The sequence below is a fragment of the Paramormyrops kingsleyae genome, chromosome 7 (genome assembly GCF_048594095.1).
Source record: "Paramormyrops kingsleyae isolate MSU_618 chromosome 7, PKINGS_0.4, whole genome shotgun sequence".
Classification (NCBI taxonomy): domain Eukaryota; kingdom Metazoa; phylum Chordata; class Actinopteri; order Osteoglossiformes; family Mormyridae; genus Paramormyrops; species Paramormyrops kingsleyae.
Genome location: NC_132803.1, coordinates 19,037,535 through 19,582,500, shown reverse-complemented (window position 1 = coordinate 19,582,500; position 544,966 = coordinate 19,037,535). Strand labels below are relative to the sequence as shown.

The 544,966-nt window shown below is 40.3% G+C and overlaps 10 protein-coding genes and 1 non-coding gene across 24 annotated transcripts in view; 6 read left to right on the top strand and 5 right to left on the bottom strand.

Annotated features, from left to right (window-relative positions):
* The window catches only part of antxr2a (ANTXR cell adhesion molecule 2a), a 56,417-nt gene extending 25,908 nt beyond the window's left edge, over positions 1–30,509 (bottom strand). Inside the window, exons 1-10 of one of the 3 annotated variants that reach the window (XM_023823075.2) lie at positions 30,372–30,509; positions 9,830–9,901; positions 8,371–8,442; positions 8,122–8,203; positions 7,481–7,585; positions 7,275–7,343; positions 6,615–6,695; positions 4,568–4,628; positions 4,384–4,479; positions 2,918–2,987 (exon numbers count right to left, since the gene is read on the bottom strand). In XM_023823075.2, the coding sequence (XP_023678843.1) occupies positions 2,918–2,987; positions 4,384–4,479; positions 4,568–4,628; positions 6,615–6,695; positions 7,275–7,343; positions 7,481–7,585; positions 8,122–8,203; positions 8,371–8,442; positions 9,830–9,901; positions 30,372–30,403 (740 nt within the window). In that variant the 5' untranslated portion in view covers positions 30,404–30,509. The other 2 variants (XM_023823073.2, XM_023823074.2) reach the window with 2 other exon arrangements.
* An 88-nt stretch (positions 30,510–30,597) lies between these two features.
* On the top strand, positions 30,598–35,732 carry LOC111849837 (PR domain zinc finger protein 8-like). The gene is made up of 4 exons (XM_023823072.2): positions 30,598–30,810; positions 32,192–32,413; positions 32,911–33,142; positions 33,933–35,732. Exons 2-4 carry the CDS (start codon positions 32,195–32,197, stop codon positions 35,177–35,179), a joined length of 1,698 nt encoding a protein of 565 aa, XP_023678840.1. The 5' UTR covers positions 30,598–30,810; positions 32,192–32,194; the 3' UTR covers positions 35,180–35,732.
* A 74,079-nt stretch (positions 35,733–109,811) lies between these two features.
* bmp3 (bone morphogenetic protein 3) lies at positions 109,812–114,909 on the top strand. The gene is made up of 3 exons (XM_023823403.2): positions 109,812–110,452; positions 111,346–112,244; positions 114,057–114,909. The coding sequence occupies exons 1-3, from the start codon at positions 110,170–110,172 to the stop codon at positions 114,246–114,248; spliced, it is 1,374 nt and encodes a 457-aa protein (XP_023679171.1). The 5' UTR covers positions 109,812–110,169; the 3' UTR covers positions 114,249–114,909.
* An 8,075-nt stretch (positions 114,910–122,984) lies between these two features.
* On the bottom strand, positions 122,985–189,170 carry LOC111849928 (ras-GEF domain-containing family member 1B). 6 transcript variants are annotated; one of them, XM_023823245.2, is made up of 15 exons: positions 188,778–189,170; positions 168,709–168,756; positions 135,520–135,705; positions 135,280–135,402; positions 134,899–135,036; positions 132,092–132,304; positions 131,812–131,886; positions 130,541–130,636; positions 130,338–130,440; positions 128,645–128,724; positions 127,576–127,671; positions 125,963–126,058; positions 125,634–125,757; positions 124,954–125,026; positions 122,985–124,378 (listed from the first exon to the last, which is right to left on the bottom strand). In XM_023823245.2, exons 1-15 carry the CDS (start codon positions 188,844–188,846, stop codon positions 124,354–124,356), a joined length of 1,545 nt encoding a protein of 514 aa, XP_023679013.1. In that variant the 5' UTR covers positions 188,847–189,170; the 3' UTR covers positions 122,985–124,353. The 6 variants fall into 6 exon arrangements, with proteins under 6 accessions (XP_023679013.1, XP_023679016.1, XP_023679018.1 ...); XM_023823248.2 differs by having other exon boundaries at positions 135,520–135,702; XM_023823250.2 differs by lacking the exon at positions 168,709–168,756.
* Positions 189,171–205,823: 16,653 nt separating this feature from the next.
* LOC111849979 (endosomal/lysosomal proton channel TMEM175-like) lies at positions 205,824–213,597 on the top strand. The gene is made up of 11 exons (XM_023823352.2): positions 205,824–205,965; positions 206,147–206,461; positions 206,787–206,825; positions 207,000–207,097; positions 207,265–207,316; positions 207,473–207,508; positions 207,762–207,845; positions 207,926–208,090; positions 208,290–208,368; positions 209,294–209,429; positions 210,058–213,597. The coding sequence occupies exons 2-11, from the start codon at positions 206,279–206,281 to the stop codon at positions 210,722–210,724; spliced, it is 1,539 nt and encodes a 512-aa protein (XP_023679120.2). The 5' UTR covers positions 205,824–205,965; positions 206,147–206,278; the 3' UTR covers positions 210,725–213,597.
* Positions 213,598–215,572: 1,975 nt separating this feature from the next.
* On the bottom strand, positions 215,573–232,619 carry LOC111849797 (phosphatidate cytidylyltransferase 1-like). Its single transcript, XM_072714456.1, has 13 exons — positions 232,101–232,619; positions 224,062–224,210; positions 223,877–223,973; positions 223,580–223,677; positions 223,238–223,377; positions 221,018–221,076; positions 219,545–219,627; positions 219,188–219,275; positions 218,751–218,819; positions 218,335–218,487; positions 217,629–217,748; positions 217,442–217,545; positions 215,573–217,200 (listed from the first exon to the last, which is right to left on the bottom strand). Exons 1-13 carry the CDS (start codon positions 232,155–232,157, stop codon positions 217,068–217,070), a joined length of 1,350 nt encoding a protein of 449 aa, XP_072570557.1. The 5' UTR covers positions 232,158–232,619; the 3' UTR covers positions 215,573–217,067.
* Positions 232,620–237,061: 4,442 nt separating this feature from the next.
* On the bottom strand, positions 237,062–333,468 carry wdfy3 (WD repeat and FYVE domain containing 3). Of its 5 annotated transcripts, none has more exons than XM_072714448.1 (65): positions 333,246–333,468; positions 309,501–309,711; positions 307,884–308,007; positions 306,143–306,252; positions 304,345–304,506; positions 303,724–303,916; positions 302,125–302,311; positions 301,521–301,687; positions 299,217–299,684; positions 298,748–298,849; positions 296,332–296,525; positions 294,312–294,769; positions 290,064–290,147; positions 285,456–285,630; positions 284,112–284,326; positions 283,106–283,218; positions 281,182–281,416; positions 278,868–278,968; positions 277,245–277,463; positions 276,603–276,784; positions 275,738–275,969; positions 274,761–274,921; positions 274,070–274,181; positions 271,956–272,146; positions 270,617–270,769; positions 270,393–270,466; positions 270,000–270,161; positions 269,627–269,721; positions 269,422–269,542; positions 268,969–269,186; positions 268,653–268,849; positions 268,061–268,195; positions 267,789–267,968; positions 267,113–267,346; positions 266,149–266,248; positions 265,470–265,630; positions 263,388–263,617; positions 262,807–262,916; positions 262,298–262,480; positions 261,587–261,744; positions 261,433–261,510; positions 260,178–260,405; positions 256,556–256,724; positions 255,835–255,998; positions 255,110–255,258; positions 254,226–254,346; positions 253,997–254,082; positions 252,905–252,985; positions 252,764–252,818; positions 252,545–252,664; positions 252,300–252,417; positions 249,916–250,022; positions 249,505–249,658; positions 249,307–249,398; positions 248,820–249,032; positions 245,912–246,059; positions 245,102–245,256; positions 244,403–244,561; positions 243,565–243,744; positions 242,837–243,019; positions 242,466–242,562; positions 241,412–241,780; positions 240,678–240,789; positions 240,040–240,237; positions 237,062–239,447 (listed from the first exon to the last, which is right to left on the bottom strand). In XM_072714448.1, the coding sequence occupies exons 1-65, from the start codon at positions 333,359–333,361 to the stop codon at positions 239,327–239,329; spliced, it is 10,680 nt and encodes a 3,559-aa protein (XP_072570549.1). In that variant the 5' UTR covers positions 333,362–333,468; the 3' UTR covers positions 237,062–239,326. The 5 variants fall into 5 exon arrangements, with proteins under 5 accessions (XP_072570549.1, XP_072570550.1, XP_072570553.1 ...); XM_072714449.1 differs by having other exon boundaries at positions 268,659–268,849; XM_072714452.1 differs by lacking the exon at positions 333,246–333,468 and adding an exon at positions 332,555–332,869.
* A 3,146-nt stretch (positions 333,469–336,614) lies between these two features.
* LOC111849918 (chondroitin sulfate proteoglycan 4-like) lies at positions 336,615–359,542 on the top strand. The gene is made up of 10 exons (XM_023823224.2): positions 336,615–336,876; positions 341,784–341,947; positions 342,709–346,266; positions 346,529–347,002; positions 347,239–347,415; positions 350,331–350,526; positions 351,821–351,952; positions 353,676–353,848; positions 354,105–354,288; positions 354,498–359,542. The coding sequence occupies exons 1-10, from the start codon at positions 336,792–336,794 to the stop codon at positions 356,549–356,551; spliced, it is 7,197 nt and encodes a 2,398-aa protein (XP_023678992.2). The 5' UTR covers positions 336,615–336,791; the 3' UTR covers positions 356,552–359,542.
* An 11,142-nt stretch (positions 359,543–370,684) lies between these two features.
* Positions 370,685–394,894, bottom strand: LOC111849839 (sorting nexin-18). Its single transcript, XM_023823076.2, has 2 exons — positions 393,059–394,894; positions 370,685–372,440 (listed from the first exon to the last, which is right to left on the bottom strand). The coding sequence occupies exons 1-2, from the start codon at positions 394,557–394,559 to the stop codon at positions 372,187–372,189; spliced, it is 1,755 nt and encodes a 584-aa protein (XP_023678844.1). The 5' UTR covers positions 394,560–394,894; the 3' UTR covers positions 370,685–372,186.
* Positions 394,895–410,867: 15,973 nt separating this feature from the next.
* Positions 410,868–506,503, top strand: arl15b (ADP-ribosylation factor-like 15b). Of its 3 annotated transcripts, XM_072714454.1 has the most exons (6): positions 423,102–423,219; positions 444,678–444,822; positions 445,214–445,273; positions 449,131–449,339; positions 503,399–503,574; positions 504,075–506,503. In XM_072714454.1, exons 1-5 carry the CDS (start codon positions 423,196–423,198, stop codon positions 503,549–503,551), a joined length of 591 nt encoding a protein of 196 aa, XP_072570555.1. In that variant the 5' UTR covers positions 423,102–423,195; the 3' UTR covers positions 503,552–503,574; positions 504,075–506,503. The 3 variants fall into 3 exon arrangements, with proteins under 3 accessions (XP_072570556.1, XP_072570555.1, XP_072570554.1); XM_072714455.1 differs by lacking the exon at positions 423,102–423,219 and adding an exon at positions 410,868–411,330 and having other exon boundaries at positions 503,399–506,503; XM_072714453.1 differs by having other exon boundaries at positions 423,106–423,219; positions 503,399–506,503.
* LOC111850011 (U6 spliceosomal RNA) lies at positions 429,705–429,809 on the top strand. The gene has a single exon (XR_002839687.1). It is a non-coding gene; the product is annotated as a U6 spliceosomal RNA (small nuclear RNA).
* Positions 506,504–544,966: the final 38,463 nt, after the last annotated feature.

Here is a 544,966-nt window from a genome sequence, read left to right as displayed (position 1 = left end):
TTGCTCCAACAGCAGTGCACCACACCAGTCTGAAGCTGACACCCAGTGTTCTTCGCTATTCTATTACAATCCAAACGGTGAGCATATGCTTTACTTGAACTGTCTTTGTTTCTTTTTATGACACTGACATTCAATCACCTAGTCAATGCTTAAAAACACAAACAACCTTTTTTTCAGACAACTGAATATTCTGCTGGACAAACAGAGGTAAACTTATTCAAGGGACTTTAGCTAGAAGCATTCAGGCTGAAAGACTTTTTAATCGCTGCACTATATCTGCTTAATTCCGCTGTGTAGTGTCACGTAAAGAAGTATGGTTCTGTATACGCATATCTACAGTCCTATTTGTTAAAAAATCTGAATACTATGGTATGCTTCATAAAAAAAAATAGCGAACAGATGAGGCTTTCAGCTAATTTCCTTCATCACAGACACAGTCATAACAATTGTCAGAGCTGAAAACAGTACTCTATCTGTGCAGTGCCCCTGGTTATCTCTTCTAGCCAAGCATTGATTCCTGTACACAAAGTAAAAGATCCCTCTGAATGGTTGAGAGGAGCAGCTAATTTAGTGGACATCTTGTGCGGACCACTACAGAGGGCCGATTGTTAATCAAGATAGGGTTGTCCAGCTGGACGAGAATCTCTCAGCTAGTTATGCTGTCAAACACAGGCTTGCATTTAGCTCCTGCCAGACATTCTTCACAATCTAGGATGCCAGGTTCTGTAAAAGCCTTTTTAACAAAATCAAAAAATGTGCCTTATTTCATTTATCTCTTATTGTACAACATTGCCGTCAGTTGGAAACAATAAAAATCTGTTACGTGAAGGCTAGAAAAGTCAGTGCACAGTTCAGCATGCATGGCGTCCCTGCAACGTGTGACTTTCTGGTTGTAAATTGTGCCTCTGAATACTGAGGCTGGCCTGTCTTCAAAACCCTAATGCTGGATGGGAGACTTGGCAACAGAAGCCTCCCCCGACTATGACCAAACAAGCGCTGATAAGCCAGAGGTTACATAAATAATGAAACACAGATTTCAGACGTCGAAATTGCGATGTTAGGTGTAGTTTTAGGTTCGCAGGATACGAACTGTGAGGGACAACATCGTTATTGGGACCTTCAAACAATACCACAAGAAACATATGATTCAATTTGTGTTTGCTAAGTTTGGACAGCCAAAATAAAAATAAACATTCCTGTGTATGTTATAGCAAGTGTAATCCGTAACAGTTTGTCTTAGCAGTACAAAAAAAGGGGGAATGTCATATATGACACAGGAAAATTTCCAAGATCATCTGCCCAGGCTATCAATGTAAATGCAAATAGGTAGTTAAACTAAAGTAATTAAGCATAGCCTTCATAATTTTGTATCACTGTTAAACAAAACATCGGTTTTAATTTCTGCTTGAGTTGACCAGCGGTTCTCTCATGTACCTTTTTATGAAAGCTTTCTCCATATCTACTAATGCCTCAAAGATTCAAGAGTACAACCCCTTCACCCTCAATCTACTCTACTTTATTATAGGAAAGGAAGAAGAAATGTGTTTTTTTCCAATTTTACCAAGCACTTTGCATTAATTGGTTTTACTTTATTTTATAAACTGATATTTGCATAAAATATCACAGAAAGTCAATAGTACAACCAGAGAGAAGCAGTAAATAGTAAGAAATAGTAATTAGAAGGCAAATTCATGTCACAAACATGTATTCATCATAGGATTATAGTCTTTTTGCAGTATCACAAAATCCATTTTTGCAACAAGTTGATAAAATGTTGAAAGCATGTAGCATGAGAATTGAAAAAGACAGGAAAGAAAACGTTTTGATATATATACATACATGCATATATACATGCATATATACACACACACACGGGCATATATATATATATATACACACACACACACACACATACATACATATGCATATATACACACACACACACACACACACACACACATATGCATATATACACACACACACACACACACACACATACATACATACCACACACACACTATACATATTATGTACACATATACATATTTAAAAAGGTTAGGCTATATGTCATGAAACTATCCCTTACTAGTAGTAGGTGTCTTGGGATCATTTGACATTTATAATAAGTGTATGTATGTGTATGTGTGTGTGTGTGTGTGTGTGTGAGAGAGAGAGAGAGAGAGAGAGAGAGAAACATACTCTCCAATACAATTAAATGTGTGTCCAGAAAACAAACTTTCTATTAATAATGTAATTAAAATCCACTAAAATGTAGCCGTGGGTCAGTGAGGGACAGTGAAATAAAACAGGAAAATCATCCAAAGCAATCAGTCACCATAAGCCTTTCAGTCCCACTCTCCTGCTATTAGGTCACAAACAAAAGAATCTTGAATAATACTGATTTCAAAAGGACAGCCTTTAAGTGGGTCAGCTTCAAAATAATTGTCTTTTTGGCAAAGATTTCCAAGCTTAGGGAAATACTGTATGCTATGCAAACAGCCATGCTGCAGACTGAGAGGATCACAGGGAAGGCTTCTAAATAAAATCTCTATAGCCTTCCATCTTTCACTGTTGAATCGGTGCCACTTTAAAAAGATGAGCATGAAAGGGCAACTTTATTCCACCACTGTAACAGATTCCGGATGCTGTGTATCTGGTGAACACGAAATAAAATAAAAATAAAAACAAAACCCACGTGTTTCCGAGGACGGGAAAAAAAATGAAAAAAGGGAGATTTCTGGAACATTTGAGCACAACTACTTTCCGTCGCTCAAGATTCAGGCCCGGAAGCTGAACACATGGAAAGCAAAGAAAGCAGCCAGATGACACCGTGGGACCTTGCTGAACCACGGCCCCCGTAAGCGCCGAGACAAGCATGTTCGGATAAAAGCTCATAAAGCTCTCATTGGATACTTACTCTCCGACTTCGTGCAGCTTGTGTGTGGGACAAAGGATATAATAGTCGTACGCTTCGGTTGGCTTCTCATCTGGAAAATGAGACACTGCGTGAGCTTCACCCCATAACTGCCTGCTTGGTGAACTGGTGAGCCCCATCTATTTTTGGGCATAGGGAGTGTGCAGGCCACTCGCTGGCAAAAATCACAGCCCGGTTCAACAGCGGTATTGGGTCCAAGGTCCAGAACACGGTGGTTCGGCATGTTTTACGGAAGTACAGGCAGACTCCTATCTCTGCGGCGTTCTGGGAAGCCGTGTCGCCTAATGGTTCAGAGGAGCCCTGTAAAGGCATGTGTCACCCATCTGTGAAGATGTTTTAAAGCTGTGATTATGGGCATCCACAATTACACGATGCCCTCTCTCTCAGAGGCACAGGGCGGAAGTTTCTGCTCCATCTGGCACAAGCAGGAAACAGCATTATTATCCAACTACTTATACTTCAAAGCACAGGAACCAAAATTGGTAAATATAACCAGGCCACAGTCTCACATGAAACTTATTTTAGTTCTAAATATTACACTCTGTACTTAAATGGGGCAAGTTTCTCCAGTAAATGAGATCAAATCAAAGGAAATTAAATACTAACAAAATGGCTTAATAGTACTGCCAATCAGTGTGAGGGTCTGTCCATACTAACTCATACTCAAAACACAGTTTGCAGGCAATGAGAAAATGAGAAGTTTTTTTTTTTTTCCCTCTCTCAAAACCAGTAGTCCAAGATTTTACATCCTGTAACTGGTACCTGGCAGGAAAATCCACATTACACTTGGAAATGTTTATATTTCCATATATGCATCGACATTTGCAAATGCATTTAAAACATGAAGTTAATGGCCCACAACATATAGTGTTACGTGGTTAAAATCATTAACCATAGATATTTGTCCAGTTTAGTTCCCAAACAGTAGATGTTTGCCCAACAGCACTTCAGCACTGGTACAACAAGATCAACATTAATCCTGCTACATGTTATGAGACATCACTATTAGGTCAAATTACCCACAATTTCCTTAAAACTGTCCACATTTCTCATCTGCACATAAACAGTAACAGTACCAGTACCATGTCTTTAAAGCTATGACCACATTTATTTTTTTATTTTACACGATTTTTACATGATTACTGTACTGTTATGTTAACATGCTGTAATGACCCTTCCTTAATATGATTACTAAAAAGCATGCCGCTCTGTAGCTATGTGCAGGAATTTACATTGGTACTACACATTTTAATGTACATTTTTAATAGTGTTATTATTTATTACTATTATTTTTTCATTTTCGTACTGGTATTTTAGAATTTTGTGACAGGTGCTTGTGCGAGCTGGTTATTTGAATGACTTAATTATAGTTTCTTGTGTCATTCTTCAATGTGTCCCACAGTGTTGATCACTTCACAACTTCCCGTCTTGCGCTGCGAAATGCTCACCATAGATCTGGCCGTTGATTATGTATCTGCAGAGTGCTCCTTCCGTGCCTTTTCCCATCCCGAAACCATTTCCTCTCACCACAACAGTGAAGGATTCTATAGGATGTAAAACACGGGACAGTGAGCAGGTCTGCCATGGACAGGAATGCCCTGAGCAGAAAGGCAGGCCGGCTTTACTGCGCACCATTCACGCAGACGCTGGTCGGTTCCACTGAAAGTACCTCTATACAGGACCGCTTCAAAATCTGCAAAAAAATAAATCAGAAATCAGTCAACGGTAATTGGAGTGAGAATGCTGATCATTTAGACTACTTAAGTGCAAACAGTAAGCTGGTAATACTCACAATGATTAGGAAACTGATCTTTCTGTTAACTGACCTTACTAATCTTAATTGTTGTCTGTTGTTTACATGTGTTGGATGCTGCAACCCTCATTTGATTTGCACCTCCTGGATCGTGCACTGAGGCGGCACTTACCCAGAAATCAGAGAAAATACTACAGGTCTAATGTAAATATTTTTCATTCTTGATTGTGAAAAAGAAGCAATGTTCTATTTTACCATTTATATAAGCAAAACTGTAAAAATTGCCTGTTTTTACTGAACACTACTTCTAAGCTTAAAAAAAAAAATATTACAAAGAATCAATCATACATCGCAAATACAAAATAACAGGATGATATCATCTAATAAAGGCCACCTTCTATATTGAAATTTAAAGCCCATCCACTCTCCAGAGACAACAAGCTTTGTCCTAAGAATTTTAATAAAGGGCTACAGAAAAAAGGGGGGAAAAAAGACCCTAGAGGGTTTGCGAATTTGCTTCTCAAAGTCTCTGCAGCCAACTCCCAATAAACAACCCGTGTCTCTTTCAGGACTCCAACTGCTGATGTCCGAGGCCGGCAATGACTTCATTGTCAGTCTGCCAAGGCATGGACAAGACAGCGGAGCTGCTTTAAGAAGACGGAATGCGAGAGAGAAAGGCTCTCCACAGGGCCGATTCATAAAAACGCACATATCTGTTCAGGTCGGCCTTTTTTTTTCCGTCATTGTTGGACAGAAGCATAGCCGTCAGGTACACACAAAATGGACATGTCAAACTCTTTGCAAAGCAGCTCAGAAAAAGGAAAGGATCACATCCAGGGCTGGAAAGTGTTTCATTTTTTTTGACTGCTCTGGCAAGTCATGTATAAACAACAGTGAGCCTTAATCTTTCCATCCCCAACAGAGGCTGCTGCAGAGGCTGCCCTACAGCCCTAAATGGTGATCCTGAGTTACTCCCAATGTCAAATCCTATGCAATTTGCAGGTCTCTCTTTTAAGGGCAGAGGAAATGAGAAATAGTTACGACAATGCCAACCCTTTGAGCAGCTGGCATCGAGTAATGGCTTCTGCCTGAATGAAGCCAGTCAGAAGGCTCATCTAAATATGCTACTTCTCTTTCCATCTTCATTCCTTCCTGGAAACAACTACTTAATGTTGGCCCAACCAAAAGCTTTTTTTTCCCCCACATACATCTGACCACCATTTACATTTTAATATTCAAACTGATTGAAACTTCACATAGAATTGTGATACAGGGCTAAATGCATGAGGCCCCCCATATGCAAAATTTGACAGTCTAAAATCAAAGACGCAAAAAACCTACTGACGAGACAATATCAGCAGAAACATTTAATGCTAATCATAAAACTACATGCTACATGCTTTTAATTTCATTTGCGTCATAAAATATATATTGGTGGCTTGACATACCACTTCTTGCTTGCATGTCAAACCCCACGCCAATACATTTTCTGTTTTATATCCATTATCCAGTCATTAGTTGTTCATACTCAAGATGTTAGGTCATTTTAAGGCAAGATCTCATTACAAGAAATAAAACACCAAGAGTGATGCAATGTTATGATATGCTACAAGAAGACTGCAAAGATTTGAGTTTTAGCGTAAAACACCGCTGGGGGAAAAAAAAAAAGTTTGGAACCCGCGCATTTAGGGAAGTAAATGTAACCATTTCTTATGAATTAGGAAATAAAGCTATACAGCCCAGGTTTGAGTTTTCATGTAATTGATGGGAAAAGAGAAACCACATCTTAATCTGAGCTGCTATTTTGAATCTGTGTACAGCGACAGTTTAGGGACTTTCAGATCAACAATGGCTGGTGACTGAAATATGAGAAGGGATGTACAGTCAAACAGGACACATCTGATGGAGAAACATAACGGTACTTACCGAATTCACAATGCCTCTGAGTGCCTGAAAGCCATCTCTAACAGGGAAAACCTGTTCTTTCGAGTCAGCCACATCTCCGAGCTATTGGGTAGTAAAAACACCACCAACATGCTTTTCATAAGTCAGTCATCCAGCAATTTCAAGCGTACTTGCCCTCAGATTTATTCCCGGCTTTATTCTGAAATGTCGGTGACCAGAACAGGAAACATAAAAAGACTATATTAAAAAAAAAAACAACACGACACGCACTCGGTACTATAAAAGCTTCGCTGCAGAGCACGCTTACTTAATGATCATGCTTCCAGCTTTGCAGTGCAACATGATGTGTGATTGTTAAAGATGTTAACGTCACAGGAATCCTTCTTTTAATCTCATTATACTATATAAACCCAGAAAGCTATAAATAAAGAAAAAGCAATCAAATATAAAGTTTCACATCCTATTTTTTCTGATCTTTGGCTGGCATGAAAATTGTATTTATCAGAAAGAATGTCACAAAAGTCACTGCACACACGCACACGCACACGCACACACACACAATTATAAGATTACTATTCACCCAGCTGCATCTCTTTGGACTGCAGGAAAAACCCAGATGCTTTTAAATAAGATGCTTATTTTTTTTTTTAAAATAAGCGGATCCTTCAGAAAGACCCTCACCTGATTCTCATCGAAATCCTTCACGCCAACACAGTAAACTCTCGCACCATAGTCTCGTGCAATATTTGCCTGTGGTATCCAAAAGAGAAATCGCATCAAAAAGTCATTTACTAAGAAACTATAGATATTATACACACAGACAACATTCAATATTCATTTTGAACAGCTATAGCACTGATCTAAATTTTACTGGCACGTGATTGCACCTCTTTCACTGTCATTTGGTGGAGAAAGCCATCCAGCTTCCCATCAGTTAAGCCAATAATAATGCTGGAAGACTTTGATTTCTGATCCTTCATCTGTTCTGTCACCTAGGCAAAAAAGCAAGAATGCAATTTAGATACACATTTTGATTATAGAGCATCTTTTGCATACTGCTATGTTGACTGCTGCACAATTCCACAAGATACAAGATTTTTTTCCTGTCATCATGTTATATTAGGGCCAGATCCTAAACTGAACTATTAGATGGTTACTCCACTGGGCACATTCCAGGAAATGCAGTTTACCGTAATGAAACTGAACTTCTGAAAAGGATGGTCATAGATAAAACTGCCCTATGTGGGGAATAAAATTATGTTTCCCCACAACGGAGAGTGAACGACTAGTCACATGACCAATGGAACAAGATACCTGCCATTGAGATGCATGCAACACATAAGTGTAGCACAATCACAGTGAACGGGGCAAAAATCACATACAAAAGCCTGATCAAAAATCAATTGCTAATAATTAATTTTGTATAAATTTAAGCACTGTACACAGGACAGGTTTATATATCCCAGTTTCACATATCTATGAATGAAATCTAAGGAGTTTACTTTTTTTTTAAATTCTGGTGACCCACCTTCTGAAATCCTTCATGCATGTATGTTTCACCTGACGGTTTCACTTGACTTAATCGCAGTAGCCCTTTTTCTATTTCATAGCTAAAAAAAAAAAAGTAACGTGTTCACTGCAAAAGCTGTTCCTGTTATTACATACAATAGTGTATATCATTCAGAGCTACCCATATACACAACATGCACAAATCACATCTATTATTGTAAAGTACTTTATTGCAATAAATAAATAAATAAACAAATAGTAAAAGCACCTGTTTCCAGTGAGTGGCAACATTACTTCTGCCTTAGAGGAGAAAACAATGAATGACACTCTTGTCCTTGGGCTGGAAAAAGAATAAAAAATGAAATACCGATATCCCTAAAAACAAAAACAGTAGGTGCAAGTCTAGTAGAGAAATTCAACCTTTGTTGCTGTTATATTATTATCCCTGATTATTATTAATATTAATTATAATCATGTTTCTATTAAATCACACATTAATGTTGTAATTTCATAATCAATATAGTTACCTATATTGTCAAAGGCACCATTTTCAAATGTATGTTTTTAATAAATAGAAGCCGGGCTCTTCCACCAGGCTTTGCAAGATTGACCTCAAGCATTCTGCATTGCAGCATAAGGTTCTGTTTATCTTCACATCACAAAAGTGGCATTTATCGTCACCCACAAGACACATGGCACCTTCGCCCACAACATTAGCACTCCAAAGTACCAAAGGCAGGTTTTGCATAGGACTAAATAGGCTTTGTTATATCAAAGTACTTTCTGTGATTTCCAGGCATCTACACATCTCTTTTTAATGAATGTCACTATGTCCAAACAGATATTTTTTTTCAGTTGCAACTTCACCATTACATCACACATTAAGAATTTAAGTTTGTAGCAAGGACACCCTGCCAGAACACACTTAATCAGAAAATGTGCTTGCAGGTGACAAATCAACCACATAGTTCATTGCTTCATGGATTCTTAGTCTGACAGCTGAGAGAACAGAATACAAAGAGACTCCCAACAACAGAACTGATTAACAATGGTGGCACAATCAACCCTTTTGAAATGAAAGGGTGTAGAGCTGAGCCGAGAACCTGATTATTCAGTATTTGGCTTCGCAAATCTGTTGCTAACATTACTTGTCCATCACCAATAGCTAGAATATGTGTGGTACTGGATCCATCAGTCCAAATGGCCATCCTCACAGTCCAGAAGTCTAATCCTCTGCCACCCACTCCCACCTGGCCCCTTGGCTAATTTCAACAGTAAATCATTTTATTTTGAATTGGCCATCGTCATCAGTAATTCCCATAAACTGAGGTAACACTGCATAAGTTAACGTCAATCACAAATATGAAAACAGATGACTTTTTAATGAAGAGGCTGTTTTGACATTTCTCAGAAGAATGTGTTAATTCTACTTTATTTATTTCCTTCATTTAATATACGCTATTGTCCAAAGTGATATTAAGTAGGCAGGCCCACTTTAAGTTTTACTGGCTTCATTATAGATAGCCAAAAATCTGCTTTTGGATATAAAGCGAGCAAAAATAGCTGTACTAAACAATTACACTTCAGAGATATGGGTCTTTGTAGACAGCTTTAGGGTTCTTTTAGCTTCCGAAACCTCTAATTTGGCAGGTGTAAATGTCAAGAATCATTTGTAATCATTTGTACTTCAATGTATTCATTCACCACATTTGTAAAACAATACCTACCTCACAAATCTATGGGTGAGTTGCTCTACAAATTCATAAATCTCATGCCAGTTATGTGCCACACTTCCAGACCTAGAAGAGGAGGGTGAAAAACTATAATTATGTGCATTTATTACCCGTAAATACAGAGTGCTGTATATAGTTATACACAGGCACCTTTTGATGAAAAACTAGTTTACTCTGGTATGATTCAAACCAAATCAGTAATGAGTATTGCAGGTAATATTTCACACTGTTTGGCAACCACTTTCTGAGAGATGGCTAATCAACAATGACAATCTTACTTGCATAATTCAATAGTAAAGTAAGGGAAATACGAATAAACAAAACACTAAACACTTTAGGTCTGTTAGTAAAAATCCCCTTAAAATACAGCATATCAATTTTTATTACGCTGCACATTGCTGGTGCTTTCATCCAAAGCAACTCGCAGTTTTGACAAATGTTTTGCTTTCTGGGATCAATTCAGGTTTCAGATAACCACAAGGTTATTGCGGCACAACCCCTCAAGGACAAACTTCACCTTGCCAATCCATGCTCTTAAGATACAAATGCTACATATAGGGAAGTAATAATGCAATAGTTTTCATGAGAAAAGATAAATATATTCAATGACAGGATGTTTCCAGTCACAAGAAGTAAATCATATTATAATTGGCAAGACCGATGACAGACTAAAAATGACAGAAGCGAAGATAACACTGGAATGTCCCCACTGAGGGCTAACAATAGATGTGGCATACTCAAAACTCAATTAGTTACTGTAGGCCTACATTGTGTGTACAATATGACCTTCAGGTAATGACTACAGTAAGTACTTAATTAAATTAATAATTATAGCTCAATGTATATGCAGAGAACATAAAAGTGTACTAACTAGACAATATTTCTTCTGTTCTCATTTTCTCTCCCCTTCTGGTCATGAAAGGAAAATCAAGACCTGATTTGTGAGTATCGAGAGGTGACATCAAAGCGCATGCAGGAACTCAGTCTGTCTGACATGTTCTCTATAGCAGGCAGAAGATTTGGCACCTCCCATGCATAACTGGAAGTTGCCACCGCATATAACTGCCTAGCATTTCTCAGCCATCAATCAAAATGTACTCCAAGTAGTCATGGTTACAATAGTACGGAGCAGTCACAGTACTTGTTTATGCAGACTATACTAGTCACTATACTTCCTGGGACAAATACTATTTAACAATTTAATAAACATTTTTTAACTGGTGGCAACAATTTAACTTTTTTTTTTCCCGTAACACCCAAGTGGATTCAAATACTTTGGTATTCCACAATATACAGTTGAACAAGAAAAATGACTAAAGTCAAAGACTAAAAAATCTCAATTGTAAGATCAAAGTTATTTTAGTCGGTTTTTAATATTAAAAACAACAAAAAAAATCTCTACATGATATTAAATAATTATGGTCTGTAAAGCCGGGAGGAAGATGGACATTACTAACAACGTTACCCCTGACTTATTACACATAAACATAATAGGTTCAAAGACATCACTGACATCGAGTATGCATCGGTAAAGGCCGTAACAAATATAAATGTGTTTCAAGCAATTTTACATAAAACATGTTGTTTTAGCCAGTCTCAAAATGTATATTGTTAATTAGCATATTTCTTTTCTGCATGATGTTTATGAATGCATATAGGTGAATTAACAATTGTCGGATAAATCAGCAACTCACTGTGCTATCTGGACCTTCTCGCAGTCGTGTGGTTGATAACACACAGATGAAAATAACATACTGATACCGCGCTACACCCATTTCGATATGGCGAAGACGCACTGTATACTTACCTATCTAACACGAAGTAGAGATCAAAAACGCCGCTACAGGACGCCTGCTCGGCGCTACACACCGAGCCGCATACTGAGATTAGAAGCAGTAACACTGCAGTCGCTGAAATAAAACCATTCTCTGTGCTTTTTTCTTTCCCGTCCATGACGGTCGTTAACGTCCACTTTCGGATCCGCGTAGCGGCAACAGCAGCAGCGCGTAATTCAATTAACGAAACAATACGGAAAAAAAACACGACCCGAGGCCTTTAAAAGCTGCAAAAGTACAAGGAGCGTCTTGGGACAGACCGCCTACGTCCCGGTTTCGTACATTTCAATGTTGTACTGACAACTCAAAAAAAAAGTAATTTCGGAGCGATTTTGAAATAAAGACTTGGCGTCAGCGCAGCAGTTACTTCACCGACAGTGTTTGCGTAAAGTCGGCGTCCGGTAGCGGGGCACAGATGCGGAGCTCTAATTAGCTTAGCTTAGCTAGCTGCTCTTTCCGCGTAGCGTGGACTTCAAACCCTTTGCGTAACGCGATTGGCCCAACGGCAAACAGATGTGCAGCTGCGGGGAGTGTTGCTGCAGATTTCCTGGGACACGCATAAAGGCTTTTTTCCTCAACAAAAATTACATATACTACTTATTACAGCTTATAGCATAGAAGAGAAACTTAAAACCAGACAGTTTTAAAAATATCCCTAGCATGTTTTAAATACTGTCCATAAACTTTGGAAACATATAGGCTAAGCAAAAAAAGTACATCTTAAGTATACTCCCAGAAATGTAAATTATTTTTCTCAATTGTAAATAAACAAAAAAATAAAAACACCATTAAACAAACTGCATCCAAACTCATACCACAAGGTATCAAAACAATGTCTATAATCCTAACCTGTTGGTTGTATGTCTATTAAAGCAAATAAGTCTGAAATGGACAGTCATATTATATCTTGAAATAGATAACAGGGAAATTACTTAACGAATGATTCTTCAGGACTCCAGTCGTGTAGTCCTTATTCAACATAGAGCCTGTGCATGCCTACACTGTAAATGGTTTTCTATAGTATTTACAATTCACAGCTTTGAAGCACATTTGAGCAATTTAACGTATTCAAGATTTTGATTTTGCGCCAAATGGCAGCTTTAGGTATTTAATCAACACTGCCATAAAATAATAGCACAATGTTTACACTAATCATATTGTCAGAAGCAAGATATAGACCTATGTCTGGCAATCATGCAGGTGGGTAGGTAGACCAGTGAGGTTTTTCTATGTGCCCTCCATTTATGAAAGTGACTCACTGTAAGGTCTTAAGGAGTGTGGGGACTTTGCAAAGGAAGTGGATGATGTAAAAATCACAGTAGTGACTTTTTAAAACATGTTGCTGCCTCAAAAAGACAAGGAAATCAAAGTAATTCTTCTGTTTACGTATATGTTACATGTTTCTGAATCTCTTGAGATCCCCTTAATCAAACCCCTACTCTAAAAGCCTCCCTTTCATTTTGGGCAGCAACAGGCCTGCCTCAATCTTTCCAAAGTTTTTGAGAAACATGTTGCTTAGTAGCCGCCCAACTATGATATATACAAATACCATAGCACTGAAATGGCTTTTGTGAAAGTACTGAATAACTTCTCTGCACAGAGTGTATAAGTGTCTCTGTCTTTCCGCTTTTCAGAGCACCACTTGTGACACTGTGCATCCCGATTAAGGTCAAGAACTTTTGACTGAACCAAGTGCTCAGTGCTATCACTGAAACATCACCGGAAATCACGAGTATTAGCAGTGCTGCGCTACAAATTAGCACCGACTAGGGCTTGCTTACAGTTCCCTTGCACAAGGTCATTTGTACCTCCATATCATCCAGGCCATTTAAAAGTGAAATTGTTAAGCATTCTTTTTGCCTTTTTTTCACCTCCCATCAAAATATATTGCCAAAAACAAGATCCCGATGCTTCAATATCATTCTGCCTACTAACAGGCATGTGCATGAAACTTAGGACTTAGTGTTTTGTTTCCAGCAATCAGATCACTTGACCCTTATCATTATGAAGACATTCACTATTCTTTACTATTGTATATGTAGGGCTGTATCTGTACATATTTTGATATTATTTTCCAGTACTAACACTTGATTTTCATGTTTCTAGGGCATCAGGGAATAATTTTATTCCCCTAGAAAATGTACTGTAAAGCATTTTTTACTTTCAACTTGCATGTGGAAACAAGCTATTACATACAAATCAAGTGAATTTGACTGACATCACTTGAAATGGGTTCTGTCAGAGGCATTGGTGATACAGAGAGCTCACTGAGATTAAGTAGGAAAAAACATTTGAACACAATTGTTTGTCAAGTGAGTCAGTCTACAAATGCCACTGGGTTGATCTGGTAGGACAATGGTCTCAGAAAACAATTGTTATCAGGTTTTATTTTCGTTCTAAATTACATTGAATAAAAATGTGAATTTGCATTTATACATTTCCTGAGAAGTGATGTCAGACTAACGTGCTTCACTGGGGGGCTTTATGATTCACATGATATCCTCACATCCTGCTGATTGCACTGTTCAGGAAATTCCCGCCAATGTTTATATTGATGAGTGTCTTAGTCATTGAAGTTGTTTCATGTCCTTTGATATTGCGCAACCACTAGGTAGACACTCAATAGGTGTCTTTCATTTTATATTAATTATATACTTCAAAAAGAACATATATGCACAAAAACACATAAAATGAATGAATGATTAGGCCATGCCCCCCCCCATCTATATCAGAGCACTAAACCACAAAGTTGTCATGTTTGTTTAAATGACATTTATTTCAATGCAAATAATTTATGCTAATTATCTATAAGCTATTCTATAAAATAGGCATAACAATCACAAGATGTGATCAAATGATTTTGTATTTTATAGTTATAGAAAAACAATAACAAAAAGTCAGCAAGAAAAAAATAAATGAAAAAGTGTCACTGTGGCACAGGATAAGTTTGTTCCACGACCATATCAAATATCATGTTAAGATTATACCCATGAAGGTTATTAACAAGAAATCTAAATGAATGTGAAAACCAAAATATATATATTCATAGGTGAAATACTTCAGTAGTTCTGAAAATAACAAAATTTAAATTAAAGAGCAAGACTAATGTTATTGTCTTGGTGAACCACTTCATAACCATTTATATTAAGCTGTGTATTTCCTAGGGCAACAGTGTAGTTAGCTTGAACGGTTTACATTTAAATAATGGATTATGGGAATATATTTGAATATGCAGTAGATTGCAAATACGTTTCATTTAGCTAATTTGCTACACACAGATGACTAATATTGTTAATTAAAAGTGACAATTGAAACAACAAAGCTAATTGTAAAAGACACTTGGGTGATAACAGCATAAAGAATTAGATATTAAATAACCTCAACTTTTGTTTCGGTCAATAACCAAGTGATAATGGCAGTAAAAACCTCTAAACAGCTTGAAAATTTTTATTTTTTGGTTCCTTGTCTAATTTGTTGACTATGTAGACATAACTACTTTTGGGAATGTTTCCAATATTTATCTATCTATCCATCCATCCATCCATCTATTCATACATTCATCCATCTTCTAAACACTTGTCTTGTCGGCGCCGATCCAAACCTCCTGGATAGGGTATTGGCCATTCTAACAAGCTACCTCCTATTTTGTGTTAAATCTATTTGTACAATAAATCGCACGACAGCTCTTTCCCATTTTAGATGTGTGTTTTGCAGCATTGAAGCTGAAGGCTAAGGGCTTCTTGCTACTCTGTGGGTGTGAGCGAAGTGACTTTCGCCTGCTGTGACGTCATGCGCATACCCTTTGCAGTGCAAGGAGCGTGAGAACGTAAGATAACACGGTGAAGATCTGCTGGTATTTTACGCTTTTAACAGCAACTAGTAGTGCAGCTATTTGCAATCTTTGTAAGTTTTGAGAGGTGGAAGTAGCGTTTAGTGCAAAATCCCACTAAACAAAACGCACGCAATTGTGCGAGATAACGCGATTAATATGAAAAAAAAAAAAACGGATAATTTGGGAGTCGGTGTTTGCACACTCACTGCAACCTGTGATACCCGAGGGGCTGCGATCGCAGCAAAGTGCAAGTGACGCTGTTGCCAAAGGGAGAAAACTGTGGGGCATTTTAAGCACTAGCCACTTGCGTATCCTTGCTTGGAGGACTTTAAACCTAACTGCAAAATGCCTCAAAAATGCTTAAAACAAGTATAAACGAGGTGGAACATGACGTTATGTATGTTTCTAGTATAATAATTAGATATTTTGGCATACATTTATTCATCTATATTTACTAGTTTAAAAATATTAATAATAGGCCTATATAACGTATATATATATATATATATATATATATATATATATACACTCACCTAAAGGATTATTAGGAACACCTGTTCAATTTCTCATTAATGCAATTATCTAATCAACCAATCACATGGCAGTTGCTTCAATGCATTTAGGGGTGTGGTCCTGGTCAAGACAATCTCCTGAACTCCAAACTGAATGTCAGAATGGGAAAGAAAGGTGATTTAAGCAATTTTGAGCGTGGCATGGTTGTTGGTGCCAGACGGGCCGGTCTGAGTATTTCACAATCTGCTTAGTTACTGGGATTTTCACGCACAACCATTTCTAGGGTTTACAAAGAATGGTGTGCAAAGGGAAAAACATCCAGTATGCGGCAGTCCTGTGGGCGAAAATGCCTTGTTGATGGTAGAGGTCAGAGGAGAATGGGCCGACTGATTCAAGCTGATAGAAGAGCAACTTTGACTGAAATAACCACTCGTTACAACCGAGGTATGCAGCAAAGCATTTGTGAAGCCACAACACGCACAACCTTGAGGCGGATGGGCTACAACAGCAGAAGACCCCACCGGGTACCACTCATCTCCACTACAAATAGGAAAAAGAGGCTACAATTTGCACGAGCTCACCAAAATTGGACAGTTGAAGACTGGAAAAATGTTGCCTGGTCTGATGAGTCTCGATTTCTGTTGAGACATTCAAATGGTAGAGTCAGAATTTGGCGTAAACAGAATGAGAACATGGATCCATCATGCCTTGTTACCACTGTGCAGGCTGCTGGTGGTGGTGTAATGGTGTGGGGGATGTTTTCTTGGCACACTTTAGGCCCCTTAGTGCCAATTGGGCATCGTTTAAATGCCACGGCCTACCTGAGCATTGTTTCTGACCATGTCCATCCCTTTATGACCACCATGTACCCATCCTCTGATGGCTACTTCCAGCAGGATAATGCACCATGTCACAAAGCTCGAATCATTTCAAATTGGTTTCTTGAACATGACAATGAGTTCACTGTACTAAAATGGCCCCCACAGTCACCAGATCTCAACCCAATAGAGCATCTTTGGGATGTGGTGGAATGGGAGCTTCGTGCCCTGGATGTGCATCCCACAAATCTCCATCAACTGCAAGATGCTATCCTATCAATATGGGCCAACATTTCTAAAGAATGCTTTCAGTACCTTGTTGAATCAATGCCACGTAGAATTAAGGCAGTTCTGAAGGCGAAAGGGGGTCAAACACCGTATTAGTATGGTGTTCCTAATAATCCTTTAGGGGAGTGTATATATATATATTATAGGCTATTCATTATGTTAAAATATTAAAGTAAAAGGAGCTGTTGTATCGGTATCGGCAGTAGTGTATCAGAATCAGTTCGGAACTGAAAAAAGCCCATTTCTACTTGTCTTGTATCCTGTTGCATGGCATAAATATATATATATTTGTGTGTGTGTGTGTGTGTGTGTGTGTAAACATTCCTTAGTGCTAAGTGATAGTAAAAAGTAGCCCTATTAGATATTAGAAAAAAAATGTCTTGCAACTGTGAAATTAAAGGTCTGAAAATACCACACAGAAACAGTGAAATAATATTTTATATTTTTCAGTTGGTGATGAAAACTGACAGACACACACAGTCATCCTATTCCAGGATTAAACTATTAAGTCTACATACTTAACCTGTTAGTACACAGCTTTTGTGAGGGGTTTTTTCGGGAATATATGTTTTTTTAATAACATTAGTCACCCCATTGTGTAATGACTTAAATGCCTATTGGTTCTATCATACAATTGATTGTCATAAATACTGATCACTTATTTATAATGTATGACCTTTACAGTGATGGGTGGGATACTTTTTAAAATGAAATACATTTTTAATATTGAAATATGGAATAAATTTTCCTATGTATTTACAAAAATAGTTTTGTGAATTCCTTCATCCATTTTCTTAATGCCTTTCCAGTAGAGAGTCACAAACAAACATTTATTTATTTTTAATATAATCCTTTGAAAAGACAAAAACACATTACTTGAAAAGTATCTATTGTTACAATGTCTGCAATGAAAAAAATATTTTGAGGGATGCAGTTTAAATGTACAGGACAACCCTTTGTTTTTGTTTTTTGTTTTTTTGACAGAATGCATTTTTTTCCATCAAGTTTGCTAAATGTACATACAAAAAAAGATAAATCCATTAAATTAAAAACTGAGAAAGTTGCTAAGAACCATTGTCATTTTTAAATTCGATCAATCTTTATGGGTCTTCACCCAAAGCTCTGTTTTAGTTAAGATCCCATCGGTGGCATTTTGACCAAAGGTATGTTAAAAGCTGAAGAATGGGCAGCTCTCCCAGTCCATGTGCAGTCCCATGCCACCTCTCCTCACTCTTCCTCCAGCACACCCACAACAGAAATAATCTGTACTGAATGGAGTTAATCGTTGCTTTTTCCAAGCCTGTCAACTTAATGAGAACACTTCGAGAAGAGCCCCCCCCCCCAACAAGAACACCACTAACACCAACGGCTCTCCAGTGAGTGGGACAGGCCTGCTGGAAATCAAACCAGACAGGAATGCATTTTTGAAGATTGACCTGCAATGGGAGGGGGGTGGCTCAATCGGGCCATTTAGGACAGCCCTTCTTTGAGTGGCTATGTGGCAGCCTGCTTTACACAGACCACCATGAAGGGGAGTAGAGAGAGATCCATTTATGCTCTAATTCACTCCACAGGAGAGGCCTATCTGATAGGAGCGGCACTCCATCTTAAGCCTATTCACGTATTAAATAAGGCCCATCACCTCGCCATGTCCATTTAAAGTCCAGCCGTAACTATTTGCTTTTATAGCTAGTCCTTATAGAGGGAGATGAATTTTTCACCTTGAATGGTCTGTTTGAAGCATCAGCTCTTCTGCCGTATTTTGTTTGCCGTTGCTCATGAATGGATTTAGAGAATTACTATGGAAAACACAAGGTAACATATACAAAGACACCACACATGTACCCAGATGATCTATACCCAGATGATCTATACCCTCTTAGCACCAGCCCATCCACTGGCTCTTCTTAATGGCCGTTAACTCTGATTTCCTGCTTGTGGAGTCTGACGTGGCATGAAATGGCTAAAGCGTTTTGTTTCCAGGTTATTGATCATTACATAATGCTCCATTCCCATGGAGAACAGGCACTCTGAAGCCTATTGTTACTTAGCACACAACAATTAACAAAAGAAAGCTGTGATTTGCTTTCCCATTTCTGCTATTCCTCAGATAAATTAGGAAAGACCAGTGAAAAAGTCTTTCTTACAATCGTTTTCCTTAAAGTCACATTTAGTACACATTTCAAAACTGTAACTTACTACATCAAAGAATTATGTTTTCCAAATGAATGACACATTTTTATTTATAATGATATCAAACAATAATTTGAATCATATCCTATTGCAGGTTAATGGTGCCTTGTAAAATTATGTAAAATGTATTTGCAATCGGTTCAATTGGCATAGAATTATTACACAAGGGGGCACTGTAATTTGCAAAGCTGCTGAATAATGTAGTAGTCCCACTAGGTGTACAATGTACTTTAACACCGGGACTCAAGTATCTCCTTTGAAGTATAGTGATAAAGGAGATATAAATGACCAAGTTGCATGCAAAAGTGCAGTACTGTACATAAAAGTCAATTATGGGGGGCAAGATTCTTAAAAATCTAAAGAACCTCGCTCCCTTACAGGGCAGTGGTTAGGGAAGCATGTTTGTGATTCCTGGTTTGAATCCCTGACCAACAAGGCACCAATGAGGTAGCCTGAGCAAGGTACTGCTCCCTGGGTGCTAAATAATAGCTGCTCCCTGCTATGTCACATATGCATTAAATGCAGAGGACACATTTAATTGTGGTGTCACTTATTTTAAGAACCATAGAAAATGACTAATTTTGAATATTATTATTTTTCATGTTACAGTAAACATTAAAGCTTTATTTTGTAATCCAGTGATGTGATTTTTCAAGGATCTAACTACTATTGCAAGGATCTTACAATGGAAAATCAGCGTCAAATTCTCATTTCCCCCTTATTTCCCCCTTATCTCATATTTTTTTTCCTTGTGTTGTCAGCAAGGTTGAGGCCACTCCAGAATGCATTAATCAATTCCAGTCGAAATCAGGAAATTGAACTGAAGTTGGAACTTAAATATCCCTGAAATTCGAATTCAATTCCAATTCTGTTTCCCATAGTTTTTTTTTCCAATTCCAGCTCCAGTTCCATTTCCTGATTTGGATTGGAATTGATGAATGCATTCCGGAATGGCCCCAACCCGGGTTGTCGGTGACATAGAGATTCTGCAGTGTGTTGAGGTAAGCATACATTGCAGAAATTCAAATTTGCAGATTTTTGAACAACACAAATTTTGAAGCTCACAACTCTTGACAATTCAGTTCATTAGTGCAAAACTACTAATTATCCTATATCCGGCAAGGGATGGCAGTTCACCACAGTGCACATGGCAGGGACACACCCCGGACACGATGGCAATTAACCACAGTGCACATGGCCGGGACACACCCCGGACACGATGGCAGTTCACCACAGTGCACATGGCAGGGACACACCCCGGACACGATGGCAGTTCACCACAGTGCACATGGCAGGGACACACCCCGGACACGATGGCAGTTCACCACAGTGCACATGGCAGGGACACACCCCGGACACGATGGCAGTTCACCACAGTGCACATGGCAGGGACACACCCCGGACACGATGGCAGTTCACCACAGTACAAAGCATCCTTATTTCTTATACTGAATATCATAATGCATCATCAAGGTATATATAGTGCATTACAGATGAGAGCTTCATTGGAGCTTATAAAGTATCACAATACTATATTGCTTTATGACTGTCAATGGAGGATGCTGTAATGCATTATTAATTCTTATGCCAACTGTTATAACGCATTATGAAGGTATCTATAATGCATCATTGATGTTGTGATAAAGTGTTACCAAAATGTTTTCTAAATTTTAACTCGGAAAATTGAGAAGAATGATACTGTTGTCTCACACTCTCTGTTTTTCTGCTGGCTTCTGTCAGGTGCGTCACTTTCCTTCCCTAGTCCACAAACATGCAGGATTAAGTGGACTGGTGACTCTAAATTGCCCATATCATGTGACTGTGTGCATGCCCTGCAATGGATTGACTTCCTGTTCAGGGTGCCCCCTGTCATGTGCTCCCTGCTTCCTGGGGTAGGCTCCAGGCTCTCAGTGACCTTGATAAGGGGTTGAAAGATGGACGAATGAATATTTCTATGTATAAAGCATTTACTAATGACTAGCTATTTGATAAAGCAAAATAATTTGTGCAGCAACATAATATACTTTCTGTTCTCTGCAAAAATTATAATCGGAGAAGCCTTTGAGAGGCAAATGCATGGGGGGGATTTAGATTAGCAGTTTTCACTGCATTACAAATTATAATACTGCCTTTTTGTTTTTATAATGTGAACTTCTGGTGACTTAGAAATAAATGGAAGAAATAAGGACTCCTTCCTCTCTTCACACAGTATTTGAACTCAGACATTTGGCTAGAGCCATTATGGAGGGAGTTTCAATTTCTTGTGAAGCCACATGGACAATGGCAATAAGAATGCACTCAAAATGGTGAGTGCACCCCCAAAATAGAGTACTTAAAAAAACATAACTAATTTATTCTAAAGGCACAAATACCTCTACTATACTTTTATTTGTCATTTGGCCCTGACTCATTGTCTAAAGCTCAGGAAAAGTTATCTTACGTCTTTGCTGTGGATTAGCTTGATTATTACAGAGCTAATTCAACCCTGTTAGCTTTAAATTCATGTTTCATTTTCCAGGCACAATTAAAGCAACACTTTTCCATTTTTTTTTTTTTGATCCAGGATGACATGATTTCCAATAATGTGTCTTCTAAAGCAAGCTGCAGAGATACAGATAGACACTGGGCACTGTCCTGGATAGTCTCTGATCTGAGTGCTCCCACTGTCTTTAGGGAATAGTCTCATCATCTCAGAACAATGGTTGTTCTTTCAATATTAAAAGGCTTTGACAGTAATGAGTGAAGCTGACATGCATTTAAAGGATAAAGGTGTGCGTTCGTGACAGCAGCTCACTGTTAGGCAATCTAAGCAATATTTTCCGGGAAGAAGAGGTGTAGAGCATAGCATTCAGGCCATATTAAATTCACTTGTGATGAGAAGTTAAAGAACCAACATGTTACAAGTTTATCCAAGCTATGCTAAACACAGTCCACTGGCAAACACTTGCAACAGTACGTGCTTGATTTGGAAATTGAACATTTGGTGCTTGAGACCATTTCTCATCTCACCCACCGTTCTTTGATTTTTAAATTTTTTTTTTGTCAAACCAAGGCTTCCTCAAAGCCAAATGTATGGGATCAGTTATAAAGACTGAACCTGGCATCACTTCCGGTGAACCTGGCAACACGAGTCTCATTTCTTGTCCAGATGTTTACACCCATAAGATCATTATTGAGGCCACATTTTTAAACTTAAATGGGTGTGTGATGATGCTTCTGAAAGCTACGTTAAAAAATAGACAATTAATTAAGATCGGGTCAGTGAAATTTTGAGGGAATATGATTAAAGAATAGAGGGATTCAGTACTTCAGTATTCTTTGCTAAAACAAAGGACATAATCTTTAATCCAGTTGAGCAATGCAGACACTCTAAGCTGTTAGCAAATAATTTCTCGGAGGCTGAAATGAAATATCTTCCAGGTTGTGATTAACAGCCTAACAAGTGGTAACAGATCTCGAATGTCACTGACAGCAATCTAATCCTAATAAAACACCTTTCAAACATGCAAGGTGGTTTGATCATTTGAAAAGATTTCAGAGTTTATGTAGTACTTCACAAAATGGTCTGTTTCAGTACAACTGATTCAACTTACAATATAAAGTACTAAGAGAAATACTTTTGAAATGTACAAGATTACAGATTACTAGTTATCCTGTTAAAAGTGTAATAAGTTTTGTAATTATTTTGATTACTTTATCAAAGTAATGTAACTTATTACATTTGATCACTTTTTCAAAAAAATGTTGTAAACTGGGCAATAAAGATGAAACATCCGAGAAGCTTTGATGATACGTGTTGTCTGGAAATATGTTTTTGAACAGCAAAAAGATGAAAAGCATCAAAATTAAGGGAATATTCTACATATTAGCTTTTTACAGAAAATAATAGATTTGGATGTAACCCAGATTTTGTTTAATAACTGCAACTTAATTGCATTTTTCCCGGATTACAATTGTATTTATTTTGTAATTTAATTATGTAACAGCATTACATGTAACTAGTTGCTCCCCAACACTGCTGATAATGATCCATTCAGAAGACCATCCAAGTTTTGAAATACACTCTTTCCTTGGGACTACACTCCTTCACTGCTTACGATGCCGTATCCACATATGGATTTAGCAATCGTTTGATAAATGTACTGTTTGTCACTATTGCCATTGTGACATGTAATATTACTAAAATTATGGTTTTTGATTAGACTGGGAACAGTCCCACCTAACAGAACTGTATGTAATGTTCATTTGTTGTTAGGCACTCTTTATTGATGGTCCCTTATATAATTCCACAGAAACTGATAAAGGACAAAGCAATTTTATTTCAGAAAAAGAGGCCATATTGCTGAGGGTCTTAACGCTTAACACTGTTGTCTTTGTACTGTTTGTACTGTGTAATTTGCTTCTCGCAACTTTTCCTAGGGAAGATGAGTCAGTGTTCATCCACATGTATCATATTAATAGATTGATGTTGTTGCTAAAATCCATTCTGAGATCCCCCACCCACACACACACACACACACACACACACATACACTTGATTAGCGAACTTCATGATGGTATGTTTTAAAATTTTTCTTTTACAGACTGCTACATTTTTCATGAAGTAATTAAAATCATACACTCAGGTATTTGCAATTGTGAATCTAATAATATGTGAACTTCCTGTCTTTATATCACAATTCTGGTGTGACTGTTGTGTTTATGTTTAATTTTGTTTTAACATTTCGGTTTAGTTTTTTGTGGTGCCTCAAGCATCAGGACATGCAAGCCCCTCTGGCAGAACCACATCCGCAATTCAAACGAAAACATCGATATTAAAATAAAAACTAATCATTCGCATTTTCACTATAGCTGTGCATTCAGACTATTACTGTTCTCAATATGATTAGCTGACTAAAAAAATTAAGGATGCAGAAATTAATTTGCATACTCTTGTTGGTCTTTAATGGGACTTCAGCTTTAAAGGATACATGAAGAACAGCATCACGGTCAAGATGTTTTAGCCAAATTTAGCCAAAATATTAAGATACATATCAATAAGTTGGTTTTTTTTTTTAATTAAAAAAAGAAACTGGGATGGTCACAGAAATGCGATTGCATTTTATAAAATAAGAAAACAATATAAAGAATATACAAATGTTGTTATGAAATGTATTTAGATGCATACTATTTGTAAAAAAACAAACAAATGTTTTAAAGAGTATTAACATTTATCCGTGGTTTCAAAATAAATACACTTAAAATGTATTATATTTCTCTTGCCTTCCAAATTGCTTTTTTCTTCAAATAAAAGGAATGGTAAAATTTGCATGATGTGTGACAAATCCTATTCATGTTGTTTACATCCAAAAGCACATCAGCCTTCACTGTGTATCACGCTGATGTGTTCATCCCCTACTGACTAACTGAACTCAATACAGGTGAGAGAATTGAGCATTATCTCAATGATCAAGTGCTTGAAAAACATAAATTCAACAAGTCATAATAAGAATCCTTATTCATTTCTTCTTTTAAATAAATTCCACCTAATTCACATGCCAGTGACCATTTTCAAAATTGCACACAAAAAAGTAAAGCAATATCTCTATATCTCAGCATCCTATGGCTGAGATAACCCTACAAATTTGAAAGCATGACACACAATCCCCATACATGTACTACATGTGTATAATCATAAATGCATAAAGATTTTATTTTCTGCGTAACTGAAACAGCTGTGCTATGTAATTTACAACATATTGGCCAGGAAATAAGACTTAAACTGTTGCTTGAAAATTGAACTCCCCTATTAGACAACTGGCATGCATTTGCTGATTTCTATTCATTTTTACTGTTTAAGTCCAAACATTAAGCCAACTGGGTGTCCTTCTTAAATCTTCCAGAGAGACAAGAGCCTTCGAGGACCTTCAACATCGCACATCGAGCTGTACCAACATGGCATCTCGCTCTCGAGCCATAATACGGCAAGAGTAATCGCATTAATCATTAACGGCACCGCGGCCGATAGAAGAGCCGGCAGTTCATCAGAGTGTGTGAAACGAGCCAGTCCCGCACGCCCGCTGCTCTCAGGCCCCATCCACCTGTCAGCTGGAGACAGCCGGACCCCCGAGAGAAGCTCCCGCCTCACCAGGCCCCAGTCCTGCCAGACGTGGCTCCTCTTCTTCGTTGACAAGGCAAGCAGATGCCCCGGGGGCCTGGAGACCTGGAACGTTAAGTGTTGTCGTGGAGGCTCAAGCTCAGCAGCGGATCACGAGAGACTCTGTCGGCGGAAGGCGACCCCACGCTCTGTCCCGCTCTGGAGCTCCCTCTGTGGAACGATGCCAGAGAGATGCTGGCTTGATGGACCGCCCAGCTAACCTTCAGTGGTCATGCTAGCAGAAACAATAATGGCCTTCCAGTACAGATGTCTTTCCTTGATGTAGAAGTGTATGATAAAATATAAAAAAATATAAAATATTAATTTAGCCTGAATGTGTGCAATGCCAAATACTGGCAGAAACAAAAAATAAATAAATTACATTTTTTAAAATAAAAACAAATAACTGCAGTTCTCATAAATGTACAATTTTTTCCAAATAAAAAATAATAATAATTAATACTAATTGTATTAATACTACTAATAAAACACAAAGAAATTGAACATATTTTTTTCAGCTGGTAATGTTAACTAGAGGGAGGTCAGAACTCTTGGGGTGCAGGTTGCGAAAAACTTAACAGCCCCATTTGACTGCTAGGTGGATTTCAGGAGCATTGATGCAAACTTCCTCTTGTGAACCAGGAAATGAAACAGAGCCCTGCTGCCATCATAAAGACCGAAAGACAGCATCCTTGCTGAGGAATGTAATCTGCATAGTCCACACCAAAATATTTGGTCTGGAATTCCCATATTTGTGAGAGATACACAATGAGACTTGTGTAGAAGGACACAAGTGCAATAATAGTGAAAGTATCTTTTTTCTACTAAACTTGCTGTGTGTGTTTCTTTTTTAGAGGTTATAACATCTCGCCAACATGTGCCATCGTGCTAGCTCTTGTAAAAAATGGCACATATGGCTGTTGAAATGCCATATGCCACACAGACTTTTTCCTGGCTGTGGCTTCCAGTCACATAATCACTGAACCCATATTAAAGTGCCTCATTATGAATTCATTTTCTAATTTTTTCCCCTACAGGAGTATCATTTAAAGGGGACCTATGTTTGTCTTCTTAAAAAATTACCCTTATTTTGTCTGATGCTTTAAACTTTCATTTTAAAGCCCAGAGTCAATTTAAAGGAGATGGACAAATGATTTATGATGAGACGCACAAGTAAAAGGTTGTTTAGATTTGTAAAGTATTTTCAAAATCCTTTGCTCTCGATTTTCCCTGACGATAACCTTAGGCAAGTGTTAATAAAGTGCAGCGCGAGCTGCTTCCAGACAGTGCAACATGTGAATGAGAAGGAATCAGCTCAGGAGAGGAGCTTTGAAGCAGAACACAAGAATGCAACGTAAACAGGGTCATGACAGAACAAGCGGAGAGACCAATTACACGAGAAGGGGGAGGGCGTGAGATGGCCAGGGGGTTCCTCCCAGAAACATTCTTCCTGCGGAGGTCGCTGGCTACTTCTCTCTTTCCTCTTCTGCCCTCCATTGGAAAGAACAAGCAAAGTGCAGCTTCGAGCGTCTGCACGAGCCAGAAATGAGATTTAAGCATGTTGCTAAATGTGTCCTTAAAGGTATAGCCAGGTTTCATCGTTATCAGTAAGCTAGCTACAAGTGGGGGCTGGGTGCTTACTTTCATTTATTGACCGATCATGTTCTCAAACACGCTACTCACATCTATGCAGGATCTCTTACAAAGAATTAATTCGGATGATTTCAGCCTCGAGGGCTACATACATGACACTCATGATTGTGTATTAGTGTTTGTGTTCCTGTAATGTGATGGAATGCAGAAATATGCTTAGGAGCAGGAGAAGACCAGAGTACACATGACATGTAACTGGGAATAACCAATATATATGACTCCACATTTAAAAAAATTATTATTTTATTTTTTTCCATATCAAACAGAAAAAATAACTTACCCGTGGCCTTCTGTGAATTTTGTTATGAAATAAAATGCTGAGACATGTATTATTGTGAGAAAGAAAGGGAAATGCCCATTGTCAATTTAATAGTGAGATTAATGTAAAGAAATACTGAACAGCCGTTTTACATTGCACACTGTGGAGAAGCCTTGTCATGAATATATTCTAACTGTTACAGTAATAATTCCAAAATAAATAAATAACATCCGGTGCCTTACTTAACTATCATAATTAATTCTTCTGTGTAAAACTAAAATTAAGTTATGCACCTCAGTAAAAAGTAACAGTTCTACATGCAGTGTAAGCAGATACTGAGAGTCTATATTAATATTTGCATCATTCCCTGTGGTGTTTGCCTTTTCACTATCAAATCTTTTGTTACTGTATGCTGTGAAATTCCTGAAGTGAATTAATTACAGCACATTCTGATGTATTTCTCAATTACACCATGAAAGTAACCACCATACATGAAGAACCTGAAAACAGTTCACAGTTGACTTTAAATTAAAATGTGTCGATCAGTAGAATATGTTCACTGTTCACTAATTTTAAATAATGCAGACATAAATAGACAAATACTCGTGAAAATGCAAGAGAGGTCGTAATGGAAAGGGTTTTGAAACTCTGGTGGTGGTTTGCAGGACTGACTCATGTTCAGAAAGACCACATCAAAAAATACATACATAAATTATATATTTAAGAGAATAAATAAGTATGTTATATAGACTAGAGATTATTTTTAAACAGATAAAAATATTTAAATCCCAACAGTGCTATTATTTAGTGTTTTTTCTTAGCAGAACAATTGGTATCTCCGAACACTTTTTAATCAGTTTCTGTATATAACCTAGAAGTATTTGTACTTTTACAGGAAATAACATTGGTAAAATAGATTAAAATATATAAAACTGTACAACTTCAGTTTATATATATATATATATGTGTATATATATATATATGTGTGTGTGTGTGTGTGTGTGTGTGTGTACGTGTAAACTGCAGTAGTAAATCATCTCATATAGTAAGTCAGTAAGTGTATTGTACCTCAGTGTTCTTACATCTGCTCTGTATATGTACAAAGAACCAGCACTTGGCCTTTTGTTAGGACACAGTAGGTTAGAAATCTTTTTTCTCTGTGTCAACCTGTGGCTGCTCACATAAAGACACACACACCCACACATAAAATATAAATGTGAAGTTTGATCCACCAGGTTATACCAGGTTAAGGCAAATGGCAATTCTTTGAATATTGAACCGAAAATACTCAATACTTGTCTGGATATGTGTAGTATTTTTGAAACATCAGTCAGTTGTACACAAGTATCTTTTGTCTGCTCTGTAACGTGAATAAACAATTGACGACCTGTTACAAAGATGCAATCTATTTAAAGCACTTTCTTTATATATATAAATACATCCCTGGTTAGGAGAGCCAGATGTATAGGTAAAGTGAATTAAAAAACACAAAACCTCTGCTTATATCACTGCTGAGGCATTTGAATTAACAGTTTAAATTCAGCTGAACTGCTGATGAAGTCATGAAGTTAAAAAAAACTTTTAGTTATATTTACGTTTTATTAAACAATTTAATAAAAAATAATCAATGCTATAATACGTCCTTTACCAAAAACACACCACAGCAAACTTAAAATGTTCAAGCCAAACTAGCAGTGGCTATATAAATGTGCAACAGTAACAGTCTATTGCATGATATCATACACTAAAAATCTTGAACGGCTTTTGAAAACTGAAGAACCAAATTTACTATTGATTTTAAATCCCTTTTTCATCTAATAAAATTCTATTAAACTACAATAACAATAACAACAATAATAATATAATAATAATAATAAGAAAAACAATGTGTACTTTACACATATGTTTTACAAATGTATTCTTTCAACACAAAAAACAGACAAAATTCCTTGTCTATATACCTCTGTTGTTTTATGCATAATTCTGCTTGCTAAAATAAAAAAAAACATATATTTAAACAAAATATACATATAGCCATCGACATTTTTTGCATGTTTGTTTCTAATCAGTGATTTTAAAATATATATAATAGTAAAAAGAGTAACATAGTTCCATTAGCAATAATTGAGTCAAAGAGAACCCTCCAGCTTAGAAATTGGCTTGGATAGGACTGTAGGTACTCTGTTAAAGGTTACACACCCAGACCGATTCTGATGGGATTAATGAGCACTTTTTAATTACCGAGGTCCGAGGCCTGCGAAGGCTAACTGCCTGCTGATGTTTATGACCTGTCATGTCATCTGTCGGACTCAGCCTAGCTTTGAAGAACACACACACAGACACACACACGGTCTTACACAGAGAAATGCAGACTCTCGCATACACCAACAAACAGATATTCACCAAATATATAGTAATCCAATCATGTTTTCAATGTTGACAGATCACTGCTTCGATACATTACACAATTTCTCAAGTGTTATTACAACGCACAATAATGTAAAAATCTGACGAAATGCTAATTAATTAGCCTTTCTCGTGAATTCGTATATTTATTCCGTGTGTACTGTATATAAACAGCGACGTATCCAGGGAAATGCACTTTTACTTTTATTCACCCTCGAGTTTTCACCGGCACTGATTAAGTTTATAAACACCAACATTTTAAGTAAAACCCGTAGATTTATTATTGGGGATGGTTTATTATTTCACGCCTCCTAAATAAGCTACAATTAATTTGGGATTTAATTCCGAAAAGAATAGCTTCTGTTCAAAACTCCTTTATAAAATGAATGAATGAAAAATTAAAGCATCCTGAAAAACTTTTTTAAGACGACTAACTTTAGTATAAGCAACTGTCATATGAATTGTGGTAATATCACGGACATACTAACATGTCATTTAGGACTATATCAAAATCGAGTGGTAAAAATTAACAAACAGCAATTACAACAATTTCATGTTATTACATAGCCTACATAGTTAAAAATGGGAAAAAAACACACTTACCATTGTAATTTCTTATACGCCTGCCACATCATAGATGTTATCTAAATTTCACTATAAGACAAAGAGTCGCTTAACCTTTGGAAAAGTACAACGTAACGTCAGATAGTGATATTCCGCAACGTGTAGGTCAATTTCGCAAAACAAATGCCGGTCATTTAAGAGTTAAAGGGAGGAGACGAAAAGTGACACGCCTCATTGGGCAGATTATGGGCAGCAAACAAAAAGTGTGTGTCTGTGTGCAATTCAGCCAGTGCATCGGGCCCATCTGCACGGTTATATCAGCGAGAGAAACACAGGGGAGCTTGTGAACACTGTCACTTTCAGATGACAGGGACATGTACTGACTAGACTGAAGAGCTGAAAATAATAGTCTCGTTTTGCAGCCAGTTTACATACAGAAACAATTGATCGTGGTGGATTATATTTTTCAAAAAATAAGGTAAGTGCTTCCTCTTTTATTGCAATCATTAGAAGTTCGCGTATATGCAACGGTGATGCGGGAGAGCAGAATCGGGGGGGAAATAGTATTGATAAGAGGAAATGCGCGTCGTCAAGAAATATATTAAAATGATACCTGGAATTGAACCAAATCTTAACGTCAGTGTGCTGGCATAATGAAATTGAAGATAAAATGTCTCACTTTGCCAGTTTTGTACGTTCGTTGAATTCAGACTATTTTATCAGCATTAATTGAAATGCATATTCATTGAGGCTTTTGTGTTGCTTTCCCAAGTGTGAGTGTGACCTTTACACAATGAGGGGGCCCTACTGGGGAGATGAGATTACTTTTCTGAAAGACGTTGCATACTTAAACATTTACGTTTCGGTCGGGGTAGCAGAGAAGTCTCCACAATGCAGTTTTCTGCTGTCTTTTCATAGTCCGACGTGAGTGTGTTTGTTTGTGGGTATGTAATACTTAAACATACTGCCAAGCATTTTAAAGAAATATGCATAACACATTATTTAAAGGCCATATAATGGAATGTGGTTATAACTCAGGCCCATATAGGTGAATGCTTTAAATTAGCCACCGAATCTGTGGTCTTACAGCACTACGAAATTAAAGCCAACTGCAAAGTTTAACTTACGACGAATCTATTGCAGAAGCACATCATTTAATTTTTGACTGAACATGCACTGACCTCAACTAAGAAAAAAATTTACTTTAAAAGTAAGGACACCGTATTTAGTAAAACGAGTTTGTTTTATTTAGCCGTCTGGAATCTGATAAAGCACATTACGAAAACCAGAAACTTTTTGTTCTTCGTAGCTGAGTGATGCTAAAACGTAGCTGACATAAAACAATGACATTGTACAGTGACATTGACTGTCCAGTTAATACCCATGAAATATGTCATTTCATAGCACGCACCCGATTTTACACGTCTATACATGTTTAAATACTATCGAAGATACCATTCCTTGCAAATTTGTTGTCACTGAATCAAACAGTCATGATTTTGCAGCAAGTACCCTACTGTATAACGTTTTGTCTTGATTGGAATTAACATATACTTAAGAGCGATGTAATTATTGCGCGGTAGTAATGATGGTGATTCAATAAAATCGAAAATAATACTTATTACAACATATACTAATAGCCTTCCATCTGACGTAAAGTAGTGTGATTTTTTTTTTCCTTTGTGAAAATCCACCACGGGATTTAAGTAGAACAATATTTATTCCAACTAGTGCATGTGTTCGCGTTCCTTTAGATGAAAGTCGTTGAACAGCCAGATGAATAGCTAGTCAGTAAGGAGTCACTAATATTTTACCTTTATATGGAAATCTCAATTGCTTCGTTTGATCTTTACCAACAGATTATGGAGGAATCCAGTTCCGAAAAACTGGGGTGCGATGGGAGCGCCAAAGCTGTGCAACAGTGCTTGACGGATATATTCACCAGCGTCTATACAACTTGTGACATTCCAGAAAATGCCATTTTTGGACCTTGTGTTTTGAGTCACACCTCACTGTTTGACAGTATTGCTTTTATTGCTCTTAAATCCACGGACAAGCGAACAGCACCCTATATATTCAGGGTAAGTAAATGCGAATTATAACTTTTTGATTTAACAGTAGTTGTATAATTTTATTTGTGGAGGAGAACGTGACATTCCGAATACTGAATATCTTGATATTCTCTGAAAATATAAAGACTAGCCTATATTGCTACTTGGCTTTCAAAACATTAATATCAGTTATGGCACCGAGTAGACTACATGCCTCTAGTTTTTAAATCAAATTATTTATTAATCAAAAACACGACTGGCTTTATAGTATAGGCCTATGTAAATTATGAATCATTAATACAAGGTATTCTTAACTCTTTCTATAAAAACTGTCGAAAAGGTGGAAAAAAATGTACTGTATATGAACGTGTCATATACTTTTCCTATTTTTTAAATGATATATATTTTAAATGATAATATAGAGAAAGTCGCGTAATCCAAGTAATGTATATATTTTTAAATACCGTTAAGGCCGTCGCAGCCTATTGGATTTATTCTTATCGACTTTTTTGTCATGGGTGGTGCAGGTTGACACTTCTACAGCGAGCGCATCATCCGACAGCTTAATGTGGCTGCGACTGGTCCAGTCGGCGAGGAACAGCGAGGAGCAGAACCTGGAGGCCTACGTGAAGAACGGACAGCTCTTCTATAGGTCTCTGAGAAGGATTGAGAAGGACGAGGAGCTGCTGGTGTGGTACGGAAAAGATCTGGTCGAGCTGTTGCTTCTCAGCTCCGGCAAAGCGGAGGTGAAACACAAAGGTACGCATTTGGAGTCGGAACATTAACGTGATGAACATGCGCTTTGCTTTGCATACAGTAGCCTACCTAACCAGAGCAACTATAAAAACAGAGACGAGTTCTATCAAGTCAATTAGTTATGGTGTTCTCATGTCCACTGATTAACATTAATGTGAATGCAACGGTAATATTTTCTTAATGCGATTTAATCTTTGACAACATTGTCGTCTATCCATGTTTTAGCCTACACAGTAGCAGTCACCCCATAAACTTATAAACGTCCATTTCACCAATTTCCCATTATAAACGTTTAAACAAATCATTATAATCATTAATTGAAAGAAAGAATGGTACGTTGAAAAAGCTGCAGTTCAAAATGAACTACGTCAGAATTAAAACTTAAGGGAACGCTTTAACTGCTTCAATTTTGAAATCAACTTTTACTACCACGGTAGTGCTATAGAACCAGCTTAGCTCTGAATATTTTGGAATATATATATATATATAATCCGTGGTGCTGCCCAACCCGAGTAGCTGTTAGTATCCCCTAATTTAGGCCTTATTAGGAAAAAGAAACATTTCGTATTACTAAGATACTGCTAACAGATGCATTTAAAAATGACAAAACTGTTTAAATGGGCTTCCTTTCGTTAGAATTAACCTAATATGAATTACAAAAAAAAAATCAACAAATTAATATAACAAATTGTCCTTTATGTGGCGACCTTTTATGTGTTTTTTTAGCAATATATATTGTATATGTATATACATCTGTTATTTTTATTCAGAGGTATCTTTTTTCCGCTTTCAGTTTTAGGAGCCCCACCTTATCTCTGTCCAGACTGCAACCAGCGCTTCCAGTTTGAGTTCCCCTTCGTGGCACATCTGCGGTTTCGTTGCTCTCGGAAGCCACAAATCAACGGCGTGGACGAGGTTTCTAAAGACAATGGCGGCAGAACGAGTCCCACGTCCACGCCGCCGAGCCCCAAGATAAGCAGAAGAGGGCTGGAGGGCCATTCCAATTCACAGGATGTTAAGCCTGCCACAGACTTTCACAATTTAGCCAGGGACCTGGAGAATAACCGGACATGCCCCCCAAGTGACAAGGAGGCTGAGGTGCGGAGCAAAAGCGTCAATAAGAGGAAAACCTCAGACATGGAGGAAAGCAGAGCTGCTGGTTTGTCTCGGTCCCACATGTCAAAGAACGACGCGGAGATCATGGCTCCACGATACATGCCGGCGTACACTCTAGGGGAGAACAGGCAGGCTTTTTCCTCACCAAGCCCTGAGCCCGCTGAGGGCAAGAGGAGTGCCTTCACAGAAGTGAAGAAGAGCCAGATGCAGGGCCAGAAGCAGAGCGCCAAGAACCTGAGCTTCAACACCGAGAACAAAGATGGCAGCAGGCCCAGCGGGAGCCCCCCAGAGAAGCACGCGCACATCCGGCCGGTTCTGACGGAGACTCAGCCCCATTCTCGCATGGACGACTCTTCTGCAGGCAGCGCTTTCATGTCCGTGACCCAGCAGATCACCAGTTCGGAAAGGAAAAGCGCCTTCAGCCAACCGGTGCGCTCCTTCTCGCAGCTCTCCTCCCCCCTGATGATGACCCCCAAACTCCTCCCCACGGTAGACTGCCACCCCAGCGTGGGAGACACCATGTCGCCCACTCGAATGTACCAGTCCGACCCACTAGCCGCTAAGCTGCAGAGTTCAGAACTGCTACAGAGCAGCCTCCCCAAGCACAGCCCCTTTATTTACGCCACGGCCTTCTGGCCTAAGACGTCCGGACCGATTCAGATGCAGATGCCCTCTGCGCTCACCCTCCTTCCCCCCACATTCACCTCCCTCTGTCTACCTGCTCAGAACTGGTGCGCCAAATGCAACGCCTCCTTCCGCATGACGTCCGACCTGGTGTACCACATGAGGTCCCACCACAAGAAGGAGTTCTCCATGGAGCCCCTGGTGAAGCGACGGAGGGAGGAGAAGCTCAAATGCCCCATCTGTAACGAGTCCTTCCGAGAGCGACACCATCTCTCACGCCATATGACGTCCCATAACTGACAGCTTGTTCATGGTCTTGGACAGGAGATTGCGGTTTTTCTGTGTTTTGTTTCGGGAATATGATCAAACTGGAGGTATATCCCTGATGCACATGCTTTCACTTTAAAAAAAGAACCTTTCCTTACCAGATGTCATGTTTTAAGGTATGCAAATTGCATTTTGACAAAAGAAATCTATTTATTGCATAGAGCACTTATAATTTGGTTAAAAAAGGGAAACAAATGATTACACTTGTTTTACTATACAGAAAATAAACAAACATGGAATTACGTTACAATGCTTTTATTATTTTTCAGGCTTATACAAAATGGTTATACATATTTAAGTCAAATGGGATTCTTACGTCAATCTATATTTGAAAGTGCATGTAATTTATTTAATAGATATCGATTTAAATTGCAGTCTTCAGTGTAAATAACTACTGCTTTGACTGAACTGTGTAATATTTTGTGTCAGTGAGGAATAATTTAGTTACTTTTTTTCTGAAATTACCTGAGGGTTTATCTAATGTGGTGAATGCTTTGACAATAAAATAGCTTTATTTTCATCCAAATGTGTGTTTTAATACTAGTGGCAGTAGTGGCAGTAGTGGCAGTTTTTAAGGGTTACCATTTAAAGGTTTACATGGCGGGAACAGGGCATAATTCATACAGAACTGTAAAAAAAAAAAAATTAAATGACATATATAAATGATACTACAAAAATACCAAAGTTAATTAATCTGATCAAATTTCAAACGAGTTCCATTGTAAACGGTCTTGAATATAAACACCAGTTGTATGTGATTTTTATAGTATATTTCAAGCCATGTAGAATGTGTGGCTTACAAATTAAAAATCATAGCAACCACAAATTACACATTAGAATTACAAACTTATACCAAAGTTAAAGATACGGATTACCACAACTGGATCAATGCATTTAATCATATATATTTCACCTAACTACGATATATATGAGTGGATGGATGACACACAGATACTGTACAAAATGCAACAATATTGTCATTTGCAAAGCTGACTTTTAATATAAAAGTTGTAAAAAAAAAAAAAGTTGCATATGCATACACATTATGCCTCAGTATATTCGTCTTTTATTAAACTGCTTTCAATGAAACTATTCCTTTCACAGGATTGTTAAACTAACAGAGAAAGTTTGGCGTTCGGGGCAAGATAAAGCTGTTAAGGTCACTTGGTGTGATTAGTAGTACCATTTCTAGTACTAACCTATACTGCAACGTTACTAAACTGCTATACTGATGACACTATTATTTACAAACTGGGGAATGTGCTTTATATTTAATCTCTAGGGCTGATGGCGGACTTCCTGTCAGAGGCCTGTATGTCAAGTTAGCATATTGTCTGTATGGGGTTCATCCATTTATTTGGGCTTGCTTGTGGCATGGGTCACCTGGTATCTTTTAATCATCCTTTGTGTGCGTCCTGAAAAAGACTGGTATCCTGTAAAGTGGGTGATGTTTGCAACATTTTAGCAACTACTATAACATAAATATTCAATAATTTGCTAAACAAATCGTCATTAATTACATGAATTTTTTGTGCATTAATAATGGCGGATAATTATGTTTATTGGCTTTTTTATTTCCAAATTTCCAAGAGGCTTCCTTAATTTGTAATCTAGGATGTGATGGACTGGTATTCCATCCTGGGTGCCCTAGAGTCGCTATGTCGGATAGGCTCCCTGCATTGAATAGGCTACAGAAACCTGCGGCAGGAGTCAGGGCGGTATGGAGGCTCAGTGGGCGGCACAGATTCCTCATATATTCAGAACCGGGAGATATTTCTTCAGTTTTCTGCCACAATCCAGCGGAATGTAGGTGAACTAGTATCTCTAAATTACCCATAGTTTTTAAGAGTGTGCATGTATGTGCTTTATGACAGACTGCAAATTACTCCTCTATTGTGCCCAAAGTTACCTATATATTAGTTAAGCTATGCATTACGTTTTTATATTAATAAATCGTTAAATATTTCTAAACGTAAATGTACGCAACGCGTCTGTACCCGGTATTAGCTACGTAGAGATTGTTGAAAATTTCGATAAAAGAGTAAACGGTGACGCCTGCTGATTGAAATATGAAGTGCTGTTCACGGTGTTTCCATAACGACTTAACATTTTCAAAAAGATTCCTTTACTATATAAATCACAGTTATTTTTTTTATAGGCTAATAAAAAGACTGGAAGACGTTGTTCACCTTAACTTGCCACGCCGAACTCTTTCTTTTCCATCCTCTATAACCGCGTACCGTGGTCAGGGTGTCGGGGGGCCTGGAGCCCATCCTGAGCGGTTTCAAGGTAGAAGGCTGGAGTACATTCTGTGCGGGGTGCCATTGCATACCAAGACACTCATACACATGCACACAATCATGCTCTCCGGTATATTTAGACACAAGTTAGCTTAACTGCACGTTTCTGGAGTAGCAAACCCGAACATCCCCGCAAGGATGTAGAACCTCCGCACGCGCACAGATCGGAACCCCCGACCTAGGAGATGTGAGGCAGCAGGGCTACCGACCACTGTGACTCCCATTTATTCTTTTATAGAAGCGAACTACGAAATGGCAAAGACGTTGCTATAATAATAATATTTAAATATAAATAAAGCGCAAGAGATTTTCTGTTACGAATAAAAATGCTAGCGCTGTCAAGTGAGAAATAACCATCTTGATAATCCGGGGTAAAACAAAAATGCGGTCTATGCATCTCAATTTATTACACAGGGTCAGTTAAAAGGACTGTAGCAACACTGCAATCGGGATCTCTGCTTGCCTATAGGTTTTTGTACAATTTTAAGGATAAATTTTTCCCCTTCTATCGCGCAACTAATTTTCAGTGTCTGTTTAATCGATTACGGGTTTTATTTCTAATGTATCGTGCATTATTGGTCAAAAATCTGGATGGTTATAATTTTAAATTGTTCTTTTAAAAATTTAATTATAGTATTACAAATTAGCATTCTCAATAAGGAAAGTTTCCATCCTCTTTAAAGATATCAGAGTTTGTCAATGACTATGGAAATATTGTCCAATTAAAACTTATTTTTAAAATAGAAGAACATTAAGACCAACACGACATAAGATGAATTCCATTTTCAGGATTTCTGATGGACAACTACTGTACTACTCATCTAAAAGAAAAAATCATTGACATTGTATGTTTTTTTTTTAATGGATGATTGTGTAGGGAAAGTTAGAATGTGAGATCCGAAAAGGGAGAACGCAGCCATGGCAGTGACATATTTACATTATTAAAAAAAAAAAACATATGACTATGTCTGTGAGCTATTCTCTCCTTTATTCTAATATATGTATGGTTTCCAGGATAAACTCATTTCAATAAAGCCTGGTCTGCTTATCCTGAATACCAGTCAAAAGTGTGTGTAGCTCAGCTCAACATACAGTCTTCAAGAGGGCTAAATAAAAAGAGCGACCAGGAGCATCATAGACCCCCCTCCTATTCAGAAGACTTTAATATGCTGATCTCTGTAAGAGTGTTTTAAGGGGCCTGGGGGAGACCGCAGCTCCTTTGCCTTTTTGCAAATATTCCACTGGTGTCATGCTTAGGGGGCCTGTAGGTATTAACCAGGCATAGAGTTGAATTTACAAATTCACAAATTTATTTGAAGTACAGACGCTCCTCTACTTATGAACTTTCAACGAACAAACTTTCAGACATATGAACAAAGAGGACTGTAAGTCCAAATTGTGTTCCTTGGGCTCCCGTTTCCTGTCCGCAACATCAATTTTTTTTTCTGCGTGCCAATTCCACCCAGTACGACTTCTGGCCGCTACTCCCACCGCGCTGCAGCGTAGCGTGCGTACTCCCAGCATCCTAGTTCTTTGTACTTGCATATACCCTTAAAATGGTGTTGAATAACACTACTAACATTTCAAGTTACGAACGGCCGTTTGGAACGTAACTCCTTCGTAAGTAGAGGAGCGTCTATATTTTCGCAACATGCTGTCTTGTAACTATACAAGTCAGAAGGACTGTAGCTTGGTATTCCATTAAGGTTAATGGAGACTAACCCAGTCCTAGCCTGCTATGTCTGAGCCTTTGGCCAGATTTGATCTGTCAACGTGTTGCTTTATTTGTTGCTGATTTACTGTTGTGTCTTGAACAGGAGTGTCTGGGATTAGCTTTGTCCGATGTTGGCAGCTGGAGGTGGATGATGTTTATAAAAGTGCATGGGATTTTGGAGCTGGTTACAGGTGAGCAGCCTTGCATTAGGTGAGTCATTCCATTCTTGTGTCTGAAGTGGAACCTCACAATATAATCATTTAATGGTACAGTACCATTCAAGTGTGATGAGTCCTTTTACTGTAAAGCAGAGTTCCCCAATTCCGGTCTTGAATGGCCAGAATCCAAAACAGTTTGCAGATTTCAGTTCCCCCACAGAATAATTTGCTGAGCTGGCGAGGGGGTCCTCATGGTAGATTCTGGGGCCCCATAAACTGCCAGGGTACCCTTGCCTCTCCATTGCCCCTGCTTAGTGGCAAACGCCATAAGCTACCACTAGCAAGTAAACAGAGTTTGAGGAATTATAATCATCCTGCTAGTTACAGAGGTAATGGGAGCGACCTCTAACTCTTTAGAGTATCAGACCACCACCGAAGACCTCTGATAAAATGAAGGTCCATGCAGCTCACTGCACACATAAATTTCCAGCTGTTCCTGAGGCAAACTTAGTTTAATGGTCATAAGGGGGAGTCATAGGAGCCACTGACATGGTGGCTGGGCTGTCCCTCAGCAGAGACTCAATGTCTGTGTCAATGCTAGGCCTCTTCATCAAGCTGTTTGCCTTTCATTATGCCCAGATGGCCAGTATGAGCTATGGCAAGGTCCTTGGCCTGCAGAGCACTAGGATTTACAGTGCAGAGGCCGCAGACCAAACATTTGTTGTTCCAAAAGGACAGTTTGCCTTTGACTGAATGATATAGGGTGAAGTTATCAGGCATATGCACTGACCACCCCTGTGTGATGAAAGTGACCAGCTTACAGAGGGTGGGGTCTTGGCAAGTTGTGCTGAAGGTCCTGGAGGGACATGATGGCCTTCCACTGGCCTCTGGAGTGAACTTCAGGCATAGAAATATGCAGCTGTCATCATTTTGCCTGGTGGTGAATATATAGCGATCTGTAGCCAGTTTCAGAAGTGGCCAACAGCATGACGAGGGCCGAGAAGTCTGTTTGAAGAGTGGAAGCAAAGATATGTGTGGCACTGCTCACAAGGTCAGGTGCTGGCCAGGACCTCCTGCTCTCCCATTGAGCCCTTCTGTCAAGCAGGACCATCAGCGCTGAAGGCAAAGGTAATTGGGATCCGGAGCCCATTGTATTGCTACGACCCCTTCGTGTCTACAGCAGAGGCGTCATGTGCAGGCTCAGATTTGATTAGAGCTGGCAGTGAGGTAGCTTCAAGGGGAGAAAGGAATATAAGCATGAAGATGTCCAGCCCCAAAAACCTTCTTCAGCAATTTAACCAATAACACAATGGTAGCAGTGTACTTTGGTAGAAATTGCAGGTAGCATGTGTCCTTGTTCTGAATAAAGTGGTAAAGATTTTTTGTGCGAAGAGTGGATTAAACACCTTCAGAAGACACTGATTATAGTCTTAAGCTGTCAGGCCACATTACATCATTCACATAGATGGCCGTCTCAAAGATTCCTGCCAGAACTGGGCATGTGAGATTTTTTAACATCAGTCAAAGGTTAATCCAAACTCCATGCATGTGCACTGGAAATTTAGATGTGCAACTTACAGCTGTTGGAGTGGATCAGAACCTTTACATAAATCATAACACACCAAAGGCCAATTCATTATTATTCTGGAGAGAGAGGACATAGAGTATGTAACGCCTACTGGCTTCCAAAACGAAGAGTCCCAAGCTGATTAGCCACAACTAGCCACATAAGATGCAGCATAAGCAAGAATACCTTGCTGAATTAGACTGACACCTAATTAACACTATAGATTACCTTTTCTATTTTTTTAATTAGTGTGATTTCTCTATGGAGGGTTGAAAAAGTAAAACTGAAAAGATAGTAGTATGCCTTAGGGAATACATATTTTCTATTAATTTAACTAGTTGTACTAGTGCTAAGCCATCTACTTTCTGTTTATGCTAAGCCAGCTTAGGGCAGGTTGGAGAGCATGCACTGGTACAGTGGGGCACATTCACCACATGATGAAGCACCTTGGGACCCTGGTTGGCGACCACCCCCACTCCCCAGGCCGACACGTAGTCCAGTCCCACCCTCCGGAAATGGCCATCTTCCCACTGAAGCCAGGTGCTACGTGGGCGTCCCCTTGGCCTGGTCCAGCTGCTTGGGTCCTCAGCAATGAGGATGCTGCACGTACCACCCTCACGGAAACGCGCCACATGGCGCTCCATCACAATGCAGGTAATGTGCCTCATTATCCAAAGCAAGGTAATAAAAGCTTGAAACCTATCCTGGGAACTATAGGACACAGTTAAAGACTCTACTGGCAAGTTAGGGACAGCAATTCACCTAAACTATAAGCCATTAGACTGTGGGAACAAACCAAGGTACCCAGTGGAAACCCAAGTGAACACAGCAACAATATAACTGTATAATACATCATTTAACCACTGTCAACTACCACATCTAGCAATTAAAAAATGGGAAACATTGTGAAAGCGCTAATCCTAATGGCTTCAAGTGCTGCACTGGGGGAAAAAGATTCACAAGAACCAGAATAATGAAAGTCTAACAACCGTCTAGGATAATGAATAAAAATATACAGAAATAATTCAGCCCCATTGCATAGAATACTACAATTTAAGCAGCCTTGAAGGCTTTCAAATTAACAAACAGAAATGGTAACATTCTGCTTACATAAACTGCACTGTAAACTGAATAACCTTTACATGCATGACTCCTGGTTACATTATATAGAAGCGTTTTACATGTTTTTGGATTTCTATATTATTTTTCTGTTACCCAAACTAACCTAACAGAATTGCAATACCAAGCTCTGTATTAGGCTAAATTACGTAGCTTATTAACATGGTACCTAGTAAGGTGATTTGGCCTTCATTCATCATCCATTATTAAGAGAAACTTTAACATGAAGTTGATTCACAGAGTATTTACTTGTCTGACAAAGGAGATTCCATGACCATTTTTCAATGTGGGAGGAGATCAGAGTACATGGAGGAAACCATAACAAATGGTGGGGGGGGGATGCAAAAAATCCTAATTGAGAAGGATGAACGAATGAACACTCTTCCTGTGGAACTAGTTCTAAAAGACAACTTGTGAAAGTGTGGAAATAGTGTCAAATTCAAAGCCTTTGACAGGACATTAATATGGGTTCATATCTTGGTGCACTTCACTCAAAACATATGTACAGACGCTCCTCTACTTACGAACTTTCAGACATACGAACGAAGAGGACTGTAAGTCCAAATTGTGTTCCTTGGGCTCCCGTTTTATTTTCTGTGTGGCAATTCCGCCAAGTATAACCTTTGGCTGCTACTCCCGCCGCGCAGCAGCGTAGCGTGCGTACTCCCAGCATCCTAGGTCTTATAGTACTTGCGTATACTCTTAAAATGATGTTGAATAATGAATAATGAATGACTTACGAACATTTCAGGAGTATCTGTATACATGTTATTTTTTACAACCCCATTTACAAAAAACTTGGGATGCAAAATGTAAATAAAGAATGCAATTATTGCAAATCATATAAACCCATATGTAATAGAACAAAGACAACAAGGGCTGCCACTAATGACTGTTTATCTCTGGATTAATCTATCGACTATTTTACCAATTGGTCGATTAATCTAATCCTCCAGAAAATGAAACAGAAGTTTAATTTAAGGTTTTTTTTTATAACAACAAACTGTCATTGCAGGGCTTTAGATAATGGACGCTGGCTTTTTGGTACTATACAGACATTTTCTTTCACCCTCAATTCCATAACCAAATTAGTAATGTGCCTAAAATATTAATGAGATGCGTATTGTGGTATCTGAATAAATTCGCCGTATCCTTACACTTGTTAAACTCCCTTAGCGGCCGGGGCGCCCTATTCTGCTGTTTTGGTAAATCATGGAAGCGATAAGAACCGAAGTGGCGGTGAACCCAGACTTAGCAACCACAACATCTTTTAAATATTGTGGATAAACAAGGTAAAAAGTTGTTGGTGGTACTTTTTTGCTGATTAAAGTCCAACATGTTTTTTTTCCGTAAACGTAACTTTCATTTTTATTTCAGTTCGCTAATTATTTTCTTTTATTTAGTGTTCGTTTTAGTTTCAGCTTTACTTTACGATAATAACACTGGTCCCACCTCCCAATAAGCCGAAAACGAACATACACTGTCAATCCATGTAGAAAAAGCCCAAATTTTTATAAATTGAGAAAATAAACATTTTCTCAAACACTTATTCAATGGAGATTCTAAGGTAGCAGGCAGCCAACTTTATGGCTTTAATAATGAGTGTATTTAGCAGCTACAAGGGCAAAAAAAAATGCTCTCCGTATTAATGGTAATTAATTAATAAACATGAACAGACAACATCGGTAGTTTTGTTTATTCTAGCGGTCTATCGTCCGGAATAGTTCTTGTGCGTTTTCTCTTCTGACGCTTGTGCATTGCGCTCGTGCCCCTGTAGTACGACATCACACTTTACACAGTGTAAAACCACCTTTTTGTTTTCTGATCATTTGAACTATTCACATAATTACGTAGTGATATTAAAGGAACACATCTGTTTTGATGAACTGAAGCGTTTTAGACATCTTAATGGTTAATAAAGGCAGGTTAATAAGAAGAAGAAAAAAACGAAGAAGAAGAAAAAAACGAAGCCTCGATTTAAAATGTTGATACCGACGCATTTTCAGCGTCGACGTCATCGACCACGTCGACTAATCGCAGCAGCCCTAAAGACAACATACCAAATATTGAAACTGAGAAATTGTATTGTTTTATGATAAATATATATGTTCATGCCATAAAAATGTTTCAAAAAAGTCATTACAGGGACAAGAAAAACAATGCTAATACTAAAACTAATGCTAAAGCTAAAACAAATATCTCACAATTAATTAGGTTAATTGGCAACAGGTCAGCAAGATGATTAGGCATAAAAGGACCCCCCCAGAGGGTGAGTCTCTGTGCAGTGAAGATGGGGAAAGGTTCTCCACTCTGTGAAACAGTGCTTGGGCAAATAGTGCAGCAATTTAAGACTGATGTTCCTCAATGTAACATTGCAAAGAAATTGGGAGTTTCATCTTCTATGGTACATAATATCATTCAAAAATTCAGAGAATATGGAGAAATCTCTGAACGCAAGGGACAAGGCCAAAAACCAATATTGAATATCTGTGATCTTTGGGTCCTCAGGCAGTACTCCATTAAAAACAGACATGATTCTATAGTGGAAATAACTGCATGGGCTCAGGAACACTTCCAAAGACCACCGTCTATGATGTGAACACAGTTCGTCATTGCATCCAGAAACTACCAGGCAAAGAAGAAACCATATTTAAACATGATCCAGAAACGCCGGCGACTTCTCTGGGCCCGAGCTCATTCAAGATGGACTGAGGCGAAATGGAAAACTGTTCTGTGCTCTGATGAATCAAAATTTTAAATTCTTTTTGGAAATCATGGACGCTGCATCCTCCGGGCTAAAGAGAAGATTGTTGTCAGGGGTCAGTTCAAAAGCCAGCATCCATGATGGTATGGGGGTGCATTAGTGCCCGTAGTTTGGGTAGTCTGCACATCTAGTAAGGCACCATTAATACTGAACGATATATACACGTTTTGGAGCAACATGATGCCATCCAGACAACGTCGTTTTCAGAGAGCGCCTTGTATATTTCTGCAAGACAATGCCAAACCACATTCTGTGCATAATGCAACAGCATGGCTCCATAGTAGTAAAGTCTGGGTGCTAGACTGGCCTGCCTGCAGTCCAGACCTGTCACCCATTGAAAACATTTGCCGCATCATGAAGCAAATAATACAACAAAGGAGACCCCAAAATGCTGAGCAGTTGAAATCCTATGTCAGGCAAAGAACTGGTCTCCTTAGTTCACAAACATTTACAGAGTGTTGTTAGAGAAGGTGATGCAGCATAGTGGTAAACATGCCCCTGTCCCAACTTTTTTAAAATGTGTTGCTGTCATCCAATTCAAATTGGACATATATGTCATAAAACAATATCATTTCGTATTTTCTTTGTTCTATTATCAGTTAAATTTGGGTTTATATGGTTTGCATTCTGTTTTATTTATGCATTTTACACCACATCTCAACTTTTTTGTAAGCAAGGTTGTATATTCGGAGAGGGATGATGTCTGAATGCATTTCAGGGGAATATCTGCTATAAGGACTGAATATAAGAACAAGAAAATAGCGTTCATTTTTTTAAATTAGTAATGAATTAGTAATACCATAGCCATTGAAGACTGTGATGAATGGTCTTACTCCATTTTTAAACTCCATTTTTGATTTTGAGGTCAAACATGGAGCTTCAACTTTCCTGGATACCAACTGGGAGAAAGAGGAAAAAAAAAACGAATGACTTTGACTTCAGCCAACAGGCTGTGCTGTGGGAACCCGGGCTGCAGCAGGCAAAGTGTGAACTTAATCAGCCTGCTCCCCCAGGCCGGAGATCCAAGCACAAGCCACTCTTCTTCACAGTCTCTTCAGCAAAGCTCAGAATAAGATCTGAGTGGAATGGTGTTCTTTAAGTCCCTCAGAAGTTTACCTTCTTAAACAGGTGCTGCTGGCCGCAGATAAACCCTGGAGGGGATGCGGGTTTCCAGCGTGACAGTTTTCCAGCATGGAAAAAATCAGACATTTTTTTGGACAAAAGGTGAATGGTGTCTGTGGAGAGAATGCTGACTGAGTCATCTTTGGTCTGCATTATCCCATGACTGGAGGTGTGTTGTTGCTTATAGGAGGCTGTGGTCACGGCTTCGCAGGAGGCACTGATCTGAAGTTAATGTTTAGCCGTAATGACTCCCTCCACTTAGCACCTCCGTAAGGCAGATTCATCCTCAGCACAATCTGTGCTGATCTTTCCAAAGCTCTCCAGCCGTGAAACCCAAAGTTCTTTGGTGAGCAAGGATTCTTCTGCCTTCACAATTCACACTAATAATTTTTCTAGATTAATCCTTTACTGATAATGCCTACAATTTGGCTCATAATCCGACTTATACTGGGTGCAGAATGTGAGACCTTCCAGGACCTTCCAACTATAACCACTTCAGTAGAGTCTAGGATAAATTTAGCAAATCTCTTATTCTCAGGGTCAGGGGCTGCATAATATAAATATCAAATGGAGTGACTGGAAGCAGGAAATGTACCAAGGTTCACAATGTCCTCTTTCATGATGAACTACTGCATACTGTCTCGCTGTGGCTGCATCTGATATTTTAAAATATCGTTCCTCAGCAGCGATCTTGCCATGGCTGTGAAACGGTTGCCACTCACTTTCTGTGCAGCTTTAGCCCCAGTTGCTGCATTAGCAGAATTTGATTTGATATGGAAAAAGAATCAAGGATGAAGGTTTGGTTTCAACAGTGGGTGGGACCAAATCAATCCTGCCCCCCCCAACCCCTCACCCTGCCCCCGCAAACATACATAGTACTCCCACAATATGTGTGGGGACATGTCCCTACTACCCATAACCAAATCTATACTGTTACATTACTTCAGAGCACAGAGCATTACTTTTGAATGGCTACAAAACGCATTACAATAGGTGACTTCCAAAGACACATTATGTGTTTCATTAGTAGAGAGGCATACCTGTCATTTAACACTGAAATCTTCACATGACTTCTGCAAGATGATTATAAATTCATGAATACAGCACAAAAACAAGTGAAATTCTTCAAGGTTAACACCTTGTTCATTAACTGGAGTGGAATTTTTAACAGTTCTTATACCTATAGCAGTTCACCAGAACAATGTAGTAGGCGTGAACAAGTCTGACTGCATGTGTGTGTGTCTGTGTGTGTGTGTGTGTGTGTGTGTGTATAATTGAAATTCCAGCATTTCCACCATTCTGCTACTTTGTTGATTTGAAACTAAATCATACCATTTTTTCTAAAATTCCCACATACTGGTCTAGTTCTCAACTCACTTGCTGTATTGGTATGAGTGGTTGAAAACAATTGAAATGGAAGTCAAAAATTACTTGATATTTTCTTGTATGTTTATTGTCCAAATGTAAAGCTCTGATTGTGAATGTAGATTTCCTTTTTATATTAACATTAAAAGACTGCCTACTAGTGTGGTTCAGTTAACACAAACAGTGATAAATTTAACTGAATACTGCGCATGTAGCACAGACAGTCATAGAACATACTGAAAGTTGCAGTCTGGTAAGCATTATAAAAGCTAAGCAATAAAGCAGCTAAACTTTAGTTGTAGCTTACTGACACCTGCTGGTGAGTAAGATAAAATGCAACTTTTATTCCTGGGCAAAGGGCAAGCAAGATTTTTTTTTTTAACTTTGCAGGTCGTTATTATGTTTTAGACCAGGAGTAGGCAACCGAATTCGGAAGTGCTAGTATCCAGCAGGTTTTGTATCCTACCTGGTGAGTTACTATCTGCCTGAGATCAGTCAGCGGAGGCAGTGTGATGATCTGGGCAATATTCTGTTGGTAAACTTGGGTCCTGGCATTAATGTGGATGTTACTTTGACATGTTCTACCTACCTAAACATGCTGCAGAAGTACACCCCTTCATGGTAGCTGCACTCCCCAAGAGCAGTGGCCTCTTTCAGCAGAATCATGTGCACTGCCACACTGCAAAAATTGTTCAAATTGAACACCTTGAACTCTTTTCACGTTCTTCAAACCTTTCCAAACTCCCCGGATCTCCATCCGATCAAGTATCTATTGGTGTGCTGGACAATCAAGTTTGATCCCTGGTGACCCCATCTTGCAACTTAAAGGATCTGCTGCTAACGTCTTGGTGCCAAATACCACAGGACACCTTCAGTGGTCTTGTGGAGTCCACGCCTCAATGGGTCACAGCTCTTTTGGCTGCAGGTGGTTTTTAATGTTATATTGGGGCGTATGTCTGCTTGTTTGCATTTGTTGTGATACTTGCCAGCAGAAAACTCTATAAACCCTTATAAACTGTATCTGAAAGTCAGGATTGCAGCATTACCCATTTTTGAAGTGTCATGACCACAATAATGTGCAAAATAATTCCAGGTGATGTTTTTGTGTGTTCCTCCAACATGCCATTGTTTTGTTTGAAAATGTTCCTAGTTTGTTCAGCCAAAGTCCATGGAATGCGCTGACATCTTCCTTGAGGCTCATATAAGATTGTTTGTTAAAGGTAAATGTAAAGCAAAATGGTCTTATTGGAAAAGTGCACCAGGTCCACTAGATGGAACTGTTGCCCAAAGTTTAAAAAATGCTCATGACGTGCATTTCAAAACAGACCTGAAGCCTATGAATTTAAAGTATAATATTTGTACAAAGTCAGAGAGACTTGTATGCACTTTATGTAAAAAATACTGAAATTTGATATGAATTTCATTTATAAGTAAATTTCAACATACATTGTTGACCAAAATATCTCTTCAATAAGCTATACTGTACATATTCTAAATACTGCCACTACCACTACTATTAATAAAAAGAGTAATCATCTACATTCAATTTATCTTCAATATACCTTAGTCATATATTTTAATAACTTGCTTACAGTCACAGAAGTGAATGTTGTGAAGCGAATGGTGCAGAGAAATGCCATTGGACTAGAAAAAAAGTTGGTCTTCGGTCATCTGGAAAACAAAAAAGCTTTTTGGCATATAGGGTGGTCTGTAAAGTTAAGATTGCATAAGGACTGAGCTGTCCGATGACAAGTACAACAGCTGTTGATCCACCCATGCGCTGGCTCTGTTTGGATTATTATGTCACACACATGGCTCTCAAATACAAATAAACACAGGACTGGTACTTTGTTCCATCTCCCTGGTGCACATTTACACTGATACACGAATCTCTGCTGAAGCACAATGGGCCCTTTGTAGGCAAATGAATGCCATTCTTGTGCTCATAATTATCTCACTTTACATTTTTGCGTATTGGTTTCGTCATTGTCTCCCAAGCCCACCATATTATTTTCATCCATCTTCCAATATACAGACCCAACCTACCAGCTGGAGGTGTGGAGTTGTTGGTTAAAAAATGAGGCCTTCAGCTGCAAAGGTCTGAAGCCTTCTTAGAGAAGCCCTTATTTTTGGGATCCTACAAATATTCATGCTTAAAATGATCATTGTGTAATTTGAATCCTAAAGACAGGAGCAGAAACACCAGAGGGGAATTTTTTTTGACCGCAAATAAAAAGCAGATTGTAAATAATTGGACTAGAAATATCTTGACCTTCTATGTGAGTGCAGATTATAAAACTTAGCATTATTTTAACTTTATAATCTCTCAAGGGTCACAGACAGTCTTGGCTGTGCATAAAAAAAGTAATTCAAACCAATTTGAGGTTCCTTATTTCTAGAGAAGGTAACGTGCCAACTCTACAAGAGTAAATATCTAACATGAAAAAAATGGTCTTGATAAATTATTATGAATCTAATAGGTCAAACGAAAACCTGTTGTCAAACCTTGTTTGATGACAAGCTGATAGGGACCTGAGCTTGATAATGCATAAACCCGTCCCCAAGGTAACATACAGCTTTAGAAAGGTATCCAAACATTTACTGCCACAGGGTGTTCATGTAACTTTAACTCGCTGTGTTGATTCAAATGGCACAGGTGTGCAAGACTTGCTTTTCATGCCAAAAAGTAAATCAATGACAGTTGATGGAACATAACTAGGTCTTTGCAATATACTCTATTATTTCCAAAGTGATTGAAAATCAAGTAACAATAAATTGCACTTCTTAAAAATTATGAGATCATTGCTGAAGTAAGCGCACTGCCAGCATTAATAAGGTATTTGATACTAGGATAAAATACTTTCCATTATAAACCATTCTGGATTATGCAAATTTGTTATATGAAAAGGGTTCAGATACTGGTCAGCTGTATAAAATCTAGTGAAGAGTCTTGCATCCATCAAAGTATGACTGATAATGGGTCAACATGCATTGATGAAGAAAGGTGTATGGATCTGATGTGTTTGAATGCCTATTCATGAACTGGACCAAAAAATAAATAAATCAGGGTAATGTGAACAAACATCAGACTAAAAATTTCAGGTAATTATAAACTGGTTCAGGTCATCAAAAGACATGGATGCTTCTTTGCACCCCTATTTAGCTGTGCTTAATGACAGATCATATTGTGTTGGAACATTACTGCAGTTAAATAAAGGGCATTACTGGTTCTTAGGGGGATCAGAAATGATGTTGGCTTGATTTCATTAGCTGGGTATTCATGTAGACATTTGTCAGTGGTACAGAAGCTGTTGGGAACTGCAGTTAGTTATAGCTCTTAATTAGTACCGCTGTGACTTTTTGTTGATAAAGAGGCCTTTTGCCAAAACTGGGATGAATCTTATTGGACTGTCATACAATCATAAAGTACACAACAAAATCCTTGGAAACAGTAATTCTGTGCAATATTTCACGTAAGACTTTTGCTGTGGTCCTTTTATCTCAGAGTCAGAAACTTAAACATTGTAAAACACATGCTTATTCAGTTATGAAATATTAAAGCAATTTTGCCCAAATTATAGTGACCAAAACAGATTAGTGAGATCTTTTAATATCTTTGAAGGCCATAATCTGTATGTTTGTTTTTCGCTAATGTATAATTGGGATACATAAACCTATTATTTTACAATCAAGAAGTTCCCCAGATCCTGAGCAGGATTTCCCGATTTACATTGTTATATGGTCTTGGCTAAGAGGTACCTTTGATATCTGCAAGCAAGACTGGGAGTCAAAGCTAATGTAAAAAACCTTCTGAAAGCTGGAGGGGGTGCAGCATATGTTACCCATGTCTGAGATCATCAGCAAGGTGGTGAGATTGAAGCTGTTTCCAGCAACCAGCCCCAGAGCAAACACAATGGGACAACTCTGTCCAATAGGACTTTGGAGACATGTGTTCCCCCAGTCCACATCGTATGGATCTCATAGCATAGCATATACAGACCCTGACCATACTCAAATGCATGGAAAAACATACTTCGGGAGGAATGTTCCACATGGGAGTAATAGGGGAGCCACACGGGGATTGTCACAGCTATGTTATGTACTTTCAAACCTTGATGGCAGAGTTTCATTTTTCATAGGCTATAGAATAGTAAATGAGATGTCTTAATTTGATGCGTGATTCAGGCCTGAATCAATGAGGTTTAAAATGGGTTGGGTCAAATTAAGTATCATTCAGTACTGAATTTAACTGAAGGCTATTTGCTATGTTGAAAATTCCACTCTAGTTAACGAACAAAGTGTGAACCTTGAAGAATTTCACTCTCGTACTTTCTGATTTCTCCAAAGAACTAATAAACCAATCTACCTATTATTTTGTTTGCATCAGTTTTTTGCACTTTGTTTACACTTTCCAATTGAGTCTGTAATGTGGAATTCCCATACACCTTTAGGTGATTGACAGGCCACATCTTGTTGCATAGGCTGGGACTTATCTGGACTGCAATGACTGGCTGTAGAATCTGTAATGCTGGTAATGCTGAAGTCAGCTGGTATTGTATCATGTCCACAAATTAAAAAAAAAAAAAAACAAACAGCTGAGGTTTTTGGGACTGGATAATTATTAGTGTCACTTCATTCCAAGGACTTCTACCTTGGTCAGCCCCCTGAGCATCCAAACCCCGAAGAGGGCCCCTAATCCAGTCCAGAGGCCAGTCCGGCAGCATTCCTGGCCATTAAGTCAGTGCTTTGTGGGGGCCCACTCTGTGTGTCACCTGACTTTTCCCAGTCATTTATTTTACAGACAAATACGTCAGACAGAGAGTTAGGGGCTGGCTCGTCCCGGGAGGTGCACAGAAGGAAACACCCAGCGTTATATGTTACCCAAAATCTCACGGGCCATGAGCTGATATATAGCACCATTAAGTGGGCGGAGCTCACACACCACTATAACTTCCTGTGGCAGTGCATCACCTTTTGTTTGGATTGCACACCTCTCGGGTGATTCTAGTGCATGAAAAACAGCCATTCTTGGGTCACTCTTCACTGTTTTGCTTTGTAGCTATTTTGCTTCCGGGTGGTCCAGATGCGGATATGCTGTGGTCAGCCTCACTCTCTAGAGATGTGTGTGTGTGTGTGTGTGTGTGTGTGTGTGGGGGGGGGGGGGGGGGGGGGGGGCGTTCACAATGATCCAGTGATGGGGGAGTGTGAGTCAGGTGGAGGCCATCGTGCGTCTCAGGAGGGTACGTCAGGTGACTAACATCGCGTTGATTCATTCCACCTGTTACTCGTTCTTATTGTCCCTATACATTATCATTTTTTGCTGTCACTTTTACGGCAACCTGGGGACCAGGTCATATGTCAGACAATACGCTAGAATGGCCATCCCATTCATTTGTTTGCAAAGAAAGTATTTTTTTTGCTGCTCCATTCCGTTACTTCTCCCCCTGCCCCTGAAACAGTTCTCGTCCATTCCAAACTCCCCCGTCACATGATTCAGACTTTCCCACAATTGAATACAGTTGAAATAACTTACACTTCCCCTTGTTTGTCTCATTGAAACATTTAGTCACTGCTCTTCACTCCCGGAGGTGTTTTGGTGCTAAGGTGAAGTAGGAATAGCCCAAAACAAAGACGTTTTAATGAAAGTGTAATTTATGCGAATAGCAGCTACAAACTTAGAGCCATAACAGTATCAGTGCCAATGCAATCTGACCATTGGACTGGCAGTTGAATGTTTTTGAACTTGAAAATACTTTTTTAAATCTAAATACTTTAAAATTATTTTATCAGGGCTGTTTTTTCATGCTTCCCTCCATTTGAGATCCTGCGGATCTAAGGCCCTTTCAATCTTTCAATTAGTAAAAATTCTGTTAAGTTATCTTATTTCCTCCGTACGCCTATCTCTCATTACTGCAAACTGCATTCCCCAGGTGCCGTGCACTCCTCCAGACCGCATTGAGTTCACTGACACACGATAGCATTGAGCGATTTTTATCATGAGTAAATACTGGTTATAGCGCTGATGTACACATCTTTAAAAGCGTGGTAAATAATGTCAGATTAGTACATACTGTACTGCCCCAATGTGTCACACCCCGTCTGTACACATCTATGTTTTCACCTCGTAGCGTGAAAGCTACAGTTACAGCCTGGGCTATAAACTTCCAATGAATTATGCCGTGCACCTGCAAGCTAGTCGGATTGACTGGGCCGGTCCTCGGAATGACTTTGCCCTTTTGTTTCCTAAGGTCAATCTTCTGCAGTGGATTGTCATTGCTCAGTGAGGTCTTCACTCCCTCGCAGACTCCCCACTCTCAGAGACCTTTCATGCACGCAGGTGTATAAATAGAGCTGTTTTCAATTAGCGCTGACCTTGCCTCTAGCGGGCATCCGATCAGTGAATACCCCTGCACCTGTGGTAATAAAATACCAAGGGAACTAAGACAGTGCAGTGAATGCGAATCAGCCGTGGCCCCGTTGTTACTTTGCAAGGAAACATACCCTTCCACACAGTTTAGCAGTGAAAGAGTGTTGCCAACCAAACACAGACAAGGGAATTGTGCCCTTAGAACTGATTTTTGGAAAAAAACAAAGAAATAAGACAGGAAGTTTTATTAGTGTTAAACTTTTTATGTAGTCATACTGTAGTAGGTTTTAGGTGACCCACACATAATCCTGTGTTACAATTAGGCAGCTTAGTTTATTTTACACTTTAATGGTTTCAAATAATATGAGCCAGCTAATTGTTCCACTATTGTTTCTAATGTGATATTTTTTTAAAAAGGTTTTAAGTTTATTAAAAACCTTTTGTGATTTGGTTTTCAGAAAGGTTAGTTTTCACATACAGGATTGTAGTCCTACTGTGTAACTAATATTAAGAAAGTACCAGGTTGTTAAAATATAGCAAAAAGCAAGAAAAAAAAACTAGGTCATGCCCCCAGTTATATGGCAACAGTATCAACTTCAGCACCACTGTCCTTCGTGATTTTAGGGGACTTCCACTAAAAGGTATATAAATGTATTTTCTGTCATCACCACATAATTCTATATGCACCTAAAGCAAACACATCATCAGGCAGCATTTTCAGTGTTTTATATACAGAATTTAGACTCATTTAGCATCAACATCTGTCACACAGATCAGTATATTCAGCTTGTTACAAAACAACATGACATTTACTTCACCCTTTTTCTTAATCTTTTATTTAGTAATTTTTGGTGTAGCATCGCTGGTGCTGTAGTAGGGGGATTTAAATTATTGTGGCAGGTTTACTATAAATGAGAGGTATGCAAACTACAAACCTCTTATCCGCATACCAGAATGACCAATGTCGGAACTCTTGGTTTATTACTTACGAAAACAAAATGTGCAATATTTGGTGTTGAATCCTACCGCAGCAAACATAAGGAACACCCTAGAACAGATCAAATGCTAGTGGATTTCCTCTTTAACCACGGTTTTACTCTTTGTCCGTCCTTCCACACTCTTACAAATCACCCAAGCTCTATGAAACTGTAGCAGTGAGCTAAAACAGTTAAGCTTTGGTGGTCTTCAATTCATGTCATGTCAAGCCAATTGCCTCTGTGAACTTAAAAGCAGAAAAGGGTGGTGCTTTTCCTACCAGCCATCGAGAGACACAAATCCTTTCTGTTTCCTGCCAGCAACCACATCCCAGGCCAGAGCGAAGGGCTAATTTTATGCTACTGCTTGAGGGTGCGGGATTTTCTTATTTTGTGGAAGAGCAAGGATTTGAGCCTGGATTTCACCATCCTACAAGTCAGCTTCAGGGTCGACGCTTCTCTGCTAGGCACACCCAAACTGTAATCTTAAACCAGGGGGCAGAAACTGCTCCCCTTCTATGACTTTCCTCTAGTTTTCACCCCACTGAAAGTGGGTTTCAAGTTTACTTCGGACTCAGCTGTAAGCAACACTTTGAAGAGACAGGAGAGTGAATGCAGACTGTGAAGCTTGTACATATCCATTTATTTATCATATGAAAAGGTTGAGAAGCATGTTGCAGCACATTCCTTTGAATTACATTGATGCTGAGAATTACATTACATGAGAATTGAATTACATTGATAGTTTTTATTTAAGCAGGACCAGAGTCTCGCAGGCCAAAGAAACTGAGGCATCACTGATTCACAAATCTCTTGCCGGTGATGAGGATTGTAGGCAATACTTATCTATAATCACAGTCACTGTGTTGACAAAGTCATTTTAAAAGCCACATTTTGTTAAAAAAAGACTTTACAAAGAAACATTAAGATAAAAAATGAAGATGAATATGCTATAGAAATAGTTCCAGTTTATCTCACAGCAGCATAGCATAAGTAAAATAAGTATTATGCAACAATACGGATATTTATAGGATGCATGGACTTGTCTGTTTCAAGGTGTTCAATGATATTTAAGAACAATAAGAAAAAATGTTGGCTAAGCACACCTATTGGTGGGACTAACTATTCCTCCAGTCACAGAGTGGTGTTGCTGTTCATGTTGCAACAACTGCTGAGGTCTTTTTAAAAAGATAATTAGGCCAGCCAGCAGGAGGTGTGTCTGAGCTCTGATTGTTCCTAAGTATAATAAAGAAAATGAGGCAAAAAGGTAAATTGCAAGGGCATCCATTGCATTGTCCAAAATGCTAAACAATATATTAAACATGGCAGTTTAAGCAAATGAAGGTCTTTGTTATTACCAAAAGTAAGAGGAATATTTGGTTTTTCAATTGCAACCTTGAATATGTAAGAAATATATGCAGCTACAATTTTGCCACAGTTGGATTTTTGTAATAAATTTAGACGTACAGGATCTCATCGGGAGATATTTCTTATTTCATTTTGATGTGCCTGTGAATAATTATGAGGTTCACAACCGATTATTTAAACAGGCACATATTTCACTCTTACTACATGACAATACTTTTTGAAGAAAGTGTCAGTAGTTTTTGATTGAAAAGGGTACTGTACCTTAAATAATTCTAAGCAAAAATAAGGAAAATAAAATATCACAAAAATAATTTCGTAATATATCCCTATTTATCACATTTATTTGCCATTTATCATTTATCAAGTCATATACTGTACAGTATTAGCTTATTTTGGGTTACTTGCTTTAATTATTGCTTGGTAATTGGTATTTCATGTCATGTGTATTAAGCCTGGATACTCACATGTACATTGAAAAAATCATAAGCTGCACATTATAAATCAAACGCTCTTCAGATAGTCCTGGCTGGCTGCGGTGTGCTTACTTCCCGTCCTTTTTTCTTGCATTCGTGTGATGCATGGCCACTTTTCGCTAAAAGAATTATCCTGGTGCATCTGCTTTCTGCATCAAGATTTTACAAGAGGAACTTCCCCAACCCTGCCAGTGGTCATCTGTTTCCTGTTCCTTTCAAAGGGGGAAAAATCAGACAAGAAATTGTAATTTTTCCCAATTGTTACAAAACACATATAACATGACACATTAAAAATATGGCTGGCTTTCTATTATGCACTTTGTTCCAAAAAATTAAGTGAAATATCTGTTAAAGTCAAAAAAGGCCATCTACACAAGAAAGAGGTTTTGAATCTGACCAAAATCAAAGGTTAATTTAGATTTTTTTATATATATATCTCTAAAAGCTTGAAATGGAAAAAAACACAACCAAGAACTTGAAACCAAGACTTCTGAACCACGGACATTACATTGCAATACAGTCATCATCAGATTATTTTTAATAGCTGTCAAGTGGAATTATAATGCTAAAGACATCTATCTGTACATTGCAATAAATATTTAATTGCTAACCCTTTGTTAATTTTATGAATGGACTTTGTGTTGAAGGAAAGAAAGCATTTTATTTGTCTTTGGTGTTACTGGGATATTATTTTTTTGCTGACAAAGTGACGATTTATGTCGCAGTGGCTACTGGTCAGGCTGCCCTTCTCACTGGCTTCCTCAACACCTGTGTTTACACTGGGGCCTCGGCTTCCATAACCTCCGCAGCGATCCCTCACTGGCTCAGCTTCCAAATATGTGCTGTCTGTGCACTTTCACAAACATGTGACTCCTCTGAGCCTTTCATTACGGGAGCTGGCAATAGTGCAGCGTAAATTGCATTCCAGCTGGAAATTCTAGTGTATTCCACATTAAAAGGTGTGCATGCTGTTCCCCATTATTGGAATTTAAAAGTAATAAGTAATCTTGAGTCAAGTTGTGCTTGCGATAGTCATGTGAGGTTCAATGCAACAAGTTTTAATGGTCCATTAGAATTTGGAAAGGTTGATTTGTCAGTGGGGTGTCATGATTGTAGTAGCACTCACGCTATATTGGTTCAATAATTTAATATTAGTTTAATATCATGAAGTGCTTATTGTGTGTTTGTTTTTTATTTGCAAATATTTGTTATTGAATCTTCAAACTTTTATCAGGGTGTCCCTGGGATATACATTGTAAGAAAATATCCATTGTGATACAAGGATGGAGAACTGAATGAAGGATTTAATTTCACTCCACTTTCACTGAAAATAGAGTGATGTTTCATTAAAGCAGGAGCACTACCACTATTCTTCTTTAAAATGTGTTTATATTAATAAAAAGATTATTAAGTTCATGAACAGCTGTGTTAGACAGTATATTTTACTACAGAGATCAACACTGATCAATAGGTGTCCATGTAAAATGATCGCCATGAGCTGCATCATACTGTGTCTGCGATATGGACAAGGAGGGAACTTCCTGATGGGTGCAGAAGTAATTCTGGTGTGCCACTTTGGCTGACGACCACATAAACTGCTTTGGACAGCTAATCCCGAGGACTTCGTATAATAAGCGTGTTCTTTCATCTTCTACCTCTGCATGTATTTTGCATGCCTGTCCATATTACCTCTTCACTGGAGGGCTGGACTCCATTTCAGGCAGGTTTCTCCAGCTTCCTCCAGGGTGTCCCAGTTCATTCATCTGTTTCCAATGATATGCTCCAGCTGTTCCTTAGCCTTCTACATTTCCTTGTACCTTGTGGACTCTGGTTTCTCGTCCAGCCACACTTTCGGTCTTATATGATTCTATCTTCTTGGCCTTGTTTTTCTTCCCCCTCACACAGTTCTTTGTTTCTGGAAGCATGTCACCAGTTTATTCCCAGCATGGTACGAAGAAGCTTGATTACTTTATCCTTGAAATTCCAGAATGGCTTTCATGTTAAAGGTCCTGCTCTTACCTTGACTCCCCTTTCTTGGGGGATTTTTGTTTTTCCAGACGACCATCCCCATGTCACGCGTTTTGGTGGTTTTCCCTAATTGTCTCCATGTAGATGCTGAAATGTGCACAACGAAAAAAATAATTGTGATCACAGCTTTCTATCCTGCCATTGTTGCATTTAACTTAAATAATATGAAAAGAAAAATGAAAGATTTGTTTTTCAGCTGTGATCACACTGAAACTTTTTTCTTTTGTATTTTTTGCTTAATTTATTCCTCTAGAAAAAAAGAATAATAACATGTAATATCATATATCGAAAAAATGATTAAACTACCAAAAATGCCATCTGCTGACAATTTGATTGTAATTGGTGAGTTGAGGAAAAAAAACAGTTCATCTTTTTTTAATTCAAATTCTTTGCTGTCTTAAAACATAAAATTAGCAACTGTAATCTTATTTATGTTCTAATACTGTTTTGATGGTCAAGAGAGGGTGTGGAAACTCTGGCTCCTAGCGGTTGTTAGGTGCCCTGGTTTGTGTTCAATCTCAGCTTTCAGCTGTGACATTATTTAGACAATAAATTACATCAGCTGCTGTTTCAGGTGGAAATCAAGTACTAATACTATCTAACTTGCCGAGAACCAGAACTCATCCACATAAATTATGCCAATAAAGGGACTTAAGAGATAAAACATGAATACTTTTATTGGTAAACATAAAGCTTTACAGCTCCGGACCTCCATGACCTTGAATAGCACAAGTAGAAAATGGATGGAAGGGTGGATGGATGGATGGTAAACATAAATACCATAGTCAATATAACTTAATCATGAAAGAAAAAACATCTGAATACTTGCTTCTGAAAAATGACAATTGTAAACATTTAATGCAATAAATAGTCTCAGCTGTTTTATACACATGGACATACTGTATTTTGCCTGTAAACTAAAGCCAGTGTTTTCAGGCTTACCAGTCTACCTATGAAAAGACATTCTAACAAAATGATAGAAAATGTATAAAACTGAAGTTGCTAAAGCATCTTTAAGTATTTATAAGGTTTGCATTTTAAAGTCATTAGTACAGTGAACAGTAGATTACCTAAAAAAAAATAAGACTTGAAAACAGAAAGAAATCAGTAGAAACATGAGAGGCCAGATATTTGGTTAGTTTTAAGCAACATGTGTGCAGCAGGCAACCTGAGGAGGGACCCCCCCCCCCCCACACACACAGCTGGCCCTGGGGGGCCGCTGGCACCGTGTCTCATCAATGCAGCCATTCTCAGGTGCAAATAATTATTATGATTCTTTAGAAAGAGAGACCTAAACAGATACACTGTGCCTCTGTGTTCGGACTAAACCAGAGAATCATTATTGTTTGCTGTTTGAGCTATAATTTTGACATTGTTTGCATGTGCCAATACAGGAAATTCCAGGATGAGTTGATTTTTGCCTTGCGAGGTTAAAAAGTCAGGGCAGGGCACTGTTGGCAACTATGTGTGGGTAAGGAACGTGTGTTTGGGGGTTAGGGTGGTGCCACAATTGCTACAGGTAGCATCGTTGCTAAGGATATGAATTTGCCTTGGGCTAATAGATTGCTGGTAAGTGCCAAGGCATGTATATTTAATAATATGCATGTATATAATATGTCCTTTTATAAATCACCAAAGTGTAAGTTATGCAAGTTGCTTTGTTTAAATGGCCATTAGAGACAATATTTCATTGTCTGTGATTCAAAGCAGGGACCAATGGGATTGGTTCAGCTATACTCTGACTGCATGATTGCCAGAGCGAGCCGACTCTGGTAGTTGCTCCATGCCCTGTATTCTTCATGTAGACATAATTTTGGCCTATATGTTACAAAGGCATTCCTTAGTTATTAGCGTAAGCCTTTTCTAAAGGACTAGCTCCTCAAGAACTTGAGGAGCTATTAACCACTACCCAGATATTTCTAGAGTGTAAGGCAGCAATGTTACTCTCATCTCCTTAATCTTTTTGCTGCTTAATCTTCAGACGTTAAGTACAGATACTTGCTGTGTAGTTTGCTATGAGCTCCTCGGTTCTGTGACCGCATCTTTTATAGGGTTGGGAACGCTGGTACTCTGTGAACTAGGTGAGCCATTGGCAGGAGTGTGGGTGGAGGCAAGCAGAACCTAAAGCCAAAGCTCATTTTTTTGCCTATGGGGTAAAACACATCATAAATCAGATGTGAGCTCTTTCTGTATTGCATTACTCCTTCCCAAATAGCTAAATGAAGGATAAATCAGGAAACCAATTTATAGTTCAACTCAAAAATGTCTCTTGGCCTGTCCACCAATTAGCTTTTTTTTATGAGTTCCTGGAGGTTCTTTTTATATAATTGCTCATTCAATTGTAATGAATTGATCAGGTGCTTCACCAGCTCTGGTCTTTTTGGAAGTCTAGTGCTGCTGATGACCTTCTACACTAGGATTTCTTCTAAAAACAAAATCACTGCAGATTTTTTATAAAATGTAAAACTGAATGTTCTGCATTTGTAAACTGGCTTTGTGGATGCTGTTCCTGCTCATATCACTGGAGTATTTAAATTCAACTTTAAAATCAGACTATGAGCTGTTAAATCAATGGCCATTCCCTTTTAGGAGTATGACTCCCTAATTAACTAAGCTTAGTCTCGTGCCCTTCAAGTTGCTCAGGTTTATTAAGAATTTTAACCCAATTAGACAAGTGATTTCTCATTACTAGTGTTGTGTTAAAGACAACTTTGTGTGTATAAATTCTCGGTGTAGAATTCTATTTGTTTGATAAAAATCAACAGAGAGAGAAAAATGGTGTTACTACCTTTCCTGTGTTGATGTGTTTTTCATCGGGACAGAGGAGAAAAAGGGGGTGCAATGAGAACTGTGAAATTTTCCTACTACCCCCACTGGGATTTGAAATTATAAGATCATATAAGGTACATTGAAAGAGTGTGGTAGAGCCTGTGGACCAAAAATACTCCCACAGAATATTGACTGCAGGTCCTTCCGGCTCTCTGAAATCCATGGTGTTCCAGAAGGTCACAGCTGGTTCCTTTCACAGATATTCAAAGAAACCACTGTACCTGAACCACCACGAATCAAACAGGGTCTAATTGGCAGCTCTTTTTCTTTTCATAATGAACATGTATGTATTTTTTTTTTAACTATTTTGTCTTCCTGAGCTGGCCTCACGTGTCATGTATCTTCCATTTAATCAACACCTCCATCTTTATTCGTCATCCTTCATCCAAGACAATAATCAGCATTTATTTGTTTCATTGATAATGTTAAAGAGTCTGATCCCTTTTAAAACAGATGGAATAGATTACAAGATTATCCTAATAATGTAATAATATTTATTCTTTCATACAAATTAAAATATATGATTGTGACGAAGAACTGTGCAATTATTATTACTATCTACCCAACCATTTTTTGTGACTTTTTATCCAGTGGTGGGTTACACAGAACCTGGAGTTCATCCCAGGGACCCCCTACATGAGGCTGGGACACACCCACACAAACAAGGACACACAATGGGCGATTTAGAGAAACGCCAAGTCACCTGCACCATGTGATTTTGGGATGAAAACAAGAGACCCAGAGCAGAACCTGCACATACAGCTTGGTCAAGCAATTCAACCGTAACCTGGAAGATATGAGGCAGCTCTGCCTTATTATTATTATTATTATTATTATTATTATTATTATTATTATTATTATTATTTCCATTGGTAATCCTGCTAACAACAATGGCAAATTGGTGCTATAGACCAGCTGAAATCACAGTTAACTTTGAAATCCCAGTGGATGTGAGTAAACTCTGCAGTCCTTAAATGCTATGGCCAGAGCTTCACATGCAGTAAAATGGTCCACTGAGGCTCTAATTGTAAATCAGACTCTCAGCTAAATTTTTCCTTTGACCTATGCCACATTCTCTGTGCCCCAGATATAATTTGTTTTATTGAAGACCAGCTGGAATACTGTCAAAATATTTCCTTATGACAGTATTTGACAGTTTTAGCTGTGGGCTGTTGGTAAAAAAAATTGCCTCTTTCACTTTTCAGTTGCCCTCATATGACAAGTATCATTTTACAGAAACGCTACAGAAAAAAAGTCTTAGATATTTAGACCTGCGGTGCCATTACATAACACCATAGTTTACCAGGTTTAGCATTTTCATAGCCATTCATTTACTGTTTGCATCAAAAGTTTTGTATTTCCATTTGAAATACCCCTCTGCTCTTGTAACAGCTTAGCATAGGCTTACATTTTGCATTCATGATTTTATTGTGCAAGTTACACTATACCTGCTAAATCCCAAACAATCAATGGATGCACCTAAACAACATTGGGGGTATTTACCCTGGATATGAAGTTAATGTGTATGAAACACAGGTGACTTCTCCTTAAAGGCTTAATCACACGCATTGTTGAATGGGCCCTTTTAAAAAGTAGTCTCATTGTTAGCCTACATAAAATTATTCAATTCCAGACCAGGCTTGAAGTTCTGAGGTAATTCATTTGGACTTGCCACCTGAACATTGCTAATAATGGCGCTAATGTTAAGCACAGAATCACAGAAATTTCTATTGTGAGAGGCCTCTTTCTTTATAGCACGAGACATGCACTTTGAAGGCTTAAATGGGTTTTGATTTGCTTGTAGATCTCTTCCCCTTTTCTTCCAAAGGTGGTTTGCTGACAGCAACAATGGTTACTGAAACTTAGTTCATCCATCCATCCATCCATCGATTTATCCAGTACAGGATTGCAGGTCACAGGGAGCCTATCCCAGGAAGTATGAGGGATAAGAAAGGGGATTCCAGGCCATCACGCTCAGAAGCAGAAGACTATTATTGTATGTCGAAAGCACCTGTGCCACTCAAACGCATAATCACACACTATGAGCAAATTGAATCTGGGGTTAAAATGACATCCATGGCACTGCAGGCGTCAGGCCACAGTGCTGCCTCCGATCTGCAGTGTCTACATACAGTAAAATAATTACAATACTTATCAATCTTTTAACAACAGCTTTTTAGCTTTGAATATTTAAACTTCCTGCCTTTTTGTGGTTTGGAAGTAAGCGTAATATTACTATAATGATACTGATTGAATGTGGCTTTGCTTTAAAATGTTCTCCCTGGTACTATAAACTGTGAAACCAGGGCTGATTTATGTCTCAATTTCTGAAGTTGTCTGGCTTGAGAACAGATGTATTCTCAAGAAGGCTGGTTTTATGTCACATAATGTAATGTCACTTAAACCCATCCCCAAATTTATGGACATTTGCTATCTGAATTTTCACTTATCCATACTTGAGATGGTCATAAAAGGATTTTCTGTTTCCAAATAGCATCTTCATTTATCACAATCTAACCGCTTACCTCTCCTATCTCTGCCTCTTGATGAGTGAAGGACATGATTTGAGGATGGTGGGGGCATGTCCCTACAAATATCATGGGAGTAATGTGTGTGTTTAGGGGAGGGGGTTCGGGGCTGATTTGATCCCCGCCAATGCTGAAATCAGACCTCATATGACATGCTGTAGGATGCTGTCATGCTTTATATTAATCAATTCTTGTCCTTGCATAGAGTGCTTTCCCAGAGATGTATGCAGATTTGAACAAACTCAGAGTTCTCTTGGAGTGGTCGGGGAATCTCCAGCTTTTGGTACAGCTCTAGCAGCAGCACCAGAGTAATTTATCACATTGTGTTTCAATTATTTCTGTCTGTAGGACTGAGTTCTTAGTCAGTGTCGAATGGCTTTTCAATAACAGCAAAATGCTAAAAGTGCTTCCTTGTGAGTAAGATGCTAACACAATTTAGCACTGTTTCTTTTCAAGGAAACACCTCCAAGCTATACAATGGCTAAATAATGACCTAATAAAAAACACAACTGGTCGGGAAAGTGTCCAGTTTGGCAATGCTGATGTCCCCAGCGTGGTGAGTGCAGCAGATATGTTAGCTAGGATCAGGATCAATCACATCTTGGTTCCAACTTGACATTTTGAAGCTGCTTAATTAAGGTCAATTTAATACTGTATTATGTAGCAAACTGAAAAAATTAAACTTTCAAAATAAAATAATAAAATTGTGCCTTGCTATTCTTGCTAGTGAGCCATCTACAGCATAAATTAAATCTTAATATTATATAGACCCAATCAAATTTAGTAATTTTTAAAGGAACATGATTGAAGATTTCACCCATAATTATCTTTTTTCTATTTTGTATATATATAAAAAATTAAGAAAGTAATGTGCATAAATTTCACAAATGAATAAAAACAAATTACTTTACACTGAATGTAATCTTCCACGAAACAATGCAGTGCTGCATGCAGTGATCTGCCTTTAACGAGGGCTAACGAATAAGCCCCATATAAAACTCAACATGCTGAATGGGTCTTTTAGAGAGAGAGAAAAAAAACACATAATACGGCTTTGGCCAAAAGGTTCATGAGGAAACGCAGCCAAGTGTTTCACCTTCAGCCACACATACTCTTTCCCCTTCAGGTTTCCCTTTTTATTGTCTGACTTGGCCTGGTCCAAGTGGGTTTGCACCGCAAGCAAGTGGGAACATTGTGGGCAGGACAAGTGAGAGAGGATAGGCATCAGAAAGCTTCACTGTAGTTTACCAGAAAATGCTAGAGGGCTGTAATAAAAGCAGCCTTAAAATAATGTAATCCAATACTATATAAAGGGCTTTAGTTTTACAAAACTGCTTCACAGTACTAAACATTAACTGCAGCCTGACAGTCACTATGATGATTGCCTCACATTAATGCTCCCAGATGACAACAATATATCAATATTAATACATTGATTCATGTCCATTAGATTTAGAAAATATACATGTCTGTATTGGTTTTCAGAATAATTACATTTCAAAAGAACAGTTGCGAAATTCTGTTCTGAAACAACTAGTTATTAAATCAAAAACATTGTTTTATAGGTCTGAATCATTTATATAAATTTTTTGTAACGTAAATGGCATGCATTTTTGCACTCTAAATCGTAAACCCGCAGTATTCCAGAGATCCCGAGAGGAGCATTTTGAGGTGTTCAGTAATGAAGTTGGAAATTATGCAGCTCTTTCCTGGCCCATGGTTTGAACTCTTCTGTTTATTATGTTATTGACATTGACTGCCTAGAAAAACCTCCTTAATTTCCACAATGCTCTATACGGTAAGTACCAGCTGCTACAGCTCTAAGACACCTTTTAAAATATGTGCTGGGATATTTTCCAAACAGTTGAAAAGGGGATTCAATTAATCTCATCTTTGCAGCTGCCGTTTGTACTACAGCGTTTTTAACATTCTTACATATACAGCAGAAATTTTGATGGCCGATTCATGCATAAACATATCAAATCCGGAATTTACTCAGGATTAGTTTTATTAATTAATTTATTTACTTGTCAATTTGTAAAGAAATATGCAGTTTTGAGGTGCCAGGTAATTTGGCAGTATGTGTAACTGCTAGACTTCGCAGGTAAATTACTGTGTCACCTTTAGATGAATTTGCTCCAGTACAGTACAGATGATATTTGTTTCAAAATGCGTTTGGGAGAGAATATGACTGCAAGATATTGCAACTATATCCATCTATTTAACCATCCTGTTTGTCCAGTATTGGGTCAGAGTATATACTGTTGATGATAATAGAAAAATACAAAAAAAAATCAACACATTAATAATGACATAATTTATTATATATACAATATTGTTTGGAGTAGTGATAGCTATCACTAATAATGATCTAAAAATAGCAACCACTAAGCTTCAGATATGGAAAACACACACACACACACACACACACATATATCATTTGACATTCAAATTAATTTAATAGCTTTTAAGTCGATTATGAAAGTGATTGAAAGCAATTTCCTGTATTTGATGTGTCATCACCTATTAAGATATTCATCACCCAGCATGACATTTACTGTGGAAGTATTTGAGGTTCAGCAGTAAATACTTTTACTTTTTTTCTGTGACATCACACTCCTTAGTGATGTATGATTTTCCTTTAACAATGTAATATTTTAAAAAGTCAAACAGCATTTTATATATTAAGTCATAAATTCCAGGAATTTTGTCTCTAAGACCAAGTGTGCAAGACGAAGGATCTCAGGGAAGTTGTAAAACTTGTTCGATTTCTACGCAATGTTTTATGGACTGCTGTACGTAAAACAGGTGATAGGTGATGACAGTACATCTCACATCTGTGTGCACTGCTGTCAACAGAAACTCTCTGGAACTGTAAATGTGTGATTAAAGATTTACTGGCTGGAAATTGCTGTTTGCCCTTTTTGAAACAACATGTAGATTTTCATTGCAAGAGTTGATATTTAAGTTGAATATAACAAAATAACAGACGTTTATTTGTCATCTGGAGCTTCTGTTACTTCATTAAGTGTTACGATATTATTCTTTAAATCTTAATGAGTTAGCCATATGCCACAGTATTGCTTATTAGGTGTGTTTTGCAAAAGCATAGTTGCTAACTATTTTAGCAACTTACATAGTTGGAACCATGCAGCTGAATATGTGCAAGTGTGTAAGTTGGTAACTGGTGCAATTGGGAAACGCACCCAGGTGGAGTCATTACAGTTGTACCTTTCTTCTTCACTATAGCATGTTGGGTTTGCTGTGTTTTTCACTGTTTTTCTTTTTTTCTCTCTTCTTGAAGCCAGCCGCAATCTGCGTTTGATATTTGCCGATGACATCATCACCAGAGTGATAGTTCTCGGGCTGGTCTCCCCACCACCAGAAATTATTTACAGCTTGCCGCCCTCCGCACCTTTCATCCCCTGCCGTGGGAGAACTTCCCGGAGCACCTGCTCATCTGACACCGAGGTGGAATCCCGACTCGGCCGCTCACGGACATCAGGATGCTGTTATTCTCATGACTCCCATTCGTGGACGTCATTCATAGGAAGACACATGACATGTGTGCCTGCATGTGTGTGAGGAATTATCAAACCTTTGTGTGAAAAGGAAGTGTAACACTCTGTCTCATTTTTTCCAAGGAATGTACACCTGCTGTATCTGAGGCTGTATTTTTTAAGGCTGCTTGTGATGTTCAGACCCTGAAAAAAAGACTCTTAAGAAGCAGGGAGGTTTTTCGTGTTGTTTACTCAATTCATGAAGAAGTGGCATATTTTTGTATTACTTTAGAATATTAAAAGGATTGTAGCACTGAGTGGACTGAGGTATTGCGAGAGCAGCGAAGGACGAGCAGACTTGCTTGCTGGGACAGAACACGCTCTTTATTATCGTCCTTAACAGAACTTTAACCGGCACCCAACGCGCAGCCGGCGGGCTGGCAGGAGCGACTTCAGAGCACGCTATGCAGGTCCAGTGCATCTTTGATGGAGCGGATGGTCACCCGGGCATCCCCTGCTCATCTGCTGCTGGCTCTGGTGCCAGCTTCTGGGCAGTGGCGAGCCTGGTGCCGTTCTTTATCATTTTTATAATTTCACCTTTATTGTCCCTCATGGGGAAATTCTTTTTACGCCTCCATCAATTTGCTCTTTCCTGCAGCACCAGCAGACGAGCCGAGTCGTCCTGGTCCAAGAAGCCCTGCTGCTTCTCCAGCTCCGCTGCTTTCTTGCCGTCTCAAGGACCGCCTGGCTGGAGCGGGATCGTCGGATGATGTCAGAGACCGCCCACTGCAGCGGCGCCAGTGGGATCGCTTCCGGTATCCCACTTCTGACACCAATGTAGCGCCGGGCAGACTGAGGCATGGCGAGAGCAGTGACGAACGACAAAACTTGCTTGCTGGGACAGAACATGCTCTTTATAGTCCTTAACAGGAGCGTAACTGGCCCCACAAGGTGGTCAGACGCCGAACTGTAAAGTGCACACGCAGTGGGAGATTTATACAAGCTAAATACACGCGAGGATCAGACAGGGTACACACAAGACATGGGCAAACACATGTGCGAAAATAGGGAAATAGAATTATAATCATAACTAATACAACAACAACAATACAAGGGCTATTTACTATGACATGGGCTATGTACACATGCTTGTGAGGCATGACAGGATGCACAGATCTCACCAGCACTACAGTATTCAGCATATAATTCAGGATAATGAATTGTATATAAATGAGTTTACTGCCCCCCCCCCTTTTTTTTAAGAAATTAAAGGGAGAAAGGGGATTATTTAAGGGAGAAAATATTTTCTCTATCTATCTTGAAGAGAGAGGGTGGAGAGTGCCCAGTATTGGAATGGTTGTGGATCTGCCCCACTGCAGGGGTGCAGTGAATGAGCCAAGAATAACACACATGCAGCAGTGTGGTAATTACTATGATATCAATCACAAAACACTGCAGCAAAGAGGCAAAAAGCTGAATTTCCCCAAAGTTGAAAGGAAGAGTAAGTAATGGATATTCTGGTATGTAAACTAAAATGGACCACCACGATGCTGATGTTTGCAGATGTGTCTTGACTACATATGTTGCAAGGGAACAAGCACCAGCAGTGCAGATGGCCCCAAATCCAGAAGCTTATACCGCCTGATCAGATTTGCATCTTGTTCTTTCCACTTCGAATTACTGACACGCACAAAGCTTCCTTTCAATTAACCCACACCCCCTTTTCAGGCATTCAGAGCTTCAATCTCCATTAATCATTCTATAGAATATGGACACATTCTGGTTCACACTAAGTAGGTGCACAGCTTGTGTACAATAAAATCAGCTGCTATTTAAGTTGTTTATCCACAATATTCATCAATCATTCAATCTGGATCAGCCGAGTCTCTAAGGAATCTGCATTAAAGCCAATCTTGAAAATAAACCTTCTTAGTCAGGACCAGGTGCCATAAGACAGGTTTTTTTCTTCCTGTATCTCTCGACCACTCTGTCACACGTACAGACACATTGGTTGCAGAGTGGAACTGAGACGGTACAACTCAGTCAAAACCATTCATTCCTGCTCCTATGCTCTGGAGGAATAACTTTCCATGGAATGTTCTTTGTTTCATCAGTGCACTCAGCATATAAGTGATGTATCACACCTGAATCAATAACATAATATCTTTCTTGTCTTTAGGGCCATAGTGAGGCATTTGGTAACCTTTTACTTTCTTTAGGAATATACCCCAGATACCCACACTCTACATTCAACTTATAGTGTAGTGTCTGCTTGCATGGCTAAACATGCAAAATTCAAGGCATATTTTAATCTTGCCATAATACACAATAAACAGGTGTTCACAGGGTTTGCCAAATATGGGGATAAATTGAAGGAGATTTTTGGCACAGTGTGGTACGAAACTGATATTTTAAGATGTCATGTGATATTAATAAAAACTTGGTATTTGTAGGGTTCAGTTAATCTTCTGATCTGACAAAGCAAAGAAATGTGGTTGTAAATCACACATGATTTGGTAGTTAAGCCTGAATCTGTGTAAATATGTCCGAATGTATGATCATTACATGAATACTGGCAGATTCACTTGTATATGTAGCACATAAATTATACTTTAAGGTTACATAACATCACTGGAAAAATGCACTCTGTAACTTCACCGTGGTCGGTGGGTATGTTCTTAATTTTTTATAAGTTAGGTATAGTATTTGATTTCTAATAAGAGTTTTTTAAAGTGGAAAAAAGTTATTTATTTTGAGCATTTAAAAATATAATTTAATAATTTAGAATGCATGATTTTGTTGTTTGGAGTATATAATGGTATTGATTTCTTGTAGCATATTAAACATTCTTATATTTGATCTATGCTTTACAATGCTTGTTCTTAAAATGTTCAACCCACCAGGAATTCTGAACTGGGGGGATCATATAAAAATTACTGTTTCTATAAGTACTCCAGTTTAAGGGTGAGTATGGAAAGCCTTCTAGGAACAATGATGTCTCTGTCGAAATAGGATTGTGAAATTGATCTGATTACCAGAGCTAACTTCAGACCAGATGTAACATCCTTCTTCAGCATATCACCAGTAGTCAATAAGAACATATCTGCTTTTGGCTGAAAAAAGCCAAAAAGTTGTGTTTATTATGATGATCAAATTCTCGATGTTTTGTTTTTTACAGCATCATATATGTTCAAAGATAATCAGGGCATACTGAGCAGAAATAATGTTGTTTATACAAAGTGGCACAAATATCAATTTAAGAAATTGTTTAATGCCCATTTAACATTTCATTGAATGTTGAAGGGCCATTGATGTCAGGCTCTTGAATGTAAGCCATAAACATCAGTTGTCACTGCCTTTGTTTAAAATTTACTTTAGATTTTCCATCCACAATTTTATACCTCTGCAAAATGTTAGTTTTTTTGGTCTCGACTGTAAATTCTTGAACACGGCATTGTCTGTTCCAACTGCTGATTGCATTGTAAACAAGAGAAAGATAACTTTTTGCTCAATGGCAGAAGTTTTATTGGATAAAGCAAACGTTTTTCACAAATACTGCAGTGCACATAACTTTGGATTAAAATTCAGAGATATTTAGTGGAGCCAGTTTTCAGAAAGTGATATAGCGCCTAATGAATTAGGGCCCTGACTAAACCAACATCCCTCTGAGGATCAGGGCCTTGGACTGTTTCCCAACCTGGTCCTCAGGTACCCACTGCTGCTCCATGTTTTTGCTCCGTCCTCACTCCAGGGGAGCAAAATGAGGATTTTTTGTGGGTCCCCAAGGACCAGATTTGGAAAAACTGCCTTATTGAATTGGGAAAGTTTGTATGTTTGACTATCCATAGTGCTAAGTTGTCTGGAGTTTGAATTCCTCTTAGGGTTTCCCTTGGCTAGCAGGTTTGCGGGAAGACTCCAGGTAAACTAGGATCTAACAGAGATCTCCCATGAAATACACCAAGAAGAACCAGCATGCCCTGCTCTGGATAAGGATACCGAGACCCACCCCTGGAGTCAGGCTTGGGGGTGGGGTTTGCTGGCTAGTTCCTGGTGGCCGGGCCACCCACGTCAGCCAGCCAGTCAACACCTGCAAGATAAAAGGTGGAGGTCAGGTGCAGTGCCATTTGGGTGGCAGGCATGAGAGGGAAGGCCTCAGACGGATTAAACTTCGCGAATAGACTCTGGCTTTGGGAATGTGGAATATTGCCTCACTGATGGGGAAGGAGCCTGACAGTGTGGGAGACAGAAAGGTATCAGCTATATATAGTCAATCTTACCTCTCTATGCTCCGGATCCAGACCTCTTGATCTGTGGTGGAATCTCTCTTATTCCGGAATTCCCCATTGTGAAATATCTCAGCTGGGTGTAAAGATACTCAAAAGTCTCACGCTGGGGGCTGTATAGCTGGATTTTTTATTTTTTTTTAGTACAACAGGTCGCCTCTAAGCTACCGCAAGTTGGCTGTTGCTTGTGTGTATGCACCAAACAGTAGTTCAGAACACCCAGGTTTCTTAGAGACAGTGATTGAGGTGCTTGAAAAGGTCCTGCCAATAGACCAGGATGAACCAGACAAGTCAAGGTATACAGGGAACATCTGCCTGAAGCTTCTGTGCGAGATGAATTTAAATAAAAAAAATAAAAAAAACATTGTCCCACATGCTGAGCAAAGGTGGAGACATTGGGGGCCTATTTTCCACCAAAGCAAAGCACGACACAATGTGGTTTTATTAGTTTCGTACCAGCGATTTGCTTATTTTCACGCCATGCATGCACATGGTCAAAATATCAAATGATTGTGCACTGGCTTTACGCTTGCAGGAGGGGTGTATTTTAGATGAGCCGTGGCTGGCCAATTGTAGCGTCTCACTGTTTTGCATATATGTTTGTATAATGTAAAGCCCTCAGCAGCATTCTTTGAGGCATGTTGTATGTTGCGTAACATTGCCATGCGTGATGGATGTCTGGTGGACATAAATGAGGACACATTACAACATAAATGAGGACTTTAGAAGGCGTGATGCTGAACTGCATCTGCCAATACCAACAAAGGAGTGTATGGCTGGCAGAGGAACTGAATCATCTGTAGCCTGGTAAGGAATCTAAATCGTGAGATGTAGAAAAATAACAATCCTATTGCCTTTTATTTGAACATGTTTAAACACCTTAACTGTAGGTTGTGTTTTGTCTGAACAAATATTGCACTTTTATTTATATTTTGCAAACTGCAGACCCAAAATGAAAAAAAAAAACAAACAAAAAAAACACAAGCATAATTAAGTCCCAGCCGCTGTGCTCGTTCAGCAGCGAGCTTCTGTTTTCTCCGTCTTCTGACGTTATTAAACCCCTTTCAGCACAATGCCAACGGTCTGGTGATGCCGGAAAATGAGGACACACTCGCTTCTACCTCACCCCATGCCTGCTTCACCTCGAAAGGCTCAGGAGCAGTGGTGCTCCCGTAGATGATGTCACCTTGTGCACAATACATTCGTTTTCTTGGGCAAAAAGTGATCTGGTTTGCCGGGCAAACGTGCCATTAAGAGAGTGAGGACAACCTTTTTGCGCCTTTCTGGCGTCAAAATAGCGAAATTGATTTGAACACGCCCATAAATGTTAGTTGCACTGCACTTTACGCTTTGCGCTAGATCATCAAAATAGAGCCCTTTGAGGAAGTCAATAATCCAGTGGATATGCCCTCTGATTAGCAGGCAGTGTTGGAAAGTTCTCAGGAATCAGAGTCAGCCACTGCAGTTGAAGTCACTATGGAGGTGGAAGTCATGGATGAGATTCATCACCACAAAATCTGAGGCTGTGGTACTCTCTCAAAAAAAGAGTGATTTGCCCCATTCAAATGAGGGTGAGAGAGTACACCCTCAGTGAAGGAGTTAACCTTGGGTGATGGTAAGAGGGAACATGACAGTGACCAGTGGATTTGGTTACTACAGTTTTGGTGGTTAAGTGGGAGTTAAGTTGCAAGACAAGGATCACAGGCTACTGGTCGGTCTACGTTCGTAATGTGACCCAAAGTAGAAGGGTGCAAGAATAAGAGGTAGTGAGATTTCTGCACTCACTCTTGACAACAGGATGAGGAGTTCAAAGACCCAGATGGACCTCAAGATAAAGTTGTTGCTCCATCAGCTTGAGATGGGTAAACTGATGTTATTTGCGTGTCTTATAGAGATGCCACAGGGTAGCTTCCAAGGGAGCTGTTCTGGGCACATCCCACTAGGCAAAGGTCCCACGTAAGACCCAGGATATGCTAGAGGCAATATATTCTCCAGCTGGCTTGGGAATGAGCAGCGATCCTCCATGGCAGAACAAGCTAGAGTCTGTGGCTATGGAAACAAAGGTCTGGTCTGACCTGTGGCCTGTACACTGTTAACCTGAAAGCTCTTTCTATGCAAACAGTTTGAGTAAATATCACTATAAAGAATTAGTTTTGCTGCATTACAGTATGAGTATATGAAGAGTATATGAGACAGTCATTGGGTGTATTCATTTTTATATGTTTAACTAACTTATACTATCAAGTTTTACCTCAGGCCACAGTGCAGCCTGATTGGCTGAAAACTCAAGACAAGTCTGTGCTTGTCCGTTGGAGAATACAGAGAAAGTTGTGCCATTTTCTTATTTTTACAGAGCAATTTAAGGTTTTTGCACTTTGCATGCTCCTTGGACAACACATTTTCTGCCTACATTTGTCTGTTTTTCTCAACTTTGGACCCTTTTAAAGGAATTTTGCCTGCAGTAAAGAGGATACCATTTTCTGCGTGAACAAGGTGAGTTGTTTTCTCTAGTCAAATACTACTAATTAGAAACTGTTGGAACTTTTGTAGCTTGAAACGTGCATTTGAATGTATGTAAATTTGAGGTTGTCTTAAGTGAATAGTGAGCATTTGATAATTGCAGCATTCTGTTTTTAGAGCAGCTCTCTACTTTGTGTTCCCTACATACCGTTTTGCAAAAGTAATGTAGAATTCAAATTATTTCAATGTAGGTTTCATAGAGTAAATGCCCACTTTTAACATTTGCCAATTTTTTTGCACTACTAGTTTTGTTTAAAGCCACATTAAAATGCTTTGGAAATGCAAGTACTGCCCTGCCATCTGCGAGAAGAGAGCACAGCTTTTTAAACATTACAGGCTAAAACATGGAACTTGTGCAAGAACTGAACCCTTTCCTTGCTTGCATCAGGAATGTATGTGTTCATTCAAGTCTCTCAATGCACTCCATAGCCATTTATCCCACTTTCACACCAGAAGCACTGATCATCCGTAAACTGTAGATGCTCAAATTAAGTTTCGCTGTTTGTCATGTGAATTTCTTGAACCCTGCACTGAAATAGAATACTTTGCTCATCTGCGCAATACCCACATAAAAATAAATCACAGAGTTGATTGTCCTTATAAAGATTGTAAATTTCAGTGCAGTGTATACTCCACTTTCAATGCACACAAAAGTAAAACACATAGAGGGAATACCTGCAAGAATTTCAAGTCTGAAATAATTGCCAGTATAACCAATGATGCTTGTGATAAAGTGGCCCATGAAAGTCAAGGTGAACTAGAACAGCTGTCAACTTCTGACACAGAAGACCTAGAGGTCATGGAAGAAGCCTGCCATGATCTTTATGGTTTAGGAAAACAGCTTGAACATAATCTAGCATCTCTGTTATTGAAAATGCAAACTATTCTGCATATCCCAGAGAGTGCAGTACAGGAAGGGATTCAACACCTTTGCCCAATACATCTGTCACAACCATCACTGTACAGTAATGTCAAGTCAGTACTTAAGAAATATTATCCAAATGTGGAGGTCATCTGTGCTTTTTCAGAAAGTAATGTGATCATTGTGTGACAAACGTGAATCTCTAGGAACTGTAAAAAGGAGGGCAGCCTAAGGGAGGAATAAGTCTCCCCTGGTGATGCCGATAGAATATGTTGTTGAAAAAGCTACAAAAACAGTTGTATATGTTCCCAAACAATACATGCTACAGAAACTGTTAAACAAAAGCGACATTTTAGAATTTAGATGAAGCCACGTCAGAAAAGGTGTATGTTCCACATGGATATAGTTCATTTGCAAATGGAGAGCACTTTAAGGAAAATCGCCTTCTTTCAATGGATTCACAGTTGCACTGATTCTTTATCTAAATGACTTTGAAGTAGCAAATGCTTTGGGAACATCAAAGCAGAAACACAAAATGTGTGCAGTGTATTGGGTTATTGCTAATATACCTGCAAAATACAGATCAACACTAAATTCTATTCAGCTTGCGCTACTCTGCAACACCTCACATGTCCCAACATGGAAGAGACCTATACACCTATACATGAACACACACAAAATGGCTCTAACAGCTCGTTTACAGTAACTAAAATAAAACCACATTGAATGATAAAAATCACAATATTAAATAATTCTATACAGCTGATTGTAGACAAATTGCTGTTAACCTGAACATCCTCTTTTCGTCTTGTTACTTGCACTATGTAGAGTCTTACTGAGGGAAACTCCGTGGACATTCCAGTGGGAATCCTCTGCTATGAGGACAGCAGAGCTGCAGGCCCAGCATGGCCACAACTCAACCCCTCAAGAGTGGGCATCACCCTAGAGGGCAGGCCTGCAATGGAAGCCCTCACCAACCTACCTCAAGCGATGTGCCTCTTGTTTGGCTTGACCTACGCACTCCACCCGCAGTACCCGAAGCGCGTGAAAAACACTTTTACCTTCATTCAGCAGGTATTGCTAAATTTAGGTTGAAGTGAGCTACCTCCAAAACGTCAGAAGCTGAAGAATGAGCTTGCAGTGTAAGACACATTTATGCTTCTGGCACAGCTCTCCATGTCTGTGTCTGGATTGTTGCATAATTACTTTGCACTGACTAGCGCAAATACTGTAGTCTTGCAGTTGCTCATTTTGTATCTGATTCTTCCTGTGCTAGATGTGTCTAGTATTGTTTATTATTATTATTATTGACTGTGCTCTGATTGTATTTGGATTGAAATCGTTTCATATTTCAATACACATGTTCTATTTGATGCATCATAGAGAGGTACTGTAGTAAAGTAATATCTGCAGAAAAAAGTAAGGAAATAATGTTGTAACTGTTGGCAAAACCCATTAATCACTGATATTTTGGATTTTAATCTGGTATTTCACACAGAGCATCATTGTTAACACATATTTGTTGGTTTGTTGTGTGTTTCAATAAAATAAATTAATAAATTAATTAAGTACTGCATTGTGTGGTCATTGACAAAAGAATTTAATTGGGTTTTCTTATCCCAAATATTTTAATTTTAATATATTCATATTTTAATAAAACTAGGAATTTAAGTGTATTTCACTTATAATATTAAGTTCTGACTATTGTACTTTTAAGTAGCCTCCAAATTTCATTTCTATTGCTGATTACTTAAAACATGTAAGTGTATTTTTCTACTGTCAATAACTTAAACCATTTGAGGCAATCACTTGACGAAAATGTTTTAAGTACAACCAACTTATCCAGGTTTACTACAAAGCGGGGTTACTGGCTTATCGGGGTAGCTTGTCGGATTTAAGGTACCACAGTTTAAATGGACTTCATATTCGTTCACTTACATTTTGCCCAGACTACCTTAAATCCAGCAAGTTACCCCGATAAGCCAGTAACCCCGCTTCGTAATACAGGCCACTGCTCAACATGCTGCCACTATGACACTCACCAGAAAAGTGCTGGGAAGATAAGATTATATGAGATAGGATAAATAAACAAACAAACAAGCAGAATTCAGGACCTTGTTAAATAAACAAGCTGAGAACACACCTGAGAGTACATTTATCTTAAAATGTATGGCATTTTAAATGTAACTTTTTTACACTATACAGACTCCACTGGTTTGGTCAAAGGCTGCAATATTGTATTTTGCCAACGTGAAAATGGAAAAATAAAATTTGGTTTTATTGATAAATTTTTCAGAGTACATAGTTTTTGTTAGCTCATACTTCAGTAAAAAAAACACACAAGAGACTTGTAAATGTGCATGGGACATAACATGCATTTCTTTTTCAGTTTCCATAATGAAACTCCCCTATGTTATGCTAGCACAGTAACGCATGCTGATATGAAACTATGTTGAAGAAAATTTTAAGCATGTGATTTTTAACGCTATTCACGGTAGAAACTATGCCTAACCAAAATGATGGGTTTCATGGCAAGCTGAAGGAGAACCTCCCAGTAGGCAAGCAGGCCAACAAAAACAGAATCATGTTTGAACACCTTTTCCCACTGGAAGCACATAAACAGAAGTTTAATCGGGATCTTAAAACAAATTATTTCTCTAAGGTTCATGATGGTCATTTATCTTTGTAGTCTGGTCACAACGACTTATGTCATCCCCTTTGAACTACAATTCAAGGTCCTAATGTGGCAAAAAACATATCACCCCTTCAAAGGTTCTGCAGATAACACAATCCAGAGCCTGCGATATAGTCCTACAAACCATTGTTGTACGTTCTCATCTGAGAGCTGCATTTGATATCTCCTTTTTTGTGTAAATAGGGAGCTGATCATTTTCCAGTGTCACAAACATTATAGTGTGTCTAATGAGGCACTGTGAAATGGCAGAAAATGTCCGTAAGTAGCCCTATGAAATACAGGGAAAACAATATTTGACTTGGATGGATTCCCGGTGATGTGGCTATTGCTGTTAGAAACACCCTTTCTGGCAGGTGTCATGAGGAATTTCTTTAGTTAGAATAATAATAATACAGTATGTTGACATATTGGGACTAGCAAGATGGTAAGATTACTTGTAACAATTTAGGAAGTGCAGCAAACCATTTTTTTTAACTAATATCTTGGTAGAATGAAAAAAAGTATCTTGATCCATCTGTTATTTTATTTTCTATCAATATAATTTATAAACTTTTATTATAAAAAATGGAATTTAAATAAGACAGCATTTTATTAATCATGCAACACTTGGAATCATACCTGTAAGCTCAACAGGAAACCATTAGGAAGGTCTACAATGCCTAACGTGCATTTGCTTTCCAGCTGCATATCCTGGTCTGGGATCAGGGGCCCTATAGCCTATCCCAGGCAGATCTGGCACAAGGCTGGGGTACCCCTAGGATAGAGTGCCAGTCCATCACAGGCTACAATCTCATACACACTCCATCATATATATAAGGCAATTTAAGGATATTTCTAGCAGTCTAACTGAATGTCTTTGGACTGCCTGTGGAAACCAAAATACCCAGTGGAAACATGCACACTTCCCGCACCCTCAGCACTGGAGGTAGGAGTCCGTGATGCTACCCCAACGCCTGTCAGCCTATAAAACATAATTCTAAAAACAGGTATATAAACGTAATACTTATATTTCTGTTATTCTAGTACAAAATTTCACAGATTTAGCAAGAATATGTTTAAACTGTCAATTGAATAAAACATAAATTTGAACTGTTACTTTTGGGTAGAGTTCTGCCGAGACTTGCTGGGATTGTGTTTGCATGAAAATGATGATTGTTGTTAGAAATTTCTAATATATATATTCATATATTTTGCCCTGTGACACATCAAGCTGCACTTACTTGAACTGGCCCCAGAGCTGCTTGCTTCAGGTTTGTGGATCATAAACTGTTCATTAAAAAGGCCCTCTAAGTGAATTTACGATAATGGGTTGTAAACCAACTGTCAAATTACAGGGAGTGACGGGAATTCTGTTTTGTATCCCGGCACACTGGTCATTGCGTTTCTCAGCTTTTACTGCCAGCACATGCAATATGCTTTGCAAAGATATCTGCTTTTCTTAACCCTCAGTTTTACCACTTATTCCTGCTTCCCATTCAACACATTTTCTTCCAATTAATTTGCAGTAGTTTATATTTCCATTTACTCTCTAATGGCTTCCAAATGTCTGTCAAACAGTAGTGTACACATGCTTGTAACTCCTCAAATATCATATGTAAAGCTAAGTATGTCTTTATGTTTTCTTCATTTAGTGCACAGTCCAAAGACATTAGATAGATAGATAGATAGATAGATAGATAGATAGATAGATAGATAGATAGATAGATAGATAGATAGATAGATAGATAGATGCTTTATTGTCATTGTAAGTACAATGAGATTTATGTAGACATGCAGGCAGGTGAACTAGCTTCTCTAAATTGCATATAGTATATAACTGTGTGTGTTCTTGTGTTCCAAAGGCATAGATTTGTGTAGGAGTGTGAGGGACGTTTCCCTACCAATATTGTTGCAGCACCGCGTGTGTTACAGGGAGGGGAGTTCGGGGCTGATTTGGTCCCTATCAATGTTGAAACCAAACCTACGCCCTTTGTGTCTTCCCAGCAATGGACAGGAATCCCAATGGTCTGCTCCTATTTTGTGAACTCTATCTGCAAGATGGTGATGAAAGCATTGCGCACACTGAAAGTGACCAAATGGAAGGAGCTTTTGACTGTAAATAAATGAGGAAAGGCAAACGTGTCTACTGTCTTCCTGAGTGAGGCCAGTATGCAGAATATGCCAGTGGATGAAAGCATATTTTTACCATGATTGAAAGTGTTTACAGGGAATGAGGCAGCTACAACTGTTGGCACAGGACCTTGTCACCACTGACCACTGGCATTTCTTTTTGTTTTACTGATTACATTGAATTGGTTCAGTTTCTGTTTTATATTTTACAGCATCACATGATAGACTGGTAGGTGTGGTTGATAAGGAGACATAATATCAGAAATGGTTTCGCACATTAATGTAAATCTAATGTATTTTAATGTAGGCAAACAGGTTTATAATTGTGTATTTTTTCAATTCTTTCTAAATTTATCTCAAATGCAAACAATGCAAAGTGAAACACAAATATGTTCCTTTCTTGTTCTCTTGGCATTTTAATTTTGAGTAAAAGATGGAAGAAAATAGTCCAGTGGTCAAATATTTTTATTCTAAAATTGTTTGGAAGTGGCCAAACACTAAGTATCAAAGTTTTAAATATTATAAATCATTTAGCGCCCCCTAAAGGGCTGGCACGCACATCTTTAAAAAAAACAACTTTTGATTGTGTTCATTAACTGTTTAAATTAATGTTTAATCTTCTATTTTGAAACACACACATTTTGATTATTGAATTAAAACTATGAGCTTCCTGGAGACACAACTGCGGTCACCTTCATCTGTGTATCTGTCTGTGCTGTATTTCGAGCGTAAACAGGACAGATAAGGATGGCTTTTAAAAAGCAAACTGTAGCGTCCCTTAGTATTAGCAAATTTTGTGATCTGAAGGAAAAGTCAGACTGTTGTCAAAGACCGTGGCAGGTTTAAAAAGTGTACAGTAGCCTCCAAAGGCTGTCAGTACAACTCAAGCAAACAAATGGAAGTACTTAAAGTGTAATGCTTTAAACAGTGACATCCAAAGGGGGCACTGTTTAAAGCATTAAATCTTAATGTTTGATCTCCATCATAAAGTAACTTGACCTATTATGTGCTGTGTTTCCACGTATCCCGATGCCAAGCTCAAGGAAGGGGTGGGAAATCCACAGTAAAGAAGCTATCATTACTACATCTTCCTAAAAGAGCAGGAAACCTCCATACATGTGTACATTTCGACTGGATCTGACAAACGTTTCTGTGCATTTTATGTTTCCCTTGAAGCCGTTTAATATGGTTCACTTTGCACTAATTTCTAAGGGAGGGTCCAGAAAAGAGGAAGAGATTCCTTATCAAAACAAAGAGGGATAATTGTTCTTTCCTTTTTTCTGCTGCTGATAAAATTGTAGCTGCTCTGAACTGGGCAAATTTGATACATATTCTGTTTTTCTATTTACCAAGTTCTACAGTACAATTTCTTAGAATTTTTATACATAATTTGCAGACACACGACAGGTGTTTGCTGTTTTTTCAACACAACCACACTTTGATAATAAGGAAATTAATACCAATAAATGTATAAAATAGTTGGTGAATGCCATCAAGCCAAGGTTCATTTGAAAAAAGTCAGCTAATCGCATGCTCAAACATGTATTAAAGAGAGTTCATTACTTTCAAACAGAGAAGACACGAACTCTAAGAGTTGAATTTTCACCATTCATTCACTTGTCCTGATACTTTTCAGGTCCACAATTCGCTAAGTACTTAAACAGAACAGCCACTTGTCATTTAAAATTATTTACATTCTTTGTCAGCTTTCAGTGTTAGTGTTGTCTTTTCAGAACCAACAAAGGGGGTTTCAAGGTTTCTGTTAAAAGGCAGAAATGCCTTATAATTTCAAGTAGGCTTCTTTCAGGTCAAAAGAATTAACCTTGTATGGTGTGCACAGTTAAAGTGGGATAAAAACCTTGCAGAAAGCATGATATTCAGGATTTTCAAGCTATGTTTTAGGTCATTCATTGCTACAAATGAACCATTTTACAAGGTCGTTCTTTTGTATATGTAAAACACTCAAGAATTACCGTTAATCTTGGATAATTGGGAATAGGTACATTTCAACAGCCATGTGTAAGATCCGAAAGGTGAAATATTTAATAGACTGTGCTGATACTGAACCTTAAGAAAGCTTTGGATGAAAACACAAACAATTGATTAAATAATATTCTTTATAATAACAGAATGAAAGAGGTGTCTTCAGTTCCATACTGTATATAAAATAAATCTTCATAAATCCTGGACCAATAGTTGGTTATGTTAAAGCCCATATAGTAAAAAGCAATAACCTACTTCCTCCTCTATCATGAACACAGGCCATATTTTTGTGTTACTTTATATAGTTCTTCAAAGGTCTAATCATGACGTTTTCTGTGCAGTGTTTATTTTTGCCAGTATAACCCTTAATGATCAAACTAAGAGTAAGGCTTTCAGTGGTCTTTAATTTGTTACATAGTTTTCGACCACTTGAATTACTGTCTTTACTTAGCTTCTCTTAAAATAATACCACATTTGCAAACACTGAGCAATTTCCATTCACATACGGACTTCTGTTTTTCTACTCGTCAGAAATAATTTATGAAGATCTGTAAACTGTAGACTGACTGAGTGGCATACTTAACACATATGGAGCTGCCCTGATTAAAATTACAAATGAGAAGGACTGGGCAGAGTGATGTAAGAGAAATGCGCATTGGCAGGAAGATTTCAGAGGATGTGGGAGTTTTCTGTTCCACTGAACAAGTCTGATGTATCTTTGGAATTGCATAATCCAGGACCAGATATGACTAAAACCATTATTAGGGCATTACTTTACATGATCTTTTTATGCTTGAATGGGAAATTTATAAAATAAAGTTTAAATCAAGGAGTCAGAAAAACAATGATGTCTTTTTAGATTTACACATGAGTATCCTTGTGTGGGTCTGGTCATGTTAAGCCACCTGTGTGAAATGTGTGGGGGTTGGGGGGGGGGGTCACACCTGAGCGGAGGTCAGATAATGGAGATTTGCCCAGGTGTGCTTATTTAAATAGCTGTTTTTCTTTAGTAGCTGCCCGCAACCGGGTCATATGTCTTAGTCAGAGTGTGAGAACTACAATAACGATTAAATCAAGAAAATTCAGTCCATTTTTACCTGGAATGTTTGTTTGTTTGTTTGTTTATGTTTTGTAGTTGCAGAAAATGAACATACTTAGGTTTATCAAGAATTGTGTTATATTAAATTTACATGCATAGAATCTTTTTTCAAAACTATATGTCTAAGAGAATTGCATTTTACTTATTGACAAGGAAGGTTCATAGAAGTATCCAGGTTCCGTGTCCTTTTAGAGGACACAACAAAAGGTCACATTCCAAAAGTTCCCATTTCACCCGTTGATGAGAAGAAAAAAAAACAAAAACTCATTTTAATTTTCATTGAGAAACTAACCAAAAACTGCACTGGCTGTCAAAATTCAATTGCTGAAATCTAGAGCATTTTTTCAGTAATCTTCCAATCACTTATCCTGGGCAGGGCTGCATAGTTCTACTGAATTACAATCTTCAGCAAATCAGTAAATCATTATACACTATAATACAATAGTACATTTTGTTCCAGTAACTGTTGCTACATGTGACCTGGTAAAACGTTATTAATTTATCAATGGTTAATGATCTGGAGGTATATTTAAAGATCATCTATAAATCTGAAATCAGAGCTATGAAAAACATAAGAAAATCAATATCAATGTTTTAGTGCTTGTTTGAATTATTGTGGATCCTATATTTAATTCTTTACTCCCATATGCTCAAGAAGCATAAGAAAAAAAACTTTCCACTTGCTGTATATTTCCAGTTAAAGATCTGGTAAATAGTATATAAATTATATATTTCCCACACTAAATAGATAAGTGGCTTATAAACAGGGATATTGAGTAGACAGTTAGCAATACAGTCCTATTGTACCAGGATGCATTAAGTTTTCTTTTTATTTTTGTTGCTGTGTTTAATTCATGCCGGGCACCGCGCCTTTGTCCAGAGGATTGTGGGTTTACATCCTGTGGTCAGTGTGGGGCCCTTGGGGGAGGCCCTTAACCCTGACTGCTCCAGGGGGGCTGGGTGCCGGCTGACCCTAGGTGCCCCAAAACTTGTAGTCACCTGGATATTCATGTGTGTCTGTGCCTCTCATGGGGAGCCAGGTGGGATGTGTGAAAGCTACCCAATTTCCCCGCCGGCAATGGATAGTATCACTATTCAAAACAGCTCAAATGTTGATGCTTTACCAGGCATGACAAGTAGCAGTTGGTTCTTTATGTTTGAGTGCAAAAGAAATAAAATGTTTTTTTTCCAATAAAACAATTTTTTTTAATTAATATTAATTATATATAATCTACATTACATTTAATATACAATAATTCATGTTCTACTTTACAGCTGGCTAGACACTAAGCTTTGAAATAAAATATACACTGTACATAGATGATGAAAGACATACTGTAATTTGTATTCCATGTATTTCAATGTATTTCAATGCAGGAAAGTTTTGAGGTTATTTAAATAAGAGGTTAATGTAGAGGTTAAAGTAAACAAGAGCAAAACCAGAGCAAATGTCCTTCCCTCAAATCCACTGGGACACTTTAACGGCCGCAACTCTGTGTGTGTGTGTGTGTGTGTGTGTGTGCGTGTATGCAGTGACAAGTTATAACAAATATTATGATGACATAAGAACAGACATATTGTATTATATGGATGCATTTGCTTGGAAAGTAGCATCTCCAAAAATAGCAGTTCCCTATAGGACAGTTACGTCAAAAAAAACTGCTGCTGGAAAAACAGAGACACGCACACACATGCCGGGCCCACATCCACCTCAGTATTGGGCCCATACGCTAAAGAACTTATTTTTTGTCGCAGAAAAGCCATGTTCCTTTTATCAAAAGGAACCTCATCTGGGGAGGTTCATTACGCAACCAGAAAGGGATAATGCTAAAACGGGCCTGTTTTGCCTGGTGTGTTATATAGATTGCGATGGAAATGTTGTAGTTTCATAACAGTGGGAAATTAAACATGAATGAAAATGATCACATTCAGATTTAAACATAATTGTTATATTTCATGTTTAATTCTTGAATAAAGATGTTTTATTATCAGTCTTTACACCTATAATTTATTTCTACCATACAATTTGACGTAATACATGACCAGCAATAATATTACAGATGTCAAAAGAGTGTTTTAAAAAGTAATAACAATTATAATCTATCCATTAATTTCCCAGGCAGCACAAGGGTAAGTTACACCCTGGATGGGATGCCCATCCATGACGGGGAACATACTTGCACATTGTCACACATACATCATGCACTAAGGGCAATTTAAAGATGCCAGTTAGCCTAACTCTTTGGGCTCGGATAGGAAAAGAGAGCACTCTTAGTAGCCCACATAAGCCTAGGAGAATTTGAAAACTTAGAAAGAGCAGAGTAGTTATTTCTGTACGGAAGAGGATTAGGGCCACCATGAAAATATTATTTGAATTCTGACTTTTTTCTCAGAATTCTGACTTTAATCTCAGAATTCTTACTTTTTTTCTAAATTCAGAATTCTGAGATGAAAGTCAGAATTCTGAGATGAAAGTCAGAATTCAAATAATATTTTCTGGTGGCCCTAATCCTCTTCCGTATTTCTGCCTGCCCCCAATTAAACACGGCTGCCCACTGAACCACCGTACCAAAGCTAAACTAACTAATTAAAAATATATATTAGCAATTCTATGGTTTGGATTTCAAAATGTGTATCTGTGATACGTTTTCCTCAGCTTACAGCACTGTCTTTAATTTAATTTGTTACAATGGATTAGTTAAACCTCAATAAAAGGAGCTGCTTGATGATATACTTATAAGGTATTTCTGCTAACAAAGATCCATTGCAGAATTGCATTTCATTATGTGATGGCTTTAGAAGTTTCTGGATTTCATGTGTTTGGCAAAGACTCACCTGCGTGTTCATGCGTGTTGGGGAGCTGAGGGTTCTGGGAATGATATGGGTAAAAGTCTTAAATACAGCAAAACTTCTTACAGCAGCGTTTGAGGGGGCTGTTTAAAGGAACAATGCAATTTGGGAAAAAAAATGAAAAAGGAGGACAATTTTATCTTGATGCCTTCTGATAAAAAAATGCTGGCACATTATGCCTCATTTCAGTCCAACATACAACATTTCCATTACAAGATAGCGATGACAACTTCAAAGTCACTTTTTCACCTCTGATTTTTTGTTCTAGTTTTTCTTTAAAAACAGCATAGAAATATTATTTAGCCAACCATGAGTGTGCTTTTTAATACATATATTTACATGCATTTTAATAGTTCATTAATTTTATAGTTATTGCTATGTGAATTGCGGTGAACATACCGGTAGTGTATCACCTACTAATCTTTCCTGAACATAATGTACGAGTTTATTATTATTATTATTATTATTATTATTATTATTATTATTATTATTATTATTTAGGAAGTAAGTCATTTATTCAGGTTCACTGCCTAAATCAACAGAACAGCAATAATCTCCCATTAGACTTAGACTAAAAAATGAATAATTTTTATAAATTGACCATATTTTAGAAACTAAAATACCTAGTAAACCTAAAAATGCATAAAAATATGATAAAGTACTCAAATTAATTAGTAGGACAATTCATGACGAAATGTATTTAGGTGGAGCTTTCATTTTGTGTAACCGACAGATGACCTCACAGCTGATTACAACAAAGCTAGTCATACTATCTGATTACTGGAGTTATTAGGGGTTTGTGGTAATTATGGCCACACACAAGAACTCCTTTAATGTTTTTGCGTTACATGTATTTGTACAGTGTCCAGCAAGATGTGTATGAACCAAAATCTGACCAAAGATGAAAACCTAGGATAGCATTGACTTTAATCAAATAAGATAATTTCAAAATAAATTATATAATAACTACGATTTCAGGGTATTGTGCAGGGTAGTACATTACAATAATTTCTATTTATTGAAGTGGTATTTTGGTTGACTTACAAAGATCAGAATACATGCAAATATTTTAGGCCAGAAACTGAACTCCACCCTATAGAGTAATCCATGCTTTGTTTAGTTTTTGGTTGTTGATTTCAAAACAAACCCAAACACCATCGCCGTAAATGCGAATGCCCTTTCATATAAGGTGGAAATGGAAGATAAGGTGCTCAACATCCTCCAAGCAGGAATGTGTTTGTGACCCACTGCGGACTTTCACGTCCAGGCCACCCGCAGATGCTGGATCAGCGTTGAATCTGGTGTGGCAGGCCTGCAAACCGTGCAACCACAACTCCTGAATCTGGAAAGAAAAAAAAAAACAGACGCCTTTCTTTTTAGCTGTTGCTCTCTTGGGGACAGAATGGTCACATTGTTAAGTCATAGCAGAACTCAGCTAAAATGCTGCAGTTCTGGCTCATAGGATTAGAAAAGATTTAAAGACCTTTATGGAGGAGAGGATAAGTAAATGGAAGAAAGGCAAGATTACGAGGCCAGGTCTTACCCCCAGCTGTTGCTCCCTACAGGTTGGCAAGGGAGAGTTGAGGCCCCAGTTGATCTGAGTGAGAAATGGGAAGTTGACATAATCCAATTAGGTGCTGGTTACTGGATGTCTCTTTGCCATCACTAAAAGATTGAAAACTCACACATGCCCAGCTGTTATTACTAAACTTTGAGCAGCAGAGATGTCACAAAGAGAAGAAAAAAACATCCAGACACCTTACCAGCAAATGTTTAAAAAATATTAATAAAGAATTTATAAAGTAGAAATTTGTATGAAGTATTTCTTCATGCAGATAGCATTGTTATATCTACAGTAAAAAGAAGTGCATAAATTAAGGTTTGCCTTTGTAAAATGTAATCTCTAGATAATTATCACTGGCTAAATTGAAAAAATTACCTCATCTGCATGTAGAGCCAGCGAATCGTACGTTACTCAGTCATGCAATGGTGACCTCATATACATGTAGAGGCATTAAACCATACATTACCTGGTCATGCAGTGATGACCTCATCTGCATGTAGATCCAGTAAATTATACATTACCTAGTCATACAGTGATGTTATTTGCTTAAATCAAAAGCCACATTTTTTCTGAATGCCGGATTTTATGAATAAGGCAATACAAGACTCATAAATGTTTACAGAATATTGCTACTTTTACATAAATTTTAACTAAGTGAAAACTGAAATGGTTTATTGTTCATGTATCACATGCAAGTAAATTCAAACGCACAAATGGTTAATAATAGAGTGAAGTCATGTATGTAATGAATGAAAAGTGATACTTGATCAGAAGGGTTTGTCAAGTCAATACCAGTCTAAGAAATGTTTTCCTTTAAGCCTTGGAATAAGGGAACAACACAAATGAATATATTTTTGATTGACATTATTTTAACCCTGAAAAGCATGTCACCATTGCATTAATCGCTGCTCACCTGATATGATGAAACCTGATGCACAGAGGTGAGGGTGGGGAGCTGATCGCTTTATGACCAGCCAAACAGATATTATACTATATGCTGGCCTGCTTATGTGGGTGATCAGCTGTGCCCAAGCATGCTTTCAGGAAAGACGTAGCCAGGCTCTGTTTATGGGAGTGATTCCCCCCTATTCCAATAACAGAGGTTTGACTGGCTGAAAATTCTGCATCTGCCTTGGGACAGAGAAGAGGTCATATGAGTTCTTTCATTTGTTCAGATTTTCTCCACATTTATTGGACAGTGAAATCTATGTATGTCCTTTCGTATTATTCAGCATGGTATTCAAAAATGTATTAGTTGCAGGTAGCAATATATAAAATTTCAATTCATAATACACATGTATTGACATGTAACTTTTTTATGTTAGCATTACTCATAGTGTAGTCATATTGTCAAAAATGATTATTCCAGTGTTGATTGTTTTAGAATAAATTTATTTTAATTTTGGACCTCATACATGAAGTGATATTTGTTGAATGTATGCATGGATGTTAATTATCCAGTGTCCTTTGTTGAGTTGATAATTTAGTGATCAATTGCCATTGCTGACATAGCGGGGGGCAGCTAATTCAGCACCTGGGGAGCAGAGCCTTGCTTAGGGTACCACAGGGGTCCTTGCTGGTTGGGGATTCGAACCTGCAATCTTTCCCTAGCCATTAAGCCCCCACCACCCACAGAAAAAACATGCGTTGGCATATAATAACCTTTTACGAATGTTTATCTGCATTTTTATGTTTATCTCTCAATTAATATATCTATATATTAACTGTCTTTTCATTTTAATTGGTTAAATGCTTAATTCCTTTTAAGTGCTCTTATAGCCACGATCTTTCTACAATGGATGCATTTCATGAGGAAGTCTGGTCATGTGCAACTCTCTATAGTTGTTAGACAAAACAAAACAGCATTTTCTGGGTTAAATTTTTTTTTTATTCAGTCCATAAATGCCATAATGGTGACAATAGCTAAAGCTTAGAGCCGCAGTCTATCAGGGGTCATGCCTGGAAAATAGGAAATCCAGTCAGAGGGATACGTTTTGTGTCTCCAATCAGAGCGGATTTATCACTTAAACAACTTATTAGATTCGTAAGTGTAAATGTTGTCTCTGCATTGCATTGCATTCTAACTACAGTACATGCTGTCCATCAACACATTATGAACCAATATAGAACATTTGAAGCTCTATTAATTAACCTAAAAAAAACCACTTTCGATTTGCCAGGCAGCTCATAGTATTCCTATAAACAAGCCAAATAGCTGCAAGAAACCTGAACCTTTGGCTTTTCTTTTGACCCACATTGTGAAAAGATCATTGCAATAAGGTTTTAGTAAGTACCTATTTAAGTAATTTGGGAAATTTCCTAATGAATAGCTCAAGAGATACAGAAACGTAGCAATAAAGGTCGATCGATATCAGCAGAAATCACATAGCTAATCAACTGAAACTGAAAAAATCATAGGAAGAAAATATAAGCAGATAACATCAAGCTGAATGTTTTCAGTTGGTTTGAAAGCAAAGTACAATGGCCTGATGTCCAAGAAAAAAGGATACATAGTAATTGCCTCTCAAGGACCTTTAATGTACATTCAGAGGAAGTTAATTTAGTGGGAACCTCCCTCGCCATTTATCGTGTCACTATACTATTTTCATTTCGTGAAGGCAGGCTGCACCTCTGCAGCTTCTCTGACACTTATCATGCCATTTGATAGCTCTTTCCTTTGTCCAAGGTCCAGATTTTTGCAATTTTTTTCTTCTTCATCCCGAAACAATGTCCCTCAGTCTGTTCTCCCATTTGTGCCGAGAACAATGAGTGGCCGCTGTTCTTCACCCTGCGCAGAACAGTTGGAAGCCATCAGCATAAACACCCGGAGTGCAGTGCCGTAAAGAGCCGCGGAAACACCACCTCCTCCTCCTCCTCCTCCTCCTCCTCCTCTTTGTCGGACCACCTGGCAATGCTGGCAAGCCCTTTGAATTGGATTAATTGAGGGAGATTATGAAAAAAACATGTTAAGACTTCTAAAAAAGAAGTGGGCTAATTATAGTAGAGTTAGTTACAGTGGGGTCAGGCCATTGCTTCCAGCCTCTGGAATACGGCTACTGAACATTCACAGCTTTATAGTGGATCTTGAAAAGATTTTAGGTAGTGAGATTGCCAGACAACCTTTCATTCACACTAAAAGAGACACAAACCCCATAGCTATCATTTTTGCGGAGGGTTATTATAGTGAAGCTCTTTAATCACAGGAATGCGAACATTTTACCAGTCTTAAATGCTTTCATTTTGAATGCTTTTATTCCTCCTTCTCCTCACGTCCAAAGTGAATTGGAACTGTAATTTTGTGTATAACTATTGCATGCAAAATATTGTATAATATTATGTATAATTCTCTCGATATTCCATTCATATGCATTTTTATTTGGCCACATTTAGTACCTAATACTTGGCTAATTAAACAATAACTGCAACAAGACAGGATAGGGTCAGTTTATAGTAGAAACCTAGAACAGTGAATTCAGTATATACTGACCAACTAAACAGAAGATGCAAATAAGAGGATTTATGTTTATAGGACAGTTTCTAGGGAGTGTTGCGCAGCTGTACTGCGCAGCCGTACTGCTCATGTTCCTTAACTTTTAGAAGCCCATCAATGTCACCTGCTTTGGTGAGAAACACAGGATATGTGCACCTACAGTGGAAAACCAAATTCTCATTTTTCCGAAAACATGAGTTTGAGAGCTGTTTTCTAAGAAGGAAATTCATGATATGATTTTAATACGGTCCTGTGGGTATAGTGGGTATGGAGCATGTGCCATATGCTGAGTAACATAAATGACATTGTGAGAGTCAGGAATGGAGAAGTGCTAGGGGCGGTGGCTCAGTGAGATTCGTGGCTATGTACCATTGTTGGCAATGAAGACCACAGCAAGATATCTGCAATGAGAGTGCGAGAGTAGGATTATGCTGGATTGACAGAGTTAGAAAGCAGCTGACCTTACTAATGGTGACTGAGAGCAAGCAAGTTTCCAGACAAAGCTGAGAGCCGTGGGCCTGTGACTAAAGAGGGTACAGGGGACGCAAGTGTCAAAAGCTGACAGAAAACGAAGGGCAGGCATGGGGGAAATAAAGAAGGTGGAGGGAAGCTGGAAGGTCCCACGGAAAGATAAGTTTGTTTCACATTAAACGTAGGGGGATTTTCATGGGTTTTACATGTGAAGTGTAATATAAAGCAGCTGACAGATGAAACAGCATTTAAGAAAGTGTACTTGGTCTTTCCTAATTACGTGAAAATATGATCATGGTAAAAACAATTCATGATGTTTTGAAAATGTTTCTGATAATGTTATTTTATGTTCAATTAAGGTTTCAAAAGAATATGACGCCAATTCTAAAGCATAACAAGTGTTACAATGCCATAAAAATTCCATAAACCTAAAATACTCTACATCAGTGCATTATTATTCTGTGTATAAATACGACAATATTAAGATTTATTTTTGCTTCTTAATCTGGGACCAATTTAACAATTTAGCAATTCATTGTATATTATTAGTAGAATAGTTCACTTTTTTGCAGGAGAGAATTACTTTGTGGAATTTATATATCCTTTTCTAATTAATGTACAGCAAACTTAAGACTAACATATTGATAAATTGACAATAATTTTGCGCAGTAACATAAGATGTTTTGGTAAAACTGCACAGTACATAGTACTACCTGGATGGAATTCAGAAAATTTTACAAGAACCTTCATAGCCTTGTTATTTGTACGTGTTGGGTCACGTGCCGTTGTCCTCAGCCTTTGTAGGTCTTCTCTGTGTTGCAGGTGTTGGTCTCCTTTAATAATGGCAGGCTTTGCAAACACAACATTGTTTTCCTGGTTGGTTTAGGGGAGAGAGCCTCATCTGACTGCAAACTGCAGAGAGCAGACCTTAGCTCCTGGTTTACTAAATAAAACCAAACGTGGCCCACAGAGACATTCTTTAAAGCGCTCTGTCCTCGAGACCTTTGGAATATGTTCAGGTTTTGTGGTTTTTCTCTGAAAAAAAGTCAAATATATAAAATATAAATCTCCTCTTCAGCCACTAATGGAAATTTGCCAAGATCTTAAGTCAGTTTATGGTCTACCAACTGCATTAGGACTTTTAAGATAATAGTGTTTAAATTAAAGTTTAAGAGCCAGTATTATTTTATGTATTATGTTTTTTAATATACTAACACATTGATTTCTCAGATTATCATATTAAGTTGTGAAAAATAACAGCAAATTCACGATGCACTTATTTTGATATTTAAAGTAGAACCAGAATAAAGATTTATTTACATCACTTCTGCTCCTTCAGGTGTAGGTATCAGCCATACATAGAGTTATCACTCATTAATCAGTTCAGTTGTACATATGCTTAAAAGGTCATGCTTGAACATTTTATCAGTTACACTTCTGTATCATTCATGCCTTTTTAGCTAAAGTAATGAAGCATACATAAGCTCCTTAGCCTAGTTTCAAGAGACAACACAACACAAAAATTGCTGCTGTTAGAGTATCTATTAACCTCCTGCAGGCTTTTGCAGGCAATCGTCAGAACTCTGTTAACCGCAGCACACGTTTGACAGCCTTGAATTGCTCATTGATCTCTCTGGCCTTGTTATGTGCTGGTTCATATCAAAGCATAGCATCACAAACCTTTTTTGTGCTTTTGATGTTCTCCATTCTGACACTATCACTGATCTTCACTGTTTTCCTCAGACATATGACTTTGGAAGAAGTTCTATTTTGAATGAGTATATACTTCCCGCAGGACATATCATGTGGAGGAATAGCTTCAGCTAACATCTGAACACACAATATTCAGTTCTTCATCAGAAATAAATTCTTTTGCCTTTTTTAACTGACTAGAGCAAAGTATCATATCGTGCATTTTTATATGTCTTGCAAAAAATGCAACGGCGACATTCATGGCTTAACCACCAGAAATATGGTAAATCCATTGATCTTCTAACCACATATCCTAGCCAGGGTTGTGGGAGGAGCTGGAGGCTGTCCCAGGTAGCATAAGGCACGAGACTCACATGCAGTCATATGGGCAATCCAGAGACGCCACTTAGCCTAACTGCATGTCTTTGAACTGTGGGAGTGAACTGCAGTATCTGGGGAAACCCTGAGTGCCACACACCCAACATGCACACCTCACACACCCAACGTGCACACCTCACACACCCAACGTGCACACCTCACACACCCTACATGAACACCTCACACACCCAACGTGCACACCTCACACACCCAACGTGTACACCTCACACACCCAACATGAACACCTCCAACACCCAACGTGCACACCTCACACACCCAATGTGCACACCTCACACACCCAACATGAACACCTCACACACCCAATGTGCACACCTCACACACCCAACATGCACACCTCACACACCCAATGTGCACACCTCACACACCCAACATGAACACCTCACACACCCAATGTGCACACCTCACACACCCAACATGCACACCTCACACACCCAACATGCACACCTCACACACCCAACATGAACACCTCACACACCCAACGTGCACACCTCACACACCCAACGTGTACACCTCACACACCCAACATGAACACCTCCAACACCCAACGTGCACACCTCACACACCCAATGTGCACACCTCACACACCCAACATGAACACCTCACACACCCAATGTGCACACCTCACACACCCAACATGAACACCTCACACACCCAATGTGCACACCTCACACACCCAACATGAACACCTCACACACCCAATGTGCACACCTCACACACCCAACATGAACACCTCACACACCCAACGTGCACACCTCACACACCCAACATGAACACCTCACACACCCAATGTGCACACCTCACACACCCAACATGCACACCTCACACACCCAACATGCACACCTCACACACCCAACATGAACACCTCACACACCCAACGTGTACACCTCACACACCCAACATGAACACCTCCAACACCCAACGTGCACACCTCACACACCCAATGTGCACACCTCACACACCCAACATGAACACCTCACACACCCAATGTGCACACCTCACACACCCAACATGAACACCTCACACACCCAATGTGCACACCTCACACACCCAACATGAACACCTCACACACCCAATGTGCACACCTCACACACCCAACATGAACACCTCACACACCCAATGTGCACACCTCACACACCCAACATGAACACCTCACACACCCAATGTGCACACCTCACACACCCAACATGCACACCTCACACACCCAACATGCACACCTCACACACCCAACATGAACACCTCACACACACAGCATGGAGGCAGGATTCCAGTCCCCAATCTTGGAGGTGTGACACAAATCTACCCACTGAGCCGCACTTTTAAAGGTATACATGTATGTAAAACATCATATAATATTATCATATTAACATCTGGAGTTTGGTTAATTCCTTGCTTTAGTTTCAGTTTTACAGTTTTGTGATGTCATTAACGATAACCTGCTACGTTCCTGAAAAATTGCATGCAGCAAGAACTGTAGCACTGTTTTATCCAATTAATTGTTTGTATGTAACCATTAACCATAGATAATCTACTGATGACATTTACATTTAAGATAACACATCCCATTAATACAAATATGAATTAGTGGTATTTTGGACACTTCAAAAAACATCAATCTTTGAGCTGTAAATATGCATTTAGTGCATCTAAAGTAACTCCAGAATGAGTGACTAATTTAACATGTGACAAGAAATGGCATCTGCCATTTTTTGATTTATCCCATAATCCATGGTTTACTTGCTTTGGTCAGATGCTAGTAAATTTATAACTATAGTTCCTCTGTCCCTTAGGGTACACCACTGCACAGATGTTGACTGCTAAACTTAACTTTTCTTTCCCGCAAGTAATTTAAAACCAAAAGAATGTAGAAAATTAGCATAGGAGAGCAGCTTGAAGAAAAAATATCTCTGTACTTGTTCGCTCCAGAGTTGGAAATATATACCTTTGATTCCTTAGCTGTGCATATCCGACACCTGCCAAACGCTGCCTTTTCTTTCATCTCCCACCTTAACCCTGTCCAATGTGTGTGTGTCTTTGACTCATTTCCAGCTTGTCTTGCCATTACCCTAAACTTAAAGTTTCCAGATTTATTCCAGGCCATCTTCACAATCAATATAAGAGCAAGCAATAGTTACATATTTCCTAGACTTTCACATGCACATTATTATCTGTATAGTACATGTCTACCTCACAGGATTTGAAGACAGCGATATACCCCCTAATTTACGGTATTTCAGATACAAAAGTAATATGACAGTGTTCCGTAGCCATTTGAACATTTATATGAATGCAGCTGTTTCACGTTTCTCCTGATTCTTTCACGCATCTGTACAACAGAGCATATCAGACCGGAAACCGGCAACAACAAAAAAAAGTGTGATGAAAACATCAGCGTTTACTGAAGTTTTAAAAGATCTCTCGAATCAGAGGCCAGCCTTTTCTGATGTCAAGCTCACTGTAATTTGAAGTATGTGGGTTGTAGCCACCTATATTTGGTGTTGGTTTTGCTGGTCACGTCTGTGAAAAACCCCCCAAGCCCAAGTGCATTCCTGTGCTTGGCAGCTGACTTGCACTCTGCTGCCCGTGGTCGTCTGGCCCTCATGGTTAACCTCAGGGTGTGACTCTCTTATTGGTGTTTGGACGTAGGGTCACCAAGCACCTGGCCTCCATTTATTTATTTCCATATATAAACACCAGAGCACTGTTTATAAATAAAGATGCAGATGCAGAACCCATATAAAAAATGTACAACCATTCACTATCTCACTGTTTTCTTATTCTTTTAAATATATTTGCATAAAACGCCCGCACTGTTAAGAATAATATTGAAAAAATCGACAATGATCTTACAAAAACATAAATATTACATCATGTGCCATGTTTTTTCATTTGTATTTGTTTGTTTGTTTAGGTGCAGGAGGGGAAAGCTTATAGTGTTCAAACAAATGCAGCCAATACCCAGAGGTTTGGTTTAACTATGGACTACAGAAAGCAGCACTTCGTTATAGTTAGTAAACCTTGTGCCAGTGTGCAATATACTGTACTGCCCCCCCAGTATGTGAACCTACCATCAACTCTTTTAAACATTACAGAACCTGCGGGCCAATGTACCCCAGTTATAAATTTAGCAACAATGACAAATTAACCTTAAATGTCTCTACTGGTTACATTTAAGGTAATAATAGACCTTTTCAGTGTCAGTTGGTGGACAACAGTTATGGAATGTTCTGAAAGGTTTCGCATCACAGTTCATTACACCTCCTATTTGCTGTATAAATACTGCCTATTGATACAGTGTATTCAGGTGCAGTCAAAATGGAAACAGATTAAATGGAATTGCATATAGGAAGGCATTGATTGTCCACCCTAAGTCCTTTTGTTTGGAAGTTCTTTTCTGTGAACTACTCCCACCGTGCCTGATGCTCTGTGAATGCTTTGCCCTAAAAATCCCACTAGAAACAAACACTGCTTCTATTAATCTATCATTATACTTTTTTTTAGATAAATGGTCATACATACAAATTTGTATCAAACAAGTTAACATTTAACAAGATCCATTCATAGGTCTACAGAGCTCCATCTGTGTACATTCCCAAAGGTATACAGTAAGAGTGTTGAATAGATGCTTAACACATTCAGTGAAAACATCTGGGGGCTCCTGGCTGCAGAATGACTCAGTATAGAAATATGTAATAAAATGTCTTCTTCCATAAGTGCAGTTATGTATTGATTTGTGTACAAATGGGCTTGATGGAGAATAGTGTTTGGAAATTATGGAAAACCCTTTTTTTATTCAATTTTCTTCCATTTTTCTTCCATTTAGATTTTTTGTGTTCAATGACATTTTTATGACTTTAGCTAGTTACAGTTTTATTAAGATCTTAGGTTCATAGTCTGCTGTGGAACTCTCGTCTCCTCTGATGTAGGCTACTCTGTTGATTCTACTATGTACACATACGCCATTCCTGTCAGCAAATTGTGTATCAGATATCCAGAGGAAGTGTAAGACTGGTAGATCCCAAACAAGCAGCACACCTCAACACATCTGGTTTCCCACTGCTGCATCTCCTACACAAGCTTTGCTTTGTGAAGTGACTTCCAAGACAAACAAGCCAGCTCCCTTTTTCATCAAGAGAAACCCAGAAAGGAACCAGGTCTGGGGTGCCACAAAAGGCCCTCAAACATTCCTTTCAACCAGGCCATGTTTTCATTGCCCAAACGTTTTACAGTTATTACTGATGGGCCAGGATACCTCCCAAAGAACAGCTCACCCAATATACACACAGGCCAGCTGACCTCCAAAGACACCTGCAGGTTCCCCGACACCAAGAGCTCACTCAAAGATAAGTGTATAGAAAACTTTGCAGTAAAAATATATTTTCCCTCTTGGAGGGGGGGGGGGGGTCCTTTCCTCCACAATGCTTCATTTGCTTGGGAAGTGTTGTGATGCATTCATCAGCTTTTTACTGGATACCCACTGTTTCCATCAGGCCTGCCTAATCTACATATCGGGTGGGGCTACAGCTGAATAAGGAGCACTGTAACATTGCAGTTACATTGCAGTTACTGTAACACTGCACCTCCAGTGTGGTGTCTCGCATGTTCTCCCTGTGTGCATACAGGTCTCCTCCCACAGTCCAAAAACACGTGGTTAAGTGAATTGATCTCTGAAATTCCCATAGTATTTAGTTATGTGTCTGTTCCCCACAATGCAATAAAAACCTATTATTTTGACATTTTAGGGACCATTTTTCAGGTCCCCAAAAAGATCTGTGAATGCAATCAAAAACCTAAAAATGCCAGAAGTCGCATATTTTGTTTGGTTAATCATGATTAAGGTTAGGGCTGGGAGGGGTCGAGATCATCATGTTGTGATTACAGTTTCCCCATAGAAATGAATGAAGAGTCCCCACAAAGATATAATTACAAACGTGTGTGTGTGTGTATGTGTGTGTGTGTGTGTGTGTGTGTGAGCGGGTATACCTTGCCTTATGGGGACATAATGTCCCCACAATGTGATGAATTTTTTTCCCCTTATAGAGACCAGTTTCCTGGTTCCCATAAGGGAAAAGTCAATTTAATAAAAATCTGTGACTGCCTTGAAAAAACTAAAAATGCAAAAACTTGTACTTTGCTTGGTTACTCATGGTTATGATTAGGGCTGGGTGGGGGTTAACCCCTACCCAGCCCTAACCATAAGGTAAAAACATTGTGGGGACATTTGGTCCACACAAGGCAAGGTATACCTGGACCACACACACACACAAACAAAATCATACACTTGAATCATACAACTGAGAGATGCCAAATAGTCTGACCCTTAACATATGAGGCAATACGCCTATCTTCTATCCATGGTGCAACTGGGAAGTCCTCATATTCTTAACACTAATAATGTGTTTGCAGGGTGTCCCTGTGTGTTTTCCTCCCAAAAAATTATAACATTTCTTTCCTGTCTATATATTTAATTTTTGTAAAAACTGAAGGATCCACCTGGAGTTTGAACTGGTGATTTTTTTTACTTACTAATAAAGGTAAGACAGCTTGCACATCTTGCACATCAGAGTTCAAAGGAGGAGATTTCTTTATATTTCTTTAAACAGATGCTATCACTTTCACAGCTGGCCAAGGGCTGAGCCAGCCTCAATACATAAAAAGACCAAGAAAAACAGCATTCATGTGGGCTTTATGTTTACTAAGTCTACTCTTGCGACCCCGTGCCACACAGTGGTTAATAGGTATCTTGGTACACAGCTCTACTGTCACAAGTTCATCTTCATAATAATTTCAAAAGAAATGGTCACATCCTTAGTAAAGATACGCCTAAAACTGCAGACATCAGCCATCCTTAAGTCACTTTGACAACAGGTTCCCTTGTTTCTTCAAACCATAAAAAGACTTCCTGCTTGCTGTTCAGTGGTTAAGAAATAGAAGAACGTCAACATCCAGGGCTCACAAAGCTCTTTGTACTGCCCAAGATTTAGAACTGAGATATGCTGTATCTTTTAACGTGAGTTACTTACATAAACAGGAAATGCATTTTACAGTGGGTGTCCTCTATGAGAAGATTATCCATATTCTATAGCCACTGATCCAATTAGCCTGAAAAATATAGGGCAAAAAGTAGGGAAAAAAGTAGGTTGTCATAGTTAGCATTAGCATTTTTCCCATAGAAATGAATGAGCGGTCCCCATAAAGATATGTTTACCCGACATGTGTGTGTGTGTGTGTGTGTGTGACACCTATCCAGGGTGTTCCCCTACTTTGCTTTGGAGGGCCCTCAGTGTCCCTTTGAATCATCTGTGCGTGTGTGTCTGTGTCTGTGTGCATGTCTGTGTCTGTGTGCGTGTCTGTATCTGTGTGTCTGTGTGCATGTCTGTGTCTGTGTGCGTGTCTGTATCTGTGTGTCTGTGTGCATGTCTGTATCTGTGTGCGTGTCTGTATCTGTGTGTCTGTGTGCGTGTCTGTGTGCGTGTGCGTGTCTGTGTCTGTGTGCGTGTCTGTGTCTGTGTGCGTGTCTGTATCTGTGTGCGTGTCTGTGTCTGTGTGTCTATGTGCGTGTCTGTATCTGTGTGCGTGTCTGTATCTGTGTGTCTGTGTGCGTGCCTGTGTCTGTGTGCATGTCTGTGTCTGTGTGCGTGTCTGTGTCTGTGTGTCTGTGTGCGTGTCTGTATCTGTGTGTCTGTGTGCGTGCCTGTGTCTGTGTGCATGTCTGTGTCTGTGTGCGTGTCTGTATCTGTGTGTCTGTGTGCATGTCTGTGTCTGTGTGCGTGTCTGTATCTGTGTGTCTGTGTGCATGTCTGTGTCTGTGTGCGTGTCTGTATCTGTGTGTCTGTGTGCGTGTCTGTATCTGTGTGTCTGTGTGCGTGCCTGTGTCTGTGTGCATATCTGTGTGTCTGTGTGCGTGTCTGTATCTGTGTGTCTGTGTGCGTGCCTGTGTCTGTGTGCATGTCTGTGTCTGTGTGCGTGTCTGTATCTGTGTGTCTGTGTGCGTGTCTGTGTCTGTGTGCGTGTCTGTATCTGTGTGTCTGTGTGCATGTCTGTGTCTGTGTGCGTGTCTGTGTCTGTGTGCGTGTCTGTATCTGTGTGTCTGTGTGCGTGTCTGTGTCTGTGTGTCTGTGTGCGTGCTTGTGTCTGTGTGTCTGTGTGCATGTCTGCCCTGTGATACATGGACATCCCATCCAGGGTATACCCCAGCTTTGTGTCCTGTACTGCCTGGGATAGCCTCCACCTCCCCATGATGGATGAATAGATGAAAAGTCAGCTACATGCAGAGATGGATGGATGGATGGATAAGAGGAATATTTTAGAAAATGTAAACCACTCAGTTAACTGAAGAAGTTTCATTGAGGAAAGAAAAGCACCATTCCTTCCCCTTTTTGTGAGCAGACCTTTGTTGCACGCTCATTTAAAAAACAAACACCTTTATCTTATTAAGTTGAATTAAAAATGCTGAATGCTGAAATGACCATTATATCAAGCCAAAAGTAATTATTTGTGTTCTCCTTCAGATAAGAAAAAGTATACAGCAGCTGATTGGTCGGCCCTCATAAATCGATTCTTCAACTCCTTTATGTGTCTGTGATTGTATTTACAGTACAGTACTTACAGTCACACCCAACTCTCTCCAAAACTACTGCATTTTGTGGGAGATAGCACTGGCAGAAAAATATTTTAGGAATATTTTAGTAGAATAGAGAAATAAAATAAAAACATTTAATCTTAAACAAAAGTTAGCCGTTTCCAAATTCCATTTCTAAATCTGCAAATGAATTTCCTTTAAGAAAGTAGAACAGGATGCTGACTACACTAAGAATTTGTAACGCAGGAGATTTCTTCAGGTTGTGTGTGAGGCTGTGTTCTTGTGATTGCATGAAGAATGTGACTTGAAGGATTTCTTCTCAAGAAAAATACAGGTTGCTTCTTTTGGCCATAATCACATGGTCCCCATGCGTGGCTCCTGCAAGGCACCTGTGTCTATGGCTCCTTTAGCCTGCTGTAAAAATATTTGCTTTACTGACTTGCTTTATTAACTTCTAATATGAAAAGAAATTATTTCAGCCCCTGATGTAGATTAGCGGGTCCCCTGAAGCTCCGCTCATATGGGGGGTTGTATGATATCTTATCTTAAATAAACAGCAAATTGATGGGCATAGTGTATAATTGCAGGGACACTAAAAAAATTCAGTGTTGCGTGCAGATATTCACACATGGTGGCCGTACTTTTTAAAATTCCATTTTTATTTATTTTTTTTGTTTATTGGGAAAATAAGTTTTGGATATGTGATAAATTATGAGTTGTGAGACATGAAGGACACACACATTTAATAAAATGCATTATGGTGACTCAGTGGCCAGCACTGTTGCTTCACGTCTCCAGGGCTGGGGGTTTGAATCGCACCCCTGTTCTGTATGTGCAGTAGTTGCAGGCTCCTTCTGAGCCACCTGGGTCTCCTCTGAGTTCCCTGGTTTCCTCCTGCAGTCCAAAGACAAACAGCTTGGCTAATCTGTGCCTCTGAATGTGTAAAGATCTATAACTATGTCCAGAAGTTTGTGGAGCCAAATCTTATACTGCCTAGGATACACCAATTATGACAACAATTAATACTTAGTAGATGGGTGGAGTACATTGTATTAATAATGTAATGAATAGTAATATAACTATAATATACTGAATAGTAGGCACATTAGGTGGCAAATCAGACTTCATTGCTTGTACAATAAAAAAAAAACAGAAAATGATTTAATAACCTTTTAGAGATATTGTAATTAATAATTACACAGACAGAGGGAAGATAGTCAAAAGCAGCATGATAACATCTCCAGTTTTCAAGGTTCAAATCCCACCATTGACCATTGTGCAGAGTTTGGATGTCCATACAGTACATTGTAATATATCTAAGTAACTAAACAGCCTATAGTGTGTGATTATGGGCATAAGTGCATGTTCCCTGTGATAGACCAGCATCCCATCCAGGGTGAACTCCTGTTGTGTCCTATGCTACCTTGTATGGGCACCTAGTATAAACAACCCTGTCTAGGTTAAGCAAACAATATTCCCATACAGAAGAATATTACGCCTTCTGTGCGCTAGTTTTATATAATTCAGTAAGCTAATTTGGGCACACATCTTTTTATCTTAACTATGACAAATTATATTTTATTCTATGAAATTCTAAGAAATCCAACTCATAACCTTTTAACTTTAAATGACAAAAATATATTAATTTATATTTTTCCTTTTTTTCCTTTTAAGAAATACCTCACAGCTGAGTTATTCTCTTCTGGTCGTTTGTGGCTTACAATAACATAAAAGCGGTTAGCCAAAAAAATGCTAATTGGCTTTAAATGGGCACTTAAAATACTAGTAGACCTAATCCTAAATAAGGTTTACACTGTTTACTGTACAAAATGTTTTTCTCTTTTGTCTTGAAAATAATTTGACTTCATCACAGCCTAAAGATAATGTGCAAAAGTATACAAAAATACAAAAAATGATTTTTCTGTTTATCAGTCCTTTGCATGATTTTAATGCAGCGTTTTTGACTTTGACAGCTGTTTGAATGGCGTCTTAATCCCAATTTTCAGCAATATGAACCCTTCAACATTGCCCAACCAAGGCTGATTCATTTCTCTTTAACCAAATTCTATGAACATTTGTATGCAGAAATTTTAGGAGTCAGGTCAGAATAATTAATTAGGTTGACAGGGAAAAATGTGTCACCCTAAAATTAACAATGTGTGAGCTCAAGAAAGCAAAATGATTAAAAAGTTGAAAAAGTAAATATCAACAGTATTAAAGAACAAAACAGATGCGTGATACTGTATTTACTCATTAATTTACCCATTGATTTCCTGTAGAAAGAAAACATTTTTAATGTTTTTCAACATTTTGTTGAAATTTGCTATGCTTTTATATTTTACTATATACATGCATAGTAATTAAGTGCAAGGCAAATTATTCATAAATTACATTGCAAGTGCTATGTTCCTATTTAACCATACATTTATTTATGAATGAACTCAAAATGTAACTCATATATAACCTCCTTATATTGTGTACTTTGTGCCTTTCTTCTGATCCATAACCTGTTATGAATTTACAGTTTGGATGATTTTCGGCACTGGCAACGTCATGGCTAGCTGACTCTATCTCCACAGCCATCCGATATTCCCAGCCACAAACATACCGTATAATGGATCAGCGCATAACATTCATCATTCATTCCCTGTAAATGGGTGATATGCGTAAGGGATGTGGCTGCTCTGAATAAGAACTTCACTGAAATGTTTAAAAAGCATTACTTCAACAGGCCCTCATGCTCCCCCCCTGAATTTACACCTGTGTTTGATAGTCACATATGGATTATGGAGATCATTGATGATTAGAGAGTATACTATGCGGTAGATTATTTCCCCGTGTGAGAAACTTACTCTCCTGCACTAATCCTTTTGGATGGTTGTAGCAATGTGGGTTGGGGGTCTAGTTAGGGTTACACATGACAGCGCTTTTTAAAAGATTTACATCATTGTTTAAAACTAAATACACTTTTGTTATAAATCTGACAAGCATGTTTCCTGGAATAATTTCATAAATATCCCACTGATTCCTTTACCTGTTTCATTGAGGAAAGAAATGCAGGTAGTCATGCAGGTAGTTTTCGCATCTTAAATCTCACACGCTTACAGATATATCTTTGTACCTTTTCGTCATAAACAGCAGCAGTGTTCTGTCCCCCTTTTAGAGATACCAGCCTTTAGCAGCACAGAGAGGAAAATGCCATTTCAGACAACAAGAAATCCATCATATGCATTTATATGACCCTGAGATACCTCCATCCACGGTGTTTCTTCTGTACATTTACACACCAGGATCTATAAAAAGCACATAAAACCTTTTTGATGAGGTGGGTTTACGCAGCCTGCGGTAAGCACACGATTGCCCATTAAACACCAGATGGGGAAGGTCAACTTCTAGCACATGCGAGAAAGATGGCAACTCCTGCTTTAATCATACCTGAGTGCCCATTCATTTTGCCTACTGCGGCAATATAATTGGGCTGCCCACAATTAATTTTTGGTCTATTTCGAAACATCAAAAAGTCTACAAACAGAAGAATAAAGAATTTCCAAATATCATGATAACTTGGGTTGGCACATTGAATAACTACTGTAGGCCATAAGCGAGAAAATATTATTAAATCTTCCCCCCCCACACGTTCCTCGATGGTCTTGAAAGGTATTCCCTTCCGTTCAGGCTGTTCATTCATCAAGTGCTCCTCTGTTACCGAAAAGGACAACATTACAGTGTCTGAGCTCCAGATGTTAAAAATATTGATGGCGGCCTTATGTATGAAGTTTTTTTTTTTTTCTTGAACACTTCAGTTGCGTGCCATTTCTGTCTGTCATGAAAAACAAAACAGGTGTCAAGGCTGTTTTTCTATGTAGAGCAGTTCATACATTTGGAGAAAGTCATATTTATGTGCTTGTTTGGGGTTATGGTAATACACATTATTGTCTGCTGTTTAGAATTATCACCATGCCATATAAATAAGCTAAAATAATTATATATATGATTTTTTTTTCATTGTAAAACGTGACATTCCTGTCATCCACAATAACACATAATTAGTTTTCTCCCTATACAACCATAAACCACTTCATGTCATATTCCATGTAACATAATGCTATTGCCCTTTCCAAAACCATTCTATTGTCTGCCGTTTGTAGGCCGAATGGAATTAGGTGGAACTTATGATTATTGTAGTTGTTTTGCAGATGTATTTACATCAGTAATCATAGTTGTCATTGCTTGTGGTTTTGGTATTCTTTTATTCATTAAAAATAGTTTTGGGAACAAACAATATTGGGAACACTGGAGTCTGAGGAAGAAAAATCAATCCAGAAGATTCTGATGAAAATTTTGAAAAGTTGCTGCAACATGAAAATAATAAGTTGCACATTATTCTGTGCATCTGTGTATCATTTCTAAACTTCTTAACCTAAATTACAATTAAATGGTTAATGTCGATATATATATATATATATATATATAATCACAGTATATTGTTTGAGTGAAATGCCTTAATAATATCACAAAAATGTCAAAAACTATATAAAGAAACATTCTATATAAAGACAGAAAAGGTGACAGGGCTTTTGTGTCACTTAACCAGTAACATAACTTTGTTGTATATGTGGATCTTGAGTTTCTATATGTTGTGAGAATTTACTTTTATTAGCACTGATACTCTTGGATGAATAAACTTCCTCTCCCGACATCCGCAATCTGTGAATGGATGTTTCAGAAACCAGCCGAAGGCTGAAAACTTTAGAGCAGCGGTGGCCAATCTTATCCACAAAGGGCCGGTGTGTAAGCAGGTTTTTGGAATAACCTGTAGGTCAGCTGTTCAAACCCAGGTGTGAGGACTCTACAGCCAATCAGTCCTCTAATTAGTAATCTAATTAGGGAGTTGCAGCGAAAACCTGCATACACACCGGCCCTTTGCGGATAAGATTGGCCACCCCTGCTTTAGAGTAAAAACAAATTTTATTCACGTGTGACCTTCACCATTTAAAGTCTGAGGATATATCTGAGATTATCTCCTATTTTGCAGTTCACTCACACACTAAGGGCACTTCAGAGGTACCAAGTCACCTAAACCACATGTTTTTTGGACAGCAGGAGGAAACCAAAGTGGAGAACATGTGAACTCCACATGCATCCCCAGCCATGGAAAAGGAACAACAGTTGTCCAGGCCATTTTAAGGTGATTTAAATATGAATAAACACTTTCAGTTAAATATTATTACTAATTATTAAATATGATTGAGAACTGGGGCGGCGTGCTGGTGCAGTGGGTATTGCTGTTGCCTCGCACTTCTGGGACCTGGGTCTCCACCATGGCTCCGTGTGGAGTTGGCATGTTCTCCCTGTGTTGCCCTGGGGTTTCCTCTGTGAATGGTGGGCGCCCCATCCTGGGTCGTTCCCTGCCTTGTGCTCATAGGTTCCAGACACTTCCCATGACCCTGAATAGGACAAGCAGGTACAGAAAATGGATGGATAGATGAAAAGCTGAATGACATGATATTTAAAAACTACACTATTTAGCTGTATTTCTTCAGAAACTCTTTACAGATTTGAAAGTTCAGCAAATGACTGGACTAGAGTATTAATGCCTTTGAACTTACTTGCAAAGAGTTTTAAGAATACCACAGACCTCAAGGAAAACAAACAAGTAGATTCATGATCAAAATGACTGAATTCTCACATGAAGCACAATCCTACTTTGTTTTTTTTTTTCTTAAAGACCATGACGCTTGCAAAAGTTGAAGGTCGAAAGAGGACAAGGACAACTACCAGCAAGATGGACAGCCCCAAGCATCACAATAAGGGACATGCCACTAGGAAGCCATTAGACGAGGAGTGCCATCTCTATGGTCACAGACACCTGACTTTGACTTGATGGAACCTAATTATGCACAGAATACTTTAGATTTCAACTTTACACTTCATTTGCATATGCAGCAGAGTATTTTCCAAGGAGATTTCCTCAAATTTAGATGCATGGTTCAATACTAGCCTTTCTACAGTCTTACTTGTTAAGTCTAGTCTTTTCTTTAGCTTGTCTAACAAAAACTCCACTTGCTGTCACTTTCCTGAGAGGGCAAAAGTTTCTCGGCGACCTGGAAGATTGCTGCTAGTCTCAGAAGGAGGAGGACGCTCAGCCATAGACACAGCTGTCAAGCATATTCACTTCAAAGCGCAGGATTATTTACATATCAGTCCCTCGATGGCTTTTTGCAGTCCTGTATAACTGAAAACAATCTACGCAGATCATTTTCATTACTGGCACAAAGCGCTCATCAGCACACCAGTCCAATTAGTCTCTCTCACTCTTTTGGCAAACAACTGATGTTGAATCTGCTTAACTCGGATATGCTGAGAGTATAGCCTGGTTAAATCTGGATGCTAAGCAGATAAATTGTATAGTTTCTCAAAGCATTTCCATATGATCATTTCATTGATCTAGTTCCTTTATATCAATATTTGTTAACTGAAGTGTCTGAAATGCCAACTTCAGTTGGACCCAGTATATTTCAACATAACCATTTGTTCACAAGGAAGTTCTACACAAGCAGGAGACGAAAGAGCTTCTCACCCACATTAGAAATTGTTTTTCTTTGGTCGCTTTTTGAGCCATAATACATTCATGTGGTCTATGGCAGCAATTTCCTATTACACACATGAATGAACTGTGCTCTGTGAGAGGAACAAAATCTACTCTGATACCCACAAATGAAACAACAGATGTTCATATCAAAGCGGAGGAAGATGGCAACATGATTAATTAAATCTGAATATACTTAAGCAAACTTTGCTCTTAAATGAGGCTGCCTTAGCTTGTACCCAACTGCCCAAAACACATTTCTATGTTTAGTAGCCCCATTGTCAAATGTTGATGCCTCCCTCTAACTCAAAGCTCTACAGTGGAAAAGCTAAATGTGCTAAGATTCCCCAAATATATTATGCACGTTAAAAGCTGAAATAATTACATCAATAACAGCCTTATGTGGTTTAATGAAATGTGCTCCTCTTCATGCTTTACACAAGAGGTTCAAACACATATTGACTACATCTGACACAAAACATATGCGTCTTTGTGGTCCTTCTTATACTTTACTTGACTTTTTCAGACAGCCCAAAAAATTAGTTTTTTTGTGGTTTTAACAGACAGAGACAAAAAGATAGATGATACTAACTAATCTCAAAGGAAAATGTATACATGTAAATGGGAAGCTACAGTATACACTTGGTATTTAAAAGACCTAGCAGAAGGTATATAATGGCAAAAGTAGTATAAGGTAGATACACCAAAATATATAATAAAACCAATGGATAATTTTGACAGAGTCATTCCTTGAGATTCCTTGTTTATGATATGACATTCAAATTCTAGTTCCCATTAATCTACTCTCTAGTTACTGGTACCATTTTATATATGTATCATTTATCCAAGACGTTGCTTGTGTAGTAATTTTGCATTGCAGCAGAATATTGATTAAATTTAGTACCAATGTAATCAATATTTGCATTTTGTCAGTACTGGGTTCTTTGCAATATGTGTGGTCATTAGATGGGAAAGTAAGGAGAAATCAGGTTTTGTTCTACATTTTTAACAGTCTGACAAAATGTGTATAGGAAACTGAAAAATGGAAGCCAATACCAAACACATACCTAGTACCTCACATCAAAAATATATCTTATTAATTTGAAACGTAAATCCTTTATTTCTCTGAATATCCTCCTTAATTACTGCACATACTGAAACGTAACATCTAAAAATTCAAGACATAATTCTTTTATCTTCAGTTACCATTGTGACAGAATAAATTGAATGTATTAACAAATATAAAAGCTGCTTTATGTTTACACAGTACCCGTGAAAAGTCTGGACATGCCTATAAAGGGGAGTGATAGTGTTGCATCACATGACCAGACCACCTGACCTAAACGCAGTATAGTAAAGGTTTTTCAGGAGTTTGACCCGAGAGTGAAGGAAAAGCAGCCAATGAGAGCTCAGCATATGTGGGACCTCCTTCAGGACAGCTGGGAAAGCATCCCAGGAGGCCACTGGTGTAGAGGAGACAGTGGGGTCAGCCAGTCCCTGGAGCCATTGGGGTTAAGGGCCTCGCTCAAGGGCCCAATGGTGGCATCACTCTGCCTGGCCTCAGAACTTGAACCAGCAATCTTCTAAATTCTGACCCACAAAGCCCCCCAGCAAATTATTTTTTCACAATACATTTTTGGTCAGTGCATAACCCCATATGTTATTTTACAGTTTTTTTTATGTCTTTATAATTATTCTAAAACGTAGAGAATAGTACTAATAAGCATTTCTATGGGTAGGTGTGTCCAAACTTTTGACTGGTGCTGTATTTAATTGATTTTGTTGTTTTTTTAAATATATATATATATATATATATATATATATATATATCAGAAATTAGACCTGTGAAATAAGTTGTGCGTGTTGCCAACATGATATCACTAACCTGTCTTTGGGAATTAATGATACCGTGTTTTGATGATCCCTCGACCTTGACGACGATAAGCGGTTGGAAGATGGATGATGTTTTGATGAAGCTTGGCTGCCTTGAGGAGGTTAGCATTGACAAAATATTAAACATGTAACGCTGTTAAATTGGAAGATAATTAAACACGATCGGTATGTGGACGGCATTTGATTTCTCTCTCTCTCTCTCTCTCTCTCTTCTCCATTTCGGATTGTTTAAAGGATTTCAGCGGTAAACAAAAATCAAACACCTCAACAACATGCGTTGACGGGTCTTTTTGAAGAGCACATGGCTTTGAAAGCACAGCTGAATCTATATGTTTGTGCAGAACTGTAGTCCCAGATAGGTCGGTGCAGCGAAGAAGGTTTCGGGGCCGTTATTGAATATTTACCATGAGTGCGCTGTGGGACGGAGTACAGCGTCCACATGTTACCGTGCGCAACGTGGTTTTTACCCCGGTAAGCTGAGAAGGACTGCCATTGGCTGGCGATGCGGAGATCAGCCCTGCTCGCACATACAAAACCAAGTGAACTTCCTTCCCGAAGTGAAACGGCTGAGAGTAAAGAGAGGAAGATAGGGGCTAGAAACACTGCAATACCAGCTTTCCCAGGTGTCATTATCATTTGAGAGATAACTGAAAGCTTGCGTGGAAGTCTGACTGATTCCATTACGTTCAGATCAGTACTGGGATTTAACATGGCACCTTGTCAACATTTACTTGTCATTTTTTTGGGATGGATCTATATCTGCAGTGGATATCGCTTTATGTTGGACGAACATCTCCCTGGACTGAAAAGAAAGGCGGAAATGGGACAGTTTGAAGAGAGCAGGGATGATGATGGCTTCGCTAAGGACGAGGGCGACCTTGTCTTACAGGAGACGGTATCAGAGCACATGCAGATGCTGTATGAGAAATACAACAGTGCTGGATTTCATTTCAGGGATGGAAATACGGTTCGCAGCTTCAAAGCACACTGGGGTATGTAGTGATCTTTGTTTTTTGTAAATACTGTTATATACCGTCTATAATATAGTCTATAACTACTTCTAATTTACTGCAAAACTAGAGTTTCAGGGTTGTCATGCAACACAGAGACACCTGTTGGGACAGCTACTGTAATCTGTTGGATGACAGTGGATTTGTGAAAAGAAAGACTAAAGCAGAGCTAACATAGTATCATACGTGGTGTTTTACTGTGAAATTTTAAGATGCAATGCATATTTCCTTTAAATGTTTAAACACATTTCCTTAAGACTTGCATGACATTTAAATCATATTGCTATTTTGGATACTCTTAAATGTACTTATTGAAATATTGTTTAGGCTATTTATATATTGAACTGTAAAATATTTACGTCCCCTGTCTTTTGTGTTCTTTGTGCGCGTTTAGCTGGTGGAAAATCCAGTTTAAAGTAATCAGTTTAAAGTTTTACCAGAAAGTCTTACATGGATTTTTGGACAGCGAACTCACCAGTATATTTATTTATGTTTATCGAAGCCCGTTAAAACTTTAAGAGTTTCTAACGAAGATAAAGGGGCCTGATCAAATAAAAAACTGTCCCTCTTGAAATCAGAATCAGAAACATTTTGCTGGAATTTAGTTTGAAACCTCAGCTGGAATTTCCTCCAGGTCTTGGGTTCCTCCTACTGGTATATTTTAGAAATTCCAGGTCCGCGTCACGTAAGTTAATTTAAGTAAAAATATATCTTTTCTGGTGTTTGAAAATATTTTCATATCGCCACTGAAATAACAAAGTATGTAGTAATTTTTTAACACTAACTCATAAGTACATTTTCAGCTATTGATTGTTAGTCAAAATGCAATTGCTGTGCACTAGTTTGTAAGTGGAATTTGTTACTTCTGTATTTAGGTACAGTTAACAGCATCCAGATGCAGATCTTTAATCTAACTTCGTTAACCAAATCAGAGGACATCATATCTGCCACGTTACACTACTTCATTGGTGGTTTGCAGAATAGCTCCTCCAGATGTACAAGGTCCCAAAGTTGCAGTCAACGCAGTTCTAAGCAAACCCACATTCAGCTGGGGATCTGGAGTTGTGCTTCTTTGGATAATGACACCAGGACTCTGGGCCATGTTCGTATCAGGGTCCCCGCAGCCCACAGAGACGTGACGTCCTGGCAATGGAAAGATATAACTTCCTTTACGAAGAAGGCGAAACATCACAACGAACTCCTCATTGGCATCAAAGTCCCATCAGATGGACACAAGCTGTGGAATGAGCTTCTGCTCGGCCCTCCCCCTTACATCCTGGTGTATGCCAATGACTCCGACATCTCTGGTCCAGAAAATGTGGTGTCCACCTTGCAGGGGGGGCACAAAGACCCCGTGCGCCCAGGCCTTCACCAGCTAGGAGTACACCTGAGTGCCAGCACAATGCCACATCGGTCCAGGCGCTCCGCCGACACCCTCCTCCCGCTCCAGAACAATGAGCTCCCGGGGAACGAGTATCCATATGAAGTGCCGCGCTGGGATGAGACGGATCCGTACAACCCCATAGACAACAGACCGGCGAAACAGCCCAAAAAGAAGCCCCGAAAGAACCACCGCCACAAGGTGCCATTGCTGCAATTTGACGATCAGACTATACAGCGGGCACACAAGAAGCAATGGAGCGAGCCTCGCAACTGTGCCCGCCGGTACCTGAAGGTGGACTTCGCTGACATAGGGTGGAGTGAGTGGATTATCTCCCCGAAATCCTTTGACGCTTACTACTGCTCAGGATCTTGCCAGTTTCCGATGCCAAAGGTAAGTTCATTCCTGGTTTATGCTCAAAAATTAATCTAATAAGAAAATTAATGGAAATGAGTGGATTAGAAAAGTACTGCTTCACTCAGTGACCTGGGAGGTCATATGTAGCCTGAGTTCGTCCCATTTGCTATACTGATTTCATTTATAGACACTCCTGAAAACAGAAAGATAGACATGAATGTCACCTCTATCATATATCTGGATATTTCAAGGGAAATTATTCAAGTGTAAGTGTACTTATACTTGAATTATGCTTAACTAGGTTAATGGTCAAATTCAATTTTGTTTACCTGGTGTCAGATCTGGACATCTCTCTCAATCAATTTGTTAGGCAGGAAAAATAATGAAAAGTAACTTTTTATGTTGACGTTTTGTGAATTATGCAAGCTGTTCTGAAGGAGGAAAGCTTGTACAAAATAGTAAGCAATCGTACACTGTTTATTTTAATAATTGCAAGAAAACATCATGTTTTACTGTGAATTTCTTATGTTATTTAGGACACTTGGTTTTGACTACTAAATGTAAAACATAAGCTGTGCCAAGTGATTAATGTCTTACAGGATATAGTTTCAATTTAAAAAATGACAGTATTGCTAAGAAGACATTCCTCTGAACGTTCTGTGCCAGAACCTTGTCTAATGTATTTATGTGAGTCTCCAGCGAGAGAATCATTGTTGCTACATGGTCATTCTGGAGAGTGTAACAATAACAGCTACATTGCTGAGCTGCCAGTCTAATACTATTAATAGCTGTGGAAAAAAATATATTTTGAATTTTTATCATTTTATATTGTCTGTGTTTCTTTAAAAATAATCATACTCACATTATTTATAAATATCTGTTCTTGTATTCGAAGCTATTGGCTAGCTGTTGGGTATCTTATAGTCTTCTGTTTATTAGTGTTAATAATTTATGAAAGGCTGTGTAATTTTTCTAAAGTATCACAAAATAATGAATATAAATTGAATTATTCTGTGCATTTCACACACATTCTCAAGCCAGCTGAAACGCAGCAAATTTTTTACATCCACCTCGCATAGAATCAAGGTGTAGAATAAGTTTTCTTATGCAAAACTTACTCGAGTACATTGATGTACTTTGTACTGTATTACGTTGCAGTGTTTCCCAACCTTTTTCCTGCCAGGGCACACTTTCCATAAGGCAGCGATTTCCAGCCAGTATGCTGAAGCACACTGGTTTGTCGTGGCACACCAAAAACACTGCATTATTGAGCGCTGGTATCTCCTGTGGATCTCCAGTGCTAGTAGCAATAAACTGACAAAAGAAGAATTTGAAGATAAAGAAGCTGATCGTCTGTGGTTGCAGTTTAACTCTGAGAGTTCTCAGTATTATACAGGTGCCAGCACAATTTTTCTGAGTGAACACTTTAACAACAAAGAAGAAATAAAATGGATCCAAACTAGCTATTGGCTTGGAAGTTTGAGATTTATGATGACAGGGCAGTAGGACGCACAGTAGATATGGCGCTGGGTTTGTGAAGCTGGCCAGTTAAAATTTCAGAAGGTTCTTGGTATGCTATACCATTGAGCTGCAAACTGGAGTTGAATTACTGGAGTAAACACATATTTGGCTGTTGAGTCAGTTGTAACGAATGCAAGTGCCTGCTTATCAGCTGATTGATAGTCAAGTAAATACAGCTTAGGGTGTTGTGGGTCTTTGGACGCAGAGTCATTGAGAGGCACCATCGTCATTGTAGCAGGTTGATCACAGAACTGTTTGCTTATAGAGCTATCTGACTCTCTCTCTCTCTCTCTCTCTCTCTCTATCTCTCTCTCTCTCTCTGTTCAGTCCCTGAAGCCCTCCAACCACGCTACCATCCAGAGCATTGTGCGGGCGGTGGGCGTGGTACCCGGCATTCCGGAACCCTGCTGTGTGCCCGAAAGGATGTCGCCTCTCAGCATCCTCTTCTTCGACCAGGACAAGAATGTAGTGCTCAAAGTTTACCCCAATATGACCGTGGACTCATGCGTCTGCAGATGATGTCGAAATTGCATTTTGCACTGAAAGAGAAACTAAACCCTGATATATAGCTAATTAATAATTGGTTCCCGCATCATTTAACAAATTTTTGAAGACTTTATCTTTCTGTTGTGGAAGCTTGAAAGAAACATAACCTAAAATAATATATTTTTGTAAGATATGTAATCTCTTTTCTGCCCCTACCGAAGGAGGTTTTGCTTTAATATGCCTCAGAAATAAAACTTAAATTTCTAACTTTATGACAAAACACTGTCTATCTTTGTAGCACAGGAGGATGAACATCCATTGGATAATTTCCCTTTTCAACCAAGAGGTCAAAGACTGAATCATTTGCAGCAAAGGACTTATTTGATTTATGTACATTCAGGATTGCAGCTCATGCAATAGAATTCTACAGTCTCGTATAACAGCTGAGTAAAAAAATGACATGCTTTATACCAAAGTATAAAGTATACAATGCGTTGAACTGTGGGTTTATTCTGTATTTTTATGTTATGATTATGCTGCATAATTGTCCTGAAAGAGAACAGTCTACCCTGTATTTTCCCAACCCCAGTACTACATTTTTTGACCTAATGTACATCTCTGTGCTCACCATACATCAGTGCATTTTTAAAATATAATTTGAAGGTTCAGCATATATTAAAATTTCATATGATCACTGTATCGAGATACCTATTATATATGGATTCCAAAGTCAAAATATTTAAAGTGCCTTTTGGAAAATCACTACTATTTGATAAAGGATTATTGCTGTTTGCAGTTAACATTCTCAAATATACAGATATTAGCCAATCACATATCAGCAATTATTAAATGAAGTAACACAGTACCATGCTTTTACACAACTATATATACAGAATTATATCTATGAATGCTTTGAAGCTCATATTCAAAAAGTGGTCAGACACACTTTCATGCATTAATAAGGTCATTCTTTTGTGCTTACAAAAGGTGTACAGGCATCAGAGTTTTCCATGTTCTCCAATTTTCTGTCTCTGTACTGTACATTGAAATCCAGATGCAAGTAACTTTAAAGATAACAGATTATTGGATTCATTAGCCATAAGTGTCTTCATCTGATCGTTAGCCTGAACTTAACTTTTATGCTGCTTTTTACAGAAAAATTTTCAGCTTTCAAATTGAAGGCAAAAGTTTATCTTCTTTCAGTTTAGATACTAAGAATTTTCTACTAAGGGTAACTTTAAATTAATATTTGTAATTGTACTAGGGCTTAACTCATGTAAAAAGGGATTTTTATTTTCATCTCTATCATCTAGGGAGCTATGCTAAAACTGAGCAAAGATTTCAACACAGATTATTATTGTATGAAATATTAATCAGTATTTTTTTCTTTTATACATATATAGTTTATTTAATACATAATTAATAGAATTAATTAGAACAATGGATTTTGATAAGCATCTTGATGCATTTGGCTGGGCTGTAGAAGACGTTTTGTTGCGTTGTCTCATTACTTGCAATAAATGCTTTAGACGCATTTTATTTTTATTCACATTGAGTCTTTTGAAAACAACATTTGAGTTGAAGCTGGACTTGGGCTTGCTTTGCGAATCAACAACCTGAACTTCACAGCTACAACGTCTCAAACTGCTGTCGGTGTTTGAATGACCACGTCTTAGAAGCGCTCACACCCGTTGATATCTGCCTGTGAGGTAGGGCACACATGCTGTCAACATGTACAATTCTGTTTCACGCAGCTGCAAAATGACATCATGTGTCCGTTGGCATGGTTGCTCTAGCTACCTGATCAATCTTACCTGTAAACATACCAACTTGCTATAGTGCTTTTTTCTGTAAGTGGCGAGTAATTATATTGTAGCTCGTACTACATTTACAAACATACACTCTGCATAAATATCGTGTATGGTAAATGTTGTACCTAAATACTATGATGCCTAGAAATGCTTATATCTGTCAATCAAATTCAGTTATTTTTCCGTTTTTTTTAGCAAAATCAATCTCTCAGTTCTATAGTAGTTTCAAAGTGCAAAGAGATCTTCATAACACAAATCTTGCCTTGTTAAAATCTCAATGACTGTTTACTATGAGCAAAATTTAGGTGGAAAAGGGAGGTAGTTTAGTGCATGTCACTGGTGTTAAGAGATATAATGGAACACTTATGTGATACTAAAAGCAGTTCAGCTTATTGTTTAAACCATTTAAAATGAAGCATGGGATCATTCTAAATGCAAATCCATTTTCAGAATGTTGCTATTTTCATAGAATGCTGCCAGTAGAGAATTTACCTGCGCATTTAATACAAAGTTTAACTTTTGTGAGTGTTCTTTTGTGGGGATGTATCTGAACGATGAAGTCTCATATGAGCAATCAGAGCTTCATCTCAGAAAAATGTATTGATTTAAATGTACAGCGATTCACTTTTCTTAGGTTTCCAAGAAAACTATTGCTACTCTCAGTGCTTTAAATAAATTTAGATTGTAACTGCGTTGTAATGAATTGTATGGGTGCTATACTGTACCAATATGAGACATTTTTAGTATCTGTAGTAATTGTGTTAATGGAAAAGTTCTTATATAATTAATATTTTGTATTGCTATTTTTTTCTTCCATGCATGGAAATGAACATCACTTTTGTTTGCTTTGACAACCACTGCAGTATGTCAGAGAATGCTATGAACGGAGCTTCCCCATACCACTCTGTAAAGTCTGTAAATATATAGCATTAAGAGAAAATGGTATTCTTGCACAATAAGCTTAATGACATTATATTTGTATATGGAATTTAATGTTTAATGATGTTTTATTTATATTCTGTGTATTGTTTAAATTTTTTTCTCTGATGAGCGGCTATTTTTGAGACGTGGTTGCTGATTGGCAGGGAGTGTGGAAGAAAGGGTGGGGACGATGCGGAGAGGAACACATCACATGACCTGTCAAGCTGTGAATGGCACTCATTACTACTGATGTATACACTCGCCTCTATGTGAGGACTCCCCTGTTTGAGAACAAACCTTTCTTATGAACCATTCAAGCAAACAATAAAGCTACATATGCCACCTTTTACCAAATAAAATGTTGTGGAAATTTGTTTAGTCCTAAATGCGCTGGAAGCTAATGATGGACTTAGTTGCTTTAAATGTATTTGCATATATGTCTCGTCAGCATCATTTATAGGGCTTAAGAAGGAAACACCTCATCTGTACAAATCATGCATCCATTCAACCATCAATACATTTCCCATAACTGCTTAACCAAGGTAAATATACTAAATATGACCAAATTAAAGTCAATTCAAGACAGTAACATCATCACCAATAGATGTGTGACATCAATATACGTGAGAAGCAAAAACAAATCAGGAACAGGTTTCAGAGACAAGTGAAGTATGTCACTGTGTACACAACAAACTGGGTCCTTTATGTTAATACAGAGATTTTCATTCCAAAATAGCTGTTATTGGGTTTGTCTCCAGCCTTTACTATTTCATGAAATAATCTCGTTATACCTACAACCATGACCAGGGTAAGTAATTGGAAGATGGATAGATGCATACATGGATTTAGTTGTATTATTTGTTGCATCACCAGAAAAAGATTTTGATGCATAGAATTTACAGGTAAGGACCTTGAATTGTTTTATATATGCACTGCACATAATCTTTCTTCTGAAAGGCAAAAATACAATGTAAATCTTTGCCTGAATTTTTACGGATTTAGCTTTCAAATAATTCTCAAAGTATTTTATTATTGTCCACTCTCCCTAATATGTCCCGGGAACATATTTTTCAGAACAGCCCTCCATGCAGAATTCCTTTCTACGTTCTGTTTAATGATTGAACTCGAAGGTATCCGGACTATTCTGTTGAAACATCTGGGCTATGATTGGGTTACAAATTCCATCTCTCCCCCAGGGAGGTATTTATTTGATGACAGAAATCTCCAAACAGAAATCAGCATTTATGAAGTTTGTTTAAAGTACAATCCTGAATTGAAAAGGAGCAAGTATGAGATCATTTCTGAACTGTTTCCCTAGGTTGATGTGTGGGGGCAGGAATGTTTTGGTCCCTGTGATTTGATTGCCTTGTAGCGTTCTCTGAAGGGTAAGGCTTAAAGGTGTGGGAGTTCTGGAAAATGCTTAGTTTCAGTTGTAACGTAAATTATTTTCTAAATGATCCAGTTAAGATTTGTTTAACATTACCTGGCCCCTTAAAATAAAAGGGGAAATTAAATACTAATGTATATAATTTCATGTGAAAATGCACAACTAAAATCAAAAGATAATGCATTATTACAAGTACAAAAATTAGTACAAAAATCTCACACTTTGGTTAAGGTGTTTATGAACTTTAACCATTCATGCATACAGCATAACTCGTTGAACTCTAATAGGCTAATGAAGTAAAGTTTATGAGAAAAAAGGTCAATAGTGAAGTAAAATAAAGAAATACGAGCCTATGTACCCTGTGGGTCCCACAAAAAACAGATACACTGACACACAGCTGGACAGGATGAGCATATGTAGACAGGTTTATTGCTTGGGTTGAGAACAAATAATGGTTCTCAAACAGCAGATTTATCAGGTTTGCATAGGTGCAGCAGGACAAAGGTGAATAGATGTCAGTTCAGGTCTCTATAGTCAGTGTATGTTTTCATTTCAGGCCAGGGCCATAATGGAACCGATATAATACTTGTGTGCTTACCAAGGAATTCGTTCTGTGTCACACAATGTTCTGGCATTGCATTGCAGTGATGGATCAGGTACTAAGGTCAGGTTGCCACTCAGCGGGGGGTTAGTGGAACACACCACTCTGACATTGGAGTAGTTACCACGTTCCTGAAAGACGTGTTTACACCTCAAGAAAAATACGTGCTTAAGACGTGAGCTCCTTTCATGGTTGCATCATCTTTTATTTTCTCCAAGGCGTACAGGCAAGGATCTGAAAGGAGAAATTGTTCCATACTGGAAGGTAACCAAGTCTGAAATATTGTTTTTATGTAATCATTTTAAAATGGCTATTAATTCAGTGAAGCGAATATGTCGTGTGAAGGCGGCCGTGTGCTGCAGTGATGTACGTATTTAAAAGTCCGATTGTCCTAGATCTTCCACTGGCTTCTGCACGTCAGGTGCTTGCTGACAGCTACATAAAAAGAAAAAAATATTGCTTTGTTTTTGTTCTGTCTCTTACTAATCTTGCTTTCCACTGACAGTTTCATATTGGACGCAACCCCTTAAATGTGTTTCCTTAGTGATGAGGTCACACACAAGCAAACAAGTGAGTAAGAAAAAGGAGGGTCACTCAGTGGGTAGCACTGTTGCCTCATACTTCCAGGGCTGGGGGGTTTAAATGCTAACGCCGCTGTGTGTGCGGAGTTCACATTTCCTCCCTGTGTCATGCTGGTTTCCGCCTGCAGCCCCATTATGGGGGAGATCCCCAGCTTGGGCTCCCTGGGACAGACTTCAGGTCCCCTGCGACCTTAACCATGACAAGTGCTTGGAAGATGGATGGAGAAATAAAGCATGTTTGGATGAACTGGTGTGTGAGGGTCATGAGGAACTATCAGAAAATTGGCCTATCGAAATTTACAGAGAGCAACATGTAAAGGAATGACACAAAGCCCCATTCTATATTTCCAGTGCATTTATCCAGTCAATTACCACGTTATCCAGTCCAGATCAAGACGATCATGAGTTTACCGTGAAGCAGACACAGAACCATTTACACATTAAGAGCAGTTTAATGTCAAAAGTTCACCTAAATCCCACATACTTAGACTGTGAAAAGAAGCTGGATTTCCCACAGGAAACAGCAACCCAGGGCCAAACAGAAGGTAACACATAATGCTCCCTTTTGCCACGTATAAGTGGTGTTATAACTTGTTTATAATTGTCTATAAATGATTTACAAAGTGACACAACCTAATTAATAACCTGATTAATAAACCATGCATAAACCCTTTATAAGGGTAGTCTTATTGTGAAGTGGTACCCATTAGAGCAGTTATACCTGTCAGACAATCTTTCCAGAACAAATCACAAGAAAATGTAGCTATGATAAATTAAAGTACATATTAATACCAGCGATTAAACCAAGTCCTTAGCAGATATGGTTTTAAAATCGAGCAGGGCAACAAGAAGAGAGATAACAAAAACCTGCTTGTGTTTTCAAATGTTAATTAAATGAACTAAATGTGTAAAAATATTAGTAAAAAACATATATTAAATATTAGGTAACACTTTACTTAACGGGGCACAAATATAGTATTACTCTTTATGACTGATGTATTAATTTACCACAAACTAACAAGTCTTATTTAAATACTGGTCTCATGTTAATTCATCATTGATGAATTTTAACGCATGTTTTGTCTCAAGCAGTTACTATATTTGTTACTATATCTGTTAATTCTGTAAACATTTGTGAACTACTGAAGGAACAAATATGTGAATAACAAAAATGAAATACTGATCTCATGTTTATTCATCATTAATGAATCGTGACGTATATTAAAGTTGCGACTATATTCGTTCATGATTTGTACTTCAGTAGTAACTTAGTTTATACTAAGTATTTGTGCCCCGTCAGGCAAAGTACTACCAAATATTCTACTAACTCCGGGATCGTAATTGCAAAATGTATAGATATAGTCTAATATACAAAGCTTACGGGGTGGTAGTTAGTACTCCTGCCTCACACCTTTGGGGCTCCGTGCATGGGGTTTCTACAGGTATGTTTCCTCCGGGAACTACGGTTTCCAATACAGTCCGAAAACATGCCGAAGTACATCGAAGTTACGAAAGCGCCCGTAAGTGTGCATCTGTGCGCGAATGGCGTGAGTGCGCCCTGCCAGGGATCGGCGCCCATCTTGCGCCCATAGGCTCCAGACCCCCAGAGTCCCTGTGTAGGATAATAAGCGGTTAGAGAAAATGGATACAGTGCTCACATAAAGCCTTGGGACGCTATGTAATGTAATGTCAATTTTATTTCTAAAGCACGTTTAAACAACCCAAGTTTTCCAAAGTGCTGTAGAAAATTAGCACAAACATAACATAAATAAACCAACCCTATAAATAGTCACAATACAATACAACCAATGAGGACTAAAATAATAAAATAAAAACTGTCAACAATCAGAACTAAAAGGCAATCTATAAAAATAGGTTTTTAATTAAAAAGAGAGACTGAAGGGATCGCGTAATTCAGTCAAAATGTTGAAAATTTGTTTATTTTATAACAAAAATCATTACTTCATTTGTTTACACACACACACATGTGCACACACACACACACACACATAAACATCTGTGCCCCAAATGAGCTAATTTTAATCTTTTGATGTGACTTCCAGAAGTTTCATAATAATCAGATCTAATATTTTACGTTATATGTTAAAAATTGCTTGTCAATAGACTTTTCTTATTAAGCCAATACATTTTCACATTATTACAAAACTAAGTAACCGTCCCAAGACTTTCTATGAGGACTGTATACGATCTGAACAGTGAAGGATTTTCTGTGGTTTGTACGGATGGATCAGTGTTGTTCAAGGATTTCCTCCCATAGTCCAAAGACACGCGGTGAAGCTAATTGCTGTCTCTAAATAGTCCACAGAATATAAATGTGTGTATGTGTGTGTGTAACACACCCATCTATGTACCTGGGATAAGGACAAGGTAGCACAGAGTAAAAAGCTGGATGGATGGATTCAATTCAATTCAAATTACTTTATTTATCCCCAAGGGGCAATTAAAAGGCACGTGGAGTAGCACAGCAACCAATCACACATAACAATAAATATAGAATAAAAGGACATGCACACATAAAAGACATTAATGTTATATGTTCTAATAAAGTTCCATTAGTTTGATGCCAAATCACCAATGTTGAGAACTGAGGAGCTGGACAGCTCAGGGAACAAAGGTGTCCTGCAACCTGGACAGCGAAGCCTGGGAGGATCAAGGATTTTGTTGAATGTAGAATTATTATATTCCAAAGTCGCCAGCAGATGGCGGCAAATCATCGTATCACAGAACCTCAACTTCCATTTCATATGAAGCTCCCATCCATTATGTTTAACCAAGATGTAGAATTTTAATGTTCCCATTGCACAAAATGAAGTGAAAGTTTATATTGTGTTTTGCGCATTTAATTATATGTATTAGTGAGGTCATTGATTTTTTTTAAAAGCCACGTCTATGTGTTTGTATATCGAACTGTATCATCAGTCAGGGCTAAGGGGAGCACAGAGGTCTGGAGCCCATTGTCCCCTCACCTAAAAGTTCCTCATGTCCCTCCTGGAAATCTTCAGCTAATCAAAATGTTTCCCCTTATTTCATTTTGGAAGTGCCAGTTCAGTCTTGCACGACTCTATACTCTATGTTAAAATATATAGCTAGCATATTTAATTGATAATCATATAACAATATAATTACTTAAGGTCCTGCCGTGTAACCAAAATCTCTGAATGACATATTACCTGGGGAAATGTATAGAATCAACATAAAGTAAATAACAAACTGAAGTAATAGAACTAGCCAAATAGTAATATTGTTTTAACTAGATTCAATTCTTTAAAACTGAATACCAAAATACCGAATGTATATTCCTGTTTTAAATAACACTTCATGTGTACCTCCTATGAATGTATTTTGGTGGTTTCATTTTTGAATTTAAAAGGTGAATTCCATTTTTAGTTTGAATTGCATTGAACATTGCATCATTCACATCAATTGAAAAAGGAAAGGACACTTGGGCAGATTCTAAAACATTTTATTAATGGTCTTCAGTGTTTTTTTTAAATGTACTAAATTTCCCATTATAAAGAAATCACTGAAATGGGATAATGTAAACATATAAATTATTTACACAGGATACCAACACGTAATTGGTTTTGTATTTGACAAAGGACATGAGCCAGTGCATATCACTCTAAGTACCCTGAAAATTGTCACTTACTGCCAATTTTAAAAACACATTTAATAAGATCTTTGCAACACATAACTACGGAAAGTGAAGCCTGACAAATCACCTAATACAAATTAAATAGAAGCAAAACACAAAAACCTGTAAATATCTAGTCTTGCACATAAATAAACAAAAAAAGCAATGAAAATTATTAAAAACAAGAGAGTTCCACCCTATTAATAGAAATCAGTCAGGGTGAAGAGACTAGAAAATACTGAACCACATCTTCTATATTCAAAATTTATGCATACAAAATTCTGCTCTGCTAATTCACTGTAAACTCTCGCTGCCACCTGACCAGGATTATATGGCCACTTGTGCTATTCTGGTAATCTGTGGGAGGGAGAGGGGGCAGGTAGACTGTGGGAAAGAGAAAAGCCTCTTCTTCAAAAGTGGATAATCTCAAGTGCTTGAAGCCAACTGTGCTCCAATGAGATTCTTCTCTCTACAGGCAAGAGCCTGAATAATAGTGAACATTAGGTATATGGATCTTAGGCAAAAATGCATCCAGTTCCTGGATTTTGTGATACATTCCGCATAAATACTGGTGAAATGAGGTCAAGTAGCGTCGGAAAAGTGGTGACATAATTCTAGCTATAAGGAGTTTACATGGTTTCACAAAGAACAACAATAAACTGTTAAATGTACTCAGTGCATTTAACGTACGTTCAAAACTTCACCCAAAAAAAAAGCACATTGGGTTAGATAACACTGTACTCATTTTTACAAATAGAAAAAAGTATATAACAAAACTAACCGTTAGCTTAATTAATATTTCAGGTCTTAACAATACACAGTACTGTATACACAGTACACACAACGCTGTAATCTAGAGTAAGCCAACCAGCAGCAAACTCGAACTTCTTCAAAGATGTATTTCAAAAACTTGGAAGCCTGTAGCTGTTAGCCATGCATGAAAGAGCATCCCTTACATGTCGTTTAATGGACATTTGTTAATCATTTCATTAATACATTTTTAAAAAAAAAATGTCCTGAAATCTTCAGTCTGAGCAGCATACAAATCCTGACAGTCTTTAATGTTACTGTTGAGTACTTTAGTCCTTCTTGATACGGTCAAAGGACAGCCAGGCTCTGCAATTTAGGATATTTCACACTGTTCTGGTGTAACAGGACATTATAAAAGTTCTCTTTCAGCATTTATACTCTACCTAGTAGAGCAGACCTGCAAAAAAGGAACAAACTGTTAAAGGGAATGCAGATTCAACATACATTTAAATGCACGTTATAGGCTACAGGCTTTGCAACATCATTATCACACCATAACTGATTAATTTATATCTAATTTGGGAAAATAAATAATTACATATTCTAAAACTGAACATGCACTTCTGGTGCATTTTATGTCAGTTAAGGGGCATACAATTTGGAAAAATAAGTAAATACTAAGCAAATATCTTTTTTGAGAAATAATCACGCGACTTAACCATTGCAATTAACCTATGCAGCAAAATAAAGGCATTGTTTAATATAAATATGAAAATTTTATAATATGTAGAGGGTAACTAGCATTCAAATAAATTCTATACATTAACTTAAGGATTAATTTTACATTGTTGATACAACACAGAGGTAGGCCAACAAGCAAATGATTGATTACGCTGCTCTAAATAGCAGCAGCAAAGGGACACTTTTGTAAATTTTGCCAATATACAGTGCCATCTGCATAAATAAAGCTTACTGATTAAATATGGAGGGTTATGTGCTAAACTGATGAATGGGTTTGACCCTGATACACACCTAAGAGACTTCCAGCTGTCCTTCTCCATGTTGTTCTCTGGTCCCTCGCTCTCATAGGAGGCCAGAAACAAGGCTGCGGAAAGGGGGGGGTGGGCATAAGTGTCACTATGGCATCCATCGACCATAACACGTTAGCTCCTTCCAGATTATATCAACTTGAAAAGGTGGATGTTCTAGTACAGGACAACACTGCTCTTTTACAGGGGCTGCGTATAGCACACCTTTCACAGGGGAAAAATCATTGGCGAGATTATATTATATTATATTATATATATATATATATATATATATATAAAAACAAATAGTTCAAGATTGAGATCCAAAAATGAATGTAGGTATACTATGTTTTGAAAACATTACTATAATTGAGTAAATGGCAGCATATATTCCAGTGATAAATACTATGTGCAATTAATCACTGAACAAAATTCCCATTAGCAAATGACTAGCCCAGTTTTTGAGTGGGAAAACAAAGTGTCTTGATACATTTTTTGGTTGCTCATTTGCATTATGATGCAAATAGTGAAAGCTGCAAAGGCGGCAGGCATGGGAAAAGGAGGTCAGGATAAAGGGCAGCTACATCCGACAGCTAAGGGGCACATGCTAGACTCAAATCCACGGATCCTACATTAGTGGGGCGATTTTAACCATTTACCCTTGACCAGTATGACGGTACATACCATCCTCACTGAAGACCGGTGCAGTCAGCAGGTACTGGAGGATTTTGCGATCCCGCTCGAAAGGACACTCCACCTGCTTCCACGTCATAAACTCATTCACCTGCTTGGCTAATTCCCAGAATTTCTGAAATGTCAGCAGATTTGGAAAGATTTAGAAACACTGGTGAAATCTGCAATCTGAATGTCACACTTTACTGCAGTGTATTAGTCATTGGCTGCAAGTTCAAATGGAAAATATTTAAGGAAAATTTGTTCCTTTGAATGACCTGCTCATTTGAAGTGTGTGATTCAATACAGGCATATTATAAATGTATTTTTATAGTAATTACCTCAAAGTTAACATGCCCATTGGGCAGCAGGTTGGAACATCCTTCATTTAGGAAGTAGATATCCTTAATTAGCAGGCTGAAGAAGGGAATCACAATCTACAAAGAAGACAGAGGCAGAAATCTTCATTATAAATTGTATTTAAGAGAAACATATACAAGCTTGATGATATTATAGCAGTAGTGACACTGGAGACTAACAATGCATAACTCAGTAAAAAGTGGCCGTTGGTTTGCAATAATGACCTTCAATGTGTTAAATGACAATTCGATTCAGGAAAAACAACTTGCACGGATCGATCATTAGTTGTATGTCATAAAGGTGCGTGAACCGGGTGGTGCACGAGGATTGGCTGCTGAAGCTCAACCACATGACAGAAGATGTGGGCCTGTAGCCCTAACACTGGATAAAGGGGAACATTTTTAGTGAAGTTACAAAACCTATCAACAGCTCAAAAAGACTGCATTCTTACTGTGCAAGAACCTTCACTCCTCATACATGTACAATGGAAAAAAAAGCTCTTTGATATGCAACTTTACATGGTGTTAAACTAGTACCTGGAGCTGATCCCTAATTGGCCAACTTTGGTCTTTATTATACAGGTTTTTAGATTCAAATGCTACAAGAAGGGCATTCTCTTTCTTTGCTACTTAAGCTGGCCAAGTGATAGTAGGGAGAAAGTATAGCATTTAACTTAGGTAGTATAAAAGGGGGCTCAAATCTTTGCTTTAGTAGAGAAACAACCATTGGGAGCAAAACAGTTTAATCAAATAAACTGAAATGTCATTTTTTAAGCCTTACAATACTCCCACAAAGTCTATTACAATAGACAATGTATTTATTGTGCTGAGAAACAGATGCCTGCATGATCTTAGCAGAAACAGAACATTTCAGCTAGCCTAGGGATACTCTCTCATGACTAGAATGCAGTTCGGAATTCAGTGGTGGTGATTTTCTTAAATAACGCTGATATTTTAATGACCTGTATTGCATAACACTGTTAATGTCAGGCCAATTTCCATGGGAGAACAACATATCTAAAACAGGAAATGGCTTTTTATACACCAGTCCCCCTTTGTTGACCCGTGAATGTCCTAACCTCTGTTTAAAAACAGTTATGCAACGAAAATACCACTATTTAGTTTGGAGCCTTTAGCATAGTGTGGCTTTTTGTCTTGATCTTACACATTTCACTGTCAGAAAAAATATATACATTTTCTTGGAAGTTGCTATGGTACACAGCACACTGACGTCAAAGAAGTGCCAGAAGTTGCTGGTTTTCCCCCATAATTAATCTGCTTTTATCATTTCAAATTACATGTGTGTGTGTGTGTGTGTGTGTGTGTGTGTGTGAGTGTGTGAGAGAGAGAGAGAGAAAGAGAGAGAGAGTCATTTTCCACACAATTTCAAATAATGAATGGCAAAATGGAGATACACGATCCTAAAAAGGAAAATAAATCAGAACTCTCAAGCTTGTTTTTGAAAACTATGCTTACCGTCACAGAAACTAAAATGTTGCACAACAAGCTTGTTGGTCTACACAAGGAGGCTTGTGAGATGCTTGCGGATGCTTGGCACAAACAATGGTCCAATCGGAACTAGCTACTGGATTTACCTTTTCTCTGCTGGTATGTGCCGTTATGGACCTCTGCATAGCACCACGCAATGCCGTTCGGTAGTTGTAGAAATTGCTGGTTGGGTCCATTTGGTGCTGCATAACAAATGGAACATCAAGCTTGTGAGATTTTTGCTTGTGCCATGTATACTGCACCTAAAAACCACCCTGGCCTTAAATCACCCTGCAAGGTACACCACCTAACGTTTTCTGATTTAACAGGATTATTACCGAATTACAATCACGAGTTCCCACTAAAGTACCATATGCTACTACCGGGAGCAGGGAGGGAGCAAACATCTAGACTGTCTGGGGGTGCCCCAAGGACCAGATTGGAAAACACTGCTGTAATCTACTGACTCCCAGTGTTAGAAAATAGGAGTCACCCACCCTGTGCTCCCATCCCTTGCACCATCTGCACAAGCACACAGAGAGGATTTAATGGGCTTCACACAGATTTCATTAGCATAGGAAGTACATCTTCTCCCTGAACCAGCTCCTCCCCTCTAGAGCCCAGTGCCAAGCCACAGTCCAGCAGCCTGGCTCTGCACACGAGAAATTTACATTTCAAAACACCGCCTGTCCTGTGAGGAGCATAACTCTCCAGAGAGCAGAGCAGTGTGGGCTACAAAGGCAACTGAAGACAGTGCCGCGATGCCACAACTTATCCATTTCCACCTCTTTGAAAAAATTACAAATATCATCTTCCCACAATCACTTGGACAAATCCGTCTACAGGTGCTTCTGCCTGCTGCGGTCTGTACCTCATAAAAGCATTATTCAGGAATTTATTTTCTGCCTTTAAAACACAAACCTTCATCTTTACCAATATATAAAAGAGAGGGTTAGGAAATACATGAAATTGAATCGAGACACACACACACGCACACACAACCTTACAGGAAGACTTACAAAAAGAAAAGAGAAAGAACACAAACTGATAAGTACTCATTTTAATTAGCATAGTTAAAACTTTAATTCTGCTCACATCTATGCAATCTAACCACAGATATATGCTTAGTCATCATCCGTTACAATAAGGCCTGCTGAACAGCGCAACAGTCCTCACCTCTAGGATATCGAATTTGGCCGTTTTGACTTTGGCCCAGGTTTTCTTCAGCCGGGAAACTGGGCTCATGTTCATCCCAGCTGAGGAGAAAGGAGATGAGAGCACATGTCAGCATGTGCAGGACAACAGCTTCCCCTTCCTCTCATCCCAGCCAGCTGCAACCCCTCAAGCTGCCCTTTGTCTGGCATCTCCCAAGACCCCTCCAGTACCCCAGGATGGGACAATGGAACCAGGGCCTGAGTCACATCTTCCCGAAGCAGCATTTAACATATGGTAATAGGATGCAGAAGGAACGGCAGCACAAAACCAGCCCGGTTATCAAAGATGTGACCTCCCAGTCCCTGTGAACTGAGGGAAAGCGCGTCGGGGTGCCGGCAGCTCTCCAACACCTGCACGGCTCATTAAGGCAGGCTTGCTGAAGAATGCCCACGCCCAGCAGTTTCCGATAAGACTTTATTACTATCTATAAAGGAGATCAGATTTTATATTCATGAGTTGCGCTTCTGTCTACTGGAAGATGCCGCTTCAGGTCAGCTTCAGAATTGGCACAGGAAAAAAAGCCATGATCAAATGAATGCTTAGAGTCTCTTCTTTTATGCAAAAACAGATGTGATTCTCAACAGCTTGGTTAAAAAAATAAAGTTATACAATTTCATCAATGCATGCAGAAAACAACAACTTATCAGAAGAGGATTTTTCAGCACCAACAGGTGTTAGGAACAGAAATTAACATCCACTGCAACAGGATGACGTGCGAGTCCTTCATTATGTGTGTATGAAAGCCTGGAGAGGGACATCAGCCATAAGCCTATTGACAGCACACAATGGCTAAGCAGAGTGCTGTAAAACAAACTCAGACAACACCAGCCATTCTCATGACTCGATTGTTCTTTCTGAGGATACTAATTTCTGCTCTGTCTCTCAGGAGAGGAGCCTCTGTACGGCCCTGCCTGTGGTTGTATCCCCAGGGAGGGGTCAGAATAAGGACAGCTGCCCGCCTCTTCTGGCTTCTCCTCCAGGCCTGACTGGCCCTTTCCCTGACCATCTGCCTGCAGGAAGGTCCACCCGGCACATTCCGCCCACCCACCCCCCCCCGCTCTTTGCTGGCCAGCCAGCTGCCTCTCCCATCATCTCCATGCAGCCCCCTCCACCACCCCCATAAAGGTCCACCATCAAGAACATGCTGAGCCAGAGCTGAAATTACGAGCTGAGAAACATTTACTACGAGTATCCCTGTTCCTATACATCCCATAATCTCTTCATTAGGTTTAATATGCTCTGCTTTAGTTTAACTTAAGTGCATTATTCGAAAGTGAGCAGTTGTGCAGAGCACTTGAAACTCTTTAGATTACTGCAGCTTTTACTCCTTAACAGCTCTAGCTGGAGATCAGAATGCCTATATTATTATTATTATTATTATTATTATTATTACTATTATTATTTTCTGAAAATATGTTGATTTGGATGAGTGGGAAGACCTAGTTACACAACCTCCATAACTCGCTGAAGTCCATAAATCTCCCACAGTAATGACAAAAACAGAACCCCGTCATCACAAACCTGAGACGAACAACACAGGCTCTCAAATTTCACAAGAATGAAGCCCCCACCCTACCCCACCCCACCCCAGCCCCCTCCTCTACGGGACAGCTACCATGGGACATTACAAACTTCAACACACTGCTGTACTCACAAATGATGGCCATCAAGGAGTTGAAGTTGCCGATGTTAAAGCACTCTCGGGCGACATCAATGAAGAACTCAATGACTCTGGCTCTCTGCTTCTTCTTTACCGGCTAGACGGAGGGAGTATCACAAAACATGTCAGATTTAATAAAGGCAGATGACAAAAAAAAAAAAAACTATAAGGCAGAACGAGACAGACAGGAGGCTTACCAAGCATATTTCTGTGGCCACCAGGTAACTGAGCCTGTTAAACCACTCCACGTACACTTCTAGGTTGTTTGCCTTCTTGCGGTCACTGAAACGGCTCTGAAAACAAGGGCATGAGGAAGGTTATTACACAACGGACAACAGAATTACTTTGCTTGCCCTCCTTGGTGCTGCAGATCAGATCGCATAAAATCCCATCCAAAATCCTACCGCTGTTGACAGAGTGGACAGAGACTTTTCACTAGAATTTACTTTGCTTTTCGGGCAATTCCAGCATTATGGATGCGACAACTGAACTCATATTGGCAAACAAAATGCCTCTGAACATGGATAAGCTTAGTATATTCATATAAAAAATTTACATGCTAGAAATGCCAAAGGTAGAAAGTACAAATCCAGACTAAGATTTTGTTTCAAACAACCAGGTCTGTTGTTTGAAACACTGTCATTGTGAATCTTTATACTCAGCTGGTTGGTTGAAACGAAATCTTGGTCTGGATTTTTACTTTCTGATCCTGACCTTCCCAGTGGTGAAAAATGCATAGCATTTTATAAGTGTTAGAGATGTGACATCAAATGGACCTTTGCATGGAATTGCCCTTTAACATTTAAAGTAAGACAAGTTTTTGTCAAGAAAGTTTAAGTTTTTCCTCCTCCGTCCCAGTGTCTATATTCAGGCTGTTTCTCCCACAGTACCCGTCCGCAGGGTTCCACTCCGGAACCGCCGATGGTTTCCCCGCTTAAGGGGGCAGCCGGGGCTCTTCAGGCCCCGGCTTTTTCCCGCCATTGTGAGGCCCCCGCAGTCATACTGCACAGGCATGCTGACAGGTCCAGCAACGTGCAATTACACCCAGAGCTGTGCTCTTAAAAGACGGGGAGTGGGGGGGCTCTGAGCCGGCCATTAATGAAGACTGCAGACGGTGAAAAGTGAAGCGTGTCAAAAGACAATAGCTGTGGCAGCCCGGCAGGCCGAGCGACCGGCAGGCCGAGCGACCGGCATTCAGGGGGAGTGCCAGGGTGCGCGGCTGAGTGGCGGCAAAGCCATCATTAACCAATATGTTATTTGCAATTTTAAGCTTTTAAGTTCTTTGCATAATTTAATTAAAGACTTAGCCACTAAAAACTGCACTTATTACCAAATTCATTCAATTCCCAAAAAAACTTTCACGGTGCAACTTATCCAAAATTAGCGGAGACTCACCCTCACTTTATTCCGTATATGCAAAAAAGGTTCTTTTAAAACACATGCATATTTCAAATTACACATATATTACCTTATTATTAACCAAGGGGTCCTTCTGAACAAAGGCTTGTACAAATTCCTCAGGTCCAATGTAACTGAGTCGCTCCTAAATGGAAAAAAAAATCAAAACATGTTTATGTCACAGAGACATATGGAGCTCATTTCTGCCCCCCAGTAGACTAACCACTTTGTATTGATGGGTCGCTAAACAAGTGTAAAGCGACTTTTGCATGAAATTGCACTTAAGCATCATTTAGCCCCCAGAATAAAGTTCCATGTGTAGCCTAAAGGAAAGCATGTGGGTCACTCACCAGCTCTATGTGGGTTAGCTGCTGGGCCAAACTGAAGGCGTCATTGCAGACGGTCAGGACGTCCCGCTGGATGGACTGCGGCTTCGTTTTCAACACGGTCAGCCTCTCTGCAACTGTGGCGTTGATCTTCACCAGTAGCTCCTCGTACTGGCTGAGCGCGGCCAGCTTGCGGATTAGACCCTGCATCATCTGCTGCACAGCCTTCCTGCAAACCTGCAGGGGGGGGGGGGGGCAAAATATTTTACACTCATAGTGCTTCAACCCCACCACAAAAAAATAAATGGCAGTGCAATACCAGGGTGGAGGCAGAGGGTGGAGTGTGGGGAATTCTGAAAGAGATTAGAGTTTCTTTAGGTTTCCTCTTGAGTGATTAATACAGCAGGCACCCTCTATCTGGGGCGGGTCGAGTGATGCCAAAAAACCTGGGGAATTTAATTGTGCCCCATCAATCAGAGGGATAACAGCAAGGATACTGCCAAAGGCAGACAAGTTTTGAAAGAATCTCAATGACAGCCCAACCCCTCCCCCACACGCTGAATTAAAACTTGCGTAATGGGTGGGCAGTAAAAGCTTTATTCAGGATGCATAATGAGATGTTACACCATACCCTAACAGCAGGTTATCATAGGCAGAATCTTAGCAAAAAAAATGTTTTTCTTTTAAAAAAACCAATTATGTGTTCTTGACATTATACTACTTGTCTTTCAAGGCACAGACTATTGGGCCAAACGGAAATCAAAGAAATCCAACTTTCAAAAGATAACCATCTGTTGATGTATTGGGTCCAGTTGCCAACAGAGGGTGTAAATTTAGAAACATATTCCTGGGGATTAGTTGTCAAAATTTCTGGGCCACATGGTGCACAGTTGATACAGAATGCTGACGTGTGCCAATTCTGGCCTACTTGGACAGTTAACCCTGGAGCCAGACTGCATCAGGAGCTAGCAGGACAGCAGGGCTCGCTGCATGACCCCAAGCAGGCTGCCCGGTGAACTCCCCCGCTCAGTGTTTTCCTGGAACTGCACCACCTCATTCTGGTAGAGCAGCTTGAAGCACTTCGGAAGGCCAGCTCTGCGGAAGGGGTGCTGATAGATCGCTCACGACTGTGCGTGTGAACCATGGGGGAGGAGCTCCAGGAGCCGCCCTCGTTTAGGCTCCCCGGTGCCTGCTCCAGTAAGCCGACCACCTCCGTAATGAAAGCCTCTGCAAATTAAGGGCTGTGAAGCTAAGGCTGGTTTGGAAGTCACTGAAAACAGATGCTGATCTATTACAGGCTTCTGCCATCCTGCCCAAAATTTGCGACCCATCAACTCAAAGAGCTGTAGTGGTCAACCCAGACGCTGAATCCAAAAACCAATCCCTTTCAGAAGTTTCAGTGGCCCATCTGGGAGCTAAATTTATAGCGGCACCCAAAACGCGAAACTGGTGCACTTGTGTAAATGCACATCGCCTTTAACAAAACATCAGAAGGAACCATGCTATAATTATTCAATATTGATGATCAAAACTAACGTATCTGTGTAAGCACATATGCCATCAATACAACAGAGAAATTTCAAACAATTCTTGTTTACCATTACAGTAAAGAACTGACTAGATTTGCAAGGAACACCCTTATAAATGTACAACAACAACAGATATGTGTAGGACTCCCATCCTCCAAACACAAGGCTACAGATACAGAAGGACATCTGACAGGCACCAGAAAGCCAGTTTGCAGTGCACCATCTCATCTGAAGCAATGTTGTGCTTTGGGGAGTACATAGAGTTCACAGTGTACGGAAAACAACCAGTGCTAAACATAGACCAGCTGTTCTGTAAACACACACATTTAACATCATTCTGGCTTCTGTCAAAATATGCAGCCAGAGTAAACAGTAAAAAGTATGATTCTCAAAATAGTCTAAATAGCAAAGCAAGGACATCACCACATGATAACCAGCACATTAAATACTTGCGGTTTGTATAACCAGATTTTTGTAAAAATCAGATGAACTCTGAACATTAACAAGCTCCCTCTGCTCACTGGCACTATTGCTCAGTCTATGCACTATTATCCTATACAGTTACTTTTTCCCTGAGAGTTAATACTACACACTCATCCAGCTATAACTGCGACACGTGGCTGAAGTTCGGTTCTGATGATGAAGCAAAGTGCGGCACAGTTAATAAGACCAGACACCAGCGGAGCACACGTGTGCTGAGCCAGCATTAGGCAGACAATCCAAAGGCTGCCTAGAGCTGACAAAAGCTGCCAGAATGGTGCACAATGTGCCTTTTCTGTTTATGCAGTCAGGCTCAACAAACTGCTTCGAGGTTGGAGAAGGGGAAAAATAAATAAATAAGGGATCCACCCTCTTCATTTTCTCCCATCCCCCAATTCCAATTACTGAGGCACGTCTGACTCGCAAGCCATGTGCAGTTTATCATTTTAAACAAATATTGCCCTTTCGGCATTGTGGGAATCCACGAGTCGCCAAGGCTTGTGACAAGTGCCTGCTGGGAATCACAAGAACAACTCCAAAGGCAAACAGGAAATGTTACTGTCCTATAATGTTCTCAACATAAGTGTCAGGCTCATGATGCCCAAAAGAACACAACTAGATCGTCCAATTCCTTGTATATTTCCAGTCTCATAGGTGCTATAGCTGGCCTCATAGATCTCAAACAGATAAGCAAAGGGCTGTAATAATGCTGGAATGAGGTGAAAAGATTCCTCAAAGGCAAGACAAGGAATGTCAACTCCTCTGCTTGCAGCTGGAAGAAAGTAGGATTACTCCTTGCTCCGGCACAACATGGAAACTGACCTCATCTCCGAAGGTTAAGCGGTGGGTCAGCTCCTTCAGCCCTCGCATCATGCGGTCGTCTCTGAAGTCGTAGGGGAAAGTCTCTGTCCACTCAGTCAACAGCTGCACAATCTTGGGCGCGATCTTACGCACTCTGATCTGCAGAACCAAGGAGAACAACCTCAGCATGGTATGTGGTATTTATGGTCAGATTGTCATTAAAGTAAGAATAAGTAATGAGATGCGGCATTGTAACAGACTCGTAGCACAGATTTACAGATAAGCATAATGGTGTTTCCCACTCACCAAAACTTAAAAATGATGGATGCAGATGCTGCAACATACATTCAAAATTACAGCGCAAACAGACTCATGCTAAAGCGAGTGACGGGGGAGCTTCACCTTGTCAGCATGGGGGTCGCCGAGTCTTTGGTGCTCCACAAACATTTGGTACACCTTAGACATGAGCTCATAAGGGTGCAGGAATAACCGGGAGCTCAGCAGGAAAGTGAAGATGTACGTCCTCTGGAAGATGGGAAGGGGACAAATGCACAGCATTTCCTTAACGGTATCTTAAAGATTTCTATGACCATCCATTTCGGAATCTCTTTCAAACTGATAAGGAGTTGAAAGGGTACTCACATCAGGATAGTGGTCCACATTGGGCACTAAATGCTGAATGAGAGCCTCCAGAGATCCCGATACAAGATTGTTGTCATGGTAACGCAGGACCCCACAGCCCTCCTCCTTTGACTGGTAGACATTGTTGTTATAACCAGTGGGGCCAAACATACTGCCAAACGGTGGCGTCTGTGGCATGCTTCCCTGCTTAAAAGAAAAATATATTATACGTGCACAAATGTCAACACTGTGTTTTAAACGGTATTTTAAACAGAACATGACAAACTGGAAGTTAAGCACAACACAGCAAAAAAGTTCTATTACAATCTTAAAATAAGACTACACAATAAATGGTATGTTTTTAGCAAGTTTAACACCACAACAGGTATTCAAAGTTATTGTAACTACTACTTACAATTCTGAATCACCGAATGCGTAATATATCTACTGATTATGAATATCTGATTACTCAAAGGTTCCTAATTCACATGGACATGTACACAAAAGGGCCATTTATATACAAAACATAGGCATGTCTCTCTCTAAAGGCCATGTGACAGAAACAAAGCATGATCCAGAAGCTCACCACTGTGAAAGAGCTGGTTGGCTCCCCAGAACGTAAACAACTTACTCTGGAGATCAAATGCCCATCGGCCGACCATTAATCCCACCTCACTGCCACAAAGACGCACACCCACACCCACCAGAAAGAGGGAGGGAAGGCAGCCCTTTTAATGAGTTACATCAGAGGGCGTGAGCCACTGAGATCCAGTCACCTAGGACGCCTTTCTCTCCCACCCTTTCTGGTTGCTGCATTGAGAATGCCATCTACTAAGCAACCAAAAAAAATCCCCGGACTGGCATTAGCAGTCGCTTTTGGGGGCCACGATGAGGGACAATGGAAACATTCAATGCTCCTGGCTTGGGGTGAAAGAGACCTCAAAACAATTGCCAAATCTTCAGCCACCACGAGTCCATTGAGGAAGCAATTTGGGCGATTACACAAGGACCGTGACAAAAAAAAAATAAAAAATAATAATAATAATAATAATAATAAAAAGGCAGCCGGGGGGTTAAGGTTGCCAGAAGCCATCCAACATCAATCGCAGCCCCTCCCAAATTCAGCACAGCCGTGAAAATTAGCATGAGAAGGAAGGACTGTTGGCATGTCTGAAATCACTTCAGCACCCATCACATCTGTTCCAGCATGCGTGTCCCTATTCCATCAGGACAATGGAATCAATGGCGTAAAAAAAAAAATAGCCATGTCAAAAGGATCCCCTCACAAGTTATCTGGGAAAACTGAAAATATTCATATGAGCATCACAATATAACTATCAGAATAGTATCTAAACAAGATAGAGCACAGTTTAAAGGGCAATATATGTTAGTTGTTCAAAACATCCATCATCAATTTACTGAATTAGAAAAATCTTAAGCCAAGTGCAGCATGATCCTCAGCCTGCTTACGAATTATTGCTGAGCAGTAAATGCCAAAAGAAACCCGGAAAAGCTCCATGGAGGCCAGATTCCCCCTCCCAGGAATTAATGCGATTGTTTGTTTTTGTTTTTTTTTGGGGAGGGGGGGGGGGGTTGTTTGTGTGCCATTTTCCCTAACCATAGACATCAGCTCCAACTTAACTTCATCTGTGGAGTGTGTAAAAGTGGCCCATTTGCAGCTTAAAATGTTGGTTGCAAAGGTCATGCAAGCAGGTGTAGGAGAAAAAAATCACAGAAAAATGGCCAGATAATAAGCCTTTACATCTCCAGCCATTGTGGAACGTGTTTACAGCCAAAAAGAAACATAGGAGTCTCGCACCATAACGTATTCAAGAAAAGTCAATACTTTCCAAATCCTTTAACAGAAATGTTGAAGCGCCAAAAAAAATACAAAACCCCAACTCAAACCTCAATTCACAGACTATTCTCACTATGGAAAACTAGTTTAAGCTTAGTGAACTTTGCTTACACGTGGATATGACTCACTGAGAAAAGCTGAAAAAGTAACCAAATCAAAACTAGTGATACAAGTTCATATTTATGTTACATTTAAATCAAGTTAGGGGGTTAGGGTTTCTTTGCATTTCTATGAAAATATGCTTAATCTGTCTCCCTCCCTTTGTAAACTGATATCCATTACAAACATTCAAAAATATTAAGAGAAATGGTAACATTTATAGACTGTCCCAGATAGTCAGAGATGTTGACAGCCGCCACTGTTGAAAAACTACATAAAAATAGACCCAAACTGACATGACTTTGACTCTGAGAAGTATGACTCATCTGCGCGATGTGAAAAGATCACTGGAAGCACTGTGTATCCTGACTGGCTGCACATCAGCTACAGATGACTAATGTTAGACTCCCAAATAATAATAAACACATGACTGGAAAACAATTCAATCCCCTGGTTCATCACGTATTTAACGTGCAACCAAAACATTGAAAACATAAATCATATTAATAAAGGAGACATAAACAAGGAAGTAATACAAAGAACTTAAAAATCTATATGATTTATTTTAAATCTTAATATTTTGAACCACAACTTACTATGGGAATTAGATTTTCTAGGCCTGGAAGCAGAGAGGTCAAAGTCTCAAGCAAAAAAAGTGGAATATCAGCAAAAATTACAGACTCATCCCAAGCCATCACAGAATAGACTGCTTAGAAACTGAAGAAGCCCGTGAGATAACGTTAATCCCTATGAAAGAAAGCAAGAAACAAACCTGACTACGTCAATAAAATAAACAAAAATTCCAGGAAACTATTGCAACACAGATTAAAACATGGAGACAACCAAACATGATGAGTGAATCTTACTAGATAACATTTCTAATCAAGTTACAATCGTTCTATTAACAATGAACAGACATCATGTGCTGTTTAAAAATATTAAGACTCTTTAAACACAGCATCTAATTTAAACTACTGCAGCAGGTAGAATACATCTAGGAGTGAAACATCGCGCCTCATATAACGTGGTTTTAGGTATAATAACTATCTGTTAATTATCTATATAAATAGCGCCGAAGTTATCTATAGTCGCATTATCATTGGAATCGTAAGGCTCCGTTCCATGTTTTTCGAGACCAGGTGTCAAGCAATAGGGAGATAGTGACCGTCAATATATATCCAAAAGCATGATATGCAAAAAGAATTAGTACATAATGTTTTGCTAAATCTTATTGACATCAAAGTTGTTGAGAAAAAACAACATGCCTGCAGTTTAATTTTTGTCTTTTTTTAAAAAAAAAAAAAGCCAGACGTGAATGACGACGTAAGATGCAGCGTATAGAAACTTACCGTAAAGGAAAAAAAATGTATGTAAAAATCCCTTTAGATGAGACACGGAGTCAAGTGAAGACCACTAGTGAGTACATAGGCAGTATAAATCCCCAATCCTTTCTCGAAAGCACTTTGACAAAATCTTAGAGCAGGGAATCAATCTCCCTGGCTTTTAACAACTAGCGTTCGCACTCAACGGAGCAGCCAAACAACAGCTTTTTGAAAAGTGTAAATCGCCGCAGATTAGCAGCAGTCACACGATGCCCGCCCACCGAATGAACTGAGCGCGCGGCGCGGCGCAGCACCATTCAAACGCAATAACTGGAAGGCCGGGAACGGCCGGCCCCCGCAAGCCCACACGGTGCGCAAGACCGCGGCCCGTCAGCCAATCAGAAACAGGCGACAGGAAACTACGACCCTCCGCGTTTGTCCTTATAGGTCAATAGTGCCGCCCAGTTAATTAACGGGAAATCACGAACCACTGTAGAACGGGTGCGCTGGGCATTAGGAATAGATATGTATTTATACTTGTGTTTTACTATAAATATGTTTTTCTGTTAGGCATTAAATCTGGAATCTTGATGCAGTTTCTGCAAAAAGTTAGCTGCACACAAAAAAGAAGGTGAATTATGGGAATATGGACATTTTTCGTTCAGACGTTGGCAGACAGACTAAGCTTAGGTTATGTTAATTATGTATTGATTTATTATATTAGTTTAAAATATTCAAATGCGACTTGCCATTTTTAGACACAGGAATTTTTGAACTTTTACATAATGTAAAACTCTACAAATATAATTATATTTGAGTAAGGTGACACAGGTAAATGTCTTCATTTTGGACAGCACAGCTGCGGGGTCACAATAAGAGTTACAAGGTGCGTTGCCAAACTACAGCTGTCATGGTCAATAACATTTGCCTTTTTCTGACAAAGGTCGGGCAGTATCTGAAGCAATGAAAGGGTTTTAACAATGAACATATGCAGTATTTGGGAACTCACGTCAACTGAAAAGATTAAAAATTTAAGTATGCTTAACACGCTGTCTAACCAGACACAATATCTGAATGTGGATCCAGTAATAGGGACTATATGAAATTGACTGGGTGTAGCATAAATGCTTAACATGTTTATGCTGATATTTTTAATAAATGGAGACCTTTTAGTACAATTATTGTATTTCTTAGTAAAGTAAGTGTTTATGTATTATTCAAGTCCATGTCTTTTCGTGAAAACCTCAGTAAGACTAAGGTTAAGTTAACTTAATCAGCAATGTCAAAGAAGCCTAATAAATGCAACAAATACTTAAAGTGAAAAGAAGAACTTAATGTTTTATTTTTAAAAATAACACACTACACATCTGAGGGGCAGTCAAAATCAGAATCCTTTGATTGTCACTGAGGAAATTGCTTGACCTTGTGTAGCTACATTAACTCCATAGCAAACCTGTGCTCTTTCATGTGCAGCCTGGGAAACAAGGTTTTATGGCTGCTTCCATTTCTTGGGGGGAAATGGCAATACTTCCCTAAACACACTAATTACACCTAAGTGAACTCCTGTGAATGTCCGTTGCATGCAGGTTGTACACACCTGCAAGACTGCTGAATATATTCAATAAATGAAACAGAATGGGGGTTCATTTTAACCAGAATGGGGGTTACTTTTGACCTTTCAGCAATACACCATTTATTAGGAGTTCTGAACATGATAGGTTTAGCGTTGTTTTATCCCCGATGATTTCAGACAGGAAAAATGATCCTGTCAGTGCTTGGATGAAATAATGTTATGTTTAAATGCTGTGTCCATGTAAACCTACAGCTGAAGTCTAAAATAAATGACAGAAACTACATTTGAAATTTGACCTTATGGGTTTCTGAACCATTTCCACTGAAACCCGCTACATTATACAGACACATTTTACAACAATAGTTCCTGAAAACACTCCCCTGGTGTCCCTTGTTATACAAGAAGGTGCTTATCAACACCCACATTTAACATCAGAAAAGCCTTTCGTGGTGATTTCCTGACTGCTTCAGCTCAGTAACAGTTATGTTCACACCTCCACCTTGAGCCGACAACACAGAGGGGCATCAAGCCGCAGCTGGACATTTCTTACAGCCATTGACACATAGCTTGAACCAACAGTCACCTTTGCACAGCAAACTGCATGTTAAAAAGTAACAAAATGAAGAAAAAAAAACTTACTATTGCTGTTCAATATCTGGCCAGATAAAATACCACTCATAAATATCATGTGTATATGGCCAGGAGCTAAAATGATAGCACAAAATATGAGCGACATGGCAAACACATCACCTAGGAAGCATTCCATCTAAGGGTCAAAGGTAAAACGTCATGCTGAACTGATTCTCATATTCATCTATCAGTGTGGTTTTACTGGTCATATTATGGTCAGAACAAAGCAGCAGGCAGGATATTTAAACTACACGCATCAACAACAGTTCAGGGGTCAGCTGAGTGCTGTAGCACTAAAAACACCATAAACCATTCTACAACCTTTTTAATTTGCAGGTTTTTCTCAAAACCCTATATTTAAAAAAGGCCTGCTACCTCCATTACTAATTAACATTTTCATAAGTCTTATCTGCTTCCCTCATCGATGCAGATGGGGGGGGGGGGGGGGAGTCCAGTCACAGCATGTTAAACTCATACTATGGAAGAGCAAGTGATTAAATTTAGCAACATACGGGAAATTGATTTATGTTGCTTTTAGTGCACAGTTTTCATTGTATTACATATTATGACATCTATCATACATATTCTGAGATGCAGTGCCTTGGCGCCTCCAGTGAGTGCATGTTCTTTAAGATGTGAGATCAAGCGGGGAGACTGGGGGTGGGAAACTCTGCAAAAAGGTTTTACTGGGGGGGAGGGGGGATGTGGAACACTGTTTTGTGCCCCAAGGTACAAACTACATTAATATACCCCCAATGGTACATAAATGTCCCTCAGAGTCAGTTTCCTACATTTTGGGTACCATTGGCAGGCCCTTGCAGGTACAGCCCCACAAGTAACTGTATCCTCAAATATATTGAGGATAAGTACCAATTGCATATATTGGTACTTTTTTTCTAGCTATGCGAGAGACAGAGCGCTGAAGGTACTTCAGCTTTCCTTGGGCTGTCCCTTTTCCTTGTATCCATTCCTGTTATTCTGACCATTTTATTTCTAGAAAACACTGTAGGAAAAACAGAGGGTATCTGGTATTACCTTGAGGTCGAGGAAATGTGTAGAAGATTATACTAAAACACTGTCTTTCAATTTATTTTTATAGTCTGGTTTAATAAAGTGGTTTTTCTGCCCTTCTCAGCTTTATTCGTTTATTGTAAAATAAATTTTTATTTTCAAATAATTGCTGGCATTGCAGAACATTTAATCGTTTGACTTAAGGAAACTAAAATCTCTTAAAAGTTAGATCTGGTGTAGACTTTGCTTTACATTCAGCTTTGGAGTACCCAGCACTTTTGTGAAGTTGGTGTAATTAACTGTCAGATACCTTTTTTGGATGTGAAGACATTGCGCGATTTTCCAGTGGCTGCTATTTCCTATGGGCCTGTGTGGACTTTATGGGCCCTTGAATATTCATTGAATTGTAAGACAGAATGCTTCCTCAAACATGTTTGCTTCAGGATAGTAAGCATTCTTTATGCTACAAATCTTTATTGTAACAATCAATGCTTTTCATAAAACATCAAAATCATATGTATTTTAAGTTCCAGTTCACAGATTTTTTTTTAGATTTCGTTTCATTGGATTGTATTTTGTCCGCAACAAAGTGCATTGAAAACAATTTATGAAAATAAAAATGTAAAAAGTTTTGTATCATTACAAAAATGATGTAAAATTATTTATAATACTACAAACATCGCATTTCCACTGATTGCATGTAATAACCTGATTTGTTTAGCTAATTGGAATGTACTTATTTTACTACTTTAGAGGGATATTCGAAGTATTTTAAAGGAGTTTTCTAACGGCTTGTATTCATAATATTTACCCTGAATTTGCTGAGAATATAACCTCATGAACTGTCTAGTCTGTCTAGTCTGGTTCCTCAGCCATGACAGAACGAGGCTGACATGAATTATATACCATTTTCAGGTCAGTAAGCAAAAGAACAGAACTGATGACCATCTTTGTGCACCAGAAGAAGGGTTAGATATTGCTCAGAAGCTGCTGGCCCTGTACATTTCAGATCTTCTGCATTTCTCCATTTTCTCCTTATGTTTGAAGGCTGCTGGCAGCCTAAGCTTGGTAATCTGGTCTTGTGTTGTGACGGCATTATGGCCCCCCACCCTTCATACACCACAGTGAGAGCCTGACTGCCCCACACGATCATCAAACATTCCTTCGGAGATTTATGGCACTATGTGAACTAGGCAAAGCCCATCTGTAGCACTGAGGAAATCATGGCTGTAGCGCCACAGAGAGGACAGAAGCCTTAGACCATTATTCTTGTCTCATCCCACGTCAGACTTTTTGGAGACAATGTTGTGTTTCCAGTACAAATGTTTTCAATTAATGTTTGAATCGAGTCATTTTGTGGGGGGGGGGGGGGATTATTCCCACACAATCAAGAAAGACAGACAAACTGCTTGTGTGTCACGTGATCACATCATTCAAACCCTTGATCAATCTAAACCTTGTTTTCCTGTTTATGATGCTGGTATGAGAACTCAGCAACTAATGCAGGTGCCTTTCCTTGTAGGGACCTCAAACCAAAGGTAATGCTGCACTCTGCATCAAGCGGCTTGTCAAACACAAACATTCAAAAAACTTACATGTTATAAAAATTTAACTCGGGTTGAAACTCGGTAACTAACCAAATTTAATTGAATTATTCTGCATAAATGATGTAGGAATGTATTACAACACATCCACTTAAAGCACCGTGGGGTGACACTGGTGAGAGAAACACACAGAAATCATTCAATGGGAGTTTCCCCAGCCTTCAATACATTTCATATACAAGACTCCCTCTTTTAAAATTCATATTTTGATTGATATCACACAATTTCAAAATTAAATCTATTGCAAGGAAACCAAAATGACTGATGAACTTATCTGACAAGACAAGACTTTGCTGGAGACAAACTGTCTTCTCATTAGATCCCATTATAAAAAAAACTCATGCAGTATGATCTTATCTTATTCAGTATAGCAAAGCTTCTGGCTGACTATTTAAAACTGGTCTGAGCCACATTAATATAATTACCCCCCATCATTTAGCTAATCATGAACAACCCAAGCCAGTGACCATTTTTCTTAAAAACACAATGTCAGTATAAATTATCAAAGCAACTCAACCAAAACTATTAAAACTACAATGATGTAAACTCAGTATACTGTTTTAGGAAAATATGTGTGAATTTTTCTCTGTTAGTGCCATAAAAATGCACTTGTCTATATCCCACGAAAGACAATGTTTACATAAACTGAAACAAAGTGCTTCCTGGGATATGCACCATACTCATCGTAACCATATACTGGATCAACGGTTGTGGAAAATGGATTGATGGAGTGATGGATGGATGGATGGATGGATGGAGGAATGAATGAGTAACTTTCATTAGCTTGATGTAAATAAAAATACTTGTGTTTGTTGTTCTGTGCTAAATTGTGTTCAACCTCATCTAATGAAAAAGAACATAAAGATTAACAATATCTTTTTTCCATATGTTCCATATTCCTTATGTGTAGTTTTTGACCCACAATGTCCAGCTCATTTATACTTAAACAATTTCTGACAGCAGAAGTGAAATGATTCAGTGCTATGTTAGGATTACAAACTTCTGACCTTTATGCATCATATCTATAGCCTTACCCTTATTAATTATGATATGCATGAAAAAAATCATGCAAGATCACATTTCTTATATAGCTGAGATATTCAGCAAATATACTTCTCTAATAGTAAATATGCAGGTGCCTTTGTTTGTGGAGTTTTCTGTTGTTTTCTCTTTTGAAAGCCTCTGCAGCACCACTCATTCACATTTCATCACAAACAATTTTGACAATATGCAGCTGCAGTACCTCTGCGCTGTATTGTATGCATGATAAGCACAGCCCCCCTCCCCCCCAACAGTAAAAGAAAGTGTTCTTGCAGGTGTATGGACTTGTGCCAAAAAGGGAAGCTGCATGAATGTACAGTATAAACAAGACAGAGCAAAGCGTTTTGTTCCCTCATGACGACACAGACGGTACAGAGCACCACCATGCTCAATGTTCCTTCAGGAAGAACAAAGAGAACTCACCAAAAAGATAATGGATCTTGCTGAAACGTTTTATCCTGTTCCACTGGTGCTGACCACAGATTACTGGGTAAAGGTCATTTAAGGAGTACTTTAAGGATAGATGTAATGGCATGTGAATATTTGAACCCCTTGAATGAGCATTCTGTCACCATTTCTGAACCTTTATGTCGGGGTTCTGTAACAATACCTGGGCCCCTAATACGTCAAGCATTGAAGACCTTATTTTCTATTCATCCGGCTGTTTTGTTGACAGCGTGTGTGACAATCAGTCATCATGAGAATTGTGTGGAAAGCCATCCAGCTGCCCCACCTCAGCCTTTCATCAGCAGATACATTTAACCTTCAGTCTGCAGTAAACGGCATTGATCTGCAGCAGCGTAAGTCATCTGGGGCTTTGCACTGACCAGCCTCCCCCTCCCCCCCCCCCCCCCACCTCGACGGGTAGGTGGATTAAGGGCAGCCTGAGTGATTAGTGAGGACACCAGGCCCATTGCTTGCCTTTACATTTCTTGCAGAGGGGCAGTTTTAACCAGTAAAACAGAGCTTAATTGAGAGGAAGAACTCAGGAGTCATATGACGATGCATAATGAGAAATCAAAGACAGGAAGGCCCACATCACAGCTAAGAACTGTTTTAGTAACATTTAAACAAATGGAATGATGTATGTAAAATATAGAATGAAACAAATACACACATATCAGAATTTAAAGACAAAAGAGTTACTGGTGACTAAAATTCAATATAAAATTAAAATAACTTCACAGAAATAATTTTTTTTAGAATAATGATACTTTTCCTTTTTCCATCCATTCATCTTCCAACCACTTATCCCAGACAGGGTTTCCTGGAGCCCATTACAGGCAAAAAAGGGTAGGAGTCCATCCTGAGGTCACATACACTTAAAAGTTAGAGACACCAAGTGGCCTTACAGCATGTTTTTGGACTGTGGGAGGAACCTGCAGGAAACCTGTACAACTTTTAGTTCAGTTCAGTTCAGTTCAATTAAATTCAATTGAGTTTATTTTTTATATAGCACCTTTTACAACAGAGTCAGCCCAAAGCGCTTTCCATGGGTGTGTTGTGATACATTCCTACATCATTTTTACAGAATAATTCAAAAACAGGAACTCTCAAGCAACTTTCAAGCTGAACAAAGACAGATTTCAAACCACCAAAGCCTGGAGATCTGAGGTAAGAACATAAGAAATTTACTAACGAGAGGAGGCTCATCAAGCTCGTTTGGAGAGAACTTAACTAATAGCTCAGAGTTGTTAAAATCTTATCTAGCCCTGATTTAAAGGAACCTAGGGTTTTAACTAATAGCTCAGAGTTGTTAAAATCTTATCTAGCTCTGATTTAAAGGAACCCAGGGTTTTAGCCTGCTACTTTAACAGGAAGACTAGTTGTCATAAAAATGTAAAGTATCCCTAAGATAATGAAATCCAGCGTTATGTGAAATCCACTGGGACATATTGTCCTCACATGGCAAGTCGCAGAATGTTAGCACCAACATAACCATTGTGTTAGTACCAGCAGAACCTGCATGCAGCAGGGGGGCAACATGCTCCCTGCGCTGGTGCAGGAGTGACGCAGATGTAATTAGTGACAGCAGCAGCTGGGAAACAGGGGAGGGTCTAGGAAGTGGAGGAAACTGAGGGCGACGCCCTCACTGGCCCTTTGGTTCCTCCCTGGCTCCCCTCCCTGCCACCCTTGGGAAAATCCCAGTACAATGGAGAGTGTGTCACACGTGTCACAACAAGGACGGCCAGCCACCTGTAGAGCGGACTGTTACGGGATCGGCATTATTTGTTTATGTGAGTATAATCTCAGTCAAGCTAGAGCTTGCATCAGTCACATGCTGTGGGGATCAAATAACATTTGAGCTTGTCTACCTTTTCTGCCTTTATGTATGTAATATAATAAAGAAGGTTTCAAATATAATATAATAAAGTTTCAAATGGATCGTCTGCTGTAATATAAACTTTTTAGGCAACAATGAAAAGTAGATCAAAAACTACAAAAAAACTCCTGCCGTGAAGATTTTCTGATGCGAGATATCCACCCTTCCACAATGGGCTGGCACCTTGTCCTGGGTTATTTCCTGCCTTGCCCCTGTGACCCAACCTAGGACAAATGGGGATGGAAATTGGATGGATGGATGGATGGATGGATGGATGGATGGACAGATGGACGGAGATATCAACTTTTGTGGGTGAACTGCCAGTGCAGTAATACTGTTTCTTTCCTTCCTCCTCTCTTTTTCCAGTATGATCAGCACTTCGCAGTTTAATAGCTGCATTCAGTCTTTTTGAAGAGCTGCTAACATTGTCAATCAAAACAAAAAACTGTTGCTCAAATCAAATTGCGTGCTGCATTAATAATGGAATCTCTTTTTTTGTCCTTTTTCTTTGACTCTTTCATGACTGAGGATGTACATTCATAGAGCAGATTCTATTCTTGCCCTCAGATCTCCTATTCACAGGCCTCTGCTGGATGTTAACAAAGAAGGGCCAGATTGCACCAAACGCACTTTATTATGTAAGGTCTCCTTTATGTAACACTGAGCAGTCAGTCAGCCAAGTGGGTTTCACATCTCACGACACGCTGGGCCCATCCAACCCAACAGACGGTCAGCCTGGCTCCCAGCAGCGCTGCTACAGCCTCGCAGCATAGCTCACACAAACGGGCACAGATGGGGAGATGAGATAGACCTGGCACACCGTCTAGATTAAAAAAATCATAATAAAATATACAGAACAGGGTGGGTCCAGATGGATCTGAGCTCGAAATCATGGGCTGGGTAGCAACAGCTTTGTGAAATGCTATTACCTTGCCCTGCAATGACAGCCCAGTGACGGTGGCAGTTAGAGGCAGTGATGGTCAGGTGTGACCATGCCCTTTCCTGACATATGTAAGAATGTCGGCTTTATCTGTGAGAAGAAGCAGGGAAAAATGAGGCTTCCTGTAGGAAGGGGGTGGTGATTTCACAATCACCCCCACTCTTGTGATCATAGACCCACAGCAGAACAAATCTCGATGCTTGCCCTTAATTATGTCCAGTTCACCGGCTGAGCGAGTGAAGTGGGGAAGAAATTAATATTCGACTGCAGGACAAGAACACAACTGCTGACAAATCAATTTGTGTACTGCTGAGAATCTCATTCTGATTTTCTTCTGTGGACCTTAAAGTTTATGTTTGCATACATTGATTTCACAGAATGAAAGGCACCTTACATGTATGGCAATGTGCATTTAGAGAGCACAAAGAGAGTTGAACTGTAACTGAATGATGATCAGTGGAGCAATAAAACAGCTACTTTGTTTTTCCATCCTCCCCGCCCTTGTGGTCACAATTTTTCTGACTCATTAAACAGAGCAGAGAACATGAGGGACGTGCTTTGATTAATAATCCTTATGCTGACTTAAGTGTAGGATTGTTCAAGCAGCCTTGAAATACAGTAATATCATTTATTATGTCAAGGGTTCTTCACAATTTTTTCCAAAGACTATCAGTATAATAAATATAGTCAGCCTCTTGTAATTCCTGTAGCTGAAAATAAGAATGCAAAAAATGAAACATCTGACTACAACAATTAAGTAATGTTTCAATGTGTCATCTGTTTTTCCCCTTTATGCCTGTTGCTATTTGACCTGTGTTTCTTTTCTCTGGCACATTAATCACTTTGACCCTTCGAATCAGTTTTCAGGAGGGACTTCGGTTCCAGTTAAATAAGTAAGACGTGGAAGGCATACGGACTACTAAATATGTGCTATACAACTCTTATCTGTAGCTAAGACTTGAAGGTCAGAATTGAAACACAGACTCTGATGTAGCGTCTGTTTCCTTAGGAAATCATGAAAACATTAAGACAAAAGAACTTTGTTCACTTTTTCTATATCATGTTATCACAGCCCAAACATCCTTAGGCTAAAGACCCTCTTTCCAGAGTGCAGAATATAGGTAAAAAGCAACCTTTCTCAGGATAGCTGTTAATGTTGCTTAATTTTAATGAAATGTTCATCAGTTGCCCTGACTTTTGTGTCTTGGATTGCCAGCAGCCTTGACTTATAACTCTGCAGATTAGATACATCTCCTTGAAGGTAATGGGTGGATAATGGGGGTTGTAGGGAAACAGTAAAAAAGGGGAAGGGGGGGGGTCCTCAAACTGTGTTTACTCCACCTTTGACACACATTAGCACATTATTTACATTAAGGCGATATCTAAAAAAATAATAATATTTAATATTTAATAATAATAATAAAAATATCTAAAGAAATAATAATCTAGAAAGTTCCTAATGTTAACTTACAGTTTTTATCGATTGCTTTGGTACATTTCATGAAACATACTTAACATTCTTATAACTGTAAGAGCATTTCTCAATAGCATAACACTGTAGTTTAGCTGCAAAAGCCTGTCACAAGACCCAAAATAATTCTCATGTCTCAAAAGCAAATGATTCTACCAATGAATTAATCAGTGTCACCAAAATACAATCAGCATCGTTTTATCCAAGAGAGTCAAAATGCTTAGATATATTGTCAAAATGTCAGGGTAAGGATGCTTCTGAGCTCCACAATTCTGGATGATAGTCGGTTCACACTTTCTCATTGTCACTGAATGATTATTTTTCATTAACAAACATACTTCATGTTAGACACCAGTTTCAACACTGCAAGGTTCTACATTAGAGCATGTAAAGTTCACTTGCAAGCGAAAGCACTCACATGCACATGTAACGTCTTCGTCTTCAGATCTCAAGACACAGTACAATAGCAAACAAAAAACATCACACAGAACTGTATGACACGAAAACAGCAAAATGGCAACACAAGAACAACAAAATCATGCACTGAAACACAACAGTGCTGTATCATTGCAATTTATGGATTTCTTTTTTAAACATTTTGATGTCTATCAGTTACTATAGCACTAAATCTGCGAAAATGCTCTTTACTCAATGCTAGTAGACAGCAGTCGTGTTTCAGACCCTGACAGCACTGACATTTCCCTGCTTTACTGTTAGAGTTAATGTAGCAGGACTGATAATTTGTCAGGGTATTAGGAAACAAATACTGCCCCTTGGAGCATAAAATTTGGATTTAGAGACAATGTAACTGCAGAGCTGCACAATGGAGGGATGCAGAAAAGGTGCTAATTTTGCCTTCCTTATCTCCTTCCACATCACTGACTTGCTGGCAGGTACTGACTGCCAGATTAGCATGACACCATGACATCACTTCTAACTCACCTTCAGCTCTCCGGCTTGTTTTTGCTCTGCTTGTGATTGATTTCATCTAGTGCATCAATACAAGCCATCGAACAAGCAAAGTGCAAGCTATGCAGAAATCATAAAATCATCCATGCTAAAGAATCCACTCGAGCCACAAATCCATAAGCTGGCTCAGCGCTATACATTTCTTGGTAACAGTGATCAAATCTCGGTTTAATGCTTACAGTAGGTTTGGTGTGTATAGTCCTTGTGATAAGAAAACTATGTTACTGCAGTGTTTACAGTAATACTCACTTCACATTTTACAGTTTTCCTCAATTGCTTTGGAGCATATCTCAAATGACAACAAACATTTGGAAAATAACAAGTGTAATTCCCACACCAAAATGTAACTTCTGTACAGCAGAACATCATTCGTCATTGCTTCACATAAATTTCCAAATGTTTCAGTGCATATACGCGAATGGTTTCGTACTATCGTCATCATTCACCATTCAAAACAATATATGTATGTGATCATCGTGTAAGCCGCCACATGCCAAACAGTTAACCAAGCTTTGAAAATGATTTAAAAATACATTCCATGAATTGCAGTGATAAAGCATTGTTGTGTTTTTGGTTCCGGCAATACATGATTTTGTTGCCCTTTTGTTGTTCTTCTATCGCCATTTTGCTGTTTTTGTATTATACAGTGCTGTGTGACTTGTTTATTTGCAATTTTACTGTATCTTCAAATCTGTGGAAGCTACACATGCTTTCTTTTGCCAGTGAACTTTACGTACTGTAAGGAATAGCCTTGTAATGTCGAATCTGGTGTCTTTGACATGAATAAGTATCAATTTGCTAAAGAAGAACAATCAGTCAGTGAGAATGAGGAAGTGGGAACTATCATTCAGAATTGTGGAGCTCAGGAGCAAATGTACACTGACATACTGACAATATATTTACAGTAAGCATTTGACTCAGTTAAAACGATGCTGATGGTACTTTTCACTTTGGTGTCACTGACTAATCCATTGGTGGAACTTATTTACTTTTGAGACATGAATTAATTGTTGTTCTGTGGGTAAGTTACAGGCAGCTAAACCTTAATGTTATGCTGTATGAATGTACTGTTTTGAGAATTGCCTTTATAGTCTTGAGAATGTTAAATATGATTCACAAAATGTGCAAAGCAATTGAGAATTCTCCCAAATTTGTCATTCCCACTGCAGGGCACTAAGCTACTTTCAAAAACGAATGTTTTTTGGACAAAAGCCAATAAATACGAAAAATTGCATTAAGAAGACTAAAAAAATAATTTATTGCACTGGCAGTTCAATTTAGCTTCACTTAAAACTGAGCTTTGCACTGCTGATTTATATGTATAAATTTCATGAAAGACTATCAATTTCCAGTAAACTCTTAAATTTATTCTAATTGCAAGTGCATAGTTTTTCATTTTGTTGCCATCTTGGCCTTGCTTACAGCTAACCTGTTCTGAAAACGTTCTTGTTTTGAGGTGGGATGTTGCAGAGCATCTCCACTCAGTGCTCCAATCTCAAAGAAATGTGTAAACATGACTTGAGGCGCTCATATGGAAAGGATTTAATACTGACACCAGATTCCACTGACCCAGCCACTAAGAACATGGTGTTACTTGTTTACTGTGAGCCCAATAAAAGGAACATTCTTGAAATGCACATACTGTATAAATGGACAGAATGTGTGGCTACAAGAAAATAACAGTTTTGAAAAATATACTTAACGTTGTTGATAGCATAAGTTCAGCTCAGAGCATTGTGTTTGGATTGTGAAGAATGGGGCTGAATCTACAGGGTACTTTAATAATCCTCTTGTTTCTCCTCATTTAGCGTCACTGCTGGTATCTCTAAATCCTAAAAGATTTGTCAGTCACAGTACATGGAACTTTCTGCATTTTTGCTGGGACCAGTTGTCCCATGGCATTATGGGAAATGCAGACAGGAGACTTCTACAGGAATGTGGGAATCCCTTGTTTATATTACATCAGTTGGATTTGGCAAGCGACTTCATCCTTTTAGTCAATATTGTGAGACAAAAATGATTATATAAAGAGTTACCTTTGCAACTGTATCAAAATTAAACGATAATCATACCCAAGTTTTTAAATGTATAAGAAATTATTATTTGTGTTTCTTTAAAAAAAATGTAAAAATACAAATTAAATAGTTAAGACAATTATGGAACAGGTGCTTATTGTTAAAGCAAAATATAGCTATCAAGATCTTTTTAAAATATTTCCAGATTTTAGCTATCCATCCCTGTGACCTTGTAGAAGTTAAGTGGTCAGAAGATGGGTGGGTGGGGGGATAGATGAATGGATAGTCATGCATAAACACTTAATGGGCACATATACAACATTCATGTATAATAATAACGTTACGTTACTGTAACCTTCGCTGTGTTTTTACAATCAAGTATACAATGCCAACGTTAGGACGGACCACACCAAATAAAACAATAACAAAGTGAAGTTATCCTTTACTCTCAGACTAGAAATGTGTCTACCATGTTTACACAAGTTGTTCCCCTGCTGGAAACAGATGGCAGGGGAGGCTGTAAATGGGCTGCTAAGTGGTTTGAGTTTATGAGCGATGTGAGCTTCCCACAAGCAGGCTGGGCCCCAGCCACAGCCTTCGAAGGCAGTGGGTTAAATGCAACTCCCCCAAAGTGTTAAGACTATGCCAACAAAACTCTCTTCAAGGTAAACTTCACCCTTAAATGCTTCACAAGCATTTAAAACAAATAGGTGAATGGGAGAAATGTTACACTTTGAATGATAATCCATAATGTTACTATAATGCCATGCTTTTCAGGAATTTCTAGCACATGCAAATATGTGCTCTGTTCCTGAATTCCAGTGCATGATACTTTATATGAATTGTTTTCTTTAATGGAGTGTGCACAAAGAACTATATTCCCTTGCAAGGGCTATAGAAATGTTATTAAAGACGGTATCTTAAGTCATTCATGGCATGTAAAAGGACATCCCTTTTTAGGTCAATGAAATCATTCTCTGAATTTAAGTGATTTTGTTTAAATTCATATATAAAAAAACTGGTGTGTTTGAAATGTGTTTGATTATGATTACCTCACTGCTTTTTCTAAAAAAATGTAGTGTGTACATCATTAGGGTAATGATGAGATGAATACCAGGCAGTCCTGAAGATGTATGACTTTCGCACTCCCAGCCATCCCCAGAGGGAGTTAAACACTGCGTCCCGATTCATCTATTCTTCTCCTGCTCCTCCTCCTGTGCTTAGGCACTGTGTCCACTCTGTAAGCACAGTTTATATATAACAGATCCCCACTGACTCCAAAGCATTTTTTGCGGCATTCAAAGCACCCTTAGAGAATGCAGCTATTTCGAAACACTTCAACTGCGGATACTCAGTGCTCCATTCAGCTGTGGATACTCAGTGCTCCATTCAGCTGCAGTGTCAGTAAGGAGCTACACTGCATATTTCACCAACCTGTTTATGTAACCTAAACAGCTGCGTTAACACAATCCATTTAACTACAGGACTAGGATGGTTTCAAAGGGAAATTCCTCACTATGCTCCAACTACCAGCATCTTGTGTCCTTGTATGAATCAAATCATGGCGTTAAAACAATCCCTGGATGTTCCACAAAGATACCCGAGCATTGTAATGTGAAAGCCATGCAGAATCCTTCCAGATCAAAGCAATGTCTCAGTGCAATTCTAGTCAAAACAAAAACAAAGAGACGGCCCAACAAGACACTGCCAGTTATAAGACCTGCATGACTGACTTCATGTTGCATTGTTCCTGCCAACTGAAGCAGATATGCAGTTATTGAGCTGAATATATTTTATGGTCCATTTAGCATCAAGCTAACTGAGAAGATGGTCAATGAGTAGCAGTTATGAGACATCCCCAACTTCCATACTACTGTCATAGTACACATAGTATGGTGTGTGTTACGCAGATTTGGATGAGGAACAGGATCTGACAGGTACCCACTGGATTATACATGTGAAAGCTGGTGTAGTGTATAATTTAAAAACAAAAAGCAAAGAAATAGTGCAGAATTTACTTTGTGGATTAATTTAATTTCAGATTACTTCACACAAGCAACTTGCAGAGAATCTTGATGAACTCCAACCAACAGATTAAGGTCACTATCGACAGGTGACAGAGATGTAATATAATTCTACACTTGGACTCAAGTGCTGTCAGAAATTAACTCCCAGGGCGCCAAATAAATGCCAACACTGCAAAAAAACTGTGGCATTATGGTCAGCTCATATAGTATTATTGCTGCTGATTAAATAATGATCTGCACATAAAACAAAATCCCTCACATTATTTCCCACTGGCATGTAGGGAAAATGTCACAAGTTAATTATACCAAATATCATGGCACGGAAGATGAAATATTAAACTTAATACAGAATAGTTCCACAAGTACACAAAATAACCCGTAAATGATACCTGATATTCCAATTATTCAAGACAATAACTTGCAAAGTGACAGAAAAGTGAAGAATGCAGGACAGTCTTTCCCTATTATCCATAGCTGTGTCACAAAAATGTACATCTGTGAAAGCTTTTAATGTAATGTTAGGGTGGGGGGGTCATTCCAGCCCCCTCTGCTTGTTTTTATAAATGCACACACAAAGAGGTTCTGGGAATAAAAGAAGTACTTCAAAGCCAGCACCTGCTCATTCTTGATGTTTCTAATACATCAATCTTAAGGCAAGGCCAAAAGGTCATTTTAGCAACTGAAGATCTGCGTGTAAATACAATAACGTGTAAATACAATAACGTGTAAATACAATAACGTGTAAATACAATAACGTGTAAATACAATAACGACTGTATGTAGATTTCCCATAAAATTTCAAGTCCTTTTAGTTTGCACTATTTCATCTATAATTGTGCAGCACATGGGGTTCTTTCACTTCTCGGTGTAAAAAGGGAGGGTTCAATAATTAAATTGTTTTAATTATGAGTTTCTACACATTTTATGAATTGATTTGAACAATGTAACATGAGAAGATGTTGGTAGTTCAGGCAATCATGAATTTGCTTCACATACATAATCCATTTACTGTCTTTTTCATTTTCTTTTAGATTTTCAGCACTATTTTAGGAGTATGTTACATACTTTGTTATGGTGTCATTTATAAAATTTCAGTGTCTCCTTCTACGTAAAATTATATTTAAAAGAGTGTACTTCAGAATATGTTCGAAATTACTATGAACATTTCAAGATATTCTATAAAACAATGTATATAGATCATTATATTTTCATTTTTGCTTTATTTCTATTTTTGAACTGTGTTTCAAATAATATGGACTCACTTGTTTGACATTTTCTCTTCACCAAATTCGTATACAAATATACTGGTAGGCAAATTAACTACCAGTGCATGTTTGCTGGAAACTCTAGTCAGCTCTAGTCAGCAATACCTTATATTCCATTTCTTCCTGCTTTCTTTGTGTTTCTGTTCTGTCACCTGCAGACACCAGGGTGATCCATTAATCTATGCAGGCCACTGGAAAAAATAGTTCAATTCATTTAAATGTAAGAGTCAGCAGTAAAAGTCAATTTAGCAGGATGACAGCTGGTGTAGTTAGTATCCATTTGAGGTCTATCTGGCTTTAGTTAATCCCCATAGCTGTCCATACATTCAGAGAGAAGAAAAATCACCAATCAATGCTGAAATGTTCATTGCAACCAAAAATATTACCTGGACTGGAGATAATGAGACATTTTAAACTAATTTATATTAAGCTTGGTTTTCCTGTAGTTAAACTTTAGTAAGAGTAATGGAGGTTACTGGTGTTTTGCTAGTACAAGACAATATAGAAAACAGAAAATGACTTCTCTGTATTTCTGTAACACACTTTTCTCAGTTTAGGCAGTATGTATGGTGACACTAAGCCCAGGCATACGGTCTCATTCACTGGGTTTTAAGATCCTCCTTTATTTCTTTTTAAAATGTCTTCATGCTTGTCATGTTGTTTCTATTAACCCAGACTGTGACACTCCCTCCCAGACTCTAGATTTCAGAGCTCTAGATTTACTGCCCACTTGTGAAAGCATCTTAAAACATATTTATTTAATACACCATACAAAGTTTACTAAATTTTATGTAGCATTACTTTTTCTTTTTTCTGTTTGTTGTGTTGTTGTGTTTTTCTATTCATTGTACTTCTGTTGTATCCTCTTTTGTGATAATTTAATTTCTAAAATTTTGTGTAATTCTAGGCGATGCTATTTGTTTAACAGTGTTGTTTTTTTTCATGAGAACAAACAATGAGAAGCAGGCAGTCATGCATTGCCTAGAGCTGGCAGTGTGAATATTCTACATTGGCCAATGACCATTTCACTGCTGCTGTATCCCTTACTCGCTTACAAACCCAGTGCAGCAGTAGGATAGCCCCATAATGCTGTGAATACTGACAGCAGGTGGGGATGGCTGTTTTTTTTTTTGTTGGCTTGGTTACTTCGTTATACAGGCAGTGTTTCAGTGGCTGTGTGCATCCACGTGCATGTCCCTGTGCGCCTGTGCGTGGGATTATACATTGGCATGAATATGCGTATCTGCCACCCTGCTGGAGAGGCGGAGGTGGATGCGTGGTGGGGGGGGGCACAGGCAGCTAGTGCCTTTGTCATCACAGCTCCACCACATTCCCTCATTAGTCATAATGCTGTCAGCCCCCTCTGCCTGCTACACCTGTCCCAACTAAATCCACCCCCTCTGGGACAATTAAAGCACAAGTGCCGGGCCTGGCTGTCTTTGTAACCCCCACCCAAAAAAAACAGAATCTTCCCTCATTATTGATAGCCGCTAGTTTTCTTTATGGGAAAACTACTGGCATGGACATAGTCTCAGCTGGACCATGTGTAACTAATTGTCATATTTTCAGATTGTCATAATTTCATATTGTCAGACTACCACTTACTGTAGAAGCATTTGCAGTATGAGACCTTCCAGAGGGGGCCGACAAGAATTCTAGGAGTTATAATAGTGAATACTAGATAACTGCAATTGCAATATTTTTGTATGAGAAAACATATGTTAATTATAAGCCTTGATTGTTTTGTATGAGAGCATACATATTTTTTTCTATTGCAAAATTTAATCACACATCAACCAAAAACTATAAATCAACTGAAAAAAATGTAAATGCTATTTGGCAAAAGCCATAGAATATCCTAAGAAAGTAGGAATTTCCTCAATAGCTGTGCAATTAAATAAACTTAATTGTCTAATTGAAACAAGTAGCTAGTTATGTGATACAGCTGGATGGTAAAAATGACTTACTGGATCTGAAAGATGTGGATAAACAGTGACACAGCAGCCCTCCCAGAATGCCAAGATTCTAAGTCCGGCAGAACACCATAGGAAACAGACAATCGCCATGATCCAGAGTTGCTGATTGGATGAACAGCTCCGGAATGAGGTGTCCAGGAAGAAGGTTCAAGTGCTGATGGCTTGTGGGGCCAGGAAACGGAGAGCAAGACACGAGCACCAGGAGAACTGGATTACAAAACCAAACCTAAAAAAGTCTTGTGCTCCTAAAGAGGCGTGACATTAAACTGACCAATCGGAACAGGAGTTCCTGTCTCACCTGTGCTCATGAGGATCCTCACTGGACAAAACAAGGCATGGAAATAACATTATGGCACTTAAACATTTCATTGTAAAAAATAGATGGTCATCTGGAGTAAAATAAAACTACACATTTTTAACAAAGAAGGATTACATTACATCAGCAGTCCTTTACTTGTCTTTACAGCCCAATGACAGAATGTTTAATTCCCCATATTATATAATGGCTTTTAATGCAGATTGATATTTGACATAAAAAAATGTATAGTCCATAATCTGAGATATTGAAATTCTTTTAAATTTTTCAGTATGGTTGTCATCATGGTTGGCAAGGCATGTATAATTTATTATCTGAATACATTATGTCTTATCTAGGACTATTGCAAACAAAGAGGCTATTAAAACGTAACAGTGTGTGTACGTATTGCACTGTTTAGATTTCTTCCACATGACAGAATCAGGAAAGGACTTTCATGTAAGAAGACAAAAAGCTAGCCATCCAGAAGCACTTCACCAAATGAGGTCAACCCCGACCCTCTGTGTATGGTACATATTTCATAAACCCATTTCTCTAGGAAGAACAGCGAACCTGACCGTCACCCCCTCACCACCCCCAAGCTAAGGGAAAGCCCCACTGCAAAGGGTTACACAATGCAGTGCACTCCAGTTACCGGGACAAGCACAAAGGGTTACACAATGCAGTGCACTCCAGTTACTGGGACAAGCACAATACCAAACGCCTACAGTTACGCAACAGGCACTTCAGCACTGTTCTGATTCAGGTAGAAGACCTGAATGTTGTCACATCAATAATTCAGCCACCTGCTGCTTGCTGAGGAGGCAATGACTAATGAAACACTGAATGACTGTGGGTAGAGCATCTGAGAAGTCCAGCTTGGAGTGGGCTGAGCTCCCACACGCCTCATGGAGGAAGCTGCTCGTGAGGCCAGTTCCTTTTTGAGAAAACATTTGCTGGAGGAACCTTTTGGAAAACTGAATTCTCTATGAAAGCAACACAATATTCTATGGAGGGAATTCTTCATGTATGGAGTTTTTAAAAAAAAGGAATTCTACTTATTTCTGTAGAGGAAACTCCTACTGGAGGAAATCTTTAGGAAATTAGCTATTTTGAGGCAGATAACTCCCTGTGTTTATTGCAGGAAAACACAGTGATATTCTGACAGTATATATGTGTGCGTGTGTGTATACATAGACACACACACACACCTTTGTAATTATATCTTTGTGGGGTCCGTCCATTCATTTCTATGGGCAAAATCCTAATCTCAACAATGGCAACCTTAAACCCTACCCAGCCCTAACCTTAACCATAAATAATCAAACAAAATACAAGTATTTTGGCATTTTTAGTTTTTTGATTGCAGTCAGAGATTTTTATAAAACTGAGTTTCCCCTTGTGGAGACCGAAAAAAATTGTCCCCACAACGTCAAAATAACAGGTTTATATCAAACTGTGGGGAAATTTTGTCCCCACAATGTAATATGCACCTGGACCAATCACACACACACACATTCACACTGGGTCATCACATCACTCCCCTCCTGATGTCATGACTCTGTGTGGCCTGAATCCTTCGGTCTCGTGACTCTGTCTGCCTCAGTCCTTCTGTGACTTTGTATATCTCAAAGCTACCGGACCCTGTGTGCCTCAATACTTCTGTAGTTAGTCTATGTGCCTCAATCCTCCTGTAGTGAGTCTATGTGCCTCAATCCTTGTCTCATGACTCTCTCTGCCTCAGTCCTCATGTCGTGACTCTGTGTATCTCTGGCCTTTTGTCATTACTCTGTGAACCTTAGTTCTTCAGTTGTCACTCTTTGTGCCTCAGGCCTTCTGTCATGTCTCTGTGTATCTTGGTCCTTCTGTGGTGATTCTGTGTGCTTCAGCCCATCTGTTGTTACTCTCTATTCCTCAGTCCTTCTGACTTTGTGTATCTCAGTCCTTCTGCTGCCTTATGACCCTTTTACAAAGTGTGTTGTGAAAAACTTTCCAAGAATGTAAGAGCATATTTTACATAGCTATAGTCAGCCAGCATTACCCAGCCTAGACGAAATATCCATTCCACCACTTTGACTTAGTCACATGTGTATCACATGCATTGTTCAGGTGGATAGGTGTCTCTCAGTTGCCCATGGTGTGTAGATGTGTGCCCTGCGATGGCCCAGCATCCTCTCTTGTGCCTTTTGTTCACTGTGGTCCTGCATTGGATAAGTGTTTATGAGCGAAGAGGGTCTGGAAAGTACTCAACAATGAAATATGAAGGTTGTTATGTATGGGCCTTTATTAACATTATAAAGCCAGTTACATGGCTGAATTCATAATGCATGTATACATGTGTACAATATTTGGAATATAACATTAAGTCAATTAAAGATTCAAATGTCTAGTTTTGGTGAAAATCAGTGCATCTTTATAATTTATTACCATAAAAAAATTCAGGTGTAATGTTATTGTAACTGGGGTCATTGTTTACACAGATTCATTATGGAAAGTGCCTTTATGCCCTGGAGTTCATACTGTATCACCTTTGACATAATGGGCTAGAACATGCATAATATTCTGTTGAGTTTGTGTTAAATTAGTCCTTCAATATAAGGCAGGAAATTGATCATTATGAAAGCTTTCAGCGGTGTTTCTGAAAGCTTGGGTGCCTGGAAAGCTGTCTTACACGCTCCTCTGCCAAAGGACTTTCAACTCAAACCTCCCTCTTTTTCCAAAATGAATAAATAAATGCATTAAGGCTCACGTTACGTTGAGAGATTTTCCAATTATCAATTCATGCTGTGTTTGGGGGGATATTGTCTTTTTCATTTGTGGGGTTTGGGGGGACACAGCCTCCAAGAGACGGGCCTGCGTTATGCAATGCTGCTTACAGAATGCATCTGAATGCCTCGCATCTGTTCCGACCTCATCCTGACTCATACGTAAGTTATTCTGCAAAGCAGTTCAAAACTCCATTTTTGATTCGCACAACTTACAATATGTATTTGTTGTGAGCCTTATTGCTGAGATATTGTGATCTTTTTACCACAGATTAACATGTCTGGTTGCATAAATCAGACAATGTAGCCCCGTATGTCAAATGATTTTAGATCAAGGACTATATGTTACTTAATGAAATATGTTTCGTTAACATTTAAGATTAGCTGAAGCTTTCTGTTTAAATTGAAATGTAGATGAATACATCCAGTTATTTTGAAGAAAGACTAAAAATAAAGTGGATTTAGCAAAATGTATAGTATGTAATAGATCTTGGTTGTCCAACAATAGCAATTTGTAATAATAGTATTAATAATAATATATAGTAAAAGTATAATATAGGAATTATTAGTATAGATGGATTGCTAAAAACAAAGAAGTTATGACTATGATATTTAGAAATAATTTTAAATACTTATATTATATTCGAGAATTATATTCTCGAAGATCATTGCCAAATAGAACGCCACTGATTTTAAAACATGGGAACACCGGATGTTAAATTTGACTTCATATATTTGTATCCATTTTTAAATTTTATGTGAATGTTTAACGCACACAGATGTCCCAGGCAGCGCCTTTCACAACGCTGCATGTCAGCTGAGGACAGCAGACCAAGCGTGATAAGGTCTGCATGGATGCCCTAAACTGTGAAACCTCCCAAATTGTCCCTTGACCTAAATGCTCAGCGACACATCAGTCCGAATTAATCAAGGCTGCTAGTCACCTCTGCTCTATGACAGACACACCCCACAGTAGCTGTTGCTCCACTCTGAAAGGACCCATCCTGTGAGATATTTGCTCGGAGGCTGGTGTGCACCACCGGCTCACAAATGAGGCCCGCTCTGAGAATTCACTCAGGACGGCCACAGTCAAATCAGCTTTACTGACATTGCCGCTGGTGGCATAATGGAAAAATGTCCACTTTATATTTAAGCTAAAGAGCCTTTGATTCCCAGGGACATTGTATAATTAACAACATGATATATTTCATTCTACCAATTAAAGGAAATTAAAATATAAGAAGAAATGAGAGGAAAATATACTCCCACAGTGAAAAACTTGTGATATTGTTTTTGTGTGTGTGTGTGTGTGTGTGTGTGTGTGTGTGTGTGTGTGTGTGTGTGTGTGTGTGTGTGTGTGTGTGTGTGTGTGTGTGTGTGTGTGTGTGTGAGAGAGATAGAGAAAGACTGTGCCCTGCAAGAGACTTGAGGCTCAAGTTATATGCAGTTACAGAAGATGGATGGATGGATGGATAATTTGAATATTTTATTTTTTTAGGAAATCAGTAGAGGTTTGCAGTCTAGAAAACACCCTTAGTGAGATGCAAACATTGAAAGGTGACACTAATGGTGTTACCACAGCTCAGTGGTCTGTCTGCAGCATGATGTGCTGCTGCCTAATCTGTTTACTGCCTGATGAATATCAGTCCTGTGAAATGGATCGGCGACCTTACGTAATATGACACTTCAGGAGGTGAAACAGGACAGCACCAGCAAATCTGCTGACAAGCAACTTTGGTTCCAAAATCTATACTGATCATTCATTATTGAATGATTTAGAGACCAATATCCATGATGTACATGATATAACCAATGCATTCCATTAACGCATTTATTTAATTAAATTCTGAGTCAATCGAAAATACAGCTAGATCCAGTCTACTGTTTCATAAAGGATTTTTTTTTGTCCCTATTTTTACGTTACGAAGCTTTTGGTCATTAGAGATCAAAGAAGGAGAAATCTGTAAAGGTGCCATCTCCCCCCCACCCACCCAATTATGATTATCAGGCCATGGATTAAGCTCACAGAATCATGTGATACTAGCTGATTGACATGTGCTGAGTTTCTGAGGTGCAGAGGCAGGATGGGATGACAGTATTCCAGTTTAATATCCACAATACACACAACATTAAAATCAAATGAACCAAAGCCACTGTGACTGTGAGAAAACCACCAGTCTTTTATGGTTTCATGATGGATGGACAACCTTTATATCTGTAGGTTTCATTATTGGAGTGGGATAATTAGTTTAAGCTCCCTGCCAGCTGGCAAGCCGGAAAATTCAGTCCCCAGTCAGTTTGGCCATTACTTTCAAAGTGCAGCGAGGCTAATAGCTAACAGCACACCAATTTCCATTGACACTGTTAACGCGGTCAAGCTTTAACTTCGTTTTCTTCTTGAGGGATCAGTCTTGCAAGACACAGCAGAGAAAGTAATAGCTCATTGATTAGTTGTGGTCTTGAACTGAAAAGTGTGGGTTGATTTGAAAAATTTTACTAGTATACAAGAAACCAAAAATCATTCAGAAGATCACAAGCAGGTACAAACTCACAGCTGAACTCACAGTCGATTTATTCTTAGTTAGGCCACAGCATAAATAAGGATCCTGTGTGTCTGTGCTGTGTTACCAGTGGTTCTGTGTTTGCACTTTACTCAGAAACAGCAATAGGGTAATAAGCCAGTCGGCTGTGGGTGCGGCAGATAGAAATCCAGACAGTGGGAACAGAAACAGAAGTCACCGGTTTACTGAATACTTGCAAAAAAAAAGAATAAAGAAAACCGGGTCTAAGATACTAGCCACTCAGGACAGGTGGAGCTCTTTAAGAAAACAGACACTGCACAGTGTGTCTGTTGATCCCGCTGTTAGATCAGTTAAGGCAGTGGACGCTTCCACTGTCAGAAAGGATATTGCCAGTTGATGTAACCACAAACACAGTAAGCACTTCCATGGAGACATTTTGTGCTGTGGTACAGTTTGTGCAGTGATGGCTTCCTTCCTCTTTACACCTCGCCAGTTTCCCCTGCGCGGAACAAAATGTCTTTTCCCACACCCAGAGACTCCCAAGGGACCGCAAGGGAGCCAAAGGAGCCAGCCATATGCACTGAGTAAATAATGGATCCACCCATTGCAGCTGTCTGTCGTTACAAGCCTGTTGCAAAAACCTGCTAAATGTTTTGTATGTAAGAATAATAGTAATTATGTATGGCTCCCATAGTATTAGGTCCTGAATATGCCAGGTCACTGTAGCAGTTTCTGCAATCCTGTTTTTCCTATAAAAAGCAATATTTAAGTCACACTCTTGTAAATTTTAATATGATTCATATTTCAGCAGAACATAAGTGATAACCTGATGAACAGCAAATTATAAAAATTATATCGCAAATGTATTACTCCAAAAACATAAAACTAGAATGCATTTCCAAGCACTATTAATTTCTCCTTAACCCTTTCATTACCGAGAAATTAAAAAGTAAACAAAAAAAGCACATATCAGATGTTCCAATTATACAAAATCTGAGCTATAATATTAATCAAAGTCACTGTATGCTTCCAAGAAAAAATACAACAGTTGATAATAATAAGTTAAATGAACCATTTATGTTATTAAATTGGGTCTTGAAAGCTGAAGCGCCAATTATTTTGGATGTAATAATACGTAAAACAGCAACCACTAAACCTAGCATCTTCAACTACAAAAACGATTGCTACCAGTATTCTATTTTCCATTAAAAAACTTGTTTGGGCTAAATATAGCCAATTATAATCAGCTCCAGTTTTCAAAATAAATGCTGGTTCTATGCAGGTTCATGTCATGCAAATCGTACTGTTGGCCCACGAACCCTTAATTTCAGCACTCAATTAAGAAGTCAGATATGAAAAGGAATTATAGCATGGAAGAGACGGTCTGCATTTACTCAGCTGGCCAGGTAGCCCAGGATCCAGGTGTGATTTGGTATTTCAAAGCATTTTTCCTCTCATTTGTGAAAGGAGATCAGCTGATTGCTCTACATGTTACATTATTTATTTGGTTAAGCACTGGGTCACAGCTGTAGTGATTCACAGAGCAAAAAACAATTTAGCGTACATCTATTCTCCAGGGATATGGGTTCGATTCTGATCCTAACTCTGTGTGTGTAAATAAAGGTTGGACCCAAAACCACTTACACATTTTAATATCTACGTAACTCACCTGCGGTGTCTCAAATGACTGCTCGTACTGGGAATTTTTGTACCCTGGAGATAAATTTCAGATTTTAAATCACCTGCAAGCACCCTTCACAGAAAATCACATCTTAGTGTGCAAGACAATAATGCCACAGCTCATGCAAACACTTTGAAAGCCCCCACAATGGCAGTACTTAACATCAAAGGCAATCACAGCTTGCTATAGGATGTCATTTGGGGTCACAAATATCACGGAAAATGTAGAACACAGCAATAAAAAATGCATGCAATTTTTAACTTATGAACTAGTTATGACTCCTATAAAAACTGCATTTTAATAAGTTAAGCATTCTGTGGTACACATGTGTATAATAGAAAGATGATAAAAAATGCACTTTTATTTGCCTAAAAATTTAAATGAAAGAAAATAATGAAAAAATGAAAAATGATAGTCATCTTTGCAAGGCAAATGTTGTTCCTTGTTATGTTGCATATTTTCATGTTCCTTTACCTTTCTGAAGCAAACAAAAGGAAGTCACATTATCCTACAAGTATGATGCTGATAGATTTTGAAAGGAAAAAGCCCACTGCTGCTGTACATGGCTGTGCATACAAATGCTCCCTTACACTGTTACCTTAGGGATCAAATCAATCAATAATGTGGCAAGTAAGAAGGACATTTCCCCAGCCCTGACATTTGTCAGCTATACAAACACACACACAGGTTTGTAATTATATCTTTGTGGGGACTCTACATTTATTTCTATTGATAAAACCCTAAAGCCAACATGATGACCTTAACCCCTACCCAGCCCTAAATTTAGCCATAAGTAACCAAATAAAATATGAGACTTTTGGCATTTTATTTATTGCATTCACAGATCTTTATGGGGACCAGGCAAATGGTCCCCATAACGTCAGAATAACAGGTTTTTAATCACACTGTGGGGGGCATTTGGTCCCCACAATGTAATAAAAACGTAATCCACACACAGTATATTAAAAATTCATATCTCACCAAATTACAATTTAATCTCAGACTTGTATCCAATTTGATTTTTATGTAAAACAGTCCAAACACCTCTAATAAGAAGAGAATACTCTTAAATATTTATTTTCAAAAGAAGGTTTGATAATTATGCCTTCGCTTAAGGACAAGTATTTTCTTTTCAGTGCTGTTGCATCTCTTGAAAACCCCAAAGTTCGTTCATTTTATTCTTGCATTACTCATGACTGTTTAGTGATCTAAATATAGATAACTTGGAATGAACTGAAGAGATCAGACTAATACTGAAAGGCGATACAGAAGTTTCATTATTGACCATCCTTGGGTGATTATGAAAACAATTTATAATGTATTTATTTCAATGACGTCCAAAGCTGTTTGGAAGGTTCAACAGTGCAGTCTAAAAAAAGACTGCAGAGAACAAACTACAAATATTACAATCAATGAAACTTGCGGTGTGGCATTTTTTAATGCAACGTATTTCATTAGAACAATATCATCTAACCTACAAACCAATACTGTAAAAAAAAAAAAAACCCACAGCTGGTTTTCACATCAAACTAATTAAGTTCAGACATAATCCTAAACAAATAAATTAAATTGAACTCTGCAAATCTCTGCCTGACACATTTAAGTCACTATTATTCTTTAATTAGTAATTGCTTCCTTTTTATGTCACTGTTCAGATCAAGGCATGCTTTTACAGGCAACCAGAACAGATATGGGTATGTGGCTGTGTGCTAAAAGATTGTTACACCATGCAGAACTCTGGATACAGCACACTGGTACACTAAAACAGTTGGATTAGTGGACTGAAAAAGGAAATGGCATTTATGCATTATTCCATTTATGTGAAGACTAATACAACAAACATGAATTATGTATGTGAAGAATTAAACTATAAAAGTTACTAATACTGAGGTTCCCTTTTTTAATTAATATGCATCTCTTTGATATGTATTTTTATGGTTTTCATATTAGCCAGTTATTTTAAAAATTGCATGCACAAGGAAATTTTTATTAAATTGCAGGTAAAACACAGCTTTTAATATCATAACCATACATTATCTAAATAGGGATTTAAGTTGGTTTATTATATTCATTGTAGTTTCTTAAGCATTGAAACTAGGAAATGCTATGGCATCTTTTAACTAAACACTTGTAAACATCTGCTTTTGTAATTTGAAAAACGGAACCAATGAATATGCAATCCTCTGTTTACTCAAATTTACCTTTATTAGTGAAAGGTTAAAAATAATGTTTCTTGTCCTAAATGTTCTAATATGGCCCCTTTTCTGGAATGTTACACCCAAAGGTGTAACTAGAGTGAATATTGCTGTGGCGTGATTCTGCATTCATCGGCGTTTAACCATTTTAACTGCTTGCCCTGCAGATCATTGGCACATAAACTCTGCATGGGGCACAATTGCAGTATTAAAATTGACAGGATAGCAATAGGGGCCAGTAATGATCTTTTGTGATACTTGATGGCAGTGAAAACACCTGAATGTCCTTGTGCTTCTATTTCATATGCATGGTCTTCTGCATAAATAATGTAATGAACATGCTTTCTTAGGCCTTACCATAAAATAAATAAATAAAAAAATATATATATATATATATATATATATATATATATATATATATATATATATATATATATATATATATATATATATATATATATATATATATATTTTAATAATATAACCCGCTACAGCTAGTAGCATTCTAAAAAATGGGTGAATTTAAAACATATTTCAATTTAAATCTATATAACTAAACTTTAAATAGCCGGGTACTGTCATGTTGAAAGTTCTCTTTGATTCGGTCTTGGACAATATCCTTGTAATGACTGACTTAATATGATTCTCAGAGGCACTGCTTGTAGGTAGCCTATGAATCAAGTATGTACACCAGTATGTACACCAATATGATTTGTCATTAAAAGGAAAGGGAAAGTACACAGGTCCTCTGAATTTCTTAAAAATAAGCTACCAATCAAAATATATAGCTGAACAATGAAGGGTCAACTATATAATATAGGATAAACATATACAGAAGGAAATCATTTACGGGAGAAAGGAACGAGAAACAATTAAGGGCACAATGTCCGGGTAAGGACTGAAACACAGCTAGAATTCAGCATTCACGTTTGTCTGAAAATTGTTTGCACCTTCATGTCTTAAGTTATGTAACAGACTTTATTTATCAATGCAAAAAGTCATGATTTTCATGGAGAAAGTATCAGGCAAGTTAAATATATAGGATTAGAGGGTTCCTTTGTAGCAGCTAAGCTCCCGCAATTCTTTCTAAAGGGTCTATCGCAACAAGATTTTATCAGTGACATTTTCTGGGACATTGGGGTGAACGTGCCAGTGTTGTGTTTATTGTGACACCAGAGCGACAACAATAGCAATTCAAAAATTGTGCTCCAGGTCACCCTGCTCCTAATACCTGCTGAATGCTACCAGGTCACCCTGCTCCTAATACCTGCTGAATGCTACCAGGTCACCCTGCTCCTAATACCTGCTGAATGCTATTCATCAGCGAAACAGGAGCTGCTGACCATTACCCAGCACCGTCTCGATTTGACTCGTAAACCACGTCAGACTCCATATCCTCAGGTGAGATTTGCCTCAACAGCCGCATATAATTTGTGTTTGTTTGTTACTCAGGCAGGTTTCTCATTTGCAAAGGTCTCGAAGATCTCCCAGATAGAAAAATAAACACCGGACACCACACACACATTTATTTGTTATGTTATGAACAGAAAAAGTAAGCTGATCTGTTGTTTTAAGCGGAATCCTGGGGGAAAGAGAGAACAGGAAATAGAAAGATTGACTTTACATACCCTGTGTTTAGAAACATGCTTCAACCCAATATGAGTCTGGCTTTTGCACTGTGGAGGAAGAGAGGGGAAATATTTTTACACAACAGTGAATAAAAATTTCACCTCTTACACTTCCTCAATCTAACAGCCTGTTAAGCCTATTAAATTCCTCTGGCTAAATGCATAATTGAGTGCTGTAAAGGACAGTGAATGAATAGCCATAAGTACTACATATTGAGTGGCAACTCCATCAGGAACACCTAGCTAGCAACAGATAGGACCAACATTTATCCCTAACCGCATGCAAGGCAGATGCGACACATTCAGAGAAACTACCCTGAACACCATTGCTGTGTTGAGTGGTTATTTTTGTGCTTGAGGCCTACAGGCATGTTAGCTCTGGTCATTCTCCTCTGACCTCCCTCATTCACAAGGTGTTTTCTCCCAAAGAACTACCATCGAGTAGATGTTTTTTTTTTCCTTTGTTGCACCATAACAAAGAAAGAAAACCGTAAACATCATGGTGTGTGAAAAACCCAGGAAGCTGGCTATTATGAAGACATTGGTACCACCGCATATGGTACCAACAATCACACCACATTCAATTCACCTAAATCATGTAACTTAACCATTTTAAACATTAGCCAAACAGTAACTCAGCCTCTTGCCCCTATCTGTATGTTACATTTATTCAGTTGCAACTATAAGTTATGCTGTTTCAAGGATAAGGCTGTTTGTGTAAACAAGCTTTGCGCCAAATAAACTTCATATGCATGAGTATTGTGTCCAGATGCTAAATGCATTGTACAATTTGTTACTTTAAAGGTTTTACTCTCTTAATTACACAAGAGGACTATTATTACGAGGTATGCAATATACTATAGTGAAAGCAAAGCAATGCCTGGACATTTGGACTGCTGTAATTCTAAAGAATTCCATCAATCCATTTTCTGTACCCACTTGTCCTGTGTAGGTTCATTGGCGTCCAGAGCCTATTCCAGAGGCTACGGGCACAAGGTAGGGAACAACCCAGGACAGGGCACCAACCCATCACAGAGCACACACCATTCAACAAACATAAAATATGCATGGGATATTAGTGTATACTTTATGCATTTATATATTAGTATATTATTAGTGTATATTTTACATGTTGCTATATATATTTTTAAAATCTGAATTTCACTGTTTACTCTTATCCAAAGCAGGGTCACAGCTAGGGGACAATTCCATCACAAGGGACTCGCACAATAGCCGATGGGTTGTATTAAGATACGTACAAATTACGACATAATTCGCATGCAACAGCCATTTTACCAGGGAATGTCGAAGATGTTGTGCATTGCTCAGATGCAGAAAGTGTGATGCTTGTGAAGTTTCATATGAACAAAATTTATAGCAAGTGCTCAGGACCATAAAAGCCGTATTTTGTTCAGGCAAAAGGGGCTGAGCCATTTCTTCATAACTTTTAAAAGGAAATAATCACAGTTAACCATAAAGTCTAATAATAATGCTATTGGTTATAATACATGACTTTCCCACTTTGTCGTACAGTGGGGTGCTGAACATGCACAAACTCAAACTTTTACAGATATACACTGAATATTAAAAACATGGCCAGTGGCTATGACGCATATACTGTAATATGCAACATCAAGTTCACCAGTCGGTTCTCCCTTTTACACAGACTCAGTGGCTATAAAAACCCCTACATTTAGCTGACACAAATTTAATTTAGTCCTTGGGAACAAAAGCAGCTAGAATGACTTATTACTAATGAAGGCTTCCATATATGACAAACCACAAGATGCCACTGCCTGAGCATATACCTGCTGAAACTAATTAGAACGCTACTAGCTGTAGCGGGTTAGCAAGTTAATTCACAAGTTCAAGCACAACACTGTAGTAATGTAGTTTGCTGATTGCTCTATTTTTCTGCCCTATACTGATATTCAGTGAGCAACATACTTTGTTAAGGCAATTTGCACCAATCACCGAAGCTGCTTCTTTCCTTGGATTACTGTCAGTGATGGTGATAGGCTATATTTAAAAGTCTAAGTCTGGTGATGAAGGTTCTTAAAATATTTTAAGTACTTTAAATATTTTAAATAAATAAAATACAATCTCTCAAAGTATTTTGTTACAAATTACATCCATCCAGCAAAATACAAATTACAAAACACTCAAAAGTAAATAAATACATATTTTAAATACATTTCATTGAAATACTGCCTGACTATAAGGCAGGGGTCACCAACTCCGGTCCTGGAGAGCTACTATCCAGTAAGTTTTCTATCCTACCCGGCTTCTGATGCGCCACACCTGTTCTCAGGTAAATACCAGGGCCAGGTGTGGCTCATCAGAAGCCAAGTGGGACAGAAAACTTACTGGATAGTAGCTCTCCAGGACCGGAGTTGGAGACCCCTGCTATAAGGAAATGCTCAGAACACACAACGTGCCACTTCCTGACAGCACCGTCATTCAAGTTCTTAGCTAAGCTTTCTGTTGCCTTTCCAGTAGTTCTTTGGTTTCTTTGCCTTGATTATTACGAACCGAAGGTATATAAAAGAAGCTTAGATTTGGGTTGTTCTTGCTACGGTTGTTACTTGTTCCCCGGTAAAATGACCGCCGCCTCATTTTCATTAATGGGTACTTTGGACAATGACATCAGCTTAATACAACCCATTCAGAACCACATATTCAAGCAAAGGGTCTATGGCAACAGCACTCGTACAAATACATGCAAATTTCAAACATACAGAGACCGGGCAAGAATCCCACACCCACCACTCTGGAGGTGTGAGGCCACTGTGCTTACCACTGAGCTATAGTGTTGTCCTCCTTGATGAACAATATCTGATTAATTCTGGTTTTGCTAATGTTGCAGTGTTTAGCAATGTTTCAGTCCAGCAGCTGATGTATTTTGACATATGTTCAATGCAGACGGCCACGTTTGCACCTGTGCGGCAGAGTTGAGGCCTTTCGTGTGAAAATGCTGGGTGCTAATACTGTGTAACACCCTAGGCGAAAATAAATACAGAGCTAAGGCCCCACAGCTGAGTCAATAAGGCTAGGCTTAACATTTCTTACCAGCCACGTTAACAGTCAGCCCATTTGCAGATAAGACTGTGTTTTATTAAATGTATAAAGCACGACGCAAAGTTTTCTTGCTAGTTTCATTCCAGCGCATTCCTTATTTTCATGCCAAGTGCACGCGTTTTCAAAATAAATTAAATTCTCGGTTGGAGCGGCGTTTTTAAATGAGGTATGGCTGAGCTCATTGTCGTCGTGTTGGTATTTTAAGCCATCGAAATGAGGTTATGCTTTTGACAAAAACCATGTCTGAACCCTTCTTCCGTGGTATTTAAGCGGCGTGGTTTAGAAACGTGCGGGTGCAAAATGCTCGTTAGAACACAGGTATGCGCACGAAGACCACTATGTGTGCGTTTGGTTGCGTGTGTAAAGAATAAACCGTATCATTAAAAAAATCATTTAAGTTAATTATCAGAATTGTGTATTGATGATAGGCTATGTGACAAATCAACACATCAGTATTTAAACACGGCTGGTTGAGCAGCGAACTTTTGTTTTCCCCCCCCATCTTCTGACATTATACCGCACTTGATGCCGAACAACTCGAGATCACTCACACTCGCTGCTACAGTACCTCATCCCACACCTGCTTCACCTTGAAAGACTTAGGTGGAACAGTGGTGCTCCTGTAAATGATGTGCCTGTACATTTTCACTTTCATTTTCATTCGCTGAAAACCAATCTGGCTCGACACCTGAACACGCTGTTAAAATAGCAATCTGCTGTAGCTCGTGCGCCCCCGTCTTTTAAAGGTGAGGTGACGTGCAAATCTGATTGGTTTATTGCCCGTTACGCCCAAAACACACCTCTGAATAATTATGAGAGTTAAGACAATCATTTTGCACCTTGCACTGGCACACAATCAAAATAGTAAAAATAGTTTTTTTCCGCTGTAAAAATAGCAAAATTGATTTGGACACGCCCATTAATATTAGTCGCGCTTCACGCTATGCGTCAGATCGTCAAAATAAAGCCCTTAAACTCTTCAAAGAATCAACAGCAGTTTCTCTGAATCACAGCTAGTTAAGCAGCAGTATTTTAGAGTGAGCTTTTCCCAGAAAGTACACGTAGAAGTATTCTGAGGGAGTTCTAGGGCTAGGAACACACACTGTTAGCAATTTAGATACCAGTTTATCTAATTGCATGTTTTTATACTGTAGATATCAGATTCTATATTTTTAGCAGTGACCATTTATTAAAGAAAATCCATACAATGTACAGGCCGTCGTCGACTGATCGACTTTAGGACCGTTCGGAGACCATAAATATGCTGCGTCGCATTTGGCAGCAGGAGTATTGCTCAGAGTGTATGACAGTTTCCACCTCCACTGCTGGCAGCAATAAACTAAGAAAATTATTTTAAAAAAAGGTTTTATGTCATATTGTATTATACAATATAATATATACTGTATGTGATCAGGGGTGCATATAACTGGTATGCGCATTTGCCCTGTTATGACAAGAAATGACTATGTATTTTAACCTTTATGTGGATTGAAACATTGCTGCAATATGAGCAGATAATAAGCAAAACCAGAATTAATCAGACATTGTATATCAAGGAAGACTACACTATAGCTCAGTGGTAATTTGTACCTTCATGGAATAAAGGCTAAAATGCACAGTGATTTATTGTCATAACAGCACAAATGCATATAAAATAAATATGCATTTGCACTGCCACCACAAGAAGTTGCCATGAATGTGTAATTGCACACCAGTTATGTTCACCCCTGCATATGATCCATCCATCTGTCAGTTGTCTGAATCTGCTTATTTTATTCAGGGTTGTGGGGGGTCCCAAGCCTATGGGTATACAGTAATAACCTAGGGTGGGGTACCGACCCATCACAGGGCACACTCACACACACCTACAGGTAATTTGATAATTCTAATTAGCCTCAGCATGTTTTTGGACTGTGCGGCGGGGGGGGGGGGGGGGGGGGAGGGAACCAGGGCACCAGGAGGAAACCCCATGATGACAACATGGGGAGAACTTGCACACTCCACACATGGAACCTTGGCAGAGACTTGAACCCAGGTGCCAGAGGTGTGAGGCAACAGTGCTGATCACTGCACCACTACCCAGCATATGAATTTTTGCATATAAAATAAAGGGTCGACTTACGACCAAATCAAATTACACTTGTCAGCCGAACCCGATCTCGCTCGTACACAGTCCACAGTGACCTGCATAGGACCTTATTGTCATTACGATATGAGTGGGCTTCCATGACTATAGCTTGTTTACTGTACTGTTCTCGTACTTCCTTCAAACATCTTGACGAGTGCCTGTATTTCGAAAAGTCTCAACATCAAAAAACGGAAGAGCAAAGAAATTAAACTAATCAAGATTAAAATGAACACTGAAGCTGAGATAAATATGGAACCTGACACTGTTTTAGAAAAAGAGAACAGCAGGAGAAAGGTGGAGAAAGTTACGATGGTGAAAGATGTGGACAAGAGGATAGATGATACAGACAAGCCCCGTCATACACCAAGGGTGTGTTACATGACAAAGGTAAAGCCCTTTATTAAGAGACTTTATTATAACACTTGAATTAACAGTATGAAAATGTGCTATATCAATAATCTTTCCTTGTCTTAAAAGAATATCCTGGCCACTCTGAAAATAAGACTGAAATCAATCACCTATCCTAGAATGGAACATAAGAAAATCTTAGTGCTACAGTACATCTGACTTGGTTTGAAAGTTATACATTGTTAACTTAATTTACATTTTTCACTCCTTAACATCAATAAGCAGAGACAGATGAATGGGAGAAAGGAACTGTCAAGTAAAAAAAATAATAAAAAATAATGCATCAAAATTCCAGTGTTGTTACAGACCCAGGGCATGGCGCAGGATGGAGAAAGGTGATGATCCACTTACAGCTCCAGACAAAGGGGTTTATTAAACAAGCTGAAAACACCAGGGAAAGCACAACATGAAAGGAAGCACAAGGGATCAAAAGGCAAATGGGGGAAAGAATTAACTTAAAGACACCAAAGAATAATACAAAGGAGCAGGACAAAGCAACTGGGCAGAGTAACACAGACTAACCTTCACTGATCAACATGCAATGACTGACTGGAGAAGAGAGCAGGAGCAGGTAATTAAATACGCACAAGGCTAACAAGAAATGAAACAGGAGAAGCGAGAACCATACCCAAACAACCAATCAATGAAACCACAGGACAATGAGCAACAGGTGGGGCTAATTAACAGAACTAGAGAGCTTTTCAGACATCAGAACTAAGAGACAAACCAGACATTAGTATTACAATGCAAAGCAAATCAACACGGAATGATAAGGTACAAAACAAAAACCACGACAGAACACAAGAAGGGCAAACCGATGACAGAGAAACAAATAGAAAGTAATACACACAGGGGGAACAGAAAAACCAATACATACAAATAACAGATAAGGCTGGTATCTGCCAGTCTTGAACCCCTGACCATAGGGTTAACAGTCTGCACTACATGCAGTGGGCTGGGAAACATGGAAAATACATTAGGGACTAGCAGGAAGACAGAGAAGGGAACATGATGGTCAGCAGCACCTGCTGGCCAAGCGGGGAAAAGCCATGATGGGCAGGGATGTATGGGTGTTGGCCCTGACACAGTGTTGCCTTATTATACTGCAGAAAGAGTCATTTCAACTTTACTAAGACTTAATGGGCAGCAGTGTTGGTGTTAAAAGTGCCTGTAAATAATGCAGTTTAACTCCAGTGTAACGCGCCGCGTTCTGCCTGCTGCCATTCGGCTAACGTACCTCTGCTCACACACCACTGCTTTATAAGCGTTATATAGGCGACTATTCTGGCAAGTAACAGGTAAAGTTGTCAATTGGCACGTTGTACTTAAATTAATGCTAACATGCATTACCAGTTATTAATTGTTTTACTATATCACGTTATGTCATTTATAGTTTTAGTTTGTTGCATTCTACTGTAGATCCATGCTAACTAGCTAGCTAGGGCTTCACACCCCTGGTCCACGTGTAGTATTCTGCTAAGAGCTTTGCGGAGGGGTTGGTTGCAAATGCAAACGGCATATTTTCATTGTTTTATGACCCCCTCATGATCATACGCTATGTTCAGATGTGAAAAAACATGTTGATGGGTAAATCGCTGATCAATCTGCCATCACCACGGATCATCAACCTGTCCCTACAAGGACAAATGTGTCCGTGGCAAGAATCTTTAGTTTTACAAAAAAAAAAGTAACATACAGAAATAGCATTTTGATCAAAATGTCAGAATTCGCCGTGGTGATGAACCCTGCTGTGGCCGCTAACACTTGTATTCGGCTTTGGTGCAAGTTGCAGTCGTTTTTTTCTGCACAGAACATTAACAACAAGTTGCTTAGAGTGAGATTCAAGGTATATGAAAAGTATATCAAGGAATCTGGGTTGACATTTGATTCCTTCTCATATTCCTTTCATTCCACTTAGCCTAAGTCAAGTAACATTTGTGCTTGTGGAAGCGAAGAGGCAGCAATAATGCAGACTGTCTGGGGTCCCCAAGGACAGGGCTGGGAAACATTCTACATGATTTCAGTGCCTGGGCCTTAAGATATAGATGAAAGGTGCATATACAGTTAGAGATATGAGGCACAGGTCGTTGTTGATTTACGACCTGTTGAAATTGTTTAAACAAACATCAGTTTTACAGTTTTACATAGGGAAATGTTGCCAGGATGATAGATTATTTCAAATTAGAATGATTCCTTTTGTGTTTACTGTGATCTGTACTACAAGCCACTGTTTGTGGAGGAGTATTAGTCATTAGTATTAGAAGTATTAGTAGTGTTATTGGTTACTGTAATGTTTTTTTGCCAGCACCAATACAGTGTTTTACCACACTGCCAAAATATACAGAACACACTTATTCTCTTGCGGTTGCAGTGCTACTTTTGTGGAACATTTGACAGGTACAGTACACATAGTTATATTACTGTATTGTGTATTCTCCTTATACACATGGATTTTTTTTGGATACATGCAGTTCAGATACTCCAGAGTATCCAGAGTACTCCAGGCTGTCCGCTCTGAGCTGTTTGCTTTTGTTTTTACAATGCAAGAACACAGTGGTTGATTATGTTTCTGAGAAAATGTTAGCTTTAACTGTAAGAAAAAATGAGATATTATTTCTGTAAATGCAGTATTACCTGAAAATGAAAGAAAATGAAGAATAATATGCAATGCAATAAATCCAGTAATTTTAAAAAATAATATGAGATAATAAGACCAGTAATTGTGGTGGGATTATGAGAGATACCACTGCCCCAAACCTCCATTTTGGGGTGGCAAATGGATATGTGGAGTTTGCTTGTTCTCTCCATGTTGTGTGAGCCAAAGACATGTAGTTAGGTGACTGGGCATTAGAAAATCAGTCATAGAGTGTGTCTGTGAATCTTCCAGGGCGCCCTGTGCTGACTGGGATATGCTTGGTGCTCTCGCAATACTGGATAAGTAGAAGATCAATAATTTCATCATTATTATTTTTTTGTACATTATTTTTGTCTCGCCCTGCTCCGTCCGATCCTTCTGTGTACCACGCCCACCTCGTTACCTCATGTTTTTACCTGATCGTTTCCACCTGTTGCTCGTTGAACTCTGCTTGTCCTCTGTATATTAGTCCACGTCTGCGTGTCAACGTGTTTGTAGATGTCTACCTTCCCTACCATTAAACCCCGTTTCCCCGTCATTCCGACTTTCTGCTCCTCCTTACCCGCTCGCTTACCTGCACGTCACCCGCCGAACGTGACAATATTATTGTTATCTATTTTTGACTGATTTTGCAAAGTTTTTTTTTTTGTCAAAAGGTTTTAATCACGATCTTTGAATGGCCACATTCGTTATCCATCCATTGAGAGGCTTGTAATGAATTGCCTACAGGCAACCATACAGATAAACCCTTTTAGTTTTCTGTGTCGTGCCCTCGACTTGTCTTTTGGAGTCAATTTCATGCAAATGTATTCCACGAGTACAATAATATTTTTCTTCTCAGGCAAGAAGAAAGAAAACCTGTCAAAATAGCCCAAGCCCTTGAACACTGCTAATTTGCAGCAGAAGCATCCAAGAGAAAATAATGTTTATACCTCACACGACTTCAGTTGGAACGCTAACATTGTGGCAGATCTGAGCTCAAAAAAGGTTTCAGTGTTTGTCGTAGAGGTATCATTTCTGTACCCCTGTTGGTTTTTTGCACTTCCAGTAGAAATTCATCTGTTGTAAGACAAAAGAATTAATTTCCTCTGACTTTGTAAATCCCTTGGCTTCATTTATGGAGCATGGGAAAAATCAGTCAAGCATTGGTGTACAGTCCCCACAGCAATGCTGGGAAACACTAGTATCATATTTAGTCTCACTCTATTAGCCCAGAGTTGCGTATAAAATCACAAGAAAATCCTGCCTTGAAGGCATTAACAATTTTTTATGATGGTCTTCGACACCCTGAGGGAATTTAGACTTTTCCAGATGCGCAACCATACATTTTAAAATAGTTTTCCAGGGTTTAATTGCTTAAGAGTGGCATTTAGTTCGTTAAAAGTATTTTCTGTGACATTCTCTGACACAACATGCTATGTACTTGTTTGTTTATGAAAGGCTTCCTAGAAACTGAGCTCAGCAGAATGTGGTAAATAAGAATAACATTGTGGTGTATTACCATAGTTCTCCATAGTGAAAAATTGATTTCATCTTTCCAAACCTCTTCCTGGGGATCGTGTGTGTTGATTCTATGTTCACCGATTCATATTTTGATATATGCTTGACTGGTCTTGGTGACCAAGTCTTGCTGTTGCTGTTATATACTGTACATGTGTAAGTCAGTAGAAGGCCTTTTGCACGTGAGAGAGATGGATAATGCCGCTTCTTTCAAAAAGATTTATGACCTAAAGGTCAAAAGGTTACGGGTCAAGAGTTGACTGGGGGGTGGGGTTGGGGTGGAGCCAGGTTAATTATTTGCATATGTTGGGAGAGGGGTGATTTTATTATTATTATTTATTTTTTTAATTACATTTTTTAAATTTTAATTATTTATTTTATTTTGACTAGTTTGGAGAGTGAAATGAAGTTTCAGCAGTGAATTGTGTGCTTATGAGTGGGGTTTGTCGGAATAGCCCCGTGCTATGAGGGTGATGGCTGACGGTGCCGAGCACGGAGCCGAGCGCGGAGCTGAGTGCGGAGCTGAGCGTGTTGGTTACCTGATGGAGTGTGAGCGTACGCTGGGTCTGCCTGTGGTGCGGTACTGTGAGAAGGTCCCGGTCGGTCCGGAGCGTGTAAATGTTGCGGATAAGGACTTTGGACATTGTGCAAAAGGACTCGGAGTTTGTGAGAGCGATGTTGGAGCTTATCCCTGTGTTGCGCGAGTCTGAAAGAAACTGTGTGAAAATGAGAAAGTTGGAGCTAAGAATGAGAGGAGGAGGTGGAGGAGGAGGAGGAGGGTCTGACACTATGCTCCAATAAACGCTTAGCAGCAGCAGTTTGGCCGTGTGTCTGTGAAAGAGACAAATGCATTAAAAGCAGGTGTGTGCAAACCACTTATGCAATAGATTTGGGTGGCACAGTGGTTAGCACTGCTGCCTCACACCTCTGGGACCTGGATTCAAGCCTCCATAAGGGTTTCATTTGTTTGGAGTTTGCATGTTTTCCCTGTGTTGTTGTGGGGTTTCCTCCAGTGGCCTGTACTACAAAGCGGGGTTACTGGCTTATCGGGGTAACTTCTCGGATTTAAGGTAGTCTGGGCAAAATGTAAGTGAACGAATATGAAGTCCATTTAAACTGTGGTACCTTAAATCCGATACCCCGATAAGCCAGTAACCCCGCTTCGTAGTACAGGCACAGGTATTCCAGTTTCCCCCACAGTACCAAAACATGCTGAGGCTAATTGGAGTTACCAATTTGCCCGTAGGTGTGCATGTGTGAGTGAATGGTGTGTGAGTCTGCCTTGCAATGGGTTGGCACCCCATCCTGGTTTGTTCCCTGCCTTGTTCCCATAGACTCCAGACACCCCCCCCCCCCCCCCATCACCCCGAATAGGACAAACAGTTTCAGAAAACAAATAAATGAATGGATGGCTAGGTTGTGGAAAGCCTGGAGCCTATGCCAGGAAGCATGGGGGAACACCCTGGGTGGAAGGCTTGTCCATCACAGTACATACTCCTTCACCTACACATACAGCAGTGATAACAATTGAACCCCAAACCCTGGATGTGTTTGGTAGCAATGTTACCCATTGAGCCATCATAACCCAAAGAGCACTATACATTCTCATTTAATAATGTATCTTGCACCATCATGAAGAGTGGAACAAAAAATAGCTTGAAAGACAGAAGAAATATATTACCATGTATGGAAATTAATAAATATGTATCTTTTATCAATAAGAATAAACATCTTTCACAAACAATTTAGAAAGGTTGCTTGTGACTTAGCAGGCATTAGACAAAACAGTTCATCCTGAATATGGGCATTGCTGTTCCCATAGCAACTGATCACCAGCCAGATTCCCACAGAGACCAGTGTTAATGAAACCCAGCTGACCCTAATTGGACTAATTAGTTTGTTAGGCCATTACAGAGGGTCAGATGGTGTAGTGGGAGATGGTTGTTGTGTGTGTGAGCCATGTGTACATGGGTTTGTTTTTGTCTAATTTCTTTGTGGTGGTTTGTTTAGCATAATGTTTTGTAAAAGCAAAATTTTATCATTAGCTCAAGCCTATTTAATTTGAGACCCAATGAGCAGAAATGTTATGAATGAGAAGCATTTTGCGGATTCTCTCTGAATAAATGGTGTATGATGTAGTTTTATTAAATAATACTTAATCTTACAGTTGGATGGTGTATTGCTCTGTGAATTACGACTCAAATGCCATATGTTCCAAAGTGATGCCACTGTTGAACCCTTCAGTAAGACCCTTAAGCCCAATATCCCCAAGGATGCTGCCTGACCCTTTCCTCTGATTCACTTTTGTGTGTTTTGGACAGAAGCATCTGCTAAATAAATGCAATTCTCTGTTGGCAATCCAGTTTCTATTTGAAGCAATTGTTCACTACTTGACTTACTAGATACAAGTCGTATACATATGTTTATCTGTATATATTATGTATAGGCCCCCCATTTGCCTCTAAACTGGTGTCAATAGTTTGTGCTGTTTAAAAATTGTCTGTACTGTTATTTTTTTGAGTTATACCTCTTAGTTTATGCCTTTACATGATCGCCGTATAGTGCTCAGGCTCGCGTTTCTCATCTTAACAGAAGGTGGAGCATTTGATGACTCCTACTGTCGCCGACTCATTATCTGTGCATATTTTTGCATTAAACACAGGCAATATATAACTTGACAGCTATAATCAGAAATTTATCCTACAAAAAACAATATTTTACGAGGTGCATGCAGTTCTCGGCATAACACTGGAGGTAACCGGTAAAAATTTTTAACAGCACAATCCGGCACAAACATGGCACATATGATTGAGACCAGTTTGGTTGAAATCTGAAACATCCAACTTCACGCAGGTCAAATACCTTACATTACACATCACACCGCTATTTCTTTTCTCACTATAAACTGCATTGTTCTTGGCTAATTTGATTACTTTTACTTCTACACTACAAAAATAACACACAATGTATCTGTTTTTTATATTTTAAAAGGTGGTTGGTATGGTGCAATGTCACATCGCTCCACCAGGATTAAGAGTTTGGATCCTGTCCCCATTGGCATGTTCCTTCTTTGGCCAGCAGATGTCGCTGACCATCCCGTGTCCTTAACTCTTAGGCCTCGTTCACACGGACATCTGTACCAGGCGTTTTTCAGGCGTTCGTGGCACCAGGTGAGCGCCGAATGAACAGCGACCGTTTTTCTGCTCATTGGAGCAAATCAAAGCGACCACACAGGCGTTCAGCACCGGCGTTCGGCCGGCTAAGCATTCAGGTGGCGTCAAATAAACGCTGCATGCAACGTTTTCTTGGCGTCAAAATCCTTACGAACGCGAAGAAAATGACGTTATTGTGTTTACATGGCGTTCAGTTGGCATTCCGGAGGACCGAATATGTCCCACGATTCTGTACGGCAACTGCGAGAAACCACATTTTACGGAAAATGTGATACTTGTAATATCGGTATTGTACCAGCAGTGAGTTAATCAGCTGCTGGTACAATACCGATATTACGAGTAACCCAAACCGACGGATCAACTGGTGCTAATATTTTCGCTTAAAATACCAATTTAAAAAGCTCAGTAGGCAACTGGAAATTTGGACATCTATAAGGAAAAACTCATTTAACTGATGCGCCGTATCTGCTTTCTCTTTTCAATTGTCTTTACTCATAGGTTTCAACTGCAGTTAATACGAAATTACAAAAGCTGTAGAAATATTTCAGCATAAAATCATGCGATATAAATAATTATAGTGTCAGCAATTAAGGCTGTAATTATCATAAAGCCTTGCAACCCCGATCAGGATAAGCAGTGGGGAGATTGATGGATGTGTGGAAGTAAATAAAATTTACATAAATGCATCTTGGACCTCTAGCTTAAAAATTAGTTTACACACTGCAGCTGATCCCCCCCAAATTTAAGCAATTAATAAACCCCGCTTCTCTCCAATGCCTCAACAATTACGGATGGATTTGAGAGTACAGCATAACTTTGGCTACTTATTACCGGTGCAACATACTCAGAAAACGGCGACTGAAACACACACACTGAACCCGAAACAAAATCACAAAAAAACTGAAAATGAAAGACGCAAATTATGCACGTTTTGAAAGTAATTTTAAAATGTAAAACTAGAACTTTACAATGTGATTTCGTCATCTTGTTTAAATTTCGAAATATACATTAGAAACCTTAAGAGTAATTACTGCCCCCACAGGTAAATACACAAAATTACAGATTGGGTGTCAGGCTGGTGTTAAACAGCGTCAGGCGAATGCCAGTGAAACGCCAATCGAACGCAGCTACAAAACGCAGGAAAAACGCGTATGGCGATCAGAGGGCGTTCGTTTCCATAGTCCGTGTGGACGAGGCCTTAGTGTTTGCCTGTTCTGCTGGCTGCTGTGTGGCTTAAAGGGTTATGTGGTCCTGATTGTTCTTTTTCTGTGGGTTTGTGTCAGACCAGAGGCAACTAGTTAATTTAATATTTTGTGTTTTCATGTTTTCTTGCCATGTATTTCAGACAGTTCTTTGTTTTTGCTCCCTGTTCCCTGTTTGTCGTATGTTCAGTTTAGTTTTCCTTGGTGTTTGCACCTTCTGTATCTGTTCATTGACCTCACCTGCTCCTCATTGGCCCTAGTCTAGTCTCTTGTTTGCAACAGCCCACACCTGCCCCTTGTTGTGTTTGCTACTTGTCTATGGTTGTTCCTGAGTTGCCCTCTGCCTTAGTTTATCCTGTTTTGTTTTGACCGCTTGTGCTCCTTTGGTTTAGGGGGGGGGGGGGGGGTTGAGTTTAATAAAGTCATTTTGTTTGTTGGAGGCACTATGTGGACCGTCTCATCCTTCCCATAATGCCCTGCCGTAACCAAACTGTGTGAAACAAAACAGGAGCAGAGGACACATTTCTCACATCATCCACCAATCAAAATGAGTATATGATGGATTTATAGTCACTTAAAAACATGAACACCATGTCATGCAGTGATGACCTGTGGCATCCCTGCATCTGGAGCTGAGTCCTACAGCAACGTTGGGGAGACTGGAGATCCTGCTGTGCAAATACCTAGGAAGGCAGCTGACCATAAAACTTTGAAGGAGGCATATATAAAAAATGCAGCACTGATAACAGAGCTGTTAGTGTTTTTCATCTGGTAGCCTGCAAGGAAATTCATTCTTCTAACTGCTCTGGACAGGGTCACTCTAGGGAACTGGAGTCTATAGCAGGTAGTACAGAGAACAATGCCAGGGTACAGGGTACACCCTGGACAGGATGCCAGGGTACAGGGTACACACTGGACGGGATGCCAGGGTACAGGGTACACACTGGACGGGATGCCAGGGTACAGGGTACACACTGGACAGGATGCCAGGGTACACACTGGACAGGATGCCAGGGTACAGGGTACACACTGGACAGGATGCCAGGGTACAGGGTACACACTGGACGGGATTCCAGGGTACAGGGTACACACTGGATGGGATTCCAGGGTACAGGGTACACACTGGACAGGATTCCAGGCCATCCTATGGCATTCACACAAATACTCATTTGGCAATTTAAAGACAAAATTTAACCTAACTGTAGGTCTTCAGATTGCAGGAGGAAAGCTGTGCAACACGGAGAGAACAAACAAATCCCACACATGGTGTGGAGGTGGGATCAGAACCTCCAGCCCTGGAGATGTGAGGCCGCACTGCCACCCACAGTAAGGCCATATTTTGCCTTGAAGGCAGAATCTGTTTAGTTAGCAGTAAGCGATGGCAGCTCTGGCTGTGATTGATTACACATTTTTACACGTTTTTCTGAAACAATGGGTACACTTGATTTAGAAGTGCTGTGCTCCAGTAAGTGTGGTCTATTGTCAAATTATGTCTACAGACCAAGGCAAGTGGTTGGAAGATGGATGGATGAATGGATGGTTGAATGGATGGATGGATGGATGGATGGATTCATGCAATCAAAGAATACTAAGAGTCCTAAAAAATTAAGTCCTTTCATACAGTAGAGAAAATGTCAGTAATATACACCATTTTCACAAATTTACTCTGATATCTGGAATGCTTTCATGAAAAACTGTACTGTATGTATGGATACACTGTGATAATTCATAATGTAGTTTTGTCTGGCAGCAGACATTGAGTCACAATGCCTCTTAGAAAGATGTACTGAGGACAGAATGACACTCAGCCTGTTTATAAATGATTTATAGACAGTGTGATTTATAAGTAGTGTGATTCTATAAGTAGAAGGAAATAAATGTCAATTCCTGACCAAGGAACTGAAACAAAAAATAACCAGCCTGGCTGATAAAACAGTACAGTACTGCCACAGTGTGTCACAAATTTGAATGGTGTAGTCATCCCAAATACTGAAGCAGCATGCTATGCTATGTTATCCTATTAACGAAGACAAGCATGTGAAGAGTAAAACACCACATCAATATACTGCACAAAACTGCCTGTCAGAGAAGTAAGTATAAAAATGCTGATGTTACATTGTATGCTATGTATATTTGTTTGTGATGTCAACATTTTTCCCAGCCAATGCAGACATCTGTCAAATGTGTTTATGTTACACCTAGTCTTCCTGTCTTTACCATACTTACAGGGGCTGGACAAAAATAGATACATCAAGCAATATATTAAAATCAAACGCCTAATAAGAAGTCGAGCTTTACCTTGAGAAGTGCTTCAGTCAGTATTGCAGTGCTGTTTTTACAGTTTTTACAAATGTGTAACTCACTCTGATTTCTTGTTTAGACTCTTTGTTCCACCAGCTGGATAATTTTTATTTGTCGTAAACTTGCATCACCCAGCACACCCATATTAAGAGTCCGTCAATTACTTGCTTTCATTTGTGGTTCACCTGTTCCCAGTAAATGTAAATAATAATAATAGTAATAATAATAACAACACATTTATTACAGACCCAAGCAGCATATGTATTTAGGGGGGCCATGGGGAGGGGGGGCTTGGACATGCATGTTGTCACGGGGGCACTAAGACAATAAGATTTCCATGAACTTACCATAAGTCATTAGCATAAGGAATTTGCTAACATTAGGGCTAGTATATATCAGTCATGTGTTTGGGACACAAATGATGGTTAACTCTTATACTTGCAGTTGTTCTAAGTCAATATCAGATTGTGTTAGAATAAAAATCTAGATAGTATATAGGGCAATGTAGGAGTCCGGGAAAGTGAAAATTGATGAGCATTCTAAGTGATCTGAGGCTACTCTGCAAGGGTCTGGGAAATGTAGTTATCCTGGGATACTGAACATTATGGAGGTGTGATGGTTTCAGAGTCATGCAGGGTCAACCATCCTCCTATGAGGTGTGAAATGTAAAGCTAAGCTTGGCATCATTGATAACCTGAGCTCCAGCTGTAGATGAACTTTTCTTGAGTCCTTTCACACTTTTTTCTAGTCCAGTGCAAAAGTTGTTTCATTCTTCCAACAAATTTTGCACACTCACAATCAGATTAAACTTATTATTGTTGATTGGCAATAATTTGGTGGGAGATGAGTGAGCATTTGCAACTATCTTCAAATGGATATGATATCTTGTGTAAATATGAGGCTGCAAGAAACAATACAAAGTAGATAAAAATATATATGTTTTCAACACAGTCAAGGAACAAAGAAGGGGGCATAAGATACATTTAAGAAATAGACACAGGTGAATGCTTTATTTTACAGTGATTCAAAGTGCCAAATGACTTTATACAGACTGGAATTACAATGTCTTTGCTTGGCCTAATATAACTGCTGGGGATTTCCAAAGCTCACAGATGTGACCGAATTTAGCTTCAGATTAAGGGTATTGTCTTTCCTTCCCCATGTGGTTCATGATCACTCTACCTTATTAGAATGGAGGTCATCCATTTTTAAATGAACACTAATCTACAGATTTCAGATTCTGGAAAGTTTGGAAAAATGTCTGTCAACCTACAGATTGCAGATATACACGTCGGCATGACAATAATTTGGACAGTTAGTTGAAGCCCACTAGAGTAACACAGAATTGTGTCTGTTCCAAAAGCAGCTAGAAGATGAATGAATGGATGAGTAGATGTAGTAACTCAATTTCAGAATGAAAAAAGGTAAACATGGGGTATCAAGACAGCAGTCTGCCATGACAGAAGGCCAAAGGCTTGAGGCTCGAGGGGTGAAACCAAAAACAATGACAAAATGACAACATAAAGTTATTTCAAGTCATTTCAGGGGCACTGGTAGAGATTTTAGGCCCTATGAAAGTATATCATATTGGACCCCCAATCCAGCCCAATCCAATAATGTTCCAAATTTTATACGACCCCTGTTACTCAGGGGCATATGGAATCATCCTAACTTCCCCTCCTTTAGAGCCCCTCTGGTTGAGGCCACATTAAATGAAAGGAAGTAAAAACCATGACTAACCATTTATATGATACCGTGGTTCCTGGGAAGATGCCTGGACTCCTAAGAGCCTTTGCGAGCCACCCAGCTGACCCAATATAAACCCTAATAATCCGACCTGGGTCAGCTGCAGCAGGTTTCATTTACTGTTTTGCTATAAATATAATAACTATCTAAGCGGATGGTAAAAGATGCATTTAAAATGTGACATCATTTAGAAGTTATTAACTGATATAATCAAACCTTTTTTAATGGAGGTAGGTTTTCATTGCCTGTTGGTTACATCTATATAACACTACAAGATGAAACTACGCTGTGGGGGCAGACACAGTCAGGTGGCCACATGTGTTTTGTTTAATATCCTGAAAATAAAGGCACATGTTCTTTAAAAGCAATTTTACATCAAGTATATTTCAGCGGAAGTTCTTTCTGCAGTTATCCAATGAATTGCACAAGAGAAAACAAGGTTGTCAACTGTGCCAAATGCAATGGAAATAAAATAGAAAAATTGTAACAGGAGTCTATCTAGCAAATATATTGCTCTGTTCTATATCATCTGCATTTCCTTCAGATGCCTACAGTATATCCATCTGCTTCTGTTCTTCCTGGCCTTTATGCTGGGATCACAACACTCCTGCTGAAAAAGAACCTCAGCATTTCAGCTGCAGTGATGTTGTTAGCACGCACACTCGGGGTATGAGTGAATCTTACAAGACCAATCGGAAACTGCTCATCCCGATGCTTGTCTTATCTGGACCTGCAAGGTGGCACGTTGAGCCTACAGGTTACATTGACAGAAAGGAGGTGTCTCATGTCAGACATCCACTGGCTGGTACCCCATTTAGCCCCCCCCCCCTCTCTCTCTCTCTCTCTCTCTCAGATAATGCCATAATGGCATGACAGCTTATCTGGTAACCAATTTGCTGATGAGAGGATTTATAAAACTAAATCAAGGTCAGCTTATTCTGACTGACACTAAACAGTAAAACTCCAGTGTGTGTATTTATTATTTAGTTTTAAAAAGTCATTATTGGTAGAAAGATGGGGATTTTCCTACAGATCAATCCCATGTCTATGTCCAATATGGTGTAAACAAAGACGGAAACTGTAGAACCAGTGAGTTGACCAGTATTGAAAGGGCTTTACACCTAACAAATCAACACCTCAAATATTATAGGACCCTGCGCAACACAAGCAGTTGAAAAATGGATGGATGGTATCAATGACAGTTATCATAATTTAAGCATTTTGCATTGATCCATTTCATGCATTTCAAAGTGATCTTCAAAATATTTAGAATTATTAAAATATTAAAATTAAGAATTTAAACTGAAAGAAAACTTTACATATGTTTTAATGTGTTTAAACCTTTTGTGTTACCGGCATAGTCAATACGCACTTTGCAACATTTTGTTTATTAATAGTAAGTCTTCAGTTTAACCCTGGGAATGAAACTTGAAACACACAGCAAAAGCTTTGAGAATATTTCCTGTTACTAAAAAAATAAGACACATTGATCCACATGTTCATTGAACCACGGAGGTTCAGATGAAATCATTACATACCTGATGCATGGCAAGGAACAAGAGCACATTAGCCTATCAGCTAGTTGAAGTATATCAACTTAACACAATAAACAACTTTTCTGATCACGGTGTGTCACTACTGATGTCCTAAATGTAAATTGAGGAACTGTTTGCAGTGGGAAAAGAAAGCTTACAAATTACTTTCAGCTGCAGACATGGGTTGCAAGGACGAAGGAGCATGTCTGAGCAGCCATGTCAAGCTGAATGATTAACTATGAGTATGGGCAGTAGCTGCCACGGAAAGCCCATGACCATTCGCACTGCAAAGAGCAAACAGGCGCTTGTCAGTACCGTGCTCCAGGGAAAGATGATATGTACTTGGAAAGAAAGCCAACGTACCTCAAACCTCGAATCTCTGCCTTTGTCTGGCAGAGCGCATCCCAGCAGCTCGACGAGAAACTTTGCCATATGAAAAAGTTGCGGGGATGTTCCTTACAGCACTTTCGACACAACAGAGGTCTGGTTCTTATGTTGGTACGAGGGGGACTCCTCGTCTCAGCACGGATGTCCTGAGAAACTTTATCTCCACGGCGATTCCTCTCAGCCCTTCTCTCCCTAAACCTGAGATAACTTTTTGGGGTCTTTTTCAGCAGCTCCTAATACTGCAGCAAAATGCCCAGTAAGTGCAAATCACAGGAACTATCCACATGCTTTCATATCTGCTCCCTGCCTTTCCTTCTGAATGTGACCGTTATGAGACAGCGAGAAGGCAGACGGGGCCCATTGAGGGGGAGTCTGGATAAGCAACACAGGATGGATGCATCCAATTTCTTTAAAATGATGCAGAGACCACATGTAATCTGGATTTAGTGCTATGATGACCTGGTGTACATTTCTCTGCTGCCAACCACAAGTGTGTTTTAATATATAATTCAGGACAGTTTTGAAGCAAATGTAAAATGCTCACTTGTGCTCAGTTGTGGTGCTCGCCAATTTCAAGTTTTTTGCCATTTTTTTTCCTTTGGTTTTTGCTGTAACCAGTTTCATGGTGTGTTTAACATTAGATATCTGAAAAAATATACGTTAATATAAACTTTTTTTTCGGATATTTCCCTGCTGGCATAGAAACCCTGCACACAATTCACAGACAAAACAGAAGTAATTATTTGAGTAAGAAAATGTTAAATATATAAAAAATATCACAAATATACGACAGATTTTACCAATTCATGTTAATTAATGGCAGTTTCTTTGGCATCACAGATTCAGCTCTACTCTACTCATGGAGCAGAGATTTTTGGCAGTTTTATAGTAATGATAATATAATATTTGTTGTAAATGCTCTGTATTCCAAACTGGCATACTCTCAGCTGCCACCAAAATAGTATTAAATTGCAGTGGTATTCATTACCAGCAAACTGCAAATATTTAATCAGTAGTTGTATACTGAATGCTGCTGCAAGACACAAATGTGTAAATAAAGGATGTAGTACAGCAGCCAGAATGGTTTCTGCATTATGCACATGATAATTTCAATAAAAGCCAAGTAGCAATAAAGCAGGCTTGTCCTTTCATGAAGCATATAATTTTTATGTTACCCTTGATGCACTCAAGAAGCCACATACTGCCTCTTAAAGCAGTTAAATAGTAAACCAGATTTCAGTGTTGGCTATAATCCTGCACCTAATGCTATTGAGGGAATATTACCTTCATAATTCATCCCATAAGGGCTGGGGGATGGGGGGGGGGGGGGTTGTGCCGGTTGTCACCTTACTTTACAAGAAGCGAGTCTATCCTCAGCAAAGCTCCTGCAGATCTTTCACAGCCTCGGTTCAGAACCAAAGCTGGATCCTGTTTCACCTTTCTGAACACACACAAAATCAACATACACACACAAACGCACATACATCCTCGGCATTCAATCCTCTCTTCAGACAGTAACAGTGCCTCAGGTCAGCTGCATTTTAATAATTCCAAAAAACCTAAAACCAGCTCTACTGTGGGCCTTGCCTTCATTTTATCAGCAACGATAAACACTGCTTCAGTCGTTGGTCACCTTTCCCTGTCTGTCCCCCGAGACCCCATAGCCTCTGGCATGAGACCAGCATTGTATTCACATGGATTAACAGGCTCTGCTAAAAATGGTGTCTACCATGAATAAGAAAATCATCTGTTTTATTCATGTGCCTGGGCTTGAGGGATTAGTGTGTCAATCTATGCTTTCTGATAAAACCGTGCCAGTCCATAGAGTATTTCCTCCTCTCTTGTGTACTTTTCAATAATACAATAAGTGGTGTGATATCGACTAAAATAATAGTCTCTGTCAAGATTGCACCCTTGACTCTGGGGTAGAGAGAGAACAAGAGCAGAGACAGAATCATATCTATATCTATATCATTTATATTTTATATATATTGATATATATACACACACACATATATAGAACCATGGAATCACATTTGTTAAAAGCTATTTGATTCGCTGTGCAAGGAAAGGTCTGGCACCCTTTGCTGAGACATAAAGCCCTTGCTTCACCTGAACACTTCTCTTCACAGTGGGTGGGTGAACTGCTGTTGAGAGAGTCTTTAATTTGAGAGCAGGGCCTGTGCAGTTTGGTGTGAATACAGCCCTCTGATGTCAGACCTGCCTGCTGTTCCACCTGCTGCTCCCCTCTCATTATTTACATTGGGGTGCAGGATACCAGTGTTTCCATGCCGCAACCCTGACGTGCTAATTGAATACTGGCAATGCTAGACATAAGATGATGGAAAGTTGGTTGCGCTGCTAACAGTGTCAGGAATGAATTATTCATCCCAAGACAGTCATCCGTAACATCCTGACGACTTCATACTTGTCGTCCTCCGATTCGTTAGGTTCAGATTTGCGCTCCTCAAGGCTCGCCATATGTCCCTCCAGGTGGGAACTTTAGATCTTCTCATCTTCCCGGTTTTATTGTGAAGAATATCTGACCCCCCCCCCCCCCCCCCTCATCCCACCCACGTTGACACTTTAAGTCAAAACAAAAGTCTTGCCTGATACTGCAGAGAGATATCTACATGATGTCCTGCACGGTTTAAAATTCCAGGAGGGTTAGCAAAAAGCGAAAACAAGAAACCTATGAAGTACTATAAGAACAGGCCCTCCAAATAACTGACAGTATCAAAACACTCTGCTGAAACAAAGGCTGGTTTACCCTGTCTCAACCTGCAACTTTACCCCACACAGTACAGTACACTGTATGCATAAGTAATTATTGCTCACGACTGAAGGCTACAAGATGCTTCACAGTATGGTATATCATATAATTAACAGATGCTTTTATCCAAAGTGACATACAATTCAGGAAGCAGGGTCACCCAGTGCCTGGAGCAATTGGGGTTAAAGGTCTTGCTCAAGGACCCAATGATGACATCACTCAGCCAACCACAGGATTTGAGCTGGTGATTATAGGCACAGAGTCCTAATCCACAGAGCTGCACATCTGCATGGTCTTTAGTGTGTCACATGCCTGCTGGTACCCTGAAGAACCATCACCTCAGAGGTTCTGCTAACCATAATATCCAAAGAGCTTAGTCTGATGGCCAAGCTGCCCTAATTCTCTGAGCTCTGCTTTGGTTAAGCAGCCCTGGAAAGCTGCTTTAGCACAAGTCACATTTCCTGCTCTTCATCTAATTCTCATGGCTAGCCTAGCATACGTGGAGGCTATGAATGAGTATTCTAATAACAGTAATAATACTAACTTTTATTTGTATCACATGACCGTTTTAAAACCAGTTACCTAAAATGATACCTTTTGCCTCTATTTGTTTTGAATATAAAAATAATGACAGTAAAGTCGTAATGTAAAGAAATAGGTCTGAAATTGTTCTAAGAGCAGAGCTCATAATTTTCATCCCTGCTCTCCTCTTTTTAAAACAAAGTAGAACCACCAACATCAAATTTAGTTTGATCATATTATTCACTACATTTTACCAACAACATATCAGAAATCATTCTGTTGAAATATCATTAATAAAAATACTGTGCAAAATTAACATTGATTGAAGTAAAATGGTTTGGCATAAGTGTGGCCAGTTTGTCAGAATCACCAGGTTAAACGCTTCAATGCACAGCCTTAAATAATGGATTTGAAAAGGCTGTGAAACAGGCAGAGGTACAGGACATATGCTCCATGATACAGCGAGGACGACATGTCCAAGACAGCTGTGCCAAAAACAAATGTCCTTCTGTCATTAAATAATTTAATTTACATTACAGATGTACCTTTTCCATTCATAGTATTTGACAAAATTCACTTGTATATAATTTTTCCTAGTAAGTCAGACAGAACTGCTGGGCTTGTCAGGGCTGTATTCATACCAAAGGCTGGATAATTACTGTTCATGAGACGAGAAGTAATGACCAGAGGATGTGTTTGCTGCACATGCTCATTAAAACCATTTCTTATCATTTCTTTCATTATTTTTTATCATGTGCTTTGAATTCCTTAAAGAGATGCTTTGAGAAATGTGACACGTCTAAGAAGACTGAAGATAATTAGCCCATCACCATTCTCCCCTGCTGTATGATCTTCCGGAAGGATCCTTTCAGTGCAGCAGGACAATGACGTGCTTCACCTCTTTCTTTTTCGAGACAAAGCAAAACAACTAGATACCAGCTAATACAAAAAAGATCAGTCTCTAATATGCCTTCTCTTCAAAATTCAGCTTTGGACGTCCCTAGTAAATATAAAATGCCACTGGATTATGGAGGCAGGAATTATCTGATGAATTATTATATGAAGCCTCGGTAGCTGTCAGGCATACAGAGCTTTCCCCTTTAGGTTTAATCTGAATGTAATACCATTTAAACTGCATTTAATGTGTCTCTGTGTATTTATGGTAGCTAATTGTACTGCCATATTGCCTATTGCCCGTATATTGCGCTGTCCAGCCTGATTTGTCTTATTTGCACTATGTGTACCCTGAGGATCCGGACCTTCTCTCTGAATTCTGGTGATGACAATAAAACTCGCTTTGACTTGTTTTGACTTGCGTTCACATTTGGGACCAGGACCACCAAATGCAAGTCAATTTGGACGTAGTATGTAAAGAAATAGCACAGTACAGGTACTGTATTTGTGTCGTGTTTGCTTATTGTAGCTGTCCAATACATGTACTTTACTGTACGCATACTGTATTACAAGTTAGATATGAACAGTGTCTTATTATACCTTACTATACCTGTTACACCAAGCGATACACCTGCCCACTATGTCCGCTTTCAGGAATCTCTTGGTCAGTGTATATTGTTTATTATGGACTTTGGACGAAAATGCAATCAGAAATGACTCGATCAGGCATAACACAACGTATAACAGTAATGTTTAGAGACATGCATGAAGTGTTGAGTATACTACATTTGGCTTAGAATAACACTTTTTCAAATTTAATATGAAAAGGATAATTTCCCATCCATCTTCCAAATGTTTATGCATAACATGGTTTAGAGGCCTCGTACCTGTCGCAGGCAGCATAGAGAACAAGACAGGAGAGCATTCAAGGTGGGATGGTTGTGCATCACAAGGGACTCACACAAATGCCAATTTAAAGAGCAAAAAATTAAAGTAAACCTACACATGAGAGGGGGAATATTGCACTCAGCTCATACAGAAAAAGGACAATGATGCAAGGTAAGGATACTACCTACCAAGCAAGCATACTGCCCTCAGCAATGCTGGTCCTATTTTAATGATTAATACAAAGCATACAGAATATTCTGCCATGTATGCAAAGTCTTTATGTCATTGAGTATTATAATATATTTCCATAATAATGGTATTCATTACTCTGCATATAAATAATTGATATCATTTTAAAAATCTGCGTTCAGGATTACAAAAAAATATGCGCAGTACAGCATGTAATAAAGAAACAAATCAGCTTCAATGAGAATCTCCAGTAATAATTACATGTTTCATCATCTTAGAAGACTAATTTAAATACAATGACACCTCTTTCAGATATAAAGCATACATTCTTCTGATAGTAAAGTCTATGTGCTTTAATAAGATTTTGTAATGCATTTTCCAAACATCTGGCAAACAAAATCTTTCAGATATAATGTCTTCAGCTTGAAAAAATGAGTGCAATTTAAGCAAAATCAGCTATTTATAAGTATATTAATAGTTATTTAAGGCATTAGACCAGCAAAAAGCTGAGTATTTCATGTGCACTGGTTTCCATTTTTTGTGTATATTTGTGTATAGTCTTGCTACACGTTACAGTAATTGCCTGAAGCGTGTCACAGCATGCGTAGAAAGACTTATTTGATCTTCATTTGATTGATGAAATCTAATCTATCCCTGCTTTGTCTTTTTCTATCCCTTCTCCTTTTCCATGAAAATATTGTCTCCATCTATCATGCAGAAAACCAAAAAGGCTAAGTGATACTTTTATTAACCGACTAAAATTCTTGGTACGACAAAGTAGCATCTACACAGTTTCTTAAACAAAAACATGGCAGTTAAACTTAAGTTCAAACCCACATCTTACACTGATGTCTGAACCTAACAAACAAAACTCCGCTCTCCCGACAACCCCCACCCCCCACCCCGAAACGGAACTTTACAGCCCCATTAATATTCCCTGAATGTTCTAGTCTGCCCACACATTGCAGTAACTGGAGGATTATTAAAGACTAACAGGTTTAACCTCTGTAATATACCATTAAATGTTGCTGCTGCACGATTTACACAGACTCACTACAGTAATATTTTAATATTACTTTCTAATAAATGTTTCAGAACATTCCAGAAATTAAATGTTGGAGTGGTTGGAATAGACTAGTCCACAATACATTTATTCTGAGTTGTAGTTCCACCTGAAGAATAATATAAATATGTTTGATGGTGATGCTGCCCCAGAATAATCTAAAGCCTGTAAATTAATGACAGTATCAAGTCAAAGTCAAAGTAAACTTTATTGTCATCTCAGCTATATACACGTATACAGTGAGAAGAGACGACGTGGTTCCAGTTTATACAGTTTACAATAATAAAGGCACATACAAATCGAGAGAAACATAAAAATAACTGTAATAAAGACTCTAAAGAAGAATATGCAATTAAGTACAGAGGACATTTTAAAATCCAAGTGTTGTGCAAATGTTGCCTCAGCAACCACAGTGGAGCAGAAATATAAACATAATGCAGTGTAATTGTGTGTGTATTTTATGCACATACAGTCAGTAGCATTTTAATACAGTATTCAGTACCTGTAACATTGGTGTGCTTTGTGCGTGTAGCACTATAGCAGCATATAGACTGATGTGCAATGAGTATAAATGAGGTCAGCTGACAGTTCAGATGTGTGTGGGGGGAGCAGGGGGGCAGGCAGTGTGTTCAGAGGCTGGGGTGGCTAATCAGGGAAATGCATTGTAGCATTGCTAGTTCTTCCCATATAATTACAGGTTATATGCTTCCATCTCACAGTCAACAACACGATTTTGGTTAATTTGTGACCTTCATTGTCTTGTGATGCATGCATTGTGACTGCATGTGTCTTCACCAATGTCGTGTAAGTTAAGCTGGACATATACTGTGTGATTTTCGGCCCATTTTGAGCCGATTTTTCACTCCTGGAGGTCCCGACCGACAATCAGATGATCATGAGAAAATCAAACCTGCTTCAAATTTTGGTCGTGGGGATATCGCACTGTGGAAGCAAAGCCACGAGCCGACTCACTTCAACCTGAGTGGGTTGTCCTCACTGCACACGTGCGAATACAGAACTGAAGTACGAGCATGGCGGCACAGCGTGTGGTGTGGATGCAGCACATGGAGACTCGGCTCGGTGAGCTGTGGCAGACACATACAAGCATTTTTGACGTGACCTTGCCCACGTATCATGACCAGAATAACAGGGAGAAAAGTTGGGAGGACATAGCTACTCAGCTGCAACTGCCTGGTAAGTTAGCGTTTGTTGTCGCTGTTTTGTGTGTGTGTGTGTGTGTGCGTGTGTGTGTGTGCGTGGCTGATCGATGCTGTACTGGAAGGGAGCGATGGGCCCTGTTCCCATGTTATTGTGCCAGTGACTTCCAGTAACTGCACAAGAGGGTGGGAGGAAGCAGTGTGGGCTATGCTCTCTCTCAAACACACACACACACACACACAGTAGGTCAGTACCATACCTGAACTACTGTCGTCAAACAAGAAGCCCTCTTCGAATGTGGCCTCCCTCAGGTGGAGTGTATAAGTGAATTATTTAAAAAATATTTGTAGAGCTAAAGGAGCTGACTGTATAGTGATGAGAATGTCATGATAATAATAATAATATAATAATAATACAGTCATAAAACTGCAATCCAAATGATTTTAATACGCTTCACAAAAAAGAAAGAAAAGGACAAAGAAATAAGGGAATGCTTAGTATGTGAAATAGCGGTAGGCAACACCTATGCCTACATATTCACGTGTTTTATTGCAGCTGTTATGAGCAGGTGCATCCCTATGATAAACAAGATAGGGGAGATGGTACAGCTGTTATGATGCCCTTTTCCAGATCCTGCCACTGGGTTGTGAAATAGCCAGTCTGGAAGTGCAACTTGAATCCTTCAAAGTAGTTGGTGATCATATCCTTGATGTGGTGTGGAATATGGTAATGCTCCATTGCTGCCGTATTGAGTGAAGTATTCCCAAACTTTGGAAGACTGAGTGCGAGCCTTTTCTGCCCCGTGTTTCTCCAGATGCTCCAGAGCTCTGCTGGTAGACACAGCCATGTTGCCTCATGCAAACTTTCCTTTTTGCAGGGTGGTAGGAGATGCCTCATTAATATTTATGAGAGAAGTGCTACATGATTGGCCAGAGCATGCCTTACAAAATAGTGCAGCACTGCTGGCACCAGTGATATTAGATAAATCTATATCGGAATTCACTCAATAATTGATATAGTGCCAGCAGTGAAACAACTAGCCAGGTTATTAGTGGAATAACATTGTATTGTAAATGAAAACCATGCCACAGGTGTTATGAATCCAACAAGGAAACAGGCAAAATCAGCCATGAATACGAACAGAAAGGGGTTTATTTACAGGGAATCACTCCAAAACACATGCAACAATAATGACAGGACTAGAGAAACGTACTCGAACGCGGACTGAAATGCACTGAACTAACAACAACAACAGGAAACAGCTGGTGAACATGGGGAATCCACACGAGGTTAACGAGGGGGCATGTTCGACGAGAGGGCAGGGCGAACGGAGCATGACATTACATCCCCCCCCCCTCCCAAAAGGGAAACAGAACGGACACACAGAACGGACACACAGAACAGACACAGGGACAAGAAGCAGGACAACCACTGACAAACCAGCGGGAACGCAGTCAGGCACAGGGGCACCAAGAAAGGAGACACTGGGGGAACACCAACAGGAGGAACAAGAGGACCAGGATCAAACGAAGGAACGGAAGGACGAGGAGCAGACACAGGGGGCACAAAAACAGGAGGCAGGAAGGCAGAGGATGGGGGGAAACAGGGAGCCCAAGGGAACCCCAGCGGGCGAAAGGTGGAAGTCGCAGGGGCAGCAGGTAAGCGCAGGGTTGGAGCCGAAGGGACCCTTGACAACGGTGAGGCAGGAGCAGGAGGGGATGATGAAGGGGGCGAGGAGGCAGACAGAGGCACAGGTGAAGGAGGCAAGGAGGAAGACGAGGGGGGCACCAGAGGAGATGAGGAGGAAGACGAAGGGGATACTGGTGGAGGGGAGGAGGGAACAGCAGGAGCCCAAGGGAACCCAAGCAGGCGAAGGGGCAGCCACAGCCGGCCCAGGCGTAGGTGACCGACGAGTCGAAGCAGGGGAACCCGAAGACGACTGATGAGTCGACAGAGGCCAAGCCGAAGAGTCATCGGAGGAGGACCCAGAGGCAACCACCGAGCAGGAGTCCGGGGAACCACAGATGAATGCCGAGTAAGAGCCGAAGGACCTGCAGGTCCCCCTCGAGCCCCAGCCACAGGAACTGAGGGCGAGCCAGGGTGCAGGGCGGGCGGGAACCGACCCCTGCGCAAGTGACCTCTCCCCCTCATGGATATGGAGAGCCGAGGTCCTGGCCAGAGTCTGACACGAGGGGGGTAATTTTTATAATGACATCGTCAAAAACGTCGAATAATTGTCCCAGCCCTACTTTCTTTTAATGATTGTATGTACAATTTCCCCATAGAAAGTAATGAAGTGGTAGCACCAAAATTTGTACATCTTAAAATGTCAAAAATGTACATGTTAACATGTTAATTTTTAACATCTTAAGATGTACAAATTTGACATGTTGATTCAGAGGGTTTTGACCCTGATGGCGTTCTATAACATATCTACCATGGCATTTAACATATGATTTATGTCAGAATTAATGTCAGCATGGAATGGCCCACTGTATGGTAAACTACATTGTGAACTACAGAACTACTATGGCATTCCATGAAACTTATACTCTCTTGCACACAATAACTCGAACTCTCTTGCTCACTTTGATCTTCAATAATTATCTTTAGTGTATGTTAGTTTGCTCACGGGCATCTTCAACATCTCTCGCATGTTCAATTGTTCACTTGCGCACACTTTCAACATTTCTCACACTCACAATAATAACTTGGTCTCTCTCATTCACTTTCATAATCTTTCACGTATGTTAGTTTGCTCGCATGCTAATTTGTTCGCTCATACGCATTTTCAACATCTCTCGCATACATACATTCCCTCTTGCTATTTTCACACGGCTTTTGTCCAGTTTTGTGCCTCATACATTCTGTCACATGTGGAGCTTCACCATAAGCACGTATTTTTGACCACTACACCACTTGGTAATGTCTATGATCTTGAGATTAGATTGACCAGCCCTTCCAATACCAATAGGCTGTCCAAATTTGAAGGCTCTTCCAGATGCGGCCCACAAATGCGTCCTTTGTTTCCCGGTGTTTGAAGGATGGTTTGGGTGGATCCTTCACAGCCCACCCTATCCCAAGATTCATCGCGGACCAAAGCCGTGATGAATCTTGGGATTCTTTAAAAAAATGACAGTAGCGGCAGAAGAGGCAGAATGCACCCTTAAATGTAAGCAGATCTAGCGGTACAAAACTTAAATTTTAAAAGCTTAAATCACGTGTGCTGTAAAGCTTCTGACAATTGCATAGAAATATTTTTTTTAAAGAAATGACCTAGTACACCAGTAAACTTATGTGAAATGAAGGAACTGTGTAGCTCGTATGGCGAGTCCCGCGGTTTTTTAAAAGTTCATGTATAGTTGAATATCATCATGCTGTGCAAACGTCAGGAAGAATATTTTGCTACTAAAGCTGCTTTTGTTTGTTGGTATTAAGCAAGACTAACGTGTCATTTTGTTTTAGGAACCAAGAAGCAGATAGCTCATTTCATTATAATGAGAGGTGAGAATGACCACCTCTTCACCGGGGCCACCATGGCCTGGAGGTACAAAAACAATAATCTGTCAATTTAAACATCTTGTGCTTATGACTACAGTTTAACCCTCATCCTGTACAGAACCCATGATATCAGTATATGGGGCAATTTTGTTCCTCTTTTTAGTGGTCTTGTCAAGACCTTTATTTTTACCAAAATAGTGTCATGGACCGCTCCGAGGATGCCCTGTTGACGTCATGCAGGGATTCCCTTTTGCGCCCTTGGGGTTTCCTGAGAAAGGAGTGTCGCAGCGACCGAACTGCTCACTCCCTGCCAGCTCCGGGAACTGGGAGAACTGGTTACAGCACGCTGCCCTCCGACAGCTGAAGCTCATCTGGGCTAATGGATAATCTCTCTTATTCGCTTCTGGCGCACCAGCCAGATGCAAGATCTTCAGCCTTAGTTGCAAGTTCGAGCAGTTCTGTCCCGTATCCTCTCCTCCTGTCTAGACCTCTGCCTGCCTGTACCCTGACTCTGATCTGTTTTCCCCGACTACGATTCCAGCCTTGCCCTCTAAGTGCCAACGACGATCTACCAATTACCTGCCTGTCCCAGGACCTGAGCCTGTCTTGCCCCCTGGATTCCTACAAAGATTGCCCCACCCCCGCCTGTCTACCGACCACTAACCCAGAATCACGTTTCTGCCTTTTGCCCTGGATTACTGTCAGTTGAATAAAAACCTCTTACATCTGACTGACCTGCTGCAGCATCCTCCCTCTTCTCACGACCCCGATCCCTGAAAAATAGGGCACCTAAGTTGTTTCTGTGGGATGTCCCAGTGTGAAACCTGTCTAGTTTTACTAAGTTTGCATACAGGGAAGAACATAGTTGCCATGTGTTTCCCTCTTGTCTTATTTTCTGTCTGTGATTAGGACAATTCTGGAGAAGATGGGCCTGCAGGGGAAGGCCACCCCCTTGCTGGCTAAAAAAAGTGGGACAATTTCAAGAAAAAAAAGGTATGTACATGTGTAATTGAATAGTATATTTTTTATGTCACTAAGTTAATAAACATACATTTCCTAAAATTTTCTTTGCTCTTTTTGTTAACTGCCATTTTGATTTCTTCTGCTGTTAGGATTGCAAGTATCCCGAGTCAGGAGAGGGAGTCAGTGAGAAAGTTTAGTTTATATAGCGATAACGTACATCCAATTTCTTGTCATTCCGTCGCTGAAATTATCTGTAAAATTAAGTTACTAGCTAATGTTATCATTTAGTGCCTAAAAACATACAGATTAATCAATCTAATTTTACTGAGTATCTCTCAGCCTGAGGTACAAGATAGGCCAGCGCCAACGGTATAGCTGCTGAAGCTCCCCAATGATTAAATAAATTACAAAAATTTGTTCCATCATTTTCAAGTTTCTCCACGTGGTATGTTCATTGCTTGATGATGGGCTCATCTACCACAACTGCTGTAGCAATCATATTGCTTCAAGCTCGGGATACGACATGATTGCTTGTGTGAATGTAGCGTCATGGTTGCTAGGTGGTAGGAGCTACAAGATAAAGATCTGAAGGCTAGACCATCCAATTTCACAGCCACTCTCTTCCGGCCTTCACAGTCTTCGTGGTCTACAAAGGATGCGGTCTAGGTAGGACCCGGCCCCCAAATTTGGACACACCTTATATATAGTCAGCCCTCCCTTATTTGCAGTTCCGCATCCGTGGATTCAACCAACTAACAGAAAACTGAAGATATTTGGCAAAAAGCAATCGAGAAAGTTCTGAAAAGCAATTTATATTTGCTGCATTGAACACTTCACTGAATACACGCTAATTGTCATGCCCTGCTCGTCCGCTCCTTCTGTGTGCCTCGCCCCCTCATCTACCCCGTGTGGATTCCCCGTGTTTACCAGCTGTTTCTTGTTGCTGTCATTAGTCCTGCGTTAGGTATGTTTATCCCAGTCCGGTCATTAACGTTGTGATGTGTTCCTGAATGTGTGTTTGCCGATTAAATCACTTGTTTCCCGACTTCCCAACTCCTGCGCCTAATTCCCTGGTTTGTGAGTGATTGTACATGATAGAATGACCGGACTCCAAAGGAAGACGCCTCCCCTAACCGAGGAGCAGTACCTTGGTCTAACCAACAAGGTGATCTATTAGCTTGATTAGCCCGAGGTGAGGGACGACCCGCTGGCTCGATCACTCGCCTACCGGAGCAGGGACATATTGGAAACAATGTCCCTGTCCAAAGACGCGCACCTCGTCTGAAACCTGCGGCGGCTCAGAAGAGGGGTGGCTGAGGCGAATATGAGGCAGGTAGCCCTAGACAGCGGACTTCCCTATGGTCCGCTGTCTGAGCTGCCCAAAGTGCCCCAGACAGCAGGGAAAAGGAAAAAGCGGACGAACCAAATACGGGAGACGCCAGAGGTCCTCCTAGGGGCCGTCTCCGTCTCCACTGCCTGCCCTGCTGCACATCTGGAGGAATTCATCCCAATTCTGGATCCGGCGGTGTTCGTGTCTGACGTCACCCCCGCTGCTTTGCCCGAGCAGATGCCTGAAGCTCATCCGCTTGCCACTTCGCTGCCAGTGCTAGCAGCTCACCCCTTTCTGGGGACGTGCCTGGCCTTTAAAGGGGCCAGGTCAGTTGGGGTCCCTCTGGCTTCGGCTCACCACCCGTTCCTCAAACGGGCAGTGCCCACTGTCATGGCGCAAACCCCTGCAACGCCCCCCGAGGTTCCTGTGCCGGCGGTTCCTGCAGCCCCCCCCCCCCCTCCCGAGGTTCCTGCTCCACCCATTCTTGCTCCACCCCAGAGGTTCCTGCTCTGCCCGTTCCTGCTCTGCCCCCGGAGGTTCCTGCTCCCGTGCCCCTGGCCCCCGTCCAAGAGGAGGTACAAATCTTTCATAATGAGTAGAAATATAAATACATAGCCCTACCACTTGACATGATGTTTTTATATTTCATCTTGACTTGCTGCCACGTATGCTTTCCACTACTATTGCATTTGAAATCGGATCAGTTATTGTTAACATTAGGTTTACATTATGAGTAACATTACAGTAATGGAAGTTCAGGGAGCATTACATTACTTAGCAGCATATAATAGGTGACTTCTGAATTGTGTCGCATCTGTTAGCCTTCTGTAATTATTAACAGCTAGTATTTCAATTCTTTTCAGAAAACACTTCATTGTCTATAATACTCGGTCGTGAGATATTTTAGACCACGTTTTATTACCATGAAAATGTACGTATGCATTTTCTCCGTCGGCAATACGTTGACAACAAGCCTGCCTGCTTTTGTTGGCTGCAGTGGTATTGGACTTTCTTTGCAGTGTTGATTTAAACTCCTCATAACACTGCATAATTAGCATGCAGTCTTCCTCCGTGAAACATGGAGATCGCGCCATGAGTCAAACGGTGCCTTGCGCTGCCGAACGTGCTCCATTTATGTGAACTAGCACAAACTCCAATGCAGTTAACACCGATTTAACAAATCAACTTCTTAACTGGCGTCGTAGTACTGATTAGCCCCGATTGAGTCAACCTGATTTTGTCAACCTCGCGTTCGCAAATTACCTCCAGGTTAAGTCTGATTTGGTTAAACCCCCTTCGTAGTACAGGCCACGGGTTTAGTAAAAACTCGGAGTTAGTTGTGTGTGAGTTACGGGAAACTCGGAGTTTTCGGTTTCAAAAAGCCAGTTGAGCCCAACTCTGAGTCATTTACTGTTGTAACATACCCCGTGAAGCTAACCTGCTCGCTGGCAGGTTTAGTCCCTGTAACTCTGAGTTTCTCCTCTTTAAATGAACCGTCAGATTGAAGCAGGTACTTTATCAGACGTGTCCTTTTCTCGAAAGACCGGTCGACATCGAAGCACAAATTATCCGCAGGAATCTCCGTCGGGAGAGGGTGATCAGACCCCGTTTAGATATTTTATCATTTACAGATGATTTTCTGTTAGAGCGTTACCGTATTTCATCACAGACAATCATTAATCTCAACAATATTCTTAGCCCTCATTAAATTTGCTCGTCAAACACACCGTGGACATCCTCTCAGTTCCGAGCAAATTCTTTGTACATGACTTCGCATCTTTGCTAATGGCAGCTTTCTGTACAATATTGGTGACGCTCAACACGTTTCTAAGGCAACCGTCTGTCGGTGTATCAGACAGATTACTCTTACGCTTAAACGTTTTCTCTACACGTTTGCGGCATTTCCTGGTCACAGATGTAGTAGAATAATCAAGGAAGAATTCCACAGAATTGCAGGTATTAAGTAATAGGCTCATATATTTAGTAATATGCTTTAAGATTTTAGCAATAAACAATTGTAGGTTAAGACTAGATTAAATACAGTTACGCTTTTTGCATTGTTACACCATACAAAACTAGAAACTGACTGTAGTACCTGTTCAAATTAAGTAGGCTTATGCCCTCTTTGTTAGGATTTCCAGGTGTGATTGGCTGCATAGATGGCACACATATTCCCATTAAAGCTGAACTGCGTTAGTGGAATGACATGAGGCTAAGTTTAGAGATGGCGCTAGTTTGAGTCTGAGTTTTTCGGAAAAGTCTGGGTTTCTAGTTTAGATACTTTCATGGAATATCCCCCTGATGTAGTTGTTTTCAGGACTGCTAATAAAGAGCGTACGTGTTCTCCCCGGCGAGCGACTCTCTCGCTCTCTCTCTCCTCGGTCCGCCCGACCCCACGTTAGTGAATGTCTTTTTAAACTGGCATAGAAGCCTGGTAACAATTTTAAAATTTCATATGACTTCACCCGATTCGGTATACAGCTTACAACTGCCCTCTGCTGGTCTGGTGGAATATCTTTCCTGTACGAATGCGCCATCGGGGACCGTCTGCGTCCATGGACAAATGTATACGTAGTATGTATGCAAGAGTCCGCGCAGACCAAATCATCACGCGGAAAAGTGATGTATATGCTATATATATTTTATGCTATTAATAATTATACTGTGCCTATTCAATGTGCAATGGGGCAATATATAAATGTCATAATGACTGTAAAACTACATGAGACAGACACGTCCAATAAAGTGTGCTTTAAGCAGATTTTGTATTTTCATGCATATTCTTTTCTTCTATTATTTTCTTTAATAATACAGAAATTTGGAAAACCAAGGGGTGTGCACATTGGGTGTCGGAAATAGGAGGGACGGGGGACTCGCATATCGACAGACACGTTCTAAGTAAGTATAAGTAAGTAAGTAAATATAAAAAAAATAAGACCGTGTTCTTTATCTTTTATAATGAATCAGCGCGTTCGCTGCGCATGCAGAGCGTGAGGAACGAAAAAGAGACTCATAATACTCCAATATCAGACAAAATAATTTTGTCATATGGATCAGTATTTTTTTAGCTGTTCAGTTCTAAAACGGCACCCTAAAGAGTGTACGTCAGACTGATTTAATATTCTCAAATCTTTATTACAAAATTATTTTTAAAACCTTTCTTACACCGCATCCCTTCACGATATACGACTAGTTATTGCATTTGTGCTGTGCATCAGAAATTGCACCATCCCCCGCCCACCCCCGAAATCCTCCGATTTAGCAGCTGCAAACAAAATTTAGCATAGATAGTGAAAGGGCTCGAACCGCAAGAATGATCAGTGTGCAGGCTCGCCTGTGTACGGGACATCAAACCACTGCGGTTACAGTATATCGCCTGGCTTGCTTTTGTTAAAAAAAATAAATATCACAGCCAGGAAACTGAATTTCGAATAGGAGCTGCGCGAGCTGACATTCGAAATAATTTTCATTCTCCTTTGCAATAACAGTATACATTCATTTATGAAAAATACCTATTGACTTCCTAGATCATTGTATTGGTACATTAATATTAAACCACGGTAACTTTCCTATACTGGGCCTCCATGATGAGCAGGAGGTTTAAGGTGAATTTTATACTTTTTAATTACAGATCCATGGCAATACACAGTGTTCATGACCTATAAAGTGCGACAGAAACTTGATCTTCCCAAGTTGTTTTTGACAGGGGCGTGTGGCGTGTACTTATTTCATTTGTCTTCCTTCAGTCCTGAGAAAAGTAACTTTACAATTTAAATGAAGTTGTGCCCCACCACGTGGCTTTTGGACATTAAGCCACGTTAACCCTTTTCAACGTCCCCTGTTACCGGATCTTCGCAGCCTCAAGCAATGTCTCAACTTACAGGTGCCCAGCAAATACATGCATGCGTACATGAGTACGATACGGCCATAGGGCCCGTTTATTATTGTTATTATTATTTAATAATAATAATTATTATTATTACTATTATTATTATTATTGTAGTGTCGTTTGTCGTTGTGCTGGTTTTAATCTCCATCGCTACCGCTGCTTCTTTAATTCCCAGCGCCTCCAGTCCAATTATGTCACTTCCTTCAGGATTCGCACTTCCTTGTTTGTCTGTGCACAAGCGGCTTTGAGCTCCAAATCACAAAGAGACGTCTGTGTATGTTACTTGTGCCTGGAGTCTGCTTTCGCAATGGGAGAGAACGAGGATGGAGAAATCATTGAGCATCACGTCAACGAAGAGATGGAGAAGAGGCACCTGACAAGACGTGCGGGGTCTTTCTCGGAAGGGGCTAAGCGGCACAGCAGCACGCAGTCTTCGCACCGCTTGCTTGCCTACAGCGATGCGCTTATTTCCATTATCGCTACCGTAATGGTATGGTCAGAGTATTTCTCATATGCACGATTCAGCCGACAGTTCAGTTTGTCCAAGCATGCAACTATGATCTGGAGAGCGAATCATTGTCAACACTTTCAGTTTGTTATAGGGTTGAATCTCATGGGGATTTTAACCTTTTGTGCACCAGTTTTCCTTTCGCGAGGACAGCCATTTTTAAAAAAAGACTAATGTGTCATGTCACATTCTCATTGCTTTTTATGGGATGTGAAATGATGTATGTGTTGTGCAAAGGAACTCGTGCAGATGTCAGTCATCCTTGTTATATGAACTTGTTCAGCGAAAAATGTATTTATCTTTCCAGATATTGCCTGTTGCGCACACAAAGATTCAAGAAAATGAGGTAAAATCAATCCCAGACACAAACAGACCTAAAACTGTCACCAGTTTAAGCTACTCCAAAGCCATATTAAGATATTAGCGCAGGAAGTAAAATAAGGATGTGCACATTGTTCAAACATTTCAGTCACGCCTAACATTATTTCTGTTGCTGAATACTTTTTTTTTTGTTCAACAGGAATTGAAAGAAAGCTTGCAGCAGCTCCTCACAACAAAGATTGCTGTTTACTTGATGACATTTTTAATAGTGACTGTAGCATGGGCTGCTCATATCAGGTACAGAATGTTTACCTCCAGTTGTGTGCCTTTTACATGGTGGAGTTTACTTCCCAAAATGTTTATATGATGAACTTCAATTAAAGTAAATAGAGGAACAAACGAATGAATAGTTATATAGTACTGTAAATCATTCAGTGTCAGGCGAACATTATTTTTATTAACAGGTTATTCCAGGTGATAGAACGCATAGATGACTGCCTTGCACTCCTGAATCTTGTAAGTTTATTTCCAGTGCATTGACTATATAATTTATAGTAAAAATTATTCATGTTGAATCAGCTTCATATTGGTATAGTGATAACCAGAGTAATTTTATATATTTCGTGTAATAATAAAATGCATCACAAACTTTGTATGCTCTTTTTCTGTCAGGCCTGTATGATGCTGATAACCTTTCTTCCATATACTGTAAGTATTACCAACTTTGTCTAATGGGTTTGAGATGAGCAATCATCCTTAGGTCCAAATTACTTCGATAGTAATATCCAGGACACTACAGCCTTGCTGTCTCACTGTGTAAAAAAGGAATGAGTCTTCAGTGTAAATTGTAAAACAGCCAAAGTATATTCACCTCATTTCGGCATATCTGCTAAAGCCACTGTACTGTCTATGATCCTAAATCCAGAGTACTGAAAAACCTGTTCAATTATTCTGTTTTTAGTTCTCATTGATGGCAGCTTTTCCAGAAAACATACTGGGCATTCTCTTCTTTTGTGGCTGTGTTGTAGTTATTGGCCTGATACAGGTAAGTGACACATTATGGAAAGTGTACTGGTTGCCTTTCAAACGAATCTCCTGTGACGATGGTTTCTTTCCTCCCCGCAGGCTGTCATTGTTCTGTATGGATTTAGCCAGCCTTTCCTGCTGAATGACCAGATACAAGTGTCTGAAAATCTGGCCTTTTACAAAAAACACATCTTAAAAGTCATTTTAAGAGTTCCTGTGTTCTGCTTTGTTGCAATAATTTTTTCTTTAATTTTTCCCCCAATGGTGAGTTGTTGTCTTACCCTTTTTACGGCAGAGAATTTAAAAGAACTTTTGTATATCTCTAGCTGAAGATTTTTTAAATATAGGACAAGATTATTGGAAGTCTTGTGATTTTAAATGAAATTTGGCAAATATTTAAATAAACATTTACAAACATAAAGCACCTAGTTTCACCTGAGTATTCCTCCTCTTTCCCTTGTAGGCCTACGTTATTCTGGCGTTCGTCATCTTCTTCCCCTACATCTCACAGTCACTGAAGTGGTGTCACAGCAAAGCAGTTGGTAAGCAGTGTACTCTGGTGATGGCATGATACATGTTGAATGCATACTCAGTGGCCAGTTTATTAGGTACACCTGCTTGCTAATGCAAACAGTCTCCACCAGGGCCAACTCTACCTCTGGCATCAATTTATTTGGGAGGCCCCCTACTGATTATCATTTTACTTCCTCTGCAACACAGATTATTCAGGTGCCCCAGACAACTGCATATTCTGCCTGTAGCTAAAGCTGGCCCAGGGCTGCTCCTCCAAACAGAGAATCATGTGAGTGCAGCTGAATACTTGCAGCAATCAGGCAGGTGTTTCAGGCAGGTGTTTCGGCAGCTCTGAGCATACAACCTAGTTATCCTTGAAGTAGCTCTGGCAGAAAATGTGGCTCTTATCTGGTACAGTCTAGTGTACCAAACAAGGTTGCCACTGTGTATATATAGGGAAACATTTGCTAACCAGCCCATACAATGAAACAATCAGCTCAGAGCCCTCTAACTCATTTGTTTATTTTACAAAGTGCAGTCATCAGTTTTCAGGACATTGGTAATAATGAGCCCTTTGTCATGCGATACGTTTATAAAATATTTTAATTTTCACAATTCATATTATCGCAATATGAACTAGGCCATTTACCTAAGTGCAAATGAGTGATATTACATGTTTTACAGCGTTAAGAGTTGTACTGTAATAAGTTTTGACCACAGCTTTGCATTATCATTGTAGTGAATCTTATCATTAGCAGTGCATTAGTGAGCAAGTCTGATTGAATTATGAAGTAATGTTCGCCCTTGTTTTTCTGTGCTGTTGTTGCGTTCAGTGTCAGTTATATTTTTTTGCATAACCAGCAGTACCCGAGAGCAGCACTCTTTAGGAAAGGCTCCTTCAGATTGTAAAAGAAAAAAACATTACCCAAAAATGTCATGTCCATGTGTTTTCAGGGAGGCAAGTGGAAACCCCTGAATCCATGCTGTTCTACTCCTACCACCCGAATGAACCACTGAGCAAAGAGCGTGTAGAAGCCTTCAGTGATGGAGTATACGCCATCGTAGCCACGCTCCTCATTTTAGACATATGGTAATTTTTGTTGCCTATTACCTTATTCTGTATTGCTGATCTTGATGCACGTAGAGCATATTGTGCTCCATCATATGTAACTCCTGCCTGTATGCAGCGTAAAGTCCTTCAGAGAGATGTAGCCACTACCTCCCAGTGTGGGGAATTTGCAGAACCAAAAGCCTCACAGCGTGGAGGTTTTGAAACTGATTCGCAGACACAGATATGGTTTCTCAGTTGGGTTTCTATCTCAGTATCATGTGACACCGAAGGGGTACTTCGTTTGGTTAAATGAGAAGACTTATGGACAATTCCAGCATTATAGATGTGACATTTAGACTCATATTGGCAAAAAAATTACCTCAGAGCATGGACAAGCTTAGTATCAATGAGTCACTTTACATATCTTTTACATATCTTTTCATTTAAGTTCTTGGGTCGAATACATTAAAATCCTCAAAATTCATGCATTAATATGCATGTTACTAAAATTATGCTACATATTTCTATGTGACATCAAATGAACATTTGCATGGAATTGCCCTTATACATATTTAGTGGCAAGGTGAGCCTACATACTGTGCTGCAGTCTGCTGGGGCCAATATTTTGATGCTTTGTGTCCTTCCTCTGTTGGCCCGTGGCGAGCAGTGAGGACAACGTCCCAGACCCTGCGGAGGTGCAGCACAAGTTCAACAGCAGCCTGGTGGTGGCCCTGCAGGAATTCGGCCCTGAGTTTTTGGCGTACTTCGGTTCATTCGCTACGGTGGGCCTGCTGTGGTTCGTCCACCACTCGCTCTTCATGCACGTGACCAAAAGCACCCGGCTGATGGGCATACTCAACACCTTCTCACTGGCCTTCGTGGGGGGCTTGCCACTAGCCTACCAGCTGACTCATGAGTTCACTCGCAACTCCCACAATGAGCTGGAGGCCATCCAGATAAGCTGCGTCATTATATTCTTTGCTGGGATCTTCCAGCTGGCTATCTGGGTGGTAGCGCTCTTCAGCCAGCGTGAGACACTGCATCCCTGCGTGCACTATGGCGGCCAAGACCACGCCTTCATGTTGGCCAAGCTTGCCCTCTACCCTGCGGTGGCCCTGGGCACCTTCTTCATCACCTGCGTGCTGAGCGAATTCAGCGCCCCCGTCTTTCACCTGACGCAGATCGTGGTGCCCGTGGCTTTCCTGCTGCTCCGCCTCCTGGTCCGGGTGGCGTTGGCCGTTCTCCATTGGCTCTTCTGCCCACACCGACCCACTATGCTCGACCTCCAGGTTGAGGAGGACTCGCGCCTGGATTTTAACGATGTGGTGACGTAGCTGTGACAGCGGGGCTGTCACGCAGCTGCTGGGGTGGTTTTCACGGCATTGGTGCAGCGTTGGGCACTGGCATATATTAGGGTTTACACCCATTTATGAAATAATAGACGCGCATTTCCAGCAATCTGCACCTTCATTTTCCTCAGTTTAACAGCAGGTTCCCTGCTTGCTTCCAGGCTTTAAATTAAAATTAAAATGAGGAAGATGTTTCCCTCTTTTGCGATACCTAGATAAGACTTGCTTAAGGTGTTTGTAACATGTTTTAGGGAAGCTGCATTGTCGATCATGCACTGCAAGGCCATGTTGTCACGGCCAGAAAAGCATCGCCAGTCATGTGAGAAATTTGTTCTTTTGGTCCAATAATCTCTTGCCTGCTGTCTCGTTCTAGAAGGCAGAGGTTGTGTCAGCATTTATGATTCATTGTTGTTTATTTAAGAGGCATTCAGACAGCTGGAAAAGGCAAATAACTAGTACCATGAGAGAAGTAGAAATTGAAATATTAGAGATTGGTTTCAAGCACAGGAAGTAATATGAAATCAAACTCACTGATCCAGTGTAAATCTCAGGTGTCAGACAAAGAGTCTCTGCGCAAAAATGTGGGAAACACCAAGGTTCCTCAAAGGACTGCGGAAGGGGGGCAAACAGCCAGCCTGTTCCACCACTAGAGGGCCACAGCAGAAGCCAAGTGGGTCCAAGTAGTATAGGAGTGCAGGTTTCAGGAAAGATGTTAGAGAATGAAGAGGGAGTCCAGGCAGATAGGGGGCGCCACCGCTTACTCCGCCAACAAGTCCCACTAAAGTGCAACATGGATAAGGTCCTTTGTACCTACATATGTAAGGAATGTAATATGAACAATATGGGTCAATACGGTTCTAGCCTATAATTTTGTTAAATATGAAGTAAAAGAGTAATTTTTGCTGTAGGGTATGTTTACGCATAATCTTCTGCACTGTTTTCCGCTTTCAGATGGGAGTGTTTGCTGAATATTCATTGTGTTCACTGTTATGTGTATTGCAGGATACGATCCCGCCTTGTGCCCATAGTCTCAGGGGTAGGCTCCGGACCCCCTGCGACTCTAAATAGGACTAGTGGTTTCAGGAAATGAGTGGATGGATGGATTACATTTTCTAATGGTGTACAGCTGTTAATTTCAGATATCCATACTCTAATTGGCATGGTATTGTTCAAATGCCCCTTCAATATAATAAATTTTTGGCAATCATTAACAACATTTCTTTTAATTTTTATAGCATAACCACACCGAAGTTAGTAGTTAGTTACTTTGGCCAGGAAGCAGATCTCTGGATCTGGTGGGAAGGTAATTTCATGAATCTTAGATATGGTGTTAAATGCACCTGGTCAAAAGCTGCGCACTTTAAAGCATAACCAAGTGGATTATAAAAGAAAACAAAGCTTCAACTACACCACCTCTGAAGTCTGAAGTAGGGGGATTAGATGCAAGAGTTGACGTTTGCATGGGATGACTGGAAACTGATGTAAAAAGCTAAATTGAATTATTATATACCTGTACTTTAAAGTGGAAACACCATCCCTGCACAGGTAGTTCCACAAATTGCTCCCATGCAGTTGGAAGATGGTAGATTCCACTGGCATTTCGGTGCTGACCCCAGTCTCATAGTTGCAAAGTCAAAATAAATCCTCAAAACACCAATTACATTTCAGTTTCAGCAGTTCACAGTACATAGAAGAAAGGATTTTGCAAAAGTAAATGACACAAGTATTCACTAGGGTCCTTTTGGCAGAGGATTTCTGTGTGTATGCTAAAATAAATCTGCGTGAGGGGTCAAGCACAGATTTGGACACCAAACACAGTGTCTTTCAAATCTTAATAGAGTCCCCTTGCTTTGGAGCTAAACAAGGATGCAAAAACTTGTTGGCCATTCTCTTTTAAATTTCTTCTATTGCGTGTCCTATAACTGTGCTCCCTGTGAATAAATTATTTCAGTCTGTAATTAGGAAATAAGGTATAGACTAATTCAGTTTTTATTACATTACAAACATCCTATGAAGGAATAGTAAGAGATTTTGAAATATAGCTAAAATACCATTTATTGCCACACCACCTGTCAGCCTGTTGACATTGAGGCACCCCAGGTAGCTCTGACTTTGCACTTCAAAGGAAACTTTTATGTATGAATGATAGTGAGCAGTGGGAAATTATCTATTTAAAGTTATGGTGAGTCTATTATGATGACAGAATGTCTATGTTAAATACAGTAAAGAAGCTGAAGGTTGCTGTATTGCACAACATTAGCATGAAATGAATAAGACATCTAATATAGTGTGTGAGTGTGCCCTGTGATGGGCTGGGGCCCCATCCTGCATTGTTCCCAGCTTTGTGCCCGTAGCTTATGGGATACACTCTGGGCCCACATGACCTTGAATAGGACAAGCAGTTACAGAAGATGGATGGATGGATGGATGGACCAACCTTATATTAGGTTTTATAATGGCCTTATATCTCTGATGTTCAAGATGAGTGTATTGAAGTTGCACTTACTGAATGGTGTTTGGGGAGAATTTTGTCATTTTTAGCACTGCATTCAAAACAATTTAAACTGATCCAACTAATATATTTTGATTTTCATATTAATGTACAAAACTGTTGCGCAGATATTTTTTGTTAGTATATTTGAATAATGGTGATTATTATGCACTAAGCGGCCCTGTTGGTTAATGGTCTCAAATTGGTGACCATTGGCTTGGCTTTCCATCTCTGGTATTTTTGATTGCTTAAAGCAACCATGACTTAATCATTTCCTACGAAAGGAGTTTCACAGCATACTTTCAGATCTATACAAATTGCTATATGTTTGCTGTTTTCTGTTGTGAATAAACATATACAGACTATAGCTTGCTGTTCATTTGTACATCGATATAACGTGGCAGGACTTTTGCACTACAGAAACAGCTTAGTTGGGGGATCTGAAGAAAGCTTTAAGTGTCCTTGACAACGGGGAACACACAACTCAGCCTCTTTGGAAACGTATAGCCAGAGCACTAGAGAGAAAGCTCCACCCAGTGGTCAAACCTAGGATATAGGAGGAACAATTCAGATTCAAGCCTGGCTGTGGATCAGTGGACCAGCTCTTCTTTCACTTGCAGTTGTGTGAGGGTTTGTGGGAATATGTTAACAAATCTTCATGTGATTTATAGACTTCAGGAAAGCATATAAAAGCATACTCTGGTACATACTATGGGAGATGATGCAGTAATATGGGAACATAAGAACTATACAAACGAGAGGAGGCCATTCGGCCCATCGAGCTCGCTTGGGGAGAACTTAACTAATAGCTCAGAGTTGTTAAAATCTTATCTAGCTCTGATTTAAAGGAACCCAAGGATTCAGCTTGCACTATGTTATCAGGAAGACTATTCCATTACTCAGACTACACGCTGTGTAAAGAAGTGCTTCCTTAAATCCAGTTCTTGTATTTGAACTAATGCTGAAGTAACTATTCGGTTGAACAGCATCCAAACCTGTTAGAATCTTATAGACCTGGATCATGTCCCCCTTCAGTCTCCTTTGCTTGAGGCTGAACAGATTTAGCTCAACTAACCTTTCCTCGTATGACATTCCTCTAAGAATGCTCTACTGCATGCTTTAAGAGTCATGTTTGCATTTGCAATTTATTGAGAGTGAGTATTGGCCTTTGGCACATATGCATATTGTTTCTACTCCTGTTTGTGGCTTTCATGCACAGGATATCAAGCCTCAGCCATGTGTATGGGGGCAAGAAGTGACATCTTTGCTACTTGCAGATAATGTGTTTTTGGTTTCAGGTCCTCCAGCATGAATGTAAGTGTTTTGATGCTGAGTGTGAAGTGGCAGGGGTGAGAATCAGCACCTCCAAATGGTACTTTCTCAGAAAAGAATAGAATTTGCCTTTCAGGTGAGACTGGAGAGTCTGCCGTAAGTGATGGGGTCCAAGTACCTCTGGATCTTGTTGATGAGCAGTGTTAAGAGGTAGGGCTCGGCGATATATACCAATAGAATATCATATCGTGATCATGAACATTCATATCGTCACCAATTTGAATATAAACACTTGTTACCTTGTATAATTGACAGTTATAATACACTATTGTTACATGAATTCCATCAAGGTATTAGTGTATTGTTGGTGAAATCATTATACGTATCACATGCTCAGTAACTATTAGTAAAACAAATTGGTCATTATAGCCAAAACTTAAAAATACCTGTTATAATTTACTGATTTCTACATAAGAAGTTAGAATATTGTGATGAATATCTGAAAAAAAAATTGATATTTTTAGGGCATAACGCCCAATTCCTAGTCAAACCCCTTTTTCTGGACTTAACAAGGCAGTCAAAGAAAAAAAAACCTAGCAACTAAACTTGCTACTTGAGTTTTCTAGTGTTATGCCCTACAAGAAAGTTTATTTTTATATGATTTATTTATTCAAATTACGTATCAAGTTTTTTATTTTGATACGAATAAGAGGGACCTTAATAAGAGGGACCATGAGATTGACAGGGGGACTTTTGCAGGTACGGTGAATGTCTGTAGTGGTGCAGGGGGAGTTAGGTCACCAGAGAAGGCTCGCGGTTTACCGTTCAATCTACATCCCTGTCCTCATGAGCTGTGGGCATTGGCCCTTCAGGTGTTGGGGAAGACTTAAAAAAAACACATGAGAGGGACTTGATCTCTCAGCTGGCTTAGGACTGTATAGGGATCACCTACAAAATGCTAGAGTCTCTGGCCAGCAAGTCTGACCTGATAGGCACACTGTGACCCTCACCAGGAAAACAGACTGAAAGACGAGATGACAAAGAGTCACTAGTACAGGTAATACATGAACTCAACAGTATTAAAATAAATTTTATTTGTAAAGAAAAATATGTCAACAAATCACATAACCATTACCCCATGTCAATAAAATAGTAATAATGCTAATACAGTAATGTTTCATACAAAATATTTCGCTGCAACAGATTTTATGACACGCATTTGTTTCTAGACAAGGTCCTTGTATAGAAAATGGTAATTAAAATTTAAATTTTAAAAGAGTAATTGAGTTTAATTGATCAAATAAAGTCCTTGCACAACTGAAACTGTAAAAAAGGCAAAATAGACTGATGCCTCCCAAGCATTAGTGATACAAACCAGAACTCACATCTATTCTCCATCTGTCTGCTTGTTTTCAAAAGCAGTTTATAATGGGCATAGATTTGGATATGTACAAAGCATGATGGGATACACTCACAGGTGTACAGGATCTCTGCAGCTGTGTGCTGCATCATCATCTGAGATTTGTTTACTCTAAAGTCAGTATGTGCATAGAATACCTCATTGCTTTTAAGTCTCTGTACAGAACAAAAACAAAGATGTCTCCCAAACCTGACGATATTAATGGGTTCTAATATTTTCACACACTGCTTCCCTTCAGTCTCATACAAAACAATACATTTGCGTTAAATCTCTTTAAAAAAATAACTTGAATTATGCATTGAGTAATGCATCCAACTCTACTGGCTAATATACATCTGTACATTACCTTGAAGCCATAATGCACAACCAGTTACAAAAAATCTATTTGGAAACTATAGGCTTTTTAAATTCATAACATTCAGTAGGAATGTTAAATATTGCAAAATAAAATACTACAGATCCCAGCTATTGCTTACATTACTGTATTATTTTAATAACATTATTTAAATACTATAAATCAATATATGTAAATCAGTATATGTACACATCATTGTGTGATGCAGTTTCAGAATTGTGTGCAAACTAGTTTGCCATGTCTGCTACATTCAATATCAATTAACTATTCACACAATTTGGAAGAAGGCTGAGACATTACAAGGATGCCACTGATGACCTGATTCTGCAGTTAAAACTACCTCAGCAATAATCACTTAAGTTTACATATTTACTCACTGCTTCAGACATCTATTTGAAGAATATAGAATGCTTCCTATACACCATATATGAATAATATTAAATTAGCTATAAGAGCTGGAGATTGCCAGTGCTTGTTACAATTTTTCATCATGAGGCAAACCATCTCAGCATAGTATTCACACAGATATGTAGATCTGCTGGATACTGTAGCCTACCTGTGGTCTACGATCAAGTGCTCAAAGCCCGATGTTGCAGAAGATGCTGTATTCTTGCCACAGCAATTAATGCACTAGAATACTTGTTCTTGCATCAGCATTGGCGCACTTGTTTGCATTGTCCCAAGGCACTGTCCAGATGTTGCTACAGTGTCTCATGGGGTGAAGATTCACACTGAGGGTGGACAGGACCTGGTCCAGACCAGTGTGGGGAGTGCCATATCAAAGCGATTGTTAGTCCTCACCTCCAGTGGCTAGTAGGATGCCCTTCTCCCTTAGATGGGCACCCAGTGAGTAGAAAATGCTCAGCTGTTGCTCTGGGTGCAGGGCCAGTAACTGCTGCAGCACTTTGCTGGGGTTGGGACCCCTGGAGGACAATCGGGAGATATGACACTCAGTGCAGTGATCGACCTCGGCATACCGTGAAAGGGTATAGCTATACATATGCATGGAAGCCGGTCCCCTCTTCCCCTACTAAACAATCATGCATATTAAACTAACCTGAACCACACACAGCTCATTAATTCACTGCTATTTCCTTAAGGCAAAGAAGCTCAAGAACAAAGTGATGCTTTTGAAGCTGGCTAAGCACTTTGTAGTGGAAGTACCTGATAAAGCTGGTCAAGTAAACATGAACAAAGGTGGCCATTAGGTACTGGCAGTCAAAGCGATCCATGATGCCTCCATGTCCAGGAATGGTGTCTGCGAAATCCTGTAGGAGACCAGAGTTGAGACGCACAGTAGCTCATAGTCATCTTAAGAATCTCAGACTCATCTCAATCAGCGTGTGCTTACTTTTATTTTGAAAGCTCTCTTAAACCCACTGGCAAAGAAGCCACCAAATGGGCCTATCAGAGAAGCAAAGGTGGAGAGCGCGATGCTGTGGACTTGGAATGGATACAGAGTCAGCGTTTCCTGAAAAAAGAGAACAAAAATGGATTTATTGCTCGGTCTCCCCCAGTCCTGAGCTCAATATCCTCTACACTGTCACCAACAAAATGTCATTCTAGTTCCATTTCTATTGACTACAGCCTTCAGAGATGGGTATAATAATCAATGACGCATCAATGCCTCTGTGGGACAACAAAGAGGATCCAACTGGCACTATACTTGTAGAATATCTAAGCACCACCTCACAAAGTCTTACCAGCTTGCAGCATTTTAATTGGAGAGATTCATGTCATGAATGGTGTGGCTCTCTGAAATTGGAATGGAATCCAGTGGAATTCAAGGTGGTCTTTACCAGTGCCGTGGAAAAACTTTAAGGGATGGAAGCTAGATGGGGGGGGGGGGGGGGTCCCCCTCAGTTAATTTTCAGGGAATGGGGTCCCTGGTTAGTAAATCATTTAGCTGATTGTCGGTGACCGGCAACATTTACTAGCTGTGGATGAGGGAGGTTGGTGATCAAAAAGGGGCACTTGGAAGCTCAAGAAAGGGGGAAGGGGGCACTTTCAATTGTTCTCAGACACACTCAACCCCCTCTCCCCCTGCAAGTCCTTACCCATCCAAGGACGTTCTGCACCACGGGGTGGAGGCTATATTCTTGCAGCATGAAAAGATCTGAGCGCTGACACTCCATGGTAAAACGGTTCATCTCACTGTCGTACTCAACAGGGCAAATGAAGTACTGGATATGAGCGACGAGGTAAGAGAACTGCAGAGATACAGTGAGCAGGATATTATCAAGAAGGAGAGGTTGGATTCTTAAAATTACATCATATATGCCTATTTACATAACATTTAAATTGGCACTTATGTACAAAGTACCAACACACAGTCACGACCAAAAGCAAAGGATGTTATTTTTTATTAGCCAGTATCAAAACTTCATCCAAATGATGGACTGCACCTGTGCCAATGTCAAATGTGCATTATCATTCTGTGTGCCATTACTAAGTACAGTGTTGTTCTACTCACAATGAACCCAAAGACAAGCGTGCCAAAGAATCCTCCGATGAAACCCTCCCAGGTTTTCTTTGGAGAGAGCTGCAGCGTCACAAACAAACCATTATAGATTAATACCTGACATGGAACTGCAACTGCTCACTTTATACACAGTTCCTCTATGGCATTAGTCTAAAATACATTTTCTAGGTGTAGGTTGCCGTTGGCATAATTAATTACTTAATCACATTATTTTGAAAGAAGTAAATCATAAACTAAGATTGGCACGTTGATTAATATCCCTTTATTTTAGAAAGAATTCTTTTAGTTTAATGAATAAGTACAGTATTCATTTACAATAGCCAAGATTTAACCAAACTTAGCACCATTCAGACCAATAAATTTTCACTTACTCTCATGAAAAATATGCATTTTCAAAGCCTAATGCCAGTTACAATTGATTATACAACCTTAATCAAAGGTGTTCTTCCAAAGAAGAAACCAAACAGGTAAGCCATGATGTCATTGCAAATCACAATCGATGCTGGAATAAGAAACCTATGGAAGAATGTTACACTTTTTAAAAAAATATCCATTTGTTACACATTTCCACAGCATTCCAAAACAAACTGAAGGACTGTCACAAAGCAAATATTCTTTTGTTACTCATATGTATTATTTATCTATGTCCAATTTTTTTTTAGGTAATAAAGTGCTTTTTAAGTATCAAAGAATCAGGCAGACTGCTAGCACATTTTTTATATTAGACAAGTCAAATCAGATTATTTTATGTTTATGTGTAAGTGCTGAGTGTATGTCGCTCTTACCAGGCCAATCCTTCAAAAAGGTTCTGAATGACCAGATGGGACTGGGTTACCACAATGAGCAGTGTCACATGGGTCCAGGCAAACTGAAATGAGATGCAAAGCATAGGGCTTTCAACATGGTCTATGCAGTTCTCTGGTAATGAATATATTTTCAAATGATTCATTTCTGAAATATTGATAGACACAGAAAACCCTATGTGATTAAAGAGTTATGGGTGGCAGGCATGTGTAGTGGATAGCAATATTGCATCACCCTCCAGGACTGGGGGATAAAGTTCCATCTCAGTATGTAGATTTTGCATGTTTTCTCTGTCTGACATGAGTTTCCTCCCTTGCAAATCATGTGACTGTGTAAGCTACAATGGATTGGCATCCTATCCAGGGTGCTCCCCTACCCTGTATCTTATATCGCCCAGCCACAGGCTTTAAACCCTGTGATAGTGGTGAAGCTAGAATGGGGATCGCTGACAGATATTTGCAAATCCCAGTATGGATAAATAGTAAGGCATTTGGCACTTGTCCTCTGCCACCAAGAATGAAGCCGTACCCAAGCCATACTGAGAGGAGACGGGTGTTTTTCCCCATTGTATATTATGCGAGCCGTACCTGACCAGTACTATACTGATCTGGTTGTGTCACCACCATCTGATTGGTCAAAATTCATGGAGATGCCGATAATCTGTACTGATATGCATGGATTATTTGAAGCAAAAAAAGGGCATATTCTATATATCATTAATTATTAATAGTATCATACATCACAATGTATGATACTATTACTAACTTGGAGCCTGAAAACGGATTCATAATGTAAATTTACACAAGCTAATGCTAATTCATGTTAACATAACACTGCGATTCTCTCACACATGCTAACAAAAATGATCTTATAGTAAATTATGATGTACACGGTGGAAACAGTAAATAAAACTAGGTGAAGAGTAATATGGGCCATTCATTGACATGAATAGGCCCATAATAAACAGGTTTTATGTCACTGTCTCTCCAAACCCGGCAACGCCTTTACCAACCCTTCTGCAGTGGAAAACTGAAGCAAGATGGAACCGACCTGTAACTACTGTCTCTTTGCGGTACGGCTTGGGTATGGCCTGGTTCCTGTAAGCCGTGGAAAAGCGCCAATAAACTAGTAACTTATACAACACTACAGATGTGTAAATTGTCAGTTAAAAATTCCTGTGATTCTGCAAATTTGCTTTGTATTATTTGACTTCACTATTCTTTCCCCCTGACGAATGCAGGTGAATAATTATTGGCTTTACCACTCTTTTGACCGTAAGTAGCTTGTACTATGAAGCAAGCACATTAGCCTGAAAAGGTGCTGGCAGTTACATAGCATGTACGCATTGTAAGCTTGTATCTGGTTCAAAATCTGTCATTCACGCCCTTTCATGTCAGGAATGGGTGGTGGAACTGGCTCTGGTCCACACTGGCAGTTACATATCAGACTCATACCATGTAAAACTGCAGTCGGTAATGTTTCTTCACTAAACTCAGCACAAACATGCAGAAACCTGAAAAAAAGCAAATGATTTCCAGTTAATTGCACTTGAAAATAATAAAACCTGAACAACATCAGTGTTAGTAAACTGTATGTGAGCCGCTATAATTTTAACAATTCAACCTAACATAGTACAGGCATATGAAGAAAATCCATTCAAATCCTAATTATTTAACATTTTACTTATTTAGCAGATGTTTTTTATCTTTTATATAAGTAACGTACATTTTTGAGAAAGCGGTCTTAGACAGTCCCTGAAGTAACTGTGTTCTGGGTGCCCAGTGAAGGAATCACATGCCAAACCTGGGATTTGAACCAGTTACGTTCTGGTCAGAGGAATAGCATCCTAACCTTTTTTTAAAACTATACAAACAGTATAAAGTTTTTTGAATTAAGTAAAGTAATTGAAGTACATACTTTAGAGCAGTGTTTCCCAATCCAGTCCTTGGGGACCCAAAGACAGTGCACATTTTTGCACCTCCAAGGCAATCAAGGAAATCAAATACCTGCTACAGGTGTGTTTGAAGCCAGGAGAGAACAAAAAAATGAGTACTGTCTGAGGGTCCAAGGACTGGTTTAGGAAACACTGTTTATAATGAGTTGTAAGCACCAAGATGGTGTGTATGGGTGGTCTTCATATTACAGTCTGCCCTGCAGACAGACTTTATGCTGAGTAGGTAAGTTATTAACCTTCAGATTGATAAGAAGTGCAGGGTTATGAATGAGCTGTTAATGCAGTGTGACAAATTCGCTCTGCACATACTAATTCCGCAGCCCTGTGGCCAATAGGTATGTAAATGTACATCCCCTGGAGTGACTCTTAGCAGTCTACTTAGTCTACAAAGACTTCTAGAAGTCTACTTAACCAACTAAATAACACAACCAATTTCCACAGCTATACTATTGTTTCATAAAACAAATCCCTATATTTTATTTCATTTAGTAGTTTTGCATTTATTAAACCATTATTTGCTTCATAAAAACAACAATTTATTTCTGCAGTGGACAAAATGACAGAAATAACAGTAACTACATTGCAATTACAAACACACCCACAAAATTTATCCATGTGAGGCTGACAGTCAATTAGCAGCATTTGTCAGCTATAAAAGAAGGTCTGGCAATAAAGAAATGTTAACTTTCAAAGCAACACAAGACAAAAGAGCTCCCAAGGGACAAAACGTTCCATGACTGAACTTGAGGTGTATCAGTCACAAAAGCTGCAAGATTAATGGAAAATTAATACTATGAGAGTATATGTTAAACACAGACGTTTTGCACTGGCAGAAAACATGCTAAACACTGCAAAGCCAAGGCCTCATAAATGACCACAGGACCCAGTATCAACAAGAACTTCACAAATCTGGCACAGGCAGAGCTGCCATCCTTAACATGCTTGTATCCAAAGCCAGTGCACAAACACACAGGTGTAAGGAGGACAAACCTTGGACACCTGAGCCATGGAAAAAAAAAAAAGTAATATCATCTGATCAATCATTTTCTCCTACTTCCATATGGCTTCATGTTTGCAGAAAGTTAAAGGATTCCTTCAACCATGTTGCCAAACTGTTAATCATGCTGGGGGATCCATAATGGCATGGACAGCCAACAGGATTGCATCTCATTATTGCTCTCTATGGTTGCATAATGGCTAGAGAATATGCCGATATGCAGGACCTGATGCATCCTATGTTCTAAAAGCCCTATATTTCCCCATACACAGAGCTGAACAAATTCAAGAGTGGTTTCACGGAGCACAGCATGCGAAGCAGATGTACTGTATACTTCCTCATCCTGCAAATAACTTGAGGCTTTCCTTCCTGAAGACGGCTTGTATGGCAGCATTCTAAGGACGGAAACTGTCATGAAAGCAAAGGATGGGCCCTAGTCCTTATTATACCATTGAGATTAATATCATAATATGACATTATGTTATGCATTTCCATTATTGTCCATCTCTGTATGCATGTGCATTACTTGCAATCTTAAAAGCATGTTTTAGCACTGTACATCATATACAGTATATTTGATTTGTTTGCACGGAAAAATTAAAGAAGATATATACATAAGAATACCGTTTTGTTAGGTTTAGTTTTTGATCAAAAGCAGTACCTGCCTTACTGCAGGTGATCCACAGGTCATGTATGAGCACAGAGGCACAAACCGCTACCTACCGGCCAGATACATGGTGAAGGAGATGAAGCGATGGTATCGCACCAGGAATTGCAGCAGCTCCTTCCTCCTCACCAATACACCAAAATAGTCAGCTACTGTTTCACCATAGAAGAAGTAGTTCACACAGATCAGGAAATACCTGCAGTTTAAAACAGACCATCTCAGTTCTATTCACCAGCACTTCGCATATGCCGTAGTCAGAATGCACTTAGTGAAATTATTGGTGCCACACCAGTAAAGAACCTATCATTTGTCTGGCAGTATGTAAAAATAAAACACATAGAAGGCAGTGGTCAGCATAATCAATGCATCTGCCCTGTTATCTTACCATACAGACTTACCAGCATAGTGTCCTGAACCATGGCAGCTCATAGGAATGGTAAACTCTGTATCCAATGGTAATTATTTCCTGAAAGCACTTAATCTGAATGGTCATGACCTAAATTGAATGAAACATAAAAAACTAATAGTTTTCAGTGTAAAAGTAAAAACATATAAAACAAATTCATGCTGATTTTCTGACATGCAATTCTTATAGTTAAATGCATTCTGTGAGGTTCTTCCACTGTATCTTCATTTACTGTTCTTCTCAGAAGGCTGACTCTGTAACAACAGCTGAAGCATTCCCTGGCACTTACCAGTGGTATTAGCATGATGGGTCCAGCCCAGATCACTAAGCAGAACCCAGTGATCATTGTTAGAGACAAAATGACACGTATCCAGCAATTCTTCCATCTGCAAAATAATAACAATAAGAAAATCGGACAGATTTCTTCCCCTTTGATAATAAAAAGCTGTCTTCCACAGCAGTGATAATGCTGACCTGGAGGAGAGACCTTCCAAAGCTTTGCTGAGACATTCTGGAGTGTTGTCTGCTGATGCCGGGACCTCCGGCGTGTCAGCTTTGGTGTCTCCCTCCACTTCCACCTCTCCCTCACCTGAGAAGGCCAGTCTGTCCTCGCCATCTTTCTCCTGCACACAGAGTTAGCAAATTTAAAATTTGCTTGATCAGAATCTGGGATGAATGGACAGAGTGGAATATTTATGAAGAACTTAATGGTGGGAAACAAAGTTAACCAAGACTAATGCTGCACATAATAAGATTAAGATTTAAGTTAAGTTATATAATCATTACTATATCATATGAAAACTTCAGAACTGCAGAGCAAAATTAGAAAAGTTGTAACAAAAATAAAATAAACCACAATGCTGTATAAGGAAGGTGGATTTACAATGAAATATCCGTGGATTAAACTTCTCAGACAGCTACACTTTTTACGGTGGAGCCTCCTCAGCAAGCTGAGAAGATGCACCACCTTGACAGGATGTAATTCTTACATGAGATTTACAGTTACAGAATTATAGCCATAATTACAGGATTACAACGTACACTTCAGAGTCTTCTGTAATTTGCACTGAATACCCGCGTGAAAGACCTAATTAATTATAGGAAGTTCAGAGGCCTATATTTAGAAACTCCTTCATTGACTTGGACAGGCATCCCATCCAGGGTCTCCACCTGCTTTGTGCTCTGTGTTTGCTGGGTGCTGAAAATACATGCCTGGATGGAAGGATTGATTCATTTACTCAAGTAATAATACAGTACATTATTGTATAATAAATTATTTTACGTAATCAAAATTGACTAATATAGTGGAACGTTATTTGATGAAAGCAGCTTTGTGCAACTCATAATGTTATTAGAAAATGTTTCAAAATTTTGGAAAACCTGAAGTCACTTAATAAAAACAATGACCTAAAAGAAACTGACACTACCACCAAAAAACTAACATACTTTTATGTATGCATTACAAATGCATTATTGTTAAAAAAAAAAAAAAGGTTTTATTGATCTAATGACAATTTCAGCACTTTTGAAAGACTGTGTAAGGTCTAGCTCATCTTGGTGCTAAAATTTGGTTTGCAAAAATCAAAAGCACAACCTGACATGACGAAAGATGAGTCATCAGTGAAGCACATTGTGGAATGAAAATGTGTAAATAGTGCATTGGCCTTACTATGCTGCCCTCTCCTTTTAAAATTTTTAGATTGTACTACAAAAGTCAGATATCATCTCCAAGGTTAATACTGTACATGGGTTATACACATTTTAGGAGTGGTTTACAAAGTACCTGTCATTTGATATATAAATTCCAAGGAAAAAAAGCTGGACATTGTTCTGGTAGTTTAGCATGGCCATGGAGGCGTACAGAGAATGCTAGTTTTTAGATATGCGACTGAAATATGTAACGAACGCTGGATATTTGGCACTGCAGGGAAATTTGTTGTCAGAAACAATGCCGACATTCCTCTTACTGTTCCATGTACTGTACTGATTAAATAAGGCTCCTCTTCAGTGAGGCGTTAATGTTTAAAATTAACACAGGTCAAAAAACCTTCTCTCCCTCGACAGTATCCAGCAGGGACATTAACGTAACTGGGAGTAAGCTGGTTGCGAATAGGGAAATGGGTGAGATTTAGGTGTAGACCCTTGGACATCGTGGAAGTCATTGTCCCTTTACTTTCAATGGGCAAAGGACACATTCGTTTTTGTTGTAAATGAAACATTTGTGCTATTTTGCTAGCTTAAATGAAAAACGACAATGAGAGGGAACTACTGGAATAAGAAGGGGAATTATTAACTGGGAGGTGGGGGGGGTAGTATACTTACTCATGGACTAAAAGGACAATGCACACCCTGCTCTTCCTGCCTACTACAGTGTGCAGTCAACCTCACAGAACTCAATGCTCCAGGCTGGGTGATGGCCAGAGGACACATCTGATAAGCACACCTTGGGCAACAGGACGTTATAAAGAGCCCTGCCCAACCTTGTTTGGTGCTTAGGCCGTGCCAGACAATTATGTTAACAAAAGGCTCCTTGTTTTGACTGATAAATGTATTCAAGTAAAGTCGCACACTCTTGCACAACAGCTCTAAATATTGCATTGTTGAACCACTATCTACTCAAAGAGGACATGTTTTTACAAATAAAAATGAAAAAAACTCTATATGAAACTAGCCCATCCTGCTTTTATTTCCACCTATTTTCCTATTTTCAGAGACCAAGGTATAGTATTTTCAGTTAATTATATGAATCAATAATCAAAAGCAAAGTCTGATTTGTGTTACATATGGAATAAGCAATAAGGAATGTCATTAAACTTTTGTCAGTTTCAAGTTCTCAGAGACAGTTTTTTTGTGGAAGGATACCAACGAATTTGTCCACATCTGCACATATTAAGCGACTTCTGATTTTCCAAAATTTTTAAACATTCTAAATTTTCTCAGTCATTATTAGTTAACACATAAGGCTGCTTTCACCACACCAGAGGGGGACCAATGTATTGGGAGGCGTATGTAGAGCAGTTGAGGAGTGTTTAAACTAGATAAGGAGGTTGTTTAGGAATTTAGGTGGGGGAAGACGGAAAACCCCAAATAATAATGAAATTGGGCACTGTAAAAGGCCTAACCTTTGCTGTCTGTACTTAAATACTAGGAGTAATAATGATAAAAGTACAGAAGCTATATGGGTAAAACTAGATGCACTTGACATGGTGGAATTGGTACAAGATTGCTTTTTTACTCAGTTTGTTAAAATCCACACCAGGGAAGAAACCATTCTCGATCTTGTTTTCTCTAATAACCAGGACAGGATTGGAAAATTTGAGGTTTTAGAACCACTTGACAGTAGTGATCATAACATGGTTACATTTGAGGTTAATTTTAATGTGTGAAGACCAAAACAAAAATATACAATGTAAGGAAGGCTAACTTACAGTAAATGGTTTGAGACTGAAAGTAGAAACTGTGAACTGGATGGGAATAACAAAACTGTTGAAGAGGCATGGGATTTTTTTGAAAGCACATTATTGAAAGTGCAAGAGGACTTCATACCTGTTTCCAGCAGAACTTAATCTAGGAAACTGCAACCAAGGTGGTTTATTACGGAAATTAAGAATAAAGTCAGGAGGAAAAGGGCTCTGTTCCACAAATGGAAAATAACTAGTGATGTTGGAATAAAGTAGGAGTCTACAAGTTGAGTTAAAAAATAATATATTAGACTTGCTAAGAGGAATGTCAAAAGGAAGAATGGAGACTAAGGATGACATTAAAAGTTTCTTCCAATATTTTAACTCCAAAAGAGCTCACTAATCTTCATGATAGTAAAAGCCTTGATAGTAAGGAAATTTAAATTGATATAGTTAATGAGCTTAATGATTGTTTTGCACGGGTATTCACTGTAGAGGACACGGGTAACATACCGAATTTTATTACTAATCCAGCATCGTCTATGACTAATATATGTATAGCTGAAGCTGATGTGCTACAAAGCCTAGCTAAGCTCAAAATAAATAAATCGCAGGGCCCTGATGACATCTTACCTATAGTTTATTTGCCGACCTTTAACTTTACCAATTCAGAAATCCTTAGCATGCTAATATAACTCCCATATTCAAAAAGGGGATAGAAGTAATCTATCAAACTATAGGCCAAATTAGTTTAACTTGGATAACTAGAAAAGTAATGGAAGCTATAATCCAAGTGAAAATGGTAGACTACCTGGATTCAAATAACATTCTGAGGGATAGCCAACATGGATTTAAGAGAGGTAGATTCTGTTTAACTAATTTACTTGAGTTCTTTGAGGAAGCTACAAGAGAAATTGATTTCCAGAAGGCTTTTGATGTTGTCCCCCACAAACGTCTCCTGCTTAAGCTTGAAGCAGCACGAATTTTAGGAATTGTAGCAGCTTGGACTGAAAACTGGAAGACAGGAAGCAGCAGGTAGTTCTTAGAGGCACAATGTCACAGTGGGGTTCTGCAGGGTTCAATTTTAGGACCACTGTTATTCCTAATTTACATTAATGATATTGACATCAAGGCGGATGGTGTAGCAGATACTGAACTAGCGGCACAGAGGCTACAGTGGGATCTGGATTTAATTAGTGACTGGGAGATAATTAGTGATACCTGGCAGATGAAATTTCATGGACAAATGTAAGGTAATCCATGCAGGGAGCAGAGACAAAGTACAGATATTTTATGGGTTCCACTGCAATAAAGGTAGCTGATTATGAGAAAGACTTTGGTGTCTGTGTTGATGCTTCCATGTCTGACTCTCGCCAGTGTGGGGAAGCAATTAAAAAGGCCAATAGGATGTTGGGTTATATCTCTAGGTGTGTGGAGTTTAAATCAAGAGAGGTGACGCTAAGATTATACAATTCCTTGGTAAGACCCCACCTAGAATATTGTGTGCAGGGTTGGTCACCATACCTTAAAAAGGACATTGCTACCTTGGAAAGGGTGTAATGTTAGGCTACGAGAATGATTCCTGGTCTTAGAGGAATGTCTTATGAGGAGAGGTTAGCTGAGCTGAATTTGTTCAGCCTCGAGCAAAGGAGACTAAGGGGGGACATGATCCAGGTATATAAACATTCTAACAGGTCTGTTTGCTGTTCAACCAAATAGTTACTTCAATATTAGTTCAATTACAAGAACTCATGGCCTTAGGTGGAAATTAGTGGAAGAACATTTTAAGATGGATTTGAGAGAAAGCACTTCTTTACACAGTGTGTAGTTAGAGTATGGAATAGTCTTCCTGCTAGTGTAGTGCAAACTAAAACCCTGGGCTCCTTTAAATCAGAGATAGATAAGATTTTAACAACTCTGAGCTATTAGTTGAATTCCCCCCAAACAAGGCTGAATGGTCTCCTCTCGTTTGTTATGTTCTTATACTCACAAACACTAAAGCATATGGAATGCTGACCTATAAGAGCAAAGCTGTTTATTACACCATTAGAATGTAACATAATGAACATCTTCTGTAATCTAATGATCAAAACAGACACAGAGCCAAAGCAAGATTTCAACCACCAACCTTAGTCATGCAAGACAACGGCTGTTGAGCTGCTAAGCCGGTTATCAACCACTTTTGTTGTTGGTGTTCAATTATTACTCTAGTAATTATGACACTAAAATATATTAATCCAAAGCAAACACAAACTATCAAATGCAGTAAATAAAAACAAATACAAGTAAAAAAATAAACTATCAAATGTTCATTATGGTGAACGGTTGACCCTGTAATGAAACATTAGTCACCATAACACTTCCTCTTATAAGACTTTCTCCTTCAGCTTTCCTAGTATGACCTACTGCATTACAGCACAAACCAAACAAATAAACAAACCAAAATTGCTGGAAATGCCCCCCCCCCCCCCCCCCCCCCACACACACCCCATAAGGAACAAAGTGCATAACAGAGTAAAGCAGGGGGCAGTTAAATGACAAAAGACACAGACTCAATTCCAAAAGAAGAGTGAGTATGGAATTTCACACCAGGTCTGTCTCACTTCTGCAACCTGTCCACATGTTTGCGGGACAGCACACTGCAGGGTGTATGCTTTTCATGTGGCTGCTTTCATTCATGGGAGAAATAAACCAAGCAAGTGACTAAATTGATAATTTTCTAGTTTAGTTATCATACCATAGATTTGACTATCATACCATAGAATAGTGAACACCATGAGCAGGTCCTATATACAAGTGGGAATGGCTTAAAAACAACATTAAAATGTAACCTTGCTTAAGAAGGCCCTCCTTCAAGCTGAAAAAAAGGTAAACAGTAAAAGGTAAAAGGGTGTATGATTCTTGAGACTACTTTAATACTAATTTAATACTTTAATACTTTAAGAACAGGTAAAGGCTAGCACACAATACTGATCCATCCGTGCACCTGAAAACCCAAATTATCATCAGAAAGAACCAGTGGGAATTGGAAGATTAGTCTCTCTTTACACCCTAATCTATCAGAGACCTTTAATTAAGACTCTGAGTTGTACAGCAGACACCCATACAAACATGGTGTCTTCTGTATTATAAGATGTATTTTCATGAAAATCCATAATGCTGATATCAAGCAGCAAGGTTGCTGTAGCTGATTGGTTGGAATTTCAGAGCAATAAAAGACAATCACATAATTCCACTATAAACCTGAGATGAATCTCTGCAAAAATGAACTACCACTATATTGTATGTATATTTTACAAATATATTAATTGCTCAATTGCTTTCCTATAGGTATAGAGCTACAGGAATTATGCTTCCTAAGCGAATTTCCTACATATTAGAGTATATTCCACAAATGTATAATGAACATTTCTGCCATAAGACAATCAGTGATTTTTTTCTTAAAAGTATGTATTGCATAAAGTCAGAAAATGTTTAAAACGAACTATTGAATAAGTTAGGGGAAGGAATTCCGGTTTTTAAACCCGGTTGACACCGCACTCACTTAGTAAAAACGTATCTTTGTAATACAAAGAACATTTGAAAATGGTTTAGGATTTCAAACGAACCCTGAACTCACCCCACCTACTCCAAACAGCACCTGTCACACATCCGATTAAAAGAAGAACATAAAATGCCGATCTGTGCCATATAATGCTAGCTACATAAAGAAAGAATTCTAAAATATGAAATGTACGAGAAATGAATACCTGAGTTATAATTTACGGGGCTGAAAAAGTCACTAACCTAATAGAGCTGCAATTAAACAGAGGTTATCATGCGTTAAGAAATTATTTAGCAGTATTATTCATTTAGGAGGTGATCTTTAATATTTATATTTGTATGGTTTATATTACTACTTCAAGTTGTTTTTTTTCCCAGTTACTGTAATACGTATCCAAGGTCAAATGAATGTGCACTTCACATACCTAATATTAAAGTCAGACTACGACAAAAAGTTCAGACGTTTCAGACAAATTATGTTTCATATAAAGTATGCAGGGCACACCAGTAACGCTGGTAAAACTGCTTTTAATAAGAGTACAAATATCGTGAAAGCTGACGTCATTGTTTCGTTGTCACAATGAAAAGACATCACGTTACGCATTGGGCAGCCTGAATGTGTCCGGCATTTGCTGCCAGACAATAGGATTAGAAGATGATAAATTTCTTTAAAGCTGTGTCTTTTTTCCAGGCGTCCTCTGAAAGCCTCTCGTCAGACAGATCCTGCAGCATTTCAATATCCTGTCACCGGCTTGGATTGCTAAATCAACAGCAAGACTTAGCGACGGCATGTGTATCAGTATTAGTGCATTCTATATGTACATATATTATCAGATTGTTTTTACAGTAACGCCATCGGTGTTAAAGTCGCACATAGCGTCGGTCAGGTTTATTACTGTAGCCTAATGATACTGATACAGGATTACTTGACGCTGCACACACAACCTTTGAACTTTTCATTACATTGAAACAGCATACAACATGCCGTGGATGGAGAAATAATGAATGCAAATTGCAACACTGTATATAGTTCATAGGGTTATGTAAAACGGTTATTCACATTTACAAAAAAGCAATAAATCGCCGGGACGCAGAATGGTTGGTACAGAGAGAAGCACCGGCCGAATAACAAATTAATTATTACTATATTTAGCTACTGCAGGTGTTATGTATCGTAATGATCTTTCAATTAATGTGGTATTGAATACTTTTACATTAACCTATACAAATACTCTGCGGGTGATTCTTCCCACTATTTTAAAATAACTTTTAAAAATGGTATAAGCCGGGTATTATACTTCTGCTAGTTTCCCAAGGTTAATGTAGGTTAGCTAACTTCTGTATTTTAAGCGGAATTGGTGGCACCTTAGCAGCAATGATTATGATAAAAACAAGCATAAATGTAGACTGACTTGTCCTAAGCAGCTCTTTTGAATATGTAGTTAAGCACGATCATGACGTCTTCACTTACACGTACAGCTTAATCCAGGTTGGGATCTGTATATATAATAAGTAAAACCCTTAAAATTCAATCGAGATGGTAGCAGTTCATTTAAATACTTATCTTACCTTGTCACTGATGTTTCCTGAGCTGTCAGGGTCACCTCTGCCGACTCGCCTCCTCATTGCTCCGCGGCGGACAAACCAGGCAGGTGATTCCTCACGCAGCACAACACCGTCGACTAGCGCAGTTTGGCACCATTAACGATGTTTTGTGAATCTGGCTCGGATGCTTCGCAAGAACAGTAAAAGACTCGGCGTGTTTGCGCACCTCCTGGTAGACTGCGTGCATGTGTTTAAGACCACAAAAGCAGCTCAAGCGCCAGGTTGGTGTAGCAGATCCACGGTAATCCCTTCATCTCCCCTCTTCCTCCACACGGATATACCTCTCCCTAACTCGCTCTCTCTCTCCTTCTCACCTTCCCCAGCCCAACAATCTTTTGTAAAACTATCCACATCTGTCAATGGTTCGGTTTAGCAATGGAAGTTATGTTTCAGGTTATTCATAACTGACTGCCATTAATAAATTATTTTAAACGGGTGGCACTTAAACAAACACAGCACCCTCTGACGTTCAGGCTGGGCCAAGGCAGGCTTCTCACATTACAGCCTTCAGGGAATTATATCCTGACTTTGAATTAATTAGCTGAGGCGAGCCCTCTACGCCACTCAGAGGCCATACCTGCCAAGCCATTTGCGGTGATCATTCACATGAGCTTAAATTCTTGCCTGCCTTCTCTGCATTCCCAAATTTCCCAAGGGCAGAAATCTGAATTATGTCTCACAGTTAAGACAAGTACAAGCTACATCAGAATTTATCAAAGGTGGCCAGCTTAACCCCAACATCCCACCTGTCCAAAAAGTGCTGGGAATCCTGTTCTTCCAGTAAAACTAGCCACCAAGGAGCCACCAACTATGCACGCACCAACCTCATCCAGCAATGCTTTTCCAGTATTTTTGTCATCAGCCCCCCCAGTTGTCCCTCATCTGCAAGCCTGAAATTAATATACCTAAGATATGTTGTCTGTTAACTAATTCAGGAGTTTTCTAATAAGTTAATTGATGTCACATAGGGTTTTTGGCAATGGAAGATACAGTAGCATAAAGATGGGGTGAGTTTCCCAAAACCTTCTTAATGCTACATTGTTTGTAAATTCTTATAAAATTCTTATAAAAAATCTTATAACAGGAAACTGTCCCCTGCATAGTAAATGATGACATGTCTTTTTCTCTCTGTTGTTACGCCCTGTATTCCTGCTCCCTCATTCTCTCCCTGTTGCTCATTTGTCTTACAGTACCTCTCATTTCAGCCCTTGTGTGGATCATTCCACCTGCCCCTTGTCTGCTCCTCTCAGTTCTGTGTTCCCCAGTCTGGTCATTGATGTTGCCCCTGCATGCTTGCGTCTGTGTGTGCATGCTTTTCCCTCTTGCTAGTAGTGTCTTCTGTTTGATCCTACGCGATCTGTTTTGTTGCCCTGTTCCTGTTTTCTTTAATAAAAAATTTTTATATGGAAAAAAGGTGTGAAAGATTAGACAGGACCTGATGTTGAAGATGTTGAGCTTAGTTTGATGCTGATTGGCTTAAATGTCACTTAAATGGGCATAAATTGGCTAAGATGATTGTGTTGGTCCTCATGGGTCTGGAAACTGGGGTTAAAGTGGCTCCAACTACTTTGAGCAGTTGTTTAAAGCGGACCCTCCAGCTAGGATGTTGGACATCTCTGGGTCCATGGTTCTCGAAGCTGATTCTCCAATCAGCTATGAATCACCCAATCTCACTGAGATTGCACGGGTGGTGAATCAGCTGGGGGTAGGGAAGTCCGCAGGGATCTGTGGTGTCCAGGGTGAACTTCTCAAGGCTGTTAGTAAGGTTGTCCTGGTATTGCAGGCAATCTTTGCTTCCATTTGGGAGACGGGTATCATCCAAACTGACTGGAAAACAGGACTTGTAGTCCCTATCTGGAAAGGGAACGGTGATCGCCTGGATGGCAGCAACTACAGGCGGATAACACTGCTTTCAGTGCCGGGTAAGGTCCTTGCTAGGGTCATCCTTAAGGGGATCTGGGATCACTTGCTTGCCTGTCAGCAACCGGAGCAGTTTGGTTTTACACCTAAGAAGTCTATCATTGACTATATCCTGGCACTGAGGGTTCTCATAAAGCACAAGCGCAAATATCAGCAGAGGTTCCTTGCAGCCTTTGTTGATTTTCGTAAAGCGTTCGACTCAGTTGATTGAGTTGCTTCGAGGGACATCCTGAGACTTTGCAGGATCCCCCCCGAAGTTGCTGAACATCATGGCTGGTCTGTACACTGGTACTGTGAGTGCTGTGCAGAGTGGAGAGAGAGCCTCCGCGTTCTTCCCAGTTGATTCTTGGGTTGGCCAGGGTGTGTTATTGCTCCTACTCTGTCCAATGCTTGTATGGACTGGATGCTGGGTCATTATTCGGAAGATGTTGCAGTTTAGAAGCCAAAAAACCTAGTGAATATCGAATATAAAACCAAGTTCACCACGGTATTCAACACAATATGTTGCAAATTGTATGCACTAAGTGTACTGTCTGTGCACTGTCTTCATTTGGCATTTAATGTGTTTCACTGCTGTACACAAAAGAATTTCTGATTGCGATCAATAAAGTATATCACAGGGTAACTAACGCTCACGCATCTGGCGTGACATGCTTTCAGACGTACTGTGAAAGCTTATAGTCTCTGAATTCCCTGCAGGAGGCATGCGGTAGAGTCTCAGGAGAAACCCGTGGATGGATCTCTTGTGGCCAGTATTTTTAATCAGATGATGATAATGGTTGTCTGCTATTATGGTGCTAAATGATGAAGCGGCTAAATGATAAAGACTAATATTAAGTCACAATACTTCGTGCCAATCGAAGTGTTCAATTTATTGTGCATGTGTGGTAGCATTAACGTGTAGTGAAACTCAATGAGAGATGGGCCAATTTAATTTTAGGTGTGTAAAAGAATGCTCTTAAGTATTTACTTTCATAGGCTCTTGATTGATTCTTGGTCAGCTGGCTGATGTGAAACTTTAAATTCGAGACATCTGCTCACATGTTTGCAAACGAGCCCAATGCTTTTGATGCAGCTAATTTTAGGTCTATAATAGGATAAACATCTTGCGTGAGAGCCTGAAAGCCTTATGAAACTCTGATGTAGTGATTGTTGCATTTTCACTAGGAGCACACAACTGAGTTTGCTTTATACGAGTTCAAACATTTCCAAATTTGAAAAGAAGAAAAAATTGGAATTTGCGTGGCCTTTCATCCGTTGTTTGAAAGACCATTGAACGAATTGGTGCAAACGTTTAGTGTGGGATTTCCTTTCCTAAAGGCACATATGTACTATAGTATGAGTTCTTACTCAAATATTAATACTGATGAACTACATCGGACTTAGAAGCTGTTCCTGACTTGCCTGCCCACCTGCCCGAGACACAGACACGAGGCAAGAGTCAGTGGGTCGTATTGAGCCCACAGGTCTTGAGGGTGACACCAGTGCAGTAGAGGGTTGTGGGGGAGACAGCAGCCTATTCCAGGAAGCACAGGGTGCAAAGGCAGGTGAACATCCTGGAAGGGATGGCAGTCTAACAGAGTGTACACACACATAAAAATAAAAACGTGGATTCAGCAGTATTTGGTTTGAAACTGAAAGGCATAATCACATTATTACTAAAGTGTTAAATCCAATAGCGCGATACAAATGGATTTTATGTAGAATAACCTCTGGGACTGATAACACAGGTCTACAAAAAAAAATTTTTTCAGGTGCCAAGGTTTTTTGAATGGATTTAGGGTATTTTGAGGGTGCTGAATTAAAAAATCCCATTACTTTTGCTGAGCTGGTTCTAGTTCTCGAGATAATGGACATCCATGAAAATAATGCATTCCCCCAATGTGACTTGTGTGCGATAACAATTGCAATAGCTTTTGGTCTGTCTTTTGACTCTGTAACAGTGTCTTAGGTAATGAAATATTGAATATCATCAACAAGATAAGAACAAAATCATTCCCCTACCGCTTCATATTAAGCTAGGATGGATGAAGCAGTTTGTTAGGGCTTCGGACAAAAACGGGTAATTGCTTCAAGTACATTTGTAGATCATTCCCTGGACTGAGCATGAAAAAACTAAAAGCTGGAATCTTTGATGGTCCTCAGATTAGTAATTTCATGAACGATTCCAATTTTACCAAATGCATGAATGACACTGAGGCTTCAGCCTGGAAGAGTTTTGTCTCTGTTGTGAAGAACTACTTGGGTAATTGCAGAGCAGACAATTATTAAGAACTGGTGCAAGATATGCTTGCTAACTTCAGAAATTTGGGGGTTAATATGAGCATAAAGATGCTCCATAGCCATTTAAACAGATTTCCAGATAATCTTGGAGACTTCAGCGAGGAACAAGGTTCCACCAGGATATGAAGGTGATGGAGGAGCGATATCAAGGCAGATGGGACATACAGATGATGGCAGACTACTGTTGGAGTCTCCAACGTGATTGTCCTGATGACATACATAAAAGGAAATCGCATAAACAGCGTTTTTGAAGCATTGACATTAATAACAATTAACTAATTAATATTGTATTAATCAAATCATACATAACTTTTTCGTGTCACTAAGATATTTTTCTTTTTTGTACAGTCAGACTGTTTACTTACTAGTTGTAACAAATAAAAATATTTTTGCAATTCTGAATGCTTTTCAAACATGTTGCATTAACTATTAAATATCTCAGAAACTAGAGCTAATCTGGCAGAACCAAAGTTATATTCCTAATCAGCACCATAAACTTAATATAAAACCGTTCAGACATCGTTGGCACCAAAATCACTGTACAGTGTATACACTGTATATAAGTGTCATGAATTTGCATGTGCATTCGTATGTCTCACATGGCACAGATACATTTCTTTTTTTTTTTTACAAATATTGCTCATAAAAGGAAATTTTATCCCAACCCCCCCCCCCCCCACTCCCCAAAAAAAAAAAAAAAACAACAACAGAAAAACAGACCGTTCTGGTGGTAAATAGCAGGAATTTAATTGAAATAAAAAAGATGTACCAGATCTATTGCATTATAGTTACATATTTCTTTTGGGTTAATCTACTCTTTGTTTTGTAGTTGTACTGAAGACAAATATACAATGAACATTCAGCTATCACAGACTGCACACTAGATACTGTAGTAATGTAGTCTAGCACAAGACCACCAAAAATAATCAAATGATTTAATCTGTCCATTTTCATTTTGTACAAAATTCACCCCTTTCCACTTTTCTGCTATCCTGTAGTCATTACTGTACACAAAAAGTCTTTTTCAGGGATAAGTAATTAGTTAATGCCTTAGGAAATCAAACAATCAAAAGAAAAATAAAGAAAAAAACATAAAACATGTACATTGCACTGACACAGAAAGTCAGCTGTGTTATTAGACATGCAACAAGTAACAAAACTTGCTGAAATGATAGTATAAAAATGTTAAAACCAATATAATTGCATAAATACTTTGTACAGTTTGTTTTTCTGTAAAGAAATACAACCTTCAACCATAGCGCCTAAAAGGAAACACATCTGATAAGATTTTTCCTTTGTTTGTACACAAAGTGGTGCAAAACTGCCCAGATCATTTTTGCCACCTAGTTTTGGAAGCTGCCAATCAGCAGCATATCCAATTAGTCTGATGTCATAATTGTAAGCTAGATATACATACAGTACATGAATAATGATATAAGACTGCACACTATACAATAAGAGAGAAAGTCTAATCTAAGGCTATATCAGAAATGGGCTGCAGTTGCGCTACATCAGACGAAACGTCTGTGAAAGTGACCTGAACATTTGAGGAAGGAAAAAAAAACATTTCTAATTGTTAAAGCAGCATTTAAAATAACAGTTTTGTTGCCCACAGTACCAGCAATTCATGACATTTAGAGGAGACACACACCTTTATACTGGCACACATGCTTCAGTTAGCTTCAAGTTACTATGTTTCAGTATCTTTCAAATGCCTTTTAATACACATGTATTTTAATCACTGAGAAATGTAATGAAAAAAGTCAATATATGAAGCTGCAATATTTTTTGCGACCAAATATTTTGATGAGCGAGGGCATATTCTCCAAGTTTTAAAATCAAAATCAGAGGCACCCCTTAACAGCATCCACAGAATTAGTCAGTAACTCGTTACCCTCACCTAAAAAGTTTTTCTCTACGTACATTTTATTACAGAGCCATACTTTTTACCAAATATACTACATGTATAATTAAATATCTATTAAAAACCAATAAGAATCCCTTTGTCCACATCCACAAAGACAGGCCACAACAGGTACAATATTACCAACTGCACTCACCAAATTTTTTTGTTCTTTTATTTTAGCCCTGTCATAGTATAAAAGTTTGACTTTGTATTTTAAAATATGAACAGCTAATAGGCTGTCGCCCTCAAATGTATCATTGCAATTCTGTATAAAAGAAACCTGAGGACAGATACAGAAAAACTTTCTGATATGTTTCCGAATAGTTTCCCCACCAGCTCGGAAGATAATCGGATCCCAAATTCACCGCAAGCTGCAGAAGAAATAAATATATCCCAAACATCGAAAAAGATCCATGATTGTAGTCAGAATGACTTTGTTAGCATGTGATTTCATGCTGGTACCATGGGCAACATATTAACAAAAACAAATACTGTAAACAAAAATGTTTATAAAAAATTGCATTTAACCAATCTCTTTTCCAATAACATTCATAGTGCCCTTCCTTTTCACTTCGTTTCTGTGACAGACTAAAGACAAACTCTCTCTACCCCCAGAACTGTTTCATACTAAGTTCCTATGTAGGCAAAACTCATCTTCAAGAGGGGTTTTTTTGTTCTAGTTAAAAAGGCCATCATATTTATTTACAATATAAACAGCTTCATTGCTCTTCTAAGGGAGGCCTAAATATGTTGTCTATCTAAAATCTAAAAAGCGAGTGATTCCTTGATGGTGTTTAGAGGGCTGTTAACAAAAGCAGCAAAACATTATGGGGGGGGGGGGGTGAAGGGTGATTTCTAAAGCCACCAAAAAGTTTCAGATTATTTTCCCCCAATTTCCCCATCATCTGCCACACAGAGAAAGTTAAACGTAATCTCTGTGCTCTTTTTTTCCCCCATGAATTATTACACAATACAAAGGAAAATGAGAGGGGCTCCTGATTTGGGTTGAGATCTTCTTTTGTCAGGGTTGGGTCAGTGGCTTTACTGGGCGCGTGGTCAGGTCAGGTCCGGTGCAGGAGAGCTAGTTTCTTGAGCCATCCTCAGATCCACGTTCATGCTGAAGATTATAATAACAGTTCTGGCAAACCCGGACCGGAGAGGAGATCTTCAACCGTTTGATCTCCGACTGGAAGCGACTGCACCTGTACAGATGGAGAACATACCATTCCCAGAGCTTAGTGATGGGGCAGCTTTATCAAATATACAGCACTGTGCTAAATTCTTAGCCTGCCAGGAAAGTCTTTCATGTTTCTGTGAGACTATGATGTCTGTCAAAGTGTATCAGCTTAGCCAGTTCAAATCCTCTCCTGAAGTCAGCTCAGCATTTGCAGCAACCATCCAATGTACCCAATTATTTGTTGATGCGATCACTAGCATACCATGTTTGACTAATCAATACTTTAAGCTATTTGACAAATTAAGCTAATTAAGTGAGCTGGCAGTGAAATTAAACCACCACAAGGATTGGCTGGGGTGCGCTGTTCTTCTAGCTGTCCAGTACAATATCATTAACTCTTTGAAAAACAAAAGAAATTCCTGCTACTTTTTTCCAGGTTCTTGTTCATATGCATGTATGCGTGAAGGAGTGAATACACACTTCCTGCCCAGATAAGCAGCTTTAAAGATTTCTTTGCATAGCACTGTATATCTGTAAGAAGTCAGTCAGACGCCACGGTTTAATATGGCAGACGAGGGCATCCGTGGATTTATGCCAAAGGACAGCGGCTGCCTTACTTCTGACAGAAAAGCTGGCCGCAGTTGCGGCAGTGATGGCGCCGCTCAGTCAGGGAGAAGCGCACGGTGCAGCCGGAGCAGCTGTCCACCACCTCGTCCTTCACCCAGTGGTCCGCGGCCGAACGGCCTGGCTGGTCGCTCACGGACCAGCTGAAGACCCGGCCTCGCCCGTCGCCCACCAGGATCTTACTGTGGTCCCTGGAGCAGAGTTCAGAAGCCATCCTTTCAGAAAGGTCCCAAGGCAGAGAACCTGACCCAGGATATTTTACCTCAGCGTATGACGAAAGGCCAAGTCATGCCTGGACAGGCAATTTCTTTGGAGGCCTAAATCTGGGCTTCGCCATCCCAGCCGGTGCCATGTTTTTATGTCCCATGACAGGCTAAATAAAACATTTTTTGAAAAGGCTCATTTTTGCTTGCTGGTTCAGAAGTAGCCCTTATATATGTAATTATTCATGGGACCTAAACAGAAATTTTTTTTTTTGGAAAATTTTGAAGGCCTGCAGGCCCAATTCTTTGGGACTCATAATAAACTCACATCACCCCAGAGCTGCACATCCACTCCCCCCACTCCAAAGAGCGGGTCTGACAGCCTTTTGCACTGGATGCCGCCCAGGGGAGGCGGCGCGGGGGCTTACTTGGAGATGGCGAGTGCGGTGATCTCCGCCGGGTGGGCGTTGTCCTTGCGGTCGAACGCCGTGTGCATGGTCAGCTTGCTGCGGAAGACCAGCTGACGCTCCCATCTGCAGCCTGTGTACGCAAGACAGCGTGATGAGTCAGCTGCTGTGGCACATTCTCCAGGGCGATTCAGCAAGAATACATTATAACAGCACCGGTGTATTACACATTGAAAACAGACCTGATTAATGGCCATTGTTCATGTGTGATATTATAATGTTACATATTCTTAGTTACTTATGATTATTGGTTTATATTTATATATATATATATATATATATATATATATATATATATATATATATATATATATATATATATATATATATATATATATATATAATGGTTATTAATTGCTGAGAAAAGCAGATGAACTTATTTCCAAAAAAAGAAGCAGTTTCTTAATTGTAAGTAACGTGTTTAAGTGTAAGTAATTGTTAGTATGTGTTTATGTAATGAAACTAGCTGTAAACCAGGAGCTTGTATCACGAAGCAGGATTTCTTGCTTAGCTGGATAACTTGCCGGATTTAAGCCCAGTTTAAATGCCCTTTATCTTCGTCCACTTACATTTAGCACAGACTACCTTAAATCCGACAAGCTATCTGGCTAAGTGAGAAACCCTGCTTTGTGGTTCAGCCCCCGGTATAGTCAATGTGCAGAGCCCGTTCTAGCGCTTAGTGTGTTTGTGCTTACCAGGCCGCAGCTGGCTGTAGGGACGAGCCTCCATTGATGAAGGCTGGAGGGGCTGTGGTACCCCCCCATGCAGCCCCAGGGGGGGGTGGGGGTGGGGGTTGGCGGGCTGCTGCAGGCCGGATCGTGTCCGCCCCTCTGAATAGTTGACGAACACAAAGCCATCCTTCTCGTCTAGGCTCAGCGTGTCGGACCAGCGGCGCGAGTCGTCAGAGCCGCTGTCGGCTGACCACGATGCGCCGAGCCGACCTGCGGGCCCCTTCGGACGGGCCGCCGCCCCCGGCTGCCTCGGCCCAGACTTGGGCTCCCGGCTGCCGTTCTGCTCGTCGCCGTCCGAGTCGCTGCTGTCATCCTCGTGGGTCTCGCCGCCTTCTGCAGACAGACAAGTGCACCAGACTCAGGCCGGGAGTACGGTCAGCCGCGCGTCATTGCCGGGCTACAGCCGGGCGTGCGTCACCGTCCGCCGCCAACACGGGGAACCTGAATCGGGGGACCGCAATGTCCAGGAAAAACAAAGCGCTGAAAACAGCCCCATTTAGCTCTGGCGGCTGCCAAGCAACTGGATATAAACAGCAATTTTAACAGCTATTAGAAGAACCGACAGACTGATTAAGGGAAGTTGACACTCACTAGAGTGAGAATAGAATAGTGATACTTTATTCATCCCCGTGGGGAAATTGGGTTTCACCTATCGCACTTTGCTCTCCATTGGACACACAAACAGGCTTGGGGATCCCAGCAGAGGCCTGCTGAGAATTTCGCATTCCTGGAACAATTAGTGCTAAGGGCCTTTCTCAAGGGCTCAATGGTGACATCACTCTCCTGGCTAAAGGATTTGTAGGATTTACAGAATTAGAGTCCTAACTCACAGAACCACACACAGGCCTGTCTTCCATAACCCAACATATTCATCCACATTTCGTTTTGGTTTGCCTTTCCCTTGCAGCATAACTACTCACTTTTAGACTAGAGTATGTCTGACACAGGATAAAGGGAGAGGTGCAAAGGCTTCTCAGGATGGGACACTGATGTTACGCAGGACGCCAGGCAGACATACCGATCTTGTCCTCGCCACAGCAGTCCGACACCTCAGAGGGCTCCAGCGGTTCTGGGGCTGGGGTCTCTGGCACCTGCAGGAACTCCATCCGCCAGAACTGTGGGGGATGGGCGGGAGAGATGCCTATAAATATGGTCTGCAGGGGCAAAACACTTGAGTACCACAATTCTGGCATGAGCTCCCTCCCTGCCCTTGGACTAAAGTTTATTGGGAGCAAGTGTTTAATTTTTTTCGTTCCAAAATCTGAAGGTGTGACAGACAGATTTAAAGGTACAGTGGGCATGCTGACAACACCAGTGTAAGACAGGAAACCAGTAGTAAGAGAGGAGAGCAGGGCTGGGGGGTGTGGCTTCGGCGGACAGAGCCCTCACCCGCACCACGCCATCCGAGTGGCCGGTCACCATGACGTTCTGTGTGTCCCACTCGTTCATCTCGGACACGCAGCAGCACAGAATCTGCTGGCTGCGCCCGGTGAAGGTGTTCACGCTCACAATGGGGCTGCCATTGATGCTCCACACGTGGATATAGGTACCTGCGCAAGACACGATGTCGCCCTGCCAACACACCATAAACGGTCACTGAGCCGGGAAGCCGGAAGTGTGAGACAGAAAATAGACTTTAATGGAACTTAAACACTCATTTCCGTTAATTAGCTGCTGATTCTTCCAGCACTGCTGTTTTTTTTCCCCTCGGCGTATTAATATCCTCACACCGCAACATGCAACGTTATTAACTGTATGTCTTTGTCAACTTATTTATGTATCAACAGCCACACAATATTGTTAGGCATCTTGGGGAAATGATCTTGTAAAGGGGGCTATTGAACACCAAGTGAGACTGAAGCTGCAATGCATTTATTTAGCAGTGTTTTTATCCTAAGCAACATACAGCTGAGACGGCAGAACCAGCCAATCCCTGTAGCAGAGGGGGTTAAGGGCCATGAGGAAGGACCTTTGACATCATTCTGCTAGCAAGGGGAGCTCAACCGCTGAGCCACTGAGCCACGGACCACTCCAGAGGTCCAGTGAAACACTTTTTGTGCCCAGTCTCTGAGCCACAGAGGGGGGACTGGGGGTTGGGGGGACAAGGGGGTGCCTACCGTGAGCTCGTTGATGCAGAGGGCAGAGACGGGGGCCCGGTGGCCCCGCAACTGAGTGACAAAGGCCAGTTTGTTGAGGTCCCAAATGATGCAGGTGCGGTCGCGCGAGCCGCTGACGATGATGTGGTAGGCCGAGGAGGCCGTCAGGCACGTCACCGCGTCTGTGTGACCCAGCAGAGCCTGTTGGCACAGGAAGGGGGCACCGGTGAGCACCTGCATTGCTCAAAGCCGGACCAGAATGGAAACTGATGTGCTGATTACTCATTCATAGGAAATGCACATCATTTGATTAAACAGTAAATAAATAAAAAGCAGATGAGCTGCAGGAAAGCCACTGATATACAGTGAATATGCAAATTGGACACTGGAGCCAGCTGGAGTCAGTGAAACCCACAATCCGAGAAGTGCGATGCGACAGCGCTCCTAGAGTCAGTTACCTGAATTGCATGTCATCATTATTCAGTCACTGTACACTGAGTGGTCATTGTGCTGCTGAACCTGTGCTCTGTAAGCTCACACGGGGTGCATAAAATATTGGGTGTGGCAGCATTCGATGTGGAGAGGCAGAATATGATAGTAAGACATGATGTGATGAGCGCCATCTTTAAGTGGCACAGAGAGGGACTGAGGAGTTTTTATTCTGGAAAGTTACAGAAATTGGACTTAGTATTAAGTCTACACCTCAGTTTGGACATGGGGAAACTGTGCAAACCTCCCCCTAAGAAACAAAGACGAGGTGAGAGACCACCGCACCATTCCACAGAAGAATACACAGAAATGCAGGAGACACACAGACAGACAGGAGGATGCGAGTGTTAAATAGCCAGGCGCAGTTTACCTGTTTGAGAGTAAGCATCTTGGCCCTCTCCTTGGACGTGCCCATCTCCCAAACGCAGATGGCGGTGCTGGTGCCCCCGGTGATGACCAGCTTTAGGTTAGGGCAGATGGCACACAAGATCTGACCCCATTCTGACAGGCACTCATACACGACGACAGCCTGGAAGAAAGAAATAAGAAAGAAAGAAAGCGTGAGACAGAAAAAAAAAAAAACGTTATGATGCAATATGCTTCTTACAAATGTAAACATGAAGCCCAGACTAAACACCAGACGGCAGAAGCACTATGAATACGGTACTGACAGGATATATGTAATAAATAAAAAAAAAACAGAAGACTGTGGTATCATGTTTGAAGACACAGAATATGCTTAGGAGCGATTCAATTTCCAGGAACAAAACAAAGACATCTAATGACCAATGCAGTATCATTATTAAACCTAAAATGTCCATCTTTGATTAACAAGTGCCTGGTATAATGCCATGAACGACAAGAAGCAGCGAACCTAAAAGGAGACTAAAGCAGCCTGTTTTATTGAATTTTTAATAGAATTTTTGTCTAAGGTGTTTCCCGAATGAGGCTGGCTGCATTGTCTACTGCAGGCAGGCAGACAGCTGTTAGCTACCAGAAGTCATGTAAGTGAATCCTGATATGTAGCGTGGGCTGGGCCAGCCACACATTATAGGCATGCAGGACTGACCTTATCTGACTCGTAGTTGGCCAGCCTGCAGCTGAGATCAGCATATCCCCAGGCAAAGGTTTTGTTCCAAGTGGGCGGTACCAAAACTTTGTTCTGCTCCACCGCGAGGATGCCCTTGTCGGTGCACACGATCTGCCCAACCGGCTCCTTCAGCTCTGAAACACACAGGGGGGCGTTGTCAGGCCCTGGTGACAGATGCTTTTTGGAGGACTGGGTATCCCTGCATGCACTGCTGCATTGCCACTGTACCAGAGTGTATCATTGTGTGAAATGGGGGGAGAAAAGGTGCCAGTAATCTTGTTATCAGTACCAGTAGGTTATGAGAGGTGCCAGTATGCAAGAATGTTCTCAGTATTATGAAGAGAAAAACAAAAAGGTTGTGGTACTGAGCACCAGCACACTCCTAGCTCTGAGATCCAGCTTTCCTGGATGTCTGCCTGTACTACTGGTCTTTAAACTCTATAAATTGCCATGAATTACTTGAGGAATTATTTTGGTGTAAAGCAGTGGTTCTTAGCTCCAGCTCAGAGGTCATCCCAAAAACCTGCCTCCAAAAAAAAAAAAAAAAGAACATCGCTCTAGTATTTTTTTCTTAACATCTACAGTCCTAAACAGCACATCTACAGTCCTAAACAGCACATCTACAGTCCTAAACAGCACAGCTACAGTCCTAAACAGCACATCTACCTGTACTAAACAGCACATCTACAGTCCTAAAAAGCACATCTACAGTCCTAAACAGCACATCTACAGTCCTAAACAGCACATCTACAGTCCTAACCAGCACATCTACAGTCCTAAACAGCTTACCTTTGACGGGCGCCAGTGACGGACGCAGGTTGTCCAGGTGATGGAAGAAGATCTTGTCGGCAGCGGTGCTGAGGCCCGTGGGCATGCCCGCCGGCTCCCCGTTGGCCCGGCTGCGCACTCGTTTTGGTGGGTGCGGCTTTTTGAACAGCTGGAACACACAGTGGCACATTTACACAGAAGAACAAGATGCACAAGATGAAGATGCAATCTGTCAGACCTCAAGAACGGTGGTGGAAGAGGAGGATGATGGCATATCGGATCAGAGAAGGGGCTATCCGTAAGGGGGGAGAAAGAGGAAGACTTACAAGGAGCCACACACCAGGGTGGCCATGACAAATGCCGCGGTCATTGACCATGAACAGGTAAAATATTCCCGGAATTAAAAGTCTGTTAAAATGAGCTGGAATTTCAAATTTCTGTTCTTAAATGAGTTAGTGTTAAAGAAGCCCAATTAAGCTAATTTTCACTGTTCATAATTTTATTTTTGGGTTCTACAAGTATGTATTTACATGCTTCAATGTTCCAAAAATACATTACTTTTTTCATACTGTATATCTCGCTTCACTTTGTTTATCAAGATGTTTGAAACGCTTCAGTTGAGCTTCAAGCTCCACCCCTGATGAGCCCAGTGTGTTCTGATTGGTCAGCTTGCCTACACGTTCCAGCCCTCTCTTGAAGGCTGCAAACATATCTTTACAGGTAAGCGGAGTTACTCCCTTCAGCGTGTACTTAGGGCCTTAAGACTTTGTGGACCATTTACATGCACATAAAACTATATAACGAACTAAAGGAAAAGGAAACACCAGAAAAGCATAATAGGGCCCCTTTAAAGAAATCAGAAAGAGGGTGTCATTTGGTAGACTGTTTTAGGGGCCCAGTCATGTCTGAGAGAGGACTGGAGCAGAGAAATCAATTCTGTGAAATGTAGTTTCCTTATCAAGTTCTGTTGACTTCACAGCCATTTCCCCTGATACAAAGACACAGACTGTTCATGCATGACCTTTTAGCTTAACAACGCTAACCCCCTCAGAGAACTACACTCGAAGTAACGAGGCGTATTTTCACACTTCACATTTCAACAGAAAACAGGTTGCATTTTGCTTTTGATAAAGTTTAATAAACATCACAGCACAGTCGCGTTTCGGCACGATGCCTACCTCAGTGCACTAATCACACTGAGCGCTTCTAGTTTAAAAAGACAGTCTACTTAGAGAAGCGTGGTACCTCAGAACTTGAAATTAATCCGTTCGGAACTCGGGTTCGAATCCTAAAAAGTTTAAGTTCTGATCGAATTTGCCCCATAAGAAATAATGGAAAACCAATTAATTGGTTCCCGGCCCCAAAAAATTACACCCAAATACAGTGGTACCTCGGTTTTCGAACTCACTAGAACTCGAATTTCTTGAAAGTCGAACAAACCAGTTTGACCTAGAACTCTATCTGAATATCAGAAGTCGAACCGTGAACGCTGACCTAATATAAATTGTACGCACCAGGAAATGAGTCATACTGCAATGCAATTCTTACTTGAATGCCTTCTTCACAGACTGGACGATTAACCAAATAAAGCAGCGCAACATTACAGTAACTAACAATAAATAAACCACTAACTTACGTGCACTATTAGAGCATTTATGTCATTTACTTAAACTATTTTACCAGGTAAATTAACTGAAAACCAGTTCTCACTGCTTTATGTGATATTTGGGAGAAATAGCAGATTACGCATCGGAACTGTCTGGGATACAAACGTCATGCGTGTAACTAAACTCTTCAGCCAATAAGGGCAAAGGTGTGACGTCACGGAGGCGGTTCCAGTTTGTGCAGCCGGGTGAGAGGTTGCAATGCATCTAACCGTAATGCATTGAGTCAGGATCAGAATGCGTTGCTTTAAGCCAGCGCTGTAAGCAAGTCGAACGCACCCAATGACCGGACTGGGGAAACAAACTGAAACGCGGACTTTATACAGAGGACTAATGACAACAACCAGAAACAGCTGATGACATGGGGATCCCACACGAGGTTAACGAGGGGGCGTGGCACATGGAAGGAGCAGACGATCGGGGCAGGACAGAGGCAATGTTGGGATAAGATCATTATCGTTTTGGAAGCCATTAAGAAAAGAATGCTCTTCTTGTTTTATCCTGTTCATTTTGTGTTTAAATGCTTAAAAAAAAAAAAAAAAAAAAACATTTAGGTGTAATTTTGGGGGGCCGGGAACCAATTAATTGGTTTTCCATTATTTCTTATGGGAAAAATTCGATCAGAACTCGAACTTTTTAGGATTCGATCCGGAGTCCGGAACGGATTAACTTCGAGAACCGAGGTACCACTGTATTTTTGGGTTGTGGAACGAATGATTTACATTATTACTAATGGGAAAATTTGCTTTGATATTCGAGTGCTTTGGATTACAAGCATGTTTCTGGAACGAATAATGCTCGTATACCAAGATACCACTGTATATGTTTTTGAATTTGTGATATACTTTCTTTTTTAATGAGTTCTGGTGTGATATTATCCCTTGTGATATTATCACATGATATACAAACCATAGATCACTGAGTTTTGTATACTTTGTTAGTAATCTGGTGTGATATCACTCATTCAGGGTGTGGTCTGATGATGCCCTGATGATGCCCATGACACCTGCTGTATTATCATTGGTTGTCCAATAGGGTTACGTCTTTTTAAGTGCACAGGGCTAGTAGCACACTGAGGAAGGAATCACGCTGAAACACGTCTGTGTTGTGACATTTATTATACTATATCAAAAACAAAGTGCAACCTGTTTTCGTTATTCCTTGTAGATTCTCCGTTGTGGTCAGCATACTTATATATTGTAATATCACCAGAAGTGTAGCCCGTTTTCTTGTACTTCCTTACAAAAGAGGCCACTCTGCGGTACCTGCTTGGGGATCTGCCCGAAGTTGTTGATGAAGCCAATGGTGGCGGTCTCCTTCAGTGGATCGTTGATGTTGTAGATGTCCACCTGGCCCTCGTAGAAGAGGTGGTGGAAGACATTGACAGCCTCCACGGCGGGTGGCCCCTGCTGCTTGTAGCCGAATATGAGGTCTATCCACTCGTGCAAGTGGGCGCTGACGTAGTCGCACTCGAGAGCCTGGGCATCGCAGAGGGACACCAAAGATGTGTGCAAGGTGGATTGCAGCAGCACACTATAACGGTAATGATACTTTAGTGTCATTTCTACAAGCAAGTTGGAATTCTATCCCAACTTGATCTCCTATGACACACGGATATAGTGCAGGGTCAACCACTCGAGCTTCAAGGTTAAGGGCCTTGCTCAAGGTCCCAACGGTGATATGATCACTCTGCTGGTCAGGGGTCACACACTGCCCCCATGGAGATAGAGGAGAACAAATGACATCACATACCTCTCGGTGAACCCGGATAAATTCCCTGGGGTCGCCCTTGGCCCATGGGGGCAAGATCACATCACCGAGTTTGGTGCCATTCTGTTTACTGCCTATTATCCATGCAGGGAGCGGAATATAAACAAAGAATTAGTATACTGGTCTTCTCACACCCATTTTGTGGTAAAATACCACAAAAGCATAGGATGAGGTTCTCACCTAGGTCAAAGTTGTTGGAGTTGAGGAGGAACTCCGGGAGGTAGAAGAATTCAGGGATGAGCTCCTTGACGTCGGCCATGTTGTGCTTGGCAGCGGAGAGCCATGCCTCCCGGACACTGTGGAACATCCTGTCCGCCAGGTCAAAGTGACCTCCCTGTGGGCGTTCGAGAATAACAGGCACAGTGTAGTGGCCTCGAGCACGAGAAGCGAGATAAACACCCTGATCATTCCCACGCCGTTTCCAAACAACTGGCCACGGAGAGGGAGACACGGCTTTTAATGCAAATAACTGAACAAAGTCATACTGAGACATCATTAGCATAACTTGGTATTATAAATTGCACATTAATCTGTGAAAAACAACAAGAACTTCAGGAATCAGGGCTGGGTGAAGATGAGCATTTCTCTTACTTGTAGCCTGAGGAAAATCTGAGTGAAGGGCTCCATTCGAACCAGGTATGAGGCCACGATCATAGCAGAGGAGTAATGAGTCCCATAGTGGTAAGCAGGGGTTTCACCTAGAAGCAGGAAATCATGTCGTCATGTATGTGGTCGGAATATATATATCTTTAGTGTAAATAGTTTCGATCTTCAATGCAAAGCAGAATCTTTCAATTAATAAAACTAAATTTATAAAAGATTTTTTCAGTATAGTTTCTGATTGTTCCCTGGCTCAGATAGTTTATAAAACTCAGCTCAGTTAAGGCACAACAATTGCATTTCCAGTGAATATTAGGACTTCTGGTAGGGAAGAGTGGGGACGGCTGTAACACGGCTTATTCCTGTAATCAGGAATCAGCTGCAGTGACGATATTCATACTGCACATGCTTAGTTAGCTCCTCCTTCCTGGAAGAAAGCAGCCATTTGTAACCGTTCCTTCTGCCAAAAATACTTTGAAAGGTATTTTTTATGACCAGTTTTTGTCATGCTGTCTAAACTGTTTGCGAGAAGCATTGTAAAGTCATATAATTTTAATGTGTGTTTTCTTAGCTTCTAACAGGCACCGCTAGCAGGTGTCAAAGCTATTGTGTCGAGCAAGCATAGCAAGTTTTATCCTGCTGTAGCATGTTGCAACCATCCCAACATGCAGTTGCACTGATGGAGTAGCCATTTATACTTGCCACAACTGCAAGCTGGATATGGAATAATTGCCCTCTAGTATCCTCTCTCTGTCACACACACATAACCTACACCACATGCACATATAGACACACACACACACAAATAATGGCCTACCTGCATATCCAGATGCACACTTAAAAAAAACTTTACAACATTCACTTAAACACACACACATAGTTCACTTCAGTAAGCGTTCATCTGATGTGGATTAGGGCCGCCACTAACGAAAAACAAGTTGACCATTTAATTTTATTTTATTTTGACAATAACAAACCGTTATTGTAAGACTAGATAACGACGCTGGCTTTTTGACACTATATGGACATTATTTTCGCCCACAATTCGATAATCAGGTTAGTAGTATGCCTAAAATATTAACGAGATGCGTATTGAGTGTATTTGCAGCTACAAGGACAAAAGATATTTAAGCATTCACCATACTAATGGTAATTTAATAAGCATGAATAGACAACACTTACAGTGGTTTTGCCTACTCTGGTGACCCATCATCCAGAATAGCGCCTGTGTGTCTTCGCTTCAGGTCCTCGTGCATAGCGTTAGTGCCACCATGGCATGCCATCGAAACTTTGAACAGTGTACAACTGAACTATTCTCATATTTTGTAGTGATACCAAAGGAAAATGTTTATTAAAATGAAGCGTTTTAGAAACCATAACAATAAATCATAATAAAAAAAAAAAAACGATGCGTCAATTTAAAATATTGATGTCAACGCATTTTCAGCGTCAACGTCATCGACTACATTGACTAATCATGTTAGCCCTAATGTGGATGTTTTCTGTTACCTTTTCTTTGTCTCACACACACACACACACACACAAGTTGGTCTTCCTATCTAAATGCGGACCGTCCATTTAATTCTATGGGAAAAACTCTAACCCCAATCACGACACCCTTAACCCCTACCCATCCCTAACCTTAACCATAAGTAATCAACCCAAATACAAGACTTTTGGCATTTTTACTTTTTTGATTGCATTCACAGATTTTTATAAAATCGAGGTTATCCAGATGGGGACCTGAAGGAGTGTCCCCAAGAGTAAGGAAGTTTCAGGTTTCACCGCACTTTGGGGACATTTTGGTCCCCGAATGTGATCCAAAACATGCTTGTTACTTTTTCATGTTTTGTCTAGTACTTCTAGTAGTTTTACTAGTCTTTGTCTTTATAGAGCCAATTTAACTGAATGAAGACCCAGTCTGTGCATAAATAAATTAAAGAAATTGCAAAATGATGATAAAGAATGAATTTATAAAATTTTTATGAATGTTGCAACTCTCCCCTGTCAGGGGGTCAGTTGCAACATTTGACTTTGTCTACTTGAGTGTAAATTGTACATATAATATCACACACACACACACACACACACACACACACACACACACACACACACACACACACACACACACACACACACACACACACACACACACACTACATCAGTGTAGGTGGGTAGCTGACGGATGTGGGTTTAATGTCTTCAAATTTTTCTTTCCCATACGGTCTTTGAGACACTGAAGGAAGTCAAAGTGTTGCAAGCATCCCCACTCTCCGCTATGAACCATGCCCACTTTACAAAAGCAAATATAGAGACAAATAATGTTGTTGCTTGAACAGATACAGATATAGATAATGACGCTGCTGTGCGCATACCATTAGGGTCCTCCCAGTCTTTGAACCGCTTCTTGTACTGGATCAGCCGGTCTTCCGTCTGAGCCCCCATGGGTTTGGACAGGTTACGGAATGTCTTGGGGTTGTTCAGGTCCAGTTCCTTGGGGGGGGAGGGCACCAAAAAGCACAAACACAGCATAAGCACAAAATTCCACAAAAGCAGATGAACCATTTACTCCTCAAATCAAATCATTAAACAGTATATTAGTATGTCATGGTGCTTGTACCTCTGAATCATAGTCTGCAAGGATCCAGGGGAAGACAGGGTATTGCATCAAGTCATTGTAGGACCTGCCTGCCAGTGTGTTCAGGTGCATGAGGTACTGGAAATTACTGATCTCCCCTCTCTGTGTGGAGAAAGACAGGAATTCCCTCATGAGGTACATGCATATTCTTCAGTCTGATGTAAAGAAAGTTAAACAAAAATGGTCTTCAGGAAAGCCTACCTCCCAACGCTGTGTTACGGACCTCTCTCCCACCAGAGTACTCAGTAATCCAGACCTTTATGTGACAAGAGAAAGAAACCCCCATTAAACTCCAGTGTGATTGTGATCCATGGAATCTCTCCCATGGGATGGGATACTTACCCTTGTTCAACACTGGTGTTGGGCCGCTGGCCGGAGACAGACTCTGAGCTATCAGCTAGAGAGGGCACCACTGCTAGGAACCTGCAATGAGACCAGATGATGTTTACAGGCTCATATACTGCAGAATGGAGGTGCATTTATGCATCAGAAGAGATGTTGGTGTGGCTAAGACGGGAGCCCATCCTGTGGTCTGTGTGGGTCCCAATGCCCCAGTGAAGGGGACACAGTTCTGTAGAAATGGTGCCGTCCTTCGGATGAGATGTAAAACCGAGGTCCTGACTCTCTGAGGTCATAAAAGATCCCTGGGCATCTTTCAGAAGAGTAGGGGTGGTACCCTGATGTCCTGGCTAAAATTGCCCACTGTGGCCCTTTCAAATCTGCCCCCCTAATCATCTCCTAGACTTAACTGGTGAATTTTCTCCTGCCCCTTCACCACCTTAGCTATGTGTGGTGAGCATACTGGCGCAGAATGGCTGTCGTTGCGTCATCCAGGTGGGGGCTACACACAGTGGTGGAGGTTGAAGTGTCTCCCCAATGGTTCTGTAAAGTGCTTTGGGTGTCTTGAAAAGCGCTTTATAAACATAACATTCATTCATTCATTCATTGGGGTCAGTCTGCAATAGGACTTTCATTTGAAATGCTCGGTCCATATTTAATGAATCTGGAATCTCAACACTATGTTTTTATGTTGCAGAAGCAGCCAAACACACCCTGGCAAATGCACAAATAAGCAGGATCTAAGGCAACACAGCCTGGTTATTTTGGATTGGGAAAGGAGTCAGTTGAGATGGTTAAGAAGGATTCCACCTTAGACGCCCCCCCCTGTTGGGAGGTTTCCGGCATGTCCAACTGGGAGGAGGCCCTGGGGCAGACATGGGACACACTGGAGAGATTATATCTCTCGGCTGGCCTGGGAACACCTTAGTATTCCCCAGTGGAGCTGGAGGTGGTGGCTGGTGAGAGGGAGGTCTGGGCATCCCTGCCCCGCTGACCCGATACCAGATAGCGGCAGAAAATGGATGGATGGATGGATATTTGGATGGATGGATGAATGAATGAATGAACAGATATTTTGGATAGGTGTACACGTACCTCTGGTAGACTTTGTTCCGGACCCCTTTCTGGAATGCCAGCAGATAATTTCTTCCGTCTCCTGAAAAGACTTCAACTGCTATTGGCTGGAATCAAAGAGGGCAGGTTAATTGACTGAACCAATTCTGAAAGTGATTTTGTGACCAAAATCAAAGCAAAGACCCATGTCAACAGCTGAGTGACAGATACCAGTCTCCCCTTTTGGCCGAAAAAATCTAAGTGGTCTCACCTGCAGCAGGTACCGTCGCTTGTGCACCTCCTTGATGTCTTCATAGGCGAAGATGCTGTAGGTCCTCTTCAGCTGGTTCTGGCCCTGCCTCGCTCCCCTGGGTATGATTGCCTCATGCATGCTGGAAAACCCCGATAAAACGGCTAAGTGTTTTACCGTCGCACCGTAGCAGACGTGGAGTCACAGCACGTGGGCCAAGCGCTTCACCATAACCTCCTCGCACACATCCAGCAGACGGGAAATCACAAGACAGGGGCCAAATGATTCAGCAGGAGCCCTCACACATATGAAGCGGAAACGGAGACGGAATCTAGGTCAGCCGCTCTGCGGCAGTTTAGTGAGGGAGGCACTGTGAGGTAGACCGAGACCAGCATCCATTCAGTGTTTCAGCTACACTTACAATAAATGCAAATAATAATAAAAACAAAAAAGAGAGCACAATCTGAAGAACTAGGCAGATGTTAAAATATTAGATCAAAGTCAAAGAACCGTGTCCCTAATATTTAAAAAATGATATGAGAGAGGAGGAGCAGAGAAGAGCAAACTGTAGTCTGCTGACAGTACAAATTATACATGCAGAAATTCATGCAACTTCTATCTCCAGAGGAGATGAATGAAAGGGAATGTCAAGCTATGCAGAAATGCAGAATTCCTTCTTTACGTGGAACAGTATGTATATTTTATTTCTTCCCGTAGGCAATTTCTGAAAATAACTTTCAATAAAATCTGCAGCAAACAGAAAGCAGCAAGAAAGTAGCTAACTATGGACACTTAAAAAAAATACAAGAAGAAATACAAATTATACATACATATTCGCACATAAAGGTATCCCAACTGGAGGTCACCATTGCAGGGAAGCCACTGTTTTTTTCTTGCTGACTTACTTTGGAGGAAGTGTCTCGATGTCGCGGATCTCCCTGTTCATCGTCATGGTGAAGCCGTCGATCACGTAGAAGTGCTCCTTCCCAAACAGCAGCAGACCCTCGCTGGTGTCTAGGCCTTGGACTCGAGCGCTTCGGTACATGTGCTGAATCTGTGTTTAGAACGCAGAATCAAAAGGCGCTCAAAGGGACGTCTCATGATGTAATCAAGTTGCGACAAGTTCCGGCCCATCCTCATATCAATACTGAATGACTAGTGATTTAGAAAAAAGCTTCCTTCCAAAGAGTGAGAAAATATACAGCGATATGAACTCCATCATGCATATAATCAGAATTTATTCTTCTTAGACCATATTCAGATTACGACGAAAAATGGTGCATTGCTACAGTGAGTAAAACATGATTAATTCACTCTGTAATGGGAGTCAAAACCAAAATTACATAAGATGGGGGCTACATTTTCTAAACGTATAATCTTGGCTTTTTGTAGCTTATTTATGCAGTTTTAGTTGAAATGCCACATATAATTTGACGATCAAAAGACTCCCTGTGAGTGAATGGTGTGTGAGTGTGCCCTGCGATGGGCTGGCCCCCCATCCAGGGTTGTTCCCTGCCTCGTGCCCATTGCTTCCGGGATAGGCTCCGGACCCCCCGCGACCCAGTAGGAGAAGCGGGTTGGACAGTGGATGGATGGATGGAAGACTCCCTCCCCAGAAGTGCCTCCTCACCTTCTCCCCCTCCTCCAGGAGCCTCAGGAGGGTAGTGTTGTCCGTTTTCTCCTCTTCGTCCACGGCCCCAGACTCCAGCAGCTGGTCCTGCAGCTGCTCCGGTCCGTCCTCGTCTCCCCCGTCCGCCGTAGAGCGCGAGCGTTTCAGCGGCGGCTTCACCAGACCTGTGGACCACAGAGAAGCCGCACGGCCGGGAGATGTGCATTGAGAAAGCGGACCCAAAGGCCTCGGGGTCACCGTACAGGACCTGGTGTTCAGCATCAGGAAGCGGTCAGGGCAAGGTGTCTGCTGAACGTGGCTGTCACGTTAAACCCCAAAAGCTGATACAGTCATCTGGCACAGCAGAGACGTTACAAGGGACAGGTGCGTGTCCCAAGGTGCTGCATCTCATTTGATAAAATTTCCCAAGGGTTAAATTTCCTGACCTGGGAGGCGGTAAAATTTTGTGGGTGAAAATGGGTAGGTATTCAGGCACCCCCAATACCTGCACGTCTCTGATCTGACATAACATTCGTCACCACTGAACTGCTTCAGGAATTGATTGTAAAACTTGCAAGCTGTGAGTTTTGGAAGTTTTGATATACTATGAGTGCGCAGCTGAAGCACAAATGCAACACAGAAAACGAGATTTAGAGACCCTTATATTTGGAGAAGGAATTACATTCTGTGACATGGGCAGTACCGGTATTCCATATGACCTTTGACCCCGAGATGCGCCCACCTTTGACCCTGGCGATGGTGTCCTCTCCGTGCTCGGGCTCGTGCTGCGTGGTCACCCCCTCGGAGCTCTGCTCGATGGAGTGCTGGTACATGCCGGGGTTCCCTGACAGAACACGCATGTAATACTCCTTGCTGTCGTAGCTGATGGCCCTCCGGTATCGAATAGGTTTCTGGACGGAAGAAGAGAGAGTGAGAGGAAGACATTAACCAGAAACCATGCATCATGCCCACAGCATCCGTGGAAAAAAGTAATAAATGTATTCTGCTGTAAGACAGATGACACAGTATAAAACTAATAGTAGAGAGGTCTGTCAAGTGCTCTGAGAAACTGAAGAGGATCACTGAGGGGAAACCCCTGACAGGTTCTGGCGTTTCATCATTCTCTAGGAACCAGCTGCTAAAGAAAAAGTCCATATATGACACAGAAAAATACAACCTGTCGGCGTTACGTGTCGCTATGGAAGACCTGCAACGCTCAAGTGTCGCTCAAGTGTCGTTTTTCTGCATTTTCAACATTTTACAGCATTTAGATGATCTCCTTAGTCTGCATATAACCCTGAAGAAAAATACATTGAATCCAAAATGTATTAACTACATACTGTTTGGAATCACCACTGGAACTCTAGAAAGAACAGATTAGGAGAATAACCAAGGCACCATGCAAGGCTAAATCAGATTTTTTCACCAGCTGAAAACACTGCCATATGGAAGGTGTGCAATGGCAGCGAGAACGCTGGGAGACACTGGGCTCAATGGCGATGCCTAAATACATATTAATTGCTGGTTATGGATAGTTTGTGAGATGGGGGTGTTTACTGGAGGCCTAGAGCTCATTCCACCATGGGGGGGCGTATGTTACCAGCCCCTGCTAAGCCAAACCTTGGCAAAATCCTAAAGCCACTCCACAGAGGTACTCCTAACTACAAAACCTCCGATGCAGACTTGAAGCCGTGCCAACCAAACTGTCATCATTTCAGCACCTGGGGAGTGAAGTAACTCGGTAATATGCAAATGTCGACAGATAGATGGGGGAAAGGGACAACCTCTAATGCACAAGAGCTTCTGCTGAAGCAAGCCTACAAAAGCAGTCAAAGGATTATTTCTTTTGAACGTGTGGAGCAATAATTGCTAGTGCTTCCTTTGACAGTCTATTCTTTCTTTAATGGGGGAGTAAGACAGTGCAGATGATCCGTCAATAAAGATTTGCGGCTAAGAAACTTAAAAGAACTTTAAGAGTATGGTTATCCTGTGAGGTGCATTTTATGTCTCTATTTGGGTCAAACAAATGAGAAAATGCAACATGAGACTTATGCACAGAGCGAACAAAAAATATATTCAATAAAACACGATCCATGTCTGACAGCTCCAACGCTCCACCGCAGCCTGAAGAGAGTTTGGTCCCTGACGCAGTGAGATATTCATAAGAAGCTCAAAGCAGTAGGAAACAAAGGGCATTTCTCACAAATCGTCTTTGTTTACGTTCAAGGTGTATCAAAAATGATTTTAGGGTCACTGCTTATGACCAGCTCACTCATCCAATCATGTTCTACACATTAATTATATATAGCAGCTACTCAAAATGTATTAATATCTACCCAAGGAGTAGCAAGGACCAAGCTGTCTAATCTGCATTCAACTGCTGCCATTACGTTAAACATTGAGCATATCCCTGTCATCTGGCCGCACATGTTTTCCATATTAAGTGCTCAAAGGCACTTACAGGCCAAACACCGCCCCCCCAAGTGTTTTAAAGTGGCGGCATTACAAAATTCTTGAATTCTACTTTGAGCTGCTAAGCTGTCAGAATGGCCATTTGGCTGGTACCTTCACCGGAGCAAGAGCCGGATCAGGAAACAGGGGTACATGGGGGTGGCTTTGAATGGAGGCAAGATGGATTAGAACAAACAGGGCACATAGACCTGGTCTCATTACCCATTTCAGCACTGTCTACTTCGTAGCGTGTACCGATATTGTCATACTACCTACAGTTAAGATTAGGGGACACTACTAAAATGAGGTCATGCCTACCAAAAGAAATTAATCAACTGGTATACAGAGAATAAAAACACTGAGGTACATTCTAGATGATAAAATAATCTGTAATAACCATTACACTTAAAGAAATCTTTAAGTTACCATACAGTATTAAGCTAACATAAAATATTTCTGTAATTTAGCAAAATACCAAATACAAAAATATCTTTACAAAAAAGTACCTTCTAAAAACTGGATTATCATTCCCTTGAAAATATAACTGACTATTTTGCAAATATTTTGACCTCTCAAAAATACATTTCCATTTTACAAAGGATGCACTTTACATTCATATATACACTTGTATTCCTGCAATCCTACTGTCAACTGTGGGCAGTGGTGGCTTAATGGTTAGGGAAGCGGACTTGTAATTGAAAGATTGCTGGTTCGAATCCCCGACCAGCAAGGCCACACTGAGAATCCCCTGAGCAAGGTACTGCCCCCAAGCACTGCTCCCCGGGCGCTGAATTAGCTGCCCCCTGCTATGTCACATTGTCACATACGGGTTAAATGCAGTGGACATGTTTCATTGTTGTGCACTGTGTGCTGTGTCAACAATGACCACCGATCAGTAAATTCTAATTCTAAACATCCAGCATGTGATACAATATTCTTATATTATTAACACAGGAATCCCTCTAGCCGAATTAGGACGGCCCAAATAACAGCAAAACGCTGTCTGGCCTCCATCCCCATTTAATTACTAAAAAATGAGCAACTGTTGCTATTTTCATGTAACAGTAAAGATGACAACATACGAAAATGGGTTTTGGATTCAGAAAAGTGGAGGGAACTCGAAATTTTCTTTTATTTTAATTTTAATTTTGAGAGTTTCTTCCAGTCAAGTGTCAAATGATCAGGCACCATTTAGGCCGACTTCCTGGAAAGGGGACAGATGGAAACCCAAAGAGCAGGTAGAGAAAAAATAAAATTAACACACTTTCAGAGAGAGACTTCCAATCCCCTCTAGTTCATTCAAGTGTCAATCCAAGCTTTCAGATATAAATGTCAGCTAGACTGACCCACTGCAGCCACGTTTAATCACATACTGAAAATACTCCTCCAATTAACTGAGGCTACAGTTAATTTCTTTGGGGGCTTGAAGAGAGACAGCTGAACTGTTGATTAAAACTGTGAAAGTAATACTCTAAAATATGAGTTACTGAGAGATCACAGCAAGCTAACAAAAAATGCTGCTTCCACAAGAAAGGTTTGCTCTTCAGATTCTGTTGTGCACATGAAAATGATATAAATGTTTGTAGTATTTTAAGGGTCAAAATGTTTAATGAAAAAAATATTTTTATTATTAAAATGCTTCAGATTTGTGATCTTACTGGACTTTACTATGAAATCAATAACTTCCCGCCAAATGTAACCCTGTGCCCAACATGTTCATCTACAAAACTCAGACATAATGAAAATGGATTCTGGCCAAACCCACAGGGGCCCGATTTCATTTCATGTGAGCTGCTACTGCAGTATGTTTAACCATAATGGCCCAGAGTATCAGAGCCAATAGCAGCTTGTCATTTCTTCTCCACTTACAGAGGCTCTGTTTTCAGCTATGGGACATGGAGCTGCCGGTGTACCTGGGTGCTGACGTCGGGCTCGCTGTCGGGCACGTAGGGGTAGTGGATGTAGAACATGTCGTTACGGACCATCTTCTTGCGCATCCGGCAGGGCCCCTCTGTCATCTCCAGCAGGAACTTGTCCAGGTGGGAGCCGATGGGCGGGCCCCAGAGGCCCCTCTCCCGCAGCAGCTCGTACTCGATGCCGGCCCACTCCTCCGTCACATACTTCAGGGCGTTCTGCTGCCTCTGCGGGAGTCGCCGAGAGCAGAAGATGGTTTTTGGGGCCATTGTGAAGCTTTTATTCTCAAGTGTTTTAGGCAGGGGTGGATCTAAGGCGGGGGGGGGGGGTCCGTTTTATGGAGGGCCGGTGTGGGTGTCGCTTTTTGGGATGACCTCTCAATCAGCCAGGGACACAGGGTCCCCGGGACGGGGGCTGAGAACCGCTGTTTTATTATTGGCTGATTGAGAGGTCATCCCAAAAACCTGCACCCACACTGGCCCTCCATGGAACGTTCCCCACCCCTGATCTAAGGGGTGGCCATGCCTCCCCCAGTAAATACGTGGGCACCCCAGGTCATACCCCTCACCAATATATCGAGGTGGGGCCCCCCGGCACCGTCAGTAATATATACCAAGCCCCCTCGCCCAGGTTGCCAAAATATTGCTCCACTGCCACCCCAGTAAAATCTTTAAGTCTAGTCTAGCCTCTGGTTTTAGGAAACTAATCCTAATCTTCACCTTGTCCTTTAACAACAAGGAGAAAGTGTTTTCAAAGCTCATTCTGTTTAGGAATTAGAATTTAAAGGTTGATAGAATTAAGTACAAGTAAGAAGGAATGAAGATACACTGCTTGGCCAAAAAAAAAAAAAAAAAGTGAACCACTCCATAAAGTCGTCTTCAGCACATCTCAAAGACTTTCAGTGGGGTTACGGTCAAGACACTGTGGCCAATTCATGTGTGAAAATGATTCCTCTGCTCCCTGAACCACACTTTGGGGGGGGAAATCAAGCATGATAAATCTTGGCATTACCGTCCTGGAATATGCCCATTACATTAGGACAGAAAAAAATCCACTGCTGGGATAACCTGGACATTCAGGAGATTCAGGTTCTCAGCTGACTTCACTTGATTGCTTATAACGTTGCTGAACTGTAATAATGATCCAATCACTGGCTCTTAAATACTTTGCCGATTTAAATTCAAAGGGTAACCTTCTTTTTTTTTTGGCCAGGCAATATCTCAATATAAAAATATGGCAGAACTGCATCCAAACCTCTTGGTACTCTTTGTATTGCATGGTGACCAGGTCCCGAACCACTGCGATGTGCGTAAACATCCACTGGAAGGTCTCCTGCAGACAAACAGCACGTTCAGACAGGAGCCACGCTAAGGGAGAGCAGTGGTTCCTGTGCCAGCACTGGGCGTACCTGTGCCGACAGATTGTTCTTGTTGATGCCGCTCTCCTTCCTGCTACGCCGGGCCCCCGTCAGCTTGGACAGGCCAAAGCCGCTGCTGACCCTCGACAGCTTGGACTGGGCGACGGGGGCAGCTGCCTCCCCGCGGCTGATGCACTTCTTCTCATGCGCTGGAATGCAGAAGTGGCAGAGTTAAGCCCCCCCACCACTGCAGACCACAGACCTTAATCTGATTATGCCTGCGGTGCCATGACTTGCAAATCGCATAATCCAGCACAATACCAGTTAACTTTGCTGTGATGCTTCCACAGCACATATTCGCCGTCGATAAAAATTTGAATGTATGATGCTTTCGAAAGGTTTGCCAGCAGTTGGCAAAACTCTCTAGGCCTCATAGGCGGATCGAGATATAAGCAGTCTGCCTCAGAAGCTGAGATATTCATTTCAAATGCATTCAGTCTGAATGGAAAATGTTCCGCAGGATTAAATCTCATATTCGAAAGAGACAGATATATTTCTTTACAATGATGATACTTTTTATTTATAGTCAATGGGCAATAAAAGGCAAATCAAACCCCTTATGAAAGACATCACTCAAAAGACTATCGACTAGAGCAGCGCAGCCTGGCTCCTTCGTAAAATCTGCTTAACGCTACATCCGTATTCAGACCTCGCGCTGAACCGTTGCAGATGAAGTCCCTGCTGGGCTTAAGCCTCGCTCACCAAGGTGGTTCAGCCAATTCTTCGCTGCCAGCTCCTCGACGTGTGCCCGGGCAGAGACTATGTCCACATGGCCGCGCTCGTTAGTTGGCAGGGGCACCTTGAAGATCTCCTCTAGTGCCTGCTTCTTGCTGTGTATGAGCTCGGTCCAGACGCGGTTCACTGCTTTCAGCAGGAGGTGGCGACCTGGAGCAATCATGGGAACACAGGACACACTTACATAAGCATACGCTAGGCCTCAGTGGTGCCCTCTGCATAAAAGGTCTCTGTCGGTTTAAGCTACTGGAAATGCAAACGTAGCTCAAATAAAGGTAATTTCTGTTTATATATTAAAGTACTGAGCTACCTAATATCTCCAATAGGAAAAGCACTACTTGACATCAAAGGCTTTTAGCTTAGGATACAGAGGCTCAAGAGCAGATCACAACTAATGTTTTAGATGTTTTAAAGTAACTCTTGGAGGAACAGAAACAAGTATGGTGCAGCTAAGCGATCTGCAGGGGCTGCTTCACCTTCGCTGACGTCCTGGCTGTGTGAGGCATCAGCCTCCGTCTCCGACGGTATCATAACGTGCCAGGTGGTCATGCGGGCTTCAGCTTCCAGGCCAAAACCGTCCACGCAGCTGGCAGGGAGGGACAGCGGTTGCCAGAAAATGGTTAGGGGGCACTGAAAACACTGCGAGCTGTCTTAAACTATGACCTATAGAGGTGTTAAATACGTATTTTTCTCAGGAACATCTTGGCAGAGCAGGGCCAAGTTACAAAAATGCGGCTGCCAAAGAAACTGAGCTAGGAGGGCTGAAACGACTAAGCAGGTATCTCTGGTACTGAACAGAGCTGATTGCAGGTTGGTGCCGGCAGAGTGTGAAGAACTGGTTGACTTTTCTCCTCCACCTTCCCGTATAATAACACTGTAGCTGGTAAGCAAAGTGCCTGATGACACAAACTCCTTTTCAGGTATTCACCACTCCAAACCCTCAGACTGGCTCTGCTGTCGCACAACTGAACAAATGATTTAATTTGAAGGGCTTTGCCACAAAAAAAAAAAAACACCATCTACTGCAAAAAATTCCCCGACCTGCTACGTCTCCTACCTCCCCGTGTGTAGGTTGATGAAACAATGGGCCAGGCATGCGATGAACTCCTGGTCATGGTTGCCAGGGCCCAAAACCAGGTTGCGGTTGACCGTGAGTATGCGCAATGCGTCCAGCAGCGCCACCTGCTGCGGAACGGTTTTTTGAGGCCGTGACAGCTGGTAGAGGATGGTCCGGTTCAGACAGTGGTAGATGGAGTCCAGAGAGAAGGACTGGGATCTCCTTTTGGACTGTTCAGATTAACCGGGGGGAAAAAACACAATGAGAAATATACTGAACAATCTGGAACACGTTAAAATATTCGGACAAATTAATACCATCTGTGGATAATTGACAATAACAGCCCGTTGAAGTACAATTGTATCCTAAAAATGCCTTGTTAAAATCACATGGGGCATTTTTATTTTTGGATGAAACACTGGTTTATCCAGGATGTGCCCAAACAATTCAGAATCCGTCTGATAAAAACAGACGTAGCGCATGTTTGGGATCAGAGTCAAATGACACTGGTTCCGCTTCAGAGAGCCGTCACGGGCCAATGGGTAGCGACCTCCGAAAATGCGCACCGGAGCCAGCTACAGACACGAGGTGTCTCCCGGCTCTGCCAGGCCAGGATCACGGCTTCACTGCTGCATCTGTGACCAGATGATAATCTCTCACAGAGATGCAGGATGCCATTACGTCAAGTAGCTCTTTCGTATCTCCCTGATGACAGCCCATACAGAACACCTCACCAAAGCCAGCCAATGGGATGTTCTGAATGGGTGAGTGACAGGTGAGAGGGCACTTTGAGGGCTAATCATTTTTCAGCTGCTGCCCATGTCCATGTGGCCCCGCCCCCGGATATGCCTCCGCTTACAGGCAGAAATTTCAGCATACCACTACATTCGACAACGTAACCGACACATTTATGCAAATTAAATATGCAAACCCATGGGATGCATTTCCACCTGGGAGTGCAGATTTGCTCATCAGTCTATTAATTCTTCCACAACTTCCCAACATTTTAATGATTAATTAGTATAACAAGTCACTGCTATGACAGAAACTGCTTTTTAATCATGTTCCACTTTTCAGCTAGCAGCTGTTTTTTTTTACCTGACAAACCCAAGTGATATTAATGTATTGCATTAATAAAATTTACCCTAACAGGTAATTAGGTCAGATCAAAGGCTTGCATATTGTCATACATGACTAGACAACTTGATACAAGCATTTTAAATAATACAATGATATTTTGTGTTCTAACAAACATAGCAGCCCCCAATTTATCAGTAATTTTATGTTAAATTTAGTCTGCAAAATTAAAACTTTAAACGAGTTAGAAAAGGCAGCTAAAAATTGCTGCTAGATGCTAATGCTTTGCACTTCGGCAGTTCCTGGAAAAAAACGGCAGGGAGCATTTGGGGAAATCTTTCCATAAGATGATGATGCTGAGTTTATTAAGAACATTGCCTGGGGGCTCCTGCGAGACCCAGCGGCTTTGTGGACTTATACCATTGAGATCGGCAGCTGCAAAAATGAAAACTAAGGGGACAGACGCACATGGATGACCTTTTAAAGGTCTTTTCTGTTTTACAAAAATATGAGTGCAAATGCCGAAAGACGGCAGATTATGGCTTTCATTATCACCAAGGTCATTTGCTACTACTGTATAGCCAAAAGTTAATTCAAGAATTTGTAATTATGGATTAACCTTAATAGCTCTTTTTGAACAGATTAGCATAATAGCAGCCATAGGTCTATATGCCCATGCTGGGGGTTCAGAGCCATTGTCCCCAATCAACAACTAACAATCCAAGTACCCGGAAAATGACTAAAATGATTTAAGGTGCTTGTCCAACAGCTTATGTAAAATTTTAATCTGCACCAAGCCCAGCTCTCCCGGCGTGAAGTCCAAAGACATAAAATTTTATGTTTATATAAAGGAAAAAAAACTAGCTATAAAACGGGAAAATAAAAAACTAGTCATGAAAACCTTGGGCAGGTTTATCATGGAGATGTAAGTACTAGTTGTCATGCAGCAGCGTCGGTCTGCCTGGACCAGGCGGCAGGGGTTCAGGAAAAGGTGGGATCTCCCACCTGGCCAATGAGCTGCACGATGAAATCCACCACCAGCTTGGAGTCCTTGTTGAACATGCCCTGCCACAGCTTGTCCACCACCCGCTGGGTGAAGTAGAACACATTATTGACCAGGACCGTGTAGCTCCCTCCGCTGGCGATGGGCAGCGATGCTTCCTCACCTGGTGCAGGGACACACCCGGGTATCAGGAGAGCATGGCAAAGACAACAGGTTCAACAGCATGTCCTGCAGCATGCCTTCAAGGAGGGCAATAGAAGACTGAGTAAGACACATAGGAGACTAAGCCTGAGAGCACGACTAGACTTAAAATGGTTTGGTTAATCCATCCAGCTTCTACCCACTTGGTTAGGGCTACAGGAAGGTCTGGAACCCAACACTGGGCTGGCAAAAACCCTGGGCAGGGTCCTATTTCATTGCAGGTAACATGCGCGTGCACGCACGCACGCACACAATTGAAATACACAATGGGCAGCTTTGTGACACCAATTAGCCTAACTGCATGCCCTTGGACTGCAAGAGAAAAAAAAAACACAGTACCCAGTGGAAACCTGCAAAATATGGGGAGAACAAACTGCACACACACAGTGTAGATGAGATGTTAACTCTCACCAGGCTGGGTTAATGTTAAAATGAAGAATCTTATCTGCTTTTAAAAGCAGAAGACCATCAAATGCTCACCTAGAAGGACATCTGCAGCCAGTAGGTGTTCCATCACACTGTCCAGGATGTAGGACTGAAACTCCTTCTGCTGGGTTCGAGTTGAGCGCTCTGGAGAGGACTGGGAATAGGAGGAGGAAGAAAATGTAAATGTTTCATTTTTATTTGGGATCAGTATATAACTCAAATGAAATTGCTCCATATTCCAGCCATATACACAACCAGTCTTACAACAGCCCTATCGGGAAGTCACCAGTAGGGGGTGATCATCACTGGCAGTAACAGTGGTTTCCTCACTGGCGGGTTCAAGAAATGCATCGGGAAATGACAGGCAACTGATGACTGCTCCAATGAGGGGGCGGGACAGTCTGCCCTAATTGGGCATAAAGCCCACGCTGGGACCAAGCCAGGGAGATGGCAGAGAGATGCCAGTCACACAAGCGTGCCTCAGGCTGGCACATACAGGAGAACCATTAAGGGAGCGATCTTCTCCTAGCTGCCACCACATCTCAGACCCCCTTTCTGTAGTGTTCCTTTCATATACTTTGCCCCTTGAGGGACCTTCGTCTACAGCACGTTTTTATTGGGAGGTGGGAGGAAGAAAGAATGTGGGTTGTCTGGCACGGAGCTGGGAGGGACCAAAAACGTCGATGGTCTATTGGCCTCCATGGACTGGGCTTTAAAACACCAGTTTCCTGACACCATTTATATATCAACAAATCATTATCCTCAGGTTTCTAGTCCAGTTAACCATGAACCCCTACTGCTACAAAAGGGCAAAGGCTACTCTAAATTAAGAAACACTTACCTGACATTCTGCTAAACTTTTAGCAAGTCCATGGACTAAACACCATGTAGCAAAAACAGAAGAAGCTAAATGACCAATAAGAGGTATAGATTCATAGCCAACGGCTTCAAAAACAACAAAAGAAATGATTCAGTACTTGACAGACAGCATTCTTAATATTTAAACATAAGACCTCACCTCCAACAAGATGTCAATGATGGGCACCTGCTTGGAGGCTGGGGTCATGCACAGGTTGTCCATGATCAGCACCCTCATGAAGTCAAAGACGTACTTCTTGGCCGGGTGGTTGGTCAGGTAGGTCTTGGAGCCAACATTGCAGTACTCTGACTGGCTGCGGTTCATGCCTGTATCACTTGTGAAGGCCTTGAACTCCTCAGCAGGAGAGCCAACCTCATCGTCTAAGTCACTGACCTAAGACCACGACAGAAGAAATACCCAATATACTCTCTACTATCATTCTTCCCAAACTCTAACCAAACTGAATACTCAAAATGCAAATCATATGACATTCAAATAACTACTGATCTTCTACATATCGAAATGTGCTTTGCTACATTCATGATATACATTAATTTTAAAAAATTATATAAAGTGTACGGAGAGCACCGAATAGTCAGACTATAGTTAACAAAGAATACTAATAAAATATAACTGGCATTGCAATAGTGATTGCTATGCTGTTTGTGAGCCAGTGAAGATGAACAAAGTAACAAATGAGAAATTCTAGACAAAATTCTAGACTTCAAAGCATAATCTCTCCAAATTCTACCTCTAATATTCGTCATTCAGCTTTAATTTTAGTCTTGTTAATTGGCACTCTTTCAGCAGTTCACATATAGGCCCCCGCCCGTACCATCTCGGAGTATGGCCTGATGTTGAAGGGGAACACTGTAGCCGCCAGGGCGCAGAGAAAGTCAGGGCTGACCCACAGGTGAGCCAGGTCGGGCACGTTGTGGTAGAGGTAACGGAAGAACTGCATGAGGGTGAGCGGGTACTCTCGAACCCAGGAGCCTTCCTCTTCTGACTGCCAGGGCTGGAAGCAGGCAACCCGAAATTCACCATCATCAGCATCAGCACCAGCCCCACCTCCATCAGGGCCTTCAGCACCCAAGCCCCCCCCCTCACCAGGTTGAGCATGCTGCGCAGCATGGCCAGCAGCAGGAAGGCGGCCTCCGTACACATGGTGCTGATGGAGCCCACCAGAGCACCACTGGAGGCGGGCACGCCGAAGATGAACGTCCAGATGGAGTCCAGGTCAAACTGCAGGAGATGAGGGGGGGGGGGGATGGTCAGTCAGCATCCGGGGGCTTTGACCTGTCAGCCATGTCACAGACTCATTTACATCAGTCACTTTCACAACATGCAACACAGTTACTCAAGGGCAATTAAAACAGCCATTCCATCCTAAGGCCATCATTTACACAGACAGCATGTTGAAAATGACAAGCAAGTAATATTTCTGTGTAATTAATCAACCCTCATTAGAGTGCTGCTACTACTACTGGTACTACTACTGATAATAATAATAAGAAGAAGAACAACAAAAACGACAACATTAATAATAATCCTGACCAGAGAACAGTAGTCAGTTAGATATCATCAAGGTAAATTTTAAAGATCTTAAAGATTTGGCAGAACTAGCAGAACATGCCCAAAGAACGCAAGCCAGCTGCAGACTTAGAGAGCGAGATTAGCAAAGGAAAGGTGTCATACTGACATGTACCTGCAGGTTCTCGGGGTGCTCCGTAACGGGCTGCTGCAGGAACAGCGCCATTAGCAGGAAGTACAGCTCGGGCACATTGGTGTGCTTGGGGAGGAAGGTCTGGAGAACAGGGAACCCTGGGAAATGGCAGGCCTCCCTGTTGATTTCGCGGAGCGTGGACCTGCCGCCTGCGTTCCTGCCCACGTTGAAACCTGACAAGAGAGGACAAGAAGAGGCGTCTACACCGAACCCTGCAGTGTCCATCACGTCTCAGACACCTCAAAGCCCGGAGACGAGGCTTAAAATCAGACACCACTCTGCTGCGGCTCACCCAGCACGGTGCCAATCTTGTTAGTGATGACGGAGTCGGTGTGGTCCAGCCAACCGCCTCCGCACATCCCCTCCCTGAAGCGGGCCAGGATGGACTGGTTACTCAGCAGGACCACCAGGATCCGTAGGGCTGCCGTCACCGTGCTGGAGTGCAGGTGCTCCTCCATGAACATGAGCAGCCAGTCGAAGCCCAGTGTGCGCACCAGTTCCTCGCATGCCCTGCAGGGGGCAGAAGCGAGCAGCTGCGGTTGAGACTGCGGCATATGTGTCTCCCATCCCCCAAACACATACCTATAATGACAGTGCATTTAAAGCAGGAAAAGGTGGGGAGTTAATCAGGCCTTAATCTTTCTTCAAGGTGTCAGGGAGCAAATGACAGCCCGCAGAACCCTTAATACACAATACTAAGAGAGACTGGCTGTCAGTAAATGAAATCCCCACTGCAAACACTTACTGTGCATTCACGGTGCACTTTTCCTTGCAGGTGAAGAGCAACTTCAGCAAAATGTCCAGGAGCCGGTTCCTCAGGAGGATGAGATTGGCAGACAGGTGGCCGGCGAAATCGTCCTCATTTGCTGGAGATGTTGGAGAACAGGAATCAGAACCGTCCTAACGTACGTTCACGTGCTGATGCTTTTTCAGTGCGGTCTATGGCTTACTTCCATCTATTTTTTCTTCGCTGTTGGCTTCCATGATGACAAATTTTTCACAGACCGCAAACGTGGGCAGAGTGGAGGCAATGAATTGGCCAAACCTGCATAAATAGAAACAATGTACAATAATTTCACTAGCCACAAAACAAACCCTCGAAGTTAAATGGCCATTAAATGACAATTGGCGAAGTCCAAGTTAGACAGCTAACAGTGAGGAATTACTTGTTAGGAAGGTGACTGACTGTAAAGTTTCTGTAAGGTTACTGTACTATGAATAACTGTGGAATGAAACCGCATAACTTGTTGACACTGGCATAAGCTAAATGAACCCGCAGTCCAATGACGGGAGCCCGTGGGTGAGGTCACCCAGGCACCGTACCGGAGAAGGTCACAGCTTTTGGGAAAGCCTTGAAGCAGGAGGCTGAGGACACTGCTGATGGCGGCGATGGTGGGCTGGGACAGGGACGTGTCCCGCAGCGTCAGCAGCAGTTTGGGAATCAGCTGAAAGTCCCTCAGGAGTTTAGCGTTCTTCGCCGCCTCGCTGAAGGTGACGAGACCCAAGGAAGATCATGTTCTAACTATCGCTCTAAATTCATCGCTTCGTAATTGGAGTATCTCCAATTTCATCAAGGAACACCAAAAATATGAACAACATGAAAAACATTCTGCGTGATTATATAATAGGACATGCCAGCTCAGATTTAGGTGACAAACAGCCCAATTTTACGAAGCATTTGACTAGCAGTTAAAAATCACAGAGTAATAAACTCACCTGGATTCAGTCAAGAGCTCAATAAAATGCTCAAACAGAGACAGGTGCAGTTCATAAGGAGCGTGGAGCCAAACCTGAGAGAAGCAAAGGCAGAAGGCAGATGTACGCTGTAGCCTGAGATGGTCATGACAGATGCTAACTCTAATCAGAGGGATATGCAAGAATATCAGCCCTGTCAGGCACAGAAAGGTCTCCCTGATGCATAGCTGAGATGGAGCTCTTACATCAAAATCACAAAGCAGGTCCTGAAATGCAGTGGAGTTGGGGATGATGGAGGTCTCATGGCCACTGTCAACCGTGCCCACTAGGGAGAAGGTCAAGTGAAGGATATGACTGTTCAGCAAAGAGCGCTTCTTCTTCAGCAGCATGGCCAGGAGCTGGAAGAGAGGGCCGAGGGCTTAAGGTACGCCCAGGCACTGATGCGACCAAGTCCAAGGACACACAGCTACTCATATCAAATGCAGGTATGTGCAGGCTGTTATATAGAATACATAGCAGAGTACAGTGGGGAAGGACTGGGCAGAGATAACATATTATATTATATTATAATCATATTATAATTGGCAGACAAAAAGTATGTAAATCATAATGCATGCAATTAGTTTTAAGTACTGACAGCAAGTCACGTCTTGGAGTGAGTGCAGAAAATGACAATGGAAAATATGCTTGCAATTCAAATAGGTTTTTATGTATGAAAATATGTAAGTGGCATGAGCTGGGGAGCTAAACAAAACGATGAGCGCTCGGGGTCCTAAGGCTAAAGAGACTGGACTCAGACTCAAGAGGATGCTCAAGGGGAACTGGTGGTCTCGTCCGTCCATCCGGCTGCCCACCAAGCATTAGGTCATAGTAAACCTAGAGCCTGTACCAGAATGCACAGGGCACTAGTGACACTGAGCAGATGTCAGTCTACGGCGGGGCGTGTACCTGCACTAGGTCACTGATTCTCAGCTGGTGCGTCGTGACCCAAAAGTGGGTCGCATAGTGTGTAGTTAAAAAAATATATATATTTTTTTCTAATGTCGAATTTTTCTGTTTAACAGTGCATGAACACACTGTGCTACTGTTACTACACTATGGGCGTAACTTTGGGTTGAACATGGGGGAGGTTGAGCCTTCCTCAAATTTAGGCCGGTCCCTTAACGGCCCAGCAAATACTTCGGTCTTGAGGCTACAGCAATTGAGAAGCGCTGCACTACATCACATCCTCCGGCAATTTAGCCACAAATTAAACTCGCTGCATGTTTTTGGACTTCTGGATGATGGAGAGAGCATAGGAACTCCATAAATACAGTGATAGGAGCAGGAATGAAAGCCCCAAATACAAAGATGAGAGTTCTCAGTGATACCCGGGGATCCACATCCGCCGCGTCACATCTCCCGTAACTGCTTATCCAGTAACGCCTTACAGTGAGCTTGGAGTCTATCCCAAACAAGACCACAAGGCCATGAAACAAGGGACACCTTGGCTAGCATGTGAATAAACACACTTTCTTTTTTTACGCCACATGCACAGTGGCACAGCTGAACTTGGGCCTGCACTGCACGACATCGCAGACCTACCTGGTAGCCTTTGATACGCTCCATCTCCTTGCTGGCCAAAGGGTTACTCTTGACGACACACACCAACGCCTTGACCGCGGCGTACAGCCCCTCCACGTCTGAGGCCATGGCCACCAAGCCCAGGATGGCGGCTGCACCCCCAATGTACTGGAGGTTTGTCGCCACAGGCTTCGGCACAAACGCTCGGACCCCTGGCGAGAGATTAGGAGGTGAAGCGACATTGTGTCTCCACTGATAGAAGGCGGATCCCTTTGGACAGATAATTGTAGTATCAACTGTGTCACGTATAGGGGGAGACACCACATGAAAAAGGACTCTGAAGCAACCTAATGAAACATCGCTACGGAGGTGATCCGTATTGGCTGCATGCCGATTAGCAGTAAGCGAGTTTTCAAAGCAACCTGAGTAAGATTATTTCAAAGAAGTCAAACAGTTGGTGCCTGAATTGCATGTGCATCAGTATAAAAACTGCAAAATTATGTAATGAGTGAAGGACAACCAGTTAGCAGGCATCAAATAAGTAGATCAATAAGAGGGACATACAGACACAGGATACCTGCTAAACATCACAGAAATAGCCTCAAACAACCACAGAACTCAATCAGCACCTCTATGACCTGGCTTCAATAGAAAGTGAACATCATATGGCTATGGCTAAGAGCAATGCATAAAGACCCATAACCTGCTGTAAAGGTCACAAAACCTGAATCCCACAGCAAAACAAAAATTAATTCGGTCTGATGAACCATCTACTCTTTTTCCTGCACTCTCCCATGCTGAAGTTAGGAGGTGCTTTTAAAGTCAAGTCAAATCAAATAGGACTTTATGTTTTATGCTAGCCAGTCATGCACAAGTATACAATGGTACAAGACATCATAAGACACATGGGGGGGGGGGTGTATGTTCACAATTACAGGGGTATAGTGCAGATTAACACACAATATACATATGAACAGAGTGTGCATAATATAGCAGCAGGATATGAATATGGAACATAAACTATATAACATGAATAGAATGATGTGACTATCCATACAATACATAACTGAATATAAACTTTCTGTACATTATATACAGAATGTAAACTATAAAGAAAAAAGTGGTACATAAGCTATCCGTACTTAACATAGCATGGTATAGTGCAGTAGAGCAGGTAATGTAATGTTGTAGCAGATAACAAGAAGTGCAACCTACAATGTCTGTTGCCAACTGTCAAACATGGAGGAGATCCATAATGGCATCTCATGGGAGTGTTTCAGTGCAACGATTGCTCTGCATGGTCATGTGATGGCCAAGGAATGTGAGATCCTTTTACAGGACCAGGAGCACCCTATGATGCAAACCCTGTTCCTTCATAATGTTCCCATAATCCACTATGCAATACACACTGCTAAACAAGTTGAAGAGTGATTCCATGCACTTCCAGGATGAAGTCAAACCCTCCATGGCCTCCCCTATCACCAGATCTAAACATCACTGAACCTGGTACAGTGCCGTGTGCAAAGCAGCTTACCACCTTGTCCATCCCTCAAAGAACTTTACATTGGGTCTGATGTCCCACTACTCAAAGCTGAGGATTTACAAGAGACCTTTCCAAGGTGAACTGAAGCTATTACATCCTTCATATTATTACATTGTTAAGTGTTTCCAATGTAATGTAAGAGCATGCTTACTTGGCCCTAAACTCGATCTTATTCTTTCTCAACACCTTCTTTGTGATATTTTTATTTTTTTCCTTTTTATTTTTACATAAGACCATTCGCCTTTCATATCGGACAGAGCTGTCTGTATTCAGGAAGAAAGCGTTTCAACCAGCATGCATTACAAAAACTAAAACCAATGTTTATCCTTGTTCAAAAAGGGCAGACAGAGGAACACATCAAAACCTTCCTTTCATTTATCAAATCACCTGTAGGCGGCTTTAAAGCTCAGAATTGTAGTCTTGGAATACAAACATTTCTCATTCTCCTAGAGCTACTTCATGCTTAAAATCACAACAAAATAAGGCTTGATAAACCCAAAAACGATTTACAATACAAGAGATGAATGCAGAATAAATCACCAATGACAGCGCTGAATTATCATATTAACCAATCAGAATGCAAGGCTCTTACCCAGGTAGCCAATGACGGCAGCACCTACGGTCCTAGCAGGGCCATTGAGGTGTCCAGCAGCGTTGTGGATGAGCTTGACTGGGGTGGCGTTCTCATGAGAGGAAACCGCCAACTGGAGGTCAGCAGACACACAAAAAGTGAGAAAGGAGTAGAGACTTCAGGAAGTCCCTTCCTTCACCTGGAAGAACTTTCTGTCAAACGACCAGACGGCCAGATGGTTCAAATAGAAACAATCTGACAATAGGGAAAATCGTCGGTTTTTAATGACAAGCATAATCCCTGTTCTTTTTCTTCATTCGTACAGCTGGACTAGATGCAGCACTGCTGGGTTCTGAGGCTAAGGGAAGAACAGGGGGGAACAGGGGGGTACAGGGTGGGGGGGGTGCATGAGCAGACCTGTGGGCCACACAGAAATAATTCACCCAGACTGCACAGCAGGACCGGAGGGGCCAACAGCTATGGATCTTCTGGCTGAGCCTAAGTGCTGAACAGGCACACAAACGGATGCACTCTCTACTGCTGCATCAGAACTGCAGGCTCTGCGCTTTCCGGGGCGCCCATGACCAGCAGCAATTCCAGCTCGTTTACACGGGGAATTACAGAGGGGAGCAAGTGCACCACAGGATTTATGTTTGACCCCCCCCCCACCCCCAATCAGAGAGGCAGACCTGCCACCCCGGGCACAGCCCACCTGCTTGGCGATGGCCTTGCTGTCCAGCTTGTTGTAGACCTTCCTGATTTTGGCCACGGTGAGGGTAGACACAGAGAGTGCATACAAGCTGAAGGACACCTTCTCCTCAGGGACGAGTGCCACGGGGGACGGGGGGGCTGCCTCTCCTTTGGGGTCTTTACCTAACAGAGTATATGGGCACAGCAGGAGCACGTCAATAACTGAGAAATTCGTACAAAGAGCTGCGTACTTCTTTCAAAACTGTAGCCCTTCTGTTAGATATCTGTGTAACAATTTTGTGTTATCAAAAGAACAACAGACCTACATTTTCCTATTTTATACTGCTGGGTAATTCAACTGAAGAAGACACTGCCAAGTAACCAAGTTTCTACAGTGGACTAAAGAAACGGTTCCTCCTGGTTCCTCTCTGGGAAGAGCAGCTTGTTAATCATCACACTATCAAATGCTGCACATGGAGGCACAGACAGACAGACACAGATGCAGACACAGATGCAGACAGAAAGATACAGACAGACACAGATGCAGACACACGCAGACAGACAGATACAGACAGACACAGATGCAGACACACGCAGACAGACAGATACAGACAGACACAGATGCAGACACACGCAGACAGATACAGACACAGATGCAGACACACGCAGACAGACAGATGCAGACACACGCAGACAGACAGATGCAGACACACGCAGACAGACAGATACAGACAGACACAGATGCAGACACAGACAGATAGACAGACAGACAGATACACACGCAGACACAGAGATAGAGACACAGTCAGGCACAGAGATAGACAGAGATACAGACAGAGACAGACTCAGACAGGCAGACAGACAGAGAGACTGAGAAACAGAGACAGAGGGAGAGACAGAGAGAGACAGACAGAGAGACTGAGAGACAGTGACAGACGAAGAGACAGACAGACAGACAGACATAGACAGAGAGAGAGACAGAGACACACAGATGCTCACATGGCAGGTAGACAGCCTGGAAGCTGCCCACGTAGTTGGGGCCCAGCTCGTAAACAGTGGAGACGCTGGTGGCTGTTAGCACCTCCTCCAGGAAGTGGGTGGGCCCGAGGCGCCACAGCAGCGTGGAGAGCTGGCGCTGGGCAGGGGGGGTGCCGATGTAACTGTACACCGTGCTCAACACCGGGGGGTTGGTGGACCCAGAGCCGCCCGGGACGCTGTGGATGTAGTGAAGCTGTGGGGACATGGGGGGGCCCCCCGCCAGTTAGCAGACAAGCAATTGGGCTGATAGAGGGTTCTGTGCCAGCGGTGTGGGTTTACACTGTTGCCCTCTTTGATGGTGTGTAAAAAAGCCAACGCAAGCCAACAAAACCGTGCTAAGCCACAACAAAGACAGGTACCCACCCCCCACAGCTTCCCACACGGGGGGCCACAGCTGAGGGGCAGCGACGGGCCTGTCCCGTCAGAGGCACCCCGGGTGTGCTGGCTGGGGGGCCCGCTAAGCAGTCTGCCAGTAACCCCCCCCCACTGAACCCTAAACCGGCACATTCACATGTGTACAGTTAGAGGGCGCTGTCGCAGATCTTATTTAACGGTATAACCATATTTCTCAGTAGAGGCAGCATAAAATACAGAGCCTTCGAAAAATGGCTGCTTCTTCTGTAATACTCTAAGAGAGCAGAGTTTAGTGAGCATTGTGAATAAAATCACGTAACATTTCCCACGTGTATCACAAGAGTGACCTCATGTCCAAACTCTTTATCAATACTACAAATGTAATCGAGGTATTTCTACATAATTATAATGTTTAAAACCAATAGTCTATTCTACTGAATGTTTGTCCCACACAAAATGACCTCGATCATACCTTGACTGTGCTGACCAGCTGGCCGTCGATATACAGCGTCGCTGTGCTGTTCTTAAGCATGCCTTTACTCATCACCAACACCAGGTGGTGCCACTGTCCCTCGTTGATGAGGTCACCGCAGCGGAAGCGGGCACAGCAGGGCAGGATCTCGTAGAAGGATGACTCCTCGTTGAAGTCGTCCACTGTGGGCAGGGGAACAGAGAGATTTTTACACGACGGAAGACTGTGGGGGAGAAGGGCAGGATTACTTTCAGATGTCACCGTGAATAAAGCTGGATTCATCGAAAGTAAGAAAGCCCTTATCACACGTGACCTAAATAATGGGATTAGCCTGGCTAGTGTAACAATATGGTGTCATTTGATTTTTAAATATTAGATCAAGTCTTTCAAAAGGCTAAACATTTTTCCACATCCCCCATGCAGGAATCCTATTAGTAGCTATTCTTTTTTTACATATTTTTGAGAATTTAAGGAAACATGCTTTTGAAAATGAGCCATAACAAAATTTCCAAGAAATTGTAGTAATTATGATTTTGATATGTATAATTATATATGTTTTTAAACAGCTTTTACTAAAGCAAGAAGACTTCTTAGACCGCAAAGTCACAGGTCCGGGGCAGGCTGGGGGGGGGGGATGCCCACCGTAGTTCTGGAGAAGCTCCTCCTTGGTGGAGACGGTGAGTGAGCGATCCTTGGCCGACAGCACAATGGCCAGGCACACATAGTGCTGCTCCGAGGACGTGGCACGACGCACCACCGTCAGCAGCCGCACCGGGTGGCTGTGCAGCGCGGTGCTGAAGTGCTCGATGCAGAACCAGGAGGAGTAGGTCAGGCCCGAGGGAGGTGGGAACAGGCGCTCCCCTGTGTGAGGAGGCATGGGGAGGCGGGGTGGGGAGCAGGGAAATCCAGAGCATCCCGTCAGTCAGAGGGAGGCAGCGGCACATTATGAACAACCAGACCACTGAAACACAAGAACTTAGTCTAGCAGACCATTCATACACACACACACACACACACACACATACACGCATACACACATACATGCAGACATAAACACGCACACACATGCATATACACACACACAGTATATATATAATATATTAAACTGCAGATTTTTTTATTCTTGATAAGCATTGGAAAGCTGAGTGAACAACTGTAAATGAAAATGTGCGTTACATAAAAAGTTTTCTTTATAACATAAAAGTGAACATATAAGTGAATCACTGGCATCCTATTAACTGGTCCGACGTCTGATGTAGAAAGAATGCCTCAAATGTTCTCTGCTGTTATAACTACTAGAGGAGGATACTTTGATGAATTAAAAATAAGACATTTTCTTGCTAATAAAGGTACTCAAACGGTGAACATCCTGTAAATCTATTTGCTAGCAAGGAACATTGAGTGTATTTTTAGTAAATGTTAAGTGAGTAACATGCAAATGAAGAAAATTTCAATGCGTGTAAAAACTTTTGACTGGTAGTATGTATATGTATCAATCACCCTGGTTCATGTGGCAAGATCAGATTCATCTTTATTAACCTTTTAATAATTATTGAGCAACATGTGCTTCATTTACAATTAGGCATAAATTAATTTATAAGACACTTTATACTTTATCTGACACTAAAATTAAAATACCTATAAAAGTCCAATTATTATTACTATTATTTGTAATAACAGCATCATAGGCTTTCAGAAGCTTTGAGGTTTAAGTAGACCAATAATGGGGTATCAAATCATAATATTCCTATGATAGATATTCTAAGAATGTTCTATTTTATTTTCATATATCTGCAACCTTGTAATTCTACTTGAAACAAAAGCTTCATGGTAGGGTGTACAATAATCATTTTGTAAATCGATATATCTTTTTAAATACAATTATGTGATAACCGCTTAAAAACTAAAACTCCATCACATGCCGGATGATGTCATCGTTAAATATAGGTCACGGGAAAAGGGCCAGGGTCTGTCCACAATCTGCAGCACACATGCGGCGCTCCGTCGTCCCGGAGACGCCCGGAGGCACCAGGGCCCGCCTCGCTCTGCGGCGAGAACACGACAGGCGACCGGGCTCAATCGCAACCGCCGCCTGCTCCCCTTCCTGCTCTAACGACAGTCAAGATGAGGATTGGCGGGTCGTGATCCTGACCGCGGCAACATTTGAGATTAAGCTCATCACCGCACGGCTTCCGGCCGGATGCAGTAAGTATACACGTCAGTACCAGAGCAGGGCACTTTAGCGTGGATACAGTGTGTACTGACCGGTCCCCATCCCGCTGACCACTGCTCCTTCACTGACTCCCGACGTGTTGACGTTGTTGGTAGAGGCATTATGGGGTGCCAGACTAGGCAGAAACAGGCAACTGTAAAAAGAAAAATAAAAACATGATGAGTTATACCTGATCACAAACTGATTTGATAATATACAATGGTTACAGAAAGTCCATCCATCCATTTTCAGAATTTATAGTTTCCATTAAATTACACCCTGAGAGAATAATAAAATAATGCTACTTCTCACATAGTAACTCAGGTCAAAACAAAATCCCCAAATATTACAACAGAATATATTTTTCACCCCTTTCCCTAATGCATCTGCAAAGTCAATCAGGGATAACCATGAAAAAAAATGACAAAACAAGATTAGTGGCCAACTGAATAATTAGCTCTGGATAAAATCATGTGTTTGTAGAGGGTGCCAGTGCTTGGTAGGACATTTCAACGCAAAACAAAACATTGTGGGTGGAAAGGGATGTTCAAAAGAGCTTTGAATTGAAGCTGGAGAAAGCATAGGCATTAAGAAGATCTGTTTTTAATGACCGGTTATAGCACAGTAAAGACATCATCAGGAAGTAGAAGAGATAACACACCACCCAGAAGATCTACATTGGGCCGCCCGGCCAAGAGGGCATTGGCAATTCCAAAGAAGCTACAGACCATTATGAAGCACAGGTTATTGTGTGGGTGTCTCTGTACCAACAAGTGCTCCATAAATCTAGCCTGTATGAAAGGAGCAGAATTCTTCTGAGGGGGGTTTCTCTACGACAGGGACTGGGTCGCTTCTCAAGACAAAAGCGAAGATAGCTGGTACAAAATACCAACAGGTTCTTGAAGAATTCCTGCTACCCTCAGGCAGAAAGTGGAAGATGGAAAGATGGCCCACTTTTCAATGTGACAGTGAGCCAAAGCAGACTGCCAGAGAAATTTCAGTGGCTGAAGGACAAAGGGTCAATGTCCACGAATGGCCCTAACCTAATCAGACGTGAAGAAGGCAGTCCTTCAATGGTCATCAAGCATTTTGATTTTGGTGGGACAATTCTGTAAACAGTGGGCAGAGGGTGGTTGTGTCCAAACATGCTCAGACTGTAAAGGAAAAGGTGATTCTACTAAATAATCACTCTGAGGTGTTTTCTTACACAAACCACTTTTTCTTGTTTCATAATTCCAGAAATGTTATGCTCCTTTTATCACAAGACATAATCTGTAAATAAAGGTGACAAAAATGTGTGTGGCTGTGAACTGTGGGCATAAAAAGCTGACATTTTGAAAGGAGGCAGAGACTCTCTGCTCAGAAGGCATGGCTGGTGTCACGCAGGCCTGCAGCCGCCCTCGTTAGTGATGACGCGGCCGATTACAAGGGAGGAACAAATACTGATGACAAAGCCTGACAGGAAAATAAGTCTATTTCTACCAGCACTGTTTTCAATGATTCATGCAGCATGCTGTTTTTAATACAGCATTTTTCAATAAGTGAGAGAACTAGGAAGAGAGCAGCCTGAACCGCGATCACTCAAAGCAGGGAAGCAATGTCACCGTCTCATTTGGGAGTCTGATGAAAGTTGTCATGTGTGTCGTCTAATTTAGTCAAACTTTAGCAAAAAAAATAATAATTGCAAACTTTACAGAAAGCTGACGGCAGTGCCAAGTACCAGGTATTTTGCCACATTTCGATGTACTATAGATAATTAACTCCAGAATGAATGTCTAATCCACAGTATTAGCAGAATTTTTTCTAGAGTACCAAAAATATATAGTATGTCTCCCTTTTCTTGTCTTTTCAAATGAGTGTGGCACCTCAAACTGGGTTTCAGTGCTCAGAAGTAGAAATAAATAATAATAATAATAATAAATAATATATACTTTTTAAAAATTAAAAGAGCAGATGAGACAGAAAGGCAAAATCTTTTTGTGTCATGCCTGTTATATTTCATTTTCTTCTCCGATTAAGAGCAGTGGCATGACGACTGGGAATTCACATAAATATTTCATGAATACCAATGGGGGTGTGTGTGTGTGTGTGTGTGTGTGTGTGTGTGTGTGTACTTTTATGTGTAACAAAACTAGGGCAATAAGGCACAGTAAAAAAACTCAGTGAAAACTGCAACCCTTGAAATGTTTTCTTTAACATTTTACCTTAATTTCATACACATAAATACAGCCCAGGAAATGCCACACAAATTCCTCTGCTGGTATCTTATTTCCAGAATTTAAGCACTTATGGTGCCTATGGCAAAACGCAACAGGCATATCTGCGGTAAATAAGTTGCAGAAAGCAGCAAAGCGTGGCGCGTCTCACCCGAACCCTTCTAGAGAGGTGTCGAACTCCACGAAGGCTGGCGTGACAGATGAGCCGTGTAGCCTGATGTCGTGAGGCGTTGTCATGGAGACCAGGCATTTCACTCTAGTCAGCGGTACGGTGCATCCTTCTGCTGAGCGGACCAGACTCCTGCTGATTCTGTATTGGCTGTTGTCCTCGTTCACAGTGAAGACACTGTCCGGCCCGAAGCCCTCCATAGACATTGTCATACTGTCTATGGGACGGGACATAAAATGTTATTAGGACCATATAAGCCTCTAGACACAATGGCTTTGCTTTTCTGGCAATACAGTCAGTCAGCCAGCTAACCAGCCAAACACTCAACCGTCCATCCATCCATCCATCCAATTGAGTGCAGGGTTACAGGGAGGAGGGAGCACACAGCATGGGACATGCTGGAAGGGGTGTGAGTGAACAGGGCTGCCGCACACACACAGATGCAGAACACGGAAGCTCAAATTCTAGTCTATTCAAGGAGTCTAAATATGTAGGTTTTAAAAAATTGAGAGTTCTAGACATCTGGTATCATCTTTTTCTCTAACATTAATCCGATAAATGGCAGAGACTAATTTGCATACAATCACAGCTGACTGGTTATGTTCTCACAGATAATATTAGTTAAATGAATCCAGATCTCGGGACAAAAGCAAGACAATTAACATCATCAACGTTTCAGTGACATGCTCATCATGGTTTAGTCGGCGGAGAAGTTGATTTACAATTTCAATCAAAACAGGCACATCGGTTTCTCTTCAGCACACTCATCTCAACGAGCCATGTCCAAAAAATTATCTGTACGCAGCAGTAGGTTCCATCAGGAGTATCTCGGATGATTACTTATTACTGCATCTCTGGACCAAGGTATCACTCAGGGGAAGGGGCAAAGGTACGGCAGACCAATCGTTCTGAGGCATGGGAGACCAGTCATTCCATGGCATGATAAACCAATCATTCCATGGTACGGCAGACCAATCACACCAAAGCACGGCAGACCAAACATTCTGAGGCACGACAGACTTTTCACTCTGAGGCACAGCAAACCAATCATTCCGAGGCACAGCAAACCAATCATTCCGAGGCACAGCAAACCAATCATTCCAAGGCACGGCAGAGTAATCACTCTGAAGCACAACAGACCAATCATCTCAAGGCACAATAGACCAATCACTCCCTGGCACGGCAGACCAATCACTCCCTGGCACGGCAGACCAATCACTCCCTGGCACGGCAGACCAATCACTCCCTGGCACGGCAGACCAATCACTCCCTGGCACGGCAGACCAATCACTCCCTGGCAAGGCAGACCAATCACTCCCAGGCAAGGCAGACCAATCACTCCCTGGCAAGGCAGACCAATCTCTCCCTGGCAAGGCAGACCAATCACTCCCTGGCACGGCAGACCAATCACTCCCAGGCACGGCAGACCAATCACTCCCAGGCAAGGCAGACCAATCTCTCCCTGGCAAGGCAGACCAATCACTCCCAGGCACGGCAGACCAATCACTCCCAGGCACGGCAGACCAATCACTCCCAGGCACGGCAGTCCAATCACTCCCTGGCACGGCAGTCCAATCACTCCCTGGCACGGCAGTCCAATCACTCCCAGGCACGGCAGACCAATCACTCCCAGGCACGGCAGTCCAATCACTCCTTGGCACGGCAGTCCAATCACTCCCTGGCACGGCAGACCAATCACTCCCAGGCTCGGCAGACCAATCACTCCCAGGCACGACAGACCAATCTCTCCCTGGCAAGGCAGACCAATCACTCCCAGGCACGGCAGACCAATCACTCCCTGGCACGGCAGTACAGTCACTCCCAGGCTCGGCAGACCAATCACTCCCTGGCACGGCAGACCAATCACTCTATGGCTCTTACTGCCATCATCCAAGTGAGCTCTTACTTCTCATCTCTGCCTCATAACTGAGAGAACTTGGCTTATGGACACGGTACTGCTTCAGCAGCTTCTTGTCCCAGGCACCGCAGTTCAGCGGGTTCCCCAGACGCAAAAATTCCCTAAAATAAAAAAAGATGTGTGACTCTCAGAAGATTCACTGCTACTGTATGCAACACAGCAGGCATCCAGAGGTGTCAGTCTATGATCTAACGTGAGAAATCCTGAAGGAAGCAGCACCACCCTCCCAGCTACTTCATATTAAAAGTATCTCATGCAGTTTATATAACCAGCTCATCACACTACATCCTGCTAACACAGAAATGTTCTTTAAAATACTCAATTTACCCATGAATGAGCAGACACCCATCTAGCACATACATTTGAAAATTACACTACTATCTAAAGTTGTTAAAGACAAAATGCACTAAGTGCATTGCATCAATTTCCATCATTCAAAGCAGACAAAGGAATATCCGCATTTAATGTTTAGTGGGATTGGGGGGGGTCGGGGGGGGGGCTGCTGCTCTTCTACGGTGAGTGTAAATAATCAGCAGCACATTAACACAAATGGCTTATGAGCAATTACATACAGCGGTTATAGTGTTTGGGGTGGGGGGGACAATGTCTCCCAAGTCTGGACTACCCACAGCTGTGCCATCAAGGTTATTTGTAGGTCATGATGAGTCGGTACATTTATACTTCAGCATAAAGCACAAATCATAGCCTACACTGTCACACTGATGCACTTTCAGCTGTGTTTAGCAAAGGCGTCAACTAAATACATGAACAAGAATTTCGAAAGAGGTGACTTTTAGGAGCTATTGGTATGTATCAGCATAGGACAGGAGATTCTGAGAATTCAAGGGCAATGCAAATATTCCAAGGACATTCAACTATTCAAACAATTCAGTAAAGTGACTGATTCCCTGCTTTGACCGCAGGTCATTTTCAAATACTTTGGATCGTAGTAGTAACAGTAATGTCAGACTGAGTGAGATGTAGGGGTGCTCACCTGAGCGCCATGGGCTGCAGGGCCTGTGAGGCCAGCCTCTCGAACATCCTCTGCAGGGGCTGATGCAGCGGGTGCTCCTCGTCGCCCAGAGCGCAGCTGCACCGCTGCAGCAGCCGGGCATGCAGGCCGGCCTCACACAGCACCTGCTGGTTCCTTTCCGAGTGCACGAGCGTCTGCAGCAGGTTGGCCACTGCCAGCTGCAGGTCCAGAGCATGCTAGGGGAGGGGGGGTTTGGGGGGGGACAAATTCTGTTAGGTAGAACAAAGGTGTATGATACAACAGCGAAAAAATACCCCCGGTAGCAAGCAAACCCTCCATAGCAAAATGATTTAAGAAAACTAGCTACAATGAATCTACAAACTGTATTAAAACAACAAAATAAAATGGATTCCTTTGTTCATATCTTTAAAAAAATGCAGAAGCAACAATTCAACAGCATAAAACATACTATAGAACATAAGAACTATACAAACGAGAGGAGGCCATTCGGCCCATCGAGCTCGCTTGGGGAGAACTTAACTAATAGCTCAGAGTTGTTAAAATCTTATCTAGCTCTGATTTAAAGGAACCCAAGGATTGGTCTATAACAACATGCAGAAGACAAAAAGAATTACAAAAAAGGTGTTAGGTGTTCTTTTATGCTTCAGAAAAAGAATCTGTTTAGCACAATGTTTCCACTAAATCCTTACTGATTGTACTGATTGAAAAATAACGGTTGTCAAAAGTTTAAAATAAGCGGTTTCTCTTGGCATGAGACTCACATCAAACGTTACCAAAAAAAACTGTGTACATTTGAAGTGAAACCAAACAGGACTGATAACACAAGATCCGCAAGTTATCTTGTAATCCGTGCAACACATATAATCATTAATGGGCTACTATCCCCTCTTTTACAGATATTCAGAGCCAGGTATTATGGATGAATGTGATGAATTTGGGACTATTTTCTTGAAAGGCCATATAATCACAGCTGCCTTACTGTCTGGCATCTCTGTATTTCAGTCACACATAACTGAAACCTTCCACCTTCTTCTGCTTTTTAACATTGTGCTGTAAGTAGCACCTTCGAATTCTCATGCAGCGATTTCCGTCATACAAACATGCTACAAAATAGCAAAGACAAAATAACAATAACAGCAAGTCCCCCCTTGAAGTTGTGCAACACGACGAATAACTTTTAGAGGCTAAAATTGTGGACATTTCCTTTAGCGCAGCAGCAATACCAGACAGGAAGTACTGGTGGTAATGGCGGTCGGTCTGCTGATACCACACTGCCCATAAGTTCCCATGCTTCACACATTGCTGTGGGTGCCGTCAGCAGCCAGTGCCGCAGGCTGGTCCTACCTCAGGCTGGCTCTCCGAGCTGACCGAGGCCAGCAGGTCCAGCATGGCCAGTGCCCCCCCGGGGTGGATGATCACCACGTCGGAGGAGGGCTGCGCGCCATTTCCCAGCTGAAACTTCAGGTCGGCCACCACCTTGGAGGCAGGGGGGGCGGCGGCCGACATCCCATAGCCGTGTCTGAGGGGACAAATAGTCCAGGGCACCAGTGACAATGAGAAACTGCAGATCACCCCAAGAGAAGACTTCTCCGAGACAACAGAGGCTGAACAAAGCTCGAAACTTAAATAACTTTTTACTGAAAACTACACGGGCAATACAAAAGGCTGAAAAACATGAAACGTCTACCACTACCGAGGTGAAGAAGCAGTACACACAAGATAAACACTCAATCCACACACTTCTCAAAAATGATGATGGAGAACATAAAGAATCTTGAAGAGGCCTCTTTGCACGTATGGTCTCTTAAGCTTCCTTGTCCTACAGTAAGTGCTCAGAACTCCATCTTCAGCATCGACTTTGTAACGCGCAATTTATGGGCAAATTATTTATTTTTATGTAATGAAAGAGAGAGTCTGTGCAAAGGATGATATTCATTACTTAAAATAAAGGATCTGAACTGGTTTATCCTCAGGATCCAGATTTCTCCTGGGTCATTAAGCTACAACCCAAATTTTTATAAATACTCAACCAAAATTTAAGTTTGAAATAATGCAGTAGTAAATATAATGTTATCTAAAAAGGAGAAATTACCTTTTTGGGGGGTGCAAGGTAATATTTGGTGATCGGGGGGGCTGGAATTTGTCACGCAAAAAAAAAAGAAAAATACCATTGGAAAAAAATTGGAAATAATTTATCCTGCACTCTGCTGCCTACTGCTGGGTCACCACCCACCAGAAACAGTGATTTCACTGGGTCTTCCAGTGCAAACACAAAGCGCAATATGAATTCCTGGTGACCTGCAGGTTCAGCTCCACCAGAATATATGGTGCGTTCCATTTGTCCTCAGAACTCGGATTCTGAGTCGGATTCCGAGTTTTGAAGCCGGAAGTGACGACATGTGCGCTCCCGTTTTTCGGAGATCTGAGAAATATCTCGGAGCAGCACAGAGGATCCCGAGTTCAGAATCCAAGATGGCTGCGCCCTTTATCAACAGAAGGGAAAGTTGTAGTTTTATACTGTTTAAGTACTACTTCTCATTTGTGGCTCATTAAATCGGTCGCACACACTATACCGTCCAACTTATCTGTGGACGTGTTGCTACTGAGTTTTATACATAAAGCACCCAAGCGTAATATGTTATCAACTGATACTGAACACCACCACCTTCACAACGAAAGCCTTCACTTCCTTTGAAAGCTGAAGAAGGCCAGCATGTCTCCTCCCATCCTCACGTCATTCTACCAGGGGACCATTGAGAGTGTCCCTCTCCCAACCATATCCCACCTGTACGAAAAGCACATCATCCGTCGTGCGAAGGACACTTTAGTTGGAACTAGTTCGTTTCTATTATAGACGCACCGATACCGATATTCGGATCGGTATCGGCGCCGATCCAGACCTATTTGACGGATTGGGTATCGGCCATGCGTGACCGATCCACGTCCTATACTTACTTATTTAGTTTTTGACAATCAATCGCACGACAGCTCTTTCAAATTTAACATGAGTTTTTTTTGCGGCATACAAATCGAACGCTATCGCTGTCTTTTTTGCTACTCAGTGGGTATGAGTACAGTGACTTCCGCCTGCTGTGACGTCATGCGCATACCCTTCGCAGTACATGGAGCGTAGGATAAGACGTGATGATCTGGGAGTACGCTTTTAACAGAAACCAGTAGCACAGCTATTTGCAATCTATGTAAAATAAAGTTTTGAGGTGGGAATAGCGTTTAATGGACAATCCCATTCATCAAAGCGCGCGCAACTGCGAGACAAAACAAAGCAATGGATGATTTGGGAGTCGCTAACTTAATTGGACTGTTTTGCGAACTCACTGTAGCTTGTGATACAAGAGGGGCTGCCATCGCAACAAAAGTGTAACTGCGCTGACGGCAATGAGAGAAAAACTGTGTTCGCCACTTGTGTATACTTACTTTGAAGATATTCATATTGAACTGCAAATGCCTCAAAAACGCTTAAAACAAATGAGATGGAACAGTACGTTATGTATGTTTGTAGTAGCCTAATTAAATATTTTTTGTCATACATTTTTTTCGATCTGTATTCACTAGCTTAAAAAAAATTATATATAAAGTATAACAAAGTAAAAAGAGCTCTTGTATCGGTATCGGCAGCTGTGTAACCGGAACGGATCGGAACTGAAAAAATGTGGATCGCCCATCTCTAGTTTCTATTCATAAAACTTTAGTTAGATTCATTATTTATGTGAAATTTCTGTTTTATTTTTTTTGGTATATTTTATATCTTTATAATGCACCATGGAGGACCTGTGTGGAACGACATTTCAATACACTGTATACTGTGTATATTGTTGTATTGGCAATAAACCAATCTTGAATCTTGAATAGTGCTAACAATGGCTAACAATTAACCGGGCTAGAATTGTATTTCACGATTAGTCGGATTATTTGTCGGATTTAAGTACGTAGTTCGGGCTAATTGTAAGTGAACGAAGATAAAAGCCATTTAAACTGAGGTACCTTAAATCTGACAAGTTGCCCGGCTAAGGGTCCATGGTATTGCTTCTGTGGCGAATGGAACGTATCCGACTCGGTTTTCCCTGAGTTTTTAGCGGATGTGACAATCTTGGCAACCGAAACTCGGATCCGAAGGCAAATGGAACGCACCAATAATCCGCATCGTTCCTCCATGAGAGGAGAAGCAGCCTTTCGGTTAAGAAGGCCCTCAGTTTGACTCACGCTTTAGTCCCCTTCAGATATGTCAGGCACTATGTATATACACACACCACACTGCACAGCCCGGCCTGCACTGCGTAAGGATAGCTGGAGGCTCTGCTAAATGCATCCCGAAAGGAAGCAGCCAAATAAATAAACAAATACACAAGTTAGGCAGGCTCAGACAGTGATACAGCTGCCAGATTAAATCAACTGCTTCCAATAACATAAGGAAAAAAGTGGGGGAAAAACTCTTATTATTAAAACTATAATCATCACTATCGTTATCACAACCAAATACAGGGTCCTGGTGAGCCTGGCACCTATCACAAGCCTGTCAAAGCAAAGGACAACCTGAACAAGATTATCACTATCAATAATTGACTGTAGAATATTGAATTAGGCTTGTGCTGCACTGGCAGCAATCAAAAATTTTCATCCCGCTTTTGTCAGAAAAAGAAATGGATAAAAGACGCATTATCACTCGCAGTTTAGTCTCGGGGATCCTCACTGCGGCGACACTGTCATGGACCCAGAGGAAGTGTTTTGCGACCACGTCAGCTGACAGTTATCTAGATGAGCAATAACATGAAGTCTGATTTGACAAACCGTGAACCGGGCTCTGCCACAGCAGCTGCTCATTTCTGCATGTACGCATTTGTGAAACGCGGGCAAATTCACGTGAAAATTAATCCAGGTGCTGGGAACTACTGGGCAATCTTCACCCCCACCACATGTCTGATGTTGAATAAACAATTGTGTATGAAAGATTAATTCAAGATTAAGTTATTGTACATCACGTCTGGATATAAGTGTCTGCTAAAACAAATACATGAAGTCAAAGACATAAATTCCATGTATCATTTTCTTATGAACCAGTCTGGGAACATAAGCACTGTGAATGTATCTAGTCACATCTAAATAAACACACTATTAACCCGTGACAGTTTTTCGTAATACGACATTTGCATGTCGTTCTTAAGAAACTAACACACATTAAGTCGCTAAAGTAACAAGAGATGCTATATCAAAAGAAAAAAAATGTACTGTAGCTAGCTGAGACCTAATACTTTTCACCATGTTAGGACACATTGTAGATGTTTGTAATACTCCCACATCTAAATAGACCCAAGAGAAAAAAAATAGTATCTCATAACTTGACTGAAGTTAACATCAAGCATTAATGTCAAAAACTGAACTCAGTCCATTTTTTTGTTATTGTTTTTAAGTTAAGCCCTCCAATGACTTACAGACAGGCTTCCTCACTGTATGCTACTGTACTTGGAACCAAAACTCACTCCACAGAAATTTTCTTGAAAACGTATCCTGTTGACTGAGTTTTGTTAATTTGCCCTTCGATTATAAATGCAGGCGGGAAAAGGAAAATAGCAGAACAGCACTTGAGAGAAGTGCACAGATTCACCTTCCAAATTAACAGGAGTCAGTAAGTGACAGGTCCCGGACTGTTCTGCATAAAGCAAAAGCAATAAAAATTCAATAAGGAAATAGAAGCAGGGAAGTTTTATCTTTATGCAAAGTACGAAGCGGACTATCAGCATACTTAAGCACAAACTGGCAGACGGGGAGAGGAAAAAAAATACAACTGCAAGCTTTGCATGGGAGGGGGCAAGAATGGAATTAAAAAATGATCAAGAGGCTGTGACTCGCCAATGCAGAAGAGACAGAAGAGTGATGGAGGAAAAAAAGGAAGGACTGGCGAATGTGAGTGGAAGAGAAAACTGCAGAGTGCGGTACCTCTTCCGGGTGAGCGCTGGCGTTCCCCAGGGGGAGGGCAGGGAGCTCTCATGCGTCAGGCAGGGGGGCACCTGCTCAGCACGGCTACACACACACAGCAGGCGACAGCCAGGCAACGCCGGGGGGGGCAGGGGGGTTAGAGAGAGAGGAGAGAACAGGGACGGAAGCAGTTAGTGTCTGGTGGAGAATGGTGATCCGAGAGGAGAGCCGCAGGAGGAGGGCAGGAGAGACATGCATGTTTCACACACACACACACACACACACACACACACACACACACACAGACAGACAGACAGACAGACAGACCGCAAGACGCACCTGCAGATAGGAGTGCAGGAGAGACATGCGCGCGCGCGCACACACACACACACACACACACACACACACACACACACACACACACACACACATACACCCCGCAAGACGCACCTGCAGATAGGAGTGCAGGAGAGACATGCATGTTTCATACACACACACACACACACACACACACACACATACAGACTCAGAGTCCATAGGCAGAGTCACATAGATACTCTCTCTCTCTCTCTCTCTCTCTCACACACTCACACACACACACACACACAGAATAAGGCACTGCAGCATATTCATTTCAAAACCTTGTGTAGCACATTAGAGTGGACGTATAGACCGTGCCTCAGCGTGACTACCCTCCCTGCACACTAACACATGCCACTGGGAAAAGTCTACACTCATCTTACTCCCCTCCAGTTTCCCCAATCTGAAAATGGCACAGCCTTTTTGCGAAAGACACATTTGGAGAACTTCAAAATTCAGCTAACAGCTAATATTTGCAATTTAATATGCAAATATTTAACAAAGAAATAAATCACATTTCCCTTTAAATTAAAGCAAAAATAGAAATGCCACATACATATACAAAACAGTCAGACTGGCCTCCTTCCCCAACATCATTCCCATAACTGAACCTGAGTAAATCAATCCGTTACCCGATAATTATCTGGGACGGGCTTGTTGGTAGGCACTCTCAGTAGGTAAGACCACACAATCAAAATGATAGTAGTACAATAAACATATAAATACTTAATTTAATTTAGCCAGGGGAAAAACACACACCTTACCGAAGGAAAAAATGTATGACTACTGGTTATCATCAAATTTTTATTTTTCTCAGTATGTGAGTATGCTTGTATGTATATGTGTGTGCGTTTATACACATACACACACAATATGGACAAAAGTATTGGGACACACATCATAATCATTGAATTCATTGACTCTTTGCCACAGGTATATAAAATCAAGCACCTAGCCATGCAGCCAGGTTTCGAACATGTGAAAGAATGGGTTGCTCTGAAGAGCTCAGTGAATTCAAGAGTGGTACTGCCATAGGATGCCACCTTTGCAATAAGTCAGTTTGTGAAATTTCTTCCCTGCTAGATATTCCACAGTCAGCAGTAAATGGTATTATTGCAAAGTGTTTAGGAACAACAGAAACTGAGCCACGAAATAGCAGGACCACGTAAAGTCACAGAGCGCGGTCACCAAGCACCAAGGGGCATAGTCACCAACACACTGTTCACTTAACTTCAGTTTTGCAAACTTCCTCTGGCATTAACTCCAGCACAAAAACCGTGCACCAGGAGTTTCATGGAACAGGCTTCCATGGCCGAGCATCTGCATGCAAGCCTCACATCACCAAGCTCAATGCCAAACGTCAGGTAGAGTGATGTAAAGCTCACCGCCACTGGGCTCTGGAGCAGTGGAAACGTGTTCTGTGGAGTGATGAATCAAGCTTCTCTGTCTGGCAGTTTGATGGATGAATGTGGGTTTGGTGGATGCCAGGAGAACGTTACCTGCCTGACTGCATTGTGCCAACTGTAAAGTTTGGTGGAGGAAGGATAATTGTATGGGGTTGTTTTTCAGGGACTGGGCTAAGCCTCTTGGTTCCAGTGAAGAGGACTCTAACGTTTTAGCATACCAAGACAATTCTATGCTTCCAACTTTGTGGGAACTGTTTGGTGAAGGCCCTTTTCTGTTCTAGCATGACTGTGCCCCAGTGCACAAAACAAAGTCCATAAAGACATGGTTAGGTGAGTTTGGTGTGGAACAACTTGACTGGCTCACTGGGCACAGAGCCCTGACCTCAACCCCATCAAACACCTTTGGGATAAACTAGACCAGAGATTGTGAACCGGGCCTTCACGTCCAACATCAGTGCCTGACCTCTCAAACGCTCTTCTGGATGAATGAGCAAAAATTCCCACAGACACTCTCCCAAATCTTGCGGAAAGCCTTCCCAGAAGAGTGGCAGCTGTTATAGCTGCAAAGGGGGGACCGACTTCATATTGATGCCTACGGATTTAGACTGGGATGTTCTGTAGATGTAATGGCCAGTGTCCCAACATTTTTGTCCATATAGTGTGTGTATATGTGTGTGTGTTTGTGTGTGTGTGTAGCGTATTACACAGACACACACTCACAGCTGGTTGTTTATACCATTACACAGGACACACTTAAAACTCGCGGCAGCTGATAGTGTTGCAGGGCCTCTTCCGTTTCAGCACTAGGGTTGCAAAATTCTAGGAATATTCTTGTTAATTCCCATACTTTCCCATTAATTCCCATGGAAAGTTTCTAATGTGGAATATTTCCAAAATTCCCCAGCTTAACTTCCCATGGAACGGAAAGTTTCAGGAAAATTTCCAGAAATTTTCCAGCCCTTTGCAACCCTATTCAGCACCGTGTTACAAGCTGAGCGAAGCATGTTACACATTGATAAGGACAGTGGAGGTCTGTGAAATACATGAAATAAAGCTTAAACATTAATAATTAATGATTAATGACATCCGCGTCTCTCTCTCAGAATTGCCATTTAAGCAATTTTCTGAAACATTTTTGTTGGTTATTGTTTATACAACCAGTGTTCTTAGAAAAAAAACTAAAAGGTCATTGCAGCATGAACTATGAAATAATTATGCCTGAAGTAAAATACACACGTGCAGGGGTGTGCGCGCGTGCACACACACACACACACACACACACACACACACACAGTTATTATAGTGAAAACCAGCACTAAAGGAAATAAACCACTTAGTACATTTAGTACAAAATAAGTACATTTACATTTGTACATTCCATCCCCTCGTCTTTTCATCTAATACGTCAGTATTTCTCAACCCGGTGCGCAGGGACCCACAAACAGTCCACATTTTTGTTCCCTCCCAGCCTCCAACACACTTGTACCAGATATTCTGTGTTCTTGATTGGCTGGGAGCTGGCAGGGAGAGAAAATGTGGACTGTCTGGGGGACTGCAGATTGGACTGAGAAACACTGCCCTACCTTAATGGTAGAACAAGCAGCACAGATATGACTTTGCTGCCACATCTGCTCTCAGCTACGCTTCATCATCATATTTCTGTATCTAACCAAGCTTCTCTCAGCAGGACTGCACATTCACAAAATAATAGACTTAATAGGCTATAAAATGCTGAGCCTCAACTGTACCAGGTAACCCACCAGTCTCCCTGCTACTGTATTCCTGTATCACACTGCCATAAGCTCCAGAGAGGACAAACCTTGGCTGCTCTGACTAAACAAACACGGTGAACTTTATCAATTTACATGCTTAAAGCCCTCTACTGCTTAACTGGGACCAGGAGCATCCCAAAGTCAGCAGAATGGTACAATTGCAATGTGAAAAACAACACATAAATCATCAGAAAGACGACTGTGGGAAGGAGAGGGTCAGCCGTGACTCTGTAAGATCGTACAATGCCACCGCTTACGATGGAACACATTCAGCTTCCAAATGGGATTTCATAAAACGTCTGCATGCAATTTTTCCACTAAAATCAAGCCCTCCATTCTCTTCAGTGTTTCTCACTTTGTCATATAACCAGAAAACTTGCCATAAACAGAGCCACTCCAAAGTGTTGCCAGGAATGACAATTCTCTTAAATCTGCCCAAATAGCCGTATGACTAATACTGAGGCGGATCAGCAGAGAAACACAACAATGCGGAGACGCATTCGCTCCCTTAATGCGGACAAAAGATCCTTTGTTTAACCCTCATTCAAAAAACGCAGAGCGCATTTATTTTGCCTGGCTTACGTGAAGCAGTGTCCGCATTTCTTGCTTAATTGCACTCTTTGATGTTAACAGAATCCTGAAAATAAATCAGTAAGGGGGGAAAAAAGACCAGAGAAACAAGAAATAAAAGGAAACAAAAGCTTCTACTGTAGTAGGCGTGAGAGCGTTACCTGTCGAAGGAGTCGGTGGCCATTTTGTATAGATAAATGAAGAGTTTGCTACAGTGCCTCAGCGTGGGACACACACTGTCCACCAGCACGGCGTCGTCCTCCAGAAGCCTCTGGAACGGCTGCGAGTTGGAGGGCAGCACGGCGGCTCGGCCCACTTTCTTGGAGTCGGAGAAGCAGCCGAGCAGCCGCACGGCGTCGGTCAGCTTCTCGTACTGGATCTCCGTGCGGAAGAAGTGCGAGTTGGCGGGTTCGTAGCGCATGGCGGCCGTCAGCGTGCAGAAGACCGTGTGCAGCAGCTCGAAGACCTGCTTCTGGTTGGCCTTCTCCCAGCCGTTCCGGGGCAACGCGCAGAGGGAACCCTCCATGGCCACCAGCAGCGAGGTGACGTACACGAAGCCGCCCACTTTGCGGAAGACCGTGCGCGTGCGGTGGCTCTCCCTGAGGACCGCCAGCAGGGCCTGCCGGAGAAGCAGCATGTGACCAGTGAGCATGAGGAACCAGTAGGTTATCAGGTACAGGCCCAAGACTTTAAAATTACGAAATTACTAACTAAATCACATAACTAAAGAGAAAATTTCCAAAACTCACTCGGTCTGTTTTTTGTCTCTGAGATGAGACCGTCAATGATGCAAAGTCAGGCTTCCTATAAGTTACAGTGCTGGGAGCCCAAACTCACTCAGTCCTCATGTAATCCAACAAAGAGCTTTTGTTAAATTTCCAAAAATCACTAAGTCCACTAAAATGGTGCATACTTACCAAAATATCCTGTCCACATATCCGTGAAATGAGTTTTGGAAATCTGCTCATCAACTAAGATATCAAGTTTTCACAAACAATTCATTAAAACTGAAAAGGAAGCACGCACATAAAAAAAATGTAACCCCTCTATTGCAAGTAGCTTTGGATAAAAGCAACAAATAAATGAATAAATGTAATTAACTTGCTCTCAATAAATGTACCTATATTTAAAAAGTGCTGCTTCACACTGATGTTTACTGGTCTGTAAACGAGGTCTTTCCGAAGCAATGCAAGTTTCCGTCGCCTCTGACACTTTCACTTAAAAATAATGGCCAGGGCTTTCAGAAATATCCAGTCGGGGTCACGATTATGCTTTTAACTGTCTAATGAATCCGAAGGGCACGCAGAGTGCACATTAAAACGATTGAGAGAGAGTTTCTGAAGACTGACAGTTTGCCGAACGTTACATAAAGGCAGGAGTCTCTCAGTCCTTGCTATCATGGACCAGCTCAGCCTACCAGGAACCTCCACTCCTACATGAATGGCAGACTTTCATCTTCTAAGAAATCCGAACATCTATATAGAATTCTGCCATAATAGCAGTGATACACGTGTACTGGTATGTGCTTGCAGGGACTGGTAAAGAGGAGAAAATTGGTGGTGACTCTAATGATCTGAAAGCAAGGCTTCCACACAGATTAAGAATTATCATAAAGGGCTGGCTTCAGGTGGGGGGGGGGGGGGGGAGAGCAGAATCATAGGAGGAGGGACCAAGGACTTCATTTGGGTATGGGAGTGGACTGGGTTTGAAATAACCAACTGGGATGAAAGAACGTCTCAGTCACTGGACAGTATGGGATAAAAAAAAACTCTAAAAAGCAACACAGTCTGGGCCCAAGAAACAAAAATGAGACTTGGGGTCAGACTTTGGGCTACATGTAGGCATTTGCTGGGGGAGGGGGACTCAACTCTATGCTGTAATTGACCCCAACTCCCACTGTTTTCCTTTGCATTTATTTAGAAATTTTTTTTTGCCCAAAGTGACTCATAAGGATCAAAGATAAAGGTCAGCCAGTGTCCCTGAAGCAGTTGTGGTTAAGGGCCAACAGTGATGCCACCTTCCAGCCATGGGAAGAGTGACGACCTTCCCATCCTGGGCTCAGAGCTGCTCCCACACCGGCACCGTCACGCACAAAGTTTTTAAGTCAAGGTGTGCCCTGCGGAAAGATGGCCGCCTGAAGTTCTGGGTGATGGAAGCACACCTGCAAGGTCAGACGCTTACCCTGAGGATGTCGGTCTTCAGCTGGAGCTCCGTGGGGGGCGCCGAGTGCATGAGGCCCAGCAGCGTGCCCATGTCGTCCTCGCCGCTCGGGGACAGCACCAGCTGCTGGATGATCATCAAGGCGTGCTCGCGGCACTGCCGGTACTTCACGATGTTGTGTACACAGCGGGCCCCGCCGAACTCGCGGAACTGACCTGGGGAGGGAAACGCGCCGTCACAAAGGGGGCCGACTCCAAGCTCTGTTACAGTTACGTGACTCTGGGCAGAACAAGCAAGGTGTTAAAGTATGAATCCTAATGAAAATTCACAAATTAATCATTGCAGAGAATTCGCGAGATCACAACAATCAGGCAACAATCATAACAAATAACGTGTAACTTTATCCCCACCCCATCCACCTCAGGATCAGGACCCCCCAGGGACAGTCCTGGAAGGTCAGCCTGTACATTATATATTAATTCCGACAAGACCTGACTGACACGTGAAACACCGGAAGACTCTCTCCAGATGGGGGGGGGGGGGCTTACTCATCCAGAGGAGGCCCTACTCTCCTAATTTAATAACAATTTAAAGCTGAGCTATGGCAAAAATCAACATCCTATCACACTTCAGGACTGTAGCTGGTCAGCCTGGATTCAAGCTTTGGTTTCCCATCAAATTTTCTACTTTCCCTCCAAAGTCAATGAGCACGAACACACATCCTTAATCAGCAAAATCAACAAAACAAACGTTGTTAATAAATAACATCATCATCTTTCTACCATAACTGCTTATCCAGCGGGGAGGAGCTGAAGCTTGTTCCTGGAGACACAGGGCAGGAGGTAGAGCCGCATAAAGTCTTATTTAAATTTAAATCAGAGCGATATGGGCCGCAATGTGTTAGAACGTCAGGGAAGGTCTGACTGTCAGTGATGGCCCGTCAAAAAAAAATAAAATCTGACATTTGAGATGATATCTAACCATTTGAGAAATGGCCAGCGAGCTGCACAGTTAGAACCTGCCAAGGAGACAGACTGTACAGATATGGGAAATATTTAACATTTCTAAATATAATTTAGAAATATAATTGGTTTTTTATGGCAGGATACGGTATGACTGGGGAAGAGCATTACCTATAATTCCGAATCAGGTATTTTTAAAAATCCATCATAAATCACTATGATAAACGCAGAGCATTTCAGCAAAATGTACTTGTGCTCACCTACCATTTAACCTATTTTTTGCTTAGAAAGTAAATATACATTACAATTAATCATTAAAAAAAATGCTATAAATTACTTGATACTCTTAAACAACCACCACCCTAAAACAAAACAAAGGAATTGTCTGAAGGTGTACTTGTCAGCAAAAATAACACCAGACCTAGTAATAATGTTTTTCTACAGCGCATTCATGCATGAATCCAAATAGCAGAAGCTGACAGTAAGTATGAAGTAGGAGTGGCTTAAATGGCTTAATAGCTGTCTGCTAAAAGCCTTCAGCTCCCTTTCTGGAGAAACTGACTCATCAATATTGTAACAGGCCTCAATTTACATCCCTGTTTAGGTCCTCAGGACAGCTCGAAAGGGGAGCAGATATCCGCAGACATCAGAAGCCTGCGCTACCCCTGTTTCGCTGGGAATTTTAACACGACGCAGCGAGACACGGACAGGAAAGGTCTGTTTACTTGCGGCCTCTCCAACATCCTGTTGTGAGCGGTTGGAGATTGGTAATTGGGAATGACAGAACAAACAAAATCTCTACGTCAGCCAGATCCCAACTGAATAGCCTCTCCCCTACACACCCCCCCCCCCCACCCAAATACCACCCAAAGGAAAAGCAGTCAAGCTGATTTGGCCCCAACCCAAGAGAGAGAATGGCAAAGAAGAAACAAAAGGAGAGACACTGAGCAGACTCAGACAATTTGTCAGCATTAATAGTGTATAAACAGGAGGTGTGGTCTGCGTGACCTTCAACCCCACAGGCCATTTATCATTTGTCATTATCTCTGTGTCACGGATGAAAAGCACAGATGTATCAGACCGGGCATCTGAACCATGCACAAAACAAAAGAACGAATAATTAAGGAGATCTGCATTAAGATAAGTACAACAGAATTCCTCAAAAAAGTCTGTAGTGTCGGATATCTTTGCGTATGTGCTTGTGTGTGTGCGTGCGTGTGTGTGTGCGTGTGCGTGTGTGCGTGTGTATGCATGGGTGTTCCCCTGCCTTGTGCCCTATGCAGCCTGGGATAGACCCTGCACTGGATAAGCTACTGGAAGATGGATGGATAGGTAGATGGATGGATGGATGGATGGATGAGAGAGAAGTTAATTAAGGAACTGCAAAGAGGCTCCCCAATCCTCCTTGGGCTCAAACAAGGGCACACCAGACTCATATGCATCTCTAGTTGGGTGGCCAGAGGGTGGATAAGCACCTGCATTAGTGTTGGAGCCCTGGAGAAGAACGGTGAGGGTCTCCATCACCAGCCAGGCCAGCTGCTTCTGATCCTCTGCCACTCGGTTGTTTCTCGATTCACCTGGAAGGGTGGTGGGGGTTGAACAGGTGCCATGTCAATGTAGAGCCTCCATCTCACATTTTAAAGTCAGACCTAGCCGTGATCCACATTTCCAATTACAATGAGTTCATGACAAAGTTTATAAAATGAGAATCAGCACTACATTAGTGATTAAAATGAATAGTGCTTATTGGCACTGAAATTCTGTTAGCAAGCAGAATTCAGGTCCAGTCAATAAAAATGTTACTGCCAAAATGTCAATAGGATTAAGGTGAAATTCAATAAGGTGGGGATTCTGATGCTAACAGCCAAGCAACAAAATATCATCACACGATCCTTAAGAACTCTGGATGAGAGGCGTATCATTGTGGACAGGCATTCTCCTCACCCTGCTCATTGTAGGCCTGCGTGGGGTCCTTCATGAGAGCAGCATACTTGTGCAGCAGGGTCACCATCACCTCGAGCAGGCCCACCTCCCGGAAGACCTCGCTGAAGATGGGGTCGTGGCGGCTGAGCTTGAGCAGGGTGCGCATGGCGGTGATGCTGCACTGGTAGGACGCACTGGCCTTGAGAAGAACGCTGATGCTGAACAGCTCCTTGCAGGGCACGTAGTTCAGGCTAAAGACCACAAACTCCAGCAGCTCGAAGTACTTGGCCTGCACCTCCGGCAGCTTGGCGATCTTCTCGCCAAACTGGGAGAGCGTGTGCTGTGCCTCCAAGATGAAGTAGTTGGCGTTGTCGGCTATGTAGATGTTGGAGATAGCATCAAGGATGATGCTCGTCAGGCGGCTGGTTTTGGCTTTTAGGAATGCATTCTGGAGCACCGAGAAGGCTTGGATATTCCTTACTGTGTGACCTGGGAGACGAGAACCAGATGGAATGCCACACCACACTCTGATGACCCAAAAATGCTCATACCTACAATGGTACGATACAGCACACATACAATACAATAATACGATACATTGGGGAAGCAAAAACTCCTGTTCAAAGCACTATCCCTCATAACGTGAGGGGACAAACCTATGAGGGTGCTGGACGAGTCACACATGACCTACTCACACACAGAATCACAAATAATTTATACAGACGCTCCTCTACGTACGAACTTTCAGACATACGAACGAAGAGGATTGTAAGTCCAAATTGTGTTAGTTGGGCTCCCGTTTCCTGTCTACAACATTAATTTTTTTTCCGCGCCGCACAGCAGCGTACCGTGCGTATTCTTTGTACTAGCATATACCCTTAAAAGTAGGGTGTACTAGCATATACCCTTAAAAGCAGGGTGTACTAGCATATACCCTTAAAAGTAGGGTGTACTAGCATATACCCTTAAAAGCAGGGTGTACTAGCATATACCCTTAAAAGCAGGGTGTACTAGCATATACCCTTAAAATGATGTTGAATAACGAGTTACAAACATTTCAAGTTACGAACGGCCGTTCGGAACGTAACTCATTTGTAAATAGAGGAGCGTCTGTACATATTTTTTAAAAGAAAATGGAATAACTACATCAAACAGCTATTTTGTGGCATAACTGTTCGGAATGTTGGGAAATGGCAAGTAGGGTGTTTACACTGGCAGTAAGTGTAGGGCACACAAAGAAATATGCTTTTATTAAGCAGTACACAACATTAAGCTGATGTGCTTTAGCTATACATTTTCAGTTGCGATTTTAGAAGTGAGAATAACAACAAAAGTACAATGTGAGAGAAACAGTAATTCAATCCCTTTATGTCAGGCCTCTTACAGCCAAAACCGCCAATGCTCAGTCCATATTAGGTTGTTAAAGACCATAAATCTTCAGTACAACGGGGGGAAAAAATCTGATTGATTATGTAACCCATAACTATATTGCCCAGCAGGAAGGCTAAAGCTTTCAATATTGCTACGAACTTTTGACAATTACATCACCGATTACAATATGTTCTTAGAAAATGTTTCACTACTTCAGTATACTCAAACACCAAATTGGTGCAGTTATAAAAAAGAAGGGATGCTGGAGACGATCAGCGACACGTATCAAGTGAAGCCGTTACAGTGCCTTAATCCGGCAAACAAACAGCAGCGGGCACTGCGGACTTCTGAAACCCACATTTCATTTCAGTCTACCTCTAAGGGCTAGACAGATCTGCCATGCGGAACAGCACAGTATCGTAAACAAGGCAGGACGGAGGGGGCTACCAAGCATGAGCAGACTGAGCAATTACACGGTCTCACTCATCTACTCCAAACAGCAGAGCACATGTAGTATGTGGTGGTTATGTATGCAGACAGAGGAGCAGAGGTGTCGGAGTGGCATGGACACCCTGGCAGATACAGCTGGTCCAGCAATTGACAGGGGGCCCTTCAATACATAAAATTATATGCTTAATTGGTGGATGGGGAGTCAAGATGACATTTTGTCAGGGGGCCTGGAATTTCAAGGTATGCCCATGTTGACACTAATTACACATGGATAAGAGTGGTTTCACCATCATAAAAATAATACTGATAACCAAAAATGAGTGACATACATTTATATGTCGCTTGTCTATGAAATGAATGAGTAATGATGTAATCTCATGACAGAACCCATCTGAGCTCCGAAACAGACAAGCAAATGCAGCAGGGAGACGGGCTGGCTGGCCCTGTGCCAGTGTGCTGCCTTCCTGCTGAGACCCAGGCCTTGCCAGACCCCATGGGACCAACCTTTGCCGGAGGGCTGCGGCACAACGAAACCTGGCAGGAGGAAGGGCGCGCCTGTGGTGAGGGCGGCTGGCCTCAGCTCGCTCAGGCCGTACGTGGTGAGGGACGTCACCAAGTTCACCAGGTCTTTCAGGGCGTCTTTGGAGTCATCCTCCTTGGCCTGCTCCAGCCTGGAAGGATATGGCCAGTTCAGGTTTGCTGGACAAGAAGCCTTCCACAGCCCCCAGTACTGTTTCATCAACACCAAGATGAGAAGACCGCAGTCTAAACCATGAGTAAGCGGAAGGTGCTTTGCTTTCTCCCTATTCAAAATATGTCTCTGTCCGTCCCTGTCCGTCCATCCATCCGTCCATCTCTGTCCGTCCATCCATCCATCCATCTCTGTCCGTCCATCCATCCATCCATCGCTTTTATCCAAAGCGACATATAATTCAGAAGGCAGGTTCAGACAATCCCTGGAGCAAATGCGGCTTAATGACTTTGCTCACACTGCCCCCTGATATTACGGCTAGCGGCTACATTTCTAATAGGCATAATCCCTGATCTCTGTATAATACTCTAACAAATACCCACCCCCAGCCTGAAACACCCCCACAAAGCCGCATACCTGAGCATAAGGTCACAGAGGAAGGTATATCCCTGGCACATTCGGAAGTCGTCCAGCAGAGTCTGTGAGACGTCACTGGAATCCTTCAGGAAGCAGGAGAGGCCGGCGAACATCTCCACAATCTCCAGAGGAGAAAGGTCGTCTGACTGCTGCATGTTCTGGATGCAGGAGGACAGGCACTCCTTCTCTGCAGGAGACAGCACCACATCTGTTTAAGGCGCCAGCATCCGGCCATGTCACACGGAGGATTAAGAGAGACTCACCGGATGATGCATTTAGCAGAACAATGGTACAATGCCAATAAAAGAAGAGATGGCAGGAGGTTTTTCAATTCAAGGCAGTTTTAAGTATTTAACATTTGTCTGGCAGGAATATTCTGTTTTTACTTTTCAACATAAAATATGAAAAACATATTCAAGCAAAGAACAGCCTCCCAAGTGACAAGAGTCAAACATCACAGTTTCAACAAGAAATTGCCTCTAATCTGCTTTAAGAGTAAGTAACAATAATAAATGGTACAAAGGCGAAAATGAAAATTCATCTGACTAATTATATACTCAAAGGCCGGTCTATTAGGTAGAGCCTATTAATGAAGCCTGCTCCTCCAAACAGCAGATCATGTGACTGCAATTGAATACATGCAGAACACAGACTGGGCCAAGAGGTTCATTTACTGTTGGACTAAGCCTTAGAATGGCTAAGCAGCATGATCTAAGTGAGGGTGAATGGGGTGATTGTTGGTGCCAGACTCGGTGGTTCCATCATCTCAGAAATAGCAGTCTTCCGGGAATTTTCAAATCGTACAGCATTAACAACTGACAGTCAAAGGTGAAATAAACAAAAACGGCATGTTAATGAGAGAAGTCAGAGGAGAATGGCCAAGCTCATTAAAATTAACAGGAACGCCACAAAAACAGCAGCTCAGTATAACGGCGGCGTGCAGGAAAGTTTCTCTGAATGCACTCGTCTACCTTTACATGAGGCAAAGTGGGTCTTACCTACTACTGGTCAGGTGTTCCTTGCGAATTAGCCACTGAACATGGACTCTAACAGTGTTCACCTGCAGTGCCCAGCACTGCCTCTCAGCCCTTGGCTGTCAACTCTCCAGCGTTGGGCCCTTTCACTTTCCTCTTGCTCTAACATCACCCACTCCACTCATCCTCAATGGCAGCCCCACACTGCACCTCCGCTCAGGCCTGACCGTCGAACACAGCTGTGACTCCACGACTTTGTCCAAAAAGACACACGAGGCAGAGCCCAACCTTACAAGTGATGCCTATGATCTTTTATAAGGCCAGAAGCACATTCTGGGAGGAGATCAGAGCAGAGAACCACTCGAGTGAAGGCTCTCTCACTGGCTTATAAACAGAATAAGGCAGGCTTGCACGCTTTGTCCTTTAATGCTGAAAGTACAATATGCCTTAAGCTAGCAATGAGAATTTTATTCCTCTATATACAGCTGGAGTTTTAGTATTTCGATAGCGATACCTTGCTCATGGGTACTATATCAAGGTGTTCCTAGGAATGAAAGGAAGGACAGATGAATGGATAGATAAATGGATGAAAAAGCACCAGAGCTGACGGAGGCCCAAAGCGTACCATGAATGTACTTGACCACATTGATGCTGAGGCCGTGCCGTGAGATGGTCATGAGCACCTCGCCGGCGCTCTTCCTCCATGGCAGGTTATGGGGCGGGCACCAGGAGGTGATGGCACTGAACAACAGCTGCAGGTCGTCCTTCTGAGCCAGTTCCTCAGCGGGCGACACGAAGCTGCACAGCTTCACCAGGATCTGCCGGCGAGGGAAACGGCGTCAGCAGTCCGACCCCCCGGTCCCCGTCTCTGGCTCGAATTACCTACTGCTCGCTTTTGCAAGGTTTACATCTTTGGGGCTAATTCATTGCTAACGAACAATTAACGAATTATTAAATAGCACACATTAGCAGTCATTTGCCCTACGATTAGTTGACACAAATCTTGGTTTTAAATTTCAATCTTGTTGTTGCATCAGACATCTAGAAGAAACCATAACAAAAACAAACCCTCTTAGAAAAGAAGTGCATGGGGTTCAAAACATCACTTTTTTTCAGCACTGGAAAATGTACAGGAATATCACAGCGAGTGAGACTGTAAAGGTTGTAGCATGGAACACCCAACAGGGGTCGAGAGCTCAACAGTCGCTATTGATTGGTGAGCTTTAAGGTAGGGGAGGCGCCTCACCTGCACGAAGACCTTCTGCAGCAGAGCGCGGCGGTCGGCCAGTGGCAGTTCCGTCTGAGCCGCGCCCGGGGTCTCGGGTGAATGCGGCAGGTCGAAGAACAGATACAGACACTTCACAAGCGTGGAGGGTACCGACATGGTCGTCATGCAGTCCACCGTTTTCTAAAACAGAGGAGAAGCTCTTCCTCAGAAACTTCAGATGAATGCAACACATATGACAAGCAGCAGATCCCAGTTATGCTCAGGGTCATATCAGGAAATCCACAAATCTCGATGCACATTACGGCAACCCAAATAAGCTTCTCAGAAGAAAACCACGAGTATGACTGATATTGATGCAAAATCTCCTAAGGCTAATAAAAAAAGAGACATAAAACAATGTGGCATCAGGTGAGTAAGTGACAGAAATTATCTACAAAGACTGGTGATAACATCTGTTCCAGTAAAGAGTTCAGGCTCGATTTCACATGAAAGACAATCTGTGAGCGAGCGACAGTCGACACAGATCCTCCATCTGCTAATGCAAAAACAAACACGGCGATACATAGTGTATTATTCAGCTGTAATGCAAGATTGCTGCTGCGAAAGTCTGAAATGCACAGAAAATACTGACAAACTCCTCCAAAAAAAAAAAAAACGTGATTTATTTTTTAACTGATTTTTCCAAGAACAACTTTAAGCAAGCGTTTTAGCCTAGTCAACGAGAATGACTGAGGCCAAAAACACATTTATGGCTATTTTTTTGGATGAGAAATAAAATGAGAAATGGCACCCGTGACGCTCGCTAGAAAAGCTCTCACACAATAACAAACCATGAGAACAGTGGGATAATACACTGTGGAAGAGCAGGAGGGTCACCAAGAAGAAAAACAATAACTATTTCGCGTTAACACAAAATTTTGCCATTAAGCTTGACATTTTGTTTTTCTTTTTTTCCTCGAGATACAATTTTATTCCATTCAATTTCTTTCTCAGCACTGCAAGTGTAGATTTCAGTTCGATTCCTGACACTGACTTTACAACATTAACTTCATCCCGATTCAAAATGATAAGATTAAGAAAGAAATTTTGGATTCAATCTTGAAACAAAATTGTTACATTTCTTATAAGTGGACCTAATACTCTTCCATAATATAAACATTGTATTACACAGATGAGTTCAAAAGTGTTCTTTTGAATTTGGCTGTATTTAAAAAAATAACGCACAAAAGCTATTAGAGTAACGTCAGTATTGTTGAGTCGCCAAGGTAACAGAGAGCAGCTCAGCACGCGTCAGCCCTGTCTGAGAAGTGCTGGGCGTCCTTTAGTATCCAGTAAACAAGGATGCAGCACGACAGCAGAGCGCATACCTGCCCATCAAGGTGCCCAGGCAGCTACAGGCTCCGCTGCAGATATATAAGCCTCTCCCTGAATGGCAAGCAAATAAACTGCCGTAAAATCCGAGGAGGCTGCGGATCATGAAAGGGGGAATGGGATCTGAAAGACTTTTTTCTACTCTGAACAACAATTTGATTTAGCGCGACTTCAAAGAAAAAGAGTTTCAGAAGCATTCCTGAGATTTATTTCATATCACAGGAGACTGCTGGGAATACCAGCACGAGACGGTCTGCCAGGGAATTCGGCATACTGATCACCAGGAGAGGATGCAATCTGGATCAGCACTGCCATTAGATCAACGGCAAAGAGAGATGGAGCCTTGAATGCCCATGGCTCCGCCCACCCACCTGTGACCCCGCCCACCCACCTGTGACCCCACCCACCCCACCGGTGGCCCCGCCCACCCTCCTCATAACCACACCTGTCCAGACGAGGCCAGCAGGTTGATGGTGGTCAGTAGCATCCAGCCACGGCTCGCCTCCTCGCTCTGGTTCACCTCCAGAAACTGCACGATAGCTCGACTGGCTGCCTCTGCAGGGACAGAGAGGTACAGTGGTGCCTTTTCTTTAGGAGCACAGGCCCCTGTCCATCTTTAACCCGGAACACAACAAAGGAAACACAATAAGGAGAGCTGCAAACACACTTACAATTACTTTATTTAGCAGCCACTTTTATCCAAAGCGATGTACAGGTGAGGCAAATAGCACATTACAGACATATGGCTGTGATGGAGTCAACTAGACATAAGTGCAGCTAGGCTGAGCTTCCAGTGAGCAGCCAGGTACAGGTGTAAGCAGGACTGGAGAAGGAGCTACACAACAACTTCCAAGCAAGCGAGAAGCTAATCAGACAATAATTCAGAGCAGCAGAAAATGCAACATTAAGAGCATTTGGGGAGTATGAGGGGAGCGCAGGCTATTCCTGGAACAGATGGGTCCTGCGGAAACACGCGCAGCTGGTGAGCACCTCTGACGCGAATATTTTGCCCCACAGACAGGAGCCCGATACTGGGGAAAGTAGAGGACGATGGGAAGTTGTTTTCAGCCCATTGGGACAAGCCTCCACCAGCTGGTTCCGGAGGACAGACACTTATGGTGCTTTTCCACTGCATAGTACGGCACAGCACGGTTCAGTACAGCTCACCTTGGTTTGGCTCAGTTCGGCTCGGTTTGTGTTTCGACTGCAGTTTAGTGCCGCTTTAGAGTGGGCGGGATTATTCACGTGTCGTTATAGTTGCGCCGCCTCTACTGCCGTGACATCATCGTAAACGCGCCACAAACAAACACACAACAATGGAGCATATCGACGGAATGGTGTTCTTCATTCTCGGCATGTGGATGTTTTTAACAGCAAGACGAAGGAGTTTGTTTCAAAAGAGGCTGATGGTGCGTCCGAACCTTCGCTGGCTGTGCTAAAAATCTAGCGGGTCTGTTGTGTCTCGTGTCGCAAGTTCAGTGACGCAGTAATGACGATTTTCTCCGGCCAATCAGTGACCAGTAGAGTTTACACGTCACGTTTTGGTAACGGTTCGGCGCGCTTGGAACCTCGGCTGAGGTGGTACTAAAAAAAGGACCAGGTACCAGGTACTGTTCCCAGTGGAAAACCCCCCAAAAGTGAGCTGAACTGAACCGTGTCGTGCCGTACTATGCAGTGGAAAAGCGCCATTAGACAAACCCTTTGGGCTGGGGGATACAGTGGTTTCTGTTTAACCCTTTAGATGATTAAATTCAAAGATCCAAAACTGCCCATGTAACAAGACTAACCAACATCTGCAGCACAAAAGACTCTAAAATTGATAGACGGCTCCTCTTTAAATTTGCCATGCATCTGATAACGTATACAGTGTGAAAATGAACATCACCCTGTCATTATTTCTACAGCTGACTTTGCAGTTGCGTGTTGGCTTTGATAACTCATGTCTCAGCTTATTTTAGATGAATTATTGGAGGGAACCCAGTTTATTGCCAGACTCACTTTCAATAAGATGTGCTCTACAACTATAAACAAGCATCTTGCATACAAAGGTGCAAAGATGAGATCTATTAGATCCTTATACTTAAAGGCCTTTATTTTCACTCAAAGGCTCAGGAGAGCTGATACTAAATGCTGTCTGAGATGAGCCCGGGTTTAAGGTAGGAAATAAAGGTTTCAGCTCCTCAAACCTGTCGATTTGTTGGACGCTCGTCGCCGGATCTCCGTCACCATCAGCCGGGAGACCTGGGTGGTGAACTGCAGCAGGTCAGAAAACTTCTCCGTCATCGTGCTGGGAGGGGCACTCCCAAAAACCTGCGTCACACACAGCCGGGGGACACAGGGTCAGAGAGCAGACTAAGGCACCGATCACTATGATTACAGCCTTTAGACAAATAACCAGCTTAACAGAGCTGTGGTCATTTTTACTGCCCTTCCAGACAGAAAGTTATTCCAGAGCAGGGCTGCTCAGTTAATCATAATCATGATTATTTTGGTCAAAATTGAGATCCAGATTATTTAACACGATTACTCATTGACTTTGGAAATATCTTGCATTTATCGAACTTATATATATAATTTGTCTTTTGCACAGTGGATTTCCTTGAACTCTAATATAATTCAAATGAGTAGCAAATAAAAAGGCTGACAAGAGGTGCACTGGATTCATAACAGAAGACAAAACGGGAGCATCACTGTGAAACAAAATGTGGCAGAATAATAGTTATTTTGTTTTGATAATTGCTAGTAGCCAAAATCATAACTGAAATTAAAATGAGATTAATTGACCAGTACTACTCATATGCATCAATAAAATCTAGTGTACATCAGACCTGAATTAAAACTGACCTAACCTTTGCTCACAATCTTTAACTAGTTTGTCAGCTGATTGTATGTTTGCAATGTAGCATTAGCAGAAAACACTCCTCTCTCTCTCTCTCTCTCTCCCACCCGCCCACAATAGAGGCTACAACCGCTGCTCGTCTGTGACAGGTTTTGAAGTGGAGCCTTTCAAAAGTAGGGTGGGTGTTGCAGTGCACTTCACAGCGAAAAGGACCTGTTTCTGTACGGGCGCTTAAATCATTAACGGTACCGAGTGATTAATGAACGCGTCGTGAAGTGCACCACTGGAGTGACTGAAGTGCACCGTTCAGGTGAGTGGAAATCTCTACAGTCCACTGGGCAAACAATAAGCTGAAATGTGCCACATAAATGTAGAATACCAAAAATCATTAACCAGGGGAACAAAAAAACGAAGACACTTGTTCTCATTAGCTGATGCTAAGCAGGATCACTGTATACTGGAACACAGATAATCCCTCTACAACTGCCACATTAATGAAGGGAAGGCAGCTGGGAGCCCTGGTTTTAGCGCAGGGGCATCACGCGGCCGAGAGGTGAGCAGAGAACCAGAATGCAAAGCTTCTCACAGTTTCCAATGGATGGATAATCAAAGAACCAGCTGTTTATACGCAAGATGACCATGCATCCATCGATCCATCCATTTGTCCTATTCAGTATTGTGGGGGGTCTGGAGTCTATCCCAGAAGCTATGGGCATAACCCAGGATGGGGCGTAATATTCATATTTATAGCAGTAAATCCAAGGTCAGTACCTTTTACAATGTAAGAAGTGGGGAAAATGAGAAAATAAAGATTCTGCTCAAGTTCCTCCGCAGTGGTACAACAGCTAGGATTGAATCACCTGGCTTGAAGCAGCGATCCTGTGCCCTTAACCCCCATGTAAACTGCTACCTGCCTCAGCTTGCGGCCTGACCCCCCTGTTCAGCAGAGATCATTGTTCCTCACCCGGTTGAAGACGGGCAGCATCATATACAGCTTCTCCTCCTGTTCCTTCTGGGTCATGTGACGCGGCGGGTGGCTGAGCTCGGAGAAGAGGCGCCGCAGGTGCATGAGGCCCAGCGCGTTGTCCTGCGGGCTGCACTCCTCCTGGCGCGGCCGGCCCATGATCCTCTTCACCATGTTCATCTTGTGCTGCTTTCTCAGGACGAAGCCGGCGCTGCCGGGACAAAGAGCGGCACGTAAAGGTGGGATATTTCGTGGCATTTAACGGCGGCAAGACAGAACCACACAAAGGAAGGGGGAGAGGAGAAAGAGGAGATAAGGAGAGAGGAGAGCTGCCCTGCCCGGCCGGCTCTGAAACGCGGCGCCAAATGTCACATCGGCGAGTAAACTACGGCCTCCTGTCATGCAGTATTATTCTCTTTTATTCTCAATTTCTTTGTGTTTACTGTCTGTGTGTGTGCGATGGTCTGGTGACTCGCATTGTGTATGACAAAGAAAAGCAAATGGAGGAGAAGGATAGTCAGCAAGCTGGGGGGGGGGGGGGGGTATACATACATATAAATATATAAGCGTGAAACGGCGGAAAGTTAAAATGGGGCTCAGCTGCGTGCGGGTGTGCAGGGGGGCGCTCCGTCGCAGCGGCCTATTCATCACCCCCCCACAGCCACCTGAACTCCTTAAAAACAGGTATGCTTCACCCACCAACCCCCTTCCATTCCAAGTCACCACAACAAACACCCCCCTTCCCATTTTCCTTCAATATAACTACATAACTATGCAATTCAAAGTATCACAAAAAAGGTGGTTTGTACGCCGTGCAAAGTGCGATGGCATACTACAGGGGCACTAGTGCTACACACGAGGAGGCACCAGAGGAGGAAACGCACAGGCACTATTCTGGATGATGGACTGCAAAAAAACGCAAAGCTACCTTAAATGTTGTGTATTCATGTTTATTAAATTGCCATTAGTATGGTGTGATTTTTAAATATCCTTTGTCCATAGCTGCTAGACACACCCATCATTAAAGTCATAAAATTGTCTGCCTGCTACCTTAGAATCTCTACTGAATAAGTGTTTAACAAAACATTTAGGCAGAACCTTGACTTATTCTATGTTTATTGATGGTGCTGGTGTGTGTTCATGTGCGTTGGGCTTGTTCGGACTAGTGCTTATTGCATCCATGGTATAACAGAACAATAGCATGTGGATGCTCTGCGAACTGGATTTATTAAACATAAGCACACGCTTGAATTTATACAGATTGCTAACTCTTGGGCATCACAATATATCGCTCATTAATATTTTAGGCTTATCAAATTGCTGGCATAAATGTCGTATAGTGGCGAAAATCTGGTGTCCGTTATCTGAAGCCCTACAATGACATACAGCATGTATTGTCTAAATAAAATTAATTTAAATGAGATGGTCAGTTTGATTCTCTGGAGAAAAATTAATTGTTTAGATTAGAGCTGTTGCAATTACTGAATTAAACACGATTACTCAATTATAAGATGCAATCGATTAAAATTTTCCTTCTCGATTACTTGGCAATGTGGCAGAAGGATGACGTGCATAGTGTTTGAGGGTCCAAATAATTTCATTCACATTAAAAGTGACTGAAAATGAAGCCTGTAAGTATTGTAAAGCAGAACTTAAATATCACCGCAGAACGACTGCAATGCAAGCATATCTTAAAAGGAGCAAACTAAAGAGCATAAGCTGACAGCACATTGCTGCACCCACCACACAGCATACCAACTCAGGGACGAGAACCCGAGTGTAACCGTGTGGCGAGTGATACCTCAGCACCACGCTAGTCTGAATGGACCATTGGGAACTTTTTTCCCCCGGTGGCTCGAGTCCCAATCCTGCCACCAACCCCCAAATTTCCCTGTAAGCTGGAGGACCTCCTTGCAGGTTAAGGGTCTTGCTGTAGGGCCCAACCGAGTAGGATCACTCCTGGATTTCACGGGATTTGAACCAGCAACGTTCCAGTTACTGGCACAGATCCCTAGCCTCAGAGCCACCACTCTGCCTAAAAATGCCTTAAAAGACAACAAAGTATGCAGACAGATAAACAAGAGCCACAGAGGTCAAGGAAACTGACCTCGGATTTGGGGGTTCACTGTAGACAAAATAAGAACAGTTCAGCTCGGGCTACGAAAAGGGTAACACTGGATTTAAGATTTTGATTGATACCAGGTGGAAATGTTGGCACATACAGCAGCCTGAACATAGTGCAAAGACAAACATACATACAGTGCCAAACAGACAGTGCCAAAACAATACATATAGTGAACAATACAAACAAGTCAACGTGGAGCAAACAAATTGAAAAAGTATGCAGTACATAAATAGAATATGCTGAAAACAGAATATTGTACTGGTAATAGACATTGCAGCGGATTTGTATGATTTCAGATGGGTCACTTGCTGATGCATTATGACTGAGGCTGGGGAGTGGCATGTGAGGAGAAGGCCATGTGATGTGATGTAGTTAAACAGCATCAAAGCTAACATAGCTGACCGATCTCAAAACAAAAGCGTGAGCCATTTTCCATTTGTTTCAAGAGATTTTCGGTTTCCTCACAAATATTTTCACCTTTCAAAGTTTGTTGGGGAAAAACATTTACTAAATACTTAATTAATACTTAATTGTTGATTTCCATAAGGACGGAAATTTATTTGGGGAATACCTTACTCCTTTAAAAAAGAAAAAAAAAAAAGAAAAAAAACACAAAATCCACAAAAAGCACTGGGGAGGGAACACTGGCGTCGAGTCTTCAGTCCTGTTGGGCTGTGAATCCTATATTCAGAAGACACCATCTGGCACCCCGAATCCACACACTTCTGTTAATTGCCTTCAAATGTCTATTTTGAGGCATTTTTTCCCTCCCCCAAACAGTCTGCATGGTGTTTTCATATCCTCTCATTGTTAATAATAACAAAAGCAACAATCCATGCCAAAAAAAGGACATACGATAATAAGTAAAATAGGCTTTATCTTGCAGATAAATCACTTGATTATTAACTTTGCACATACTGTCGGTCTAAATTTTTGAATGAAATGTAAAATAAAGCCCTGTGTGGGTGAATGGGATTTATGAACAGAAGAAAGCACCATTACAAAGCAACCAAAATGGCAACGTGATGCACGTTGACCTGCACATCACATAAAAACCACAAAAAGGCCCACTGTAAATAGATGACTGATTCCAGCACCTACAATAACATGTTCAGACTAGTGACCTAAAAAATTAAACAATTTAGTCAAGACAGATATTCTAAAAGGATAAAGTGATGACAGAAATTAGTCAACATAGTCCTTGTCAGGAAAGGAAAATGGCTCATTAAGGAGTAAGGAACGGTTCAGGCCAAGGGAGCAATGCATCAGAGAGATGCTACTGTAAGAGACAAACCGCCACAAACACCTGCAAATAAAAAGGGGACGGTTCAGGCTGAGTGACCACTGCATTAGAGAGATGCTGCTGTAAGAGACGAACCGGCACAAATACCTGCAAATAAAAAAGGGATGGTTCAGGCCGAGTGAGCACTGCATCAGAGAGATGCTGCTGTAAGAGACGAACCGCCACAAATACCTGCAAATAAAAAGGGGACGTTCAGGCTGAGTGACCACTGCATTAGAGAGATGCTGCTGTAAGAGAAGAACCGGCACAAATACCTGCAAATAAAAAAGGGATGGTTCAGGCCGAGTGAGCACTGCATCAGAGACATGCTGCTGTAAGAGACAAACCGCCACAAACACCTGCAAATAAAAAGGGGACGGTTTAGGCCGAGTGAGCACTGCATCAGAGAGATGCTGCTGTAAGAGACGAACCGGCACAAACACCTGCAAATAAAAAGGGGACGGTTCAGGCCGAGTGAGCACTGCATCAGAGAGATGCTGCTGTAAGAGACGAACCGCCACAAATACCTGCAAATAAAAAGAGGACGGTTCAGGCCGAGTGAGCACTGCATCAGAGAGATGCTGCTGTAAGAGACGAACCGCCACAAATACCTGCAAATAAAAAGGGGACGGTTCAGGCTGAGTGACCACTGCATTAGAGAGATGCTGCTGTAAGAGAAGAACCGGCACAAATACCTGCAAATAAAAAAGGGATGGTTCAGGCCGAGTGAGCACTGCATCAGAGAGATGCTGCTGTAAGAGACGAACCGGCACAAACACCTGCAAATAAAAAGGGGACGGTTCAGGCCGAGTGAGCACTGCATCAGAGAGATGCTGCTGTAAGAGACGAACCGCCACAAATACCTGCAAATAAAAAGAGGACGGTTCAGGCCGAGTGAGCACTGTATCAGAGAGATGCTGCTGTAAGAGACGAACTGGCACAAACACCTGCAACTAAAAAGGGGACGGTTCAGCTCAAGGCTGCACTGTGGAGGCGAAGAGATTAAAAAAAATAAAATAAAATAAAAAATAAAAAAAAAAGCACAGCCTCCAAGAATGACTACAGCCTTCTGTTATCGAGGACTAAACGGAACAGCGGGACAATGACATCATTCTCTCAAGTTATTCGGAAGAGAGAGATCTGAAAGAGTTTCGCCGGCAACACACAAAAATAGAAAATGACAGAGCAGAGTAGTACCTCACTGGGGAGAAACGCCAAGCACCATTTATGAATCCGGCAGCCCACTGGTCCCTTCACTATCCCCTTTCCAGAATTCAACATAACAGGAGTTGCGTCCGCTTTAGAAAAGCAGATCCTCACGCGGTTGTTCCTGGTTACACATCTGCATTGGGGAAGGAGGAAAAGGCCTCCATTGACCCTGGGCCTCTCCGCATACTGACACCGATTAACTCGCCAGCTGTGCATCTGTGCCCTGAACAGACATTACTGATTCACAAATCAAACACCCTCAGCAGCTGTGCTTTGCCCCCCCCCCATCACAATTACCCCCCCCCCCCTCCTGTTATGAACCATCAAAACCCAAATGCCAAAATGAATCTTTTAGACTACATCACAAAGATGCATAATACATAGAAAGATAATGATGTTTCCTCTGAATATGAAATGAAGTCCTTGAGTGACTTAGTATTAGAAAAAGCACTTTTAGCTCTGGATAATTACATATTTCCTTTCCATTCTTTACCAGTAAAAAAAAATTAAAAGAGAACTAAGTTAAGAAAACACACATATAACAAGTGGTGCTCTTGGGTTATTTGGTGCTACTTGCTATCAGTTGCTCAGAATATCCATCCATCTTCCTAAGACTTATCCAGAGAGGGCTGTGGGGAGCTTGGAGCCTAACCCAAGCAACAGGAGGCAGAAGGCTGGGGTACAACCCAGACAGGATGCCAATTTACTGCATGGCACACAGATACACACACTACAGGCAGATATTAATTTGCTTGTGTGCACGTCTGTGAACTGTGGGAGGAAACCTTGTGAGACACAGGGAGGTCGTGTGAACTACAAATATGCAGGGCGGGGATCTGCCACCACAGGGTGTCATGCAGGCCACATGCTGTTTTGTATTTTGTTTTGAAAGTAACACACTGACAATGTGGATACCTTGAACGCTAAACCCAAACCGATTAAACAAACCTGAATGAAGTAAAAGATTTTGTAAATTCCCATAAGGACAGCAATAACAAGACTGTCACCGCTACTTCTGAAGAGAAACAAAAATCACCATGGAAGTTGTGAGTATTTGCAGTGGCGCTTTTCACATTTATCAGAAATTATATCCAGACATAGACAAAATTCCTCTTGGTGACACACTGTCCCTCAGAGATGGAAATCAAAAAAAAAAAAAAAAACTGAAAATACTGAATACATCCCCAACGGAGATATTACTGCATCACCTTGTTTAGTCTTCAAAGCAGACATAGGCCAAGGCAAGACACTATCAGAAATTCAGAGGGCAAATGACAATAAGGCTCCATAATGCAACACCATCATTCTGAATGGCTTTGAAAAATCTCACAAGGAAGCCCTCAGATCACTAGTAACAGACCATATGGCACGAGAGTACAACAAATCCATCACGCTATCAGCACGTCATGCCTCTTATACACATAAATAAAAAATAACCAGTAGCTATTGAAGCTAAGGTATAGCAAATTAACTATTTCACGTGAGCATTTTGAGGTAAAGCTTCTCCCAACGACATTACTGCAGTCTTTGCAGGCTGAACTCAGCTTAATGAATCCCAGAGAGGCATAAGACTTTTCAAGCTCTCTGAGCTGTACCTTAGCATTTTCAGGCTGGCTGGGATTCATCTTAGCTACATCAGGTACAGCAAACCCCTCTTGGCTGAGTACATGTTAGTGCCGCCTTCCTCTTGTCTTTGCTAATGGAAGACACCAGCCGGTTAGCCCATTCGGACTATAGGGCGGGTCACGCTTCCTCCGCGAGGCGGGGACGAGCATCGACTGCGTGCACCATATGTTGCGGGAGGCAGGCCGCAGCGGGACTCTGCACATGTAGCAGCCTGGAGCCAGCAGGGGTCCCGAAGACGTGGCCTGTTAACCAGAGATACCACCGGTCATCCAATCGTTAGCGCGTCAGCAAACCGACATAAATATGCGGCTCTCTGCCTCGACCCGCGGCTTAATAATTTAAAATCTAGCCGCTCGCATTAAACATGCCGCTACATGACATTAGCATTATCGGGTCGGGTCAGGTGCAGGGGGCGACAGAGAGCAGACAAAAAGACCACACAAGATCACACACCTCCATAAACACTGTTCTTGTAAGTGCTTGCATTAAGTCAACGGGGAATTCAGAGCCAGCTGTGAAGCAGCAGCAGACACGTAAATGAGCTGAAGCCTCCAGTGCACTTGTGGTAGAATGTTTGAGCTACACCAAATGCGATAATGCACATTCATGTATTTACTTGGCATTCATCCCTAACCACATACAGCATATGACATATGGCTGTGTTTCCATATTACACAGGTCATAGTGTAAATCTCACTGTAGTAGCAAGTACTGTATTAGCTCACTACTTCTATTTATTTTTAACATGCTATATTATTATTATTATTGTTGTTGTATGTTTTAACAATATTGATATATCTTATTTGCACTATTTTGCATACAGGCTTTTCACTCACCTGTACTAAACCAAATGTCAAATAGTGCAACAATTGAATTGATTTGTTGGAGAAAAGGCTGATTGCCTTTATCTTAGGCTGATATTTATACCAAAGAAAGATATTTATAGGATTTTGATTAACACTGGTTATGGTTGTAGCTATTAAAAATATTATTCTGTGTATATTAATGGGAGTGCATATCCTTCCTAACATCCTGCTGACATAGTACTGATAAAATTGGAACTGGAACAGGAAATGTAAGCAAATGTCAGCTTATAAAGTGAATATTGCCCAGCACTTGCTGGAAACATTTCGTATCAACACTGTGACGTATGTCACTGCTGTTATAGAAACAAGTACACTTTTGTTTGTACCTAGAAAAAATGAGTTGTCGGACTCACAAAAAATGTTTAATAATCGAAGTGCAGTAAAATTTATAGCCCCAATGTACACTTGTTTAGGTCTAATTACGCATAATACTTCAAGAAGTATCTACAGAATAGCCTGCACAAGCAGTCAACTATTCAGAACTTTTAATTAAAAGTACGGTGATTAGAGATGAGGCTTCAATTAATATTGCTGCTCACTTCATAAAGTGTTTTGGTAAAGCAGGATTAACACTGATACAGATTACAGCAAATCATACTGGCTTCTGAGATCGGTTAGAGGAACATTCATTTTGAATGTGGCCTAACTTAATCAAGTAAACCTCTTTTTTATTGCCGTCTCCTTTTTCCAGCATGTCAGGCACAGAATGACACTAACTAAAATTACTTCCAAGAGAGGATAATACTCTGAGACACTAACGCACAAAAAAAAAAGAAAAAAAAAGAAGAGGTAAAATCTCTCTTCAGGAGTAAAAACTTTTTCTGAAAAAAAGTCACAGGCACAGTGGAATATTATCTGAAACAGTTAACTTCAGTACAGGAGGCCACAGCATCTACGATACAAAACCACAGGTTCTAAAAGAAAGGATGATCGAAACGGTAAAGGCCTTACCAAGAAGCCTGTTCACATGACTGAACAGATCCTCTAAAATTCCAATTTGCTAATTTTACAATTTATTCCATTGTAGGAAAAAATTATACAAATACGAAGCAGAGTTGTTTCACTTCTGTTCCTTTATTTTTGATTAAGGGTGAACAGACACTTCAGACTACAGAGCTGAATGTGCATGTCAGGACAGAACCCTCCCCATCTTATACACTAGTTACTTGATTCATCTGTGACCTTGCTCTTAATGTTATCATTTCAGGATCTTGGTTACCAGGAGGTTCTACCTCTGCTCTCCCCTTTTTATTTGATTTATTACAGCCTCTATTACTTTTTGATCAATTCTGGATCCCTATAATCAGAGCATGAGAAACTTCAAGGATCTAATACCTCATTTTTTACAGGATTGTGTCTTTTAGTATTGGTCCAGGGATGTCACATGGGTGTGGATTATTTGCATGTAACCACACAGGTAGTTCCAGCAGCCTAATGACAGTTCTATATGAAGGTGCTTTAATGTTTTAATATCAATACCTGTGTGACCTTTTACTCATAGATAAGCAGTCATTCTTATCAGCATAATTTTCATTGGTTTTCAAAACAAAAGCACCTATCTGTTGACGGTTTCATGGTAACCTAATGGACTTGCTGCTTCCAGTGAGCATCTTAACCAGATGTCCTATCCTTGTAGGGCAGGGGTGTCAAACATACGGCCCGCGGGCCGAATACGGCCCACTATGGTGTCCAATACGGCCCGCGGGATGATTTGAACAATAGTATTAAATATCAAATCTTTTTTATTATCATTATTATTAGTAGTAGTAGTATTAAAAAGGAATAAGAGTGTTAATGAACAGTTTCTGGGGACTTGTTAAATGCAGTTTTACAGAATATAGTGTATTTGTTGTAATTTGATGCACTATGATTAAAAAAAAATTATAATAAATTCGGCCCGCACATGGTCACATTTCTTCTCATCCGGCCCTCACCCTAAAATGAGTTTGACACCCCTGTTGTAGGGACTGTATTTAAGAGCACTTTGGAACATTACTACACACTAATTGAAATAATTTTTGTTATAAGAATGACCTGTGATTAGTTTATTGTTTTATTACTTTTTGGTTGCGGTGGTATAAGCAGGATGAACGACACTGCAATAACGAACGTAACCGTGAGCATATAGTGGCCCATAAAACAGGTAAGAAGGTGACGGGAACCAACACCCACCAGTGAAAGAACGATGGGCCATTTTACACAAACTTAACTCGTCACACTTTACACTGATTGCCGACTTTAGCTTTGGCTTTCACTTCCACCACAAGGCTGGAATGGTTATATGAGAATAATCAACTCCGGCTTGGTTAGAGACCCTAAGCTTAGTGTCAGGCTGCGTTACAATGAGTTGAAGATTATTCTCATAAAATACAGGTGTCAGACTCCAGTCCTGGGGGGCCGGAGCCCTTCACATTTTTGGGTTTCCCCTCGTTTAACACACCTGATTCAATTTCTTGTGCTAATTACCACATAGCTGTTGAGCTGAATCATTTGTGGTGGAACAGGGAAAGAACTAAGCTACACAGGGCTGCGGCCCTCCAGCACTGCAGTTTGACACCCGTCATAAAACATCTGCAAGTGGTTTATTGCTTACGTGTGATATATATTGAAGCTTCTAACAAAGCACTCCAAAATCTGTTTCTGTTTCTTATAGACAGTTCCCTCTCTATGGGTCAGCTACTTGCATACTTTATAACTTCGCTTCTGCATAGTCATCCCTGTGTCCTTCCTAGCTTCATCCTGTGCTTATTAAAGAAAGAAACCACAGACGATCTTCCCTTTGAACCTATTCCATAATTCCCAGGTTTGGGCATCCAGTTCTGCTAGTATCCCAAGGTCCCTCCGTTGACCACAGCGCAAACCTGGCAAGCACTACCAAGTTAGGGTTGGGCGATACCATATCGCGCATGCGCAATAATCACCAGGGCTTCAGATGACAGACGAAGCATTTGGCCGGATGCCAGCTTTTCGGTGATATACCGATATTTATTTACACCCATAATTTGGTAAGAAGATTAGTACTATTGCTTAAATATTAATGAGATGCGTTTTGTGATACCCAAAAGTTAATAATCTGTATAAACTTTACGTTTCTTAAATTCGATTAGCAGAGCACACCACATAATACTGTTTTGGTATACTACGGTTTGGTATACCTCAGTGCAATATGCACTGAAGTCGCGGTGAAGAAGAGCAGCCACGATATCTTTTAAAAGAGGAGATCTTGTGGATAAACAAGGTAAAAAGACGTCGGCGGTGTGGAGGTACTTTTTGCAGTTCAAAGTCTGACACATTTATTAAACATAAGGATATGCCGTATTTATACTAATAATGACTTTTGGGCGTCATACAAAGCCTCATTAATATTTTAGCCATACTGCTAAACTGCTTCACAAATTATGGCCGCAAATAAATGTCCGTATAGCACCGAAAAGCTGACGTCCGGCCAAATGCTTCGTCAGTCATCTGAAGTCCTGGTGATTATTGCGCATGCGCGATGCAATATCGATATGATATCGCCCAGCCCTACACCAAGTATATAGTTACTGTATATATTTGTAGCACAAGCATTGATATATATTCATAAGTACTGGTCACATCTAGCAACTGTAAGCAGATACGATTTTCCACTCCCCAATTCTACACGTAATAAAACAGCGATTTTATAATATACATGATTCTCTTGTTACGAGTCAAACGCATTTTATATCATGAATTAGTCGCTTAAAAGTCTGAAAACACGACATCTAAGTTCAACTACACAAAAAACAGCATGCGTGCTGTGAAATATGAAGTGTGAAGGTAACCTGTTGTTCTCGCGGAGGTGGACATCAGTCCCCTTCGCCTACTTGCCGGTTTTATGTCCCACTACATGCTTGCACTTGTCGTCATTGGAGTGTCATTTAAAGGCTCATCAACGATGAAGAAACGGCTCATGTGTCACACATATGCTTCAGGCTTTAAATTATTCGATCAAAGTTAGCCATTTACCAAACAGAAACGCTTCACTAAATTTGACACAGGGTTGATGGTATATGGTAGGATCTGGAAAGGAAAGCTTGCCCAAACACTTTCTGTAACTGGTGATGGGATTAGGTGTGCTGGTGAACTGGCTATTAGGGTTGGGGTTTAAAGTTGTTCTCCTCACTCATGTTCTGAGGGTTTCCTCCAGGTATTCCTTTCATTCCAAGTTTCCTCACAGTCATAATATAAGCAGTTAGTTGAACTGGCATTACTTCCAGGGAGTTCTTCAGTGAAGCCTAGGATCTAGACGGGTTCTAGTCCCCAGCAACTTTGATGGTTGCTGATGAAAGAATGGATGGATGGTTTATTGTTGAGTTTTCACCAGTCCAAGATGCTTCTCTATAACTATACTTTTGATTACTAAAAATAATCTGTAAAAAAAAACTTTACATCCTTTTGTAAGCAAAAAAGGTATAATCAATTTAGGTTGTTGTACCACTGGTTATTAAATTGCCCTTGCTCTGAGTAACCCATGTAATATTTACCTTACGCATGTACCATCTCTAAGCATGACCCTGCATTCTGACACTCTCAGCTCTGTGTGTGTTGTACGGGGGGGTGGGGGGGTATTTCACGAAGCAGGATTTCTTGCTTAGCCAGATAACTTGTTGTAATGCTCTTGTTCTGTTACCTAATCTTACATCAGAGTCACCAAATTAAAGAAAGGTTAAGGAGAATCCACCATTTTCCATAGTAATGTTTTATTAACTCATCTACTTGAACCCATCCATTTTACAAAATGACTAAATATAATGGAGAAACACGTACACATTAGTACATGAATTTAGTGTAGTGCAGTTCACACATCAGGTAACACTGCAATATCATCTCTAGCTTGGTTAGAGGAGGGGGGAAAGGTGCTAATAAAATTAAAATGGTTGCCATTGTGTTGCTCTGATGTAGAAGCTTTTCGTGACCAAAAGCGCAAGTGGCGTCTCTTTGGGGCCGTAGCAGGACACACCAAGAAGGTCTGCATTTCTTTTGTGACATTGCAGGAAGCTTCTGGTCCTGGTTCTGGTCTGGACCTTTAACCAGACTTGTTCGCCATCATGTTATGCAGCTTGTGACGGCCGTGGAGTGATAGAATTCACGAGACTCTGCCCTTCGTGATGCCAACTATGGATGAACTATGATGAACGCCAGTCATCTAGGATGATGATTTGCTTTTTACGTTATGACCAGTAACATCTTCTGAAACATTAATCAAAAGGTGTGATTACTTTAAAATTGCTTTTTAAATGAATAGGTGAGGAGATAGCATCTTACAATAAGACTACTCTTCCAAAGGGCCTATGAATGGTTTATAATCAGGTTATTAATTAGGTTTTTACACTTTGTAAATCATTAATACACAATTATAAACAAGTTATAAGTTTTGTAAGTGCCAAAAAGGAGCCTTATTGTAAAGTGGTACTGGTGGGGAAAACTACAGACATGCAGCTATTATAGCTGCCATTGGATGAACATGTGGTTTTTCCAAATTATTAAATTAAATAATAAAATTAAAAAATCTCTCATCACCACCGAAATGAAGTCACTCATTGATAGCTGTGAAGCCAGAGGTGGGGTACCTAATCCATGTGGGTCTTTGGGATGACCTCACCAACAGCCAATAACGAAGCAGTGGTTCAGTCTTAAATCTTAAGTCTATATACATTTTATGAAATGTAAATACTTAATTCAAATATCAAATTATGAAGTGATGAGACCATGTTTATTGACACACTCATTAAAACAAAAAAATATTTAACCTATCAAATTATGTGATTTAAATCCTGCTGTTCACTTTATTATCTCAATCATGCATTATTAAGAGCCTGGCTGGAATGAAAACATACATAGAACCTGGACTGAAAAAATAATCCTATGGTATATCATCCAAATACAGTAAGATGAATCAATAAACAACAGGTAGGCTTGGCAGTGGTTGAAATGAGCTGCATTTAGACAAGCTTGATTTTTATAGCCTGTAGGGGAGTAGGGCTCTAGTCCAAAAACACAAAAATATTTTAAAGTTTGGGCTAATGACTCTCTCTGTGGGAAGAGCTAAACCAAGATAAATGACTGTATGAGTCTAATCTACATGGTTATTTCCTGTTTTACAATATTATTTTTATTACTACTCTTGTAGACCTTCGTCATCACAGAGTCTAACTGATTAAGCAGAATCACCACATGATTGGAACTAGGCTTGGGTGGAGTCTATTGTTTCATACTGTCACAGCTTCCAGACATTTCTCCTCAGTATATGTTATATGACAGTATTTATGTTAAATTTTTTTTTTTTTTTTTTTAAAAACCTAAATCAAGTAAACTCCGGAATCAGAGATAGCGTGATAAGGCTTTTCAGTGTGGAAGTTAAGCACTAGAGAAAGACAGAACATTTTTTGAGGGTTAAAAAGATCACCTTTCGTTTATTGACACCACTGTCACTGCCTGAACTACAGCACGTATGTTTGCTGTGCATGTTTGCCGTGCATGTTTGCCGTGCATGTTCTGACTGCGCATGTTTGCCGTGCATGTTTGCCGTGCATGTTCTGACTGCGCATGTTTGCCGTGCATGTTCTGACTGCGCATGTTTGCCGTGCATGTTCTGACTGCTCACGGTGCTTTTACAGGGTCGTGTCTGGCTGTAGGCACCAACCCTCAGGGCCCATCTGGTCCACATATACACCGAACAATTTGTCACACTCAAACCTTGCCACCCTTAGGGTCCTGTATGTGTAAAATAGAATGAAACGAAAGAATAAAACATCCTTCATGTAACAATATTGCTTCAGTATTATTTCAATCCTGATGTAAATGTATTGCAAGCATCCAGTATGAGTAATAAAATGATGTAATAGATGTTTCCAAAAAATAATAATATTCAGAATGCTTCAGATTTTAAGTGATCAACAAATATCTAGGCTGCACTTAGACAAGTAATCGTAGATGACTGCTGGATATCAATAAAAATGCTATCTGCATTTTTGCTGTATGGATCTTTACACAAACAATACAAGTTTAAACAATAAAAACTAAATTAAAATGAATATATTACACATTTAGACAGAATAGACTGACAACACAGATCACGCAGAAATATATACGTAAGGACATATTTTTTTCGAACATGTTAAAAAGAAATACACTTTGAAAACTTGTGACCCAAAGCATTCATCTCTCTATCAGTTAGACTGAGGAGTGTCTGTATTATTTGAAATAATTCCTTCAGTATTTCTATATATCTGATAAACCGTAACACCACCCAAGCCTAGCTGAAGCCCAGTTACAGGCGTTATTAATACAGAGCAGAAGGACTTCGCACTTAGTCATGTGAAAGATGGTGACAGGAACACAGACCTTCACAGTATGTCACCCTTAGTATGGCAGAGTCCTGGTTATAGCTGGAAGCAGGCTTTACAGAAGCACCTCCTCTCCCCGCTCCTCCTGACCTTTCTCACGCACACATGCTCTTACACTGCCCAGCTGACCTCTTTCTTCGGCTTCACTTACTATTGAATAGGCTGCATCTTTAATTATTAGAATTTAAATTCTAGGCAATGTTATATTTATTCACACCTTTATTTTCTATGTATGTTAAACCAAAATGCACATAGACAGACAGAGACAGACAGACAGACAGACAGACATAGACAGACATAGACAGACATAGACAGACATAGACAGACAGACATAGACAGACAGACATAGACAGACAGACATAGACAGACAGACATAGACAGACAGACATAGACAGACGTATGTGGGTTTACCCCTTTAAATATGTTATACTGATATATACAATCAGTGACTATTGTGTTAGGGACAGCACAGCGGCCCACAGAGTACTGCTACTGCCTCACACATCCAGGGTCAGAGGTTTCAGTCTCAATCTAAGTGAGTGACTTTGCATTTCCTCCCACAGTTAATAGTTTTCTAAATTGCCTAGAATATTGTGTGCTTGGTTGTACCCAGCGCTGCCAAGGATAGGTGCCCCCAAAGTGAAATACTGCACGGTACATTAGCAACTGTGCAAAATGTTGGTTTGTATTTAGATGCTGGAAAATGAAGATTATACTTATATGAAAACTGATTTATCTCCAAGTAGTTTTACTTCAGCTACCATCATCAGTGTTGTCATTTGAGATCATAGGCGCTGCATAGCCTTAAATTATCATGGTAAAGTTAAGTTTTTGATGTCCTGTCCATGTCTCAAACAATCATTAGAATGTTTAACGATAATGTGCATAAATAAACAAACAAATATAAATTCAAACATACATGCATACATTTATTGATTAAATAAACAAATAGTTTCAGTGAGGATGTTTGTTTAAGGGAACCTGTTAAGATATCTGCGGAAGTCAGCAGGAAGTGACAGCGTCAACAAGTACCTTATATAATGAAATATATTGGGCTTATAAGAAAAATGGTCACATTACGAGATAAATGTAAGTCAGACAGCGAAAGAGAGCATTTCCTCTGGCACAGCCCGGAAGCTAACCTCACAAATTGCCAACAAACCAGACACTACCAAGCAAGATATAGCGAGTACAGTTACCTGCAGGTAGCTAAGCTGTTTGCAACCAATAAGGCACTGGAACTGTAACAGTTTTCATTTTCCCATAAAAATAAATGTTAATGCCTCTCTATACATATTTCCTCCCCATCAGCAAAGAAATATGTCTATCACATTCTAACTCAGAAAATCGCATTCTAAGATTTTCCCTTTAAAAAAAAAAAAAAAAAAAAACCTGTGCAAAAGCTTATATCTTTCCTCCGTTGTACATGAACCCGTTTACACAATGAGTATCACTTATTAGGCCAAATACACAGCAAAACAACGTCACACACTTGTTAAACAAGTTTCCCAGTGCTCCAACATAGTTTATAGCTACAAAACAGTATCAAACATACCATATATAATATAGCAAATATTCAACAAAACAAGGAACTCAAAAGATAGTTAGATCATATTAAATTTTTCATTGTAAAGTCATGAGCTAAAGCCCGAATCATCCAATTCATAAAAATAATATGCAAATATACTCAGCATAAGTCACATGCTGCATCAGAAGCCAAGGGATGGAGAGTCATTTCAATTGAGGACAAAAAAGCAAGCGGCCCCACGGAATAAAGGGGAAAAAAACACCAAGAACATTCCCAGATCATGTTTCATACCTGTTTTTGTTTTCCAGTCGTCCTGCCAGCATTTTTAAATACCTTCACCACGGCTACTAGCTGAGACAGAAGCACTGCTCAACAAAACCCGCGCTTTAAGTTCACATCCTGGGAGAAGAGCAGCCAGTGAACCTTCAGCTTTGTTGTTGTTTTTTTCCTGGTTTTTTTTTTGCTGGGAGGATACCAGGAGACTATTGTGCCAGCGTACCGAGCGGCTCGCAGGGGCTGGCACAGCTGATCCCTCTGTCCCCAGCTCCAGCACGGGAGCTGGGGGGAGCCTCAGTCACACCAGGAGATACCATCTGAGCTAAAACAGGGGGGCCCGATTCTACCAACAAAAATACTCAGTGTAGAAATAATTCCAGCTGCTGAGAAGTTCAGATGAACATTTCAGTGGAAAAACCTGCATTTTATAAACAACCACATGAAATTAAACATTAAATTAGACTTTCCTTATTAACTTTGTTTCCTTCTATTATATATATATATATATATATATATATATATATATATATATATATATATATATATATATATATATATATATATATATATATATATATATATGACTCATTTATGACCTAAATAATATTTTAAAGTACTGGTTTTGTATATTACAGTGATGCAAGTATAAAATGGGACCAATATTTCTGCGACAAAAACATCCCCACTAAATAGACGACACTTTGATATTTTAAGTATCACCCACACGAGACTGATATTAATTACATATAAATCAATCAGACTTAAATATTAAATAAATATATCTGAAAGGCTCAAAACTGGCATCCAGACTTTGAAATGTGATCCAGGATAAACACAAGTCCGGATAAAAAATTTACACAAAAAATATTGAAAGTATAATTTCATTTTAATTGGCTAGTCAACCATGTACTGTAGACGCCCCATCAATAGAGACCCTGCTGCAAAATTAAAGCATGGATGGGTGGCATTGACTTGGTTTGACCCTTGATTTGCTAATCCATAAACACTGAAACAAAAAAAATGTATCTGCATCACTTAATAATAATATTTGCAGCAATAATCCCAGCTTGAACTACTACAGTAGATTCATGTTTAAACAGCAGCAGTCATTAGCTTTAATGCACCGTGTTTAAAAGTGAATAACAAAAATAGTTTTTAAGTTCCTTCATTTTAAATCAAGCATCAAGTAAATTGTTTTTTTAACAATATATGTAATATGTCAGTTAAAAATGGTTTTAAACACGATATGCTTTTGATACATTCTTTGCATTCTCTTAAATATTAAGTTTTGCTTTTGGAATTTTAAATGGAATATTACTATTGCAGCATCAGCGTGTGCACTAAAAAATAATTAAACAATTATACTACTACTGCTAAAAAGGGATGGAGATTTAAACATAAAAATACTATGAAGGGAAGCTGACTGGCAACACATTTTGAACAAGTATCAAACTGGGCTTAATGAGGATGTCAATTTGACCTGATTTCTGAAAAAGTATTTTAATATGTTGTATTATTTGACTCCTGTATGTCTGTATTTGCTTTAGCGATTGGGGTTCTCCTGAATCATTCGTTGGCAATCAAGGTATTGAAGGTAGCCAATTGTTTAAGACTAATGATAATTGCAGGGACTGAGAACAGGTGGTCAAATTCCTTTCCATTATATAAGAGCTCATTTGTGAATACTTGGTTTATAGAGATTGAGGAAGACATTTGTCTAAACATGTCTGCTATTGGCTTTTGCAGTAAAAAAAAAAAGACAAAATACATCAGTGTGACCCTATTAGTAATCCAATAATTCGGTTTAAAATGTTTTTTTGGTTTTTTTTTTTGAGTTTTTTGGTAGATATTTGGTAGATATTTTTGGTAGATATTGGTTGGTAGCTAAGAGTATTACCTTACTGAGTGTGGCTTTACTTTTTGGAAAATACCTCTGGAAAAATGTACGCAGACTACTATCTAGTAATTGTTATGAGGTGAAGAATTCAAAAACCGTTTGTGTTTAGCACCTACTTACTATGCAATTCGGACAAAAGACACATTCAGCCACCCTGAGCCAAGGCGATTTTCTCGTACTTCTTTCCTCTACTGAGTTGTCATCTAGAACCAAGGGGTAGCAGCACTGCTTCACACTTTCAGGGCTGGGCGCTGAAATCCCACCTCTACTCTGTCTGCAAAGTTCTGTTAACTTCAAAGTGCTTATGCTGGCCCACTCATCTCTTTTACTAGCCTTTTTCACCAAGTGCCCTCCATATCACAGAGTTGCAGACTAAAAATATCCACCCTGGACCCACTACTGGAGACCACTAGCACTGCAGACTATGTCTGTAGCATTATTAAAATTAAAAATGCAGAAGGTGACCGTTCTGGTTGGCAGCTATAGGTTTATTAAAATGCTTAACAATTAGGAAAATTGAAACTACAGAAGTTTCCTTCTCCCTAATGCCAATTTCCTGGTCAAGAATTATGAATATCACTAAATACCAACTAATGCCATTCCTCTAGTGGGGACACTACCATTAATTAATAACAACAACATTGGTGATCATCACATCCTTGTGCACATACTTCAGTGACTGCAGATCAGCTACAACTACCCCAATGGACCTAACAAAGAACCAAGTCAATCAAAACTGCATCCTATAACCAGTAAAGCTGGTAAAGTCTAGAAAACATCTATGCTATACCTCATCATGCATGTTTTTTTCTGCCTTTGCTTTGGGACATGAATGTATTACTAATGCATAGTAAAAATACTTAAAGTATCTGGCACTGATTGCAATTTCCTCCAAACAAAAACAGCATAAACAATGATTGTAAAAGCAGACAAACGACAGCAGCCCAAACACAGCGAAACTGATTATTTCTAGTTAGTTCCACATTACAGTCAGGCAAGAAAGAAGTTTCCCAACATGTGACTCCGACCCTCCCTCTCCCTCGTTACCCGGGAGTAAAATGCAGATGGGTTTTTTGCGAGCGTGAAAGCAGCAACAGAACGCAGAGTCATTTCCTAAAATCACTAGGCCTACACTCGCAGAGACGTCTTATGCTGATGCAGCCCATCTTTGCTCTTTTGGTGTCACTTGATACATTACAGCCTCCACAAATATGTAACTTAAAGTGATAGAATTTTTAAATCTGCCAGCAGATAAACGCATAGAGGAGAAAAAAAACTGCTTCTGAAAATAAAAGGTAAGTCAAGTTATTCAAAATGTATGTATGTTATAGCAAACAAAAAAAAATTAAAAGCTACTACTAGAAATCAACAGATAAATTATTTGTGAGAAAATGATCCAACCATCAAACCAATGTCAGTTCTTCCATATCCAACATAACCATTCAGGAATAACATCCATAACAGTCTCATGTTTATAACACATATGACAACACATTAAATCATGATTTTGATATGTTGTAATATATAGCAATTAGATACTTGCATATTATGTGAAATGTTCATTTAAAATGTATAATACCATATTTAATAAAGATTTGTTACTGCACAGTTTCATATCTCACTGTATGTTAAGATTTCAATCCACGTGTGACGATTTTTTTATGGAAATGTTTCAAATCTATAAACCTTAAACTCAAAGGTAGTTTCAATTTTTTTTCTGAAAAATATTTCAAGTTAAAATTAGGAGGGAAAGAAACGTGTGCCAATCAATCAATCGATCGATAATCAAATGGATGTATTGATACACTGTGTTCAGAAGAAGAGGCTACAGTGTATGGCAGTGTCTACATTACAGAAAGGTGACAATTTGTAATTAAAAGGACACAAAGAAAGAGAAACACGGTCCAGCAAGGTTTTTGACACGCAGGTCATACTGACAGACCTGAAATATCTGAAGCTTATATTACAAACTATGAGAACCACAGTTTCATATGCAGAAGGCTGGTGCAGATGAATGTGATCACACTGTCTACAATAAAGACGCCTCGTACGTGCCCTGGGCAGTATGGGCCAAACTGTGAGAGCAGTTTGAGGAACCTTCCTGTGGAGAAGAGAGACGCCAACTACCGCAGCTGAAAAACTACAGAGCCGTTGCCTCTCACTGCCTGAGGACAGCAGTGAAAGCAGATACCCATCCCCTTAGTCTTAGGTTAACTGCCCCTACACTGGCACAGTCATGCTGCTGCTACATGGATGGCAAGCATATGAATGACAAATACGGTTCGACTCCACACTACCGAAACGCAATTAACCGGCACTAACAGACAGCGAACACGTGGAAAACAGTTAATGAATTCAGGCCAAAGCTCACCGCCGCCGGACAGCTTGTCACTGCCGTGATTTACTCCCAGGACCAACTTTTAAAAACACGGAATGGAATTTGCCGGTTTAGAAAAAAAATCCTTAACGCTCATGCACTATTTTTCACGTGGCTTTAACAAGAATATTCCAGTTTTGGGAACTAGGGAGAGCCATTGGGATAGCACGGTGAACAAAAATGATTAAGTTATAACATTTCAAGCTACAAACAACTACAATTTCAAACTCCATTCTTTACAGGTTGCTATGCTTTATTCTCTAAGACAACTACATTTCCAGAACGTCATAAAGCTTGGTTATTTTGTATTTTCAATAAACCAGCATGCAGTTCAAAGGCCCGCCTATGAAAATGTATTATTTGGTTCATCGACAATGTTTTAAGTATTCTTTTAAGATTTACAAAACATTTCAGACCCTGAGAGACATATAACAAATGGCTAATCCGACAACGGTAGGATTTTCTTCCCTTACTGACTAATGAGTCAGATGAAGAAATCGGTTTTGTGAAGGACTACCATTTAAACTTGCCCTTACATTGTACGCCATAAATAAAATTCCTTATTTAATTAGTTTCAAATATTCAAATACAATTTCAGTCTTGTGATGTGTTGTATATGAGCGGTAAAGCAATCATAATTAATTACCTTTATTAAAAGTTAAAAACAGAACAATGAGACCAAAGATGCAACCATGGTTTTCACGGGTAGAAAGGGCAAACCACTGTGGCTTGTAATAATAATGTTAGAAGTGAACATTTAGCCAGCTGACAAAGTGTCCAGGTCTGTTAATGCCAAAACTACTAGCCAGCAGGTTTCAGTATTAGGTCTGAAGCAATCCTGTAACTGGAGTCATTAAGAAGGAAAATATTCTAATGGTGCATCGGAAGTTTTGACCCAACCTTCCAACTCACTCCTGACCGACACACTGGAACTGGGACAGCAGACAGTCACCCTCCCACTCGGAAAGTGATAAGCCAAACCCCGGTATCATTAAAGGAGGTTTATTTGACATTCCGGCATCAATTTTACCATTAGTCTTCAGTCACCTTAAGTTCACTATTATCAAAGGGCCAAACTGAAGAACCGAAATGAATCATCAGTATAAAAATAAAATGAAAGCCAGTGCAACCAAAAGAGAATACAATAAAGCACATATGACACAGTGTTCAATAAATAATTGGGAATCTCACAGAATAGGGCTCTGGGAACATTCTACTGCCAATAATGGCTGCAGACCTGCTACAGAAAGACTGTGATGATGAAGATGTGGGGAGACGTTACCCAAAACAGCTGCTTAGAAGGCAAACAGATAAATAACAGATTTTTAAAAAGAGAGAAAATTATACTGGCTGGCAGATAGTAAGGCAAAAGGGCATAATGCATTATTTTGGGTGCAATTACACCTATGACTGTAAAAATTTACTAATGAATCTTTTGATGGACAACATTCTCTTCATCTCATTGAGCGAAGAGGTCACAAAGTCAGGCATGTGCCCCACCAAGCAAACACTTTACACTGTGAATAGATCTCACAGTTAACAGTTTTCCATATTCAACAAGCACCGTCACCCCATAATGTCTGTTAACCTTGATGGGATAAGCAGCTTAACAGCAGTTCCTAAATTAAAGGACACCACACCAATAACCTAGAGTACAAAGAGAACACTCCAGCAATACAGGCTCAAATGAAAGGGAATTGTGACATTTTTCTGCCATCCAATTACAAGTTACACACTTTCTGAAAAAGGTTACTTGTATAGCTGCCCAAGGCCACTTCAGTTTATCTGAAAATAGCAGACATAAAGGTCTGTGTTATTGCCAGACATCAGACTGGTCACATTATATTGGGCGAAAAGGCCTATTTAACTTACTTAGAACTTAATCAGAACGTCACTTACATACATTACTACTAGATTTTATTTACTTGAAAGTAATGAAGGCACCAGTTATAACAAGGCAGCGGTAAAACGCGAGTGGCATTGCGTTTACTGTGGTGCAACATTCAGTATTAATAAGTTACGTGCACCAAAAACAAGATTGCACTGACGGATCTGAAAAACGTAGCATGCAAATCAGAGGTCTCGATCTAAGCAACCTTTAACCACATACAAATAAAAATTTACCCTAGGGTAAAGTATTCAAAACACGCCTATTTTAATAATCCCAAAATAACCACTTTTGTATACCTGTGTATTATCTGCGTACAGTACATATTTTTATATAATCATTACAAGAAACAGGCCATTACGGATAACCCAAAGTGCAACACTACATATATTATAAAATAATCTTTATATTAAGCTCGTTTTCAGTTACTGGAGTCAAATGAAGCCTTCTTTTCAAAACATAAAAAAGAGAAGTCATCGCTTGCACTATTAGGAAATAACCATTCTACTAAGCCAACGCCATATTAAAATCAAACTCAAGTGTTCCAATGCAATTCTCATAAAATTATTTCATATGGGTTGCGGGGAGCTTAATACATGAAAATCCGTACCTGTGACTTGACTCAGCCTTTAAAGTGCTCTGGAATTAGTCATTCGGTCTCCTTATGATTAATCCTACATTTTTAAGAAGCGCGTTTGGTGATCATTTAAGTGCCACACGCAGGCATAAAAATAAAAACTGCGGGCTGTGACAGCGGGCATTGTCGTGATGTCCACGAAAGCACTATTACTGTAATATTATGTATATTTTCGACGCACCCCTGCGCGAACATTACAGCACAGCTTTGAGGTCATCACATTTCGGCGATCATGCTGCAGTTTTTAAATATCCGTAACGAAAGTGAGGAGCCGCTGCGTTTTTCCATCAGCCCGCAATGCACTGGCAGCGCACGCCTGAAATATCAAGCGATAAGCCGGCATCCAGCAGCAATGCTACGCACATTAATAGCCACTTCCTGGTAAAAAAAAAATAAAAAAAATTAAAGCATCTGCCAATGTAGCCAGCTAGCCAGAGCCAGCTAACGCAGCTTGTCAAAGAAAGAGATCAAAGCGTTGACGATCACTTTTGTCCTTCGTTAACTGTGTCCGCCGAGCATAGCACCATACAAACGAAACAGCTTAAATGCATTATTCCGTATTTCTGCGTTTCCATTTCGCGATCAGCAGCGGCTGTTGGCATTATTGTCACTCTCAGATTTAGCTGGCTGGCTAACTGCAAACTATATTAAATGTACAACTCACCAATGAATCGGTGCATATATCGTCAGGGAGCGGGGTCGAGGAAAGGAATGTGTATTTGCAAAAAATGTCGAAGGCGCCTTTCTCGTCCTCTTTTTATTATTATTATTATTATTCATACATGATAAATAATGCCGTAATTCCGAAGTGGTTACTATCCCCGCTCCTCCTGCTGGTGGCCATCTTTAATCCTCAACATCCAACAAACACAGGCATCTCCAGCGCTGTCGCTTCGCTGCATTGTGGGTAACGGAGCGCAGCCCTTTTCCAGCGGTAATAGGGAAGGTGTGTGGGGGGGAGTACAGGACATTGGGATGGTGCTTAAGCAAGAGAAACAGCGACATCTACCGGGCACGTAAAACGCACCGAACCAAAATTCAAGAAGATTGTTTTCGACCTGGATTTTACGCCCCACAAACGTTAAACAATACGTTGTTACTACTGTCCTTCCACATACTATCGTTGAATCATACCTGTTCCGATATTGCCAAAATATTTTTGCACATTTTTTCCCCATATATACAATGCCAGTTTTTAATACAGAATAAATTATTTTAAATGTCCTAGAATTTCAGTGCTAGAATCCATTGCAGTTATGTAACCATTTCCTTCCTTTTAGTAATAAGCGAATTACTAACAATTTTATAATTTCCAGTAGACCGTTGCAGGGAAATAGAATATTAGTAAAACAGTCAGAATTCGTAAATAAGGCCTTTATTTTGATTTTCAGAATTATGTACGAGAAGGGACAGGAAGAAAATAAAGAGTAGGCTACTGGATATCAATTGGTTAGGTTGATTCATACGCAAAGTGCACTTGTCTCATCTGACAGCACGTATCTAATGGTTCATATCCTTTGCACCTTGATCAGAATAAGTTGTCCTTCACCACGTTGATTCTTCGCTGATTGTTCTGATGCACGCAGATACAAAGATAGTTACAAGTAATGATTTCTGCGTCGTACATATAATTTGGGGTCACTTTACATACGGTGATAAACAAGGTATATATTCTTAACAGATGGATTAGCATGCACAGGATTAAATTTCATGAAACCTTTGTATCCCTTTTTAAAGAGACATAAGCGTGTTTTCCACTTTCATCAGACCGTGGATCTTCTTGTGGAACAGTTACAAACTGTTGCTGATTCTATGCTGTAATTTAAAACTAAAAAAAGTCTAGTTTACTGGCTGACATATTTGACTCTGTAAGTGATTGCTATAATAAAAAGTGAGGGTTGAAAGTAAAATTACACCTGAAAAAATTAATTTTGCTCTTCAACAGATAAAAGTTTATGGAGGTTGAGAAATTATTTTACGTGCACCATGGATAAAAAAAAAACTGGCTCTTGACATGCAATATGATAATGATTTTTCTTTTTTATGCGGCCTTTAACTGCAACATGCTCACTGGGAAGAGAACTGACTGTGATGTAGACGCAAGGAAATTGAAACAAATATTTTTAAAGCACTGTCAAGTGTAGGGTTTCACTATATTTCTTGTACCAAAAAAAGGATATTAGACAAAGTACTCTTCTCAGGGTACTGAAGATCTCCTGCAACAGATATTGCTAGCAGAATGGGTAGTTGCATATATAGAAGATGTTAGTGACTTTCAACTTTCAAGTAAATTGCTCATGAAGTCAGAACATCTGCAGCAAGTTCGGTGCAAAGTAGCAGCGACACAAGCTGACAGAAAGGCACTTGCTAACCCTACATCGATACCCAACCTTAATGGCAACAAATCCCAGTGGAAAGCACTCCTGAAAAACAGAGACTTCTGTAACAACAAAGGGCAAGTCAACTTCATATTTGTGTCTTTGATTTTGGAATAAGATGGATAAACTGGCATCCACATACTTTTGCCATAAAGTGTATGAGTCCCCTTATAGCAATGCAACTTAACAAAATAAATTATATTAAAAGGAAGACACATAGTAACTAGTACAGGCTCTAAATTCAGCTGATAGTCTGAAAGCTTATTTTTCAATTCATGCCAAAGGAATCTGATACAATTACAAGACATGAACATTAAAATGGCAGCTGGAATTAATGGTAATATATGCACATGAATCCCAGTAGCAATTAAGCAATGGCTCTATCATTAACCATCCATTCATCCATATATATTTGGATGGTTTACTGCTTTCGAAACTGCATGGTATGAAAGGGAGCAGCCAGGATGAGATTCTTATCTAGATCATTCTATAAGCAATATACTTAATGTATTTTATTTAGCCCCATTTTTATTATTCCCTCTGAACTTAAATTATTAAAATGAGCTAAATGTCTATCATGCTTGTTTTTGCAGGATAGAAAACTACACACAGGTGCTCAAAAGTCAGGCACACTAGCCCATTCAAATATATTCTTCCCTGTTTTATAAAATCCATGAAAATATTTAACAAAGCGTAATTTCTTAAAGCAGGTCACATGGATGTCTGGAGGTGAAGTACGGCACATGTTTTTATAATCGATAACACATTATCATGTGCTTAGTCTCATAACTGAAAAAGCAAAACCAACTTTGTTAATGTTTATGCTATGGAGTTGTTATCTAGATCTACAGCAGAAGCACCTTGCTGAATGTCATCTATCTCCTTTGTGACGTTACGTTAAACCGACTGCTTTGCAATATGCATGTGCATATAAGTCTCATATGTCTCTGACATTTGATTGAAGTGAAACTGAAAGTATTTCTTTTAAGTCTTCTAAGCTACATTGATTCCATTTTAATAACCCCATTACTGTAATGTAAATTTCTGGTAAATCCATGGTTATGATACATTTGTGATCAGTAAATAATTAAATATTTATTTTTAATTCCACCTATTTAAAAATTCCCCATTTTGAATCATTCTTGAACAGGCAATTAATATGCTGTCAGAACTCGATTTCTAATTCAGTTTGGGGTTCAGGGTTAAGAAGAGCACGCACCACCCTCCTGTGTATGCAGTCAGTCTCTTCCTGCTGCCGATGCGCGCTCCCACAAGACAGAGGTATTTTACTCAAGTCTGTGTGCAGCCTTGATAGCGCCCAGCCAGCATTTGACATCATCGCTGAGCAAAACTGAGTATAAACTCAATCCAAACAAACAAGCAAGCAAATAAAATATAACAGGATTGCGTAATGTGACTGCAGTTCGAGGGGTAGAAATGCTTCCAACGCGTTTTGCAGACAATACGTTTTCTGCTCACTTGTCACTTTTCCTGAAATACCTCCACAGCTTTAAAACACGTAAAAAAACACCAAATTGTTTATTTTTGGACCCTTTTTCACGTATATTAATAAAATGTATACTTTTAAAATGTGGACCACTTTAAGGATTTTAAGAGGAATTCCAGGTTAAATTCAGTATGAAGGCGGAGTTAAACATACGCGTCTCTGACGCTCTTCTGCGTGATTTGGACGCTGGTCTGAACAGTGATTTGAGAATGGAGAGAAGGGGCTTTCTGTCGCTCTTTTCGAGAGTAAACTTGTAAAATCTCTGGTCTGTTTGCAGTTGTAAGAGCAGGTGGATCGAGAATAGCGAAAAGTAACAAGGCAGAAGATGGACTTTGTGAAGCGTCCCTACGGAGCTTTGTGGAGCGGACTGCTGCTGCTCCTGTCGCTCACGAGCGGGCGATCGCTTGGAGGTACGGCGCTGAGCAATTTTAGCACAAGTTTCATGCTTTTAAAGTAATATGATGTTGCGATCAAAAAGACTTCCTGCTTAATGCAAACATAACAAATATACCTAACTCATAAAAGAAATGTAGCACTGAAAAAGCAGGAATGTTTACATGTCGTTATTTTGTGATCTGCACTTTTTCCGTAGCAAAGACCCCCGACTTCCACACTGTACGTTAAATGTCATCTTGTATTTTTTGTAGGAGAAATGTTGGCGAAGTGGTCAAACACATGAAAACGTAATTATACAACAATGAAAAATCTGGACCTTTCAGAAGTAGTTTACATTTTTCTGTTCATGTTCCGCTCCCCTGTACTTATTTTTATTACACTAATTTGGCTCAGCATGTAGAGTAACGTGGGATGGTATACAACTGCAATCCACGAACACGTTTCCTTTAATCTGTTTGTGGTTTAAAATGAATTTGTTCAGCTCTGATCCATTATGATTGCTGTTCCCCCTGTTTTCAATATGATTATCCACTTTAGTTTTAAATTACTTTTCTAGTTGGAAACATTTTTCAAATAGGCTACCTGTACTAGATATAAATAACTTCGTTAAGTTTTTATATATTTATCAGATTTTAAGGAATATCCTCCGTTAGATTTTAAATCTTAAATTTTTAAACTTGAAAATGAACATTCTGTCAGTGTGAAAGCTTATGTTTTTATATTGAGATATTAAGAGAATAATATACATTTATTGCTCAGTTATAGACTTTCTGTGGCCTGTTTAAAGATATTTGAATAGTGGTGCAGTACCTGTATTCATTGTGTACCTCCTGTGTGAATTAATTGCCAGTTCGCTTTTTTAATCCAAGAATTAGATTCTTTATTGATCTAAATGAATAATTCGATGTTGTCCCAAATAATTAATGGAATGAACATTCATGGCTGATGCATGCTTTGCTCGTTATCGTCCAGCGCAATAAGCAGGTTGAGCAAAGCCATCAATGCACTGGAGCACTTTTAGGAAGTACTTTGAGCTGCTCATGCATTGCTGGGCATTTTGGGAATTCTAATTGACGTTTTGGGAGTCTGTCCTAAAGAGCAGAAGTGAAATTACTTCGTAGCTGTCTGAACAGGGTGACCAAGAGAAGCCACACATAATGTGAGCCTTTTTCTGGTGGATAATGAGAGAAAAAGCTCTCTTGCTTTAATCATCACTGTCCACCTTCTTGTGACTGTATTTTGACTGTTCTGCATGTCTTTCCATAGTCGCGTGTCCTGTATACCTCTGTGGGAGAGCTAATTTCACTTATACACTATGCACTTATTTGTGTTTAGCTAGCCTACAGAAAAGTTGCAGGACGACTATATAGTGAACTTGAGTTTTAAGTATATTTTACGCTATTTTCTATTAAATTTTGAACATGCATATGGAAATATAAAAACTTAAGTTTAAGGAAAAACTGCTAAAGATTAAAAGCACAATATAGGATGACATTCTAGTGCAGTTTGAAGTGATGCGTTAATAAACATGTAAAGCCTTTGTGGACCAAACATAATAAAAACTCTTTTTTTTGTGATCTGTTTCATAGTGAAGTTTTAATGAAGCAGCAAATCAGATTGCATTAGAGACAGTTTAACAGAAGTAGAAGGTAGATTTGATTCACATAATTCACATAAGATTCATCTGTATTCACCTAGAGTGCAGTCTCAGCTGTACAAACTACTAGCTGCTTCTGCTACAAAGTCATGTAAAGATTTTGTCTGTGTGTAGAAACCAACACACACAATTATGCAAAGCTATAGGACTGGCCTTCTTGAGAAATGTTCCAGTTAATTCTGTCCTTCCAATTTTATTTGCATGTAAGTGAGATTATAGTCTCACCATTTTAAATGGATGGAAGTTATTAAAAGGAAATACAGGCAGACATTCCCCTGAGCCTCTCGAGGAGTGTTTGTGTCTATGGTTTCCGTATACAGAGAACTGGCAGACTGCCCTCCCCTCTGAAGTCATCATAAGAGGCTGATGCTGCCCCCCAGGTCACATTCCTGTGGCCGCAAACAAAGAATTCCAGCTTTTGAGTTTACACTGAATTTAGCATTTGTTCTTGCTATTGCTTTGAATAGGTTACTCAATATTGTTATCATGATCTTATGAATGAATAATAATATAATAATAATTAATAAAAAAACACATGAATGAATGAGTGAATGAATATTTGAAATGATAAAGTACTTAGGTGAAAGAACTAATTGGACAAGTAAAAATTTCCCCCATTTTCAAATCAGTTTAGCTTGTTTGATAGTTGTTTGTTATATAACTGCTTCTCTGTTGTCAGTAAAGGAGAAAGAATTCTTGATGTTTATTGGCAAATTTCGTTCCAAACTCGAAGTTAATTTTGGGTCTGAGAGCAGTCACTGTCAGTATGAATTTTCAATTACATTTAGTTGATGCTAATTACATTTTAGATTTTTAAATGTTTATATTTATACTACATATTTACATACAAATCTGCATTTAATTTTACATTTAGTAGGACTGAAGTTGCATTCTATAATGGTAGATGTTACAATTGTATTTACTTTCATTTACTTTATATTTCATACAGAATCCAGTGAATGGTTTGTCTTTAGTGTCAGTGGTCATACTAGGTGACCCCTATTATTCTGTGTACCCATTTCAATTGCCACAGTGTTCCAAATGTTTTAGTGGAAGCTCTCCTTTAGTGCTTTTAAGAGCATTTACTCCATTAGCATACATTAATTGAATTCAGATAAAGCAATGAGAATGACAGAAGTCCTGAGTTAATGCTTCAGAAATAGCCTCCAGCAGTTAATGGATATTTTTGTTTGCCATTATTTTGAGAAATATTGCATATTTTGAAGTACCTGTTTGAGTGTTTTAAACCATTGTTGCTAGTTACACAAAAACCACACTGCATTTACAAAGGAACATGAAGGCCTCAGAACTGTTTGGAGAGTTAAATGTAAACCATAAAAAAATTAGGCTTAGAACATCACAGAATTTAGCTGCCACTGTATTTTTGAGGTTTCCAGCAGAGGTATGTAACCAGTAACACTACCTAGAGAAATTCCCAGAATATTCAGAGGTACATTAGCTAGACTTTTTAAGTTTATATACATAAAGAAAAGAAAAAGTATAAAGACTTGTTTGCAGTATGTGTACTGTCTTTGCACTTTGTCTGTGCACTTGTGCAATTGCTAGCCCATAATGACGTCATTAGTGTAGAGACTGTGTACTTGTGATGCCTTGTGGGAGGTAGGGCTGGGTGATATGACCTCAAATCAATATCATGATTAAATGAGCATTTTACCTCGATTACAATTAATGAACGATTATTTTGTTTTTGAGGTTTTTTTTTTTGCCCTCATATTTCACTGACAAGGTTTGTACTGTAAGCATGCTGAACTATTAAAGTTGTACTATTAACATGTTTATGGTGTTAAAATAATTGAAGGAAACGCACAAATGAACCATTAATGGTCATTTATTGAATATTTCAAACAACTGAAATCAAAGCACAAATCACTTGAAATTAAAATGTCTTATGGAAAAGGTCACATTTTAGTTTTAATGTAAAAGGCAAGTTCCCTAAAAAAGTAGAAAATAAATAGTTTGCATTTCTTGGAAACAAAATAAATTACAGTGGAGACCATTTAAAGTGATCACGTCTGTCTGTGTGAAATCGAGCACTATAAGCAGATGATCATTATAACCTTTTTTCTTTTTCTTTATGCCTCAGGCAGATTTCCATCTAATTGACATTTGTATATTTATTACATGCATATAAGGTAATAAAATGGACAGTGTCACTATTTACTGAATTTTATTGACTTCAAGATACAGTGCAGCTGTTTCAAATGTTTTTCAAATTACAGGACTGCACAAAAAAAATTACTGAACTAATATGCTACAATGTCAGTTTTGATTAATTTTTGATTAATTGCCCAGCCCTAGTGGGAGGTGAATAGAACCATGTGACATGAGGATGTGGTGTCAAACCAACCATTTGTTGGGGATTTCCCCATTATTGGAGGTGCATGGGATTAGTGTACAGACAGAGTAAGTGACAAAACTAGACCAACGTGGTTGGATAGGGTTCCTGGTTAAGCAGGGAAAGAAGTATATCAAATGGAAGGTTTTATGAGCTAAAAGGATATCAGAATGTCCCTTTCTCAGGTCTTCAGAAAAAGCAACTGTACTGCAGTCCAGGTTACTAGGGGTGCAGCATTACAGACCCTAATTATACATCTGTCCACCTTTCCCTCTAAATGCACTGAATTAACCGTGACGATTATGGTTACATGACATTCCAAAGACCCCTCCCCCTGTGCAATCACGATGGCTAAACCGAATCCTTAAAAACCAGTTGATCGCTATATACTATACTGCCTTATATAATAACTTAATAAATTCCATATGCCATTCTGTACTTTTAAAGCAAGCAAAAAAAAATAATTCAACTGAGGGTAACTTCAAAGTAGCAGTAAATGTAATTTTTCAAATAAAATGGCTCCTCTGTTCTAAGCATAAAAACAATAAAATTATGCAAGTGATAACAGGGCTTTTATGGTTAAAAATGAAGTGTGTGGTTAGGCACTGCTGCATTTGTTAAAAGAAAAACACTCCATGGAAAAAATGTGACATTCTTACAGCAGGGAATGGTAGCCCTTGGGAGCCTGAAAAGGGAATGTAGAGGAGCTCACCAGCCCACAGAATAGGCTCAGTATCTTTTCTGGCCGAAAAAAACCTCGAGTGCCTTTAGTATAATATGATGCTCTATACTAGAGATAGATGTTTTTGGTTTAGTAAAATTTATATTGGTAATTCTGTAGTATTTAATAACCTCAAAAAAAAAAAGCTTACAAGGTTTTTAATCTGCTTCTTCTGCTTGGTCCACAGCCTCTTTTTATGGTGACGGATTTGTGCAGCTGAAGACCGCAGAGTTGTCCAGCCGAACGTCACTGCACATCCGCTTCCGCACGTCCAGCTCCAGTGGAATGCTGTTCCTGGCCGCCGGACAGAGCGACTACTGCCTGGTTGAGCTGAGTTCTGGACACCTGCAGGTGAGCTAACAGACAGCTGCTTAGCTACGCCACCTACCTCATACCAGAGGCTGACATCAGTGATGGAGACACTCATGGCCTTTGAGCAGCCGGGCATTGTGTGTTTCTTTTATTTCTGTAATCCACTTTGAGTGAAAAAGCACTATATAAATTACACAAATGGGCCATCAGATGATAAAGGCTGGTTGATGCTGTAGCGGTAGATAAACTGTGTAAAGTGCATTTTTACAAAGACTTTGCTTTGTTGGAGCTCAGAAGTCCAGCTGGTTTTAAAATAGTTTAAGTCCGGAGCTCTGCAGCTATTTCTGGCACTTAGGCATCTGAGGTCTGGTGGAAGAGTAAAGGGTCTGAACATGTTCATCTTGTGCTAAGGCCTTCAGAATATTGCACTGCTGTTCACTGTAGTGCAAGGTCTAATCAAACCTGCAAGGCAGTCGAACAGATATCGAAATGTAGGTAGGTTTTGGTGTGATTCTGTAACGCATATTTAATATGTTTTGATTTTAAATGTTTTTAGATGTCAGTAGGTGATTGCACACCATGTGATAAAGCAATGATATTAATCATAGTTTAAGAACAAGATGCCAGAAAAACACATAATTTTATCCCCTGGACTCTTCAGGCTTATTTGGTCTTGCTGAATGGATCAGAGACGCACAATCACAGATGTTTAACTCAAGCTTATAAGCAGCTCCTCAATTATCAGTTTATTAAAGACCTTCATAACCAATTAAAGGTGAATGCTTGTTTTTTTGTTTCAGGTGAGGTTAGAGCTTGGGTCTGGAGAGCGCTTGCTTCGATCAGAGAGAAGAATGTCCTTGAATGATATGGCCTGGCACTCGGTGGAACTTCATCATGAGCAATACAACGTCACTTTGATTTTAGATAAACACTCTCAGGCTAGCCTGGTAATGCCAGGACCAGAGCATGAGCTTAACATCCAAGAAGGCCTGTATGTGGGAGGCACTGGAGGTCTTGACAAGCCCTATCTCACAACTGACCCTGTAGGCTTCCGGGGCTGCATTGATGAGGTGCTTTTCAATCAGCACAATTTGCTGTCATCACTTAGACCATACTATGGCTTTAAAAATGTCCATGAAGTGTCTCTTGGCTGCAGCCCACTATTTTTAGCCGGTGAGGATGAACCAATCAGCTTCTTCAGTTCTAAAGCGTACATCTCATTTCCACCTTGGAATGCCCAACAAGAATGGATATTTCAGTTTGTTGTGCACACTTCAGCTGAAGAAGGAATTATTCTGTACAACTCGGCCCGTCATGATGACTTTATTGCCATGGAAATCCGAGGCGGCCTTCCAGTTGCAATTGTGGGGAAAGGCGGAACTAAGACCGAACTCCGCTCCCTCTCCTTTGTTAATGACCAGAAATGGCACCATGTGAAGCTGCACTTTACATCTAAGAGTCTCGAGCTTACTGTGGATGAGGAAACAGTGATAACTAGCATCAGCTCACATTCCAGGGCTCTTCATTTGAAGGGTTCCCTCTTTGTTGGTGGTATAGATGAAAGTACCCGTTCAGTGGTCAGAAGGTTGGGGCTGGTCTCAGTCTCTGGGAAACGCATTAGGGGGGGTTCTTTTAAGGGTTGTTTGAAGGACATCAATGTCAATGGTGTAAAAATTGGCCTTCCCAATGTCATGGTCAGCAAAGATATATCGGTGGGCTGTGAACCAGATAAAGAAAAGCAATCAACCTCTACCATAGTCCCTGAAAATGTATCTCCATTTGTTACTCCAACACCAATGATCTATACATCTACTCTTGTTAATGGGTTGGACAAAAAGCATGGACTGCATTTTCTGACTTTCAGGAACCTTATAGTTCCAGAAGGTGGGAGAGCATCCCTGGAATCCAAGCACATCAAAGTAAATTTGGATTTTAAGAAGCTGGGAATCAGGCAGTCTCAGATTGTGTTTAAAGTAGATGAGCAACCTGTACATGGGCAACTGAGGTTAGATGTAGATCAAGACCAAGAAGAAAATACCTTCAGTATGTTAGATTTGTGGCATGGAAGGGTTATGTATATTCATGGAGGATCAGAAGATTTGACAGATTTTTTTATGTTTTCTGTTTTCACCAGCAGTAAAAAGGAGGTCCCTTCATACCTGAAGGGAAATAAGCTTTACAGATATGACATTATCATCACCCCAACAAATGATGCTCCTGAACTGAGTCTTCCTGAAGGAAACCTCTTTTTGGTGTTGGAGAACTCCAAGAAGCCATTAACCACTGAAGTGCTAAAAGCCATCGACATAGATAGCAACTACACTGACCTTGTGTATTCTGTGCTAGGCAATCTAAATGCAGATGCTGGATTTTTGGAAAATGATGAAAATCCTGGCAAAGCAGTGACTACCTTTTCTCACCATGATTTGGAGAAAGGGAAAATATGCTATGTCCACCATGGTGTGAAGAACTCCAGGATTGTGTTTAGAGTTAGCGATAGAGACAAAGTAAGCAATACTGTAGTCCTAAGAATCCTAGCTATCCCATTGGAGTACAAAATTTCCAACAACACAGGGGTGTCTGTCCTGCAGGGTGACATGGCTCTCATAGGCACAAGACACCTAGCTGTGCAGACAAATGCCATAAAGCAGATGGTAGACATCCGTTACGATGTTATCGAGCCACCTCAGTTTGGAGAGTTGCAGCGGCTGCACACCAGTGGAGAATGGAAACTAACTAATACATTCTCCCAGAGACTTCTCGAGAAGGAACGCTTGAGATATCTCAGCACCTTCCAAGAAATACAGACCCATAATATTACAGATCACTTCAGATGTAAGATTACTGTTGGCACTGTGGCCACTGATGAAATCTCATTCTCAATCATTATGACTTGGGTTCAATATAAACTAGTAAGGAATAAATTGGTAGAAGTTGACAAGGTGAGAAAAGTGTTACTAGACTCCGAGCATCTCTATGCCATTATTAAAGGTGTAAGTTTGCTTGAAAGTGAGCTTCATTTCAGACTTTTGTCATTGCCCAGAAGAGGGAACATGTTGCTCAATGGTAAAGTCTTAAAGAAGAACTCGACATTTAGCCAGAAGGATATCAGTGATCTAAAGGTGCAATATGAACTTGTACATAGAGTGCAGGACGACACAAAGGACAAGTTCAATTTCCAGGTGTTCTCCAAACATGCCCATTCTGCAAGTTATGAATTTCAGATTGGCATTAAAGCAGATGCTAATGCTATTATCTTGAAAAACGAGGGGCTGTCTGTAATGGAAGGGGAAAGTAAACTCATCACAAAAGATGAACTTTTTTCAGAAACGTTAAGCACCAAAACATTGTACTACAGCATAATAGATAGTCCTAAACACGGGAAGTTAAAACGCATTAATCTGTCCAGTTCTTCCTCTAGGAATGATAACATCACTGCTTTCACCAATCAAGAGATCCTGGAGGAGCGTATTGTGTATGTCCATGATGATAGTGAAACCACTCATGATCAGTTCACATTTATCGTCTCTACAAGTAAGACGGTCCCACCCGTCTTAGAAGATGAGAACGGTGCAGTAGAAGGCATCTTTAACATCTCTGTGCAGTTAGTCAATGATGAAAAACCAGTTCGTGTCATTGATAAGGTTTTCCATGTGGTTAGGGATGGTCAGAGACTGTTGACACTGGAGGACCTGTGCTACCATGATACAGACTCAGACTTTGATGATGGCCAGCTGATCTATACTCGCCGTGGCATTCCCATGGGAGACTTGGTGCTAGCAAATGACACCTCGCACAGACTCTTCCAATTCCAACAGAAGGACCTTGAACAGAAGCGGGTCCTGTTCATCCACCATGGGGTTAGCTTTGGGCGATTTGTACTTTTCGTGTCTGATGGTAAACATTATGCGTCCACGCTGTTGGATGTCCACGCAGAGGATGCATACCTTAAGATAGAGAACAACACTGGCATTTTAGTCCAGAAGGGGCAAGAAGGAGCCCTCCGCTCTGCCAACCTCAGTGTGACCACAAACCTGGATGTCAGAGACAACAAAGAGATAACTTACAACTTGTTTACTCTGCCGAAACATGGTGGGATTTACTGCAATGGCTTGTTGGTGGACAGCTTCACGCAGCATGATCTTAAGATGGGAGCTGTAGTCTATCGTCATGATGATAGCAGGAATCTGTGGGATGTTTTCCAATTTACAGTGAAAGTGAAGGAAATGCACCTAGACTCAAGTGTTAATGTGAAGGTGTACTTGGAGAGCCACCAGCAGCCGCCTAGAGTCATTCACCGCAGAGCTCTCCTGGTTGAAGAAGGCAAGCCTGTCAAGATAAATAAAAGGGATCTTGAGGTCAGTTTTTACTACTTTTGGAGACTGCTGTTATTTCATGAGTACTTTTGTTTCATGGGAGTACCTTAGACAAATGTGATTTTTAAAATTTTTTTATCTGTACATTATATTATTGATCCCTTTAAGTGTGCGGTTCTTGGTCTCCCTAAAGTAACTGAAAACCTTTTTTTTGTGAGCACATTTGAATAAACCGTGTTAAATAATTTTCACGTTATGGATAACAATTCCATTTTAATTTGTCATACATTATACCTCTTTTCAGGTCATTCATGAAGATAACTTGCCATTAGAGATCATATTCACAGTGAAGGTACCCCCATCTTATGGATATCTCCGAAGATTTGCCGAGGGTGAAGACCGCTACTTTGGGACCCAGGAGACACCAATCCAGACTTTCTCCCAGAAAGATGTCAATGCCGGTAACGTGCAGTATGTGCAGGTCGGGGCCAACCAATTGAATGATACCTTTGTCCTTGACGTCACCAATGGAATTACTGAGGTCCACGACATCAGGATGTCCGTGGATGTCATCCCATCCCACATACCCCTGGAAGTCTCCAACATCACCCTGAATGAGGGGGCTGCAAAGGCTTTAACAAAGGAAGTCATGAAAGTAGCCAACCGGCATTTCTCAGGCCTCAACTTCCAGTATTATGTGTCGGAGGGACCATATCATGGCCGTATCGAGCATTCTCAGTTCCCAGGTGTTCGAAGGACAGCTTTTACCAGGAAGCAGGTAATATTCTTGTTTGTCCATAGAAAGGAATAAAATATTTAGATTTAATGTTTTGAATTGACATTTCATTACCATTGGGGCTTGCAAAACAGTCGCTTAATGTAATTATATGGACTGAAAAGGATTTATAATGTCTATTTGACCTTTTTGCCATAAATTTTCAAGTGTCATCCTGTATATTGCTGCCATACTACTTTGTGAATGGTTCTCTTTATAAGTGCTTTTATTACCCACAGGTTGAGCAGGAATTCATGTACTATGTTCATGACAACAGTGAGACGACGGCTGATAATTTCACCATTATTGCTAATGACACTGACATTGGAAAGCAGAGTCTGCCCCGCACAGTGTTTGTCAACGTTAGACTCCTCAACGATGAGCCACCGGTCATAAAAGCCAACAGGATCCTGCGAGTGAGTTTTATCTGTTACTTGCTGGAGTCGTTTATATAGTTCAGGCATCACTGCACAGGGTCATGCCTATTTTATGGTGTGTTAATGTGACTGGTCTGATGGCGAAACATCTGAAAATCCCAGACATGGTATGTCTAATTTAAAGTCTGGAGGCCAAGTAACAATCACTGTGAACTTAAAAGGAAGACTTCTGGAGCGAGGACAGCTGTAGAGGGGGGTATAATCATGCAAATCCTGGGTGTCAGCATGTTTAGGGTGGAATGCTATTGAACAGCTGTGTCAGACTGTCAGTGGGGCAAATATGTGATGCCTTCTGACTGTGTACTTCAGTCCATTTGATCATCTGATTTGTGTCAGATACCAGATGAATAAAAATTAGATGTAATATTTAAGAATGGCAATTAAGACATCCATCTAAAGTACTCGACATTAGTTGAATAGATAAAAAATGTCAATTAGCTATGTCATGCTAAAATAATAAATACAGCAAAGTATTTCTACATATGCTATAGTTTTGAGTTTAGTAATGTCAGTTTTACTAGTGCTCAAAAGAAATAGTTTCAAGTTTCAGCGAGATACAGTGAGTGTGAGTGACCAATGATAATGTAAAGATTGAGTTTTATTTCTGAGTTTTATACTCATTATCAACAATGATATCCATCTGCCCAACTATCCAACCGGCTTTCAGCCTCTCGTCCTGGTCAGGGTAGGGAGGTCCTCAAGCCCGTCCCAGGCAGCACAGGGTACAAGGCAGCGGTAAAGCCTGGATAGGATGCCAGTCCATTGCAGGGCACGTACATGCACACTCATACACTATAGGGATATTTTGTGCTGCGCACTAACCTGTCTTCATGTCTTTGGAAAGTGGGAAAATACCACCAAATTTAGCTAGTTGGATTTTTCTTGTTTGATTTGGTTTACTGGTTAAATTTTTAAAATATAAACCGGTGAAATCCAGTGCAGATACATACGTAGTCGGGATTATTAATAGTCACGCATCTGCTCAGGTAAAGCTGGATTACTACATGTACAATATAATAATCTATACCACAATAGTGTGTCTGCTGGGGTGTGGCATGAGTAAATGGTGTCCTGTAGTTGTGTTCTGCAGCCATACAGCAACTCTGGATAAAACAGACTTTGGATATAACAGACTGTTTTGCCAGGTCCCTTGAAGTCCGTTATAAGTAGATTTTACTGTACTTGTATGATGTAATACAAGTACAGGGAGGATACACTTGTAAAATGCAGTTGTGGCAACTTTTTACAGATAAAGGTTAGTAATATATTGTTAAGTGCACTAAATATTTAACATGACAGTAAGGAAATTCCAATGACAGTGACTGGTATCTGTAAACCGAATGGTTGGGATCCCCCTTCAAACTTTGCAAAGTGGATGCCAGAGCTAAATAAATGGCATGTGTTTCCTTTTACTATGACCACCATAAAAGGAGAAGTTGTTTAATTTTAGTTAGATAGACATGGCACCCTTTGTGCTGTGCAGAGTGAGTCATTGCTGCTCAGCCCTGATATATTCCAGAATGAGTCTTTTTCTGTATATACCCAGTTTGTCCACCAGGTGGATCTTCGCACTGACCTGACATGAAAACAGAAAGATTTAGCATTTTTATGTATTGCTTTACTTGGTCCACGGTTTTGAAAATCTTAAATTGTTGATGAAATAAGAATTTGCATACTATAACACAGGCTACAGTCACTGGTTAAAATCATAGCCGAGTGTCTATGGCAGTGGTGGCCAATCTTATCCGCAAAGGGCCGATGTGTATGCGGGTTTTTGGAGTAACCTGTAGGTCAGCTGTTCAAACCCAGGTGTGAGGACTCTACAGCCAATCAGTCCTCTAATTAGTAATCTAATTAGGGAGTTGCAGCGAAAACCCGCATACACACCAGCTCTTTGCGGATAAGATTGGCCACCCCTGGTCTATGGTGAATTATATAAAAATAGACCTTGGATCTCTTCTGTGGTATCTACTGAGTTGAACTGTGTAGTGCAGTGGGTCTCACTCCCGTTCCTGGTGCCCTGGTGCCCCGCATTCCAGGTGTTTTCATTCCAACCCTGCCTTAATCAGGCTGATATGGTCCTTAATAGACCAATAATGAATGTGGCAGGTTGCACGCAGTTTTTCGTTTGGAATGAAAACATTCTGGAGGGGGTTGAAATGTGCATGGTCGTTAACCTCCAATTCATTCATCATGAGAAGAAAAAATATTTCAGTGTCATACTCTCCAGAATCCTGTCCCACTTGGGCATAAACACACACACAAAAAGACATACATAAGTGAAGTCTTTCTCATGCCTGATTTGGTCCTCCCACTGTGCCCTACCCAACACGGTTTCTCCACGAGTGTGCATGTGCACGCACACACACACACACACACGCACACACACAGGAAGGGCATGCAGGGGTGCTGTGAGTCACGCCGGCGCTAATTGAAAAACGCACCCAAGGACAGCTCACACCCGACAGAGAGGCAGACTGCCATCTTTGGAAATACAACCATGTGAATAGCAGCCAAGAGATTGGGCATCATTACATCATCACATCCGAATCCACAAAAGCACTTAATGGTAACCTAATCTTTTGTGTGTGTTTTTTCCCCTGAGTGTTACCTTTCCTGCTTTTGAAGGAAGTCTAATTGGTCATCAGTGTCTTTGAAATGTGAAACATATAGCACTGAAAACTTTTAAGCAGAACTGAAATGCTATATGTTTTTTGTGTAACACCTTCCCAATGAACCCCATGAATGGACTGTAATTTAATTCTTTTATTTTTTGATGGTGAGCCATTAGTATACAGATAGACAGTTTTGAGGAACTCGACAATGAGCGGCTGTGTTTACTCTGCAAGGCAGTGCTCTCTTGGTGGAGTGTTATCCTTTGTCGCCTTGTCCAGGTGTGGGTTGACTCCATCACAGAGATTACCTCCGAGTTGAAAGCCCAAGATGAGGATTCTCCCCCGAAAAGTCTGGAGTACATAGTGACCCCACCAAGCATGGGCCACCTGGCTCTGAAGAGCTCTCCCCACAAACCAATCCTCAACTTCACCCAGGCTCACATAGACCAGGGTCAACTGGTATTTGTGCACAGTGGTGAGTTTTGCACAGCAGCAGAAGGGGAGTGAAGTGTCCTATGGGTTTCTGAAGTGTGACACCTGAAATTACATTCTGCCATACATTTCGTTGAAAATATACCACTATTTACTATACACAGTGCTGACAGAAAGTCTTGGAACACTTGTGTAATTCTGTAGAAATGTTACAAATTTAGTGACAATTTCGTAACAAAAGTCCATTGACAAGCAGTGTTTTACATCTGTACCTAACATCTGTATTGCACACAGACATTTTTAACACTTTAAGGCCATGTTTTTAGTCATTTATAAACTCATAACAAATAATAATGCATTCATGAAGCTATAAATGCCTTTGTAATGCATTATAATGGTTGGTATAAGCATTAAGGATGCTTTGTACTGCATTATAAAAGTATCTATAGTGCATTATAGATGAGAGCTAAATAAGGCACTCCTGATGCATAATGAGCATGGCTATAATGTTTTTTTTTATATATTTATTGCTACACTTATGATGCTTTATGAATGCATTATAATTCATTATGAATGTGTTTATAAATGACTAAAAACAAGGCCTTAAGTAAAGTGTTACCATTTCCTTTTTATTAAGTGCCGTTATTTTTTGACTGATCCATTCAGTGCCATTTTGCTATTAACCTATACAATGGCTTCCAAAGGGATACTAAACACAAATGTTGTGTTCTATGTTATTACAAAGGTGTTACTAAAAAGCACCCAATCAGACTGCTTGTCAATTAACTTTTTAATTCAGGACAGCTCTTTTAGAACTATAATTTGGGTTTCAGTTTATTAGTACTTGAAATGGTAGCACTTTACTTGATGGGGCACAAATAATATAGTATTATACTATCACTTATGTATTAATTGACCACAAACTAACAAAGTCGTAGTTACATACTGATCTCGTGTTAATTCATCATTAATGAATTATGACGCATGTTTTATCTAGAGGAGTTACTATATTTGTTACTGTATCTGTTAATTCTGTAAACCTTTGTCAACTTCCGAAGGAACACGTAATGAATAACGCAAGTTAAATAATGATCTCATATTTATTCATCATTAATGAATCATGATGCATTCTTCATCCCAAGCAGTTACTGTATTTGTTACTATATAAATTTGCTAATTTTTACTGAATTAAGCAAGTGTCCTGAGACTTTTTGAGAGCACTGTGTATACTACAATATATCCATCAGACATATGGTGCAAGAACCTTTGTACATGAATGAAACAAAATAACCAGATTTTTTTCCTCTTCTCATGGTTTCCTCTGTGTTGTCACTCAGGTGCCATGTCTGGGGGCTTCAACTTCCAAGTGAATGATGGCATCAACTTTTCTCCACGACAGATCTTTAGTATAACTGCTAGAGCCCTGATCCTCACATTGGAGAGGAACCTGCCCTTGAAGATGTTTCCAGGTAACCTGCAGACCAAATGGCAACCGTCACATTTCATGTCCTGCCAGCTGAGTATAGTTTTTAATTTCAAAACTGAATGTTTTACGTGTTCAGCCTACATAGGATTTATCAGAATTTACTTTATATTATTGTTATTTGTTGACGTTTATTGTGCTTAATAGACACTTCGATAGATTACCGAGAGACTACCATCTTCCAAAGCCTTATCGAGTACAGGGTCCTGTGGGAGTCAGACCCAGGCAGCAGAGAGCTAAGGCGGGGTGTCCACATGCTGAAGATAATGTAAAGATGCCAGTCTGCCTAACTGCATGTCTTTGAACTGCAGAAGGAAATCCATGCACCATGTAGAAGTGCCACAGATACAGGTTTGGCACTGGATCCAAACTCCCAATTACTGTAACCCACTGTGCCAGGCTGCTTCTAGTAGGCACTTACCCAAACCAAGACGTTCATCATTTCATATTCCTTTATCTTCACTTAAGCTATTCTGCTTGAATATCCTGCATTTAGAGTTCAGAAGCAGGACGACCTTTTGTTATAAGTCAAAATTTGTATCCCTGCTGACAACTTATAATTCTGAGAATTTAAATCTGTATATATCATGTACATTACTTACTCATCTTCTTTACAAGCTGATCTATTGTAGGACATTTAGTTTTGCGATTTGATAGCCACAAGTTAACCGAAATGGCAGTGTAATGTTTCATCACCTATCTTTGGCACTAGTCTGTCTAATTTAGCTGTTTTTCACTTCCAGGTTTCAGACACGCAGTTCTAAGCTGAATTTCCTGTCTCAGACCTGTATTTTGTTTTGACTGTCTTCATCTTATCTTAGCACAAAGCTGTGATTACAGAAAGTCTTTTTAGAAAGAATACAAGATCCTACTGTAGTGCTACTGGACAAAGCATCTGCCCAACTTGATGCATATTCTGAATGGCAGATTTATGTTATGTGTTTGTTTTGCAGTTATAGTGTGAGTCACATCATTCAAAAACACTTGCAATGTGTAGCTATTCCTTTGCCTACATATAAAAAGATATATAAGCGATGGTCTAATATAAATACATTAGGATGTATTTTAAGGTGCTAGCTTGGCTACTTAAAATATCTGTATTAAGATTGGTACTATTGCCAAGTTCGGTAATTTATCACTGGGATCAGTGGGTGCACTAAAAAGATGTCATCTGATTTACTGTAATAATATTTTCTTCTCCCGTAATTATGCACATTTATTGTAGCAAAAAATATTCAAAATATGCTTTTCTGGGTTATCCAAAAAATGAATTTAGTCAAGAGTACATGTTGGTTTGGTTTCTGAATAGTTCTCTTTTACATTTGTTGATACATTTTCAGCTGAGCCAGAAACAAACATGGTCAAAACAGGCTTATGTAGCTTTAAAATGAACTGATAACCAGAGATTCTTACTGTTAAAACCTGGCCCACAGAGAGTTCATTGAGGTTTTAATTCTGAGAACATCATCTAGAATTACATCCGATGCATCACACCTCACTGTTCATAAGTCCATTGTTTATGCTTTGTGTACCAGTTGACTTGAAACAGGTGTTGCCATGTGGTATTCAGGGTTGGTGACCCACTACCTCAGCTGTGATATTCAGTCCATTGATGTTCTCATTCGTTCATGTTTTTGTTGTTTGAGGTTTGAGACAGGGAAGCTTAAAAGGAAGCTTATTTCTTGCTCAGCAATAGACTTTCTCTACAGGTTCTTCGACACCCATTTCTGCAGAAGAATTGCTGGCCGTTACCAATGACAACGATGGAGCACAGAACCGTTCCGTCGTCTTTAACGTTATCAGCCCGCCGAAATTAGGGAGGCTGGTGAAGGTCCAGGGAGACAACAGAACAGCAGAGATCTCCTCTTTCACTCAAACAATGGTATGCACTGAGCCCCATTATCTGCCACTGGTTGACCAGATTATTATGAAAGCCATTATTCAACTGTGAATACATACCACTGGAGGAGGATATAATTAAAAGGAATGAAAGAAATTAATTATTGGTGTGTCAACTGAAGTGCCAGACTGAGAAATCCGTAATAAGTGTAATTCAGTATTGTTTGATGCATGTGTATGCGGATATGTCCTTAAGGATAATGAAAATTCTTCCTGACTGATCTTTGTGCGTTCTTCAGGTGGATGAGGGTGAGATTATATATGAGCAAAGCCGTGCGGAATCAGTGGGATGGGTAGCAACCGACTTCTTCAGTTTCACTCTCTCATCTCCTCCCGCCTCCCTCGAAGCACAGATATTCAATATCGACATCTCATACGAGAACACCGACCCCGAACACAAAACCATCCTCCTCGCAAACACTGGTGAGATGTTGGCCTTGAGCACTCAAATACAAAATGGCAGAGAATTAACTTCAATTAATGGCTACACTTGGTGAATCGCGTGTCATTGTCATCTGAAGAAATTCAATTTGGGAACTGTGTCCAATGCAGTTCAGGAAGAATTAATAAATAGTGGTTGAAATTGCATACATATGAATAGCATACATTTTATTCTGCTTTCGACTTACTAGGTGCAGATGTGACTGAGGGAGAGAAAGTTCTGATTGACAAGGCAAAGCTGGATGCCTCTAATCTAATGGCCAAGCTGCCTGAAGTGCAGCGTCACTCCTATGAAGTTTGGTACCAGGTCAAGTCCCTACCCCAGCATGGTGTCATTATTGTGGGGGAGCGTAATCTGACCAAGGAAAAACCCAAATTCTCCCAGTATATCCTCAACAAATTTGGAATCACATACCAGCATGACAACTCAGAGACAACCTACGACAACTTTGTCTTTGATGCATGGTTGAACCTGAAAAGCAAGCCAGCAGTGCGCCCTCTGGAGGACAAAGATGTAGTTGAGGAATCCTTCAACATAACCATTATTCCTGTGAATGATCAGCCACCTGTCCTCATAACCAAATCCCCCGGTTTATCAGTAGTACAAGGAGATGCGGTCGTCTTGGCTCCAGCCAACCTAAATGTGGTGGATCTGGACAATCCTCCTGAGGACATCAATTACACCGTGATTAGTAAACCCAACAATGGCTTCCTGGCCATGAAACACAGTTTGAATGAGTCCATACTGACTTTCACCCAAGCTGACATCAACAATGAGAAGGTGTATTTTGTTCAAGATGGAAGCCCCCAGTCTGGAGTATTTTATTTTAGTGTCACTGATGGCAAACACCGGCCAGTTTATAAGCTTTTCAATCTGGAGGTGAATGAAATTACAATTTCTCTTATAAACAATACAGAAGTGGAGCTGGAACAGGGTCAGACCTCTGTCATCCTCTCAAATGAGCATCTGGCTGCAGAAACCAGTGGGAGGAACAGTGTCATCCAGTACCAAGTGACACAGCCTCCACATTATGGCAAACTTCTGATCAGCAATGAGGTAGTCCATCTGATTGACCAGAATGACTTACGGTTAGGAAAGTTATCATATAATATGACAGATCTTTCATCTGCTGGTGATAGCTTTGAGTTCACTGCTTTCACATCGGAGACTAACCTGACGAAGCAGATTGTTAAAATCGCAGTGAGACCCCTAATCCAACTTGGAATGGATTTCAAGATCCCCAACGGCATTCTAGTGAAATTAAGAAAAGACTTTATTGATGCTTCAGCGTTGACCGTTTTAAGTGGCACTGACCCTCAGTTTGAAATCCTGTCCCAACCAAAATATGGCAAAGTTGTGAAAGTCCTGGCTAACGAAAAAGGAATTCCCCGTCCCATATCATCCTTTTCCTTCCAGGATGTGGAGCAGGGAAAAGTGGCTATTGAGGAAAAGGCTAACATGACTGACAAGGAGTATCTGAATGATTCCTTTGTGTTTGTCCTAAAGGCAGAAAAAGTCCAGCCTTCAAGAGGTGAATTTCATTTCACCATTGTACCATTTGATCCATCACTTGTAAATCCAGTCACCACAGAGAGCCCGGTGCTCACAACCAAACTGCCCACGTCTGGCCAGACCACAGTGCTTGGAACTCTGCCGCACACCACAATCGACCCATTGGCATCATCCCAAAGACCTCACAAGACCTTACAGAAATTCAAGGGACGGAATCGCTGGGGAAGCCATCAGCGGAATAATACCACTGCTTCTGTCGTTCCGAGAACCACCTCAGGCCAACAGGACCATCCCCTCAAGATCACCCCCGTGAGGACAGAATCATTTCCCAAGCCAGCCTCTGATCCCCTCTTCATCATCCTTCCCCTACTGGCCTGTCTACTGCTCATCATCATCTTCATTGTGCTCATCCTGGTCTTTCGTCGCCGCAGAGAGAAGAGGGCCCGGCCTGCCTTGACTCAAGACCTCATTGCCACCCCAAGCCCCAGCAGCCCATACCTTGGGCAGCCAGAGAGGAGCCTGACTGTACCATCTGTCGTGGTGACCCCACTCAGCCCCAGCTGCCCAGGCAGCCCCGTTCCCGACAGAATGCATGATGGTGCCCTGGCACCAGTAGCCGGTCCCCAGGAAGCCTCTCTGCTGCTCTGCTCATGGAGCAACCTGGGACCCGAGACTGTGCAGCATTGCCGCACCACTCCCCCAACCCTGCGGAGTAACCAGTACTGGGTGTGAAATCATCTTCATTTCTCCACTGCTGGTCGGATGGAGGGATAGGGTCAAAAATAAGCTCTCGTTACTCTGCTTCCCCTGTTTTGTCTTTTGTCTTGCAGCATTAATGCTCAAAGGGTAACACTTTACTTGAGGGGGCACAAGTAACTTAGAAACTCAGTTATTACTCAGAAACAAATTATGAACTAATACACAATTCCTGCATGAAAAACACGAACCACCATGATTGATTACTGATGAATGAACATAGGATCAGTATGTGACTAACACTTATTACCAGTTAATTAATGCATTAAGTAAGCATGTGCTCCCTCAAGTAAAGTGTTACCACTCAGAGATATAGCCAAAAATGTAGTTATATTGATCAGTAGCAAATAAGAGGCCTTCAAATGTTTCTGTTGGTCCAAGAAAATGCCTCTTTCTTTAGGGTAATAATACACAGGGCAACTTTTGAGCAATGTTGCTGGGCAATTCTGCTGAACAATGATATTTGGGCACTTTCCCTTTGATACTGAGTGACAAATATCTATCTGAAAAACCCTGATTGGCAGTGGACAACTTTTTGTGATCATCCAGATCCAAATAAGTTGCCCTTTGTCTCACCTGATTGACAACTTCCCAGCATTGCTCAAAAAGTTGCCCTGTGTATCACCTTAAGAATATTTCTCCATATTTCGAATTAAACAACTAGTTGCCATGACTAGCACAAAACCCAATGTAGTCATTTTATCCCTTTTCTGTTATACTGTTATAAGTGCTGTCTGATTACTGATTTACATGAGTTGCAGCACCGATTTGAGGGGCAGCGCATCTGTCACTGATCAAAATAAGCAGCCAACATGGATAATTTGAAATATTAATGCAAAGTGGGAGAACAAAACCTGTTTATTAACCACAAGGGAGTTGGTATTCTCGGATGTTCTTAGGGTGCTCATAAGTAATGTGACAACTGTAAACTCTTGTCCGATGTAAGTTTTCTGCCACATATGCTTTCTGGCAGCTTTCCAGGTTTTATCTGAACTTGCCTCCATGTTTTTGGAAACCTTAGAGGTCAGCTGGGAATTTAAGAATGACAGATTTTATTATAATTATTTTTTAATCGATTTGGTACGGAGAACTGATTGTCTAGGACAAGGTCTTGCGGTTCGTGCACTGATAAGTTATGCGAGCATTCAGATTATTGTATGTCATAGAATTGTATTATTCCGCTGGTTTTTCTAACTACATGGATTTCATGAAAAGTTTAAAAAATAATGAAAACATACACATTTTCAGCTACATGTTGGCCTATATAAAATACAATGCTGTGAAATGTTTTCAAAAAACTTAAGAATAATGACGCAGCGATAAAGAAATTTCTGGCCAATTCCGATAGCCGATTTTTACGAAAAACGACAACCATAACAATTGTTTGAGAGGTCCTGCATAAATAAGGTTAAAGGGACACTTTATAAATTTAAAAATGAATTGCATTCCAAAAATATGAAAAAGTATTTATTTTTGGTAAGAAAACACCAACTCCGGCATACAGCAACAGTCCCAGAGCACTATATTTTATAACTGTATACATGTTTTATATTTATATCATTTATAACAGAGAAGGGCTGATCATCAAGTGGGATGATTTCGCACTTTCTGCACTGAATTTTCTTCTGCTATGAAACGCTGGTGTTCCTGATGGACTAACGTTATTCGGCAGTACTTACAGCCCTGAAACGTGTATTGGTAGATCCTCCTTGTGAAATTTTACCAGTGCAATGTTTGCAAGATGCATTTCTAACATTGTTTTCATTAACATTAAAATCATTTCACCCAGCAGACATTTTTGTTAACTATTTAGTACACAGGTGTGCGGGCAGAAATAACCAGCTCATTTTTAACCATCGGCCGATTGTTTTGTTCCTCCTAGCTCCCTGCCAGATAGTCACATTTTTGCTCCTCCTTCCTCCGCTGTCGGTAGGAACTGGGTTGAGAAACTCTGCCTTACTTGGGTCGAGGGTAGAGATGGATAGTTCAGGTCCAGAAAGTAAAAATCCAAACCAAGATTTTGTTTCAACCAACCAGTTGAGTATTCTGTGACGGTGACTCTTTATACTCAGCTGGGTGGTTGAAATAAAATCTTGATCTGTATTTTTACTTTCTGGACCTGAACTGTCCCCCTCTGCTTGGGAGCTTGAGTTCTACCACTAATCTTTGACTGTGGAATTTGTATGCTCATCCTGTGCTGCATACGTTTCCTCCTGCAGTCTGAAAATATGTAGTTAGGTCAATATGTTTCTGAATTGCCTATAGTTTGTGCTTGTGTGTGTGCCCTGTGATGGACTGGAATCCCATCTAGGTTGTACCACTATCCTGTGTCCTGTGCTGCCTGGGATAGACTCCAGGCCCACTGTCGCCCTGCACTGGGTGAGCCGTTGGAAGATGGATGGATGGATGGAATCCTTTTTAAATGTCTAGCCATTATTAATTTGTAATCACATGGAATGACTTAATGTTCCTGTGTATCAATTTTTGCCAAATAATTTTATTATAACTGTTGTTCTTTGATATCTCACTGGTTAGGTTTCTCATTGGTTCATATTTGTAGTGGTTATGTTGTATTTTGGGTTTATTTTCTCATTTAATGATAAAGATATTTTAAGATGTCAGTTTAATTCCTTTAAAATCACACAAGTGGTACTCTGCTTGATTGAATTGTGTAGTGTCTGCACTGAGTAAACAAGTTGTTAGATATTGTAGAATAGAAGGTACACATCTGGATGGTTACCCACTTTTTCTATGCTGCTCACCAGGTCTTTGTCACAGAGAGATCCTGTTGCTCGTGTTTTGCTTTGCTTATTTTCTGTAAAATTGTGGTAGAGTGTAGAATAAAATTTTGTGATGCTGTTGAGACACTGAACTGTATGTGTGACTACTGAATCAAAATGTAATATGTACCCTCTATATTTATAACTATTTTTTTTTAATAAACCAAAACTCTTGTTGCACTTTAAAGTGTATTATTGCATATTATTCCACATGTTTACTGGGCGTATGCATAAATTACAACATACGTTTTGGTTTTCAGTTGATTACACTTATTGCTTTAATTGTAGTGTGATAAATTGAGTATCCAGTTCAATTCAAATTGGTGAGTTTTACCATGGTGTATGTTAACAGCACATTATAAAGGTACAGTAGTTTATTCAGAAAGAGATGTAACTGGGGATACCAACATAACTGCCATATGTTCACACCATTGGAAACAAAAAAATAAACAATGTAATAACTATTATTCTTTGTTGCCAACATTAGTACGTGTGCTCCATAAAAGGGGATGATAAAAATTAAAACTTATAGTATGATAATTATATTCTTATTTGTTCATTTTATGTACATTCCTACAATATAGAGTACTGAGCAAAAGTCCTAGTCAAAAGAAATGTTTAAAACCAGTTATCTAGGTAGTAAGTGCATTATTTCTGAACAAAAAACAATTTAACATTAGAACATATGAAAATTAAGAGTAACAATAAAAACTATTAAGAATTTCTTCTGTTCTCCAAAAAGTTCCTGATATCTAGTTGGATGGCGAGATGAACACAGAATATCGCTTCAGTTCCCAAATCTCCCCTCAGGGGCACCGCAGCCATTCCATGTGTTTGTTACATTTCACCACCAGCTCGCTAAACTTAATTAGCTAAAAAAAGTCAATGAGATATTGATAAGCTATATGAGGTGGGCTAGTAGGGGAGTTGAAAAATAGATGGGTGTGTTGTGTGGTTGCTGCAAATAATGGGGTGACTTTCGCAGAGGTTTTTAAACGGTTAAGCTAACACACTTTGACAGGCGTACTTTTACACCCATATGAAGATAATTTAAAGATAATTTCCTTTGGTTGCCTAAGACCTTTGCACACTATTGTATAAGAAAAAAAACGTTTTATATTGCACCTTTTTGTGAATTTGCTGCAATGATACTGCAGCCACACAGTATCCCTTGCCACACTGTCAACGGTCGTTAATTTACAAATACGTTTAGATGTCTTTACAGCTTTTTAAATGGCTGCTATTGTATTTGCAATTCAGTGACATCTGGCAATCAGTCAAACAGCACTTCTTCATGTGTTTAGGAATGCTGAGTATTCTTTTGCTTCTGGTCACTGTGTAGAAGCACAGGAATTTGAGATCGTTGCCTTAAAGGACCATGGGACTGTAGGTTTTTTTTTTGCTGTGCCTCAGTGCTCAACTGACGTGACTGAAGTCATTTCATTGTTTGGCTGGAACAAATAACATTTACTGATTGTTTGCTGATTTGGGCCTTTATATGGTCAGCAGCTAGTATGTTGTCATGATTGTGAAAGACTGTAACCTTCGCTGCCCTCTATGGAGTGACTGTCTGTTTGTCCACCCTCCCTAAAATTAGCATATGGGTATCACCAGGGCAGCTAATGTGTGACCTCCAGACAAATAAGTGACAGCTAAGGGTCCTGTTTATGTTACACCATCCCTGAATTATCCTGCCGTCTCTTGTCACTGCTTGACTGGAAAAATTCAGCATTGGACTCTCAAGTTCTCTCTCAAACCTGTGTCATTTATTCAATTATGTAAGAGCAGAAGAGATTCATACATAATCTAAAGGAATGCAATTCAGTATAGTTATGTACCCAGACAAAAATTTAAATCCCATTTAACAAGTAGAAGTACACTAAGAAATGTTCTTAACCATCTGGCCACAATATCTGTCATTTCCTGGAAATTCAGTAAGGGACAGAAATAAAATGCTAGAATTGCATATATAATAATAGAATAACGTAAACATGATTATACAGCTCAGCACGGTCTCCAACATTGTTCAATGTAGTTTGAAAGGTCAGAATAATTTACATGCTGTGCATATTTAGGCTATTCAATTCCGCTTTCAGACTATCAGATTAACAAATGCTGCAATTAAGTTGTGATTTTAAGTTAAAAAAAAGAATTTCATCTACGAATAATTAAATTCTACCATTGTTCTTGTCATTATCATCATATATCATTATCTGCCATCTGCCTGTTTCATATGTATAATGTAAAGAATTAGAATCCAGTATTCAAAGACCAGTTCATATTTTTATAATTTGAAGGCAAAATTGTGAAATTCAATTTTAAACAATTGAGGGATTGTAAATATCTATTCCACTGGTTATCAAGGGGAATATATCAATGGATAGACTGGGAGGTTCAGAAGCCTTCCTATAGCACACAGTGACATCCTGCTGCATTCTTGGTGTCCTTCAGAGATGTACACAGGATATTTTCCGATATCTGAATCACAATAAAGACTCTTCAGTTGCATTATGCAGCGTGTGATATGGAGGAATGCGTAATGAGATGCACACAAACATGCCAAAAAACGTGGTGACCACTGCTCTAGTTACAATTAATATAATTGTAATAAATTACAATTATGTGCCGTTATATAGCTTATTAGATTATCATTTGCCTTCATAGAGAACTTTGTTTTAAATACAGATATTCGCTGAATATTGTAATACTTGTAAAATTCAAGAGAACATTTTAGCTACTTTATCTTCATAAGGTAGTCAAAACAGTACAAAATACATAGAATAAATTATGTTGTTGTCTCACGGTCCATGCACCAGGATTCATTTTCACTCATATATCTGTTACCATACAAAGCTCTCTTTAAAAGATTGATACTCTCCCCTGTATTTCTCTGTATTTTAAAAGAAAAATAGAAGGTTTCCAAAACAGGAGGTGATTTTCTAGAAGAATCTTTATGATCATAAAGATTATGGCTCGTGTTAATCAGAACTACATTTATATTTTTAACACTTTCACGCTGTTACCCCATTTCAAACATAAGAACCAATGGGAGAAGAGCATTAGCCAGTTTCACACAGAGACGATCAGATGGCAGATTGAATCAGCCTCATGTAGCTGTGTGTTACTGCACCAAGCTGCTGTCACTTTGCCATTTCATTTGGTTCATTCAGCTTTTGGTGTTTAGTGGTTTCAACATCAATCAGTGGCACATTTTAAGCTTTTAAAGTAATTTGAATAAATGTAACTTTTCAATCGATAAAGTCACTGCATTTTTTTTTTCTTAACACTGATTACTCAGCCATTATGATCCCAAATACATGCAATCCAGTTCAGTTTAACAAATTCACCATATTAAACGATTGGCACAGCCTTTCATTGCAAGGCTTTGACGTAAGGAAATACATTACAATTATATCAGCATTCATTTAGGAAATGATGGAAGAATGGCACCTCCTGTACAATGTCAGGGATACACACAGTCAAATCTCAGAGACTCTAACATTCTGGAACAATCAAGTCCTGGCTCCAGCCACTTATGCTGAACAGGCCACCTGGAGCATGACCCAGGTATCTTAGGGTATATACTCTGCATGCAGTGCCAGTCCACTACAGGCCACCTACATACATACACTCAGTGGAAATACATGCAGATACAGAGCAGAGATACGATTTGATCCCCAACCCCAGAGGTGTAAGGCTCTATGTCTTGAAATGTCATAGTGAGAAATGCTTAATTGTAAATGTGAGGTCAAACAAAATGAAAGCTTATGTTTGTCTGTCTCTGAAAGAAGTCAGCCCCAGCAGAATGGCTCTTTTCTATGTATGGTTGACACTCTGGATCTTGTTTCCTGTTCTTTTTTGTTTTCAACAACAAGTGTGTAAAAACTCAATAGTTTCAGTTTAAGTTTTCCAACGGGAAAGTCTTAGTAGCTTATTGTCTTACTGCGGGTGTTTGCTGCTTGTAAAACCAAAAGGTGTAAATAACGCCAGGACATGGTGGCTGTTTTTTTTTTCTATTAAAAAAACAGGCAGTCCTGCTTTTTGCGAATGACAGTGAAGTGAATCACGGTGAATAACGCGAGGCCCCCTGCCAAACTGTGCTGGGGGAAGCAGTCAGCATTTCTGAAACAGCATTAATGAGGCCTAGTGGTGCCGGCTTCCTGTGCAGGGCCTAAAAAAACAAAGGAGTTGGAGAATTCCTGCGACTCCTACAAAGCAGACTTTCTGCCAAGCATTTCCTCCTACCACTCACACATGAAAAAGGGTGGAAAGCCACAGTTACCACCATGTTTGATTAAAAACTTTTAGCCTAATCAGTCAACAGTCAAACATGAAAATTATTTTATAGCAAACAAGTTATAAGATGGTTTATTTGAAACACATGGAAAGTGGCTTAATCCTGAATAATTAGAGCACAGAGGAAGCAAAATGAATTCTGCACACGTTAAAGAAATTAGTGGGGTGTGAAAGTGTAGTAAACGAAGAGATGCGTTTCCTTTTTTAGCTCTCAGTCCTTCATTTGCGATGCTGTGCTGCTGTGTTTCCAACTGCAAGAATGTGCTCTATTTAGTTTTATTAGGTACTACCTCTCTGTAAAAAAAAGGATGCAGGGGCAATGGCAGATGTGTAGCTGCAGGAGTCTTTCTGGGGAGGAAATCCTCATCCATGATATGAATGCATATTGTGTAAACATGTCCTAAAATGCTAATTAGCCCCAGCGGAAGAGTCTGAACTTGTCCATGCGATTGCTGCCAAGAGCAGAGCAATTAGGAAATCATGTCCTACCAAACGGAAACACCCACTAATCTCCTAGTTGAGTCTCGCCATCTATTTACCTTCACAAAGACACCGTTTCATATGTCAGCTACTACTACTTTGCTCTCTTTGAAATCACACAATGCAATGCTTCACCTACACATATGCATTATACTTTTTAGCACACAGGACGTTTTCGTTTACTTGTTATGGGACTGTTCATTATTTGCGCATTATGCTGTGGTATGGTGAGTAGAACTCCAGGTTCTTCTTGTGAAGCTTGCATGTTTGTCCTTTTTTGTGGGTTTTATGTGTAAAGCTACCGTGGTACGGGTGGGCCCGGGCAGTCCTGGAGCCCAGATGGAGCACAGCCCCCCATTCAGTGTTCACAGAGAGTGATACAGCACGATGAAATGAGGAAAAGTGCTGCTGAGAGGCAAATAGATTTTTCTTTGTGCATTTGGCCTTAGTAATGCCACGCGTCATTTAATAACTGGTGTGTGTGTGTGTGTGTGTGTGTGTGTGTGTGTGTGTGTGTGTGTGTGTGTGTGTATATATATATATATATATATATATATATATATATATATATATATAAAATGTCATGGGACTGGCCCACCTGATTTTCTGCCAGCCCACCCACAGAATGAATTGGTTTTTTATCTCGTATACATTCCCAGCCTAGTACTGTTACATAAATGGAAATCTTTGCACGTGATACCAGCAACGATTTCAGGTTACACACTCAGAGCGAAAAGCTGATTTTGCCACTTGAATACATCTATTGCTTATTTACTTCAGTGACCCAACATCCTATTGTACAGCTCATTTATCACAACTGCTTATTCAGGTTGTATATAATCAGGTTTTTCAGCACTGGGAACACATTCATTTTTGTATCTCTGCTTGTTTTTCCAAGTCTGATAACGTGTACTAGACCCTGAGTCGTGTAACTCACTGGCAGTAACCTACGAGCGGTCATATGACCAGCTGTCTGAATTGACACCAGGTCTGTAACAGAGATCTATGGAAAAAAAAGCCATCATTTGCCTGTCCTAGTACTATCAAAAACAACCACACTGATACTGCTGCAAAGGTCACAGTTAGGTCATATGAGATTTTACATAAAAAGCTGATCATTTGATGATGCTGTATTTCACACAAAATGACTCCTGCCATACAGATTCTTTCCTTGTTACATCTGAAACTTACTTTCATGTGCAGAGGACTTTGGTAATAAACCAGGTTCTTGATTTATCAAACGACTTAATGGCTTTAGCGGTTAACGCTCATTATTTTTAATGAACGCCAATAAGGTAAATTTCTTATATGTAGTCATACGAAGCAGAAAAACAAATTCCTGCTGAGAAAAACTAAATGAAATGAAGGAAAGCAAAGAGATCTGAGTAGAGAAGCTAAGAGAAGCTAACTTTAGCAGTCCTTAATTATTCATCTTAGCAATGGACACAGGGGTCACAGATCACACACTGCAAGATATATAGTAGCTGCAGGAATTCCACCAGTAAACACATCAGTAGCAATAGATTTAAAAGGCAAGATTTACAACACAGGCTGTTGATTGTGTGGCAGTATCAAATAAAGTAAACATAATCTGGTGTGATGTGATGAACTATTTATGCTAAAAAATAGTTTCAGAACCACTCCTACTGATACTGGAGACATAGTTTTGCTCTGAACCAAGAAGGTTTATAATTTAACAATCTCTCTCAACACAATATTGAAATTTAAGTTTTAAAAATAGACTGAATTATTACATGCTTTTGTAATGAAAATACACATTTATTTTCCCCATAAATTCTCAGGAACACAGACACAAGGTTGGACAAAAATTAATTGTTCATAATTGTTAGTGCCACTTCTGGGGGGGGGGGGGAAGTGCTTCCTAGCACTGTGGCTGTTGCTGAACAGACAATGGTACAGAAAAACCTAAATAATGAAAGGTGGTAACCTAACCTGAGAAGGACACTGTGGGGGGAGGGGAATCTCCCTGGTCTGACCAGTATCGTTTGCCAAGTCAGTGCCATTTATCAAAGGCTACCCAGTGGCTCGGTGCTTAGGAAAATATAACAGGAGGGAGGAGAGTGTTGAGCACAAACAAAACCAGACAACATTCTTGGCAAATAAATGACAGTGTTACCCCTGAAATACATTCCTCCTGCCAGAACAAAGATACTTAAAACTATATTCTGAATCTGGACCTCTGCCACACAGATTAGATCAGTGATGTATTATTAGGTTGAACACTGAAATTAAAAATGGATGTGGATTTTTAAGCAGCTAAGAATAAAGGGAGGATGCTATTCTAATCACTTGAATCCTTAGCTTGCACATTTGGACAAAGATTAAAGGTCCTTTACAGATCCAGTGAAATAGAAACAGCAGCTGGAATAACAGCTAACCATCTTCTGACAGCAAAGTATTGCCCCTAAAGCTGAATTTCATAGTGAAATGCATCAACTAGTACGATGATAATTAAAAATAAAACACTACTAAATCTCAAAATTATGAAGGCCAATGTCTAATCTACTAGTTGATTATCAAGTTAGTTAAAGTACTAAAAAATGAGTTGGGTGGGATGGTGGACGCACACCTCCAGGGTTGAGGGTTCAAATCCCGCCCACTTTTCTGTGTGTGCATTGCCCTAGTGTGTGTGGCCCTATGATGCACTCAAACCTTGTACCCTGACATTGGCTTCAGCTCCCCCTCCCCCATAACCTTGCCCAGGATAAGCAGCTGGAACATGTAGGAAAAACCCATATTCATAGTTGATTATGCTATTAGTAATATGCCAGCTGTCATGAGAACATGCATGGCTAATGCATACGGATATAAACTTTACAAAGCAATACAGGCTGGTTGAAAGAGTTCATCCCCTCATCAATAATTACTGATTTATTATATTTACTATAAATCATTATAAATTATTTAAACTGAATTCACCATTAGTCCTTTTTTGATAATGTGTTTAACTCAGTAAAACAGGAAATAAGAAGCAACAAAAGCATCAGTCATGGGAGGAAACAGTTTTATATGGCAGGCGGGTCTTTCGGACGGTCAGCTGTGCTTAAGCACGAGTGTCAGGCTGAAGAATAGAGCATGTAACCATGGAGGTGCAGGGACAGCAGAATGAAGACCTTTATGCTCAGGTCAGATGGCTGCTTGGCAGACAGTGCTGGAGGAAGAATGAGTGCTTTACAGGATATCGTTCCTCGGGCCCCTCTGGCTCTGAGCTCAGTCCCACCACAAACGAGCGATTCGTATGTCGCGTCAGCACTTTCGACTCCTGAAACATGCTGACCCTTTCCAAAAAAACAAGAAAAACGTAAAAACACTGCGCCCAGAACGTTCTGCTGCAGTGGACTCACAGCGCCCGGCTTCCTGTTTGTTTATGCAGCCTCCCGTCCTCTTTTCCGTCCGATTTCCGGGTCCGTGGGGAAGTCCGGGCCGGCACAAGGCGAGCTCTCCCTGGCTTTCGGCCATCTGAGCCCCAGCCACATGTTTTCCAGATGCTGGAAACACCGAGGCGCAGCCTGACACACCTAATTCCCATTTGGTTTCAATTTCACAGCAAAGCTCTGTCTGTTCAAACCAGTGACCCTCACTACAGCATATCGTATAAAACCACGAAACATCTGAGAAGCCTCGAGAAGTCGGGCCCCATCACTGTGTTTCAGCAACAATCTCAATCTCAGTATTGGTAGTTAACATAGCAAATATCGGCAGATATAATTTCATAAAGCATTATAAATGAAGAAATTATCATTACTGATGTATTTGTATAATGTATTTTTATCGTATAAATATTTTTGGTAATTCCAAGGCTAGTTTCAGTTTTGAAGTGTGGCGTTGTTTGGACTGTGCTCTATTTTCCATGTTTCTGACAAGACTGTCAGATAGTTTGCCACGTCCCTTTGGGTGCGACTGGCTGTTTCCAGCCTGCGCCGGGGACGTCGGGCCGCCTGCTGTCTCACTGCAGCTGCGGAAGGCTCTGGAATGTATTTGCACTAATACGTTTCAGATGCGCATTCTCAGGCTCGGTGTGCCCCATCCTCCAGCCCCTCTGCCAGACCCCACGGCCTTTTATTTCACAGCAGCGCAGCAGGAACGCTAGCAGCACGTCACGAGGTTCACGCCACTGTCACGGTTTTATCTACTCCTCCGTCTGCAAAAAAAAAAGGTCGACGTTAAGGCCTCCAGCTACGTGGCACATTAAAATTCTTACCACTTGCAAAACAAAACTTAATTAAAAAGAAAAAAAACTGCATCAAACTTTTACATCTTACTTTTCCCCACTTTGACATTAAAGTCAAATCTGTAACACCTACAGAAGAAGCATGTGCATCATGTTATTGAAAAGCAAAAAAATCTCATTTATTTAGTCAATATCTTCCTCTGTTACCTGAAGAATGCACACTATAATGAGCATGAGTAAAGTACTATAAAGATATTTACAGCCACAAAATACCAAACAAAAACAGGGCTAATCACACTGAAACTTTTTAAATTATTCAACCGGTAATATTAGAAGGGGCATTGCTGTCGGCTCTGGGCAGGGTTACAAACCACGAAACACAAGCAACCGAAGAGAGAAATTAATGTACATTTTTAACCTCACTGTGAGCACTGTGATAGGGTCTGAGGCCACTACCCTGTCTGATTCACGCATCATCACTTGCAGCTGGAGTTTCACAGGTTTTTTAGGCTTTCCCTTAACGAGGCCTGGCTGTATTCCTGCTGATGCTCCGTTCACCTTTAAGTGGTGTGTGTATGTGGTTGTGTGTTGTCAAGTAACACCTAGGCAGTACTTATTACGTATTAGTGGCTTCCGACCTTGTCTGGTAATAAGTGCTTTTAGAGAAGTGTGCAGTGAGGATTCACAACCAACTTTTAAATCACAGAAATAGAAACATGAGAATGACTAATTTCTCAAGTCTATTAAGAGTGAACAATGTATGAAAAAAGAAAAGCCTAATTCCATCAGTTTTTCCATTCAGGTAAATGAGGTGGACTACCCACTATAAATATAGTGAGCCATCTATCAGGTGATTCAAGTTTCAAGATTCAACTGCAAAACACGTCGTGGTGAGTCAGAGTGGCGAAGAACTGGATCTTAACCTAATAAAGAAATGAAAATGTGAAAAGAAGTGGAGCAGGCAGATCCTGAGGCATCCGTTGGGCTCCTTGATGTGCTGGTGGGCTTCACCATCTGCTGTGGGCGACCCAAACAGCCCCACTCTGCTATGGGAGGGGCCATGAAAAACTGTATTATATGCTTTTCATATAATTCCTTTATGCACTTATGTCTATAAAGAAAATCCCTAAGCCCTGTACTATATGTATAGGTATGAAAAATGCACATTTATTCAGGCAGTCAGTCCAGAGGCCTTCTAGCGCTTTGAGATGTAAATGGTTTGGGTATAAGGCGACTGATAAACTTAGCAGGCTGATAAGTCAACCAGTGCAGGCCTGTGAGGGGAAGTCCTTGCCAGACTGTCTGAAAGTGCCTGAATGGGGAGCCAGGCAGGAATGTCAGGGAATGCAAGATGGGGGGGGAGGGAGGCACACATGCAACATGGAGGCTGAAACAAGCAAAACCAGGCAATATCTTCTGATCTATGTTAAAATTTACAGTGGAAGGCGGAAACTGATACAATACAATATACAGACTATGTCCAGTTGATGCATTTATTTTGTATTTGTATGTTTTTTTCCCCCCATAGTTCAGTATCTGTGCAGTCCAGCTACACTGCAGAGAGAAACTTGTAAACCACATTTGCGGGATAATACAGAAGACTAATGTGGCACAGCGGGGATTAAAATGGAATCCCTAGTTGGGGGGGGGAGCAAAACAAAAAATCTTAAAAATCAATGTGACTTACATTTTATCAATGGTAAAAGAAAGGAAGGAAAAAAAAGAATAAGAATTACCCAGAGAAACAATGCAAGTGAGTGAAAGATGAAGATGTAGGTCAGATGATGTATGTTATGTAATACATAGAGGCCCACAGGGTGTGCTTGGGGTATAAAGTCAGATTCTGGCCCCCTGCTTTATCTACAAGATGACAGAGCATGCAGGCAAGCAGCCTCCAGCAGCAGCAGCCTTTACCCTGGTTCATCCCCCCCCAGGGGGGCACTTAGAGCGCCAGCAGCAGCAACACGGCTGCCCTTCCACATTAATTTATCGCCACAGAAGGGTGAGCCTGAGGCTGCCGCTTCAGCCGGACAGGAAACGCCACGTCGCCCGCTGTGGCTGACCGAGCCTGGCCAGGCCCCGGACATCAGCAAACACCCCTCGTCCCCTGGGCTCACTGACGCACCACGATCAGGCCTCCTTCCCACAATGGGCTTCAGCCGCTCTCTCCAGGAACGCCCAGGCTTCGGCCAAATCCACCCACTGTATGTTTCTTTTAGCAATTTATTAAAAATGATAAGCGCCTATATACCACCCGACATTAAACAGTACAAATCTCATACTAATCCATCTTATAATTCTTTACTTTGTATATTAACATTTGTTCACTTGGGTTTGGTGCAGTTAGCTCATACAAGACTATTTCAGGTATTTCAAACCAGTTTTTATTTTGCACAGTCATTCAAACAGTGGATATTAAGTTGTGATTCAAATGGTCCAATGCTAACAGGATAACTGGGATGAACTGAAAGAATAACAGCGAACGGAGCAGGGAACTTTTTGGTTAGTAAACAACACCTAAAGGTAATATAAATACCTTTCAACGTCAGGTAGCTGATACTTTAGCAACAACAATATTGAGGCAACTTTAGCATTTGTTTCTTTTCCTCAATTTCTACATTTGAAACAACCCAACTGTTCCTCCAAGATGTTGTTATAGTGAAGCGGACAACATAAATGTCCAACCCTGCAAATCATAGAAGAAAGGATTCCACTAAATACAATCCAGACCTGGCCAGTAAGGTGCTTGCCCATATTTGGCCTACTGAAATGCCTCCCCACAAAAAGTCAAGAATCCCAGACTTGTTAGGTTTTTTTGTGCCTGGAAAGCTTGGCGATTGTATGAAACACCCATATTAACTCAGACGACATTCATTTTAAAAACAATACTTCTCTTCTTGTCTTGATTTCATCCCTTAGTGATGACTTCATCCTTCACCTGCTTCTCAAGTAAAACTTGCCAGGATTAGCATGTAACCCCATCAAGAGATCTCGATAGCCTCGATTCTCACAGAGACATGACATTCATAGGAGGAAATACAAGAGCATCAGAAGGGCAAAAAACAAACAAACAAACAAACAAAAAAAAAGCGCTCTCATCCCCCAAGGAAACTCACGCAGCTGGAAAGTCACCGTCATTGTTCATTCTAATGCAACAATAAGAGATTAAAAAACAGTCCACAAATCTGCAAGTATGCAAGGCATGAAAGGATACCAGGGAAACCAGCAGAAGGCACAGGCTGTGGCAAAAGCTGCTTGCTTGGTAGTTGTAAACATTTTGTTTCTTATTTGTAAAGACAGAGATTGCAATCATGCCAAAGACGCATCCAAGGCAGTCACAGAAGGCCAGTCGACAGCGCTAAATGTAAATAGAGACTTATTCTGCATATCCTTTTGGAGGCTTATTACGAAATTAAAAAAACCTATTTTCTCAATAATATGGTTAAACATAAGTGTTAACTAATTAAAAGTTAAAACTTACACTGATAGTATAAGCAATGATATAACTTGCTTTCATCATGTAAGCTACTTTTTTTTTTGTTGTTAAATGACTGACTATGTTAAACACACCTTAAGCTCACCGCTGCAATAGCACGGATGCCAACACAGGGTCTTGTTAGCCTTCAAAAATGCATAAACTATCGCCCCGAAAAATACATTCCCGGGCAAGGTTAAAAATAATATAATATCCTGCCCCCTCAGATCAACAGCCGTCAGAGATGAATGCAGTGGATCTGAGCATGTGAAAGAGAGGCAGTCATGGCCGAGGGAGACCAGGCCCAGTGCGGCCAGTGATGCTAAGGCAGTGCCTGCTAATACCGTATAAGGGAGCGAGAGGCAGGTGCCCCCTCGCCAACACCGCACTAGGCGTTGTCGTACTTCTGCAAAGCCTCCTCAAGCTTGGTGGTGATCTTCTGGAAGAAGCCAATCTGCTCACGGAGGAAGTGCTGCATCTGGGCCTTGAAGTCTCGCACGCGGATCTGATGGAAATGGTGGATCTCAGCCAGCGTGGCGAACGAGATGATGTTGCAGCGCTCGCAGATGCCGTCTGCGCTCGCTCCCTCCATCTTGCCCTCGTCCACGTGCTTCTGGCTTTCCTTCACTTTGGTCAGGGCTCCTGTGTGGAGAATAGAAAACACGGTTTAGCCACTGTGAGGGTAACTCTATTGGTTGGCGGAGGGGCATGAACACACCTGACCTTTGCTCATACACTCACGTCAAAATGGAGAAGCACACTTGCTGCCTGGTTCAAGAACAGACTGTTTTTTTCTCTTTTTATCTATCTCAGCTGGAAATGATCTTTTTTTATCTCAGTGGGAAATCGTTTGGTGGGTGAAGGGGCAAAAAAATGCTTTTTGTACATGGTTCACATCCTGTGAACCAGTACAACATTTAGCTATAATAAACATAAATTAAATAAATTTAAAACAGTGTGATAGAACATATTGTTTAAAAAATACAAATTTTACCTCCTTGAATGTACTTCCAAATAAAAACAACAAACAAAAACCAAAACAGGAAAGGAGAAGGATTTGTGTTTGTTGGATTCAGGCTGCATAACATCCGCTGGCTACAACTGAATAGGTCTATAGAAAAAATATATAATCATAAAAAAAGAACATAAATTACTTTGGACAACTGGAGGAAGTTTCCCATGAAAGAAGAATTTACACCCTTTTGGTACTGGTATGAAACAAGTGATATCATTCAACAGCTGCATGACTTCATCTCTGTGAGAGAAGGATTTGCACTTTTCCAACCTCTCCCAACAGCTCAAGGGCCCAATGTTGTCAGCTTGGAAAAAATCATTACTTATTCATTTAAAACACCTAAAAGTATTTTCTCATCTGCCTGCTACTTCATGACAGGAAAATTAATCAAGCACCATGAAAGTTTATAAAAATAAAATAAAAGCCATTCTGTAATTTGAAGCTCTTAAAAGTACTATTTTAAGACAAGACTTTAAGATATGAAAAGAAAACAGTTGGGCAATAGATGCCATTACATACGTGCATTCCAAAAGTCTTTTCACAAACAGGCTACCACACCTTTACTCCATAGATATAAGGACATGGTCAATGTCACCTAAAGGAACGTTAATTATCCTGTCCAGCATCTTTTGGTTGGATGTCAGTTTCTATTATTGAAATGGCTGCATGGCGGCATACCTCTAGGGGATGATTATTCATCTTAACTGCGTTCCAGAAAAGGCTGTGCGCCACAACTTAAATAGCAGGAATGATAAGCAGTTAATGACACCTGACTAGTGACGCCGGAAACAGGTAATTAAGCTTGCAGCCATCAACATACGGAGGAACGGCAATTACCAGCGTACTCTTCAATGCAGATATGGAACCTGGGAAGACACATTGTTGAGCACAAGCTTCTTTTCTTGTGAATAAATTCCAGCTTTCCAACCAACCAATGGAAGATTAAAAAGAAGAACTCAATCACCTGTAGCTTTAAAGGTCAAATAATATGATTCACAGGCTAATTAACAAACTTCTTGGTTAAAGTGATATTTTTCGCATATGAATTTGTGTATATACAGAACAAGTATGCATTTCAAGAATTTCCTCCTGGGACCAATAAAGTTTTTCCTATCCCAAAAAAACCTGACTTCATGATTTTTTTAATAATCTAAAAACAGAATTGAGGTCAATTCTGAAGATTTTCATCTGTCCAAACAAATATGCAGTGATCCCCGGAAGTTACGTTCCAGATCCATCAGTGATGGGTAAAAATCTGTGATAGAAAAACCATATATTTAAGCCTTAAAATACCCCTCTCACACGCTTTGAACACATGTAAACTTATCAAAATACACTTTGTGAAAACATATGATATGTGGTTGTCAGGCTAAGGATATGAGTAACATATGAGTGAGGGGGATCACTGTATTCAGACGGCACCAAAAGAAAGGAAAAAAAAACACACACACACACACACACACACACACACACACACGACAATAGATTAATAGGCTGAATGATTTGGGGAAAATATGTAATCCGATTAGCAATTAGATATTGTGACAGATTTGATTGGTGATATAATTTTTTAAAATTCAAGCTTCAGGTTAATATTCAGTGTGTAGTACATTTAAAACATCTGACACAGCATAACCACATAAGGTACCATCGAAATATTAACTGGTCTGTATTCTAACCCAAGGATGAGAACTTAACAGGGCAGTTCACCCCAAAACTGAGAAAGATATGTTTTAGAGGGGCTTTAGTGCTATCTAGCCGTCTAGGATGTTCTGCTGGGAGTTGCCTAGTTTTGCAGACATTGCCCGTAGAGACACTGGGCTTCTCTTGAATATAATGGGAGTCCCTTTAAAGATATGAATTGCATCCAACATGTATTTATTCATTTTTTTTTTTTAATTAGCAGAGATCAATCAAACACAAAGACAAAAGCTATGAACGTGTAAAATTAAATAACTAAAATTCCTGTACGAAAAACGAACAGGTATCCTGCAGCCAATATTGTTTGTACCCCTAATAATAGGACATTTCTGTGAACAATCTCTGACCATGAAATAGGTAGGTAAGCAGCGGAATCTATATTTTTTCACAACACAAATGTAACGTTTTCTTTGGGTTTCACATGTTTGTTGTTCATGGGCATATATACAGTACAGATGCCTTGGGCCACTTTTGTATGATGAGCATGACTGGTAAACTACTCTCAGAACACTTTTAAACCCTGGATCAGATGTGCTGTATAACGCATATCCTAAACCACAGCCTTTGCGATGTGCTAATCGCGTTGTTTCAAATTGCGATTTCGATTTGAAATCGATAAGTTGTTCAACCCTTGTTATAAAGTAACTCAGTCGATTGGATTTCCTCATTTCAAGGTCTTTTTATCGACATTCGATTACACAATCACGAAAACTGGAAATCGTTACTTGCCTTCATAATTTGCTTTAAATTCTATTCCACAATGACAGAAAAATGACATAGCAACAAAGATAATTAGCAACTACTCAAAGACTCAAACATAAAAGCATTCTTATGCATGACAGTTAAGTCCAGCATCCTTGGTGACAGCACAGTTTATTCACATTCGAAGACCAGTTCGGGGGAAACAATGAGATTTGTGTACTCAATTTATGAATTACATTGCATCTCTTCCCTCATTTAGTCTCCTTGCATTACTCAATATACCACATAATACGCTACAGTACACGGTCCCAGAACAAGGACGCATTCATGTTCCACGGTATATCTCCCCTACAAGATCAATTTTAGATTTCATTTGTACCAAAATAACCAATGATTGTAACCTTGGCTACAAAGACAGCAATCTCTCAGCTTCAGCTTTAACTTCAACACTGTTACACTGAAGGAATCTCTGTTTTTTTTGTCAAGGACGGAAGCCAAATACAACACACTGGGGAGACAAGTGCCGGAAAACAGGAGTGGCATTTCACGTAAGAGGTGTCTGTGCATTTTTATCAGCCCCCAGGATACAAGTCTCCTCCCACTGCTGTTTCTCCAAATGCCTCAAGCCCCTGCAAATTCACATACAGCTAACTATTACCGCGATGCTATAAATGCAGGCCAAGTCATCTGTACCACTCACTGGTGAGGTACAAAAAAACCCATGTAATGTCATTTACCCTCTTAAAAGCACCTCTGCCAATTAAATTCAAATTGACACGATTTATTAGCTAACACAGTGGGGCACATTTCAGGATTTTGGTCCTTCCAGGACATACATCTTTAAGTTGGGGAAAAAAATAACAAAAACAAAACAAAAGCCAGTGGCCTTCATCACCAGCTCCCTTGGTGCCAGATGCTTTGACGTCTCTGACGGACGTCTCTGACGCTTTGGCTGGCTTCTGATAAGGAGCTGTGGAACATTACTGAGTGAAGGGCTGCCAGAGGGCAAGACGAACCCATGACACAGTGAGGGCTGAGCAAACTAAATCTATATGCAAAATGGAGACTAGATGCAGACTGAACCAAAACACACTGATAAGCATAAGACAAAAGCCACACATCCACTACCCTGAGGCAACTTCCTGCTAGCACTGCACCTCTTTTAACACGAACCCCCTGAACTGGCCATAAAATAACCCTAACAAGACACCAATGCTAACGAGGATCAGCTGGGTTTCATTAAAAGGGTTACCTGAGGGCACAGAAAGTATGGAATAAAACACAAGAGAGACTAAACAAAAGCTTTTTTAGACAGCCGACGCACTGACTTGACTTGGAAACAGTGGTGGAGGGAAGAATGGCGTCTAAACCGTTCTCTATAATTATGAGGCCCATTCAACAGAGAACTGGAACAGCTGAGAAGCACTTTCAGCCACAGGCTCACCTCTTAAAGCTGCACAAATATCTTTTCATCAAGACCAACAAACTCCTCCAATCACTGACCTACTCTGTCTTCAATGACTATCCCTTAATTGTGGTCTTCTGGCAACAGTGGATGCTCCTGTATTTTGCATTTGTCTAGTAGGAATTGAATCATGGCTCTTCTGACCTTACGTTCTTAGAATATTAAGCACTTCATTGTAGCCCTTATACCCAGGTTGTATGCTTGACAGCTGTAAGCTTGTCATCATCTATCTCACTCCTACGTCACATCTGCCAAGTAATATAAATGTTCCATTCCTTGGTTATATCAGTCTGGGCTCTATACTCCTAACCCCACCCAACGCAAGGATTCTAATCCAACTTGCTTTTGCCCGTCACTGCACCTCGTTCCACCTGCAACAAATTATACACCTTCCTTGTTAACAAGGATGCTATGCCTCACTTGCACCACCTGCATTGTACTCCACACCTTCATAACTTTAATAGGGGTCTGTTGTGCTGGGTGTATTAATGTAGCTTTTTAATGTAGCTGGACAAAAAAAAAAAAAAAACAATTGTTGAAAGAACAATAATGCCCCTTCTTACCTTAAGCTAACATTAAAGGCCCAAATAGATATCCAAGTACAGAGTGAAAAAATATGGTTACAGATGGACTGCACAAGATGACAAACTGTACCGTAATGTAAAAAATCCTAAAGATAAAAGGTAGGACTGGGTGATATCATATCGCGATATCATATCCATATTATATCGCGCATGCACAATAATCAGCAGGGTTTCAGATGACAGGCAAAACATTTGGCTGCAAACCAACTTTTCGGTGCTATACATGTTGGCATATCCTTTTGTTTAATAAACGTGTTGGACTTTAAATCAGCAAAAAAATTATGTGGTGCCTACTGCAGCATCTGGCCTCCTAATCACATAGGAATGGAAAACCAATTAAAACTCGGGTTTCAAGTAAGGTGAATACAGTGGTACCTCGGTTCTCGAACTCATTAGAACTCGAATTTCTTAAGTTGAACCAACCAGTTTAAAAAAAAAAACTCGATTTGAATCTCAGAAGTCGAATGGTGAACACCAACCTAAGACAACTTGTACGCACGGGGAAATGAGTCACGCGGCACGTCTCTCAGCGGAAACAAAGGGTAAGGCTTCAGTCTCAGCCTCGCATTCGCTGTCATAGCATCCTGCATGTTTACACTAGCTGAATACTTATATTTAGACAGTAAAAATACATTGATAGACAGTAACAGTAATATTATATAATAAAATATACATTTATAATAAGGAGTCACAATTCTCAGCTTGAAAGGTCTTTACAGAGGAACAAAACCTTGACTACAAAGGCTGATTATACTTCTGCGTTGAATCATCGCCTTAAGTATGACATAGCTGTGTACCCCACCCATAGCCTGATGTACACCTCCCCAGAAATGTGACTACATGTTGTGCGATGCAGACCACAAGAACTCCGATTGGTCCGCTTGGTAGCAATCGAAGAAAGTGTACACCAAGATGTACTTATATTGGTCATTGAACCTGACGCATTAGTTATATGCGACAATATATGACTTGAATCTAACATTAAATAACTAAATAACTACTGCTTCAGTTTAATTTTCTCTCGCTTCCTGATAACTGGCGCTAAAGCCACGGTCTTTCTCTGCTAGCATTAGCAAAACTCCATGTACTCTGCGCTATGGTGCGTCTTTAGACGTCTGATCAAATTGCTTGTGTTAAATGATGTGTTGTCCCTCCCTACTCTTGAGACTATAGCAGAAGAGAGCTTAAAGTCTGCTTCACTTCTGTCATCATCCCTTACCTTAAAATATGCCCAAACTGCTGACATCCTCCGCGTATACTCCGCAGTTTGCCAATGCCGGTGTTCTCTGCATTTATCCTTCCCAATTGTTTCCAACTGACAAATCTCTTGCTAAATGGCAAAATCTGATTGGGCAGCAAAAAAGCAAATGCCACGGCTTTGAATTTTAATGCAATGTTGCAATTCAGTAGTATCAGTTCTTGATATCTGACATTTTTTATCAGTTTGAGCATATGAGTGCAGTATCGCACTGATACCAGCATCAGGTATCGGTATTGCTGCATCCCTAAATTAGTGAGGATTTTCTAATCTGATAACAAATGTGTTGCTGTAGCTTTAAAAAAAAAAACTAGTTATGGAATGGTTGTTTGTTTCTAAATTTGGTGGATGAATTTTAAACAGAGAGGCAGAAACAAAGAAATGTTGTCGAAGTCAGATTAACTAAAGCAGCAGCTCTTAAAAGGCCCAAATTATGAGCACATGCGAGAAAGTCATGGCGATCTAGCAAGTATCATATAGCTGACTGTAGACTGTCACTTCCCATTTTCCCTCCAAATATAGGTCCATTAACATGGCCAAGGTTCACCTTCCTGTTGGTAAGGAAACGATGGAAAATGTGAGGCTAAATATCAAGGATTTTATAGAGCAAATTAGATAGTCGATAAACAATTTTATTTCCTTTGGTCTTATTGAATTTGGTCGCACGCAAACTCACGAAGAACCAGCAGCAGTTCCCTTCCACGGAGCTGTCCTTCCCGTAGGGGTAAGGATGATGGTGACGTGATAAGTCATGTGATTTATAATGGGAAATGGAGGGCAGAGCATTTCACACCATTAGTTACTGAGCTCCGAGTGCAACGCAAAATGCTAGTGCATTACACAAAGTTACTGTGTTCACAAAAATAAGCACACAAATACGCGTTGGACGTTCCCATGGAAAAAAAATGAGGGGGGGGGAGGAGACAGGTAGGTATTTCACTGAGCGATTCAGGGTAAAGTACCTTGCTCAAGGACTCATTCTGAGACTTGAGCTGCAGACCCTAAACACTATGCTGCCTGTGGCCACAAATACAAGAGCAATTGTAAGCTTAACGGTAACTTATCTACCAACTCCCAGCAGTGAGGAGGGAACGACGCAGTTTCATCACTTGCTGCTGCCAAGACATTGTTATTAGGAAAGGTAATTAACCGCAGAAAGTGCTTTGAAGCCGTGGCCTTCTTTCATACAAGGACCCCCCCCATCTTCACCCACGCTTCTCACACAGCCATGACACGACGCACACCGCGTTTCATCCTGCCGCCTCTCCTAACTTCCACAGAGGCAGCAGTGCATCAGCAAATGCATCTAGGAGCACGCAATAGCTTCAACTGCCTCAACACATACGAGCAAACAAGGAGTCTACTTCTAATTATTAAAACCTTGTAGTATAGCTACATTTACAGCACTGAATAAGCCAGTCAGAAAATAAAGCCAAGGGTGGAATAAATCAAAATAATCAGGGAGATTACGTAACAATTTGCACGGTTTGGCCTCATGGGCCTTTTGTGGTTGAGTATCTAAAATACTGCCCAATACATCTTAAGGCTACAGCCCCTCTTAGCAGGGGACTTGCATGAGTGAGGTAGTGTGTCATATTTAAAACGCTACATGGAAATACACAAGGCCATTCACTCTCCTAGCCAAGGAGCTAAACACAAGGCGAACTCAAGGGACTCACACAAATCATTTGATTTCATGAGCACGGAAATATTCCAGAGAAACATACAAGCATTTAGAAATAATAATGTATAAACATTCTTTTTTTTGCAACAGCATGCATCTGTCATTAAAAAAAGTGTAATGAAGTAAAAAAAAACCTGTATTTTTACAACAGAATTTAAAAAAAGGAATATTGTATTAATTCCTGAGGCTGATACGGGATTCTTGTTTTATGACAGTTTTGGAAAAACACTATGAATATATGGTGATTTTTATTTACATATGCACACAAATAAATAAATTCTCTTTGCACATCCATCACTGTAGCTACATTTTACCCATACTTGTCAGACAACATCCTGTCCATCAATATCTTCTCAAATGCAAGGAAGTCAATATCTCAAAATAAGACAATTCTGTAGAGTGCCATCAAGATGAGAGAGAATTCAAAATGCCCATATTGGTAAAAACCTGAAAAAAAGCAATCTAGGAACAACAATTAGGGAATATAGTATAATTATTGCTTAGTTGCTAGCTGGTCTCTCCTACTCTTAGGGTGCACACAAAGTCATGCAACCTCGCGCTCAGCTTATTGTGGTTTTATAGGTGTGAGAAGTGATGCGAACTGGGTGTGAATTATTTGCAGGATCCATGTCATCTCTACTCGTCTTGAACAGCAGAGGAGAGGAGAGGAGAAAGGCTAAAGTCCTCACACACTATACTGTGTAGCAGGGGGAGAATAAGAATTCTCAATTTCAATGAGACAAACAGGGATGCAAGGTTTTTTTTCTCAAAATAAAGAAACATAACCCCAAAAATGTAGCTACTTTCCATAACAAAGTTCAAGATCCAAGAAAGAAAGAATTACTAGAAAGAATCAGAGCTCATGTCTATCTAATATCAAAAGTAACAAATCATTAACATAAATGTTAACATAAAAGGCAAAAGAAACCAACACTAGAGTAGCTCAAAGAAACGTCAACAGACATATGTGAGGGTAACCCAGTACCACATTTCGGTATATTTACATTTAGCTAGTTAAATGAAGCTTTTAACAAAGGCAACTTACTTACTTTATCCTTTCATAGAGCTAAACACTTTACTGCAGCAATACGAATTCTGCACACTATTCATGGGCAGGATAACAACATGCCTGTAAGAATTTAAACACACAGTCTTCAGGTTAAAAGTCTTGGCCCTTAATTAACTTGTTACCCCATTTAAAAACAACAGAGCTTCAGTACACCATGACACCACCACTGTACAGAGGGTCACAGCTGTTGATATCTGAGAACAGAACCTAGGAGTACTGGTAAGAATATCTGATAGCACAGTGATTGCGGCTTTGAAGTCCCAAAGCCCATCTTTACAATTTCAAGTGAAGCAGAGATGAAAGCTGTGCAGGTATTCAAACTCACAACAAACAGACAGCTAAAAGCTGCACGCGAAATGAGATACAATATCATTCGCCTGTAGAAATTACGATTGTTATTTTATCTATTTTTATCTGAATTCATTCATAATGTCCTTATTGTACATTTACTATGTAAAGTTAGCTACATATACATCATTCAACACCTGCTACATTTATTCAGGAATGTTCATTCAATGTAGCTGTAAAACATATATAAGAAAAATGCCCATGGACTCCCTTTTCAGATTTCAAATCTTAAAACTTTACCACAGACCCTTCATGATTTAAAAAAGGCGCAAAATAGTCCACATTATAGTGAAGGGATGACTGTGCAAAACTACCAATTCCCAGCTCTAAAAATTTACTTGGGGGGGGGGGTACTTTATATTCTTCACTGTCTCACCTTAAGGTGAGCAATCGAATTCGTTGTGCTGAAATATTTACTAATACAGTGGTACCTTGGTTATGCATCCGCTTTGAAATAAGTCCAACTTGGTATACGTCCTGTTCGGAGGGGAAAAATTTTGCTTGGTATATGACCTTTGTGTAGAATATGACTCGCGTGCTAGAACTTGTATGGGTCAAAATGAGTCACGACACCACATGCTACCCTTGTTTGCCTCTCTCGAGACAAATCCATGACTGCCCACGAGTGTCAGCACGCCAGCAGCTACCATTCAGTGAACAACCCAGGCAATAACTTTCTGTGAATTTTCACGTGATTTTGTGTTTTTTCTTGTAAATTTTTGGTAAATTCATTAACGATAAGTTCTAAGAAAGTTAATGAGAAGAGCCAAACAATGAAGAAAATGGTTAGGATCACCATGGAGGTGAAAAAAGATTGTTGAAAAGTATGAAGGTGGCATGCGTTTTCGGCACTTGGCTGCTGCATACCATATGCCGAAAACCTACTAGGGATGGCACGGTTCATGAAAAAAAACCGAACCGTTCGGTTCGCTTGTCTCGGTTCGGAGCATGCATGCGTCGCACGGTTCGACGGTTCATGACATGCGCAATGTAGCCTCATGCCCCGTATGTGACGTCAGTGTGTTTTCCTTTCGCGCGAAAGAATAGGCTATATGCACAGAGCGGTGTGACGTAGTTCCGGTAAAAGTTCAGCCAGCTAAGTAATTTCCGGTAGCCTTTCGTTTGCTGCGTTTAGCTCGTGTTTTCGGCGTTACCACCCTGTCTCTGAAGAAAACGTTTAAATTTCAGCCAACCGATAGCACAACATCTGAACACTGTTGTGCGCCTTTGTTGTGTGACTTTATTTAATGTGCGGTTAGGCACTTTGTTAAAGAAAATTAAGTTCTGTGACAAAGCACTCCAGTGAGTGTCATGCCTCGATCGTCCGCTCTTTCCGTGTGCCACGCCCCCTCGTTAACCCTGTGTGGATTCCCCGTGTTTACCAGCTGTTCCTGATTGTTGTCAAATTTGTCATTACTCCATTGTATTTAGTCCGCGTTTCCGTTTCTTTCTCCAGTCCGGTCATTATATTGTAATTCTGCTTTACCGCTCGTCTGTGTTCCTTTTGCTCATTAAACCCCGCATTCCCCCGATCCTAGGTCTCCTCGCCTCTGCTTCCCCGGTCAGCGTTGTAACAGTGAGCCTGCTTCCATGCTGCAATGTGAACATTTGCCATGTTCCTAAAAATTCTGTTTATTGCACAGTGTCTGACCACACAGACCTACAGGCTATTGCCAGATGATCATACTAGACATATCAACTGGACATATTTTGCACTATTACAGATTGATGTCTTGTACATATACAGAAACTGATTTTATCGATTACTCAAGAACATTCAATATAATTAATACCAATTTTTTTATATATATATAACGAACCGAATCAGGCTTAATCAAGATAGGTGATCTATCATTTTAACGATCCCCAATTAAATTAACCCCGTGGACCGGACAAATACAAAACGAATGATTAAACATTATATGCGTCTCTTTTTGTATGTTTTCTAAATAAGACCGCGTGCCCATACCCAACTGTAATAGCGATTAAAGCGATCTATTCTCTTAGCATTTATGTTAAGGCAAGACTTTTATTTTATTACTGTTCTGGGATTAATAATGTTTAATAATTTTAATAATGTGCTTTAAGTCAAGTCAAATTCAGTTTATGCATGATTACATGATATAACTTTTTAAATACTGTACCCTAAATTGTGGATAATTAAGCTATATATATCATATGCTGAAGTACATTTCTGGAGTGTTAAAGATTAAAAGAAAAAATAACAAGAACCGTACAGAACCGAAAACCGTGACCCTAAAACCGTGATACAAACCGAACCGTGGGTTTTGTGAACCGTGCCACCCCTAGTACCTACGATTGTGAAAAACAGACGTTATTAAATCGGCTAACGTTGCGAAGGGGGTGAAATTTGTATTTATGTATTTTAGTATTAAGCAGTGTTTAAATTATTTTATACAACCCCTTTAATGTATAATATGCCAATAACAATAGGATTTTTTTTTCCCCATGGGAACAGATTAATCATTTTCCCTTTATTTCTTATGGGAAAAATTTGCTTGGTATATGTCCTGTTTGGTATAAGTCCAAGGATCTGGAACGGATTAAGGACGTATACCGAGGTACCACTGTAGATCCTTCTCGTGAAATTTTAGCAGAGCATTGTTTGCGAAACGCATTTTTGTCATTTTTGCTAAAGTTAACATAACTCCGCACAGCAGTGTTTAGTATGTGGGAGTGCAAAGCAATATGGGTCACCATTTTAAAGGGAATTATTGGCAGTAAATATCAGTTCATTTTAAACTATCGACCAATGACTCACTGTCACTGTATCGGCCGATACTGACAGCTGGCCGATACAATTAATGCATCTCTAATACTTACCATATATTTAGCTTGGTAAGAAAATTTACTTAACCAACATGATTTTAACATTACCAATAAATCGATAATATTAGGGATTTTGCTTTACCGATATGCATTTAATTGCAAAGCCAATTATTATATTACATGTAATCCAAATTTTCAGACACAGACTTGAAGTAATAGCTAGAAATACTATAATGCTGAAGTTATATAAAAATGATTGTGTTATGACTGTTAGACGTGTATGTACACACAGTTAACAGGGGTCCCCTCAGTACACACTGAACAGTGATCCATAGCGCTTCCAGCAGTGAACAATATTATACAATTTCGCTGCCTTTTGAAGCGTTACAGTTGGAGTTTCAGCAATGCTATGGTATAGCTGTATATGAAAAATTCATACTGTACAGGAAATTAAAATCAGTATAGCAGTTGAAACTGTATACCACCCAGTTTTATTACAGCAATTTCAGAGCAAAGTCTGAGAGATAGTAGAGTAGTGTAGCACATGACTATGAAAATGAACAGCACTGCAGTGAGATTAGCATTGTGGTCGGATATACAGCGCATTTAGCATTACGGCTGAAAAAGCCAGATGTTAACCCACGTCTACACTGTTACGCAACAGCTACAGAATTAAACCTTTGTAGTGCACATGCAGTCTTATTGGAAAAACATCTTCTTTGCCAGAGGTAGGAGTAGGTCTCATTTCTGCTTTCCTAAATGGTGGGCAAAAATCATGTCCTTTATCTCAGGCTCAGCACATTGAAATGTAAAACAGCTACATGACATCAAAACAGACAACAGCACAGTGCACAAATTAGCCATGGAGAAATCAGAAAACACGTAACTCTCTTTTTACAGTCCAAAGCCAGCTCTTGGACATAGCCTGCTTGTCATCAGGATACTGAGAACTGTGTAAATTGAAAACAAACCCAAAAATCACTGAACACTGAATCCTTAGAACTGGCTCACTAATCATACAGATCATTTACATTTGATTTGGCTGTTAAAAACAACCCATATTGAGTGTACTGAGTGTAATAAACAGAGGGAATCATACATCTTCTACGCTGATAACCTCAACCCTCAAGTTTAGTCCTGCATTATTCAGAATTCATAAAATGTGATGTGGAAACATACTTCCTATATTATATAACACAAAAGTGAAATATAATAAGAAAACATTAAAGAGCAACCTTTAAAGCTCAAATAATTTCTTCTGAGACGTGTGGCACGATATTTTTGTTCCTCATTTCTGTGCACCTGTCTTTCCATCACCGGTTCAAAAGCGACAGAAAGAGCGACAAGGAACTGTGTTACACACATGTGCTTTTGAGGGCCCTTCAAACCAAAAGGAAGTTATCTAACTTAGTCATTTGCTCTTTGTTATAATGCCAATATAATTGGGGGGTGATTATCAGGCAGGCAGGGGGGTTGATCAACAATATGCATCATAACCATTAAACTGGCAAGGTCCATCTATGTTAACAAATGGCTATGGCAACATGTGAGTTTGTAATCACATATCCTTTTCAAATATTATACCACATGAGCAGGAGAGACAATGGTGGAAACTTAAGTGATGGATAAGGGTACCTGCCTCTTAACCGTGAAAGGGGACAGAAGCTGATTAGAATTTTCGATAATGAATAAGAAATTCATGACATGGCATGCAAAAAGCTATCAGTTTTCCTCAGTACAGAAAATGAGGGGGGGGGGGGGCGGACATCTTTAAATATGTAAAATTTACATAGATTTTAATAAGCTACTAGCAAAAGGGTACACTGGATAATGATGAGAGAGTAAACGTGAAGAATAACATTTAACTAGTAGTTAACCAAGAGGTTTTTGGCTGCTTGGAGAAATTGAAACCATTTCTATTAAAACAATTATTCTAGACTTGGCAGTTGTATGTTTTTTTTTTTTTCCTTTTTTTGAAAACACTGGCAACCTCGACATTTAGAAAAGACACTTCTTAAAATGACCAACACTAAGACAAAGGAGAACAGAGAACAAAACTTCTGTGGGAAAACATTTTAAATCCTAGTGAAATCACAATCAGCAATAGTGCTGGGCGATAAAACGATCTCGATTTTTATTGATAAAAAGTGAGGACGATCACGATGATACACACAGGCTATAAAACTCGATCAACCAAGTTTGCTCCGTTTTAGAGAATGCACTGAGACAGACAACTCGATGGCTGATCGAGTAGAGGTTTACTGAACGCCAGCACAACAGCCAATCACCAACGACGTTGTAATTTTGACCATCCTCCCTTAAAGAAGAAATGGGTGCATTCGACTTGGGCTAGGTCTGTCTGCTGCTGACGCGACGTGGAACGCGATCTTCCGGCGGCTGCAGGGGTGGAGTATAAACTGACTACGGCCAAGTCGGACAACTTCTACTCCTCGTAGTCTGCAAGACCTGACTGCAATGGCAGCACTGCCAGAAGGGTGTAGATAAAGCTATACAAATATCACCTGCATGCACATTACTTCTTTTACCAACTCCTAGGCCTGGACGATATGGCAAAAATTTATATCACGATATATTTCTTAATTTTGGTCGATACGATATAATTCCGATATCGATATGGACAATATTAAAAAGCCTCAGGAAAAAACTGCCGAGGACACGCACAATGGTTGTCTGCAAACTGAATTTGCAAAGTCTATAATACCTCCAGGCTCCTCCTATTAAAATTATATAATTTTTTTTTTTAAATAAAAACAGTACAAAAAAAAAAGGTTCACTTTTTATTTGTATTTAGCCTTTACAAACAAGAAATGTGAAATAAACTATCAAATAAATAAAACTCTCAGACTCAGCTTATTAACAATAATATATTTCCATTTAAACTAGAACAGGCTGATTATTCATATACAGTCGAACCCGGTTATGTCGCCGGCCTAGGGGGTTGCCAAAAAGCGTCGAGATAACCGATGATCGAGATAACCGAAAACCAATATGGCAGCAATATATTAGCATGTGCTTGAAATGTATTTATGTGCGTTAATAACTGAGAATGTACATGCACGGGTTTTTGGCATTGCCGCGATTTGTTTGACGCGATCGGCATGCTATAAATATGTACGTACATCGGGGCCGGTTCTAGACATGCATATATGAGGGGGCAGACAGAAATGTGAAGGGGGCACATGGTGGCGACAAAGGCGGGAAAGGGGTGGGGTGGTGCTCTGGATAACTGTTTTTGTCATGTAATTGGATTGCACTTTGTCAGGCCTCTGCCCTAAGACCTGTCCAACTTGGGTGTCCCACCTGAAGGCTAAGCTTCTGCTGGTGTAGCTCTTAGGGTCACTGAGGCACGCAAAGCCCCTGACCACAGTAAGGTGGCAATCCCTCAGGGGGAAAACTGAAAAGTAAAACAAAAAATAAAATAAAATATTCCTCATCAGATTAAAAACAAGACATTTACCTTAATTGGATGGCCTATATCAAACATATTTGAACCCAACAAAACACTTTTCACTATTGCCAATATCACCAAAACTAAAAAGGGTAGGCTAAGTTATGAAAAAGAAAAAATCAATTCACCGAGTCTTGAAATATAAAACTGAAAAATAGGATCGGTCAGGGTTCATTTCACTACATGTTGTACTTGTTATAACTATGTATGTGACGAATAAAGAATCTTGAAATCACAACGAACAACTCGCTCAATGAGAATGAATGACGTAACCGACTGGCTAAGCTGCTTCTAGCGCCAAGGTGGTTCAAATGGTACGATCCACACTAGGGGTGTCTAAAATCGTTTTACATAAAATTTTCCTACAAGGTGAGGTTATCTTTCTTAAAAAAAAAAAAAAAAACAACAAGAAAAATGTTAATACCCCCCCCCAAACTGCTATTTTTGTCTATTTGGGGGGGGTCTTGATCGGGGGGTACTGGGGGGGGGGTACAGTACCCCCCGATCAAGACCCCCCCAAATAGACAAAAATAATTTGAACCATGATCTCACTAGTCACTATGATTTTGACGAGAGAGATTGCTGTTTCCTCTAAACCTTCCGCAATCACGCAGCTCATTTCGCCCTGCCCTGCCTACTGAGAAACTGGCTCATTTACATACTAACAGTGATTGGATGTTTAGCTGGGGGGAGGGTGAGTGGGGGATCTGCCGAGTGCTGCGTGAGCCCGCGCACAAACAGAACGCGGAGGGAAAGAGCGAACAAGAAGTGAAACTTATCATCTCGTTTGTGCCTTTTTCAGTGGATTTTTCAGCTACTGTAGTAAATCTTGTCCATATTCAGTTTGTGGGTAATTATTATTTTCTTCCTCAACTTCTAAAAGTTTGATTTAAGGGGGCAGGACGTTTGCTTAAGGGGGCGTTGCCCCAGCGTAGAGCCGGCCCCGACATACATGTTGGCTAACAAAAGGCATACCACCAACTAACAGCAGAGATTTACCAGTATACAATAAAAACCACCGTCGTTTCTTGATACAAACCTTTAATTATATTCTCCAACATTGAAAACACAAAGATCGCTCACAAAATCACAAAAAACCTGCGGGGTGTACTGTAGTTCGTTTTTACAAAAAGCTAACCAGTGTCAAAATTAAATTCACGAGTCATTTCTCTCTGACACAGCTCTGAAAAGTATCATACACGTGGTTACTATGGTTTCTTCTAAAATGCTTTGTTGCTTTTGCTTTTAACAGTCTGCTTGAAAACAAATGCTTCAATATTATTTATGCTGTCTAAAAAAGTTTTACCTGGATCACGTTTCACAGCTGCGTTGTTCAGCAAATTACCATGCGAATGCGATTTGAATACGCGCTGTTTAGCACTTGTGATACATTTTTAAAAGCCGGTGAATATATATAATATTCAAATGTATATCGAAATATCGGAAATGTGTTTAAAAATCGTATCACCGTTATCGAAAAAAATTCTATCGCGATATATATTGATATCGAATTATTGTCCAGCCCTACCAACTCCTGATACAAACTGAATAAAACTATTGTGTATAGTGGCTCTGTTTAAAAAGATAGCTGCCAGGAAAAAGATCAAATACATATACTTCAAGGATTCAAAGTTTTTATAGTTAATTCTTATTTGAATGCCTTCTCAGACTGGACGATTAAACAAATAAAGCAGCGCAACATTACAGTAACTAACAATAAATAAACCACTAACTTACGTGTACTGTTAGAGCATTTATGTAATTTATTTAAACTTTATTTTACCAGGTAAATAAACTGAAAACTAGTTCTCACTGCTTTTCGTGCTTTTTGGGAAAAATAGCAGATAACGCATTGGAACTTCCTGGGATACAAACGTCATACATGTGACTAAAATCTTCAGCCAATAAGGGCAAAGTTGTGTCGTCACGGAGGCGGTTCAAGTTTGTGCTGCACGGTCTGTCTCAAGTCGTCTTGCTCTCGCGAGGATTTTGTACCATGTGACATGGTGACGTGTGGCGATGTTTTGCAGTGCCAGACAAAAGAATCTAACTATCATTTGGCATTTTTTTGAATAAGTGTTTGTCTGGTTTAGATACTTTTCTACCTCAGAATTTAAAAAAGTTTTTAAAAGACCAAGAATAGAGGAAGATACTTGTTGCATTCAGTTCTGTCCTGCTTTATTTTATGTTTGCCCTTTAACATATTTGCAATATTATACAGTTTTGCACATTGATACATTATTATATGGTTTTGTTCATTTGAGCTATGTTCCTTTGAATACTTGAAAATCAAAAACCTTTTATAATTTTAAGGGAATTTTGTATGTAAACAGTAAAATTTTTTGGAAAATAAGTATTTGTTTACTAATATTGTTTATTTCCATGTATTCATTATTCATTCCAGAATAGGGTTAATTTTATTATTTTGATTATTACATTATTTCATGGAACAGCATTGTAAAACTATAATATTGATAATTACTGATATCGGTCACTACAGGAAAAAATATATTTTTTTGCCATATAGCCCAGCTCTAATCAGCAAAATATTTATTAAAATAATGTGCCAAAATGCTTCAAATGATCCTAAATTATCATGCTAAATGATGCTAATAACACACTGACAAAACCTGTAACTTCACATGTGGGCTTGGCAAAAGCTGAAGTTCAACCAGTTAGTGGCAATACATGAAATACTGAACATAACATAGAAGACTAACATAGAACAGGTATTCAGGTTATTTACCAAAACATCAGTTGACCTTCTGATTTCTAGGTACGAAATATCTAGACTTGCAATGACAGATCTTATGCACTACCTTTTCAGAGCCTGTGTTCAGCTGCTTATTTTCAACTCCTGACACAACTGGGCTTTCAAAGTATGCATTACGCACAAGAACAAAAACATCCATTCTCATTTAACCAGCTAAATAGAGAACACATGAGGAACCAGTTAATGACTGGTCCATTTCAGATCCAGTTTGGGCATTTATAATCCTGAGGCCAGGTAACCACTGAACAAGCAAGTATACAAACATGATTAGAATTTGCATAAGAGCGTGAAATTGCCTGTCATCTGTCAAATATTTCTCACAATTAGTTCGTAAGAGTATTCATAGACTTCCAAGTGATTTAAGCCCTGATTCTTTTGTTTGTGTTATGTTTGCATATATATTCTCTGAATTTCAGTTAACGTTTTTTTTTGTTTTCATTAAAGTAAGTTAACTATGTTATTAAGCAATTCCATACAACAAGTATGCATTCACTATAAGCATCATAGGTAAAACAGCCATTATTTCTGGCATATATTCATCAGAAACCTTTATCAGAAGCAACATACAAGTGAAGTAAACTTGGGGTCATAGAATAGGGGCAGCTGGCATTCCTGTGGGGATTATGAACATTGCTCAAGGGCCCAACCACAACGATACCACTATGTCGGTTGTGGGTTTCGAATCCAGGACCTTCTCGACACGGGGACAGATCACCAACACACGAGATACACGATTGAAACCCAATGTTAATTTATTGGAAAACAAATCCCACCCAACCTGTCCTTAGTGAACTCAGGGTCAGTCTGCAGAGAGGTAAGAACAACAAAGGAATGGTAGCATCACAGATGATCTCCTCCCACACAAACTCGATTCAAACTGCCCTCCTAAAGGCCATTCACACACACCTAGGTGCCAATATGCTTTCTTCTCTCTATACACGTGAGGAAAAAAAAAAAGCATGAATTTTGACAGGAATACAGCCAAAACGGCCGCACTGAAGTATGCAATTAATTTGGTGCATTTTCGAAATAAAAACCTTGTGACCTTTTTATGATTAAATGTCTGTCTGGTATACATCACAGTAGTGAAGTATTAGATGGAAATGTACTGTGTTAGTTAACGATAACAAGCTATGCTCTTTGACTGCTGGTTCTGTCACTTTTCTCTTAATAGCCAACAGAAATAAATCCACATCATTCATAGTCTCACTGCGGTTAATCATACACAGAAATTATTGTTTCGCTGCATGCAATCAGATACACCCTCCCAGACTGCTTTAGCAGGAAATGTAGTTACTCATTAATGTCCTGTGAATTTGCCTGATTAGCACATTAGCATCTTATTCTGTAAGCCAAATTTGTCCATCCACAGCTGTGCTCAAAATTAACCTGTTGCTTGATGCAGGTCGGGTTTGGGCCAAAGATTTGCCAATGTTGCTGTTGTGTGATAGAACTTATGGTTGATGGACTGTTGATAGAATTATCTAATATGATTAAATCCTTTCTGTATTTTTCCACAGTGCAATATGAAAAACTGGATGTCATCCCAAATCTGGGCGTAACACATAATATATTTTATAATGTATTATTTCTCCTGTGTTGTTTTGCCATCATTGCATCTTCATGACTGCTTAAAAAATTAGTACAAGTAAATCTATCCATGTCTTAATTACTTTTCCTGATCAGGGTAACAAGCCTGAAGCCTTTATTTTAAACTCCTTGTGCTGTATTTGGGGTTTGTATTCATTTTTCAGATACTTACTAACCTGTACTATTTTTATTTTAACTCTGCTTTTATCTGCTTACTCTGCTTTCTTTTTTATTTTACATTGTGAAACAAGTACCTTACCCTAGTCTTATGCACTTTGATCTATTTAGTCGTGAGTCATGTCTTATTTATGCGATTTAACTGGCCCCTAAATGAACTCCTCCCCAAAATGAGGAAAACAAAATCCTTCATAAAGCAGTAGGAGTTGCCTTAAAATGTGCAATAAGTTTCTGCCTAATGGTATGCTGGTTAATCTTCTATTCAGGGCTGGGGAAAAAGGAATCATCAGGTGAATTATGCTGAAAGCATGCAGTAGAAACAATACAATGTTAAAGTATCTAATATTAACCATGATCTGCATGTCCTGACTGCAACACATACTTTTCATTTAATACAAAATAAAGGTTTTTATTCCCTCAGGCAATGCAAAAGCCACAGTACATCTAGAAAAGGTGATGCTACACCGACAGAAATATGATTAAAAGGCAGCACACAGATTTACTTTACAACAGAGTGTCTTTTTCAATTAAAGGACTGGCTCAGAAACAGATTAATACACATGCAGCACTGAACACCTTTAGTTTAGATTAAGCTCACATAGAAAGAGAGGTGTATGGTGGGATAATGACTTTACCTTTCTGGACATGAATGATGTCTGGATAGTTAGCCAAGTGCCCCTGGTAGAGGGCTAAAAGGTCCATCACAGGGTCAAGATCCTGTCGGGGCTGCTCAGCAAAATATTCTCCAACGGTGTCATAAGCTTCCGCCGTGTACGCAATTGCGTGATTTAAGCCGACAGAGAACTGCTGCTGGTCCAGTTCAAAAGCCTGACCGAGGATCTTAAACGACAATCCAACTTTCTGGTACTCCTTCTTAAATCCAGCAATCTGCTTTCGGGCAAATTCATTGAAGGTGGTATTAACTTGTACCACACTGTCATCCATTTTTTTCGTGAAAGCCTTGAAGCCATCGATTTTACTTTCCACGTCCTGTAGGTCGAGTGGAACTGCGGGGGTGCTAATGGTGAGGAAGAAATTGGCACCAACCATTTCATCCTTCTCCGCCTTCCTCTTCCCCTGTTTCCAGGCCTTTTCATCTGTGCTGCTGCATGTGAGGAAGTGTTGAAAAACATCACACCTGGCCAAAACCGGATGGCTGGTCATGTGGTTCATCCACCAGATCAGGCCTTTCCTCCGCTTTGAAATGAAGTCTTCCTCAAACCTTCCAGTGGCCTGCTTTTCGGGGATGTGAGGAACGGAAATAACAGGAAACTTCTCCACCAGCCTTGTATACAGCCAGTCAAAATGTTTGTACCTTCTGCTGACGTTACTCTGTGTGTGAGTGGGAGTCAGCTTATATGCCACGTAACTTTTCATGCCCTTAAATTTGGTTTGTTTGGTGGGGTCATCGATGGAGCATACAAATGGGTAAGGGTTCTCCTGCCACTCCGGTCCATACTGGCCCATCACAACGCAAATCTTATCCCCATCCTTGACAAAACCAGAAGCTTCACCCAACACGAAAGCCTCACCTCCAGATTTCACAAAGGTCGAGAACCTGTTGAGGTTTCTGCTGACGGTTGCTGAGCTCTTGGCTTGCTGGGCAGTCCCACCTCGAGGCATCGATGAAGTGGACATCCTGTATGTGGATGGCCCATTCCCCTCATAGTCTGGAAAACTTCCACCAATGACGCCGGGCTCATCTGCAACTGTGGAGCTGTCATCCCACTCATCATCCCAATCATCATCACTCGCCTGACTGGGCTGATAACTGGGTGGATGTTGAACTGGAACTGGGTAGCTGGTAAAACTAGGAGCACTAGTTTTTGATAAGTTTTCATCTATTGGCTGTGTATTGTAAGATGTATCATAGCCGCTACCAGAGATATTGGCATACTTTGAGGCTTGATACCCGTCCCCGGCCGAGATGTTATTGTTATAAGACGGAGCCGTGTTCTTCAGGATCTCCACGTAGGAGGCAGGAAAGAGCCCCCTTTCCCCTCTACTGTTCACTCCCTCCAACCAACCCTCTATGTCTTGCTCACAGTACAAAGTAACGATTTCATTTTCCTTCACTGAAATCTCGCCGGGATTTTCGGAATTAAAGTCATATAAAGCTCGCGCCCTTAACGCCATAATGCGGAGCAACCAGAGCGGTACAAACAGAGAGAAACTCTCCGACAGAAACTACTAAATCAGTCCGAACTCAACTCACACAAGTCCGGGCACTTTCAGCGATTCACCACGGCTCCTCTTCAGTTTCGTCGGATTATTAGTAACTAAACGCCCAGGAACCTAAAAACTGTTACTTTTCATAGCTTTAAACGAATTCCTTTAGTAAACTGAATAATAATAAAAATGCGACTCAGCAATCACTCCCTGGTGCTTAGAGTTACAGCTCAAACGAGTCCTTGCTCCAGATGCCATAAGCTCTCTGAAATTGCAACAGCGCCAGCTATACGTCATCAGCCTGAATAATCGAGGGAGGAGCCACGCAAGACAATCGACCAGGCAACACGAATCTACCCCAGTTTCCCGGTGGGGATCAAAGTGTTTTTTTTGCAAGGATACTGGGAACAGTTATGGGAGAACTGTTGCAAGCTGTATCCCTAGTACAGTTTCTGTCGTAGATTGTGATATAGCACGCCAATGTGTTGAATAACTAATTAACTCGTGTACCTTTATTACCTATTTCGCAGAGTGCAACTCTTTGAATAGCGGAAAGAAATTCACTCTGGAAATGTATGTGCTTAACTCTGTCAGTGTTATTCCAAGAATAGAATGAAACTACCACGGCAATACAAATCGAATGCCTCAAAAGAATATTTCGAAATATATCTAGTCCTGTTTGCAGATTCTAATGGCATTTTAAGTGAAAGCTCCAGCTTGTCAAATGTAGTCCAGAATTTTTTTGCTTCTATGTCTTCTTTTAGGGGTACACGGTGATGCAGTGGTTGACAATGTCGCCTCACACCTCTGGAACTAGGGTTTTCGCCATAGTTCCATGTGTGTAAAGTTTGCATGTCCTCCCCGCGTTGCCGTGGGCTTTTCTGCAACCCCCCCCCAGTCCAACCCTAACCCCTCCACAGTCCAAAAGCATACTGAGGCTTACTGGAATTACCAAATTGCCCATACAGTAGGTGTGCTTATGTGAGTGCGTGATGTGTTAGTGTACCCTGCGATGGCTTGGCGCCCCATCCTGGTTACTCCCTGCCTTTGCGCCCGTAGCCTCCGAGATAGACTGCGGAGCCTGCAGTCCTATACAGAACAAACGTTTTCAAAAATGGATGGATGTTTTATTTTAAAGCCCAATGTAGGGACATATTTTTCAAATGGTTTTTCCTTGTAAAGGAGTGAACTAAAAAAAGGGTTAGCTAGTGCAGTCAGTTTTCATAGTAAACGATTGCTATTCCTAGATGCATGAAGTCTTGGGATTTTCCATCCATTGTTGTTTTTTTTAAAGATTTTCTGGGAAGAAAATAGTTTAGGGACTATTAAGGAAAAAAAATAACGCAATCCAAGTATCCTTTTCTTTTGGTGACTAGTATGTAGTTAATGGCTGTTGTTTAGATCTATTTAATTTGAACCAAGTGTAGAAACTATTCTATTATGGGCAAATTATGTAATGTTTAACAGCACAGTGGTACAGTGCATGGGTAGCACTATGGGCATTGTTAGCTCTGTGCTGCATGGATTTCCTGCTGCAGTCTAACAATGTGTGTGAGTATGTGTACCTGCTGTGTGATGGGCTGACATTCTCATGTAGGGTGTTTCCCTGCTTGGTGCCTTGTGCTTTCTGCATAGGCTGCAGGATCTCCTTGACCCCGTATTGAATAAGTACTTGAAGATGGATGGATGAAGTAATGTCAAACTGCTTCCACAGGAAAGAAATCAAGGCACACCAAGCAGGTAATTTTGCATGTTCTTTTCACTTATCAAAGTGGGACTGTTTTTCTACACCTGTGTGTGTGTGACGTTCAGGCCTACTTGTTGTATTTACAGTTTCAGGTTTATTTCCAGAGACTGAGTAACTGAGTAAAAAAGGTTTAATAAAATCATGTGGCCAGGACAGTGAACCCAAACTAATCTGGTAAAATAATTTTCAGTCATCTTCAGTCAACTTATTCAGATTTTATTATTTTCATGTATAGTGGTAAATTTACAGAGACTTTAAGGACAAATGAATTTGGGGTAATGTATGTGCTATAATCATTTATGTTTATATTAGGTAAATGGTTTTGTAACTGATAAGACTATTAAATGACAATAATCTGCTCTGCTCTGCAAGAGCACTTTAGAAAAGAAACAGTGAATAATAAGCAAAAATAAATTCCAAAACAAATCAGTAAAATATGTGCTTTTGTAAGAATTGATAAATAGCGCCATCTTATGGTATTTTATTAATTGGATTGTCCATCCATTTTCAAGTTATAAGATTCAGTCCTTTTTTGTAATTTTAGGTGACAGTACAACAAGCCTGGAATAGCAACTCCCCCAGGGAAGGATGAATAGAATGACATTATTGATCCCTGTGGGGAAATTCCCTCTTTGCCTACCCCATCCTGCTCTCCGTGAGACACACACAGATGAGAGCAGGCTTGGGCATCACAGTGAAGGGCAGCCAAGATGAAGCTGGGGGTCGAGGGCCTTGCTCAAGGGCCCATGGACATGTGACTATTCTGCTGAGTCCGGGCGTGAAGCAGCTACCTTCCGATCGCAGGCACAGAGGCGGAGCCTGCTGAGCCACACCCCACTCCCAAATGATATAATGATGATAGAAATTATGCTTTTAAGAGAAACAAAATATAGCAAAATGAGTAGTTTCACATTTTGCCCCAGCACCTTTAGGGGTGGGAGTTAGGGTCTGACCACTGCTGTGTGTACGAGCAGTTTGCATGTTTTCCCAGGTTCATGGATTTTCTATCTCATCTTAATGATGTTGTTATTATTTTAATTAAATACAACTATCAGTGTCAGTCCAACCCTGCCCTTCGTGTCTCCTCCCCGTTTGGCCAGCAGGTGTTGCTGGCCATCCTGTCCTCCCTGTCACTTCCTTTAACCCTTGTGTTTTCCTTGCTCCCTGGACTGCTGTGTAGCTCAGTGGGCTGAGTGGGTGGCTCAAACTGAACCTTCTGGTCATGAATTTGAGGCTGGCTTAAAACTAGCCTCATGATTTTTTGTTTTCTAATGTTTAGTATGAGTCTGTTCCCAAGTCTTAGGTCCTCACATGGTTTGCCCTCCTTGTGTTTTGTGCCTTTGTGATTCATTGTGTGAAAAGTTACTCTGTGTGTTAATTACTGTGTGTGTTAGAATGTTACATATTACTGTTCTGCTTTGTTCTATTTTGTTCTTTTCTAGTTCTGCTCCCTGTGTTGCCGTTTTCCCCTTCTTGTTACTGTACCTCTTGATATTTTTGTACTTAGTTCTTGTTTTTTTCTTGTCTGCTTTTGACCTCCTGGTCCTTTTAATTTGTGCCCTTCCCAGTGTGTCCTCTTTTGTTAATAAACCCCTTTTTGTCTGGGAGCTGCTAGTGGATCATCACTTTCTTTTCCCACCTGCACCATGCCCCATCGCTGTAACAACAGGTTCAAACAAGTTATAGCGACTTACTGGGTCTAAGATACAGTATGTTCCCCCTGTTTCATGGATTTTAGCTCTTTTAATAATGATATTATCATTATTACTTTAATTAAATACAAGTACAAACAAGCAATACCTACTTAGTGGGTCTAAGATGTGTTCTTACACTTTTCAGACATCACTTCAGGCATTTAAGATTCCATCGCAGTGTTTTCATTTTTCACATAAAAAAGGTTGGATAGCAAAAAAACGTGCCTTTGTTACCTTAATAAAGGAACTTCTCGACGTGGTTGACATTCTCTCCGCAGACAGAAACACTGCTGATGGCCATACCCAAAAGGTCATTAAAGGCCTGGATCTCGGTTTTTCTCCAGGACACTCGCAAGCCCAGACACTCAGACTCCTCACTCGGTTTCTCCAGAGCCCCGATCAGAGCCTCCATTGACTCCGCGAAGATCACAGCATCGTCAGCAAAGTCAAGATTGGTGAATCTTTGTTTACCAATGGATGCCCCACGGCTGCTGGACCCCACAACCCTGCTCAACACCTCGTCCATTAAACAGAGTAAGAGCAAGAACACACCCTGATGAACCCCAGAATCAACTGGGAAGAACGCAGAGGTTCTGCCTCCACTCTGCACAGCACTCACAGTACCAGTGTACAGGCCAGCCATGATGTCCAGCAAAATTGGGGGGATCCTGCAAAGTCTCAGGATGTCCCTCAGGGCAGCTCGATCAACTGAGTCAAATGGCCCAGTCCTCTTCTGGTCACATTCGACAAAGCTGCAAAGAAACTCTGCTGATATTTGTGTTTGCACTTGATGAGAAGCCTCAGTGCCAGGATGTAGTCGATGGTAGACTTCTTTGCCATAAAACTAGACTGCTCCGGTCAGTGGTAGGTGAGCAAGTTAGGCAAGGACCTAACCAGCACCGAGAAAAGGTCTTATCCCTCTGTAGCTGCAACAGTCCAGGCGATCACCCTTTCCAGATAAGGACAACAAGTCCCATTTTCCAGTCAGTTTGGATGATGCCCATCTCCCAAATGGAAGCAAATATTGTTTGCAATGTCAGGAGGACTTGTGAAAACCTTTAATACACAGTATGTATAGTTCCTACCAGTGTGCAAGGAATTCACTGAAAGTGTTTGAAATACAGTTGTCTCATGGCAAATTCCAGAGGCACAGTGGTCTGTTGTATATTCCCCTATTCGTATATCAATGTTATATCACTAATAACTAAATTCAGGAAATCCTGATTCACCTGTTAGAGTTAAATGAAGACAGCTGGGTTGCTCACGGTCAAGAAGCTTGATGTGTGTCCCAAGGTGGTTTGCATAGCACACAATAACAGTGGTTAAAGGAAAACTTCTTTCACCTATTACACTCAATGACAAAAAACAGTAATGCACCCAGATGGAGTGGTGAAAATTAAATGAATCTGCATGTGGTGAAAGGGCATGTGATTGTATCACAAAGATAAAATTATCAGATCAAATGGACAGCAGAGTTGGCAGTATGGGCATACTGCTGGTCCCTTGTCAGTAGGGTGTGACACCCCCGCCCCCCCCCCAGGCCTGGATATGGTGCGGAAGGGAGTCGAACAGTCCTTGTATCCTCTCCTGCAGTAAGTCGGCCCACAGCTGTTGTAACTGGCCCTCGAGATCCTGCAGATTGGCACTGGGTCTGAGTTGACGTCCGAGTTGATCCCACACATGTTTGATTGGCGGAAGATCAGGGGACCTGGTTGGCCATGGAAGGACCTCAATATGACGCAGGCAGTCCATCCACAACATTGGCAGGATTGGTCCTCTCCCCTTGGCACCGCCATCTGCACACATGATCGATAGTAATGGAGAACCGAGATTCATCACTGAACATGATACGTGCAAACCCACAATGAGACCCCTATCAAAAGTGCTGATAATGCTGTCTAATGCATCTAGGAGGTATCCTCTGTGTCTGGTGACTAGATGTTCCAGCTCCTTGCAAATCAAATCATTTACATACCCATCACTGGTCTGCATGCGTACCAAATTACATACAAATTACTTCTGGGTGCTTAACTTTTTATGTCACTGAGTATATGGCCAGAACATTCTACTTCTCATAGATGATGATCAAGAATATGACTGGAACAGAAAATCGTGGCATGCCTTTATGAAATATCATTTAATAAAGGTCTAAACACAGATCTATGTTCAGTTAATGATGTGGGCAAGGTAGAAAGCAAAAAGGAGGATAAAAACCTTCAAAAAAAAAACAAGAACTGAAAACAGATGTTTCATCTACAGCACCCTTCAGTAAACCAAACTGAAAAATGTGAACATGGGTTTTCTGTAACAAAACTAGCACCACGTTGCTTATATTTTCACTAAAACATTAATCAGATGAGGGCTTAGGAAACAAAGTAATGGGAGAAAATGTATTTGCTTCACTTTGTAGGCACATAAAACAGAATAGTCAGAAGGAGAGATAAAATGAGCCCTCGAATCCCTGTGCTAGTATTTGAGAAGGTGTAAATGTCACCTTGAAACTGACCACTGGCTGGAATTGGAGTTAAAGAAGCAACATTCATGTCTCTGGTGACTCTTCCTATGAAATCAATAGACAGACTGGGAGAGCATGGGGGGTCATGAGGTTGCTGGAAAGGGGTGTGTGGTGCTTTTGATATCTTTGCAAGAGGACAAAGGTCCAAGTCTTTAGAGTCCTGGTGCTCCCTGTTTTGCTGTATGGCTGCGAGACATGGACACTATCCAGTGACCTGTGACAAAGACTGGACTCCTTTGTTACTGTGTCTCTTCGGAGAATCTTTGCAGCGAAGAATTCTTAGAGTTAGAGAATCTGAAGGAAAAACTGCTGGGTTACCTGTCCCAATGAAAGAAGCAGACAGACAGGTGCTCAGCCAGTATAAAAGTGAGTTCTCTGGCTGAACATATTATATTCACTCAAACTGTAAGCTTATCTCTCATTCCATTATCACCCACCCCCGGCAAACAAGTGACAATTCTACATAGTAAAAGTGGGGGCCCCGGAGGTTTGACTCCCAGCTCTGATGGTATGTGGAGATTCTGGCAGGTATTCCTTGATCTTGAATGAGAATGATGCTGTGACACAATTGTGCTCAAGCCTAATAAATTCATATTATCAAATGTTTAGCAAATGTTGATCAAAGTAAGAGCAAAGCATGGAAATTTATTTATTTGTTACCCACGATGGTGCTTATTTATTTTTCTAGCTACATTATCTTTTAAAGCAATATAAATGTGGTAACTAATACTTACAAACAAATCATTAATATAACTTTTTTATCTACATTGTTAAGACCGGTGCGAGCGAACGAGCAGGGAGCGGAGAAGCAGACGAAGGAATCCGTGAATACTGGTAAACGAGGTTTTATTAAGGCAGACAGGGAGCAGCACAGGATGAACGTTAATGACAGATCTGGGGAAAACGGACTTAGACGCGGACTAAATACACAGGACAAGCCGAAAATAACAGGCAACAGGTGATCACAATCAGGAATTAACACGAGGTAACGAGGGGGGCGTGGCACACAGGAGGATCGGACGAGCCGGGCATGACATACATATTATATATGTGTTATTATGTGTTATTATTATTATCATTATTATTATTAGTAGTAGTAGTAGTAGCAATAATAATAGTACAATAATAACGATAATAATAATCATTATTATTATTCTTATTAGTAATGTGATAATAATAATATAGTACATTACAAAAAATAGACTCTTACATAGGACACAAAAGAGTGAACAGATAAGACAAAATGTGCATATATAGCTCTGGAAAAAATTAAGACACCATAGCAAGATTTTCAGATTCATTAATTTCTCAATTTACAGGTATGCACCTGTGTAAACATACATCAAATGTAAACATACTTACATTTTTGTGCAATCTCCAGCCTGGCTCTTCAAGGGTTTCTTCCTTGCTTTATGGCTCTTCAGTCCTGCTTCTAGGACCCTGTTATGAACTGTCCTAGCAGTGCACTTCACACCACTTAATGTTTCCCATTCTTTTTGAAGGTCACTTGAGGTCATCCTCCGATTTATGAGGCACTGCCGGGTAAGCTGATGGTCATCTCTGGCATTAGAAGGTTGCTTCTGCCCTCTACCTGGCAGGTTTTTAGTTAGTTTTAGTTTAGTTCATTCCCAGTATCTCCTGCTTCATCCTATTTTTGTGTACTGTTGTCTTAGAAATGTTGAACCTGGAAGCAGCCTGCCTCACAGTCTAGCCTTCTTCCAATAGTACCAGGACTGAATCAAGATTTAAAAATGCAGATTTGTTTAAAAATACAGAGTGGTGTCTTAATTTTTCCAGAGCTGTATACAGTACACACACACACACACACACACGCACACACACACACACACACACACACACAAACACACACAATAGTGCTTTGAAGTAGTATTGTTGCTGGATGTTGAGTGTTTGAATAAAGATGGCACTTTTATATATATTTTGTGAACTGCAGACCAAAAATGAAAATAAAAAACGCACAAGCATAATTCAGTCCCCACTCCTAGCTGCTGCTGTCCTTCCGCTGCGAGCTTCTGCTTTCCCCATCTTCTGGCAACATTATACTGATTTTGGCACTGCGCAGAAGATCTTGTAATGCTACGAAACGAGGACACACTTGATGCTACCTCATCCCACGCCTGCTTCACCTCGAAAGACTTTGGTGGAACAGTGGGGCTCCTGTAGATGATGTGCTCAGTGCTCATGCATTTTCACCTTGCGCACAAGCACGTCCATTTCCTCAGCCAAAAACTGATCTGGCTTGCTGGACAAACATGCCATTGTAATAGCAATCTGAGATAGATCTGCTGCCTTTTAAAGGCGAGGTGACACACCATCATTGATATATTGCTTGTTACACCAAAAACACACCTCTGAATAACTGAGAGATCATTAAGTTATATTATTCTTTTCCCGCCTTGCGGTGGTGTAAAGTCTGGTTTTTCCACAGCTTTCTTTTCCATTTAGCAAAATAGCTAAATGGATTTGGACATGCCCATAAATGTTAATTGGGCTTTGTGCTTTATGCTTTGTGTTAGATCGTCAGAATAGAGTCCTTGGGGTCACAAATGGGATGGTACTAGACCTGGGCGATATGACCAAAAATGTATACATATATTTATATATGTATTTTTCAGAATTATATTGGTTTCAGGGTGGTGTGGTGGTTAGCACTGCTGCCTCCCCGCAAGAAGGTCCTGGGTCTTTTCTGTGAGGAGTTCGCACGCTCTCCCTGTGTTCGTGTGGGTTTTAGCCAGGGGCTCCAGTTTCCTCCCATGGTCCAAAAGCATGCAGGATAGGATGATTGGTGTATCTAAATTGGTCCTGTAGTTGTGTGCGCCCTGTGGTGTGTTGGCGACTGCCCAGGGTTGGTTCCCACCTGCACCCATTGTTCCCGGGATAGGTTCCAGTCCCCCCTGCGACCTCAGTTGAGATTCAGCAGTTTCAGAAGATGGATGGGATGGATATTGGTTTCATGGTATACGACGGTATGTTTTTAAAGTATGACTGGGTGTTTACCACATTTTACAGGATTTTACAGGACACATTTTTGTTTTACGTTTTTGTATTGTTCCAACATTAACTATACTATTTTATTATTAGCCATTGCGCCTATCCGCTACCTTAATGATAACATACGGCTAATGTGTTTGCTGGCTGCTTATAGAGAAATGGCTAATGTTAAGGTGTGTGCCGGCCCAGTTAACATTTTTGATATGTTTTTAATAGTTCAGTGATGCTGGAACGTGAGCTTTACTGACCTCACGAAATTTCTCATAAAGACCGGATGTCGGTCTTTAAGATTCTTCAACAAGTTTGACGTGCTACTTGACTTCGTCGCCACAGCTCTGTAGAACTGTTTGCATAGAGGCTTATCGACATCCTTAGCCTTTCCATGCTCATCTGCAAAATACTTCCAAATGGCACTTTTGTGCTTTTTTTTTTTACTAAAGCAGCTTGCAAAGTGCCTTCACCTGCAGCATATGCCATGCTCGGCCAACTTAGTATGCGAGCGTTAAATGCGTTCAGCGGCTATTGAGGAGGGGGAGGGGCTGCGCGAATGTGTGCGTGTTTGTGCGTGCGTGCCAGCACCTGCGCTGTAGCGGTGCTGTGTGAAGTGTGGCGAATGAGGCGAAAACAGTACTGTTGGTATCAATAATTGTGAAAATGAGTATCTAATCAGATTTAATATCGATTAATATCTGAGAATCAATTTTTTGACAACCCCAGTGTCTCATTATTTTCAACTCCAGCATCAGCTATATCTTCCATTTCTGATCTTTTACGGTTAATTTTTTGCGGTGCAGCAGTGAGAAAGGTCCCCCCTTAAACAATTTCCACCTGCGCCACTTTCTGAACGTTGTTTAGGCTATTTAAACCGGTATTGCAGTATAAGAAAAATTCATATCATAACAATAATAAAAAAGGTTTTCGTATGAACCGGTATACTGCGCAACACTAAATGGTACCTCATAAAGAGTAGCAGTATGCCACCCAAGACCTGTCAAGACCCAGCACAGACTGGAGCAAGAGGCAGCACAAGGTTCATTTGAAGAACCCCTAGTGGCGGTTTCCAGCATCAGTTCCTTCGAGGCCCTAGTTTCAGGTCAAGTTGGGGAACATTGCCCTGATGCAGCGCGATGCCGCTCCCACCACAATGCGAAACTCCTCGGGATCCCGGCTGGCGACCCCTAGGCAGACACACAGTCCAGTCCCATAATGAACCTGGTGTTACATGGGTGTCCCCTTGGCCTGGTCCAGCCACTTGGGTCCTCAGCAATGAGGATCCTATGAGCCAGATCACCCTCAAGAAACACGGATGTTTTCCCTCCACTCTATACAGAACAGTACCAGTGTGCAAGCTGGCCATGATGTCCAGCAACTTCGGAGTGATCCCGCAAAGTCTCAGGATGTCCCACAGGGCAACTCGAACAACTGAGTTAAAAGCTTTACGAAAATCGACAAAGAACCTCTGCCGATATTCACACTTATGCTCGATGAGAACCCTCAGTGCCAGGATACGGTCGACGGTAGACTTCTTAGGTGTAAAACCAGACTGCTCCGGTCACTCACAGGCAAGCAAGTGATCACAGATCCTGTTAAGGATGACCCTAGCAAGGACCTTACCCGGCACTGAAAGCAGTGTTATCCCTCTGTAGTTGCTGCAATCCAGGCGATCACCGTTCCCTTTATAGATAGGGACTACAAGTCCAGTTTTTTAGTCAGATGGGATGACACCTGACTCCCAAAAGGACAGCCTTACCACCAACCTGGAGAAGTTGACCCCAGATAACACAGATTCCTGCGGCCTTCCCTACCCCCAGCTGATTCACCACTCGTGCAATTTCAGTGATATTGGGTGGTTTACAGCTGATTGGAGGATCAGCCTCAAGAACTGTGGACCTTGAGATGTCCAATGCCTTAGCTGGTGGGTCTGCTTTAACCAATTGCTCAATGTATCCAGCCCAGCAGGTCACAACTGCAGTGTCATCCGTAAGAATCGTACCATCACCCGCCCTGACTGCAAGTTTCCGAGGAATAGATTCAGATGTGTGTAATGCTTTGATTCCACTGTAAGCAGGACGTGAGTCACTAGACCACAGGTGGGGTGTCACTTGCTCACAGATTAATCTAACAAATGCCTCCTTATCTGCCATTAGAACCCTCACAGCCTTCCTCCTCAGTTCCCGGTACAGGCAGGAGTTGCCACCAAGTCATCTGCTGCGACTCCTCTTGATAATATCCAGGGTGCCCTGCGAGACGAAACACCTCCTTCTGGAAACACTGGTAACACCAACACAACCCTCTGCAACCTTCAGGGTCTTATCACAGAAGATCTCCCACATCACATTAGAGTCAGCAGTTGCATCCAAGTCTGCAAGTTCCTCACACAAACTGTGTGCAAACTCATCAGAAACAGCTTGATCTTGGAGTCTGGCCAAGTCCAGCCTCATTCTCCAGATCCAGTAGGTGGCAACCTATTGGATCTAAGCTGAATCTTCAGAGTAGCAACAACAATTCTGTGGTCAGAATTCACAAACTGGGCACTTTTGTAGACCATGCAATTCTACAGGAGCCTCCAGTGTCTGCCCACCAGGATGTGATTGATCTCCTTCCCCGCACCACCAGTATTGGAGTGTTGAAGTACTAAGTCCAATGATTCGGCTTAGGGCTTTGGAACCAGGATCCAGCAACCCGCAGCCCCTTACCTTTCGCAAAGTCAAGAAACATGAAGCCACTCTCACCCCAGTCTCCAGACCCATGGGGAACGACACTATCCTCATAGCCAGCGCTGTCAGTGCCAGTGGTCACACTGAAATCACCCATGACCAGAGGAGTGTCACTTTGTGGGCACCCATCAACCACCAAGCAAAGTTGCAAATAAAATGTCTCCCTCAACTGATCCCCAACAGGACTGATCCTATTAGCTCTCCAACGGTTTTGACTCTTCCAGCGATGGGGCTCCTTCGTGATGCGTGCAGCCTTCCTTTGGGTGGCTGCAGCAGAGCTACTCCCGCAAAGAGCAGAAGGGTATTGTGCCTGTTTATTTCAAGCTGTTGTGAGTTGTTTTACGGTGGCTGGAGGGCCAATTCCACCATCAACCCCCAAAATTTTCCCTGCAAGTTGGAGGACCGCTTGCAGTTCTGAATGCAATTTAACATCATACCCAGGACATACTCAAGACCATCTAACACAACTAAAGGCCAAATTTTCTGGAAATGTTCATGACATTATGAGCTAGCTTTAGTAAAAAATTGATCAGTTTTGAAATATAGGTTTTTTTGTTATTGAATTTTTAATAAAATTAACAGTAAACCGATGGTGGGGATGGTGATCTATGAAATTGCAATGCCTGAAAGAAGTAAGAGAAAACAAATCTTTCATGTGAAACTGCTGAAGGAATTTCATTGTAAACAAAACAATGGGGAAATTCAACCGTTTGTCTGGGCTGTGAAAGAAGAAGATGAGCCTGCTGAACTCACCAACCTGGGGTGGACCCCGGGAAGTGGACATTTTGCAATTGGAGCTACACCAACAACAGCAGTTGCAGGTTCTACTGGATCCAGATCTCTTTAATGAACAACCAGGCTACACTGAGGAGGTGCAGTATGACACTGTGTCAGGAAGGTTACTGACACCATTAAAGCAGGAACTGGACACCATGCTTTCTTTGGGGGGGGGGGGCATTGAGTCTTCAGCCTGCAAGTGGTGCAGCCCAGTGACATTGGTGCCAAAAAGGGATGGCATGATAAGGTTTTGTATACATTTTCAGCAGCTGAATGCCATGTCCAGATCTGATCCATACCCAATGCCCAGGACTGATGACTTAGGTTAGGCAAAAGCCAAGTACATTACATCACTGGATTTGTACAAAGGGTACTGGCAAGTTCCGTTAACAGAGAGGACAAAGGAATTGACTGTTTTAAAAACACCTGTTGGATTGTACCATTTCTGTGTCATGCCATTTGGCCTGCAGGGGGTGCCAGCCACATTTCATAGACTGATGGACAGAGTATTGAAAGACCTATGTACATTCCCTGCAGCATACTTGGATGATGTGGTTATCTTTAGTAACACCTGCGAGGACCACTGCAAGCAACTAGAGCAGGTGCTGGGGCAAATGAGGGGCAAAGGTCTCACCATTAACCCTAAGAAGTATGCAATGGCAAAGCGAGAAATCGGTTATCTTGGCTTCATAATTGAAAATGGAGTAATTCATCCACAGGTAGAAACGGTGGAGGCTATTCACAACTGTAGCCTGCTTACAACTAAAAAGAAGGTGAGATCTTTTTTGGACTTACTGGGATGGTATTGAAGGTTCATCCCTTAATTTGTTGCTAGAGACTTTGTTTTAACTGACCTCACCAAGAACTCTGCTTTCAATAAGGTACTGTAGACAGAGCAATGTGAAAAGGCATACCAGGCCTTGAAAGGGGAACTTTGTAGTGAATCAGTCCTCTTAAGCGCAGATTTTGATCAACAGTTCATATTCCAGACTGATGCTTCAGGGGTTTTCCTTGGTGCAGTAGTGTTGCAGGAAGTTAAGGGTGAGCGCCAGCCTGTAGCATTCTTGAGTCACAAAATGTGTTTAAGGGAGCAGAAGTACTCTACAGTGGAACAGGAGTGCCTAGCCATAAAGTTGGTGGTGGATTCCCTGAGATATTACCTGCAGATGAAGCTGGGAGTAACTATACCTTCCAGAATTTTTTAAAAGAAAGGGAGATTTGCATGAAGGCCAACAGACTGCAGGAGCCACATGGTTGGGTGGAAGTGAGGGGAAATGGACAGAGGGGCATCTGCAGAGGTAGCCCACAGGCAGTGCATGTAGGAAAGGCCATCCGTGTTCCTATAGGGTGACCTGGTGTGGTGCTACACTGAAAAATCATGCTCTTGTTGGTTGATGAACCAGCAGGTTGTTAGTGTCCATGGTCCTGGCCATCCCCTGCAGGGGTGTGTGATCTGTGATAAGTGATGTTTGATGGTAATACCTCAACTCATGGATGACCCATTTGACCCAGGGCCTTCCACTCTACAGCTACATAATGCTGGCAGGGGTGAGTTTCCAGGAGATGTACAACACAGGATGTCCTTTGCCCTCAAAGTTCCAAGAAAGAATGGCTCCCAAATTAGCCTCAGAGGCACCTTGCCTGTAAATGGTATGACAATTATTATAATTAACTTTGAGGGGTGTGGAGAGCCATTTCAGTGATAAGGGCACTATTCAACTGCTAGAAGGTAAATTCAACATCGTCGGCCCACCGAATATGGTCAGGCTTTCCTTTCTACATTAGGCCTGAGAGGGGCATGGCTAGAAACAATATCACCTGGACAGTCTCAGGAATGCCCATTAATGGTTTGGGAAAGCACCTCACAGCCAAAGTCTTACTGAAGTTGGAGTAGGTCCTGTCTGATCAGGAACCACAGGTAGTGAGCCTCAGTGAGTTTTATGTGGCATTTTGTGGGATTTACTGAAGACGAGCACCTTGCAGAGGTAAACAAGGTGCTCCACCCAGCTCTTGGTATGGATGACATTGATGTAAATCGTAGGGTTCCATTTGGCTTAAGGATGATCACAATGAGACTGAGCCATGGGCTGTGTAATTATTTAGTCACTCCTACCTACATCTTCTCAATTTCCTCCTCCACAGGCTTTTGACAGTGCAGGTATGTATGGCCTATGTATGTACTGTATGTATGTATGAACCTCCTGCAGGAGCTAGCTAATGTGGGCAAGCTCCAGGGTCCTGATGCTGATCGTGAATAGGAGGTGCCATGGTTTAAGCCACTGTTTTGGCAGACTGATGTTATATATCTTTTCGATGGAACAGCAGCTGGGTTGCCAGACCTGATATTTCACTGGACTAATGTTTGATGATGGTGTAGGGTCAATAAAAGGTGGCCCAGAACTTGCAGGAGGCATTCAGAATGGGGATTTGAAAGCCAGGGCAGAACTCTCAGAACTGACATCAGGCCTCTCTCTAACTGAGCTTAACTTGGTTGGTTATTGGCAAAGGAATCTGCACTTATCACTTGCTGAAAAAGGTCAGAATGCAGTTTGGCAGGCACGGAGGGGGGCTCACCTTCCAGGTCAACCTCTTTATCCTTAACTAGGACAAAGAGCTACCATTTGCAGATGAACAGTGAGTGGTGTATGACTGGTAGGTCCACTGGGACTGCAATATCCTGTGCTGGAGCTGCAGGGATGCATCCCACAAGGCCTCAAACAACAGGCGATCCCTCTGTAGCATCAGGACACCTAGCAGTTCAGACTTCCCCAACAGTATTAGGACACTTCCCTGCTGGGCCAGTAATGAGGACACTAGCACTCTAGATATTTCTCACATTCTCATACATGCTGGCATTGAGGGGGGTACCCTCAGTTGACGGGGGTACTGAGGGTGACGGTGCCCCAGTGTCCAACAGATCATCCTCCACTGTGAGTCAAGTCATAAAAAAGGCCAAAGGGGGATCTCAGGGTCTCTGGAACCAGCATAGCCTGGAGTTGTAGAGGGTAGATTGAGATATGTACTGGAAGCACAGGAAACATGTAGTGAGAATAAGGAGACACTCAGCTGAGCCAAGGCTTCCTCAGTGGATTTACATAGATAGACTGGTCCTTGTGCAACAAAGTGCAGTTGTTTTACTAATAACAATCCTGGCTAAGTGCACACGGCTGAGGGTAGCAGTCTTTATCACCAACAGCTGAGTTCAACAACTAGAAAACCAGATCAGCAAAATCAGCAAACAAGATACCTGCAATCAAAACAAACACAAAGGCCTTTAATATAACACCCAGGGAGCATTCCTCCAAGCTCTATTTTAAAATCCTACTAAGTAAAATACTTTGGTTCACAATATCCAATTTTAAAGGATTTAAAAGGGGCCCAATGCTGAAATCACTGTACCAACCCTGAGATTTAAAAAGATGACATTCCAATCTCAGATACAGCATCTTCACCCACTGAACCACACATAGAATAAACTGCATGTATGTTTCTATTATATATCTATCACAGTGTGTTTGTTATTAGTATCTGAATTCATATATGATGGTACGAATTTAAAATAATTTAACGGGCAGTCTGCTTGAACGTGTTATTGAAAATCTTATAAAACGGTGATCACAGGTAAACTGATGTCTAACATCGTCTAGTTCATAAAAGAAGGCGTTAGGCAAGATATTTTGCATAACTTCAACCTAAGCAGCTCGAAAAACGCCCTGTTGAAGTAAAAGTACAGCGCCGGCGAACCGAGAAGGAAAGAGAAAAAATACAAAAGAAAGACCATCGTCACATGACAGGGAGGAGCACAGGACGCGGCTTCACAGCTGATAGAGGCGTGCACCGCTGCGTGCCTCCTCTCCTGATCAGATGACTACCCCACGCAAAAGAAAAGCGAGGATCTACAGTTCCTGTAACATTGTATTTCGTAAAAAACCCAAACGCGCCACTTACTGTGTGACCAAAGGGGCGGCAGATAGGGTACCGTCCTGGGGTTTTGGGCTTTCAATTGTAAGAAGATCTAAAGACCGCTGCGTTAACATTTGGCTGCACGATCAAGCTTTCATCCATAGCAGCCAGCCGCTCAAGGAATTATAATATCGATTCTGTTTTGTGTGAAAAGGCGGGGAATACAAAGCACCGTGCTGACAATACAGTGTTTTGAATGCATCCATCATACACAAAATACTCAAGCAAGAAGCGAATCTGCCTTTACGACTTATCTATTTGGAAGAATACGGCTACGCTTAACTACTAACAAAGCAGATACATGGATTATCTGGTATGGTATTTTTTCATTTCTCACGTCTTTTCCCTTTGTTTTTGTTTTGTTTTTCCACTCCATCCATTGAATGAACGTCGATTTAACTATGCTCGTGTATGAACGATGTTAAAGTGTCGTCGTCTTTGTCACACCATTCGATCCGTTTCAGTCTTTTAACCGGTGTGTATTTGTTTGTGCCAACATCTGAACAAAGTTAACAATAACAATAACAAACCTTATTTGCCAGTAAGTTATACTATAATATACTACACTTATCGTATAGCCACTGGCACGAAAATGGTTACGTCCCAGTAAAAGAGGTTTTAATTAGAGCTTCACATACACTGTGCCTTTTGGATTGACATAGGCATGTCATTTAATGTCTGATGGAATGTCAAACATAGTAAAAAGTCGGGTCGTAACTATTTATTATTATTTTTTAATTGAATAGTTTGACAAGTAAATTTTCCCGATTGGAATCGGGAAAATATATGATTCGTAAAGCACATATTACTTACTTTTTAAAAGATACTATACTGTTTCTCTTTTTTCCTTTGATATTACAATATCATAATCATGATTACATACATACACGTTATTTATTTAATATTCACTCTGGTCGAAAAGTAATTTGGTCGTGTCATTTAGTATGCAAAACAATGTACAGAAATGTTTAATTGGTATTCATGCGCTGATTGTATGTATTCTATATTGCGTTTATACTATATGACTAATAATCAATATGAAGTTTTGGAGCTGTCCTTTAAGGACTGATTCACGTAATATTTACAAGATTAACGAATTCACCATGCTGCGATTTATTGTTTTAATGTTCTTGCAATTAAGACATCTATATGAAGGGTTTTTCACATTTACTGACAAGAAGTCAGTTTTGTAGCAAAATCGTCATCCAGTGTAAGATGTATATGTCTAGAGTGTTTTGTTTGTGTTTTGTGTCATTTCCTGGTTTACCTTGTATGTGATTGATGAACTACTAAATCCCTAAACATATTATAGTTGATTGATTTAAGAAAGTATAAGTAATTGTTTACCTGATATTTCACATTTTACGGGGTCATGTTGAAGGTAACTGATATCTATATTAAATATTTACAGAAGCTGAGCACTGGCATAAAAAAATCAAGTTGTAAGTATTGTACTCGAAGTGCCTCTTCAATGCATGATGTTGTCAGTGACCTAAAAAATGTATAGTACAGATCCTTCATCACGTACACTACTGACCTTGGCTCACTCCAGTAAGAACAAGAAGCACAGAGAAAATATCCCTTATTAGTGGTATCCTACCTGGGTAAATTCCGCCATTATAAAACATCAGTACCTTTATGAACGCTCCTATTCTTAAACCAATATTATTGAATTTGGTTCCCTGTTTTTGTTTTAAGTAAAAACTATCATGAAAAGCGTAACTTTATTTCGCTTAAATATGAAGATGAAGAACACCTGGTTTGACAAGATTGCTGTTGAACAGAGGTGTGGAGATTACATTAGACTGCAGGGTATAAATGCTGGATGATTGTATGCAGATTATTATGGGTTATGTGTATCCTATGTCATGGAAAGTGCAGAAATGAGAACTCACAATAGGCTAGTTCTGTAGTATAGTTATCTCATAATGTCATTTTGGGTGTCCCTTGATGCATAGAGCGGTAGAAACAGTGTACTGTGCCACTCAGGAATTTGATATAGCCCAAGAAGTCATCGATCAGCATGTTTTTGACAAGTTTTAAATGTGGTGACATGCTCCAGGGTAGGAATGAATCAGCATTGTCGAATGTTCCAATACTCAAAAATGTGCATAAATTTGCAAATAATTGTAAAATCAAATAATAGTTCAGCCATTTGAAATCATATTATTAGCAGCAGCATAATTAGTTGTAGACCTGCCCAGGGAGTGCCCCGCCTCTCGCCAGAAGATGCTGGGATTGGCTCCGGCTTCCCCACAACCCAGATGGATTAAGCGGTATAGATAATGAATGGATGGATGGATGGATAATTAGTTGTAATTTTTCAATTTTCTAATAAGTGCATAGTTTATTCATTTTGAAGTTTACCTCTGCTGTTTTTACGTAAGCTCTGCATGTGTTCTTTGAGCCAATCATCATTTTTGTTCTTGCTCAGTCATAGTGTATGATGTTTGCTAGAAATTTAAACAAAAACAAATAAGACTAACAAGAACTGATCACCAGAAGACATTCATCTTTTACTGTATGGAAATGTTTTTAATTCCATAGAGATCATTTTGAACAAAACTGAGTGTTTTGTCAGCAATGTGTTGTGTCTGTTGGCACAACTCATGGCAACAGATGTAAGAGAATCTGATTATGCTGCTGCTGTTAATTTTATATGTATATTTTTGTTGTCATGATTGTCATTAAAATATTCTTTAAGTTCATGTTAACTGAAATTTGTCCTGGATAAAATTTCAAATACAATTGAATTGTCAGAGTACCAGACGTTTTGGTGAATTGCCCTGAAAGTGAACTTCTGACCTGCCTTTCCCAGTAAAGACAGACTGTCTTGGTAGATAATAAGTTTTATTTAGCTTAGGGCTGGGTGATATCATATCGATATTACATCATGCATGCACAATAATCACCAGGGCTCGACAGGCGAAATATTTGGCCGGATGTCAGATTTTCAGTACTATATGGACACATATTTATACCCACAATTCGTTAAGTAGATTAGTGGTATGAGTAAAATATTAATAAGGCATTTTATGACACCCAAAATGTAGTAATCAGTATTTGGCATATCCTTATATTTAATAAATGCATCAGACTATAAACTACAAAAAGTACTGCCACTTTCGCCTGTCATCTGAAGGCCTGGTGATTATTGGGCATGTGCGATATATCTATATGATATCGCCTAGCCCTAATTTAGGTACAATTTATTTTGGATACAGTTTGAACTCCTTTTTTCTTTTATTCAAAAATAAGTAACATATTATTTATTTATTGCAAAGATTCCAAATATTGCAGTGTGATTTTTTTTCCCCAGTATTCTTCAGTCATAGTTTTAAGGCTACTTTAAATATTATAGTGCACTTGCTTTAATCGCTTCAATTTAATTTCAGTTTCAATCAAAATGTATTCAAGATACTTATATAGTTCCATCAGTGGATGGTCAGACAAATATATGCTTAAACAACCATTTGCTAGCAACTTTACAGGTGTTAATACTAAGTATTTGCTTATAATTTGCTTTGCTTAAGTTACGACTAGTAACTACGACTTCTTCTTTTTAAAATTATGGTGCTTTTAATATTTGCTGTTGGTGACCTTGGCTATTAACTGTTTGGTTACTTACCTCTAATGCTAATTTGATGACGCACTGTTTTTATACCTTGGTTTATATTCTAAATTTATGGATTCATTTGCAGTAATTTAATGCATATAAATACACTATGGACAGCCTTTAACTGATTATCTTTAGTTCTCAGTTCTAAAGACATGAAAAGTAAATTCTGTATCGTATTCTGTGTTCTTTCTATTGTCATCTTGTAATATCGAAAACATTGCTAGATGTAATAGTCACGTCACTGTTTTGCCACAGTATGTTTAACAGTCACTTACACATGTTTTTCCAGATAGCTGTACTTTCTTCCTGCACTGCATGCGCTTGGGTCTCTGTAGTTTGCTGAATCCACATCAGAGCTTTTGTTCCACGGGCACAGGAATGTTTATCTGGAGGAGCCCCTGTGGATTTACAAAATTAATTGGAGCATTGGGTCCGTGCAAAAATATGTTTGACAAGTTAAGCCAGAGGTGCAATATGTTCACTGACCAAATGGTTTGCAATAATAGGCTGAGTGGGATGGCTAATAAATCATGCAGTGCTTTGCTACTTTAAGTCTGGAATGTTTACGTGTTAACCTAATTGTTGTTAAAGAGGCAAAGAGAGTTACATATATAGTCATGAACTCCACTGAATTAAACTTGGCTTTTTCTCTCAAGTATTCATTGCGCAATACACATTTAATACGAATTAGTAATGTGTAAGAAGGTGTTTTGCAGGAGAGTAGAACCTATGGAGCTAGACATTTGTGTGCTTGTATCCAATGTACTCCAATGAAGAAGTAACACTTTCTTGGGATAAGGAAGATATTGCTGGAGAATTGGACTCATCCCCCTTGAGATGGGATGTACTGACTCCATTATAGTGTTGAAGTATAGTCTATAAGAAAGTAAGCATACTCCCCCAATACAATAATCCTTAACAAGTTTTTAAGAAATGACTTGTTTTACTCCAGGTTGGGGTGGAGTTTGGGTTTGTAGAGAGGTAGATAGATGTGTGGGCTTATTGTTATGAATGCACCTTCAGTACTTTCAGGATTAATTAACATGAGAAATTCAATACAGAAGATGAATAGCTGAAGGTGAAATGGAATGATTCATTTAAGTGCTTAACTTGTGAAAATTACCACGTTGACCCGAATATAAGATGGGTTTTTTTTCCTCTCAAAATATGTCTGAGAAGGTGGTGTAGTCTTATATTTGGGGCCTAGACGGGCCTAGACAAAATAGAGAATAGATGGCGACACATACGATATTTTGTAAGGAGTACCTTGACTTGCTGTAATAAAGATTTGCTGTAAGATTGCTTGCGTGAGCAGGAGAGTCAAAAAGCGTGAGTGTCACGACAGATGAGAGCTGGCATCCCTGGCTCTGTGTGTGTGTGTGTGTGTGTGTGTGTGTGTGTGTGTGTGTGTGTGTGTGTGTGTGTGTGTGTGTGTGTGTGTGAGAGAGATGAGTGTCACGCCAGATGAGAGCTGGCTTCCTTGGCAGTGTGTGTGTGTTTAACGTGTATCCCTAAATTGTTGACTTTCCTGCCTGTGCCGCTGTTAGTATTAAACTGATAGTGGCTGTTAATAAAGATAGTAACATTCATTTTAAAAGAGCTGTCATGTCATTTATTAATATGGCTCAGCCTTTCACCGCAATATGTTTTTTTACCCTCTTCACGTGGGTCTGCTGCATCAGAAACATTCTGTGCCCTCAAGGGTTGTGGAGTTTGTAATATTCATTATCTACTCCCCACTGCCCCTCCCAAAAAGAAATACAATTGTTTTTTGGAATGTTTGTTTTTTCCGCTTATCGTAAGCTGATTGCCGGTGGTAGCTTTTTAAGCTGTGGTTGCTGGTTAACTTATTATATGATCTTGTGAAATAAAATTATTTTTCTTTATAAGGGTAAGATTTGGTATTTCAAAAGCTTTTTTTCTAAAAAAATAGTTACTAAAAAGTGTGAGGGGGGTCGTATTATATTCGGGCTAATACAGTATATGGGTTTTCAGACTTATTTGCTGCTGTATGGCTACATTCTAAGTAACTGAGGATCTGTTATGCAATGATCTGGAGTGCAAAGGAAGGTTTTATGAAATGTATGTTAAGTGACAAAAAAATAAGCATCCAGAAGTAATGGACTGATTTGGATGTAATTTGGTACATGTGCAGACCAGCAATGGATATGTAAATAATTAGATTTGCAAGGAGCTGGCAAGTCTAGTCACCAGACACAGAGGATGCCTCGTAGATGCATTAGACACCACTGTCAGCAGTTAATGGAGTTTGATCGGGGTCACATTGCAGGTTTGCATGGCTGGGTGGTCCTATTGTGCAATTGCCAGGCATGTGGGGCATGCAGATGTCACAGTCACCCAGTGTTGGGAGGATTGTTGTATTGTGCACCAAATATTACAGAACCACATGACATCTGTGCCTGCCATCCAGACACAGGTATTGGACTCTCTACAACACCCCGTGTCATCTCACACCGTGTCTCGACGACTGACATCAGCCAGACTATGGTTTCACCGTCCCATGCGTAGACTGCCATTAACACCAGCACAGAGTGGTGCTGTAACTGGGAGGCTTGGACTGATGACGAGTGGCATCGTACCATGTTCAGCAATGAATCTCGGTTCTGCATTATCGTGGATGACTGTCGTGTGCACGTATTTTGGCATCGAGGGGAGAGGACCAATCCTGCCAATGTTATGGAGAGACACACCGGCTTACTCCTGGCATCATGGTGTGGGGAGCCATAGGGTATAACATCATGGTGTGGGGAGCCATAGGGTATGACATCATGGCGTGGGGAGCCATAGGGTATGACATCATGGCGTGGGGAGCCATAGGGTATGACATCATGGCGTGGGGAGCCATAGGGTATGACATCATGGCGTGGGGAGCCATAGGGTATGACATCATGGTGTGGGGAGCCATAGGGTATGACTTCAGGTCATCTCTGGTAGTGATTCAGGGGACTCAGGGGACGGCACAGCGCTAAGTCAGTGACATCCTGCTACGTCAATGACATCCTGCCTTACCACTCCTGAGACGGCACTCTGGTACAGTCTTTCAACAGGACAACGTCCGTCTACACGTGTGTCTATGGACTGCCTGTGTCATGTTGAGGTCCTCCTGTGGCCAACCAGGTCCCCTGATCTTTCCACAATCAAACATGTGTGGCATCAGCTCGGACGTCAACTGGGTCCCAGTGCCAATCTGCAGGATCTTGAGGGCCAGTTCCAGCAGCTGCAGGGTGACTTGCCGCAGGAGAGGATACAATGGCTGAACGACTAACTTCTGCACCGTATCGCCTCATGTAACCAGGCCCGGGGAGGTGCACAGCCTACTGACATGGGAGCAGCAGTGTGCCCATGCTGCCAACTCTGTCGTCCGTTTGATCTGATATTATCATTGCAATATAGTCACATGACCTTTCACCACATGCAGATTAATTTCATTTTTAAAATTCCAGAAATGATTGGTTGCCCAATGTTGAGGCTTCAATAAATCTCTCTAAACTTTTATGATGAGCAAATTATTGCTCTGACTGGAGAAGACTGCTATTGCATTGTAACCTACCTATCTCAGCCTGGGGTTATTTGTTACTTTAGGTTTGTGCCATGACAGAATGCACAGAATTCATTTGTACTTTTATGTATCATGAGTTTTATTTACAGCAGTTTATTTACAGTCAAACAAACAAACCCACACCTACCTAAATGAACCCAAAATGGGGTAAGCAGATTTCTGAATGTCTGTTACCTCAAACGCACGTCTAGACAAAAACCCCATTGGGCTCCAATAAAGATTAAGAATTTTGAGTTTGAATTCTTATAAACTGGCATTCTCCTTAGAGTGTTGATATACACTGATTAGCCATGACATTAAAACCACTGACCGGTGAAGTAAATAACATTGAATAACGGGTGCTATTATATTTTAGGCAAGTGAACAGTCGGTTCTTGAAGTTGATGTGGGCAGCCAGGTGTGTGTGCGTCATTTACCTGGAGAAGGTAAATGTGCTTCACTGCTAGACGTGCTACAGGTCACTGTGCAGAGCGTATTGAGAGGAGAGCCCGGTTAATTGTGCATACCCTTTTTAGTTAGAACTTTATAACAATTCTTCATATATACAATTATGTGAAGAAGACAGTACACCCTCTTTCAATTCTAAGGTTTTATGTATCGGGACATAAATCATCTGGTCCTTAGCACATCTTAAAATTAGGTAAATATAACCTCAGATCAAAAAAGGCTAAAGTATAGCTTGTTTGGAAGGGTTGCCAGGATAAAGCCTCTTCTCTCTAAAAAGAACATGGCAGCACTATGCAAAGTTGCATCTGAACAACCACAAGGAACAACGTTCTTTGGACAGACGAGACAAGAGTGAAGACGTTTGGCCATAATGCACAGTGCCATGTTTGGTGAAAACCAAACCCAGCATATCAGCACAATCATTACATTTCAGCTGTCAAGCTCGTTGGAGGAGAGGAGATGATTTGGGCTTGTTTTGCAGCCGCAGAACCTGACCACCTTGCAGTCATTGAGTCGACCATGAACTGCTCTTTATTGTGGAGTCAAATATGAAGTCATCTGTCCGACAGCTAAAGCTTGACCGAAATTGGGTCATGCAACAGGACAATGATCCCAAGCATACCAGCAAACCTACAGCAGAATGACTGGAAAAGGAAAGAATCAAGTTGGCCCAGTCAAAGTCCAGACCTCCGATTTGAAATTGTGCTGTGAGACCTTAAGTGAGCTGTGCATAAATGAATGTCAGCAAACCTCAATGAACTGAAGCAGTGTTAAGAAGAGTGGGCCAAAATTTCTCACGAATGATGTCAGGGACTGATAAAGCCATACAGAAGACGATTACATCAAGTTATTGTTGCTGCAGGTGCTTCTACAAACTATTAGATCATGGGGTGTACTTAGTTTTTCACACATGGCTTCTTCATTTTTGTTAAAAAATGACGGTGCAATCTGTTGTGTGCTGTTTTTCCACCTGAGGTTAAATTTAAATAATTGTATAACTTTAGGACTGTTTTATGTCCTGATATGTAAATCTATAGAACTGAAACTTTCTTTTTCACATGACTGTAATTGTTCAGCTACTGCTTCAGTGCCTGAAAATTTGGATTACATGTAATATTATGTCTGCAATTAAATGCATATTTGTAAAGCAAAATCCCTAATATCGATTTATCATGGTAATATTAAAATCATGCCGGTCCAGCAAACGCTCTTACCAAGCTAAACATATGGCAATAATCAATAAAGCCTGTCTCTATCTAGCTAAATATACATTATTAATCTAATAAAACGTCAGTGAAACAATTCTTATTGAGCCAAGTGCACGGTTATAATCAATAAAAGATGACTCTGTCAAGCTGAATATACAATAATAATCTAATGAATGATGTCAGTAATACTGTTAAGGGTGAACTTGGGGGAAAAACCAATACCTCTAAATAGTATGAATCTTAAAAAATACCATGATGCAAATTACCTTGAAGTTTTTCGGGAGTCAAGATCGTATGCTGTCTTGCAATACATAGGGGTTCCTAACAAAGTGGCCATTGAGTATGTAGCTTCTGTGTTATGATTTCCTTAAATGGTTTTAAAGATTCATTCATCCATTTCATTGTTGAGTATCAACTCAAACAACAGCCTGAAGCTGGATATATAATTTAATTTCTGACACTGGTTTTGTTGCAAAATGGACTTGTGTTACTGATTTAGTCTTAGTTGGGTCTGAAGGCTCGTACCGTTTTCCATAGTTGAAGTTAATGAGGAAAGAGGTATTTTCTTGTGCTGTATGTTATAGGGATGAGTTTCAGTGGGTTGGCTGTATGTCTGTTATAGCAAGAATTTGTAAGAATAATGGTATGCAGCTATTACTAATCTGAAACCTTACTGTACAGTATAGGTGGCCAATGAATTGTTTGGTCCCTACATTACATATACATATATTTTGGGTCATATTGCCAGGGTTAATCTGTTAAAATGCCTTTTAAAGTTTCAGAAATGCAAGTGAGAATGCAAGAGTGCCTGCAGTTTAAATATTTCCTCTGTTGCCTTAACGTTTTGGGTATTTTCAGGTAGGTGTGCATGCTGCTGGCTTGTAACAGGCTTATAGTTTATTTTATGATGGTAATGGCTACATGATTTACTAATTTTAAATTATATTTCTGAGTAAAAAAAATGGTAAGAACACCTGTGGTTACAAGTGTTTTAACATTTTTATTATAGGATTTTTTCCTTTGACTCATAATGAAGGAAGTGAAATGTATGCATAGGATACATTTTACTAGTATCATAGTCTGATCTAGAGATACTCTGATGTTTCTGGGTTCTTCTGTAAAGTCAAGTCAGTACACGTTTGACCAGATAGACTGTCAGCTGATACTTGCTTTTGAGTATAGAATTAGAATGGACTCTGTAAAGTACATTTTTGTTGCTGAATGCCAGCAGGGAATATGTCCTTTTCTTCAGAGAACATAACTACTGCAGGAGCAGTAAAGACTAGCTGATTGGTGAAGGAAAAATCTCATTTGGTTGTTTTTTTGGGGTTATTTTGGCCTGTTGTAAAATAAACAGTTTGACGTGTACATTTTGGAATCATTCAAGCTTGTGCACCCATTTGCCCTGGAGTATACAATACTCACAGAATGTTTTGCTTGATTCATTAAAAATATTGCAAATTTATTGGTTTTAAAACAAAAATCATAATTTTTAGCAAAAATATATATATCACTATCATTAGAAACAACCAGTAGTTTTAAGTTAAACATTGAAGTAGTTATATGTTAAGACCCGGATTATAGTTCTAAAAGAGCCGTCCAGTGTTAAAAAGTTCATTTTGGTATCCCTTTGGAAGTCATTGGCTACAACTGCAATTAACAGCAAAAATGGCAACAGAACTGAATGAGTCAGTTAAAATAATTATGACATTTAAAAAGAAGTAACGTTCAGGATATATGCATATGTGTTAAACTTTGCTTGTTAATGGACTTTTGTTATGAAATTAATAACTTTGCAACATTTTTACAGAATTAAGAAAGCATTGTAAGACTTTTATGAGCACTGTGTGTTCTGTATTGTGATTTCTGCTTACAAATCATCTTTGTGTATATATGAAGAATATCAGAGCTAGTCAGTCGCTGATGCTCAGGTCTTTGTGTTTTGGTTCTTTAAATATCCCTGTTCTTGCTGTTGGGACTTAATGACGCTCATTAGACCTTTTCAGTGCCCTGTTTAAGGTGGTAATGGTGTGTAAAATGACTACTCCGTGACCAGAAATGTGGGAAGACTTGCACCTTTTTGTGAGCTTAGTTTATTTTTGCTTAAACTTTGCAGTATTTGTTAATGTAAAGATGTATATTTTAGTACAGTCTGTAAAATGTCCTGATGCAATGTGTAAAGTTGCATTAATAAGTAATACATTCATTTTTGTTAACTGTTATTAATGACAGAAAACAAGCTTATATAACTATATATTAATATAGTTAGTAATAATATTCATCTTTATTCTTTTGCTTAATTGCGTAAAAATATTAGTTATTTTCCATTTGGCTCAGTGGCTACTGTGGTTTACTTTAAATAATTTTTGCTGCATAAATAATACTACCTTTTATAAGACCTACAGTAAATGATTTCCTTCAGTTACGACTAAGTCTGTTACAGCAATGAAGGCTCCACTGGAGTTTCCTTTTTCCGAGGCTCGTTTTACAGACCGGCAAGAGTAGTGATGTAGGGATAAGGTTTCCTCTGGCTCTCTCTCTGTCTTTCGTGTGTGTGTGTGTGTGTGTGTGTGTGTGTGTGTGTGTGTGTAGTAACCCATTGGAGTGTGTTTTCAGAGCCATGAACTATGAAAAATTGTAAATGCTTGAAATGAGTCTGTGTTTGCACATGGTTTGGTGAAGTGTTGAAGAATCACCTTAATGTTTGTGAAGCCTGAGATGGTGTCCAGGCTCCCCCATGACACTTGCTGTTTAGCCTGGGTGTAGCAGGTGCTTAGCTTCAGCATCTGAGGAGTTACCAGCCAGCGGCCAGTGCTGCACACCTTTTCCAAAAGCAAGAAAAACAACTTCTGGGCAATAAGGAAATCAACACCTTTTTGGAATCACTATACCTCTACTCAATGTCTTGTTAAATACTCTGAAGATTTCTGATACTGCTTGTGTTATTTTCATTATTTTTATTTGTTTCTTTGGGTACCAGTCATGTTCAGGTGTGGTGGGAATGCCAGTCCAGTTTGCTGACTTTATTGTTCTTAACTGAAAGGTCAGAGTAAATATTAAGCTAAACGTGCCTGGCTGTATTGCCCTGTGCAGTGTAGTTTCAGAAAACCAGTTTGTGGCATGATCCATTTCTGAAGTCTACTCACGGTTAAAAATAGCCGTGGATCTCGGAGGGATCCTGTCAGCTCATATCAGTACTTTCCATTGACTTGCGTATGACTGTCCTGTGGTTATCGCATTAGAGTTAATAAGTGAACACACACAGGTGTCCGTTTCTGCTGCCGTTGGTACCGTCACGGGGCTGTGAGAGACGCAGTGAACAAAATGGGGAGGAACTGGATTAGACCGGTATGCCTGAATCTCTTAAACTTCTTATGACCTTTTGGACTGTTGCTGTTTAGTGCTAATTTTCCCTTCTCAACTCCTCCCCTTTCTTATCAAGACATGAGGTGGATTTTCTGTTTAGCTTAGTCATTGTGTGTTATTCCATTGAGTATTTATCCACTTTTTTATTTTAGTATATTTTGGGTGTATATTTATGTACAGTGTATAAATGAATAATATACATCTGAATGATTTATGTAAGAAAATGATTTTTTTGAGCAAAGTGGCAATGCCAATATTATAAATTAATGGAAAACTGCCTTCAGTTTGCATAAGTAAATAGCCCCAGTAATAGTATTACCTGTCCTGCCTTTGTTCTCGCGATGCATGTTATCGGTTTACTTTAAAAGAAAAATTAGATAAGCATGGTGGCACTTCAAGAACATACAGCAAGGCTGACAATCGAAATGCATGGTCCTGGTGGGTTCCTGTGGCTTGCTGTGGCCTGGAGATGGTGATGGAGATGGAGATGCTGGTCGTAAATTCCGCCCCCCTGACTCCTTGATGCCGGCCCCTGCTGGGAAATGTCTCTGAGTGCCGCCGTGTTATATACTTAGCACACTTCCGCGTTTTGAATGGCAGGATATGAGTGACCTTTACCTCCGTCCCTTAGAATGAGTATCCCACAGTCCCTTAAAAATAAGCTTTTCTGGTACCACGCCGATCCCTGCGTCAAGCTGGCCGGGGCCGTGCTGGAACGCCGAAACTCCATGGGCACAGACAGGATGCTGTTCATAACAATTCGCTTTTTCCACCTTATTTAAACTGAAAACTGGGTGGGAATTTACAGTGTTTGGGAAACAAAAAACTACTTCCTGCACAGAAAATTATTATTCCCGATTATTTTCCAAGGTCAGTCTCGTCTGTTTTTGTTTATAAGGGTACCTTAAAATCCATCTGTGATGACCGCCCATTTTAAAGAAATAGCTCTTTTATAGAAAATCACTAAGCTATTAAATTTTAGCATATAGTATATATTAGTTTATAAATACAGTAACAATTTAATTATGTTAATGAAGGTGCTTGACTTGGCTGAAGGCCACTTAAGTTGGGATTCTCACTGTAGTTCCTCTGTAGGATGTCTCCTCATCAAGATGCAGGTCTTTCTTTTTACACCATGAACATTTGATTTTAATGTGGCATGCTTTTTATTTCTTATGCAATTTGGCCTTTTTGTCAGATGTGACAAACCATATATAGTGTGTTGATACCTTTTTGTATATTCTCCTCATCTGAAAATATTTGAGTGGTTTCCATAACAAGGCATCATTTAAAATTAGTTTTTTATGATTGTCTTGTTCATGGCATTTGTTGCTCCAGTCCTGTCCTCTGGCTGATATATATACTTAATTGAACAATACATCATAATTACTTAAGTAATCTTGCATACAAAGATGTTATGGCATGTACATTCCAATGGGAATCTGAAAGACTGAACATGATTTCGTTTATCTATCTATTTATATAATCTATTTGCTATAAGCAGCAGATCATCAATGCTAATATGTATTTGCATAATGTGATAAGGGTGTAGTAAAACCCAGTCTTTTTCAGCCGGTGTGCTATGCACCGGTTGGAAAATGCTGTCTAATGGAAAGGATGGGAAATGCTGTTATTGTCTTTGCTTATTCTGTCAATCAGTAATGTGCACAATGATTGTAGTCATAGTACCTGATTAGCTGGTTCAAATATTTTTGACATTTTCTTGTGAAACTCGCGGTCTCAGCAATACAGCCAAATACTTGTATCTGGAGTATTCTTTTCAGTTTATTTAATCAAGTTGTGTGACGTCATGCCCTGTTTGGATGAGGAAGGTCGTCCAGCGGACCCTCGCTTAATAGTTTCTGTTCAGTATGTCAGCATATTGGCTTGTTGCTACTCGACCCACGGTGCTTCATTCCTGTTGAGGTAGTAATGTGCCCTGATATTGGTGGAGAAGGGGGAGGGTTGGGCTTGGTTAGGAATGTGTGGGTTTTTCTGTTATGTGTCTTAGAACATGCTTATATAACAAAGCTGGACTTCTTGGTTAACCGGATAGCTTGTCAGATTTAAGGTGGTTTAAATAGACTTATATCTTTGTTCACTTACATGTAGCACCGACTACTATAAGTCCGACAAGTTATCTGACTAAGCAAGAAATCCTGCAGGCCCCAATACTCTTCTGAAGATTTCCTTTAACATAGTAGTGCTTATACCTGTATAGGTTACCTTTATAGAGGAACATGTGATTGTATAGATGTGTGTTTTATTGCAATTCTATGCAAGTTATACATTTTGTACTATTTTAATATTTGCATAATATGAGGGTAATTATTAAACCTTTATTCAGTTTCAATTTGAAGTGGAGTACTTTTGGCACTGATGGAAGGAAGCAATAGCGTCGTCTTGTTTCCACTCGCACGCCGGCATCTCCAAAGTCCCTCTTTGCCTTCTTTCGCGTAGAGCGAGCTCTCAGAACAGTTTTTTTCTCTCTTTTTTTTCCTCTCTTTTTGATTGTGACGGGCATGGTGGAACTGTTGCCTTGTTATGGCTCATCACCAATTTCACATGGAGTTGCTGATTGGAGTTATTGCTCTGGGAGGTGCAGGCAGATGAAGCTTTAGAGCTGCTTCCATGCAATACCTACCAGTACCTCATGTCGGCTGCCTTTTTCTTTGTTTTGGTCCAGGCTATTGCAACTAGGCCTCCTGAAAATTTTGGTTGGCTTCCTCTGAAATGGCAACATAAAAATGCCTTATGCAAACTGGATTTGTTTGCTATATATTAATGGAAATGGTAAATGTTAGTTAAAATTTGCAGAAGCAAGACCATTATGGAATTAATATCAAATGTTAGATTTATTGGTGAATAATCCATGCTGGTGATAGCAAATACTGTACTTGGTGGTAGGATGTCATATTCCTACCAAAGGTATTAATATTCTAAGGGTATTAAGGTTTTGTCAGATTCTTTGTTTGTAAAAACAAAATACCATGAGCGATGTTTCTCATACCCCTCCTTTAACCTCCTTCACCACTTACTTCCTTGAGAATGTGGTCAAATTTAATGATCATAGTGATTTACAAATACGATTTTGGTTTCATTGACCTCCCCCATTTATTCTGAAGCCACTGAAATTTGTGCGTGTGGGAGGGCCTGGACTGGCCATGGATTTTTAGCCTTTTCATGCCACTTATTGGTCCCAAATCAAGGCTTAAATGTCAGCAAATGGATGATACAAACAATACAGTGATTTGTACAGTACTTCAGCTGTTCGGGTTCAATTGGCCCCGTCCCGTAGAAGGCCCCTTGTAATTGGGCCATTCCTCTCACCAATCAGGGGTGTGTGGTGGGGATACCTGCACTGTAGGACGGCTGCTTCTCGAAAGGCTCTGCCAGAATTTTGAAGGGTTTGATCTAAATTAATCGCAAAGGCAGAACATGTTGCCACCACAAGCTGCTTTTCCTTTTTGTTAAAATGGGGGAGACTTTCATTTTCTTATTTGCTTTTCTGTGATTCAGATGTTTGTGTCTGCGAATCTCCGCTCACCTGTCAGCCAGGGACATCACCGTCGAGGTTATTTTGATTCCGTTAATGAAAAAGAGAAATATGCACTCCTGGGAACTCTACAGATTTGCTGTACAATAACTGTCATTCTGACTAGCGTGATGTGTAATAAAACCTGTGTATGTTGATATAATCGGTAACGACAGTCCCTCTGAGTGTAATATCAGTGTGTATCCTCCAAAGTGATTTTGCTTTTGGGTCTCCACTTGTGGTGTGTAGCGTTCCATATTTCGAAATGCTTTGTTCTCACGCTTCTTTCAAGCAAAATGTTTTTTTTGAATATGTGCAACTGATTTTTTTCTTACATCTTTTTAAGTTAATCTCTTATGTTGCTCTTCTTCCCTGGTGGTCAATGGCTGTACTGTTTTGGCACTTGCTCTGTTCTATAAACTGTAAAAGTTGTCCTCCACCCATTCCTATCCATTCTTATCCACTCCTCTGTGTACATCACAGCAATGGTTTTCCTCGCTGTTTCCTTTGACTTTCTAAAGAATGAAAAGCCCATCTGGAATGTCGGAATCTGTAAGCACTCATTCTAACCTTACCACATTGCATTGCACACCATCAGCATTTCTTAAAATGGGCATGCCGTGCATATCTGTGTTCCCATCTCCCGTGTGTCATGGAAGCCACTCTTTCTCTTGCCTGTCATGCTCCTTTTTCTCACTGCCTTTGTCCCTGGGCTTTCGGGAGAACTGATCTGTTTCCTATATTGACCTGCTTGTGTTTTGCTCATTTCTGTGTGCTATACACATGTTTCCTGTTTGTCAGTGAGTCCATATGGCTTCACCTGTGCTTGTCTTGGCAGCCAGGACAGGGTACATTTTTGACAAGTTTGGCCATTTTCTTGTGTATTTTTAGAGGATGTGCCAATATTCCGAAACTTTCCTTATTTAGTTAGGAGGGTTTTGTGACGATATTCAGTAAATATATTTAAATGTCATTTAAATGGTTATTTATAAATATGTATTTTAACTTATTTAAACCATTATTTAAATTGAAGTTTAAATTATACCGTTAAACATTAAAATTATCTGTCAAAGTCACCCATCAAACTCAGTAGGTGGGTTCTAAACGAAATCTAACATCTGATTACATTACGAACTAAGTCACAACAGATCGATCTCACCTAGTCCATTAAATCCTCATTTATAATCATTTCCTGGGGCTGTATCACATCCTAACTTCCCAAAATCTTAAATAAACTCTCCTAACATTAGGACTGTTAAGCTGTCCTAACTTTCACTGGCCTCCACATACTGCATCTGGCTGCTGTTTCATTGCTTTTAGACAACGAATGAAATGTATGGTGCCCCATTACGGAGCCCTATCATGACAATAGCAGTAAAAAATTATATATATTGTGGCCATGTTTTAATATACAGATTCTCCTCTACTTACGAATGAGTTACGTTCCGAACGGCCGTTTGTAACTTGAAATGTTTGTAAGTCGTCATTTTAAAGGTATACACAAGTAGTAAGAACTAGGATGCTGGGAGTACGCACGCTACGCTGCTGCGCGGCGGGAGTAGCGGCCAGAAGTCATACTAGAAGGAATTGGCACGCAGAAAAAAAAAAATTGATGTTGCGGACAGGGATTGGGAGTCCGAGGAACACAATTTGGACTTACAGTCCTCTTCGTTTGTATGTCTGAAAAGTTCATAAGTTGAAAGTTTGTAAGTAGAGGAGCGTCAATATTGTTTGAACAAATTAATAAAATGTGGTCACGATTTAACTAAAACGAGGGAATGAATTGGTAAAACATGGGTATGATATATAAATTTTATTTATATGTCAAGAGCTGGGCTGCATAGTTATCTTCGAGTTAGGAAGTTTGGAAGCTTATATGACACACTTTTCCTATGTTAGGATAGGAACAATGACTTTGGAACTGTACATTGTAATGACACTTTGCATATTTCAGATCCTAAAGCTAGTTACCATGGATACCAAACAGTTAAGATAGGGTCTGCAAGACAAACAGTTATAAATGAGAATTGAGTTCACTAGGCAAGATCAATATGTTATTGTTCGCAATGTAACCAGTCAGATGTTACGTTTTGTTTGGAGTCCGCTGAGTTTGATGGATGACTTTGACAGATAAATTTAATGGTTGTGGGTAACCTTTAAATTGTGAGTTAAATAATAATTTAAATGACTTTTAATTATTTGTTGAATATTGTCACAAAACAGCCTCCATAATTTCAGATTCTAGGCTATGTTGTGCTACTGCTTTTCAGTCTTTTTACATGTGAAAGCCAAAGGTTTGTCAGCTTACTGTTATTTGTATTAAGGTGATGTGTAGCTGGTGCACAGTGTTTGGAGTGGGCCTTGCTCTTACGTAACGTATTGATCAAGTCAGCTGGGTATGTTTATGTGGACCGAAGTCCAAAGAATTAACCATTTCCATGAGTTTTATTTAATGACCATAAACTTAATAATTAGAATAACCATATTAAGCCACTTACTTGTAAACTCAAGGCTAAGGTTGACTTGTGTAACAGTTCATTTGCAGAATGTGGGTGGTTCTGATGAGTTGAGGCTGGCTTTGAAGGTGCTGGCATACTGATGGCTGGATTGAGTGTCTCGCCTGCAACCATGTCATGACAATGAGCAGTCGCTGAATTTAAGTCCTTATAATCTTTTTGATATTTAATGACTTTTTTCTTGTTTCATTACCATCAACTGTTTACATTTGCTACAGTCTGCCACATTTCTGTTGAAAATACATCCCCTTGAATATTTGGAGTTGCTCTTGCTTTATCTCCACTATCATTTTCATGAATATTAGTAAGAGATAAACATATCACGTGTTTCAAATTCAGTATTCTATCTATATTTGTTTTTTGTTAAGAACCAGACTATAAGTGTATTTATCATTGCTGTGGGTGGAGGGGTCTTAGCTTGCTATGGCTACACATGTGCTAAAATGGGAACAATACAGAGAAGGTTTGCATGGCCCCTACACAAGGTTGACATGCAGATTTGTGAAGAATTTCGTATTTTTGCCAAAGACCTGGATAGCTCATTTGGTTGAAGATCTCTGTTGTCGTACTGAAGGAACTGGGTTCAAATCCTGTATCAATTGGGCAGAGTGTTTTTACTCTTGCTTTTACAATTTGCTTTTGAGCAAGACCTTTAACCCCAACTCATTGAGAGACTATTTGACGCGGCTTTTTCAGTTGCATGTTGTTTTAGATGAAAGTGTCTGCTAAATGAACGTGCAAAAAGTTCCTGAAAAAGCTATAAAGCATGGGGTGACTCTTCAGTGGGAGGGGGGCTGATAACTCTATGGGTTGACGGAATGAAATAATGTATATCTTGGAGTTAAAGAAAAGACATCAAAAACTGAGCCTGATGGTAATATTGATCAGCTCTGCTCTCATCAGCTTTTTGGTGGTATTTATCCATTCTGTGTATTTCATATGTTTTTATTGACATTTGTTGATTTAATATTTTGGGAAATATATGTTCATATCAAAAACTGCCACATGGATTACTTTCGAGAAGTTAAAGTAGTGGGAATAATGAATTGGCTCCTGAGATTTTGTTACCTCGAACTTTAGCAGTGCTGGCTGAGCCAATGTAAGCCAGTGAGCAGCTGGTTGTGGGTAACTGGTACAGAGAGTGGTTGTTACCTGTATGACTTACAGCTACTGGAGATGAGGCTCATGGTGGTTTCACAGTTTTCCTAAAACAGAACTGGGGAATGCTGGTGACAGGAGAGAAGACACAGACACAGAAACGAGTTACATCTTCTGTATAACTTATAAATAAGATTTCATCAAATGATTGCTGGCTTTTGCTTTACCTTTACCACAATTAATCTTTACTCCATTTTCGGAAAACGGTCTTCAATTGAAGTCTTATGAGACAAGTGTTAGCAAAATACCTGAATAATAATTTGCTTATCATCAGATCTTGGATAAGCGGCTTTCCCCAGTGTCTTGTATTCAGGGAAATGCAGGGTTTAGATCAGGGATGCCCAACTCCAGTCCTGGGGAGCCGGAGCCCTGTGTAGCTTAGTTCTTTCCCTGTTCCACCATAAATGATTCAGCTCACGAGCTGTATGGTAATTAGCACAAGCAGTTGAATCAGGTGTGTTAAATGAGGGGAAACCCAAAAATGTGCAGGGTTCTGGCCCTCCAGGACTGGAGTTGAGCACCTCTGCTTTAGATAGATAGGAGCATGTCTGTTAAGGTGACAACACTTAGACGGTGGTATTTTTAGATATCGACTTGAATGTTTATTCTTCAGTGTGCCTCTACTCTTTGTTGTCATCATATTGAATATTTTCTATTGTCTGCACCTCATTATTGAATACAGCTGTTGGCTGCAGTCTACCTCGCTGTCCTGGACGGTTATCCTTTCCTGAGAGAAGCAGGGTGTTTGTTCCTTACATGAATAACTTCTGCTAAGTAAGCTGACCCCCACACCCCCCAACATAAAAATTAAACACTCTATCTGTTTAAATGTTTTTCTATTAATTACAGAAATCCATATAAATAAACAGCAGTTTGGGGGTATTGATTTTGGTTAAGAAATCAAAATTCAGTATTAACTTGCTTAATATGCGGAATGCTGTATACTGCTGGTGTCGGCTGGAGCTGAGAGACCACCATCTTGCCCCCAGCTGTTAACTGGGATTAAATAGTGAATCACAAACCCGGCCCTCTTGCATTCATCCCAGGAAAATCCCGTAATATAATTCCCATCATTCATCTCTTCACATTATGAAGCACTTTTATTCTTTCCATATGTTTGGTACTTTGTGGTGGTCAGGGGATCCCTTCTAAGCATGCTTTCAAGTTTTTCTCTCATGTTTTGTGAAAATCAACCAGCAGGTGGCACTGCATCTCCATACAACAGGGGTTGTTTATTCTTTTCCACTGAACCTGAGGCACTGAGATGCCATGTGGTAAAAGGTGGTAATTACACATCAAGGTCTCTGGTCTCTGCTGGCTTTTCAGAATAATTACTGACTTTCTCCTTAGGATCAATATAGTGTATCTGTCTATCTGGAGCTGCAATAAATATATTAAATACAATTAAATGATAAATTTGTATAGAATTTGTTTTTATTATAAGTGATTAACAAACTATACAAATCTATCTGGGCCCCTGTAAGTATAATTTTCCAAATAATAAAAGAAAATAGTACTATATAAATAATCAAGCAAGACTTTACTTGGTACTGGGGTGGTCATAATGCTTTAAGTTTAACTGTTTAATCAAAGTAAATTTAAAAAGTAGGTCAAAGTTTTTTTGTTAAGAAACTCATATATTCCCTTTAACCTAGTTCATCTGTGGGGCAGTGTTATGGAGAAGAGTGGGTTTGCAAGCTGTTGCGGCTTCTTAATGAAAACAATGCTAGATTTTTTTTTTGTCATGCATTTTTGCCTAATTGACTCTTTGGTGCTGGGTGGCAGGCACCCTCTACCCCTTCTACCCAAACTCAGCTCTTTGGTGGGGGGTGGACTTTGTAGGCATTCAGCTGCACCCAGCAAGAACTCCGGAAGCTCTTTGAAGCGAAGGCGACTGAGTGAAGCAACAATGGTCTCCATTATTGACAACCCTCAAACAGTCCTCTTTCTCTTTTGGACAGGAACTAGACACAGTTTGGAGGGAACGTACCCACAACCATCGAAGGGGGTATAGGTCCTCTGCATAATTAGCCTGACACAGTACAGTTCTGTATAATTGAAAATGTTGCCAGTATGGTTTGCATCTAACGACTCCATAAAAGGAATGTTACATTATTTGTGCACATTTACAAGGAGAAAGTAATGCTGGAATAGTAGATATTGCTTTTGGCAGAATGCAAAAATAATGTCATATATAGAATTATTATTTAGTATTATCATTGGGTCAAGCAAGGATTGAAAAGGGGAGGGATTAACCCCTACCCAGCCCAAACCTTAACCATAAGTAACCAAACAAATTTGATACTTTTGCCATTTTTACTTTTTTGATTTCATTCACAGATCTTTGTGGGGACCTGAAAATGGTCTCCACAATGTAATACAAACATAATCAACACACACAGTCAATAGCAACAGGCTGACATTTGTGCCATCACAAGAATCTGTAGAACACAGACAAACATTCTGCTCCCAAAGTGTTTTGTTTTTATTTTTTAATGTCATGGAGTTCCCTTTAATTATATAGCTCAGGAGCCTTCAGCCTTGGTGACAAATCACTTGTCCTCATCAAAAGCCATGTTTTTTGGACAAAATATTTAGGATGTGGTTGGAACAGGCCAATATTTGCTGGTTGGAAACACAAAGAATTTTCAAAGGACAAGCAGAACAGTGCACAAATATAATATAATATGATATAATGTAATATGTAATAAGCAGCAGCTTTCAGTTCTTTGAAGTACAGACTCATCTCTCAGGAGTTTGGCGGAACCTTTAGGTCGCTGCCATCGTATACAACTTGGTTCCTGAGCTGTTTTGAAAAAACTGGGCGTTAAGCTAAAACCTTTCATCACAGTTTGATTTCATCACCTGACTACTTCATTCATCAGTGGGGTTTTTTTTCTGTGTTGATTTTGAAGAGTGAAGTGGTTGAAGTGCTCTCAGGTGGACGGCCATCCTGTCCAGGGTGTGTTCTGCCACATGCACTGCTCCTCCTGTCCAGGGTGTGTTCTGCCACATGCACTGCTCCTCCTGTCCAGGGTGTGTTCTGCCACATGCACTGCTCCTCCTGTCCAGGGTGTGTTCTGCCACATGCACTGCTCCTCCTGTCCAGGGTGTGTTCTGCCACATGCACTGCTCCTCCTGTCCAGGGTGTTCTCTGCCACATGCACTGCTCCTCCTGTCCAGGGTGTGTTCTGCCACATGCACTGCTCCTCCTGTCCAGGGTGTTCTCTGCCACATGCACTGCTCCTCCTGTCCAGGGTGTGTTCTGCCACATGCACTGCTCCTCCTGTCCAGGGTGTTCTCTGCCACATGCACTGCTCCTCCTGTCCAGGGTGTGTTCTGCCACATGCACTGCTCCTCCTGTCCAGGGTGTGTTCTGCCACATGCACTGCTCCTCCTGTCCAGGGTGTGTTCTGCCACATGCACTGCTCCTCCTGTCCAGGGTGTGTTCTCTGCCACATGCACTGCTCCTCCTGTCCAGGGTGTGTTCTGCCACATGCACTGCTCCTCCTGTCCAGGGTGTGTTCTGCCACATGCACTGCTCCTCCTGTCCAGGGTGTGTTCTCTGCCACATGCACTGCTCCTCCTGTCCAGGGTGTGTTCTCTGCCACATGCACTGCTCCTCCTGTCCAGGGTGTGTTCTCTGCCACATGCACTGCTCCTCCTGTCCAGGGTGTGTTCTCTGCCACATGCACTGCTCCTCCTGTCCAGGGTGTGTTCTCTGCCACATGCACTGCTCCTCCTGTCCAGGGTGTGTTCTCTGCCACATGCACTGCTCCTCCTGTCCAGGGTGTGTTCTCTGCCACATGCACTGCTCCTCCTGTCCAGGGTGTGTTCTCTGCCACATGCACTGCTCCTCCTGTCCAGGGTGTGTTCTCTGCCACATGCACTGCTCCTCCTTGGGATGAGTTTCAGATCAAGCGGCACTTTGGATTCTAGAAATGGTCATAGAAAATAAATCGAGGGGAGTAAAATATGAAAAGCACAGCCAAATACAGCAGAGCTTGAAAGGCCAGTGCTGCAGTTAGTTATCGGAGAAAAACACGACTTAGTTATATTCATTAAAGGGGTCATAAAGGTTTTTTTCATGGTCCCAAAAGAATGGGAAATTTGTAACTTGTTCCTATCTCCTAGTCACAGTACATCTGTTCTTTTTTTATTACTATTTTTATTCCCAATTAGTCATTGATCGTTGATTACCCAAGGGCCCAAGTCATTTTAATGAAGTGATGGAATGGACTACAAAACATACAAACATTTATTTCAAAAGGGAGGAAAATCTTAAGATACCATTTGACATGTTTAGTTTTTTTTCTTGTTGCACTCTTATATTTAAAAAAAATAAATATTGTAAGCTTTGAGCTGCCAGCTAAGAACCAGCTGCATCTCCTCTCATGGCCGTATGGTGAGGAGGGAGACCAGCCCAGGATGCATATGGCTTCAGGAACGATCTGGGTAAGCGCGTTTGAAACTGACAACACATGCATCAGTATTTTGTGTGGTTTGAGAAGAAGCCGTATCCATGGTTATGTATCCAGTGATGGTTATAAGGTTTAAACACTGTCTGTGGCGGCTGTAAGGACCCTGTCCTTACCACTGCCGGTATTTAGCTACTTATTAAAGTCGGTAACACTTCCTGTTATGTAGCAATTAATTTGGCCACATAACAGGTTTATTTACGGTCTTGTGGCTCAAATAAAATATATGTAAAGTCTTACCAGTTACTGTAAAATCAATTTGGTCTGGATCATATATGAATATTTTGCCATTCTGGTATGTTGTCTTACTTTCCTCCTAGTGAAGAAGGTTGACATGAATAAACTTAAAGCATAACACGGTTTAATAATCTGCAAAGCCATGAATATTCCAGTTGGTGAGACTAAACCATTGGGATCTATTTTTTAAATACTTTTTTAAAAAAAATACGAGATTGAGACAAAAATATTGAATTTCTTTAAGTTCTGCTCTTATTTTTTCATACTAAAATGTTCTTTAATTTCTTCGTTCTCCGCTATTTTTCCGTAACCAGCAGCTATGATCTAAGCCTTCCCTCCCACATTTCTAGTGTATTAGAGGAGCTTATTGTGTGCTGAAAGCCTTTTGTGACCTGTTTGTATGGAACACCATTAGGAATCCTGTTCATTAAGAAATCAAATGTCCAGAGTCAATTTGCATAAAGCGAATTTGGCAGAATAAAATGCATTCTGCCATGCTAAAACAGTTCTTGGTCACAATGCAAAATTTCAAAAAACTCATTTATTTTGCAGTTGATGCCCATCTTTTTTAACAATGGCCCTCTAAAGGGTTGTTAGAGCGTGTCTTTTGTGTTTGACGGAAATGTGTTTATCTTTAAAACTTTCCCACACTTTAGTGGAAGCGGGGGCCAAAGATTTGTTTTTATTAAAAATTAGGCCTATCTGTGATACATAGAGATGCCGCATAAACATGCATTCTGGCCGACGTCGGGGCCCAAGCCCCCCGTGTCTCCGAGCTGGCACTCTTCCCCCGGGCCCTTGCATTTGTATCTAGGGGGCTTCAAAAGGGGGCCCCTCTGTCTTTGATCCTCCATCTCGGTGCAGAAAACATCTTTTCGGCTATATTGTGTTGGAAAACTAAAGGTTTTGACGCATTATGCTAATATGTTCGGGCTAATCACCCTTCCCCATTACAAGATTTATACTCCTAAATGCCTTGCGAACACTCCTGTGTCGCAGCCGGCCATCAGCCCCCCCTGCACTCCTCCCTGGCTCCCTCTCTCCCTGGCGTGCGGTAATGCTGAAGAGGACGCCCTCTGTGTGGCTGTGAATGCTCGGGGGGGGGGGGTGAAGGGAGGAGAAACATGAAAAAGCAGCTGTGGGTGGCCCTTCACTGGGGCGAGTCCGCACCCCCTTCTTTTTTAAAATTTTTATTTTTTAAATGAACTGCATTATTAATTATTGTCATGAAGTCCATATTGGTTTCTTTCGTGGCTCTCAGACAGAAAAATGTGTTGCCTTTGTTTGGGGATGATTCCTGTTATGTGGGCGTCTCCTTATGTACTCTGCTCCCAGACAGTACCGTCTGTAGGACCTGCTGGTTGGATCATATTTCTTCCCCCCTGCATCTTTACAACCCCTCCCCTCCCCACCCCCCGCCTTACTCTATGAGGGCTGCCCCACAAATGCTCTCCTGTATCTACTGGAAGTGCAGCACAGGCCTGAGATAGCAACATTGGGGTCCTACTTTCCCAGCGTCATTTACATTTGGAGCTGTACATCAGTGACCAGCACCCCAATATCTTAATGCTATCTGGGTTCATGGTCAGCTGTGTCCAAACCTCTTCTGAGATCTAGATATTTTGAGATATTTCATTCTAGACAGCATTTTAACCCCCCCCCCCCCCTTAAGTGTAGGCATATCCCCTCCACCTTATTGTCTAGTATATTTATTTCTTCTTGCTGAAAGTGGCTAAGGATAGTGGCAGAGGATGCTTGTTCGACAAAGGCAATGTTACCTGCTTTGATGCGTGCGTGAATTACACCGGTTACCTCTTATTGCCATATCCAGATGGTGCTACTGGGAACAAACAGGCCCACTGGTGCTACTGGGAACAAACAGGCCCACTTTCTCAATAGACTGTCTAGACTGGCCTCAGACCAGACAGATACAGCCTCCCATCAAATTAGCGTTTGTCAGATTTATGGTAATGGTTCACAACAGCCTTCCTGTCAGTGGCATCAAGATTTACAGCTCAGTCTTCCTCCCCCCCCCCCCCCCCGACCCCCATACCCCATCACTTCCTCGCATCTTGCTTTGCCCTGATTATAAACTTTTATGGCATATCCTAACTGCTAAAAAATAAACTATGTGTGCTGCTGTTTGGAGCAGATACTCTGTCCAGGAGCTGCAGTGCCGGGGTGAGTAGAGTGTCAGGTGGACTGTAGCTTGTTTGGATCTGTTATCATTCTGGTTAATGGGCAGAGAGGAAGAGGGAGCCCACGTATGCTGATTACTGGGGTTCTTCCATGTCTGCCTATGGAGGTAACCTGATACAAGTCCTCCGCTCAGTGGGATTCACCTTTCCATTCTCAGTCTAAATGTTTTTCCAAGGCTACTCCTCATCTTTGATCTTATCTTGGTCAGACAGGGAGTTGGAGCTACCATGTTTGGCTGGAGGTTGATGCTGGTTACTGTGTTGGGAGAGCAGGGTGGGCAGTGCTGTTGGCTAGGGGGGTAAATAACTGGTCTGTCCATAATGGATATACTTTGCCCTGCTTGTACCAGAATGGGACGCTTCTGCCCTGTCCCAGTCCCCCACCCAGGAAATGAGGTAGCGCTTCATCTCAGTAGAACAGCTGTACCGTGTGTCAAGTCATGGTCTGCTTTTCTTGTGTTATTCTAGAAGAATTTAAACCCTTCTTCATGTCTGTCCTCCTTCCTGCCTGTGAGATAAGCAGGGATGAAACCGAGGTACTGTCCTAATACTGTGTCCTTGTACTGTGTTATGGAGTATCGCATTACTTAGTGCCCTATTAGAAACACCTGTCCTCAAGGTGGTAGTGTCAGTGCAGACCAACCTAGCCAATTATTAATGGTTTAGTCATTGCTAAAAAATGCCATGCTGGTGGCGTGCTTCACCACCAACTTGGAAGGATCTGCTGGTAGTGGCCAAGCTTGCAATGCAAAGCCATCATGAAAAATTAGCTTTGTTTGTCAGTTAAAATAGTTTTTCTTTGTCCCACAGTTGAGGTTGCTATCAATTCTTTGTCTGTCATCTCCTTTTCAAGTTGCATAAGTCAATAGCTTCAATATATATGTGGAATTCCTGTTTAACAATTAAAATAATTAAGAAGACTCAAATTCAGAGACTTGTACAATTTCAATGTGTATCATTCTCGTGTATATATTTGTTTTCTCATTGTGTTCCAGCATTGAGGATGACAGAGAGCTAGGTGGTGCTGTGGATTCACTCATAAGCGTGTTTACCTGCGAGGGGGGCTCCTCTTTTGGGTACACCAACATGTTAATCGGGTTTCTTTCTTTGAGAGAGCAAAGAAAGCAGTCTACATTATCCGCTTTGGCAGTGCGTTTTGGTGCACAGAGACTGACGGTATATGTGTACTTGTTGCACCACATATATGCATGCCTAAGTGCACATCCACAGTGTAAATGTATTCTGTCAGCATTACTAGTGCTTAGGGACCAATTGTTCCAATGGAAAAATAACACTAGCAGAGCTGTTTCTCATTATAAACTATTTACTCAATTCACGTGGCCATTATGCAGACATACTTGGTCAAATGGTGATCTCATTTAGTCAGCCACTGGGTTTATCTAATTTACTGGAATATTCTGTCTGGTTGTCTCCAGCATGTGCCCATGTTTCACTCAGTTGGACCAAAGCCTGCTGGGCCATGAACAGGGCTAATCATTTGTGACTTTTGAATCAATGTTGTAGGTAAGTGGAGCTGAACAGTTTTGATGCATAAAACGGTGGGGATTCAAGGTCACGGTTGTAGCTGAACACATAGACTGATGCTGCATTAGCTTTTCTAAAGCAGTCATGTAGAACTACTTGTGAGTAACGTATATGAATTGGGAAGCTGGATGATTTACCTTATTGACAATATTTAGTAATCATGCTACTGGACTAGCTCTTAAGCTGCTAAATGCAATGTTGCCATTGTAGTGTTACAGAGGATACAGACTGTCAGACAGACTCACTCACTCAGTCCTGAAGGAAATTTAGGCTTCCAGTAGCTTGAAAAATACAGTGATACAGACGATAATATACATGGTAATACAATAAAACACAAGGATTGCGGATGTAGAGGGTGAAGAAGCTGTACAGGTCAAAGTGACTCGGATAATAATAGCTGCTATCATACATGTATGGGGTCCAGTTTGCATCCACGACACATAAAATTGTAGTTTTGTGATTTTTGACAGCTTCGTCGACAGGTTGTCTCAGGACGGGCATTGCAAATGATCAGCTAAATATTGCTTTCAAGAGCAGTCCAGGCATAGATCTGTTTCTGCACCAGTAGCTCTGTATGGGTAATTTTAGATTACCTGGATATGCTTGGTTTCTTCGCAAATGCCAGTAAAGCTACTGTTTCATCCTTCTGCCCTGTATTGGTTAAACTGTTACGAGGTCTGGTGTCAGAATGATGTTTTGCGCATTTAGTTATGTAATTAAAGTTTTCTGTTTCGGGCACCCCCAGGTATAGAAACAGGCATTCATCACACACTAACTTTTTCATGAAAGGCAGGAGGAAATTCAGTGTAATTATAAAATACCTTAAAATGTAAACAGGATGATATAGTGGCTAATGTTTGTGTTCTGGGTTATGCGTTGATTGAGCCTAGTGCCATCAGCAGAAAGTCGTCATGTTGGCATGGCAACATAGTTTCACGATTGTAAGGCTGATTTCTTAGCGTTCCCCCTCCTGCCATATCGTGACTCGCTCCTCTTCACCGCTTCCACACGTTGTCCAACACCCTGCTCCACTTGACGGCGGCCCGGAATGAAACTGAACGACAGTGACTGATGGGGGGTGGGGGGGTGGGAGAAATATGAATGAGTTCCCCTTTCCACAAACCCTCCCACCCGTGCCCCACAACACCATTGAAGGAAAGTCTGTTATGACTGTTGCTGGTGTGTATTACATACATATCAGTCAGTGGCCCTGTCCTGTTCCAGCTGGAGCCTCATATAAAAGGCTGTCATTCGGAGGATGATTGAGCTCTGCAGACAAGTGCTGGCCTTAGGCTTCCTCTGGCTGTCTGGATGGGCTGGCAGATAATGCCATGACCAGTCAATGTCAAATGGGGGTGATATTTCCTCCCCTACAGCCTTGGCCCAATCGCATTACATCCACTGCACCCATTCTGAAGCTCATATGAGTCTGGAGTCTTTTTGCAGTTGAATGCAGAATGCCAGACTTTTGTGCATGAGGTTGCCGGTCACTTTTTCAAATGGTATAAATGCAGCATGTCTAGTGTTGTCTTCCCCATTTTACTGTTAACAACCTGATGCCAAATGTAATGGTGACGTGAGAGCGACTGGTTGCTGATCAGTGTCCTGCATGGCTGTGTTGGAGAATCAGCAGCGGACAGCAATGACTGTTCATGTCAACACTGTGTGAATAATTTTCAAGAAATGAGCATTGGATTATCAGGAAAACAAGCATATTCTTGTTTAACAGTAATTGAAGCAGTCTCTCTTTCGTGAATAAAAGAGTAGATTTTTATAAAAATGCATACCCGGTTATTGCATAATTTGGATAAAGCAGAAGGCTTCTTTCCCAGAGGAAAGGGGGAAAAATGTTGGTCTCTAATTTTCTGCTCTGTTTCTCTGCTCTGTTTCTCCAATATTACGAGGGGATCACTTCAGAACAGCAGTAAGCCATGTCACTTCTAGTAATTTCAGCTTCCTCCTGATAGGAAATCGTTCTGGAAAATCCCAGGGAAGACCAGGTTGGGCCTAAAGAGCTCCTTTGATGTTGGCTCTTCCAGAATCGCCAGTGGGGCTAAATTTCTCCCTTTCAAGTGTCCCAGGATACGCTGAAATGACGTTACTATAAAATTCTAAATGACTTGTCTTACCACCATTTGTCAGAAATATGATTGACCATTTTTGTACCTCCAGGTATGCAATGTTTGTTCCAACAGACATTTTGTAATTTAGACAAGGCATTTTCTTGAGATTTTTATAGAAGTATTTTTTTTCAGTGAAATCACTATACAGTTCATCATTGAATAGATGTCATTAAAACACTGCTGTTAGGGCACATAATGCCTAAAATACTGCAATTAAAGACCGAATCAATATGAAGTCGGGTCAAATGGGGCTTTGTTGTGATACCAGCCATATTCAGTATACTGCACACAGTGACACAAAACTACGTGTAGATCCCCCCCCCCCCGAAACTGGTTACTTTTTTTAAAAGCAACCATTTCCAAGCAGACTTAGGTCATGGCTTGACAATCTAGTGAAACTATTGTAATGGTTAAGGAAAGTGGTTTGTCTCATTGCAGACTACCTTAATTGTAGTATTAATGATTGAAATAAACAAAAAGGGCAGAGGATGACTCAGACTTGGGGAGCCACTTGCTTGTTTGTGTAGCTCCGTATTGTTCTGTAGAGGTTACAATCGCATTGATATTTAATCCTGTGCTATTGCAGAGTGGATTTAGCGCAGCTGTGTCTGCTGTTCCTGGATATAATGTTGTTAAATCTTTGTTTGAGAGCCAGGACTGGCCGTCTGCCAGGCCGCTTAATTATGTCGGCTGTTTGATGTCTTGACATCTTTTTTTTTTTTTTTTTCCATCCTCTTTTTTTTAATTGTCAAACAGCATCTCGGGGGGTGTATATGGTGGACTTTTTAACATAGTGTGTTGTGCAATGAAGTGAGGCAGTGTAGGTAATATCAGCCCAGAATAATTCTTAATTTGCATAAAACCCAACTAATCAGCTTCTGTGACTGCAAAAAAAAAAACCAATGAGGTAATGTCTGGCAGCCTTTTTGTGGAGAGAAAATGAAAACATTTTAGTAAGGAGTGATTGATAAATTAGGAACTGAGCATCAAGCAGCTCTTATGGAAAGGACTTGGCAGCATTTTATATCTTGGGGCGGGGGGGGGTTGAGACTAATGAGTCACCACCTAAAAACTTTTCTTGCATCTTCTCATCACTATAGCAAATGGAACTGTTAACCCATTCTTATGTCACAAGTATAGATTTGTGTGAGGGGCTTGGAACTCCTCTGATTCCATGGAGATGCACTTACAGGGTTAAAGGGAGCGTGACGGCATGTAGGACAGAACCGAGGGTGCAATCGACGTGCTCCGTCAGGGTGACAGGATGGAGTGAATCTCACATTCTTGGAAGCGCTGGAATGAGGGCCTCTGCCTTCAGAATATTTGCTTTTCCCCTTTTTGAGCCTTTCCACCAAGCGTCCTCATAAATCACTTTGTCAGCTGATCAAGACGAGGCTGTCTGATGTCAAAGGGGGTAATGGGGGGGGTCGCAGGGTCAGAGGCTGGGCACTGTTTTCTTAATGCGACTGTTGTGAAATTTGCTTCCGTTTCTTCACTGTAACTAGTTTCTTGCCTGCCCTGTCCTGCAGTTTCCACCTATCCAGAGACGCTGTTTGATTTCCGGGTGGCAGTCAGTGTATGCATAGAACTGGGAGGTCTGGACATCTGTAAAGAATTACAGTTAAATGACAGAGATAAACCATTATCATTGGAGGTCTGGAAATGCAGTGCATGTTTTAAATTTGCACAATAAACAACATGACATTTTGTATTCTGCAGTCCACACATGCAATAATAATAATAATAATAATAATAATAATAATAATAATAATAAATTTGAACGATGCATATGTGCCTTTTGTGCCATGCAGTTACGATGTACGTTGCTTTGTGAGGCACTATAAAAACGGTACAATATGTAAGGACTTTCAAAGTTTTAAATCTGCTTTGAAAGGACTCATCTGTTAATGGGAGCCTCTCCATGAAATATTTTGTTGCGACATGAAAACGGAGCTGAGAAATAAACCGCAGGACTTCACCTGGAGACTCGCACTGCTTGTGTGTGCCGCCGCTCTGATTTTCCCCGCTTCTGCCGCCGCGGCCCTCGCCAGCCGAATCAGCCACCCGGCTGCCGATATTAAGAGGCCGTCTGGCTGACAACCTGCATGCTGTGTCTGCTGCCAGAGATGTTTCCTCAACAGCTGCATGCCGCCTCTTTTTTTGGTCAGCTCCTCCTGGGACAAAGAACATGCCGTAATCTGTGCTGGAGGGCCGCTGGCTGGCTGCTGGGGGTGTTTGTGGTTGTGGCCATGAATTCCCTGCATTGCCGGTACCATCAAGGCCCCTTCCCCCCCCTCAGAGATTTAGCATTGTGTGTTTTTTCCCCCTCCCCTATTTATCATGTGCTCTAAATTAAGGCCTCCTGAAGCTGTGCTTCATTTTGGCTGTGGCCGCTGATGTTTGGGCTGTGTTATGGACGGCCTGCTGAAGCTGTGCTTCATTTTGGCCGTGGCCGCTGATGTTTGGGCTGTGTTATGGACGGCCTGCTGAAGCTGTGCTTCATTTTGGCCGTGGCCGCTGATGTTTGGGCTGTGTTATGGACGGCCTGCTGAAGCTGTGCTTCATTTTGGCTGTGGCCGCTGATGTTTGGGCTGTGTTATGGACGGCCTGCTGAAGCGGTGCTTCATTTTGGCTGTGGCCGCTGATGTTTGGGCTGTGTTATGGACGGCCGGGCTGAAGCTGTTTATGGCGAGTACACAGCAGGTGTGGCGTTTGGCCCTTGGTCATTTCTTCAAAAGATAGGAGATGGGATGCCTGCCCCATGCATGAGCCTTTCCTATTGTTTTTCCTTTAATTGTTTTTATCGTGAACAGAAACATGCAATATACCTTTAACATTATGTGTGCAAGCATGAGCAGAAAAAAACTGTAAGAAGTTATGGAGGAAACAAAATTAAAACATTCCATGAACATAAAAGATTAAGCCTGAAGCCCTCAATAAGTCTTCTTTTTGACGGACAGCCACAGACATTAAACGCTTTCGTACCTTTTTGTTTAAATGCTGAGATTTTCCTTTGGCCTGTAGACAAAAGCCCTACTACCTGAGGCAAGAGACTGAGCTGCAGACATTTTGAGAATGCATGGTTGATTAAATAGTCCAATTGACTTGATTAAACAGGTGTGTTCTCCTGGTTTCGGGCAAAGGAGTAGTTGTATTAACTAATATAGACTAGCGATGTTAATGTCAGTAATCCGATGATTACTGTCAGGATAATATTTCTACGTTTCTGTATATCTGAGGCATGTGTGTAGCACAGCAGTTATAGGACTGATACTAATCCTATGGTTGCAGCTTCAAGTCAGCAGGAAGGGCTGGTCGCTGGTTCCACTCCATAGTGTAATTAAACCACAACTGATCCAGTAACAGAATACTTAAAACCTTAGATCGTATTTAAAAGCATTTCCGCACATTTTCTTAATTCCCAAGAAGAGCATCCAAGTTGGCCCTATCAGAGCAAGCCTTATTCTCTTAGCATCTGATCCTTAAGGTTCCTTGGTCAGGGACTTGCAGGGACATCTTCTGAATGACCAAAAAACTGGCTGCCTCTATCTTTCTGAGACAGCCGCTTTATAAGAAAGATTCTTGTTTTAATTGTCTTTTCTCTCTCTCTCTCTCTCTCTCTCTCTCTTTTTTTTTTGCATTTACACCAGTGTTTCCGAGCACTGTGCTGCAAAGGACCTCCGCCACCAAGACCAGAGTATGACGTGGTATGCATAGGCCTGACAGGAGCCGGCAAGACCAGCCTGCTCTCCCGCCTCTGCAGTGAAGACACAGACAACATTGTGCCAACTACAGGTGTGGTGACCACTTACCACAGTCCCCAGGAGACAAACTAGTCACCCCTTTAAGGCCACATGTCTTCACTATCTACTGCCTAAAATGCTAAATACTGGTGATGCGTGAGTTTGCAGAAGCATTGCGACTTGTGTGTTGGCTTCGTCACTGCATGTCAAACTACACGTTGTGTTGGCCTTTGAGCATACATTTTATCTAACTAAAGATATCTTTGTGTGTTATAACAAGATATTTTAAATGTCCTGTCATGTTTGGATATTTTTTCACCTTTGCTGAAGCATCTTGTTACTGTAGAACACTAGATCACTATGATTTCTTTTATTATTTCTATTTTTGAAGTTTATAACTGTGTTCAAAACCTTATTCTTTATCACTTTACAATTTTCTTTAGGTTTTAGCATCAAAGCTGTGCCATTCCAGAATGCCATCCTGAATGTAAAGGAACTCGGAGGTAAGTTTTATTGAGCTTAAAATTTAAGTTAATTTGTGCCAGTGTTAATCACTAATAGGAATTCTATACTCTATGAGCTGATTTTCTTTTCTTATGAATAAAACATTCTAAATATAACAAGTTACTTGAATTTATACTTGAATGGTTTGATATTATGATTTATGTTGCCATGCTTGTCTCATCCAGCTAGTCCAGCCTAATTAGATTTGAGATTTATGAAAGTTTAAGAGAGTAATAGACCATGCACTCCTCTTGCACCTGCACTGAGTCCTGGTGAGGCCAAGACAATATTGTAAACAGCACAGGGCAAAGGCAGGAGCAGACTTTGGACAGGATGCCAGACAATCCCAGGGCGTGCACACGCACATACTTTCACAATATAGGCAATTTACCGACCCAGTGTTTCTTAACTGCATGTGTTTGGACTGCGGGAGGAAACCTGAGTACCTGGAGGAATCCTATGCTTGTTCTCTATTGCTTTTAAAACCGCATCTGCTCTGGGGTCTGTGATCTTTTTTTTGTTTCTGGTAAGTTTCAGAATGAAATGCACAGATGAATAATATAACGTTACATGTAATGTTGTATTGATGTATAAAGGATCAGTACAGGCCAACTGATGTTTGAGCTACACCTCCATATCTAAGTTGGCACATTCTTCATAAGCGTTCAGATGTATTAGACAGATCGAAGGGGGGAGGGGTGGCATGTCCCTAGATGGTAATAATATCCATATATCAGTACTGCAGTTAAATGTTACACAATGATTGTTTTGGCAAATGTGATGTAATATATGGAAGGCATAGTGTCACTGCAAAACTCCTGAGCATCATTAAGTAGTAAAGAATTGAAGGTGTTTGTACCTAAAGGTACATAGACACTTAAAGTCACGTTGTACCAATCATGAGGATTTTGCAGCATGAGATGACTGTAGTGAGCAGGAGGCTGTGATCAAGCTATCTGCAATGCATGTGCAACTGCTGGTGGGCAGCTGGATTCAATGTGATTGCTATTGATTTGGTACTTAGAATATATAATCTCAAACATTTTATGAATATATAAAGTGAATGAATTATATGATAAAAAAAAAAATCCTAAATGTGAATAGTTTACATTGCTGCCTTATTTAATTGATGCAAAATGTTGTTTCCAAATGAGGAAAATAGTGTTTTTTTTAGTGAAGTAGCATGTGTACAAGTAGACATTGTATAAAATATCAAAAACTTTTGTCTCAGTGTGAGACGACGCATGATCCCTTCTCCCCTGCATGTGCCATACCCACTGGGGAGGCCGATCCCACCCCAAACAGGATGTCTGAAAACACTTTTCTTATACATTCTTTCTTGGGAGAACAAAAAAAAAAGTATTTTCTGCAAGCATGTGGTTTCTTTTATTGTCAAAGGTTATGGTGATGCGATTTTTACTGATACGTCATCTGGTCAAGTTGATCTTGTTTCCAAAGTTCAACAAATTCAGACATGAAATAATTTATGAATTTCTGTTAGGAGCAAACAAGAACTTTTGATAACTGATACCTTTTAACTTAAATGTGGTTTATGTGAACACCAATATGGCGTAAACAAACATAATTAAGTATGTTTGGATTAAGTACATGTTTAGATTCTCTAGATTATTCTGCAAGTGCCTGCTGCTGGCATTTTTGGCACAATTGTAGACTTTGTTCTTAATTTAACTTCAAAAGAAAAAAAAAACAGAACTGTGGCCAATAATATGAAGATTTGTGTAGTACAGTGTTAAGATGGCATTTGCAAATGCTCTCAAGGTTGTGAATGAGTAAGTTTTATGTAATTTCATCAAACATTCTGGTTGTACTTGTAACGGCTCTATTTCTGATATACTTCTGTCACAAGAGAAACCACCTTGACCAGTGATTTGACACGCAAAAGCATCTCCAAATGGCTTGTCATATTTGCTTTAAATGAGGTCTTGTGATACAGGGATGGGAGTAAGGAGTAGAGATCTTATTTAGATTTGTGAGTGGAGAGAGTTTTACTAGTACAGAGTGGGGGGAACAGGTGTTTTCAGGTCTCTGTGCGTTTTCTGGGTCTAGAGAGAACCAATCCCAGTTTTAATGAAATTCTTTGGACTCTCTGTTTGAATTATTTCGTTGTATAGGCCTACATTAGGAATCTTTTTATATATTTTGTGGATTTGCAGATATCTGATAAATGGCACATTCTGTCTGGTTATTAAGGCGATTGATGTGCTCTAAATTCAGTTTATCTTCAGCACTGGGGAACACTTATGGTTTGCATGGTTGTTTATGTAAGTGAGGATATTTTAATTAAAACAAAAAATGAAAATGGAACAGAATGATTGTCCTTTATCAAAATCATCTACCTTGCTCTTTGGGACATGAAAATCTGCCTTTTACTGACAAATGCTCTTGCCTGGAGTGACTTGATACTTCTGTTTCCATCTCGAACAGTTACTGTTGAGTGACTATTAATGTTCTGTACTACTGCTGCAGACTACTAAATTGTTCCCAGGTTGTGCTGGAAAATGTGGTCTGTGGTTTTCTTTTGGAACCATAGCGGAAAGACTTTCATTAAAAGTTATAAAATAAACAAACTTGTGTGGTTATCTTTTAATATTTTCTATAATTGCCTATTGCCTGTTTTGTAACTGCACAATTAGATCTGTTTACCCTAAGCTTTGTATCCACTTGCATGTCTTTAGCATATAAATTTTGTGTAGAAATATATATCATTTTCAGGTGTTCATTTCTTGCTATTATATCCAGTGCAGTTTATTCATTTATGAATGAGACATGACTTCTCTTTTAACTTTAAGGACTGTGTAAAATTATATATGTTTATTATTTAGTAGTGACCAGTAGGTGGCAGTGATGAGAAGCTGTGAATATTACAATGTTAATGATGAGCAATTAAAAAGTTATTTTTTAACATACATCAGAGGGAAAGTTGGAGATCTGTAGTATGCAAAAATTGCAAGTAGACCCTTTGGAAAAGGGCTTACCGAAACTCTGGCTAACAGGAAGTTTTAAGCAGGAAATGATAGATCCATACTTTGTCTACTATACTATAGACACAATTTACAGTGGCTATCATAAGAGTCTTGAAAATGATTAACATACAAGCTATGGAAAATCCAATGTTATCCAGATTTTCTTTGACGTGGAAACACTTTGTGGATTTCTCTGAACTTCACTGTTATCTCCCAGTTGAATTTCTAAGTTATGCCTAAGTTGGAAAACATTTTAAGTATAAATTCTCATCCAAGAAGCACAGCAGAATTGGGATTATTTTTACTAGGGGGTTCAAAACATTATTGCTGCATTTGTGGCTGCCTTTATCATTTTTTTAAATGATGTCAGATGTGGGAAATGGCAGTTTTTTTGCTCAATTGGTGAAAATGTTTGAATATTTTCATAGCCTCTGTGTCATCATGTACATAATAACAAAACAACTGTGACCAGCCTGCTTGTAAATGAACAGGTTGACTTTATCACAAATGATTTACTCCAGCAATAAATAAATGGCAGTGCCAAATCACATTCTGATGAAGCTCTGATTTTCTCTATCGGTTTGAGCCATATCAGTTGTTTGTAATAGTCCTTTTATCATCCTGATGGTATTCAGTTGTGGGGTAAAACTCTTTGATTGCCATCCCACCCCATCCCCCTCCCAGTCCATACACACACAATTTTGGATGTGCAAGTTCACCTATTTATTACTTTTCACATTCCCACCTTCTAAGACTAATAAATGGCTTAAATCGTGGCCACGATACGGCCATTGACGCTTGGCGCGACGCTAATGTGGATCAGATGGCACCTTCTCCACGGCGCATAACATAACCCTTGCCCTGTTTTTTAGGAGCTGACACTATCAAGAAATACTGGAGTCGCTACTATCAGGGATCCCAGGGAGTTATCTTTGTCCTGGACAGCGCCTCCTCGGAGGAGGACCTGGAGGTAGCCCGGGCGGAGCTTCACTCAGCCCTGCAGCACCCCCAGCTCTGCACGCTTCCTTTCCTGATACTGGCCAACCACCAGGACAAGCCCGCCGCACGCTCCGTGCAGGAGGTAACTTTCCACACCAAATATAGAGCTGGGGCGCCCTCGCGGCTGGCCCGTTTCCGCCGGCGACACGGTGCGGCCTCCCGCGCGGCGGCAGGGCCTGTGTGCGCGTGTGCTCTCCGTCAGATGTTCGCGCGCCGGCCGCACTGGATTTATGGGAGAGGTTGGGAATGGTCTTAGTCAGTCACAACGCTGGCTCGCCACTCTGTAACGGGCACGGCATCATGGCCACCACCTCCGTCTGCCCCATGCCGCCACCCAGCCCAGAGTGTCACACAGCAGGGGAGTGTGGAAATCAACATGGCGCTATGCTGCTTTCTGAAAAATCGCCTTTTCCTACACGGTGACAAGACTCGGAGAACAAAAGCATATTACTTGAGAGAGAGAGAGAGTGAGGGAGGGAGGGTGGAATGTGAGCGTGTCCCTGTATTAAGGGGGCGTGGGAGAGCTGCCAGACGCTCTTATGGTGAGATGTCTGGACTCATGAGCGCTTCGCTCCCCAGTGTCAGTAAAATGCTGTAAATAGGCTTTAAACTGATCTGTTTTGAGCTCCTCGGAGAGCAACTAAACAGGCAAGGAGTTGATGACATTTTGTAAAGCGACTGTTTCCTTAAAGCTCAGATCACACACCTGTGCTCACATGCAGCCTAAATACAAAGCATGTGTGATCTAAGTTTTCCAGTAACTCCATAGGGTTGCTAAGAACCTAAAGGATTGATCCTAAGCTTTCCTGTAGCGCACTGAGAAAAAAGAAACAGTCACTGGGTTCATCTGAGTTCAGCTGGGGGGTGATGGGAGGTGGCTCGCTTAAGTCACATTTTACGGCGTAAGGGGGAAACATTATTTTATGTTCAACATGGCTGTGTGTTAAATGCGAACCATTTCTGCGCATGCTTCTTGGGGATATTGGTGTCATCCAGTTTTCAGTTTACGGCCAACATACTGAAATGGGCACCACTGCATGACCATGTTTGGTTTTTCCTTTTTTGATACTTTGTTGTTTTTTCATTTTTCTTTTTGCATGTTGCTTTTTCTACAGTGTTAATTTAATCTATTGGTTATACTGAACTGAGTGATTATTCCACAACTGGAAGTTTGAGGCATTTAAAATTTAGAATAATGGAAAAAAAAATTCCCAGCTTAAATGTTAAATGATTACAGGCCAAAATGAATTAATGAACATCTCCTGCCGGTGCTGTGCCGCTGGAGCTTCTATGTAAAGACCGTGCTTCGATTTCAAACACTCCAGTTACAATGAATTGAGGTTTTGATATAGTTGTTGTCTGGGTAGCTTTTTAAACATCTAGGTCTTTGTTAATTGCTACTTTAAAAGCTGGATCTCATTAATAAATTTCCTGATGCCAGCCATTTGAAGTGCATGCAAGTTTGTTCTTGTGTTAGTAACAAACTTGTTCTTATAACTATATGGGCAAATTTTCAGGAAGCCTGAATTGATCTAATTCTGTTTTATCCAGTTTTAATTCTTGAGCATTTCTGACATGAGTAATTCTCGAGTCTAGCAAAAATGGAATATGTATTATTGCCACAACATCTGCTTGATAATGAAACATTAGCTGGTGTTATGAGATGCGGTGCTAGCAGCCTTCATGCCGTGGTTGAGAAAAAGCATTGGAATTAAATATATAAATGAAGTATTACTCATTAAACAAGTTTTCAGTCAATGTAATAAGTAGCCCGGATTTTAATATTTACTACTGGGAGTTAAATTAATATGGGACTGAAGCTAAACTAGGAGAAGTCCAGATTTTCCACATGATCCTCCCATTTGACAAAATACAGAATGTTCTTTTATAGCAAGTTTTTTACTCATTTAAAATCTTTAAATATACTTGAACTTGCAAAATGGTTATAGAATCCTGTTAAAAATGGTGTGTTAAATGATGGGCTTTTTGACAAGTTAGGGATTTAGTTTTTTCTGTGATCATTTCGGTATTTTCTGAAAAATAAAATCCACACATTAGTTAATAGTCAAGCCTAGCTTACGGACTACATTGGTACATTGGTAGTGTGCAGTTACCATTGGTAGCTTTTAAGGGGTTCTGTGTACACTGTGATAAGTTATGTGTTTTTAGCATAAATTTCAACAATGAGGGAAGCACTGAAATTCTTTTGATAGAAACATTTGGTACAACAGTATTAGATGTTTGAGAGACATTTATATTCATGAAAGAAATCACAAAGTAACATTCATTTGTATCATGCAACTAATGTACAGTACTGTACTTACAAAAGGACATTTTCTAATACTGAACAATGGAAATCAAATTCCTGTAACAAAAATGTACATGGATCTTGAATCTGACATGTCATTCATTTATTTGGATATGTAGCCACCCTTCTCCATCACTAACACCAGATTGTCTTCTGTAATTTTAGTGAAAACCACAACCTGATGCTTTGAGAAACCTTTTGTGCAGCATCTTGCAGTCGCTTCCAAAACATTGCTATTGTTGTATTGTTTTCCCATTAGCGTACCTTCACTGTTTTAGAATAGCCCAGAAGTTCTCGATGCAGTTGATATGAGGTGAATCACCGAGTCACTCCATAATCCTTTTGTTTTTGAGCACTTTTTATTGTAGTGTTTTGAATCATATATTGTCTTGCATACCTATCAGCCACGGGCCTAAACATCAGCTTCATTAGTGGTAGTTTTCACTGTCAAGCCACAGCTCTTTCCTGATTCAGTATTCAGATCTTTGCAAGCCCAAACCAAGCACTTTTCTCAGTGGTGTCTTTTTTTACAAACATTATTTTATTTAGTGGAGGTCTTGTGTTCTTTTCCAGAACATGGGAGCATGTGGCTCTATATGAAGTGGGAGATGTTTGAGTTCCACATCTTTGAATGTCTGTGAAATGGACCTGAGTGGATTTTTTTGATCTGTGGTTCGCCTGCAACAATATCACGTCAGCTTAGCTTTCCAGAAGAGGCCTGTAAACATATAGTGAAACCTTCACTGTGGTTTTTCATCCCCATTTTGACTGTGTAATCTGTCAAAATGATTAGCATATTAACTTGGCACACCAAAATATGCTCTTTTAATGACTGCCATGTGGCACACACAGTTCAGGCAAACTTAATGAGTGTCACCTGTTTCAAATAGAAAACATAACTATAAATTGCTGGATTTTCCTTAATATGAGAGTTGATGGGAATAAGGTGTTGCGTAATTAACTTAGCAGAAGTTAGCACACACTGTAAATGTTTATTTTTTGTTAATCCATTTAAACCTTACTCTGGAGGTATTCTAGATCTTTTCATTTAATGTACAAAAATGTTGGGATTGAAAAAATAATGAAAATAAATGTAAAACATTCTGTGACCACAAAGCCACCAAGTGTAAAACCTGGTCATTTAAATTGAACCAGTTACAGCAGCTCTTGTTTTACACTGTTGGACTTAAGTCATCATTGCTCAGATGTTTGAAGTATTTGGTTTATGTCAGAGGAATAGCCAATGAATGAGTCTAATTCAGAAACAGTGAAGTGCATTTAGTGCATCACATGCTAAATGCTATCCATCATTGTTCCCTGTTAACTTTTGAACTTTCAAGACTGAGGTAGTCACCTTCTGTTGTGTGTATGTAATAAAAAATACTTTCAGTGGAAATTTGAAGGATATGGACAAGTGTTTGACTCGTGATGCCTGATTCTCTGCTTCGGTGTGTGGAGTTGTGTTCCAGCTAATTTTTGAAGTGTGTGTTAACAAGGGTGTATTGCGCAACATGGGGGAAGATGCAGAGTGTTTGTTGGCTGGGAGGCAGGGAATCTCAGAATGACATACTGTGGGTTGAGAAGTAGCACATGAATGAAGGATCTAGAGATGACTTGCTTACATTGAGCTTAAGTGAATATTTGAACGCTCATCTCCTTATCAATCATTTCATGTTGTTAAACAAGTTCGAGCAGTGTAAGTTTTTACAGGTGTCTCTCAAAGAAACAACATGATATAGTTCATTCTTGCTTAGCACATTGTTAATGTCTGTTACTTTCTGTGTGAGGGCTTCAGTATAAAAGGTAAAAATAATTTTTTTCCAGTAAGTAATTGACAAACATCATGAATGGTCCGTTTGTGCAGTTAACGATTTAGTGCCAAGTTAGTCTGTGTCTCGTGGCACGGATGTTCTGACTTGTGGGCTGAGGTTAATTCATGTTCAGCATCAAATGTCCCATGAAAATATCCAAACGTAGCCTCGCTCTTAAGATGAATTCTCCATTTGTTTAAAATGGCCTTTGTCATGCCATTTTGTACTTTCAATCTCCATCTGAGCTGCTTGGAAAAAAATATGCATTCGAGTATTATCCTTAGAAACGGGTTCCATCTATATGTTGGAAAGGGCTTGGTGTATGTCAGAATATTGGAATCTAAGTTAGTGAAGTCTGCTCCAGCTAAAATTAAGCCTCAAAAGGATACTAAAAATTCATAGGCATAAAAATGTTTGAACCGACTGTTCTAGCACATCTAAGTAACAATTCTGAAGAAAGAAAAATACTTCCAGAAAAATAAAACCATCATTGAAGTTCATCGGGCTACTTTGTCAGTACATATAAAAGAACTTTTTGGGTGTGTGACCCATGGAAGTCATCACACAGGCTTGTGAATAGACTTATTGGACAGTCTGAATTAAATCCAGCTTTTTAAAAAAAAAGTAAAATAAATAAATAAAAAAAAATAATAAAAATGTTGCCTATTGACATTATATAACTGGTCATTGGCAGTTGTCGTTGCCTTGTTTCACAGAGGAAATGCAACACACGTTAGCAGGAGAAGAGTTATGTCCATTTTTATCTGGAGACAATGATGGCCTTGGGCCTGAGTGATTTGGAGCAGGTGTGTCATAGGGCTGCTGTTGGGCCATGGCATTGGACCATATATGAGAAGGTGAGATATGTGTATTGAGGTCAGAAATCTCCAAATCGGGGCACTAAAAATTGACAAGAAGAGCTCCACACAGGGCAAATGCAGGTTGTGTCCTGTAACTACAGCATGACACGGGCTCTGCCCGTGTGGGGGCGCTGTCACTTGCATGGACGGATGCGATATGCCGCGCTGCCATTGGGAAATAGCATCCTGCCAACGCACAACTGTCAAGTCTTCTACTCCAAATTAACTATGCATGTAGTCACCATCCTCTGTGTTTAGGAAGTTTCTAGTCATTTAAATTAAACCAGTTACATATGCTCTTGTTTTACACTCATGAACCTAAGTTATCATTGTTCACATGTTTGAAGTATGTGTCAGAATAGCAGTAATCAACAACAAGGTCCAGTTGATTCTTTGGTACTTGTATACTTGCTTAAACATTGAGAGCTAATGTACTAATGAAGTTAACCAGGGGGAAAGCTACCTGAAATAATGACACTGTAAACAGAATTTGCCATCTCTGGGGTGGTTGCCCAACTTGAATTTAGGTGATTTTGCTCTGCCTGTTTTGGTTTACAAGCTATTCATCCTTGAATATTAACATTGTTAGGTAAAATGTAAGCACCTTCAGATTCAGTTTGATTTACTGTTACTTCATGAACAAACTGGACCTTGTAGGCGTTCTCTAAAAATTTACTAAATACACTAGTGGCCAAAATTGTGGAAACACTTCCAGTTCAGCTGTTGCTCCAGTTACTTATTTAATCGTCCAATATATATATGTAAAATCATACATTGAATGATTAAATAAGTAACCATATCAATAGTTGAATAAAGTTCTGCAATCTCTAAAAGCTGGAAGTGTTTAGTGTAGAAACAGGACCCGCACAGTCTCAAGGAGGATCTTATGGTACTTATAGTACTTACTTTTCGCTTTTGCAGTATGTTACTGCATTGTGTTGGTTATGGCTGTGTGGGTGTTTATGCTTTCCCAGGACTCCTTTGTTTTAGCATTGTCAGTTTCTTTTTGACATTATTCTTTTGCTGTTCAGGCCCAAGGGAGTTTGAACAGAGCGCGGATGTGTATGTTGATACAATATGTCAACAAGGCATCTTTTTTTGGAGGTTATCCTAACGGACATCCCTAACAGAATGTCATTTTGCTTTGTAATTAGATGTCTTGTATGTTGCATAAAGTTCGGGAATCATTTTTTTGGTCTCCCTTGAGGAACAAAAGACATAAAATTTATTTTTTGGATTTTGAAAAACTGAACTGAAAGCCATGGCTTGACAATGTAACACTGGAGAACATCCTAAGTTGTTGACATTAGGTCAAAGATGACTGATGATGGAACACTAAAAGCTGTTCCAGAAACCTCCTCACATAAAGAAAAAAGAATCTGGATGAATGTTGAAGCTACTTTATTTTCTGAGGTTTTCCTAATGTTTTATCCTTCAGTTTCACTTTGTTGATGAATGCTATTATTATATTAAATACAGCTAGTTAACTGTCCACTTGTCTGTCAGCATTCTGAAGACCTACTTTAAGAGACCTACTTTAAGAGACTTTTCAGTGTGGGTACACATGACTGTGGAATAGCCATTCATATTGTGTAGCCACTTTTTTCATTTGTGTGTAAACATTTTTTTTATAAAATGTGGCACATTTTGAAACATTTTCCTTGGTTTTATGTTTTGAACTTAATTGAGGAAGTTTTTGGGCAGATTGCTCACATGTGGTGTCGAAGTGGAATAAATCCAATAATTATTGGTAGAGCTAGGGGCATGATTTTAATTGACGGTATACACTGGCCCAGGATGATTTCCAGTGGAGCTGACAGTGAAGTGTACTGGATGCTCTCTGGACAGCATGGTGAAGGGCAGTGCCCTTCATGGAATTGGGGTATAGCCATGATAGAGGCCATGTGCACTGAGGTGGTTATGGATGGGCTGTGTGTTTCCTGTTATCCTGAGGGGGCTGAGCCAACGGAATGCTACTGCAGGGTTATAGACGGTAGAATAAAGGCTGAAAAGGAAGATTAGAGTAACAGGGTTTTCACGTGTACCCACAAATACGGGGTAAGGAGAGGGTGTAATGTAAAAGATTATTCTTTCAATTTAAAACTGTTTCTCATTAAATTGAGCAAATGTCTTTGCTAAGGGCTTCCGAATGTTCAAATATGTGGCCAGTAACAGTTCTGAAATAATATCATTACATTAAATACAAATGGTTAATTGTCAATTTGTTTAATTTACATTGTCGTATCAAATACCAGTATCTGTGCGCTATTCATTTTCTGTTAAATACGGGTGTGAATGTGTCTCTGGGGGTGTTGAGAAGTTCCCAGACACCCTTTGTAGTCTAGTAGTTTGTGTTTGTGTGCACTGGTTTTATTACAGCAAATCCAGGATTTTAAGGAAGAATCTACTTTATTTTTGATCTCTAGATGAGGTACTCGACTAGCCTCTTTGCTCCAGGCAAAAGAACACATATTAAAAACCTACCAAGAAAACCACATCAAAGGTAAATGGCTTGAGTCCACCACTTGCTGCATGAGGATTTTGGGTCCTGCAAATTGAACAGTTTTCTGAGGTGAAGAATATAAACTTATAGCACTAAAGAAAACAGAAACAGAGATCGAGGTGTATGTGTGTCTATCTGTCTGTGTGTTTCTCTGTGTGTCTGTGTGTTTGTTAGGGAGGTGTTTGGCATCTGAGTATTAAAATTAATCTGTGCATCTGCACTGCGCCATGATGAAATCAGTGTTGGCTGCAGACTCTGTGGTTTAACCCTTGCTGTCTGATTTGCAACACTATAATTAGTTGGCTTGCAAATGGTCCTTGGTGAGCAGTAAATATGTTGCTGTGGAGAACAAGACATCCCCACGCAATTTTTTTCCCTTTTTTTAGGTATTATAAAGTGTTTCTAAAATGCATCTTTGTTTTTCAAAATCATATTGTTTGGTGTTCATCTGGAAAACTGTTTCGCTCATTCAGTTCTCATATCATTGTACCTGAAGTAGAAATTATTTGACAGCAGGAAGTATATTTTCTGAAATGTTCTTGTCTTTCTGGTGGTAATTTCACAATCAAATTGTCTTAATTATCGCTTTTTTTATGTAAGCTGATATTGCAAGTGAATTGGAACAATGTAATCCAAAATTGAAAATACACTTCTTGGGTGTTCAATCCTTGCCCTTGAGAAACAAGATGACAGTGTGTGATCTAGCTAAATGGCTTTAGTTATATGTGAATTAAAGCAATGAACTCATTATGTTCTTATACAAACTGCATTATTGATGTAATAGAAACTCATGGAATCTTATGTACTGAGGTGGCAAGACTCCGTGAGATCATCTCATATATATATATATATATATATATATATATATATATATATATATATATATATATATATATATATATATATATATAAAAACCAAGGTTTAACGAAATTAGGGTGAAAGTTGTGACAAACTTGCCATCCGAGGCCTACTCTGAGGAAAACGCCCCAAGTAGGTATTACAAGAGATGTAGTAAAAGTGGTTGAGGCTATTGCACTCTTCAGAATTTGCTTGGCTTACCTGTCTCTGCCTTTCCAGTGGTTCAACCTTTTATTTGTCTTTACTGTTAATAAATGTCATTTTAGCGGCAATCATGGAAGTCATCACACAGGCTTGTGAATAGACTTATTGGACAGGTTCAGGCAGTGCTGGAACCTGTAGAGACACTGAAATAACACTAGAGCAATACCTGCTGCTGAGATATGAAACAGTGCTCTTGTGTGAAGGGTAAAGCATTTAAGATTGCAATCTTTAGTGAAGGAACCTCTCATGACCTTACAGCAAAAGTCATGAATTAACTTTACTGGAAACTTCATTTGTCTACTGCTATTCTTATACACACACCTTGGAAGATGTCATATAGCTTAAAATGTTTGCAAAGGTGTGTGTGTGTGTGTGTGTGTGTGTGTGTGTGTGTGTGTGTGTGTGTGTGTGTGTGTGTGTGTGTGTGTGTGTGTGTGTGTGTGTGTGCGCGCGCGCGCGCGCATCTCTGTGTAGATCTTGAGTCACTTCCAGGATCCAAAGCCGTATAAGTCATTACAGCTGTCCTTGGAGGTGTAACCTCTTAACAAATGGTGAGTCATCTTGAATGGGTTCAGCCAATGCTTTCTGGCTCCCATAGTATATAGGAATGTGGACCACTCAGCAAAAATACTCAAACACTAAAACGATCTCTCCGTTCTGCTCCTCTTTTACATTCCTTTGCTTATGCAGAAGAGCTGTACATTAGCAGTCTTCAGCAAGACGTTGATTCAGCCTTAAATATAACTTGGAAAGCTCTTGATGCTCATCATAAAATGGGATATGGTCAAAAGTAGGCCACGTAACTTTTCTGGTTCAGAAAGACTTACTGTCCCTGTCATGGATCAGGTTCCTTGCAACGCGGACAACATCTGTGATATAATATTATGAAGTTAAACATTCTAGGTTAACAAAAGGAATGTGCCCTTCTGTACATGGGGATGGTTATACCAGCTAATTCATTCATCAGTCTCACCATTGAGCATGCATGCATTTTACTTGGTTTCAGTGTGACGGCCAGATAATGCTGCCACTCAATAATCTCCTCCTCTTAGTATTTTGTCCCCATTATGCAGTTTGAGAAACATCTCTGTGTGCTGGATGTGTCTTTTGATCACTGATCTTTGACCTTTTTTTCTTTTTTCTTATTTAAATCTCCTATTTGACCTGGGCCAGCTCTCTGTTGGGGGGGGGGGGGGGGAGGGGGGGATCCCCTCGCATTCCACTTGAGTAGATAGGGGTGTAATGAGCTGTAATGTCGGGGTGTGGGTGACCAGACGGGCTGGGAAGTGGTGACGGGAGGGAGGCTTAGAGGAAGTGATGCGTCCCGTGCAAAGGGCCAGTCGGACGTGTAGCTGTGAAAGGGACTTGTTTCTGCACATGCCTGATTTACTCCTCTGTCAGCTCCAGCCGCCACCCTGCCAGTAACTTTCCGTGCCAGAGTTCACTACCTGTCGCTGTGATGCTTGCTTGTTTTCTCAAGCGTCTGGACGTGCTGTGCTGTCTGCCTACTGGATTCTCGCACTTACTGTCTGAAGTTTTTTTTCCTTTTCTATCCAAGCTAAAAAAAAAAATGTGCTGTGATAGCTTTGCTTTATACCTCAAAAAAAAAAAAGACTTCCCGGCTAGTAAAAAACTGACTTCGGAATATGCTTTGAAATAGGTGTGAGCCCTTGGAATGCTCCAAGTTCTAGCTGTTTTGCTGCTCTGTGAAGTTACTGTACCGTGGCATTTTCTGATAACACTCACTCAACACTGATTTTATGAGTGAATTGTCTAGCACTTTCTCCTGAGAAGTTGTCATAGCTTTTTAATGCAGGCAAAGGTGGTAGCTTTTAAAATTCACTTATCAGACCTAAGTGTTCTCTTAAAAGTAATCATGGCACACCATGTTCAGCTGATTAGGCAAACACAAACACACCATGCAATAAATCTTTTATGAATCAGACAAAATATTGTCTTATTCAGTTATCTTGCAAGTGTAACCATTTTTGGCTCTAAAGCTTGTACTGGTTAAAAAGGCAATGGAAGTAGAGTTAAATGGAACAACCCAAAGAAGTCTATGCATTCAGTCATAAATGTGTGCATTTATAAACCTAATTATCTTCAAAAACAGAAGCTACATTTTTAACAAATACTTGGAATTTAATGAAAATCATCTGATATGAATTGTTTCCATACTTACTGTGGTAGGGAAGTGCACCAAACGCCCTTTTCACCTTGGTTTTATAATGAAAAAACAAGCACTTATAGACCATGGATTTTATTTTTGAAGTTTACCGTTTCAAGGTTGCTCTTATCCAACCCAATATTTGCTTTTTCCTAGCATAAAACTGAGTTGCGGGTTAAAAACACAAACAATTAATGTAGATACAGGTGCTTCTACACAGGTGTAACTCCTGGCTTAATTAACCTGATTTGGGTCAAGTTTAAAAACAGTGAGAGCTCCTGATTTCGTTATTTTAGCTACCAGTTTGCACATGTAAATAGCACGTAAGTAGTCTCCTGAATATCATTTAATGACGGAATTCCCCTTTTAAGATACCAGAAATCCGTTATGATTTTCTGGCAGTCTTTTCCTTTTAGGATGAGTGTCCTGCCTGATCTTGCTTTATTTACGTCCATCCAAAGATAAATATGTCTGACAGCACTATACTCAGAAAAGAGCCATGTGTGACAAAACTAATTGCTATGTTTCCATATGTTTGGCCTCCAAAAATGCTTGTTTTTACCTTTACATTTTACTAGTTGACATTTACAGTACGGGTGTCTTATTGAAGGAGAAAATCAAGCATGGATATTGTATAATTGCATGAAGCATTGTATAAATGCTATAAATACTACAGTTATTTGTTTATATTTCAAATTGGATCTTTAAAATGTTGCATAATGTATTTTGTAATATACAATTGTTATCAGTAAAACCTAGTATGAAAAGTAAACTAATGAATTACATTTTGAACATTGCAGTGGTAGTTTATGTAGCTTGTCTAAATAAACTACTGCCTTTAAACGGGTAGTTTATATAGTTAGTCATACTAGTAAGTAAAGATAAGAATGTTTCTCTAACAGTGTGATTTCTTTAAACCACTTTTTGCTTCTTGTCCTCACTGACTCATCACTATAATCAGGAGGCATCTGTGTCTTTGGCAATCGTTTAACTTCTCTCCTAGTTTAGATTGTCTCCCCTAGTGACTCCTATTGATCATAAATGCCTTTTCATTAACTCATACAATGCAAACAATGTGAAATATGCAGGTAATTGATGTAATAGCAACAGATTGTGATTCATTTGGTGAAAACAGACTTGTGTTGCTATGATGTCGTTGTGGGACGGATTATGTAGTCAGAGGAAAGCTATGTAAGCGGCAATGGGAATCACGCGTGAAGTGGAACAGGCACTTCAATACTACAAATATTGGACCACGTTGCAGTTGGGGGGAGGGGGGGGCTCCTTTTTGGTTTTCGATTTAGAAGGACCCCCATTCCCTTTGTAAAATGTTATCGCAGTAGCCTTGCTTGAAAAATGTACATTTTTGCCTCACTTCATGTTTAAGGTGACCAACTTCCTGCTTTTTCTGGGTGTTCCATGACTCTACAATCCAGAACATTCTCTACATTACTAGAGCACCCAAAGCACGTTTATTGCCTGACAAAGTGAAACTGTGATGGTCAACTCCTGTTAGAGCATGTGGTAACAGCGTTCCCCACATGGTCGACAGGTGTCCGCGTGCACGCCATAAATCACCTGGCTGGCTTTCTGCTTCCCACTCTGTGACGATAGTTTTCACGCATCTTGGGACTTAAGAGGCCTTGGGGATGGTCTTGTGGTGTTGCTTTAGAAGTGATGGTTGAGATTTGTGGACCACACAGTGGAACACAGCAGTATGAAATTCAGAGAAAGTTTAATGTCTGCTTAAATGTGGTTTCTAATGTGAAGTTTAATTTCCCAGACAGCTATCAGATCTTGCTAAGCGATACTACGGGCTGTTCTATGGAAACCTGAGTTTTTATTTGTGACATAAAACTGGTTGTCTGTTTAATGCATGATGAAGCTGTGTTTTGGTTTATTTATTCTTATTCTTGTATTTTGGATATCTAACTGTGTACTTATTGAATAATAGACATTATGATGACAATGGCCAAGACACTGGAATGCTGAAGTATATGACCTAAATTGGGAATGTTGATGTAAGGTCGCAGGAATCAGTATGACTGACAAAAATGTGAGTTGATTATTAGACGTGACCAGAAGTAATCTTCAATATGAATGGAGTTGTAAACTCTGTGAATTATCCAGTTGATGTCTCTGGATTTGGCAAAATTATGAGGAAACTATTTAACTCAGTCCCTGCCTATATTTAATTACATTTGATATGTTGCTCTATTAGCAATGGCTATTAGCAATTTAAAATTGTGATTTACTATTATTTATTTTTTAAAGTCGGTCATCTTTGTAACTGAGCAATTTGTAATTGATAACATCTGTGTCTATATGATGAGAATTATCCAGATGTGTGTCGTTTGGGCAAGAAGGCGCATCCCTGGATCTTGTTCATATAAACACATCTGTATCTACACTTAGTAACCAAAGAACCTAAGGATGTTAAATGGATTTCTTGAACAAAAGAAATGGATTCACTAACCTGCTGTGTGTTAATTAGGCTTTTTTTTTATTTTGATTCTCTTCAATTTAATTTTGAAAGAATTTTTTAAATGATTTTCATTTCAGTTGGAAGGGTTTAGGAAGATGAGCAGAAGTAGAAAGGTTATTTCATAGGGAAAAACAAAATAAGATGTGTAAGTTGCATCTTTCCCAAATGGAGATAATGATTTGAAGTTTGCTGAAGCATATATTGCCAGTGTATTGAGTACAGTGTCAATCAGATAGTAACAAAACCTGAGACTTAAAATGACATATTTAACAATTTTGTTTTGCTATACAGAGATTTTTTAACTTGTTCTGGTATGCAAAAACTTTTCTATACAACTATTGTTGTCCTTTTAACCCCACCACTTAATTAGATTATAGAATTGGAATTCAGATGATAATACGGATCTGATTTGTGGGTGGCATCTGGCCGTAAATTAAGAACATTCACCTGCCTGATTACTCTGGCTCTCTTTTTTTTTCTTCATGTACTTCATTCTAACTTGATTTATGGGAGAAGCTGCAGGAAGCCACTGATCTTAGGACTTCTGAGAATCCTCCTGTTCCATGCTTAGGATGTTCAATAGCTTTTCTTTGTAATTCCTTAAGTGGGATTAAAAAAAAATATTTGGAGGGGTGCCTTGAAAGCTCGGAGCATAAAAAAAAACAAACACCCCATTTTGAAGTCCTTAACAATTACTATTAGGTTGCTGGAGATCATTTGCAGTTATATGAAAGTGTTCAGTTATTAATGAGCTATAATATGCAAAGCAGTTTACAAAACAAGACATCCCCATATGTTAAGTCTGCGAGAGTAATTCTCTTGATTTGTAACTTGTTCTTTGAGAAATTGGGTTGACATGGGTAGTCATCTGTACCAGACTGTAATACAGAATGTTTGCTTGTTTTGTTTGTTTGCTTGTTTTGTTTGTTTCGTTTTGTTGTCTGGTTTCGCTATACTAGGTACTGATCAGCCATGCTTGTCAGGTAGCTTCAGTCCAAAACAGGTGCTATTCAACACGACAGGCAGCCTGGGAACAAGAAGTTCCCTTCTTATTTTGGGTAATTGGTGAGTGTCAGTCTCATAACAAGGCTTTGAAGGGACCTGCAGATGCACATGAAAGCTGGGGCCTTGGGTGGTGTCAAGGCCTTGTGGGTAATTAGAGTGTCCACTGACCCAGACACGTCAGGGCCTGGTCAGATTGACCGAATAAAGAACTCAGAAAGACAGATCTGGGATTAGGCTGTGGTCCTGTGCTCGGATGAACATGGCAAGCATGAGCACTGCCGAACCATGATCGGATGTGACACGAGTCTGATCTGTGAACGCTTAGTCTCCAGCTTCTAATGATCTCAGGCGCTCTAATAAGTACAGTCCTGAATCACTGTGCATTAGTAGTTGGTTATCAGTTTGCTAGGTTCCAAGAGTTGAATTTTGAAATTGGTTTAACTGTTTATTGAAATGCCTGTTGCCGTGTTATGTTCACTATTTTGAAATCTCTTTTTTGTGAACAATATTACTGATTTTGTATCCAAAAGTTCTAGGAAAACAATAAGGTCGGTGTGTGTGTGTGTATATGGCACTCAAATGATAAACATACTATAAATTTATTTGTTAGCAAAGACATTGAGTATATTAGTATAATTTTAGTAAATATTAAGTGAGTAGTATACAAATGTAAAATAAATAAAAAAATTTGAAAACACTTTTCACTGGTTGTGTGTGTGTGCGTGCATGTGTAAGCTTATATTATGTTTATATTACACTGTGGGGACTTAATGTACCCTTCAATGTGATTAAAAACCTGTTGTTTTGCCTTTGTAGGGAACATTTTTCAGGTCTCCATAAAGATCTGTGAATGCAATCAAAAGACAAAAAATGCCAAAAGTCTCATATTTTGTTTGGTTACTTATAGTGAAGGTAAGGGATGGGTTGAGTGATAAAACAATAACGATAATTATCGCAATATAATTTTGCCTCGATATGGATGTGCCAGATGCCCAATAAAAATTATTGATGGCCCAAGGTGTTGCCAGCAACACGCTTTGCAACACAATGAAATGACTACCTGTCAGGACCGGCAATGGAGCACAGGCACAAACACAACCAGGAAAATGGGGCGGATTTATTGTACAATAACAGAATACAGTAGGACAGGTAGGCAGACAACAGACAAAACCTTAAAACAACAGGGCAATTCACCGGGAGAGCAGCTAAGTCCGAAGCAACCCATTCAATAAGGGTAATCCAGTGAAATTCGAAAGTAAAGTCCTCAGTAAAATTCAGTCCATGAGAAATCCCGACAGTAATAATTTACAGAGAATTAGGGACCAATAGGAAGAATGCCAGGGTGTATTTTTTAAGCGATGACTAAAATAACTTGTCCATCTTTTTTCTTAAGAACTAGCCATCTGGTTCTTGCTATTTTAACTAAGGAATAAAAATCACCCTTTAAACTTGGAAGAAACAGTGATGCAACATTTATTGTGATAATTATCGACATCGACTGATATGAAACATTTTATCGCGATAACTTTTTTGGCCATGTCACCCAGTTCTAGATAGGGGTTAAGATTGTCATGCTGAGATTAGTGTTTTCCCCCTGTGCTTCCTGAAGCATCTCCCACAAGTTGGATTGGCTTGAGGGGCACTTCTCAGGTACCATTCGGTCAAGCTGCTCCCATAACAGCTCAGTAGAGTTGAGATCCGGTGACTCTGTTGGCCGCTCCATTATACACAGAATACCAGCTCTGTTTTTCCTTAAAAAGTTCTTGCATAGTTTGGAGCTGTGTTTGTCGTGTTGTAGGATGAATTTGGCACCAATTAAGTGCTGTCCACAGGGCATGGCATGGCATTGCAAAATGGCGTGATAGCCTACCTTCTTCAAGATCCCTTTTACCCTGTACAAATCTCCCAGTTAGCCGTCACCAAAGCAACCCCAGACCACCACCACCACATGACCTCCATCATGCTTGATGGATTTCGTCAAGCGCTCCTCCAGTGTCTTTTCGTTTGATCTGTGTCGCGCAAAATTCTTCTTCGTGATCTGAACACCTCAAACTTAGATTAGTCTATCCATAGCACTTTTTTTCCAATCTTCCTTTGTCCGGTGTCTATGTTCATTTGCCCATCTCAGCCTTTTTTTGTTGCCCATTCAGAGATACAGATTTTTCTTTGCAATTCTGCCCAGGAGGCCACAAATTTTCATCTGTGCAATAATTACAAAAGGATTTTCTAATGATCAATGAACCATTTAAAATGATACACTTGCATTAGCAAACACAACATTCTACTGGATTACAGGACTAACTGTTGCTGATAAAGGGCCTATGTACACCTATGTAGATATTCCATTTAAAAGACATCCATTTACAGCTATGATAGACATTTACAGCATAATCAATTTCTACACAGTATTTCTGATCAGTCTGATGTTATTCCAATGGACAAAATAACTACCTTTTTTTTCCTCAAAACTAAGGAAATTTCTTTGAACCTTTGAATGTGTGTGTGTGTGTGTGTGTGTGAGCGGGTGTGAGCGGGTTTACCTATCCTTATGGAGACACAATGTCCCCATAACGTGATAAATATCCATTTTTTTTCCCTTATGGGGACCAGTTTCATAGTCCCCATAAGGGAAAACTCTATTTTCTAAAAATCGGTGACTGCTATGAAAAAACTAAAAATGCAAAAACTCTTGTATTTTGTTAGGTTACTTATGGTTATGGTTAGGGCAGGGTAGGGGTTAAGGTTGTCATAGTTAGCGTTAGCATTTTTCCCATTGAAATGAATGAGCGGTCCCCATAAGGATATGTTTACCCTGTGTGTGTGTGTGTGTGTGTGTGTGTGATATACACACATATACACCATATGGACAAAAGTATTGGGACACATGGCCATTACGCCTACCAGAAATTATGTGACATCCCAGTCTAAATCCATAGACATCAATATGGAGTTGGTCCCTCCTTTGCAGCTATAACAACAGGCACTTTTCTGGAATGGCTTTAAACCAGATTTTGTAGTGTGTTTGTGGGAATTTTTGCCCATTCATCCGGAAGAGCATTTGTGAAGGCCTGCCTCTCAGTCTTTATTCTAGTTCATCACAAAGGTGTTTGACGAGGTTGAGGTCAGGGCTTTGTGCGGGCCAGTCAATTTCTTCCACACCAAACACACTCAGTTGCACTGGAGCACCATCATGCTGGAACAGAAAAGGGCCTCCCCCAATTGTTTCCAGTTAGAAGCATAGAATTGTCCAAAACGTCTTGGTATGCTGAAGCTTTATGAGTTTCCTTCAGTGGAACTAAGGCGCATGGCCCAACCCCTGAAAAACAGCCCCACACCATTATCCCTCTTTCGCCAAACTTTACAGTCAGGCAGGTAACGTTCTCCTGGCATCCACCAAAACCAGACTCGTCCGTCAGACTGCCAGACTGAGAAGCGTGATTCATCACAACACAGAACACGTTGCTACTGCTCCAGAGACCAAGGTGGTGTGCTTTTACAGCACTCCATCCTAAGTTTGGCATTGCGCTTGGTGATGTGAGGTTTGCATGCAGCTGCTCGGCCATGGAAGCCCATTCCATAAAGCTCCTGCTGCACAATTTTTGTTCTGGGGCTCATGCCAGAGGAAGTTTGGAAACTCTCAGGTTATTTTTTTATGCATTATGTGCCTCAGCACTCGGCGACCCCATTCTGTTACTTTACATGGTCTACTCTTCATGGCTGAGTATCTGAGTATCCTAAACACTTCCACTATGCAATAGTGCCACATACACTTGATTCTGAAATATCTTATTGATTTTTTTACTGGAATTGCAAAGGTGGCATCCTATGGCAATACCACGCTTGAATTCACTGAGCTCTTCAGAACAACCCTTCTTTCACAAATGTTTGTAAACCTGACTGCATGGCTAGGTGCTTGATTTCCTATACCTGTGGCAATGGGTCTGAATGAAACACCAGAATGATTAAGAGGTGTGTCCCAATACTTTTGTCCCTACTGTCTGTATGTATACTTATGTATATAGTCCTGCTACAATGCGACTAATATGTTCCTGAAAATCCCTGTGTTCTCGAAAATCGCTCACTAAAATACACATCCAATGGGAAAAATAGGGTTTGGGGAATCCAACCCCAAAACTTAGTAATTTAAAAATAAAAGCAAGCGACTTCAATGGCCAATAACATAATTATATGCATCTAAAATAAGAAATAATAATAAAACATTCAAAAATTATATCATAAATATCTTCTATGGGTCTTATGAGTCTCACATGAATCCGCTTCAACTGAACGTGCCGAACTTGCTAACTTTCCGAGTTGGGAATAGTAGGCCAGAGCCACCATGCTACCGGACATTCGGACATTAACACAGCACAAGTACAGCTAATTATGGTATGTGGAGGAGCACTGAAGGCAACATGACTACAGACAGTCTACGAATAGCAAATGTAAGTGAATTTAAAAAGGTTGCACTCTGTTCTTTTATAATAATGTGTCAAATATTCTTAGATTTTTGTAATCCAAGACTCTGACCTATGCAATGTGTGGATATACAGAAAAGTTCCATTGTTTAGATTTGAAAACCAGTTTGACCGATTCACTGAAAAGAACTGGTTCAGAAGAATGATTTTTTTTTTGTTCACGAATCGGACATCACTATCGTTCACTTGGATAGTTGTTTTTGCGGCATAGGCAACATCATATTCCATTGTAGTTTGCTTAGCGCTGTTCTCTCTGACTGAAAAGCACAGAAATACTAAGGTAAATCCGCACTGTATTGGACTTGGGTACTAACATATCAATCGCGTTGGAACAGATTCACTGTGTGATATCACACGGTGTAGCGGGACTGACTGTGTATACATGAATATATAATATGTGAGTGTGTGTGTATAGAATATGTATGTATACATATATGTATATAGATTCTTCTGTGGTTTATTTAAATCTATGTTTTGTTTTCTGTTGCTATTACTTAAAATGGGGTGGCACTGGAGAAAATGATTATTATTATTATTATTATTATTATTATTATTGTAATTATTATTAACTTATTTTATTATTTTGGTAATGGTGTTTACATATCAAATGACAGAATGGGACCTAAGCTTCCTGCTACCTTGCTGAGCAATGACCTCCTGCCTTTCATCCTGGGTCTTACTGTGGTGCAATCCCAGCCCGCAATCCCAGCCCATCCTGCACCTGTTACCTGAGCAGCTGCTGTGAGCTGAATACCGGAGGCAGATCAGGAGGCAGATCCCACCGCCGCACTCTAAACAAAGCCTTTCTAATAGTGAAGAAAATTGAGAATGATACTTCATTCCCTATTTGTATCAGTACAAGTACTTTGGAATTATTTTTATTAAATATCCCATCATGCTCCCTTATGAGACATGGGCATGGGGTCAGAGCTAGGGGGCAGCCATTTCTCCAGGCCCCCTGGAGCATTTTTTCCAAGTTAAGAGCCTTGCTCATGGGCCCAGCAGTGACTGGCCAACTCTACCGACCATGGGATTTGAGCTAGCGACCTACTGATTTGTACATTACTGGTAAATTTAAAGGTGGAGTATTTGGCTTAGGTTTAAGGTCTCCTGGAGGAGGAAGTACATTACAGCTGAACTATATTCTTGCCTCATGGGTGAGCTACAGCCAGCTCAGCATGCAGCTTTGCGTGAAATGCGATTCTGTGTGCTTTTTGAATTTAAAAATTGACTTGGCCTGTGTACAATGAACAGGTTCTCACCCAAATCAAACTGTTAGCACTTGTAGACTGCAGTTAAGTTTTTTTTTTTCTTTTCAGTCTCTCTGGGAGACATCGTCTTGGAGTTGTTAGCTGGCTTGTTTGGCACCGGTCTCCGTCTACCAGCCTACTTACGGTCAGACATTCATTTGGGTGTTACCCCTCATTTCCCAGATGTAAGATCTCCCTGATCCAGATTGTGGTTATTTCCTATTTAACGACTCCCATGACTCTGGAGGGCTAGGGCTGCCCTCCTCTCTGCACGTGAGAGGTATTTTTTTTCCCCCCCATCTCTTGCCGTTTGACCCCCGGATGTGGTGGAATCGAATGCCCCGATATCCCAGATTAGCTGCTAATTTCATCGACCCTTAATTAGAGGCACTTGTGGTCTGTTCAAATCCATTCGCTAACTCTCTGGTACTTGGAATGAAGGAAGCAAGTGGATTAAGCCTAGTTTGTCTCAGACAAAAGAAATTGTGTTGTGGGCTTCAGTATGGTAAGCTATATACTGCAAGTGTTCCAATTTAATACATTTTTAATCCTTCCAGAGGAAATGAATGATTATCCAGTCTAGGTACCTTGAATACCTTGCTACTGCAATCTGCAGCTCAGCTTTTTGCTTTTATATCAGGTGTACCAGAATATAATTTTACACTTTGCCTTGTCTGGATATTATTCAGTGTTTCTATTCATTTGAAAGAACTTGTTAATGAAGTATCATTAAAGAAGTCATTATTTATTTTTTTCTGTATATAAAGAGCACTGCTAGGTTGTTCATTCATGTTTATTACTAAACTGCTGTTAGCGAAAATATAAAGTATTGAACATTGCAGACTAATCTATCACGGATCTGTATGATACTTATAGGTAGTCAATGGATTTATTTTTTGTTATTTTAATGATTCTGGTATATTTAGGAAAGGGTTTTCTTAAAGAAAAAAAACAATCAATGTATTGTTAAAATTACCTGGCAAGTACTGAGCCCTTGGTTGAAATGTCTATGTAGAGAAATAAACTGTCTGACTTTTGCAGACATGGCTGGAAGGCAGAAGGAATTACACTGTCATCCAAAGGATATGGAACTGCTGTGATTTCCTTTTGTCACATATTTGAAGTCAATCCAGGTGGAAAACCGTGTGATAGGTTAGAAAGGAAAAGATGGGGGGGGGGTGGGTGGGGGCTGGGGGGTTACCTGTATTCAAAAATCAAAACAAAACAAACAAATCTGTACTTCTTGGAGATTAATTCCTGGGGAATGTATATGTGTGTGTGCATGCTGGCGTTTGTGAGATTGTGTGCGAGTGCGTGCTTGTATGCGCATGAGAGCAACACAGAGTTTGTGCAGGTGTCTGCATTCTTTCGTGTGTGTGTGTGTGTGTGTGTGTGTGTGTGTGAGAGAGAGAGAGAGAGAGAGAGAGAGAGAGAAAATTAATCAACTATAAGTTTCACATCTTTTACATGACAAATTTGTGTCATGTGGATATGTGTGTTGTGTGTGTCGTGTTCATGCACGTGTGTGTGAGAGAGAGACAGAGAGAAACTTAAAGAACTATAAGTTTGCACATCTTTTACATGATGGAAAATTTGCGTGTGTGTATGTGTGTGTGTGTGTGTGTGTGTTGCAGGAGTGAAAAAGCTGAATGATCAGAACAAGGACACAGAGTACAATAGCTGTCCACTAAAGATCATTGGAAGAAATTATTTTCTGGAAACCACATTTATTCAAACCAAAAATATGTTTAAATTGTGTCATGGTTTGTGAATGAATTGTGTAACAGTCTTTGATCTGAAGAAAATTTCCATGAAATGCAAAATGAGTCACACTGTGTAGTATCAGTAAAATGGCAACACTTAATTTGCATAAAATCATTACTCCAATAACTCACTGATGAATGAAATCCCTGTTTATACTTGACTTCTGTCATGAAAATTATTTAGAAATGTATTTCCTGAGTTGTGCAACCCAGGGTTATTCAGCATTAATATTTGGGAAAGCTTTTCCTATTACCCCATTACTTTTAATTAACTACACTTTATTTCTGGAGTGTTGGTTGGGGCCCCTGCTGCTTGCGAATAAGTTTTAAGATTATCATTTGAATTGTACTTTGCGTCAACATAAATTTAGTAAAGGGTTGTGTATGTCTCACCAGTTCAGAACGTTATGAGGTCACTTTGATTCATAGGTATAGTTTGGATATTTGTAAATTGTTCAAATGTAACTTTTTTCCATGAAGATTTTTGGAATTTAGTTTGTATCCAGAGAATAGCAATAGCTAGAGAATATTGAATGGTGTACATAATGGGCGTGACCAACATCAATGAATTTGTCACTTTTTGTCACTTTATTTAGATCTCAATTTGTAATTTTGAGGTATTTTATATTGAAAAACAACTAAAGACATGACATGAGGACTGGTGGATAGAATGGTGCTGGAAAAGAAAAGGGGCAAATAACTTAACTTAAACTGAGTTTGACTATCCAAAAAGTATGAAAATTACTGAGCAATAATAATAAGGGCTTCTCTAAACAATGTGAATTTCCATAAGCATTGCATAGCCAGATTTTCTGAAGTATACTGGCTAACAATACTAATAGTGTTTACTGGTAGTTTTACTAGTAAGACCTTTATGGTGTTCTCACCAACAGATGGCCTATTTATCAACCAACTCTCTGACACTGATAAAAATAGACTTTCCAGATCAGAGGTTCAGACTTTGTTTTGAAACTTGCTGTCGGTTTTTGTAGCTAGGTTCAACAACTGCACAAAAATGGCCACATGCACAGTGATTAATTGTGCAGATCCTCAGCATTTCAAAGTTGAGTGATACTTTTTATAATGAAGCAACGTTTTCACCGAAATTGTGGGGAATTTGTGAAAATGTTTTTGTAGACTAGTCTTGGAAATCCATAATTTGTACTGATTTTTGTTCTTGAAATTTCCACAGTTTAGTGGTGCCGTATGTGCTCCACAAACAGCTTGAGAGCCACACAATGTTTGGTGTCTTGAATTTCTGTTTGAATTTGCTCAGCTCTCCAGTTCAGGGCTCATGGGGGTGATGTGCTGGAAAGCTTTTCCCTCTCTCCACCTCTCCATTCCAAGTCACGCTGTCTTTGTGCAGCCAAAACTCAAAAGCAGTTGCTTTGTAGTAAAAGTTTGGGAGAGGTAGACTGGAATAATTTGCCTATTCAGGCTTAATTACTTGTTGTGCACAGTGGACCTGCATTTCTGCGCAGCCCACTGAGTAAACACGCAAATATGCTGCTGTCCCATTTTGGGACTCCTTTTGCGGGGCTGCGAGTAGCACAGTTAGGCCTGCGGGGGAAAGTGGAATGCAGATATTGACGTGATGCAGATTAGTTACTACAGATGAACAGAAACACAAATTAGCACTTTTTTTTGACAGCTAAATATACTTGGAAGCAGGTGGTGTGTGTGTGTGTGTGTGTGTGTTACAAACCTTTATTCTTAAAAAAAATATATAATAATTAATAAAAATTATACACACACACCCAATATACACCTTTATATATAACATTGTATATAAAAGTAAAATTTTGTTTTAATTAGGACTTGGTGGCCAGTTAAAACTTGTTCATACTGACTTTTACTTAATCTTACTTTTTTGTTTTAGAGATGAAGGGATCCACACTTCATTAGCAGAAATGGACTTTGTTGACAGTATTTAGCTTGATTGAATAAGTAAAGTCCTATTTTAGGTGATTTGAGTCATGTCAGTCACATTGTAGTCATCCCTCCCTGCCTGCCTGGTCTCTGGCCAGCCTTGAACCCGTGACAGTAGGGATGGACTGATCTCAGCCACCCGCTTAGGCCATTCAGCCATGCGGCAGCCCAGGACAGTTTAATCACACCGGTTAAACATGACATGTGGACTGGTGGATAGATTGGAGCTGGAAAAGAAAAGGGGCAAAGACGTTTTTGGTCCTATTCCTTAAACTGAATTTCCTGAGGTCAGTTGATGGCTGTTCATTATGACGATTATGCCGCAACCTGCCTCTAAAACATAGCAGTGTGCCTTGAGGAAAGAAAACCTTTCCCCATGTTCCAGAGAATCACTCAGCATCAGATTTCAAAACCATCCATCCAACTATTTTCTGAAACTGTTTATGCTGTTCAGGATCGGTGGGGTGGGGGAGGTCCGGAGCCTATGGGCGCAAGGTAGGGAACAATCCAGGATGGGGCACCAACCCATTGCAGGGCACACTCACACGCCATTCACTCACACGCCATACACTCACCCTCCATTCACTCACACGCCACGCCATACACTCACGCGCCATTCACTCACACGCCATTCACTCACACGCCATTCACTCACACGCCATTCACTCACACGCCATACACTCACCCTCCATTCACTCACACGCCACGCCATACACTCACGCGCCATTCACTCGCACGCCATTCACTCGCGCGCCATTCACTCGCGCGCCATACACTCACGCGCCATTCACTCACGCGCCATACACTCACACACCATACACTCACACTCTATTCACTCACAAGCCACGCCATTCACTCACATGCCATACACTCACACTCTAGTCACTCACACGCCACGCCTTTCACTCACACACCATACACTCACACGCCATTCACTCACACGCCATTCACTCACACGCCATTCACTCACATTCCATACACTCACACTCTATTCACTCACACGCCACGCCATTCACTCACACGCCATACACTCACACTCTATTCACTCACACGCCACACCATTCACTCACACACCATTCACTCACACGCCATACACTCACACTCTATTCACTCACACGCCACGCCATACACTCACCCTCCATTCACTCACACGCCATTCACTCACACGCCATTCACTCACATGCCATACACTCACACGCCATTCACTCACACGCCACGCCATTCACTCACATGCCATACACTCACACACCATTCACTCACACTCCATTCACTCACACGCCATTCACTCACACTCTATTCACTCACACGCCACGCCATTCACTCATGCGCCATACACTCATGCGCCATTCACTCACGCGCCATTCACTCACGCGCCATTCACTCACGCGCCACGCCATTCACGCGCCACGCCATTCACGCGCCACGCCATTCACGCGCCACGCCATTCACGCGCCACGCCATTCACTCGCGCGCCATTCACTCACGCGCCACGCCATTCACTCACGCGCCACGCCATACACTCACGCGCCACGCCATACACTCACACGCCATACACTCACACGCCATACACTCACACGCCATTCACTCACACGCCATACACTCACACGCCATTCACTCACACGCCACGCCATTCACTCACACGCCATTCACTCACACGCCACGCCATTCACTCACACGCCACGCCATTCACTCACACGCCACGCCATTCACTCACACGCCATGTTAAAACCTCAGCATGTTGACCCGAACCTAGGTCCCACAGGTGTGAGCCAACAGTGCCAGCCACTTCAAAACCATTTTTTCTTTTCTTTTTTTTTTTTAATTTGATGTTTCCAGCTAATTGACAGGTTTATAGCTTTGGACACAATGGCAGCCAAAGAGACATGCTTGGGCTGGTACATGCCTTCATATCTACACCATATTTGCATATACGGTGTTTTGTTATGTTTTCATATTATTATTAGTATTTTTAATTTTTATTATTATGATTATTATTGTTTGTTTGACCATTAAGTGCTTCTGTGAGTTCTGAAATCTTGCTTTTGTGTTCTCATCTGTGCTCCATCAGGCCACCACCCACACCCCCAACCCTTTTTCCCCCTGCATACAGCCCAAACAACAGGTCTGTTTGTTCCACGGGGGGCTCATTTCACTCAGCCGACACTGGCCACGTCTGCCTTGTCGGGTGCCCAGGCCAGGGCGTCCTTACTGCCAAGGGTCCGTGGGCCAGGAGCCTGATCAGCAGAAAGCTCCCCATGGCTGCCAGACACTCACTTCGTTCTCGCATCTCTTCTTATTGCACAAGCTGCGAAAAGCGATATCTTGCTTTTCGTGTTGTGGCGAATGCAAAGCGGCAACTCTAGGGGATGGCTAAATAGATATCGTTTATCGAATTTATTTATGACTATAAATTCTTGTCTATCTGTATTACGTAACATGCAGTAAATTACTGTACTTTTCAGTTTTTCTTTAATGTATTCTGATATCCTGTTGTCACACATCAAACTGTTTCAATTGATTATTTTTTATCATATTTTTCACATTTATTTCCAAAATCTGAAGCCAGACATATGTTGGGTGAAGACAAAGGTGCAGGCATAGAATTATTTTAATTTTCTTTTTACCGGGATGAATTATGCCGTTGTTAAAATCTGTGTCTAAAAGGACTTTCTGTGAACAAAAGGTAAGCAATATGAGGAGTGACGCAAATTAAAGCAGTGAAAATGCTTCCTTGTGACCTGAGGCGAATGGTCAAATTTTTATTCTTTCTCTTACAGTCATGACAATATATATTCCATCTGTACCTCTGAGATGCAGCTTCCCAAAGGGATTCAGTTTCAGCTTATGCCTCTTTAATTTCTGATAATGAAAAAATTATCGAAAAAGCCTGAGCCCTTTGTTGCAACCCGCCTCCGTTTTAGAATACCTCCAGTGATTGCCGGCTGCCTCATATTACCAGCATCAGAATATGAGATTATATACGCTGTCAATGCACATTCTTCAAGATAGCTCACACTGAATTATTTGGCAGTCTATATCTGACTACCTTGAAGTTTACTTGCTTAAAACATGCTGACACATTAACACCACTGTTATTATGCAATTAAAAAATACATATTTTTACCCTTGTAAAATATTTTTAAAGCAGTTAGATAAATCCTGTTTTGCTTAAGCCTGTGTTTCCGGAGTTGTCATTGAAATGTTTAGCATCATTGCCGACCACATATTGAAATTGTTTAACCATCACGGTCACAGGCACTTAGCAGAAGTCCACATTTATTTTTAAATTGTCCGTATGGAAAGCTACATTTTTAGTCCGTTAGTCTTTAATGTATTTGAGGTTTGGCGAGAATGCAGGTATATATTTGGAGGAGTGTTTGTGTAAGAGAAGACATTGCTCATTGATGCTCAACCGTCTGCAAGCTGTGTGCTGTATAGCTCATTGCCTCTTGTTATCCATGAGCTGAAATGTCTGCAAATGCTGCATAGATCTGAGCTGATCGTGGAGAAGTCGAAATGCCAAAGTTATAGTGCGGCAGAGTGTTATTCAGACCCGTGATGAAGTTAAAGTGTAGTTAAGCCCTAAAGTTGGACTGTGTTGGAGCCGCCTGTATGCTGAGTGATGCTCAGGCAGGTCTTCTTTCCGTTTGTTATAAATGCAACAGGAGGTATTCTTTTCAGACGCGTAGACCTTATAAGAAAGGATGTGAGCCACTCTGTCTGGTACATTGCCTCTGAATGAGGGCTCTGGGGGGTCGGACACAGGCAGAGGGTGCACATTAGTTCCAGGACTAAATGGGTCCATGGGGTCAGTCACTCTAGCAGTCGGATGTCCTCCTTTTCTCAACTTTAATCCCATTCTTTCCCATTGAGTTGGGTGCTTCAATGTTAATAAAGTAAATTGATAAGTTGGAACAAATTAAACGGTCATTTAAGCTCTCGACCTGAAGTTATACCAGTAAAGGAGATTTTTCCTGAGCCACCAAAATATTCTATAATGGACCAAAATATCTGTCCAAATTTATTTTATTGATATTTTGCAGTTTGACTCTTCTATAAATTATTTTTGCTTTCATGGTTTGTAGCATTTTAAGCTAATATTTTCTGCATTTATAACTTGTTTTAAGTTAGATATAAGAAACTTGGATTCTTAATGAGTACATTCCAAGATGTAAATGTGACTTTTTTTTTTTTTTTTTTTGGGTCACGGATGACATTTTTCTGCCATACTGGGTTTCAAGCTGCCCTGTGTTTTTATTAAGCGCCCCCTAGAGACGTGTTGAACATCTGCAGGTTTCTAGCTGCACCGCTCATCCAATCAGTGACAACTTTTGTAGCATGAGAAATTTCCATCGACTGGCAAAATTGTTTACTGGAGGACCAAACATTCTTTCCCCCTGCTGCTACGCTGAGAAGCGCATTCAGCCAAATTGCAGTATAGCATCTTTGAGGATGCCTAAATTTGTGCGAAAAATTAAGATATAAAAATAAATGGTCCCATATAAGCAGTATAAACAAATATTACACATCACTATGTTGGATATGGGGCTCCCTCTTCATTGATACTTCAAGCACAGTAGAGGAATGCTTCATCTATGCTTCCCTCCCTAAAATAACTTGCTTAATTTTAATGAGCACTCTGGCATAAATCTCACTGACCCAGACGTTCCCCGCTTCCACGACTACCAGAAAACACTCTCCCACATCCATATTTACCTGACCTCCTAATTTATCTTTATGTGTTGTCAGCAGGTGGCTTTTCCTCTGGCAGTGTTAGACCAAGACAGAGCGTCGCCCTTTCGCTAACCCCTACAGTTCCTGTTCCCGTCGGGGTAAACACTGAGAATGATTGGCCATTTGATCTATGCCCTGCTCCACTTTTAGCCGTTGACAGGCCCTGGCAATGTGGCTGTGTGGCAAGTGGGACGTGTCCGGGCACGTCTGTCTACATGACGACATGGTCCTTTTTTGTGACTGCAAGAAATTCAAGAAACAAAGTGCTCATCTTCCAAGAACCAATCCAGGGACCAGTGGGGTGTGGAGAGGCTTTATTCTTAACTGCCATAGCTAAGGGAAGTTCCAATTTTAGTGAGAGACGGGGATACAGTGTTACTTAACACAGATTATGTCATGCTTCAATTTACATGTGATGTAAAATATTTTTGCAATCATTAGATCAAGAGGAGTAAGTGCTACTGAGGGTTCTACGTCGTCGCTTGTAAGAGGAGTATCTTTAATTTTAGCAGTGTGAAAACGCACCTTGTCAGGGGGCAGTACTTTTTAACCTTGTCCCTTCTACACCTGATTCTTTTATGCATTACTTGATCTTCATAAATCCTTTTAAAAAGTATAAAACATCGGCAAAACATTGTACATGCAGTCTACAAACCGTGTATTGTCAGTATGGAGATTAGTACAAATAATTATGTTTTATTATACACATGCTGTTACATACAGCATCATTCTAAATTATCTGTTTGTAGTCCACAGATTATTCTTTGAAGAATTCCCTTGGGTCTTCACATTCTACTCCATGGATGGAGATCCAAAGCATTGGCAGCTGACATGTTTTGTAATACATGCCAGATTAGCATAACCGATGAAAGAATTGGGCTCATAAGGTCTCATAGGATTGATAAATAATGGATGGTATTTAAGTTTTGAAATCGGTCCTCCATGCACCTGTGGTTTTGATAATGTTTGTAGCTAAGGAAGCTATTAAAAAACATTTTTGGGTGGTCTTTAACGGACTGGTTTATTCGTGGTTTTAAGGCATTAAAGATGGGAACACCAGTTTGGCAGTATCAGGCCTATGACTGCAGCAAAGTAAGAACTGAAGACAAAGTTTTGATACAGACAATTGGAAAATATATTTTTACGGGTGAATTGAAAACAGTGTCAAGTTGTGGTGCAGTTGGATCTTTTTTTGTCATTTATTTGTTTCAGCTGAGCATGTAAAAGCTCTTGACAGGGATTTTTTTCCATAAATGAAATAATTCAGCCATTTTTGATGTGTTTCATGAGAGCTGGAAATCTTGTACTTGAGCGGATTTCCAGGACTAGGCTGGACTGTTACTGGTAAGAGAGAGCACAACAAAATGAATATGTTACATTCCCAGCATTTTGCCAGTTTTGCTCCATATAATATATAAATAAAGTATAGAAAATAGGTTTTATATGCTTTTTAAATATGGGATTTTATGGGTACTCTGCATCATTTGTTGTTATCATCTGGTAATCATTTGTTTCTTCTTCTTTTAACAGTTTGTTTAAAATTGCTACTAAGGTATTTTTGGAGGCTGTAAACAGAAAATCAGATTCTGGAAAGCAGTAACAAAAGAGGCACAGAGGAAAGGAGATTGTCAGTTTGCCTGGCACTTAGACCAAGATGTCCTGCAGCTAATTTGATTCCCAAGTTTTCTGTCGCTTCCTTTCCCTTTTGAAATATTTGCTGCCAATTTAAGACAACTTCAGTAGTCCATCCATCTAACAGCTGTAGCCATCCTAAGGTCTATGTGTTTGTATTATAGAACTGAAACCTAGTTATCAGTATCTGAAAAGACACCATGGAGAACTATTACCTGGGTGGTCATCAGGGGTGTTCTCTGGTCCATCAGGAATTGATAAAAAATAAACGGTTGCATGTACTTGCAGTTGTTCACCTGCTCTGCTTCCATGATAACCTTAACACCCTTGGTCTACACAGCTGATGTTTGTAATTAATAAGTCTGTCTTTTGGCAAACGCCTATTATGGGGATCAACACAATGAGTTGAGTGTAGGAACCAAGCCTGGGGGTCTACACCTGAACATCACAGACAGCCTCTAGAAAACCATCTCCGTGTATCTCCAGGTATGTTAGGCCAGCTCCAACAAGACCTTAACTCATGAATGTACTGAGTATGCATAGACATGACTCAGAAATGCACACAGAAACTAGAATACTCAACTATTGATGCAAATTAGTCTGTGGTCACCCTTTTGACTGGCCGACCATACCTTTCCACTCATAATTAATGCATCTCTACTTTCAATTGCCCATGCAAGTTTGGAGTCATTATTTGAAAATCACCCCCCCGCCCCCCCCACCCCACCCATGAGGGCACCCCGGCCTGGAGGTAGCATTTCAGCAGAAAGATTAAGGACATAGGTGACATTGAGCAGGTATTCATGAATGGATGTGTTGTTGTATGCTCTATCAACCTTTGTATTCTTTCTGTGGTGCCAGTCAAATAGTTTCAGTTGTCAATACCAGCTTCCTGCCTCTAATCGATTTGGTTTATTTCGGCATTTGATTAACTTACTGCAGCAGTAGCTCGAATGTTCTGAGCATCCCTGCTTCATGTGTATCAGTGGAGCTGTTATTCTTATCATTAAAAATGTGCCACCGTGGTTCATGTAGTCCCTTTGTAACCCTTTGAAATTCACTCCAGCATTTGCTTTTATGATTTCTTGGATCAATACTAAAAGCATGAACAGATCTTAGCGTTTCAACATTGGCTGAGCATGGTAAGAGATGTTTGGCCCGGAATCAGCCAAACAGTGTTGTGCAATTTATGACCTCAGTGGTAAGCAGTTATTCTGCTAAGTTTTCAGACATTACTCCCTTAAGCGCAATTCCTGTTTGGGCCAGATTTCTGGAGAATTAATTCACAATAAAACAGGCATTCCGGTTGCTTGAAACAGACCTTTAATTAAACTTAAAAAAAAAAAAAGAATTAGCGTGTTGACAACAATGATATTTAGCTATCACATCTTTACCTGCATTTTATTATTTGTTTATATTTGCAATAAGTTTGCTGTGTGCTTGGGATGTGCACTATTTTGGGATGTGCACTATTTTGGGATGTGCACTATTTTTCTTCAAACTGGTGCTCTCATTGGTTCTTGCAAAACAGTAACTTGAGAACTCTTGTAGTAACCCTCAGTCTTATTTTACGAATATTGTAAAGCAGGTCAGGAAAAACCAAATAGACTGGGTTATACTGAGCAAGGTATGGAAAGTGATGTTATAATCGCTGTGTTACTTCGTGACATCCAGCAACTGCATGTTAATATTATACACTTACATAAGCTTGGTATTAAGCCGTCACTGCAAATGTGGCGTTCACAGAACGTTTCGTGGTATTTTAAAGTGGAGCCCTTCCGTCGTAATACAGAGATGGTGTTTTATACACCACCTTAGCATTTAATAATTGCTGTAAATTGTCTTGGGAATGTGTGGAAGTTTGGAGAGAACAGCATTTTTGTTTTCTCATGACAAGCGTTTCAGCGATGTTTTATTATCCATGATCGCATTGAAACCACTGAACATTAATCTCATTTCTCTCTCTCTCTCTCTCTCTCTCTCAATTTTGAAGAACGCATAACATAAGGTGTAGGTGTTCCTGCAGGTGGATGCACACCTCTGAAAGAGGATGTGGTTTTAGGGGCAGCCTCTGGCAAGCCATGCCTCTAGGTGGGGGCCGTCCTGGTGCTTCTCAGAGTGAGGGGAACTGAGACTGTGCGCCTGCTGCACTTTCTTATGTGACTCATGGGGCAGTAAAAATAACAAATCATTATATTATATTCCATGATATTTCTACATGTCATTCTCACTGCAGAGCTTAAACAACTGGGATTATCCCTGTTTATACTGTTTTTAAAGGAAATCTGGCCATTTAGTGAGGACTGATGCATGTTTATTGCCTTTTAATGGGACATACAAGGGGAATTTGTGTGAGAACTGGTCTTTTTTTCAATTACTGTCATGTGGGACATAAACGGTAACAAGATTATGTTTACCTAACAAAAATGTTGGCTTCACTGATTTTTATTATTGTTAAAATTGACTTTTAAATAAGCTTATTCATTTAATACGATAGTCTGGGAAGTAGAATGTACATTGGCTTGCTAGTGGTTAGGCTACGTAATTTATGGTGTGATGGGTAGACAATTATTCTTAAGAGATGGCAAAGCATTGTTAAATGTAATGTTAAAGAAAGTGGCTAATTAGATGAAAATTCTCAGAAATTATCTGTACTGTTCCTGCTAATTTTCCTTAGTGTTGTAAATGGAGAAAACAATCCATGCTTCCTTAACACATTCAAAACGCATCTCTAACCAATGACACCTCTGTGCCTAGCAAATTCTTTCCCAGGTTTAGGCTTACACTAAACAACAACTCTTACTTTTTCTGTTTCTTTTATTATTCGATGATTGTGTTACGCATATATTTCAAGTCAAGCGGTCTTTGTCGTACCATCCATATTGAAGCATCCAGTTGCATGAGACAGCATTTCCCCGGAACCACAGTACGACATTCAGACAGCAAGTGACAAAAAGTAGGTATTAACAATTTTAAACTCAGGACAGTGCAAGTAAAGGGGGTTGGACTTAACATTATATACACATAGTGTCTGAGTGTGTAATCGAGAGACTCTGGAGCCTGTCAGCTTTAGGTTTGTGTTCTGAAACCTTGACGTGACGATACGGAATAATGGTACTGTGACCTCTAGGCCTGACTTTAAACATCCCACATTTAGTGAATTACAGCCACAGCTAAATCTTTCAAAACTGTGTAGCTTAGTGGTCTAGATTGTTTCCTGTTTGTAGTTATATGAATTATCTTGAATGCATTTTTTCTCAAAGACAACCCATTATATCTTGCCTGAGATTATATATACAAATAATTTATTCTAATATTTGTTTTTAAATTTACCTCAACAAAAAATTCTAGCATTCCATTCAGTACATCTGTGACTCCCCCTGCGATCAGGATAAGAGACTAGAAGATGTCTGGATGGAAGAGTAGTTGCTCCTCTGTTATACATTTAGGATGTTGATTACCTGTTACAGTATCTTACTGTAGGTAAGAAATACTTGTAATTTTCGGCTTTTGTGCGGGTAAAGTGCAGCTCTCTTGGAATCTCTTGGAACCAACACTGTTAGCATCTCTGAAATCATAATCTCCGCACAGAATACGCTCCTTGTGGCAGTGCGGTCAGTCTGTACAAAAGATGAGGTGCAAAAGGCTATTAATGACAGATGAAGGAAGGGAGCTGAGCAGCAACAGTGCAGTTTCTCACTGCATTCTCAAACTGGTTTAATCTGCTTTAGGGGCACAGACACATGTGGCCTAGTCAAAACAATGCAATGGCCCTCCGGTATAATGAGGTATCTTTGCTGAGAAAAGCAAGCAGACTCTAGGGGGCCAGCAGATGAAAGGGATACAAATGCTAAGGTAGAAGAAAAGAAAGGGTAGGAAACAATGTTTATAAGGAATAAGGATTTGGCTAGAACTTCTGGATTGGCATTATTCGTATTTAACAGGATACGTTTAATGTTGGATACTTTAATCATGTCCAGAACCTTCATACAGTAGGGCATCTATAGATATCATAACTAAGGATAAACTGAGTTAATACCATGAGAAAAGACACACAGTAATAATTGACTGTATCACTGCTCAAAATTCCATGGAGTAAAATAGGTAATTCTGAGGTTGTTTGTTTGTTACTTCACGTTAAACTTCTTAAAGATGAAGTAGATTAAGTGTTTGTAAAATATATTTGCTTAACTCTCGCTTCTGAGTTTAACAGTCCGTGTGATAATTGCCCACTTATGGGTTTCTGTTATTACTAAGCCCTGGCTGAGTGCTTGTCTTCCACACATTCTCACGGGTTTCCTCTGCACAGGAGCATGTGTGGTTTAGGGAAATAGTTGTGTGTGCATATGTGTTCCTACAGGGTAAAATAATTACTGTTTCAGTAAAGAATAATATGAACTGTGAATGGGATCAGAATAAATCCAGAATGTCAGTCTGTATGTTCTTTAAATGCAATTGCATTCCTTGAGAGGATAAATTTATTTACAGATATAAGATGCAGTCATGCTTCAAATTTTCCATAACTTAATTTAATTTTTGCTTTTGTTTCTGTTGCTCGGTGTGTTTTTCATTCTTTATTGGTTAAATTGGTCTTGGCCTATGGGCTATTTTATTCAGCTCTTTTATGGTCTTGTTTTTCCTCATTAGTTTTCAGCATTGTTGTCTATGACTGCTTGAAGTACAACGTTTTGGAAAACTAAATATTCTGTTAGGACTGACAAAATGTTTGGAGTTTGTAAACGTAGCCAATATGGACTTTCCATCACGTGTTTTCTTATAAAACATCTTGTAAATTCTAACATTTATGCTGGTATGTTATGGTAGCAGCTGCAAAGAGATGTTTTGTGTTGTGATTAGATTGGCCATCTCATTTTGACATCTAGCTAAATTATCTTAATCCAGTTTTCCTTCTTAAGACCCAAATTTAAACTGTGTCTTACACTGGTAGACAGTTTTATTGGTTCTGTGTGTTAGTGCGATATTTTAGTAGCAGTGTTGTCCAACATTTACTGTGCGTATTAATCACGAATTGGTGGATTGTAATGCACTCATTATATGCTCTTCCTTATAAGTTTTCTGAAGGCGGGGTGGGAGCCTAAATGTGAATGATGATGTCATAACGATTATACTGACACTCTCTGTAATAAGTTTAGGACCCACAGTGAGGGAATTTATATGAAGTAGCTGCATGTGCATGTTTGTGCTTTTACAGCAGGTGAAGGGATGAGCCCGCTGTCGGGGTAATATCGAGTGAAGGGGTACAGCTGTATCTGGCAGCAAGGACGATTGCTGCAGGAAGCTTTCCTCTTGGCTTGCAGTGGCCTGTAGCGAAACTCGATCCGCACAGAGCCCATTGATTGGAAAAAGCTGTTAGCTCCCTCTTTGACTGTAGCAAGTCCCGCCACATGTGTCGTGACAGGGACGTGTGACAGGGACGTGCCCTTGCAGGGGACCCCGCTCACCATTGGCTGGGCTCTGCCCTGCGGTCTGGGTGAGATAGATGTTGCTCCTGGTTACCATCCGTGGGTTCCGAGCTGTGGCCGATGGCATTGGGTATGACACACAGTTCGAAAGAACTAAGGCAGGTTAACTTTTAGGAGTCATTTTTATTTATGGTTTGTATATGGCAGAACCATTCTATTAACAGCTAAGATTCAGTCAGAGTCCATTTTCAGTGGAGTTATGATATTATTATTGTTGTTGTTTGGTTGTTTGTTGTTATTGGTAATAGTAATAGTAGTGGTAGAATGTTTGTTTTGATTCATTCATTTATTTGTCTTTTTCCTCCTTTATTTCCAACATTTTTACAAAATTGGCCATTCCATAGTAGGATCATCTACTATGTTTCATTTTTCATAATTGTGTTATATAACATTTCATTGTACCCAAGAATGATTTATAATCATAAAGTGTCTCTCAGATTGCCAGGTGATTTCCAGGCATGAAAAATCCATAAGTAGGGCTACTGTTCTTATTTCGTTATACAGATGCTCCTCTACTTGCGAACTTTCAACTTACAAACTTTCAGACATACGAACGAAGAAAACTGTATGTCCAAATTCATTGGGCTCCCGTTTCCTGTCCTCATCAATTTTTTTTTTTTCTGCGCGCCAATTGCAGGTAGTATGACTTCTGGCCGCTACTCCCACCTTGCAGCAGTGTAGCGTGTGTACTCCCAGCATCCTAGTTCTTTGTACTTGCGTATACCCTTAAAATGATGTTGAATAACGAATTACGAACATTTCAAGTTACGAACGGCCGTTTGGAACGTGTATCAGTCATAAGTGGAGGAGCGTCTGTATTCTTAAATTATTTAATGGTAAATAGCAAAAGAAGACTACCAATCCATTGTACTCTCCCTAATCAGATCAATTTATTGTAGATAATTTTATGGTGTCCCCTGGCTCTTTGGTTTACAATTTACAGTAGCATAAATATTGTATGTATATATTTATAATTTCTGTGTTTTGAATATGCGCTTGTAATTTATTCTAATTTGATATACAGTGCATGCATCATCAGTCGCCAGTTGAATTTTCCTTACTTTTGATTTAAAATTTCAGCTGTCTGGAACAGAAAGCCAAAATGTATTTTAAAACATCAGTGTGTTCTGAAGGGAACACTCAACCTTTTGCTGAAATAACTGTGTTTTGCTGGGTATACAGAGGCCTGAGTGAGGCTCATGGAGGCAGTAAATCACAAGTTTTTTTTTTCCCCTACTTGCAGTGATCCAAACATAATGCTATAGCTAGGACATTGCTGACCCCATTTTTGTTTGCGTTTGGTTTGGGAGGTGAGTTTACCGTACCACATGGTCCTCGTCAAACTTTTACTTTTTGAAAAATAGCTGAAAAATTAGAAAATGACAGAAAGACGTCTTCATTGGCAGTAGAGTTGTGGCTGGCCAAGCCCTCCTGCTGTTCTAAACACTGATGGGGAGGGGGGTGTCTTTTCTATTGCTTAACCATGTTTAGAGCGCGGTCCCAGATGTCAGACTGGGACTGGTGTCTGTCCTGTCGAGACACATAAATCAGCGTCTCTGAGTGTATCCTCCCATTACCTTAAACTAACCTGAAATGATGAGTAGCATGCGGCAGATCTGGCGGCTGAGGTGGTTACTTAATCCGAATCCTTTTCTTTGCTCGGCTTCCACAGGGTTGCTGTGTTTGTGAGAAGCCAATTTGCTGAAGTGGCCTGCTGTTCAGGCAGAACATTATAGAATGATGATGTGAAATAAGGCCTCTGCTCTCCCTCTGTATAGCTAAGTCCCTCTTTATAATGAATAGTGCATTCTCCCAAATGACGTATTGGCATTGCAATAATTTTTAAATGAGATCATTGGTAATTAACAAATGATCCTCCTTTTCTTAGTGACAGGGAGGAGGGGCCACCAGTTTAGTCTGTGAAATGATCAGGTGCAGTAAAACATTGCTGTTTTTAGCAGCTGATTGGCCATATCCCATTTTGCCAGCCAATAAAAGCCAAAGGTTGAAATGCGCCTGTGTGGCGGACCCAGTGTGGGGCTCTGTCCGCTTACATAACCTGGCACAGCATGTAGCGTTGGCGCTGAGCTTGACTCTGCCCTGCTTATACTGATACTGCGACTGTGACTGCTTTACTCTCTGAGTGAGGTCTGCTGCTACCCAGTGTTATAAGAGCTCAGAATTGTGAACATGCAGACTTGGAAAAGACTATTCCATTGCCAGTTATGTTCAGTTGTCAAACGTCATACATCAGTCTTTTGATGGTGATTGCTCTTTTCGAGGCTGAAGTAAATCTTTTATAATAGTGTTGTTATTCCCTCTAAAACTCAGCAGATATATTTACGCAAAGAAATGCAATTATAAAAATAGAAGTATGAACGTTCGCGTAGAATGTGCCGATTTAACTGTGAGCATAAGAATTGGATGTTTTGTGATGTGAGATTTATGGCCCAACTGATAAGATTTTAATGAACTTAAATTCTGATATCATTTTTATGACATAGTTTGTCAGTTTTAGTTGAGCACTGCTTTACCAACTAATATGGCTCAGATTCTCAAATATGCAGAAGAAACCAGGATGAAAGTAATATAAATATAAAATAGGCCACTTGAAAGTAACCATATGCATTTACCTTATAACAGGTAAACAACATGAACATGTTTTTGTGTAGTTTACTCAATATTTACATTCTTAGTAAATCAGTATCACCTCTAGGTTATACTAGGCTAGTAGTGGTAATTTGTAATGCAAGAAGCTTAACTTCTCCGCATTTTCTGTAGAGAAAAAGCATCTTTTCTCATCACAATTGTCTTGAAAAAACATTATCAAGGTTTTCCACCAATATTTATAAATTTGAGGCACCTTAATATCAACTGATTTCTTTCTCAAGCGCTAGTGATTCTATATGTAAGCGCCTTCAGATGTGAGTACTTTGCAATTGAAGATGTCCCAACGGTCTGTGCTCAATATTCCAAATTCACCTTGGAGAGGGAGTACACTTGTGTCACTATTGATTATATCAGTCATAAAGACTGACAATTCACTGTACAGATATTACTCCTATATTACTCCTAGTATTAAGTCAGAAAAAAGTCACACGTATTATGTTACCGGTCAAGTTGACCTATGCAGGATATCACAAAAATGAAAAAAGAAAATAAGTAATTGGCGTTCTTCTTTTGTTCAGTGTGCACACATATCGAGAAACAGACTTTTTACTTACAGCTGTACGAATTTATCTTCACATTTTTTTATTCTCTTTAATTTGTCAAGATTTTGCAATCCAGATTTTGGACAGCGTATGTGAGTGTGGTCCTTACAATGTATTTCTTGCATTTCACACATGTACTTGCTGTCCGGGTGAGGTGAGCAGATCTGACTCCTATTTCACGCATGTACTTGTGGTCTGGGTGAGGTGAGCAGATCTGACTCCTATTTCACGCATGTACTTGCGGTCCGGGTGAGGTGAGCAGATCTGACTCCTATTTCACGCATGTACTTGTGGTCCGGGTGAGGTGAGCAGATCTGACTCCTATTTCACGCATGTACTTGCGGTCCGGGTGAGGTGAGCAGATCTGACTCCTATTTCACGCATGTACTTGTGGTCTGGGTGAGGTGAGCAGATCTGACTCCTATTTCACGCATGTACTTGTGGTCTGGGTGAGGTGAGCAGATCTGACTCCTATTTCACGCGTGTACTTGTGGTCTGGGTGAAATGAGCAGATCTGACTCCTGTTTCACGCATGTACTTGTGGTCTGGGTGAGGTGAGCAGATCTGACTCCTATTTCACGCATGTACTTGTGGTCTGGGTGAGGTGAGCAGATCTGACTCCTATTTCACGCATGTACTTGTGGTCCGGGTGAGGTGAGCAGATCTGACTCCTATTTCACGCATGTACTTGCGGTCCGGGTGAGGTGAGCAGATCTGACTCCTATTTCACGCATGTACTTGTGGTCCGGGTGAGGTGAGCAGATCTGACTCCTATTTCACGCATGTACTTGCGGTCCGGGTGAGGTGAGCAGATCTGACTCCTATTTCACGCATGTACTTGCGGTCCGGGTGAGGTGAGCAGATCTGACTCCTATTTCACGCATGTACTTGTGGTCTGGGTGAGGTGAGCAGATCTGACTCCTATTTCACGCATGTACTTGTGGTCTGGGTGAGGTGAGCAGATCTGACTCCTATTTCACGCGTGTACTTGTGGTCTGGGTGAAATGAGCAGATCTGACTCCTGTTTCACGCATGTACTTGTGGTCTGGGTGAGGTGAGCAGATCTGACTCCTATTTCACGCATGTACTTGTGGTCTGGGTGAGGTGAGCAGATCTGACTCCTATTTCACACATGTACTTGTGGTCTGGGTGAGGTGAGCAGATCTGACTCCTATTTCACACATGTACTTGTGGTCTGGGTGAGGTGAGCAGATCTGACTCCTATTTCACGCATGTACTTGTGGTCTGGGTGAGGTGAGCAGATCTGACTCCTATTTCACGCATGTACTTGTGGTCTGGGTGAGGTGAGCAGATCTGACTCCTATTTCACGCATGTACTTGCGGTCCGGGTGAGGTGAGCAGATCTGACTCCTATTTCACGCATGTACTTGTGATCAGCCTGAACTCCTCTTCGCAGTGGTCAGAGCGGCAGGTGATCGTTGTAAGCAGGTCCGTCTCTTAATCAACAAGTTCCTCCAGAAATGTTCTTTGCTGATATAGTTTATCGTCATTTTGTGTCTGGTTGATCTCTGTCTAGAGGGCATGGGCATTGTATGCATCAAGAATCCATCCGTTTTCTGTAACCACTTGCCCTATTCAGCTTCGTGGGGGGTCTAGAGCCTATCCTGGAGGCTACAAGCTCAAAGCAGAGAATAACCCAGGATGGGGCCCAACCCATCACAGGGCATAGTCACGCACACATTCACTTATGCATGCACACAACATAATATAATAATAATAATATTGTGGAAAATCACAAATGCTCATGGTACAGTTGTATGTTTACAGTTGTGCGTTGCTGTCACCATGACAAGGGTGTCCTCTTCTCCTTTGGTGGCATTTTTTGAGGCTTCATGTCCTGGCTGTTGCTCAGAGATGCATAATTATGCATAGTTTTCAAAATAAGGACAATCTTGGTCTTTTTAGGGAATTATGACATAAGCATTATTTTTGTATCAGAGAATGCAAACTTTGAGGAGTTCACTGGTCTTCCTACTTCAGTCAGAAGCTCTTTGGGGAGCTATGACTTGTTTTCCTCTCGGTTCCAAACATGGCCAGCTTCCATTTTTGATTAGTTGAATTCCTACTCTGTAGAACATGAAGGAATTGTCACATGTGATGTTGTGACCTTGTAGTCCTTCACACACATTCAGAACCGCCTACATCCTCTTGTTCTTTTCAGCTGTACCGCCTGAGGGCTTTCCAGTGTAGACCTGCATATTCCAGGCATAACTAGGTCTGACATTAAGCTCTTCAAATTTTGATTCCATATTTCCCAGATTTATTAGGCTTGTACTGCCTGAAGGGACAGTGTCCTCTGAATGACACAAGTCATTCATCTACTGTGACATAAGGTCCAGGATTGAACATTGGTGGAAAGATCTCTACCCATTTATCCCACTCATTCCTGATTGCTGTCAAGTTGTGCCTTTTACATTGAGCAGGTCTAGTATCATGATTGCCAATGTAAATTACTCTCTTTAAATTACTAAGAAGACTTGGTGACTAGAAAAAATGTACTTCCATTCCATTCTCTGTGCACCATAAGCTTTCTGCTGCTTCTACTTGGAATTTGAACACGCCTGCTAATATTAGTAATCCTATGTATGCTTGCAAATTAGTATGATCAAGTAGCTTCCAGTTGTCCTGGCACACGCATCTTCCATCTAAGTCAGCCACGTATAATATAGTCTTTTCAATGACCTGTGATATGAAGACTTCAAATTCTGTGTGACCTGTCTTAATGTAATGAGGTTCACCAGATCTATTCCAGTTCTTTCATGTGCCATCACTGACTAGGGCTAAATGACATGGTTAAATTCCCGCACAATTATTTTTATCAAGCTCTTTATGATAAATTTCACCAAGCAGCTACCAATTAAAATTTGCTTGTGGAGGGGCTGGCGACACAAAGGTTCATTTTTGTCCAAGGCTTCCCTTCAATTGATCACTTTATTGTGCTGCTTCAATTTTGGTGCAATTTGTCAGAAAATTTGACCATTTCTAGATATTCATCCATGCATTGTGTCTGCGAACATCAAAAAAGATCCATCAAATACTTTTTGAGTTATCACACCAGTGAGAACATGTAAGTGGTGGCAGCAGACTGGTCCTAAGACCATATGTATTTCCCAACCAGGGAATATAATTAACCAACACGTTGCATATAATTTTAAGTGAGAAACAGGCCACATACCCCTGAAACTGGTTCCTTGGGAGCATTCAAATCGGGTGTAACTATACAGAATGAACTTCAGTAATATTACAGCTCAGGTCATTCTGGAGTCTTATTTCTAGAAACTGTTTTTACATGTGTCCACTAACTGTGACACCAGTTACAACTGCAGGAATCTTCAACCCTTTCTTTCTAAGAAATAACCATTTAGATTGTGCTTAATGAAACATTTGAAACATTGCTGATGTGCAGTTTTGCTGCGAAGCCTTCACAAGTTCTCCTGATTCACCAGTTTGTTGTCCTGAATAAAAAGGACAGTTGTTTTATTGTCTTGTTTATCGAAAAATCTGTAATATTATAAAGCCGGCATCATCCTACCATATTAATTTCTTTTAACTTCATCGTAGGATGTTCAGCATTGGGAATACTCACATCATGCAAAGGCATTTCTTCCATCAGGACAAGGTGTAACATGCCTCAGGCCAGCTTGGTTTCTCTAACTACTTTGTGTATTGTATAAATGTGTGAAATAATGCGTTTATAGCAAGGATTACCGACTGGCAAACCACTTGGCGAGCACATTCTGCCAGCGGCAAGAGAAGTGTTGTTCCTTGATTACTGCCAGGCTTCCTGAATGGCACCACTTAGACTCATTGAAAAAAATTCGCTTTTCTTATAAATTCTACCTCAGGTATTTAAAGTTAAATAGTTTGTGCTATCTCAGACCTTCAGTGCTTTGTAGACCAGCTAGTCCACCAAGCTTGCAACCTATTTCTCCAGGACTACAGGTAAATTAAGCAGACTGGCCTTAGGTTTCCAAGTTGGTGGAGAGAAACCCTGGATGTTTCCTTTGCAGCTGCTAAGCTGTATAAGAGAGAATAACATTTTAGGTGCTTGCAAGTTGGCATAATTGAATGGAAAATGGTTGCCTTATATCTGTTGTTTTACACTACAAGATGAACTACAGAAATACCTTCTATACAAGTTGGGAGAAATGGTTAAGAATTCTGAGATATTGCTTGATAAGTTCCATTTTCATTTAGTTTTCAACAATAAGTTTTTTTGGTTTTACATAATAAATCATTTTAAGGTATCCAAATTCTCCTGTATTGGATTTTCTGAAAGGTTTAACTCTTAAGATGCACACTGTTTTGGAAGGGTCTGAAAGTGCTGAAGTAGCTGTAATATAGAAATGTCCTTTCAAAGCAGTTGTGTCCACACTCGTCTTTTACAAGGTTACAAGTACACGCCAACATTGCCAATACCAATTTCTAATTGTCAAAGTGCTTCAATGATTATGATGTCATGTTTTATGAGCAATTTGGAGCTTTCCATTTGGCAGGCTTGCAGCTCATAGATAAGCTTGTAAGTGCAGCTACTTCAAATGATCCAGTAGTAGGGATTTTATTTAAGAGCCAATTAACCATTTCAGGATGTAAAAAATTATGTTTAGTGAACAATGGTGTTTTGTAGGCTTTCAATTATGTCTGTTTGGTTTCTCTTGGATGTACTGCAACTTTGAGCTTTAGGTTGGGCTTTTCTGTTATGCCCAGTGTATTGGAAGTGACTGACGGAGGCTACTTTAATTTTACACTGCATTTGATTTTCTGTTGGATTCTGCCCACATTGTAATGTACTCATTGGGAAACAAAAGAAATTGTTATACCAGACTCATTTTATCTGCACCCCCTCCATTCTGGTTTGGACAGACATCTCAGAGAAATAACTGAGAAGTTCCACGGTAACACTAGTAACCAGAAAGCCTCCGGTCAATTCGTCAACAAGCAACAATCATGTTTGAGAAGGACAATGAACCGACCCTAGGGGGGTGAAATATTTCTCTTATTTCTTGGAGGTCTGCTGGGTAGCAGGTGACCCGCGTGTGTAACCAAATCATGGTAGGGTCTGGAACAAAGCCCCTGCTTGCCCCCTCGTCCCTCACCGGCAGCAACCAAAGCTAAACCAGTGGATCGAATTTCTACTATGACAAGAATGTTCCAGTAGACCGAGGCACCCTTACCCGGTGTACTTCCATGAAGGCTGAGGATGGATATTTATTTTGAATCGTTAGACGTTATACAGCGCCAACACTTTTTTGTTACGTTATGTTATATTAAACCACAGCTCATTATGTGTTCAGTACCTGTAAGTATACCTGCTAACACACATTAGAATATTTAATTTCACAAACTGCGTATGTAGAAGTCAACCAGGCATCGTCATAATGTTTTTGGGAATGCCAGGATTTTTAGTATAATATAAAAGATTACTTGGGACTCTTTGTTTTTTTGCAGTGCTTTTGGTATTTTGCCCTCCGACCTGCCCCCGCCCCCCCCCCCCCTTTTCTGGAAGCCGTGTTAGGCTTCCTCTCCAGGGAATGTGACTCTGAGGGTGGGCGACGCTGGCCAAGCTGTGTGGGCATTGAGCCTGGGTTTCCCACACATCTCCGTCAAAATGGCTGAACCTTGACCTGTCTGGACCACCGTCCAGCAGAACACGAGGGGTGCAATTCAGTTGCCGTGCCCTATTGAGCATGGGGGTCCCTTTTGAGGAGGGACCTTCAGTTGTGCTCTGGCCTCCCCATTGTCTTGTGAGCAGAACGGACAGCTTGCCACAGACCATGACAAAACGTCTGGGCTCCTTTCGCTGCATCTGAGCTACGTAGGTGATCGAAAGCAAACGATTGGAATTTGACCTAAAAAATTTAGAAAATCAACAGTATTGACCAAAAAATTCTGTGTTAATAGTCACAAAAGCTGATCACATTTACACTGATTTCTCTTAAATCCTCTTACCTCTTGCTAGAATCACATTCAGTAATTAAAATATTCCCTATTCATGACTGAATTTATTATTATTATTATTATATATTTTGAAACTCACTTTCATGCAATTGTAATGCCCTGCATTGCTGTTTTGTTTTTCTTAAGTCTCTGTGTGCTTGTTCCCATGGAATAACTTAATCTCTTTGCATTTTGCAGTTTCTGCCATGCGGCAAGAGAGTAATGTATTAAAAAGGCATCATGATTAGAAAAAATGGGGGGAAATGCCTTCATTGCAGCTAACAAGTAGAAAAACATGAGTATCCTTGGCCCCTGGACTAGTTTCTTTCAAGCAGAGCTCCCAGGGGTCAGAACACTGGTACCGCGTGTGTTTTAAATCTCTTTCTGATGGACTCTTTGATTGTTGCGACCGCCGTGTGAGCTGAACTCAGCTGCTTCACTCGCCAGCAGGTCACCTGTCAGAGGTGCACACATAGCCTCTGTATTTTTAACTCCTTGGTGTGGAGAGGGAGAGACAGAAAGGGCTTGACCGGGAGAAAGTGCTCATATGCTGAGTCCTGAAGAGATGAAGCAGGATGAGCAGGAAGTCTGCATGCCCGTTCCACGTACAGCACCACATGTTAGCTGTAGGGCTACCTCTCAGTTACTGTAATAGCCCCATTCACACTGAGCCCTTGCTGGAGCCGGTGCTGGTGCCAGAGCTCAAATCAGCCCCACAAAAAATCCTCTCGCATTCACACTGCACTTGGTGCCGAAAGGCTGCATAACGACGATGTCAGTGTGTGCGTGTTGCTGTGGGAAGTGAAGACAAGAAAGCAGGTCCGTGTGAGATGTGATGAATGCAAGACTTTTTTTGAATTTACTGCAAATGCTTACATTATTTTTAGCTTTAGATGTTCCTGGGTTTAACCCAACATGGTTCATTCTAAATTTCTGAGTGTCCTGCGAGTCATTTGAGGACCTTTGCCAGCGACTTACCTCTGCACTCCAGCAGTCTAACACAAACTATTGTTGTGTTGTAACAGCGCAAATATGTATGTATTTTATGTGCATTTGTGCTATCACAAGAACTTACTAATGCTTTTAACCTTAATAGCGCAGATGAAATATGAATTAGCATATAAAAATTAAATACAGTTTAATTTCTTGTCCTATGAGCGCAAATGCACATAAATTAACTATGAATGGTTATAGTATGCTGAATGAACTACTGTGCAAGCTGCATTAAAATGGACCACTTTGATAGACAGGGATAGTGAAAACAAAAAAAAGAAAGATTTTGGTAAACTTTTGCAAATGTACATATTTCTTGATTATATGTATCTTTCACGTGTAATAAATATATGTATAAAAAGTGATGCAGCAGTCCATCTGCATTCTCTTCACCCATGTTAAAACAAGCACGTGAAAGACAGAATAGGTAAACTTCACTTAAATTACTGACATTTCCAGCAAGATAGAGTGTTTACATTGCTGTAACAAAGCACATAGCTGTACATTATGTATCGCTGATGGTACCCAATAGTCAGATTCTAATGGTATCTTATTAGCTAGCTATGTTGTATTTACAATGATACAGTATAGAGCCCAGCCCTAGTTACGACACACATCCAACACATAAAACACAATTGAGCGTTTAACTATATGCTATTTTGTTTGAGGGATGCTTAGAAGGCATCCAACATATGCTACTGTAAATGTAATTCAAGTTCATAGTTACATTACAAGTAAACGCAACAATAACAACTTACCCAATTCCCCCAAAGCGGTCGCGGACTTCAGTGCTCCAGTCACCTGAGTCCATGACTTTGAAAATCTGTTCATATTTGTAGTTAGTGTGACCAGCACCAATTATATTTAGCTCTATTTTCGGCTCCTTGTATTCTTTTAAAAAAAAATTTAATCTTGTTCAGGACTTGCTCAGTTGTTCTGATAGCCTCTGCCTTCTCCAGCTCACTCTGCATTGCTTCGTAAACTTTTGCTTCCCGCTGTGACGACTCTCATCCTGCTTTCTGACATCACATGCTTCCAGATCTGGCCCAGCAATCGTTTGTGGCCAGAAAAATGAAAAAACGCTTTTTTTTTTTTTTTTTTTTTTTTTTGGTGTGAATGCAACGACTGGTTCGGAATTAGGGCACGGGCACGGGCACGGGCACGGGCACGGGCACCGGCCCTGGTGCGAAAGGGCTGCAAGTCTGCAGTAAGGCCAAAGCATCTTTGCCCTTTATCTTTCTCATAGACTTTAAGCTTCCAGGGGTCCTTGTCCCCATTAAGGTTACACTTGAGTCTGTCCTGTTGACTTTGTTGTCATCTGTAGAAAGCCGGTTCGGCTGCTGAGTCTTCTGGAGGTAGGTCACATCAGCCCACTGTCCTGCTCTCATAAAAAGCGCAGTGACCTCAGCGCTTTTGCCGTTTTGGAGACTCCTTGATCTCTTTCAATGTATTAATGCAAACAGAACTGAGCATATGATCTGAATGTACGTGAACAACACATGCTGCGTCGAAGCTGCTACTTTAGGCCTCTGAAATATTTTAAAAAATATGTACATTATACAGATAAAATTCATAGAGAGTGACTGGTTGGCACCTTACATGAGCGACTGATGCATATTTAGAACATTCATAAAAGTCTTCATGGGCTTTATTAATTCAAACTTTCTTGCTTTTAAAATATACAGTATACTGGTTTCAGGTACATCTGTGGAACTTTCTGGCAGTAAAAGATCAATAAAACATCCAACGTTTTGAAGTTCTTTCTAGCCGTATAAAAACTAAGGTTAACCTTCTCATTATGCAAAGGGGAATATTGCTGGTCATCTTTAATATGCATTTGTGGTCCACAAATATATGGAAAGTACATTATCGCAACCTGGCCTTAACAATGTTGTTCTGAGCACTTGCATAATGTGCATTGGTATGTCCCTTTTGTAGTATTTGGTAGATTTATGATGCCCTTGTGAATAGCTGAGATCTGGCAATGGCCAACAAGGCCTGAAGATAAGTTTGAACTGCATTGCTTTGAGCATGTTTGTTATTCTCTGAATAAATCCATTCTCATTTTGGAATAATATTATATGTTTTTAAAGATAGGGAGTTTCAATCTTTTTTTTTTTTTTTTTTACCACCATATGACTTCTTATACATCCTTATTTACAAGCAGCTTGTACTAATTTTTTTTTTTAATTCTTTGATTAGTTTTATTTCAGTACCAAAACTGCCACATGCATTATGAGTCTCATCTGTAAATTAATGCGTTTTTTCGAAATACCCCTCCAGTACTGTAGCCTTTTATATAAAAGTCCACCCCTCCTCCTTTCTGGCTTCTAATCTTGCATTTCCATGACTTCCATGAGATGTGAGGTAATGTAGTCTAGATGATTACAGGGGACTTTTTGGGAATTGTATGGAATATTCATCTACTTGCTATTATCCACATTCCATCAACAGAAGGTAAAAAAAATTCTGATTTATTACTTACAAAAACACTGTCCCTATTTTGTGGTAAGGAAAAGATAAATAAAATTATCATTTTGTAGAATTTCACTTTAAGACTGAAGGGTGGGTTGATTTTTCAGTACCCTAATGAATGTTTATGATCTTTCTCTTTTTTTCAGTACTCAGTAAAGCTAGTATGCTGTTCCATTGTCGTTATAAAATCTAAGTTGTGCTCAAAACAAACTGGCACAGGATAAAAACTACAATAATTTTTGTAATGAGACAGACATGATTTGTGTGGTTGTTTTCTCATTAAGTATACTTTATATTTTTCTACAAGAAATTTCTGTATTTCCTTAATGGCTTCTGAAAGTAATCAAGCACTGTTGCTCTTCTATATATTTATCGACAGGCATGGTTTGTTGTGAGAAAAACATAAGCTCCTGGACTCAGTGACACATTTTTACAGGCAAAGGCACAGAAGCCATTTAAAGGTGCCTTACTGGCTGAGCTTTTTAGGCTATGGATAGAAAGCAGATTGAAGCCCATGTGAACCGCAAGGCACAGTGCTAGGGCCGCTTTTCAACCTGTAACTCTTGAGCTATAAGAGGAGGATCACGCTGTGGTCCTACGTTGATCTTTTCTAAATAAATTTCTCATGTATTTCGCTGAGATTGTGATGTTCTGCAGTCATTCTGAAAAATGCATGGTTGTATACTGGTCAGCTCTTATGTAAGCAGGTGTCAGAACCTTATTCTGTTTAAGCTTCAAAGAAAGTAAAATGTAGTATTTGTCAGAACCTTATTCTGTTTAAGCTTCAAAGAAAGTAAAATGTAGTATTTGTTTCATAGTGAGTGCAGTTTCACGAATTTTGCATACTCCTTTGTTGACAAATTGTTAGGCATGGGCTGATTCCCATTTTTATTTAAAACTATTTCAATAAAGATGAAAAATATTTATGCAAAAAATCTTTAATTAGGCTACTAGAAACTGACAACATACTAATCACTAATCCATCTCATTTTTACATCTTGTTTTAAGTGTTTTTGAAGCATTTGCAGTTCAATTTTAATAGCTTCCAACAGAGGATATGAAAACGGCGAATGCTCCATACTTTTTCTCCCACTGGCAGCAGAGTCACTGCAATCGCAGCCCTTCATGTTTCGCAAGCTGTACTACGTGCGCAGAACAGTCCAAGCTACCGACTCCCAAATTATTGCTTTTTTCATATCACTCGCCTTGTCTCAGACAATTGCGTGCGGTTTGTTTAGTGGGATTTTCTACTAAACGCTACTTCCACCTGTCAAAACTTTGTTTTTACAAAGACTGCTACTCATTGTTAAAAGCGTAAAATACCTCCAGATCGTTACCATTTACCTCATGGTCTTACGCTCGTCGTACTGCGAAGGGGATGCACATGACGTCACAGTAGGCAGAATTACTTTGCCTCATATGCTTCATAAAGTTTCTACATGGATGTTGCTTCATGTACTTGTCAACCTTGCGAAATCAATGGGGTGGGTTTTTTCCCCTGAATGTGCATTGATATCAACCTCCATAAACATACGTACACAGTGAGCAAGTCTCGACCATAGCGTGCCAAGGACAGGTCCTCCTTTATTAGGCTGAGTCTGAACTCCTCATTCACCGATCATGTCTGTGATTTTCTCGATGTTACATTGCTAAAATCTCGGTAGCCGTTGAACATAGTCATTAGATTAAAAAACGCACTGCTGTGAATTGTTAGACCCAGAAGTGTTTCTATCCTGAGTTCATGTGTCTCCACCGACATTTTAAATGATTTCTGAAGGTTTATACCATCAAGTAGCTTTGGTGGAGTGATCATGACCTCTTTGCTTGAAGTCATTCTGGAGGTTAACCTTTTTATTTGCCCATGCTAAATAATTCACAGGCAGGCCAGTCATCCCAAATCCAGTTTATCTTGTGAGGTCTGATTGATATACATCCTATTGACCTGTGTTGGCCCCTTTCCCTAGTCTGTAAACTATCAAATGTAGTAGAAGATTGACAGGCCAAAAGAGCAGCTGGACACACTCAGCATGTGCCCATCTCACCATCTAAAGCAGGCTGAATTTAGATTAGTGATGTCTAGTGACTCCTAGGAGCCTGGGATTCAGTTGGAGTAAGAAAGGGAAGTAGCTAGGGCATCCTTTGTACTACATATTCGCTAGTGATAGTACATTTCCATGGCACTTTATATATGCAGTTATGTCATCAGTATTGAAATAACGATGTGGTTGTTTGATACCCTGCCTTTTGACTTTAGGCATCCAGTGACCGAATTCTCATCTGTGATGTTTTGACGTTTGGACTGAAAAGGGAAATGTGTTGATCTCCTCCTCCGGTATTGTATTGGTCACAGTCATGTAAGACACGTTACTGTTCCTTCTGTATTTAGCCCTGTGCTGTATCGACATTGTGTGTAATGATGAGGTGATCGATGTATTGCGTATCAAATTTCATTTTTTCAAGAACAACAATGATACGTCATCTGTATTCATATCATGTCAGTCCTCTGACAAGGAAAAGAGTGATTTCTTAATATGTAGGAGGTTTTTTTTTTTTGCATCGATAGCAGTAACAGGCTCAAGTCTTAAAACTAAAAACCAAAGTGTGCTCCTTCATGGATCTGATTAAATGGACTTAAATAAAAAGGATTTCATCACCCTCAGTTCATTTTTTTAATGTAATTTTTATTCTGTTTCTTATTTATTGTAGCCGAATATGTGTTGCATTATTCATGTTTTTATTTAGTGTAGGTCAATGTCACCTAATATCAAAAAGCAAACATATTAGTCAGTGAAGCTTTATGCTTGCCAAGTACGTCTGTATATGTGTGCGTCACTGTGTATATTTAAATATATATTTTGGGTTTCGTATGCAGTAGGTTACATTCTGGCAGGGACACTAGAAGCCAACTGGCTGCTTTTTGTGTGACATTTTTGTCTTTTGGTTTGTGAAGCGCATGCAAAATGAAGCGGGGGGAAGCCTCTGTTCCAGGTGTGTGCATCATTCTGGGTGAGGTACTGAAGGATAACCTGCACGGCCACAGTCCTCCAGAAGAGGACCTATAACACTATCTGGTGGTTTTTAAATGTTAGGTACAGTCAGATATTTTGAAGCACCCCAGAGCTAATTTTGATGTTTTTCTGCTTATCTGTGGCTGAAATAAGAAGACTGTTCGGATGTTACCTGTTGACACAGTTGTATTTCACTGGAGCAGGATGGCTATGTACAGCATAACAAATATATGACTGAAATGTCTGTTATTATCCTACATTTGTTATTAATGTATATTAAAGCTGTGAAAGGGGCAGTTCACCCCAAAGCTGATGTGCTTTAGGGGGGCTTTAGTGCTGACTATCTATCTAGGTTGTTCTGCTGGGAGTTTTGAAGATATCAGCCTTAGAAATGCCGGTTTTCTCTCAAATACCACAGAAGTTATCGCCAGGGGTTCCTGTTCTCATGCTCGTGTCTTTTGCACCATGATATAAGTGCTGTGTAGTAGAAGAAAATAGTTCCTAAATTTAACTACTCACTACAAATCCTGTGGATTTTCTTGAGTATCCGGGTTATGATTTCTGGTAAGAGATGTTGCTGTAAAATTTTTCGAATGTATTTTTTCGAATGTACATTTTTAGCCCAGCATTTCTATGGCCGATATCTCCGAACCTTGGAAAACGCCAGCAGAACAACCTAGATGATTAAAGAGCCCTAAAGTCCCCCAAAAATATATCTGTTTTCAGATTTGGAGTGAACTGTCGCTTTAAGGTGGGTTAGGATGTTAAGGTACACTTACATGCTGCTTATGAAAGTTCTGCGAATGCGTTATGAAGGAGCAATTAATGTAAAGCGTTACCAAATAATTATTTTTTAATTGACAGAAAAGGTTCATTCTTGTGGCCTTTTCTGAAAGACAATGGAAGCGCATTATGTATGATATGATATATATGCGCCCATGCTTAGTGTGTGCTGTAGTGTACAATAAAATACACTGGCATGTATTCCTAGAAATAGACTTGTCAAGACTTGAAGTAGTCTGTTCAAGAACGTGAAGTTAATAGCTTTTATTTCCATTCCGAATAACAACTTTTCTGGAGCACTGGGATTTGCACATATCCATTAAAAATAAATATAAGGACAGACACAAGATGAGCCATCAAATTTTAGTGTTCTCTCCTTCAATCCAGTGTTTTTTTGCCCACTTTTGACTCTGCTTGAATGATTTTGTTCTGCTTTTCAGGTTATCAGGTGTCTTTTTCTTTCCCAAATTGAAGATTTTCCAGTCCTTCGTGGCAGCCTTTCCCTTTCCAGCCAACCCCCCCCCCCCCCCCCCCCAGCATGATCAAATATAAAGACAGTCGTGCTGGACATCCGCTTACAGAAGCAGGGTACAGGGCTGGGCTTCGCATTCTTCCGGACAGCTGAGGGGAAGCACTGTTTATACTGATGGTGATATATAATGAGACAACTAGGGACAAAAACGTTAAAGTGGATTTCATGAAACAGAAGAGAGAAACTCTCCAAACCAAGGAGCTTTTTAATTCTGTTGGTGCAGCTCTTGTTTGACTGATGATAGGCATCTGTGCTGTTGCCGGACCAATCAAGTGAGCATGTATACATACCTTCTCAGTGCATTTGTATTATACCCTGAAGAAAGCACGAGCTGCGTGTGCATTTTCAGCAGTCCAGTTCGGACATGTCATTATAATAAAGACATTTTAATTTAAGCATTGTCTTGTTTTGGAGAGATTTTCTTTTTTCTTTATTTTTTTTCCAAAGAACACCTGACTCAAGCAACTTTTTGATTTGTCAATATAGAGCACACATACAACTGCTCTTCTAACATATTAAAGTTCATATTTAGTGTCTCTTGAATTAGTTGAAATCTGCCAGTTTTTTTTTATTTTTTATATTTGTAAAACTGACTCAATTTTTGGACTGTGGTTTATTTATAGATAAACCAATAATAATGAGAATGCTGACATTAGTGATCAGTTTTGGTTGATTGTGGGTTGGCCTGAGTACATCTATGTTGTGTGGGAGCAGAATCGTCGATCTGTTTTCAGTTTCTTTGTCAGCTGCAAATTGGATTGACTGTTGTAACCTTGTACAAACTCTGCACAATTTGCTTGTTTTGAAAAATTTGTGCTCCTCAAAGACCTGACACTGAATATTGAGAGTAACCTTTGACAGCAGATTATTGCCTTAGAGCTGTAGCCAGTTTAGGTCACTGGAAATCCTTCTTTCCAAATACCTTTCTGTTTTATATATCTGAGACTGTTTGTACAACTGGGAAAATGAACTTCTCCCCTGGTAGACTCTTGCTCAAACAGAAGAATGTAAAGACTGGCGGCCTTTTGTGTAATATTGCAGGCATGAATGTTTTGAGATATATTCTTCCAAGCATTCTGAAAATGTGAGATGTATTGGCAAGGAAGACTTACAAATCAGTAATCTGGCTTGTCTTCTTAACCTATTGTTTTTAATTTTTAAAGGGTTGCGGGGTGAATGAATACTTTTGGAGCGAGAGTTTAAAATTTAATGTTGTATCTGTAATCAACCAACCCATTTCATCAGCTTTCTACACAAAGTTTTGAGCAGTTGAGTCCCTGGAGATGTCAATCCCCATTCTGTTTCGCAAGGTGATGATTTATCACCAGTGCATGAGAAACCTGCCAAATATGCCACAAAATAAAACAATTTCGTGGGGGAGGTGTGTGACTCAGCGGGTTAGGCCTCTGTTCCTGCCGTCAGAAGTTTGCCAGTTCGAATCTCACGCTTGGAAAAGAACTTGCATCTCCATTGGGTCCTTTAGAAAGTTATTTAACCCCCTGAAATATGCCGTAGGGGTCCTGAGTGGACGGCCGACCCTGCGTCCATTCCCAAAGATTCACTTCTGTGATTGTGTGTACATATTGTAAAAAAGGAAAACAAAATGTGATATGTAAAACAAACAAAGAATAACATTCCTCCATGAAGAGAACCAGGCTGGAGGTGGGACATTGGGTATTATTATTATTTATTACTGTTTTCTTTTGTAGATAAAGAAGTATTTTGAACTGGAACCACTTGCAAGGGGGAAAAGTTGGATCCTAGATGCAAGTTCTGTGGACAACATGGAAGCCGTGAAGGAAAGTTTCTGTCAGCTGATACATCTTCTGGAAGAGAAAGACACAGAAGCTGGAAGGATATGAAGCTGCTCTTTCTGCTGGAGGAGGTTAATGATAAATATAACTATAACTTAATGAGTAGCTGACAAAAAACAATTGGCATCTCAGTTTGGTATATTGTTGATACTGGGAGAGTGTTGTGAACTACCAGTAATCCACGGTCAGGTAAGGTATCCCAAGGAAATTGTAAATATCCTGTAACTTTCCATCAATATAATCCCATGAAAGGTATTTATGAAAGACAACAATTTTTAATGAATGGCTTGTAAATGACATGGTTTAATTGAAATGTGCAGCATTCTGTCAAATTAAGTACATGAGAAGTTCTGTGCTACAGATTTTTAACACATGCCTGACATTTACATTAACTGGAAAGCATGTTTGTCAAGTGCTAAAAGACTCCCATCTAAATAACATGGAATGTTTTAATGATTCAACTTTGTAGTACCAGGCCTTAAATGAAATGTGCAAAAACTCATTTATTTTTATGCGTCTAAAGTCAAATAGCCTGTAAAACCCTTTGTGTCCCATTTTTACCCACCTGCAGCGAAGAGTGAAGAGACGCCAAAACGCACCTGTACTTATAGAGGTGATAGCAAAGGTGCGTCTTATCAGAATAAAATCAAAATAGCTATTAATTACATTTTTGTACGTTTTGCTAATAGTAATTAACCGAAGCATGTTGTGATGCTTAACCCAAAGCATGCACTGTGGAATCTGAGAAAGCATAGGTTTAAAAAAAAAAAAAAGGAACCATAAACCTTGTTGCTACTTTTGTATGCACCCACAAATATGTAAAATTATACCTTATGGACATGCCAACTCAAAAACAAGAGTAATCTGTAAAGGTAATGACAGAAATACTCTACAATATTCTGTTTTAAGAAATAAAAAGCATAATAATACTACTAATATGGCCAAGTGTGAACTGTCATAATATAAACAAGTGTTTGCATGCCTTTATGGTGATTTTTAAGAGAAACAGAGGTTGAAGAGTTGACTGAATAACATGATACATTGTCAAACAAAAGTGATAAATACATTACAAGGTGTCTTTTTATTTGAATATGATCAGCCTAGCACATTGGATAATGACCGTATAGTTGTCCTCATTTATGCAGGTAGATATCTGATTGAAATCGTCAATGGACTTTGAAATCGTAAATCATACCTTACTTATGGGTATTTCAACACTTGCAGTCTGGGGGACACAGAATCTGTAACCTTAGCATTCAAAGTTACATATACTTAACTGCTATGCTTGTGTCAGTAATGATTATTAGTCTAAATAATCTGCTAGCGCTGCTAGAATGTACCTTGCCTTCTATACAAGAAATAACCTCAGAAGTACTGGGGACAAATCGATCTCCCCTTTTACCAGGATAACTACGATGATTATAGTGGTCACACTGACTGAATGTTTAAAACAGGAAGGTTGCAAAGGAATATTAGGTAAGATAAGAGATGCCATTGTGCCAGAATATGGAATCAAACCAAATATAAATCTGAAAAGCACATTGAGTTCCCAAATTCTGTAAATCAGTTCAATCTTTGGGTTTCTCTCTCCCAGTTCACGTCTTCATTTTGGCTCCCTTACTTATTTATACCTGGGTCTCTTGCATTTTTTGCTAATACAAGCTGTGGAGCATTTTGTGTAAGCATCAAAATGGAATTTCCTTTTCATATTCCACATAGAAAGTGGTTCGGCTACCACACAGATACTTTCAAAATTGACATGCACATGTTACATTGTTGACCAGCTCATTGATATGTCCTTGGACTTTGCTGTGTATGACTCTAAGCTTCTCTTCATGGTGATGATGTGCATTTATCTATATCATATAAAGGAGCTCATTTGGCAGTCATTAAGGAAAGGCAGTGTGCTCAGTGCTCTGAAGTTGATAATATTTATTAATGTAAATCCTCATACATCCTCAACATATTTATATTTTATATGTTGAAGAATAGGCTGTGTTTTATTCCTGAGAATGTTCCCATTATGTCTTCATCTTTATGTTACTATTAACCAAATAGGTGTATAAACATTTATTAATTTGTGTTTTGGTATATTAAGGTAATGTGAATATCACCTCCGTATAAAAGAAAGCATTTTTTTCACTAGCCAGTTAAAATGGCAAAAGGTTGCTTTCTGCTTCGATTTCTTTTTTTTATTTTATTTTTTTTAATTACACCACATTTGCAATTCCACAAACACTCTGGAATTGGCTTCAATTTTGCTACTCTGTAGAACCACATCACTCATTTAACTCATTAAATAAAAACCAAAATGCTGCGTACTTCAGTCATATATTTATTAAATGAAACGGCATTCAGTTAATTGGACAGGTTTGTTAGTGACGTTTGTTACCATGATTCCAGAATTTTGTCATGATTCTTGAGTTCCGTGCCTGCAGAAATGTGTTTATAGAGTTAAAAATGTAGCATTCCCTCTTCCGCTAACTGATGCCTTTCTCCCTTCTCAACTCAAGACGATGACTACAGTTACAACTATTCCTTCTTTTCTTCTTTTACCGCATCATTTTGGTTTTCTTTCAAATATTGTGTGCCGCAGATTTTTGTAGTGTTTCGTGCAAGACAGTTATCAAGGTGGGGGAGAAAGTTTTCTGTGATGCATTCAGTTTTTTTTGTTTTTGTTTTCATTTCAATTTTTATGCTTGGTGCAGTTTGTTGTATTTATAGAACATAAAAAAATTGATATAGCCTATTAGCACAGTCAGCTGCCTTTTTTCTAATTTGTTTATAATAGTAAGAACTTTGTACATTTATTACCGTAATCTTGTTAGTTTAAAATAAGTATGCCTCTATTTGTACTGGAAAAACAAATATGGACTTATATAGTTCACTTTAGTGAGGATCTGTAAGTCATTCATATGTTCTACTTTAGTTTGTGTAATTTAATAATAAAACAATTTCCACTGTCCAGCAATGACAATAAAAGCTGAATGGAGGACTGTGGCATTTGGGCTCTTTTCTATGGTTTCATAGAGATGTTTCAGTTAATACAAAAACGTGGAAGATTTAACTACTGAACCCCCACAATCCTTTCTAGGATAACCTATGATGGATGGACTTAATAAACAATTACCCTCAGATCAATGAATCACTTTTATTATGGCAATGAAATCAGTCAGGAATGGTTTACATCCATATGTGCATGCTTAAATATCCAGGTGTACGACAATCATTTTCAATTATATTGAAGAATTTAATTTTTAGTTAATTAATCAAAGGTGTGTGTGTGTGTGTGATTGTCACTCGTACAGTTAAAGCTACTGATTATATGAGGAGTCTTCACCTGGTAGTCTGGGTCATGCAAAGACCCCCCAGCCCAAGGACATTCTATTATCAGGGACCCCCACACCTCCATCACCCCCTTTGAAATATTTTTACAACTGCCTAACAGTCAGGCCATGTGGATGATGCTTCCGTTTCAAAATCATGACACTATTTAGCTTGTACAAACAAATATAATGGGACAAAATGTTTGCAAGAGAGTCACAACAAGAGTACAGCCTCAGAATAATTAGGGTCTGACTTGGTCTCAATACAAGCTACGTTTTTCATAAAGCTTGAATTTATGGCAGGATTGCCATTCAGAAACTACTTGTATCCAAAGCCAGTGCACAAAGAGGCATATCCAGGTGGAAGGAGCACGTGATTCCTGAGCACATTCCCTTTTTTGGAAAAAAGTAATATTTCCTACATCCAGATGGTTTTATGTTTGGACTAAGTCAAAGGATGCCTTCAGCCCATGATTCCTATTGACTCCTATAGTGACATGGGCAGCCATGTGATGGAAATCATTAGGTCCAATAACCACCAAGGAATATAAGGCCATTTTACAGGTCCAGATGTACCCTTGTTGCAAAGATCGCTCATGATGTTCCCGAATCCAAATATTACAATGTCCATTTGCACATTGACAACTTCAAGAATGGTCTCATGAGCAACAAGATGAACAGCCAAATCTAAACATTACTGAACCGTTCTCCACCTTATCTTCTTGAATAATGGCCCTGGATCCCTCTACACACAGTCCAGAACTTGTATTGCAGCATTACAAGATGGACTGAAACTTCTGAACGCAAAGGATGGCCCAGTCCTTATAGGTCCTAGATATATGTTTTTAACGGTTTCTATTTATAGTCTTGGTATATACACAGCTTTTCTGGTGTGTAGCTTAAATTATGCTCTTTCAATATCACCTAATTTGAGGGGATATCGATATAAAGATTTCATTTGAGATTGGATTGAGATTGATGCTTTCTTAACATTTGGACAGTGTGAACTGGGACTTTGCCATCTTGCCCATTTGACTTCCTCTACCAGTCCCTGGAGGATGGGCTCCCACTTGGAGTCTGATCCCTCCCAAGGTTTCTTCCTTCTAGGGAGTTTTCCTTGCCACTGTCACCTCTGGCTTGTTTACAGGGGGCAAACACCCATAATAATGGGCAGGAATAATGTAAAGCGCTTTGAGACAATGTAATGTTGTGAAAATGTGTATACAAATAAAATTGAATCGAATTGAAAAATGTAGTTTTTTTTTCCAGGGTAAATTTAGAGGGACGGTAAAGGTCTCTGGTCTCTATGTACATAAAATGTTGGGTGTCATAAAAACATAAAGCTGTTGACTTTCATACCAATTTCAGTTACAGAGACTATAAGTATCTTCCAAATAACTCAAAAGGTGATATCAGCATGGGGAAGGAATGATCATTGAAGAGGAACATTGAAAAGCAAATTAAAACAATGAAGTTTGCACGTTAATAGGGACATAAAGGAGAAATGAAAGAACACACCTGTGAATATAGTATACTTTATTTGAAATAACCATGTTTTATCTAACAGACTAATACGATACAAGCTGGGAAACTATAGTGGCCTCATTGTGCATTATCAATGATTCTAGTAACTCTCAGGTCCGCAACGATGGATCATTGCCCCAACTTGGGTTGTTTTCTGGCTTTGTGCCCTCAGCTTCAGGGATAGGACCCCCCTCGTGAATTGGACAAGCAGTTACAGAAAATGGAAAATACAACAAATATTACATTTTCAGTTTCAGAAGATTTGACCTAACACATAAGTAATAGATCTTTTAAATGGTCAGGGTTTTTAGTATTTTTAAGATTCTTTTTTTGTTAATCATGATTTAAAATCTGAAATGTTATGCCTTTTACATGACCAGACAATGTGTGTGAGGTTGCAAATCTTTAATTAATCAAGCTAAATCAGTTGCCCTGCTGTCATTCTCACAAATACTTATTCTTAACTGATTCTTGAATGTTAAATGTTAAGCAATTTTTATAAAAAATAAATTATCTCCTTGATTTTTTTCTGGCATTGATACCTCAAGCCACAAGTCTCCCCCACTTTTTGAGATAACTTACCTTAATTTACTTAATTAACTTTTTAGTACATTAGATTGAGCATTTAATTTTAACATTGTATTCCAAATAAGGGTGGAAATTTTCACAATCCATAAAATTTTCTGACCAAATTAGAACTGAAACTGACATCCCTGAAAGATACATGTGAATGATGTTTAATAGTATTAAAGATGATCTTTACTGAAGTGTAGAAGATTTTTATGCTGCTAAATTGCTGGTTTTACTTCCCCTGTATCGACTAACTAGCAAGAACCATTTGTTGCCCATCTGAAAGGCAAACCACACATACTGTACTTCCCAAGAGAAAGTCACTGACATTATCTTTATCCGAGGGGAAACTCGGGACCCCTGTTGCCTTGACGACCTCCTGACAGGACCAGAAAAGCAACAGCTGGCCCTCATGATCCTGTTTCGGTTATCTGGGACTGTTTTACACTTTCACAGCGAGGGGTCAGCTTGCCACAGCCACGGTACTGTACCTCGAAGAGACGCTTGCGATTCAGGGAACTGAAAACAAACAAATGGCTCCGCATCTTCAGTTTATCTTTGAGCAGAGTCATGCAGGGCTGACCGGGTCGGCTGCAGGCTCCTCGTGTTTGTACTTTTTGTTTGTGTTTTGTTGATGAAGACACTAGGAAACGAACCAAAAGATTCTGCTTTGGTTTAAGGTATTTCCTATGGGTGTCAACAGACACCTCTTGTTAAATAAACACCAAGTAACACCTAGAGGTGACAGACACTTTGTGTGAAATTACAGAAAGCGACAATGGCTGAGCATTATGAATTATTTTCAGAGAGTAAATTCTCAATATGCCTTCATGTCTATTTATGTTTTCCTTTATTCCCTAACTGTTTCCATGTTGATGGTATACAGTGATGATATATATTTATGCCAATCTTTTTTTTCAGCTGCATCCCATTATAAACATGTAGACATTTAGGTGGATTATTGTATTTGCAGTACACTGCATTGTGAATCACCTGCCTGAATTATACTTCTGGCAACTGAAGAGTTTGACTAGTCATGCATTTTTTTCTAGTAATACTCACAGACTTTCCATCGTAAGAGAAAACATTTAACAAAATACATAATCTCATAATACTATAATCTCAGGATATGAGACATAAGCAGTCACTTTAGTAGTCATTTTATATTTAAATGTTACTTGTTGAAAACATACTAAATTGGAGTGATAAGTTAATGTTCAAGCATTCCACAGGATTTACAAAGTGCCGCCTAATTAACTAATAATTGTCAAATTAAAACATATTATCACTTGGTGTAGTGTTCACGTTAATTGGGTGATTTCTAATTTCCTTTTTATTTTACTTGTACTATGGGAGGCTTTTCCTTTGGAATTGTTTTTCCAGCACCAAACAGCTGTACCCCCCCCCCCCACCCCCAGTGATTCACCGACAGATACACTGTGCCCCCCCCAATGATTCACCGACAGATACTCTGTTGCTCGAGTCGTCAGCATATCAAAACAACAACAACATTACTGATAGCACACAGTTTCTGATGAAAAGAAAACTAGCCTCTTCATTAAGAAAAATAAAGCCGTTGGCCAATGAGATTGGGGACCTTTTTATCTTGGTGGTTCCGCATTCCGTAAACTTTTTCCTGTATTTACACAAAATCCCGATGGCAAACAAACAGAGAAACACAGCAGAGGAAGTCAATGAACTGCAATGAGATGTCAGCTGTCTGGGAGGTTTCTCTGAAATTCATTGCAGTTTCCGGTAATTCTAATGGAGGAAAAAAGGCATTTTGTCCAGAAGGGACTGAACCTTGTGTTACTAAGCTGACAAAAGCTCAACATAATTAATGTCATGGTCGGCATTATGCTTTTCAGATTGGATGTGTGCAATAGGTAATTGGGTACAAAATAAAATGAGACCAGTTATTCAATAACATTTTTAAGCCTATAGACAAATATTAATAAGCATACTTTAGAATAAAAACAATTAATAAATGAATTCAATTAAATGATACGTCATTAACAACCCTTTAAATCTGAAAAATATTAGACTTTAAATATTTTCTTTATAGATTTTGAGCCAGAAGTAGGAGGTGGACGATTCATTCAGTCCAAACAATTTACAGTGGAAAGTGCTTGTTGTGACGACACTATGTGGGCATGTTTAGTACAAAAAACAAATGTTTTAAGTGTGAAGTGAAATAGCCATTTAGTTCCACGCTAAAGTATACAAGCAAGTTCTTTCCAGGATAACCATCTGTGTTTTTCCAAATCTGTGGTGTTGCATCACCTGCAATTAAGTTAGAGGGGCACTATACTTAGTCAGATTCTAGACCGGAAGCATCAATAATAATTAATATGAATATAATATAAAACTTCATGTCAGATGGAATTAACTTTGTAAAAAAAAAACATCATAGATTCAGATGATAAATGGGTTTCAGGATAGAAACACAGTTATCAAGGAATTATCCCAAGTAAAGTATTTCATATTTAACCATGTACTACTGAACATTACTGATGGTACCTGTAACAATTTGTAAATAAATGTAATTATAACTAAATTAGAATAAAACCTCTATTTGGATCTTTTTAAATTATCTGCATCTAACAATCCATTGATCGATCTTCCAAATATTTATCCTGGTCAAGGTGAAAGGGTGTATCAAAATGTCTCACTTTAAAATGAACAAATTAACTTTTTTTTTTTTTTTTTACTGTTTCTATTACCTTTTTAGGGAACATTTAACTTATGTAATTGAATTAGACTCTATCACTATGAAGGGCCATTCATTTTCTCCTATAATGACAGTTGCACTGTACATTGTCACATTTTATTATCACGTGGAGATTTTCACAAACAGCCATTTGCCGGTCACACAGAAGCCTGAGAGATGGAGAACAGCTGCTCATTTGAATTTAAGCAGTAATCTATCTGGGAATTCCTTGTTAGCATAAGATACCTAAAAGTCTTTGGATGCTGTGATCAGTGGTTACTGCCCATTCCTTTATCTACACGGGGTGAACCGGGAGGGTGGGTGTTAGCTGCTACCAGGAAGACTGCATTGATTGAAAAAAATACCCTATTCAATGACACTAATAGCAGTCCACTTAAAAGAATTAATACTTGAAAAAGTTTTTTTTTTTGGCACTTGGGATTTGACTAGTTATATTACTAACAATTATATGACTGAATGACAATGCAATAAATCTGCTTTCAGCTTATAAAGGATGAAAGAGGCATAGAAAGAATGAGTAGTAAAATGCTCCTTCATCTGTCTGTTCAGTTGATATCTGTACAAAGCCACACAGAGTGGCTCGCCAAGCACGTCAGCCTGCTTCAGTTACACAAGATTAAGTAGCAAAGTGACATCCAAGACCAAGCGGCCCACCCAGGAGGACAGCATCCATTGCAAGGGCTATCAGACACCCCCCACCCAGTGCACCCCCATACCCAACCCACCCTGACCCCCTCACAACATTAATCTTAAAGGATTTTTTACTGCTGCCAACTCACATCTCCTTCAAACTGGACAGCAAAAAGAATTCTGATCCCCCTCTTATTTTTTAACGAACAGTCAATTAACTCATAATCCATAGTGGCATGCCAGAGCTCTCAAGGAGCGTTAATCATGTTGCAATTGTGGAAATGCTACTTGGATCCCAAAAACACTGACATATTGGCAAGACTTAAGGTGAACTATCACATTTGATTATTTCAACATGCTATATCTTGTCTTTCACTACGGTCTGCTGCATTCTGCCATGAAGTCCTCTGCTAATGTACACACTTTCTACAATGCATTTTTCAGGTGAAAAATTGCATTATAACATTTTGTTTACATCAAGGTGCATATGAATAGAACAAAAATATTTTCAATAATTTATATTTTTTATCGACATAATAATGAATTCCACAACATCTGGCATGCCCTAGTTGTGATTATCGATAATAGATTTGATTTCACTCATGTAAGTCTTCTCCTTCAATCCGTTAGCAATGAGTAAATCAGAGGAAATGGAGAATATATAAGTTAATCAATAGCAGAAATGTAAGCTGCTGGTCTCATGGGAGATCATTCTTCACTCCAGTCTGGGGAACCAAAAAGGGAACTTGCCAATTTAAAAGAGTCATGAACTCATATTAAGCAGCATGCAGTATTTCCTTTTGTATGAATAATAGTAATGGTATTTAACATTTTTAAGGCAGTGTAGCCTTTGACAGTGGTCTTACATAGTTTCAACCAAAATCCATTCCTTATGCTCCTGTTTGTACCTAAAAGCTAGTTTTTCCATTTCACTACACCTCAAAACATCCCATTCCATGTATCTTGACTTTTTAATTTGATAATTGCTATATATGTGTAGATAAATGCATTTGTAAAATGATGTATGTAGCATTACTAAGAAAAGCCTATTTTCTGAAGCTTGTTCTACTTATCTGCCCAACCCCCATAATACACAACATATGCTGGAAAGTTTTCTTGTATGAAACTGAAACTTAAAGGACCAAAATATGAATGTGACAGAATCCTTATAATACACAATATTATCCTTATGCCATTCTTACATGATCACACCTGCAAAATGAACCTTCGAATTTTATAAATGTGTTACCTGTCCCAAGAAAGTCAGTTTCATCGCATTGTCAAATTGTAACATGCCCTTTTTACCCTCAGAGTTAAAGAATGAAGTAAACTGTTATTCACTGGCAATTCAACAGGAAACACCATTGACTCATCAGTGTATCTCGACCAAAATTACAACACTGTTGAAAAAGTATGTGTTTTCTCCCCAGTTCCTGGTTTCCTCTTTATCACTGTCAAATTAGAGATAAATTGGCCAGGTTTACAGGCACAACATTGTACAATAATACAATGTGCCATGACAGAATCACTCACAACATTTCATTTTTAAGACAAAGCAGATACTGTGGCATAACTTTTATTTTTAAAGGCACCATTGACAGTAAGAATTGAATGATTATTATGCAATAATAAAATACAGCATTTACATGAATAACAAAACCATTTGAAAACACACACATGCAGAATGCTGCAGAGAATAAAAGGAATGCCCCACTCATTCTAATATTAATTTATTTACTGAGGAAACTTTCACTAATATGCTCTTAATCAATTTATTAATCATTGTTGCTGCCTCTCTGAAACTATGGCTGCAGTTTGATCTCTCTCAAAAATGAACTGAATAACATGATCTCTGGAGATAATAATAGTGGGTTTAATTGAAAATCTTGATGAGTGAAATGAATTTATAGTGACCTACAAACTGTCACAATGCCTTTTTTTCTATTTTAGCATCATACATTCCAGAATGTACTGAGAATTATCAGTTTTGTTCTGTTCTTTTCTGATATTTAATGTTTAACATTCTTTTACAGCAATATTTACACTAAAGGAATGGGTCTTCACAATGCCTTTCTTAAACTCTTGGGTGGCTCTTAAAATGGTGACAAGTAGTGTAGGTGAAAATGGAATGCAGACTTGTTTGAAACTTGCGATGGATGGATGGACTTTATGAATCCCCAAGTGGAAAGTAAGGTGCAAACAATGGTGCATGTACAAGATGGAGGGTAATATTATGAGATGAAAAACAAGCAAAATACAAAAGAAAAAATACATTCAAGTCTAATAAAAGAAATGAAAAATTTGCAGAAAAAGTATGCTGGTGATAACCGAAGAGTTAAAATTCACTTTCATCACATGCACCTAATATACATATCAGTTCCACCCATCTGCTTAATTGAGTTTTGTAGTGCCATGTCATAGACATAGCAAGAACTGCGGCAATGATCCATCATAAAAGCTTTGTCTTAATTGTGGGTGCCTCTAATAGAGCAGTCAGCTAAGAGACTTACGTCTTCAAACTCTTATAAAATAAATGAAGCCACCTTTGAAATGGCTCTGTTCATAAATGAGGTAATGCAGCTGTAGCCAAGCAGTTACTATGTTTCTGGCTAGACAAGTTGATGGGTCCTATAAATGTGTCATTATGATGGCTGGGAATCAATTTTTGAAAATTAACTAATTAATCACACCTAAGATAAAACTAACAATCATCGAAATTTACACATTGAATCCCTAAATTACTGTACAATTAACACAAAGCAATGTATATGGGTCATTCTCACCAACTCATTACTATCACATATCAAATTTCTCAGATTTAAAAATTAGTTTTAGATAGACTCAAATTATACAGCTTCATTGTTTAAACCGTCGATTTTGCGTCTGGGGTAGTTTATCAGTTTTGTTATATTACCATATCATTTTGTAATAAAGAAAAACATTTCATCATGAGTAATGGAGATGAGAAAAAACTAACAACAACTGAGCAAAAAAGTACATCTTACCATTCAAATTAATTGTTTGTAGTGGGTTACATGTAATGAAGTTTTGTCTTTTTTTATTTTATCTCATTTTCCATTCCTTGACCTATTTCTGATAAATGGTTAAAAAAGTCATCAAATGAGAGCAATAAATTACATAATTTTTAATGTTCCTAAAAGTTAATAATGTTAAAAAACTAGGGCTGTTAAAGTTAACGCGATAATAGAATGTCAACGGGAATTCATTATAACGTGACAAATTTTTTTGAAGCCATTAACACGTGTTGGCAGCTTGGGAAAAATAATGACATGAACTTTTTCATGTCTTAACATATTATGATAATACTTTCGTAAATATAAATAATTTATTTTTGGGTTAAGTATTTTTATTATTTTTCATTTAGGTATTTCTTTAGCTATATGTGAATGAGGCTTCTGTGATGTCTTAACTGCATAATTTACATCTTCCTCAAAGTCATTCTCTATGAGAGTATGTCTCCGGTCAAATGGTATGCTTTCCGGAGTTTCCTTCAATGTCCAAGATTGGATGTAGGCTTATTAAGTTTATTGGGATTCGTAATTCTTTGATATACCACGCCTTCCCAGATCTTCATGAAATTATTATATTTTCTCCGATTTACATATTATAGCCGGCTGAGTTTGTAGTGGTGAGGACATTTTGCACTACTCGGTCAGTTACAAGTAGTGAAGTGGAGAGTGAAGGGCAGACAACTGCAGAGTCAAACGAGCTTGGGTGAGGGTGAAGACTGTCGCTACAGAACTGAACAATATTGTGATGTTAGTCACCTTTATGCTGTTACGCGTCCAAGTGATTTAAAACTGAGAAACCCCCCCCCCCCCCCCGAAATAGTTTTTCTTTATTTTTTGTAAGTACTTGAAGTTTTGTTTTTGTGTTAAATGCATATATACCGATATCGCATTAAAAATCGTATCTCAAACCCTCTTCTCTATCCATTGGGGCTCTTTGTAAATCTTGGGTCAGACATTTAGGATAAAATGGCTTTTTGTTTTAAAAAGGTTGCTGACCTCTGACCTATACTTAGTTATATGACTAAGTAATATGTAATATTTAGCAGGTCAACGTGCTGATCTGTTGTTGGGCTTGAGTTTTTCTTAAGTGATGAAGGGTTTCTGGGGACCTTTGGACAATATTTGTTGTTGTTTATTGTTGGTAATTGATTTCCAATAAATGCATACATTTGCAAAAAGCAATCATGCCTTGCCAACTCTAATATTGATAAGAATATTAACACTTGAAAAAAATCCCTTAATGGTAAATGTTGAATGTTGAATAAATTTATCATTTAATTTGCGATTAATCACGATTAAATATTTGAATCTATTGACAGCCCTACAAAAAACCCATATTATATTTCAGTGTAACTTTTACAACTTAAACTTGTACATATTTTTCATTTCCAACAAAAATACTACTTGCAAGAAGTCAAAGCTGAATTTCAGTGCTTTTCATACCACATGTACATACAATCACAGGCAGTGGCGTTTTTAGCTGTTGAAAAGATCAGGGGCTAAGTCAAGTTTACCTGGGGCTCGACTTTTTGTGGAAAGGAAGGAAGGCTGCCATCGGGGCTAAAATACTCGGGCCTAGGCTTAAAAAGTGATCAGAGGTACTTCAAAGGCGGATTGATGCACTATTTAATTCTGACCACATGATCGATCTAAAATCTAAAACCTATTTGGCAAATGGCTCTAAAAACAGAAGCCTCACAACCACTGAAAGTGCACTTAATAACATGGAAGATCTTAAAATTTTAAGGAATAAGCCTTAAATAATAAAAAATACTGCAAATTAAAATATTTTTATCCCATGTTTGTCTCTGTCTGGCAGTTTTTAAAAATGAAATAAATCAGGTAACACCACCTTTTCAGTGAGATACTAACTGAATGTTTTGATTTTAGCTTTAAATTCTGGCATTCTGTGCAATGTCATAACTCATGAAGGTCTCTATTAAAAATTTTCTCTCTCTCTCTATTAAAAATCTTTGCTCATAGTGTTCTCCCAATTGGGATTTAAAATCCTGTGTGCATTACTTTGATCAAAGAAGGAATAATGCAATATGACTTTAAAATTAGTGCTATATGTTAATATGATAAATTTCCCAGCCCTAGTTTATATTAAGAATGATCAAAATGAGGTGCTGTTGACTCTCGTTCTGTTGATATTGTGCTGGATTTCATGTGATCCACCCATCCATCCATTTTTTGATTCTGCTTGTTCTGTTCAGTGTGGTAGAAAGTCTAGAGCCTATCCTGGGGGCTACAGGCATAAGGCAGGAAACAACCCAGGATGGGGCACCAACCCAATGTGGGGCACAATCACACACCATACACTCACACACCACACACTATTCACTTGCACATGCACACCTATGGTACAACTCCAATTAGCCTCAGCATGTTTTCGGACTGTGGGGGGAAACCGGAGTATGCAGAGGAAACACCACAACCACACAGGGAGAACATGCAAACTCCACACACGGAACTCTAATGGAGACTTGAAGCCAGGTCCCAAAGGCCTGAGAAGACAGTGCTAACCACTGCACCACCATGCCACCCCCTTCACATGTGATATTTCCTCAATTTCATTGAGTAAATTATGCTTGTATAGCACTTCATTTTAGGACATATTTCACCCCACATTTTAAGACCACTGTAAGATGACGAAAAACTTTTCTCATTAGTTGAATGGCTGCTTCTAAATATTTCCATTAAATGTAAATAAAACATTACAGAATACTGCCAAGTACTGTGTATGCAGCCCTTTAACGTTAGCTAACCACAAAAGCCATGGTGAAGTATATGCTTTGTCTTATAAGAACAAAAACGTTTGTCCTATTGGTTGGAAGAACATTGGATTATTGGAATAGCTGACGAGGGTCATGATGAAAAACAAAAACATCTAAGAGCCATTGACAGGCATTAATTTGCATACAGGGTAGTAATTAATGTGGAGTTACACCAATTAAACATAGGAGAAAAATTTTGGTGCAGTCACGCAGATACAGTGGAACGTTGTTTGCAACATCATGGCAAAACATGGCATCAGAAGACAAGTTGGAGACAAGTTGGAATTTTAATAAAAATGTGCTGTTACCTACAGTATAAATACAGTAAGGTTATTCAGTTAAGCACTTTTCATCTTTTCATGCCAATCACAATCAACACACTTAAATTCCTCTAATCGTTTCAGCTTTGAAGCATAATACAGTGTCTTGGCATTTCCAAGCTCCAAAGTTGTATACTCAAATCCAGCTCTATGTGTGATGGTGAAATTTTCCAGAATCTGTTTTTATTGTAGTATGTTGATATTCCTTCAGGATAATTATTATTGTATTTGTATGAGTGGTTGCTGAAGACAGATGGAATGGTTGTGGTTTCATTTTCAGTAATGAGCTCAGAAGACAACTAAGGAATATAAGAGCTAGAAATTCTACCTTGAAGGAATGTTAAACATTGTGTAGTAATGTTGACACACTGAGCTACTACAAGCAGACGTCAGTTACCATCATTCAGACTTTGAAAATCATGTTCAGTGAGATATGGCATACTTTCCAGGTTGTCTGCCAGGTTTAACCCAGTGAATACCCATTGCAAATAGAGTTATTTATTAACTAATTTGGATGATAATCCCACCCATTTTGGTAGTCTAGACTTGGGTTGTAAAATTCTGGGAATTTTCCCGTTAATTTCCATATATTCCAGTTAATTCCCCTGGAAAGTTTCCAGCTTGGAATATTTCCAAAATTCCCCAGTTTCTGGAATGTTTCTGGAAAGTTTCCAGAAATTTTCCACCCCTTTGCAAGCACCCTAGACACTAATTGTTAGATATTTATATGCAGTCCATTACCTTTTGAATATCATATTTTGCTCTGTTCAGAGAAATTATCATTGCTTTCTCCTTTAATCAAATCATGAAATGTTCCCAAAATCACTAAGAAAAATTTAAAAATACCAAGAGGAAAAACGTGGCCCACATCCTTGCATTACTAATATAACTTCCAGCGCAATGGGAAACCCCACATTATTGGCAGTGTTTTTTCTGTCTATCTACCTAGCTATAGCTACTGTTACAGCAGGGCATGGTGCAAATGGGAAAAATGTGATAATCCAACTGTGACTCCAAGGCAAAGAGTTTTAGTAACAACAGCCCCACAACATCACAGAACCTCCACCATATTTTACAGTAGGTTCTTTTCATTCTAGCCATCCTTCTTCTTACACCAAACCCACCTTGACTGTTTATTGCCAAAAAGCTCCATTTTTATTTCATCAGACTATAGAACATGGTTCCAATCAAAGTTGTAGTAGCAATTCACAAACTCCAGGTGCTTACATTTGTGGTTAACTGACAGACAAGGCTTCTTTTGGGCATACCTTCCAAATAATCTGTTAGCATAAAGGTGGTCAGATGGTGGTTTTGGAGACATGGTAACCCCAAGAGTTTACTTTGTCTTGTAATTCTCCAACAATGATTCTTGGGGATTTTTTTGGCCTCTCTTATGATCCTCCTCACTGTACGTGGGGGCAAAATAAACTTGGCTCCTCTTCCAGGCAGGTTGTAACAGTTCCAGTCGTTGCCCACTTTTTTATTATTGCCCGAACAGTTGATATGGGTTTTTTCAGGCAAGTGGTGATTTTTTTAATACCCATTCCCTGATTTATGAAGGTCAACACAATTTTTCCTCATTTAGTTTGTGTGTTCTCTTATCTTTCACATGTTGATGGATGACTAAGGGGATTTGGCTTTTGTGTCACCTCAACATTGTACCCCAGTTAATCATGCTTGAATGTCCCTACACACTCCAATCAACTCAAAGATGTATGATTTACATGGGAAACATGCTTCAGTTACATTGTGTTGACTATAATTACCAGAGGTGCCAATCCGTTTTTGTTAAAAATAATTATTTCAATCCATCCATCCATTAACTCCCGCTTATCCGAGGTCGGGTCACGGGGGCAGCAGCCTCAGCCGGGAAACCCAGACTTCCCTCTCCCCGGCCACTTCATCCAGCTACTCTGGGGGAATCCCAAGGCGTTCCCAGGCCAGCTGAGAGACATAGTCCCTCCAGCGTGTCCTGGGTCTTCCCCGGGGCCTCCTCCCAGTGGGACATGCCCGGAACACCTCACCAGGGAGGCGTCCAGGAGGCATCCTAATCAGATGCCCGAGCCACCTCATCTGACTCCTCTCAATGCGGAGGAGCAGCGGCTCTACTCTGAGTCCCTCCCGAATGACCAAGCTCCTTACCCTATTTCTAAGGGAGAGCCCAGCCACCCTGCGGAGGAAACTCATTTCGGCCGCTTGCACTTGCGATCTCGTTCTTTCGGTCACTACCCACAGCTTGTGACCATAGGTGAGGGTAGGTACGTAGATCGACTGGTAAATCAAGAGCTTTGCGTTTTGGCTCAGCTCCTTCTTCACCATGACAGACCGATGCAGTGCCCGCATCACTGCGGACGCCGCACCGATCCGCCTGTCGATCTCCCGCTCCATCATCCCCCCACTCGTGAACAAGACCCCGAGATACTTAAACTCCTCCACTTGGGGAAGAACCCCATCCCCGACCCGAGAGAGCATTCTACCCTTTTCCGGCTGAGGACCATGGTCTCGGATTTGGAGGTGCTGATTCTCATCCCAGCCGCTTCACACTCGGCTGCGAACTGTCCCAGCGAGAGCTGAAGGTCACGGTCCGATGAGGCCAACAGGACCACATCATCTGCAAAAAGCAGAGACCTAATCCTGAGGTCACCAAACCGGACACCCTCAACGCCCTGGCTGCGCCTAGAAATTCTGTCCATAAAAACTATGAACAGAATTGGTGACAAAGGGCAGCCCTGACGGAGTCCAACCCTCACCGGAAACAAGTCCGACTTATTGCCGCCCATGCGGACCAGACTCTGGCACTGGTCATACAGGGACCGAACAGCCCTTAAAAGGTAGCCTGGCACACCATACTCCCGGAGCACCCCCCACAGGACAGGAACTCCGGGCGGATCTCATCCACCCCTGGGGCTCGGCCACCGAGGAGCTTTTTAACCACCTCAGTAACCTCCGCCCCCGAGATAGGGGAGTCCACACCCAAGTCCCCATACTCTGCTTCCACATTGGAAGGCGTGTCGGTGGGATTGAGGAGGTCTTCGAAGTACTCCCTCTACCGACCCAAAATGTCCCGGGTTGAGGTCAGCAGCACCCCATCCCCACCATAAACAGTGTTGATGTTGCACCGCTTTCCTGCCTGGAGCCGCCGGATGGTGGACCAGAATCGCCTCGAAGCCGTCCGGAAGTCGTTTTCCATGGCCTCACCAAACTCCTCCCAAACCCGAGTTTTTGCCTCAGCGACCGCCGAAGCCGCATCCTGCTTGGCCTGCCGGTACCTGTCAGCTGCCTCTGGAGTCCCACAGGCTAAAAAGGCCCGATAGGACTCCTTCTTCAGCTTGACGGCATCCCTCACCACTGGTGTCCACCAGCGGGTTCGCGGATTGCCGCCGCGACAGGCACCGACCACCTTACAGCCACAGCTCTGGTCAGCCGCCTCCACAATGGAGGCGTGGAACATGGCCCATTCGGACTCAATGTCCCCCGCCTCCCCCGGGACATGGGAGAAGTTCTGCAGGAGGTAGGAGTTGAAACTCCTCCTGACAGGGGATTCTGCCAGACGTTCCCAGCAGACCCGCACTATACGCTTGGGCCTGCCAGGCCTGGCCGGCTTCCTCCCCCACCAGCGGAGCCAACCCACCACCAGGTAGTGATCAATTGACAGCTCCGCCCCTCTCTTCACCCGAGTGTCCAAGACATGTGGCCGCAAGTCCGATGACACGACTACAAAGTCGATCATCGAACTGCGGCCTAGGGTGTCCTGGTGCCAAGTGCACATATGAACACCCTTATGCTTGAACATGGTGTTCATAATGGACAATCCGTGACAAGCACAGAAGTCCAACAACAGAACACCACTCAGGTTCAGATCGGGGGGGCCGTTCCTCCCAATCACGCCAGGTCTCACTGTCATTGCCCACATGAGCAGCAGAACAAGAGAGTCCCCAGAATGAGTGCTCTCCAACACCCCTTCCAGGGACTCTAAAAAGGGTGGGTACTCTGAACTGCACATAATCGGCGCATAAGCACAAACTACAATCAGAACCCGTCCCCCCACCCGAAAGCAAAGGGAGGCTACCCTCTCGTCCACTGCGGTAAACCCCAATGTACAGGTGCCCAGCCAGGGGGCAATAAGTACGCCCACCCCCACTCGGCGCCGCTCCCCGCAGGCAACTCCAGAGTGGAAGAGGGTCCAACCCCCTTCGAGGAGACTGGTTCCAGAGCCCAAGCCGTGCGTCGAGGTGACCCCGACTATATCTAGCCGGAACTTCACAACCTCGCGCACCAGCTCAGGCTCCTTCCCCATCAGAGATGTGACATTCCATGTCCCAAGAGCTAGCTTCTGCAGCCGAGGATCGGACCGCCAAGGTCCCCGCCTTTGGCCACTGCCCAGCTCACAACGCACCCGACCCCTATGGCCCCTCCTATGGGTGGTGAGCCCATTGGAGGGGGGACCCACGTGCCTTGTTCGGGCTGTGTCCGACCAGGCCCCATGGGTATAGGCCTGGCCACCAGGCGCTCGCCATCAAGCCCCACCCCCAGGCCTGGCTACAGGGGGGGGTCTCGGTGACCCGCATCCGGGCAAGGGAAAACGTGTTTCCATATTGTTTTTCTTCATAAGGGGTCTTTTGAGCTGCACTTCATCTGGATCCTCACCTAGGACCTGTTTGCCTTGGGTGACCCTACCAGGGGCATAAAGCCCCGGGCAACTTAGCTCCTGGGATCACTGAAACACGCAAATCCCTCCACCACGATAAGGTGTCGGCTCCAGGAGGGGATAATTATTTCTTGATGATAGATTTCTTTTTCTTTGATTAAATTTATTTTGATGAAAGGTTGGATTTTCGCCCTGCGGTGTGTTGGCAACTGCCCAGGGTTGGTTCCCGCCTGCGCCCATTGTTCCCGGGATAGGCTCCGGTCCCCCCTGCAACCCCAGTTGGGATTGAGCGGTGTCAGAAAATGGATGGATGGAGGATGGATTTTTCTCACTTTTTCAGTGTGACATGAAACTACTTCACCAAAAGGTGATTTTTTTCTAACCCTTTTAACAAGTCTTTATGACGGGTGCCAATAATTGTGGAGGGCTGTAAGGGTTTTAGTTGGGGAAAAGAGGATGCTGTTGCAGAATCAGATGCAAAGTGACTTTAATAACAAATGAAGGTTGTCAGTAGTCCAGATTGTTTTACTGGCAAACATATCGCTCAAAATAAACCAAAGGAGCGGACTGGATCATTGTCGTGGGGCAGGCTGGGGTCGGGCGATGTGCGGAGTCGATCTTGGGGGCTGGGCAGGTCTCGTAGTCAGGGTACAGAGGGGGTCAGGCGATTCACATCAGGCATCGAAGGGGCTGAACAGAAACTCGGGGTCAAAACGGCAGAACAACGGTCAGGAAACACGGAGAGGCAGAAACAGGAAAACGCTCGAACTCAGAGAAAACTCTAGAAGATCTCACATCAGGGTGCAAGATCCGATGGCTAAAATAGTCTCCCTAATTTAGAAATGACCTGCAACAGCTTGCGGTAGGTGGTTGCAATGAAAACCGGAGAAACCGGACAACCCGGTATAGCTGCGTAAAGCTGACAGCTTGTTAAAACGGAGAAGGTAGGATCAAGGAATCCCCGGAGGCATGGTCTTCCTGACGTCAGTCAGGGATCCCTGGGGTTGATCCGTGACAGAAGGCACTGTATGTGTGTCTCGTAGGAGAGCGCAATTGAATATGGAAAACCAAAGGATTCCTATATACCTATATTTGTATAAATTACAAATAAAATGATCCTAATCATTTATGTACATATGGGAAGCTCAAACTATCCATCCATCCATCCATCCCTCACCACCCGCTTGTCCGGGATCCGGGTTGTGGGGGTAGCAACTTCAGGACAGATACCCAGACCTCTCTCTCCCCAGCCACCTCTACCAGCTCTTCAGGGGGGATGCTGAGGCGTTCCCAGGCCAGCCGAGAGATTTAATCCCTCCAGCACATCCTGGGTCTGCCTTGGGGCCTCCTTCCTGTAGGACATGCATGGAAAACCTCTCAAGGTAACCACCCAGGTGTCCAAACCACCTCAACTGGCTTCTTTTGACGTGGAGGAGCACCCTGACGTGGAGTACTCTGAGAATCTCCCGGATATCCGAACTTCTCACCCCATCTCTAAGGGAGAGCCCAGACACCCCATGGAGAAACCTAATTTTGGCCGCCTGTATCCGCGATCTCATTCTTTCGGTCATTACCCACGGCTCATGACCATATGTGAGGGTAGGAACAAAGATCAATAGATCGAGAGCTTTGCTTTCAGGCTCAGTTCTTTTTTGGCCACGACAAACCGGTTAAGCGTCTGCAAAACTGCAGACGCCGCTCCGATCTGTCTATCCAACTCTTGATCTCTTCTACCGTCACTTGTGAACAAGACCCCGAGAAATTTGAACTCCTCCACTTGAGGCAGTACCTCTTCCCTGACCTAAACAGGGCAATCCACCCATTTCCGGCTGAGAACCATAGTCTCGGACTTGGAGGTGCTAATCTTCATCCCCACCGCTTCGGACTTGGCTGCGAACCGCCCCAGAGCTCGCCTGAGGTCCCCAGCAGATGAAGCAGCAATTTTCTGCAAAAAGCAGCAATGCAATCCTGAGGCCATCAAATTGGACACCCTGAACACTCCGGCTGTGTCTAGAAATCCTGTCCAGAAATATTATAAACAGGACCGATGACAAAGGGCAGCCGCGGCGGTAACGGGCCCCAAACCCGGTCATAAGCCTTCTCCTAGTCCACGAAACACATATAGACTAGATAAGCAAACTCCCAGGCTCCCTCCAGTACCCTCACTAGGGTATAAAGCTGGTCCAGTGTTCCACAGCCAGGACGAAAACCGCATTGTTCCTCCTGAATCCGAGATTCATCTCTCGATCTCACCCTCCTCTCCAGTACCCCGGAATAGACTTTCCCAGGAAGGCTGAGAAGTTTGATCTCCCTGTAGTTGGAACACACTCTCCGGTCCCCTTTCTTAAATAAAGGGACCACCACCCCGGTTTGCCAATCCAGCGGCACTGTCCCTGACCACACACTGTTGAGAAGGCGTGTTACCCATGACAGCCCCACAACATCCAGAGCCTTCAGGTACCTCAGACGAATCTCGTCCACCCTCGGGGCCCGGCCGCAAAAGAGCTCTTTAACCACCCTGGCAACCTCAGCCCCAGTGATGGGCAAGTCGGGTATGGGGGTTTCCGCCATGACCACCCTGCAGCCACAGCTCCATACGGCCGCTTCCATAATGGAGGTTCGCAACAATGTCCATTCAGACTCAATGTCCCCAACCTCCCCCGGTATGTAGTTGGAGTTCTGCTGGAACTGCGAGTTGAAGATCTGGCGAACAGAAGCCTCTGCCCGGCATTCCCAGCAGACCCTCACTATATATTGGGCCTGCCAGGTCTGGCCAGCTTCCTCGCCTGCCACCTGAGCCAAATCACTACCAGGTGGTGATCAGTTGACAGCTCTGCCCCTCTCTTAACCTGAGTGTCCAAGACAGAAGGCTGCGGATCAGCTGATATGATTATAAAATAGATCATCGACCTGTAGCCCCGGGCATGTTCGTACCATGTCCACTTATGGACACCCTTATGCTCGAACATGACGTTCGTTATGGACAAACCATGCATTGCACAGAAGTCCAACAACAGAACACCACTTGGGTTAAGTTCAGGGAGTCCATTCCTCCCAATCACCCTCCTCCAGGCAAAACTGCCGTTGCCCACATGAGCATTGAAGTCCCCAGCAAAACGATGGAATCCCCTTGTGGTGCGCTAACCAGCACACTACTCAAGGAGTCCAAGAAGGCTGAGTACTCCGAACTGTCATACGGCGCTTAGGCACAAATGACAGTCAGAGACCTCTCCCCAACACGAAGGCACAGGGAGACTGCCCTCTCGTTCACCGGGGTAAACTCCGATGCTGTGCCCACCAGCCGCAACTCCAGAAGAAAAGAGCATACAGCCCCTCTCCAGGAGATTGGTTCCAGAGCCCACGCTATGTGTTGAGGTGAGCTCAACTACATCTAGCCGGTATCTCTCAACCTCACGCACAAGCTCATGCTCCTTCCCCACCAGAGAGGTGACATTCCATGTCCTGAAAGCCAGTTTAGTCAGCCGGGGATCAGTCTGCCTTGGATGCCACCCGATCCACATCGCACCAAACCCAATACATTCCCCTTGTGGGTGGTGGGCCCACCTGGGGATGGTCCCGTGTACCTCTTTTGGACTGGGCCAGGCCGGGCCCCACGAGCCAAAGCCCGGCCACCAGGCGCTCACCAATGGGCCCCTCCCCCAGGCCTGGCTCCAGGGTGGGGCCCCGGTGACCTTAGTCCGGGCGAGGGTAAGGAGACCTTGCTGTAATACCTTTTTATCATAGGTTTTTTGGAAATAATATTCTGTCAGGGTCAGTGCCTGCCTGACCCCACCCTCTGACCTTTCCCCCTTCTGTATCTTGCTTTTCTTTCTTCCTGAAACTGCCACATAGCTTAATAGGTTGAGTGTGTGGGTTAGATGCTGAGAACACTCTGGTTGTGGGTTCAAGGCCAGCTTCACCTGTTTTATTTTCTGTTTTTCCCCCTAGTGTTTGTTATTAGTATCATTGCTTCCCTGTTTTGAGTTAGTGTGCTAGTGCTATGCTTTATGTTCTGATTGTACTGGTTTTAGTCCTTTTCCTAGTCTTGGTGTTTGTTAGAGTTCCCTTGTTCAGTGCTCATTTAAAGTAGTTCATTCCACCTGTTGCCTTTTGCCCTGCTCTGCTGTTTGATTGGTTATTCATGATTATTCACACCTGCCCTTTGTTAGTGCTCAGTATCAGTGTATTTAAGTGCCTGCCTTTGTTGGCTTCCCCAGTCAGTCATTGTGATTTGGTTTGTGTGTGATGCTGCCTCTTTCCCTAGTTCTAGTCTCTATATTACCCCTTTTCCCTGTCGAGGTTTTTTTTTTATTGTTTAGTTTGTAGTGTTTTCTCCTTATTTCTGATCCCCTGTGGTTTTTGTTGTCATTGTTTTTTTTTTTTTTTGGAATTTGTTCCCAGTGTTATTGGTTAATTCTGTTCCTGATAAAACTCTCTGTCCTGGAGCCGCTAGTGGATCACCGCTTCATTCTGCCTGCACCATGCCCCACGCCCCTAAAATTTATCCATCTATCTATTTGTCTTCCAGACCACATATCCAGTACTGGGTCACAGTGAAATAGTAAAATAAAAACAGGTACCGTGTACATTTGTATTTATGGCAACACTGGTGCATAAACTGTGCCTTTTCCCGGCAGACTGTCCCACATGCTTTAACAATTTCCAGGATTTGATGAGATGAGGATCTCATGGGACAGGAAATAAAATCAATATTTGTGAAAATATATTAGGGTGCTCACAGCTAACCCATGTTCTATTTTTGGAATATGGAGTAAAAATGAAGAATGTGACATTAAAACCAAAATATTACCAATAAGAAGGGCACTTTGATACTGCTCAGAGTCAACCCCTATATACAATGGAATTGTTCCCCTGGACCAATGCCAGTCCTCGACCATTGGTTCTTCAAGACAATAATGTCATCCTTGCCATGTATGTGTAGGTAGCCACATAGCCACGTACGCTATACCGTAGCCTGACACCTGTAGTTACACTTCTGCAGAGGTGTGCCTCAGGCTGTGGTGTAAATTCTATGCAGAAATGTAAAGCAGCCTTTAGATGTATCTGAGTTTAACAAACAGACAACTGCTATTGTGTGGGATGACCAGAGCAATCTGATATATCCAGAGTGGTGTACGATTGAGAAAGCAGGGTCAGATGGTCTCTTGAGCAACTGGGGGTTATGGGCTTTGGTCAGGGGCCCAATAGTAAAATCAGTCTGCTGCTCACAAGTTCTAAACTAGTGACCTTCTGATTATAGGCACAGGATCCTAATCCACTGAACCACAGATCAACCCCACAAACATGTGACACAAAGATTTTATACATTTAAAGGTAAGCATGCTTTCCATTTGGCACAATGGTTTACAATAAACAGCCAAAACAAGCAAAAAAAAAAAAAAAAAAAAAACACTAAATGAAGAATTGTTGTTTCGGTGGGCATAAGGCAAAACACTAAAAAAACAAATGCACACAAAACTAGATGACAGCAATAAAAAGTAGATGAGATTAATCAAGGAAAACAGAGGTTATCAGAGCCATCTTTATGAGAGAGACGGTGGCCTAATCTTTCCACAATTAGGAAACACGTTTATGACATTAGCATGTAGCCCTGGACTCCTGGCAATGTTCTTCTTTCACATACCGGAAGTAATATGAGATCTGTGAAGCCTGACACTGTTCACATAGCTGTGATGCTTTGGTCTGCAGACACAATGCCATCCCATTAGTCAGACAGACAACAAGCTAATATGCTAACACAGTTCTTAAGTCGAATGTCCCATGTGCTTTAATCTCTCATGTGATTGATACCTCTCCTGTTTTAGAAGAGACTCTAAAGGAAAAGTAATCCAATAAGGAACATAGAGGCATCTTAAAACTAATACAGGAAAATATTAAAAAGAACACAAGCATTAATAACAAACATATCTTTACATGATAACAGTATCATTTAGGATAGAACATTTTAACATTTAGGGAGAACATTTTAAAATGAATTTGAGGAAGCACTTATTTACACAGCGTGTAGCTGGAGTATGGAATAGTCTTCCTGCTAGTGTAGCACAAGCTAAAACCCTGGGTTCCTTCAAATCAGAGCTAGATAAGATTTTAACGACTCTGAGCTATTAGTTCATTTCTCCCCAAATGAGCTTGATGGGCCGAATGGCCTCCTCTCGTTTGTAAATTTCTTATGATATTTTTTGATCATCCACCTGTATTGCTTGTATGTTTTCAAGATGATTTTTGATATGACAGTGAAAGCTATATTCCAATATAAAAATGTAACACTCAAACAAAGCAAATGAAGAATTAAACAAGGAGATAGTTAAATCATTAATCTTTACCATAAACTATGTCAGTGTTCATTAGTTAGTCTTGTAAGGTGGAACTTAGAACTGAGGTTCATAAAAAACTCTATATTCTTTATAATTTGTATTCGTAGAATATATCTTCTCAACTACAGTAAAATTACCAGCCAAATAGATTCATGCATTAAAAATTCTAGCTCCTAGACAGTTAGCAACAACATAGCAGAATTATGTCTGACCCCAAAACTCTGTACTTGATAAGTCGTTATGGAAGGTTGGATAGTACTAGTATATCAACACCAGAGAAAGATATTTATACTTTGGGAAATCCCCAACAGCAATTTGTTTGTTTTCTGCTTGCCTTGGTTCCTAACAGAAAAAGTGTAAGCCTTCATATAGAGACTGTACTTTCTTTGTCTAGTTAGGATCCTGCTTATTATTAAACTGGGTTTTTAATTGTTTTTATTTTTGATGGGATTTCAAATGCAATGTAAGTATAAATCTTAAACTTCAGATGGTGAACAAGGTTTCAAATGGTTTCCCAACTGAAGAGTAATCATTACGTCTTTTGGTGACTTGAGAATCGTTAATTTTTTTTCCATTGGATCTACAGATTTAACATAGATATATAAGATAAGTTAAACAAGTGTTCCCTGAAAACTTAGGAGGAGGAAAGTAAGATCATTGCCATTTCAGACCATTTATCCAATTTAGAGTTTTTCTTGTTATCCGCTTTTTTGTTATTATTCTCGTAAAATCACAGCAGGTTTTTATTGCGATATGTCATTTTTTAATTAAAACAGGCCTCAGTTCTTCCCTTGTTAATGAAGCAGTTTTTTCTTTTCTCCCCACTTGTCTGAATGTCAGAACTGGAGGATGATTAAATCTCTTCACCCTCATATGCAGAGAGGTAGAGGGTCAGGATGTGGTTCTACTTTCTAAATGTGTGGTGTGGTGCTCCTGAGACACATAGTTTAGTGTCATTTGTGCCAGTGTGTACAACCGCTGTGGAAACATTTCTAATTTTAGAAATTACACTCTCCAGTTGCATGTCGATATCGTGGACTCTGGCAGCCAGAAAAACATCCCAATCGCCCTACCCCCCACGCTGTGCATCAGGGAGTCAATGGGTAATACGAAATGAAAGCTGGGTGCTGGCTGCCTCTGTGGGCTCTCTGTGCATCACATGCACTTCCTGTTGTTGATGCTGGTGTCAGGTGGCACCTCCCGGTTTCATGGCGTTAAGCCTCCGTTTGTTGGCATGGTGAAGCAAGGGCCAGCTGGGAGGGAGCAGGTATGGTTTCATTATTGTTAAAATTGAAGACAAGACAGTGAAAATAATTAAGTGACGATGATAGAGGGAGAAAGAGTAAAAATGAGACAGATTGAAGTGATTGAATAAACACTATGGATAATAATAGCAAATAAAGTAAGGAAGTAATGCAGCCATAATTAAGGGACTGTGGTATGTGGAATAGAAACATTCCCCATCTTCTTGTTCTCATTTTTAAGATACCTCATAAAAATTCCACCCAAAAACAGTTAGGGTGAGTCAGAATAAACTGTGTCAGACGCAGGGCAGTGAAAAACTGATACAAACCAAAAGGCTTCATTTTGTAAGTATCAAAAAATGATAAACCAATATGCTACTTGGAGCTGAACATTCTCAGCTCATTACATTGACACAAGGAATGCATTATAATAAACTATTAGATGATTCAAGGCAATTATGCATTTTGACACGCTCACAATAGAGCTAATGAAGACTTCCTCCCTTGTTGTTGTTGTCTTTGTGCAACACGCTGTCACTGTCAGTCTGAAATATCTGTCCTCAGAAAGGTGCTTTAAAAGACATCTCAACTGTCCTGTTACAAGCAGAGCAACAATGATAACATGGCCTGATGAGAACAAAGGCGGCTGAGTCCAGCGGTAATTAAAGTGCAACACAGTATGTGGCTGTTTCAGATAAGCTTGAACTGAATTACAAAACATCTCCCAGCTATTTCCACTGACCAGTCACAGAACAATTTTGGCTTCTCTGCCATGGTCCAGATTAAAGCTGAATTTGTTTCAAGATTTTACTCCACACCCTGCTAATTCTATGACAAAATGAGAAATACATACGTGTTCTTATTATTCCATCTCCCCATTTAAGTGTCCCCATGGATAAATGTGCTATAGTAGTGGTTTAACACCGAAATGTCTGGCACTGTGCAACACGTTTATTTATAAATTAAGATTTTCCTTTAAGAATTAAAAAAAAAAAAAAATTACATCATAAATTTCCCATTAGTACAAAGCACTGAATCACTAGCACTGTAGGGCTCTTCAAGGACTTTATGCTCTTCGAGTGTCGGGCAAATTAGAGACTGTGAAGTGGATAATTGATAAAAGCTCTTGTCTCTCCACTTGGAACAGTCATATCATTCTGTCCTGGTCAAAGCCTTGAAATTTTTCGGCCTGGCTGAGCAGACAAAACAGACACTTGAGACGTGTGCCAATGAGGGTGGGGGCCGGTTTGGGTGACTTGTGCCTGGATTGCCCATCCCCATCTGAGGCGTCAGAATGCAAACCCCAGAGCCTCATCACTTTCACTTCCCACGGTGCCCTTCAGCATACTGTAATTTATATATACAGACAATGCCCCTACAGACAAACCCTTTATCTAAGAGATAATAAGTGAACATGGTATTATTCTCATAGGCATAAAATTAATTCTGCAACAAGACATATAAAAACAGGAATGACATGTACCACAGAGGCAAAACAAAAATAAACACAATTAATCTAATATTGGTGAGTTCTTTCTGCTTGGGAATTTTCTGTATAATTGTTTTTAAACTTTGGAATTATTATTGTCAGTTTTTATGTTAATTTTGTAAAAAGGAAAATAAATCTTTTTTTTCAGTAATATTTTCTTCTGGGAATTGAAGCAAGCTGATTATTTAGTTTAGTAATGGAAAGTGTTATCCTACATAGTGTAGTCAGAAATGAGTAATCAAAAAACTGAGAATTTGCTACTTGCCGGACCAGCAAGCCAGAACAGGGGCATCCCCTGGATGCTTGGGATAGCTGCTGTACCCACCCAGTTCAGGCCACTTTCATTCTGCCATCACTTCCTTCTGGCTCCTTCAGAATGATGTGATCTTTGACAGGTGCTTAAAAAAAACATTGCAAAGTGTTAAGGTTCTTGTGTGTGTGTGTGTGTGTGTGTGTGTGTGTGTGGGGGGGGGTGGTTAGGTTGGTCAGGTTTATATTACATTGTAGGGACCAAATGTCCCCCACAATGTAATAAAAACCTATTATTTTGAAGTTGTGGGGACCATTTTTCAGGTCCCCAAAAAGATCTGTGAATGCAATCAAAATAGTAAAAATGCCAAAAGTCTCATATTTTGTTTGATTACTTATGATTAAGGTTAGGGCTAGGTAGAGGTAAGGTCGTCATGTTATGATTAGAGTTTTCCCCATAGAAGATAATGGAGAGTCCCCACAAAGATACAAAGATATAATTACAAACCTGCATGTGTGCATGTGAGTGGTTTTTCTAAATGCCAATCACCCACCCTCTAAAAGACAGGCCTCCCATTCCACCCTAACTGGATAATGAATCGCCTGCGGATATCCTGTGTCGAGGCTTACATCACTGGCCATAGCACAGGGCATTCTAACTACACAGCATGCCTCATCAAATAACAACTGAGCATGCATCTGAAAGAGAATCAGAGATCTCAGACCATCACAAAGGTGATGAAGAGAATCAGAGATCTCAGACCATCACAAAGGTGATGAAGAGGATCAGAGATCTCAGACCATCACAAAGGTGATGAAGAGAATCAGAGATCTCAGACCATCACAAAGGTCTTAACCACCTATAGTTTCATATGGCCCAAGTTGATTTTTTATTTTATTGTTTTATTTTAGTTTTGTTTTTTATTTATGATGATTTGTATTCACTAAGGCATTTATGCTGTATTATTATAATGTCACTGTAAATGCTTTTTGTAATTTAAATAATTGTTTCCTTTCATCAAAAATGTAACATAGACCTTTCATGGAACATATGATCTTTTAAATTTAGTTAATTGATAAATTATTGATTCATTATTAATTTAAATGATTGATTCATTATTAATTGAATTGATTTTTATATCAGCTACCTTGCTTTAGAAAAATGGTGGATAGATGGGGGCACTTTATATAGGGCACTGGTTAAAACTAAAGCATATACTGTATCTTCCTGTGGCTTCCAAACTGTATATAAGTTTATTTTAGCACAAATAAATAAAAAATAAATACATTAAAATACCCATAAATATAAAACAGTATAATAATAAATGATCAAGGTCATATCAAGGATGGAACAACACAAAAACACATAGACTGGAGTATTACACAATCCTACACCACAAATTTTGATAGATTGTGTTGAAAAGATTATCATGAATAGATGTGTTGAAATCTTTTTACATGTTACCCACTGGTACCTTATTCCACATTTCTAAGTAGTTTGTCATAATGTTCTATAGCTAAGTACTGGGGAATGCAGGTGTGATTGAAACTATCCTAATTGATAGCAAACCTAGATCAAAGACGGTCTGTGTTTTATCATTCCAAAAAGTTTTAGAGCTAACCAAAAAAGTGTGTCATCTTTAACATTAATGTGTTGCCCTTATAATGCAAGTCTGTGAATGGCTTATTTTGCTGCTATCACGTTTGTACCCATGAATGCATTGTATATAGCATTAATTCAAGATTATTGAAGGTTATAAATGTTATTCTTTTTATGGGACCTAATGGGTGGCATTAAGTGTTTTTCTTAGATTTTATGATGGTTGTGCTTATAAATACTGGTCTGTGTCTTTCTGCTATGATCACAGAAAATCCGAGTCATTTAGTCATTTCGTTATTTAATTCTAAGTCTAACCTCAAACATGTCCATGAGAATGTACATTTTAAATTATTTTGAGTTGGGAATGTTTACTTCATTAACCATTAATGCACACACACACACACACACACACAGAGACACAGTTATGTAAACATATCTTTTTGGGGACCGCTCATTCATTTCTATTGGAAAAATGCTAACGCTAACTATGACAACCTTATCCCCTACGCAGCCCTAACCATAAGTAAACAAACAAAATACAAGAGTTTTTGGATTTTTAGTTTTTTCATTGCTGTCATGGGTTTTAATAAAATAGAGTTTTCCCTTATGGGGACCAAAAAATTTAATGGAAAATTAAGGGGAAAACAACTTCAATAAAAAGGGCAGTAGCAGAGTTCAAAAGAAACCAATCACATCAAATACAGTACCATGTCCCAAAGCAAGCAGAATACACCTTCCAGCAATGAAAGTGATTCTTCTTAATCCCAAATGAAAATCATAGTGTTCTTGTAGGACTTCCTTGAAACTTTTATATCCCACTGGGACAGTGATGGTCTGCAAGTAGCTGAGAAGACACCTATTTAAATGTACTCATCAAGAAAGGCATGTAAAAGAATATCAGAGACACTGGATGGACCATGGAGAACTTTGAAGATAATTATCAATATGTGGAGAAAACATGGTGTCACAGGCACGTCTGGACAACCCTTCAAAGCTGATGACAGGACAAGGAGGAAACACATGAGGGAGGTTAGCAAGAGGTCTACAGCAACACGAGAAGAGCAACAGGGATCTCCTCCCGGTACTGAGGGCTTCTTGCAAGTGACCATATATTTTATATGACGGAAGCGGTTTATCTGATAAAGGAACATCCAACATTTCAATTTTGCAAAATAATAATAATAATAATAATAGTTTTGGGCCTTAGTTTTAAGGGATAGATACTGCTTGTCATGCTTGTTACAGCATACCTGCTGTGAGGCATGGTGGTGGCAGCCTCATTCCTTGGAGCTGCTTTTCTTCAGCTGTGATGGGACCTCTAGGCAAGATAGATGGGATAATGACTAGACCTAAATAGGAAGATACTTTGGCGAAAAGAAAAACTGGTGGCTTCCATCAGAAAGCAGAAAATGAGGAATTTCAATTGCCACCTGGATAACGACACAAAGTAAATGTCCTACTCAATGAAGGAATGGCTTCAGAAAAGCAAAATCAAAGTCTTGGAATGACCCAGTCAAACCTCAATCCCAGATAAAAACTGTGCACAGCAGATTCCATGGAAACTTTTTTAGCTAACAAGAGTGGGAAAAAATCCAGGTTGCAAAGCTGATAGAGATGTATCCCCAAAGACTTGCTTCTGTACTGAATATAAAAAGGTGATTCCACACGGAATCCAAGTTGGGGAAGTGCACACTAATACAATGCGAGTATTCTGGGTTTTCTGGGTAACGCTTTACTTGAGCGGACTTGAATAATGTAGCAGTATATGCTTACTTAATACACTAATTAACTGGTAAGTGTTTAGGTACCGATCACATGTTCATTCATCATTAATCAATCATGTAATTTCATGTATTTTATGGGGAAACCTATATTAGTTCATGATTTGTTCTTGAGTAGTAAATGAGTTAAGTAATTTTTAGCCCCTCAAGTGGTCTTCCCATTATTAACTAATTAGTTAACTCTGTTAACTAATATAGTGCCTGAATGGAATACATGATCTGTCATGATTGATTAATGATGTACAAGCATGGGATCATTACATGACTAACACTTAGATACTGGTTAATTAATGCATTCAGTAAGCATGTGCATTAATCATGTCCCCTCAAGTGTGACTCTTTTCTGTTTATTTCAATTACTTGACCTGCTACTTATCTATTTGTTTTTCTGTGGAATTTTCCCAGGATTAAGGTTACATTATTTCTTTATTTCTGGCTTTACATCACAAAAACCAACAATCTCATTTTATATCGACTTTCCAGGTCATTACAATGCATTCTGGAGTCTAAAATCAGTGATAAAATTACAATGGCTTTTATATAAAATGAACAACAGGCTGGAATCAATTTATTCATGCTGAATACCTTGTAGATCGTCACAGCAGCAATACAAATTAGTGATATCTTTTCATGGTGTAATCTAAGAACATTACAGAAATAACACTTGCAATTTTTGACGTCCTTCATAGAACACCCTAACAAACCTGATCTCCTAAAGAAGTTCAACAAATGATGTACACTGTAGACCATAACTGAGGTTTAAGGTGTTTCCTTAGAGGATGGAAAAGGTCGTTTTGTCTTTCTTGGTCAATGTGTTAGAGTTAAAAAGAAAAAAGAGAAAAGCGCCCCAACTATGGTCTGAGGCCCACGAGCCACAGCCAAGTTTTCTTTGGCCAGTTTTGAAACTCATTTTGAAACCAAATATTGTGAAACCAAAGTAACAAATGTTCCTGTGTAACAAAACAAATAATTCAAATACAGCACCTTAGAATACACCAGAAACAAACATTTTATAAAAAGCAGATGGTGTCTTAAAGAAAAAAAACAGCTAGTGACAGGAACATAATGACGATATAATATAAACATATAGGCCCATACTTCCAACATATGTTTACCATGCTAATTCATTCTTCTTTGGAGAATCAACTGTCTGCTTGTGGAACAGCACATTCGGGGAATACATGTGGCACAGGCTATATCCAAAAGTGCAGCAAATTTGATTTAACCGCTTGTAGTGAATACTTTCTGAGAAGCAGAACTTCACTTCATTATGCGAGTAGCACATGGTTTGTGTCCCTCCTACTATTGTATTGTGGACCTGCACTGGTGGAAGCTCAAGTCCCCCCCACTGCTTCACTGAATCCTTGAAACTAACACAGGGCTACTGTTTGCACTATGAAGGTTGTACAGTCCCCTTGTTCTCAACGCGATGGTCACAGAGTTTGTCATCCATGCATATCGGCATGTGTAAGTTAAAAGACGATTGCAACCTGCATGCTGTGTGCAATTAACTGCCTCCCCATCACCAGCGGCATTGAGGAGAGGCTGATATCGTGGGGGGGAGGACACAATTTCATGAATGAATCCCACTAAAAATAAACAGGATTATATTATCCCCCACCCCAGTCTCCATGCCCCTGCCCATCACCAATTTTATAGTTTAATCTGCTGCCTCTATAGCGAATGATGCCAGAACAGCCACCCTCACCATAAGAATTTGACTTTCCTGCATTTTTCCCTCCATGCAAACATCTGTGGCTATTTTTCCTTGTAACCTCACACTGGCCCCTGCTGGAAGCTCTGCTGCCTAGGCCTGTCTGTCAGCTATGGCACGCTCCTGGCCAGTAGGTGCATCCTCTCGGGTCCCAGCATCCTGCCAACCCCCACCTCTCCAGGCCTAAACTCTCAGACAAATACTCCTGTAGCCCAGTGTCTCTAAAAGCTTTTCCCAGTATTATCAGTTTCAAAGGACCAGCTGAGCTTTAATCTCCGTGGCCTTTCTGGTTATCAGTGCTCATAAAGTGGGCAGAAAACATAACCTGCTTATGAAACTGCTTTTTGTGTTTATTGTGATTTAAATCAAAGATAATATTTATTTGATTGAAATCGCAATAGATATCTCAAAAACCTCATTATATGAATATTAGGAAATGCTGTGAATTTAGCATCACCTACATTAGTCCTCTCACTTGAAAAAGGCTGTCTGGTCTTTTAATAGAACCTCACTCTGCAACAATCTGCACATCTGTCCAGAAAGGAGACAGTAGATGGTAGATTCATCATATTAAGTGCAAAAAAGCTATTTTTTTGCATAGTCATATAAACAGTATGGTTAACTCCTGATGGCCGATATTACACAGAAGAGTTAATTAATAAAATTCCAATTATAGCCATATACATAAAATAAGTCACATGTAGCATTAAATAGTAAAAAAACAGATCGTTGGCTGCATTGACAATTAAAATACAGGAGGCTTATGCAGAACTGCAGCGAGAATTACCTGCATCCTAATATCATTAAACAAGCTAGCTGGCTGGAGATTACCATTGTGCTAGGGAATCTAAAATACTAGTTACCTTCACGTTCATATAAGTACACAGGGCTCTAGCTAAATAGAGATTGGACAGATGCCAGTCCATCTCAGGACACAACACATACTGCAGGAAATTCAAAGATATCATTTAGCTTAAATATATATCTTCTGTAAAGGGGGAAAGCACTGTGGTTTCACACCTTTGGGACCAGGGTTCAAGTCTCCGCCCATGGTTCCAGGTGTGTGGAGTTTGTTCTCCTCGTGTCATTGTGGGATTTCCTCTCTGTACTCTGGTTCCCCTCACATTCCAAAAATATGTGGAGGTGAAATAGAGTTACCAAATTGTCCATAGGTGTGCTTCTGTGAGTGAATGGTGTGTGAGTGGGTGAATAGATGGACAGACATATTTTCAATCTGCAGGAGGAAACCCACACAGCATATCTGGACTCCAGACACACCCACACACAGAGTGGAAGTAAGATTCAAATCTCTAGCACTGGAGGGCAGAAGCAGCAGTGCTATGCAGTGAGTCACAATGCCCCACACCAAAGTACAATCTCACCTCAATAAATAAACAAATATGGCTGCTCATATTAAAGACATTGCAGATATGGTTTCATCATATCTTTTCATTTTCACAATAACATAACAGCTTATTCATTTGTAATAATTTTGTATAATTCATAACTGTATCAGAAGCATTATGATTTGTTTTTATTGTTATGAATGCTACATCCGAAAATATAGGAAATCACAGAAAATGACACTGTGCTATTACTTCGTTTTGTACTACTACTCATATATTTAGGGTTTTCCAGAAAAATATACTTAAAAAGAGGTGTTCAATAGCAATGGTATGCTGTAATAACTTCACACCAAATGTCATGTGTTTAAGTGAATTTTACCGTAGATATATTTTTGGCATTTTTTTTGTGGCAAGGAAAAGATTTATCCTGAAAGTACCAAGTTTCAGCATTGATCATGTTAATAGCGTGAGTTATAAGTAGAGTATATGTACTGTCCACTTACCTTATGCTGCCTACTGTATAGCCTACCTACAAACCGTGTACTGCATGGACGAATCAATCAGGAATGGATGGGTACGATTTCTTGTTTTATTTTGTAACATTTAGGGCATAATATATTCACAGAAATGATATTTCAGATTCTAATGTATAAACAGTAGAGAATATTAAATCATTTTACATGTCGGTACTTTCTTTTACAACTGGTATCTGCCATCACTGTGTAATAGTAAAATTATTCGTTTGCAGTGTGGTTGTGACTTATTGTGCAGTTTGAACGCAGGTGACCTCGAGCAGTGAAGGACCCTTGATGTCCATGTTCGCTGTAATGGTTGCAGGAGGTTAAACTGAGCATGAAGCTTGCTCAGCTTTTTTACTCTGTGACAGACACATGGCCTTGTACCTTTACTGTAAGCTGACTTTTAACCTGGTACAGTGGGAAAGGCCAATTGCAGAGAATGGCTGATCAACAGACATAACACCAACTGAAAAAGTACTGATCCCAATAAGAATTTATTGACCACTGTACTGGATTGGGTAATAAAGGAAAATGCAATTCAGACTACTGGTTGATCTAGTTTGTGTGTATTTATGAACTTATCTAAAGCACTTTCTCAAACAGTACAAGCCAACATTGCTCTATAAAAGATACCACACCACCCTGACACAAATGTGCAGCAAGCTCCCAGTTCAAATAAAGTTTAATTTATAGAGCTCTTTTAGTGGTTTGTGAACCAAAGTAAAAGTTTTTATGCGGGGCAGGAATGTGGCAGTAATTTAAATGACTTGTGCACCTGTGAGAGAACAGCTTAGGAGATAAAACATCTACCAGATGGACATCTGACATAAACATACTGATTGTCTCAGTAATTGTCTTGGGGGAGGAGAGAATGGAATCTGATGGAGTGCATGAACCCCATTGGCTCCATCAACTGTCCCTTTGGCTGGCTCCCATTTATCCCATTGATGACGGACTTCTCTGTCAGCCCACAGCTCCCAGGAAAGACTGTGCTGTTCTGAGCTAATGTGCAGTAGCTGGATCGTCAGAAAATAATGTGCAGTACCAGAGACAGAGGGACTTTCTTCACCTTTTCCCTTGGTAAAGAACCATTAAGAAGAAAAGACAGCCGGAAGCTGTGGAATCTGGGCGGGGTGGGGCCTGGGTGGGGCCTCCCCAGTGCTGTCCCACTCCTCTCAGAGCTTCTGCAACTTCCAGACAGTGACGGTAGCACCTTGACATACCAACCTGGTCTCACAAGGACTTATAATTGTGTATGTGGAGTGTGTGGATACTCAGCTAAGGCATGTGGCAAGCTTACATCAATTCTGAAATGTGATTTTTTTACAAAATAAAAGGCAATGTTAGACATGAACTACACTCAGGGGACATATTATTAAGTACACCTACTGAGTACAGCGTAGGACCCCCGTTTGACTACAGAGCAGCCTGAATTCTTTAAGGCACGGATTTAAAAAGGTGCTGGAAACCTTACTTAATGGAGATGACATTTCTGCCCTTGTAGCCTTCCTGTTGGCTATAACGAGTCTGCCCATTCCCCTATGACCACTCTCATTAACAAGGCATTTCTGCTCTTAGAACTACTACTCACTGAATCTTTTCTATTCATCTCACCATCCTCTGTAAACACCGGACATGATACTGCATGAACATCCATGCCTTGGGGTTGCTTCTGAGGTGTGGGAACTACGATGTTTGGTACCAACAATCATAACATATTCACTTCGATCAAACATATTGTCCATTCTAACACTTTGTACCTGAACCTTTTGACCCTTGCCTGCAAGTTTTATGTAGAAAGTCACAGTCACATGATCCTCTGTTTATGGGAGCAGTCTATTAGCATTAATGAGCATGTGTACCTAATAAAACGGTCACTGAGTGTCATCAGAAAAGCAAAATTTATGTGTTCGTTGGTAAATAAAATAGGGCTTAGAAATGACAGTACAAATTGCTTATTGACAAAATTTAAAGGCTCGATGGGGAAAATCGCACACATAATTACTTCTGTTGAACTAACCTTTTAGGTGTTTTCAGTGAGTGTTCTGTTATGCAGTGGAAAATTGATATGTTTTGGCTAAACAAGCCTGATTACTGTAAAACAAGCTTGATTTTTCACATATTTGGAAACCAATCATTTTACCATGAAATTAGGCTAATAACTCTACCAATGTTATGACTTTCTGCTTCATACACTGTCGCTAAAAATGTTCAGAAATCCTTATCATATTCAGCTGCTTTTGGCTAGTAAATTATGTAAAGAATTAGAATCTTTAGAAGAAAAGGGTAATGAAATTTGCCATTTTCATTTCTGGACATGCTGGCCTTATTGCAGTAATTTAATTAATATTGTCTCTGTTCTGTCTATGCCTTGTTCATTGTCTTCCTCGTGATTCTCTGTGTCAGTCAATCCCTACTTCTCTTCTTCTGAAGATGCTAGTTCAAAATTACCCCTGTTGGTTAGTAATGGACTGATTGCTTGAATAAGCCTTGAAAAGTTTTGGGAAAATATTTTAGACTTGTTTTATCTTAATTATTGCCTGTCTTTTTGTATAAATTATATTTAGAATGACATGTGCATAAATATATACTGTCATTGCATTGTGGATGTTATCAGTCAGTCTGGACTGTTTTCTTGTCTAACCAGAACTTTGTTGACACCAAACTGATGAATATCTGTGTGATGTGGATTGAACCCACATGAATGAAAATGCTGAGGGATCTGAGTTGTTTACAGTAAATGTTATTCCATCTTTTCCAATCAGCCTTTAGTCACCATGAAATTCCCCATATATTCATTTTGGTCTATGGCCACTACTATAATAATAATAATATCTTTCCTAATTAAACTTTCAGATTTGTTTAAGATCTTTTGTAAAGTTATTTTTTAAAAAGAATTCTGGCTTCTATATTTCTTTACACCTTAAACACGATCACATGAAAACGGCAGGACCCTAACCACCAATTCTGGAGGTGTCCGGTAGCACTGCTGCCCATATACAATTATCACATAAAGAGTAATACTGCAAATGCTGTATGTATATATATGTGATATATATATATAGCCTCTAGCACTGTTTTTAAGCACAAACAAAGAGGCTATCGCAGGCAGTACAGGGCAGAGTCACAGCCTAGATGCCAGGCCATCACAGGGCAGAGTCACAGCCTAGATGCCAGTCCATCACAGGGCAGAGTCACAGCCTAGATGCCAGTCCATCACAGGGCAGAGTCACAGCCTAGATGCCAGTCCATCACAGGGTACACACACACACACACACACACACACACACAATAAACTGTTTAGAAACATTTTCTCACATAATTGCATCTTTTAGAGGAAATCCAAGTATCACTGGGAGAACATGGCCCGAAATGAAAAATGTTACTTTTTAAAATTTTCCTTATCTTATACCTTTCTTCTTTAACTGGAGCAGGTAATAGCAGTCCATGCAGCAATCCAAAGGCAGTATCTGAGGCACCTTGGAATCAACATGTGTAATCAACATTGCAAGGAAAGTCATGAAAATGTGTACATTTTAGTTTTAGTTAGTTTTAGTTAATGAAGCATTTGCTTTTTGAATACATCAGTGAAGCTATTTATGTAATGTTCTTCATGAGAACACATTGTTCTTTAGCACCTGCTGGACAGATGCATATCATATGTTAGACTTTGTACACTTTCAGCTGGCATCTGTTCTTTTCCGTTTTGACTTCAACCCAGGAATAACAACCTCATGGTATATTACATTTTTCAAATACATATTAATCAGCCCACCATGATTGAGCCTACAGTCTGAATATCTTTGGTCAAATCTGAATATGCTTTAACCAGTGTGCCAGAAAGAGAAAGTCAACTTTCATCAAAATAACAGCTTTGGAAAAAAAAAAACTCATTTAAAAAAATAGTTTTTTATTTAAAAAAAAGTGGCTATTGTATTGGAACGTAATGTACAAAAAAGTGTTTAATCATAATTTGATCGAATTATGAAATTAACACTCATGGTACCCATTGTTTTGGCAAGCTAAAACAATTTGTATACCTTTGTACATAGTGTAATTTAGGATTAGGTCTTCAAGGGTTGACACTGCAAAGTCGTCGCCATTTTGCTACATGCTATAATCAAATCAGAACTCCATGAAACAGAACAGACTTCTGAAGCTGATCTGCTTCTGATCTTGTGTCGGAAGCTTTGGTGATAGCCTACCGAAACCTTCCTTCCTCGCCAGCTCATCCATTAGACTGTGAATAAATGGTTTCTGGTGAGAGGCTGCGGACAGCTTGATTCCTGATGATTACATGTCAGCTGCTATTTATCCATTTTCGTAACAAAAGTCTAGTTGTTTAGTCTGACAGCCCCACAAAATAGGAACAGATTAGTGGGCCCAATTAAAATGTGCCATTTTAAAAGTACAGAAAAAAAATCATTGGTTTTATTCTTTTCTATTGCAGACACATAGCCCACAGAAAAGTGAATAGTGGTGCACAATGAGAAAGATGGAAGTGCACATAGCCCACAGAAAAGTGAATAGTGGTGCACAATGAGAAAGATGGAAGTGATCTGAGAAACTAAAAAATGCTAGAAAACAGAAAACATTGAAAAGTTGTAAAAATTAATATCTGGTATATTTTTTTTATCTTTTTTATGGTAAAACATTGTGAGGCCTTAGGCATAATGAAAACAAAATTATGGATGATGTATTTTAAAATGCTATATCATTAAACCTGACTGCTGTGTTTTTGGCCTAGATTGGTAAATCCGGTCATCAGCAGTTATTGTTCTACGCATTTCAGGAAACATTATAATCAGCAGCAGATACACTTAAAGCAGAAGGTAAGTTAATCAAATAAGCAAGATGAAAACACCAAGATCTGAAGTACAGTATTAACAGCCTACATCCCTTAGGAAGTGGCTGTTAATACTCTACCTCTCAAGATTATGCAGGTTAGGGATGGGTATATCCTGTCTTCAATGGAGTCCAGGTACTTATTGAACATAGTTGAATTAGCACCTAATTTGCACCTGAAACATCTATTTGCTTCTTCGCCTTCTTTTTCTTCAAAAAAACTGCAACAGATGCTAAATAGTTGCTACATACCTCAATGAAAAAGAAACTTTAGGCAGATGTTCAAAGAACCAGAGAACTTCATTGCCCCCAGTTTCCATTTGTTTAGGTTATGATGTCTACATTAAGGAACCTTCATTTTCTCTTGACCTGATCAGTACCAATCATGGGCGTCATTAGTTCCAATTACTCAGGGCTATAGTAGTGAGTATTTTAGCCCTGATGCCAATCTTCATTCTCTCAAAAAAGTCAAGCCTGAGGTTAACTTGAGCTAGCCCCTGGTCATTAGAATAGCTAGAACCACCTCCCCTCAAAAAGTTTTGAACTTTTAATTTAAAATAACATAGCTACATCATAAATAACCATAAATACTGGCTTGCTAATTAAAAGCATGAATAATACCTCTTGTATAGTTGCACCTTGACTCCAGTCGGATGGGTTCATCTGACAGTAAGGCGAAGCTCAGAAATGTGCCAGTGAATCTGTTTTCTATTGAATCTTATTTGGATTTCCTGTATAATTGTGTCAGAGGAAGTAAAGTACAACTTTCCATGGCAGTACATTT

Excerpts from the sequence above, each read along its gene's own strand:
- LOC111849837 (XM_023823072.2), top strand. The coding sequence starts at position 32,195 with ATGGAGGAATCCAGTTCCGAAAAACTGGGGTGCGATGGGAGCGCCAAA. Across the intron at positions 32,414-32,910 it reads CAGCACCCTATATATTCAGG|GTTGACACTTCTACAGCGAG; the intron begins GTAAGTAAATGC and ends TGGGTGGTGCAG. Across the intron at positions 33,143-33,932 it reads AGCGGAGGTGAAACACAAAG|TTTTAGGAGCCCCACCTTAT; the intron begins GTACGCATTTGG and ends TTCCGCTTTCAG.
- bmp3 (XM_023823403.2), top strand. The coding sequence starts at position 110,170 with ATGGCACCTTGTCAACATTTACTTGTCATTTTTTTGGGATGGATCTAT. Across the intron at positions 110,453-111,345 it reads CAGCTTCAAAGCACACTGGG|GTACAGTTAACAGCATCCAG; the intron begins GTATGTAGTGAT and ends TTCTGTATTTAG. Across the intron at positions 112,245-114,056 it reads GCCAGTTTCCGATGCCAAAG|TCCCTGAAGCCCTCCAACCA; the intron begins GTAAGTTCATTC and ends CTCTCTGTTCAG.
- LOC111849928 (XM_023823245.2), bottom strand. The coding sequence starts at position 188,846 with ATGGCAAAGTTTCTCGTCGAGCTGCTGGGATGCGCTCTGCCAGACAAA. Across the intron at positions 131,887-132,091 it reads AGCTAACCCACATAGAGCTG|GAGCGACTCAGTTACATTGG; the intron begins GTGAGTGACCCA and ends TTTTCCATTTAG. Across the intron at positions 125,027-125,633 it reads ACCGGTCTTCAGTGAGGATG|CCTTGTTTCTGGCCTCCTAT; the intron begins GTATGTACCGTC and ends CCCTTTCCGCAG.
- LOC111849979 (XM_023823352.2), top strand. The coding sequence starts at position 206,279 with ATGGGAGAGAACGAGGATGGAGAAATCATTGAGCATCACGTCAACGAA. Across the intron at positions 207,317-207,472 it reads GCCTTGCACTCCTGAATCTT|GCCTGTATGATGCTGATAAC; the intron begins GTAAGTTTATTT and ends TTTTTCTGTCAG. Across the intron at positions 208,091-208,289 it reads CTTTAATTTTTCCCCCAATG|GCCTACGTTATTCTGGCGTT; the intron begins GTGAGTTGTTGT and ends TTTCCCTTGTAG.
- LOC111849797 (XM_072714456.1), bottom strand. The coding sequence starts at position 232,157 with ATGAGGAGGCGAGTCGGCAGAGGTGACCCTGACAGCTCAGGAAACATC. Across the intron at positions 219,276-219,544 it reads CTTTTTGAAGGATTGGCCTG|GTTTCTTATTCCAGCATCGA; the intron begins GTAAGAGCGACA and ends ATTCTTCCATAG. Across the intron at positions 217,749-218,334 it reads TGCAGAACGTCCTTGGATGG|GAAACGCTGACTCTGTATCC; the intron begins GTAAGGACTTGC and ends CTCTTTTTTCAG.
- wdfy3 (XM_072714448.1), bottom strand. The coding sequence starts at position 333,361 with ATGAATAATAATAATAATAATAAAAAGAGGACGAGAAAGGCGCCTTCG. Across the intron at positions 303,917-304,344 it reads TGCAGAAGGTCTTCGTGCAG|ATCCTGGTGAAGCTGTGCAG; the intron begins GTGAGGCGCCTC and ends CCTCGCCGGCAG. Across the intron at positions 262,917-263,387 it reads ATCAACCTACACACGGGGAG|CTGCGTGGACGGTTTTGGCC; the intron begins GTAGGAGACGTA and ends CCTCCCTGCCAG.
- LOC111849918 (XM_023823224.2), top strand. The coding sequence starts at position 336,792 with ATGGACTTTGTGAAGCGTCCCTACGGAGCTTTGTGGAGCGGACTGCTG. Across the intron at positions 341,948-342,708 it reads TGAGTTCTGGACACCTGCAG|GTGAGGTTAGAGCTTGGGTC; the intron begins GTGAGCTAACAG and ends TTTTTGTTTCAG. Across the intron at positions 347,416-350,330 it reads AAGCCAACAGGATCCTGCGA|GTGTGGGTTGACTCCATCAC; the intron begins GTGAGTTTTATC and ends CGCCTTGTCCAG.
- LOC111849839 (XM_023823076.2), bottom strand. The coding sequence starts at position 394,559 with ATGGCGTTAAGGGCGCGAGCTTTATATGACTTTAATTCCGAAAATCCC. Across the intron at positions 372,441-393,058 it reads CATCATTCATGTCCAGAAAG|GAGCCCTGACCAAAGTGAAG; the intron begins GTAAAGTCATTA and ends TTCTCCACACAG.
- arl15b (XM_072714454.1), top strand. The coding sequence starts at position 423,196 with ATGGGGAGGAACTGGATTAGACCG. Across the intron at positions 444,823-445,213 it reads CAACATTGTGCCAACTACAG|GTTTTAGCATCAAAGCTGTG; the intron begins GTGTGGTGACCA and ends AATTTTCTTTAG. Across the intron at positions 449,340-503,398 it reads CCGCACGCTCCGTGCAGGAG|ATAAAGAAGTATTTTGAACT; the intron begins GTAACTTTCCAC and ends TTTCTTTTGTAG.